At 38.4% G+C, this 521,521-nt stretch overlaps 5 protein-coding genes and 3 long non-coding RNA genes across 15 annotated transcripts; 3 read left to right on the plus strand and 5 right to left on the minus strand.

Annotated features, from left to right (window-relative positions):
- The first annotated feature begins 9,432 nt into the window (after positions 1 to 9,432).
- On the plus strand, positions 9,433 to 22,588 carry LOC100709908 (calphotin). 6 transcript variants are annotated; one of them, XM_005459792.3, is made up of 13 exons: positions 9,433 to 9,577; positions 9,672 to 9,727; positions 12,060 to 12,491; positions 17,889 to 17,936; positions 18,908 to 18,952; positions 19,148 to 19,528; positions 19,775 to 19,807; positions 19,958 to 20,008; positions 20,130 to 20,234; positions 21,043 to 21,141; positions 21,240 to 21,353; positions 21,510 to 21,609; positions 21,741 to 22,588. In XM_005459792.3, the coding sequence occupies exons 2-12, from the start codon at positions 9,683 to 9,685 to the stop codon at positions 21,570 to 21,572; spliced, it is 1,416 nt and encodes a 471-aa protein (XP_005459849.1). In that variant the 5' UTR covers positions 9,433 to 9,577; positions 9,672 to 9,682; the 3' UTR covers positions 21,573 to 21,609; positions 21,741 to 22,588. The 6 variants fall into 6 exon arrangements, with proteins under 6 accessions (XP_005459849.1, XP_013133068.1, XP_013133067.1 ...); XM_013277614.1 differs by lacking the exon at positions 9,433 to 9,577 and having other exon boundaries at positions 9,584 to 9,727; positions 21,725 to 22,588; XM_013277613.1 differs by lacking the exon at positions 9,433 to 9,577 and having other exon boundaries at positions 9,584 to 9,727.
- On the minus strand, positions 21,741 to 52,893 carry gak (cyclin G associated kinase). Of its 2 annotated transcripts, XM_005459795.4 has the most exons (30): positions 52,535 to 52,893; positions 47,807 to 47,868; positions 46,820 to 46,879; positions 46,297 to 46,411; positions 45,732 to 45,874; positions 45,393 to 45,518; positions 43,137 to 43,226; positions 42,833 to 42,968; positions 42,223 to 42,335; positions 40,367 to 40,445; positions 38,393 to 38,510; positions 37,553 to 37,561; positions 34,365 to 34,414; positions 34,067 to 34,215; positions 33,697 to 33,819; positions 33,454 to 33,587; positions 33,154 to 33,348; positions 32,927 to 33,044; positions 32,757 to 32,836; positions 32,375 to 32,568; positions 32,027 to 32,188; positions 31,737 to 31,903; positions 31,333 to 31,594; positions 31,042 to 31,236; positions 30,758 to 30,895; positions 30,556 to 30,642; positions 30,183 to 30,455; positions 29,087 to 29,235; positions 25,992 to 26,168; positions 21,741 to 25,790 (listed from the first exon to the last, which is right to left on the minus strand). In XM_005459795.4, exons 1-30 carry the CDS (start codon positions 52,674 to 52,676, stop codon positions 25,689 to 25,691), a joined length of 3,948 nt encoding a protein of 1,315 aa, XP_005459852.1. In that variant the 5' UTR covers positions 52,677 to 52,893; the 3' UTR covers positions 21,741 to 25,688. The 2 variants fall into 2 exon arrangements, with proteins under 2 accessions (XP_005459852.1, XP_005459853.1); XM_005459796.3 differs by lacking the exon at positions 37,553 to 37,561 and having other exon boundaries at positions 52,535 to 52,676.
- A 13,694-nt stretch (positions 52,894 to 66,587) lies between these two features.
- Positions 66,588 to 105,435, plus strand: aacs (acetoacetyl-CoA synthetase). Its single transcript, XM_003455293.5, has 18 exons — positions 66,588 to 66,726; positions 67,765 to 67,868; positions 68,562 to 68,682; positions 69,931 to 70,044; positions 76,560 to 76,657; positions 77,287 to 77,401; positions 77,607 to 77,688; positions 77,775 to 77,928; positions 80,365 to 80,445; positions 81,468 to 81,592; positions 91,284 to 91,348; positions 94,892 to 95,014; positions 101,404 to 101,517; positions 102,353 to 102,478; positions 102,745 to 102,814; positions 103,002 to 103,060; positions 103,374 to 103,576; positions 103,694 to 105,435. Exons 1-18 carry the CDS (start codon positions 66,588 to 66,590, stop codon positions 103,829 to 103,831), a joined length of 2,031 nt encoding a protein of 676 aa, XP_003455341.1. The 3' UTR covers positions 103,832 to 105,435.
- Positions 105,436 to 145,968: 40,533 nt separating this feature from the next.
- On the minus strand, positions 145,969 to 147,597 carry LOC112841873 (uncharacterized). Its single transcript, XR_003213295.1, has 2 exons — positions 147,244 to 147,597; positions 145,969 to 147,056 (listed from the first exon to the last, which is right to left on the minus strand). It is a non-coding gene; the product is annotated as an uncharacterized LOC112841873 (long non-coding RNA).
- A 10,570-nt stretch (positions 147,598 to 158,167) lies between these two features.
- On the plus strand, positions 158,168 to 423,611 carry si:dkey-215k6.1 (transmembrane protein 132C). Its single transcript, XM_019366062.2, is given in 17 exon segments — positions 158,168 to 159,053; positions 244,902 to 245,320; positions 246,204 to 246,781; positions 299,739 to 299,879; positions 349,125 to 349,320; positions 375,670 to 375,813; positions 404,549 to 404,754; positions 406,696 to 406,759; positions 406,970 to 407,101; positions 407,741 to 407,818; positions 410,572 to 410,634; positions 411,240 to 411,368; positions 415,821 to 415,949; positions 416,170 to 416,469; positions 417,457 to 417,672; positions 417,674 to 417,732; positions 418,777 to 423,611. Coding segments are annotated over 17 exon segments (3,549 nt in total). The 5' UTR covers positions 158,168 to 158,971; the 3' UTR covers positions 419,390 to 423,611.
- On the minus strand, positions 260,779 to 267,635 carry LOC106097702 (sterile alpha motif domain-containing protein 3). 2 transcript variants are annotated; one of them, XM_019366063.2, is made up of 7 exons: positions 267,491 to 267,635; positions 266,816 to 266,845; positions 265,368 to 265,471; positions 262,515 to 263,492; positions 262,092 to 262,244; positions 261,827 to 261,919; positions 260,779 to 261,208 (listed from the first exon to the last, which is right to left on the minus strand). In XM_019366063.2, the coding sequence occupies exons 2-7, from the start codon at positions 266,826 to 266,828 to the stop codon at positions 260,891 to 260,893; spliced, it is 1,659 nt and encodes a 552-aa protein (XP_019221608.1). In that variant the 5' UTR covers positions 266,829 to 266,845; positions 267,491 to 267,635; the 3' UTR covers positions 260,779 to 260,890. The 2 variants fall into 2 exon arrangements, with proteins under 2 accessions (XP_019221608.1, XP_019221610.1); XM_019366065.2 differs by having other exon boundaries at positions 265,368 to 265,444; positions 267,491 to 267,615.
- Positions 388,635 to 394,150, minus strand: LOC106099050 (uncharacterized). Its single transcript, XR_002064140.2, has 5 exons — positions 394,056 to 394,150; positions 390,927 to 391,081; positions 390,472 to 390,533; positions 389,427 to 389,539; positions 388,635 to 388,720 (listed from the first exon to the last, which is right to left on the minus strand). It is a non-coding gene; the product is annotated as an uncharacterized LOC106099050 (long non-coding RNA).
- LOC102078870 (uncharacterized) lies at positions 413,122 to 414,985 on the minus strand. The gene is made up of 2 exons (XR_267176.3): positions 413,694 to 414,985; positions 413,122 to 413,263 (listed from the first exon to the last, which is right to left on the minus strand). It is a non-coding gene; the product is annotated as an uncharacterized LOC102078870 (long non-coding RNA).
- Positions 423,612 to 521,521: the final 97,910 nt, after the last annotated feature.

The raw sequence follows: 521,521 nt of genomic DNA on the forward strand, positions 1-521,521 counted from the left end.
TGGAAAATTTTGATTGAAATGGTGTCAGCAAGTCTATATAACAAGAATATTGTAGATCTTTACATTTTAACTGCACTTTTTTTAGATCACTGATGATAAAAATCTTTATTTATTTATTTTTCTACCTGCCTTTCAGGTTCATTCAGTGGTTTGTTACTCCACTGTCATTTTGGCCCATTAAGAGTTCATCCACCAGGTTTAAGGATGTTTATGGACTACGGTACCTTTCTAGAGTAAGACTCATTTCTTTTCATTGATACATTAGCTGAAAAAATGCTTTCCCCCCCCCAGTGTCTTTGATCTTTTTAAAACAGCAAACTAATAAACTGGTAACATCTTCCACCACCAGGGAAAGCTGAGAGTTTTCAAACTGTGCCAGAGTTGTTAGATAACCTGTTCTCTGCTTTCTCCACATCTTCGTCTTTCTCCAAGGATCTTCCTGGGCATCCTGGGTTTTGGTCTTGCCATCATGTTCTGCACCACTTTCTGCAGAGCATGCAGTCGCCTAAGGGAGGAGCGTATATCACGGGGGTCTATAAGACATAGTGACCAGGGCAGGCTCCCGCAGTCCATATATTTCATTCCCTTCCCCAGGAGCATATCACAGCAGGACAGCGAAGATCAAGGTGGTGATGCCATGAGACCACCACGATACAGCACAACAGTTTACCCAGGACCCCCACCTGCCTATAATGAGGTGATTATGATTTTTTCTGCATCTCTTCCTGTTGTGCTAACAAAATAATGCACCCATATATCAGTACATTTTGCCTATTGCTAAATTATAGCTCTTTTTTTCTCTATGTATTTCAGCTGGAATTTAAGCCTGATGATCTCCCACCTGCTTACAATGAACAAAGCATTTCTATGTATCCCATAACACCCCCACCGCCTCACCCAGACATGGTTCAACCACAGGCACAGTGACAACCATAAGGAAAATCATTATAGTGTCGAAGTTACGGACACTCACGATATTGCACTGCCTCGTGGACATAAGTAACAAGAAGTTCTAATCTTTTAAGGGTTGGTTTTATTGTTAGATTCATTTTCTTTATTGTTTTAAGGCATGTGATGATGGCACGAAGAGAATCAAAGTTGCGGAAATGAAAAAGGTTTAAAGTTACAACATTGTAAACGTGTTTCAGGTTCAGCTTGTTCTCTGTGTTTATTAGCAGGATATCAAAGAAGTGTCCTATCAGGTATTTATTACATTTAGTGCAGAGCTAAACTGAAATACATGTTGTTTTGGTTTGTGCTCAACATCTTGAGGACGAGATGCATTTTTTTCACCACTTTTACAGACTTCATTTCAACAGACAGTAAAGGGATGGCATTGATGGCATTTACAACAACACTGTGAGAAGCTGAAATGGTTGCATTTTGCTTGTTCACACTCTGTATATTTACTCAAAGGATTTAAATATTTGCTATTCATTCTTTCATCAAAATATTAGCTTTGGATGGCTATTTTGGAAAGCACAGCATGTATTCCCTGAGTGCTTTTTAGGTGATGTTCTAAACGAGCACATACAGTGAAGTACATGATAATGAAGTAAGCCTGACAAGCATGTATTTTTATATATGTATGCCGGTTAACTTATGTGACTGTAATAAGGTGGTTGCAGTGATGTTGTAGTCATATTATGCTAGAAGAGGCCTTTTTCACAGCAGACATTTTATCTCATGACAGGGTCTGCATAGGTGTAACTGACTGTTCAGCCGTTGGTTATGGCTGAACAATCAGTTAATGCTATTTATTACAGGTGTTGATGTACCATTCATTTCCTGTTGTGATTTCTGAAAACTTGTTTTAAGACTTTCATGAAACAGTCACTTTACTTGAAATGAAATGTGTAAATAGACAAAATTCACAAATTAATTGTTCAAATTGTTCTCAGGAAAAAAAAATGTGAATGATATTTATAGTAGCTGGTCTACTTAAAGGTCTCTGAACAGACTGAACACTCCAACAAAGTCTGTAATATCAACGTGGAAACGGAGGTTAGAAAAAGATTTCAATGTTGAGGAAATTTTCCATGTAAATATATGTTAATAATAATGATTATATCACATGTACATATTGTGGATACGTTTAAATAAAGAAAAACACTAAATCAAGCTTGTCATGAATTTTAACAAAGTTGGAATAAAAGTTTAAAAATGTTTTACAAAGATTCACTTTAGTGCAACTTAAAACATTAAAGAATTTCCAGTTTCTTTGGCTTAAGAAACTCATGGGTTGCTTTTGCAGCAGGTTTTGAGTCATTATCCTCTGAAGTTAAGACTCATTTGGCTGAATCTGAGCAGTCATAAAAGCCCATACTATAACTTTGCCTCCATCATGTTTGACAGATGATATGGTATGCTTTGAACAAAGAGCTGTTCCTTTACTACTATTTTTGAGTGTAGCCATTAGTTGTTTTCAATTCAATATTTTCATTTTTCCAACAACAATTTCAACAAGAGGAAACCTCCAACAAGCTCAGGGAGCGGCAGCCATCTGCATGACCAGATGGGGGTAAGAGGAAGAAGACGGGACAAAAGACACACCGTGGAGTGTAAACCCACTACATTTCTATTCATGAAGTCATCTCTTGATTGGAGAGTCACACTGACCTCCTTGAGAACGTTTTTGATTTTGCTAGATGTTGTGAATGTTTTGGTTTTTTTCTAACCAAAGAAAGAATTATTCTTTCTCCCACTCCAACAGTTTTTGTTATCTCTCTGACTGGTTTATTTATTCATTTATTTTCAGCCTAATAATGGCTTCCTTCACTTGCACTGACATCTCTTTGCATCTCAGTTGCAGTCAAAAACTACCACATGCACGTTTAACACATTTCCAGGTTCTTTCATCTGCTTAATTTGTCATTGAATAACAGGACTGCCTCTGAAAACGGGGTCCTGTGTATAAAAATGGTTGCAATTCCTAAACAGTTATTTTTGTTGAGCCCCCTTGAATTACAGTTGAAAGTCTTCAAATCTTGATTATTTGATCTAAAATCCATTTGTGTGGTGTACAGAGACAATGTGCCATTGCCCATATACTTATGTATCTAACTTTGCCTGACAATTATAGTTTTGTTCACTTTTTTCAATGAATCCTTTAATATGTAACACTTATGCTTCTTGACACTTGGTTAGGTTACTTGGTCACTTGGTCTAGCATTACATACAATGTAACGCTAGACACACCAAAGTTTTATGATTAGTTTTCTTTTCTATTTTTTTAAACTCACTTTCCTTTCTGTTATTTGGATTCTGATATGTTTGGGATATCAACTACAGTCATGGTGTCATTATGTCAGCTTTTAAAACTTCACAGCACCAACCCACTCACCTGCTGCACGAACTATTCTCTGTGAGTTCCTGATAGCAAAATGACTAATCACATAATCACAGGAGAAGGCAAAGTCCTTCTTTTATGACAGTATAATATCACATAGGGAGTGTCTCGTCAAACGATCCAATCTAACAGTGACCAAACTTAACACCAGGGGGCACTCCAAGCATGTAGACACTGATGCTTTTTTTCTTCTTCTTTTTTTGTCATCTTGTAGTTTTCAGGTCTTTCTTTACTTTGCTAAACGTACATTTATCTGTTTTGTTATAATTATGTAATTTTGTTAAACACATGGTCACAGATCTGTTAAAGGTTTATATTACTCTGGTTATTTTTACTTTCTGCACAACCGCATTGGATTTTGTGAATAAGTATCTTACTAGAAGTATTAAATAAGCCTCTTACTATTAAAGACTGAAGGAAGCAGTCTAGGATTAACACCTGGAATGTGTATTGTCAAGCTCTTACAAGGTCCCCAAAAGGCAAAACTGCTCTTGACCCCTGTGTGGGCACATCTACTTGAGTCCTGCATGGGTGAGAGTGGATTTGCCCTGCTCACACAGCCCCACAGTTGACCCACTGTTAGGTCTGCTAAGGCATGTTTGCTGGGGTACTGCTAGACTATATGGACTGTTAAAAGAAAACCCTGTATGTTCACTTACTGACATATCTCTTCAAATGAGTGATATAAATGATTGCACAAGGAGAAATACACTAAAGGAGGAGATTTTGACATTTCTTTCAGCCTTGATAGGAGTCCGAACAATAACCTGCACAAATGGAAAAAGTTCTGCTTCTCTTCCTGCTGTTACACCGTGTACTTAATCCCAGCTTTTCTCTTTTTCTCAGTCTCTGTTATTGTTTTCATTCCTTTATACTTACAGTGCCATGTTTTACTATTTTCTTCATTCAAAAAGCAATAACGTGTAGATCCAATCATTGTTTAAATACATAAGAGCAAAGTTGTTTGGGATTTTTTTCTGTGTTGCAACATATTTACATGATTAGCTGTCTGTCTTATTTGTAGAATACATATTAAAAGGATAAATGACTTGTCTACTGAATACTAACTCTGCCTAAGGGGGTAAACAAAACAAAGAAACTTGAATCCAAGCACTCTCTATGCTCCTCTGATAGAAAAATTCTTAAAGTTGTGCAACACTCTCTGAAATGAAAGCTACAACACTCTGTTCAGTAAGATGAAGTAAGCTCTAATCTGTCCTTTTCTCAGGCCTTGTTGTGGCTCTTCTGCTAACTGTTCTCCAAAGCACACTTAGAATCATTGGCGGATCTACCGCAGTGGCATGGGGTGGCATTTGCCACCTTCAAATATTCTCTTGCCACCCCTAGTGCCACCCTAGTTTTGCACCTTGTACCTGCTGAATTTGACGTATTTTTAGCCATATATAGTACATATTACAGAATGTAACACCTGTATATGTGTAAAGAAATGGCTTTGATTATGTCATACCATCTGATATAAATGCCACCCTAAGAAAATTTTCTTGATCCACCACTGGTTAGAATCAGGTACTAGTACATCATGTAGCTTACTGTTTCTCTGTAAGAGCATCACACACATATCTGTTCCCAGTATAACGCTGGAAGAAATGTATGTAATTACAATGGCAGGGTTGTGAAATTCAACCCTGCCATTGCTTACCAGATTTTAAACTAACTTCCTATGGGGTTTGGTAATATAATGTGCCCTTCAGCTTTCATTTAATTTATTTGAAAGACAATGAGAAATACAGTATTTTTTCTTCCCTTGTTTAGTAAACAATTTTGAAATACAATTTAAGGAACTCAGCTGCTGGTTTAAGTAATTCTTAGCCTCCCTACATGCTACATGCCTACCTTGAGGTGACTTCTATTGTGATTTGGTGCTATATAAATAAAACTGAATTGAAAGAATTGGATTAAATTGACATGTGGGCAGTTCTGGAGGTCGGTCCTTCAGCCAAACTGCAAAGAAATCTGCTAAAAGTGTTTCAGTCCACTTGTGTTAAGTCTACACACTGTTTGTTCTGAAAGAGACATGTGGGATGGATTTACAGAAAGAAACTCCCTTGAGGCTGCACAGACAGAGAGGAGCATGCAGATAATATAAAAAGGAATGCATGGGGATAGATCTGTGAATGTGACGGTGTCGGCCGCAGAACAGAAGTTTAGAGCAAGAAAACCGCTAAAGAAAAGTATGAGAGAAAGTAAAGAAAATATTCTGTGATGACTGACAGTCGTGTACAGTATCCCTCTCCCCCTGCTTCATTCTCTTTATCTGCTGCTTCTCAAACATGCACTGGAGAGTCCCTGGCTTTGCTCTGTCAGGTCTTTCCTTGTGCTGCTATCTTTGTCTGGCCTCTGTCATCAGTGGACTGTAACTCTTAATGAACACTCCCTGCACTATCTGTGAACTCGTTTGCTAATCACAGTAACTGACATTCACACTGACACATGCCACCTCCGATCCAGGATACTGAGTTGGAGGAGATCATTGTCCCTTTCAAGCTTCTTTTCTTTTCTTTTCTTCTTCTTTTTAAATTCAGCTGCCAAACTTCTGGTTTTTGTTTGTATTCTTCTTCATGTGAGATTAACCAATGATTGTAAGGTGGACTTAGCAAATTTACCAACAAACTCTAAGCTGGAGCATACTGGTTAAAGTTCTATTACTATGATACATCAATGAACAAATAGACGACAAAAATGGCTCCACTGTCCAATTAAGTTAGCAAAAAAATCTAAAAGAATAAAACAAGCTTCACAAAGGGAAAACCAGCTCATATGGAATTCCTCCAGCAGTCTTGGGAATGTATGATTAATTCATGATTAACAAAACGATAAAACTGCCCTTTGTTCACAGCAACAATGCTAAAATACCAGATTCAGGCAAACACTCATTACTGGATCTGCTTCAAAACTCCAGAGTGCTACTTATTGTACCAATCGCTGATATGTAACCAAACCTAACCTGCATTTGAAGTCACACCTTAAACAAAATTAACATTCAGTTCAGTTTTATTTATATAGCAACAAATTACAACAACAGTTGTCTCAAGGCGGTTTATATTGTAAGGTAAAGACCCTACAATAATACACCTGAAATGCATGACAGTTACAAAAGTTATATTTATACGTATGAGAACACAACACAGAATTTTTGATATACAACATGTCTGTCCTGAACTTTCAGTTTTCAGTTTCACTTCTATAAAACTATGAAATTCCCTTCGAGTTGCTGACAAATGAAAGGCAAACTGAGTTATTTTATTGCTATGCTACTTATTTACTATCTTCATTGTTAAAATTAATCTTCTCTGTTCTACATCAAATACAAGATTAAAGAATCATAATTATGAACAAATTATGGCAATCCTTGTTGAATCCCATTTAAATGTAAATTAATTTTTATGTTAAATGCATGCTTCAATTAAGTATCTGTACATAACTCTGCATTATTTTATCTAACTGGTAACCAAAAATATCTCTTGGGGCGTGGGTGAAACTCCCAAACCTAAAAATAGCATTGGGCTGTCTTTCTCTGCATGTGAGTATGCGTTAGTTTCATTAATAGTACAGGACTGTAACCATGGAGCCATGCTTCGGAGGGTTGTTTGTTGATGCACAACATTCAAGCATATGCTGACATGATAACCCAGTTTAGCCCAGGTAAACACTGTGAATCTATTTAAAGATGGTGATTCACTTCTGACCAGCTGATAGCTAAAGTGTGTCAGCCCTTGTTGTGGGGCCCCATCTGCATTAACGGAGAGTTACCATCCCATTTTCCTGCAGTCATAGTTTGCCTGTGGATGACACTGCAAGGTTTTGGAACTCCAATCAGCAAACTTAAATCAAGTGGCATCTTTTAGGGATGAAAATTTCAGCCATTGGAGAAGTACCAAAAAACTGCAGACCACTTTAATAAAACTATAGACAAAGAACAGCCTGTCCAAAAAGTCTGTCCTTTGGCTTTAATGAGTATTTTATGTGTATGTTACTTGTTAATTTTATATAAATAAAGGTTAAATGATAAAATTAAAAATGTATTACATAGTGGATTAAAGTTGGTGGCGAGGAGGGAGTTCACACAAGAAATTCACTTAAATATAAAATAACTTATTAAAGATAACCTGACCAAGACACAAAGATCACCAATAAGTTGATGTAAGGTGGAGTGAAAGAGAGAGACTAAGCAGGTTATCTGGGCCAGCTTTTATAGTCTGTAAGACACAGGCGACACAAATTAGGAGTGTGGGAGGGTGGTAACAGTAAGCCTATCATCCAAATGTGGTCATAAAATGCAGAGTCTTCAAAATGTCACCATGTCTGTGTTAATCTGTTAGAGCCTGGAAAGGTGGAGGTGTGCTAAAGAGAAAAAAGGAATGAAGCAAGACAGAATGCATGTGTGCAAATGAGATGAAGGCAGTTGGAAAGGTGATGATGCAAGTATTAGAGAAAGTGAAGGTGGATGAATTCAAATACCTGGGATCAAGCATGCAAATACCATGCAAGTATATCAGAACAACAGCTCAGGTCAAGAGGTTTGGAAACAAAGTTATAAAGACAAAGCTGACATTATTTGGACATGAGAGAAGATATATTGGACAAAGGCTCAGGATGAAGAGACCACAGAGGAGGTTCATGGATGCAGTGATGGAGGAGATGCAGAAGACTGGTGTGACAGAAGTGGACGCTAGAGATAGGGTGAGCTGGAGGCAGATGATCTACTGTGGCAACCTCAATTATCACTTCCCTTTGTAGCTTTTGGAGGCATTTTTTATATAATGTACAGTGTATTTAATCGTGGTTTTAAGTGTGAGTTGATTTTAAAACTTGAAACAGAAAGTATAACTAGAACTATATCTTCATGACCTCTCTCCCTTGAGAAACATTTAGTTGTCTAAGGGGTGAGAGAGGAAATGTCTGTATGCTGTCTGGAAATACTCGGCCCACTTCATCACTTTCTTGTCGAGACTGAACAACAATTGACCAGTGTTAAGGGGACCGTAACCCAAATTCTACTGAGATTTGACTGCACGTCTGCCTTACAAACTAGTTTACAATGACAATGGAAAAGAAACCCAAAATAAAACGCACAAGAAAAGCACAGCATATTTATTATTCCCTTGGGCTTTTAAATATATATATAATTTAGTCAATGTAATAAACTTTCACCTACACTTAATAATCTCATATTATTATAAGATTTGCTGTTTGGTGACTTGGTTGGTGGTTCCTGTTCAAAGGCCGAAAAAATCCACCTCAGTAATTTACTGACTGAGGTTTTCCAAAGCTACAGCAACTTGAATGGAAATATTAGCATAGGCATGCTTCTGGCAATAAAAGAATTTTTTGCGTGTTGCCCTTTTGCATTCTTCTGCACACTGTTGAGGAATAACTCAAGCAGCAAGCCTTCAGGCAAAACTTTCATAGTGTATGCTGTCAAATTGCTTTATCAGTTTATTAGCATCGGCCAAACACTAAAATCTTTCTCAGATAAGAAAACTGAACGCAAACATCCCCATCAGTGTAAAACATACGGGAAGTATAAAAATATGTTTATGGAACTTGTGTATTTATTTAAATTGGACAATAACTGGCACAAACGCTACACAAGGAACTGGAAACAATGGGTTCTCACAACTGATGCAGGGACCGGGGGGTGGGCATAGACACATGTACAAGCTTTGTTTCTCTTTATTCTCTGCATGAAAAACGAGCACAATGAACACTATTCTTTGGCTTCATGATTTTAATGTATTCAAAAAAAGACTGACAGAGGCTGTTTTCACTGTTTTCTGCACAAGACTGACTGTATTTTCCTCTTGAGGTTGTTCTCTCAACAAGTATGGCTTTTAGGTTATAATGATTGCGTGTTTTATGTTCTTTTTATGTTTATGTTCAGTTCCAAAAGCGACACATTAAAAGTCTCACAGGAGTAATAGTACAGAAAACTGTAGATCAAGTGCGTCGGTGTTCCCATTTGCGTCAAAGTATTTCTAACAAATCGAGAGGAGGGGGTGTGGCACCACACAACCTCGCACCTCTCTCTCCTCTCTCTCTGCTCTGATGGAGTGGTTACATAACAGAACTCGACATCCAGCTAGGCAGACCAACTCCAATACAAACAACTGACTGAGCTCTCGTGCGCGCGCTCTCTCTCTTTCCTCTCTCTTTCTTTCTCCACGCCCCTATCTTTCATCCAAGTCCTCCTATAGGTTCGGTACAGAGGTAACAGAAAGACAGTCGGCTTTATAAACATCCACTTTGTTCACTCTGCCTCTCTGCTTGTTCCATTTCTTTGATTTATCCTCGTTCTCCTCAGCACGCACCAAGATGCCCAGCAAGAGGAAGAAGAACAAACGTCGCATGAGAAGGGTGGTAAGTGGTGGCATGCGCACTTTTCCGTCAGGTGTTTATTCTTAAATTAAGTATAGAGTGTTATGGGATTTCTTTGTTCAATTCACTGTAAAACAATGGTCTGCAAAAACATGGATTTTAATGTAAAATACGCGTTTTTGCCTCTGTGAAAAAATGAATGAAGCGAGCGCTTCAATTGTAAAACAAATTTCGTTTACATTTTCTTTCCTTTTTTGCGCATTATTTTATTTTTGTTATACTTAAGTCAGTTTGGTGATTGTTTGGCAGATTCCCACTTTGTCGTTGCTTCTCTCAGACGCTCCGTAACCCGTGCGTAAAATCTGGCAACGACAAAAGACTGTACCAAAAAGGTACCAAAACTGGACCTAAATAAACAACGTATACATTTCACACATATTTTAAATTTCAACGAGCATGCTTCCGGTTTCTATATTAGAAGAAAGAGACCGAGAAATTATTAATTTTGTGCTCAGCTCCTGTGCGCCATGGATGTTCTCGGTGCGCTCTGTTAAATGGTTATGGATAGAGATTAAACCTTTATGCACATCTTGAATTTCTTATCATAAAATGCGATAAGTTCCATTTTCTAGTATTTTTAAAATATACTACGAAATGACCACTTTCTACATTAAAGCCTGTTTTTCATGTTATGGACCAAAAATACAGTAGGCCACACAGTGCAGTGCAGTACAGAGTGTACTTCAATACAGTGCTGTTCTTTATAATTCAGTATGATGAACGCGCTTTGCCAGTTGTACGCAAATTCAGCCGAATGACTGGAGAAATGTAACTTTTGAACATTCAGTGCCCAGAGGAAAAGGGGTGTGGCAGAAAAGGTGTGTGTGTGTGTGTGTGTGTGTGTGTGTGTGTGTTGGAGGGGTGGGTGTGGGGGGAGATCAATGAGAAAATCACACACATATCTCCATAACGCCATACTCAATAACCCAATACTGTTCTTTAACATATGTTTAATCATTAACATTATATATTAATAAAAATAAAAAAAAACTAAAAATAAAGCATGCACTGATGCACTGTTGAAGCCCAGTCATCCAGCTCTGGTAAGCCTTTTCAGTGCAGACTTCTTCTGGCATCCTTCCTCATTGCCTCTGCCCCTAACCCCCACCAAACTTAAGCTTCTGGCGGGCTGACCAGTGCATGACTCTGAACACCACACATCTGTATTTGGTAATGTGTTGACTGAAGGAATGTCTTGCCCCACTTTAGCCAGAGTGGACTCTGCACAGTCTCTCTCATTCTTCCACAGTCTGGCAGTGACAGATGAAAATGACCCTTAAAGTCATTCACAACTCAATTTTATCATTTTTTTTACCTGAGGGGTATCAGAGCACAGGAAGCGAATGTGTTTTTGGAACTTTCAGACATATAGCTGAATGATACTCAGGTCACATATGCCTTTATATGTTTATATATGTGTGTCAATTTCACAAAGTCTGAGAAATATGGTTAAAACTTTAATCCATGGGTACAATGTATTACTTTGTCATAGGGATGTTTACAGGTTATTTATGGGCAAAAATCAGAAGTTGTTTTGATTGTGTCTAGCTAGATACTCAGAGATATATGCGCTTTCACACACATGAGCTTTTGGCTTACAGCATGGGTGCCGCACTGCGAATACCTTACTGGCCTTCAGCCTAACAAAAGCATTTTCAGGGAGTGATTGTAACCTGATTATAACCTGATTATGATGTGATTAGCCCCACTGTCTGGCCCGCGGGGCACCCATCAGTGCTGCTGACTCGCACGGTTTCCATTCCCGCTTCACCAAACCTGTCAGGACGGGTCTGATTCAACTAATTAGCTCCCATTATCTAACTAGCTTTGCTGTGTCTACTCCCAGTTTCCCCCTCCCTCTAGTGGTCTGTACTCCTAAAACCTCTATTAAAGCCTGAGGGGGTTTTGTCCAAAGCTGAAAAATATGTTGGACGTGGCTGGTATGGCATGCCTGGTATTCCTGGGTGCTAGACTGACAATAACATTAGAATCTGAACACGATAAAGCCTCAAGAACATCCATACCTCATACACCTTCCTTTGTATTTCACTTTTATCTTTTATTATCTTGTTTTACATACTGAACATGTCTTTGAAGCCATTATAAATGAAGTGTCACTTTCGTTTTATTTGGAAAGGCAAATGTTCGTGAACTTTATATTCTCCAAATATCACTTTTTTGATAGAAAATATCAGTTCATGTTATCATGAACCAACTACATGTCAGGGTTAAGATAACTGTATGCCAAAAAACTTAAATAATGCCTCTCATACTAATATCAGAACGGTAATAAGATGTCTTTCCTGCCCTGCAGCAAGCCCAGAGAAGAGCACTTGAAGAACAGCATGCTGCCAATCCGCCAGTGAAAGCCAGCCGGGGGATTGCAGTGAGTGCACCCCCTGCAGGAACCACAAAAAAAGCGGCTAAAGCTCCACCTCCAGCTCCAGCTCCAGCTCCAGAAAAGATCTCACAGGCCATTCCTGCTGTTATCCCTACTGTAGAAACTCCCAAATTAGAACCAAAAGCAGAACCTGTTGCAAAGCCCATTCCAGATGAGGTACAGCCACCACAGTCTGAGGCTGTGTTGTTGGAGCAGACTCCAGCGACAGCTGAGATTGAAGTCCCAACACCTGTCACTGTAGAAGCACTAGCTGCTGACACTCCATCAGTGAAGCCCTCTACAGTTGAAGCTAATGTAGTGCAAGAGCCTGAACCCAAGATTCCTGAAACAGAACCAATAACTGAGGTAAGAAACAGATATTGCAGCCATAAGTCTCCCATGTGCCTCTGTATGCACAAATCTAAACTTAAATCATGTCTACAAATATTTCCAACATTTCACATACCAGAGTCAACAGTGATTACCAGCATTACCAGCATGGTAATCACTGTTGCAGCTATCCCACCTTAGGGAAAGATCGATCGTTTGTCTTTTCTGGTTTTAACATCAGACATGCTACATTAGGCCTCAGTCACATAGGCCTCGAGACCCTCTGGCAACTTTGGGTAAAATTTGTGTTTAATGACCTGGAAAGCGATTTCTGGAGGTTGCTAATTTTAAAACTTTTACTATAAAGGTGAATGGGTTGTGTTGTACTTTTTAGCTTCACTACTACTTGGTGAGTAGTTTGCAAACAAGTGATCGTTATGCACACTGCTAGTAGCTTTGACAATCTGCTAGGGACTAAAACAATCTTGGTCGAGTACCATATACCTCTTTGCCATTGCCAGCAACCATTTGCCAACTGGTTGCAGAACACACAGGTTTTTTCTACTGGCCAGCAGTTGTCTGGGAGTTGCTGACCAATCTCTAGGCCCGAGTGAATGGTGCTTTAGCAATCAGCAACTGCCAACATCTTCTACAAACCTGGTATGTTGCAGTAAGAATCAAATTTGCCAGTGTGCACGTTTCGTTAGAAATATAGTTCTATGGACATATGAGTGAATGAGGTCCACTCATAGGTGAATGAATGCTTCCTTTAAATGAATGTCACTGGGATCAAAATTACATATTGTTTGTATGAGATTATATGGAAAGAGGCTGTTTTTGTAGATGGTTTCTCTCTATTTCTCTGATGTTGCCAGGTCAAATAGTATTTGCTGTGTCTGGGGCCTTATGGGAAAAGGGAGCTGGAATTGTTGGAGGTAGTGAAGCGGAGGGAACAACATGTTCCATTTAGCAAAAAGGTGGAAAGTAGGAGACTGAAAGAATCATCGGTGGCACACTGGGAACAACTTTTTAAATGGCCATTATCACCTACACTAAAACAAAATAGTGACTCTGAGCATCCATGTTTTTTGGTTGTTGTTTTTTGAACAGGCTTATTTGTTATCACAGATATTGAGTTTGTTATCAGTTAATTATTTTTGGTTACTATCGTGTTGTGAGAAAATCTTTAATACATTACATTGTAAATGTGCATTTGTTTTATCTTTGCCATCAGATAATGTGGTTTTGAGTCAGAGAAGATTGTGGATATAATTAAAAAGCTTACAGTATATCATGTGTTCTGTGTAAAGAAATGGATGGCTGTTGTCAGTTCATTTTAAATAGTTGCAGTTTTTTCTGCAGTTTTCCTCTATGCAGTAATGTTTTCTCAACATTGTTTCTATCTCATCTATAATTTACTATTTGCAGTTTTAAATTGTAAGTTGAGCTTTGTGCCTTGCAGCCATCTTGTACATATTTTGTGAACAGGATGTTCTGTTTTAGTCAGTAAATTGCACATACATGCAAATCTGTGCGGCTTCTCTTCCAGCAACTGAACAAAACCTTTTGCCCAGTATTAACTGGGATAGATTTCAGCCCTACTCTACCCTAGTTAGATAAGCAGTTAAAAAATGGCTGGATAGACAACAACCAATGGTGTACATGTATATGCTCACATGTGTGCCGAGCCTAAAATAAGAGGAGAGAGGCAGTGCTACAGTATTTATAGCATGGCCTTTTGTTAAGACTTCACTCAGTGTTACACTGTTTCCCAGTTTTCCAGTGGGTCCATCTTACTCAGTTCACTTGTGCCATTCAGTTAGGAGCTCTATTTGTAAACCCTAATCTCTATGGGTTATGCCCACTGAACCTTACAGGCAGCATACAGACATCTCTATAGAATGACTGCCTGCCATTGTGTATTTATACTGTAGTGCTGTGGTCATTTCCACTGTCTCAGGACTTTGCTTCCATTCACCATGCCACTCACTTCTACTTGATCTGTGTGCAGGTCCAAAAAATCCCACTTTCTTTGTCTTCATTGCTTCTCTGTCAGATTCAGGTCAGATAACAAAAACTGAACATTTATGCAAAATTTTAAATGCATCATCATTGACTCTAATTCTTATAATGTAATATTTAATGTCTATATTATGAACTTTTCTTAATTTTGAGACAATTTGCAAGTTATTCTGTTGAGATTTATCAATGTTTGTTCACAGACAGCTTTTGCACTTGCACTGTTAAAACTGTGACTTTTATCTGTAATATCACAAGTCCACAGATGGTTACAGTTGGTCAGCTGATTGACCAAGAGGTTTAATGGGGCTTTAACTCAGGTGGCCCTTGGGCCCAAGAGGTGCCCCACCACCTCTGGATGTGGCTGCAGAAAGTATAAACTCACAGCGGATTCTACAGACTGGCTGAGTGCATTTACATTTTTGTGGCCTGAAGCAACAGTCAGTGCAACTCACCCTCTGTTGAGGCTGAACATTTTGTACCTGGTTCCTCTCCTATGTTCTTCCACTCCTCTCCTGTCCAATCTGCTACCCCTCTTTTCCTCATAAATCTGCTTTGCCTCTACACTTTCTAGCCTCCCACCACTTTCTTTATGACTATTTCTCATCCTCTTCTGCCTTTTCTATTCTCCTTCTCATTTTCTTTCCTTTTCTTTCTGTGTGCTACTTCTCCTGACTTCTGTTAGTATTCTGTCTCAGGCTTTGATCCCTTATGAACTTGTGTGATTTGAACCTTTACATGTTCCATGTCTAATTGATTCTTTGCTGGGTGGGCTGAGAGCTGGAGAATACTGAATATTTAATTCAGTGCTGAGAGGAAATTTTTCTGTTTGAAGTGTGTCTGTATATGTGTGTAGTCTGACCTTTAAAATGAAGAAAATATTGTACATACAAATGTCCCAGCCCCTGTAAATGGACCTATTAGGCTCAATTCTAACTTCATGTTTTCATTCCATCACTAGTGATGTTTTGCATGGTTCACAGTTCCAAAAAATAAACATTCTCGATTATGAATCATTTATAATTGATTTAGAAAGACTGTTGAATTTGATCTTTCTCAAATCCATTTAGTACTTGCTGTTTTGGTGCTGGAACAAATTGTTCGGCGTGTATAAACACTGTGTAGCCAATGCTTTCTTTCCTCAGAGGCTAAGTTGATAATCTATCAGAGGTTGATAAAAAATTGTTAAAGTTACTGTGTTTAAAATCTCACAACTAGATGTCAGTAAAATGGAGACTGAAGTCATCTGAATTCTGTTTTCTTACCTCTCCCAATTCAAATGCATAATCCTAGCTATGGTAGCCACTGTAGGACAAACAACTCTGGCAGTAGATCATCTGCAGTGAGCATAGGCTGTCAGTTCCCTGTTTACCTCTGCTGGTGCCTATGTCTGTTTACTGTGGAGGAGGCTGTAAAAGGAGTCCGATATGACTTGAAGCTCACTCCTCTCTGATGATAGTGATTCTGAGGTGAGTTAGCATGAACATGAACTTCTCTGTTCGTTAGCATTGCTGTATTTGCCGCTGTTAGTGGAATTTTGTTTGAAGTGGATCTATGATTGCTGGACTTGTTGTTGGACATTACTTGGATAATATTAGTTTACAACCAGCTGCTGTTGTTGTTTACCTGGCTTATTGTCAGCTGTCCAAAGACAGCCCAAAGACTAATCTGCTGACAATAAGTAATTATAACATCTGCACACATAAAAATGCACATTTTTGTGCGTTTGAGTGCTGGCCAGTTTAGGAGATGAGGCTTGAGATGAGAAAGAAGTGTGACATTTTATGCAGGTCATCTTGTCGCTTCTTTGGAGGAGGGGACCCCTTCTAAGGCGATAAAAGATAAGTACGATTCTTCATATCTTGAGTCTGAAGATAGAAATATGAATTAAAATTTGCCTTGAAGGTGCACAAACCAATACGAGTTCTTTTCTCCTCTGTCTTTAGTGTACGACATATGTGGCCAGTCTCTAGCCACATATATAAATTAGACGGAAACACAATGTCCATATGGGGCGGGGCAACATGGCGATCTCCAAAAACCGGTGCCAGTTCCCTTGTATTTTTAATAGATACATTCAGAGTTTATGAGCATGCATCTGTTTCTTGAAGGACATAATCATACACTTATCAATGTATGTTCATGAGTACAAAATTATTTTTTAATGAAATAATATTTTTAAAAAAGTTAAAGAAATGACAGTACCTGGAGGATGGAGAAAAACGTGGAGCTAGTCAGATATCTTTGAATGTTATCAGGTTGTCGTGTGTCACTCAATGTCCAAATAGATCAGTTTGAGTGATTCTGGACAAAAAACACACTCATATTCCTGATTAGCAATAGCAGCCTGCAGTAGACTTTGCCCTATATTGAAGAAGAACTGGCACAAGACAGACTAAATAATTGAGTCAGACTATGAAGATTTAAATTATTTATACGCGCTCTCTGTGATTGTCACTATAGCTCAACACACTTGGTTGCACAGTTGGTGTGCCACTGGCCATTGGCAGCATGGCTGCAAGATGGAAAAATATGGATGAATTCTATCACTATATGAGCTGTTTGGTGAATCATTGTCTGGAAAATAACCACACCTATGAGTAATACTAACAATATTGTGATGTGAATAATAAATGGCTGCAAATCAGTGTAAACTGCAAGACATTTATTATATTCTGGTAAACATGTAATCATTCAAACACATTTCAGCATTAAAAATATCTGATTGTTTTTCCAGTGGCAACATGTTCACAGTATGTAGTTTATAATAAAAAGATGGAACCAAACATTTTTAATATTTAACATGTTAGTGGTTTTGTATTGAACGGATTTGAGGGAGAACACAGATTTCATGATGTGAATGTGTTTTCTGTTGCAGGATATACAGAGCGAAGCAAAAAGGGGAAATAACTGTTTTTCATGGCATTGGGTTGTAATACCCCTGTAATTGCCCAGCTACAGCTATGCTCACACAAAGTGTAAGGGGGGTGCGTATATTTGTGTTTGTTTAGAAAGCCAGTCCAAATTCCACTTCTAATTTTGGTAAATATTTCCATTTTTGGATACAGAAAAGACTCGAGCTGCAGTTTATCCTCAGGCCCATCACAGCTACAGATCTGCCACATGAACCGTTTTATAGAAGATTATTTGGCTCTGGGCACATTTTTAGTACTGCTGCATATGGGTGTGTGCCCCTCCCAAAGCTCAACCTTTAAAAAGTCAATACTGGCTCCAGTGGAACAAGAAGCACATATTTTTAACTGCCTGATATACTTGTTAACGTATCCCAGAGTGCCTTTTTTCAGGTTATGTTCTTTTTTCTATCTACACTCTTTTTTGTTGGATGAAGCATGTGTATTTTCATGAATGTTTTGCTAACTTGTGAATAAACTCTTTAACCTCTTGTGCTCATAGGTCACACCCTCACCTGAAGCTCCAGTGGTTGCTCCCACTGAAACTGAGGTAAATCAAATGTGTATTTTTATTCACATACACCCTCTTTTGTCTCCATTTAAACCAAACACTAGTGTGTTGTATCTTTAGGCTAAGCCAGAAGCAGACTAATCATGTAGCAGTTGAACAAAAGCTGAACTTGATGATTTACAAGTGAGCTAAGCTTTGATTTTTGCGCTGCTTATGTAGATACTATGGAACATTTTTCTTCAGTGGGAGCAAAAAGCATTGGCACATCGTGGAAATGTAATTCTTACGTTACAGGCCTCCCCGGAGGCATTTTTCACACAAACATGCTTTGTCAAATTTTATTGGACAAATAAAGCACACTGGTTTTGTTAATTAGTTGCAAAATTTATAGTTTAAAAAGTAAAATGCATAGATTAAATAGAAAGTTTAAATTTTACAGAAACATAGGTCTGTGTATGTGCTGGTTTTGCTGACACTTAAACAGCTGCAGAAATGATGGCATGCATAAAAGCAGTCTGACGCACAGTTTCCACTCATGTTTTACAAGTTCATAGCAGCAGTCACTGAACAAGAAACAATTCTTTCAACAGAAAGGTGTTGAAAATTCCTGTGACTTAAGCCTCACATCAAATAAATAGCAACTACACTTTTTCCCTCGAGACAATTTCCTCTTATGCAAGCACTCAGATCACAATCTAGCTCAAGAACTCCAAAAGTTTTCAGAGAAAAGAATCATATTTTTCTTTACAGTTTCATTGATCTGCAAACAGCTTAATATACGAAAGATATAAATGAATTGAGAAATGAGAAAATGTGAATCAAAACAACCCAAAATTGCAGCTATTATATATCATACGCACTGCAGTTGTAACTATTCATTTGAACTGCAGCAGTAAACATTATGATAAATGTGATAGATTTAACCTTTAACCATGTTCTGATTAATTCAGTCGTCAGTCATTCATAATGAAAGTTGGCTGTTAAGTTTCCTTTTCTTGGCTCCTTTCCAGATTCACACAGTTGATTCTGCGATCATAAAAACTGAGACTCAGGAGGTAAAACATGTCTTGACATTAAAATTGCATCATCATAAAGACAAAAATGATGATATATTTTAAGTAAATGTACTTTTGTTCTGTATGAACTGTACTCTTGTAAACTGACAAAAAAAAACAAGAGTCACTGTTTCTTCTCTCCGGTGTTGTGTTTTGTGTTTTTTAATGTGTTCTGGGTTGATTTTGCACATGGAGACAGAGGATAAATGTGAGACACAGGAAAAAGTGGGAGCTGAGGCCCTTGCAGAGGAAGGTGCTGTGACTGAGGTCGAAGTGGAGGTGGCTGTCACAGAAGATATTGCCGTACCAGAGCCTGTGACACGAGCCTCTGAAAAAACAGTGGGAGATGCAGTTAGTGGTGGTCAAGTTTCTGCTGAAGCAGAGCCTCCTCTGGGCAAGGTGGTAACAGAGACTGTTGCTGAATCAGTGGTGGAGGTTGTCACAGACGTACCTGAGAACGAACGAGTGACTGAAGCGGCTGTCAGTCCTGCAACCCCAGCTGCTGAAGATGGTAAAGAGGTGTTGGCGGAGGAGAATGCACCCGAAGTCCCTGCTGAGACTGCTATAAAAACAGAGGTGACACCTGATGAAAATACTTTCTTCTTCTCTCTTTTTGTGTTTTTAGTCTTTACGAGAATACATCGACTTTTTCACATTTTGCAGCCGTCTTCTGCTTACATAGCATGTGGCCTAAATATTAATGACAGTTTTGTCATAAGCAGAACAAATGATCACAAGGGTAAGGTATTTTTTTTCCAAAATTTAATAGCAAAGACTAAAGATACACTCTGTCCTGTTTTTGTTTTGGTTTGTTTACATCAGCAGGCTCCTGTCAATTCTGTGGAGGCGGCTGCAGTGAGTATTTTTCCCTCTCTGCTGATAAAAAAGTAAAGCAGAAATTCCCTTATTACTTGTGTCTTAGATTATTTGGCAGCTTTTGCATGGAAAAAAAGTACAGTCTCCATATATGATATAGCAATGACATCAGCACCTGTGTTTCACAAGGTACCTGAGACCAGCCCTGAGGCTACAGCACAAGAGGCTAAACCCAAAGAGGTAAAAAGATTTTAAATTTAATCCTCAATACAGAAATGTACTACTCATATGCTAAAAATCATGACTTTTTTATTTTACAAGAACATTTTTCTCTTTTATCTTGTTCTCCTTTGACATTCAGGATGCTGTGGCCATGCTGATTGATGCCACGCCAGTTGATGAGTTTGTTGTGACAGAATCTGTCTCGCCAGTAGAAGTTGCCACTGAGTCTGCTGCTGTCCAGCAGGTGACAGCTAAACAAACAGGAATTTACCAGTGTACATATGAACCGTTCAGAAAATCATTGAAGGTTGATCAGGTCAAATGAATTACCTGAAATTAATGGAGGCTTACAAGTGACTGACACAAGAAGGAAAGCAAACATTTATAGATTAATCCTGGGTGGAATTTATGGTAAAGAAGGTGGGGATATGTTTCTCCATCATATGTAGCAATGTCATTGCTGGAGTGCAGTTTAAATGTATCTTGTAGTAAATATTTAAATGCTTATAGAGCACTTTGTACCGTGTAGTTCCAGGTAATGAAATTGCCCTAGATTTTCAATCGGTGGACATTTAGGGTCCGATTTAAGTCTTTCTTGAAATCTACACACTTGAGACTACAGAATTAAACAAATAAGGAATAAGAACATAAAAATATATGGTTAAAATAATACATTAAATTATAATACAAGGATAAAAAAAAAACGTTAAAATTATTGTTTTTTTGTTAACTATTATGAGCAGTTGCTCAAAAACCTGCAGTATAATGTTCATGATAAAAACAGAAAAACTGCCGTTGCTCCTGTTGTTACATTTGACCACCACGTCACAAGGATGCTTTCTTCCTTGAATTAAAATTGTGCCCAGCTGGAGTGTATTAGACTTGAGTTTTAAATTATTGGGGTAGCTGGTTCCATCCTGATGCATTCTTGTCATTGTAAGTATTTTTTCTCTTTTAGTCTGTTCAATGGAATGGGCAGGAGGATTTTACTGTGTTTCATTCAGAAGCTCAATTTGTGTAACCATCTAACCATCTTCTTCTGTGGCATTTAGGAAATTTTACCCGTGAATGACACGTCGAGTGCCCACACAGACTCCGTGGATGTGACGACTTCTGAGTTTGAACCTGCTGTTGCACCTGCAGAACACACGGTCATTATACTTTCTTAACATTCATATACTGTAGCTTTGTATGGCACGAATAGATTACGGGAACTTCCCTTAGTTTTTCTCCTTCTCTTCCTTTACAGGATGCCGCAGAGCCAAAATGTCTGGACAGGCAGTCAGAAGCGTCAAAGTCAGAAATCTGTGATGTGGAATGTCAGATGGAAATCTCTGTGGAGTCTGTGCAGCTCAGTTCAGTGGTAATACTTCTTTTTTTTTTGAAGGAGCATTGTGAATTTACTGAGTAGAATTAAAGTTCAAAAATAGACATTTCCAGTATGGTGTTTCTAAGGTATTCAGAGATGAGCGATAGCTTAATGTTATCAATAATATTGTCTTGTCAATGCTATCAACAGGAGATGCCAGTGGAGACGGCGCTAAATGCACACATTGTTCCAGAGGTCTCTATTGAGGGCTAGAGCCACATCACAGAGCTCAGAAGGTCTTTTTTTATTTGTAAGTCTCTCACAGTACATCATTAATCAAAGAACCTGGACTCTTATTGTTTCTTTTTATTTTATTTTTTTACTCTCTGATCTTCAAATGACTCAGTTTACACTGTTTGTGACAGTCTGTGCCTCTTTCAGAGTCCCCATTTTGTCTTTTGGAGGACTCGAAGCTTGCAGGGAGGCAACCAGCTGACCTTTTCATTTTTTAAGGCTTAGGACCGAACTGCCAGGAAATCGAAGAGACATCCACACTTTGAAGTGCCTTTTCCTGCCCTGGTTTCTGTTATAACATCAAACCAGATGTCAACATGCAAAAAAATGTCTGCATTCAAGGGAGCAGAAGAATAAAACATATTGTGGCTCCTTTTATACAGAATTTACCCCCAAAACCACGTACAATGATTTTGTTTTAGCAGTGGAAGCAGAAGTGCCGCAGAGATGATGATTCTTTCAAATCATACTGGACAGGATCTGATATTTGTCAGCACGTCCCCATCTCTGTAGAACATCTGCTTCCACACATGCATGTGAATACCGTAGCACTGACGAATGCGCCTCCAGTTTTTACTTAGGCCCATTTTCAAAACATGCTGTTTTTTGTTACTTGTTTCAAAATCACTGACTTACTGCTTAGTAATATTTTTCCACCATATGTGATATATACATACAGCTTTTTCTCTGTCCTTGAACTGTCTCTGTCTCAAGTAAGTGCCAGCGCTAAGGTTAGTGTGATGCTAAAACTACATGAAGTTACAGTTTTAGGTTCCATGGCCACTGGACACTGGCAGATTTTGAGGGGATGAGGACAGTTTCTGATTTTTTTTCTTTTTTCACCTTTTCCTATTTGTAATTCATCGTATTTAGACAACATGACGTGCTACTGTTTCGTGTTGAATCTGTGTTCTGGAGGGGAAATATAGTCGGGTTGCTGTTGGGCTGTTGATAGGCATACCTAAACTTTGAAATAAAGCTGTACCTCATTGGGATGTAGGGGTCTGCATTTTACTTTATTATCAGAGAATCAGTCAGTGCTGGACTGACAAGAACTTCAATTTTAAAAACTTCCAAAAACATAACTTCTGTACAGGGTTTTATTTTGTGATTGTTAAAGAACTTTATGCCTGTTTTCCTGTTTTCTCTGGAAAATTATTAGTAAAACTCTTTTTTTTGATCCCTTGGGAGTGCAGCTGAAAAAGACAAACAGAGGGACTAAAGCTTCAGAAATTGCATTTGGGCCAGAAGATGTGAAAGATTATTTGCAATAAATAGCATGAAGTCTGCATGCTACTTCAACCTGAGCTGCACTTCTTTGAACATGGCAACAGTAACTCAACAGTAACTCAAATAAGAACAGGAAACAGCCCACAATCACCAAAACTGGATAACAGAAGATTGGAAAAAACACCTCCTGGTTTGCTGAATCTCAATTTCTGCTGCAACATGTAAAATCTGGTATAAACAATGGATCCATCATGCCTGGATCCCTTCTTCTATCTTCTGTTGTTGGCTTCTTCCAACAGGATAAAATCCTGGCTTCAGTTAAATATCTTTCACTTGTGTTTCCTGGAGCTCCTTCCTGGATGGATGCCCTGGGTAGGATTTGAATCCTTGACCTATTATTCCAAAGACAGTAGTATTGCCACTATGCTGAGAAAAGGCAAAAAAAAACAACAACCCCAAAACTATTAAAGTAACATATTTTACATTATCTATTTTACATATTTTTACTAAGGCCTAATTAAAGTTACTTATGAGCTTTTCCTAATTTAGAAGACTATTTGGTTCTGAATGTGAAGGCTCCGCCTACCCCACCAAAAAAAAGAAAGAAAACAACCAAATATTTGCCTCAGGTCAAAATGATTTTAATTTTTTTGTTTTTGCAATGAAATCTACATTCATATTAGTAGGATGTAATTTGGTACAGCACACTGCCGATGCCATGTGTAGTTTTGTTTTGTTTTTTGCCATCAACACTCTTTACACTGTTATGTCATATTGTGGATGAGAGACTCAAGTAACTTTCAAGCATCAAAATAACTTTTACCTCTTTTCATTTTGCTGGCCCCCTTGTCTGAATGGTAACAAAATTTCAAAATGGAAAACAGAAGCAAAAATTTCAGTTGTTTTAAGAGAAAAAAAAAGGCAAATGAATGGACAACTGATAAGCACATAACAATTGAGAGGATATATATATTTGTAAAAGCACATTCGTATTGATATTTGATACTTTGGAATGACAGTAACAAAGAGGCTCACTGTGATCAAATAACCACATTCCCATTTCAACTCAGCACATTCTACTTATATATATTAGGTCAATTTGTGCCATTCGTATGCATGAATACATGTCACCAACCCCTCCTCCCTCCCTCCCCCCAAAAAACATAGTAATAAATAAGAAAACAGGTGATTTGATTGGTCCATGAGGTAAAATGTGAAATACAAAAAAAAGAAAGAAAGAAAAGAAAAACAAGGTAAAATGAGTTGGAAAGAGTCGTGAACCCACAATAATCACAACGTGCAGGACAGGCTGAGAATTAAATTAAGAAGAAAAATGTGATTGCAGACAAGAAAGCATTTTATCCAACAAGGTTTCTTTATGTTCAACACACCCACACACAACCATTCACACAACCAGCCATGAAGCTCAAAAAACAGCTCTCTTAACCACCTGATGGATAATACTTTCATATTTACACTAAAGTGATGATTAACTGACAAACAGATTTAATGCAGACACATAATGGACCCTCAAAAAACAAGAAAACAGAAAACACAGAGCAACTAGGTTCAATCACCATTTTCTCTTTTTTGATCCTTCAGTTACTCCTCTTGCAAAAAACAAAACTAAATGCTGGAGGCGGGCGAAGTTTAAAGAGACAGAGAGGGCTTAATGACAGTTACGATGGAGATCCCTTCTCCATTTCTGCTACAAGAAAAAGAGCACTTCATCCAAAAAAAAGAAAAAGAAAAAAAGCTGCTGCCCACTTGGACTATCCTGGTTTAAAAAAAAAAAAAAAAAAAAAATCAAACATACTACCTCAAGTTGTTCAGAGGTCTGATGTAGGAGAGCATGCAGTTAGCTACATGGTGTAGCTTGAGTGGGAGGGATTAAAAGAGCACTTCAAAAACAACAGACTGCCCACTTGGGTTTATAGCATGATTTAACATCAATCTCAGGAGTGTGTGCAGCAAAATAAATTAGAATGGTACAAGCAGCACTAGTAGTGTTCAGCAGGCAATTGTCTGGAGAACAAACCCAAAGTAGCCTTCACCCCTGAAGGTGCAGCAGTACAGGTATTACAGTTTATTTTCAATAGATCTCGTGTTTAAAAATCCTGGGGAGATTTAAATCCTACTTCTGCATTACTGCAGGATCTTTTTAAAAAATCCAATCCCTGCTACGGCAAGTATGATTCATCAGCAGCATTGGCTCTTTTGAGGCAACTAAACATAAAAACGTATTTTTCAGGACAACATTTTGCAAACTTTCACGTTGGCTGACATGCTATCTATTTTACAGCCACACTCAGTTTAGGTTTGCCACTCAGTTAAGGACCGATTGTTTGCACAAGTGTGGAGCACAAATGAATTAACTATTCAGCCACAGCTAATTTATTAGTGTTGGGGTGTTTTATCTGAATACCACTATCATGATAGTCATCTTGATAATTTTAGGAGTCCTCGTATTATCTGATTTTGTTCCCACTTTGTCTTCTCAGTGATTGTTGTTTAATCCTTCCTCCTGATGTTTGCAGCACCACTCAGGCAGTCATGCAGGTAGGCAGTGAGTTTAAGACCGATCACAATGTTTATTTAACTGGCTGTTTATAGACCAGCAAGGAAACTTTCATTACAGCCAGACATGAGGCAAAAGGTCTTTTTTTTTTTTGATCGAAGAAACAGAAAAAAGTAAAGGAGGAGGGAGGGAATGGAAGAGAGGACACCTCTCAGAGGCTTTTTGCCCCTAAGGCCCAATGTGGGCTCAGTCCTGTCCAATCTGGCCCAGTCTCCTGTTTTGTTAGGCCAAATCCAGTCCGGCCTGGTCCGGTCTGGTCTGGTCTAACTGGAATCCAGGCCAGGATTTTAGAAGAGTGCTTTGGATCCCTGGTTCTCAAACTCTGACCAGGCGTCGTTCAGTTCCATAAAGATCATCTTAGCGTACTGTTCGTAAGGCTGGCCCGTTGCCTGAAGAGAATTCAAAGGTTTGCAGTTTAATACTGAATTAAGAACAGAAAAACAAGAGCATTCATACTGAATCAAAGACCATAAATTCATAATCGAGACTAATCTCATTTCCTGTTTTTTCACAAACAGAGGAGCTGCATCTTTGTGGCTTGGAAAAAGAAATGCAGTTTTAAAGCACTTTTGCAGTATTTGATACTGTACCTTATCAGGATGGACAACCAGCACAGCCTTCCTGTAGTATTTCTTCACCTGGTCAGCTGACACCAGGTCTGCCATGCCCACAGGCTTCCAGCGCATTTCACCCTCCCACAACACTGTGTGTAGAGTTGACAGCAGGGCGCGGATGTTTCGCTCCTTCCCTTCGATCCAGTCCAAGATCTACAGCGTGATAACAAAACAAATCTTTACTACTTGGAAGTTACTGTATGAGTGAGCTGATGAAAGCAGAGTTTCAAAAGGCATCCTAGCCTATACTCAATCTTATTGTTGTTTAGTAAAATCACCTGCTACATGTGTGACGCAGTATGCAAAAACTTGGCCAAGCCCAAAATGTTCATTAACTCAGATGTCCAATTCTGACCATTCTTTGAATCACTCTATATTAATAACAAGGCAAACAGATTTTGTAATTTAAAAAACAAAACAAAAAACTAAACTCCACCACATTTCCAAGAAATCAGTTGATTGCTCACGGTACACACCGCATTACCACAGGCTAAAGATGGAAAAGTCGCCAGTAAGGGGACAATTTTCACTCAGGCATGTTGCATGAGGATTTGGAGAAAAGTAGTGCACTGCTGTTTGCATTTCATAAACAGATATTGCATATAGGTGCAGGGCTCGCAAAATTTCAAAATCCCTGGTAGACCTTCTTGCAGGGACGCTTCAGTTTTTGGTAGCCCAAAATAAATTTAAGTAGCCCGAATAAAAAAGAGAGCAATTGTTTGATTGATGCATTGTTTCCTGTTTTGTTTCCTTTAAAATATTATACATTAAAGTATAATATTGTAACGGAAACAAAACATTAATCAAAAAATTGTTGAAACACAAATTACAACATTGTATAAAAATTACAATCATCAACTCAAATACTTGGTTCTAATTGAACAGAAATTTCTATGAACTTGTAAGAACTGTGTAGAACATGAATCAGTCTGTGTCAGATCCTCAATTTGAAATTTCCACTGAAGTCACGGGTAAGAGATAAGTGGAACCAAGATCGAGGCCATTTGCTTTTTGAAGTTTGCAAAGACTGCTAAATTTTGCCAGTGGCAGTTCACTCTTTGCAACATAGTACGCTGTTCTAAACAGATTTTTCAGGTTTATTTTTAGTATGTTATTTGCAATTGGTGTTTGTTCTGGGAAAGATACTGCAGACTGAGCAATAATGCATTTCTTGCATTTCTCATGGGTTCTAATGGGGGTCTTTCTTAAAATTACTGGTCCCAGTAACAAAGGCGCTTGTCGACTCAGAAATCAACAACACACCCGGCAGAACATTATGTTATTTACAGGGGTGCACATAAGTGGTCCGCAGGTGCGCGTTCGCTGTCAAAATAAAAGACGCGCACCAGATAAGAAGTTGCAACGCGTGTTTGCGTACATATAAAAGGCACTGTTTTTGTCCGCTAGAGTGCGATTTTCACGGCATATTCTGCACCAAATCTCTGTGCGTTCATCATTTGTTTGAAGCCAGCTCACCTCCTGCAACCACTTTTCCGAGAATAAGCGCTTCTTTTGTGGTTCGGACTCCTTCTGACATTTCTTTGGAGGTGGAGGAACACCAAAGTAATTGCTTGAAGGAGCTTGCTTCTTCATCTTTAAGAGTTCTAAACAAATGTCTGTCCTCCTCCAGAAAATCTTATGTACAAAAACACGCGTTGCAACTTCTTATCTTGTGCGCGTTTTTTATTTTGACAGCGAATGCGCACCTGCGGACCACTTATGTGCACCCCTGGTTATTTAGCTTGTCATATCGCAGCCACAGAAAACCATAAAGCTGCACTTTGTTTTTGCCTTATAGTCTGATTTGTCATAACTTTTCTGTTTTGTGGTAGGCTTTTCTTTGGCTGTCACTTCTTCACCCTGACCTGTTTTATTTTGCTCAGCAGAACTAAAATATATATCCTGCTGCTTTTGCACACGCACTCACATAACGCTCAGCGATTCTCTGCGCGATCAACCTCTCACATGTTTAAGCTTGCTGCGGGAGATTTCACTTGTCACGTTTGCATAGTAAGCTAACGATTGATAAGACGATGTCAGAGGAATTGGTGCGCAAATTATCGTCACTCACCAATCAGTGCTGTCGCTCTCTATAAACAGTTCATGCGATTGCAAAGTGAAAGCAAAAAACGAGCGCAAATTCAAACGCGATTTCAATATGTCACATATTGACAGTGGCTCACCGATGCCAATGACATAATTACCCAGCTACATTTCCGAAAGAATGCAAAAGCATTGACATATATTTTTCCTTCCTATGATAGCCCGACGGGCAGGGCAGAGACAGATTTTGGTAGCCCGACTGGAAAAATCGCTAGCCCCGGGACGTCAGGCTAGCGATTTTGCGAGCCCTGAGGTGGGATGACATTGGAAACACTGGGAAATCTGGTTGTTTTTTATATTATCAATGTTCGGCTCTTTTTTTTCTATGAAGCCGAGATTCTTGGTCGTCATCCTTGGCTGGCTTTTTGTGTCGGTGGACAATGGTGACTCTTTTCACAAGGATTAGATTTTTCTCCTTGACCACACACTGTGTGTTTTTAAGTGTCTAACATGCCCTTCATATATTCTGCCACAATTCTCTTAGCTCATCCTCCCATCGTCTCCTATTAGCCCACCACTACTGCCTAAAAAGTGACTTTCATTGTTGTCTGCAGATATGAAACAGATGAAACATAATAAATCATATTCAACATTTGAAAAATGCAAGCCATTTCTAAAGATCTACCAGTTTTCTGCTGCCTTTAAACAAGTCTCTATAGTTTTTGTTGATGTTTTAAAAACTTAGTTGGTTACTGTTTCCAATTTTATGCATTCATTTATTTTTTAATAATTTACTCTGGTATTATATTTGAATGTTTTTGTAAATGTATTTATTCACTTCTAATTTTTGCCTTCCTTTTTACTGTAACCATGTTTTTAGCAAATTTACCTTTTAACTCTTATGGTTGCAGTCATGGTTATGTGAGTTTTAGATTTTATTTATATCTTAATGCACTTTGAGAAAACTGTTTTTAAATGTGGCATATAAATAAAAGTGACTTCACATATGTGTTCAGTTTGCTACCTACCTGTAGTTTGAGAGGATCCATGTCTTTTGTGATCTCCTGTCTCCTCATTTCAGCAATGGTCCTTGGTCCCTTCTTGTCAGGTTTAGAAGCAAAACCCTGAGTTGAGAGCAGATCCTCGAAATCATCTTCCTTTACCTTTGGCTTGGGGCCTGAGTGTCAGCAGCACAGATTAAAAAAATTATGTATGATATGGAAATTTTATGGGCATATAAAAGATTTTAGGCTTAGTCATACAATGAGAAGCCTTTTATGACAAGACCAGGGAAATACAAAATAATAACAGAAAATCAGCAAAGTAATGAACATAAATATTCCAAATTCCATCTTTTTAGTTTCCAGCCTCTGTTTTAAGCTGCTGATGGTCTCCCCTGCTTACTGTTAATCACATACAGTGCAAGGCAAAAGTCTGGACAAACTAACTGAATCGATCTGTTTTCTACTCATTTTTAATTTTCTAAATTGTAAAAACTTAATTTAACCTTTTAATATCACTGGTATTGTTTGTTCCAAATGTTTAACCCTTTAAGACCTACCATAGAACCAAGTCCGCCAGAGCTTATCTTTATATTTTTACATGCTGTAGTGTCATTTGTGGGAGCATTTCAAGTTGCTATACATCAATACAACCGTTATATCCCAAATTTTAATAATTTTTATGCATTAAGCCCATAGTAACTATATAAATTGCAAGGAAGTGCAATAAACTACAAAAAAATTGAATTTTTTTTTTTAACATATATTTCTAGTTAGAGAAATGTAAGAGGCTTATCCCTCAAAACTGTAAATACAAAAAAGTTGCACAAAATAACAAAACAAAAATGTTTCTGGAATATTATGTTTTTGTTGCTGCAAGTGCTTTTTATGCAATTTTTGGGAAGCTATATGTGGAAGGAAACTGTGACCTAGGACAAACTAATGGCACAAGATGTAAGTACAACTCCTCCGGTTTCATATGCAAAAAAAATTATTGCGCTAGCTTACGTGGTTCCAGTTCTACAGAGATTTAAAAATTGTTACGCAAAACGGAGCATGACTGCTCCAACCGGTTTCAAAGGGGTTACTAGTATAAGTATAATAGTAATCATGTCTCTCTTACCAAATCCAGGCCCACGAACTCCTCTCTCTTCTCTCCCACCAATCACACTGGAGAAGTTAAGGTTGTAGTTGGGTTTAGAGGACTGTGTTCCTGCAGGCTGAGAAGCTGAAGATCCTTTGGGGCCAGATCCAGATCCAGGAATCCAAGGTTTGTTCTGGGCTGAGGTGGGTCTTGCAGACTGCCATGGCTGAGTTTGAGGCTTAGCAGAGGAAGAAGAGGAAGAAGGACCCTTTGTGCCGAAGGATGGTCCAGAAAAATTACTGCTGGAGGAACCTGCAGGAAAAAGATGGAGATGAGATAAATGGAAAGGCTCATAAGATTGACAGTCTTCCTCTTTTATGGGAATAACTCCTCAGCTTACATGAGCTCCTACCTGGCAAGTTGGAGCTCAGGTTTCCTAGGTCAGCAAAAGGATCAAAGGTCTGAGACTTGGCCTTTGACATGGATGGCATACCAGAAGCTAAAATGATCAAAATATGCAAGTCAACACTTTTATCTGGTTTCAATTTTGATTTCGGCTTTAAATCTCAAAAATTTTCAGTCACCAAAAGATCTGTAAGAAAGGTTTCTCCTACCTGTGCTGGTATAACTTGGTTTACTGGCAGTGGTGCTCATGCCAGCAGTGGTTCCTTTTGCCCAGCTGTCCCACCCACCCAGCAGGTCTGGTTGGCTGGCTGATGATGTCATTTTAGGGGTATCATTTACAAGCTTATCTGTAATAACACAAACATCCCAAGTGTCAACAATGGACTCTTTCCAGTGTAAATACAAAATGTTACCAGAAGAAAGAATATGAAATCCAGCTCAAAGATAGCTGGGCGATAACTATGACTGATGTCACAGGAACTGATGTACTTACTGAGGTTGAAGAGGCTGGTGTTGGAAGCAGGAGTGGCGTTACTGTGAGCTGAACCAAATCCACTGGTTGCTGAACTATCAGAACCCAACAAGTCTCCAAACAGGTCTGGTCCAGAGGCTTGTCGAGATGAACCAACGCTGGAGCCAACACCAGAACCCGACCCCATCCCAAACGGATCAAACAGATCCCCCATGGCTGCAACACAGGCAAAGTGACAGGAAATATCTATTAAGTGCAACCGAAGAAATCTCAGAATAATGCAGTAAGCATGTGTGAAGCCTCAGCCCTTACGTTTTTGGTCTGGTGTGGCTCCACTGGCTGGCCCACTGAAGAACAAGTCTTCCTGCACTGCTCCAGTCTGACCAGCAGGAGGTGCAAATAAGTCAGTGAGGAGGTCGCTGTTGCTAGAGGCGGCTTTCATTCCTCCCTGGTCTCCGTGTGGTGGAGCAGAGGACGAAGTTGAGGACATGGTTGGAGGTTGAGGGTCAGAGTTCAACCCCAAGAGGTCAGCTGTGTCTTCAGGAGGAGCCTCCTGTGTTGCAGGAGAAGCCGTCTGAGAGGAGACAAGGAAACCAAGAAAATAAAGAAATGCATGGACGCAAGAAATAAAGAATTTTGGTAGTAATTAACAGTGTGATAAACGGGGTAATAGTTTATTGATAAAATAATACAAGCCAGCCAAAGATTTTCTGCACCTGAAAGTCAGAATCAAACAGCGGCTCGCTGTGGTCACGTGACATTGGCTCTCCACTGGTGGCAGAGCAAGAATAGGACTCTCCTTCTGACTGATCACTCAGATCCTCCTGTTCATTCATATATCCTCCTTCTTGACTGTCTGAGGCATCCTGAGCGCTACGTACATCTATAATCACAGGAAGCTAGTCAGTGAGATTTTCCAGGGAGAAAGGTTTGTTAAGAAAATGCTACACGGATTAATAGAATTACACATTACAGATTAACAGAACAGAATATAACAGTGCATTACCTTCCCAGTCTAGGGTCTGGAAAAAGTTGCTGGAATTAGTATCATTGCTCATCGGGGACTCTGGTTCTGTTGCATTGGAGGTGTCTGGGGTTTGAGCTGGCTGGGGCGACTCTGAGTCATAAAACGCCGAAGAACCTGGCTGACGAGGCAACTCGGGCTTACCTGCAGTGATAAAAGGATCCAAGTTTATTTCATCTGCAGAAGCAAACTGGGAAGAACTTAAAAGCACCTTAAAGCCACATAAGAAGTAAAACATCTAATATAAAAATAAAATAAACAGATGACAACACTTTCTGCTAATGCTTCTCCACTACTAAACTAACATCCAGGCAACGTAAAGCCATGTACCAAATTTGCTGAGGATCTCTTGCTGTTCATCACGAGAGGAGAAAAGGATCTTGGGGTTGAGGCCTTTGGTTTGAAAGCCCTCCCATGGAGGAGTCTTGGTGCTGGGCCTCTCCCTGGGTTCAACCTCAATGTCCAAGTTGACCTGGAATAAGTCTGGGTACTTCTCCTGGATGTCACAGGCATCCAAATCATACCTGAAAAACAACAAGCAGATAAAAAAGAAATAATGAAGAAAGTATACTGAAAGCATTTTCAGTTTAAATTACTTGTTACAAACAGTGCAGCTGTAAAAGTTTAACAATGAAGACCACATTCAGCTGTTAATAAATAACAAGAAAATATAACCTGCAGCAGTATGTTATGGATAAGGCAACATACGTACTTGGCAAACTTGACAGTCGTTGCATTTCTTGGTACAAAGCCTGTGTGGAACTGGATCTGGAACATTTTCATGGACGCCATCTGAAAGACAATTATAAATGCTCTGAAAAGTGCATTTCTTCATATTAATTGCCACCTTGAGGCTTTAAGCAAGGGTGTCTGTATTTATACTTTTGCCTGCAGACGTCCTCCCAGCGTAGATCTTGCATGATAGATCACCACCAGTACGTCTCCTTGAACGGTAACATTGAGAGGAATCTCTGCTTTCCCATCTTCCATCTTAAAATCCCTGAAACATGAGATTGTGAGAGAGGAAAAGAGTAACATACATGTTAGATTGTTAAAATAAAGGGAAACTTGTCAGGCCATCCTTGTAGAGACCAAAAACACAAACTTACTGCATCCTGTCATACTCCTGTGATGTGGTGAGCACCCTCTCGTCCCCAACGTAGACTTCGCAGAATGGCCGGCACCCGTTACGCTGCTTGTTGAACAGTGGCACTGGTGTCATGATGATGGAGCGAATAACTACAGGCTTGCTGTGAGGGATGATGGGCTCCTCTGCCATCATGTCACACATATACTCTATATACCTGCAAAATTGAGATCATGTAGTATTTGATATGTGACCTACTAAGGATGACCAACACACACCAGTCCTCTTTTCTACACATTTTAACTTGAATATTTTTCAATACCTCTTGTGTGAAGGTGATATGCCTGGTGGACAGCGTTTCATTGAGAACATGTAGACTGCTGCCTCAGCAGTGGTGAAAAGGCGGCAAAAACACAGGAAGGAGCAAACTGCCACTGCTGATGCTGCTCTGCCATCCTGCACACAGAAAGGGTACACATTAAAGCTATGACAGGTGACACTCCATTCAATTTGACGCCATGCACTCCTCTCTATAAGAGCAGGCACAAAGGACTGACTTACTTACCAGACAGTGTACCACACAGATGTTCCTCTGGTCCTGTTTGAGCCATAGATGCATGTTCTTACATACGCTGTAGAGACTGCGGAGGTTAGGGGCACGGCGCAGCTGCCAATTACACTCTGAAACCTGCGCGCACACACACACACACACACACAAATAATACAAATTACTGAAATAGTGACGTAACAAGGACACATGCTTCAACAATAGCTACTGTTGTGGCAATAATAAGCTTATGCATGACAAAAGCACAGATAAACACTACTATACCTGTTATCATTGAGAGTAAACAAAGTATAACACTAAGCTATAATTTAGCATTGGTTTAAGTCATTTCCCACACCGACACAACCTTGTATCACAAAGTGCATACCCTGTTGTGGAATCGAGAAGGCCTGTATGATCGTTTGGAGAGGTTGTAGACAGCGTAGTGGCCAGCATGACGTGAATCAAGGAACAGACGGACATCCTCAATGTTGTTCTTTATCGCAGACTCCACCCCTTCTGCTGGGAAAGACATGACTGCACGCGCACACGCACGCACACACACTTTCATTACAGGCATGTCTGAATCGGGTAACCGATGATGCTATGCTTGTCCTGTAATATTAAATTACTTGACAATCAAATAATAGTCAATGAATCCTAAAGTGTTTGGGCACTTTACCTACCTGCAATTCTGGAGGTGATGTAAGAAATATCCAGGTCCCCTTTGGCATAGCTGTAACAGAAATGACAAGCGCCGTTATAAAAGCAGTATGTAAACAAGTTAGAAGCATAAATGATACATTTAAGAAAATAGAGGAAATTAAACTGGTGATTAATGTCTGGGAGACTGAAAAAAAAAATCCAACGGATGTAAGCTGAAGAAAAACTTTTCAACTCTGGTTTTGAATCTCAGATGTTGAAATATTATCAACTGAAAATATTCATCTCTGCCAGAGCAGCCATTCAGTACACAATTTTAAACAGTTTTGATGAATATTGCCTCAATAATTATGCAAAATTGATTAAGACAGTCCCCAGTTTATCCTTCCGCTGAGTCTTTATTATAGCACAAGCATCTGGCAGATGCTTGTTGTCAGCATTCATTACTGCAACATTCATTACTACAAATAGTAGTGAGTATTAAGTAATACTGGCAGTAAACTTATGTAGTTAGGTTTCATTGGATCTTACTGCACATGCAATCATACTGGAAGAATGACAACAGGTAAAACAACAGAGCCTGATTCCTACTGCACACAGTTTAGTACAGACACACAAACCATAGGCCAAGCAAAGAAACTGAGCTATCTATGATGATTAAATTAATCTGTATTAATCGGTATTAGGACAAATAGATGATGCAAATTAAGACAATATATAACTGAAAATATTATCTGGTAAGTACTGGAACCATAATAAAACTTCAAACACTCATTCAAACAGTCACTCATACTTGTATACCACAGTCTACATATAAAGTTGCAATTGCAATTATACATTTTCAACTAGAGCTGGGCGATAAAACGATAACGATATGTATTGCGAAATAACTTTTTCTCGATAGAAAAATTAAACTATTGCGATAGACCTCATCTCTCTTGTCCTCTTAAAAAAAAAAAAGAACAGCCAATCCAAATTAAGTAGCGCAGAGCCAAACCAATCACAGCCGCAGCGTCACGTCACGTGACTTGTTACGTACAGCACAAGCGCCAAGGCGCACATGTGTATTTGTTTTTGCAGCCGTGCAGCCCGGGTAATGAAGGAAAGGAGTTTGCTGACTAGAGAAAAATCAACCGAGAGCGTGACCGAAGGTTATCGAAGAGAAAACAGATGATGGTTCCAATGCCGGAGAGATTGTTGAACGGAAAAGCCATAGAAGTTTCATAGTGTGAAGGTCTTTCAGCTATTTCAAGTCTGACAAAAAACAGAGTAGCGCGCACTGTAAATTGTGCCGAAAGCAAGTCTGGAAATACAATAAAGTGGTGCATGCTCAATCTCTGACTGAAAGCGCTAATTCGTCATTCGGCTTTTGTCAGACTAAAGTAACTGTTAAAACTGTTTGAAAAGCTAAGCTATACAACAAGGAGAGATTGAGAATTTCCTTTTAGTTCTCAGTTTATTTGATATTGACAAAAGTTAGTCAATTTTGTCTGTTCTTCTGTAAAACGACCTAAGATTTATTTTTAGAATTAATATTTTGTTTCTAAGTGGAATTGACAATTTAGAAGTCTGTTTTGTTTGTTCTATTTTGAAACTTAAACGCTTTAGCGGCTGCCTTTTGTGTAGTTTGCAATATTTGCCTTTATTTATCTGAAACTGAAGTCTCATGTTCCTTAAGTACATCTACCCTGTTGAACTTATTATGGGAAATAAATATTTTACTTAAAACAAGCTGCTAATTATTTCACATTTTACTTGTGAGCAACGGCACATTTAAATCTTACAAATATAGTTATTTGGCTTATATCGTGATATATATCGTTATCGCCTGAAATGAAAAAAACATATCGTGATATGAAAAAATCTTATATCGCCCAGCTCTATTTTCAACCCATGCCGAAGCTACTTTAATTAAAACAATATGGACATTCTGAGTTAAGATAAACCCTAAAAGGAAAAAGACAGCCAAAAAACAAAAACAAAAGCAAAGCATGCAACTGAATCACAAGTTAATTAAATGTGATGATTCAAAGATGTAGCAGTTAAAATGGGTAAAAGAGGTTTGAAAAGAGAAAGGTGTATAATAGTACGTATAATATGTAATAAAAAGGTCAAAGAGATGAAAACAGTCACACATAAATTAAACAGCCTTTTTGAATTTTGAGTTGAAGTTAAACTAAAAGTAATATTGGATATCATGAGATTCTCTATGTAGACCATAAAAGCTCCGCTGAGTCAAGCTACACCAACACTTCAGTGTCAAAACTAAAGCTTCCTGCAGTCATGTGACTTTGCATTTGTTCTCCAGCAGATATGCAGTTCTATTGGACGGTTTTCTTTACCTTCCTTAAATGTCATTTCTTCATTAAATTTCAATAATTGAATATTTCAAATGCTTCTTTTGACCTACTTTTGTATGGATTCATTATTTTCAGTTCCAGACATAGTTACTTAGCAAGTCCATAGTTAAGCGTTGTCACGAGGTTTAAAGCTTAACAAGTCATTTAAGCTCTATATTGTTTGTTTAATTACTGCTTAATGTTAAGTTCATGGCATCAGTGTTATACAGATATGTTATTAAGTAATTTTTAACATGTGAATTTTTTTTAATGGATATGTTACAGTTTTAAGTTAACAGTTTTCTAAAAGTAAGAACGCAAATAACTAAATGAGCTATCACGCTTGATTTGACAAAAATAACAAGCAAAAATCAAAAGGTTGTTGCTTCCCTCAGACAGAAAAGAAAAATAAATTTTTTTTTAAATTTATAGCAAGAAATATGATTACTATATTAAAGGCCATTTAATTGAAGTTAATGAGTACTTTACCCTTTTAATCGAAGGCCATCACTGCTATGCTACCAATTCTAGTTATCTTTAAACAAAGTTCTCATAAAATGAGTTTACATTTGCAGAAAATAGTTTCCTGGAAAACTCACGGACAGTGAGTCTGCCCTACTATGTCATTCGCTGATATAATTTGCCAGTTATTTCACCAATAGGTATGGGAGCTTGTCCATTCACATCATGCTCTGCATTCACTCAGTTGAATTACTGAATGTGCGATGTTAGGATCAGAAAGCTAGGATGGTGGGCACTGAGCAACAGAAGATGTGCAACATTTTTTTATTTTTTTCCTACTAAATCAAACACACACTACAGAATACACAGAGTAACGCATGGACTGACGCATTTCGCTGACCCATATTTACCTTGGGTTGCTAGGAGATGGACACATAGTGGGACCATGAGAGTTTGAGACAGAGAGGAAGAAAAAAAAAAACAATAAAAACAAAACAAAAAAACAAAACAAAATCATCAAAAAAAGGAGAAAGTCAATGACAAAACCAAATGAGACAGCAAATTTTTAAAGATGTGGATAATGGGACTATGAAAGGAACACTTTGCTGTTTAATCTTTCTATACCTTCAACAATCATTACCATTTTCACTGGCCAGTGCAGCCAAGTGTAGCGGCCCAGAAAATCCACTGACTTGCTTGTATAGCAATGGTCAATAAAAGGAGGACAGATGAACTAAGGTTTGTCATTTCCTGGGACCATACACATGAAATCTGAGTGTAGAACCACATTTTTGACCAGCAGACAACAAAATGTTCCTTTTAAAGGTAAATCTGGGATCAGGGTATGAGTGAGAATGAGACATACGCAGACAACTGCTTTCACATTAGGCCTTTGCAACTATGATGAAACATGATAACTGAGTTGATGACATGACTGAGAAACAGTATTGCTTAAAAATGGTTGCCATTTGCTGGATGTCTGAATTAAAAATTTGTTATAGGACCAAAAGTGCATACTTTCATTACGGGAAATTCAAATTTGTCAGTGCCAAAGTAAATACTGCAGTGGAACTATTTTAAGTTATAATAACCAATGTCAAATGTGAAAAGTTTAACTGAAATGTATGTTAACTCCCAAAATGAAAAATACATACATAATGATGGAGATTAACTGAAAGACATATGACTAAAAGTGCAAAATAAATAAATAAATGTAACAATAATACTCCTGATAACAAAAGGCTTCTTACCTAGCTACTGACTGGATGACCTTGGAGGAAGTATCCTTTATGTTTGTCAGGAAGCGTTCTGTTCCTCCCTTTAAAATATCAAACAGGCCACTGCCAGACTGATCGGGGTCATATACACCTATAAAAAATGTTGAGGAAAAGAAGAATATGGTAAATATAATGAATTTAGAGGCAATGCCAGAGATTAAGCACTTACAATCAGTTTAGCTGGTGAAAGCACCCCCAGCACCTATTAGCTGCAAGAGGAATGACACTTGTGACAAATGATCATGCACATATAAATACTTAATTACATTCTGGGGTTCATCAAAAGGGCTCAAAAGGAAGCGTTTTACCAATAAATGTTTCAGATAAAATCAGTTTATTTTAGCTGCAATGCAGCTGCCTGATGCCGAGGTGCAACAACAGGCAGTTGGAGCCGCTCCTCACAGGAAAGAGCAAACATATTCTGGCTTTCGACAGATGGTTGACAGGCACTGCAGAAATCCTCTTAGTGAGTGGACAGGAGACAGCTTGCAGGTCTGTGTGTGTGTGTCCCAAAACCCACACAAATTACCGTAGTTATTTTTATATCCTTCATGATTTACTTCATTTGAAGTAGACGTACTGTATGGTGGGACAGTCACACTGTTGCATACTAATGCAAGGTCTGATTATGCAATGTTTATTTTTTTCCAAAGGTGCATTTGAATCAAATTATTTTTTGCAACAGATTCACATTAAAAAAAACAACAAAAACAAACAAAAAAAACAAACTTGAAATCTGAGCACACCGCTATCAGCCGTGATATAAACATTACAGTTGCACATTGCTAATTATACTACACAAGAAGCACGCCAACCTCTTAGCAGGTTAGGGCTAATGATACATCAAAATTAGTGTGTTACAGAGTGAAAAAAATATTTGTTGCAAAACATTTATGGTGACTGTCTGACTCATCATGCCAGGAACCTGAACAGAAATTGTAACAAATATGAGGATTTGTTCTACCATTAAAAATAACTGGTTTCCTGACAGTACATCATAGTGGGCCCACGCTCAGACAAGGAGGAAACCTTTACTGATCTCACAGGACTTTGTATATGCAAGAGCTGGCATGTGTCAACAGTTGGATGGTGACTAACATACCAGCTTACCGTATTTATTGCGTGACTTTCAGGGATACGGTCGAGAAGTTAAATGTCATGTTCAATCACAGCTCAATGATAAACTTTATAGGACAGATGTGGATTTAGCAGTTTCTAATGGTACTTGCCCACAGGGGCATTTTTCAACAAAAGGAGTCACGCATTTTCTCACCGATAGACATTTGACTGGTGTTCTACTAAACAGCGACTGACAGGTGCTCTCTCTTTCTCTCAGCCTTCTACAATCAGGCAAAGACCTGAGTACATTTTTGCTAGGGACGTTTGTGCAGGGATTTCAAACATAAACCAATAAACTGGCTTGCCTGTGAACGTCTATTAGAAAAACAATCCAGCCAGAGTTGTTTCTAAAAATAATTTTTAAAAAAAGGAATTAAAGAAACCACACAGGTGCTCAATCTGTGTTTGTTTTAAAATCAGCAACAGGTAGTTTAGAGGATTGACTACATGTTGACGTATGTAGGTCATTACTGATTTGCATTATGTGCTCCAGAACTCAGCTTTAAGTAAATGAGTAGTGGACAGTTTCTTGAAACATAATGCAACTCTACTAAAATGCACTGCACAGCTGGTTATACAGATAATGAATATGAAATGTGCAAATAAAGATGTTGTGACATTTCCATTTAGGACAGAATGAAATATCTATAATATAAAAATATCAATAATAGTGTTTTCAAGAACTTCAGTATTAGTCTCCTATACGTTAATGTTAACACCTGAAACAAATAAACACAATAAAAACACAATCTAACAAACACTGACCCAAACCTGTGTCATACAACAACAACAACAACAAAAAGAAAATAAATGCAAAAAACAATTTACCTGCATTGTTATGGCTGTTGTGGATCTGCATGGATGGCTGTGCTCCATTGTTGCCAAAACCTCCGTTCTGCTCCAGCAGCTGCAGACATTCATATCCATCATACACTGGACGCCAACAGTAGTACGTACTTAACATTGCAACGAGCAGGTCAACAATATTTTTAAAAAGTTATGATGAAAAAAGATGTTCTGTGACCTAGACTGTCTGTAATGTTTAAAAAAAAAAACAACAAAAAAAAAAAAACAGTGGCTAAACCACCCCGGGAAAGAAAAACATCATAAAAATATCCAAAAAGAGAAAAAAAAAAATTCCAAAAATATACAATTTTTAAATATATAAAATAAAAATAGAACTTGATAGAAAATGAACAGTTAGAGCCCCTTAAACAAAGGAGTAGGAAAAAATGTGTTAAGCACACGTCAGGTCCCTGAAGGAAAAAAACAAAATAAAAATCTGTAACTCCATAAAGTCGATAAATTACAACAAATTAAAAACAGGCTGTGTCGGATGATAGCTGTCGATCTGGGGTTTGTGTTCAACAGCCAAACAGCCTCTGCGTAACTGTCGAGCTTATTTCCCTCTCAGTGTCTCACTTCCCTCACAAGTTTTCTCCTTTCCCTCCTCTCAGCCTCTCCATATGTCTGTGCTGAACTGCAGCAGGGAGAGGAGGAAGAGGAGGAGGAGAAGTCCGAGGATTATAATCTCTTTACATCCAGCAGGGAAACCCCTTCTTAACCCTAATCAGATCAGCAATCGCCAAATCTGCCTTCACTCTGCACACACTTACCAGCCTTATCAGGATTCAGTTTAGTGAGAAATTTGGAGAAATACAAAAAAAAGTCTATGTGCCTCGATTTCCTAATTTCCTAATGATTAAATGGTACTTTAATATAAATTTAGTTCAGCGTACTGACACTGACCAATTCAGCACAAAACAAGCAGGGAGAGACTGCAGGAAAATGCAATGAAATCAGTGTAAACCTGGCAAATGTTGAAACTGAAAGCAGCTTTATGTAAATCACAACAATGACCGAGGATTTAGTGATAAGTACCTGGATTTTTAAGGATTTGCTGTAAGAATGGGGCTGATAGGTTGGTCATGGTCGGCCACCATGCAGCGTAAAATGATTTTCTGTTCCAAAACCCTGATTAAATCTTAAATCTGATTGTGCTCAATTAGCTACTGTGGGTGGTAGGTGACAAAAAGCTGTTTTCTGCCATAACACTGACCATGCCAATAAAAACACAGTGTTACCACTGAACTGTTGGTATCACTTCATGTTTGCTTTAAATTTCAGTTCTCCCAGTCTCCACCTCTGTGTGTCTCTCTCCCTCTTTTTTGCCCCATTAAGACCTTACCAGCTGGCAAGAGAGGCCGCTGGGAAAGAGAATACAGACTCCTTTGTGCTTGTGTGTTTGTGCGTCTGTGTGTGGTGTATGTGAGGCTTAGCAAATGTAACCGCATCAGCAATTTGAGAGTGTTCAAGTTGTGTGTGTATGTGTGCACGTTTACACACACACAGAGGAAGAAGCCGTGTGGTTGGCCTGTCAATAGCCTCTTCACAGGCTGGCACAAACTGAGGATGAGCCCCAGTGCCCTTAACCAATCAAGTTGTTTACTCTAAAATACTTGTGAAAAGCTGTCGACGACTCAAAACCGATACCTGGAGCAGAAACGATTTAACTGCTACCAACTCTTCTGATGGACTCAAGATGAAGATTCAAGAGCTACTTTACACATATTAAAGGATTAGACATGCAAGCCTTATCATAACTACTGTAAATGTGAAGTGTTTTTTTCCGTAGTATAACTTCTTACATCAATGACGAGGGTACTTTTAGAACATGTATTTACCTCAGTAATGGGGGACTTGGGGTTGACGTTGCGTGCTGCTGCTATCTCCTGGAGCTGGTTGACCAACTCTGTAATAGACAGACGCTCCTCTGGGTTCACCTTCAACATGGAACCTGAAGAGGAGGAGAATGGGTAGAATGTGGGTTGAAGTTAGTATGATTATAAAAAAAGATACAAATAAAGATTTATGATAGCATAACTGATGTTTGTGGACAACACAATTGTAAAAACATCAATAAAAATGGCAGAAAGCTGGTTAAAATTAATTAATAACCGATTGGTCATCAATCACATACACAGAAATCAAGGTGAACAAAGAAAAAGAATCAGACTTTTACTTTAAACTGTATACTGTTGTGAGACTCAGAGACAGACAGATTTTGTTGCTTAACCAAACTAACGTAGTTAAAAGTTTTTAAATCACTAATGCATTTTGTACTGCATTGCATTGCATGACATTTCTACATGAATGCTATTGTTACAAGTGCAATCCTAAACATCTGGCAGTCTGATAAAGGTATAATGTGGCTTAAAGCATCAGCTTTATCTTGTGGGCATTTAGCTGGTATCGATTAATAAATGGACTGGCTCCCTGACGGGCAGTACATACGTATGAGGTCGTGATACACAGTGTATTTCACGTCGTTCTGAGGCATGGAGTATTTTCCGTTGACAATTTGTAGCTTGGCTCCATCCTCAAATGGATGCTGCTTAAAACACAACAGGTAGAGGATGCATCCCAGAGCCTGCATGTGAGACGACACATGATGAGTACAATAATCAAACTCCTTTGTTTACAGTAAAAACACACAAAAACATGCATCAAAAGACGATCAAAACAAAGGCAGAAGAAGAGAAAGTCAGTTGTGTCTAAATTATAAATGGAGGTATACTAATGTCTGAAAATGTCTGACCCAGATGTCTTGCTTCTCATTGATGGGAAAGTTGGAGTAGAGATCGATCATCTCTGGCGTTCGGTACGCAGGAGTGGTGTTCCTTGTTATCTACACAAAAAAATTTTTAAAAATGATTTGACATCAATGCAAATATCAAGCTTAAATCATATGTTTGTAAATCTTTGTAAAATTTCTTTCTCCCAATTAGACAGAACTGAAAAAGCCATGTGCTCTGTACAAGAAGTGCACAAGATGAGTACATTACTCACATCTCCATAATTTCGTTGTACATGTACAATGACAATAAAGGGCTATTCTATTCTATTCTATTATGTGCAACATGTGCCTGGTAAACAAGAAGTCTATTAGATTTACAAGCCAAGACCTCTGGTGTTCTGCATTCGAAGTTCATCTGTGGCAAAGCTCCAGTGTGTAAGTGGGCAGCTGTGTGGTTATGGTACAAATATAATTTACATGATTGATCAGGGCTTCCTGGACCTCTGGCTATTAATCCAATTAAAGGTTTCTGGTTTCTGCTCAACACCATATCAATACTGTCACTGACCCACTCTGTCTTTGTATGTGTATTTTTGTCTTCTCAATTAATCATCCTACGTTTTACAGTGCAACTAAAGGAAATAAAATGAAATCAAAGTGGCTGCGTTTTTTTTAATGTTTTCTTTAACAAATTAAAACCATATAAAATGCCGTCCTGTGAAGCAGATTTCAACCTTTAATCTCTAATCACATATTCAAGGGTATTAACACAATCTTGTGATCAGTGATGGAATTACTATTTACTGTTTTTATTTGCTGCTTATCTCTTGCTTTTAGTTCACTCTGAGGATCTTTAATAGCATTTTTCTTTTTCTGTCATGTTTTTTTTTTTAAACTTTAAGGATACTTTTGATTCCTTCCCTTATTTACAGTACTGTGCAAATGTTTTGAGCTACCATCATTTCTTTGCATTGCTAAGAAAATGGGAAATGCACATGTTTGAATAGCAATTTATTGAAACATGTGCAAACCTAGATGGAAGGTATGACCACCTTTATTTATGCTATCAAGTTTCATTAGGAAATCTTCAAGATTGGTTTTCCAGGCTTCATGCAGGAGATTCCAAAGCTCTTTGGATGTTGGCTGCCTTTTGTTCTGTTCTCTGTCAAGAGGATCCCACACTGCCTCAATAATGTTAAGGTTCGGGCTCTGGGGAGGCCAAGCTATGACTGATAGTGTTCCAGTTATAGTGCATGTTTTTTTTCAGATGGTATTACATGGTGAATCTAAATCTGACCATACTGTTCTTCCTTCATAATTCCATCAATTTTGATAAGACCCCTAACACCACTGGTTGAAATGCAGGGCCAAACCATGACACTCATTGCTGTACCTTTCCTCTAGCCTTTTCATTTCATAAGATCTGTTGTCACTGATTTTCAGTCTAGTTCTTGTTTAATTTGACATTTTCTCCTGGTTTTCTTAAGAATGGCTTCTTGACAGACACCCTTCCACTGAGACCATTTCTGATGAGGCTTAATTGAACAGTAGAGAGATCAACTGAGGAGACAGATGCATCTCTCAGGTCCTGTGGAAGGGCTTTTCTTATTTCTCAAGGACACAACTTTGAGATACTGTTCATCTCCTGAAGATAGCTTTTTGTTTTTTACTTTTTTTGTCAAACTGTGTTATATTTGAAATTTTTCATAGATACAACTATAGAAATGAGAACAAATGATGTGTTACTGAGACAGGCTGCTAGTAACAAAGTGCCTAAGTTGATTCTTTGCTAAGTTGTCAGTTATGTGTAGACACAAAATTGGTTCATCCATTGATTTAAGTAATTTCTTATGCATGAATGACTTATAGATCAGTGTTAAGTGGCATAAAAATATATTTCCAATTGAAAGCAGCCAATTCCCAAAGACAGGCCTTCAGAAAGCCTGGAGATCTATTGTAGAGAACTATTGCTAAAGATCACTTTAAAAAATTAAAAGAAATCTGGCTCCATGGAAACAAAATTTCAGGAAATGAGAGGTGGCTCCTCCTGTTGTTTTAAATATGCTTTATAATAAGTGACTTGAATCCAATAACTTCAGAATTCATATTTTAATCCATCTATGTGTTCAAAATCTTAGATAATCTTAGACAGACTTCAATATTAATGAAACTCAGAAAATATCATCTCATATAATACCCAATACAGCTTAACAGCACATGTACTATACAAGCAGGTCAGTGTTAAGATCACCAAGAACTGTCTGCATGCTTGGGTACCTCATCCTCCACCATTGACCTCTTCTGTGCTGACCAGCTGTAGTCTGGATAATGTGACACTGTGGTGGCGCTGCCAAAGTCACACAGCTTGATGGTGCCCTGGTTACTAATCAAGAGGTTCTCAATCTGCAACACATCAACCAAGCAGTGAGTTAGCATTTCATTTAATTGCCATAAGTAAGACTTCTGAGACAGAACAAGGGCAGCAGCACATGATACTATGAAAATGTGGTCATAAGTAAAAGTACCAACTAAATAACTGCACTGTATATTGTGCATTTTTCTTTATTCTCCCCTCTGACACATCAGTCATCCTTTAAATACCAGACGCAGACAAACCTTGAGGTCTCTGTGTATCACGGGAGGCTTCTGTTTGTGCATATGCTGAACAGCACGGCACGCCTGGTAGAAGATTTTTAGCACAGTGTCACATGATAGAGGAGCCTTCTGCTCTACCCTCTTTATAAAGTCCACCAGCTGACCTGAGGTGGAAGAGGTACAAAAATATAAAAGAACGTAAACCTGTAGATAAAAGTCTTGTACTTAGTAATAAAATTACAAAATTAAAGAAAAGGTGCTTTTCACACATCCAAAAAATGATTTATTTCTGTTAACACACTTATTGTGGTAAGTAGTAAGGTATTTGCTTAGAAAGCAGAAAAACTGCTGAATGAAAAAACCTTGTCTGCTGTAACTACACAAAAAGGAAGCAGAGCAGGAAGCATAAAGGCTACAGACGGGAAACTTTCATCACGAATGCCTTTCAGTGGGAGTTACTCGGAAACAGTTCAAGCACCCCCGAATTACTGCATGCGCATTTGATGAATGAGTAAGAACTGATTCAGCACTAAAGAAACAAAACTGATTAAAGTGCCTTTCTGTGTCTAGCAGTGTGTGTTTTTACCTTTACACAGCTCAGTGAGGATCAGAAACTCAGCCTGCCCGGTGTCTGACTCCTCTTTACTGATGGAGGCCGCAGAGCAGAACTGAACCGTATTTGGATGACCTGACAGCTTTTTCTATAGAGCCAGCAGGTGAAGGAACATACAGAATAAACACTGCTGTTGTGACAAGCCTCGCCTTAAATTTGCCATTTCATAAATCACAATCATAACCAGTTTCTAGTGGCAGATGCTGCTGGGTTTCACCTGTCGCATATTTGCCTACTTTGTTTAGTCTATCCTGTTTCAGAGAACAGCAGGTGTCAAAAAAGCAAACTACTCAAAATCTGAAAAATATTAACCAGATGTATTTTAAGAGAGACACAATGACAAAATAGATCCTGAATAGAGAGCTATGGCAGATAATATATGGGTGTTTCATGTCAGTTATATATTAACATTTGCTGTGACGTTTAAAAAAACAAACAAAAAACAACTTTTTACAGAAACACTTTTGTCTTTTACTCATAAATAATTAAAGGATACCATGAAGCAGACTTCCTGTATGATTTCTTTGTTCTTCTCTTCTTCATTAGACAGCAGCCTCTGGAAATAAAGCATACATACAGACCATTGTTGTGTTCTGTGAGCAACATAATACAAGCCTAACAGGACTGAACTAACAGATGCAACAGACGAACTATAAAGCATTAGCTTCAAACAAAATAAATAAATGAAATATAATAATAATAATGATAAGAAAATAACAATTACAATTACTTTAAAGCTAATTTGTCTCGTTATCTGATAAACACACTCACAGGACACTTTTGGAGATTTCTGCATTTATCATTTGTCTTGCATTAAAAGCTCAATTTCAGTTAACAGAGCAACTTGACAGTGGAGCGGTACAGCCATCTCTGAATCCATTTGTTTAAATTCTTAATTACTCAGCATTTGAGGTTTTTATATTTAAATTTGAAGCCTATAAAAATATATATGATACAGCATGAATACAATTCAGTAAGTAGGAAATGATGCAAACAAAACTGCTTGGAGCTTCATCATTCTCTACAAAATGACTTGCAATAATTCCTGAACATGAACAACAAACTACCTGGTAAGCGGCTGTCCACATTACTCAGCCTACATTTTTTTCAGTTACTGTCTCATTAGTACAGCACTGTATAGATAAAAGAGAAAATCTTTCTGTTTGTTAGTGAAGGGTCACGTCCAATTGCATGTTTTGATTCAGCGGTGTAATGCAGACAATACTGCATTTCATAAGCTGAGAAGTGCACGTACTAATAACCTGTAGTACTTTCTCTGTATTGCATATTAAAAGCATGTGCTGAAGAATGCAAAAATCAATGTCAGGAGAGCTAATGTGCCTGATTTAATGCATTGGGTAATACAGTGCACACAATGACACGCACATTAACAAATACATGCTCAGTGATGAGCAACACAGCCAAACTGTAACAGTGGAACATTTTTAACGTTGAGGGTGTGGGTCAGTACACCTTATCTTACCTTGAGGGCGTAGTCTTTACCACTGCTCATGTCCTGGGCTTCATATACAAAAGCAAATCCACCTTTAAAAAAAAAAAAGATGAGGATTTAATTTACAGTTTTTCCATGATTTAGTGTTGGGTATATGATTCTCAGTCACCATTCTCAGATGTTCAGGATACTGAAAGAATTGTGTGATACTGACCAGGATATACTGTAATACTGTCTAGCTGGTGTCCTGGATTATTATCAAACTTCTAAACGTCTAAATTATTCTGAAATTAAAATGACAACATCACTTATTAATAAACAAAATGGGACGACATGTTTAATATTTAAATTTACTATTATTTTTTGTATTAATGCTGTGTTTGAGCGCTTGTTTTCCTTTTTAACTCGGGAATACAACCATTACAACATGCACCACTTAATTTCATGCAATACCGACCTGATTATATTATAAACTCATCAACACATAAAATACTGAACACATCAGCAATCCCCTGCTCTGCATGTCCACAGTAAATCAGGCTTATAAGTCACACATAACCACAGTCCTATCTGTTGCAACCACAGGGGAGAGGTGCAAGCTTAAATTCCATGCTAAAAAAAACAAACATAACACTTGTTATGTTTCGCAAGCTTGCTTCTCTAAACTTTAGGTTCGCCTGTAAGCCCTACTGGGTATCGTGTTCATTGAAGATGCAGCTAAAACCTTGACTGCTTATAATGTGGTCAAAATCCATTTTTCTAGGATAATCGCTCTTGCACTATCCATATCTACACAGCTGAGGGCTATATTATGAATTACAATTAATAAAACATTAAGAGCTATGAGTCAGAGTTTTCTGTGTTACAAAAGTGGCACAGGTTATATCCAGAGTTTTGGTCTAAAGTTATCTGGCTTCCTTTACTTATTCTTTTATTTACAGCAAGTTTTAACTGTAATATAGATTTTCTCCTATGGAAATATGTTTCATTTCTGCAGTTTTTTAAGCTGCACCTTAGTAAGATCAAAAATGAAGCCCAGCTGTAAAGTTAAAGCACTGCAGACTGGACACCTGCATTCTCACTGAAACATGTACTCATTTGGTGATGCAGGAAATGCACCTTGTTATCCTTGATTATAATCTGTTGCTAACTCTCTTTTACACTGTTAGAATTGCAGCAATTATAAAACAGAAAACACACCAAGAATACTTATTCAATCAAGAAAATGTATTTTAATCTGATGTGCTGACAAACTAATTTTGTCAGATAAGATAATTTAATGTTTAAATGTATCAAGTTTAAACTATTAGAGCTCTAAAGAGCACCTTTCATGTTAGAAATAACCAGCAGCACTGAGCGCATGCTGAGCACTATAATAATTAGTTAATAACTAATAAAACTAATTAAAATGCTTTCTGTGCGCAAAGTCACCAGATTAATTATTTTCAGTAGCAATACTTTCTTGTCTTATTTTCAAGAGTGTTGCAATTTAAAGTTTCCCATGTGTGGGACTAATAAAGGTTTATCTTATCTTATCTTATCCATTTACTGTTCATCTATTGCTGTTCTTTATAGATTACTATTTTATCTGATAGGATCTCTGACTGTGTGGAGGAGTCATGACCTATGAAAACACTCCTTTTTATGCGAGCGCACACGGAGCCTGAAATTGAAAGTCTGCTTAAAAGAGAAAGTTGATAACCACTGTTGTGAGACCCGTTATCTCCAGCTATGGCTTTAGGTTTTGTTGAGCCAGCTAATACTAAGAAAGCCTGACCGTGTTGAACTTCCTTCGTAGTATATCACTCTGTAGATACTAATGTCATTGGGAACAACACCATTCTCATCATAATGTATTTCGCAAAACACTTCTGTGCTGCTTAAAGCCAGTCCCTTAAACTGACATAACATTATCAGTCTGGGATTAATAAAAGCTAACTGTCTAAACAGCAGATGCACTCATGGAAAAATGTTTTGGGGGGCGGTTTTTGCATTATTTTGATTTTCTTTTCCCCGAGCCACTGTGACTAGTAAAGGAGAAACTTTAGTCTGGCTGTGTGTGTGTCAAATACTTCTACTTACCAAGCCTCAGTCAAACAATGAAATGCCAAGATTACCACAGAGATGAGTAAATCAACTACCAGCCTTTTAATCTTTAACAGGTTGCTTTGCATAGGCCCATGTGCGTATGGTGGTCACTTCCCTAGTTCTTATAAACACTCTTTTTCTGGGACTCTAACCAGCAACCTCGTGCCTGCCTACTTTTTTTTTTGCCTGTGCCTTACACACTGAATATATGCTTCAACTCTATCACACACAAAACATTCCAGTTGACTATCAAACCGCAACAAAGCGTGTTGCCTCTTACAGGTTATGTTGTGTTATGAGACTGATTTTGATAACCTCCCTGTGGAGATCAAATGTCTTCCACTATTTTGTGAAATGGAAGGTAAGAGACTGAAAGCTGAAAAGCTCCATTTCCTCTGCTCCAATTTCCAAATGAGTCTAAGAAAAAAAATACAGAAAAGTATTTAAAAATACCTTAAATCCTTGTTTATCAAACACTAATTTATTCAATCTCACTCTGAAACAATAGTTGTGCTTCGGTTATACAAATATAGGACTATCGCTGTTGCGGTAGAATAAAAAAAACAAAACAAAACAAAAAACAGAACCATCTGGTTACAGCAATTCATTGTCTTTGTCTCAGCGAAAGGTCCCAACAAAGACACCTTTCAAATTGCATGATGGGAGTTTGAAACAGGCAGTTTTAGTGTAAAATGATCTCCACTCCATTTGCTTTGATTTGGAAAGTCTTATGTGTCGTCTTTAACCTGTTTGAATCGAACTATTGTGGACATGGAAGTGAAAACACAACATTAATTATACTAATAAAGGGAGAAAGTTGAAAGAATATCTAAGGAACAGTAGTACAGTGTTTAGCAGTGATGCCTCACAGCCAGAGGACTCCAGGTTGTGTGAATTTTGCATGTTTTCTATTAAAAAAAAATATCAACAATAAGAACCAAAAAAACACGACTTAACTAAAGTCTTTTATCACACTAGCTTTGCACATTCAGTCAACTTAAAATCGACGTGACAAAACATGTAAAAGTCAGCCGTAGACCGTAGTAAATGCCATCTTATTTGCTAACATAGCCATGTTTGGCTGATGCTGGTGCGCACCATACGTGAGGCAAGACAAAAAAAAAAGATAATTAAAGGAAAAGTGGAGCATGTTTATTTGAACCCCACCCTTAACTCTTACAGTGAACTGCTTTCTACAGTTTCTAAATTCATAGCAGCTTACAGGGGGCATAATAGAAAATGCAATAATATACCATGACCACTCAGCTAGAGTAGGTTTTTAAAACACTTATATAGAGATGTGTTCCGGGACACTTTCAAGAATATAAAAGTGTATTCAATATAGATAAAAACATGTCCTAGGTAGATTTAAGGGTTTTTGGATGTCTGGAAAATTGCTATAGACGAAATGAAATTGGCTGGCTTTCCACCTGGAGGTTATAATTCTGAAGTTGGGAGATTGAAGATATAATCAGCCAAGATTTTTAAGCGCTTTTCTGCAAGACGCCAGGTGGAGATCATGCCAGTAATCATAGATCTACACAGATTACTTGATTGTTTGTGTGAAATGTTGGAGTAGATCATGTTGTGTAACCTGACAGGGTATGCCATGTTCTCTTCTCACCTGCTCACAAGAAGCAGAATATACCACTTGCAGACATGGCATAAAGCAAATAATCAGTGATACCTCTAAAAATCAGGAACACCAGATCAGCATCTTCCTTTTTGCCTTGGAAGACAATTTCAATTTAGTTTTTGAAAAAACAAAAAAACAAAAAACTGATTGACTAATCAGATAATACTAAACTGTTGACAATTACCAAATTAAGTGCTTTGTAATGCCAAACTATTAATCCAAATTGGTACATAATTGGGGTGTAGTCTGATATTAAACATTTATTATTCACTCAAAAAGCAACAATCCATGCAGCAAGATCCTTGTTTGCTGTCACAAACCTGACCTGTCGGTTTCTCCTTATGGCATCTGTGGTATTCACTTGTTTCTACTGCAGCCCTAACCACAAAGCTGGGAGGATATTTTTATACTTAACAAAAAGAATTAAAAAAGCAGGTACCAGTGCTGACACAGGAATGCCGCTCTTGTTGACGTCACAAGAAACAATCCAGCATAGCTTTTCAAATGCTCTGTTTCGACTGAAACTTGTAAAGCGTTTCCAGCCTACGCTGTTACAGGTAATCAATTGGTTTGGTAACCAACGACACCGTCATCACTCATATCTTCGGGGCAGGCCTGACTCACACTTTTATCAAGTCTTTCTCATTAAGCAAAAAGTGCCGTGTTTCCAAGAAAGACAGACTGTAAGGTGGACACGTAAAGCGCAGCTCTGCGTGCACACACACAGCCCTCAGTGAGATTTAAAGCGGTAACACAAAGCAGACACGTCAAGTTTAACTTTGAAAATGCCTATTCGTCTCCTTCAAGCATCTCATTCTGGAAACCGATTTAGCGCTTGTTAGATACAGTCGAAACCAAATTATCTCCTGGCGTTTGCTCGGTGACTCACTGCCCTGCACTTGCTAACTATATTATCACTGACTCCAGTAGAGGTATTTCACAAATGCTAACATGTTAGCAAATTCTGCTAACTAGCATGACTAGCCGCTGAAGACGTGACCGAAATTTCTCGTTGTGACGCGCACTTATCTCACCTTCAGCGATCACCCTCTTGATCCTCAGCTTCATGTCACCGAGTTCAACGACTTGTCCGACGAAATCATTTTGGTCCCGACTGGCCGCTCCGGAGGAGCCGGGCCCGGCTAGGAAATCTAGTGCCGACTGGAATAGGGACATGTTTTCGGGCCGCCTCCGGGAGAGGGAGTAAGCTGTCTAAATCCTCACCGGGTCCGCACAAAAACTCTACAGCAGTTCACTACGTTACAGAGATGTATAAGCAGGTGATATTATTCTTTCAATGGAACCAAACATCCTCTTCCTGCTGCTACATTAACGGGGACACCATCATCACATCGCCGACTTCCGTGAACGGTGATGACGTCGAGACACGATTCAGTCATATGACGTAGAAGGAAAATAATGGTAGGTTTGACTTTTGAGTATCGTAAGCATGTCCCAACCTTTGAGAACTGGTAAAATGAACGTTTGTTTAAATTTTAATGGAAAAATATTTTATATAGTTTTGAGATTCCCGTATAAATCAATTAAAAAACTGTCCCTAAACGTCTTGCATGAAGAAATTACAGTTTTGAGAAGTGGAGAGAAGAGGTTAAAAGACGTAGCTTTCTCCAAAATGAGGCGAAAAAACTGTGAAAGTTAAACAAAACAATGATTAAAACAAAACTATTAATAATCTTATTTACGCTTATTTTAAGTAATTCCTTTAGAATGTTTCTTCTTGTATGCACAACAGGCCTTTGTTAAGTTATTAAATTAGGTTATGTTAATTAATTTTAGGGGAAAATGTATAAATATACATGAATATGAAGGGATATATAAATATTATTCACACATACAATAATACGATTATCATTGGATACAACTTCATGATATTAGTCTGCCATCTACTGGAGCAATGTCTTTTAAGATAATAAAGTGTTTCGTATTCTTTCACAGTTTATGCGAAATCAACCTTACGTGAAACAGGCTTATTAAAAGGCATTTTCGCTGTTTTATCTCAGAGTGCCATAGGGTTATGTTAAACAAGATGCAGAAAATTAATGATGTGGTAAAATTAAGTGAAACTTGGAAAGGAATGTGAGGGATATTTTAACACATTAACAACGATTTTGTCTTAATATGGAGTCCTACAAAACAATAATCAAGTTTAAATTGATGGAAATGCTACAAGCGCGTATTTGCCAATTGTAATAGGTCAGAAAACACATAATCACTTGCACATACACGTCATTTATTTTCAAATCAAAGGGGATAGGCCAACCAAAACTACAAAATGTACACTTTTCCTCCATAATACTGAACAATATTTATACCTTGTTACTTTTTTACAGCCCATTGGTTTCTATATGTAATTTAGACAATTGTTGTCTTGTCATCATGTTATTTCTGGCCACTAGGTGGCACTTCTTTACATTTATGTTCCATTTATGGTCCTCGCCTCTGTCAGTGCGCCCCAGGGTGGCTGTGGCTACAATGTAGCTTGCCATCACCAGTGTGTGAATGTGTGTGTGAATGGGTGGATGACTGGATGTGTAAAGCGCTTTGGGGTCCTTAGGGACTAGTAAAGCGCTATACAAATACAGGCCATTTACCATTTACCATTTGAGAAAAAGGTGGGAGAATTTGATGCTTCCAGTTAGAGGGGCACTTTCCGTTGTCAGTAGCGGTTTTTGATATGGCCGACATGGCGGTTGCCCAGGGCGGCATCATGGTATCGGCAAAAAAAATTTTTCTCGCACCCATGCTGCCCCGACATCATCCCAGCGCATTTTGGGGATTGCATGGGCACCGATCGCTTTTCTATTGCCCATTTGCGGGGAGTAAAGGTGCCCTCCGTTTGCGAGGTGCGCCTGCTCCTTGCCACACAGGGAGGAGATGGGCGGGGGATTCTCTGGCTGGCTGGAGTGGCATCTAATAACCAGCTCGCAAAATAAAAACAAACCAACAAACTAGGACTGTCAACGTCATCACGATTAACATAATGATATAGACTTGCACCGATGTGTTTTCTAAATTCTATCACACACATATAAAAGTGAGCGCGAGGGCCTACCTGTTGCTGTGCTGAAGTCTCACACACAACTTTTCATAATTTCATCAATCCAAGCCCATTATGTATTAATTATTTTTCCTGGGTTGTGTGAAATCCCAGAAGAAGAAAAAAACTATACAAGGTGTAGGTCTATTAGTTTAGTGGGTGTTGATACTGGAGTGCAAAATTACTGATGGAAGATGGACAAGAAAAGGTCAAAGCCATCAGGTCCTCAGTTCAGAACCCCCCCCCCCAGAAAAATAGAGGAGAAACAAGCAAAAGATACAGGTAAGCAGATGTGTCTGCAGAGTTGCAGTCTTACACGCCTCTCTGCAGCTTCTCTCCTCCTGTTATCCCCCCAAAACCCCATCTCCATAGAGACTGTGTCAGCTCCCAAACAGACAAAAAACAAACTAAAACCCAGCAAAAAACGATTTAAACATAAAAAATCACAAAGAAAAAACAATACAGCATCCACATCTGAACCGAAGAGTAAAACACTGAAATGTGGATTATTAAACATTAGGTCTCTCTCTTCCAAGTCTCTGTTAGTACATGACTTAATAATTGATCAACAAATCGATTTACTCTGCCTTACAGAAACCTGGTTACAGCAGGATGATTATGTTAGATTAAATGAATCAACACCCCTGAGTCATTCTAATCATCAGAAACCTCGAAGCACAGGCACCGGCATCGGTGTGGCAGCAATTTTTCAGACCAGCCTATCAGTCAACCAAAGACCCAGACAGACTTTTAATTCATTTGAAAGCCTGATGTTTAGTCTTGTCCACCCCAGCTGTAAAACTCAAAAACCAGTCTTATTTGTTATCATCTATTGTCCACCTGGGCCTTACACAGAGTTTCTGTCTGATTTCTCAGACTTTTTATCTGATTTAATGCTCAGCTCAGATAAAATAATTATTGTGGGTGATTTTAACATCCATTTCATCTGTTATTAGACTCATTTGGCTTCTCTCAAAATGTAAAAGAACTTACCCAGCACTTTACTCACACTCTAGATCTTGTTTTAACATATGGCATAGAAACTGAATATTTGGCAGTGTTTCCTGAAAACCCTCTCTTGTCTGATCATTTCCTGATAACATTTAAATTTACAATAACTGATTGCACAGCAGTGGAGAGTAGACTTTATCACAGTAGATGCTTTTCTGAAAGTGCTGTAACTAAGTTTAAGAATATAATCCACCCACTGTTATCATCTTCAATGCCCTGTACCAACACAGAGCAGAGCAGCTACCTGAATGCTACTCCAACAGAGATTGATTATCTTGTTAATAACTTTGCCTCCTCATATGACTCTAGATACTGTAGTGCTTGTGAAAAAAAAGGCCTCAAATCAGAAGTCTTGACTCAAACACGTAGCCTAAAGCAGATAACTCGTAAGCTGGAGAGGAAATGTCGTGTCACAAATTTAGAAGATCATCATTTAGCCTGGAGAAATAGTTTGCTGCTTTATAAGAAAGCCACCCAGAAAGCCAGAACATCTTACTACTCATCAAAGATTGAAGAAAATAAGAACAACCCTAGGTTTCTCGTCAGCACTGTAGCCAGGCTGACAAAAACATTATTGTAACATTATCTACAGCTACTTTCAGTACCACTGATATTCATTGTCTTTTTCTAAATTGATCTTTCTGAGTTAACTTCAATAATTACTTCCTCCAAACCATCAACGTGTCTTTTAGACCCCATTCCTACAAAACTGCTCAAAGAAGTCCTGCCATTAATTAATGTTTCAATCTTAAATATGATCAACCTATCTCTAATAATCAGCTATGTACCACAGGCCTTCAAGCTGACTGTAGTTAAACCTTTACTTAAAAAACCATCTCCAGACCCAGCAGTCTTAGCTAATTATAGGCCAATCTCCAACCTTCCTTTCATATCAAAAATCCTTGAAAGAGTAGTTGTCAAACAGCTAACAGATCATCTCCAGAGGAATGGCTTATTTGAAGAGTTTCAGTCAGGTTTCAGAGCTCAGCACAGCACAGAAACAGCTTCAGTGAAGGTGTTACGACCCGGCTCGAAATGACCGTAACCAGAGCGGGATGTCACGCGACTTCCCACGCCCAAACAGACACAGCCACAGCATTGGACTTTTAACAATAATTTATTCACACTAATGGCACAATGGGGGGAGTGTATACTTTCGGGGTGAGCCAAGGCCAACACAACAAACAAAACTCAACCTAGGCTTCGGTTCCCCTCTGACCTGTTCATGGAAAAGAAAACAAAGAAATAACACAGACTGACCTCCCTGGTCTAAAAACACAGGAGAAAAGAAGGTATCCCAAAATAATCGGCAGCTCACCCCTACTTACTCCGCACCTCACACACATGCCCGACTTTTTAACTAAGAGACTATAGCTGCAGCCACTCCGTCTGGAACAAAGGCAGGTGCATGGGAAGTCTGCCACACATCCCCAGCGCAGCTCTTCAGACGCCCTTTTATAGTTCACGTCCACCGCAGGAACCAGTCACATCAGGCCGTTCATTAGGTCCACCAATGACAGCCGAGCCCCTGCACAGGTGAATTTACATACACACATCAAGAAACAGACAAACCAACAGCACACGTAACACCCCCCACCATAAGAATTAAATAATTCCTTGCTTATTTAATTCCTATCCGCTTACACTGCTCTAGATAGGGCATCAGCGAAGACATTATCGAGGCCCTTTATGACTAATCTGTAGGTTGAAGTCTTGTAACAGGAGGGACCAGCACATGAATTGCTGATTGGAATTTTGCATTCGCGAAAGAAACACAAGTGGGTTGTGATCTGTGAAAACTTGAACGGGCACAGCGCTAGACCCCAGGTAGACCTCAAAGTGTTGCAAGGCTAGCAGCAATGCAAGCGCTTCCTTTTCGATGGTGCTATAGTTCATTTGGTGCTTATTGAATTTCCTCGAGAAATAGCAGATCAGACGGTCCACTCCGTGTTGATCTGCCTGCAGCAGAACCGCACCCGCTGCAGTAGCGTTGGCATCCACCTCCAACTTGAAAGGAGATTCAAAGTTAGGGGCTGCCAAAACTGGGGCACTGCACAGTAAAGTCTTCACTGACTCAAAAGCAGTTTGGCACGCCGCAGTCCATGTGAAGGGTTTGGTTGGACTGACTAAGTCAGTCAGGGGAGCGACTACGGAGGCAAAGTTTTTACAGAAACCGCGGTAGTAACCACACATTCCCAAGAAGCGGCGTAACGCCCTCCTTGTTTGTGGAATCGGAAACTCAATAATAGCCTCCACCTTTGCGGTTACAGGGCACACTCGCCCGTGACCCACCTGCTTTCCGAGGTAGGTGATGGTGGCTTTTCCAAACTCACATTTAGTCAGGTTTACAGTGAGCGATGCTTCCTCGAAACACTTAAAAACAGTTGAGAGAGTTTGGAGATGACTGCTCCAGGAAGCAGAATAAATGACCACATCATCTAAGTAGGCATCCCAGTTTGGGACCCCGGCCAAAACCTTAGCCATCAGGCGCTGAAAAGTCGCTGGCGCATTACGCAAGCCAAAAGGCATCACGGTATACTGAAGGAAGTGATCGGGGGTAACGAATGCAGAGATCTCAGATGCTCTTGCAGTTAAAGGAACCTGCCAATATCCCTTCAATAAATCCAATTTGGTCACATAAGTAGCGGGTGGCCGCATTCACCTTTCGATAATCCGTGCAGAATTGAGGAGTATTGTCTGACTTGGGCACTAACACGCATGGTGAGCTCCACGCGCTAGCACTTGGAACGGCCAAGCCATGCTCTAAAAGATAATTAACTTCTCTCTGCATTATTTCCCTTTTTACTGGGTTCACCCGGTACGCATGTTGTTTAATTGGCTTATGCCCCTCCACATCAATGTCATGACATAAGACAGTCGTTTGGCGCGGGTGATCAGAGAAAAGTGACAAGTTGTCCTTTATCAGGGTAATGATGTCAGTTTGAGCAGATTCAGGTAAATCGGCAACAAATGATTCAAGATCATTTAGAATTACTGAATTTTTTAGCCCACTACCTAAGGCATCTTCCTTCCCAGATAACCCGTCATCCGACGGTTTGTAAGCGGTAAGGGTGGCAACAGCGCACACCGGGGGCGCTGTTGTATTTTGCTTACGGGGATAGAACAGTTTCAAGGTATTGACATGGCAAACCCTGGTTTTTCGCTGCCGATTTGGAGTGCGTATCACATAATGGTTGTCGTCGAGTTTACATTCAACACTGTAAGGACCAGCGAACTGTGTTGATAAACTGGACCCCACTACGGGCAACAACATCAGCACCTTCTCCCCTGGTTGAAAACTCCTATCCACCGCTTTTTTGTCGAAATGAGCTTTCATTTTAGTTTGCACTTGCTTCAGGTTTTCCCCGGCTATTTTCCATGCCAGGCGAAGCCTGTCTCGAAGCCGGCTTACGTAGTCGAATACACTACACGGCTCCTCCGGAGTCTCCAACAGCCATTTTTCCCTCAAAAGTCAGAGAGGGCCTCGGACCACATGTCCGAAAACCAACTCCGCGGGGCTAAAACCCAGCGACTCCTGTCTAGCCTCTCTAATGGCAAACAACAGCAGGGGCAACCCCTCATCCCATTCTTTACCAGACTCCAAACAAAACTTACGTAACATAACTTTGAGAGTTTGGTGGAACCTTTCCAAAGCACCTTGACTTCCGGGGTGATATGGACTGGATGTAACATGCTTAGCATGTAGTTCATCAACAACCTGCGCAAAGACTCTGGACATGAAGTTGGTGCCTTGGTCCGTTTGAATGATTTTCGGCAACCCAAACACAGAAAAGAATTTAATCAAAGCTTTAATGACCGCTTTGGCTTTCACCGTACGCAGCGGAATGGCTTCCGGAAATCTCGTTGCTGAGCACATTATAGTAAGAATGTACTGATTACCAGCTTTTGTTCTCGGCAATGGTCCCACACAGTCCAGTATTACCTTTTCAAAAGGTTCACTCATTACTGGGATAGGTGTTAACGGCGCAGGTGGAATGGGCTTGTTAGGTTTGCCCACCAACTGGCAGGTGGCACAAGACTGACAGTAAGCAGCCACATGTTTTTTTAAGCCAGGCCAAAAGAAATTACGCAGCACTCGGTAATAAGTTTTATTTACTCCGAGATGCCCAGCCATGCCGGCATCATGTGCTAGGCTTAGCACCTGATCATGATGTTGAGATGGTACCACCACCTGTGTAACACTTGATGCGCCACTCTGATCAGAGGACCACCGCCTCATTAACACGCCATCCTGCAGGAAAAAACGGGGAAGGATGCTTTCCCCAGCCGTGGCAACGGCTGCAAAACAGGGACTCAAAGACCTGTCATTTTCCTGAGCGCTTACCAAAGCTTCTCTATTCACATCTCCACTTAATGCCGGTGTTAAATTTAGCACACTGCATTTATTCCCCACACTCTCTCTCTCCCCAACACAAGGTTTGTGCTCCCCAACCACAAACGTATCTGCGATACTAACGACATCCGCAAATTTGCACGCTTGCGCCCGCGTAACAGCGCAAACGGGAAAAACTGTCGCTTTTGGATCAGTAACATCTGAGGCAGCCACAGGGGTATCCATCACCTCAGGCGGTGGAAACACTTTCCCCCCGGCCAGATCGTTGCCCAAGATAAATGACACACCTTTAAACGGCAACTGTCGCCTTATGGCAACCTTCACAGGTCCTGTTGTGATAGGTGAGTGTAAATACACTCTGTGGAGGGGGGCCCAAAGAACACTCATTTCAATTCCCCACACTAACACATCCGTGTGGCAGGCGGTTTTATACGACAGTGGCAACACATCATCTAACATAAAAGATTGGTGCGCCCCAGTGTCTCGGAGAATAGTGATGGGAACCCTGTCCTCCTCTTTTCCTGCCACCGAAACGAAGCCCTGGGAAAGGAATGGTTTAAAACGTGACTCTACCTCCCTTTCTGGGTCACACCCCTACATCTGATCAGGACAGATAGGTGGGGAAACTACTTTAAAGAGCCCCACAGGTCCCTTAGACCCTCTGCGCTGCTCTTTCTTCTGCAGCGCAGGACAACTGGCGATCAGGTGACCAGACTCACGGCAATAAAAACATTCCCGCCTGTCAGTTTCCTCCTGCCTCGCCCTTTGGGTCTGTTTAGGGAATTTGTGTCTCTTTTCCTGCACTCCCCTCACTTCTCGTGCCACCCCGGTTGAAAAAATGACTTTATGTGTGAGGATAAACTCATCCGCTAAAACTGCTGCTTTTGCCAGGGACGTCACCTTCTGCTCATTTAAATACACTACCAACTGATCCGGGAGACACTTTTTAAATTCTTCCAAAAGAACCAACTCCTTCAATCCCTCAATATCCTTCACATTGCTGGCTTGCATCCAGCGTTCAAACAAGTGAAGTTTCTCACGGGCAAACTCCACAAGGGTTTGTTCAGCGGTCTTTTCACTCTTACGGAATTTCTGTCGATAAGCCTCAGGAACTAATTCATACACGTACAAAATTGATTTCTTCACAATATCATATTGGAGGCTGTCGTTAACGGAAAGGCTAGTACATACTTCCTGAGCCTTGCCGATTAACTTACACTGGAGTAGCAGCGCCCAAAACTCCTTAGGCCAACTCAATGCAGCTGCTATAAGCTCAAAAGCGCTAAAATAGGTATCAACCTCAGCCTCCCGAAATGGAGGCACTAGTCTAACGTGTTTGGTGATATCAAAACTTGGTGAAGAAACTATGGATGTGTCAGGGTGACTTGAGACGGGCGTGGAGGCAGCGGCCACAGGTGTTAAGACAACGGCGGGCTTGCGCGCCAGCTCCAAAGCTCTAACACGGAGGTGCATAGCCTGCACTTCAAGCTCCTTAGCGCCCACCTCCGCCTCCCTAATACGGAGGGTCAAACGGAGGTCCGCCGTAGGCCCTACTGCCTGAGGCTCCACCTCAGCTGCATCAGACTCCGCCTCAGCCGCATCCGACTCCACCTCAGCCGCATCCGACTCCACCTCAGCCGGAAACACATTAGCAGGCCGTTCGGCAGCCGGCTCCGGTTCAGTCACCGGAGCCACCTCCACGCCGCCCCCGCCAGGCTGCTTTACAGCTGCCCTCAGGGAAGGGAGAATGCCCCGCTCCACCAAACCCGCACACAAAGCAGCCTTCACCTCCACTTTACGGGCATTGTAGGACACTTTGATATCAAAAAACTCGCTATAATAAGCAAATCCGCCTTTCGACACAACTCTATCTTATCCCAGGAAGGCGCGGTAACAAAATCATCTAAAGAAAACTCCATCTTCCCATACACACACACCTCCCGCTCCCCCACACACAAAAGAAAAGCCAACCGAACAAACCACAGACCACAAAACGGGACAAAACGGACGAGCCCCCAAAAATGTTACGACCCGGCTCGAAATGACCGTAACCAGAGCGGGATGTCACGCGACTTCCCACACCCAAACAGACACAGCCACAGCATTGGACTTTTAACAATAATTTATTCACACTAATGGCACAATGGGGGGAGTGTATACTTTCGGGGTGAGCCAAGGCCAACACAACAAACAAAACTCAACCTAGGCTTCGGTTCCCCTCTGACCTGTTCATGGAAAAGAAAACAAAGAAATAACACAGACTGACCTCCCTGGTCTAAAAACACAGGAGAAAAGAAGGTATCCCAAAATAATCGGCAGCTCACCCCTACTTACTCCGCACCTCACACACATGCCCGACTTTTTAACTAAGAGACTATAGCTGCAGCCGCTCCGTCTGGAACAAAGGCAGGTGCATGGGAAGTCTGCCACACATCCCCAGCGCAGCTCTTCAGACGCCCTTTTATAGTTCACGTCCACCGCAGGAACCAGTCACATCAGGCCGTTCATTAGGTCCACCAATGACAGCCGAGCCCCTGCACAGGTGAATTTACATACACACATCAAGAAACAGACAAACCAACAGCACACGTAACAGAAGGTTACAAATGATCTTCTTATGGCCTCTGATAGTGGACTCATCTCTGTGCTTGTCCTGCTAGACCTCAGTGCAGCGTTCGATACTGTCGACCATAATATTCTATTAGAGCAATTACAGGGATTAGAGCACGCTGTAGGTATTACAGGTACTGCGCTGCCGTGGTTTGTGTCATATCTATCTAATAGACTCCAATTTGTTCCAGTAAAAGGACTAGATGTTACAATCCCTGATAATCATTGCTTTGAATGGAGAAAATCTTGTAAATGGAGAGTCCTCTTCACACGCTGAGGTTAATTATGGAGTTCCACAGGGTTCAGTGCTAGGACCAATTCTGTTTACATTATACATGCTTCCCTTAGGCAGTATCATCAGAAGGCATAGCATACATTTTCACTGCTATGCAGATGACACCCAACTCTATCTATGTCATGATCCTGGGTCCTTTTGACCCAGCGTTTTGTGTTTTCTATTATTGTAATTTTGGTTCTGTTCTTCCTCGGTTAGTGTTTCATTCTTTTCTACCCGTGTATCCCTGTGTTTAGTCTGTGTCATTACGTGTATGTGTTTCCTGTTTTACTTTAAAAGTCTCTGTCTTATCTTAGTGTGTTCAGTTTACTTTTCCCCTGTCTCGTCAGGTCTGATTACTCCCAGCTGTGCCCTCCTTTTGTGTCTCATTCCCTCGTTATCCTTCTGTGTATTTAAACCTCGTGTCTGCCTCTGTTAGTTGCTGGTTCGTCTGTGTTGCTCCCCTCCGTGTTCTCGTGTTTTCTCCCTGCATCTCCGGTTCTCGACCCAAGGTTTCAGGTTTGTTTGTTAGCTCTTCCTAGTTTAGGTTTTTCAGTTCTTGTTCACCTGCCTTTGTTGTTTGTACCCACGCGTGTAAATAAAGACTCACCTGCACCCGAGCTGCCGCCTTTTGGGTCCTCTCTATAATCTCCACACGCCTGCCACTCCAGGCGTGACAATCTATCCACGAAGCCAGATAACACACACCAATTAGTTAAACTGCAGGAATGTCTTAAAGACATAAAGACCTGGATGGCTGCTAACTTTCTGCTTCTTAATTCAGATAAAACAGGTTATTGTACTCGGCCCTGAAAACCTTAGAAATATGGTATCTAACCAGATTCTTACTCTGGATGGCATTACCTTGGCCTCCAGTAACACTGTATGGAACCTTGGAGTTATTTTTCACTTTCATTTTTCAGGATATGTCCTTCAATGCACATATTAAACAAATATGTTTAATATGTGTTTAATATATAGCTTGTTACAAAATATGGCTGGATCATGTTAGACATACAGAGCCAGAATGTGATTACGTAGATAAAGGAAACACTGACAGGAGTCCAGTTCAGTGACAGAAAGTTACCTAAAGGGCAAGTTTTTGAAGTCTTTAAGGCAATTTCATATCTTGGTACAATATTTTACAAATGGACAAAATCCACTTCAAAGCCAGAATCCACCTGATGGTGAATTTTGACCTTTAAAACAAGCAAATGAAAAAAAAAAAATAGAAAAGAAGATAATGAAAACTACCTAGAAGTTGGGAGACTGTTTTCTTAAGTTTGAATGAAATTGTTCGCCATGGGTCATGATTTGATATAATTTATTTTAAAAAATGAATGAGGGATATTAAAGTTTTTATGGAACATATATGTTTTATATGGGTTTTTAGACATCAGTTTTTCAATGTAGTATGAAAATATTGAAAAAGTTACATCTAAATACAATTGTCTCCAAATGCAGTGACATTTATGCATTTAATTCTACTACAGTCAAGCTCCCAAACCAGTAATATGTTCAACTGAATAGCAACCCCTGATTACAGAATGTTTATATAAGTTATGTGATTGCTTTGATTCATGTATTTTCCCCATGCTAGGATATTTGAAGAAAGCACTTTGGTTTATGAATACATTAATATACATCCACGATGCCGGCCGAATCTCAGTCTTATACAGTTCAGTGAAAAATTTCCCTCCTTCCTGATTTTTTAAAATAGTTTTTCTTTTTTGCACATTTGTCACACTTACATGTTTCAGATCAATAAACAAATTTCAACATTAGACAAAGACAACCCAAGTAAATACAAGATGCAGTTTTAAAGTGCACATTTCATTTATTCAGGGGGAAAATCTATCCAAACCTAACCAGGCCTGTGTGAAAAAGTATGTGAAAACGTCCATTTGCTAATTGTAAACTGCCATGAAAAAAAAAAGAATATCCATGCTTCTCAAAATGTGTAAATTCAGCAACACATCCTTTAATCAGACTTATGAATTTGTATCATATGTCCTTCCCTATTTGTTTTTTCCTTTTATCAAGGTATACTCGAGGCATGTTGCTAAGAGACTGAGATATAAATGCAACAAATCAAAAGACACAGTGGGGCTATTTGGAGCTCCTCAAGTATTTTATTGTGTTTGTTGGCTCTATATTTCTCTAGTTAGAAAGGCCATGAGGCCTTTGGTATTATAATCTGGACTCAGTGACTCCAAAGGGAACTAGAGGTTTTGACTCCATGCTCACTATCATGTGTACATGGATATTTTAAGGCTATAGATTGATATCAGTGGATTACAATTCATTTTGGGCTTGTGGGATCAATATCAATATACAAATTAGTATTAATGTAGTAACGGAAAAAAACTGTTGCTACATTATGCAATCTAGACTAGAACAGTCAGGACATGATACAACTATATGGTAGCTTTTCCATCACTTAATGAAAACAAGGTTGGATGACACCACCACGCAATAAGGAGGGTCGTTATTTCTCGTTTCTAATTGGGCACACCCCTCAAACCGGACCCCTACATTCTTGCTCTCTGACTGGCTCACATGCTTTTTAAACCACACCGTGAACCTAACAGACAGCCTTCCCTTGAGCAACCTAGACGCCAGTCCGTTGACAGCTATGCGCCTCCCACATAGAGCGATCCGTCGGCTGATGTGGAGCCAGTGCGCTGAGGACCAATCGAAAGCCTTCGCTTTGCGTGCGGGAGATGTTCAAGATTTCTGCAACTGTAGCTTTTGTGCGCGGGTTAAAGAATGATAACTTTTAATGAAAACAGGCATAAAGGGCCAGTGGTGGTGGTCAGCTTTGCCTCTCCAACTCCAAACTGCTCAACCCAAGTTGTCCCTCTAACATACTCAATTCTAATTCACTCAGTCCTGCACACAGCCAACAAAATCTTAACATCTTCATCTCTGCCACCTCCAACTCTGCTTCCTGTTGTTTTGCTGTCTATTGCTTTGAATGGTGGAATTAATGGCTTTAAGATAATTTTTCTACTAATTTTACTCTTTGGATCTTTGGCTGGCTCTCAAAAGGTGACTTAAATTCCTCTCCAGTGCATACCTCCACCTCTCCTGATTCTCTTCAACCTCCTTCATCGTCTCATTAAGCATCAGAATTTTGTCTGCCAGCATTATTAAAAAAAATATCAACACAATAATGTAAATGATTAAACATGAACAACAGCAGAAGGACCGTGGCAGTCTGATAAATACAGTCAGTTAATGTTGATGTATTACAGGTGATCTCCAATATTTTGCTCTTTACAGAATTTGCTTGTTACCGTTGCATATTTGCATCATATCAACATTTTATTTAACATGTACTGATGAAAAATATTATATTTTGGTCAGGTGTAAGGCCTCCTTCTTCAGAATCATCGTTATTTATTTAAGATTATAGGATTAAAAGTGTGCATATATGCCTATAGTGACGTCTGAAAGAAACAAATTAGGAACTGTTGCTTGCATTCTTCGTAACACTGTCAAACACTTGTCAACCAAAGTCGATCTTGAACCGAACTTGCTCTGCTACGTGACGACGCCGGGGCGTGGCCTCTCAGTTTTCCTAGGCAGCTCCACGCTCTCCGCTGACAGTGAGCGTAGCTAACTGTCACGCACTGGAGTGTGGTGCCATTCAATCTGAGAGGCTAGCCTGTGATCTAATTTATCCGGAGCAGTCACCTCGGGAGCACTTAGCTTTTATAAGACGCTCGGGACTCGTTTTAACTCGTTGTTGACAGGCGACAAAGGGACTCGACAAAGATGTCCAAAGACACGGAAGGAAAGAGTGAGAAAATTATGGATATGGAGAGCAAGGTTCTGTGGTACCCGGATTCTAAGAGGAACACACAGATGGATAAGTTTAGGATACAGGTCAACCAGGACTACGGGCTTAATCTGGGTGAGTGGGGTCGGAGGGAGGGAGCCAGACAGGCTCCAGAGTAGGTGTGCTGGAGAGAATACAAGTCGGATTATTGTGCCTACGAAGCTGCATAACTCAGCTGGATAGAAAAACAGAAACGAGCAGCATCTCTCCCTTTTGCTATGTGTCAGTTCATGTTTTAAAGGCAGTACGATACCTCGCAATCGGCACAGTGTAGTGATGGCTTGCTGTGGAGCATTTCAAGCTAGCTTATTACCATTTGAACACATGTAAAGAACATGTATAGGCGGTGAATCAGCATAAACAAATCTACGAATTTATTGTCTTAGAAGAGTTTTATTAAGGATGACCTACAACCACTCAACCACTCCCTGTTCAGTAATTAGCCGTTTACAAGCCTGTGGTTTCATGTTTTGATTACTTCCAGCTCGGAACTGAAAGACTGTGCGCCTGCAGAGCTGCCAGGATGGAAGAGAGCGGCCTGTTTTAATTGTCTTTCTAGTACCGTGACATTTTAAAGAAACAGGATTTTAAAGGAATGCTGAAAAACATGGTCAGCCGGCTAATGAATAAGTAGAGAGGAGACGAAGATAGAAGGATTGGTGCATCAGTGTAGATAGCTGGAGGGAATTGTGTGGTTGAAACAATAAAAATAGTATCATCCTATTTTCAACGTGCTGATATCCACATTTCTATTTTCTTAAATCTGGTGTTCCTAATTTCACCAGGTGTTCTGATCCTTGCAGTGTTCCTACATTCCTATAGTGATTAAGTAGATCTCATGGAGAGCAAAACTTTTCCTGTAAATAAAAAGATCTGGCTGTCAGGAATAAGGACCACTTCCCTCTGCTGAAGGTTTTTTCCCAGATAAATTGCAATTTTATTTTGAGTAAGGGTTTAGGAAAGAAGAGATGCCAAAATGTTTCATATCAAAATGTTTCAGTTGGCCTAAGGGGTGCTTATACTAATGTCTGCTCTGATCTCTACAGTCTTTATTTTTACAATAGTAATTGAAAACTTTTGTTCTCAAATAATGACCAATCTTTTGTCTTCTAGCCAACTACAGTGACCTGTACCAGTGGTCAGTGGACTCCTACCCAGAGTTCTGGGGAGAGGTTTGGCGCTTTTGTGGAGTCGTGAGCTCAAAGCCATATGAAGAGGTGAGTCCAACCTTCATGTATGTCATAACCTAAAAATGGGAATAGAGAAATGTGTGTATTTCTTATCCCAGTTTTAAAGCCAAAGACTACATTTCTAAACAGTTTAGGTCACTAAAACATATAGTATTTAATATTTTACTGTACATCAATATAATGGCTATGCTAAACTGAAAACCCAACTAGAAATGAAGAAGGGTTCAGCGATTTTAAATAACGATAATTATTTAATTTCCTGTTTCATCGTCCTAATGCTGCTTAGTTCCAGGATATACCCTCTCACGTGGGTGTGTGAGGTAATAAATAGTGTCTCACACTGTAGTGTGTAGTTCACACGCCCCTTCTGTACACATGGTTAATGTTTCCTCTTCACTCCTTTGTCTAAGCAGACAATAAATAGAGGACAGGCAAACAATTAGCCAGTCAATCAAGCAGTTTGTTACAGTCATGCACTGTGGGCTGCACTGTTATATCCCAGTGTTGCCTTGGAGTTTTCTAGGAAATTGTTTATCTTACTTTTAAAATTTTGTTTTTAATTCTTAAATTTTGTTGCAAATACAGTAAAAAGCAGAAAAGGAGAGCATAGCAGTTATGAAATATTATTGTTTGGACAATTTCACGAGAACGATAGAAAGCATCAGAGCTTCTCTGATGTGTCACTCCCCTCTGTGTGTTTTTGCTGTGTGCTTTTATCAGGTGGTGGATGTATCCAAACGCATCTCAGATGTTCCCGAGTGGTTTAAAGGGGCTCGGCTCAACTACGCTGAGAACCTGCTCAAACATGCAGACCATGACAAAGTGGCTCTCTACGCTGCAAGTATGTATATACTTAAGGGTGTATTGTGCTGATGAAGGTATAAGAAATTAAAAATGACAGTTCTGCACCTGATTTTATGATGCTTTAATGGGGGATAACTTCCCTAATCCTGGAGCCAACTCCACACATGTTAATGGGAATTTTTTAAAATGACACCACAAGGCACTCATTTTCTCTTTATTCTCCATCATAAACATATCTCTTAGCGCTCATATAATGTTTGGATTTCTGTTCAGTTTTTTAGCTCTTATTGTTTTTATTACTAGTCCTTCTTTTAATGGTGAATTTTAATGCGCTTTTTCCACCACTAATTGTGCAATGTTGTCTCTTGTGTTTTTCTTCCCTGTGCCACACAGATTGTAATTACTTACTGATTTATTTAATCTTCATGTTTGTTTGAGCTTTTTTTCAGTGCAGAGTTGGGAGAGTAGTTGGGCACAGGATTGATGCGTTGTTGTGCATGAGGCTTCATACGTCACTTTGTTATTAGATTAACGGTTCTCTGTCAGGTAATAATGGATAGGTCTGCTTTTATTGCTATGTGTGTGTATATATATGAGGCAAAGTGGGCCCTTGCTCCTGTGTGCAAGCTCCCTCAGGAGCTGTAACACAATTATAAGAAGCCCCATCGGTCACAATGCTGTGCAGCCTCTAAATGTCAGTAAACTATTACTTAGAGAGATAAGAGGACTCTTCCGGTCTGTGGTACTGGATGACGTTGCTCTTTCTTTGTTAAAAATCTTATCTTTCCCATATAACTTCATTTTCTGCAATGTGCGAGATGCCAGGTTATGACATCAGATACACTGTGCTGTCACTACCAACTTGCTTTTTTTTAAATGAGAAGGATAACAGGTGCAAAGTGGCATATGATCTTCTTCTTCTACCCTAACCTAAGGGGCTAAACCTAACCAAGTAGTTTTTAGTGCTTAAACTCAACCAGTGGGAGAAAAATGCTGTTGAAGCTGATAAACCTGCAATATGTTCACCCTTCCTCTTGCAACTTTATTGCAGCAATATCAAAACACATCTTTTGTGTAATAAGAGAGCCACAAGTGCCATCCAACAAAACAACATTATGTTACAACCTGAGATAGGAGCGTCAATTCACAAATTGATTACCAACAGAGAAAAATCAAGTGACTGAATTCCTTTTTACTGATTTCCATATTAACCTTTTGGATTTTACAAATATATTTTTGTTTCTGTTTAGGTGTCTTAATTTTACTCTGTGTTTTTATCTATCAGAGGAGGCAAATGAGGAAATTGTGAAGGTGACTTTTGGAGAACTGAGGCGTGATGTTGCATTGTTTGCTGCAGCCATGAGGAAGATGGGAGTCCAGACTGGAGACAGGGTCGTAGGTGAGTCAGGTGTTTAAAGCCTGGTAGCCACACGCTGGTTAATAGCTCATAATTTAGTTCACTGTGATGTGTTAGTTTGTTTCCCTTTAACTCCTGTCCTTTACAACCTCTTCACTTCATCCCTTACTTCTGTCAGTGTGTTCCATGTACTCACTGGTAAGGTCGGCTGGCTGTTCTGGCTCAGGTTGCAGCCTCTTTCTGAATGGTGCCATTTATTTTTTCAAAGTTCATATTTGTATAGGGAGGTGCTTGTTTTTTTTTTTCAGCCACCACCATTAAGTTTGTTCATATAGCGTCAAGAGTCTGCTGCTGGCTGCGGAAACATATACTGGGCTATCTGGCGATTAGATACGTTGGAGTTTTCAAGCACAGACTGTGAACTTGGTGTGTGGCGAACTTATTATCAGCATCATTCCAGTCTGATTATAGTTGTTGTAGTACTTATGATTAATTTTAAAAAATTACATTTACAAGATCCAGATGAGTATCATTAAATAATGAGATTACCTTTTGTTTTGTTTTGGGGTTTTTTGCCACCATAAAGTTTTAGAATTGTTCATGATTTCTTCACCTGCAGTGGGTTCATACTTTAAAGGTGATGCATGGTTCACAACACTGAGCCTTATCAGTCACTGTCTGTTTCATTATGTGGTATGTGACAAAAATCCAACAATGACACGGCACTTGCCATTTTCTTAGGTGCATCTGTTCAACTGCTTATTAAACCAAATATCTAATCAATCTCCCAATCACACTGGAGCAACTCAGTGCTTTTCAGCACGTAGGCATGGTCAGGGCAGCCTGCTGAAGTTCACACTGAGCATCAGATATGGGAAGAAAGTTGTTTTAAGTGACTTTGAACATGGCGTGGTTGCTAGTGCCAGAAGGTATTCCTGAGAATGTCTGAGTATTTCAGAACCTGCTGATCTCCTGGGATTCACCCACACAACCATCTCAAAGAGAATGGTCTTTAAAAAAAAGGGGTGAAAAAGGGAACATCCAGTGAGCGTCACTTCTGTGGGTGAAAATGCTTTGTTCATGAGAGAGGTCAGAGGAGACTGGTCAGATTGCTTCAAGCTGATGGCAAAGCAAGTCAAATAATCACTTATTTCAACAAAGGTATGCAGAAGAGCATCTGTGAAAATGTGGAACCTGCAGCTGGGCTACAGCAAGAGAAGACCACAGTGGGTACCACTCCTGTCTAAGAAGGAAGCTAAGAATAAGAAACTGAGGCTGCAGTTTGCACGGGCTCACAAAAATTGGACAATAGAAGATTGTTTAAATGTCAGAACATATCTGAGTATTGTCGCTGACTGTGTCCATCCCTTTATGGCCACAGTGTACCCATTATGTGATGGCTGCTTCCAGTAGGATATTGTACCATATTACAAAGCTCAAAAATCTAAGCCTGTTTGAACAGGCTGTACTCACCATCAGATCAGATCTGAGTCCAATAGAGCACCTTTGGGATGTTTGGGATGTGGCAGACTGGGAGATGTCAGGGACATGCAGGTGACAAATGAAGTGAGTGTCTATTGACATGTCTATACTGTGGTATTATCAGGGAGTTCAGTTACACTAAGATTTTTCAGATCTTAGTATGTATAAAAAAAATATTCTGACCATCGTCAGTAGGGTGCTAGAATCCGAAGTCATAAAGTAAATCAAGGAGGGGTTGCTGCTTTTGTTACAAGGCAACAACGTGGCAAATCTCTAAGACTGTTTATGAGCTTATTGTTTGGTTTCTGAGCTGGGTCTGTTGAGGAATGGTCACGGTGTATATGAAAGGTTCTGGCTATGTGTGTTCAGAAGGAAGATGAATATTGCGGTAGGGAGATCCATTAGCTAAATGACCTGTTCTCTGTGGGAATCTCATTAGAAAGACGAGAAGGATGGAGAAAGGCAGAGGGGGGCTAGAGAAACAGGGAAAAGGAGAGAGACCAGCTACATCATTCCTTTTTTCTCCTTTATCCCAATTACTTTCCTCGCATGTCTAAACACGAATGTGTGTGTGTGTGTGTGTGTGTTTAAGACAGAAACGTCCTTGTCCCCCAAGTTGTAGCTGAAATGTCTTGTCAGTGTCTGTAATCCAGGAGATATATAAGCACTTAGCTGATGAAGCCTGGCATGCTTTGTAGTGGACCCTGGGCCAAACTCGCACACACATACACATGTATTCTCCCGTTCACGTGCTTTTCATTGCTCTCCTCGGTCCCTTTAACTTCAGCATAATCCTACACCTTGTTAAGAAGCCTCTATCTTGCCTGACCACCATTCAGCCGCTACTTCTTTTGATTTTTGTGTTATTTAAACACATACTTAAACTAAACTAAGTATACGGAGTATACGTGTGTTTCAGTTATAGCAATTGCAGCAGTAGTTGCATTTATGTATTAAGCTAAAAGGAACAGAAGGTTTAAAAAAAAAAATTGTTTATCATCCAATTTGTTTGTTACCTATTGGCTACCCCCGTTAGACTTCCTTGTCCAAGAAAAGTTTGGTTTTAATTTGGTTGGTTTTAATACTAATATTAATATTAAAAAAATAAAAGGTTCTTATGTTGCCTTACTATTACTGAGAAGTATTAGATCACATCTCTAAAATAAAATTTGTTTTATTTATTTTTTATTTCATTATTGTTAACTATAGTAACATCTCTGGTTTTACAGATCAGTTTTGACTCATGCATATTTACTTTAAGAAAAGAGTTTAAAAAAAGGGGGCAGCTCAGATTTAAATATTTTTGCTTTGTTGTGTTTTTATTTTGCTCACCATGGTACGTTTCCTCCTGAGAAGATCTTGTCCAACATCATAGATGGCAAACAAATTGTTACATGTGATATTGTGACCCCTGCAGTCCAGTAGTCATATCAAGGACTAGACGTTTTCCTTTATTTTTCTCAAGGAATGACACTCACAGGTTTGCCTTTTCCAAAACTTCCAGTACTCTTCAATTCCATGCATAGCTGGTTCACATCACATTATGTCATGTTCGCCTGACTTGCTGGGCATGTATTGCCAGAAGGAGCATTTTCCATGGAAAGGGGCAAAACATTCATCTACTGTCACCTCTGCCCCTGGGTTGAACATCAGTGAAAGGAGCTGGATCCATCTCTTCCATATATCCCTATGTCAGATGTTACTCTAGTATCGCTGTTGTAAAATCTGAGGACTCCTGATATTATTCAAAAGGTCTGAAGTGATATTGTTCCTGGGAAATTTGGTCTGTAAGTGATGATGTATGAACCCTGCTTCTGGGTTCAAACTACTCTGCGTTTATTAAGGTTGTTGTGTTTTTAATATGTTTTAATGCTTTGTATCTTGTTCTATTTAATCTGAACAAGCCCCTAAAAAGGCAGTAATCATTGTCGGCCTCTCTCGGTTTTTATTACCACTATTCATTTTAAAGCTCAGTTTTTAAAACCTTACGATGTAACTACAGCCCAGCCCATGCAGCAGTAAATGAATGACTGACTTTGTATTGTGGATGGATTATCTCAGTTGTTCTCCCGACTGAAGTTTAGTCCGTTTACAGCATCTTTTTCCTGCCATGCAATTGCATTTGTCCCTAACCATCGGGAACCCTCACGTTAACTTTTACTGAATGGAAAAAAGTTAGCATTCATCCTCATGCTTCACTGTGTTTATGTTAATGCTTACCATAGCTGTGTAGCTATCCACCATGTAGCACATCAGTATAGACCAGCTACCCCAACTTCAGTAACCCTACACAACGTCACTGTTTCAGCAGAAGCAGGAGCAGCTTCAGCACCTGTTACCTCCTTATCAGATGTATCTATATTTATCTATATCATCGTCCTTCTCAGAAAGAGGGTCATCCATACTGCTATGCTGTTGATGCAGAAGATATGATCCAGAGCTTTCATTTAAAATCCATTTTCATTGAGGCAGTGGAGATAAAGGGGGCTGTTTGCTCAGGGAAGGAGACAAACAGGTAAATAGAGAAGCCCCTAACTTCTCTCTGACAGTGTTGGTAAGCAGAGTGTGTTCATGATTTCAGTTTTAGCACTTTTATTGTTTTATAGCGTTATATTATAACTGGTTCAAAACAGACCCCAACAACATAAATGTCCTAATTTTCACCAGAGGATTTTATAATTTAATGAAATTGTTCTTTTCTTTTTAGTTTTGTTTAAATAAAGTTTAAATAGAGACTCCTGACAAAGTCAAAAAGCCTTGATGCAATAAAATAAATGTAAAAAGCACTTTAAAACTTAAAAAAGGGTCATTGCTGGGAATCACTTCACTCAGTAATTCCCAGCTTATTTAAAACCTTGCAGGCTCAGTATGTAGTTTTCAGTTTTACGTAGGTATTTACTTAATTTTTTGTTTGTTTGTTTCAGGAAAAAAAACATTATCGAATTATAGTAGCCAATGTGGCTAAATAACTGGATCACACTAAAGTGCTTACTGTCAACATGAGGAGAAATTTGTCTCTTATTCATTGCCAACATGCACGTATACTTGACACCTTAGCATTCATGAATAAACTGGTAGGGCAGTGTGTTATACTGATGCGTAAGCAATACTCTCACAGTGTAACAAATTAGTCTTTCATAATAACAGCCACAGAGGCCGTCAAACAGGTTTTGGTAGTAAGATTACGATCCGTGACGTAATTTGCTCCCGGCCAAGGTAAGGAGATATTAGTCTAGGAGCCAGCGTAGCAGGGTGGTGATCTGTCAGCCCAAGATGTTATCAGGCAGTATCAGCATCCTTATTGCAGCAAGAGTATGCATAATAACCATAAAAATCAATTTATACATAGGGATTATCAATATAGTTGCTATTTGCCTTTGACCAGTCAGCTTGTCTAGCAGGAACTACCAGTTGTTTTATGCTTTATTAGTTTAGATAAGACACATTATGAACAGCTCTATGTTTAAAGGTAGCATGGTAGCTCCAGTCATGCGTTTATTACGACTTTGTCATGCATGTCATAATGATCTAGCTTTTTTCCTGCTCAAATGAAACATTGATCAATCAAAACTCAAATGCAGTAGATTTGGTAATTTTTGGAACTTTTATGGCCTGTATTTGTATAGCGCTTTACTAGTCCCTAAGCACCCCAAAGCGCTTTACACATCCAGTCATCCACCCATTCACACACACATTCACACACTGGTGATGGTGAGCTACATTGTAGCCACAGCCACCCTGGGGCGCACTGACAGAGGCGAGGCTGCCGAACACTGGCTCCACCGGGCCCTCTGACCACCACCAGTAGGCAACGGATGAAGTGTCTTGCCCAAGGACACAACGACCGAGACTGTCCAAGCCGGGGCTCGAACCGGCAACCTTCCGACTACAAGGCGAACTCCCAACTCTTGAGCCACAATCGCCCCTTTATGATGTCTGGAGGCTGGAGGGAAGTTAATTTGAACAGTTTACAGTGGGATTGTCCCAAAAACACAAAACGGGGTTAGCTAGAAAGGTCTGACTGTGCTGAATCAGCAACATATTAGCAACTTATTAGTTAATTGTCTAAAATATATGTGTTATTGGCACAGCATAAGCTTATAAGTGTATAATAAGCTTAGAGACATTGTAACATTGCAAGGTCAAAATTATAATTTAAGTTTACTCTATGAAAGGATTACCAATAATAATAATGGATTGCATTTATATAGCACTTTTCGAGACCCTCAAAGCGTTTTACAATTCCACTATTCATTCACTCTCACATTCACACACTGGTGGAAGCAAGCTACAGTTGTAGCCACAGCTGCCCTGGGGCAGACTGACAGAAGCGAGGCTGCCATATCACGCCATCGGCCCCTCTGGCCAACACCAGTAGGCGGTAGGGAGAAGGATCTTGCCCAAGGACACAACGACCGAGACTGTCCGAGCTGGGGCTCGAACCAGCAACCTTCCGACTATAAGACGAACTGCCAACTCTTGAGCCATGATCGCCCACATTGCTATTAATTATTCTTTACTTTTCTCTGTTTGCTTGCTTGCCTTGGTCACCATTTCACTTATTGATCCAGGAATATGTCACTGCAAGACAGTAGTTATGGTCTCAGTTCAACTTGTTAAGAATGAAATATTCCTGAGTATTTCCTCGCTCTTCTTTGTATCCAGATTGTTTTATTTCACCGTCTCTCTCTCTACATGTGTTTCTTCTTCGTTTCTTTGATATTTTCCAAGATTCTGTCATTTAAGTTTCCCCCCTATGTGAACTGACTGTGAAGTTTTTCAGTATGACTACAGATAAGACTACAAAAGCACAGCTGTTTTATTGTACTACTTTTGAATAGCATATGACTACAGAGCCTGACAAATAAAGCTAATTTTTGCTGCTTTGAAATCTGATTAATCTATGTGCATTCTGGCTCTGAAGTGTTCTAAACGAGTTACTGTGTACTTGTACTACTTTTCTATATCTTTATATTTTTAAAAGTCATCATATTCATGCTAATTTTTTAATAAGGAAACCTTCATTTAAAATTCTGCACTGAACTGTATTATCCTCCTCTCCCTTCCCGTGTTAGGCTACCTACCCAATGGTATCCATGCAGTGGAGGCAATGTTAGCCGCAGCCAGCATTGGAGCTATTTGGAGCTCAACATCTGTTGACTTTGGAGTCAATGTAAGGACTTTCCTTTATTTCTTAATTTATATATGTTTGAGTCTGACTTTTTTTTTCCTCTGCTGAATTAAAGCTGTAATAAACCAGCTGTATTTAATCTTAGATGTAGTTTATATATTTGTGGATGTAAGTTAGGTAGTAGTATACCTGTAGTAGTATTAGGGTTGTTGTATTATATTTCCTCTTGGTCTTTCATCAGCTCTTATTGGAGGATCGGGGAGTAGACTTTGCCTTTAAGATTTCTTTCCGAGTCTTTTTTTGCCTTTGGTCTCAGCATGTTTTGATCTTCTACTACCCCTACTGGCAGATCAGAGAATTACCATTGCTACCATGAAATAACCTGTGGATTTGGATTCTGCTCCACTCTTGTTTCCTTTTTGTTATAAAAGGGTTTTATTTTATTATGTATTTTATTATTCTATTTTATTATTGTATTCCGTTATTATTCTAGGTTTATCTTGAAAGTGTGTATGTGTGGAGTGTTTTGGTTTTTTTGGGGGGGGGGCGTTGTTTGTTTGTTTGTTTGTTTTCTCTTGAAGGTGTGTGTTTTTCTCAGATATAAGGGTTTTCTATATATTTGTTCTTAATTAAATTCCTAATTTTGAACTCTGTCTTTCTCTTTTTTTTAGGGCGTCCTTGACAGGTTTTCTCAAATTCAGCCTAAACTGATCTTCTCTGTTGCTGCTGTAGTGTACAATGGGAAAACACACGACCACATGGAAAAGCTAATCAGTGTTGTGAAAGGTTGGTTTTCATATTGGAGAAAGACATTTAGCAGCAAATAATAAATACATATATATATATATATATATATATATTTACTGACAATAATTAGAAATTAATGACATGATCATAACACTGACATTACTCTGTGCAACTTGCTGGCTTTAACTATGTTTGAGGGTGAAAGAGAACATGAAACTTTAGCCTTTTTCGCGCTCTCTTCTAGGTTTGCCAGACTTGCAGAAAGTTGTTGTGATTCCTTACGCTCGCACCAAACATGAAACTGACCTTTCCAAAATCCCCAACAGGTGTGTGTCTGTAAATAAAATGACACTGTTTTTAAACTGAGAAACAAAAAGAGACATGCTCTACGTCTATTTTACTCTCCCCACAGTGTATTTATGGATGACTTCTTGGCATCTGGGCGTGGCGAGGGTGACCAGTTCCCTCAATTGGAATTTGAGCAGCTTCCCTTCAATCATCCTCTTTTCATCATGTATTCCTCTGGAACCACAGGAGCTCCTAAATGTATGGTCCACTCTGCTGGGGTAAGAAACTCAATGGCTTGCACTTGCTCTGAATTAAAAGACTTTAGTTTAAATACACAAATACACAGTATTTTTCATACACGTGCACACACACACACACACACACACTGCTTATAACTTTATATAATAAAAAAATCACAATGCCATCACTGATTAAAGCCCATGGGTTGCTGTGTATGCTTGTTTGTCCTTGTATAACATAAAACATAATTGCTGTTTTTGTAGCTCATGCTTTGTTACTGCTCCACAAGGGGTAGAGGCAGAGGCAGCTGTCTCACTTACTTAAAAAAAACCCACTCTGGTCACATCTGTTTGCAAAGCTCTCCTGGGCTGACCCATGTGTAAAGAGTCTGATCCTCTCTAAAAGACTAGATTCATATTTTCAGGAAGACAAATAGGGAAAATTTTAAGGAAGCATTTGTTTAGTAAAACATCACATCATCATTAGTGAAACATCGTCGCATCAGTCAGCAGATTGCAGATTGATGCCCAGTTGTCATGAAATTATGGATTGCTGGATTTCCATCTTGTCAACATTGAAAGCATTTCTCATTTATGCTGAGTCTTGAAGCCAATTCCCGACCTTGAAAACAGAAGTTGGAAAAAAAATCATTTAGTTGCTGGATGATTTGTGATGTGTGCTATAGAAATAAAATTTCCTTGATTACACACATCCTGTTTAATATGAGAAAAACCTGTTTTTATGACTTACCAAAATATGAAGGCTTTTTAATGTTATGATATCCATTGTGTGAGTGGAGATTACTTCATGGTCTTATCTGTATTGTTCTTTTTTGAAAGGGCATTAATCCAATTTATTAATTTTTTTTAATGCTGTTGAACATCTTACTGAGATCACTTTTAGTATCCTAACAAAGCAGCTCCAGTAAGACATCTGCTGAAATGGTCTGCTGTTTCATTCCGCTTCCCAACACAAGATGGCAGCAGACCTCCATCGGCAGATCCTAGAAAAGGTTACTTGCTCTCCAGAGAGTGCATGAATGACATTTTCCTGCAACACACCACATCAGAGGTAGGGATGGTGTGAGAAGAATATTTGATTTCAAAAAGACCACTGGACTTTGAAAGCTGGAGCACTCACCATTTCAAATGGTTTAACCCACTCAAACAAATGCATTCAGGCATTTTCACTAAACAGTTGGTCTTGCACTCTGTCTGTCTGAGGGAAGTCTCCCCCAAAAAACAGATTTTTTTTTTGGGACTTTTTCAGTTATCTTGTAATAAAATAATTGCGACATAAGAATACAACAGTGAGTTAGGATCAGCATATGGACCATAAGAAATGGAAAGCATACTCTGAGAGAATGTGAAAGGTAAAGAGCATTCTTACTGAGGGCTCAGGTACACTACAGGCCACATTCCAACAGCACTTTATTCTTTAAAGGCTTTTAGCTGTCATGCACACACTCACACCCTGATGGGTGCATCAAGAGCAATTTAGGGTTCGGTATTTTGCCCAAGGCCAACTTGACAGCCGGGGATCAAACCACTGACCTTCCGATTAGTAGATGACCCGCTCTACCACCTGAGACACAGCTGCGCGGTTCTTAAAAAAGAAAAAAATTCAATTTGATTTTTAATGGGCTCATACTTTGCCTCTCTGCACCCAGTTTTTTTTTTTCCCTTTCCTCCTTTTGCTGTTTCCAACTTGGCTTTTACTCTCTCACCTTCCTTTCACATTGGTTTTATACTCTAAACTTGCGTTCCTTTTACTAAGTTCTTCTTTTAAGATTCTCATCAGGTTAGTTTTCCTCTGCTTTCCCTTCTCTCTCCTACAGTATAGCTTCCTTTTCTTTCTTTCCCTTATTGTCTCTCGCTCTGTCCCCTTCTCTTTCCTTTGTCCCCCCCCCTCCCTTTCTCCCCTTGCAGCCGATAATTGGACAGTAATGCGTTGGTGAAAACATTTCGTACTGTGACGCTGGCAGTCCTCTCTGGCTCAGCCAATTAGCCTGGGTACTGTTGTGCTTTCTGCTTTGTTACGGCTCTGTTAACATGCTGTCAGTAACAAGATGGCACGCACCAAAGGATGGGTATGGCAGCTGAGTCCAGCTAAAGACTATATGCACACACAAACACACGAATACTTGGAGCACCTGTATCTATGTAAGGATGGGCTCAAAACCGAAATACACGGTCAGATACGTGCGTACCCTTCACCAGCAATAATAATGTACCCAGCTGTGATATGCTGGAGACTGTAAGAGAATTCACACTTAACCACAAACTCCCCTTTTAGTCTAAAAATAAAGTGTCATGTGTCGAAGCCTTGTCAGAACTGTTGCATCGAATTTTTTAAACATGAGTGACACGTGTCAAATTTGTGTCAGCTCAATTGAACTAAACTTTACTGACAGATAATAATGAGATAAATCCATTAGATTACTCGTTAGTCTCTAATACTTGTTGTCTTTTTAGGGCTCTCTCATCCAGCATCTGAAAGAACACATTCTCCATGGCAATATGACCAGCAGTGATGTCATCATTTACTACACTACGGTAGGCTCACAACCTGTTCAAAGTGACACACTGTTTGAATATTTCCAAGACCTTTTTAAGAAATGTATTTTAACAGGTCCCCACACTCTCTTTCTCCCATACCTCAAATACCAGCTGGTGTTTAATGTTTAAAAGTTTAACTTTTCATTTGCAAGTCAGGTAAAAAGGCTGAGATTACCAGTGAATCCTTCTATTTTGCATTAACCAATAGTAGTTTTAGTTGATAGTAGCAGTTGATTTACTTGAACAAAACCTCTGATGAATAGGTCAAGTCCACTCAAGTGTCTTCTGAATGATTTCGTTCAAAGATTTTAAACGTGTGGATTTATATCTGTAACACCTTTTTACAAAATTACTTTCTTTTACTCATGTTTTTCTTTTAATATATTCCTTGGATCATGTGAAAATCTGACAGTTTTTTTTGATGTGGTGTCCAAGCATGCATCAACTTAAATTTCCCTGAATTAGAAGTAAACCTGTCATTCATTTGCAATGTATAAGGGTGTTTTCAGATTTTATTCTGTTCTGAGTTCCAGCTATTGGATTCAAGTAATCTGTTGAAATATACATAACATACTTTAGCCGATGTATCTGAATAGCTTGTTTTATTCCTAAAAAGCAGTCAGAAAGACAAATGATAATTATTTAGAGCAAGTCAGAAGATAAACATCATGAAAAGCTTAAACTCATCAAATGTTTGGCAATACCGGCCTGAAATAAATTAAACTTCTTGAGACATTTTATTTAAACTGATTAATTCACTGAGTTTCAGCAGTTTCAGCGGTTTTGTAAAAGTCTCTTCACTGACAGTTTTTGTGCAGCAGAACCAAAATTCACTTTATTCGCATGTGAAGACAGGTGCCAAAGCAGTATCTCAGCATGCAGTAAAATGAGAAAAATAATCAGGTGAATCACAGTCTGCTGCAGATGTCCGTTTTGCTACACTCTGCTTTATCCCTGTTAAGACGAAAGGTGTTTTATACCAGATAAACTGACCACTGTGTTTGCACGTGTGGTCTTAGACTGGCTGGATGATGTGGAACTGGCTGGTATCTGCACTGGCAGTGGGAGCCTCTGTTGTTTTGTATGACGGTTCACCACTAATGCCGACTCCCAATGTACTGTGGAACCTGACAGACCAGTTGGGGTGAGTTAGCCGCACAAACATGTGCGCACACACACACACACTCACACACACTGCATGGGGAGGATAAAAAAAGGAAATGACAGTGGCTAATTGTGCTGAAAGAGGATATCCTCTTTGTACTTATTATACAAGTTGTTTTTAACATGTTTGTTTATATTTTCCTAGAGTTTTCAATGTTTTGACCTGCTGAGACTGTACTTTAGTAAGTGAAGCTTTAGGTTTTGGCACCAGGGCTTCTAAAATGATATTCCATTGTGCCTTAATTGTCTAAAAAATGGACACTCCAAATTCTTAATAGATCGTACTGACAGCTATTGTAGCTTTAATGGAACTGAAGTCTGGGAAACACAGCATTCTTAATAAGGGATAAGTTTGAGAGTTTTCCTTTTACTGTATAGTGCTGAGAAAATCAGAAAAAATCATACAGTTTTGTTTTTTAGGACCCTTGTATGCTCATACAATGGACATTTATTATTCACTCATTAACATATTACTTATGAAATTAGAAGAGATAAGGGAAAATCATCAAAATGATGGATTGTTTGTAAAGGAGGACATGGAAGAAATGAAGGGAACATATAGTGGTTAACTGAGATAACTTTGTTATATTTTTGGAATATTTTAAACAAATTTATATGAATAGAAATATGTTTGAAAAACAAAAAATTAAACAGGTTTTTAAAAGTTCCCAAAACTTGTCATGTCACAAGCTACCAGGCAGCAGCTATGTGACACTTTTACCGTATGATGTATTGGCATTTGGAACGAACATAATTGTAGTTTCACATATCTCTAAAAGAAACCAGCTCAAACTTACAAAAGACACCCTGAACTCCATTATTGATTGCCACAAATGAGCTGCCTTGCTGTCATTTTGAAAGTGCACAGTGAAGTGTTGCGCTCAGCTGAACAGACTGTTCCAAGTCAGCAGGTCAGCAGTCCTTTAAGCTTTTTGATATGGAGATTGATGGTGATGTTCATTTGGATGAACCTAAAAACCCATGCAAGACAACCACAGATACCAAAGCCTAGATCTGGGTATTCAATTCAGAGGACGTTCACCTCATAAGATGCACAATGTGGATCATATTAAGACAGGAATTTCATTTCATTTTTGAATATCATGCCCGCATTGAAACATGGTTTAGAAGCTTGTCAAGATTTATCAAATTCAGAGATTCTGGGTTTTTTTTCCCCACTGTAAATTTGCTTCATCTAAATAAATTGATAATGCAAAACAAGATTTAAAGGTGAATTTGCTACTGGGTGTAGAGAGTTTGACATTGTTTAAACTGTCTAGTCTACAAAGTCAATATTTCCAGCAAATCCTCTATCTTGGTAAATGTCCTAAACACACCTCCCACCACCACTATCAGAATCAAAAATACTAAATGTTAAACTGGGTATTGATCCTTCGTAGTTCAGTTGCTCTGTCGTTGGCCTTTGACATCAGTGATGACCAATAGGATTGGCGTCAGAGACGTTAACATACACTGATTAGTCTAACACCTTAAGCCTTTTTATGCACGCTCTTTACTTTTCCCTTAGACGTAAACAACTACATTGTCAACTTAGTTTTTTTTCTGCGTAAAATATGTCATCTGTCTGTCCTCCACTCTGCATTGTACTCTCCTGATGCATAGCAGAGTTTTTTGATGACAAAAATGCTAGGTGAAAAAAAATGGTGAAGATGAGCGATAAACAGATGTTTCTGCAAATCTACAAACACATTACACTCCAATTTAAAAATCAAACTAGCAGTCAGAAATATCCTTCTGTTTCTCTCTCATTTGATGATTATAATGATGATGGTGATGTTTATTGATCGGTGTTGCTGCTCCACTCTAAACATTGATTTTAAGGCATGCAGAAGTCTGGGTATGAAGTTGTTAAGGTGTCTGCGGGTGTCTGTGCAAACAGAGATCCATCTGTGTTGCACATATCAGTTATTTGTAGATGTGCAACATGAAACTACAGCAAGGCAAATGAAATTTATTATGAATCTTAGAATATTTATGTTATTTTAGTGCATAAATTGCCAATCGCTTTGACCTGTGTTACTCCCTGACATCATCATCCACCAGCACAACCTTAAACCTCTGTTATCATTTGTCTGCAGAAGGGATAAAGACCAAATGGCCAAGGATTCAAGTGTGCATGTAGAGAAGCAATTAATTGATTCAAATATGATAGAGAAGATGGTCAGCACATATTTTTCCTCATTGTTTGCTATGTAGTCTGTTTCTTCTCAAAAGCTATGCAAGTGCTCTGCTCCAGTAGATATACTCATAGCATTTCCAATTAAAATTTTAGTTTTAGGACATGGCATAATGGTCTGTGAGAAAGTGGAAAATAGCAGGGGATAATTGCCTGCAAAATACAATATACAAGTTTCCAGCAGTAGTATGATATGCTATTTTGACCAGCAGTATATTTTATCATCCACTAGAAACAAAACTGATATGGAGTATTTTTGATGGATTCTGATTGTATTCATTAAAAATAATATATGATAATGATCTCTCTGTAATAACCTACTGCCACAATTTTAAAGAATTTAAATTATAGTTAGAAAGTGTTCAAAAAGTGAAATATAGAGATGATAAAGATGATAGAATAAACTGTATTATGTAACTTTCCTCAAAGAAATGCCCAGTAACACTTCATGGTTTATTATTACACCAGAAATATTTGCTTTTCTTATACTTGGCAGCACTCCATCTACATGGATTGTGAATTGCATTTAATTAAAAAACAATGTAGCCTATATTTACTAGCCTGTATTTAGCATTTTTGAGCAATTGCACAATTTCGAGCGACAGCCATATGTTTTGTTATGTGGGGCTCCTGACTGTAACTGTGCATTATTTTATATGCTCAGCCAAGCTGTGGTTAAATTATGAAAAGAAATGTACTGTGGTCAGCAAAAGCAAAACCCTTTAAGGTAGCAGACCCATCTTCAGAGATGGCATATTGCCTTCAGCAAGAATTGGAATAATGGGGAGAACATTTTGACACATGGGGAGTAGCTCAAGTGCCAAGAAAAAGTACTCCTGCTGAAACTATTAACAGGATCAGTATGTAGGTCCTGACACCAAATTTCATTGTTAGTAGTCATTTCAGTGATCAAATATATTAGGATCTTCAAATGATGATTGGCTACTTGGTAAAATGGATGAAATCGTAGATATTGTTCCAGTTTCTTTTATCTGATGAGGCAGTTGCCTTTGTATTTCAACACATAGCTTGTATATGTGCAGATTTTAATTTTTAATTCAGGAGCCTTTAACAAATGTATTGCATTAACTGTTTAGAAATTGCAGCCATATTTATTCATAGTTGTAATTGGACAATTGACGCACAAGCAGTTTCATTGCCAGATGAGGCCTGTGCCCTCATTATTCCATCACAAATTAAACCGATAAAAGATCTGGAGTTGACTCAAAAGTGTGGAATTTGTAGCATACTGGAAATTAGGTTTAAAGAGATTGATGCAATTAAAGAAGGCCCTCAGAGAGATAGAAAAACTTTTAACGGCAAAAGGCCTGAAAGACTACAAAAACACAACTAAAGCAGATAATGGCAAAATTATTTCCTTTATTAAGAAAACCGAAATCAAGAATACTTTGAAGTGTATCATTGTCAGGATCTACAATCAAGGGATGTCTTAATGACTATAAATAGAGTGCAAACCACTGGTTACAGTCAAGAACAAGAAGAGCAGATTATAATTTGCCAGAAAACTCCAAAAAGTGTCCGCACAGTTCTGGGAAAAAAGAAGCAAAATGACAAAAAAGTAGAATTGTCCGGATGCGTATGGCCCTGTATGTCATGGAACTATTCAATGAGCAAGGTAAGAGTGCTGTTAGCAAAAATACCCACATAATTTAATGAAAGGCTACCACCATGACAGAAAGATGGATAGAACCTTTTAAACTGTGTGAAGATCAGCTAAGAGCTGATGTCAGCGCTATTAGCAAGTTTCTAGTGCTATGTTTAAAACAAAAATCCTCTGGGAAAGACTGACATGAATTTTTTCACAGATTGATCTTCTCAATTCAAGGTGGACATTTTAATTGGGACTAAATCTGCTAGAGCCCCAGGAAGTGTGGAACATACACTGAAGCATCCCCATTTTGCCTTGAGGTTTATTGGTTAGTGTTTCATGATAATGATTTAACAGGTGACTTTATGCTGAATAAAATATTTTAAATTATAGGAAAAGATTAGCAGTTGGAGCACATTTGCTGTTTGATGATGTGGAAAGAAAAAAAACAAAAGGTGAGGGGAGGCTGAGGTTTGTGGAACATCTCTGAAGAGATGTTTATTTTAATTGGTTGCACATATTGATTTTGAGATTATCCATAACAAATGTTAGGCATTTTACTAGTTCTTTGTGTGCAAGTAAATTGTTATGATTATGAGGTAGAAAAATCTACCACCAATACTTCGGGACCACATCTTTGCAATCCAGTCCACAAAATGCCTACAAAATGCCACATATAAATCACATAAAAATATCAGTCATTAATTCACTTCAATTTTGATCTCAGTCTCCTATTTTAAATGTCATGAAATTGTTTCTGGGCCTGTAAATTTCTGTTTGTGTTGCTAGGCAACATCCAGATAAACTGGAAAAGGTTGACAAGGCTGGGAGACTAGTGCTGAATTCCACCGCACAATATTATTAAAACAGTATTATGTTTCCATGTCTCCTCTTTTCTTCCCTGCAGCTGTCCCTCAGAAACATCCTGTAAGCTTCATTAGAGATAATAGTATTTTTAGAAGTCTTCTCTTTCTGCTTCTGAGTTAATTTCAGTGTTGGGATTCAGGCAAATATCAGAGACATTTAAATTCTTATTAAAAAGCTATTCATGTTATCTTTTAGTTGTGGCAGTTACACACACAAAAAAAATTAGCTCTAAGATCTTTTGCCAAGTATAGATCTTCATAGCCTAGTATCACATTTGCTATCTTAATCCAAAGGTAATACTCTGATTGCAATCAAACTTTCTAGGTGTGCAGTTATGCAGCTGGGTTACTAACCAATCAGAATATCAATGGTCATGAAATGAAATAAAATTCAAGAATTTTTAGAGTTGGGAAGGGAAAATTACCACTAGTAATGGGTCACAATGGGGCTTTGATGAAAAGCAGAAAGCTGTATTTACTTTGGCAGTGGTAAAAGCTGCCAAAAGCCATGAAGGGATCTGAATACCTAAAGGGACCAAGTGATGGAAAATGTTCATTTGGATGTCATCTCTAAACTAAAACATTCAGACAAGCAAGAAATACAAACATTTAATTGAATAGAAGGCATTCCAAATCTTTCAAGGAAGAAAGTCAGTCAATAAATGTATTACAGTAAGGTGTCATACTTTAGTTGATTTACCAGCCAGAGTAAAAATTAAATTAGCAGTATTTCTGAGGAGAGCCAAAAAAATACATTTTTATTCAATGGGTTCTATGTATGAAGTGGCCACAAGATTTATTCAAGGGTTTTCCCCTCAATCTTTTGTTCATTATGTTTTGAACTAATATGTCCGGGAAAACCCCTCCTCCACTCTTGTGCCAACGACTGCCGTGTGGAAGTCTTATCTTTAATTACTGCCAGATGAAATTCTCAGTTATTTATTAATTTTATTCTTTGGAAGAGATTCAGTACAGTACAGACAGTTTAACAGATTGCATCTTGCCAGCTCAGCTACAGTTTTAGACATGTGGGCTTAACAATTAAAATATCCACTTCTTCAAGCTGGATCCATCTATCTATGGTACATGGTAAATAGTTCATATACAGAGCTTTCTGTTCTATATGAGCACTCAAAGCTTATCTGTAATGGGATTTTCTGGTATCTTCAAATCTTTAACATAATTAATTAACATAATTAACAATGCTTTTACATCCAAAATGCAATATTTACCTTAAAAAGAATGTCACAACTTTAATTTTGAAACCCAGGTTACCAGGTTACGTTGATTTAGCAGCTTTAGGTTGTAAACTATAGCAATTACACATTTGAATAAACAAATGCACTGTCAAACAGGAGTTACTCATTGTTCTTTCTAGTCTAACGCACATGTGAAGAGGACAGTGCTTCATATCTCCAACATATTCAAACAACTTACTGTGGTGGAGAACAAGTGTGAGAGTAATTTGTAAACTCCACTGACAAGTGGAGCTTCAATTGCTACATCACGACACGCGTAGGGACACATTACCATGATAATTGCTCAGAGGTGCTCTTGTGTCTGATTGCTCCTGAGTGTCTTTTATTGACTTAGTGGCTTCCAGTAACATGTCTTCCCTGAAACAGACACGGGTATATTTGCACATGCTGTCACACACTCTGACAAACGGGGACTCACAGCTTCTCCTCCACCCTCCATCCTAAGCACCCAATTAGCAGCTACACCTGGCCACCTGCCTCCAATCAGAATAGAGCGACTGTTTCCATGGTAGCCAGAAACCAACAAATTCATATGCGGATCAGAGATGATAGGTAGGATGGATAATGACTGTCTGTATGTAGGTTTAGATAACAAAAAAAGGGTCTGCATGCAAAATGCAGAAAAAACATCCATCAGTCTAAAGATATGTCTAAATTGCTTGGTGTGTGATCTTTTTTTTGTTTTGTTCTTTTACGCTAAAACAAGCACACTATATTTAATATTAAAAGGATTTGAATACATTTGCGGTGCATATCACTGGAAATTATTTTGTAAATTCATTTGATGAAGTACAGATTTTATGATTAAAATCTATTTTTAAAAGAACTTAATTAAATACTGACAAAATAATATATACGTATTATAAAGTATGTTGTTTTCTAATATTTTCTTCTGTTTGAATCTTCTTAGATTTCTAATATGACATATGTTATTACCTTATTATGAACCACACTGTAAGTGAATGAGAAGGAGAGCTTGAAAGCACACGTCTAAGGCGTAAGCACTTTAGACACTATAGTTCTACGTTTGTACTTTCTATACTTTACGCTGTTGTCTTCCCAAAGTCTTGTAAGTTTCCATGTTAAATCATCTGTACAAATGCTGGTGGAGAAGGACCTTTTGAAAATTTAGCATTCATTTTGGTTTTCCATCATGTGTACAGTTGGTGCCCTTGAGGTATTATAGCTGTGCCAAATGGGTGGTCCACAAAACACTGAACACTGGCATGCTTTCAGATGATGAGTAAAACACAGTTTTTGTATGAATGTCATAAACCACTGTTACTGGTCACAGTTCTTCTTTCCCAGATTAGCAGAAAATGGCCATCCAAGTCTGGTTAAGTCTGATCACCGTCAGATAGGTTTAACATTTAATGTTACACATAGTGTGATATAACATTAGACACACAAGGTAAAACAAGATAAAACACTTGACTCAGTGTGAGTTGGCAGAAACAGCACTGACAACAGTTGCGTAATCATACTTCATGTTGCATCTTGAGACCGTTATCAAATCCTCACTCTCTTCATTTACCCCTATCACCACTAATCAAAATGAGCGACCGAGAGCAAAGGGGATCTTGCACTGCAAAACAATTCCTGATTATTGTTCATCAAGCTGTTGTTTTTTCTTATAGAGACAGCCCTTTTATGATTGACATAAATGGTTACCATAGCAATGGATGGATTTTGATTGATTTAATGTCAACAAAAATAACTAAGAAAGCAAGACAGACTGAGACACAAATAAACCCATTCACAGACAGGCTTGAAAAGGCCCTTTGTTTTAAAATTAAAACTGCAGGGGAATACAAAAGTGACGTTTTGTCGCTTCTTCCCATCCACATGTTTTCCAACTGTTGTCAGCTGTCAGGGTGACTTCAATTCACGCAGACAAAACTTTCTAAAATTATTTTTTCCCAGGATTGTTGTGAGCAACCGTTGTGTTGTTACATACTCATCTGAACAATTTTCTTGCGGAACATCTAAAAATGAAGCAATTTGTCTTTGTGTTCTCGGCTGTCTATTATTTTGTTCGGCTCTCTTTTGTATTTGCCCAGTTGAAAGTTGTCCTTGCCAGTTTTTTCCCCCTTTCTTTCCTTTTTAAAATTTTATCTGTCTAGAAGGATGAGCACACAAGCTGTTTTAACATCACCTTCCTTTACATTTACACAGTGGCACACACTCCCCTGCTGGGAGCTTCCTTGTCCAACCAGACTACTGAGCAGCTCCACTGGAGCAGATGGGATTAAGGGCAAAGGTCTGCTGAATAACTGTTGCCCTTTTTTATGTTTTTGCATTCAGAGCAGATACAATGAAATTATGCCTTGTCGGCATAGATTCAGGGCAACACGTGAAGCCGCGTTACAGTTCAGTCTCAGCACCAAAGTCTTAAGCAGGCTGGCAGGTCTTTCAAGTATCACAAATGTTGTATTCAGAAGTTACTTGACCATTGGCTTAATAGTAATGTACAGTGATGTTAATACAGATATAGGGGCTTTATTGCACTCATGTATGTGTTTGTTGTCAATGGTTTTCAAAGGACAACTGAAAAATGTTTTGAATACCCAAAAAAAGTAAAGTACTGGCAAACAATCTGGCAAATGTTACAAAGAAACTAAACTCAACAGTACTTGATTAATGACTAATAAATTTTACCTGAATTTACTCTTAACCTTTTTTTAACTAGAAATGTTGGTTTAAAACAGTATACAGTGTTTTTGTGTCTAAATAATCTTCATACTATCTAATATCTAAAATGTCACATTTTTAGAATTCAAATTTGTGAGACAAAAAATTGATTCTCTTCTTCTGGACGCAGCGTTTTCAGTGGGAGAAACATTCCGTCACTCATCCAAGTGACTTGCAGGTTTCCCCAACCTTTTAAACAGTACATTTAGATAATGACTGAAACTAGCACCACAATGGGCCATGAGGTCAGTTTCATGATCAATAATATGAAAATTGTCATGGCCACTGGTCAATGACCATTGATCAATAGCCATGAGTACCATTCATAGAGAGTTGGGGAATTACTGCAATCACAGCATTGTAGATGGTGAAAGATGTACCCTTAGGCCCTCTCCTCAATTCAGAGATGGTCTTTCCCTTTTCGCATAAATGAAAATCCTTGTCCAGGATGTATATATCCTCATCATTGAAAGAGTGGTCACTGGCCTGTCGATGTAACAGGTGTAACAGGTGTCACAGATTTGTGAGGGTTTTAAATACAAAACTCCTTGAGAATTTAAAAATGCTTCTCTTAATATTTGCAGTCGTTCACCACGTCTCTTGTTTAATGATATTAATCAAAAGCATCCAGGGACTAAAACAGGGTATGTTTCGTTGTGATTGACACACTCAGGAATATCCCAGTGATGGTAAAGATTGTGATGTCACAAGGATCATTGGTAGCTTTATGAATCTATCACTTATTCATCCATCACTTTGTCCAGCAGCATCTTTCCAAAATAGCCAGCCAGATTGCAGTGAAACTTGGCAACAATATTTATGCCACCCCCACTCATAAAGTCTGCTAGCTTGGTTCTGTTGTTTGGAGTTCCTGCTGTCACAATGCAGAATATAGTACATGTATGTAGGAGGCCTTTTGCAATGACTGTCAGTGTTGGCAACACTGACGCAAATTCTTTCTTCTTTTTTTTTTTCTTTTAAAAGTATATGAGAACACTCTCTACTTCTGGCAAACTGAATAATGTTTATTTATTTTTTTTCTTCATCAGCATCACTATCTTTGGTACCGGGGCCAAGTGGCTGTCTGTGCTGCAGGAGAGGAACCTGACACCCTGTAAGTTGTGTTCATGGATAGAAAAGAGTAAAAAAAAAAAAATATGCGAGCATGGTCACAGACATATAGACACAATAACACACATGCACACATACACACACCTCCTTTATGAGAATGGAATCTGTAGCAATAAGAGCAGATGGACACAATAATGATTATAATAGTAATGTTGTTTGACTCTGAATGTCCTTTATTCCATTAACTGGATGAAATAACAGTTTGCCCTGTGTTCTGGAGTTTGACACTGAATCGAAAGGATAAAAAGGCTGTTATGATTTTTCATATGAGTCATGGATAGGTCCACCTAATTGCTTTTAGTGACACAACTTTCTAGAGAAAGAAAAAGATCTGGACAGATAACCAGAGCTGTGCTGGTTCTCTTTTTTTGACTTGCTGCTAGCTTTCATGTAGTGGTTACTCTTTGGAACTTGTGCAGCAATAAATTAGATACTGTATTCTGTTAGAACAAAACACTATCACAGCATAGTTGTTAGTCTTTGCTATAGAGTAACTTCCATCAGGTTTTTCTTATTTGTAAGAATTCCAGATTTTATACCTGTTTCGCATTATTGTAGGTGTTCATTTCATGGGAAAGCAACAGGAATTCTAGTTAAATTAGTTAAGCTATTTTTTTATTTTATAGTTTTCCACAGCCATATTTTAGTCAGCAACATTGTAGTCACGGGGACACAGTTATTTCCATCTGCAGTAATTTATATCTGATGCCTCTATTCTGGGACTGCACACCTCCCAGCCTTTCCACATGCATAGATGTTAGCACAGAATAGAGCAAGCACCAATGAAAACAGATATCACATTGATTAAGTGAAACACAGCATAAAAGAAGGAGCTGTGGTGGAGGTGGTTTTTAAGGATACCTGCAGATATGCATTCACTGTAGGCAGTCTGAAGCAGATTAACTATATTGATATAAATATATTAGATTTTCCAATTAGCCTTCGATCGATGTGGGCTGGCATTGAGCTTGACATTGTGGTCCACCTCCTGACTACTACGATAGATATGTCAAAGCTCTGAAGTTACAGTTGCTCGACGTTTCATTGTGCGCTTCTCTTCTTTGTATTATTTAGACTCTCAAATAGTCATTCTGATCTTCATGAAATCAGCACTGGTAACTAATGAAAGCGGTCTCTTGGAGAAGTCCCTTCTTTTTATGTATAAAGTACCAAAATTCATTGAAATATGGTAAATGGTAAATGGACTGCTTCTTATATAGTGCTTTTCTACTCCAACTAAGCAGTCAAAGTGCCTTATACAGCTTGCCTCATTCACCTATTCACACAGGCACTTTTTTATGCCTAAGTGCTTTCTATCTACCATTCACACATATATTCATACTCTTAAGGCTGCATCAAAGAGCAACTTGGGGTTACGTATCTTGGGCAAAGATACTTGGGCATACAGACCGGAGCAGCCAGGGAACCACCAACCTTTCAGTTTAGGATGAACTGCTCTACCAAAACTAGGTAGAGCAGTTCAACTCCTCACAGGTCACGAGGGTCCTGGGTTCGAATCCACAGGCTGTCTGAGTTCCACCCATGTCTGCGTGGATTCTCTCTCCAGCTTCCTTCCGCAGCCTGAAGACATTCTTATTGGCCATAGGTGTGAATGTGAGCGGAAATGGCTGTTTGTCTCTCTGTGTTAACTCTCCAATAGATTGGCAATGTGTCCAGGGTCCATACCCAACCTCGTGTCCTATGGCAGCTGGGATAGGCTGTAGCCCAACTGTTATCCTAATTTGTGGAAGAAAATTGATCGATGTAAACATCAGCTACCAGCTGGAAAGATTAAAACAAACATAAAGAAATGGATTGACAGTGAAGTCCAGGATTTATTAAGCTTCTATGGCATATCAGAAACATTACATGATGTTAAACAAATCAAAATATAATGGTTTTAATGTGAGTTTACTCTAAATTTACTTCGTTGTTCATCTACACTCAGGAGTGCAATGTACAGGGAATAGTGGGATACTGAAATAGGATTTCAAGAAAATAAAATACCAAACCAGCTGTGTGTGTGAAGAGCTCTGTGTGTGTCATCCACACACATTACAGTAATAGCATTTGTAGTGTATGGATAAATTGCAGCCACCAGACTTAACAATTTTTCTGCCAGAAGTGCAAACAGAAAAAAATGTATGTAGTTCTCAGAGACCTCCCCATTGGTCCGTTCCCCTTGGGGAGTTTCTATAACTCTTTGATCTGAAAAGGTTTTAAGTTATCTATCCACCCTTAATATTAACTTAATGTTAGCACTTAAACCCAACATTTATTGCATACACCAAGTGTCACCATGTAGCACAGTGTACCCTAATAATAGCCACAAATCTGCATTTGTTGCCCATTGTTTGTGCATCTCTCTTTAACTTTAAATGAGCTGAATCCATTCCTAATTCTAATACTAAACAGAAAGGCATAAAAAAATAAAACATTGCTGTGTCTCAGTGCTTGTCTCGCTCTCTTGTTCTCGCTCGCTGCCCCACCCCTATTAGTCAGCCAGCCACTTGATCCAGTTGGCACTGTGTGTGTGCATTTGGATGCTTATTAGAGAAAGAGAGCGTGGCAAAGGGAGATGTTGGTGTCTGTGTTGGTGTGCGTGTGTGCGCGCATGCCTCCACTGGCCCGAGGAGGATAGTGGGAGCTTCTTCACTGGCTGCCCCAGCGGAGAGGCCCTTTTCCCTAGGATGACATTTGGACTGGACACCTGGAGGCATGGTGGGGGGCAGCAAAAGCCCAACTGTGTGTGTGTGTGTGTGTGTGTGTGTGTGTGTGTGTGTGTGCGTGCAGAACAAGGGGCAGTTGCTGGAAGCTTATTAGCTCCCAGACTGTTATTGGCTTGTGGTTTGGGCATATGTGTGTGACAGAGAACATGCACATGGATCTTGAGGATGGCTAAAGCGATGTGTGTGGTGCATTGCATGCTCTGTCACATCAGGGTGGCAAACTGCAATAACACAACAAGTTGGGGTGCAGTAAGCCACAGCTGTTCAAATGTGAACACTCATTTTATGTGTTTGGGTTACTAATTTGTTTCAAATGATTGGTGACCCCAACTTGGTTAGGTTTGATTTATTTATCTATTTAAACATTTTTATTTATTTTTTTGTTAACAAGTGTGATAACTGATCCCAGACCAGTACTTTTGAAAAAAATTTGCAGCCTCGCTATAAAAGTGTGACTATTCTTGTCTCGATACAAGCATTTAAACTGCATATCAAGTCTGATCAAAAACCAATATTTTTGCTTATTTGCTCAATCTTTAAGCAAATGAGAATCCCAAATAATCTTTTCAGATTTCCCATTTTGCCCACATTGTTTTTAACCAGTTAATCAATCCAAATTTATTGTACTTCCTGAACTCACTGAATTTTTAACACTCAACATTTTAGGATGTATTCAACAAGCGACTTCAAACACAGTTATGTATTAATAGTAACTAAACTAGATAGTCTATTGCTCGTCTTCTTTTGCTATTTTTTCCAATGTATTTATTTTTATCTTTTGTGTTTTCCTTCTCTAGCGGAAACACACAATCTCCAGTCTCTCCACACTATCCTGTCTACTGGATCTCCTCTCAAACCTCAGAGCTACGACTACGTCTACCGCTGCATAAAGAGCACCGTGCTGCTGGGCTCCATTTCAGGTGACTCAATGACACAGACCCTGCTAGGACACATTATATTATTTTTCTAATACTTAAGAATTTAAGAAAAACATATTGTTTTTTTTAGAATTATAACACAAAATCATTTAATCATTAATAAGCACTGTAGCTAAATATTTGTCTTAAACATTAATATTACAGTTTTAATTGATTTAAAAATGTCAAGCTTTTACTCAATAAGAACAATTTATAGTATACATTTTTAATGAATGAAATATTCAACAGGTGCATATTACTGCATTTTCTGCTAATCAGATTGTGGTTTTTGATTAAAAAAAACTATTGTCTATAATATATTCTTTATAAAAATTTGACAGACAATCTCTGGCGCTTCAAATTAATAGCTACTTAACCAGGAACATGATGCATGAAATGCCTGCGCAGTAAGCAAAGATTAATCATGCCAGCTGTTGTTTTCTTCCTCCAGTTATTGCTAAAGACCTATTGTCTGTTTTGTTCACTAACAAATGAAACCAAGTTATGTTTATTTTTAATTTGATTCAGCCATCGAGTATCCTTTATACTCCATTTCAGCTTTCTCCTGTTTTTGATTAGGAGTAATAGCTGCATTGTAGCTACATTGAGGATAACTTGTGATATGCTAGCTTTAGCATTAAGTTTGCATTAGGGTTGGCACGATACTTGAATTTACCGATATACTGATACCCAAGAATCTACTCAATACTTGATAACATTTTTTTAACTACAGGGTTATATTACAAGACTTTTTTTTAGTGCATTTTATTAATATTAGAATGATTCAAAAAATATTATCAGAGATGACTATTTCTAAGTTACTTAAAAAATTGTGGTTCTGTGCATCTGGTGACTTAGCTCCACATTTTAATTACTGATCAAATAGAGTTGGTCAGGTAGGCTGTTATCTTGTGTCTAGACTTTTCTCAGTTTCAGTCTGGTTCTTTAAGAGAAACTTGACAGACTTAAGTAATTGTTTTATTCTGTTAAATTAACACCATCCATTACAACTCTGCGGACAGGACTGATGGTGTTTGTTGCCTGGCTCTCACATTAATGTTATCATTTTAATATTAGCCATAGCTGCTAACCACTATCTTAATGATAACAGATGGCTAATGTGGCTATTGGATAAAGGTAACTTCAGCTGCTCTGTTGTTTCTCCAGTGGTTTCCACAGCAGCTGGATCCACATATTTGGTTTGGCAAAAATCTTATGCCAGATGCTCTTCCGGACACAACCCTCCCAATTACCTGGGCTTGGGACCAACACTAGCACTAGCTTGTGACACCCTAAGGCGAAGTTTTTGGTAAACGGGTAATTGCTAATAGCTAACAGCTAACATTAATGTGTGAACTGGCCAGTTTAACATTTATCATAACTGTACAATACTTCAGTGTCGTTGAAACACGAGCTTTATTGACCTTTTGAAATTCCCCCTAAAGTGCTTTTCACAAAACTGAAGAAGAGCACATTAGAACACACACATACACATGCACTAGCAAAACTAGCAAGACTGTTGATCCAAAATACAAATGCAATGTCTAGCCTTGTCCATTAGATTGTTTAGTTTTAGATGTGTTCTGAGCATTTTCTTTAATTTTCTCCCGTGTTTAAACAACTGATAAGTTAGCTGTAAGGAAAATCCCTGACAAAAATGAAAGAAAAGAAGGATTATGTAAATGTAAGATTACTTATATTTAACCTTATGTTATTTTTTTATATATTGACAAATCGAGATATTTATATCCAAGATGATTCTGGTGCATAATGTGATGTCTGAGCAACAAATTGTTTGGTTTCTGATGTCTTTATGACAGAAACCGGATACTTAAACTTTAAAAAACTTATTTTTAAACATTTAAAATATATACTGTATTTGTATTTTGAAATTTTAAAGCTAAAACAGAAAAGCATCTGTGACACAAGCACAAAAGGACTGATGCATAATAATAAAACAATAAATTGTATAGAAGGCTACATATTCCTCACCACCCACAACTGTCGCACATGCACACACGCACGGGTCTAACGCACACAGTACTTCTCAGCCCATTGTGATGTTGTCAGGCCAGTAGAATGCTATCTGTCTCTTTCTGTGAGTCCTGAAACGTTTAACATTTAGCAGAGCTCGGGTGACTGACGTATTAAAAACACACACACAAACTCACACTGAGAAGCAGCTTGGAGTGTCACGCTTGCATACACATACGGGCAGCCATTGTGAATGACAGCCCAAATGGTTACAGCATATAGCCTCAAATACACAAGCAAACATATGCAAAGTTGCACATGCTCACAATGACATGTAAGTCGAAATGCTGGACACAAGCGTCAACTGAAATGTCAATCACAGGCAGAAATCTGGTGAGAGATGGAAAATAAACAGACAGAAGAAATCTGTAAGCAGATTTTCTTAGGTTATTTTTGTCGTAAATATCTGTGTCTCTGCAGAGTCTGTAAGATAAGTGAAGAAAAAAATCTGTTTAGTGAGGAAGGTGGTCTGTGCAAAATTTGCTGTAGGCTTAAGAATGTTTATGGCTACTGAAAACTTCAAAAGTAGTTGGTTATGGCAATTATTTTTGTTTGTTTGCATTATAGGTTGTTAGGGTCTATCCTTTGCAACTCATACGATTTTGTGACACACATCAACAACTTATATGAGACAAACACAGAACGAATCAAGGAAAAATAGGTTTTTACTTAGCTCCATGTCAATACAATGCTGTATCCATCCCCTTTTTAATTGTGTTAGTAAGTCAATAAAACAAGTTCAGTATTAAATGTTATCACATAATAGAGGGACTGAGAGTCACTGAGAAACCATGTTTGCTGAACAGATAAAACAGTTTTCTTCTTCCACTTTAACCTCCTAAGACCCGAACTCTTCCACGACATGCATTTTTAATTTCTCTTTGATATTTGGGCATATTGGGGCCTGATGAATGTAAAAACAAAGAATTTCCAGATTATTTTTTTTTACCTTATTTTTGTTTTTAAGAAAAATGAGAGCCACAAATGAGGATATTCATTTAACATTTTGATAGAACAGTAGCAGTATAATGTCCTTGTAAGTGGATATCAGGCCCATGTAGAGCAAAATTGAGTATTTTGGTCAAAATAACCAAAAATGTGATGTCCACATATGTGGACGGCAGGTCCTAGGAGGTTAAAGATCCTTTATAGTTACTTTGTAAAGGTTTTTTAATGAGTCAAATGGCTTATGGAAACAGTGGTTCTGTAACTGTTGTAGCTTTTGGCATTAGAAAAATGAGTTTATGCCCAACAGTGCCACTGAGGTGCATCAGTTCAGCCATTGTGCCAAATTACGTTATATTTTACCATAAGGTTTTGGGACTGCCATACTCCCACAGCAGAAGTATGAGGGGAAAAAGTAGAAGATTTCAGGTGCCTGTACACCTTGCTGCTTGGCCATCAAACATGTTTTATTTCGAATGTGCAAACCATCTCAGCTTTGCCTCTCTGACTTTCTCTCCAAAGAGCTCAACCTGTTCCTGTCCTGTTCCTCTGACAGTATAGTGTTATAATATTTGAACAAAATGATAGCTAAAGTGGTGAATTGTGAAGAAGACCCAATTTGTTATTCATCTGGACTTTTGGAACTATAGCGCTGCCTCTTTGTGAATGTATGTGTGACTCGGAACAGCAGGTCCTGCCCCAGTCACTTTCCATCTTGCTGCCAAGGGCAACAGAGGGCTGCAACCCTTTTGGCTGCCAACCGACCTAACCTTGACCCATGAGGTCAATGCTGTTTGTGTGTGTGTGTTCTAAATGCTGATATATGCTGGTCCCTTGCTGATTTTACCCTGTGTCACTGTGTGTGCATAAACATGTGCTTTAGTTAAAGTGTACTTGGGGTTTTGGAACTTTTAATGAAGATTGTTGTGTATATCAGGAGAGTGTTTGTTTGTTTTCTGTTCAGCAGGGACCTCAGACCCCTGTTGCTCTTCAGTGGGTGATTTTAACACTTTCACTGCTGGATTTACTCAATCCTAATATACCTCCATCTGACTCTCCATATGTCAGTTCTCCACACCCATTTTGCTTCTTCTCTTCTCTTCTCTTCTCTTCTCTTCTCTTCTCTTCTCTTCTCTTCTCTTCTCTTCTCTTCTGTGTGTCTGTGTGTTAATTTTGAAGTATTTACCAAGTCATCTTTTCAATTTTGGTTAAATTTTCCTTTCATTTTTGGTTTCAATTCAGTTCATTTTTGGATATATGAATTCATGCGTAGGTTAGCTGTGTAGGTTGCTTGGTTTGTCTCAGTTGGTGGCTTTGTTTGACCTCAAACTGTGCCGGTAGATTTTCAAAGCAGTAACACCTCCACAAATGAAAGAAGATGTGCGTGCACGCACTCACATGTGCAAAAATCTATGAAAACTAACTGGGGAGTTCAAAAAATCTTTTTCTTCACTTCAAAATAGTCACTGCTGTTAGGAGCATCAGATCAGTGTGACAAGTTACACTCTTGTGTATATACACCTTACTCACACATGCACACTAAATGTCAGATGATGGAAGGCATCCCAAGAAAACTACACTGACTTCTGGCGTAAATGCGCTTCTGTGTGTGTGTGTGTGTGTGTGTGTATGTATGTATTTTTGTGTGTTTGTACTCACCTATTAAGGTAAATGTAATATTAATCTAATTGCGTATCGTCCCACTATAAGTGTGTGTGTTTAATCAGAAGACAAAGTTTCTACTTCCTCCTGGGAGCCAATTAGAGCTCAATAAAGAACCTGCCAGAAAGAGAGACGGAGAAAACGAGTGTAAAGAACAAAGAAATGCAAGAAAGGAGGAAGGAGCAGTAGAAGGGCATAGAGCAACTGAGAGAAAGCAAACAAGATGGATGGATGGTATCTGTCACGCAGAGTGGAACGAAATAGGGAGGTAGAGAACAAACAATAAGAAGGGAGATGAATAGAACGTGTCAGAAATGGTATATGATTGGAAGGTAGAAAGAGATGAATAGATGTGTGTGTCTTCATGACAGTTTTAGGAAAGTGCTGCAAAGGGAAGGAACTCCTATATAGGTCAACAAAGGTGGAGCAGCAAGCTAATGCTGCCTGTGTGTGGAGGAAAAAAATACAAGACACTGGTATTAACTGTAATAATGTCTCTTGGTCAGTGTTTGCTCATATTTTACGTAGTTACCTGATATGGGCGTGGCTCTGTACATTCCAAGTATTCCAAACTAAATGAAATAAGGTAAAAATGTACAAATTGGCTCCCTTGAACCAGTTTAACTGTTTGAGTCTAAGCCATCATATGTGCTAACCCTAACCCTAGTCCTACCACGCAGTATGGGAGACAACCTTTCCTCACAAATGGTGCTTTGCAATATCAAACAAAAACAAATACCTGAATCCCAAATATATATTGAAATTATATAAAATATAACACTAAATGTGATTCATTATCATTATCACATCATAAAATATCTAAAAGGCTTATGACTATTTACAGTAAAATGTGTAAATAGTCACTATTTTGTTGGCTTCAATCTATTTTTGTCTGCACTTTCAATATAAGTTAAAAGGGAGACTCAGTGAGGCTGCGTCTTGCTGCTCGGTCATCTTAAACTGGCACATCCATTGACTCCAAAGGATTAAAGAATGGTCTACGCCTTCATGAAAAGTTTTTGAAATTAAAATTTGTAGAGGAAATTGTTGGTACCCCTCAGAAATGGTGATAAATAAGTGGAATATGGAAACTAACGATTGTCTTTATCATAGGTGTCATAAGTATATGCCAAACATGGTCAAAGTTAAGACTAGAAGAATCACCAAAGCAACTTCCTGTTCCTGTTACCACAGCTCTTACTATTATTTATAAAGTTTAAGATCCAGAGGACAGGGGCAATAGTAATGTTTGGCCCAGTTTCTTTGTAACAAGAGCTGAGGAGATTCCACTTTTAAAACAGAAATAAAAAAGCCAGCATAAAGTTTGCTAAAATACATGTAGACGAGCAACGGTGCTTGTAGGAGAAATCACAATTAGAATTGCTCATCAGCTGTGTGTTCACTGAGGAATAAGAAAAAAAACTAACAAGAATTGCTTTTAAAGAAAAGAACACCTCTTTGAAACACAGATGGTACTCTGTTATAATGGGAAAACCTTGCTATAACTGTTATAGGGTTCACTGACTTTATTCAGGGTACAATGAAAACCAAAGCAATGAATTTATTAAGATGCTACAGAGTTAACAGACTTCTCATTGCTCTGTCTTATTTGTAGGTCAAGGTTCCTCCGACAGCGTTAATGACAAAAACTTAAGACACAAGCTGGTCAATTTTAACTTCTTAGAAAAATTACATGTCTGTTGCAGAAATATAATGGAAAACTTCCCTGTTTCTCTCAACTCTTTTCCCAGGTGGCACTGACATAGTGTCGTGTTTCATGGGCCAGAACCCAACAGTTCCAGTGTATCGAGGTGAGATTCAATCAAGAAATCTCGGCATGGCTGTGGAAGCCTGGAACCCTGACGGTAAGACTCTGGGTGAATCTCTTCAGAATTTAATAATCCCTCCTACCACTTTCTGTTTCATTCAACCTCAGTAGCAATTAAGAGATTTACTGTATGGGGACAATAGAGCAACAGAGTCAAGGGATTGTGCTCAGCTTTTAAATAAGTTTCAGGTTCAGGCTGTATTAATAAGTAAAAGTAATCACAAGTACATTTAAACATTTTTATCAAGGAAATTAGAAATTTTTCCTTTATTTTACGTGTCACTGAAGGTGGAGCTTATATGTGTATATATATATATATATATATATGTCAGGCCAAAAAGTAACTGAAGAAATTTGTGAACTTTCCCTAGAACAATATACTGACCAACTTTAGGGAAACACATTTTTTAAAATTATTAATCCAAATAAAAAGGGTGTTGTTCTTTTTTTTTTTTTATCATAGTGGAAGTCTTCAAAGCCCTCTAGGTTTCTGTCATTGATTTCAGTCCCTCTTTCCCCAGCTCCCTGCTGCAGGCTGTACTGGCATGTCTCCACCACCTCAAAGGAGAGTGGATTGAAGGATAATTTAAAGGCAGTTTTGTAGAAAGAGTTTGGGATTATTTTAGTCCGTCTTTAAGCCTATAACACCGTCCTGAGGGAGGCTGTTAGGGTTGTGTGAAACCACACACTAAAAGGTATCAGGTTCTCTGAGAGCGATACATTCTTTTCTCTTTTTTTATCAGAGAAGGATTTATACTGTGTCTCTTATACGCTTATGTGTTTGTGCATATGGATGTGTGCCCAGGTTTATATGTGTTGCAGGAAAACACACACCGTAACTTTTTGTTCCTGTGAAATATGTGTTTTAACAGGTAAGCCTGTGTGGGGAGAGAGTGGGGAGCTTGTCTGCTTGAAGCCAATCCCCTGCCAGCCAACACACTTCTGGAATGACGAGAATCTGAGCAAATATCATAAAGCATACTTTTCTACGTATCCCGGTAACCACACAAATGTTGTATAAAAATAGAAACATATTTACAGTTTACATGTACATAAAGAGACACCTGTAATACCCCTGCTGTACAGTTATCCTTTAAGGAATATCGCCCAGTTTAAATTTATCTGTGCTTATATTATGTAACTGTTTTTCTTTGCATTTATTGCTCCTTCATTTTTTTATGTTTGTTTTCAGTATGTGTTCTTCAGGTATGCACAAAAAAAAAATCAAAGTTTCAGACTAATTTTTCCTTTTCTCATTCTGTAGGGGTGTGGGCCCACGGAGACTACTGTAAAATCAATCCAAAGACAGGGGGCATTGTCATGCTGGGCAGAAGGTCAGCCATTAACTGCAATCAATAAGTTTTATTGATTCATCAGGACAGGCTTAAATGTACTTTCGCCTGATATTTTGTCACAACTCTAGGCTGTAGAGTAATTTTTTTCCTGTGGAAATTTGTGGCAAAATGGCTCGCAATTACAGGAACGCTAGCTCTGAATTTAGAAAGTCTGTTTTTTCTGTAGTGACGGCACGCTGAACCCCAACGGAGTCCGATTCGGCAGCTCAGAGATCTACAACATTGGTGAGTCTTTATCTGCAGATGGAGTAGGGTGTGGGTGTAAGATAATAAAAGAAAATGGTTCTGAGTCATGGTTCTTTTTATGTTCCTGGAAAAATAAGATTTTGCCATCCCATTGTCCACTTTTTAAAGTTTGCCCACTTGCCATTCTCCGTACGCACTCACGCTGCTTAGTTTGGACACTTTTTGTCTTTTCTGTTCTTTTAATCTTTACTCTCATTTTCTTTTCACCTCTCACATCTTTTTCTCTCTGTGTCTCATCTTTTTTGGTTTGCCTTTTTGCCCTCTGCCCTCTCCTTTCCTCTCCTCAATGCAGTGGAGGCGTTTGAGGAAGTGTCAGACAGTCTTTGTGTTCCGCAGTACAACGCTGACGGAGAAGAGAGAGTTATTTTGTTCTTAAAGATGGCACCTGGTAAGCCCTTCTGTCCAGAGTTGGTGGCGAAGATTAAAGGAGCCATTAGAAAAGCTCTGTCTGCCCGACACGTACCCGCCCTGCTGCTGGAGACCAGAGACATTCCTGTAAGAAAAAAAAAATCTATCAGTTAGTTATGAAAAAACTTTATATTATTCTGTCAGGCTGCAAATAGAAAAATCATTTTTTCCTTGAATGACAGCCCTTATTTCATTCCTCTGCAGTATACCATCAGCGGTAAGAAGGTGGAGGTAGCTGTAAAACAAGTGATTGCTGGTCGGGAGGTGACACAAAGAGGAGCATTCTCCAATCCTGACTCACTGGACCTCTACAAAAACATTCCTGAACTGCAAAACTATTAGAGATGTGGCTTCACAGAGCTGAAGAGAGGGTCTGCAAAGACACGTAGCCTGAAAAGATTTTAGCTTTGATTTTTAGACTAACTTTATGTAAATTTACAGGTACAGGGTGATGTGCAAAGTTCACTGCATGGGTTCCCTAAACAGGCACCATGCGCTGCATACAGGGCAAAAAGGTGATGATGTGTGTCAAAATAATATATAACAATACCATATAAGATGTATTATATTAATAAATTGATGATATCAGGCAGACAGGGAGACACAGTGTTCCACAAGTCATCAAGCAGCTGCTCATAGTCTACCATACTGCACAATTAAGTGTTGGAAATGGAACACTGAAGGAGGCTTTGGGTATAATATTGTGTGTTTAGCAGTGCTTGTGAATAAGATCATGCTTTGAAGCCCTTGAAGAAATGAAACGCAGCATAAAGTGCTTTGCTTCGGCTTCACACTTTGATTGTTATCAGCTACTGAAGAACCATATCTCCCTTTGTCACCTGCCTGTAACCTTGAGTGGGTCCCTGAATAAAATCCATGGAGGTGTGTAGATAAATACATCCACGCATCTTGGAGTTATGCCTCAGCTTTGGCTCATATCACAAAATCATTTTTATGTGGTGTGGCTTGCTATCTTAATGTGGATATATTTGTATATCAATATATATTTTGGGACTGTGAAACTGTGTTGACTTTACAGTTATGCCTTTAACAATAGCCACCCAAACTTGTTAACCAAAGTCATGGAAGTTGTATTATGTTGGTGTAACAGTTCTAGTTTGCTTAATTCTTGAATAAGGGAGCCTAGAAAACTAACCTAATATAATATAATTTAATATAGCTTACTAATAAGTAATATAGCTTTTTTTCTGCCTAAAAAGCTATCTCATATTTCATACTTGATTCTGAACCTTTGTTTTCGAAATCCTCTATTCAGTGTTCAAAACCAGAATAGGTCGTTATCTATCAATCTGTTGTACCAAGAATTCAGTCAAGATGCACATGTTCATTTCACCGCAGAAGCCTGTTGTATACATTTGTATCTATGTTCCATGATTGTTACAACGCTAAGAAAAGCATGTGTTGTACTTTGTACATAGAAAAATTTAGTTATTTATTTAAAATTTCCTAATTATAATAACAAATTCTGTAGCCTAGTTGATAATATTAACTGTAGTGGTTTTGGTCACTAGTAACTCTGTTGAGCAGTAATAAAACACAATTCCTTTGGGTTTGATTTCCATTTTCCATGAGAAGCAAATACCTGACCAGAGTGTCAATTGTGCAAAGGAACAGATGTGAGAGAGCCATTTGATCTATGGATACGAATTAAACTGAAAAAATGAAAAAATAGGGACCATTTTCTCCTTGGGCTTATTGTGTGTGTGTGGTTTCCTGTATAAGTTGGTGTGTTGAGCTTCTTTTCTTTATGATTATTTTAAATATTTGGTATAACTGTAAACCATTTAACTGGATACATGTGCGTTTAATCTTTGATTGACAATCACTGCCTAGATCGAACAAAAGCTCCAGGAAGCAAAGTTTTGATTGGAATCCTGCTATTTTGTATGTAGACAATTTAATTTAATTATTTCATCTCATAAAGATGCACAAGTCCTTTTACTCCTATAGGAGACAAGAATCATAAATAACTGGACGGTTTGCACTTGAGTGAAATCAGGTGGAACATTGGAGATCTGCATTGTTTTTCAGTAATATATATGTTCTTTAGGCATCAAATATTTCTTATGATAAAGCATTTTTACTGTGTGTATTTCATTTGAGAATACAAGAATCAAACATGACAGATGTTTTGGATGATATTCTAGGTTTTATGTCCTTTTTGATAACAGGATAACGTTGGTCACTGTAGGTCTGGTTTCGAGCTGTGTGAATGTGAACGCTATTTGCACACCTTGTCTTTGTTGAGTTTTCCAAGGGAATATTTGTGTAAGAAACAACTTTAAAGCTGTTTAACACAGGGATTTTGTTGTATGCATTTTCTGGCTGGAAACTGTCAGCTAACCAATAAAGTGAGGCCAGTCTGAGAGCAAAGAAAAAGTTTTGTGTTCCAAAATGTAAGCCTTTCATGCTTATTGTAAATTTACAGTACGCATCCACATTGCTTTCCTAAGATAAACTGGGAAGCTCTTCATCCGAGGCTTTCTAGGCACAGCACACATGTATGAAGTAAACAGGAGTGTGAATCAACATTATGTTTAACAGCTTAACTAAAATATTTACCTCTGAGCTCTGACACAAAAACTACCAGCAACTAATAAGTAGTTGCCAAAAGTTTATAGACCTAAATATTCTGAGCTGAGGTATACAGCTTATTTGAGTTTTATCTTCATCCACAGCCAATATGATATTACTAAATTAGCACTGGTGCTATAGCTTTCGATGTGAGATGAACAACTCAGCATACGAACTGTGGGAAAAAAAACACCATAAAACAAACTGACACACTCATTGAAAAACAAAAAAATGTGTGTGCACGTGTGTGTTTGAGTAACTGTGTCTCAGCTTGTGTGTTTTGATCTGTGTAAAGCCAGTCATTTTGACAGACAGCTCCTTTAGAAATAAACTTGGCAGTTTAAAAGCTCCCTATAACCTTTATAAGTGTGAATGCTCAGCCCTGCCAGTCAGCCAAACTTCAGAATGTAGCAGTGAGAAAAATAGAAACAGGGAGGCTTGGTTAGACTCCAGTTCCTCAGCGTAGAAAGGCTAACAAACATCAGTGCTGAGGCTAATCAACAACAGTGCTAAGTACCATACAGTCCCCCAAGGGGCTCTGAGTTGTTTGATTTATCCCAACAGTCTCATAAGAGAGCACATCACAAACCAGGAAATGACTGTTTACCACCTGATGTTGCACTTTACAGAGGTTGACTGTTAATTACCATCCACGAACCTTGTGAGTCTGTGTATCAGCTTGTTTGTGCTTCAAATAATGTGGTTGTAAAGTCTACTGTAGTGGGAACTAACACAAAGGTAGTTTTGAGTCCGTTGGCTGGCGTTTACTGCTGGTTTGTGAGCAATTTTTGACAAAATTATAACAGCTTGATCATGTAAGGACATATTCATAAAACTTTGCATGTGTGAGATCAAAATGCAGGTCACCCTCATTGATGGGCCAGGCATGCATGTGGCAGTAAAACGTGTTTAAAATCCCACTATAAGCTTGACACACCTATGAAGGTTGCCCGCAGTATGTTATAGTTCTGAAGTTTACACAACAGATTCTAAGCTTTCTATCTTACTTTGGTATCGAGCTTAGACGTTCCATGCAAACGCTCATAGGCTCATAGGTTTGCCGATATCATTGGATTTGACAAACATGAAGTTTAGTGGTGATCATAAGCTGATATTGTTAACTTAGAGCATAGTTTCTTGTTATTATGCTAAAGAGAGCTAACCACTGGGTCAAGTAACATATTTACTTTTTACAGTCAGGTCCACAAGTATTTGGACAATAAAGAAGAAATGATACTAATACTGACCTGGAGGAAGTCCTGGGTTGCTTTTACAGTATGCTTTCGGTTATTATCCATTTGCACTGTGAAGTGCTATCCAGCCAGCTTTCCATCATTTAGCTCATTGTGAGCAGACAGTGTGCAATTCTCTGTATTTTTTATTATCTGTACAATTCACAATTCATCCTGCTACTTACAACAAGAGTCACATGATCAGTAAATACTAATGAATCAGTTCACTTTGGAGCCATGCATACCCATGCCACAACATTACCTCCACCATGTTTGACAGATGATGTGCTATACTTCAGATCACAAGCTATTCCCTTCCTTCTCAATACTTTCCTCTTCCCATCTTTCTGGAGCAAGTTAATTGTCAGCCCCCAAATTTTATAGTTATCATTATCTTCAGAAGTGTGCAGGCTGTTAAGTTTTCTGACAAAACCTAATCAGGCCTTCCGGTTCTTTAGTGTAACATCATGATTTGTACCTGATAAACCTTGGCGGTGATTGCCTTCCTTCTTGTCATCCGCTGTCGTTATCTTCAGCGGGCCTTCAGGCCTTTTGATATTGCTGAGCTGGCCAGTGCGTTTATTCTTTTTAAGAATCTAAAATGTACCGCATTGTTGATTTGGTCACTCCTAAGGCTGATTGCTGATAGCTTTATTTTGGTGTTTCAGCCTAATGACTTCATCACATCAACATCTCGACATTGCAGTTGAACAGTGTTTCAGTGAACAGCTAGCAAATACGACTGGAACACCTGGAATGAACTGCAGATATTTTACCTGCTAAATTTGTCATGAAATAATGAGGGAATAGGACTCGCCTGTACACAAACTGCTTGTCAGTTAATTGTCCAATTATTTTTGAGCCTCAGAAAATGGGTGAGTGTACAAAAATGACTGTAATTCCTAAACAATGAATACAATACTTTTGTTTAACCTCTTGAATTAAAGCTTAAAGTCTGCACTTCAGTCGCACATTGATTGTTCAGTTTAAAATCAAATGTGGTGATGTACAGAGGTGAAATTGTGTCATTGTGCAAATACTAACGGGGACTAACTGTATGACACTAAAATTAACTTTCAGCTGTAACTCTTAGAATGAAAGCAACTCAGGTTGTTCTCCAGTCACAATACTGATTTATTTAAATGATAATGTTTAAATTTAATGCTGATATATTATTTATGGTGTTAGAAGAAGATCCAATCTTCTGTGGGGCTTAGCTGCAGTATGTGTGTAGTTGATGTTTATGTGGTTACAGATTTACAGACAAGATACATTATGAAAATCACAAAGATATGCTTTGTAAATAGTAAATGTTTGCACAAAGATTTGCAAACATTTACCTTGGTTTATTACATTTCTGAGGTTACATGACGAATATCACACAAAATGTTAGATCAATCACGCTATACGAAAGAAGAGCATACATTACAAAAATGGCCATGTCTTACTTGGGAGGTCCACGTTTACTTTGTCATCCCATCTCACTTAATTTGTCTAGTCTATTCTAGTCTATTCTATTGTCTATGTTCCCAATTATCCTCAGGTGACTTTGTTCATCCCTTGCTTCTCACCCCCACTGGAGACTTGTTAAATCTAAACTGCTCCAAAGGGACTTTCTCCTGAAAGGCTGATCACAACATCAATGAATATTCCACATGCTTGCACACGCATACTTCTGAACAGACTTTGTGGTGACAGAAATGTAGCAGAGACATGTTTGTTCTTGAAGTGAAAATGAAGCACCTCACCCAGTTTCTGTCATATTCATATATAAGGAATGGAAAGGAGCCTCCGTTTTAGGCTGATCAAAGGACAGAGGATCACCACGGGGAGTTGAGGAGAAAGGGAGAGTTTTATTTATTCTAAGTGCCTACTGTAATTCAGAAGAAATCTGGCAAGCAGGGATTCTGGAGGAAATGAATATTTCTTCATGTCCCGTCATCAAAACGACTCCATAGGTTGTTTTTTCAAGCTTGATGGGGAGCAAGTGAGGTGACATAGTTACAGAGTCACAAAGTCTTCATATAATAATAATAATAATAATATGATAATTATACCTATATTTTTCTGTGCCTTAAACCAAACCAAACTATATTGTCGCCCAGGTTGAAAGGTTGCTGTAAATCTGAGGTAGTTCTAAGCAGGGGGTGGATGAGGCTTCCTGTTTTCAGTTAATAATGTCAAAATATGACCAAATCACTGCTCAGCTAAACAAATGAATGAAACAAATAAGTGAAACACAGCTAGCCTTGAACTTGCAAACTTCTGATTTATCTTTAGACGCACAAGGAATATAGTTCTGGGAATGGCAATGTAGGTCAGGTGGTGGTAAATCCACCAGTCTGGTCCAGAGTGAAATATTGCAACAGCTATTTAATAGATTGCAATAAGATGCTATAGAAGATGAAGCTTTTAAACTGCTGAGATCTGCTTTTGTCCTTTCGAGCAGCAGAAATTGGATGGCTTTGATATTTATTTGTTTTAGTGTTTCTGTGGCATAACATTAAAGGTGGGTGTAGTAATTTTGTAAAAGCTACTGCACATTTGGTCAACATGTTGGCAGGCTTAGGAGCTGGTGTAATCCCATTATAAGTGGTCTTTATACAGCTGCTAATGTGTTTAATTGGTATATACATTATAAATGCATTTAGATATCTTATAGGTGGAGCATAAAACCAGCAGGAGGCAGAAAGTATAACTGACTGGAAATCAGAACGTGAACATTGATGATTTACAAAAACGGATGTGAATAAATCATGTTCAACACCTAAAACCACAACATTGATTATGTATGGCACAGCATACGTAATTCATACACAACAAAAAAACAAAGTATGGTTATAACCATATAATGAAAAGGAGAATTCACAATAGCCATCCATTAGTTACACAGTAAAAGTGACTTTGGCAATTAGTCTGCTTTCTTCCTGCTTCCTTTCCTGTTTGATCTTTAGATTTGTTTTCTCGCAGGAACACACTGAGCATGACTTTTATTTCATATTCACAGTCAATAATTTGTTCGAGAGGAGTCCCTCTTCCCTTCACTCTGTTATCTCCAAAAGTAATACTTTCATATCCCCCTGCAAGCAATTGAATTTCAATTTGTTTTATATGGTCAATCAATTGAGTTTGACACAGGAAGCAGCTAAAATGTAAAAGTGTCTCTTTTGAGACTCGTGGCTGTATAGAGTGGCTCAGATTGAGCTGAGCAGTTTTGCAAATTGCTTTCATATATTTTCTGATTTCAGATTGTCACATAGGAAATTTTTTTCTTATGTCCCCTAAAATAGTAATTTCTTTTAAAATGTTTAAAGGATATTTAATTAAATGTTACAGTCTCCATGGAACCTGGGACCTGTGAATCGCAATTTCCTTGTTCTCAAACTGTTCAAAAGCCGACTAGACACAATTTATTTTGTGCTAGAAAGGCCACAGGCATGAGTGTATATGACAGAGTGGGTAGGGGATTGTGGATGAAACAAAGTCCCAAATCAAACAACAGTAAAGGGGAAATGTATAATTTAGTTCAACCTATTTTAACCCGAAAGCTTATATTTCACTGTAACTGCCACCTTCATTTATTCTGAATAATCAATAAAGAAGTTAAAGGACAATAAGGTAGAATTATGCAGATGCAAAGCATGATGGAAGCAAAATGCCAAATGTTGATGGATTGATACGTATTCTGTCTGCCCATCATGATGGATCGGTGCAACGTGGGGAATAACTGTGCAACATACAATGAATTGATAAATTTAACCTCTGTACATGACAACAGGACTAAGCATGGAGGACATTTGGTGGCAACAGGTCTAAGTAATGTTCATAATTTGTCCCTTTCATTCCAAATGTTCATTTGACACAAAATGTGGTGTTTATTAAAAGTTTCTCTTTCTTTTTTTTGGTAATAATTATGCTGATCAGGTCAGGGTAACCAAGACAGGCTGATATTGGTTTTGTGACAATGAATTCTATATTTAGGATTCTGTATAACAAAACTGCTTTTAAAAATCTATACAAAGGTATATGGTGTATTGTTATTTTACTGAAAAACAGCTGAAACATGTACATGTATCCTTAAACCTGATAACCTTTAGAGTTATTGATTTTTTTCCTCCCATGTCGGATCACATCTGCAAATCCAGAGAGAGAATACTGAGCTCTAAATGTGCTACGGAGCCGAGTATGTTATTACAAAAATGTGACATAATTTTTCAAGTTGTTTACTGTTAAAACGTTGAACAAAGTAAAGCTTTTTGTCTGCTAACTGAATCCTCTTGTCCAAGAACTCTGGCCTGCACTTGCTTTCAGCTTTTTGTGCCCTCACTGGCACTCAGCATTGACCTCTACCTCTACACCTGGTATCGTTTTCTTCATCAGCTCCTAAATTTGCATCGTGTTCCTTTCCATGAGTCACCTGACTAATTTTCTTTTGCACTACAGCTCTTGTAAGGATTTACAGAGCCTGGCAGTAGCCACAGAGGCACAAACATATTTTGAGGCAACAATAGCAAGTGAAAAAAATGCTGCTGTGTGCATATGATATAATTAGTTCCCAAGTTTTGATTAACTGATGAGCATGTTTTACACAGGCACGGTTTCTAATATAATGACAATGTGTTGTAAAGATTCCTATTTTATTTACTCTTTCTCGCTTCCTTCTCTTCCTCCTCCAGCTCCTGTAAGTCAATTCTTGTCCTCATTTTCTTATCACCGACTGGCTCCTGTGTTACTTTGTCAATTAATGGAAATCACCTGGCGCAAATGATTAAAGAACTGCATTCCCTTCCACTCTCTTCATGTTAGGTGGCTTAGCTGAGCTTAGTAGTCCATGTAGTTAAAAGTGCCTTTATCTAAAAATAAAATGAGCACTGGAGCAACACTGGTGACTGTAGTCTTTACATTCTGATCAGACTGCCATGGTGATAATAACAATCACTTATTCTGAACTTCCTGTTTAACACTGTATTTGCCATACAGTGCACAGTCCCAAGTGCACCATACTATTAATGAACCTCAACTCACTCCTCTCAACTCGTCATACCTCCTTGATCCTTCTGAAAGATAAATGGCAGCTGTATTCATCTAAATTCATTAAACACAGTGTAAAAAAAATCCCTAAAAATCATAAATAATGCAAAAAACAAAAAAACCAAAACAACCCAAAAAACAAACTGTTTGCAACAAGCAAACCTCTGATGTTCTTTATATCTCTCAGTATTTCCTTTTCTGTCCATGTCTTTATATTATCAATTTACTGTCAATAAAAATAATTTTTAAAAATTGTTAAAAATCTGGTTCACACTCATTTTGTATGCACAGTGTGGTAAAATGAATTTCCCTTTTATTTAGTGTTATTCATATGATCCATTAAGATCTTTCTCAAGTCATGCTTTTGAAAATCATCAGTCATATTGCTTTTACCTTAAGTGTTCATTCAAGTCCTCTAGTTATTTATCTGAGTCATTACAAGGTGTATATTTGATAGTTTTTGCCTTTTGTTGTCTTTTCAAAACACTGACTGGGAAATTGTGAAAATGCATTCTTAACTTTAGCCGAGCAGTGTCCTTTTGACTATTAAAGAGACTGCAGCAGTTACTTTAGGTTACCTGAGGAGTAACTTTTTCTTACTGTCGCCTGACAAGTGCCTGACAGATAAAAGTATTCAATTTAAGTAGAAAACATCAAGGTATCCCCATAAGCGCTCTCAAGCGAACGCTGTCTGAGGAATCAGGCTTCCCGATGTTTCACTGCTGTTTTCAAGAGTTTCTGTTTTGCTCCCCTCCATCACTTTTAGTAATTTTAGTTGCCTGTGGAGCAGTGTTATTATTCTGGAGTCTTTGCACTTGTCTGCTGCAACTGCAAAGACTTTTGGTACCACCCACACCCTCGCTTGGTTTGTGTTAAGTACAATTTGCTAATACATAGTGCATTCATTTAAGCACCACATTTCAGTTTGCTTACTAAAATCAAAACCTCACAATGAAGTGAAAGGGGCAAAAAGAAAAACAATTAAGAAAGACGTCAATGTGACCTTATTCCAAAATTAAATCAATTTTGAGAAATATTGAAATGTCTTTCATTCACTTATTGTTAATTTTATTAGGTAATAGTCACTGAATAGCATGAAAAAAATTTAGTGACTGCACTTTCTGCTCATGTATCCAAAGAGATCTTGTTTCTCTAAGGTGTCATGTAGCACTTGTGCTCAAATAAATTTAAATGGGATTTGAGATTCTTTTGGGCTATTTGGGTTGACTATCACAGGGCTGACACAGAGAGACACCTATAGCCAATAATCAATGAACCTAAAATGCAAGTCTTTGGACTGTTGGAGGAAAGTGGAGCTAATCCATCTTGATGCAAAATGATGGTGTAAAGAAACATAAATACAAACCAAACGCGGGGAGACTGTAAAGGAAAAAAGGGGAAGAAATGAAAGAGAAAAAGATGAATCATATATGAAGTCACAAATATAAGTCAGGCAGGCTGAACGCCATGAACATTTTGATTTTTTTCCAATTCTACCCGTCAATCTTGCCATCTTTTTGTGTGGGATTGTTCATCTGTAGGTGTCTTCCTGCTTTGTGAAAATAACCAGTACTCACTCTCTTCCTCTCACAGCATGATTTTTGTTATTTGAGTGCAGTTTGGGAGTGTGTATTTCTACCAAGTTTCCTCTCCTGGAGACATCATTGACTTTCTAAGTGCATCAGTTTAACTGCCTGAAAAGTCTTGGCTCTCCCCTATGCCACAACAAAATCTGAAACTCAGTGTTAAGTGAGAGACTGATTGTTGGAGAAGATACAACTCTGTTCTCTTTTGTGTATTGGAATTAGTTTGGTGAAAAATGGATAACGAGTCGGATGCATTTTAAATAGTTTTGCTAAACATTGGAAAACATTGTCAGTCTGTTTTTATTTCTGTGTGTGTGTGTTTACACTCATTGTACAATAATGCTAGATGGATGCATGCTTGAGGAATTATGATTATGCTTAATTACAGTTTCTCTTGTTCTGGGTAGGTTCATGAATGCTCAAAGCTAATTGAGCATTCAGCTTCAAAGGAAGTGAAGATTAGCAAAGTGAGATTAGTTTACATGCCCATATTTGGTAAATGAAAAAGCAACCCCACACCATAACCTCCCCTCCACCAAACTTTACACTTGGCACAATGCAGTCAGTCAAGTACCGTTCTCCTGGCAACCATCAAACCCAGACTTGTCCATCGTGTTGCCAGATTGACAAGCGGGATTTGTCACTCCAGAGAACATATCTCTTCTACTCTAGAGTCCAGTGGCAGTGTGTTTTCCACTACTGCATCTGACAGTTTGCATTGAAATAACGCTTGGATGCAGTTGCTAAACCATGGAAACTTATTTCATGAAGCTCATTATGCACTGTTCTTGCACTAATCTGAAGGCCACATGAAGTTTGGAGGTCTATAGCGATTGATCCTGCAGAAAGTTGGTGACCTCTGCACATTATGACCCTCAGCATCCGCAGACGCCGCTCTATGATTCTATGTAGCCTATCTCTTTGCAGCTGAGTTGCTGTCATTCCTAATTCCTGTGGACTATTTAGTAAGGAATTTTCATGACTGGTCATCCTATCACAGTACCACACTGGAAATCACTGTGCTCCTGAAAGTGACCCATTCTTTCACTGTGTCTCACCAGCTGTTTTGAGTTAATACACCTGGAATCTCAGAAAAAACAAATATGGCTGTTTTGAGTTTTGCCAAAACTGGATCACTGACTTCTGAGATTTGACGGACAGACAGATACAGATCTATTCAAGGGAGACAGCAGAAAACATGAATGAATTAAAAAATGAATGGCACGGGAGATGACAAAATGCAAATGATAGAAAGGCAGTGCTGAAGGAGCTTTCTGAGCTGCAAGTTACTTTATGTTGGAAGAAATTCAGCCAGAGTGAAGATATGCATCACTGCAGAAAAAAATCTTTCCAAAAGTGATGAAGAAAGTAGTCCATTATGTTTTTTTTTTAAATGTACCCTTTTTATTTTGTTATGTAATACAAATCAGACTGTTACAAAAGTACCATATAAGCCTTGATATAATTGTATACATTATGGTTTGAGAGTAGGTGTCAACAAAAACCCTGAAAATAACATTTTATGGTTTGTCATTAGGCAAACTTTAATATGTCAGCAAAATTTAAGCACACCCACTCCACTTCTTGATAAGGTTTCTATTTCTGTGCAGATTAGTGTAAGTTACAATCAGATTATTATCATATTATTTGCCTCTTGTAACAAACTCACTGGTCACTCCACATTTTCAGGACCTAGAGTAGATATAAGCAGCTTTCTCATAGTTAAGTTATGATCAATTCAATTCAATTCAATTCAATTTTATTTATATAGCGCCAAATCACAACAAAAGTCGTCTCAAGGAGCTTTATATTGTACAGTAGATAGCACAATAATAAATACAGAGAAAAACCCAACAATCATATGATCCCCTATGAGCAAGCACTTTGGCGACAGTGGGAAGGAAAAACTCCCTTTTAACAGGAAGAAACCTCCGGCAGAACCAGGCTCAGGGAGGGGCGGCCATCTGCTGCGACCGGTTGGGGTGAAAGAAGGAAAACAGGATGAAAGGCATGCTGTGGAAGATCTATCCAACTAGATTTTTTGTGGAAAAATACTATTTTTAATTTTGATTTCAGCTGGAGTAACCAGAAATGCCTTAATTATTAGCCCGAATTGGAAACATCAATAAACAAAATATATAACATACAAGACACTAATCTGCTGAAGATCGAGCAACCAGGCAGGAGGAAAAGCAGATGATCTCAGGGGAGGTTCATGAGTGTAGTGAAAGAGGACATGCAGAGGGGTGTTGTGCCTAAAGATGATACCAGGGGTAGGGTGAGAGGCAGATGAACCCCTGTGGCAACGCCTAAAGGGAGCAACTGAAAGAAGATGAAGACAAAAGAATACATAATCTTTATTATAGTCATGTAAAAGATTTAAAAAACAGACGAACTAGAGCTAGATACAAGACAAAAGACAATTGTTGTCTTTATTTGAAGAGTTTCAGTCAGGATTCAGAATTCCTAAAGTTTAGAAACAGCACAAATGAAGGTGATGAATGGTTTTTATCGGTGAACTCGTCTCATCTCAGGTTGGCTAGCTGTGGTGAATGTTTTTTTAGTAAACTGTGCACTGTGTTGGACTGGTGCTCAGTGGCTGCGATGCTCATGGTCAGAGTTAGGTTACATCAAGTGTAGCAGACATTAATATGCATAGAAACTGATTAGGCTTCAAATGATTAACTAAACCTTTGTACCAACTTTACACTCTCTAGTATAAAGGTAATATAGTATAAAGATAGTATACTGTGGGGGATGGAAATCAGCCAAGTTAGCATATAGGTTGCTGAATTCACTTGTGTTAATCCACAGAGACCAGGTCAGCTGATCACAGCCTTTACTGGAGCTCACATTTGAAATTTTTTATTTTTTACAACAGATATTAGGGTTCCCCCAACTGCCAAATCTCACTTTAACCCTTGACTGTATTCATTTTTTTCTGTTTAGGTGTGGAGGCAAAGTCACCCTCTACAATGCAGATAAGAAAATGGTTATTTTTTAAAAGCTTGTCTTTTACTTACTTGTGCCATACATAACAGATTCGAGGTGAGATTTTGAATGTAGATGGGATTAACGTTTGCGTTCTCATGTACTAACATTATTTTATTATTATAATAATGCAATATTATTATATTATATTATATTATATTATATTATATTATATTATATTATATAAGGTTCAGTTACCTTTTCATAGAAATAGATGGTAGAATTGTCTAATTGTCTTTCAAGGACCTACTTTTTATTTACTCTTCTGTGGAACCAGTTTGGAGTCAGGAGACAGACCCTCTCTACTTGTAAGATTTGGATTCTGTTTGATAAAGGTTATAATTAAGGGTTGACCAGATGACCCTGTACCCTCACCACACACACATGCCCACCCCCACGCCCTCCCCTCGATTATGCTGCAACAGGCCTGAGCTGCTGGGGGCTTCCCATGATAAATTCAGTATTTCTTCTTCTACACCATTTTGAAGTTAATCATTACTCATTAATAAACTATGGCTCTCTTCCACAGTGTGGCTTTTGTCCTGTCTCCTACGCATAAACACCAACAAGTTACAGCACATGGCTGCCCCTCCCTGAAGCTGGTTCTTCTGGAGGTTTCTTCCCATTAAAAGTGAGATTTTTCTTGACAATGTCACCAAGTTCCTGCTCATAGAGAGTCCTCTGATTGTTGGGGTTTTCTCTCAATTTCTCTCTATTATTCCTTTACCTTGCAGGGTCTTTATCTTATAATATGATGTGACTGTTATTGTGACTGTTGTTGCTATATTAGTAAAACTGTTTGGAATTTAATGAATCTATAAACACATTTGGTTCACACATGGAATATATGTTAAACCTTTTTTAGGATTGGTGTATCATAGAAAAGGACAAACATGACTCATATCAAGACAATCGTGATGATCTTCAGTGCTCGGGAACCAGCAGAAGTCTCTGAATGTCATGTTTTGGCTTAAAGCAGACTCGGAGAACAGACTCAAACAACATTTGGCAGTTTTAAAAGGATTATTGAATGAAAGACAAGTGTTTGCAAAAAAACTGGTGAATGGCTGGTTGAGGTTGTATATTTTACAGGGCAAAGACTGGAAATCCTGCCAGAGAGGAGAGAGGATGTTAGCAACTGCCAAAGTGAGTACAGTAGAATATTGCTTAGAATTAAGTGTGTTTTCACTTGTTTGTTTCCTCAATAGGGGCTCTAGAGACGTACACAAATGGCAGGTGGGAATCCTTGAGAATGCAGGTGGAGAGTGGGCAGGCAGGTGGAGCACAGGTAAGTCCTTTCCTTGGCTGGGAATGGGAGAAACAGAATGAAGTGGGTAGATTTGGCTTGAGGTTCTTGTAAGACTCCTCAATTAGGTGGAGAGCCAGATGGACAGGTTTCAGGTTGGGTTCCAAGTGGAAAAGAAGATGGATACATGATGTTACAGACCAAAAGCCACAACCATTAGTAGTACAACCATATTCATGAGGACAGTCTGGTGGAGACTTGGTCCACCATCCAGCCTTTAAATACCAGAAACTTGATTACACATTATAGAAATAGTGTGGAAGGGATGGCTCAGGTGCACCTGCAAGACAGAGCCAGCCCAATAACCACCTAGAAAGGGTTAGAGAAGGCAAGAGAGAGAGAGAGAGAGAAATAAGGAGGAAAAAAAGAAGACCCAAACTATACTCTCTAAGGACCATATGAATGTCTACCTGTTATTAGTCTGGATAAAATGAATCATGTTGATTTTTCCCACGGTCCATTAGTGCAAATGCTCATTAGCCTGTGTCCTTGGTTATGAGATCACACTCCCAAGGAGATATAATTGAAAAAGAAAAACTGAGAAAGGATTTCATCATACAAGCAAACCTATTTGAAGTATCATCTTCCATTCATGATCATCAAGTTCAGTGGATTACACTAGGATAAAACGTGCATCCTCAACATGTGTGTGTGTGTGTGTGTGTGTGTGTGTGTGTGTGTGTGTGTGTGTGTGTGTATACACCTTCAGATAGATACACACAGAAAAAAAAGCTTTATCGGGGTAGCTGGATTACACAGGGATAAGGCTTGACTCTTGATATTGACCCAAAGACTAAACACACACACTGCATTTGCTCACCTTGTGTACACACAGCAAATACACACCCAGATATAGAAATAGGTGTGTATTCTTGTATACATTACGCAGTTCATCCAGATGCAGGTTATGTTGTATTCGATTATTCCATTGTCTCATCTGTCTGTCCTTGTCTTTTACTTTTCAGAGCTAAAACTTTCTGCACTTTTGCTACATCAGTTGTGTGCCACAGCATGCATCATAAAATAATGATGATTTGTTACATGTCTGGGTTTAAGGAAATTATTTATGTTTGGAGTTATTTGCAGTGTTCACATGTTATTAGCAAGAAGTGGGACCCACAAATGCAAAAAAAAACAAAAATACATTTTTTCAGTGTAAGGGAATTGCAGAATTTAGGACTTAAACACAAGACTCTGATGTGGTCTGTTAGGGTTAAGGACAGGCTAGGGCTCGTTCTCTGTTTTCTGTTTTTTCTCCATCTCTTGATCTTGCCCTAGCACTCTCTTTCTCCCTTTCTTTTTCACTCTAAGGTGGAGAGGTGGGTGGAGCATCTTTTTTCCCAAGCTTGCTTCTTTACACCTGCAGCTCATATCCCTCATCTGTACGTGCTACTTTAGGATCAGTTGTGGCAACTGTTCTCTCACAGATATTTGGTCACTTTAGTGTTACTCCAGCCAACCTCCTGTGACTAAGACTTCTGTAACATTCTCAAAGTAATTCCTGGTTCTCAAAGTAATTCTTTGCTTCCTGGTAATTCCTTGAAGTTTCTGACTCACTCTGTGAGAAAGAGTTAAATGCAACAACTGGACCAGCAATGCCACAGCATATATGTTTGAGGTGAACAGAGTCTAGTTCTAGGGGGAAATAAACCAACAGATACACAGACTAACCACAAAGATACACAGTCTCGCAACACTAAGGGAGGTCTGGGAATAAACCAAGGCACATGGAATGAGATAAAAAACAATCCAAAGAGACAATAGATCAAACCTTAATTATTATTATAAAAAAATAAAGAAAATGCTAAACTGAAGGATATAAATTGAGAACTTAAAATCCTGGGTCCAAACCCAAGGATGATTATACTTTTTTTAAAAAAATATGAAATTTTCTAAGTTGCAGACAACTGCCTCACCTCAGCAGGAAGAGCGTGATGTGGTGTAGCAGAAAAGGCACATGCCTTTATCTGCAGCTTGTGTGTTGCTGGTGTAAGACCAACAGGGGCTGCATATGTGTGCAATACTGATAAAACACTGTAAAAAATTCATGTGACTTGTGATTTATAATGCTGGAAATAAAGTCAAACAATTGAGATCTAACTGGACAAGCAAGGCAGGCAATGCTTGTCCAATGAAATCTAAAATTAGCTGTGAGTAAAAGTCAAAGCAATTTCTCTCCTTGTATTTCAAAATAGCATTCTGTCATAAAGCATGCATCCTTTGCATCCTTTAAATTATTGCCAATTTGTGGTTAGTGTTTCTAGAAGCATGTTAAACTCTTTACTGCTTTACTCCAATTTCACTGAAATCGGTAGCGCTTGTAATTTTGAGAGGCAAGTCCATATTCTGATAACAAAAGCAGCTCTTTTTGATTGTTTACACATGCATGTGGACCAGCTCCTTGATGGTGATGGGAACCTTCATTGCTCCGGGATCAGTTATCAGAGCCGTTTCCAAGCAAACATCTCCTTCCATGTCCAGTTTAATTAAACAGGTTAATATAAAATATATTTATGAACATGTTTATAGATTTATAAATATAGAGAATATGATGCATTACTGGTGATTAAACTGAATATTAAAAATATTTAAAATAAGCTCAGCCATAAAAATCTACACCAGTGATATAGATTCATATAACACTAACATTTTTCTAACTTTTATTTTTGATACAGTTTGCCAATTTTAAATGTGCCAATGCCAATTTTTCACGGCATGGTATTGCTACGTTAGCTAATGGTAAGTATTTTACAATTCTTCAGCCAGGAAGGAGTGGAGAAAAGTAAAGACATCCGTACAAAGAATGTGGCAAGATGCATGAAGCTGTCAGTATATATAAAAATGAATAGGGAGCACATAATTATAAAGAGGTGTGTTTTTTCTCTGGTCCAAATTCTTGTTAAGCAATGAAGGAAACTGTGGTCTACACATTTAAAGTTGACAAACCTGGATTACTGTATCACTGGATACTAGATCACTACTTTTTGCTCTGCTAACAAATAAAAAAAAATGAAAAAAATATCAATCTTGTCATCAAACTCCTTTTAAGAAATGTAAGTTTCTAAAGATATCAAACTCCTCTTTTCAAACCATGTTAGCTTTGGCTAAATTAGCACACTTTTACCGTTGCTTTACCAGTAAATAGGTGGAGACAGACCCTTCCAGGGTCAGAGTAATGGTGCAGCTCCACTGCCATTTTTTTTCTTTTTGCATTTTTGTCCTTTTATGCTTTCCATTTGTTTGCCTGTGAGCGCATGTAGGTTTGCAGTATGGGGATTACATCCATATTTGGTCTCTGAGCTGAGCAGGATGTGCATATTTGCATGAAATTGAAGGGAAGCATCAATGAGAAACATGATTTTTCACAGGTCTGCTTCTGCTTTAACCAGCATGTAAAATGCAGATATGGCAAAAAACATGCTACTCACTGAGGCATAGAAGTCTTATTAGCTTGCAAAATTGTGTTTTTAATGAAAATTTATGTGCAGCGAATATACTTTAAACTTGCCTTTTCACCCTTTTCTGTGGTTATTACTCAAGTTTTCACATCAGTAACCCAGTTTTTATATAAATATTTATAAATAAAGAAATATTGTGCAGCAGAAAATAGGAAATGCAGTACAGAACTTCAGCAATAAATAAAAAAACAAAAATTTCTTTTAATTTTAAATAATAAACAAACACTGGTTTTAATGTTTTGGCTTGGTTTGTCTTTCTTCCTTATCAGCTACATGCACTTTCATCAGACATGCAAACTTTATTTTATTAGTGTTCAGATGCATTCAGTGCAGCATTTACAATCTTGTAAATTAAGTTGAGGAATAATTATTGGAGGTCTAAATATGGCAGCGATATTAATCTGCTTTATATAACACATCGTGAGCTCACTGTGGGAAGATCCTCACCTCAGCACTCCGAATGGGATTGTGGATCGATTTCATCTCCATCTAAGATATTAAAGAGGGCTAAAGAACCCTCACCTGGGAGTGTTTTCTCATCCTAATCAGTGTCTCTAGGGAGCATGGATATCTTTATGAATATCTAATATCTTGGCTGATGCTAATACGTCCAATGATGACAGAAACTAATTAAAGGCCAGAAAAATAGTTGAATAGTTGAAGGGTAACAGGGCATGTTGTTGTGCAATAGCACCATTGTAACACAAAACTACATTTTTTGGTCTTTTGATTGTCTTTGAGTTTTCCATACAGACCTCACTGATGACGTCTCATAACAGTTTCAGTGACTCCCATCGAGTAAAATGAAATATGCTTCCCCTCACAAACCCACATTGGTAGCAAATGCATTAAAAACAACAACAACTAAATAATATAATATTAATACTACTACTAGTGGCCACAATAATTCACTTTACATGTTTTATAGTCTACAGTTCTCATACAAATCAGTGATATTTCCAGACTGGCTTTAGGTACAGTATGTTTCAGTCGTAATGTTTAGGCTATGCTGATTCTACACTTTTTAAGAATTTAAAGAGTTGAGATTTTGTGGAAAAGCTTTCTTTTCTTTTCTTTTCTTTCGGTCTGTCTCTACCTGCCTCACTCACAGACTAGCACACAGTTCTTGTGTCGTTTTCCTCAGTGACCTTCTACAAATGTATCCTTCTGCCCCCTCTCTAGGATTATCCTGAAGGCCATCCACTCCATTTTACCATTCACAGACTGGGTAAAGGAACATGTTTAATTGCCTCAGAAATAACAAAGTAGACTAGGTCAGATCTAAAGGGGCAAAGTTAGGAAGAGAAGCACCAGGAGGAGCCCAAGGAGAGGGTTTAAGGTTTTTATGGGATTTTACTGTTTAACACTCCTGTTCCCATGCCTATTAGAGAATGTGGACTTTTTCTGTCTCTCTTTTTTCCTCTAGAAATGTGAATTATGTGTATTATTAGTATTTGGGATATAGATATACACTACATAGTGTAAAGATATGTAATAAATCATGTCAAACACAAGTGTTAGTGTTACTGCTGTCATCTGAACATTGTGTAAAGTATTAGAAACTGACTTTTAAGCACACTCATGTGAAAGGAAATTTTAAAATTAAAATTAAATTATGCACAAATTCCAATTTTTTAGTATGAGGACTAGAGCGATACTGAATGACAGCAAGATCAGGAAGAAGGAACACGAGAAGCTTGAGAAGTACCAAGGGCTCAGAGAAGAGGTGGAGAGGATGTGGAGGGTGAAGGTAACAGTGGTCCTAGTATTAATCGGAGCACTAGGTGCAGTGACTCCCAAGCTAGGCAAGTGGCTCCGGCAGATCCCAGGAAGATCGGAGATCTCTGTCCAGAAGAGCGCAGTCCTAGGAACAGCTAAGATACTGCACAGGACCCTCAAGCTCCCAGGCCTCTGGTAGAGGACCCGAGCTTGAAAGATAGACCGCCCGCAGGGGTGAGAGGGGAATTTTTTTAAATTAATTTTTTTATAGAGGTTGTACAGCTTTATGAATTATCCAACAAATTCCTGGTAATTTCCCCCGCAGTTTGAGAAGACTCACCTTCTGCAGTGGCTGCTAATCAACATTCATTGCAACTGCTAGATCTCAGTTACAAGAGCTCTTTAAATGTCAGCTGCCCAGGTTGATTGAAATATGCTGAAGGAAGTGCAGGACTTTTAAATACTATGTACCCCATGTTAAGATCAAGATCAGGAAAGAATAGCTACATTACATCTAGTTTAACCATAAACACCATAAATTCAGCCAAAAATACAAAGTCAAAGAAGTAATTACAGCCACAGCCATAGCTTTAAACCTTTACTGTGCTGTGCTCCCAGTAGGTGGATGTGTTGGCAACCTTTTGAAAATGGTAATGAGTAATGCATCATGAATACTGTTTCCTTAAACTAGTGTAATATATTTGAATTTAAATAGCACCACTTCAAGTGTTTTAATCATATAATCATACAATGATCTTAAGCATTTTATCTTCCTCACATCCACAGCCAGTTTAGAATCACCAGTTACCCTAACATGCAGAGCTTTGGAGTTTGAGAGCAAGCCAGAAGGAAGGAGGAAACCCATGCAGGCAAACTTCGTATTGTGATCCAAAGCACAACCATGCCACCCAAAGTAGACCAGGCCTACATATTTGTTTGGATGAGGGGAATGAAAGTTAATGTATGCCTATGTAAAATGTAATGCAGGGTAAATTTTGCAAGGGCAAAATGATATTCTTCTATGACAATTCAAATCATTCCCATAGAAAATCCATCCATCCATCCATCCATCCATCCATCCATCCATCGCCTACTTGCTTATTTAGGGTTGCCAGGGGGCTGGAGGCTATCCCAGCTGTCACTGGGCAAGAGTACACCCTGTACAGGTTGCCAGTCTGTTGTAGGGCAAGAAAATTATAGTGTGAGCAGTATTTCTGTAGGAAATGCAACAGTTGAAGAGTACTTTGTGACTCTGTTTATAAACAAACAGAGCTCAAAGGGTTAGTCATTCATGTTTCAGTAAAGATGACAAAAAGTCAGAAGTCTGACATATAAGTAAATAAGTAAAATACTGAACTTGTGTACATTTTTCTCTTCATATCTGAAGTCAGATTTGAAAAAAAAAGCATAATTTCAAAATACAAAACCTAACAGCTTAAATTACTAAGCTAAGCACTAAACCATTCAAAGAAGCTAATAGCAGAGCAATAATAGTTCTTTACTTTGTATTACAAGTGCACACCAGCAGAGAATTTGCTCCTTCCTTTACCTTTTTCTGAGAAGTCAAGACTTGTTGAATTGCTATGTGCTGCACACTATTTTAATTTCCCAACTATCTAAAAGGGTGGTGATAGTGGAGGTAGATGGGGTGATGAGAGGTAAAAACTCTTTGAGGAATTAACTAATTACAGTATGATTGGTTGGTTGATTAACCAACTGCTGTTTAACTGATTAATTAACCTGATATTGGATTCACTGACTGAATAACAGATGGAACAACTAGCTGATAAAATGATCCTGCTGTCAATTTATCCAATCACATCTCATCAGCACATTAATCATCCAATTTGTTTTCTGCACCAAACAAGCTATGAAACTACATGCATCTAATTAGACACACAAATGCTACCTAAAGTGTCTTAATAAAGACTGATGAACATCTCATCTCCTAATGCATGCATAAAGTCTGACTGAATGTCTGTTATTAACACTAGGCAGAATCATATCATCAGTGTTTACTGACATACACTGTAAAAAAAAAAATTGTAATATAAAAGTATTGTACTGTGTATTTTACAGTTTTGTACTGTTTTTCTAGAATATCATTAAATTTACATAAATAGGCTGTGATTTCACATTTCAAATGTAAAATAACATAAAATCACTGTAAATGTAATAAAACATAATTTTCTTGTTTTTTAAATATATTTGTCTGTACATATGCATATTTAGATTGTTAAAATACATTCACAAATGTATCATAATTTCATAAATATTTGTCCGTTATTTGAAAGATTGAACTGTTAAATTCAAATGTAATCCTATGGAAAAATATATAAAATGATTCTTATAAACTTTTGTTACATCAAATACTTAGGGCGATCGTGGCTCAAGAGTTGGCAGTTCGTCTTGTAATCAGAAGGTTGCCGGTTCGAGCCCCGGCTCGGACAGTCTCGGTCGTTGTGTCCTTGGGCAAGACACTTCACCTACCACCTACTGGTGATGGCCAGAGGGGCCGATGGGATGATATGGCAGCCTCGCTTCTGTCAGCCTGCCCCAGGGCAGCTGTGGCTACAACTGTAGCTTGCCTCCACCAGTGTGAGAGTGAATGAATAGTGGAATTGTAAGGCGCTTTGAGGGTCTCGAAAAGCGCTATATAAATGCAATCCATTATTATTATTTAAACCAACTGTTAACTGTATATTTCTGTACATTTAAGTATTATTATTCATATTGCCGCATTCATTGACCTTGTTTATAGGTAATTTCATTGTTTAATCACATTAAAATGTTCCTAATTTAATGTTTAAAAGCACTTGAAAAAGGCAAAATCCCATGTAAAATTAGGGCAACAAACTGTATTGTCATTACTGAAAATAACCATATTTTTATGAGAAAGTTATTTTCTGTTATTTACTGGTATTATTTTGGCACCCCAGCTGCTGGAATATTACTGTTTTTTTAGGATTTTTTTTTTTAACAGTGTAGTATAATATATATAATACATACGTACTGCTTTTACTTCAGGTATATGTCATTAGATACGACACTTTCTTTTTAACTAGCCATATGTTAGCCATAATTAGAAAGACAACGTGATTCACAAGTATTTTTTTTTTTACTATTCACATGTAAAGAGCAGTAGATTATAGAAGTAGTCCTCTACATGTGGAGATTCCTAAAGCATAGTAGAATATCATCTTATATTCCAATTTTCTTTTTGTTTTGTTTATGCATATGCTTGGAGAGCCATCTAGTTCGTGCTTTAGGTGTTTAATTGTTCCCAATGTAAAAGCTGGCCTGTAGCAAAGCACGCAAGCCATAATTACATATAAAATGACACACAATGCAGAATTGTACACAACAGTTTAAATAAAAAATGAGAGCAGCCGAGAGCTAAAGATGTGTTTGCATGTGTCTGTGTTCTGTTTAGCCTAACCTTTTGTATTTCGCTGTGCTGATTTCCTACTTAACTCAGAAACACGAGTACCCCCATGTCCCTAAAGCACTTCACTGTGAGAGCTAACACACAGACACACATAGACACACAGCAGACAAAATGTCCTGTCCCAGGAGTGTAGGTTTCCTGTTGAGTGGGATTATACAAGGCGGTAACCATACTTCCATATTAATCTCTCTCTCTCTCTTTCGCACGCACACACACACGCGGGCATGCACACACACACATACAATATTATTCACTGAATATTCATTGCAAGCTGTTTCACCCGTGGTCTGTCCAAATGTGTGTCAGTTCGTGTGTGCGTGTAGACCCTAAATGAATAAATAAACAGGTAAGCCCCTTTCGCCAGATTCTCAAACCTACCCGTTTAATTGTCTTTTGTTTTATTATTCTCTTTTTGCTTCATGTACACAAACAACACACAAACACACACTGGGATAATTAAGACAGAGGGCTAAGCTCCCGCATGTATGTTTTACTGTGTAAAACACAGAAAAAGGCAAAACCATGAGCTCTGTCCTGCTGTGTTTTCTTTTCTTTTTCGGTCTTTTTGGCTGTCTGTCTCTGTCTTTTTATACACATGCACGTATACACAGACAAATATCACACAGCTGACCCTGTGCGTATCCAGGGACCTAAGACGCATACAAATACAAACTGTCAGCAGAGATTAAACGAGAGGAAAACTGCGGTGTCTTTGTCTGACATTCTACTGTATATGATGTACATCACTGAGTTTGTGTGTGCGTTTGAGTCTATCCCTATGTGTATGGCTTGAGACAGTCCAGTTGGCTTCAGGTGGCAGACTGCCTGCCGCAGCTGTAGTGGTTTAACGGCTCTTACTGGAGGATTAGCGGCTCAGTCTGAGCCAGGCTAGCGGCCTTGTCAGCAGCAAACGTTTCACGACAGCAGGCAGATGACAGAACGGTCTGTTTTACTCCAGTAAGCACTCTCTAAAAAACAAAAACAAACAAAAAAGATAAGTTCGCCTATGGATTAGTGCAAAAGTTTAACCAACTTCTCTGACTTATTGTCAGAAGCCAACAAAAGGGCAAAAGAGATTGAGTACATAAATTAACAATATTTTAGTTAATTTATTTTAATGTTGCTTCTAAGGAATATCCACCTGAATACTGACTAGATATACGTAGGCGACACACTTCTAATAATGTTTGAAATAATTAACAGTTTAATCAGCTTTGAATGATTAAGTGTGTCTTGGCAGCTAGAAATTCAGCATTTTGTTATGAGGAAATGTCAGTTGAATATTAACAAGGTCATGGTTTAGCAACTTTTCTGGCCTTTTTTATTGAGGCTGAAAAGATCCAGTGTTTCTGCTATGTGAGGAACATTTTACTGCCTTAACTTAGATCCACTGTTCCCTTAGATGCACAAAGAAGAGATGTAATGCTTGCAGCACTGTTGTTGATTTTGTAGTATAGCTGTCAGCTGTCTATGTGACAATTTATCTATTATTGCTCATTTATTGAACAATAATATGCAGAAACCAAGGACAGATTAGCACACAGCACACACATTAGACCAATATAAACTCCAATTTAAACCAAAAATAATTATATATTAAAAATGTGTTTCAATTGTCTTGAACAAATTGTTCTGATTTATGTATGCTAGCCTGAAAATATTATTTAGGCAGTCAATGCATAAAGTGCTAATGACTGTTAGTACTCTCTGAATTTTTCTCACATTAAAATTGCAGTAACTGTGGAGGTCCAAACAAAAGTTTGTTTCACAAGGACTCAAAGAATGAGGTGCTTATTTTTGAGTTAATGTCCTGTTTTGATACTGTCCCTTTTTGTGCAATTTCTGGATTACTGGTTTGACAATATTTCATTAAAAAATATTCCTGTTTGATTAGGTTTAATTAAAATAAGTATTTGTTTAGGGTTTCATAATCTGGACTAAAATAAACCTTTTTCACAAAATTACCAGCATAAATGCTGACTACAAGCATGGCTGCTATTAAAATCTAGTTTTAAACATTGATGGTCATAATGACTGAATTGATCAGTTATCCTGTTATGGTCATCTAGTTACATTTCACATGTTAATTTAATTTTTTAAGTAAGCTTTTTATTGGGAATAACTGAAGTGTGGATGAATTTTTCTTACAGTAAACCCAAACTATTCTGATGCGCATACAAAAAAATAGGCCACTGCAAAAAAGGTTAAATCAATCACTTTTTCATGGCATAGAAAAAAAAACCTAACTTGAAAAATAATTACTTTATTAAAAAAAATAACATAAGGTCAAGTCCAATAAGTGCTGCAGGAAGGCATGGTAAAGAATCAATATCAGTAACTGCAGGGCATTGAATGTAGCCATCATTATTACCTGTGTTTTTCCTGCTTTGATGTACGAAAATGCCTGCAGTAAAAAACTGAAGAATTTGTTCAAAATAATTCACATTTTACCCAACTTTTTCAATTACCAAAGTATGAAAAAATCCAAATAAAGTCTAGGTGATAAAAACAGAAAAATAAGCAACACAAGACAAAAACTGAAACTAACGGAACATCTGGTGCCCGTTACCTTGTTTTGTATGGCTGCCTGATGAGGCGCAACCAGACGCCAAGGTAACGACAGACACCAACACCTCGTTAGGCCCTCGTTAAGCTCGTTAAGACCCCACTCGTTATGTTTCCCTGATAATGAGGCTGCTTGGAGGTGACTGAGCTGTGAAGGGATGTGGGAATGTATCGGGTGGCTCGCTAATGCAACAAGCTTACACATGGCCTTGAATAGAGAAGGAAAGCAATAAGGAAGGGGGACTCACGAGGCAGACAGAAGGGAGATCAAGTTAGAGTTCCAGTTCCAGTTGCACATCTAAACTAAACTGTCTTTTACTCTTGAGCTTAATCTTTTTGGTGGTGCTTAATTTCACCAAAACTGAAATTCCACATCAATCCACAAGTCCTAATGAGTATGCTGCATTGCTCCGCCCCAGATTTGCCCATAGCAGCGGTTTATAGTTTATAGTTAAAAAACATCCATGTATGTGGCCATAGTCATGGTCCCTGGTCCTGTTTTGCTTATATTTCGTGTAGCTTCTTTATGATTTATAGTCCAATGCTGTGTTTTGAGTCTTCTGTTTAAGTTACTTTGACTTTCTGGTTTTATTTAGGTTGTATCAAGTTAATCCCTTTCCCCTCTTTAGTTATATTTTTTCCCCAGTTTTATTTTAGTAGCCTTTTGTGCCTTGCCCTTTGTATTTAATTAAACTTCCCTTGTCTCATCATCTTTGATTAGTTTAACCCGTGTTAGTTCCCCACCTGTTCGCACTTAGCAGTATGTCTCCTAAACCTGTATGTCCTGTGTGCTTTATATTTTTTTCTTTATTGAATTCTTGATTCATTGGGTTCCCTGGTTTGATCTTTTTCTTTCTTTCTTTTTACTCAGAGATGTTAAGAAAACTACCTTTTCTCTTGATATAAGAACTTTCATTTTCCCACCAGAATTAAGTGTTTTCCTAGAAAATTCTTGGGGCTCATAATCTAAGTAGGGAGTAAGTGCAATCTTTTTTTCATTTCTGTCCTATTATGAATAGCATAATTGGCATAATAACCTTATCATAATAATTATATCACATGGGGCATTAATGCTCTGTTGCATGGGTTTCAAAAATATCAACCCTAATAAATTAATCCACATATACCTGTTTTCATCTTGGTGAAGGAAAGAAAGATTGAATTTTCATAGTTCCTTGGTTGATAATTGTGTGCTTCTATCATTTCAGTTAACTTGTTGGCTTGTGTTATGTGTCTGAAATACATATAATTGTTTCAACATGATCCATTTTACATAATTGGGCAAATGGGAATATACGTACACGCAGTGGTGTCCTTTGGAATGACTTGCAGGGTTTAGGGTATAAAGTCTCCTTTATACTTTTTTAAATTATTTTTACAGTGCTGTGGTGTATTTTCTGCTGCTGGAACATTTTTATGGAAAATAGCCATTTTATTGTGTTTGTGTTTTTCTTCACAGATAAAAGTGAGGTAGAGACAGTCTGTTGCCTCATAGGTTATTCTTTTTATTTTGGCTAGTGTGGAGAGGTTTAAGTGTCCCCCTGTAAGTCACAGATGCATTCAATTATAAAGGCAAAAAGCAAACAAACAAACAAACACATCTTGAACAGACTACAAACAAAAGATTTTATGCCAGTGAAAAATCACTGCAGCTCGAGTAAACCAAACAGATGTCCTCTTCCAGGACTCACTGATTATACATGCTTAAGCAGGATGGTTACTTGGAAGTGAAAAAAAAGGCAAAAAAACAAAAGCTTAACACCCATTGTATCTTTAATATAAATGTTGTTTTAATTTCTCAAATATTGGCTAATAGCATTTATTACGGTGGTGCACAGAGCCATAGAAGGAGTGTAGTCAGCTGACTCAGATGTCAACAAAGCCTCCTGTCACTGCTTGGAAACAGTTCTCACATGTGATTGACATTTCTATTATTAGCCCTTATAGATAGGATTTATTTTAGGACTAGTGTTTAAATCTAGAAAACAAACATACTTTGTGTAATAAGAATGAATTCTTTAGAAAATAGTTTTAAAAAATACCTATTAAAATTTCTAGATCCACATGTTTATTTTGCTTCGTAAATTTAGACCAGTTGGGCCACAAATATATATCTATATATAGATACAGTTTATATAGATAAGGGTTATAGCATCCCACCATAACCCTGGATTAGAAAAATGGAAGACATGGATTGATGGATTCCCATATACAAAAGAAATAGGAAAAGAAAAAACAAATCTCTGCATTCTCTCTCAAGCGAATCCCATTCTGCTTCAAAAATGTTGAGATCCTGGCTCTGGAAAGGCCAATCCACCAGTGTTTTTCTATGTAAGTATACTTTACTGCATTAGCAGTCTGTTTGGGATCCTTGTCTTTCTGAAAAGTAAAGCCATAGCCAATCAGATGCTTTCCAGATGGTATTGCACTCTGGATCAAAGCCTGATGATATTTGTCTGTGGTCATAATACTATCAGTTTTGACAGGATCCCCCAACACCACTCTGTGAAATCCAGCCCCAAACTGTGACAGAGCTTCCACCGTATTTTACAAATAGCTGTAGATACTGTTGTAACTCTCCCCCTGACCTTTTATTTTTTAAGACCCGGTGGACTGATTTTTGCTCCAGTTCTTGTGTAAATTGCCAAACCTCAACCCTTGTTTCGCTTCCTTAAGAATGCCTTGTTGACCAACCTTCAAATGAAAATTTCTGATGAGGCTTTTTTGGACAGTTGATGGATCAACATGGTCGGGTACAAGGACTGGAATGAAAATGAATGAAAAAGCACTGATATTCAAAGAAAAAAGATGTTCAGAAAGCCTGAAGAATTACTGGTCAAGACCACTTTAAAAATATGAAAAAAGTTGGCTCCCTGGAGGCAAAATATGAAGAAATAAGAGGTGAGTCAGCACTGCAGTTTATGTTCATAATGAGCCTTGGAGAAATATGAATCAGTTAAATATTATGTTGTATGAGAGAAATTCATGAGCAAATTGTAGTATAAAATATGTCTCCCTGCTTGTGTATGTTAAACATCCATCCGTCCGTCCATTCCAAAAATCCACCCAATCCATCCAAAATTTCAAAACATATTTAGCTTTTAACAAAAAAAAAAAAAAAAAAAAAAAAGCAAAAGCAAAACAAAAACAGAAGATAAAAGGTTTGTGTTATTCAGTTGTCATCCTGCACTTTTGGACAGTGTGGCAATTCAGTTGAGTAGTGCATAGTACATTTGTGATAAGAGTGTTTTCAGTGCAGGTCTCACTTTGGGCCTCGGCATAAGTATTAATGTGAGTTTCTGTGTATTTGCCTGTGCCACTCTGTGGCATTGCAAACTGTTTTCATTGGTGTTTAATGTGTATATAAGTGTCTTTTTTCTGTGTGCATGCCTATGTGTGGGTGAAGCTGAACAAACAAAGCTCGTTTCCTCTTTGATTGTGTTCACAGTGTCAAGCACTCAGTCTGTAATTAGCACACAGACAGCCATCTGTCCAAACAACCAGCTCAACAATTTCTGTCCTGCTTACTTTCACTGATATCACAGCATCCATCCATCCCAAACTCTCTCTTATTTGCTCACTCTTCTCTCCATCTGCCTGTCTGCCTCACTCACTATACCTTCATCTCTCAGTTTCCTTGTCCCTCTACCTTGTTGTTGTTTGTTCGCTTTATAATTCCATCTGTATGTCTTCTTTTTCTAATTTCCAATCTTTACCAATCTTCCATTTGGATTAAAGAGAGCGAGAGAGAGAACTTTATCCAAAACATTAAATCAAACTTAATAGATTGATCCTTTGCTGCTCTACAGACTCTTTTCTCAACAGACTCTTCTCTGTATGAGGTTGCCGTCTTACAGCGAAGCTAAAAATCTGAAGAAAATCTAATTTATATTCAAGCTTAGCAATCTGAAAAATCACTGATATATTTCTTTCCAACCTTCTACATCAAACAACCTGCTTTGCACATTTAGAATTTCTGTGGCCTATGTAGATAGGAAATCAACAAAGACATAAAACATCTATTTTATCTAAGAGGTATTCTTGACTTTTGTTTTTTCAGAATGAAATGTTACATCTGTGGGGCTTATTTTAAAGGCACTTTGGAAAATGCTGTCAGCCCAATGCAAACTCTGTTCTTACTGCTGAAGGTAATCACTACATTCCCAGCTTGCCTTTATCTTTGTTTTGCATTGTTTTTGCATTTGTGGACACTGCTGTGGTTTAGTTAAATCAAAACTACTCTGTTAGTCTTCAACCTGGACTTCTTTTTTGTATTATCTTTTCCTAAAGAAAACTGTTACAAGTTGTTTTGTTGTTGTTGTTGTTGTTAAAGGGACAGTTGAGGCTGAATATTTATCTCTCCGATCTAGGCAGTTTCATTTTACAGTGATTTCATTGTTTGAGCTGCAATTTTACACTTTTTGTTCGCTCTCCATGCTCTCCTTCAAAGGTCATTTTACACAGATTAAAATGACATAGCTCAAGTTCATGGTTTAGAAATGTATAGTAAAATTAACAAGCTCAACTCACATTGGTTTTATTTATATAGTGCCAGTGATCTCAAGAAACCTTACCTTACCTATAATGTAAAGACCCTACAATATCCCCATGATGCTGCAGTTCAAAATCACTTTTTGAATGTTTTTTAAATAGACTGCTCTGAACTCTTTGCTTTGTAGAACTCTTCTCTTAGTACTCTGCCTCCAAAACACTGATCATAAACTAAAGCAAATTATAACCAGTGTGTAAAAAGAAGAAGAAAAAGCTTCATATATCAATGCAATCTTGAAAACTAGTTTTCAAAAAGTAACATATTATAATAAATTGCAGTACTTTGTGAAATTACTTTGGGAATGATACTATAAAATGTACTTTTAACTTTGAATCAAAGATTTAAATAACCAGATAAAAACTATAGAAACTAATTTCCCTGCAATCTTCCTCACTGTGTTACTCTAATGACTTTAAATTAGAAGACAACCTTTGTTTAAATTTGCTCGACAAGCTTTTTTCATTTTTGTCTTAATTATGAGATATATTATCATTCTGTGATTGCTGCACCAATTTAGGACATCTGTTGTCAGCATATTCTCTACAGCAAGTCAATGTATATCATTGTGGAGGAAACTTTGAGAGATTTGTATAAAATGTGAAATAAATCACAGCAAACAGAAGGCAAAAAAAAAATCTGGCCGAATAATGTTGTGCCGATGCAGTTAGTAATTGCAGCTTTGGGTTCCTATTGCATACAAGAGTGCAAGCTCGCATAGAAACACACACAAATGCACACACTCATAGGGGAAATGATCCAATATGACAATAATGTGTTAGTCTGTGTTTCTGTGCTCCTGTGGGAGACAATCACAGCGAAATGAGTGTAATTAAGTTGCCAGTCGCTGTGTGCTTCTGTTGAGAATTAATATTTACTGGCCATGTTTGTGTGTGTGCTGTGTGTGCATGTGTGTGTTGGTGCGTATGTGTGCAGGTAAAAATTCATATTAGCATCTTCCCGATGAGTCACCTCCCACTCCCTCTCAGGTGGCAAACATCGGCGGCCTCCTGGGTAATCTGCCCAGCAAATTGGATGTTTGAATCACTATCCAGTTCAGGACACTGTGTGCCTGCGTGTGTGCGTTTGTGTGTGTTTGTTCAGATAAGTGAAAGCTTTCCAGCAGAATGTGTACATCTGTGATACATTGAAATTTGTGGTACCTTTCTCTCAGACTGATTTTCTCTTTTTGGTTCTTAACCCTTTTTTCATGCGTCTGGATCTATTTATGTGTAAGACTTTAATTGTGCGCCCGTGTTGTGTGCTTAAAAATCAATAGAGTGCTATTTACTAACACTGAGAGAAAGCAGTCATTATTAAAGTTATTTACTACTGTTTTTACAGAGCCACTGCCTCGTACAAGATAAAGTCAAACTTTATACAGACTTTTGTTGTTTAGTGTCCAAGACACCCACATTATTGACTATCAATAGGATTTCCTTTAATATAAATGGTACAAAACTTTGCCTAACTACTAACATCTTGGTAGCTCGATTTTCACTATAAATAACTACAATATTTAACTATCTAAAAACAAACTTTTGAGAATAAGTTATATGGTAACAGTTACTTGGCAACTTTAGATTCATAATAAAAATATACACTACAGTTCTCATTATAAATTATGGGTTAAGCACTTTCAGCAGAACATAGAGAAATTGAAATGACCTTTTCCAGTTCCAACAGCATACAGATGTATTTAATAATGCATGAATAATCATGATCCCAGCTCTCGCAGGGCGAAAGGCAGGATACACCCTGGACAGGTTGCCAGTCTATTGCAGGACTAACAAAGAAACAGATCACAATTCACGTTCAGATACCTTTTGCCAGTTTAGAATCACCAAGTAACCTAACAAGCATGTCTTTGGACTGTGAGAGGAATACTTGGAAAAAAACTCATGCAGGCACAGGGAGGATATGCAAACTCCACACAGAAAGAGCCCAGCCAGCCAGTGGATTGAAACTCCACCAACACCTTCTTTGTTTAGATTAGTTTAGATTAGATTTGTTTGGAAGTTTTTATGTTAGTAGAGAGTGGAAGTAAATTTATTCACTTTCACTGATATCACAGCACCCATCCCAAACCGGGAATAAAATGCAGTGGTTTACACTGTGCAACAGAATTCCACTCTCCTTTCACTCAAATCAATAAAAAAAAATCTATATTATCTATATCTTTATCTATATTTTCTTTTGTTTATCCATTTTATTCATATTTAGTTTGATAAGAGACACAGAGCAATCCTAATAATCCTAATATATTGCTACTTTTGGATATGGTGTTTTCATAGAGTCACAAGTATGAAGCGTTCACTTAGAGGTCAGGGAAGGAAAATAAACCATCAATCCTTTTTTGCGGTATCTATTTAAAATGGCATTCATCGCAGGCCAAGTGGAGTTGAAGGACACTAATTTCTAAGGTTTTAAAAGGCCACTCAGCACAAGTTGTGCAAAAGCTTGAAAATAGAAACTAAATCCCAATATTTAGTGAATTTACTTGTATACATAGAATCAGATGGCTGCAAAACATAACAGTAATTTATGTATTCATAGATGAGTAAAAACAACTTAAAAACACTGATTCTTCAATGAAGAGTGTTGTTACAGATTTCTGTTATTCTTTCAGTAAACAATATCAGCATGAGCATATACTACATGAAACATGCAGAGCTTAGGATGGCATAAAGAGAAATATTTAGAAAACCTTCTATGATATTGCTCTAAATCTCTTGCCCACCAAATGCACATTCGTGAAGTACTTCACACACACACACACACACACATACACAAACAGGCTTTCATTCAAAGAGTCGGGCCAACAGAGAGAATAGTGTAAAGACAGACAGACAGACACAGATTGAAATCAAAAACCCGCAATGGTGAATATCAACATTTGCTGACAGCAGGGCCTGGGAGCATTTTCTAAGGCTTTAAGCACAGAAATATCCTTAAAATGATATTGTGAATCTGGAGGGATTGCTCATTGAAGTGGTGAAAAGCCTCTCATAGTGGCTCCTCTCTGTGGTGCAGTCAAAATCTGGTGTCAAGATCTGAAAAAAAAAAGCAGGAAGAAGACTTGGTGCATGTAAACTGCACCACACTGCACACAGTCTGAGACCTGTGTTTTAAAAGACTGGGGTTCTGGTGTTACGGGTACCTGCCATATGTTGATTTATTAACCACTTAGTAAATTTAGTAAATTTATTTTAATACTCTTTCACACTCCCGAGGCACTTCCATGAATTCTATATATATATTGTTACAGTGTTATTATGTATTAAGCCTGACTTGCGGCTGATTGGTTAGTTTTTGTGCTAAAAAGGATGGCATAATTTACATCTTTATAAATATTAAGGTGTGGGAGTTTGACAAATCTAAATGTTTGTGCTGAAACATGAGAGAAGAGGAAACAAAACTAATGTTAAGTATAAAAGCTTTTCATCAATTTCCTCAGAGCAAATGAAACCATCAGAGGAGCAGAACAGAGCATCTTAGTGAGTCATTTGAAGATTAACAGACAAATAAGTCTTTTATGCAATAAAGACATTTAAAATGAATGTATCGGAAAACATATCAGTGGGATTGTCATCTTGAATCAGCAACCACTTGAGTGTATCAGGCACTGTATAATGGTTTGTAAAAATAGCACCACTCAATAAAGACTTTCAGAGCCTGTTATATACGATGGAGATAGGTTTGAGGAACATTTTGAGAATTTAACCTTAATTCTGTACTGATAAAGTGTGTTGTAATATAAAGTATATAAAAATATAAAGCAGTCTGTTTGGAAGAATGCAGATCTCCAACACTTTAGCCATGACTTCGTGATACAGTAGCTATCAGTGCTGGTCAGCTGGACTCTTTCTTTGTGGTGTTTGCTTGTTTTCTATGTACCTAGCTAGGACATGAAGGTAAAATAAACTAGGAGTTCATGAGGTTCTGGCATGCTTGCAACATATTTGTTTAAACATTTATTTTATTATCCTGAAATTTATTATCTGGCAACCTAGTTTATAGAATACCAAATCATCACAGTGGAATAGGATATAATGTAATTGCATGCATACATGGATATAACTGAGAATAACATACAGAAATTGTAGATTATTAATAAAATAGAAAACAGAGGTAGTCCTATAGTATGACCTTGATTCACAGCTCAACATCTTCTGCCTGAGGAGAAAACCCCTCTTTTGTGCACTAGCACTCAACATGCTTTTGTTTGCTTGGTCGGGATGCACTTTCCTGATAACATAAAGTGTCTATTGAAACCTAGAAAGATAGAACGAAAAGCCGAGGTAGTATTACCCTTGTTTTTCCTTTTCTTTTTTCCATACCTCAGTTCACAGATCTTGGTCAGATAACTTGTCCTCAGTTTTGGCCTCTTATGCACAGGTAGTAAATCTATCTCTCACTTTGGCGGTAATCTGCTGTCTCTCATCTTGTTACTCCCCTCTACTCTCCAGCTCTTTCTTCCCACCTATCACTTTCTCTCCTCCATTCCCAGCCTCCTCCTCATTCCCTCCCCATCATCCTTACCTCCCTCCTTTTCCTGCACTCTAGTCTCACTTACAGTAATTGATAGTGCCTGGTGCTGTTATTTCATCCAAAGGGCCCTGTAAACAAAATCGTCACTGACAGAACCAATATGGAAATCGTGGGCAGTGAGACCACGAGTTATGGCCCGCATCATGGCGTGTGTGTGTGTGTGTGTCAATGTTAGCGTGTGCATGACACAGGAAGAAGAGTTGTTTTGTGCTTTTATGTTCATGAGTGTGAGTGTGTGTCTGTGTGTGCTTGCCAGTGACACTGAAGGGTAGTTCTTAGTTCTGCGTAATAAACTCTAGTGCAGGGAGTCATCAAGCAAGCGTGTATGTGTGTGTGTATGCTTTTGTGTGTGTGATGGGGAGGGGTCAAGGCCAAATTGACATCAAGTGGTCTAAATTAGCCCCACTTGTCTTCATTGATTTACGGTGGGTGAGTAAATTGCATCTGTAGTGGGAGAGAGAAAGTGGGGAGGAGCTCGGGGTTTCTTTGTAATTGATCTTGCCGTGTGTTTGTGGTGACAGACGCTGTACAGGAGACACAAGTGTTCCATTCTGTCATCATGGCCACAACACTCACATCTAACCTTTTGCTTGCTTGGAACATATACTTGGACAGGGGTTAAGGGATCTCTAAAGCAATTTAATTTATTACCAGTCGCAGTAGCAAGTAGCAAAAAGGCTGGTATTGTTTTCACCTTGTGAGTGTGTGAGTCTGAGTTTGCACAATCATAGCAAAATGTGGATTTGAGGACACCTTAAGCAATGGGAAAATGTATCTGTTGAAATTATCTTCAAGACAATAAAAAAAAAAAATCCACCCTCAGCACTTTACAGGTGTGTAGCTGGAATGTAATTGTTTGAATTTTGAACAAGACTGGCCCATGGGTACTAATTAAAGAGCTCAGTGGGATAGCAGAAATAAACATGGTTAAAGCTTGGTTTCCATCAGTAATTTTTCCTTTTTATGACAACTGCACGACCACAAGTGTATAACATTCCAATTTAAGTTGTATTAAGGCCCAAACTAAAGCATTATTAGACCTATGGTCACTAGCTGTCCTCTAAGCATCACCTCAGTTAATTCAAGCTGCTGAACCAGACTAGTGTAGGTACCATAGGGTGAGAAGCAGGGTACACCCTGGACAGGTTGCCAGACTGTCACAGAGCCAACACAGAGACACAGACAATCATTTACACTCACATTAACACCTATGGGCAATTTAGAATGACCACTTAACCTAACCTAACCTAACTTAACCTAACCCCACTAACTGCAACTCTTTGGACTGTGGGAGGAAGCTGGAGCCCCCACAGAGAAACCACGCAGACACGGGTGGTTGCAAACTCCAGGAACTCCGGACTTGCTTTGAGGCAACGGTGCTAACCACTGTGCCACCGTGCTGCCCTAGTATATATTTATATACCATGTTTATAAACTGTATATATAGTATTATAGATACACTACTAACATGCAATGGCTGGCACCGCATCCATCTTTGAATGTGTCTTCAGTTGTAATCAGCACAGTTTTGTGAGTGTTTCTTGCATGGTTGTAACAAATAACTCTAATGAAAGACAGACATACACCTGCCAATGTACAAAAAGCACTTGATCCAGCTACAGCAGCAATCTCACTGATCACATTTTGCTGTGATTTAACGCATGCAATCACACAAAGTGAAAACAATACCCACAACTGGTAGCAGATGTTTATGAAGTTTTTTGTTAAAATCTGGAAAGGTACAATTAATGTTCCCTCTTCACAGTAAATGATATGCTACTGAACTGCTGAAGTGTACAAATGATCTTACTACACAAAGAATTATGTAGCCATTTAAAAGATATATTGCAGTAGACAGATCCTTTGTGTGAACATGTGTACCTTTACTATATTAAAGCAAATTACTTTTGACAAGTGCACAGATTTTGGCCCCCTTTTCTTAAAATCCACAAACATTTACAAAGACAGTTTAGCAACATAAACCATGTCTTTCCAATATAATTAATGTATTTTGTTTAAATAAGAAAACTATATTGTTATAGGGAAGGTGTTCTAAAGAATAATCTACAACCAATGACTATTGTTACTCCCCTCGAGTCTTAATAAAGCTCAACTTGTTCTTTGGTTTTAAACTGACATTTATTTCGGACAGGAGGATTCTTCGACATGCCTTAACATGTAATGACGTCCAACCACAGCCGATACAATGCCGTCAGAACTAAAAAGGAATACAAACTTAAATGAATATTCTTAATAAAGTCCTTAAGCATTATATAAAACAAAACATTCCAACAAAACGATCAATAAAATACACATTACACTTCACACTGCGGTAATTGCACTAGAATATCACGCAATACTAGCGTATTTACATACAGCGATAATAAACAAAAGAAAACATTTACCTCATTGGCCTCACTCAAAGGGAATAAAAACTTTAATCCTCACGTCGTGGGGTAGTCCAAAACACTCTTCACAACTTTCTGTAGACGTGCAAACCTCGTGGCTCGTCTCTTAATTAGCTTGCTGAGTGTGCCCACCAAGAAAAATGCCCTCTCAGCAACAACAGACGGAACGATAGAAAAGGTTCCTATCTAATTGCACAGTTAGCACAAATACACATTTAAACATATAAATCTAATGAACAGAACATGAATTACTATTTATTTATTATTTCTTACTATTTCAACTACTAATTGTTTCAACATTAAATCCAATAAAATGAACTTAAATGTGAGAGTTGCTTTTGACGGCAGCTACACTCCCACCAAATCACTTGTGATTTTCACCCATGAACTTATGAAATGTACACTAATCTGCTTCTAATAGTGTCACAGTCTTGTGTATAGGTCTGTCAAGTAGAACTGGTTTACTCAGTCTCTTTCCCTGGTCATCTAACAATGAGTCACTCATTAACAGTTGCACTTTGCGTATACATCCATCTTCACTCGGGTGTATGGCAACAACTTTGGCCAACTTCCAGTCGTTTCTTGATGCTTGGTCATCTTGTACGATCACTATGTCATTGACCTTTGCATTTCTGTTTGTTTTGTGCCACTTTTGTCTTTGTTGTAGGCTCAATAAGTATTCTTTCACAAATCTGAGAAGTCTTGCCATAGCTTTGACCAACCTTGACCAACTGGAGAATTTCAGAAAACGTTCTGCCAAAGAATCTGTTTCCGTAGTTGTATGGAGTACACCAGCTTTGCGTACTTCTGGATCCTCTGCATCAAGTTTTCCCACCTCGACTTCTCCGTGGGGAAGTTTCTTTTGCCAAAGAAAACTTGGACCGCTAAACCAGTTGGAGGTAATGCGGTCTTTGGCCTTCAGTCCGCGCGACGCATGGTCAGCTGGATTGAGATCTGATGCCACAAACTTCCATTGCATCGGTTGAGTGCTTTCCTTACTACGCTGAATGCGATTTGCAACGAAAACATGGAAACGTCTTGCATCGTTGTTGATATATCCCAAGACAACTTGAGAATCTGTCCAGAAGAATTCTTGAGCATCTTCTAGCTCCAACTCTGCTTTGAGCATGTCACTAATCCGCACTGCTACAACTGCTGCAGACAGCTCCAATCTTGGCACCGTAGTAACCTTTGTGGGTGCTACTCTGGACTTAGCAAAGACAAGAGAGCAGTGGACTTGTCCTGCTTCACTGACAGCTCTCAGGTACGTACAAACACCATACCCTGAAACACTTGCGTCTGAGAAATGGTGAAGCTCGTACTTCTGAACTGTTTGAAAATCTCTTGGCACGTAACATCTGTCAATTTTGACATCTGCTAGATTTTTTAGATCCAACAACCAGGACTCCCACCGTGACTTCAGATCGCTTGTGAGTGGTTCGTCCCAATCTGCTTTCTCACGACACATCTGCTGTAGTATCTGCTTCCCAAGTAGAACAAAAGGTGCCACAAAGCCAAGTGGATCGTAAATAGAGGCTACCGTGGACAACACTCCTCTTCTGGAAAGTGGCTGCTCGTTCACAACTACTCGAAACTGGAAATGATCCGAGTCGATGCACCATTTGACACCTAGGGCTCTTTCAATTTGTTGCTCGCCCAGTGACAAGTCTTTCCTTACTGTTTCTGCACAATCTTCTTCCGGCAGCGAATTAAGCACTTGCTTACTGTTTGAAACGAACTTGTGAAGTCGCAAGCCTCCTGTTCTGCAAAGCTCCTTGGCTTCCTTCACCAAACGAATTGCCTCTTCTTCTGAGTGGAAACTGATAAGACCATCGTCCACATAAAAATTTCGCTCAATGAATCTTATGGTAGCTTCACTGAACTGGCCTTGACCTTGTGCAGCAATATACTTGAGACCAAAGTTCGCACAGGCAGGGGAAGAAGCAGCTCCAAACAGGTGTACGCGCATGCGATAGACAGATGGAGCAGAGTTGAAGTCCCCATTGTCCCACCACAAGGAGCGAAAGTAATCTTGATCTTCTTCTCTGACTCTGAATTGATGAAACATGCGCTCAATGTCGCACATCACTGCAACTGGACCTTTCCGAAATCGACACAGGACCCCCACCAGAGAGTTGGTTAACTCTGGCCCTGTAAGCAGGTAGTCGTTCAAGGACACTCCTTCGTACTTCGCTGAACAATCAAACACCACTCTTATTTTGCCAGGCTTTTGTGGATGATACACTCCATGGTGTGGAATGTACCAGGCAGGGCTTTTGTCCAGGTCTACAGAGGGAACTCTTTCTGCATCACCACGCTCTATAGTCTCTTTCATGAACTCTGTGTAGTCTTTGTGGTATTGGTTGTCCTTCTCAAATCTCCTCTTCAAAGATTTGAGTCTGTGTTCTGCACAGCTCCGGTTGTTTGCCAGACTTGGTCTGTCTTCCTTAAATGGCAAAGGTAACTCACAGTGTCCATCTGCTTTCATCTTCACTCCTTCTTCCATTATGGAGATGAACCTTAAATCTTCTTGTGAGAAGTGTGAGTCTTCCACCTTTCTTTCATTGAAGTCGGACTCGAGCACTTTAATTACATCTGCTGATGTGACCGCCTCTTTGACTTGTGTGCGACAGATGTATTGCACTTCTTTGACCAACTGTTCAGCTGACTGACTGGGTGTCACTTCCTTGACAATGATTTTGTGGCTACATCCTATGGCATCCCATAGTCAACACATGGATTAGTTCCTCCAACTATTGTCCAGCCAAGGTCTGTTCTTTGGGCAAAAGGTTCATTATCTTTTCCTGCCACAACTTCTCTGGGTACCAACACTTGTGAGCAATTGTAACCAATGAGCAGGCCTACTTCACATTCAATCAGTGGAGCAATTTCTTCAGCCAGGTGCTCTAAGTGTGGCCACGCTCTTGCTGTCCTTTGTGTGGGAATATGACTCAAATTCGCAGGAATAAACTCTCTTGTGTATGTCACAGGAAGAGGAATTCTCCTTGAAGAATAGAAACCTCTGACCTGTAATCCAGACAACCTTTGACTTGGTACTAAAGTATCTTTAGACGACATTGTCGAGAGCTTTAACTGCACACATTTCTTCTCTGCATCCAGAGCATCTGCCTTTTCTTTCAAGACGAATGTCGTGTCACTTTGGCTGTCAAGAAGAGCATAGAGAAGAATCTCATGTTCAGGATTGCTTGTTGTAGATAACCAAACTGGAATGATCGTAGATGTGAGATTACTTCTGTCACTTTGAATCACACGGTTTGATATTGCTTCACTTGGTGCTTCCTTGGGTTTGGTTTCTCTACTCTCTTTACTGTCTTCCATCTCTTTTATTTGTGGTTCCTTGACACTTTCTTTCTCTTTCCTTGTCCTTGAGGATTTGTCTCGTTCTTCATGCAAACATGTCGGGTGTTTCCCTTTACATGTGTCACACATCTTTCTCTTTTCACATTTCTTTGATTGGTGTCCAAAGCCTAGACATCCAAAGCACAATCCCTTGGTTTGCACAAACTTGACTCTTTCACTCAAGACCTTGTCCATAAACTTCCTACATGTGTGAATGCTATGATTTGAGTTTTCACAAAACACACATTTTTTTGTGTTGGACGTCTCTTCTGCTGCACTCACTAGCACCTTTGCTCCAACACTTCTTGTCTTGGAAGATTTCGTTTTCTCTGAGTCACCTGCTTTGAGTGCATGAAGCGATGTTACTGGATTGCACGCAATCTTGGCCTCTCTCGCAATGAAGTCAACAAAGTGGCTAAATGTTGGGAAAGAACCATCTTGCTCTTCAATTTCAATGACCTTTCGATTCCATCTCGCTGACAACCAATCAGGTAGCTTGCTTAGCATTCTCTGATTCTCATTGCAGTCGTTCAAAACTTCAAGACCTTTAACCTGAAGCATGGCTGCTTCACATCCTCTGAGAAAATCTGAAAATTCGCGAAGTTCAACGCTATCCTTGTTACCAATCCTTGGCCATGATGTCAACTTATCTCTGAAAGCTTTGGTGATTACAAATGAACTTCCATATCTTTCCTCCAAAGTGTTCCATGCTGAGTAATAAGCACGCTCGGTTCCCAACAGAAAATAACTCTCAACAGCCTTTCTCGCCGGTCCTCCAACATACTTGCGAAGATAGTAAATCTTTTCATTCACTGGGATGTTCTTTCTGTCTATCAGCATTTGAAACGACAATTTCCAATCCTTGTACTTGAGAGGATCTCCGTTGAAGACTGTAGGTTCTGGTACTGGTAGGCGACTTATGTGAATGGACTCAGCTAGAGCTTGGGCCAATGTTGTGGTACTATCTTCATGTTTGCTTTCTCTTGGTTGTGACCTTGTGATGGCTTGTGGCATATCAAACGGCATTGCATTTGCATTAAGTTGCGAATGTGCAAACTGACTCATCGGTTTGGATGTGACATTTCTCCGTTTACTCCTTTCGTGCAGAAGGTCTGATATTTCTTCATCTGAGATTCCTTCTTCATTGTACACTTTCAGACGTGCTTTAGCAGCATTCATTTTCTTTACTGTTTCTAGCCTTTCAAGCTCTCTTCGCTTTTGCTCTAAGGCCTTCTGTTTCTCAGCATTCTCTGCTTCAAGGATTTCAAGTGCCTTTCTTTCACTTTCCATTTCCTCCATAATCTTTAGAGTTGCTTCAGTAGCCGCAAGCTCTGCAGCTGCTTCTTGCCTCTTTACAGACAACTTACTTGAGCATCTTGATTGCCTGCTATTTGAACTCTTAGATCTTTGCGAGGTTGCAGAATTGAATGCTGATCCTACATCACTCCAGTGAACTAATCTCCCAGAAAGTTCTTCGTCTTCTTCTGCTGCTAATTTTTCTTGAGTTAGCCTTATCATCTTCTGAGAAACAGCATCACAGGTGTCCACTCTGCGGCGAGTGTCTGCATCAGGAGTTTCATGATTGCGCAGTTCATCATAAACTTGTTTCACTTCTGCCGAAGTATGTTCAACTCGGTCAATAAGCTCTTTAAGTTTTGCACTAACAGGTTCTTCAAGTGCTTTTTTGCCTTGTTTTGCCACAACTTTCCACCTTTCATAACTGACTTTAAAGCGAGCTTGAAGCTTGTTCACCTTTTCATCATGTAGTGCTTGGCCCCTTTCAGTGAACTTCTTAACTCTTTGACTTTTCCTCAAACTTCCTTCTTTAGGAGCTTTACTTGTGCATGGTTCTTGCAAACTTTCTTGCTCTTCAAAAGCTTCTTGCTGCTCCACAGCTTCAGTGTCACAGCCTTCTTGCTCCATGTCACAGACAGTCAAAGGTGTTATACTACACTCAAGTCACCTAGGTCCACTTAAATACGTGAATGGTCACCTTATGAAGCACCTAGGAACTTAAATTGCTTTACTTTTAAAGAGTCAACTTAAATATAGGTCACCATCACTTAAACCAAAATAATAAATTGTTCTTCACTTGTAGTTAAACAGAAAATAACCTTCAATGTCAAACAAAATACTATAATGTGACCTTTAAATATCTAATGCAGTCTTAAAAATAAGCAAACCCTTATAATCAACTTAAACGTACCTTAATTGCAGTTACTTAGCATAAACAACTAATAACATGAACTTAAACTTTTACTCCAAAACCACCACACTTCCCCTTTCATTGCTTGACAGAGTCCCTTTAAGATGAGCTAAGGAAATCTACTCTCCACATTTAACTTGTATAAACGTGTTACTTATTTGTAGCTTAAGCAAGCTGCACCACTGGACTCTGGTTGCCTTATGGGATGTCTGTGTGTGTGTTTGGGTGTCTTTGATGCTTGAGAGAGACGCGAGCTTAACCACGTGACCCCGCGCGCTGTCGGCTCAGCTCCGCTCCGCTCTCTCGGCTGTCGGCTCGGCTCCGCTGCCACTCGGCCCCGTTCGCTCGGCTGTCGGCTCGGCTCCGCTGCGGCAGACCTCTTTCTCCTTCTCTCTCCTCCAGCACGAAGCAGGCTGAGTTCTGACTGTTACTCCCCTCGAGTCTTAATAAAGCTCAACTTGTTCTTTGGTTTTAAACTGACATTTATTTCGGACAGGAGGATTCTTCGACATGCCTTAACATGTAATGACGTCCAACCACAGCCGATACAATGCCGTCAGAACTAAAAAGGAATACAAACTTAAATGAATATTCTTAATAAAGTCCTTAAGCATTATATAAAACAAAACATTCCAACAAAACGATCAATAAAATACACATTACACTTCACACTGCGGTAATTGCACTAGAATATCACGCAATACTAGCGTATTTACATACAGCGATAATAAACAAAAGAAAACATTTACCTCATTGGCCTCACTCAAAGGGAATAAAAACTTTAATCCTCACGTCGTGGGGTAGTCCAAAACACTCTTCACAACTTTCTGTAGACGTGCAAACCTCGTGGCTCGTCTCTTAATTAGCTTGCTGAGTGTGCCCACCAAGAAAAATGCCCTCTCAGCAACAACAGACGGAACGATAGAAAAGGTTCCTATCTAATTGCACAGTTAGCACAAATACACATTTAAACATATAAATCTAATGAACAGAACATGAATTACTATTTATTTATTATTTCTTACTATTTCAACTACTAATTGTTTCAACATTAAATCCAATAAAATGAACTTAAATGTGAGAGTTGCTTTTGACGGCAGCTACAACTATTATGTCGTTTTTCAATTTGTTGTGTACCATTTCTTTTTGTAGGGTCTTCTTCATAAAGTCCATAAGAAGAAAAGCTAGTCAGAGTAGCTGTGCAAAGGAAAATGAACAAGGAAAATAGGATACTTTATATATGTATATTTGTAAAAGTAGAGTAAGAAAGTAGAAAAAATTAACTTATGGTGAGACTATTCATGGCATGAAAGTATGCAGATAATGTGTTAGATTTGTGTTAGATGTTTCTAGCATGAATCAGTGCCAAATACCACATTACTTGAGCAACTTTACAATGTGCTTTAAAATGCATAAATTTAAATAAGATACAAATGATAAAATGGAGACGTCAACAATACATAAATAGTACAAAACGGCAAACTTGAAATACAGGACAGCACAAACAGCACATAACAACAAATTTTCTAATAATAGTGCAATAAAATATCATTAAATATCAAACACTAGATATATGTGGAAGAAGTTCACTTTGTTATATATACTGGCTCAGAAATAAGTGCACTCATGCCTATATAACTGACAGTTTTTAGGCACTGGATGGTGAACCTAGAAAAAGGTATTTTTAAATTAAAATTAAGACAAAAATTATATGACTAACATAGGAAATGATCTGTGAAACGATCTTTCCCTAGTCTCAACCTTAAATACTGTAAGTCCAGATTACCATGGAAGAAATAAAGTATAGCAATAGCCATTACAAGCTGATACAATCAGATATTTTCACCAAAATAAAATAATAAAAAAAAAGTTGTGTCACTTATGGGTTTAGTATCTATATATTTGCGACCTTCCAAATACATTAACTAAGACATTTTCTTCATTTTGTTGCTATGAAACTTGATCTGCAATTAACTTGCAGCATTTTTAGCTACAGTTTAATTGAAAATAAAAATAACTCTTGGGAGATAGGATCACTGTAACCTCTGCACAGTTGTTAGTAAACTTTTCAGTTTATTCTTTGCGTGTTTTATTTTCCACATTTCAGGAGGCCACTTTTGTGCATGTGTATCGTGTATGTGTACAACTCTGTCCCATTTCAAAATGAACATGAGCGTTATGTCATGCATCACAGAGTTATTGATTTCTTACAGCACACACGTCTGAGCATGCTCAGACACATTACTGCTCTGATTTACCATGCCTGAAAGTCATCTTCCTAGGCATAAACGGAGCAATAGAAACTGGATGAGCTGAGACAGAAAGACATTCTAGGTGTCTATTAGTGCACCATGACAAGACACATATTAGCAACATACACAAATACACATACTCATTCCTCACCCCATCATCTCATCTCTTCCCCGACCTTACCTGAATAAAAGAAAAAAAACAAACAACAGCGAAAAAAATGTAAATTTCCAACACACTTCCTCACACTTTGTCTGAGCCTAAGCTATCACCACATATAGGCCCATGAGCTTACAAACACACACAGAGACACACACATGGCTGCACAACTCTAAGCTTGAACAATTCTCTTCACCAGCTTTAATTGGATTCTAATGTATTCAGTTTGGTCCAATGAGCAAAGTGATGGCTATGGTTTTCTGACTGGAGAGAGAGAGAGCAAGAGAGAGGAAAGGAGAAAGTGAGGATATTAGAAGTAAATAGGAAGCTTTGTCAGTTGTGGTCATCTTCCTCCACCCGCCAAGTGGAGTGTATCGTCTGAACAAGCTGTCGACAGGATTTCTACAAGAGCCATTTGACCTGAGAAAGAAGAGCACTCTCTGTATCAATCTCCTTTCTCTCATTGTCTCTGTCAGCCATTGAATAAAAGGAGGCAGGTTATGTCTACTACAACAAACAAACCACCTTTACTGATACGCTCTAAAAAATACATTATTCTAACCCAAGATCAGCATATCGATTATAATATGAGCATCTCCTCTTATTCTCAGTGCTTATTTATGTCTTTCGATTTGCTTTTAAGTAAATGGACTAGAGTTTGCACAATCTGGCCATTTGGTTCATAGAATAGTTTTAACTATTAACTGCAGAAAGAATTTTTCTTATAACACATCTATATAAATTGTATTTGGGCTAACAGTTAAAGATTATAAGGGATGTGGCTGCTTTGACTAACATGTGTGTAGCAGCACAGGTGGCTATAAATGAAAGCTGTCTACCATTAGTAGTTGCCTGTTGTATCTCACCTTTACCATCTTTGTGATGTTGGTGCCTTGTGGAGCATTTTAAATGTAACTATAATAATATGGCTTACTATGTAGTTTCACAGATCATAAGTTGGAGAGGCCCAGCTATTTAACCCATGCTTGTAAGGGGTTGTCCCCTTTTGGAGATCATCCTGAGGGTCATTGACCTGCCATTGATCATGTGAGTCATCACAAGAGCCAAGGTGTTGACCCGCACTCAACCTTGTCTTGACCTCAGCAGGTTACATTGCAAGGTCTCCCACTGTTTCCATCCCTAAACCTCGGTGACGGCAATTACCCACAACTATTTTCACACCTTGCGTCATGTGATGACTCACATAAAAGGCTCTTGGATGAGAGGAGGAATGTATTTATTACAAACTTTAAGAAGTCTAGATGCCTTCTTTTTCTCAAGCTCATAAAGCAATACATGCTTCTTTTGGCTACTAGTATCATGTGCCTCTATCTTACCCTATCCTTAGCATCCTGTTCTGTCACACCAACTCTCTGCATGTCCTTGTCAGGGACCAAGCAGTAAGGCATAAAGGACACAGGTGTTTAATTAAAAAAAGGGGGGTTTATTGTACGGTTGCCCTGAGAGGCTAAACAGACTGCAACTTAAAAAACCACCAGCAATAAGAAAAACGCTGCAAAAGCACACAAAACACAACGGAAAGAGGAAAAACGAAAACAGAAAACAGAAATAGGAAAAAACTGATTTCCAAAAGCACAAGGGAAGTGTTTCTGGGGAGACAATAACCCGACGGACCAGTTGCAGAACCAAAATATGCTAAGAATTGCGCTGGGAGACACTTGAAAGAAGTGGAGGATCTATCGGTTTTGTGAGGAAAGAAATTATGAGAGGTAAGTGTGTTAGCCCAAGTATTAGCCTAAAAATCCATCATCAGTATTATATGAATCATGATAAAACATGCCTACCATTGTTTTGGGTTCCTGCAACTGGTCCGTCAGGTTATTGTCTTCCCAGAAACACTTCCCTTGTGTTTTTTCCTATTTCTGTTTTCTTTTTTCCTATTTCTGCTTTGGTTTTTCCTATTTCCGTTGTGTTTTGTGTGCTTTTGCAGCGTTTTTCTTATTGCTGGTGTTTTCTTAAGTATTCTTAAGTTCTTAAGTAGCAGTCCGTTTGGCCTCTCAGGGCCACCGTATTATTGACCCAAAAATATAAAAGATAATTAACAAAGCCAAAAAACTTAAACAGGCAGACCAATAAAAGAGGTCAACTCAATAAACTAAACTCAAGATAACAATTAACGAAACCTCAAACAAACATAAGACAAACTGACCTCCTGGAGGGAACTTAAAATACTGGCTTAGCTAAACCAAATGACACACAAGGGGGAAAACAAAATGGCTGCCATATAACCAACTAATACAAAACAATTAAACAAACTTGAAACACCCCCCCAGGCAGTGAATGATGTGGTTTCATCCAATTAGGCTGTCAGCAGTACTTCAGCTCTCCCAGCCCTTTGCCACACCTTTTACCAGCCAGGAAGGAGAAGCCAAACCCCAGGTAACTCAAACAAACATAAAACAGAACTTTGACCTTGCAGTGTTAATATGTGTGCACGCCATATAAACATTGGAAGGTGTAATAAAAAATAAATAAATTTAATAAAGAAACAATATTGGACAATAAGTAGAATATATTTAAAGTAGTGACTGCAAAGCAAACTAAAGTGAAGCAACTAATGGTGAGGTGTGGCGGTTACCCTGTGTGGCTTCCATCACAGTCCTTCTTAATTATGTCTTGATGCACGCTTAATAATCCAGGTAAGGAAATCCCTGAATGCTGATTCTATTCATCTGGACATAAGTGGTTGAAGGGATCCCAGTGGTTTCTTTAGTCACAGGCTTAAGAAGTCAGTTGGATAAGTGATGAAACGCTTCCCTCACTAAAGACATTATGTCCAGATGAAAAGAATCAACTGTGTGGGTCCTCCTTCACGCCATCCATCAATCTTCCATTATCCCTCCTCTATACATTACCGAACCCTCTCAGACTTAATAAAATACATTACCATTTCTAAATCCTGCAGTTATTTGTAACCCATGTTACATACAGGGCTGCTAATCCCCTTATTATTATTTATAGTTATTGCTTATTATTGTCTATCTCTTCCTGGTAAGATCTGTCCCAGTAATGGGTCAAGTGTGTTGCAGCAAGACAAAGATATCCATTCAGTGCTACAAACCAGAAAATGTTGTGCATTGTTTTTACTTATCTTGTTGTTCCTTGTAGTGTAACATAAGTGTTTAAAACGTTGTAGTGACATTTGTAATACTAGATGCGATGCTAGCTGCTACCCTTACATACTTGGTTATACATGATGGATAATAGTGAATTTTATCCTTTTGGAGGAAAAGAAGTTGATCATCTCATGTTGAGAGCAGAAGATAGAATAAAAGTTCATTGTTCTGCACTGTTTGTGTAGATTGGTTTTTTTGAACCACTAGAAAGGATTCTGGATTACCACTGATGCCGAGCCCAGCCTAATGAGATTCTGGATGATTGTGAAATGGTGTGGTCAGCCATGCAATCGGATTATGGGAAATCTCTATAAAACTGAATCAAGCCATTTTTGGGATTTTGGATAAACCTGTGCACTGTTAGTCCTACCCGGGTAGTAGACAAAAAGGACTGCACATTGACAATTTCTTTTCAAATACAGCTGTTTGGGTCTCAACAAACAATAAAGGACAATTCAGACTGGGATTTTCTTATTTCAAGACAAGAAATGTCATGGTGAAAGGCAAATGTCCTGTGTATAGCCTCAGTATCTGCATATGGGTGGGAATGTAGGTCCACAAGTTGGCAGTGGACGAGTTAAATATCTATTTTGAGAAAAGCTGTTAGTGTAGCATATTCGTGCTATTGATTCGGATATTAGTAGCATATCTGCAATATTATAGATAACAACCATGACTAAGAAAGACACTGACCTCACTGGTGCTAAGTGGCTGATGGAGATTGACAAGAAAAACTTCCTTTTAAAAAGAAGAAACATCTGGCACAACCGGGCTCAGGGAGGGGCAGCCATCTGCCATGACAATTTGGGGGTGATGGGAGGAAGACAAGACAAAAGACACAGTATGAGAAAAGAGTCAGAGATTATTAATAACTAGTGATTAAATACAAAGAATAAACACAGAGAGTGAAAAGAGGTGAGGGAAGAAGAAATAGTGTATCATGGAAAGCGCCCAGCAGCCTGTCAAGTGTTGGGGTGATATGACACTATGAAATCTTACGATAAGATGGGACCTGGTTATTCAAGGTCTTTTATATGAAGCGAATATTTTAAATTTGATTCTAGATAAAACAGAGAGTCACAGATGATGACTCGGTGCTAAGATAGAAACTGATTTCACTTTTTGCCCAAAAAGTGATTTTACATTGTAGTACCGGATTAATTATCAGGGTCTGTATAAATAAAATTGAATTGAATTAAATTTAATGGATTGAACTTTGATATTGGCCCTTCAGTTCTAACAATAATCTTTAGTAGATATATACTGTATTGCCAATTATTCACTCGTCCGCTTTCACATGCATATGAGCTTGAGTGCCATCCTATTCTTAAACAATGGGGTTTAATATGATGCAGGCTGACCCTTTGCACCATCGAATGGCTTCAGCTCTTCTGGGAAGGCTTTCCACACGGCTTTTGTTTTTTGGAATTCTTAACTGAATTCTTAACAAGTGCACCAGGAGTGCATTGTTAGGTCAGATGCCAGTGTTGGACGAGAAGTCCTGGCTCCCACAATCCCAGTTCTAATTCATCCCAAAGGTGTTCTTTCAAATTGAGGTCAGGACTCTGTCCGGGCTAGTCAAGTTCGTCCAAACCAAACTCATTCATCCATGTCTTTATGGACCTTGCTTTGTGTACTGCTGAATAGTAACTTTGAAACAGGAAAGGACCATCTAAATTGTTCCCACAAAGTTTGGAATATTACATTTTACAAAATGTCTTGGTATACTGAAGCATTAAGAGTTCCTTTAACTGGAACTAAGAGGTCAAGCCCAGCACCTAAAAGGGAACCTCACACCATACCTCCCCTCCACCAAACTTTACACTTGGCACAATTCAGTCAGACAAACCCTTCTCGTGGCAGCTGCAAAACTCAGACTTGTCCATCACATTGCCAGATTTAGAAACAGAATTTGTCACTCTAGAGAACACATCTCCTCTGCTCTAGAGTCCAGTGGCAGTGTGTTTTACATCACTGCATCTGACGGTTTGCATTGCAAACAAGGCTTGGGTGCACTTGCTCAGCCATGGAAACCATATGAAATTTGGAGGTCTGTAACATTGACTCTGCAGAAAGTTGATGACCGCTCTCATTATACAGCTCAGCATCTGCTGACCCCGCTCTGTTTGGGTCAGTGTCATTACAGTCACTTTCATTTTGTTTTAGTATCACTAACAGTGGACTTTGGAATATTTAGTAGTGAGGAAAGTTCACTGGACTTTTTGCACAGGTGTCATCCTATCACAGTACCAAGCTGAAATTCACTGCACTCCTGAGAGTGGCCTGTTCTTTCAAAAGTATTTGTAGAAGCAGTCTGCTTGTCTAGGTATTGATTTTATATATGTATGGCCAGGGAAGTGATTGGAATACCTGCATTTAATTATTTGGATGGGTAAGTGAATACTTTTGGCAATATACTGTATATATTGTAAATCCATTGAATGGAAAAAAAAAGTTTAGGATTAAATGTGGGACTTCTATAATCCACAATGCAGGAACTCCAGCAACACTTTAGGGAAGAGGAACAACTTTATTGACTGACCAATGCGTTTCGGCTTGTGGCCTTCATCAGGGTCATAGTAAAACATTGTAGAAATTTGCTTAAATAAAAGACAGGAAACAGAAAAAAAAAATCAAATTAACTCATCACATCTTCATAGATAGACCAGCTGATATATAACAGGTTGGTATTGGTAAATTGGTTAAGTCACGCCCAAGTAAATACTGGACTAGATCATTAATGATGGGGAAGACATAATCCTCACCTGTCTCAAAATAACACATGCGTGAAATACATAAAAAGAATATTGTGAAAATACAAAAAAACCCCAAAAAACAACAACCCCAAAACAAAAAAACAAACAAACGACCAAACAAAAAAACATAAAATGATTACAAAGGACAGCATTTAATTAATTAATTAATTTTTTAAAAAGAAGGTTGGTGCAGCAGTTACATTAAAAACAATAGGACATCATAAGATGGAAACACATTTGTGGAAAGGTCCTCATTGCTGGAGTTCCTCAATTGTGAATTGTTTCATCCTCTCCATGCACCTTGGAAGTAGGTGAAGTTGTGCCAGAAATTTTTGCAGTGATTTCTGGACTTCTATAATCTAGAAATTTGACTGAGTGAGATGCCTCATAAAAAAAAAGCATGCTAATTTTGAATTTTATCCTGGATTCACAAGGGTTGCGACAGCAGCAACCATAGTCCATTTTACTTCTGTATTGCAAAAACTCTTATGTTAATGAAACTGTAATAGTGAGCAAACCAATTGCTGTACTTTTGAAAGCAAAACCTTTCCCGTGCTTGATACAAAGTTTAATCTGCTCAACAGTACATTGCCTGTTTGGATCTCTTTGTTTCATAATGCACCAAATGGCTGAAGGGTCTTGGCATCTGAACTCTGTTGCTGTAATATGTGCAGAATTTGAGCCGACTTTGTCTTGTTGAAATAAGCAAACCCTGTCACGATAAAGGCAATGAACCTTGTTCACTACAGCATCCTGCCATACTTCCATTTTTGTATATGAGATAACTCATTTACCTAACCCAAAAGTATAAGAGGAGGACGCCAGAAAAGGCATACCCTTTAAAGTATTTCCTCAGGACACCAGTTTAGAAAAACTCTTTTAAAAATACTGGTTTAATTTGCTTAATTTGAATTAGCAGTCCACGATCTCCACCAATAATTTCAAATTTGAGTTAAGTCAAAACCAGTATTGTCAAAACATGATTATTTTAATAATATGATAACTTTATTTTTGAGATATCTCTTTTGTGGTGGAGCACTTCTCTATGATCTTTCATTTATATACATGGAAAGCGGTTGGGAGATGAGCAGCGAGACCCCCAGCATAAAAAAGATCTATCATCAACACCAAAAGAAACATGATAGAAAGGAAGAGTTACAGATGAGGTGGGTTGCAAAGTGGCTTGCAGATGGAGAGAAACTGTAGGTAAGGCTAAAGCCGCTTAGTACAGTGCTACCTAACAACCTGAAGACAACAGTCATTAGTACTCATCTACTGTACTGGCCATGATTTGTAAATTTACATGAAGAAATAGTTCTTAAAATGATGAGCAAATTTTTAACCATCCTTCATATCAGTAAAATTCAGTCCTATATATGTATATGTATATATATGTATGTATGTGTATATGTATATATGTATGTATGTATGTATATATGTATATATATATATATAATTGTACTGTTTAGGTGGTTTGCAAATCATTGCATTGTTTTACTATAGTACCACATTTTTGCAAACAGCAGTTGAAGTATAGTTAGTTAGTAATTACCCTTAATAATTACAGTGCAGTCTTGGTGATGAATGCCTTCCTTTTAGTGAATATTTCCTTCTCTTCCTAGATTTTATTTGTAATAGTGACAACTGAAATGAAGGAGAAGAGAAAAGTATTAATTTGCTCTCAAATTGCCCTGTGTGGGTGCTTTTTTTAATCAGAACACACTAAGATGATCCATCTTTCGTTATTTCTACAGAATGATCTTTTTAAACAGATTTTCTAAATTCTATATATTTCTTGTCACATCTGAATTTATTATTCAGTATCAAATTTACTTTCTACAACCAGTGGGGGCCTCACTGGTATCCAGACATTGCATTTGTAACAATATTACTTGTTTCTACCATATGCTTGCTGGGCTAATTATTTGCTTTAGCTGTAGCCCCAAGATGAATAGTTTAGCTGGAAAAAAAACAAACATAACTTGACACTATAACAGTAATTTAAAATGCACTGATTCAGTTCTGCACTATAATGTAGCTTGGTTGGCAGTTGCTTGAATGCTGTGGATGTTACTGCCTTGTGACTGAGAGGCCAGAAAAATGTGTTTGGTTAAAGTGAGGGAGCAAGGAAAAGGACAAGTGGAAAAAGAGCATGTCGGATCAATGAAGCACACATGGGTAAGCACTGTGAAAGGAACAGACAGAAGTGACAGAGCGATATTTTACATCAGCAGCAGGGCTTCTTCAGTGATGATCACATGTAGGCCCACTGCTAATTAAAGACAGGTTAATGATGAATGGACAGCGGGGTCTTCCACTTGGACTTTCTTCTTTAAATGCGACACTAGGGGGGGCTGTCGCTCCTTCTTAGCGTATTGGCGTGTCGCTGGACAGACAAGCAGATAGACGGGCAGAGAGGCAGTAAGGCTCACGTAGGACTATCTCCGTCTCCGGAAATCCTCCCATCCTCTCCCTGACTGATTTGCAATTCAATAAGTCACAATGTCATCTCTTTAGCTTTTACACGTTTAGCTGACAAAGGGAACCAGGGATGCTGCCGTATGAAATATCATCTCGGACTCAAAGAAGACCCTAATGTTCTTTCTCTTCTCACTTGTTCATCCCTCCGTCCCACCCGCCACACACACACACACACACACACACACACACACACACACACACACACACACATAGTGGTCCTATCAATATAAAGTGAATGAGTTTTATCACAAGGTGCTTGATGGATCACATTCTGCAGTTGTACAAGCTGCCAGTTAAAGAGGTTGGTGCGCGCGCGTGCGTGCGTATAGGTGGGCGCTCGTGCGAAGTTGTCTTCTATCGATTACGGAGAGAACAGGTGTAGCGTGTGTCTTTGTATGAATAATGCAGGGAGAGACTTTGTGCACGCACTTGGCTGACACCAATACACACAAACAACGCGGAGAAATAGGCCTCTTCTTATGGGACATATTCATATTGTAAACTTTTTTTTCTTAGTCTCGTTAACATCAAAAGCTCCATTACTCTTGGATATAGCCTTAACCTGTTTCCTCCACACTGATGTGTTATTGTAGCTCACTTGCAGCTAGTTTTCCCGTGTTTTCATTATTATTGTAAGAGCAGCAAAATCTATGATCTTAAAGAGTTCCTGTGGTTGCAATGTGGGTATTTGTTCTTTACCACAATGACCCAGTATTAAGAAAATAAAGAAAAAACAGATCAATGCATCTTATAAAACAGTTCAGCAAAAAAATCTAAATAAAGTTCTATACACTCGATTGGTTACTTTACTGTCATTCAAATCTCCAAATCCCGCCCTTATCCCTCACCCTCCTCTGCCCCAGTCGCTGTTAGCCCCCCTTCTCCTCCTCTTCCTCCTCCTACCTCTGCCGGCTGGTGGAAGCTTCAGACCTCCTCTTCTGTCCTCTCCTCACTCCATCCCACGGACGAGTGTACACAGACTCTCAAGTTGAACCCAGACGCGCACACACAGACAACACTTACAGCAAGAGGACGATAGTCGGAGGAAAGGCAGAGAGGGAAAAGGAGAGCGGACGGAGCTGCTGCCGAGCGAGCAGAATTTGGATTTTAATTTAATAAGAGAACCCTAAATGACAGAGTTGTCTTTGCTTTTTACTGTTTCAAAGTCGACTGTGAAGTGCACTTTTTTTATTTTTTTTCGGGACTTCGTGTGACCCTCTGGTGATTTTTTTTAAAAAACTTTGCAAGACAGAAAACTGCGAAAAAGGCAAAGAGAGCAGCGCTTTAACCCTCAGCTTTAACCGTCCCGTTTGGATAAATAAGGCAGAGAAGCGCACTGGTGGAAAAAAGATCACTACGGGGAATTTCATTCATTCATCGGTTCTGGCTTGAAGGAGAGAGTTTTTTGGGGGAGGCGGATTAAAAAAGAAGCCAGCTTGCATCGGAATTGCCCATTGGGGTGTTCCTCTTTATTACTGACTGAAGAAGGATTTATAGTTTACTCCAAATCTCATCTGCTCGGTGTCTTAGGTCAAGCACAGCGGGAGCGCAGTTTGGTGAAAATGAGATTGATGGCACCAATGCGATAGTAATCTTTCTGCGGGAACAAAAGGAGAAAGAAATATAGAAATTAAAATATTGCCCTGTGAATCCTTATTGAGAACAGTCGCGGGGGTTTTTTATCGACTGGAGGGATGGAGACGATCGGGAGAAAGGGAGGCGCGCCGTTGGGGTGTCGCCTCTGGAAGACGCTGCTTCTTCTTCTGCTGTGGAAAGGTAAGAAATGGAAGTGCGAACAAAAACTTGTTGCCAGCTTTACTTACTGTCATTTCATTGTTCTGGGCTGGAAAACGGAATTTCCCGCTCGCTATTATTTACCTAGATATTTTATTTGTGGTCTCATCTTTGAAATACGACATTATAGGCAAAACAGCTAACTTTTTGTAGTATTTACAACAAAGGCATACATTATAATTGTATTTATATGAACTCTTTTTGTTAAAATGTTTCCTAGGGCGAGTAGATACCCTGAAGACGGTTAGAAATTGAGCTATAACAGTGAGGTGAAGTGAAACCAAACACAAAACTTAGTTACCCAGCTTTCTATCCTGCAAGGAAACAATATTAATAATAACTTAAGTATATTACAAGAGTCACACTGGACCAAGTTAAAGTAATTCACACCATTTTTTGCTTTTTTACTGAGATGGTAACCAACGACAGGGGGGTTATAGCAACATCACGATACTTGCCTAAAAATTTCCTGAAAAGGCAATTTCTCCTCTCCTAAATAACAACCGAATAGCCAATATTCACCTTGACGCCTCATGTATCCGCGCATGTGTGTAGAATAATAAGTAATTGAGTCCAAGCTCAAATGACAGATGCATTCTAACTGGTGCCACCTGAGACACGCGAACCCTGGCTAGTTGCTGACTTGCTCATGTGCCAGTTTGAGTTCTCTGAGAGGAAAGACCTGATGACTGAGTGTTTCCTGGACATAACTATACTTGCTTTTCTATACTGGGGGGCGGGCGGGATCAGCACTGACTGTTTGCAAACATTTTCTGCTGCACACTTGAAACAAGTTGTAGAGGTTGTCCCTTGTTAAAAAAAAAAAAAAGAAAGAAAAAAGATCTAAAGGTTTTTTAATGACACGAAGTCCCTCAAACGGAAAGAAAATCAACCCCTCTGCCTCTTATAAAATGTACCCGAGTGTCGACGAACAGAGAAAACGACTGGTAATTGCCTTACTCGCCTATGTTAAGTAATTGAAGTAAAAAGAGGCTATAATAAGATTCTGTCTTTGTCGGGAATTGGACACATTAAGAAAGAAGAGAGCAGTTAATATTTCCATTATCCAGTTAAGTGAATAACTGACTTATTTGCAGAACTCTTAAAAGCCCCTTTTTATAAATCTGACCTGACTCATAAATACCACGACACCCCACTTTAACTGGTCTTATAAGATCAACTGAATCCACATCGGAGGGTTCTTATCCACAGCGCCCGAAGTGCGCAAAGGATTTTCACTCTCGTGCTCAAGAGCACTTGTAAAATAGAGCTGAGGTATTATTAATTTCGCTCAGGTAACACCACCTGACTCAGAGGAGGGAAAAAAGGCAAGAAGCACAATCGGAACGATGCTTTAGAATATTTTGCATTTAAAGCGTGGGCGCGATTTTACGCCTCCGTTTTAAAGACAAATGACAACTCATCGGCATTAGTATCACGTTTCCTCTGAGTGTCTTCTGTGTTTGTGCGCGCGGTCGTATCTGTGTGTTTTAATCAGCTCCGATCACTCACGGCTCACTTAGCAGTTAACAGTGACTGCGTTGTGCGCTCCCGAGCACGGTGGTCGCTGTGCTCGCGGCGCAAGGCGCACGGACTGGAGATGGCGAGCAGGGTCGACGCGCCGGAAAACAGCTGTGTCCCGCAAAACGGCTGAGTAACCAAACACTGAAATTATCTTAAAATTTTCTCCCCTCTTCTCCTGTAACATTCTCCCTTCTTCTCTTAGGGGAATGAAACGCAAAATAGTGTAGGGACAGGGACTGTCTGTGACTTTTGTCTGACAGTGCACGTTGCTCTTTGACTGCTTTTTAGTAGCTCTGTTGCTGGTTTGGATGGTCGTCAGTATTGCTCCCCCTCCCTCTCTCCCTTTCTCTCTCACTCTCTCTGTACAGGTTAAGGTCCACTGCAGCTCGGCTGTGGTTAAACAGTTTTCATTGGGCACATGGGGAAATCTGGCTCTAATGGTGTAATAACACACCTAAGGCTGTTTAAAAAGCAAAAGATTAACCTTGCCTTCACTCTATCTCTTTCTGCCAGTGCATTCTGCAGTTTCAGTACACAGTCAAAGTGGTTCCTTGGTGCAAGTGTTCCCTGTTCATTTGTTGCTACATTGGCTGTGTCAGCCTATGCTCGCATTTACAGTAGGTGTATGTCTGTGCCCTCCATTAGTCACATAGGCCCTGAGTCATCTGCATTTGTGTGTATGCCGCTGTCTGTCATACAGTAGCTGTGATCTGTAATACTTCACAATTTTCCACCTCCTCACTTCAGTCCCAGAATTAACAACTTTAAAAGACATTTTGCTCAGATGTGAGATAGTTTTCTGTTTTGTTCTAAGCACTACATGTCACATCACCTCCTAATTAGGGATATTTATTGTACCCAGATCTTCCAATATATCACCGTTTGTGTCACCCTTATGACTGGCATTTCTATTTTCATGTCACTCAGTTTCACTGTAATTACATCATTGTGGTATTTCATCATCCAGGTCATCTCTAGGATGACATTGTAGGTTTGTTCAAACACCAAGGATCTGACAAGTGCCAGTTCAGAGGCAAACAGTTAGTTTGTTCTGGAAGATTCAGAGGCTGAAAAGTCACTGGGGGTAATGTCTCAGGTCTGTAATCTTAGCAGGAGGTCATGGGTGGGTGGTTTAGAAGCCTTACACCCTCTCATGCAGTGAGATATGGCTGATATTTTCTTTTTTTGGTACTTAGTTTGATGGGGTTTTTTTTAAATTTAGCTGCAAAAGCGACTGACGCTTGCATATAGTTTCACTGAATTAGCTTATGGTTTGTCGTAACTGTTTGGTGTAAAACTGAAACAGCTATGACAGCTGAGCTGAGAAAAACATTCAACTCCTAATACCACTTTCATATGAAATAACAGAAATCTTTTTTTTTCTTTAATTACTCTTCCTATGCACTGTGCATGAGTTTGGGACGTCAAATCCAAAACTCCTTTAAAAAAATTATTATAATTTGGTTTTGTGGTCTACTTCCTTACTGACTGAAATTTGTACTCAAATAGGTTTACTGTAGATGTAATGTATCATACAAATGCACAATTATTATTACACTGAGTTTGTAACTGCCCCACACTAATAAAAATAAAAAGAATTTATTAAATCTAAATATTTTACTTGGTCTTTTTGAAACTCTTCAATATCAGTATATGCATGGGCCCTGGGTTATACTCTTGATGCGTATTGAAGGAATATGCTTGTTTCTAATTGCCAGGCTGGGGCCATTTAAAAAGTGTAAATCAGGAAATCTCATCAGTCTCGCTCCACAGTTTCACTGACGTTAATGACAGCGAACTGCTCCTTTTCAGCACTAGTCGCTGGAATAGCTATGTGGCAGATTGTACTTTATTTGTCAAAGATGGGAGAAGGGGGGGCACTGTTCAGTATATATATGTGTGTGTGTATGTATGTGTGTGTGTGTGTGTTTTGCCCAGTGTGTTTCACCCTGTGTACTTGAGTGTGTTTCGTGCTACACCGTTAACCTGTAGCAGAGTGTCAGCACTACGCACCATTACTCATGGAATACGGAGCATCAATAATTACTGACATAAAATCACTGACACATACGCACACCTACATGCACAAACACATTTGTTTTACTATCCCTATGGGAACTCTAATTCCCCAGCATTCCCTGCCACCTTAATTCTAACCCCAACCTAACCACAAGGTAAAACTACACCTTAAACCATTGAAACGCAGAATGGACCAGTCTGTCACAGAAGACACCAACACTGAGGTCCCCATAGTGACTCAGAGTCTGCATGGTTTGGTGTGCAGTCAGTGTAAAGACCCCACTTGCATATAAAAAACAGTCACGGGACTTCTCACCTTGGCCTTTCTATATGCTGCCTGGGTTCTTTGTGTCTCATTGTTGGTTTCATTCACTGACTGAATCATTCAGGCACGCACTCGCATCACTCTTTGCTGTGCACACAGAGACACTGTCACGCATATACAGCACATTCAAACACACCCGCACACAGAGGCTGCTTATTCTGTGAAAAATAAGCGACAGAGAAGATTGTAAATCAGACAAGGGGCATTTCAGAGATAGGAAATGTGAACTTGTAACATTTACTCATGAAAGCAAAAGGGTATATGTGGAAGGAAAAGAATGCGTGAGATGTGAGTGCTACTTCTAAACGCCACATTGTTAGAAAATCATGCCACTTCAGTTTGAGCCTTTTTCACTTTGCCTCTCTGTCATACACATATGCACATGCTCACATAGCCTTTTTGTCATGGTGACAGTGAGAGGGTAGAGCACACACATACAGAGAGAGAGAGCGCAGAGAAGGTCACACAGACACTGAAAAACAAAAAAGGGGTGTATTCGATGGAGTGGACACGAGACACTCTCCACTGACTGCCTCCTTTTTCTCAGCATTCATGAATTTAACTTTTTGGAGCTTTTTTTTTGGAGGTGTCTTGCATGCTACAGATTTACTGAATCACTGCAGGGCTGCTGGTGTTGTTCACTTGCCTGTCATCCAGAAAGTACAGAATCAGTTAATATAACAACATATAGGATTTAATATATATATTTTTTGCACTAGGAGAAAAGATTGTAGGGCTGAACATTAATCAAATGCCAGTTTATGAAGCTGCTGAAACTTCAGATATACTGGGTGAAGGTTTTATTAATTCACTGTTTTGTTTCTTGAGTTGTCAGCAAAGACGTGTCACTACTATCTACATTTTATTTTCACCTTCTATTAGTTGTGAATATTTCTTACAATATATTGGGCCAACAATATTCAACACCACACAAAAAATAGACAGACTTCTGCCAGCTGGCAGGTTCAAGTGTTATTTGTCTTGTCATGTTTCCAGCATGAAACAAAAGCGAAAAGCTTAAGAATATTTGAATACTTGATGCCCTTTAAGCTTATTTTACTTTTACTTTTTGAACCCGATTTTATCACCGTTCATTCATATTTTGTTAATTATCCAAAGCCTAGAATGTTACTGAAGTGTGTGGGTTTGTTTTGTTTTCCTGTTTTCATCTTTGTCTTTCACAAAAGTCTTTCATTTGTTGGAGTTCGAGAGCATCCTCTCTGTGACAGACAGGGAGATAGGATCTTACCTTGTGAGTGTATTCACCTTTTATGTCACTTCATTCTGTATCAGCAAATCTCACCAAGAAGGATGCTGTTCTCTGCAAAGGGTATAGATATTTACACCTATCACTTACATGCACATGGCCACACACAATAAGACACACAATGTTTTTACGTTAGGCTTCTTGGTTACAGTATCTACCGGTCCGGTTCTCTTGAACTTCAGATTTGGGAGAACTGTTTAATAGGACCAGAAGAACAGACTGATTTCTCAGAGATACAAGCGGTCAAAGGGTTTGAAAACACAATATATGAAGAATAATGTGAAAAAACAACACTTAATAGGATAACTAATGAAATTAGAATATTTTATATCCAAAAGGGAGTAATTAGAGTTTCTTTCTAATGTACACAGATCCAACAGAATGTCTTATTACAAATAGAGTATCGCTGCCAAGATCAGCACTAGAAAATACCTTAAATACAATTTCTTCCTCAGTGTAACTCACAGCATCATCTCTCTTCACATTAATATTTGTGTATGTGTCAGAGATGTCATACTTTGGTAGGCTGTAGAGAGAACGATGAAATTACTAAGACTAATTAGTGTCATAGCTTAGAAGGAAATTCTTAGAGCATGTTATTTCAGTTATTTGAATCAATTTACATTTATAATTAAATTTACAGCCTCTTAGTTTTTAGTTTCATGCATTAATGTCAGAAAGAGTATAGTGCAATCTCGTTGCTAGTATATTCATCTTTTTTTGCAGCTTGTCTATTTTAATGTGAATGATAAGTAAATGTAATTCAACACAGAGACTGATGAATGCCGGAGTTTTGCTGATTGTATTTCACAAAACTCTTGCTGGGGTCAAAAAAAGCTTCAAAACTGCTTGAATTCAATCAGGATCAGTGCTTTTAGTTCAACTTTGGGAGACAGACACACACTCTACTTTTAAGATTATGCTTGAAAATGTTGTTTTTGATAAAGTGTATAGTTAGAGCAGAATTGTGTGACTCTGGAACATCCTTTAGTTATGCCACTGTTGGATAAGGCTGCTGGGGAACACCATGAATTTTTTTCTTTCTTTTACTTCCTTTTTTTAAATCCTCATGTAATTATATGCCAACACTGCATGTCATTAACTTTCATTTACTCTCTTCCATAGTTTGTGTAGTGTTTTCTCCTCTTTACTCTAATCCCCCGACTAACTGTGGCACATGGCTGCCCCTCCCTGACCCTGGTTCTACTGGAGGTTTCTGCTTGTTAAAAGGGAGTTCGTCCTTTCCATTGTAGCCAAGTGCTCACAGAGGATATTCTGATTGTTGGGTTTTAGATTGTTGGGTTTTTTTCTGTAATATTGCAGTGTCTCTATCCTACAATAAAACATCAACTGGAAGTGGCTGTTGTTGTGAATTAGTGCTGTATAAATAAAGTTGAGGCTTACATTCATTAAGGTCCTATAATTAAAAAATGGTTGAAACAAAGTTATGTAATATGTACATGTAATATGTATGTAAATACTATACTTGGCACTGGAGCAAAAATAATTTAAAAATTCTCCAGCTTTTGTTTGTTTTAAAGAATCAATTTAAAGCTCAGAAGGACCTATTGGATGGTCGAATAGTTTCTGACGCATCCCTTATTCACACCTATATTCAATATTACATCAGTTAAATCAAGAAAGAAAGATCGCTTTTCTTCTAAACGCATCTATTTCTGTTTTATCAACTGCAAAACAATTAATGCAGGTGTTCCACATGCTTTCCTCATACCTAAATGATACTGCTAGTATGTGACAGCACAACAAGTCACTCTTGGCCTCAGCATGGCTGTTTGAATCAGCTAAAATACGTTTAGCTTCCGATGTGGATGGGAAACACTTCATCAAAAGTAGTTCTTTTCTAGTGTAACCCGGCCCTTATGGTGTCAGTGTGATGACTCATACAAAACAGCAGACCATTTCAAAGGAAACACTGATGGAAATAGCTGTGTGGGAAATGAGAGAGTGAGAAGTTAAAATCCTTTGCACAATTTACTGATTGTCCCTTCAGAAAGTTGAAAAAAAGGAAAGATCAGAACCAGACCTCTTAAATCTGGCTTCTGAGATGCCTGTGTGTGTGTATACATTTAGAATGTAAACGCTGAAAGTAATACTGCTAAATCGAACTGGAGAAGGAATAAAAACTGAGGATTTGTTTAATGAAAACACACTAAGTTTTTTTTTTCTACTCATTTTTTTGTAATGATAGAATACAGATCATTGCCCATTCACCAAATCTTGAGGACTTATATAATTGATTTTATTTGGCACAAGTTTTAAGCATCCGCTCTGTAAATTCAGCTCTGTACTTTCTATCGTCATTGGTAAATTCTGCTCTGCTGTTTATATTTTTGCTATTAATAGAATCCACTCTAACACTTATTGAAAGCCAGCTAATGAGCCTAAGTAGTTTTGAATAGTCCAACTTCCTCTGCAGAGGCCAGTGTGTGCTTGGTGAGCCTGCATTTCTGTGTATGCTCTGTGACCATGAGACGGCATGGGTTTCAAAGGCCTGTCGAGAGGTTTAAGGGTCTTGCTAATGAGCAAGTCATTTTCCCTCAGATTAGCATGAATAGCTGGACTAATTTTGTGTGTGCATTCCTGTGTGCATGTCTGTTTGTGTGTATGTGTGCGACAGCTAGTGTAGGTCTGGAAGTCATGTCTTGGGGTTTAAGGTTGAACTAATCAGCAACACATTTCCCCCTGCATTAGCTTCACTTGGCTGATTAGCTGCACACTCTGAGTGTGAAAATGTGCACATAAGAGAAGCTGGCTGATCATTATCCCCATGACACAATGACTCAGAGCAATCTAACAATGGATTAACATTAGCTCTCATTTCTCTCATTGAATTTTGATTGAATGTAATTTATTGGTATGTGCTGTATGGGTATGTGTGTTTGGGGCTTTGAAGGAAATTAAGTGCTAAAGTATGATAAATACGAGCAGCTGAACAGGTAGCCTTTCATTTCTCCGTTACGCTGACTGCAGCTTGTAGAATACAATCACGGTATGAGAATTTGGGTATGTCTTGAAGTACACTGGCATTCTAGGTTCTTTTAACTGCAATGATTCAGATGTGTGGCGTGCAGAGTTTGTCCTGTGTGTGCGCGTCTTTGTAAAAATCTACTCCACAAATGTGCCTAAGAAGTGTAGCTAATGCTAGCTGATCACTGCTTAATAATTAAATGAAAACATGACTTTAATTAGTTGCTTGCTTTGACATAATCCCTATACTAGTAACATAAATAGCAGGACGTCTGATCGCTGCTAAAGATAACAAACTCCAGTGGGCTAATATCGAGGGAGCTCCTCCAGAGAGGTTTCTCACTGAGATGTCATTGCAGATCATCCATTGGTCGTTTAAGCGGGAGGGGGTTGCGGTTGCTGTGGTTGCCACATTTTGAGCCATTGCTCCGAAGTAAAGTTTTTCAGCCCTTGGGAATGCTCTAATGGCCTTCGTCTGTTGCCTGTCTTGCCTGTTAAAAAGCTGCCTGTCTAACTGTTGTGAAAGTGTAACAGAAAAAAGTTTTAACCAATGCTGGAATTCCTTGGTTCCCTCGTAAAGCACCCCCAAAGTGTGACGTAGATTGGATTGCTGAGATGTCATGAAAAGTAAAGGGTAGAGAAACACAAACAGACACATTATGATATAAATCATGTGCCATCAGAGACTTTGCTTTACCGTTTGCAATACCATCTCTGTGAGTTTTCTGGGAGCATTTGGAAATGGTAAATAACATTGCAAGTCAATAATCTGGATTTCTTATCAGTTTAATTTACTGCATGTTTTTGAATGAGGCATTGTTTAGGTAATTAACAGGCTGGATTTGACAGGTAATAGACATTTTATTGACTATGTTATAATGTTTGCTGATTTCAAATTTCATACTGTGTTAAAAGCTTCTGTGAGTAATCCTTCATGCTAGTACTTTGGAAGGCAAACTGAAATGAAAAAGTGTCGAAATTAACACCTTAACTGTGTTTTTTATGTTTGCATTCCTTCTACGTTTCTGCTTTCAATCAGAAAGCTGTATGTAGTTTTTCTTTGCAGCACTTTTGCAGCACCGTGCCACTACTAACACAACATTTACCTTAGGGAGCAATAAAGTTTTTCTAGAAATAACTTTTTTCATAAGGCAGGCAAGAAGCAGTACAATAATTTTCTGTTTTTCTCTTTTACTTTCCTTCCAACATCCAGTCTGTAAATCCATCATTCTTTCGTAGTCTCCTCTCAGTTTGTCAGATTTCTGCTTCGGCTCTGCAGTCCTCTGCTGTATTACTTATTCTAGTGATTGATTTCCTATCGCTTTTTCCTTCACTGAAGTGGTAGTATTTAGCTGGTGGTCCGCTACAGGCCCGAGTCTTTTGATGGCTAATCGTTTATTTATGTTCTTTCATCACAGCATTAATTTTCTGACAAACATCTGAGGAGCAATAATAGGAGTTTAATGGGGCAATACTTACATGAGGGGAAGAGACAAATTTCCTTGACTTCCTTGCTCTTTTTCATCTTTGCATTCTGTTTCTTCGCAGGCTTTAACGTGCAATTTTTGCTCATTTAAACATTTCCATAAGGTCATCAATCACTCTAACATTTTATCTTTTGGTTTCTTTCTATCTTTTGCTGCAGCCGTCTTAGATTTCTCCTGCCTTTGTCACATTCATCTTTTTTACTTTCTCTCTTACACTGCATTTTCCGTCATTACTGTTCTCTATTTCTTATCTTTCTCACTCCATCACATCATCTTTTGCTTCTGAGTTTTAGACATCATCTCCCCTTTTCTGCACCTTTTTCTCCCACCTTCTTTTTCACACTTTTGCACTTTTTTTTCTCGCGCTGTCTCCTGTCAATATTTTCCCTAGTGTCACCCTCTTTTTCTCCTGTTCCCTTTCTCCCTCCCTCTCCAGTTCTATATCTCCCTTTTTGAGTACCTCTTAACCAGTCCTTTGAGAGTGTGTGAGCTGCTCGGCCTAAATGATTTTCTATTACCGCCGCTTGTTAACAGTGCTCTATTTGATAAAGCTAATGAAATTGAAAACTTTCATCTAAGCCAAATTGATTTCGAACCTGAAACTGCATGTGGTGGGAAAAAAAACCCCAGAAAGTGAGAAAGCGAGTGCATTGTGTTAGTGGAGCATGACAATCACTTTAGAGAGGGCACAGAAATCAATTAGCCTGTCTGTTGTTTTACTCTTGTCCTTGGGGAGACTAAAAGACCAAAAAGCGCCATCTTCAGATGTGTGTTGTGTATGAAACCAAGTACAGTGCTGGAGGTTTGACAGAGATTGAGAGAGTGTGTTGTTTTGTGCTTAAAGGGGTAATTCAATGAGCTTAAACATATTAACTGTGCTAATATGTTTGGATTTCATTTTACTCTTTTGTGTCCCCATCCAGACAGTCGACCAAGAGGTGTTTGCTAATCCAAAGTATTCTAAACAGCAATGATTTGAAGTTGCAATTTTAATTAAAGGCATGAATGAAAATTACAGTTGTGAAACCACGATTAGATGGATCATATCCATTAGCTGGTGGTTAGCTCAATTCATTTAGGATATACAGAACCAGTTCACAACAACATCCTCATAACCCTTAAATGTTTAGAGCGCGCATGAATGCTCAACACCTGGATCAGCTACATCATAGTCATTGACAGATGAACTAAATAACGTTAATCATCTTGTTAAATGCAGTGCAATGTTCTTCATGAAAACCTGGTGATTCAGACATGTTATTTGACATGTATCACCAGTCCTCACTGTTGCAAACCAAGCCTCCTCCAGTGGCAACAGCAGTCTTCAACAAAATCAGTTTCCCACATTAGGATAATGTTCCATTAAAAAATCTTTAATAATAGAACAAAGAGCCGAAGACTTTGACTTCCAAGCTTTCCAAATCTCGCTTTGATTGAGCGTCTGAAAAAATTGCCCAAAAAAGACAGTATAACCCCCCAAACCCAAAAGCATTTGGTGAACACATCCCAGTTCTAGAAACCACAAGAGATCCCTGGAAACCCAGTGTCCACACCCTGATGGGACAGAGTTGTTTTGGCCTCTTAATGGGAACCCACTAAATAGATGTTTTCGAAAGTTATGTCTGATGGGTGCATTTTCCTTTGTGCCTATCCAGTCTCTCTTCCTGCATCACTGTGGATTATCCCTCTACATCCTCCACATAAAATGGTAAATAGCACTTTATGTGGAATGGCAAATGCCATAAGGCTGCCTCACCAGCTCGTGGGTCTGTAGCTGGCATGTCAACGGCTGTCTCAGCTGTATCGGGTGGGGAAATGTGCTCGTTAAACTGATAGATAACAGACTTACTTGAAATGGCTCTCTATAATTAGTAGTTCACCACAAATGAAAGTGTTCTTCTTACCAAATTTTCACACTAGGGGACTAATCAAGGAGATTCAAGGTTGTCACTAATCAAGGACAATCAAATTTGTATTCTTTTGTTGTAAAGAATTTCCCCTTTTACTGTAGGTCATCGTCAGAGCTAAAAAGAGCACGAGGCACAAAGTGAGTAAAATATAAAATTAGACATTCAAATGAAATGTCAATGTAAGTGATTATGTGCGTGTTTGTCTGTTTGTGCTGATAGCCTTTTGACAGCTCCTTACAGCGTGTGTGATTGCACAAACATTTTTTAATAAGTTTGTGTTCACAGGTGTTTATTTCTTTATTTGTTATTGTACGTAGAGTTAGAATGTTTGGCTCAGGGCGGCTGCAAACACTTGATGGGATTAGCTACAGTCTGAGAAAAAGGGAGGGAGAGAGAATGGAAATGGTTTGGAGGAGAGAGAAGCAAAGGGGGACATTAAAAGGCCGGGCCAGGCCACGATCTGGGCGCTGTGAAAAAATAGGACGCAGAGATGAAGAGAGTGAGTGAGAGAGAAATGAAAAGAGGATGAAAATCTAGCAGTGTGAAATAAGAGTTTTAGGGGGAAGAGAGTAAGATTGGAGTTAGATGAGGTGAGAAGAACAGAAAAGCGGTAAATAAGTGGAGAAAGAAGGAGGATTGAAGTAACAAACAAATTATGGGTCAAAGAAAAGGGGGAAAAACAGATGGAGCAGAGGTTAAAGAAACAAGGAGATGAACATACCTGGAAAACAAAGGGATAGAAGATGTGTTTGTTGAAGAAAAAGCTGTGGTTTGAGTGCAAGGGACAGCAAGATATTTAATATTTCATTCAGTGTTTCTCTTAGCCTGTAGGCCAGCATTACAGTGGAGATTTTCACTATTTACAAAACTCCCAGTGGCTTCAGGACTCCATCTGCATAATGTTTAACATGATCAACTCGGCTGCACTCTGCCTGTCAAAGAGAGACGTTGTAAGGACTTTGGGCATCAATCCCTAAGGCCTACTAAGAGACTAGGGAGAGGGATCCAGAGATGGTGTAGTGGCAAGACTACACAGAGTAATTGAATAAAAAAGCTCATAAAAGAAGTTACCCAAATGAGACTGCAGCTTTGTTTTCAAAACTGTAACCACTCGATCGTATGTACCTGTTCTTTTTAGAACATTAGCTGAACTCTGTCTTAATTTAACTATTTCTTACTGAAGTAAAAGATTACAGTTACTTGTGCATTAGCTATGATTGACAGAGCAGCCTACATGTTCATCAAGATGCAAACAAATGCCAGTGGTTTTGCTAAAAAAATCGCTGCATGAAAATTACTTAGAAGAGAACACTGACATCTCAGTGAGATTTGGCATCAGGCTGCGCTTAAGAAATGAACAATTAAAACCGCATCTGTTGAAGATCACAGTGACAGCTTAGTGATTACAGACAGTGACTCACTAAGAGAGACTATACTTAGTGAATACTACACAGTCCTAGAAAATGTCTTGTTCAGGCTTTCTGGAGAGAATTATAAACCACCAATCTGACCTTTTTCCTATTTCCTATTGTTTCAGTGTCACATGAATTTCAGTTTCCTCATCGTTTTAATTTCCTTATGTTGTTAAAGTTCAGAAATTTCTTTCTAATGCCTGTTGCTTGTTAAACTTTTCACTTTAATACGGGCTTTTCTGCCAGTCTTTTAGCATTCAGCCTTTTCTATTTGTTTGGATAAATTATGCAGTGGACTTCAAGAAAGTGACAGTGACTAAATTAAAGGGAGAACTTCAATGTCCACTCTTTTTCTCTTCAGGCTTGCGTTAATTAACAACGGGTTTTCATAGTACTGATAAAAATTAAGTCTGGGTGGCATTATATTTCCTTCTAAGTGTATTTAATCTTGTAAATTAGAGGTATACATAACTCATTTTCAGGCATTGTGGTCGATTTTTCAGGCATAAATGAGATAATGAGATAATATGAAGGAGATGGCAATAAATTATTTTTTATGTAACTGTCTTCCTCAGTCATTTCTGTATTTGGACTTGCTTTTTTGTGTGTATTCTAATCTAGGAATACAATTATAGAAAAAGGTTGACAGGCACGATTTTCTTTGAATTCTTCATGAAACGATGGGTTGGAATGCCACTCTGACCCCTCTCCCTGAAACACAGTTGAGTTTGAGCAAAATCAATTAATACGTTTCTATTGAGGGTTAGCCAAAGTAATTGTTACCAGCTTTGATTTCTTTCCTATTTTTTATTTTTAATTTTACCTAAATGGATGCCATTCGAAATGTCTGATCATTCACTCTCTACTCTACTGGTGGGCTTTGTCTTCCCTCTTTATTTGGAAATAACACTGGCTTTTGGTGTGTCTTTGGTTGTTTGGTTGTTAGGAGTTTCCTTAATACATTTTTCTAATAGAGTGACTGCCACCTTTGACCATCAAGGCCTTGTTGATCTTGTGGGAGCTTCTGTGTGTGTATGTGTGTCTATGTGTGTCTATTGTTTGCTCCTTTAAAAGCATGGATTACCTTATTTGAATCCGAAGTCCCCATAGACAGAGTGTGTGAGTGGTTTTACCCTGAGTAAACTCCTGTGTGTAAAGGAAATGTCTTCAATACACTGACCAGCTCTTTGGTCTCTTGACTACTGAGCAAATGTATGTGTGCATGTGTGCGTAGCATGTTTGGAAGGAAGTTGTGTATTTGTGAGTGTGTTTGCTTTTCAAAGCTGTGTGTATGTGTGTCGGTGTCTCTTTTAAACCAACATTGCTGTGTGCTTAGTGGGAGTCTTTTCAGGACTTTCAGACTCCACTATTTGCTCAAGAGGGAGGAAGCGATTAGCACTGCCCGTTAACAAACCTCTTAACGAACCCCACTAATGAAACCTGAGGGCAGCTCTGGGACAGCCTCGGCATACCACCGTAATTAGACTGGCAAATAAGAGCTCGTTATGCAAACGAGTTAAAGTTAATCTGCATATCTTTACCTGAGACACTTGTGTTACACTGACAAATGTTTACCCAAAGGCACCGAGGAGAAAAAGAAGAGGGAGTGAAGAGTGGTGGGAGAAAAGGTGAGAGGACACGGAGGTCACAGGGATTACATAACAAACACGTTTAATGTACAATCAAGGATATGTTGGGGGAAGCCGTTCTGGAAAACAGTGGGGGAATTGTTAAGGAGTGAACGGCGGCTGGGGAGAGGGCAGGAGTTAGGAGAAAATAAATAAGTCAGTTTTCTATACTGCCAATTTATTGCCTATCTCCAGTAATGAACTGTTTATACAAAAGGTTGCACATGCATCCTTGTACAAAGATCGCTTGTGATTAATAGCTTGCTCAAATTCCCAAAAGAGCAGTTGTGTGGTTCTAGGTGACCAAATAATAAATGGCCATACAACTTTACATAAATTTCACACATTATGCAGCACTGTATTACATAAGCTTGGACTGAAACTTAGTTCAGACTCCATCCTGTCCTGCATTGGGTTGACCTATGGTGTGCTTTGAGGCATGCAAGACTTGTTGTGATTGGTTCTTGGCTGAAGTGCGCATTGTCCTGGCAGCGGTCTCTGGGGTTGATGGGTTTGACCTCTGCATGGCAGCAGGGTTCCTGATGGATCACTCGCTAAAGCCAATGCACACAAGACTGCTGTGGATTAGACACACTATATAATGTTCCATGAGTGTGGCCATCTGCTTCTGCGTATGGAAGTTTGAGTTAACTGAGAGTGTGTTCATGTCATCTGATACAAGATATATTTGAGGCCGTTTTTGTGAAATAATTTAGTCTATTCCAACAGGTCAGAGAATAAACAGTGAGGACCATGGTGCGTGAGATAGTATGATAGGCGCACATTTCTGCCCATTTGTGTGTATTTGTGTGTCCAAGTGTGTGTATTTGTGCATTTGCTCATTAGTGCAGTGGTTCAGAGGCGATTACTTATCGTCATGTTTCCCAGCCTGCTGAGTTGTGGCACAGTCAGCAGCCATCTTTATTCCTCTCTCTGTCTCCACACACACACACACACACACACACACACACACACACACACACACACACACACACACACACCAAGCTACAGGACTTGTAGAAGTTATTACATGTCCCCCTGTGCTTTGTACACACAAAAACACAGTCACATGAACGCACCTTTATACCTTATCTTAAACCCCTTATGCCTTAACACAAACACACTGGCATGAACACACTGACCATTGCACACAAAGCACACATCTCTCCAACCAGCACACACAGATACACGCGTTCTCTGGCTGTCTCTTCCTCTCCTCTACCCCTGACTTTGTCCTTGTGACCTTGGGCGAACGTTGCCAGTGGCTGCTGCTGAGATTTCTGCATAGGGGGTTGGAGGGCGGATGGAGAAAGGCTTGGCCAGGGATCACACAACTTTCATCCCTCTATCCATCCGTTCGTGTGGCTGATGAATGGGAGAAAAGTTTTCCCTCCTCTGTTGACAGATGGCTGTGGAGTTTTTGGGGACTCATGAGGAGTTCATTTATAATGAAGCTCCTCTTTGGATTCCAGCCCCATCAACAACATCATTTATTTTCAAATTGTGCGTAAATGCAGTTTTCAAATAGTGACTATGACTGATTGCATACAAAGCAATTGTCGGTGTTCCAATTTTTGCTACAGTGCTGCTGAACTCCTACTGTGTTTAAGCACTGCCCAAAAGACGATTCAACTTTTCTCACTTTTTAGCTTTGTCGCTGCAGTGAATAATCTGGTAACTAGATAGTCATTAGTGGGCCGTAATCAGAGAAGTGGAGGGTAATGGCAAATGAAAACAATATTCACAAAGGCTGCACATCACAAAAGGAAAACCACTTGCCATATGTTTGTTATATGCCATATAACTAATGTTGTTATTAGGTATATGGCATTTGTAATTTGCCATAATTTTTACATTACTTTCAGATCAAAATGGTTTAAAATACCAATAGGGAGAAGTTTTTGAAATATATTTAAAATATATATATTTGATAAAATATATTTGAAATTTTTGGTTTGGGGAAAAGCCTTTTAAATGCCTGTTCAGTGAAACATTGGGCCAGGTTTAGCCAAGTAAAGCTAAGTCATTCTCATTCTGATGGTATCAAGTACTACAGTCTGTCTCATTAAAATTCACTGCTGACTTTATAGCACAAATATGCACAGATATGACACGCAAATCTTTACAAAATAACAATGTGTTTTTTAACTTAACTAAGTATTTTTGGTGCGTAAAAGCAAACAGCAAATGGAAAAAATGAATAAAATATACACAAAAGAAGTGAAAACAAAGCAGAACACAGTGAAAAGTCCAGAGCTCTCAAAAATGGACAAGACCTGCTGTCTCCTAAAATAAAATAAAATAAAAATGAGAAGTAATTTATGCCAGAGTTACCCTTCTCTCACCTTATGCAGAGTTTACCTCTCTTTCAAGCACAAATATTAACTGTTGACATCTAATATTGCCATGGCCAATGTGCCAAGCCGCAGAGGACACCGTGTGCCTGTGTCCAATGCCAGCAGAGTGTAAGAGAACGGCAGGGATGATAACACGTTGGTTAAGACAGAACATGTATCACTTTTTATTATTTTATCATTTATTCTTTGTTTGCAACCCTTACTGACCTAATGAATCTGTTACAATATGAAGAAGGGGCAGCTGCTGACAGTCTCAGTGAGACATTTTTTTCCACTAATAAGGAAATGTTAGTGGAAACCAACAACCCCCAGTTGACAGCCAACATTTTTGAATAAGTCTAAGATGGCACGAACTGCAGAATCTGTGTCAAAATAGTTTGTTTTATTTTACTCTGCTAATCACATCGAAAGTTTAAGCCAGTGTACTCCTATTGCTGGTCACAAGCCTGGATAAATAGAGAGTGTTGTGTCAGGAAGGGCATGTGTAAAATCTTGGCCGAATATAAACATGCTGATTATAAAGAAAGTAATTTCCATACTGGATCGGTCAGGTCCCGAGTTAACAATGGCTGCTTCCAGTGCTGTTGGCTAACAGGGTGCCGTTGGAAACTGTGATAGTGTTGGCTGAAGATAAAAGAAAAGGGGAAGGCATGTTAGAAGGTCAGGAGAGGGAGCGAAAGGCAGGAGTTGGTGGGTGAGAGTAGGAACTTAAATGTAGGGATTATGACTGGTAAAGGGAGAGAACTAGCTGATATGGGCAGGATGCACAAGAGTAGAAATGAGTACATCAGAGGGACAGCTCATGTTGAGCGTTTTAAAGACAAAGTTACAAAGGAAAAGCTGAGATGATTTGGACATGTGCACAGGTGGGATAGAGGATAAATTCGACAAAGGATGCTGAATATGGAGCTGCTAGACAGGATGAAAAAAGAAGTCCACAGAGAAGATTTGTGCATGTAGTGAAGGTGGACATGCAGAGGGTTGGTGTGACAGAGGATGCTAGAGATAGACTGAGATGGAGGCAGATGATCTACTGTGGTGACCCCTTAAGGGTGCTGTCAAAAGAGGAACTCATCAAAACTGGTGGTAGTAGATGGAAAAAGTGCACTGTAAAGAAAAAGATGACGATTTTGTGTACAATAAAGGAACACCTAACCATCCCCATTGCAAGCAAGAAATTTTGATCATGTTATTGCAATTAAGAGAAGACGTCATTGTTGTCTTTTAATACAGCGAAATTTGATTGGGAAGTCTAACCTTTACCATTGAGGTTATGTTTTTGGTGCCGTTTGTGTGCGTGTGTGTGAGTCTTTGTATAAAAATGACAGCTCGAAAAGTTTTTAATGGATTTTGATAAAACTTTGTGGGCAGATGTTAACGGTCCATTAAAAATTTGGCTTACATCCACCAAGGTCTTCAAGGGCAGCTCAATAATTTATTGGTTGAAAACTGACAAAAAGCCTTATGACTTCAAAACTATGATTCTTACAGGTGTGGTGTGTATGGCCAACATAAAGCAAGTACCACATAAATGTTTAAAATATCATGTCATATTTGACCTCTGAGCTCTCTAAGGTTATAGGGTGATCTGAAGGTCAGCACGATAATAATGCTATATAGAGCTATTTGTTAATATATAAGGAATAATATATGTCTATCCTAAATATCGTGTCCCTTTGGACCTCTGGCCTCTTCTTCAAGGTCAAATACTTTCATAAAAATGTCTTTTTTAGACAGCTGCTCAACATAACCAAACTAGGTAGTATTATTATTCATAAAATATAAACAGCATGTTTATGTCATTGCTGTGTATACATATTTGCATATGTAAAGTCTGCCTCATGTGTTGCATGGTGAATTTACTTACTTGCCATGCCAACTCTATGCCCCCTGACGTCTGCATTACTGACCTGCTGAATGGGCTGTTACCGCACTGATCAGTTAGTTATGAAGTCAGGGCCTCAAGAGCAAGAAGTAGGGTGGTATACTAACTTTTCATATTTCTTACTCTTCTCACAAGTGTCATTATTTTGTTTCACTTTGTTCTAACAAAGAGGATAATATATGCCATCATTAACCACTTGTGTCATGCAAGCTTTTGCTCTGTTCATGTGAAATAATTTGCCTAATATTTCAATATGGAAGATTTTTATGCCACAAGCCTCATAGTATTTGGTTCCCTCTGTGCTCAGTTTAACATGGAGACGATTCATTGAAGTAAATATGCGACGCTACACATACACCAACTCAAACTGATATGCTGCCCGTATGTCTGGCAGCATCAGTCCACAGCCACAGCCTTATAGCCCACACAGCTGCTGGCTGCCATTTTGAGGAACAGCTGACATTTGCCTTCTCTCTCCATCAGATACATTACTGGGCATGGGCCTCTGACATTTCTGACTGTGTGTGTCTGTGTGTATGCACATGTATGTGTGTGTGATGAGTTACTTGGGCATGGCCCACTGACATTTTATTGGATGCTAATGGCATTCATCGTCGTGGCAGCTGGAGGGGAGGCGGGCACGGCTGTCCGTGTGTAAATGGCGCTTGTCGCTCACCTGTAGGAGTTGTGTGTTTGTTGTTAAATGTGTGTGTTTTTGTTCAGTCGTGGGGGAGGGCGCCGTGAGAAACGGATGGTACTGGATAGAGTCAGCATTTAGTGTATGTTTATGTGAATACGGGTTGTGTCTGTTGACAGGGCAATGTCTGTTTGCTTGTGTTTGTACCTTTGGGTGTGTAGTTATGTGCCCATGTGTGCTTGTGTGGGCAGTTAGTGGTGTGTGTGTGTGTGTGTGTGTGTGTGTGTGTGTGTCTGGAGGGCGGGGAGATAAAGGCGTCTGCTTTTTTCTGATAAGGACTCCCACCTCCACCTCTCTATCACTCTACTGTTCTACCTTTCTCCTCTCCATCCTTTCACAATTCTTCTCTATCTGCAGCTGTGGAGACATCACCACCTCTCTCTCACTTTGTGCACCTCTTCTATCTGTTGGCATACGTCTCTTCCAATACTCTAAACATGCATGAATGAAATGAAGAAACATCCACCCAGGAAAAAAAAAACGTAGCTGATTGGCAGAAATCAGAATGAATTTTATTGGTGCACCCACGTTTGCCACAAACCTCCAAATAAAATAATTTATGCAAGCTATGCGTGGTTTAAAATTCCAGCTTTTTAAAAGCTTCCACTTTGTAGAATTAGTTTTATAATAACATTAAGTTATGATGGTGAATACCGAGAGGCAGGTTTTATAAAGCTGAGCTAACTGTCTTAAAAATGTACCATCTGGTTTTCTGTTTCTCTTTTCTCTCTTCTCTCAGAGGTCAGGATCAGATGTAGTAATAGCTGATAAGGATTCAGCTGGAGATCTAAGTCAAGCAGGAGGGGTTGAACTCTGGCCCTCCTCTTTAAAAAAACAAAACAAAATCCAAAACCCTTCCTGTTCGCCCTTCCTTCCTTCAAGTTAATGACTCTAAATCTGACATACATATAGATAGACCACTGAAGGATTATGTTGTAAGTGTTGCTCTGCGGGGCACCAGACTGAGCCTGTGGTTCTACTGTCTGATCTCATGCTTTCTGCTTAGTTTAAGGTGAAAGTATCTCATTGCCCTTCTGCTTAGTTTAAAATGTTACGTTAAAGCCCAGAAAGAAACGCATACGTTGGCTGTAATGTGTTTTCTGAGAACATGATTCATCAGTTTTTTTTTCACAGGTTGGTGTAATTGAAATAAGCGCATTAAAAATATCTGTTTTTCTTGCTCATCCTGAGTAACACACTTAACAGCTCACTGCCTCTCTCTTTGCATCGTTATACATTTTCTCCCCTCTCCTCTGCCGGGCATCTGTTCATTCCCTGCTCATTGCTGGAGGAGAGGAGGATCCCTCCATATGCACCTCCTTTCTTCCCTCCTCACTCTCCTGCCCTACATACAGAATTTTTCTTCTCCCTCAGTTTGTCCACTGTTTCAACTTTTATATTCCTTTTCATTTATGTACTCATCCTCACTCAAGCCACAGGCTTTCCCTCATTTTGACTTGTCCCTTTTTTCTTTGATCATCTTATTGGCTGGATTTGTACCCATTTTATTTCTCTTTCTCTAGTTTCTTTCTTTCTTTCTTTCTTGCTATTGTTTATATTCCCATATCCCTTTCTCAGTCTTTCTTTCTGTCTCCCAGCTGGCTGTTTAAGAACTGTTTGCCATCTGATGTTCCTGTGAGAGGTAATTAAAGCCTGAATCACAGACTGTATGTGTGTATGTACGGCTGTGTTTGTGGGTAGATATGAATTAATTTAATAAGTTTTCTCCAGGCTGGCTGCAAAACTTTTGGGACAACCCACCCCCCCAAAACCCCACTACATCACACATCCATACCATCAAGGGCTTTTCAGGTGTCACATCATACCTGAATTAATCATTATCCTTTTAAATTAAGCTGTACTTCATCTGCTTATTTAATTGTTCTTCTAAATTGTGTTAGTATGTTTATCAAATATATATCTTGAGCTAAAAATTACCCTAATATTACTAGTTCTTCTTACTAATCTTCTGTTTTTAAGTTGTTTTTTACTTGACAGAAGTTGCCCTTAAATAATCACTTTTTTAACCAGTTGACTTTCCATCCGGGGCTTTTTGAGCGGCATCATCTCTTACAGTACATGTAGAATAATTAAATGTGTTGACAGTGGAAATGAAACAGTGTGAATCTAAATTTGAATTCTATTATGGCACTGCATGCAAAATGTAAACAAAGCTCCAGAGACTTCTTTTGGACGTCTTTTAGACGTGAATTTATTTAGATATAATTTTAATATTTCTAAAATTGAGAAATGAATTTTCATGCTGCTCTGCGAAACCAGAACTTACATTACATTAAATTAACATGACTACATTTGCAATATTTGCGAGTTTGAGTTGCACTGCCTAAATAATAAAAATGTAGGAACCACAGCAGAATAGTTGAATGTATTGCTGTAAAGAGAGCTGTATTGATCTATATATTGGTATACTGGAGGTATACCAGTGTATAGAGGTCTAAGTGAATGAGAACAGAGATAAGCTTTTTTATTTTAGTTGCAGATGTTGGTAGAACTTACTGTCTTCTTGACTGGCATTATGCATAGTTTTGTTAGGTGAGTAATGACTACACTGAAGTACATTTGCATGCCCATGACACAAGCGTTTACTTTGAGTTTTGGACTCTTTTTATTATTTGCTTTTGTGCTTGTGTTTTCTAAATGGATGGCTTATGAAGACCAGACAGTTAGTATGTTTCAATAACGGGGGCCAAGACTTAATTCAGGACTTAACACTTAATTTAAAATTGTTAACCATGAACATGAATGGGATTATTTTTATCTATTTGAACTGAACTGGCTGAACTTGATGACACTGGCTGTCATTAATTTTTTTGTGTCTGACTGTTTCTATTCATCTCTGCCTCTCGTCATCTTTATTTCTTTGTATCTCCTAATCTCTGTTGCTGTCTCATCTCCCACATGTTTTCTTGTTTTCTCAGTTGCTTGTCTTTCTGTCATTAGTTCCATTTCAGCCACACCCACATAGCCGCTTTCCTCATCCATCACTCCTTGGCATTGGTTTTCTCCCTGAGTGTGTGTGTGTGTGTGTGTGTGAGAGAGAGACAATGAGTCAGAGGAGGATAGGCTGAGACAGAATGTGTCTGTGTTTTGTGATTCATCTGTTTGATGGCCGCTTTAGGTTTACTTTGAGATGAGAGTGAGTGAGGAAGAGAAACAGAGACAGTCATTTGAAGTGCGGGTTCCCCCATAGGATTATCTGATGGACTTCAAATGTGAAACTAATTTCACTTCTACATCACTGTATTTGCTAAACATGAATTAACAAGCTAATTAATGGCTGTTTTTCACCACCACTTTTAATCTTGTCCTTTATTTATCACCCTTATTGTTGACTGAGCATTTTGAGCAATGCCGCGCTTCACATTCATCCAATTACACATGTTCACACCTGGGAGCTGCCCACAAGAACCATCGTGTCTGACTGTTCAACACAGAGCAGCTCCACTGGAACAACTGGTGTTAATTGCTCTAGTCAAGGATTTATCACTGGTAATTGTGCAGAGAGTTAAAGAGTCAGTCTCTTTCTCCCTTCAGTTATTTTTCAGCTGCTCTAGGTTTCAAACCAGCCAGCTTCAAGTCACGAGCTTGCTTTTAATGACTGATCTGTTTTATCTAAATTAAAAAACAAACAAAACAAGTACTGTCATTTTGTCAGAAGGCATAGAGATCACAGAGTGACCACCAGCTATGTCAATTATGGGTGTCAAGATCTAACAGGCATTTTTTAAAGAGTGACAAAGTTAACATAAAGAGGCACAAGATGTGGTGGTGGGGCAAATCACAAGTTTGGCCACCAGAAAACTGACATCTCTCTATAACCAGTGGCTTTGCCGGAACGGGAATTGACCAATCCAACAGAACACCTAAGCAATTAATGTACCATGAACCAAGAATGCAGATCACTGATTAACTAAAATTTTGCTTCAAATAAATATGTTAAATCACTGGTGTCAAGTTATTTTTTCACTGCACGAAAAACTCCAAACTCCAAACTGCAGCCAAGTGTCTGCTGTTGTTTTGCCAAGCCATTAATGTGCTATTCAGTCTTAGCCACAATACATGTCTTAGTGCCCAATGTTTCCTTTCTACACCCAAGCAAACAAAACAAAACAATACAATACAGACATAACTCAGATAAAAGACACTGCGTATGCCAAAGAGCCAGGATGTGTAGACGTACCTGTACAGTATAGAAGGGACACATGGAGAGTGGGTGACACTTCCGTTGCACACTTTGATTGGGTTTTAAGTATGCGTGGTGATGAAAAGATGTTGCTGGAGGCTTTTCTCCACTGCAATATCAATCTATGTTGAAAGATTATATCCCTCTAAAATATTAGTATGAAAAATATTTAGAGATTTACAAAACTGTTGCAATTCCCAACTGCCGTTTGTTGAACCCTAGATGGAATCATTTTAGAGTCACTGACGATTGGAAAAGTAAGCAAAGACGAGAGAAGTCATGTAGAGAGGGAGACATAAAGAAGGAGAAATGAAAGAGGGATATGACTATTGAGATTTTAAGTGAAAAAAGAAGCTTGAGTATCAAGTGTCAAGGATTGAGGAAAGTAGGGGATAAGAGACAAGTAGAGGTGAATGGAAATATTCATAGTTTATTAATGTGATGTTCCTGCATTTGTTGGGAATATTTGAAGACCAAATAGCTTCTTTGACTACAAGGTTAGATGGATATAAAGCTGCCAACTTTTCAACATCATGATATGAGAGTGGAAACATTCAACAGAGGAGAAATGGGTGATGGGAAGAAAAAGAAATGCAAAAACACAGGGGCTTGATTGACGAAGGGACTAGATAACGATAGACTATATACTATATACTGTATGAAGAAATAGAAATAAAAGCCTGACTTTCTTTTCTTTTTTTTACAAAAAGCACATAAGTACATCTATTCAAACATAAAACGTCCATCAGAGAGTCGACTACTGCAGACAAGTATCAGCACCATGGACAGCTCCAGGATCCCGGAACCTTCAGGGATAAAGGCCTTATAATGCTTTAACATTATTATAGGCCAATATTGTTCTGAAAGCATTTGACCTACATTGTGTAAATGCATTGCCTTTTTTCTATGCTTGAATGGAACAAAAAACAAGACAAAACAAACAAAGAAAATCCGTCTGAAATGGTCAGGTTCAAGAACTGGACTAAAAATAGATGAAAAATCAGCCAGTGTCCAAAGAAAACTTTCAAAGACCTTCAGAAAGCCTAGAGAACTATTGCTCAACTTCAAATAAATAAATAAAAATAATAGAAACTCTGGCTCAGTAGAAGTAAAATGTAAAGAAATGAAAGTTGTCTCAAAACCTTTGCACATTTATATATAGTTCTTTGAATGTATGTGGGTTACATTTTGTAGATAAGAAACAGTTTGGATGCTCGTGTACAACGTGTTTAATATAATTGTTGAGAGGATCTGAAACTGCAGGAGACTCAGGCAGGGGAGGATGAAGAAAGGAGAAAGCAAAGGGAAGAAGCAATACAAAGAACAGAAGGTAGGGAGAATGAGATTAAGTGAGAGAGAAAAAAAATCTAGAGATACACTCAAGAACTGAGCGGGTGATATTAGCCATGGGTGAAAGTGAGGACAAGTACTTTTTCTCTCTACCCTTCTGTCGTTTACTTGGCAGAGCAGCTCCTCTGATTGTTCCAGTTTGGCAGTATCACTTTGTACTCAACCTCTCTTTTTCACTCTATCTCCAAGTTAATGTGGAAAAATAAAAGAGCACTTAGTGTTTGAAATTTATGACCAGACGAGAAAACACTTTATTTTTTTGGTTGCATTCGGCTCATGTGCACAGTAAGAGACTGGTGCCAGCAGGGATAGTGTTACATAATCAATGTGATAAATGTCAGACAACCAATGTCTGTTATTATGTTGATTATCTTTAATGTGTCTTTGGCACATTTTATGTGTGTGCTTTTGAAAACATTTCATTTCTTTAATTACTTCTTATTTTTCCCTTGCAGGACAGTAAAAAAACAACTGTTCCTTCACGGGCACACATATGTTGATGTATAGCATTATTGTAAATATGCTGAATTTTTAAAACATACATAATTTTATTTCAGCCCATTTAAATTGAGGTCCTGCAAATAACACATTTTCTGACTTAATTCTCTCATTGTAAGTGGCCTCATCTGCTATTCAGTCTCCTATGTGTTTTCATAAAATTCAGTTGACTGTTACAACATTTTCAAAGAGCTCCATGTCAAAGTCAACTGATCAAACCCACAGAAGTAACACAAGGTCAAACGTTGCTTTAGTATCACACACGGGAAAATGACTGCAGGCTATGACTTTTTGTAGATTCTTTTTTAATGGAGAGTATTTACTGTACATGTTTATGACAGTATGTGTTTGTACTTTTGACCTCTCCAGTGATTAACATGTTGGGCCTGTACTCTCAGTGGGGTGGAGAGATTGTGTGCGGATATGTGTGTAGTAAAGTACAACTGCAGGGAGCTGTGTTGAGGGAGCAGCTGTCAAGGAAGGATTGTGGGTAATGATGGCCATGCATCACTGTGTGTGTTCTATGTATGTATGTGTGTGCACATGAAAGAATCAGAGTGTGATGGCTTGGAAACGTTGTCTGCTCATACGTCATTCTTCCATGTATGCGTGTAAGCTGCTGGGTGCCTCCGGTTGTGTGTGGGCTTTGTGTCTGTGTGTATGTGTGCCTTTGTTTGTGTGTTTGTGAACCTTGAGTCTGACAGTCTGTCAGAAAAGCTTTCTAATTGTGGTTAAAAGATGGCAGGCCAGAGTCAGCCTAATTTATCATTCACCTAGTACACACAGACCTGCACACACAGATGCACACACACCAAAGTAGGTTATATGATTTGGCAGGTTTTTAAGCTGTTATCAGGCAGCACACTGGTGTCAGAGGTGACTGACTTAGAGAAACACGCTATATGCATGTAAATTACCATTTATGGATCGAAATTTTTAGTCAGTTTAGATTTTTTCTGCAAGACGAGAGGGTTAAGACAGACAGAGTGAGAGGAAAATAGAAATGGAAGAAATGGAAAAGGAGAGGAGAAGGCAATAAGAAATGGGGAATTGAAAAGAGGGTAAAGTTGATAGACTGGACAGAGTGAACTGAGAAATTAAAGCCTATAACTGGGAGAGAGAAAAAGACAGAAAGTATGAGTGGAAAACAAGACTATTAAGTAAAGAGAGTGAGAAAGAAAGTAAAGAGGCAAGGGAAACAGGAAAAAAGGAAGAAATCATGGAAGAAGAGGTAGGACTGAAATGACATTTAGAAACAATAAAGAGGTAGAGAGGAGGAAACATGGTGTGAAGATGGAGGAAAGATAAGAAAGCAAGAAAAGAAAAAAGAGGGTGAAGAAGGGAAGAACAGGAATGAGAAGGAGTGTTAATTTGTGATGACAGTCTGAAAGCCCAAAGGAAAAAAAAAGTCTGTTTCTGACCCTTTCTTTTACTCTTTTGTCCTGCTACCCTTCTTCCATTTCAATGATTTGTTCCCTTATTTCTCCTCCAGTTTTCAGGCCTGTTGCTTTCTTTTTGTATATTTATACATTAATTTCTTCCGGGATCTGTCCATGCATTTAGTTCCTATATGTTTGCCTGTCTGGGTTTTTGTGCTTTTTCATGTTTGTCCCTGCATTTTCATTATTTTTTATGCATGTGCATGTTTCCACTGGTGAAAGCTCTATGCGAGACAATTGAATTTCAGCACCTTACATTCACACTCTGTCTGCATCCAGATCACTGAGTTCCCTGCATAAAATGGGTCACATCAACTGAACACATGCATAAGTTCAAAGTTAGAGATAGCCAGTTTGTGTCTCTAGGTCACCACTACAGCATGGGTCAAGATTAAAGACTTCATGCTGGTGAGAGTTGTTCATCCCTGTGGCAGGGAAGAGAAGAGAGCAAGAAAGTTGTATGGCAGAGTTACTTTAGTCCTGACAATGGAGACATCCACAGGTCTGACTGGATACCTGCTGGGGACAACAAACTAATGGCACTATCTGTCTTTCTTTATCAGAGAGCAATAGAAAGTTACACCGGATACAGAACAACGTGTTTGCTGTCTGCATCTTATAATTACAGGTTCCCTCTCCCTAGATAGTTTTGGCTTTATTTGTCTAGGTTGTCAGATATTTATGTCCTAGATTTCTGCCTTGCCTCCAATAAAGTGGAGCTAAATGGAGTTTGCTTGCGGTGCTCAGGGCACTGAAAAATGACATTTGTAAAACGAAATGCACAGTCTCTTTCTAGCAGTGTGCTTGTAACTCTGGATAATTTACTAATAACAATTTTCATTGCGAGTGTAGGCATTGATGGATTATGTAGTAACACTGGGACGTTGTTATATGGTGGTGTTTAATTATTTCTATTGCATGCTTTCATTTCTGCCAAAGAAACAGTTCATTTAAAGTGACATTAAATAAGTTTTTTTGCATTAACTTATAATTGTGAGGTATAAAAGTTGATTGCACCATGTAATTGCTGTAGAATAATGACGTTGTTGTCCTTATGATTGGTTCGCTACAAGCCCAACTTTCACTCTGCAGTTCTACCTGCCCCCAGGTAAGAGGCCTTCTGGGATAAAGACACAAATAAATGAGTGTCCTCTGTTGGCACTGGAGATGTTTACAGCATATGTTCAGTCAGCTGATATGAACATGCATCTCCCATCATTTAAAACTCTGAAGAATGCAGAAAACATGACGCGACATAGGTTTTCTGAAAACACACAAAGCATCTCTCCCATTGAGACAAATACAGCATGTGAATTTGCAGAATCTGTAGGCAAGAGACAAGACTTTTGGTGTTGGAATCATTCCAATTTCGATTTGTAGTCCACGTGTAGTGCATTTAATATTGACCAGTCACAACTGAGCCGACTCTTCATACATACAGGTGCACAGTCCCTGTGGAGTGCAACAGAGGGAAACTGTTGTTGCTACTGCTATTTTTTTTAAGCTCTTACATATTTTTCTTCATTGACTATCCAGATATTCTAACTACACTGCAACCCCCAAAACATTGATTGTGTTCCCCAGAGCTAAGTTATCAGATGGTATTGTATGGATTTTTTAACTTTCACTAACCCCTGCTGCAATCACATATTTTCATTTTACAGCTATTGTAAAACCATTTTATGTGTATAAGAGTGTTTCCTATTTTTATCATTTTTGGGCTTCAAACCTCATTGGAACAGGTGCAGCTATCATTTTGACAGAAAAACAGAGCCACCAGATACAGAACCGAAGAGAATTAGCTTTATTCTTGCCTTATTCAGATTCTCACAGTTGGACTGTTGTGTGTTGCCACTAGAGGAGGTCAGCTAATCCCCCGAGTGTGTGTGTGCGTGCTCCTTGTTTGTGTGTGTAAGATTTACCTGCCAAACTCTTGTCGTTATCCTTCTGTAGCAAAAAAGAAAATGACTAAATATATGGACAAAAAGAGGATGTTCACTGAAAAAGTGTGTGAGAGGCAAAATGCCCACAGTGAGACAGCAGAGATCTGGAAAAACAACAAGAGGAGTGAAGTGAATAGAGATGGATGGTAATAGAAGAGGAAAATGTGTTGATGTCAGTTATAAAGGGAATGCCCTGAGGTTGAAAAGGGGGTAGGTGGATAGGGAGAGAGCTTTAAGTGTCTGTGCTGACCACATGGGCTCAAAATGTCTGTCAAACTGTTTTTTTTCCCTAAAATGTGTAGTTGTGTGTGTCAGGGGTTAGTGGTGCTAGCGCAATCAGACTCGGATGCTATAGTGTGTTTACACATGTGTGTACTTGTGTGCAGATTGCTACAATCGCGGAGAGCTGCTGGACATGCCAGTGGACTGTTGTACATTGCTGCTAGATGAGGTTAACTAAACCCACACACGCGTGTGTAGGCTTGTGTGTGTAAGACAGGCAGCACTGTAGGGCATCACCTTGGCAGAGGTATTAAATCTTTTTCATCCTTGCCACAGGCTGTGGGGAGAACTTGGAGACGGATTTGCTCACACATAAACACACACATGCACATAATTGCTTTGTAGAACACATGCACACATGCTGAAACAGACTGAAACGTTTTGCGTACTATGAGACAAACAAGCTTACTCACATGCCCAGTGACATTATTACAGTCACACAGAGACACTGTCTAACAGTCTTATGCTTTCAAACATAACATGCTTCCTAAGCTGTCACTATGTCAATGAGTCATCCACTCTGACTCACACAGCCAGTTGCTAGAATCCAGCCTTCCCTGTGTATCATTTGCAGTATGAGACATGGGGATCTGGTTAAAAGAAAAAAAAAAGTCTAAGTCTTATGTGGTTCTCCCTCAGATTTTATTAGCCTGCCTCTGGTTATTTGTGCTCATCAGTGTTGTAAACAGATCCACAGATGTTGTCATCATTGGAAGTGAAGATACTGAATGCTGCTTTACTATAAGAATAACTGTGTTGTTGTTTTCAGTTTATTCAGTTGTAAAAGTTTACAAGAGCCGGTCTGGTATTCTGTTTAAAAATAGTAGTTTTGATTGTCTTCATTAGTGCACATTGCTTACAGGTACAACTATGGTGCATTCTGAACCTGACGAAGGCAACATATTTCAATTATGCTCAGTCGTGCATTTTATGTTGTGTAATAAGAGATAACTAGAAAATACTGCACATCGATTAAAAAAAATGTATATGGAATGATCCCGCTGGGTTGGGGGAAAGAAGCTGCCTCGAAGGAAGCCAGTTCAAGTATTTGGTGTGATGGGATGGTGGAGCGGTATACTGGTACGGTGTCAGCAGCAATGCAGGCGTTGTACCAGATTGTTGTGGTGAAGAGAGAGCTGAGCCGAAAGGCAAAGCTTTTAATTTGCCAAACCCATCTACGTTCCAAACCTCACCTGTGGTCATGAAATGTGGGTAATGACTGAGGAAGTAAGGTTATGAATACAAGTGGTCATAATGAGTGGGCTCAATCTCAGACTTCTGGAGGAATCGCAGAGTTTGACCGCTGCTTCTGCATGTCAAAAGGAGCCAGTTGAGGTGGTTCAGACATCTGGTTAGGAAGCCTCTCTGGCGCCTCCCTTTGGAGGTGTTCCTGGCATGCCTAAACAGGAAGAGACCCAGGGCTAGAGCTAGAACATGCTCAAAAGAGTATGGTTCTTCTCTGGGCTGGGAATGCCTCGTTCCTTAAGGAGTAACTGGAAAGTGTGGTTGGGGAGGAGGATTCCTGGAATACCCTTCTTAGCCTGCTGCCACTAGAGCCTGACTTCAGCCAATTGGAAGTTGATGGATGGATGGATGCACGGATGTTTAAAAATACATTTATATAACAATGTGCACACTTACGTGTTACATCCTATCAGGTCAGCATGGATTACTTCATATAAATAAATGAGAGCTCCATAGAAATTAATTAATTTGTGTTTTTGACATTCTTGGGATCACCTTAGTTACTCACAATGGGTGTTTTCTGGTTTTTCATATGGTTGTTGGGAAGAAGGTACTACTAACAAAGAAATGATGGCTATGTAAAATATCAGCGTTTGTAACAAGACGGTAGAAAAACTGTGTTGCTCAAAGGACTCACCAACATTCTCGGCAAAACCCCATTGCTCCAGTATTGTGTCATTTCTTGGATTACTGCTGAAGCTATGTGTGTGAATGACAGCAAGATGACATGACATTGCAAAGAAGCTTAGGCAGAGATTATGTCTCATATCCCCACACATCAAGATTATTCCCAGATATACAAAGTCATGTTATCTCCAGGTGCTGGCAGATCTTTTGTAGAAGTTTTTCTGCAAAAAAAGAAAAAACATTTAAAAACTAAATCGAAAACTTTAAAACAAGTTTGAATCCTCTCTCCTATTCTGTTTTCTTTAACTATTTGTGCACATAAATCAGAACTGAATGATCAGCTTCTAGCCTGAAGCAGTGGTTAAAGTCTAACACTGAGGAAATACACAGCTTACTGCTGGATCCATTGGAATCATTTAACTGTTTAAATTCTTCCATTCAAACCAACTGCAAGGAAGAGCACCAATAGCTTGGCTTGGGTGCAACGGTATTTTTATTTCTTTATCATGTAATACATTAATAAGATAAATATTTCAAAGTAAGCTGAGGGTAAAGTTGTATTGTCTGTCATACAAAATGAAGTTTAAACCCAAATGTGATCCAGCAGTCATGACAAACAATCAAAACTTTCACTCTGCTTTAATCCTTTTCTCTGTTTTCACTATGCATATTAAAGACTGTTTAATGAGACAAACATTATGAGTGTCAAGTTTACACAGCTGTGCTAATAAATGCTGGATAAAGGCTTAGGATTTGGACGTTTACTGAGGATCCGCTAGGTCTTTAGCCAAATTTCTGTTAATTTGAGATAAAAATGCACATTTGTATTGGGGGGGGAAAAAGAATTAATTTATTTCTGGGTATTTTCATATTAGTTTATTTATTAGTGTCCTGGTTAGCTGTCATGAAGCAATGGAATATATTAATATATTTTAGATGTTATTTGGAAAGAATGAGCTTGTTAGGATTTCTCAAATATGCATGCACACTCACATCCTGAATCCCTAGATATAGGATGTGGGTGCTGAGCTCACCAAACTGAAACAGAATGTCTCTCACCCTCTCTCTCACCCCATGTCTCTCTCTCTCACGCACACACACACACACACACACACACACGCAAACAAACACACAGTCTCAAGAGCCAAAACACTGATGGATTTTAAGGATTTTCCATCAACTGAGCTTCCTGAGCTTCCTCCTACGCCTAGATGCTACTGTGTTTGTGTACGCTTGTGTGAAGCTTGACAGTTTGTTGGTATTATTTGGAGCAGTAGTGGAACCGAGTCGCATTGTTGCAGGGTCCCTTAGGAATGCATGTCCCTACCAGCACGCACATGCACATGCTCACACGCGTTCACACAGCGTCCTTGCTAACTGTCCCTGCTAACTGAAATGGCATCAAGAAAATTAAGAGACTGTTGAAATAATGAGAGATATTAATACAGTGACAGTAATCATTCTTTGGGGTCGTTTGGGCACTGTACACCACCGCAGTAGATTTTAAATCAAACCTTAATCATGTCAAACTGTGACGTGATTGAAGTATTTTAAAAAGTATTAGATTAACTATTTGTGAATTTCAACAATTTTATACATATTTCCACATTTTCAGCGGCTCAAAGTAATTGGATAATTGAATGAAAAGTGATGTATGCACATATAAAAATATGGAGTTGATTCCAAGTTTTAATGTGCATTTGGTAGCTGTGCAGTCCTCAATTTGAAGCCCAAAGACATGTTGATGCAAGTGAAGAAAGCTGAAAAACAAAAAACAAAACAAACCTATCAGAGAGATAACACAAACATTTGGGTTCCTTACTTTTGGCCAAATCAAGAATCTAGTGCATTCTAAAAAAGGAGAAATGTGCAGTGCAATGAAAGTGGATGTTTGCAAACTCTTTTCATTCATTAAGTAGTCCAGATTTGACTTTGCCAGAAAATATGTAAAAGAGCCCGCACAGTTCTGAAAACAACCAACCAACCAGACAACCAACCAACCAACCAACCAGACAAACAGACAAACAGACAAACAGACAGGAAGACATTCATTGACTGAATTTTTGTTTTTGGTTCGTCTAGTTACTAATGAGCCTCTAAAACTGGGAGACTACATCTAAAGTTTTGTTAAAGTCTTGAAAAATTCAGTCTGTACTTCAATCTCATTGTGATTGTTTGATTTATAATCCACTGTGGTGGTGGTGTCTTCCTCTTTTGGCTGCTCCCCTTATTAGTGGCCATGGTGGATCATCAAACCTCCGTCTCACCCTGTCCATATCCATCCTCCTCTGTCACATCTACCCTCTACACATCCTTCTTCACTACATCCATGAATCTCCTCTGTGGGATTTTATTTTCTCGCCTCGTGTTGCTGAAAATCTTTTTCTCTTTTTCTTAATGCCCTTTGCCTCAGTCCAAGTTTCAGCATGCTAACAAGTGGGGGGGTTGAGAAAGATTAAAAGGTGATTAAGACAACATTGCAGATAGTTTCTACCTGCTGGGTCTCCTCCTGTGTTATCAGAACTCACCTTCTTGTCTCCGCCTTTCCTCTCTGTTGCTATTTTTTCTCTTAGCACCTTTTTTTTCTTGCCTAATGTCTTCTTCCTCCACTTTTTTCTCATTTTCTTTCATCTCCACTTCCCTTTAGTCCCTCTTTTCATTTATTCTCATTTCCTCTTTTCTTGTCGCCTCCTGTCATATGCTTTACTTAACTTTTTTCTCTCCTTTTTATATTCTACCTCCCTATCATAATTTCCTCTCACGCAAAGGCAGTGGTTAAAAAGGGAGGAGACACCACCTTTGTATATTTTAGTATGCTGAGCTGCTGTTGATGCTGCTGAGATTTTCTCTGATGCTTGTGGATGCTGGAAATAAGAAGAAGCCAGGAGATCCTGTTACGTACAAAAAGAAAAAATGGCAACGGTTGGTTTCAAACTACCAGTGAGCCTTTGACACTGTGATGGCACTGGCAGTAAACACTGTTAGAAACACTGTTAAATGTTAAAAAAGTCAGGTCACAAATTACAAAGTGTCCTAGTTAAGCACTCATTTAAATGAATTGCACACACGTTGAACAGGGTAACCATTTTATTAATGAGTTTGCATCTTTAGTAGTTGGCCTTTTACTACTTGTTGTATTGCTAGCTTTTGCTCAGGAGGTCTGAAAGAAATGTGACAACGAGAGAAAATCAGATAGAAATGAGAGCCAACAGGAAGATAATCCCAGTAACAGACAACGGTGAATTAAATTATTACTACCTGTGCTACCTTTGTGTAAAAATTAAAAAAGGCAAATTAATGCAACTTACAAAAAAGAATTTTACCAAGGTTAGTATGAAGTGGCTGACCCAAGCTCATGGATATACAGTGCAATATTTAGCTGCCCTTCACATCTCTGCTTTCACTGCATGTTGAATATCTCTTTGTTTGGACTACACCTGGCAGCTATAGAATTCTGATGGTTCTTTTCTATTTTTAAGTATTTATAGGGAATATATATAACATTGGGTACTCATCAGAAAATTTAGAGATGTATAAGGTTACAACAGCCGCTGGCTAAGGTGCTACTTTGTTTGTTTATGAGAATATTTGTAGTAGTTCTTTGGATGAACAGTGAGGAAAGACAGCTTCTGAGAAAACTGACTGACAAACTCCATGAGATGCTGAGAAGAGATTATGAGTGAAAGGGGAACTTAGTCCTGAGAGAGGCAGATATGTGGATGCAAACACCGAACAACTTATCTCCGAGCAGAAGGAGATAGGGACAGGAAGACAGACAGTGGGTGAGAGACACAATCAGATTGCTGGAAAGAAAAAGGGGAGACAAATCCTGATGAGGGCAGTCAGAGCAATATAAAACAGATTTAGAAAGACAGAACTATAAGAGGCTGTGATGAATGAAAAGGAGCGGAGCTAACCAGTGAGGCATGTTGCTAATGTGTCCTGTGTTTTAGTGGTGTGCAGCAGTGTTCATGTGTGTATATTTGCTCCCACATGCATGTGTGCTCATGTATATTTTTAGCACTGATGATGAAGCTCAGTGCATCTGGTACCCCTAGCCCTAGGGAGGCCAGAGGAGCTCCACACACTCTCTCACACATACTGTTTTACTTTATTTCTCTCACTTTGAGTCTTACAATTGCAATTATGACAAACACACACACGCATACATCCACCAGTGTCTAGCCTACATGTACACTATATACACTTAGATGGTTACAAACACATTTGCAAATAATACAATCATGTAGGCGAGCCATGCTTGCTCACACATGCAGCAGTATTCACAAAGTGCACAAAAAATACAAAATACAAACACACACAGAGACAGTAACCCAGATTCACCAAGACAAAACATTCTAAAGGTGGAACAATATCGCTTTGTTCTCACTACTTTTGGTGGCCTTGTTGTCTTTTCTGGCCAACATAAGTTCTTTTTCTCTCTTTCTGAGAAATTCTTTGACCACAAGAAAACAACTTTTACAGGTTGGCTTCAAGGTCATCCTCAGTATCAGTAAAAAGCAGTGACTTTGGGCTTTAATGCTATGTTAAAATATTTCTGTTGACTAAAGTTATAATTAATATGACTTTCAGTATAACCCCTACCTGACTGGCTCTTTTGGATGGGTAAGCCAACCACCCGGAGTTGGTTTGTAGCCGAGCATCTCTCTGCTGCACTTATATTTCCTTGCACAACACTTGCAACATCTAGCTGATCATTATGCAGGTTCGTTGTCGGAGGGAATTTATGGCTTAGTAAGTGTCTGCTGCTTTGTAGACACATACGTCGCCTCCTGTGATCTGTAAGACAAGCTGGCTAAAAAACAAGAATGGAAACAATTAGCATCTGTAGCAGCCACCACATGCTGTTGCAAAACAAGAGCAACCCCTTCTAGAATAAGGTGTTCTACACGCTGAACCTTAAAACACTCACAAAGTGACGTTCAGAAATAGTTCCAGCTCATGATATTTTGATTTTATTTTGAAACAGGAAAGCTAAACATCACACAAAACTTTTGTTCTACAGTTTCTGAAGAACTTGCCATTCAAAAAGAATCTGTGACACACGAATATCTATGTCTGTCTCCACTTTGTCTAGGCCTTTTTCCACAGGAGTCATTCCGTATTCCTCTTTTCCTGTTTCATTTTCCTTTGCTCTTCAGATTCAAAAATTAAAAATCTGTACAGTTTTGGACTCTCTGCTACAGAATATTGCAAAAATAGCTACATTACATATCGTACATTCATCATTGCAAGGATGAAAACATATTTAGGAAAGAAATTAATATTACTGCTCATTGTTTTACAGTTTATTCTGAAACTGCAATATGTGACAGCGAGGGGGATCGGCTCTCACACTACAGAAAATGTACTTGTCTCGTCAGCAAATTAGAAGCGCCGCACGCTTTCTCTTAGTTTCTCTAAAAGTGTCTCCTTTGCTTCACTTTTCCTCTGCTCTTCTGTCCCGAGTTGTTCCACCTTCACCCCGGCTTCTCTCACTTTTAGCTGTTAGCGTCATCCCAAAGGAGGCAGTGAGAGAGAAACGGGAAGAAGTGGCGGTTGTAGAGAGTGTTGGTGTAAAAAGCAAACTGTCCCCGAGTGGTCCACACATGCACACACACACACACACACAAACATGAACACATGCACTCGATATTGTATGTGTGCTTATTGCACTCTTTTCCCTTTGTGCTTTCGGTTCACTTGGGCTTTGAACATAGCAATGCTGTGACCTTCACACTGCAGCTTTTTAACTAAAAATTACAATGGGCCCTGGACCTTTTGTAAGGAACCCAAAATAGAGTGTTTTTTGAATGGTCTTAGAAAAACGGTTATGTTGGTGACTCTTAAGAATACACAGTTGATCTATAGGCTATCAGACATTTATGCTAGTCAGTGCCCACAATCAGGCAAAATAATGGCCAAAGCCCTAACTGCTGATTTATATGACTGAAGTTTTAGAAGTATTTAGACATTTTGGATAAAACACCAATTACCTGAGCTTATCACTTCAGTATCCATCCATGCATCTACCAAGCAGTGTTGGCTCATTAAAAACGCTGGTCTATGGGGCTTCAGTGATCCACTTTTATGTTCACTGAAGTACAATTTGTTGTTAAGCCAGCAAACCACCTACAGACTGTGGTTTGGCAATTCCGGCTCATTAAACTCTTTCAGTTCTATGCCACAAAATTAACTCTGCAGGACAGCTCTGCTTCATGTAATCAACACAGACTACCACTCTTCTTTTCACATATAAATTTCTACGTTCCAATCACTTTGTTTTTGTGACTTTGTCTTTGTGTGTGTGCCTTACCAGCATTTTTTCACTTGTCTGTAATGGTTTTGTGCTAGAGAGTGCTTACTGAATGAACAAACCCTTTAGGTTCATTTCATTCAGGTGTGTAATATCTCTAGATTGTTGTTTGTTTGTTCCAGTTTCCAAAGTGAACATATAATCTTTTTCAAGAACATCCTGAAAACCCTATACTCACATTTTCATACCTTGTGTTACTGCATTTGTTTGAGCAAATTTTAGTTACCTTAAAGTCTTGGCAGGCACACTGTTGGAGCAACTATAGCACATTAGGGTCAAATACTGCCCTTGGGTCAGATTCCACATGTGTCACTGGCATACTCAAAAGGAGTCATTTGGGTGCAACAGCAGAAGCACTAGATGCCGAGAAATAACAAAACTCTTTAAAGAGTGATAAAGTGGCTGGAGGGCTGACAGGTTTGTCAGCCAGGGGACTATGATCCATGTCAGGTTTAGGCACCAAAAAATATTTGATAAGGTTTAGGAAAAGATTTGGTTTGGGTTGTAATATGCCCCTTTTCGGCAATAATCCCGCACACTGCAACATTAGTGTGTTTAAATGGGATGCTAGAGGGTCCTTTTAAGCCTTCTGTGTGTGCGTCTCAGCAGACAGACCAAAGGACACTTTGTGTGTATTTCTTAGGCACCAGCAGCTTTGACAAAACACTAGTATTTGACGTCCTGGGAATGAAGACGGGCTCGTAATTGACAAAGAAACAAATCTAATCTTGATATGTGACAGAATTCAATGATTCAATGTAGATTATCCATATGCATGTACTTGATACTTGTGCGTGCAAGAACGAGTTTATCCAGACATTTACTTCCAGTTTCTCTCAGTCTGTATCAGTATTGCTCCATGTCTCAGTGTGCCTGTGTGTTCACGTTTGTCAGTCTGTCTGTTTAGATGGATGTCTCAGCTGGCATAGCAGCGCAACATCACGGATGAGTCAGACAGGGCTGAGCGTCATTTTGACAGAGGGAGATGGATGAGGGTGGGGAGGGAGAAAAATTGTTGAACAGGACGCTGCCCTAAAAATGAAATCATTAGTACTACTGTGTGATTTTAAAAGATGATTAGAACTCTGAGGTGTCATATTAACAAATAGTATGTTATTGAATGATGCAAAATATATATTTTTAAAATATTATTAATGACACTACTGCAAGCTACACATCGTCACACATTTTAGCAGCCTTAGAAATATGACTTAATGCTGCATCTTTGCTCAGCTCCTGCTGCACTTTAGTCTCATCCCTCAGAGGATGTACTTGGAAAAGTAATTTTTGCTTCTTCTCTGCTGTCACAAGTTATAAAATAATATCCAGTAACTACCTTGTGCTTACAAGGATTTCTTTTTAAAATATACCATCCTCCTTTGCAGCCTAATGTTTAAAACAGTCTTGTCTGCACTAGTAGAAGGTAGATGATAGATGCACATGATAAATGCAAGCGACCTCTACAGTGACTACCACTTAAAGAGAAGGACTTAAATTTCTCCTCAGGGGTTAAATGAATGTACATTTAAGTAACAAAGTATGTAAATAAAAATTGCCAAGAGTATTTGCTCGCTGAGGTCAAAACTGTGCATTAGTACTATATTTAGCAGTTTCTCATTTAAGTGCTGATTTCTATGCAACAAAAGAAAAAAAAATGTTACTAAAAGCAAGGAAAATGCTTGAGAGTGAAGGGCAAAAAAGCTTTGTAGTGTTCACTGAGCTCACTGGGGAATCCATTTACAAAACCTAACATATACACTGACAACACGTACTGAGTTCAAATTTCCCAAACACACATGCGGTTTTCCCTCTGAGCTCTACCCTCCTTATCCCAGTGTTCCTCCTCCCCACCCATACATTACATCAGCTCTGGGAGGAGTGCCTGGTCCAATCTGGACCTCATATGGTGTGTGTGTGTGTTTGTGTGTGTGTGTGTGTGTGTGTCTGTTTGTGAGTATGACTGTGAAAATAGAAGAGGTGAGAGGAAGAAAGGAGAGGCTAAGAGCCAGATTTTAACACAACAGAGTGGATCTTTTGGAAGGTATTCTTTTACTTTGCAACATTACTGCAAGACTAGCTGGAGCTTCAGATCACACAAACATATTACTATGGCATTACAAATATGCACATCCAGAAGTAATAGTTTTTCTTTCTGACACGCTACTGCTCTTGGGCTTAATGCCCGAGAGGTTCAAAGACTTCCCTGGTTGTTAAAAAAAAAATAACAAAAATATGTTTGTATACAAATGAACAGGACAAATGCATGAACGAGGACTACAGCGAACGCCCACAGAGTAAATGCTGAAAGAGCAGTGGGGCCCTGCTTGTAATGATATAGTAGATTCTGATATATTTTTCCAGCACGGGTGTCTTGTAAGCCTGTTTCAGCGATGCACTCTTAAAGCTAATATTTCCAGAGGGGGCTCTTTGGAAGTTTAAATGGAATAAATGCGTCTCATGGATCACTGAGGAATTGTTAGGGCCCAGGCTTATTTAAAAATGGGGACCAAGGGACTGCTCTGGAGTTCATAGTGAAAATCTGATAACAGCTTCTCACAGTTAACTGCGCCAAGCTGGTTTCTATTGTAAAATACTGGTACCAGTGGTATTACTGTTTACTTAAAAATTTGCTCTGTGAAAATATGATCTTTGTTTACAGTGTACTGTACAGCAGTGGATACAGTGATTCCACCGTGATTTAAATGAATGTAAGTGCAGTGTTTCTCAACCCAACAGCATTGCATTTGTTCTTATTTTTCTTAAAACTGTTTAGGTTTACTAAAAGTAGGGCCAGTGTGCTGTTATAGCTTGTAACAGCAGTCTGGTGAGGAGGAAGCGGCTAGCAGGTCCAGCGGGCATGTGGTGTGGAGGTTAGCCGGACAACTCGGAGGCCAATCGGTTAAATAGAACAACAGACCTTTATTTGTCGTTAGCTGCACAAGACCATACCAGCCAGGTGTCCACGGCTCTACTCTGTCCGTACATACGATCGTGGCTCAAAAGTTGGGAGTTCGCCTTGTAATCGGAAGGTTGCCGGTTCGAGCCCCGGCTTGGACAGTCTTGGTCGTTGTGTCCTTGGGCAAGACACTTCACCCGTTGCCTACTGGTGGTGGCCAGAGGGCCCGGTGGCGCCAGTGTTCGGCAGCCTCGCCTCTGTCAGTGCGCCCCAGGGTGGCTGTGGCTACATGTAGCTTGCCATCACCAGTGTGTGAATGTGTGTGTGAATGGGTGGATGACTGGATGTGTAAAGCGCTTTGGGGTCTTTAGGGACTAGTAAAGCGCTATACAAATACAGGCCATTTTTTACCATTTTACATACATGTGCAGGGTTAGGCAGTCGCCGGCGCCAGCCCGTTACAATGGTACGGTTTCTCTCAGAACAGATACACGAACATCATGTAAAGGCTGCCACTATACTCATGACTCAGCGATGCTATACCACAATATTAAGGGCTGTTACAAGCTCACCTGTTTAAGCTTTATTACAGGTTTTGCAGGAGCCTGCGTTTAAGTCTGCCCCAAACCATTTCCAGTCTTTTTCTTAACTGTCTTATCAAAAAAAAAGCTAGAACTGCCCTGAAAAACTTTTATTAAAAAAAAATAGAGAACCAAAAGTATTAACTCACTGTTACAAAAGTCATTTTATCTCCCTTCGTTACTGTGATTCAAAGCTTATGAATTTTTTGTTGTAGTAACAGAGCTAAGATGCTAAAGTTGTGTTGCTTAATAAGCAAAGAGTGTTCTAAAAGTGTTCTATTAGATTCAAGTCAGGGGAGATATTCAGCCAGGTCACAGTTTGTACTGTTTGTTTCTTTGGAAAATCTATACTCCTCTTCTGCCAGGCTTCTGGAGACTGGGAATCATTACGTCAGCCAGTATTTTGGTGTATTCACAGGCATTTATGGTCCCATCTGTAAATGTCATCTCTCCACAACACCTTTTGCACTTAGCCCCACATCGTCACACTCCACCTCCATGCTTCACCGTTTTTTTTTCCCCTTGGCCAACATCCACAGAGGTCCTTCACACTGTCTGAGCTGTCACAAGAAACTCAGATTTCCATTGATAACCCCTGTGCCAAGTCTGAAGCACTTGCCTGTCTGCTTTCCAGTGTTATATTGTGCAATTGTCTGTGGCATCATTCTGGGAGGACATTCTTTGATTATAGAAACTATAGCTCATCCCGTACCTCCCGATTACAGCTGTGTTTTCATTCATGCGTTTTGGTAAAGTCTCAGTGACTTTTTAAAAATTTTTCTGGCAATGTCCATATGGCATATGACCAGATGGTATATGCACATATACAGACACTACAACTGAGAACGTTTTAGTTTGGTTCTTCACATCTCATTTTAAAAGAGTTCACTTGGGATTAGGATAACTTGAAATGTATGTATACTTCGTTTTGTTTCCGTAATGACAGACTTTCCAACTTGTGTTTTACTGACTATATTATATATATATCATTCTACTTATCAAGAGCTCATACCATTTTGAATCGTTTTATTTCAGTGACAGGGGTGTACTCACTTCCTTTGACTTGTTCTTCCCCCAAATGTAAATGTGACTCAAAAGTCCTCACTGATGTCACTTGTGAATTATAACCCACATTATCACAGTTATATATGCTGCCTTTCCGCTAACCCTCCCAAAACTATTAAAAAAACACATAAATACTGTGTAGGTATGAATCTGAGATAAACCACCTTAAGAGCACGTCTCCAGATACAAAATAAGCTTGAGCCAAACAAATTTCCTCTTACTCGAAACCTAGAATTTGACCCCAAACAGGGTGATTCCAGGGTGCAAGTGAGCTCAGTATACTCATGTGAACACCTATAGTGTGAATTACTTTTTTACAGTGAGGAACCGAGCCGTGGTATTGACAGAGAGGAAATAGAGTGCAGAGAAGGCCTTATACTGTCTCAGCATTATTTATGCATTCCACTTCTTTCACTGGGAGAGAAATATCTTCTCACATGTAAAGGCACATGTCATATGATGCAGTTTTATGTATGATGCTCATTTTTCAGATCATTATAAATAAAACTAAGGCTATATAACTCTAAAAGGTGAGGTACTGACCTGCGTGTCATTTGCTTTTTAGTATTTAACATACCTATAAATTGGATTGATAGCGTATGTGCGTGTGTGTGTGCGCGCGTGTGTGTCTGATACATTGATGATGAGCTATAATTGGATAGAGTGTTTGATTTGTGGTGGCTGGGTGTTTCAGAGGAAGTCCCTTTCATCTTTTCATCACTCATCTAGCACATCTCTCTCCTCTTATATTGTCTGTCACTCTTTTGTTTTCCTTTCACTTTGTTTCTCCCCTTTCTATCACCCCCTCCCTCTCTCCCATCTCTCTCTCTCTCTCTCTTGCTGTCCCTTATGCTCTTTCTCTCTTCTTCCTTCCTCTCCCTCTCATTCACTCCTCTCCTCATTCCCCCACCTCCATCTCTCTCCTTCTCTCCCTCTCTCTTTGCAGCTTGCCTATGTGGGCGCGATCCTGTCAAAACCTACTGTGTGTTTGTGTGTTTATGCGTGTGTGTTTGAACAAATGTGTCAGCATGCCTTTTTGCTTTACGTGTGCATCTGTGTATTTGTGTTTGTTCTGTTTGCTGTGCATGTGCAATTTGATTTTGGTGATCTTTGCGTTTGTTCTCTGTAAGTATGTCAGCGTGCATTTATTCTCAGGTTTGGTTTGTCTGTTGCTGCTTATTAAATGTATGTCTGTGGGTGAGTGTACATATTTATAGGAAAAGAAGATGAGGAAAAAAAGCAATCTATATATGCACTTTTTTCTTTTTCAGTTTCTGTACTCCACCTGATTTAAAAAATTATAATCAAAAACTTATTTTCTCAAAAATATATATCTTTTTTTTTTTTATCTTTATCTGGGAAAGAGGGAAAAGGAAAATAAAGGTGGCTTTTCTGATCAGTTTTTCTCTCAAAGCTTTGACTTCACTACACATAATCAGTGGATTCTTACATGCTTGTGCTTACTGACACACACAGAAGAATACACAAAAACAGCTTTGAGATTTTCTTAGCTGCAGGTTCAGCTTTTCAAACAGAGACAAGTCAAGAGTGTGCCATCAAGTGCTTCTCACCCCACTCCCAACTGTTCCCTCCTCCTCTTCACTGTGGTGGAAAACTTTCTAAGAAGCACTTTTCACTTGGCATAAGAGTGCTTTGCCCTTAAAAGAAAGCTTTGTAGGAATTGTATTATTTTTTTTATGTGTGGTTTTTAACAGAGTGTCTCCTGTGTTTCAAAACACCCTCTTTCAACCTTTACAGCCCTAAAAATTACAGGAGAGCTATGCCCAATGGGGTCATATCATGCACATTTGCAGGCCTATTTCTTTTAGAGCTCTCGCCTCATATCTTTAAAAAATCTTGTCCATAATGAAGCTCTACGGTTCAACATCTGTGTGAAACAGGTTGGTTTAACTACAGCCTCTTAACTCCTTCTGCTCTTAAAGTCACTGTGTTAAGACCAAGCTGTGTCTTCTACGTACAAAATGCAGCTAAAATTCATCATTCTTGGGGGATTTTAAAGTCACACTGTACCTGTGGGATGAGGATAAAGTGAATTGTTTCATTTCAGATTTCTCACAGCTGTCCTATATCCTGAAAACCCAAGGTCGTTCTTTTCAGCCTTACAGCTTTGCAGCTGTTACTGGTTAAATTTTCAATCTCTGTTTTTTCTTTCTTTCCCGGTGGTGTAAAACACAAATACATAAATAAATAATAATGAAATAAAAAATAAGTAATGATAACAAAGTACCTGGTGTTTAAAGGCTGGAGCTTGATCTTTTCTGATTAGCCAGTGCATGGAAGCTGCTCCTTATAAGACTTCCATTAGTTATGACTATGGTATTTGATTTATTATTCTTGTTTTTACTTGAAATGCCAAATTAAATAAATATTTTATAGTAAAAACCTGATGTTAAATATACAATGTTCTGCTCTCAGCTGCCATCTTTAATAAGGACTCCAGTTGTTCAAACATATCTGCCTGTCAGTATCACTCAGCGTAGGCACGTACATGCAGCCGGCAAACCAGACCACCATCTAACACTTTCCTAACTGTTTACAAATCAGCTCTTTCTGCTCTGCTCCTTATGACCAAGTCAACATAAATGAAACATTTTCTCTGTATTGTCATAGTAACTTTATAAGTTTAGCTTGTGAGTGTAGTAAAATCACCAAGTGGGTTACAACTTTCATATGCTTAAACTCTTGTGTAAACAGTTGTTTTAATACTTTTTTACCTCTGAGTAACATCAGCAACAATCATCAGTGTGGCTGAAAAGTCCTATAGTAATATTACAAGGTAATAACAGTGACACAAATATTACTGCATTACTTCAGTATCTGATGTGATGAGGGAACTCCAAACTCCAAGAATACAAAAGAAAAGAAAGAAATCAGACCATTTTACCTTAACTCTTAATTCTAAATTGTTTTGTAAATCCTGCTTATCGAGACGGTATCCTAGAGTTATGCATTCATGCTGAACTTCAGTTCAGTTTCTCAGCAACATGTGTGATAGTAAAACTGCTCCACTATGCCAACTGTAGTAATATTTTAGATAATAAATGCTGTAAAACTAGTAAATGCCTGAGGGCTATATTATTTAGTTTCTTTTTTATTGGGACAAGTTTACAGTTCCCATCCCCAGTTGAGCTATTATAAGGGTGTGACTGGAAAATGGGGCTCTGTAACATGTGGTTAATGTTGGTAAAGGCCTATTTTGAGAATGATAATCTTTTCCTGAACTTAATTGAATAGTTTAAGGTAAGTAAGTCAAATCGTTTCAAATTTAACAACAGAAGGGGGTGGGACACTTCAGTATTATATGCAGATTGCTTGGTAATAAAACTACTTATCAAGTGAAAATGAAACAAAAGATGAAAATAATATAAAATAAGCCTAAAAAACTGCCACCAGGCTAGACTCTGTGTGTCTTTATATCTTTGATGAGAAAGAAAGTCTGTGACACTGACACAGGCTAACATAGAAGATGAATTTTATGCATCTCCCAATTTTATAACCTTATCATGAAAAAGTGAAAGTAGTGTGGGAATAGTGTTGAAACTGTAGTGATAAAACACTACTTCCACCTGTTTGCTTTTACTCAAAGAGAGACAGAGCGAGAGAGCTAATCACTAACCATGTGTTAGTAATAATGTGGTAATAGTTGGGTAATGTCTTGGATTTTATCAAACTGTACTACCAATCGGCAAGTAGTTAGCGAGTATTTGCAGACAAAAGGCAATCCTGGCAGTCTTCTAAACCAGGAGCAGCACTTTGTTTCGCAACCAATTTGCAACCTCCTGGAACAGGGAATATACATGTTTTCCTTTGTGTGTGTGCGTGTTGCAATAAAATGCAATCTACCACAGTACCATCACTAACATAATGGCCATTTTATATTACAGAATAGATAATTAAGACACTTAAACAAAAGTTGTGTAATCAGAATAAAGCTAAGTCAAGTGAAGTAGCTTTCATTACTCAGCACTTAGATTCTTTTGGTCTTTTTTCTGATTACTCCCCATGTTATTTTACTCCTTACATACAATGCAATGATTTAATTCGCCTAATTCAGACAATGTTAAGTGTGAAGACCAATTTTGGGTAAACAGGGCAAAATGATCCATTGTTTTATCCATCCATCCATCCGTCCATCCCCTTAATCTTGTATCCAATTCCAGGTAGTGGGGGCTGTAGCCTATCACAGCTGTCACAGGAGGAGAGGTGGCCAATTTACAATCACAAGTAACCTAAGCAAACCATGAATCTTATTTGTTGTAGTCAACCTTCATTTATATTAATATTTCAGCATACAGTATGTTGCGTCATGCTGCAATGTCACATGGTCATACAGAAAAAGCGATCAGGGGGCGAAAGGGAGAAAATCTGGTGGGATATGATTTTAATCCAGTGAGAATACAGAAGCTACTTCAGCTACAATCTTTAGGCACAGAAGTCTCATTTTTAAGAGTATTCAAAACTGCTACACCCACTACACATAGCCTCATCCAGAAGATAGGTTGTTCGGAAAGCTCAGGTTGTGCTCTTTTGAACTGCTACAAAAAAATGGATGTGGTTACTAGTGAATATTCTAAAGTACATCCTGAAATTATAATTACTTAGCTCTCCTCCATGTCCTTTCCTTCCCTGGCTGAATAAGTGGCTGAGCTCTTACATTAAAGCGTGCAGTGAGAGGATTCATTTCGCAAACAAAAAACCTCGTGACCTTCTCTCCACCTCTCACCATGCCTTCCTCTGTCACTGCACCATTCAGACTCTCATCCCTCCTTCCCCTCTTCTACTCTCATCTGGCTCGTATTCTGTCTATTTGTCTCACTCTCTTCCTTTTTTCGTGCTCTTGGATAATGTCACTTAAGCGGCCATGAATCAGTTATCTCTGTTTTATTCAACTGTGAGTGACCACTCATTTTGCTGAATGTGTTTGTGTATGCAGTACATATGTTTTTATGTATGTTAACATATTGCACATGTTGAATGAACTTCTAATTTGAGCAAAGAAACTGACAGACTGCTTTCTAAAGGAAAAGGCGAAGCTAAAAGTAGATATATATGCTGCATCATTTTGTTTTTAATGCCACAGAAATTATTTTAGCAAAATGTGTTTAGCTCATCAGGACAAAGGTATATTTAGGAACTATTTATATAAAAATGATCCGAAAGAACTTGTGTTTGGATTGTAAATGATATGCACACAGCTACTTAGAGATAATTTCAAGAATACTCAGAAATCATAATAAACATAATCCTGCCAGTCTTACACACTATATGGACAAAAGTACTGAGCCACCTGCACATTACATGTATAGCATCCGTTCGGCAATGGAAACACTTAGCATGAAGCTCCCAGTGCACAGTTTTTGTGCGGATGTTAATGCCAGAGAGGGAACTCTGCAGTTACTGAGACAGCAGAGCACTGGGAACTTACACACTATGAGCTTCAGCATTTTCTGTAAATTCAAATACTTTGTCACTGTCCGTCTAATGCTTTCACTTTGCAATAATACCATTTACTACCTGACTTGTTGCAACGATAGCATCCTGTTACAGTACCCCGCTCAAGCCCCTGAGAGCCATTCTGTCACAAATGTTTGTAAAAGCAGACTGCGTGACTAGGTTCTTCATTTTCAGCTGAGGCAATGGTTCTGAAAAGACCTGAATTTAAAGATTAAGACATGTGGTGCAATACTTTTATCCATACTGTGTATGCACATTTAACATGTAACAATAAATAAATAAAGGGTCCAAAACAGTGAGAGAGAATGGAAAGAGAAATAGGCAAATAGTGAGACAGAATAAGGGGGAAAAGACATTTTTTTCTAGAGAACATAGAGATGAGAAGGATGGCCACTTGTGAAAAATAAGAACTGACAAAGATTCATTTTTAAACAGTGGCATAAAATGAAAGGAAAAGAGAGTGAGACCTTAAAATTAATATTTATTTTATAAGGACAAAAAAACGAGGGGGAGACAGGAGGTGCAAAAGGGGCTCCATGAACGATGTGACACACAGAAACTGGAATGAATCCAATTATATGGGATTGAGTGCAGGTTTATCAAATCAAGCAATTGATTTAGATAAGTGTGGAAGTGGTGGTTTTCACATAGGAGGGGGTGGGTGGTTGGGAGTCGATACAGAGAGTGAAAACTGTGAAAGGGGGAAAGGAGAGGAATAAGAGTGAATACCATAAGAGGAGCTAAAGCCATGCATAAACCACACCATTGTGACTTTAGAACTAAAGGATTTCTTTTAATATGTTTGTTACTTTTTTACACTTGCAATCACAATCATTTTTTTAAAAACACATACATTTCTGACAATATCAGAAGAATCGTGTACCTGTGCAAGAATCAATCATTTCCCACGCTTGCTGTTTTCCGTCCCTTTCTGCTATAGGTTAAGGAGAGAGTGCTCACATGCCAATTTCTGGACATCACACAGACAGCACGAGGGAACTAGCAGGTTGACAAAAAAAGAGCTTAATTAAGTCATAACTTTATTAAAGATTCTCACATGCATCATTTTGCTGCCCATGCTATTGCATAAGTTGCATAAGTTCTGTATTTTAGATGAGTCAATTATATGTAATTTCCTTAAAAAAAGGCAACATATGATAAAAACCCTACAAGGATATGCCAGCATGAGGAAATAAAGAGAACTGGTAAATTAATCCGTGAAACTAACATAAATGACAGATGGGAAGTAGAAATGAAGCAGCATCATTTACAAAGATTATGGATGTGTTGCTGGTATGATTTGATTATGTAATCCTATTGCACTACACTTAAATTTGCATAAAAGCAATTCAAGAAAACACGGCACTGATTCACTCTTTCTCTATTGCCAGCTGTTCAAAATGTTGCTAAAATTTTTCCACAATCTTGGATGGCAACATGACAAAACTCAGCAAGGAGGTGAGAGCCAGAAAGGGAATGAGACGCAGTAACCGAGAAGTGAAGTGGGAGGTAATTCTGTATAAATTTACTCTTGTAGAAAAAAGAGAGATCCTTCAAGAAAAAAGAGAGGGAATAGAGAAACTGATTAAACCCATTTTAGAGCTAACGACAGTATGACAAAGAATCTGTCTGAGATATACAAGAATCTGACATGAGAAACTAGTGACAGCAAGATCATTTATACGGATCTGTGGAGAAAAAAGTGGAAAAGTTGGGAAAAGTAATAATATGGAATGAATAAAAGTGATGATTTCTTCAGAGAAACCTATGTTGAATTGACTTGTTGGCCTTCTTAACTGCTTGTTCCTATACAACATTTCTATTATTAAAAAAATGTTTACTGTCTGCTTTAACTTAAACCGCTATTACTTTGCATGCACAGTGTGGACTGTCTGCTCTTGAGTGTTACTATTACAGTGTAATGTTCAAGAAGCAACATGAATAGTATTGTAAGTTTCCCCAGCTTTGCAAGTAACAAAAAAAGAGAAGTGTAGGATCACGCTGAAGAGTCAACACACATTCTTAAAAACCCAGGGATGTGTTCTTGCCACTTCTCTCCCAAAGCATTTGTTGCCTTTATTCAAATACAGATCACAGCTTACAGGTGCCACAAATTATAAGCTAAATCTATATATACTTTTAAAAACTAAAATTAAATGGTTTTCTTACGTTTTTCACAAGAAATTACAATAACCTTAGCTAGTTAGTGAGATATGCTCTAAAACTGTTATCAAAGACAGCAGACTGGATGCTCTCCTGCTAGGATGTGAACAACCTGCTGATAATCCACAACTTCATCCAGTTCAGTTTTAAGTCTACTATTTTGTCCTACTTAGGTTACACTTGGGCTCAGATTGAAAAGGCTGAGCAGGAGACATGCCTCGCTGTAGGGTATCAAGATTGGGACCAAGACTGTTGCAAACATTTGACATCACTACCTAGATAGCATTATGGCATAAACAAGTGCAGTCAACAAGTGAGATGGTGCTAGCTCTTTCTGCACAGCTTAGTAATAATGTGGTAATAGCTGGGTAATGAGGTGGAAACAATATGGATGTGACAAGGTATCAACAATGATTAAAGCTGAGTAACATTACACTGAAATATGTGTAGCTCAGTAATGACGATCCAGAAAATATTTGTAATAACAACTGTATGCCCATGAGGCAAAACCTATTAGTGATAATGGTAGCAGTATATAAAATAGTAAAAATGTTTATAAACACACTTTAAAGAGATAGTAACCTGTTGATAATAAGGTGATGGTGGGTAACGCTTAAGCATATTTGGATCGTGTTACCATAGTATAATGTGGAACTTATTCTTATGTTCCCATGATTCTGCTTTGTTTGCAGGTACAGAAAAACTCCCATCTAGGATATATAATCATATCACATTTAACCATACAAGTATTCAAAGTTGTAGTACCTTCTAACAAGTAATCGGGCAGTGAACCTAAAGAAAAAATAAAGTAAAATAAAGAGAAGCCTCAAGGTCTCCATCAAAGACAACCTCCTGCTTAGAATGTAATATTACTGTAGTGTATTAACACAAACCTAAAAATTCTACATTACATAGTTTACCATTTATATTTCTCTTCGCTCTGCTATTAAGCATTCATGAGGCTGCTTGAAGCTTGCGTGTCACATTGAGTATTTTCATATCTTGCAAACGGGGACAGTTGCTTGTCAGATTATGTCATACACTGATTGATGTATGAATGTGTTTGCTGCTGATTCTCCACTTTTAGCTGAGCAAGAGGTCTTTACGGTTCATGGAAAGAACTATTATCACTGAACCTGTGTAAATTCAATTGCACAATGACTTTACTTGATATTTCAAAGGTTAGATACACAGCATTTATGTGGTCAGTATAAATCAGAACGTGATTTATGTAAATAGAGATTGCTGAATACTTAGAGGAATGTGCAAACTGCCCAAAGCCCCACGAACGCAACTCCTGCCCTTGTCATGGAATTGTAATGCTTTCTTTTGTTAGGCACAACAGTTTAAAAAAATTAGTGTCAACACTGTTACATTTATTATTATCCTGCCGTGATGCCGGGAAGTCAGGACTCAAAACTCAGACTAAGGAAAATTGCTCAGCAGTTAACAGAAAGTTTATTTAACAATGTGACAGTCAGAAAAAAACAAGGAAACTCAGGGTCTGGTTGGGGATTCTGGAAAGAAGGAGAAAAGAAAGTTAATAGGGGTGTTCCAAGCTGTAGGTAAAGATGGAGGATGACACAGTTACTTTTTTCAGTGCCGGCGGGGAGGGGGGCATTTACCTGTTCTCATTCCAGAGAACAGGTACATGGCAATGGTGGAGAGTGGGCAGTCAAGATGTGATTTGAAGATGACGGATTTACAGGATCCAAAATAGGGCTGAAGCAGTTTGCGCAGGAGGCAGTGCAGACGCTCAACGGAGGAGACAAACTGGAGGCGTGGAACTGAGCTGGCAGCAGGTGAGATGAACCGGAGAAGAAAAGGAATTATTCACAGAACAGGAACTAAAAAAAACAGCTGTTAACAGAGAGGCCTGATTACCGCCGCAGGGGTGAAGACGATCTGGCAGATATCTGCTGCGTACACTGCCCTTAAAAACAGCCAGCTTGACAAAGCAATGCAGGCCAGGTGTGAGGGGAAGTGATCAAGCCTGAACTCCGCCCAAAAAGTGGACCCACTGTTGCCAACTTAAGGAAAAAAAAATGCTGGCCATGACATATCCTCTAGATCACGCAGGGTTAATAATGACTCACTATGGTGACTGCTTTTAGTTGACATGGTTGCATTCAAAAGACAGTATTTTAGGTTAGGATATATTGTCTAATTTGTCCCTACATATATTTTTCTACAAATCATCACTCTGTTGTATATTACTTCTGATTTGCTACAGGCCCATGCTGCCTTACGTCTGATTGACAGGCTATAGGCTGGAGGCGAGTGTTACGTCTAATCGTTGTAGATGACTACAGGCTCTTGATGGATGTCACTCTGAATTATTGCACCCAAGGTGATGCAGCAGGGCCAAGATATAGTAGAGAGGCAGCATAGTGAAAGCACTGATACAAATGCTTCAGTAACAAGAGACTGTTTGTGTTTGATTTAAGAGTGGTGTCTGTGACCAATCAGCAGCATGATTTAACCAAATGATTCCCAACACTTGCCTCCTCCTTACAGTGTGATACAGTATATGGGCCACTGTTGGCAGTTTATCTGGTTGCATTGCGTTAATCAGCTTATTTGCTGCTATCCAAAAGGGAGACAGCGGGCCTTTTGTCCAATAACAGTGCTGGGAAATCACAGCAGTACGCACCAGATTCCTCATTCTTTTTTTTCCATCTCACTCTTTGCTTCTCTCTCAAGTTCTCCCAGCTCAACAAGAGAGAAGCAGCTCTTTTGCTACTTTTCTGTAGCGAGAAGCTGCTGCTGAAAAGTAGATTTTGGAAGACCAATTGTGAAGAAATACGATGGATGGGCCCAAAAAAAAAAGAAGGAAGGATAGCGGGATAATGATGAAAGCTAAAGCATTAGTTAAGAGATGGAATGTTAAAAGTCCGGATAAAAGTGTAAAGAGAGGGTAAGTCGTCATTATGCATGTGTGTGAAGATGGTGGGTAACTCTACTTCTATGTGATTCAGCTGACTCATTAGTCTAGACATAGGCACAATATTACATATTTGTGTTTGTGTGTGTGTGTGTGAGTGTGAGAGAGAGAGTGAGAGAGAAGAGGTGCACATGTAGGGAAATGAGATGAAAAGCCTTTACAAGCCATATTAGCAAGTGCCTTGAAAGCCAAGTGGCAGCTTTTGTACTCCTTTTTGAGCATATGCACACTTACTCACACAGACACACACACATGCACACACACTCTCATACACATTAACCACGTTAGTCAGCTTTAATCACACAGCATGATAGGGATTGCGTGCATGTCTGCGTGCTTCCGCTAGGCCTCTTAATGTTGATAATAATGGACTCCTTTGCAGTAATAGATCTGTCATTCAACACAATTAAAGAACCACACACACTTCTGTTTGCCACTTCGCATATTGCACTGGCACATGAACACGCACTGGAAAGCCAACACCATTGTGTCTTTATCAAGTCATCACATTTCCAAACTGAAGTGTGTGTTTGCAGCACTGTCACATTTAGTTTAATTGGTATAGTCAAATTACACACCCTGACACTTGCACATGCACATTTCTCTTGGAATTGTGCAAATGTAATGCTTGTATTAAGGATTAGGTCACAAGCTGTCACATTTTCTCCCGAGTTATAATTAAGGGTTATGTAATACAATGCTGTCAGACACACTATTAGGCTCACAAACTCAAAGAGGCATGCACATATAGGTAACCATACACTTTCACGCATAAGCATACATACTCCACAGAGCTGAAAGTAGACGTTCATGCAAAAACACATGCACAAGTTGTTGAACAGAGAGCGGATGTAACGCATGCTGCCTCTGGACAAGAGAAGATTGTGAATTATTGAGACGATGCCCTGAAACAAGTGATCACACAGTGCCTTGCACACAAACACTAATTAAAAGGGGGGAAAAACCACACATGTATTGTAACATGTACATCTTGTCCTTTAGTAAAACAAGCCCTCTGGTAACAGAGAAAACAAGCATGGGTTAACAGCTCAACAGTTGTCAGCTGTGCTAAAAGAGCTGCAGTAGGTTTTTCTTTTTTTTAACTATCCATTTGAATTTTAACACAATAAACTTGCATTACTTAACACTAATGTGTGAATAGAGCACAACAGTGATGGTGGCTGAAAATGGAAATTTGTGTGCCTATTGTACATATTGCATTCAAAGGCGCACATAGAGAAATAGATAACATCCTTTTCAGCCATAGGATGAAAAAGACCCAAATGGTTTGTCGGAGAACAAGAGTGAAATAGTGTAGGGGAAAAAAGATAGATGTATGAATAAATGGGATTTCGGTCCAAGCCATGGGAATATCGGGGAAGAGGGAAAAATGATGAAATGAGACAGACATGGAAATAGAAGCAGACATGGATAGATGATAATGGCTTTTTCCCCTCAAAACTATAGCAATGAAAGAGAGAGGGAGATGAAAATGGATAGATAAATGATAATGTGACTTCTGTCTACTTTTAAGCCACGGGACTGAGCTTCATGTTTGCTGTGTAATGACTGACTGAAAGCTGCTTAAAGTATGCTAAGCCTAAAGCTACATCAGCTATTTACATTAACCCTGCCCATTAATGTGTCATTGTAAGTTAATATGTAGTCTTACAGCACAGTAATCTGAATAATATCTGATTAAATAAACTCTTTAGTAGAGTTAAAACTGCAAATGCTACAGCAATCGCTAACATAAAATAATATCTAGTATGTCCAACTCAAACCTGTATAAGCCCAAAAGTTTGTAATATTGTTTTCTTTGGTCAAGTTTTGGAGGTGAAATCACATCCCTTCCACTGACCTTTTCTTCTAAGCTGTGAAATAAAACCTTTTTTGTGATTGTCAGTGACCTTCCAGCTCCAACTGCTTTCCTCACCATATGGTCTGAGAGAGACAGCAGAGTATGTAATAAATGCAGGAAATCCCACATTCAAAGTAAATATATCTGTATATTAAGAATGCATGGTCCTTTATTCATAAATGTTCAAGTTACATGCTTGCATGCCCTGTATTATTGAGGTTGATAGATATGTGATGTGTGTGAGGTGTGGTGTGTTGAAATCAGAAGTTAGAGGACAGTGAATTTACGACCTTCAGAATCCAGAATAACACTGATCCAGATATGCAGAGAAAGTAGTTGGAGAGATTTTTCAGACCTTTGTTGTACAGCCAGCTTTGCAGCTTTCCAAAATGACACTAAAACAGTAATGAAAAGCTTTCTACATTTAATTTTCTTTGAAACATTAAAGTCCTCGTAACCAAACAACATGGTTAAGACACTACCAGCGACTCCAAAATATATGTATAGCATGTACAAGTGATTTTACATATGCAACTTTTATACATCTATAGCAGGAAAACACAGAAATTGAGGATAGAATCAGTTCTACACCCAGTACATTCTCTGGTGGAAGAGTTTTAACACTTAACTTTTATCTCTTAAATCAGTTAGTTTTCAGTTCAAATGAAGGACAAGACAGCTATCCCTGCCTCTCTCTTGGTCTCACTACAAAAGAGAAATAAATTGCTTTTGAATCATTTAACAGAACCAATGGCTAACCTTAATTTTCTCTCTCAGATCCTTAGTGTTAATAATTTAAGTCTGTGTGTGTGGGTTGGGAGGATATAGCCTAGTATATCTTTGTCTCTCTGTCTCGTTTCATCTCTCCTATCTACAGTAACAAGTCATAAAGTTGATTTTTAAGTGGACAAATACTCATGTACTGCAGTGCTTTCCAATATATTCTATTAATATTTACAGATATTCATAGATTACTAATAAAACCCTTTCTGAGCAAACGTTCCTTTGTGAGCCAAAAGATAAACTTGTTTCATGTCGTGTCTGTTTTCACAGTTCACATCATTAAAAGGATTTAAAGGCATTTCTGCCTGACGACAGATTAAACATTTTAGATACAGCTAAACCTGCCTCATCATTTCTTGCTCCAGCCTGACGATGATCACACACATACGAGAGCAGTATTGATCGCCCCATTTAACACTTAGTAAGAAAATGGCTTTGTAAGATGCAGTAATCCATACAATTTTATCACCTTTAAATATTTACCAAATTGTACAATATAGATCTGTATTCATAATACTTTGGATCATCCAGAACTCTGGTGAAAAACAATTTACTGAGACTCTCGAGAGGCCTGTGAGGTTTTGAATAAACAAGAAGAAACCCGAATAGGTCAATGCCCTAATTGTTTTTAAACAAGAGGAATGATATTCGAGCTACACTGAGCCAAAGGTTTACCACTTCATACACACACTCTTAAACAAGCACAGGCTTTTATGCGGCTTGACCGATCTCCGATTACCTTAATTAATGTTAGCTAGTTTCCCGTTTCTCACTCCACCGGGCTCAGAGCCAATCAGAAATCATGTTTCTTCCAAGTATATCTGATGAGTTGACAACACAATAGCGCTGCATTTGAGCTGTGTGTGCATTTTTCTGTTAGCGCGTGCATACCATGTGTGATTTTGCGTGTAGGTGTGAGCGTTTTTGTGTTGTTGTGACAGTATCTAACTGAGTATTTGTCCTTTGTGCCAGCGCGCGAGGATGTGTTATGTGCATGTGTTTGTGTGTCTCCTTCCTTTTGTATTGCGTGAGCGTACATAAAACGAAGGGTAGGATTACCAGCTTGTTGTTGCATGATAGGATAGGATTACATGTGAAAGAAACAGGGGAAGGAGGAGAGTGAAGGCAGGAGGTGTGACAGGAGCTGAGATAGAGAAAGAATGAGATAGCTGGTGTGATAGTTAGTGGGATGAAGTTGAGTTTAAAAAGAGGTTGGGAGGCACTTTAAAATTAGAAAAAAGAAAACGGTGAAGCGAAGGGAATGCAACTTGAGCAAGGGTATAAATGTATATACAGCATGTGGCCAAGTTTTGAGGATGTGGTTTAGCTGTGCTAATACAGACGCAAGCAATAAAAGCCAAAAGGAGCTTCTGTAGATAAAAGCTATAAAGGCTGGGGAAGTGATTATCTTAGTGTGCAGCTTTTTCTTAGCTCCAGTTTAATGAACTCCAAGTAACAAACACTGAATTTTGGCTTTGGATTATCAGTGATTACAGAAGGTATAGACATCGCTTTAAAAGGCATACTGAGACTCACTTTAATTAGAATGACAACCAAATAGTGGGTATAACATTACTTAAAGTCCATCATGAAACAAAACAGCAATAGTAAAGGAAACGGTTGCACACTAACCCAAACTTTCACAAAACAGTGTGCACACATTAAATAACTGAATCACTCTTCCTTACTTCTCATATTTTATTCCTTCACAGTGTTGTTGACCCAGGCCCGAATTTCCTCATAAGTGTTTGTGTTGAATTTTGAACTAAATGTCTATTTAGACATTGTTAAGGAAACATTAATTAATCCTTAATTAATTCACCAATTTTAAAATATCTAGATTTTTCTGTTTTTTGGATCACTTTTGGAAAAGTAACCAAATTTAAGACAAAAAGAATGACATTTAGGATATTTTACTGCTGTCAAATGTTTAAAAAAGGTCATATTTGACCTCAACAGTATTTAAGGATTAAGAGCATATTGGTAAAAAGTAGATGCCCATTTAGAAAACCTAAATGAAATCATAGTTTTACGATGGCATAGTTCAAAACTTAAGCTTCTTGCCAAATTTTAAACAACATACTTTACCTATACACGGTTGCCTATGAGATCTGTAACCAAATAATAATATGAGTCAAACAAAAAGCTAGTAATACACTGACTTATGTTCAAAATATTAGACATATTGAAACCATCCACCTATTAATATCATATTCCCTAGTGTTGTGTAACCTGTAAGTAAAAGAGCAGCTATTGTGTGTTGACAGTTGTCTGTCTGGCTGCCTCAAAGGTTGATCTTGTTGTATAGGTCTATTAAATTAGGCTCTCTCCCAAAGAGAAACATGGATAACAAAATTAATTTAGACATATCGACCACTGCTTGGATCTTTTCTTTGTAATGCCAGAACATTTCTTGGCTGTATGCAATCTTTCCTTTCCTTTCCTTTCCTTTCCTTTCCTTTCCTTTCCTTTCCACACTAGAAGAACTTGAGCTTCATATGTTTCCCATCCCCCACACATAAAATTTGGCATTTTGAAGTACAAACTTTTTACTCACGCTCTCTGTTCAAGAATAAATATTGTTGTGAAGAATTACAGAGTATGGCATTATTAAAATAAGGGTGAAAAAGCCTTTGGGTTATTAATGTTTGTTTATATTTGGGTGCACACGGGTTTCTGTTGGAGTGAAATGAATGCAGAGTGAAGCAATAAAGGTAGAGACGGCTGGTTTCCTGAGCGTTATGCTAATCAGTCACTTATACATTCATTCCACTGCCACTGTCTGCTCAGTGTCACATCCCAACTCACACACAATCAGACATAAATGCACATAAACACGTGGACTACCTCCGTTTTCATCAGTCTCTCACTTTGTTTCAGTTGTTTTTTCTTTATTCAGTTTATTTTTTTATGTTAGTACATTAAACTATTAACTTCATGAGTTATTGAACAAACTCTTGCGGTCGATGACCCAAATCGCCACCTAGTCTCACGATCTCTTAAAAGAAAATATTTTCCACCAACGCTTGACAAAAAAGTGCAACTCAAATAATATAAATAAATAAAAGTTAGCATAGTGATATTTGTTCGTACAAATGGGAGAAATGCTGTGAGGTTTCAAGTTGGTGTCCACGTCTACAATAACAGGACTAAAACGATCAACGCCAGAGAAGCGTTAACAACTAGGCTGACACACTAACATGCACTGAGCTTCACTTAATAATCAAACAGCTGTTACTTCTAAGTGACATCATTGCACCTGCAGGTGAGACACTGTAGTGACAAGTGAGACCGATCACTGCCTTTGTCACATACAGGAAAAGGTGAGACGTTAGAAAGAGCAACGTGTGATTGAAAAGAGTGCTTTGGGTGTGCATATGTGCCTGTGAGCTTTTTCTGTTGTTGCCATATTTACACATTTATCTGTGACTATGTGTCTGTCTTTAAAAGAATAAAACCGTTTGAATAATCTAAATCTAATAATCTAAAAATACGCTCCGAAGATAAAGATGTCAGATAATTATATACTTTTGGCCCACAGTACTTAGCAAACCTAAATGAAAGATGAGGACAATAAACACTAGCAATGGCTACAGTGAGCAGGGAAACGTATCAATAAAACAAGAAAAAACGTGTTTACAGTAGTAAGAGTAGTAAAATTAAGGCTATCATTTAACCTGTAATAGTTTTATGGCCGGTGAGTTGTCATTTATGAAGCCAAAAAGCTCCTCCAGGATTAGTTTTTCTTTGTTACATCTCCTGATGGAAATTCTATGAAGGTCCAGGCTAGAGACTACCTGGATTGATAAGGTGCAAGTGCATATTTAAAGAGTATATATACACATATATAGACTTTATTTGGGATGTGGCACATGGGCATGAGCTTCTGTCTAATTTGAACCATTTGGATTTTTTAACATCTAGAAGATGTGTTGTGTCATAACAGCTATTCCCTCACTGACAAGGACAGCCACTACAATACACATGCAAAGTCCAAAGATCAATGCTAGTAACCCAAAGATTACCAGTTAGATGCTTATGAAGTTGTTTTTGCAAAGCAATTTAACTATTAGGGTCAAACAGTGTATATGTAGCACAGTAAACACACACTTGTAACAATGCAGCAAGCATTAGTGTGCTTGTTTTGTTTTGTTTGTTTGTTTTTCCTGCAAATGCATTAATATGAATGTGTGTGTGTGCTGACTACAGTAAAGTGCAAGTGGCATCCCATCCTTCACTCTGACCCCCCATCCACCCCCCAGTACACACACATGACTACACTTCTGTGTAAGCACCGAGTGTCCCTGTAATGAAGTTTAATGACTGTAATGTTGGGCCAAAAAAGAAGGGGAAGGGGTGGGAAAAGGTACAACAACATTACCTGTCTGAACGTCTGGAATGGTTGTGTATTCAGGAAATAATACAGTTTGCAAACTATAGCAGCTGATGCAACTATTTCAGCATACGGCAGCCACAAATTGCAGGAAAAAAAAGACCAACTAAGGGAACAGCTACTAAAAAAAAATAACTTACAGCATTTTTCAAACAGTTTTAATTGATTTGATATATCATTGTGGAAGCATTGTGAAGCACCATTCCTTAGCACTTAAGAGAATTTAGCAATTCATTTTCTTGTGATTTTACATATTCAGTTGTTTTATTGAGTCTGATAATATGTAACTGTACTATCAATTTCTTAAATGAGCTGAGGAATCCTTCCTGGCTTAACACTGCACAGTCAGCAAGTCCAAAGAGCAACAACAACAATATTTTATCAAGCTAAATTACCGAAAGGTGAGCTGCACAGCGGGGAGTCTGATGTTAATGTGTATCTGCACAGTGGACACAGGAGAGAACAAGAAGTAGGTTAAAAACTCCCTTGCAGTAGCAAAGAGCCACAACTAACAGTGATGCTAATTAAATGAACATCAGTTAGAAGGGTAATTATGTGGGTTATAATTTAAAACATCTCAGTGTAACTTGTGGGAGAGAGAGCCTTTTTTTTTATTATCACTTTTTTCAGCTAAATAAAACCTTTAATCAAGTGAATTGGTTCTAGCATACTTTAGATGTACTGCCTATGCTAATACATTACTTCAAATGATACAGTAAGTGCTACTGACCAAAATATTGTGAGTGGAGAAGCAAAAAATGCATGAAAGTAGGGAAAGTGCTTTAGGGATAGACAGCAAACACTGCAACTATTTGACATGTATCACCTGGTGACAGGCAACCGAGGTCATTATTAGTATGCCAACCCATGATGTCTTGAATTTATTCATAGGTATGACCTCTTTATGAATGTGTATGTATGAATAAGTGAATCCCTCAAAATGATTGAGGTGCGACAACAGGTAGCAATGATTTTGATGGATGCATTAGTCCGCTGAGACTGTTTACAAATTGTTCTCAAACTGGATGACCTCAAAGAATAAAAAATAATAACTCTTTTTGGTAGTCTTCAAAAAGTTCAGTGATATATGTAAAATATACTTTGGGAAAAGGTAAAATAATTTCTCCTTGTTGAGGCTGAAGAAAAAGAAAATCATGCTTTCAGAGGTTTCCACTTTGATCCGTATGTGCCAGTGTGCTATAGCCCGAGGGACAGGGACAATGACAGAATGTCCTGCATTGCTATGAAACACTCTTGCCTAAATCATTACTGATCATGATAATTTTTTAAACTCAGTATTTTTTTGCAACGATTGATCATTTATGTGGTTTTGTTATGATATTGTCATAGTGTACTGTTTTATCAGCTTTATTTATAGAATCTAGAGGGGTAATTACATTAATATCCTTTTCACTGTGTCATTATATTTAGAGATGGGAGAGTGTGTGAACAAATAAAGCTAAATGCTCATAAGCAAAAGAGAAAAAATGGTTTAAAAGAGGAAAATAAAGGGAGTCTGCATTGTGTGCCCTTCTGCCCCTCCTTTCTCATGTCCTGGTTGGAGGCTGCTTGTGTTTAACCTTTAGAAAGAAGCCAGTTAAAAGTGAGTCCCACAGGAAGCAGTGTGGGTGTGCACCACTAAAAGCAGTTTATTCCACATGCAGTCCACTCCTTTCATGAGTTTAGGCAGACCTTTTGTTTTCTGTGCTATTCTTTTCTTTGTCTGCAGGAATTGGTCCTGTTTTGCAAAGATTTGGCAGGAAACCAATTTAAATAAACAAAAAAAAACCCTTAAAAAAACTTGAAGCATCATAGTATATACTTGCCATTTTATTCCATTCTTCTATTATAACCTTCTCACTGTCAGTCTCTATTTTGCACTTTTAGTTTGCTCATGGGCTAAAGTGGTAGCCCAAAGTCACTCTTTAACCAGCTACTTATATTATTTCATCTCAACATGTACCGCCTTTAAAATAGTGCTTGGCTGCCTGCCAAAGTCACTAGTTGAGTAGACAAGGTTTTTTTTACACCCACATCTCACCATCTGGTGGGTGTTCACTTCTAATTTCAATGGTTAATTAAAATCACAAACAAAAACACAATCTAAAAATTGTATAATAAGTAAAAGCGTGTCATTTGTTAAGGATCACATCTAATGTGTCATCCAATTACATGCTCACAAGATTTTGTGGTTTTGGTTTTATTAAATCAAAACCTATCATGCTGAGAAAGAAATTATTTTTATTTCAGTTTTTATTAAGAACACACCATAAAAAAGAGTTAATGAAACACAAAACCCCACTATAATCACTGAACAGAGCACAGTGCCAACATGCTTCAGTTCAGTAAGATAAAGCACAGAATCAGGAGTTTCTCATTCAAAGCAGTCACCAATGGTTCAGTATTTATAGGGAGAGTAAAGAGATGCTACATTATATGAGCACAGATGTTATATGGATAAATGAATCCTTAAATAAATCAGTAAATCAAGAGATAGAAAGAATGTGGATAAGTAACAGCTAAGATGACTATATGTCAAATATATATATATATATATATATATTTGTGTGTGTGTGGTGGTTTGTGGTTTGTGGCTCAGCTGCAGGTGAGGGGTGGAGCAGTGGGTTTAAGGTGTGGTGTCAGGGGAGGCTGACCCACACTGCTGTTCTTCATCACCTGGTCATGTCTTCCCTATTTCAGTAGGATGCCGGGACCTGACCACGGAGCTGTGCGTAATGAAAAAAAGCATTCAGCATTCAGTCAACATAAGAGGAAGTAGACCTTCGTAGAGATTTGCTTTTCTTTCATACAGTCTGTCATGACCACCATGTTAATTCACATGTCTTGTCATAAATGAAGCCGTAATGTAAGAATAGCTGAAACTCTGTGCAGCCATAGAAAATCAGGATTAAAAGGAGACAACTTGCCAATGGTGTTTGCTTTGAGCCTTACCATTCTCTCCTTATTCTTCAATCAAGGGTGAGGCTGTCTTGCTACTGTCTTTACAGTAAGCCAGGACTGTGAGAGTCATGCAGGTTGGTTGCTGGAATATTTATATTGTACCACTGTTTATTGGTATATCATTTAAGCTAGTATTAAAGCACATACATTGCATTTGTTGTCTCTTTCTAACAATCATAAAAAGGTTAAGATACAGTATAGAAGCACACACATGAAAATCTTTTTAACGCACCTACTTCAACATACCTGCTACATAAAGACAATCACAACAACATGTGACAACAAACATTACAAAAATTACAATCAGGCCACATAATTAGGGTGACATGTATAAGCTAACAGCCTCAGCTACTGCAATAACACAAGGGTAACAGCAAGATGGGATAATAGTAAGCAGCAGACTTACTATTATGTGCTGGGGAAAGGTTGATGAATCGGCAAGTCTGTCTGTTCTGTCTCCCATAGATTATAATAATATTGTACATTAAGATGAAAGTGGCATCAGTATCATAGAACTTCAACAGCAGCTCTTTAAGACTGTTTTCTTGACTTCTGTTTAAATAAACAAGCCTCAAATTAAACAAGTTTATGTCAACCTTCCTTTACTGTAGACAGTGTATAATAATTCTAATTTTGTTCAAATTAGAATTATTATAAACACTTACTTTTTATGTAAATAAATATGCATTATCCCTTCTATTAGATACCGTATTACCACTCATATATTCAACATTGCACAAACGGAGCAAACATCACGTTTAATGGTAAATATGCAAATTGAGATTGCAGTCTCCTTTTTTTGTCATTTGTCTTTTATTACTGATCCTGTGATAAGTATCTTCAGCCTAATAATCAAATTCTTACATTACATTATTACTGTCATGCCACTGTATTTCTCCTTAGTAGCATTGTTATGAAAAATACTCAAATTAAAACAATGGACATAGAGGAAAGAAATGTGTGAAAAAGAAGGAGGAAAAACTGAATAGAGACACTCAAAGACAATGGATGGTTGATGAGAGAGAAGATTCAAACATTGGTTTAAAGTTGAATGATACTATTGAGTACATGGGATGCTCAAATATGACAATAGTCATGAAGATAATTTGTATGTAATCCATACAGGGACACGAGGAGCTTAGGAGCCAAACCAACTGATCTCTATTGATATATCAATAATTTCAAAGACAGCCTGGTTAAACTCTATTAGGTTTTTAATAATGTACATGCCCTTTCTCCTACTTTCACACCGCTTGCTGTGCATATATGGACACATCTCCCTGTGGCTCACCTAATTTTTTCCATTTTTATTCTTCTAAAATAAACAGAAGAATAAAAAATGAGTAAATTGGGAACATTAAAAGGTAGATTTGAAAAGATTAACGTTAACGTGAAAATGTTAGCCATACAAAAAAGACAAAAGGGTCAGCAAGACAGAATCTCAACATCTGACAGGCTAATGTGAGCTGTTAGTTCACACCTCTGCATAAACAGCTCGCACTTTGACACAGCTGTGTGCTTGATAGATGACCTTAGGTGTGATGATGATGAAGACTGAAGTGTCAACATGCAAGTTTGCAAGTGTCGACAAGTGAGTGTGCATCAATTATTTCACAGGGATGGAAAGATGAAAAAAAAAATGCAATGAGTCAAGATATTCATTTATTAATCAGCCACTTTGTAAATGTGTATTTTGAGTGGAAGTTAATATCTCTTAAAAGTTGATTGCTGAGATCTGTGTGTGTGTTCCATGTAGGGTTGATCTGAATTGTCCAATTTTACACCAACTTCCAAAATTTAGGTGATGAACAATTTTGAAATTCCTACTAAAGACTTTTTTTTAAGTCCTCCCCACCAAAAGAAACAAACAAAAAAAGAAATAGTGGAGTTTTGAAATACTTTTAAGTGGGTGTGTGGATAGGTGTGGGTGATTTTGATGCAAGTGTGCATGAGTAGATGGATACAGCGATAAAAATAACTGCCGTTGTCAGAGTTAATTAAGTTTGTCCTCGTGTGGCTTCTGTAGCGATCGATGCTATAAGACAGAGAATGACTGATAAACAGGAATGTGAGACTGATGACAGCGGAGTGATGTGGGACAGAGAGGGACAAGTGCAGATAGAGAGAGGAAGGCAGATAAAGAGTCACCGTGAAACAACAGTGAAAACACGCCAGCAAAACTGAAAATAAATGAGGTAAAAACTGTCTGCATACACAGAGTGGGATCTCAGGGAGAGACGGAGAAGGAGGTAACTGTCAACTGTGTAATAATCCTCTGATTAGTACATCAGTCAGATTACTCGCACTCCATTCCGGTAATTAACTGTTGAACATTAATCAGATTGGCAAAACCAGATTAGAGTTGTAAACAGATTAGTGGGGGATTACAAGAGCATGCTGTACAATAGTTGGAAGACAGGACATTTTTCACATTGTATCTTTTTGAGTCACAGCCAGTTTTGTCATTAGACTAGTCTAATCTATGTTTCTAGAAAGGTGTTAATCAAAATACATGAGCTGTTTGATCTATAAAGTTAGAGTTCGTGAATAATAAATGTGCATACAATTGCATTGGAAATGCTCAGTTTTTCTTGGTGTGGTAACTTTTCTACATGAAAACTACAGTACTCTTGGTAGATGAAACTAAAGGACTATGAAGGTATGTCAGTTTACATTTCATTACTTCAAATGGAAAAATGGATAAAGATATAAAAATACATACTTAAACATGAGAAATTCTTGATTCTCGCGTCAGAGACAGAGGTTTGCATCTGGATGTCAGTTTGCAGTTGTGGTTATGTGAATCCACATTTTTTTCCTGCATTAAAGCAGAACATGTTTGTTCAAACGCTAACCAAGAGCTGCCACTGCCCAAACACAACCAAACAAAGATGAAAAAGTCATCCGATGTTAATATTACACTGCCAAATTGTATATGTATGTATATATATATATATAGATAGATAGATAGATAGATAGATAGATAGATAGATAGATAGATAGATAGATAGATAGATAGAGATAGATAGATAGATAGATAGAGATATATAGATAGATAGATAGAGATATATATATATATATATATAGTCTGGCTAAAAAATGTATTGTATGTGAACATGATACTAATTTGTTAAATATTGATATGACTTTTTGAATAGGCTACATTAACTATATGCATTTTTCTGTGTCTATAGAAAATGTAATCCAGTCACAGACACATTTCCAGCAAAAAAAAAAAAAAAAAAAGCTGTTGACATTCATTTGTATAGAAATGTAATTTTGAGAAAAAAAGAGTTTAACAAAAAGTATCTACTACTACTAAAGCCATGGTCTAAAAATTGGATGCCTCAGTTACTTGTCAAGGGATCCGAGAGGAAAATAGTGACTCAGGGACCTTTTTTTCCCCCTGCTTTTTGAAAATCTTGTCTGTTCTTGTAGAGAACCAGTTCCCCTTAGTTCAATTCCTTGGAATTGATAGTCTCCTTGCCTATTGATCCCGCTTATTGGTTCTCAGTGTATTAACAATCAGCTGATATCAGTTTGTCTGTCAGCGCAGTGAAGAGTCTACAGCATGGATATGGAAATTTTATTCATATTTTACTACAAAAAAGGAAAAGACTGCACTGGTAACGTGGAAACTGCATCCAGGACATAAACAACCACATTATGAAACTAATGTAAAGAGTAGTGTGACGTTACTTTCTCCTGGGAGTAATTAAGTAAGTGCATTACTTTTAAGAAAAGTGTTCTGTGTAATATCTGTCCTTGCCCATCTGGTGGGTTAGGACAGATAAGGAGTAGCTATCTGTTTTCCAGTTCTAATGTTTTTTTTCTCCTAGATTTCTGCCTACTGTAGCTGTAACACAGCAATTAATCCTCAACCTTTTAAATAAAGTTTTATTTTAACAGGTGTAAGGAGTAGTGGCACTTTGCGGAAAGCAGAAATCAATGGGCTTCAATTACATGGCCACTGAATGCTCTGCACTGCAACTAGATATAACACTATGTATTGATTTACTTCAAAGGTACATGTGATTTTTTTATTGCAAATCAAGTTGCATGGTGGTTATCATTAAGGCAAAAGAAGCACTCTGAGGATGCCTATATTGTTGCTTAACTCATCTTCAGTATTGTTATGTAGTTCATGATTTTTTTGCCCTTCCCATCTTCACACCGAGTAAATCTGTTGTAAACTGTTTTGTACCAAGCAAAAAAAAAGGCAGATAATCAAATGGAAAGTCATGCATGTGACATGCAGAGTCATGTTTTGGTCAAATTCAATACAAACTATTCTTTTTTTTAATTCAGTTGAAAATATATTTCATACAAAGCATAACTGTTTCTTAAACTTAACCATGTAGTCTTGAGTTTTTGCCCCCCCAAAATAAAATAAAACATTTTTTTATGTAAAATAGGTTGTGTGTGGAAGTAAATGCTCTTAGATGAAAAGCTTACATTTATGCCCCAGCCACCATCACTTCAGGGATGCCTTTATGCATTTACAAAACAGAATTTTGTGATCATGCCTCAGATTATATTGCAACAGTTTTCTGTCTCCAGACACAAAAAACCCACAATGATTATTGTGTCCTTAAACACAAATAAATAAATGCAATGTTGGCACTAATTCTCCAACTGCTGTAATTCTGCGCTAGCTTGGAAATGATACGAGACTCCTGCAACTAAATCAGATTATCTGTGTCATTTTCAAACTCTGCCAGTTTGGAAATCCTGTTACTGTCTGGTTTTATCTTTAGATGAGACAGTTAATGTTTAGAAACCAGTATAGATCAGACAGTCTGGAACGATATTTACTGAACACCCAGAGAACAATTTAGATGAAGAACCGTCATTAATCCTGGAACTGTATCATTCCTGTTGAAAACAACAACGCATATTTCTGACTGATTATGGGTAATGTTATCCACATTACATTCACAGGTGGTAAAGTTAAGTTATATTTTTAAACATGTTCATTGCTGGTTATTGTTCCTCATTTGTCGTAGCAACGTTACTCTTTTTCATTTTTATGTTTGCAGAACTTTGTTCATAAACCAATTTTAGCTTTTTCAAAAAACCTGTAATGTCAGATAATATTGCTGGTAGACACATAAGGTTTGTGAAAGAACAAAGTTTCTTATCAATGGCAGCACAAAAGCTCAGATAAATGAACAAAGGAGGCTTTGGATAGCTGAGGATACTTCTGCTGATTAGAAGCTGCAGAGTCTGATTTCTTTTCATAGAAATCAGACTCTGCAGTCTTGCTCTGCACAAGACTGCAGTGATTAGTTTACTTCCTCATTCATCTGTCTTTGACCCTTTCTTTGTATTTTTTTGATAAGAATGTAAAATATTTTGTTACACCAATCTTGAATTTTTACTTTTGTTTTTTTTTCTATCATGAAAAGCAGTCCATATTTGTGTTATTGTTTTTTATGATGATAAGACATGTTTTTTTTTTTTATCACCTTAAAGCTGTGATCATTTTTTCCCTTTCCCACCTTAACTTTTCTTCAGTTCGTCAGGTCATATTGTTGTCTTGCCATCATGCTTGTCCTTCCTTTTCTTTTCTTCCCCTCATTAACTGACATTCAGCTTCCCCTCATTGTTGGTGTTCTCTTTTCCAAAGACCTCGACTCACCTTACCTCACTGCACACACACTTACACAGAGAGTGAGTGTGTGTGTGGGACTGCTAAGCAAATTTGGGACATTAAGATGTTTTTTTTCTATACAAAAAGTTAAGACAAGTTCAAGAGATTTTTTATTTCATTTATTTGCAAGTTTAACAAACAAACCTGTGCTTGCTGTTTGTTTTCTTCAAATTAGGGTTTGCCTATGCTGCCAGTTAGACATGAGGCTAAACTGGTGGCTCCCCCTAAAGTTATCTGTAAAGCAGGTCTGTTGGGTGCTGCCCATGAAAAGATCATATATGGCTTTCAAATGAATGAGCCTATTATTGTATTTTTTTGAGAGGAACGTGTAGTTCACTTGTCGGTAAACCTCTTGGATGCTTTGTTTGTGCCTTCATTGCAGAATACAATGTCTAGTGTCTCCCATTCACACACCCCCACCCCCACCCCACCCAAAATAACTGTTGGAAAAACTACTGACCTACTTCGGAAAGTTCTGAAAGACACCAGATATAGCTAGCATGTTTTCAGAAACTTATGGAAGTTATATACTTGAATGAGAAGCTTGGGCAACATGAAATGTTGTGACAGTTTTCAAGTCAGCCACAGACTTTTATCTCCATTAAAATCCAGGGTGTGGACAACGATGCAGGTGAGCAGCAGGCTGAAGCGAGTGATGCAGGTGAGCAGCAGCAGGCTGCTCACAGTGGTGCTGTTGACCACCAGCTCACTGTCAGTGATGCAGACTAACAGTAGGCCAGGAGTAGTTCTGGCAACAGCAACCTCCAAATAGCATGGCAACAAACAGTGGGGGACACAACCAGCATCTGGCACCTCAAATAATTGTAGGCTGTTTGATCTCCATAAATGTTGAAAATGAACATTTATGGAGATCAAACGGGATAAATGCTCTATGATTACTCTTTGTCACAGTTCTCAGATATCAAATCACAGTATGAGCATCAGGAGTCATGTTCCTTATAGGAAAACCATTACACTTTAAATGAGTCCTTTTGGAAGTCAAGACCTTTCCATTTTTAACTCTGTTTTAAAGATGAAGGAGGGTAAATAAAGTAAGTAAACAAAAAGGCTTTTTGTAAAGAAGATATTGACTAAATTCAGAAAAGAAAAATCAATGAAAGTTCCTCTAAAAGCACACGCACAGTGACATGGGTGAAGCACAGAAGGTAATCTTCTCTTGGAAGGTTTTCACTGCCCTCTTTTTCTTCTTTCTCTGGTCTGTATGAAAAATTTGAGAGTAGAAAATGTAAATATCAGAACGGAAAGAGATGGAGAAAGGGAAGCAGAACTAATAGATAATAAACATTCTGATGTGTTCCTTTCACAGGAAACACACAGCTCAACAGACAACGAAGCCAAATCGGGAATAAGCTGGACAGGGCAGTTCTTTCTTAAGCAGAAAAAAATGTGTCTGTCTTTGTACACATTTCTGTTTGTACTACTTTACTTCTTTTATAGAAAATACATTTTCGTTATGAACTGAATTTACACAGTTATTTTACATTCCAAAGTCTTGACATTTTTTCTGAAAAGTTTTGATGGGGGAGAGGCATGCTAGGAAATACATTGTACATTGTACAAAATGCCCAGGACCCTGCTGACGTCAACTATCAAAAACAAGTGCTGTTTGGTTTTAGGCAAGCTTTCTTAGATGTAATTGTGCTAGAATTATGTTAAAGTGGCTCGACGACTGAGTCCGCATGTTCGTTTGAGGCTTCAGGCAGGGACGTCCCCTTTCTTGAATGCTATATACGCCTCTTAAACCAGCTCAGGCAGGGTTGATCTTTGTGGAAGAAGAAAGAAGCACAGTGAGACTGTCAGCATATGCTAATAATGTTATAGTTTTTATAACTTGCTAAATTGACATTAAAACTCTTAAACAGAAACTATACTCTGCTAAGGTCAGCTGGTCAAAATGTGAATGTTTCATGTTGGGCGAATAGAGCAATAAAGAGGAACTACCATTACCAGCTGGGCTACAGAGAAGGGATGAAATATTTGAGTGTTTCAGAGAAGTGATCATTTCTAGAAAGGTCTATCTGAAAAACTCAGTGCTAGATTGTCTTGATAGACTGAGGTCGAGCTCCAGTTTAGGACTTTGACTGTTAACAACCTGGCTGTTTCTGTAAACTAGCACCATCTGAGTTTTGTAGAACCTCCAGCGACTCAAATCAAGAAAACAGGAAAAAAAGTTAATTTCTTCTGAGGAGGATGCCCCTGGACTATGTCTACTGTGCTCTTTCTACTTATATCAGAGGGGATCTAGGACCTGGTCGAGATTCAAAGACGCATGACATTATTTTGCCTCCAAACCACACAGTACAATCTCTGTCAGCAGCAACCACCCTGGTTTAAAATGGCATCCATGCTCCTTCACAGAGTAAAGGGCCAAGCAAATCACAGGCTCCTTTTTATTCTAGACCTTACCGTCATAGACTTTTCACCCACTTTGAGAACTATTTTAAAGAGACTGTTCTCAGTTCGATGGTAATATTGATGAGGAACCTCTACTCTCTGCGATGTCTGGAGAAGCTGCTGGAAGAAGGTCTTCCTGATCTCTTTAATGAAGCGTTGGGGACTCATTCTGAAGGGGACCAATCTGTTTTATTATCATTGTCCATTTGTGCCACATGTAGGAGCAGGATGAGGAAGAAAAAATTGTTATCTTTTCAAACACCTGGATTGTGTGCATTGTCAGAGGTGATGAAGAAGGCTCTGTACACTGTGGCTGTGCAAGTCTTCAACAAAAGCATCACTGGCTGGTGTCCAGGAGTCAAGGTGGTTTGGTGTGTTGGCGCTGTGTTTGTCTCCTAGGGGCAGCTGGAGGTCTTTGTACAAACCTCCCACAGAAAAACGCAATGCACATCTCCATGGGAGAGTAGTGATACGTGACTGTTGAAGCTACAAGCAAGTGTGTGACACATATAGATTTAAAATAACAGTTCCTTTTTTGCCCAGTCAGGCTAAGAAAACATTCCAGCAGCTGTGGATTGGCTGTCCCTAACTAGCTAACCATTCTTTCTTTGCTACGGCAGTGCTTACTGGTTTAGCAGCTACATTAGAAGACAGTGTTTGTATTTTTGGTCCAAAGTACTCTGCAACAGAACATAGGATGGTTTGTCTGATTAACTTTCTAATAGGCTGGGCTCACAGGAGCATCTGGGTCACTAGGAGAAATGAAATGATGGGGACAGCTATAAAAGCTGAACTTAGATTCAAGAGACTGGTGGGTGCAAACCTTAAATAGAATTTGTAAACTATGAAATGGTCTAACATTGAAGAATTTGTTTATGAATTTGTTTCAGTTATGTTGTGTGCAATGTAATTGGAGATAGACATATTTTGTTTTGTGCATATTTTTTCTTGTGTGCATGTCGGATAGTCATTGGGTTTGGTATTGGATTGTAATTAAGTTAAACTTTCCTCTTAGTTATGTTTGTAAGTTGAAAAATGTAACCAGTGATGGGTTTGTCAAAGGTCTGCTCTCCTCTCCTTTCCTCTCTTTTCTTCTCCAGTCCACTCTTATCCTCTACTCTCCCTTGCTACTTTGTTCCTATTGGTCCATTAAGTCAGTTGATGCTGCAAGTCCTTTAGCTCTTTTATAAGCAGCTTTTACAAGTTGGCTCACTGACTGTGGACCACTGAAGGATAGAATTGAATGGCACCAAGGCCCAATGGATTTATCCCTTTCTTATATTCACAGCCAGAAGATCCTGGCCTGACACACACAGACGCTTTTCTTCATAGCTCTGTTTTGCTTGAAATAACTTTTACTTTATTTGTTTATCACGCTAACTGGCTTCCGTGATTTGGAAACTCTACAGGTGAAAAAACAAAATCAGTTTTGTATTACTGTACAGCTTGTTTCAAATAAACAAAAGAGCCACCAAAATAAACAGTTCATTTATCTGCTCGTATACTATCTCTGCCACCTGTCTTAGAAGCTCATTACAGTAGCTCAGACAACTTTAAACCACGCCATATCCTTGAGTAAGCTTGGGTTTCCCACTGTGGTTGAATAAACCATTTGCTTTAATTTTGTATATCTGCTACTAGCAGACAAATACTTGTCATTGTTCAATAAGAAATGCCCATCTGAAATAAAATTAGTTGTTCAAAGCACACTGATCCACTGTGTATTTGGGAACTACTGTTTTACTGCCTATTATTGATAAGTGTTTTTCATTTTTTCCTGAAAGAAAGATGGCAGTCCATCTTTCCACTTGGAGAACATGCACACATTAACTTTATTAGAAAAAAATACTGTTCACGTAAGGGGTTCATAGGCCCAAAAAACATCGACCCAATGTACAGCGTATTTCCTAGATAATATTGATAACATATTAACAGACATAGCATCTGGTAGTTTCGATACCTTGTGTGTGGGAATGTAAGTCAGAATGAGTCTTGGATTTCCTACATGCCTTTCCTCCATTTCCGTCGGTGCTGCTGACTTCCTTTCTAAGAGGTCCTTTCTTTATTTTCCTCAGTCTCACTTTTTCAGTTGTAGGGTGACCATTTGAAATTGCTCTTCACACCTTCCTGCTTCTTATTCCACACACTCACATTTACAGTGTGAAAGACAGAATACCCCCCCCCCACACACACACTCATAGACCACCCCCAAATCAATCCACTGCCCACCTGCAACCACCCAGCTCCCACACCTTTCACACAAGCAGGCAAAAACCCACAAACATGCACAGAAAAATAAATTCTCTGGCATGACAGTCGCAAAATTTACATTCACAATTCCCAAAGTCCTCTTCCCATCATCTTATCCATCCTTCACTGAATCTTTCATTCACTCAGTCTCCCCCTGTTTCTCTTACTCCTCAAGGAGAGGCTGGCTGTACAGAGTGAAGGAAAGTGATAAGGAAATTGGAGAGGGGTGACTGTGTAAGTATAGTGAGAGTGGAACATGCTTTATGAACATGGAAGAGAATGGTGGCTAAGTCGTATTTCAGTTCAACTTTGACCAGTCATCTACTAAGAACTGCAGATACCATTATAACCACAGCTTTCACAACAGTCAAATACACCCAGATACACCATGTAGACTTCACATAGTAGTATGTATAATAGTACCTTATTAGTATTTGGAAAATAATTTTCCCTGCTGTAAAACTAACAGAAAAAATGTAATAAGGCTTGGTTATGTTATGATGATTAACCCACATATGACAGAATCAGTCTTTCTCCTGCTATCTATCTCTTTTCTAACCTGAAGGCCATTTTATAGCCACTGTTGTCTTCCTCCCTGGTAGTGCAAACTAAAGGTGACAATACAACTGCTGGACCTGTTTTGGTGTTATTTCAACTTGTTATGCACCTCTCAATTTCTCTAACCTGGCTAAGGTAATGCGGTCTCATTAAAAGTACTACTGTCCGTTTTTGCTGCTGTTTCAATGTAACTAAACTAAGGCTCAGAGAATTTCAGATTGTACAAAGGGAGATGTTGTGACAGCTTTAAAAGATGCGATTTTTTTGTAGAAAACCTGGAAAAAAATCTCCACAATTTCTTTGCTTCTGATTTCGGCTACTTCTCCTCCTACACCAGAGCTGATGTGGAGGTTGCAGGTGTGTCTGAATGGTGACACATATACTTCATGAAAATATTGCAGAATATTGTTTGGAAAGCTCTCACCACCAAGATAAATGCTATGATGACATCATTGCATACGACTTGACCAATGCAGTGACCATAAGTAGGCCATAAAACATTGTATGGGCTATTTCACAGCAATCTGATATCACGCCAAAGCTTAAAATGGACACGCATGCTGAAGTTTCAGTACCAGCAGGGGGAGATAATATATTTAAATCCAAGAAGTCGTTAGGGACCAAGGAACGTATGAAGTACATTCCAGGATTCTTAATAGCTAGAAACTAATAAGCTACGCTGCTTATGTATATTTATATGTAAATGTGTTAGCAATGTCTGTTTAAATGCTTACCCGTGATTTATTTTAATGTTGGCTTGAAATAAAATATCTCCGTGTGTTGGTCCTGCAGCTTACTACAACGTCTACTTGCGTGTCCATTTCACGCTCTGGAGAAGCAAAGTGTGAAATGGACACGTTGGACCGACGTCTCTGCTACACGTTTTGTCATGATACTGGATTGTTCACAGAAGTATCTGAGAAGTAGTCCCTGGAAACAGCTTGGAAAAGGACAGATGCCTTCAAAAAGTATTTGCCAGGCGATTGGTTGAACCTTCTGTTTATTTATGTAAACTCACTTCAGTTTTGTTTTTTTTTTGTTACTGTGAATTGGCTGCATATCTTAAAGCCTGGCAAGATTCTCTTATAATCTTATACTATGGATCTTGTGAGAATCTATGTCTATAAAAAGGGCTAATGACAAAGACAGAGAAACGTGAAAACAAACTGAGGAGAGGAGAAAAGTGATGCTGGGAGGTATACAGGATTAAAAAAAAAGTAAAAAAGAAGCAGGCAGAAAGTGAAAGGGGGTTACTGGATCCAAGCAAGTTGGATGGAAGGGTAGGGAAAGGGATTAGTGGTGGTGGAAAGAGATAGTAGTCAGACCATACCTGGGGAAATGTGACTCCACTGATCCTATGACAGGGACATCAATCAACAGGTGGTGTGCATGGGTGTGTTTGAAAATTGTGGGGTAGACAAATTCAGCAAACACACCAACGGGCAAGGACAAACTGAAAGGTAACTTAATCACAATAAAAAAGAGGTTGGACTGAAGCAATAATTCAAGGCAGGAATATGACTCTATCCACGACCACCTTGTTCATGTAAAACAACGTGTTTGGGGTAGCCTGCTACCTGTGGTAGGCTAATACTATGTGCAGATGTTGAGGGTCTGGGCACCTATGACCATCTTGAAGGAAAGATATCCACACTGCAAAATACAAAAACATTTGATTGACCAACAACCCCACAATATTGTTTTAAAGGTGTTCGTTTCTATGGGTACACCTGCAAAAACAATCAGTACAACTACAAATGGACAAGTCAGGACAGCAGCCTGCACTTTAAAAAAACGAATGACTTTCAAAATTAGCACAGTAGTTTAATTGATTATCTTTTCCATCTAAACATTTGTATATAGTAATATTATTTAAAAAAAATAATATTCTGTATGCTGGCTAGTCTTTTTGAGTGATCTGCTACATCCATCCATCAATCCATCCATTTTCTTCCACTTTTCTGGGGCTGGGTTGCGGTGGCAGTAGTCTAAGCAGAGAAGTCCAGACCTGCCTCTCCCTGGGCACCTCCTCCAGCTTGTCGGGTGGAACACCAAGGCGTTCCCAGGCCAGCCAAGAGATAGAATCTGTCCAGCATGTCCTGGATGTGCCATGGGGCCTCCTACCGGTGGGACATACCTGGAACACCTCACCCAGGAGGCACCCAAGAGGCACCCAAGAGGCATCCTTGTCAGATGTCTGAACCACCTTAACTGGCTCCTTTCGATGTAAAGGAGCAGGGTTAGGGGGCTGTACTCTGAGCCCCTCCCGGACGGCTGAACTCCTTTCCCTATCTCTAAGGGAGAAGCCAGCCACTTTTTGGAAAAAACTCGCTTTTGCTTCTTGCATCTGTGATCTCGATCTTTCGGTCACTACCTAAAGCTACCCAAAGGGGTGTAGATCGACTGGTAAACTGTGAGCTTCGCTTTTACCCTCAGCTCTCTCTTCACTGCAACGGACCTGTACAGCATCCACATGCAGCCGCAGCACCAATCCGTCTGTTGATTTCCCGCTCCATTTTCCCCTCACTTTTGAACAATACCCCGAGATACTTAATCTCCTCCACTTGGGGCAGTAACTCATCCCTGACCTAGAGTGGGCACTCCACCCTTTACCAGCTGAGGACCATCACCACAGACTTGGAGGTGATGATTCACATCTGGTACCTGACAGCATAAATTGCATCTACACCTCGTCATCTATCCCTCTCACCTATCCCTGTCTTCTGACTGTTTGTTTTGCTCTGCACAAATCTTATCCGTAGAAATGCAGATAGACTTTGTATACATTGCTAAGACACTCCAATAGTTGCCAGAAAGTGAAAGTCACACCTAATGCATAAGTTCTATAGACTTAATCCTGCTTGGAATATTATCACTAAACAGTTTGCAGGTCAAAAAGACTCTCAGGCCATAAGAAAAGGATGTCCAATAAGTAATAACTTGTCACATTAGGATAAATTCCAACTTTTAACATTACTTTGGTCTGGCATTCAGCACATTTAGACACAGTTTAAACCACTCAAAATGAGAACTTCAAAAACAGAAAAATCATCTGTTGTACAAGTGTGAGGCAACTGACCTGAAATAATATTTAGTTTTTCTGCAGGACAAACTTTAGTTTTAGAGCCCTGGTGTTTTAGAGTTTTGATGCCTGAACAAAACAGTACCTAAAAACAAAAGCCCTTTAAATCTGGTTCTATACTTAAAGAAAAGAAAATTAAAGTGCATGCCAGTAAAGCACATCAGAGATGCAAAAAACCCAAGGGCAATTTATTGAAGTTAACTGACGGTCCAAATTCCCAACTAGTAAAAGTTTTATTAGACCCTTTGGCTTTGGAGGGGTCTTTCTGCAGCTTTTTACAACTAATACTACAGCCCCGTTTTATAATATAAGGTTTGTCTCCCAGATCCAAATCAGATAGTCATAATTTCCTTAGGGATTATTAAAGTATTCTGATTCTGATGACATCATCAGCGGTTATTTCTTGGTCTTGACATTATTTCTCCACAGCCACAGAAGACCTTTTACAACTTTTCACATGTTGATCAGTTGTCCCTATGAGAATCACAGCTACATTAACAATTACAACCAATGGCGTTCCCCTAGAAGATTAAAAGTATCATTAATACTAGTGATAAGAGATCACGCAGGACAGTATAAGGAGAGACAGACAGCAAGAGAAAAAGAGAGAGAGAGAGACCACCAAAATAAACTCTATGCTCATGATGAATGGGCTGCTCAGAAATAGAAACCTCATCCCTCTCTCATCCCCTCCATCCTCGTTCTCCCTGTTATCTCTCCTCCTTAACCACTCTTTCCTTCCTTTCTTCCATAACTCACACCATCTCTATTTATCTCGCTGTATGTGTCTGCAGCTCTTTCAGTCTCCGTATTTCTTTCCGTCTCGCTTTCTCAGATAGTGTGCCATCTGTGTGATCAATGGAGTTCATTCTTTTCAGAAAATTCTACCATGATAGATTTTCTTTCCTGTGTTGTGTCTGCACTGAATGAAGCAAAAGCAACCTGATGTTTTGATGCTTTTATCAAACACTTAAATTTGGACATTTGGTGGATTTTAACAATTCCCAAATATGTAACTGCTTTACTAGAAATATTAACTTTTTAATACAATCACAATTACTTTTCTAGCCATGCCTAAGAATTTATAAAGAATAGCTATTTGTTTAAGTCTAGAACAAAAACAGACAAAAGCACACACGCAATAAAAACAATAATAAGACTGGCAAAGAGGAACAGATGATTGAGACCAGAGAGGAAAGATGACAGAATTAGTTGGCTGATGACTGTCACACATGAAAGGAAATCGCGAGTAATGGGCAGCATGGTTTTCTCCTGTGGTCACAAGATAAGACTCCTATCAGCTTTTCAATAGTATTTTAATTTTGCCACCAGAGATTACAAAGTACTACATCTACTACTACATCATACATTGTAACCCTAAGAGTTGTTACAGGATGGAAAATTGAAGCAATCAGGGAATTGCAGCATTGAAGGATTTTAGAAGTGGGACTGGCTGCATCACAGAGTATATCACATTCTGTGAAAATACCATCTTACCGGCTAACACTGTATGCTGCTTTGTGAACAACAAACCGTGGATTGCTAGTGACCTGAAAGAACTACTTAATAAAAAAAAAGAAAGAAAAAAGAAGAAAAAAGCCTTAAGGTCTGGGGACAGAAAAGAACTGAAAAGGGTGTAGAATGACCTAAGGGTGAAACGGAGGAAATGCAAGAACTCCTACAGGTGGAGGCTGGAGGGCAAACTCTAGCAGAACAACATGAAGGGTATGTGGAGTGGAATTAATAAAATCATTGGGTTCAAGGGGACGGAGAGACGAGCACGTGCAGCCTGGAGAGAGCAAATGAGCTAAACAATATCTTCAGCAAGTTTAGTTCAAAGGCCTATGCTGCCTCCTCCATCACACACACCCTAACTTCCACACAACCCCCCAATACCTTCCATTATTTACCCTTCTCTTTTGCTTTTCCCCAAGAGATCTTACCCACCTGTGATAAAACACCCCCTACTTGACTTTGAGTTCTAGTGAGGTTGCAAGACATCTGGAGAAACTACATCAGGATAAGGCTACAGGTCCTGGGGCTCTAAGGGCCTGTGCTAGCTAGCAGTCTGTGATCCTGATTCACATTTGCATCCTGTCTGCAACCTGAAGCAGGAGAAGATACCAGTGTTTTGGAAAACATCATATCAGAAACTGAGACCTCTACTACCATCAGCGGTAAAGTCACACTCTAGCATAAGCTCGCACACAGGAAAAACGGTGATTGGAGAACATGTAAAGGAGCGACCAACAAACCACCAGCTATAGCAACCATATGCCATGAAGTTTTCATTGCCTTTGAAGTGGTTGCTTCAAAGACACTGACCAGGTCTATATCTACTTGCAGTCAGTGGCACCTTGAAAGTGACTCTGATGGTTCAAGATGGCAATAAAACAGCAATAGACTCAGACTGCTATCAGCTTGCAGTCAAGTTGGCAGGCAAAAAATCAGTGTAATAACCAGGTAAACACCTGTCTTTCTTAGTCACAAAGAGGTTGCCATCCTATTTTTTGCTGTAGTGTTACTGAACCATTAACAACTGTTGACCAGGCGCCATCACATGACATCTGATTAAGGTGCTGGAGAGACTAGTTTGAGTCATTCTGAAATTGCAGGTTAAAAATATCTCCAGTTTACAAATAGACCAAATCTGCAAATGGATGACACATTAATCTACATACTGCAGAGAGCATGCTCCTATTTTGGTAGTACCAGCTGCTTTGTGAAGATCGCCTTCTTTGATTTGTCAGGTGCATTTAACATCATTCAGCCAGCTACTGAGCGAGAAGCTACAGGAAATGGCAGTAAACACATCCACCATCTCGTGGATTACAGAGTGCCTGACAGACAGGCCATAGTATGCGAGGCAGTCCTCTGTCTGACTTGGTGATGTGCTCCACAGGAAGATGTGCTGTCTATTCGTGTTCACCTTTTTTACACCTCAGACTGAGATGTATGAGGTACTGAAGCGGACATCCTTCAATGTGTACAGCAAAATGTTGGCAATTTTCTACCAGTCAGTTATACACAGCGTTATTTAGAATCATTCTTGTAGAATAAGTCAATGAATTGGTAAATGTGTGTTTTGAGTGGTCAGTAAGTAGAAGCCAGTCCAGTCCATTCCATAGTAAACCAGGAACAACATTTTAAAACAATTTGACACATTCTGCTTTGGCAGTGAATGGCAACCCTGAATCATACCAGATACATAAAGATGTTGACTCAAGGATTATGCATCTCAAAATGTTTTCATATTAAAGTTCTTCTTTCTCCATTTTTATGTATAACAATTTACTTTAATATACACTCTAGTCTTTTACTAAGCTGTCTAAACATTCATCATTCATCCACACAGTAGCCGGCACATTTTCAAACAAGGCTGACAATGAAAGATAGTCTTTGTGTGTATGCATGCCTGTGTGTGTTTATGTGTGCACCTCTCTCTAATTAAATTTAAGAATCAGACTCAATATTTAACCAACACAATATCGGGCACTGCTGATAACATTATCAAATCTTGGTATCTGTCCTTTTCACTCATACCCATCTGGCTTTTCTGTTGCTCTCTTTCTTCCTTTCTCGCTTTTCCTGTCCTACACGCTCCACTGTGTTTTGATTACTGGCTGAATTTGTGTCTTTGTACTTGGAAATAGAGCAGGATGGGCATTTTGAGAGGGGGAAGAAGGATCACAGATGGGCCTTGTCAAATCTCTGTACATCTGGCCTTCTCCCTGGCCAGTTTTCTACAGAGAGACACAGAATGATCTATACTTATATTTCATGACCTTTTCATTAATCATGATCATGCATACACAAAGATGAATAAGGGACAGGGATAGTTTTGAATGTCATATAAACACATACGCATAGTTAACCATGCATGCCCATGAATGAAACACGCACACTCGAGTGCTCATAAATACACACACACAAAGACAAACTGTGCAGCAGGACACAGTGGGTATGGACTCCTGTTGTGGTTTATGGTTGCCAAATAATGATGGCAGGGAATCAGGATCATGCCAGGTTTAAAGGTAGCCAATAGCATATCAGTATAAGGATGACAGAGGGCCAACTCTGACTTGTTGTATAGCGCCACCAATTGAGCTCAAATTGATGAGTCTCTTTCCACTGAAAGCCCTTTTCATAGTAATGCATCTTTAAAAAAATATAGATTTCCTGTATTTTGGCATTTATATAATTTGTAACTAAGGTTTATTAAATTGCCCAACGCTGTGTTTTTTGAGGTGCAAGGCTGCTAACAATCACATTGCAATCAAACAGTGATCAGTGCAACATTACTATAATAAAGGACAATATTTCATTAATATGCAGAGGAACTTTTTTTCCCAATTTGTTTCTCATATTTTGATGATGTTAATGACTCCATCCAAGGGTCAACTTTTGCCTGCATGAAAACGCTCTGCATGCACGCATGTTTATCAGCTGTTCAAGGTCCCTTTCCTGGATTGGGACATATGCTTCATAGAGTCCTGTGGACACACACACACACACACACCATACATGCAGCAATATGAACCTCAAAGGTATTCAATGATAGAATAAGAATAAAGAAAAAGGAAACCTGGAGCTTACTAAGGAAATGTACTGATTATATGACCACATGACCTATCTGCCAGACAGCATGATTATTTCGAGCTATATCAGAAAACCAACTGCATGTACATTTCAAAGGAGCTTCTTTCTGCCAATGACTCTCAACCTCCAAGAATAATAGATACCAAAATATGAAGTGCTTATCTCCATGCTGCAGCCATAAATCTGCATAATGTTGCATAATGTTGATCTCTAATACTACATGAAGTTTCATATCAGGTAATAAATATGACATCACCTTCATGGGTTATTTTTTTATGGAATAAACCAAAGCACTAAAGATCAATGAAATAAATATTTTTACATATTCTAAAAGCCTCTTACATTATACAGCCAACGACTCAAGACTGAATAGGTCAAATCTCCTGCATCGTTTGTAATATATTGAAGAAAAAGGTGTTGGGTAAGCAATAAAGTTCTATATTCAACAAAGTTTGCAGGGTTTGGGCAGTTTTCCGACTTTCTCCTTTCGTCCATGCACCTTTGAAGCAGTTCTACCAGAAACCTCTACTCCTCTTCTGTACTCTCAAAAGATAAAGCTTTTAACTGTACCTTTAGTGGTACTAAGGCTTATCTGTAGGTACGTACCATCTAAGGTACTGCCATTGTACTCTCGACAAGAGTACTTAAGTCCTAAGCCTAAAGTGACCCACCTTTAACCTCTGGTGATACCTTATGTATTGGTGCAAGATCTGACCTTTTTTAAAAAAAAAAAAAAAAAAAAAAGGTACAAAAAAAACTGGGTACCCACTAATTTCTATGACATATTTTATTTTTTTTAATTTTTATATTTAAGGACAGAATTTCTAGGTGTAGTCAAGTGGCAGAAGGCTTCCACTTAGGTGAATCTCCTGTCTGCTTATGGCAAATGATGTGGTTCTGTTGGCTTCATCAGGTGGTGGCCTCCAGCTTGCACTAGAGTGTTTCACAGGCAGCAGGACTGTGAGGCAGTGTGAGGCAGCAGGACTGAGAAACAGCACCTCCAAGTCTGTGGCCATGGTCCTCAGCTGGAAAAGGTCAGGGTCAGGGATGAGTTATTGCCTCAAGTAGAAGAGGTTAAGTATCTAGGGGCCTTGTTTATGAGTGAGGGGATCATGGGAGCGGGAGATCGACAAATGGATTGGTGCTGTGACTGTGGTGATGTGGACGCTGTACCAGTCCATCATGGACGTCTATATTCTCACCTATGGTCACAAGCTTTGGGTAGTGACCGAAATAAAGAGGTTGTGGACTCATTTCCCCCCCCCCAAAAAGTGGGGTTTTTTGGAAGGGGGTGGCCTTTCCTTTAGAGAGAGGGTGAGGAGGGCCTTCCGGATGGGGCTCAGAGTAGAGCTTTTACTTGTCCACATCAAATGTAGCGAGTTGAGGTTGTTCGGGCATCTGACAAGGATGCCTCCTGGGCGCCTCCTGGGTAAGGTGTTCCGGGCATGTTCCAGTGGGAGGAGGCCTTGGGGCACACACATGGCCTGTGAATTCATTGGTATCCCCCAGACAAGCTGGAGTAGGTGGCCAGGGAGAGGGAAGTCTGGGCTTCTCTGCTTATGTTGCTGCCCCCACGACCCGGCAGCGGATAAGCAGAAGAAAATGGATGGATATTTTAATTTTATGTTTTTATTGTGTAAACTTAGCAATGGAAAGTAAAGAGATTTGTGTTTGGCTGGTTATTTTTCTGTTGTAACAATATCTCTTGGCAGTATACCATCAGAATTTAGGTGCTTGGTGCCAAGCACGCCACATTTGACTGACTTGGTATTGTGCAAAATGAAGTTGCAGCATTAGAGTAGCCCTAATGTCATCTCCAAATTGAAGGCCAAATTCCATGTAACAGGGGAGACAGACTGGGAAAGGGGCATCCCAAGAATAGGACCGGCATCCCTAGGAGAAAACAGTTTCCTCACCCTGTCAGCACTTAGGAATCATAGGCAGTCTTCTACAGATTTGCAGTCAAGGTTTGCAGGACGGTATGTCTGATGGCTCTCTACCCAGACAATTTGCAACACACTGCACACAGCTAATCAGAGCCAACAAGAGTCAATAGCAGAATAAGTTGTTTGGCATTGGGAGAGAAAATTTGGCAAGTTTTTCATGGGTGCAACACACATACTTAACTCTGACTTCCTTACAAATGTGGAGCAATTTAAGGGAATAAAAACAGACTTTCAAATAGTATATTTATTGCCAAGAAGCACTGTTACGTCAACAAAATAATCAAGCAAACACACATTTCTTTAGTTTGCAAATTTTACTGCTTTGCTGCTTTACTTTCCTTATGTCACTTTGCTAAGTTAATTTTATATGTATTATATATAATGTTTCTTTTATTTTATCCATTCATCCACCTGACTTGCATATTTATAACAATTTCCAGTCTTACCCACCATTCAAGACTTGAGAATCCACAATTAATTCCACATGCCTGAAGGGAAGAAACGCTGGAGGCACAGTGAGAAAACATGGCACCATCATCAGATGAAGAATAAAGAGAGTAACCTATAGAGGGTAGATTTTTAGGGACAAAACTTCAGTTTGAGATTGTACAGTAATACACAGTCATGACCATTATGAATTTGAAAAAGAAGTTATAGTTTTAGAATAATTTTTCTCTACAGATTTTAATTTGGTAGCAGCCATATTAATCTTCACTCCAAAGCTTTAGTGATACAGAAAACTATCCATCTGTTCCAAACAGCTGACCTGAGACAAGATTTTGTCTTATGTGGTGAAGTGTAATGTAAAGCTTATTAGCATCTTCAATCAGTAAAATGCTTTGTCTGCTCATTTTTCCAGATATGTTTCAGTTTTTGTCATCATTTTCTCTTTTCTTATGTTTAGTCATCTTCCTCTACTTCAGTCTTCTTCCATTTATTCTATTGCTCTCTTACTGTTCTCTTTTCCCTCTGCTTGTCTCTCTCCCTTTAAACTGTTCCCTATGTGCCCACGCACCATAACCAAACCAGCCTGCTTATTCATGTTTCACTGAGGTATCACTTTATTTCTGTGCTATTATTTTTTCTGTGTAGTCGCCTCGGTATGACTTGCCCCAGACAGCGCTACGCTGTCCCACCCTCATTATATTTTCACACTTCGCTTCCCTAGGACACAAAATGCACACACATTTCCACACACACCAAATGCATTATGTGTGTCTTTTGTTTATGCCAGCTTGGGTTCAATGGAAATCCATCTGCGTGTGTTTTTTTTTTTGTACGTGTGTGTATAGGGAAATGTAATAATTTATTCTTTTTTTGGTGTTTTTACCATAGTAGGTTGCCATGTAGGCTATTCAATCATGATAGTTTCTCAGTATGCTTATTGTTATCATCAGGAACTGTCATCACTACAAAAACACTGCACTATAGACATAAAACTTTAGTAAGTAGGTTAAAATTTGGTTATCTTTTAAAATTGGATAAACTGTGGTATATATTGATAGCAAATCAAACTTAACTTTTATTTTATATATTATATTGGCAGGTTAGCAATATTATATATCGCTAACCTGTCAAAGCTTAGCTTAAACAGACAATAAAACAACCTACTGTCACCCAACTCAATCCTGCTAAATCCAAATTGATGGAAAGAAGGAGGCACTTTTCTTAAAGTGTGCAATGTCCACTTTAAACCAGAAATAAATAATAAGAATCACAGAATATAGTGAAATTAGATAATCTAGAAATACCCTACACAGTATAAGCACAACATTCGGTGAAAAAGTTCTTTTGTAGAATCTGGTAAGCAGGGATTTATCAAAATAGGTTGCATACATCTGAATCTCTGGCAACATTTATGGTACTGTAACCGAAGACCAAAGCTAGCTTAAAAAAAGAACCATACTCTCCCTTGACTTTACTAAGTTGTAACTTAATTAAATATTTATGGTGGTGGCATTTAGCTTACATTCACAATTAAACAGGTTACAGTAAGTGATCAATTCTGTGCTTCAGTGCCTTACATAATAAAAATCTGACAAGCCAAACAGATGAAGGTTTAAGGTTAGAAATAAAAAAAACCCTCCCAACACAGCGCTGTCATCAGAATTCCTTGCCCTCTTTGGAACTGAGATACTGCATCAAAACCACAGTAATCTGAGGCTACAAACTCCCAATGTTTATGAAATGTCTGGCAAATATGCTGGAAGATGGATAAAAATTGAATGTAAATATATGGAAATAAACTGCAAAGGAGCAATATGTCATTTTTGATATATGCCTGTGTAAGGCCTTTAGAATAGGGATGAAAAACAGCGATGCATTAATGTAACCTGTGATGCTCAGTCTAACACTAATATATAAAACTGTGAGCTAATGTGTTCGCACATATTTTGTCTTGTAGAAAAACTATAGAGAAATACTGTGTATTTTGATCTGTGTTGGTGGGTTTTAACACAAGTGTGATTTATTTAGAAAAGCTAATTGATGTGTGCATATGTTTATATCAGTATATGTAAAAATGAATAAATAACACAGCCCAGTGAGCCTTGCATTCAAACACTTGAGTTTATGTTGGCAGATGATTAGCTGCTTCGGATTTCTGTAAAAATTGAGACTGTAAACAGCAAACATTAGATATTTGTTTTATGAAAGGAGTGTTTTTATAATTCTAATGTTGTTAATTATTTTCTTTTCATTTTTCTTGTCCCCATCCTTTTTGTCTCTTTAACAACTACTGCTTTTTTATGCTTTTTTCCCCTTATTTCTTATTATCCTCATTTATCACCCATCTCTCATCAGTGTCTGACAGGCCATCAGTAGCAGCGAGCGGTGGACCAGGCGGAGGGCCGGACATCTCCCAGTCCCACTTCTCCTCCTCTCTTCCAACCTACCTCCCTGTCCAATGCCAACTAAGTGGCGCTGATTCCGCCTTCTTCCTGCGAGAAGCCAATCAGGAGGTTATGCGAAATGGCAGCCTTTCATCACGGACTGAGCCATTCTTTCTCCACCAGCTAGAACCAGGCATTTCTGCCCCACACTCTCTGCCAAGTGTAAACTGCAGTTATGGAAATCTGAGCACTGAGCAGCCAATCCCTGTGGAATTGCTTCAAGGTCCACCACCACACCTGCTGCTTTCAACAAACCGTGTGACGTTGAACTGGAAGGTCAAAGGTCAGGTAGTGGTGCCTAAAGTGGGATCAACGAGGCCCTGGATACAGGTATTGTGTTGTTTTGTATTGTTTGGATTTTTTTTCAAACATATACTGACTTAACTTTGAGGCTTCACATACAATTCAGTTACCTGTTCAAGAATCAAGAAGCACTAAATGCATCATTTCGTAATTTATTTGCCTGTATGTGCATGTATTCAGCTTTATTGACTTAAAAATTGTTTTTTTATATTTGGCAGGAATCCATTTATTATTCAATGAAAACCATGTAAATGCACCTGCTCTTAGAGACATGTTTTTTAATCCTGTAAAACCTGTTTCAAATTATTTTTGGCCACTAGGGGTGGTAGGGAGTAAAGTTGAACTATAAAGCATCTCAGCGTGATTGTATATTTGGGAGAAATGAAGGATATTAGTATTTATCATATTTATATCCATCTGATTGGAGAAGCTCCCATATTCAATTTCTATCATCTGTTATGGTTTCCTCAAATTCTGAAAGGAAACAGTACAGTTCTGTAGCAGCTAAATACTCCATTATGTTCACAGGCTAGTTGCCCATTTTTTGTGCCATACAGCAGGGAAATGTAAGAGCAGTGAGAGTAAGCCAAAACAATAAAGCTGTGGTTCAGAAAATTAAACCAATGAGCTGTAAAGCTAAGAGGCTGCAGAGTCAGGTGATAATTCTTTATCGCTTTATCACCAGGAGAAATACCCTTTACACACATTAATTTGGTCCAGTGCTTATACAACATAAAAATATTAAGTTGCCCAGCTTTAATGAATATACGAATATCTGAGATCTGTAAATGACAGGAAAGAAAATGGTTTTATAAGACAGAGAGATAGATAATTTATAGTCTTTGATTGTATCTTACTAGCTGTCCAGATTTTTCCATTATGACATTATAGGCTTTTGTTTCCTCTTCAGGTACTATTTTACTTGGTAGGGCGGCGTTGGGATGAGCCTGAACCACCTCCATCATCCCTCCTCCCATGCATCAGGGCCCTGGCCATCCGTGACACTAGTGAAGCAGCACCCTCAGCAGGCTGCCGACTCATGGGACCATCTGGTATCTGTGTTGTCCGTCTGGAGATTCCCCCAGCTTGGTTTACACCACCACAAGTGAGAAAAAGACCTCCTGAAGTGGCTCTACCATCAGTGGATGTGTATTACTCAATTATACCAGTGGAAGGTGCTAGTCAAGAGTGTCCCTCCATTGTTAATGAGCCATGGAAAGCTCCAAGTGCAAACCCTGGGCCACATGGTGGTCTGGCTATGGGCCTCGGGGGGCAGTGGAGCACCCTAGTGGATGAAGGTCTTCAAGACATGCTGAAAGTTGGTTCTGTTGCAATGAGCATGGGCCCTGTTTCTGCCAAAGGAGAAAGACTACAATTAGATGACAATGTGGAAGTTTTGGAGCCTCCCAGTCCTGTTCGGCTCGGCAGAACAGTGGCTTTTGCCATCTACATGAAGACAACTTCAAATACGGAACAGTTTACACTGAGGTGGGAATGCATACACTTTCACTTTATCGACTGGCTTCGTTTTTATTTGTCATTCTGATATGCATTTCAGTTTCACTCTGGTTCGTTTTCTCTGTCATCCTCACTTATTTCTTTCCTTCCCATCCGCTCTCTCTCTTCTTTCAACACCGCCGCCTCCCGAGGTTGATGGCTGTCACCTTTGTGTACTCAGCCTCTTTCAGGAGCCAGCAATGCAAATAACAACTTCATGAATATTCATGTGTGATCCAAGGAGGAAAGAAAACACTGAAAATGAAAAGCAGGAAAGGGAAAGGGTAACACTGAGGGACTTAAGGTTGCGAAGAGAGACAATTATAAGAAAAGGTAAAAAAAGTCATGCAAGGTCAGCTACATTACGTTTGTTCTGACATAAGCAGCAGGATATTTTCAGGTGGCTGTTTGTAGGGGGAATACAATCTTTTCTGGTGACATAACGTTTATAACCCCTGATCTTGAGCTATTATGGAGATCTGCATTCAGTCTCTGCCTCATCATTTCACTGTCTTTAGGGATTTCAGGCTGACAAATGATGGATGTGCAAATGTATCATTCTATTTAATGTACATCCCAACACACATTGGTGTGGATTGCTGTGGTATTACCATAAAATTGTACTCCTACGAGGGTTAAAACAATTTAGGATATTTTTGGGAGCTTTACAATTATTCAAAGAGAACCTGACACAGTGAACCATGCTATGACTCTCTTTGTCACATTAGGCTTGGCTTACTGTTTTTGAACATGCAAAGGATTTCATTTGATTTTAGCTGTGAAGGCTGGACAGCAAAAAGTACTTGGAACAGCTTTAGCTGATGCACAGTTCCAAAGGATGTGTTGCCTCAAGATATTTTCTGGTAAGTAAGGTGTCTTGAGCTGTTTCCACACATCTATCAGGAGAATATCAGGATAGTCAAACATTTGTAGTTGTGTTTTCTCACATGTAACACATAGCAAGAGATAGTCAGCCTCAGAATCCTACAACTGGAAACAATCGGTTTGCTTTAGACAGGGCTGCTGCCTGAGTAGAGCTTTCAGGAGGCAACATGTGTGACATCCATTTACTCGTTCCAAATTCACTGGACAATTATCTGCTGTATTTGCACATGGTGCAATAATGTCTGCACGGCGTAGTGGTTTGCACATTTGCCTTTGTATGCAAAAAATCCTCAGTTCAAAATCAGAACAAGACATAAACGTACCCTCAGTGGGTCATAAGGTATTGTACTCTCAATGTTAGTCCCAAGCTTCCAAAAAAGAATCTGTGTTAAATCAAAAATGTGGTTCCAGCTGCAGTGGAGAGCCTTGGGAGACAAGTAAACAGCCAGAAGAACCTTTATTCTTAGATGTGTGCAGTTGGACATAACTCGGACTTGGGAACTGCCAAGTTTAAGACAGCCAGACTAATTGATGATTCATATATACTTCCAACAGGTGATCTAACTTGATGCCTAATTCTTTTTTTTTTTTTTGTACTGTACATGGCGCTGTCACTTGGTGTTCGCTCGCTTTGTGGTAGAGTATCACTTCCTGTTCCTGCTCAAACACAGTGGTGTTTCTGAGTAGCTTTTCTGCTTAGCAATTTAATTTAAATCTTTTGATACATCCCTTTTTCATAGTATAATCTTAACGTGCTTCATCTGAATCACCCTTTCTGTGTACTCACTACCTAATTTATAGCCAAAGTATTCACTCACTGTCTCTTTACTGTTTCGCTAGCTTAGCTTAGCTCGTAGCCGACTCGTTAGCACCATGGCTACTTCACCTGTCCCTCCTGCACTTTCCTGCTCATTGTGTCAGATGTTTAGTTACTCCTCGGCCTCCTTTAGCAGTAATGATACCTGTAATAAATGTAGCATATTTGCAGCTCTGGAGGCCAGGATTACTGAATTGGAGACTCGGCTTCGCACCCTTCATTCACCCGTAGCTAGCCAGGCCCCTGTAGCTGGTGCAGCCGAAGATAGCGTAGGCCCCGCTAGCTGTTCCCCGGCAGACCCCAAGCAGCTGGGGAAAGAGGGCGGCTGGGTGACGGTGAGGAGGAAGCATAGTCTTAAACTGAAGCCCCAGGTACACCACCAACCTGTTCATGTGTCTAACCGTTTTTCCCCACTCGGCGACACACCCGCCGGGGGTCAAACTCTGGTAATTGGTGATTCTGTTCTCAGACATGTGAAGCTAGAGACACCGGCAACCATAGTCAATTGTCTTCCAGGGGCCAGAGCAGGCGACATTGAAGGAAATTTAAAACTGCTGGCTAAGGGTAAACGTAAATACAGTAAGATCATAATTCACGTCGGCAGTAATGACACCCGGTTACGCCAATCGGAGGTCACTAAAATCAATATTGAATCGGTGTGTAACTTTGCCAAAACAATGTCGGACTCTGTAGTTTTCTCTGGTCCCCTCCCCAATCAGACCAGGAGTGACATGTTTAGCCGCATGTTCTCCTTAAATTGCTGGCTGTCTGAGTGGTGTCCCAGAAACGATGTGGGCTTCATAGATAATTGGCAAACCTTCTGGAGGAAACCTGGTCTTGTTAGGAGAGACGGCATCCATCCCACTTTGGACGGAGCAGCTCTCATTTCTAGAAATATGGACAAATTTATTAAACCCCCCAAAATATGACTATCCAGAGTTGGGACCAGGAAGCAGAGTTGCAGTCTTACACGCCTCTCTGCAGCTTCTCTCCTCCTGCTACCCCCCCAAAAACCCATCTCCATTGAGACTGTGTCAGCTCCCAAAAAGACAAAAAACAAACCAAAAACCAGCAATAAACAACTTAAACATAAAAAATCACAAAGAAAGAACAATACAGTATCCACATCTGAACCAAAGAGTAAAACAGTGAAATGTGGATTATTAAATATTAGGTCTCTCTCCTCCAAGTCTCTGTTAGTACATGACTTAATAATTGATCAACAAATCGATTTACTCTGCCTTACAGAAACCTGGTTGCAGCCGGATGAGTATGTTAGTTTAAATGAATCAACACCCCCGAGTCATTCTAACTACCAGAAATCTCGAAGCACAGGCCGAGGGGGCGGTGTGGCAGCAATTTTTCACACCAGCCTATTAATTAACGAAAGACCAAGACAGACTTTTAATTCATTTGAAAGCCTGATGCTTAACCTTGTCCACCCCAGCTGTAAAACTCAGAAACCAGTCTTACTTGTTATCATCTATCGTCCACCTGGGCCTTACACAGAGTTTCTCTCTGATTTCTCAGACTTTTTATCTGATTTAGTGCTCAGCTCAGATAAAATAATTATTGTGGGTGATTTTAACATCCATGTAGATGCTAAAAATGACAGCCTCAACATGGCATTTAATCTGTTATTAGACTCAATTGGCTTCTCTCAAAATGTAAAAGAACCCACCCACCACTTTAATCACACTCTAGATCTTGTTTTAACATATGGCATAGAAACTGAACATTTAACAGTGTTTCCTGAAAACCCTCTGCTGTCTGATCATTTCCTGATAACATTTACATTTACAATAATTGATTACACAGCAGTGGGGAGTAGACTTTATCAAAGTAGATGTCTTTCTGAAAGTGCTGTAACTAAGTTTAAGAATATAATCCACCCACTGTTATCATCTTCAATGCCCTGTACCAACATAGAGCAGAGCAGCTATCTGAACGCTACTCCAACAGAGGTCGATTATCTTGTTAATAATTTTACCTCCTCACTACGTACGACTCTGGATACTGTAGCTCCTGTGAAAACTAAGGCCTCAAATCCAAAGTCCCTGACTCCGTGGTATAATTCTCAAACACGTAGCCTAAAGCAGATAACTCGTAAGCTGGAGAGGAAATGGCGTGTCACAAATTTAGAGGATCATCATTTAGCCTGGAGAAATAGTTTGCTGCTTTATAAGAAAGCCCTCCGCAAAGCCAGAACATCTTACTATTCGTCACTGATTGAAGAAAATAAGAACAACCCCAGGTTTCTCTTCAGCACTGTAGCCAGGCTGACAAAAAGTCAGAGCTCTACTGAGCCAACCATCCCTTTAACGTTAACTAGTAATGACTTCATGAACTTCTTCACAAATAAAATTTTTATCATTAGAGAAAAAATTACCAATAATCATCCCACAGATGTAATATCATCTACAGCTACTCTTAGTACCATCAATGTTAAGTTAGACTCTTTTTCTCCAATTGATCTTTCTGAGTTAACTTCAATAATTAATTCCTCCAAACCATCAACGTGTCTTTTAGACCCCATTCCTACAAAACTGCTCAAAGAAGTCCTGCCATTAATTAATGCTTCAATCTTAAATATGATCAACCTATCTCTAATAATCGGCTATGTACCACAGGCCTTCAAGGTGGCTGTAGTTAAACCTTTACTCAAAAAGCCATCTCTAGACCCAGCTGTCTTAGCTAATTATAGGCCAATCTCCAACCTTCCTTTCATATCAAAAATCCTTGAAAGAGTAGTTGTCAAACAGCTAACTGATCATCTGCAGAGGAATGGCTTATTTGAAGCGTTTCAGTCAGGTTTCAGAGCTCAGCACAGCACAGAAACAGCTTTAGTGAAGGTTACAAATGATCTTCTTATGGCCTCTGACAGTGGACTCATCTCTGTGCTTGTCCTGCTAGACCTCAGTGCTGCATTCGATACTGTTGACCATAATATCCTATTAGAGCGATTAGAACATGCTGTAGGTATTACAGGTACTGCACTGCAGTGGTTTGTATCATATCTATCTAATAGACTCCAATTTGTACATGTAAATGGAGAGTCCTCTTCAGACACTAAGGTCAATTATGGTGTTCCACAGGGTTCAGTGCTAGGACCAATTCTATTTACATTATACATGCTTCCCCTAGGCAACATCATTAGAAGACATAGCATAAATTTTCACTGCTATGCAGATGACACGCAGCTCTATCTATCCATGAAGCCAGGTAACACACACCAATTAGTTAAACTGCAGGAATGTCTTAAAGACATAAAGACCTGGATGGCCGCTAACTTTCTGCTTCTTAATTCAGATAAAACTGAGGTTATTGTACTCGGCCCTGAAACTCTTAGAAATATGGTATCTAAGCAGATTCTTACTCTGGATGGCATTACCTTGGCCTCCAGTAACACTGTGAGAAACCTTGGAGTCATTTTTGACCAGGACATGTCCTTCAACGCACATATTAAACAAATATGTAAGACTGCTTTCTTCCATTTGCGCAACATCTCTAAAATTAGAAATATCCTGTCTCAGAGTGATGCTGAAAAACTAGTTCATGCATTTATTACTTCCAGGCTGGACTACTGTAATTCACTATTATCAGGATGTCCTAAAAACTCGCTGAAAAGCCTTCAGCTAATCCAAAATGCTGCAGCAAGAGTACTGACAGGGACTAGAAAGAGAGAGCATATTTCTCCTGTTTTGGCTTCCCTTCATTGGCTTCCTGTTAAATCCAGAATTGAATTCAAAATCCTGCTCCTCACATACAAGGTCTTAAATAATCAGGCCCCATCTTATCTTAATGACCTTGTAGTACCATATCACCCTATTAGAGCACTTCGCTCTTGCACTGCAGGCCTACTTGTTGTTCCTAGAGTATTTAAAAGTAGAATGGGAGGCAGAGCCTTCAGTTTTCAGGCCCCTCTTCTGTGGAACCAACTTCCAGTTTGGATTCGGGAGACAGACACTATCTCTACTTTCAAGATTAGGCTTAAAACTTTCCTTTTTGCTAAAGCATATAGTTAGGGCTGGACCAGGTGACCCTGAATCCTCCCTTAGTTATGCTGCAATAGACGTAGGCTGCCGGGGATTCCCATGATGCATTGAGTTTTTCCCTTCCAGTCACCTTTCTCACTCACTATGTGCTAATAGACCTCTCTGCATCGAATCATATCTGTTATTAATCTCTGTCTCTCTTCCACAGCATGTCTTTCATCCTGTTTTCCTTCTTTCACCCCAACCGGTCGCAGCAGATGGCCGCCCCTCCCTGAGCCTGGTTCTGCCGGAGGTTTCTTCCTGTTAAAAGGGAGTTTTTCCTTCCCACTGTCGCCAAAGTGCTTGCTCATAGGGGGTCATATGATTGTTGGGTTTTTCTCTGTATTTATTATTGTGCTATCTACTGTACAATATAAAGCGCCTTGAGGCGACTTTTGTTGTGATTTGGCGCTATATAAATAAAATTGAATTGAATTGAATTGAATACATTTGGACCATTTATGTTAAGTAAACTGATTTATGTAATCAAGGGACATATTTACTACCACAGACAGTCAATTAAAAATTAAGATTGATATTAAGCAAGTCAAAAATCCTTTTACCATCAGTTTACACTTAATGTGATAGTTCATTTTTGACAACCACCAAAGTTTATTGTTGTTTACTTGCGCTATTAAGAGAGATTTTGGAATGGTTGGCATACACAACTGAGTAATTTACACCACATGAACAGTTGCAACAAGGCTAGCAGGGGAGTCGGTAAAACGCTGGTTATACACATTCAGAGTCACCATAAGGAGGCAGGACACAGAGTTGTGTTGCTGGGGTTTTATGCATTAACTAAGGGACATAAAAGCCCTGGCTAGTTGGCTCAACAATAACAGCTTGCAAAGCTGGTAATGACAGAACTGTTTATGATCACTTTACTGTTACCATCTGATTCTAGTCAAAATGAATGGTCAGCCCCCTAAATATTATTTATTTTAACTAAATTAACTGGCAGTTGGTAGTGGCAGTTTGGCGTCATGAAATGGCATCCCAAATCATCTTGCACCTTATTGTTATGCATTTTTTACTTTTCACGTCTCATTCTATGTCGTCAATATCCTAACTCTGAGATGCATGCTAACCCTAACCTTTTCACATGTCATTTGACAGCATCAAATAACACCAGATAAAGGTTATGGCTAGGGTAAACGCCAGGGTTAGGACCGATAGTTGAAGAGAAAGATAGAAAATCAGTGAAAAATGCATTAAGATGACAAGTGAAATATAGTCGCATGCTAATCATATGCAAATTCATAATATCACATTATTCGCATTGTGTAAAAATACACTTTCTGAGGTTATTTTATGATGAAAAGATGTTATAGATCAGTGTTCTTATATCTTCAAACAAATCAATACATTTAGAATTAATCAATTAAAAATACATAACCACCTGCACCAGTTTGTGGAAGCTATCCTGTTGCTTTTTTAATACAACTTTCTGCCCAGTTGTGTTTTATGTATGTGACTAAAGACTGTCCACTTACGTAGTACATCAAATGCAAAGTGGACAAGAACTCCTAGGTTTACTTGCTCATCTGCAAATTTAGTCTCAAGATTTACATTGACAGGTAAACAGAGAAGTGACAGCCTACACTCACCACAGATGAACAGCAGTCAGAGTTGTTTCTCTTATATTTAGATTATGCACTTGAATTTGTTGTAAGAAAACAGATTTCAGTTGACTGCAGTCTGCAATCTAGTGGTGAGATTTTACACACTGTACCTTTAACACTATAATCTATGTCAGTTTGACGAATGTTCCTTACAGATACAACTCTATCTAGAGTTGTGCATTTCTTTGTGCACATCAAATGTGAAGTTGATCTCAGGACACAGAAACAAGAAGCGGCCAGACTGCACTGCAACCTGTCTTGCTACCTGCTGACAAACACACACAGACACAGAGGGAAATAAATATTCCACCAACATCCAGTGTTATTTCTCTCTGCCATGAACACACGCATACATCATATGAACATTCACGCATACTGACGATGTTTGTTTTATGTGTGTGTATTAAAAATACACACCCAAACACAAAAAACACACACTTACCTGTTGAAGTGATGAGATGTGATGTTTTGGTTCCCCCTACAGACACTTTGTCTCTGCCTTCATTGTGGAACACCATTGTTGTGTGTATGTTTATACATTGTCTTGTGGGTATGCAGTTGTGCCTGATACTGCTATGGAAAGAAAGTGTATGGAATAAAAATCATCCTTTCCTTTTTTCATGCCAGGCCCGTTATTTATTGTGGCTATCTCGAATTATGCTTTGTTTCTGCTTCCGTTCAGTGTTTTTTCTCTCCTAGGTTTGTCCACTCATTTTTCCACGTTTGAAAAACATCCAACTTCTATTTTACATATTCCACTTATCTCCTATCTTTATGTCTCAGTTGAGAAATGTGTCTGTTTATATGTGTGTGTGTCCTACCTGCAAGTCTTGCCCTTTGCCCAAGCAAACAGTTCAATGGATAATCTCCCATGTTAGACGCAGAGTCAGACATGTAATAAGGCTTAAGTGGATTTCACTCCTGTGTGTGAGCGTGAGCGGGTGTGTGAGTATGTATGTGTATGACACATAATAAGCCTTAAGTGTGCTCCATTACGCTGAGGTGATGTGATTATGATAAACTGCTGAAGAGATGGAGGGACACGGAGAGAAAACGAGTGAGAGAGACATACAAGAGTGAGAAATATTAGAAAATGGAAGAAATGAAAAAGAAAATTATTAGAAAAGTCTTAATAAGAGAAATGGGTAAGATGGTAAAGTATTTCACTTGCCTTTCTTACTCGTACTTCTGAAAAATTAATTAAGAATAAGATGGAAGGACCAATGACAAGAGGCAGCATACGTTAACTAAATTGGACTGGGCATCCTTCCTGTATCACCTGCCCCTGAGCTTGTAGTCTCACATTACCATACATGATTCTGTCAGTTTGGGAAGAAACTACATCTATAGACAATGAGCTCAAACTGCCAAGTCTTCCTCCTCCAGTTCTTTTTTCCAGCTTTTACTCTGGTTATTTTAAATGTTTCATTTTTCTACTACTTTGACTACATTTAAACAAAGTCAACGGTTTCACCAGATACATCTCTGTCATAGCTCAACTTCTCTTTGAACATCCAATGTGGTTTTAAAGTAGATAGCTCTCCATGTGTGATGTTGTTACTACCACGCTGCTTTGAGTTCATTAATTTCCTTTTATGGACTAAGAAGAAAATTAGAAGTAAAAATCCATCCATCCGTCCATTTTCTTCCACTTATCCAATTCAGGGTCACCAGGGGGCTGGAACCCAGTCGGCTCTCGCTCATGTTTTAAACATAACAAGCAGCCACTTTCTCATCATTCAATTTTCAAGTAGTCATTTTTTTTTAATATTAATTTTTTTTTTTCAAAATATAAAAAATAGTGTTGTGTAGAAACAGACATTAATTTGACAAATGTTTTTCTCGAACTCCCCTTCACAGAGCAACTGTCTGCTCATTAACCATGTGACTGAGTGAAACGAAACATCATCAATTAACAGAACAGACATGCTAGATGAATTTCTAATTAGTTTTTGACACGCACAAGCTTGGGCTTTTATAAACAATCAAAGAACTCTGTGATAATGGGTCAAGCATAAATTGACTCTTGGACTCTTTGTGCCTTAGCTTGTATTTCTGAAAGGCAAAGAGGAGAACATGGGAAGGAGAAAACACCTGAGAAAAGAAGCCAGTCTGTTTTTGTGCTCATTGTGTTATTCTTTTCACAAATTAGAGATGGGTTGTTTTTTTTTCTCTATCTTGTTATGTAACTATTTTTCACTTCCATCTTATTAGCTGCACATTCATTTAGGTAACTCATCTTCAATACTGTGTTCGCTGACAGGTTTCATTTCCTTACTCAGGGTTTTTACTTCTTTCTTCCAACATGCTTTTTGTTAAATGGCACATCTATAAATGATACAATGAGGAGACTAAGGTCATATGTATCAGATCAGAAAAAAAGAGAGTGTTATGTAGAAAGCAGAGGTGAACATTGTCTGTTTTTGACCACGCAATCTGCGCTTTGGTGTTTCTATGGTTGACTAACTAAAAGTGGCTTTACAATGTCTAGTTGTCTTCAAGTTTGTTTCAAGTTGTCTTTTGTTTTCATTTCCTTTACTAGACCAGTTTCATCAGGTAAAGTGGCTGTTACTTCCTTAGAATTCCAGTCTATGTTCTTCCCATGAGTGAGAAAGACAAATATCTGTTAAAAAAAATGTTTTTTTGTATATGGCGCTGGAAAAAATTTGCATTTGTTCTTTAAAAATCTATACCCCAGTGTTGACAAAGTCATGTTGATAATGGTTGACCTTGTATGCTATGTTTTTTTTTCAAGGGTAGTCCCATGTTACAAACCTAATTTTCCCAGTTTCTGTGACGCCAAGTTCCATCCTCCTCTGTGCCAGCACCAGAACACATTGTTCTCTGTTCTTTGTTAGAGGTTGCTCAACTTTAAAATATAATTATAGGTTGTGATAAAAGCTTGCACATTCTATCTGGCCATTTCCTCGGGATGGATGCTCTTTCACAGCCTTGTTTCTGCTTGTTCTATTGCCTTTTGCATAAAGGCAATTAGTGTTATTGGACAAACTCTTGAACCAACCCAGAGTATATTTTGTTAATCTAAGCTATTGTTGCAGTCTCTACAATATGGTATGCACCCTTAAGTAACAAATGATAAAAATCAAGAACTTAGGTTTTTAATTGATTAAATCTGAGATCAGCAGAGCAGAAAATTGCTCAAATAAAAAATAAAACAAAAACAGGCAAATTAGTTAGAATCTCTTAGCTCACTAATCAGTGACAGCATTGCCTGTAACTTCAAAAGGTGGAAAATCAGGGCAACACTTGATGACGAATTCATGTTCGGCGCAGCTCCAATTCAGTCAGCAGTCAGCGAAAAGTATTTAATATCGTCTAAATCTGTAGAAACCCTTGCCATAGCATTTTGATGCTTTGAGTCAATGATTAGTTGAGCATTTCAGCATTTTTCATCAGTGGGAATGTTGACAGGCTGAGGGTCAAAGTGATTAGTATCTCCCTCATTAAAAAGCTGTCATCTTGAACTGTGCTATCGTTGTTTGGTTAGCTAATTAGTGAGATGATTACTGATGAGGGGATAAATGCCTTGTGTGTGCGCGTGTGTGTGTGAAATGTAGATAGACAGCGATAGATTACTGAAAGGGAAAGAAGTTTTCTTTCTGCTTCTGTTGTCTGTATATTGTTTATTTTATCTTAATCCATAGATAAATTCAAAGGTGTGCTTTTCTGGAAATTTGAAAGGAAGCACCCTGACTACTTTTACTTTAAAGTGAAAAAGGTAACAATGAAAGTCTGATCTAGAAACATTTCAGGGTTTTTCACACTGTTAGTCCCTTTGGTCTTATTTTGAAAGTTCAACCAGCTAGAAAGTTCAAAATTAATCTAGTTTCTTCTCACAAAACAATCCTAGTCCTGTGGCTGGACATACTCCAGCTCCACCGTCTTGTACAACAGCTGGGAATCAAGCAAGCATTCACTTGATTTAATTGTTCAGGTGAAGAAATGTTCAAGTAAGCGATCTGGAACTCAGTATGGGCGATGGGGGTTTTTCGTGTCGTAATTATAATCCACAATAATACAATGTGTAAAATGTACACATTTTTTAACCTGTAGTATGCTCACCAATTACAATAGTGCTGAAACTGACACTTAAAGCTGCACCATCAGCCCACACATCCTAAGCAAATGTCAGGTTTAAGCAGCTTTCAAGAAAAACAAAATCCTTTTTTTAATGGCTCAGAATATCGTATAATGGCTGCAAATTTGATTTCAAGAAGATAAATGTTCTCTTCCTTTGTGCTAAGTTTGATATAAGTATGCAGCTTAACTGGACCTTAAGGGTCATATATTATATGTAATATCTAGTGCCAAAGAAAACAAGCATTGCTTCTTCACTGTGATTACTTTTCTTTCAGCCCTGTTATACTGACATTGAATAAGGTTTGGACATAAGGAAATCAGTTATGTCTGACGGACATAAAACTGTCACTTTAATGGCTTGAGAAAACCAACATGCACTATATTCCATCTCTGCATAAATCTTATCTATTTTTATTGTGTATGTTTTTATATTTTTTACTGTTTCCTGTTTCCTACATTACTTGCTGGTTTAATTATTTTCCCATTTGTTGTTTCTGTGTGTGCTTGCTTGTGTATGTGTAGGGATTAGTGGATTTTTCCTAGGATCAGAGGGGAGATGTAGTTCTAAGGACCAGCTTGTCCTCTCTGGTGGTTACACTGCACATACACACCATACCCTCTGTATCTCTCTCTCACACAGACACACACACACACACACACACACACACACACACACACACACAGAATGCCGAGCATGCCTTTATTCCACAAAGCTCCACCATCGATTTCACCTCAAAGGCTCTCTACCAGGATGAAGGCAGAATCAGTTGTATTTTTTGAACTGTGTATATTTCTGTGAGTGTGTGCATGCTTTTGAGTAAATATAAAGCATATGATTAGTATGGCAAATACTAATAAAATTACTCAGTCACATTATGAAGACCCACCTCTCTTCTGGGGACAAAAAGAATGAAATATAAAAATCTGAATATGATATAAATAATTTAAGATTTAAGGTTGCTTGCTTACAGTGGGTAGCTTTTTCACCTCTGTTTGTGTTGGTCCTGTGATAAAGTAACAACCTGTCCAGGCTGTACCCCGTCTTCCACTATATAATAAGCAATAAGTTCCAGCCATGATAAACAGTTAACAAACAGATACATAATTAATTAGTTAAAAAGTCACTTTAGTTCTCCAACTACGTTAAATTTTATTATGAAATCACTTTTTTGTATTCAGTGAGAGTGAAGTAAAATGAAAATCATATACTCACTAAGACAACTGCACCTATAAGTTTAATATGTTAAACATTTTACTACACCCGAGTATCTCCCATTTTTTCCCCCGCAGTGTCTCTGTATTGTTGTCTTCCTTTGTGCTTAGATCTTTTTTTTAGTCTATTTATCATATTCGCTAAAGGAAATCTTTTACATCCCTTAGATCAGAGATCACTTTTGTTGTCCATTCTCTATTTCAGTCTGTGCTTCTGCAGAGGCAGCACAGCACTCACTCTTAACCCGAATTAGTTGACTTTACTCGCAAATTGCGAGGAAACCCGTTGCCTTATACCACTTTAGTTTTTACACAAGCTGAAACTAAATACGTTTAGTTTAACTAACATGGAATGTTAAGTTTTTACACAAGCTGAAACTAAATAGGTTTAGTTTGACCAACTTGGAATCATAAGTTTTTACACAAGCTGAAACTAAATATTTTTAGTTTTATTAACATGGAATACTACGTTTTTACACAAGCTGAAACTAAATAGGTTTAGTTTAACTAACATGGAATGTTAAGTTTTTACACAAGCTAAAACTAAATATTTTTAGTTTTATTAACATGGAATACTACGTTTTTACACAAGCTGAAACTAAATACTTTTAGCTGTATTAATATAACATGAATTTTCATATTCATATTTTTTTGTGTAGTCAGAATTATTGAATAACAAGATATTACTTGTTACTGGTACTTACTAAAAAAATTAGATTGTATTTTCCTCTAACAAAATAACTTTTTTATGAATTATAAAAAACATTGTTACAATGAAGTTGGATAGGAAAAAAAACAAAATCTTCAAATGCTCCAATGCATTTTATTTTTAAGAAAAAGCCACAACAAAGCCAATGTTAATTTGTCTGTGTGGTAGTTGAATGTGTGTGTGTTTGTGTGGTAGTTGAATGTGTGTGTGTTTGTGTGGTAGTTGAATGTGTGTGTGTTTGTGTGGTAGTTGAATGTGTGTGTGTTGTGTGGTAGGTGAATGTAACAACCAACAAAAAACAGAATTCCCAAAAATTCCCTGTTACAAACAGGATCTGCACCATCTGCCTACATTAAGGCAGGTCAACAGACATACTAACAAAGACTTTCTAATTAGAACAATATCCAACTCCATCTACAAAGACTTATGATGCAACAACTTAAACAATGTCTGTCTTTCAGGTACAACTCTTCAATTTTTACTTTCACGTCACATGCTTCTGCTCACTTCTAAAGCATCTAAGTGTGTGTGTGTGTGTGTTTGTGTGTATAGAAGTTTATGTGTAGTGTTTTTTGTTTGTAGGTGTTGTATGGGACTGTTCTGACTGGGTGCTGAATGTGTCTGTTTCTGCGTTTTGTGCCTTTTTGTTGGGCTGTTTTACAGAACCAAAAAGGTGAGGAAAAAAAACAAACATGTCACAGTAGAGATGACATCACTTTACATTGTAAGCTGATTTTTCAAAGATTGTATCTTTGGCTTTAGGTCAGTGTGGCCTAATGAGAGCAAAATCTGTTGGATGAACAGAAAGGTCAGCTTCATACTTTTAGGATAGTTAAGATGGAGTGCATACGTGAGTCCAAACAGAATGCACATTGCTTTAGGCAGATCTTGGATGTTTTCCATCACGACTTCTCCCTCAATGATAATTTTCAACAAGGTTGGACTTGGATGCTGGGCAGATGTGAGCACAGCCTCTTCACGCTCAGTGAGAAGAATCCCGATGTCAAGGTCACGGAAAAAATCAGCATCTGATTCCTTGTAAAACAAAAGTACATAATCATTAGAATACTCGTTACAAAAATAAACTTCAATCATGATACCATGAGAGTGTCATAGTGAAATGTAAAAGAAAAGAGTGGAATAGAGGCTTCGGGAACACTTGGAAGTGCTATAAAACAATCTTCATAAGTAGATTGACAGGGTTATTGAAACAAAAAACAACAACCAACCAACCAGCGTTTAAATATGCAGCATAATATAGGAAGGAACGTCGATACACCAATCAAAATGTAGGGGTGGTACCTTCAATTTAATTGGGTCAAAAGCAATTTGAACTGGATCAGTATAAGTGATTTTTCAGACTTGATCCGGTTCTAATTCCATTCTAATTGTGTTAATTACTTCCTTTTATACTTAGACATTCTTTCTTTGCATTCCTTTTGATATTTTATTTTTCATATTATTTTTCTTTTGTTCTTTTTTCCAAATATATTTTGTGCATTTCCAGGTTGATTATTGTTTCCTATAACCTCAAAGCGTTTTATTTACTGCAGGCGTCTGTCCAATCAACTCTTGACCTTCTCTGTGCACCTTGCATGTGGGTGAAGCTGTGCCAGGAGACGTTTGGCTAAAAGAACACAAGAGTGTACTTACAAAGCCTGCTTTGAAGAAGGTTGAAGGATTGTCCCCCAGGATGATTGGAAGCCCTCTGAGCACCTGTGTCCGGATTGCAGTTGGGTCAGTAGTCTTTGGGAATGAAACAGAATAACAAATTAGACGACTAAAATAAAACAAAATAACTTATCAGTAAGAAAGCTACTGATCAACAATAAACTGAATTACACAAACTATAGACTGGGACTATGATGTTTGTAAAACCTGTAAAGAACAATACTAAACATAATTTGTATGAACTTACATTGGTCTGTTGTGAAATCTGAGTCAACAACTGTCCAACATTCCCTCTCTTGGAACGAAATAACTCAAGGAAACGAGGACTGTGCCGATCGATGTTCTCATAAAATTCCTGCTTGAGGTTCTTGCCCACAATCCTGCTGAACTCCATGAACACCTGAAAAATACAGAAAGAGAGAGAGAGTAAAAAAAAAGCACTTAACATAACCAACCTGTACAAGACAAGCCATCTGCAAAGTAGAGCTGGAGAAACAGCCATGAATGTCATTTTTGTGGAATTTTAAGTTTTGATGTTTCTATGTATAAACGACATGCTCCACATTAAAGTCATCCATGTTTTCCTTAAAGGGGTCAAAAGAAATCGACATCTAGGCACATTATATAAAACACAGATAGTTATTAGTTATCTTTGCTTTTGTGAACATACCTGATCTTCTGTGAAGAGGGCAGGCCAGCGTTTCACCATCATGTTTATGGGGGGTTCAGAGTCCACAACCTCTTTTCTTCTCAAAGCAAAAGTCTGATCCATCTTTTGTTTTACAAGAAGTCCATTTGGGGTTCTCTTCTGCATTTCATCAGCCAAGTCCTTACGGGCCTCTTCCAGGGCAGCTTGATCAAATCCATCCGGAAAGTTGGGCAAGTAGTTGATTTCACCTTTCTTTGCCTTTTTTATCCGCTTGTTTGCTGGTTGTCCATCTGATGAATGCCTTCCCCGCTTACCGGCATTTACTGCAACATCAAGGCATCCTGATTGCCTGCGCTTTGTTCTATAATTTCCCATTTTATGCTTTAGACTATTTTTCCAACCACAACAGCGAGTGACAGAGCCTCGCTCCTGGAGACAGGGGTGTTTGTTTATCAGTGCTGTTGCAACACTTTCAAACTGAGCAGCAGTTGGGTATGCTGTGTAGCTATACATGCTTTCTGCCAGTCTCTCTAGTATCTCATGTTTCAGCTCTTTTGAGACCTTAAGGTGTGTTCCTTCACTCATAAACAGCAAATCTGCTTGCCTCAGTCTATACTCCACATCAACAGAAAATGTTGGAATGTCAAAAAATTCTGGCCATGGTTCACGTCGATCCTGAGGTGAATGTGAGAGTATCTCTGTATCTGCAGTACTTGTGTCGCTAAAGACGTCATCAGATGAGACAGGCACCAGGTCAAAGACAGGCAGGACTTTAATGGTTGGTTTTTCTGGAAGTTCTTGAAGATCTGTTAGATTACATAGTTCATTATTGAATTCAGGGTCTTGGAATTGGAGACTGAAGTTGTATTGAAGTCCCAGTGACTCTCGAAGCTTGGTTATCAAGTCTTTTACTGTAGAAGGCCTTGAATGTAGGATGACTTTCCTTATATCTGCCTCTGTTAGAATGACTCTCATGGTCATTTTCTGGTTTGCAGTCATCTTGGAAATAGAAACAACAATTAGAATATAACTTTACATATAAAAAAAGGAATTTAACGGCTAAACAATCACTATGTGCATCACAAAAATAGTTGATTAATGCATTTGTTGCCTAAATTCAGTACACTTTTTTTTCCTTCAGAAGAAACATCACTATGAAAATAATTAAGATAACTTAAATGATAGAAGTGTTTATGATTTCAAGTCAAAATATTTGAGAGCATCATACTGGGCTTTGGAAAACACTGAACAAGCTGAACTATCACCAACACAGAAACAAGTTATGAGTACTATCCAGAGGGGGAAAAAACTATGGATGTCCATGAGATTGAAGTTGTACATCCAATAAATGTGTGTTGTTTTTGTTGGTGTTGCTTGTGTCTGTGTGGTACATGACTTTGTTGTTTGTCTTGGTGTTCTATGTAAGATAAGAAAATTATGATTTATCCTGAGATTTAAGTGGTAATTCCATTTTTTAGTCTATTTCTATAGAAGCCCCCCTACTCAAATGTACAAGAAAAACATTTACTAAAATAGTCAGACATTTATGAAAAAATATAAAACCCTTCTCAGACTGTATTATTATATATTTCATCATGAGCTCTAAAATTAGACAAAAAACCTTACAGTCTAGACTGATTGCAGAAACCACACTTTTGCTTTTTAGCATATAATATGACGCTTGAGGGTCACTACTAAATGTTGACCATATGTGTATGCTGGAAGAGGGAACACATCATTTAGATCTTTCAGCTGCACCACACACAGAGAGGGGTTCCTGCTGTCACAGATGAGTTCAAAAGACCTCAGATGCTCGTGGTACCAAGCAGTCATCTCATTACAAATAAACAGGATCTCGGTGTTGAGTGCCACTATCTGTTTGATCTGCCTAAATGAAGGTAGCCCAGCGCATGAACCAACAGAGACTATCATGCCAGAACGATATGTAACTCCATCTACAGAGACTGATGATGCAACAAGCACTGATGTGAGCTGAGGAACTTTCCGGCAGAAAACCTGTTGGACATCCTCAGGATAAGATCTGATTGATGCTGTAGTGACCTTGTCCATTTCAACTGATGGCCTGAAAAATGAACTTGTGTCCAAATAGTAAGCCATCATTTTCTGATGCTTAACAGCCAATGTCAGAGCTACATTTTTGAAGTTGTGGGCATTACGTATGACCCGTTTGAAGAATTTGTGTTTCCCCTCAAATCGCATTGTCCAAACGTCTGAAAGGGGACCAAATGCTTTGATCAGCTCGGGGTAATGCTCGAGGTAGTGATGTTTTGGCCGTAATCTAAAATCTGGGAATGTTGTTTGCAACAATTCTCTGTGTTCTGACACTTTGCAGTCAAGGAAATGTACTGACTCTTCAGTGTGCTTTGTTGCAACAGCCAACTCAACAATCTCTTTTAGGAGCAGTAAAATGTTCCATGCATCGTCTCCCTCAGGGACTTTATGGCCAATGATAAGTGGGAGCAGCCTAAGTAGAGCCCAGTTCTCATGGCCATTGCCACCAATGGTCCCTTTGGTAGAGAAGCTGTGGGAAATTGGCTGAGGCTGGTCAGTTTTGTCATCAAAGGCATATTCAAAAGCTTTTATAGCATAGTTCAGTGTGTCTATGGTAAAATATTTTTTAGAAATCATGTTTGAAATGCAGAGTGATAGCTCAACAGGAACAATCCCTTCCAAAAGGTCATGGAGGATGTCGGGGGGATACCCATGGACAACGTGAAAATGCTCCAGACCATCAGTCAGTACACACTCTCCTTTAACACCATATTGTTTTGCCTTAGTAGGATCCTGCTTTACCTCCTGCACCTGCTGATTGTGAGCATCAATAGTGCGGGGTTCAAAAGCACCTGAATTTACCTCTTTGGCTTGCATCTCGTCCCTTGTTGCCATGCAGAACCTGCAGAATCTGTCCACCGTAAAGCTTTCGAAGAATCCTGCCAGAGAATGAGCAGCCAGGTTATCTGCAGCCACATATACAACTGTCCCTTTAACACATTCTCCCAACTTCTCAACATAGACACCATGTTGCTCCAAAGAAGCTAGATCTTGAATGAGTGGGTGGAGAATTTTTGCATAGCCAAATTCTTTCACATAAGAGGCTTTACACAAGACAGCAAGCTGGATGGAGTGGAGTGTGGATCTGTACTTTGATGGGACATTAGCTATCACCCAATACACTGCACTCATTTTGTGTTTCTTTCTAGATGTTCCCAAAGGGTTGGACACTTCAAAATCATCTGTATATAGTCCAACAGCGATTTTGAATTCATCCCCTTTAAGGAGGTCATTTTCATTACAGTATGTACCATCTCTGTATGAACTGTACTCATGTTGCACATGCTTTTGGATGGAAAGAGCTTTATCCAAAATGTCTGCCCTACTCAACATCTTCTGTAGCATTGGATGCAAAGGTACATATACAGCACTACATTTTTTTCCTCTTTCAATAAGGTACTCTACTGGTTTAACCTCTGTAAAGTTTTTATTCACATATGCTGCTCTCCTTTTTGTAGTTGATAAGGGGCCATTCTTGCCACAGAATTTCATCATTACATTACCCTTTTCAGCAGCCCTTACTAATTCTTCCACAACAGAATCTTCCACATTTGTATGTGGTTTGAGAATTTCCTTGACTGCATTATGCAGCAGTGGCTGGGCTAGTTCACAAATCTGTAGCAGCTGTTTTATAACTTCTTGTACTGTATTTTCTGGAATGTGTAGCACTGTTTGCATCTTTAAAAAAAGAGCAGCAAGATTGTGCTCCAGCTGTTTTTCTAAATCATGAAGATCTTCATTGGTAGAGTCCTCATTGTCTTCCGATTCGGAGGTGTCATTGGGAGGCTCGTGATATTCTTGTGCCATTTCATTAGTTACATTACCAGCAACAATTTCCGGCCTGAACATCCTCCAGTCGAGTGTTCTGTGCTCTTTACTTCTGTGTGCATTAAATGTAGAATACACACTGGTGTGAAAGTTGCAGCCATTAAATGGACACTGGACTCTGTGATTTACCTTCAAATGTGTACTGCGCAAGTGAGTGAGGAAGACTGCTTCTGTGCAGGGTGCAGAAAAGTCACATGACTGACACTGAAAGGTTACTTGTGCAGTATATATTGGCTGTGGAACCTGGGTTTTTTGGTGGATCTTTGCTAAGTGAACCTTGAGTGCATTCATGGAGTTGAATGTGCACACACATTCTTGGTGTAAGCAGGGAAATGGGGCTGTTCTTCCATAGTTTCCGTGTTTTAACCGGTAATGTTTTAAAAGGTAACCCCTTTTCTCACACATAAACTCACAATACTTACACTTCCACAGCATCTTCACAACACAAGGATCTGTAAAACATAAAACAAGAAAACTATCAGACCAAAATAATATTGCTGTATAACACAAAAAAGTAATAGAACCAAAATATATGTGTTACCATAAAACTGGCACGTAAATAGGTAAGAGAGAGTGAGGGAGAACGAGAACAGAGTTCCTACAGGTTAGTTAGTCTTTTTAAGACCTTTTATGTTAAAAATGAAAGGTGGCAGTATGTGTAAAAGTTGATAACAAGCCAAGCAGAGTTGTGAAAAATTAAAGAACACTTCAGAAGGCCACAAGAAAGTTTGTCTAACAATGTTGTTTTTTAACGTTGTTACATTTTTTTAATGTTAATCATTTCTCTAAGACATCGTGTTCTGAGTTTCTGACCTGGGTCATCATAGTGTTCTAAATCGTTGATTCAGCAAATATAAACTTATGTTACCCTATATATCAAAGTAATTGTGGTTGACAAATTAAACTGACTAAATCTAACTTTATTATTCTGCTGACAATAATAGATGGACTCTAGCTAGCAATAAGTAGCCTATATATTACCGATATGCACCAAGTTTAAACCGTACAGTAAGTGACAGCGTCAAAAAATACCTCCAAGCTTTTTGGTGTTGCATGTTCCAACAAAGATATTTATACTACTTATTTTACATACTAACCGTTCAAGGCGTTCAATGCTGCTGAGAAAATGTCGGCAACAGTCTGCTTTCTTCCCTCCCGCAGAGTCCGCGTTGAATCCGTTGCAGAGGCCTTGTGGGGCGCCCAGTGAAGTTTTGAATTAGGCCCCTCCCCTTTGTTATAAAACTAAACACACCAAGTTAATTCTACTAAACCGGATTAGTGGCACTTACTATTTCAGCTAAAAAGTACAATTAACTAATGTTGTTTAGTAATGATAGCAGGTTTTTACAAAACATAACAGTATAAGTAATGATCACTCAGAAGTTTAACTAGAAACAAAATCTGGGTTTACAGTGCTCTAAATAATCACCTTAGCCATTAAATTGGGCTCCAGACAGCATGTACCTGCACTTGGATACAGTATATCTCTCTTTAGCCTATTCTCTGCTTGAATTGCCATGTGCTCATGCATACCGTGAGAAGAAAAAAATCCTTCATGTATTCAAACTGACTGAAGGAAAATGTATCACATTAGAGGTCACAAGTCTAATTCTCCATAGTCACTTGGATATATTTCTTGTCCCTATATATATATCTTTTTTCATATATAATCATTAACTGTCTTGTTGCATTACTGACTGGATAATTAGACATGAACAAGTGTTAAAAGGTCTGTGAGTTAGGACTGAACAAAAACAGCTTCCTTTCAAGAGATCTGACTTCCTGATCCTCTGTGCCAAGTTTTCGGGTTATTTTTAGACTTTGAATTATTTTTGATCATATTTTAATCTTACATGAATTTTCAGTCATTACTTAGCTTTCATTTTTTCTTTTAGGTAACACCACTACTTTGTTACGCTTAGATAAAGGTTATGGTTGGATAAAATATGAACTTCATATTGCTAAATGCCTTTTAACAAGATCGATTCTATATTTAGTCTCAACCTTGATTAGTACCACCCCTACAATTTACTCATTATGGATATACTTTGATTACGTTTTAGTGCTCCTAATACTCGTACTTATTGCATGGACACCGCTATGGTACTAATATGTGTATATGTGTTAGTCTGTGTCAGTCAATCAATCATTCTTACAAATTTACACACAGGCATATTAACATATTTGCCAGGCTAGTAATGTCAAAAAATAAACACAGTTAAAAAAAATTCCTGTCCAAAACCTACAAGTGAGTGTTGAAGACAGCTTTCATCATGTTTATCTAAAGGATCAAAATTTTCCCACACTGATGGATGTGTAAGGAAGCTATTCTTTGCTAAGTCTTTAATCTTAACAACATAAAGTCAAGGTTGACTGCTTTGACTAGTAGTCAGAAAAACACATTGCAGCTTTGATCTGCTGTGAGTTGAAAGAATAAGGAACACAATGCTCCTCAGATGAAAAATAAATCCCACTTTTTTTTATTCTCTGTAAAGCAACATGTCATTTTCATCTTCATAACCAGGAGTGGCAATAGATTTGTTAGGGTGCAGACGCAGAAAGAGATCTGTCAGTGTTGTTTCAGTGGCACATCACTGGGTGTGTCTGTTGCAAGAGGTCACCACAATGACTTGCTGAGCGACCTCAGGAGTTATGCTACAGTACCAAGGTGACAAGGTGCATTCAATAAAGATGCATATGTGAAAGATTGCGAGTGTCAGTACACAGTGGTGATTTGTAAAACGTTGCCAGGAAAGTCTGGAAATTAAGTGAAGTTTATGTAGTCATAAACGCCAGATGCCCTTTCTGACACAACCCCAAAGGGACTTGTGTTTCCTTCCAGAATTGAACCAGACATCTTTTGCTACGGAGCCACTTTAACTGTTCAACAGTTGTAACTGTTAAATATGTTTCCCTTCATTGCAACAGCCATTGCCACCTTTTCACTTTCTCAAATCCCCCTGAGACGTAGGAAAGATGGTAAACTGGTTAACAGTCCATGACCAACACATACACACATCAAACACCTACTCTGTTCTGTTTAACCCACACTGTCAATCACTGTGTGTTTATTCCCCTAATCCAGCCCCTGCTATCATTCTGTTTACAGCATTCGTCCTTACTTTCTCTCCATAGTTTACCTGTCATCACTTAGCTTTCCTTCTTCTCCTTACTCTCTCTCTCTCGCTCCCTCTCTTTCTCTCCCCCTCTCTCTACGTCTTTCTATCTTTTTCTGTCCTGAATATTCATGAGGCTGTTATTTGCATTGCTGGCTCCTGAAAGAGGCTGAATACACAAAGGTGACAGCCATCAGCCTCGAGATAGCGCCAGTGTTTGTGCATTATGGGACTGTGCATGTGTGTCAGGGCAAGGAAAATAGACAGAGGTAGACATGGAGGAGAAGAAAAAATTCAGAGGGAGAGAAGGAAGGAATAGACTCAGGGAGAAGGAGATAGCACCCTATTTTGGCAGTATCACTTCCAAAGTGATTGACATTGTCACTGACATTGTAATTAACGTGTTTGTGTACCAGTGTGTGTTTGAACTGAAACTTAAACATTGTTGACCTTTAAGCTCAGTTACTGATATGATGATGATCCTTTCTGCACACGTACATGTGTCCGTGTCTTAGTTTAGCTCTCTCTTCAAACAAAATATCCCTCCTGTCTCTTTTCTTCGTGTTGTTTCGTTGGCTCTATCACTCTTTGAGTTTGGTTCTGCCAGTGCCGACTTAGGGATGCTTATAATGGAAATGCGTGGCCGGTTATTGTGTTGTGTTTATTGTTCATGCTACTCCTTGTTGCAGGATAGAAGAGCCCCATTTAGAAATAGGGCTCCTCTATGCTGCTCTTGTATTCCTCTGTGCTGAGGATGTACCAGTTGCATGAGTAGCTTCTTTTAAACCAAGTGCTGTGTGTGTGTGTGTGGCCGTGTGTGTTTTTCTGTATGCTTGAGCATTTACCTCTAAGTTACCCCAGGAGATAAAAAGGATATTGGGATAAGTTTGTTTTTATTTTAACAAGATGGGGGAGAAGAAGTTGATATTTTTATTCATGAAAAATCTGAAGCTATTTTTTTTCCTTCCACTTTTTTTAGTATCTTGGCCTAGGACCCAGGCTCATGAAAACATATTGTCTGTTTTATTATTCTGGGACCCACTTGAAATAAACTACAGATGTTCCCATTGTAGAAGTCGCGGGTTTTACTGCATGCTGGCTGAACTGCGGCTGCACTTTGGCTCCTACTCCAAAAGGGAATTATTGTGGAACACATTATGTGTTGTGTAGCAGGATAAATGTGATGCATGTATATGCATAAATGTGTATATATATGTATATATATTAGTGCTGTCAATAGATTCAAAAAAATTAACTAATTAATCTCACAATTTTGTGTAATTAATCGCGATTAATCGCAATTACTTGATCAATAGCCTGGTTGCAATTACATTTTTTCAACTTTATATTTAAGCTTGTTAGTGCTGTCATATAATTAAAATGTTTAATCAGATTCATCACGGGGTTACTGTGGATTAATTTTGATTAATCACAATTAAATATCATTCATTTTTATTCTATATTAATCGGAATTCATTTTGCATGAGCAAACAGACTCGAGAAAAAAATGGAAAATATACGCACTTAACATGTTTATTGAACATCTTGAACATTCATGTTAACAAAAAACTCTGTAAACATTTATCCACTCTCTCTCTGTCACTCTTGGGGAGGCACTTCAAGTCCTTGAAATGAGGAACCAAAGCTATGTAAAGCGCGTGTTCTCAACAATATTAACAAGTCTGCAGTTTGTTGCAATCCACTTGGCAAATGTGTCAGTCATTATCTCTGGCGTTAGCCAAGGTCCTAGCAGCATCCCTGACTAACATCAATGCGTCAATGTGATATTTTAAGCTGGAAGTGCTTCGGTGAAAAGAGAAATTTCTTCTTGCACAATATGCATAATACTTTGTCGGTCGACTGTTCCATCTTGTTACTTTTTTTAATACTCAAATTACCCATCAAGAGAGCCAATATGCATTTATCATCTTCCATATTGAGTTGATTGTTCAGCTGCCCGTCACTACCAGATCAACTGCCCATCTGCGGATGTGCGAAGGTAACTCTATTTGGACAAACTGCCTGAAATGCATTGACAGAAACATTTCAGGGATTTTGAGTCATTCTGCACTAATTGCGTTAAAAATTTGATTTGGCATTGATTAAAAACAGCACAGTGTCAAAGCCCCTTTTCAAAAACCAAAAACCAAAAAAAAAAAGCAGGTCGTCATTGCTTTTTAGTAAACAAGAAAGACAACGGGAGGAAAAATATGAAAGCCAGTGGGTACTAATTTGGTGAAATGTGGGCCAAAGGCACTCTTGATATCCACACTCATTTGATATTGGTACAGCTTTTGCTTCACTAGTTTTTGCAAGCTTTAATTGGGACTGAGCTTCAATAATTTGTCTCTCATCCTCTCACCTGTCTAAGATATTTGCAAAACTTCTTCAAATAATACGACCCACCCTGGTACTCTGCCACAAAGATACAATGCAAAAGCCAAAAGTCACTACATTTCCGGTAATCCTTTAAGGACCTCTGCCAGGTAGGCCTATTGTTCTAAATCTTTTTTGCTGTTTTCTTTACTCACTTTACTCATGCAATGAAGAAAGCTTTAAACTGGATCTATGAATGCATTTTTATCAGAAAAGTGTACTTCTTTCTCTAAGCTGTTATCTACAAGGTCCTCCATTGTTGTGGAATCATTCCATGCTTCAGAGACTTTCTGGTGTAAATAGTGTGCTTATCTGGTCAACATTTCATATGTATTTTCTTTCTAATCATTTTTAATTTATACAAACAGTATTGATTTCCCTTTTAGTCTACCTTCCTTTTCTTCCTGCACTCTCATCTTGCAGGCTACTGTTTTGTGTGCGTGTGTGTGTAAAATATATAAACATGTTTACACTGCCACACTAAGGGGACACACCTCCTTTTCAGTAGCAAAAAATAATTCCCTGCACTGAGACTTTGCCCCGCAGTCCAAAGACATGCAATTAGCAAGGTTAGGCTAACTGGTGATTCTAAATTGCCCATATGTGTGAATCTCAGTATGAATGGTTATCTGTCTCTGTTTGTTACCCCTCTCACATAAATGAACCTGTGTTACATAGAGTATGTAATCCTGGACTCAATGTTGTATTTAATGGGTCTTCATTTGCTGATATTTTACTTGTTATTTTCTCTTTTTCACTACATCTTCTAAAACAACACAGTAGCAACATACTGTATATTCCATATGTGGAAACAGTGTTCTCCAGAACAGATTTTGGTGAAATAACCAACTCTTAAACATATACCTCAAGGGTATCATTTATAAATATAGTGTATGCACAAAACAAAGTTAGAAAGATGTGCACATCTAAAAACAAAAGATGGGAAAATGTGCACAATTGTACAGACAGTCTTACCTATAAGCATAAACCTATTTGGAGATGTAAAAACTGGCAATGTTGATGCTGAGGTGATGAATTGAAGTCAAACTGTAAAATTAATTTTGAGGAATTGTTTTACATAATGCCTTAACTAACACACATGTCACGCTTTTACTTGTAGATCCATGTTATCATAAACATTCAAATCAGCAGCACAGACCTATTAAATTCTGTGCACCATTTCGCTCTCTCCTTATCACATTCCCAGCCCTGGAGGGCAGAGGAGAAATCTGGACTGTATGCTGCCGACACTCTTGGTCCGTATCTCCCTGCAGCTGAAATGCAGGATGTGGCAGTATTCAGAAAAATGTGGCTTGCCATTTTCTGATGTTAAATGACCATTGGACATCATAAATATCAGTTGAAATCCGAAATGAAAAAACAACCAAGAGTTCCAGAGCAGAGCATGTTGTAATTGTTTTCAACATCATATATTCTTCTACTTTCAGCTGTGCCTGTTAGGGCTCATCACAGTGGATCATATGGCACCATCTGACACTATCTCTAGCATCCTTTTCTGTCACACCTCTCTGCATGTGTTCCTTTACTTCATCCATGAACCTCCTTTAGTTTGTCCTCTTTTGCTTCTCGTTGGTAGCTCCATCTTCAACATCCTTTGTCCAACACACCCACCCTTCCCTGCCCTACATTTAGAGTTCGTGTTCTAAACCCTTTTCTTCTATCTATCCATAAAACCAAGCACAATCTTAGTTTTCATATATATTTTTTGTTTCATTTTAGTTTTTAGTTAATTTATTGAGTAAAATCTATGCTGCGAACATGACTGCTGTCATGCATATGACCTTCCAGACACCATGATGACTGCCACAGGACTATGTGAATTACAGACTTGAAATAAAATCAGTGACAGCTTTCATGCAAAAATTATACTGCAAATTTTCATGACAGCAGTCAGAAAAGCTTGTGTAGTTTATTGATTAGTCTGATGTAAGTAGTGCACAGACTCACATGTGTAGTGCAGCAGGGCTGCTGCATCACCAGAGAACAAAGCAACTGGAAGAGCCATCAATCAGTGACTTTCTTTGTTATGTTTCCTGTTGTTATCTTATTCATCTTTGGTGTGGCTGTAGCTCAGGACGTACAGCAGGTCATCTACTAATCGGAAATATCCTCGGGCAAGATAATAAACCAAAGGTTTTGTGAATTAGATAGAACACACTTAAGCATAAAACAGTACTTGTATGAATAGGTGAATAAGACATGTTGTATAAATCACTTTGAGTGCTAAGGTAGAAAAATGCTATATAAGAACCAGTCCATTTATTTCTGTGCATCAGTATCCACACGATGCTTTAAACCGACAGTCTAAAGTTGAACGAGTGTGGGTCATGAGGCTGATCCATTGCTCAGGTAGACTGAGGAGATTTCTCCCATACTGGCTTTTCCTCGTTGGCTTCCTGTTAATCAAATTTAAAATCCTTCTACTCTCATGCAAAATCTTGAATAATGAAGTCCCAACTTATCTTAAAGACGTTAAAGTAACATTTCACTCCAATAGAGCACATAGGCTTTCAGCTTCAGCTTTCAGGCCCCTGTCGAACACTCCGTGGAACCAGCTCCCAGTTTGAATTTGGAAGACAAACACCCTCTCTACTTTTTTTAGACTAGACTTAAAACTTTCCTTTTTGATAAAAATATATAGTTAGGGTTGGATCAGATGACTCCCTTAGTCACAGCGCAATAGGCCTAGGCTCCCGGGGCCTTCCCATGATGCACTCAGTGTTTCTTCTTCACTCACCTTTTTTCACTCACTATGTCTTTATACATCACTCTGCATTTAATAATTAGTTATTATTCATCTTTGGCTCTCTTCCAGAGCGTCTTTTGTCCCATCTTTCTCTCCGCACTGGAGCCAGTCACAGCAGATGGCTGCCCCTCCCTACTGGAGGTTTCTTCCTGTTTAAAGGAAGTTTTTCCTTCCTGTTGTCGTCAATTGCTTTCTCATAGGGGGTTGACTGATTTTTAGGGTTTTCTCTCTATTGCTGTAGGGTCTTTACCTTACAGTATAAAAGAACATCAGGTAACTATTTAGATTACCTACATTATATAGCTTTTATATTATAAAAAACAAAAAGGCCAAGAACTTCTCCTACAAAGGCTACAATTGTGAACACATGCTCTCTTTCTTTTTATTTCTTTACTTTTATTTTTAAATTCTTGTATTTCAGAATTTCAAAACATGTACTTGGGAAATAAAAAGACAAGTTTTGACCCCTTTTTTCCTCACAGAAGAACCCTATTTGTGCTTGATCAAGTGTGACTGTGCCCCTCTTTCCTTTTCAGTAGCAATTCAGCTATTGAATGGCTGTCGTACTTACCCACTGAGCCAGTGAACACCATCAAAACTACAGCATTTTTTTTTTCACACATATGATTGCTTACCTACCATGGCAGTAATAGGCTATGTGTTGTTGCAGAAAATATATTTCCAACACAGCAGACAAAAATAAACCTGCCGAAATGTTTTCCGTCTTGGTTGTAGTGACACATGTTTTTTTGAGATGTCTCTCCAAAGAAGAAGCTATTATTTCAGGCAAAAAATTCAATAAATAAAGTGATGGTTGAGTGCTTAAAGTTCAGCTAATCTGGACTCAAAATTTCCCATCAAACTTCTCCAGTGATGTGTATGAGTTTGATTCTGAGCTGTGCAATCACTGAAGATGCCCGCCCTGAAAATAAGGCTGTTACTCTTTATTCCAGGCATGTTCCACCCCTATAGATTAGATACAGTTTGATGGACCTTCACAATAAACAATTCCTTGATCCTCCAAGATCACACAGTAAAAAGTACTGTTTTTCTATTCTTTCTTGACTTTAAACTTCTGTATGCTATCTTTGTAAGGCCTCAAGAATAATGTGTCCCAGGTTACTGTTGCTGTGACCCTTATAATCCAGGAATGGCTTGTAATATTGTGATCGGGGAAATTCAAGCTTGCTCTACTATTCCACTCATTGTCAAATCACTCTGGATAAGAGCTTCACCCACTGTAAATGTGTAAAACTTTAATGATCGTGTTACTTATTAATGAAGGAATTGAAGAGCCTCTGAAGTCGCTTTACATTTCAGAATGAGCTGGTTCCTCAGGGAACAGCAGACTGTCTTAACTCTTTCCACACTTTAGATTCTTCTGTCAAACCTGGTAGTACAGTATGTCATACCTAAATGCAACATGAAACTAATTTTAGAATTTGCAAAGCAATGCTAATTTAGTAAATACGTAGCAGATTTAGCATTTCAAAGAACCATTAGAACTGTCTTAGAAATATCATTATATCATTATTTTCTTTTTGCATTTTTCTATGCATTTCCAATCCATGTCATTTAAAGTTCAAAGTAGGGAGAGCAAAGATGTCAGTTCATGTTATTGTTGTACAGCTGGTTATTTTGGTGCCTGTCTGCGTCTCTATCCATTGCTATTATACTGCACGTTTATTGCAAGGCAGTGTGACCGTTAAGGGCAGTTAATTGCTGAACTCGAACTAAAAACACATTTTAAACAGATGCTTCTCATTGCTGTAGTATGGTATGAATACATGGCTGGCTCTATGATTGACCACCGTGATTCATGTTTGCTCGTTTATCAGTGCTAATTTGCCAGGCTAATCTCCCCATTAAGCTCAGTGAGAACATTAGCCTAGCAAATTAGCACTGATGAATAGGCTATTATTCAAAGCAAAATCCCCACTTCTACCCACTTGTCTCATTTTTTTTATTTCTTCCTCTTCAATTCCTCCCTCTTTCCTGTCATTTTTTATTTTTATTTATTTGTTATGCTTCATCTTTTCCCTTCAGTTTTTTCAGGCTTTCCCTTTGGTGCCTAGTGCACTATTTGCTTTACAACTCAGTATACTGTATAGATTTTTAAAAAAAGATTTCCAAAACTGGCTAAGACGCAGAATGAATAAATAGGATGTTCTACAATTTCATTTTAGGCCATGTGTATGAAAGGGATATAACACTGTAAATGGATGTTAAACACATTTGTTGGAGCAGCTTGTTGGAAAAACAAAGGCATCAGAGATGCCTCCAGTCTTTACTCCATTTTCTGCTGTCTTTTCTTCTCCCCTGTAAAACCCCCCTCAGTTCTAATCTTAGCAGTACTTAACGAAAAATGTTCCAGCTTACACACATTCTTCCAAACACACACACACACACACACACACACACACACACACACACACACACACACACACACCACAGTGAAATTTTTAAAGTAGTGTGTGTTACATGTTTTGATCTCCTTTATGTTCTTTGGCTCTGAAGGTAGTCTCAATTCTGCGTTGTATTCCAACCCCTATAGAGGAAAACCACAGAGCTCCAGGGCTTGCAAAGCTTTGTTTGCTTGTATCTCTCAGGGACAAGAAGGAATGAGTGAGAAAAGACAAAAATTAAAGAATGGAAAACGATAAATAATTTGCCATCTCTCCTGTTTATTTTGTTGTCTATACTTAATCTGTATCTCACTTTTTGTCTTTCTCATATTATTGACTGTTTCAACCTAATTTATCCCCTTTTCCCTTGTACATCTCGCTCTCGCTCCTACCTACTCTGTTTCACTTAATAATAAGAGTTTATTATTTGTGTTATAGAGTCAGATAATTAATTTAAGAAGCCATATTGTGATTAGTTGCCAGACAGCTTTCCTGCAAGGCCTCTTTATCTGCCCATAAAACACAAAATGCAAAGACACCTTACACACACAGTTAGGCACAGATGTTCTTGCACTCACACATACATGCACATATGTGCACACACAGATTTGCAAGTATTTCGATGAGTGGCCTATAAAGGGTTAAAGATTGTGCACTATGATTTGATCTCAATATCAGTTCCCTAATTTAGACTTGTGGCTTTCAATGGATTTTAAGTCTTAAAAAATGCCCTCTGTATTTCTCAGTTGTATAACATTCCCAGATGTCACCGAGGGCCACAAAATGTCCAAATGTAGAACAATGCAGTAGGTAATAAAACAATCTGAGGCAATCTGATGAATTTAATTTGTACTTGATACAAAATCACTATGCTTGATCTCTGCCAGCATGAAGTAAATGCCTGAAATAATGCAAGTTAATTGCTTCAGGTCAGAGTGAACTCTCTAAACTGAGTGCTAAGGAGTGTGAGCAAAATCACTTTGCAGAAATAACAGGAGGAGTGAAGAGGCTGACTTTTGTTGCATTCCTGAAGGAGGGAAATGTAATGGCGTGCCTGTTAAATCTCTTCTGGTGTCTTCAAACCTAGTATCCAACAAAAGCATGAAGCAGAGCTGTCAGGCCACCGCAGGACACCGCAATATTGTCACATTGTGCCTAATCTGTTCAAAAAGAGGTTTTCTTAATCAATTTTATCCAACTCATGGTGTTTTCCTCACACTAGAAAAGTCATTTTGGTGTTTAAGCCTATAATCAACACTGATTAATAACACAATTGGAAAATAATGAAAAAAAACCAAACAAGAATACAATAATCATAAAAGACCCACATGAGATAAGAACCCCAGTCTCCGGGGTTAAACAAACACTCTCATATATGTGATCTATCATCTACTAGCCATATCTATCGTGTGATATCAAACATTTATACAACAATTTATACAAATCAACATGCAATATTAAACATAAATTTCACACAATTTATGTTTGTTAGAGTTTTATTTATTGTATTTCTCATAGTTAAGTCATCTCTGGCGATGTGACAGAGGGTTAGTGAATGTTTGGGGTATTTTAACATCACCCATCCATTTTTGACAACCTGGCAGGGGGTATTCTTGAGTCCAAGCTGTATGTCTGGCCTGTGGGTCACACCTCTTGATCACAGCCCCCTGATGGCTTTCTTCGTGTGCAGTCTTGTGTCACCGAGAAATTGAAGGCCCTACAAACTGGCAGGCAAAGACCAAGTTTTATAGGTACAGAATGCACTCATCATCCTTTGCTATTGCCTACCAGGCTCGTGTTCTTGGCTCTGCGTCTTCTCTGAAGCCTCCTCTATCATTGTATATTTCTGCAGAATCACTTGCCAAGATGTTTTAGACTTGCTGAGTGGAGTATCTGTGCATTGTTTTGAGAAGATGAGATGCATCTGTAGATCTTAGTAAAGTCAAATTCTCAAAAAAGTTACTAATACAATATGTAATTTTGCCATTTTTAAAAGTCTGTAAATAATAACTTTAACTCAAGGACAGGCAAGGTACGTTTTTGTTCTCGGTTTTGCACAAAGAACAGAAGTTACGGTGCACATTACAGTGTACCTCTATGTGAGTATGTTATACAGACATTAAGATATAAAGGAAGAGATAGAAGGAGACACAGAGAAGTGAGGGACATAGAAACAGTAATGAGTACTCCAGTAGAGAGTGATAAGAGAGATAGAGAGAGAGTTGGTCTGCATAATGAGTCCTCCAGCATGGAGGTGGCATGTGGGAGGAATGGAGAGAAAGAGAGAGGGAGGGATAGACTGAAATATTCCAATGGAGAATAGAGAAAGCAACAGAGGTGTATTAGATCACAGAGAACTGTCTGTATAATGAGTATTTCAGGGGACAGCTAGAAAAGTAGAAGGCATAGATGGGGTATAACACAATACAAACTGAACAGAGAGTTGAAAACTGGATTTAAAATCCAGAGATAAAAAAAAGAACAATGTCCTTCTAGTTAATGGTCCATACAGCATGTTTTAAAGTCGCTGTATGTACGCTCATTTTAAATCCCATTCATAATCTTATTGTAGCCAGAAACAACATTTGCAACGACATAGTCCAATATTGTAATATATTTTTTTGTGTTGCTGTATTTTGAGCTTCTTTTGTGGAGATATTATTGGTAATTATGCTGAGTGTCACTACTGGAAATTGCTACCCAGCCCTTCTTCTTTTTACATCAAAACAGTCTATTCAGTACGGAGTGCTTCAGTTTAGTGTTTCGCTTCATGTGGTTTGAGTGTTCAGAGTAGAAAAGCACTATATAAGAACCAGTCCATTTACCAGTCCATAAAGACCCGTTGCTAGAAAGTATCAGATGCAAATCTTACATGACTACCAATTACAAGTGCTGATTATTGTATTCATCAGAGAAACAATATCAAAAGTGTAATTATTTTATAATACTGATTATTATTGTATGTATTTGTTTAAATGGCCTAATGTAGTGCTAGAATTTTGTAATTTATTAGTACTTTGCACTTGTGTTGCCTCTAAAACATTTTAAGCACTCTGATTTCTGCGTGTACACAGAAGTGACTTTCATGACTCCTGTGAGCGCGGCGTATGTGTGACTGATGTGTGCAGAAAACATAAAAATTCGCTAACTCACTTTCCCACAGTCTCTCTTTCAAATGCAATGTCAGTTTTAACAGATAGATGAGGCTAAGCTGCCAGGACCCCAGTGGTGCTTTAAGAATTAAGCTACAGGATATGATGCCATGTGCTGTTTTTGTGTATTTGTTCCCAGAAGCTGTCATAATATGAGAAGTAGTGGGTGGCATCACAGGAGACCTGTCACCAAAATATCTACAGTTACTGATGGGTTATAATGAGCAGCATAGGAAAATAGAAAAAAAAAAGTTGGAATAATGTACTATATACATACATACACACATTTTGAGTCTATAGACATGGAAAATTACTCAACCTCCTCTTCTCTCCCCCACTCAGAACGAAGCAGTGTTTAGGAAGTTTAGGAAATAATTTATATGAAAATTAAACAGATCGAGCAACCAGCATGCAGATAGACAGACAAGCAGCAGTTGCACTAGATATGCACAAATAACCTCCTATACGCAAACACATATGCATGGATACACATCTGTGTATAAGCAATCCTGACAATGTATACATGCACTGAGCCAGACAGACTGATAGCTATCCAGTCAAGAGTTTGCCGGTGAACCTGCCAATCAATTTTTCAGCTATCCAGTCATCCATCAAAAAAAAAAAAGTATATATATTACCCATCCGTGTCTGCTGTCCACAAGACAGTTGTGTAACACTTAACCTATTTGATCAGTTAGAGACATAGATAGAGACACAGACCTCAGTTTTAGTAGATATTAGTATACCCATAATCACAAAATATTCTGCGATGGAGACATGGAGGAGATGAAAATTGAAGACACCTATAGAGTTCAATGTGGAGTTACATAAGAGCTTCAGTCAGATAGTCTAATGGGAGAGAGGAAAAGATGGAGGTAGATGCAACAAAGCCAGCAGAGGGAGTTTGTTAGAAACGTGGGGGAAGAAAAAGTGAAGAGGATGAGAGGAAAGAGTAGGCACTGATAGGAATTAAATGTAAAAAGTTAAGGCAGCAAGAAGGGAACCAAGAATCTGGATGACGGAGGGAAGTGTGGAAGTATGGGAGTAGATAGGTGATTGAAAATGCAGTGGGAAATGCTATGATGTGTGTATATTCTCACTGGAATAATGTGATATGAGTGACCTATAAGTTATGGATTTATTTATAATAGGGTATTTTTGTTTTGTTTTGTTTTTTAGAAAAAAATGCATACATATAGACTATTTTGCAGTCTTGCTAACAAATAAATGTCTGTTTAAACACTGCAAAGAACTGTGGCGCTATTTGTCCTGCTCAGCGCTGTGTGCAGCCTCTTTCACATATGGGCAGTCATATCCAGTCTTAGTCAGAAACCACTCAGGCACATAGACTAAAGGTGTTTCTCTGAGCGCCGAAGAGAAAAGATAAGTTATGCGTTTACTTTTTGCTTGTTTTTTGTTTTGCTCTTATTTTGTGTCTTTAACATTCTCTCTTCCCATTGTCATGCATTTATTACCGTTTTCTTTTCCCTTTCCTTTGGATTGGCTCTGTATCTGCTGCACTCTTTGCTTTTCTCACTTTTCAATCCTCTTCTCTTCACCAGAAATCTTTGCTATTGACAGGGGGCAGGGGAGGAGAAAGGGAGGAGAAGAGGAGGAGAAAAGGAGGATAACAGCAGGCTCTATCCATCATGGCAAAACCAAGGGGTGGAGAAGGAGATGCACTGAGCTTGTGCTGACTACTTGCATAAGCAAGAATGTGACAGGATATAACATTTAAGTATCCAGTTTATGAACAATCAGTTCAGGGCCTCTTGTGAAATTATGTAAAATGTATAGCACTGGCTTTAAAGAATACAAATAACAATGTGTTTGTATAATTCATATAAGCTACACATACTACATATTTTAATGTTCATCCCCAAAAGTATCACAACCTCTAATTTAAATTAATGGTTATGATCATTGGTCCAGCAACTTACATGGCAGTTCTGCACACCATTGGTGTGGTGAAGTGGCAGAATAACCTTTATTTAACCTTTATTTAACCAGAAAGTCCCTTAATATTCAAATCTTTTTTTCAAGGCAAACAAAATGGATCAAAAGTACAGCTTAAAGCAGTCCAACTGGATTGCATAAATCAGAATAAATAAGGTCAGCTCACAATCTTTTTTTTCCAGTCATGAACCAGTAATTTTCTCCATAGTATAACTTGGGGTTCAAGAAAATATCAAGTGTTATTTTCACTTTCATTTGGCTGATTAAGGCATTCTAGCATTGGCTTTACTGTTGAGTAAAGTAATTATGAGGGACAAGCACTCATGAACACACAAAAGCAGAGTATCTAAACTCTTTTTTAAAGCAATTTTTGGGATTTAATCTGGAACTAATAAGCTCCAAAAAGATATGCTTTGCAAGAATCAACCAGGTGCCTAAATGAAAGTAATAATAGCAACTGCAAAACATTTTTTTTTTAAATCCAGTATCCAAGCATTCCCACCTGGGAGCTGCTCAGTACAACATTAGTCCTGTGTAGATGTCAGGCTTGGTGCCTCAGCACCTCTGACATACTTTTCCTTCTCATTAAGTCTATGTGACCCTCCTTCCGACCAGCAGCTCTGTTCTCTCCCCATTAGGCTTTCGCCGTCTCTATTTTTCATTCTGATTGTAACTCCATACTGCAGTGTAGATGAGTCAGCTGTGGCAAATAAATTCAGATAGCCACACTGAATGAGCTCCGAAAACTCTACCCTGGATGTTTTTGTTGAATGAGCTCCAAAGACCTGACTGTTGAAGCAGAAACAAGCTTTTCATTGGTGGCGTGTTGAATTAGTAGACTTAGTCAGGCCAGGATAGAGGAGAGCAGAGGTGAAGGAAGCGAGGAGAGGTGGGGGGTAGAGCTGTTATCACACGGCAGCACCTGGACCAAAGACAGACAGGATGGGACAGAGACGTCTGTCAAATACACGCAGTGAAGCAGAGACAAACGCATGCATGAAGCCACACTCAGCCCATACAATATACATGTCAGTGTATTTGTTTATCCACTTTTTCTGTAGTTCTTAAAGGTCATTGTGGCTGTCTTGTCATTTCCATTTCTCTGTTTTTCATCTCTCTGTCATTTGCTCCTGTCCCTGCAATTTCTGACTTTTTAATCATACAACACATTACTTTTAATAATTCAAAAAGCTGATGAGATGCTAACACCGTGTGGGAAAAATTACTGCAGTTTTTGTTTCAAGATTATTCACTTTCCTTGTGGATTAACTGGCTTGAGATTTGATCTTACTTTTTAGCAGATAGCGTTATCCTAAACATGATATTTTTTTTATTCCTGATTCCTTGGATTGTACTCTGTTTCCACCCCCATTTCACCCACATCGTTTTGCATCTCATTCCTCATAGTGATGTTTCTAATCTTTTACCTCAAAATTCATGCAATTTTTCTCTCAGTCTCCCTTTTGTAAAAGTTGATTCTTCTCTCTTCCTTCCAGACACTTAGATTTTACACAGAAACACACCTGATGTATTTGTAGTAAATAAATAAAATAACATTTTAAAAGAGGCCTTTATTATTAGCATGTTTGCTGCTGCATACCAAGCAGTGTTGTGTGTAAATTGGCATGTGACTCCACATCTTAGTAGAATTAGTGGAGCATGAAAGAAAATAAAGGATTTGAAGGATTTAAAGTGCACCCCTGTGCTGAGTTTTTTTAATTTCGCTGATGGCAATTGGAACCCTTAGGTGTTGCTTCTCTATCACAGCGGGCGACTCTTTTAACCTTTTGGCTTTGTTTAGCATTGGAACAACATTAAGCACATTGAAATTTGCATAACAGGGCTCATTTTTCACTTTCTCTTGTGTCTTGTTTTTTGTGAAGATAGAAATTCCCAAAGTATTACATGATGATTGATTGTAGGCACTGTTAAAATAGTTTTACTTATTCTACAGTCTGCTGAGAGGCACGTAGAGTTTTGATGAGTCACTTTAACATTATTCAGTGCAGGAACTGTCCTTTCAACTGTTCTTTCACCTTAATTAGGAAAATCATAGTGTAGCAGCAGTAATGGGCAAAATTTCAGCCTATAGTTTTACTGCATACTTGCTAAGCAATTGCAGCAGTTTAGCTCCATCAAAGAGATTTATGTTTATGTTTATTTTCCATCATATTGATTGGACGGAAGTAAAAGTGACACATTTCCTCCTTGGGGAAGAATATTCTACTGATTATTTTAAAAAGTAAAAAGAATTCAAACACACCCTTCTCTTCCAAGCATTCAGATACATTATTATTTGCTTTGCTGGTTGCAGAGAAGGCAAAGATCTCATTTCCAGAGTACTTTGTTTATAATTATTATTGGATGAAGTAACTTTCAAGTTGATTGTCTAAAGCAAAAATCTTTAAATTTGGATTGTTATTAATTTGGATTGTTTTCTGTCAATTTTAAGGTTTGACATGTCAGGACATAAAAAAATGACTTACTAGGGATAGACCGATCCAATATTACGTATCGGTCCGATACTGACCTAAATTACTGGATCGGATATCGGAGAGAAATAAAAAATGTAATCCGATCCACTAACTATCACAAAAGCACCTCACAAAACTTGCGACATAGCGTAAACCAGCTCATAACCTTAGCACGTCGGAGCAGTATGCCTCACGTGATAGAGCGGCTGTTGCTTGCCAGACCTGTGGGCGGTCTGGTTGAGCTTCGCTACCAAACCGGCATTTCATGTCCGAGAAAGTTATCCCAGCGAGAAGTAAAGCAAGTGTGTAAGTCCATCTCTGAATGTTTGTAAAGCATTCCCACGTTAAGCTTAACAACTGATATATGGAGCGACTGCCTCTTCTCTCTCCCTCCCTCTCCTTCAATCATAAAACTGATCAATGATCAGCTGATCGGCTTTTCTGTCGCGAGTCCGTCTCTCTTGTTTGTTTATCGCCCACTTTGCACCAGAAAGAGGAAAGCAGCGGATAAACAATAGCAGCACATTTAAGCTTGATAAGCTGTTGTTAGAATTTATTTAATATTACTTTCTACACCAGGATCATTTTATACTTAGCTGACAGCTGGTAACTGTGCAGGGGCGGGTCTAGCAAAGTTTTGCCAGGGGGTCAGGTAGGGCATTAACAGGGAAAATTCTGTTGAAGAAAAATGTTGAATGTATTTAATTATTGTAGAAAAATAATTGATTTCTTGTGCATTTGTTGATTACGTCAATTAAGCATCATGAGGCAGAGGGTGGGGGATGTTTTTTGTCTTTGTTTTGCTGGGAGTTGGCAACCCTATTTGTTAAGGTTGTTTAATATTTCCGATAAGTACTCTTTAAAATACCAGAATAAGGAGGATGGTGTAGGTTTGTTTATTAGATTGATCAGTATTGCTGAACTATGAAATATTTTGGATGCAGTGTATTTTTTGTATAAAGGTATAACATAATAGATTTAGTGCTTTGTTTTTTAAAACTTGAGTATGAACTTATACAAAATGCAGCAAAGTACAAAAAAACAGTTTTATTGATTATAAAATACACTATATCGGATTCATATCGGTATAGGCAGATATCCAAATTTATTATAACGGTATCAGACATTTAAAAAAAGTGGTATTGTGCGATCTCTAGTCCTTACCAGAGCTTAAATAAAAGCCAATCTACTATACTGTAGATTTGTCGGTGTGATTGGGATGACTATGCTGCTATGCTTGCATGGCTCATTTTAAGCCACACTTTAGATGTTGGACGGATGGACTCACTTTTGACTCTTGAAACATTTTGTATAGAGGTGGTGCATTCGATTATCGGCACCTGATTGGTACTTATCCTCTTAATTTATATGGAAGTAGTAAGGGTGTACTGGTACTTAGTGTACTAGGGAACAGATCATTTTTCCTATGCCCTGTAATGTAAAACCCTATAGTTTAAAAAGAGGGTGTGTGTTTTTTTTCTTTTTTTCCCATGCCCATTTACCCTGATTTCAAGTTTTTGGGGGGTTTTCTTAAATCCAACTGCCCAACCGGACTCAACACAGACAGTGTTCACTGTGTACAGTGTGTGTAAAAGTGTCCTGACAGCTCACAGATCAAGTGAGACCAATATCCACCTCACCTGTTTATGTCGAGCTGTGTGTGAATGAGTGGGTGGGTGAGCGATCTGCCTGACAGCATTCTCCTCCTTGGACAACAAACTGTTATGACATGTAGCATTGTTTCATTCACTCCCAGAAACACACTTCAGACTCCAGTTGCCCTTGTATCATTGAGTCTCTTCTCCCAGCTTTGTTTGTTGGTCTAACCTGTTGTTTGCTGATTTTGTTGACATGTTTGTTTGGTTTTTTTCCCCCTGCCAAATTATACCTTTGCTACCACTGGTATAGCCTATTGACACATGGGATTTTCTTTTTTGGCTGAGAAAATGCCTGTGTTTGCAGATGTTCAAATGCGTCTGTGCTTATTATTGTATAATATTTCTTTAGTTTCACATGTTTTACATTTCAATTTAAATTAATCAGAGCTGAGCTAGAATAGATGCAGTAGTAGAGACAGTGAGTTTGGTACACCTTAATGTCAGTGGGCAGCTTTATCAGTGAGGTTTTACACAAACACACACACTTACGCACACACACGTATGAACTTCTCATCAAGAGCCTCTTTCTTGGAAAGGAAGCTTGAACTCTTAAATGTCTGATTCTTCTTTTTGCAGATTTAGTGATTGGGTTCCCATCAATGGAATGGAAAAAGGGGCATTTTACTGACCATTACACATGCTATCAATACTACATTTAAGTTAAACTATTCATGTTAGAATTAATTTATTACAGCAGTAGAATAAAAGCATGTAGGCTTCCAGCTTATTGCTCCCTGCAAATACTGCTTCATACAAAAGTTGAAGACTGATGAGTAAATATCTCTCCATAGCCTACAGATGGATGATGGGATGCTTGGAAAGGTTGAAACAGCAGGTGGCTTCTAGAGCAGTAGATCTCTGCAATCCTTCTTGTCAAGGTTTTCAGCCATTACTTGTGTTCCTTATATTTCCTTTGCTCTCCCATTGAATGACCTTTTGCCTTCATACCTTGGTGAATGACCTGCCATGTGTGACCTTGTAAGAACCTTTACTTGGAGGTCATTATATCTTGTTCTGGAGTAGTGGGTGACCATCCAATTTACTGGTTATGTCCAGCCAGCTGCAAACTAGTGCTTTTCTCTATGATGTCTTCAAACCTTCAGCCACCATGTAAGAAAGAACCAACTACACATGGGTAGGGTATTTTTTTTTTTATACCTCAGCAGCTTCCTTTCTGCTTTTCCTTTTACAAAATACAAATATAAACTGTCCCCAGGTATGGGGAAATAAACAAGGAAGTAAAAACAGCAAATCATATTAATGATGGAACAAAAACCCTTCCTGCTGATCAGATTTAATATATTGCTGAAAGTCCTTCCTCAGCCTTTCAGTCTCTGCCTGCTAGTGATCTGTGGTTGAGTAGCTGGTAGCTACACTGCTAATCTGGGATGGCAGCCCAGAGGACTATCTTGAACCTACTACAGAAGCCAGCTACCCACCACTATTGTCTGTGCCTTTGTTTACAGAAAAATATGTCGTTCTAATCCCATGTGTGGTGGGAAGTGGAGTGGGCGGTTTGATTCCATGTGTGAGGGTTTTTATTTGAAAGAAATCCAGTATCCAAACATCAAGCTCTGCAGATTACATTATCGATGTCCTGTACAAAAATGTGTACGAAAGAAGCAGTTGTTAAAGTCCCACGCATTGCTGCATATATACTGAACTGCTACTGCACTTGGCTTCATCCACCAAGAAAAGACTGTAACAATGAAGAAATGGTCACTAAGAAATTGGTGTTTGTTTAGTGTTACAATCAGTGCTGTGTTAATCAGTTAGAGCTGTAATCTTTACAATAAAACTCCAAAATGGTTGTTTTATAGCAATCAATATACTTGACATTTTCCTGTTTATTGATCATTGCTTAAACTTGCTAATACATTGCAGGATAGTTGTACGGTGCAGCTGTGATTCCAATAATGGTAATGTATGCATGGATACGGGAGCTGAATCTTATACTGAACACAGGTGTTAAAAAAATCACCAGGCCCTTTGCGATACATAAACTATTTACAGTTTATCATTCACAAACATCTTTGTGAATAATTTAGCGGGTACCAAATTTTTATTAGGCTTCATAATTTTTTGCTGCAGCTGTGCATATACGAGCATTTGTTCATTTATTTTTTTATCTCTGCAGTGGTCCTTTGCACTGAGCTTAGATGTGATAGCCTCCATACTTTTTTAAATTTAGTGATTCCAATGAAGCCACACAAAAAAAACCCCACAAAGCAAACAGAAAATGATTAAATTACAATTTCTCAGTTGAAACCTTGTTCGGACGGAGGGAGGGAGGGAGTGCTCTACCTACCTACCTGCCTACCTGCCTACCTACCTGCCTACCTGCCTGCTTGTCCACCACTACTATCCTGTTGGTTAGCCCTCGCCACTTGGTCTTTCTGGATCTGTAAATCCTATAGGGTCTTAGCTTGGTCATTGTCAACCACCCTAGGGGGTGTATTTCATTTTGACCTTGGGACTTCCAGGCCAAATTTGGCATTCCAGTATACTACCTTCTGCCAGATACTCTTCCAGTATAGCTTCATCTCCACCCTAGGTGGGACTGTTCTCTTATGGTTTCCCTGCCACCGAGAATGCATCTTGAATGGTTCAGTGGAGAACATCTGGGTGATTCTCCTGGCTTCTGTCTGTCTGGTATATCTCTTCAAGCAGTCAGAAACTGACAAGGAAAGATTCACAGCATTGGCTAAGGTCTCGGATATAGCAGCTGGTTGTATTTCTTAGGCACCCCTTTCTTCATCACACCACCTGGTGGGGCTCGTTGTGGCTGTTCAGCAAGCATTACCCTCCATGGAGAAGGATAATAAATGGAAGGGAAGTTAGTCAACTATCTGCAGAAAGTTGTAATGTGTGACTCCCTTATCTGCAATTCTGGCAAATCAGCTGATCTCAGTGACATCCCACATTTTGTCCAAAAAATCCAAACATTTATGATGTGCTGTTTAAGCTGATTAAGCTTGCAGATATTTGCACCTTTGCCGACCTACCTAAGTACACAACATCTCCCCTTTTTCATGCTCTGTTTAACTTACTCAGTGTCAGATCCTTTGAGATACCAGTTCTGTACAGAATTTTTTAGTGTTTTCCTTGTGTCTAATTTTTTTAAATTTATATAGATGGAATGGTGCTGCATGCATGTTATTTAAATTAGGTGCCACCATTTTACTGTGCAGCAGTGAATTCTAAAAATGTATTGGACAAAGAACCTATTTTTGGACTGCTTCTTTATGCCACAACAGTGTATTTTAAATCAAGCAGTCAATATGGAATTGAACTGTAATTTTAAAATCATTACATTTTTGCAAATTCTACAAATGAAAATGAACATTAAAGCTGATAGATGCCTTGACTGGCATTATTCAGTGCCTATAAACTATGAAACGTGAACATTATGAATTTGCGACTTCTGAAGTTATGGTTTGTCATGATTTATGCCTGAATTAGACTTCAGTGGGAAATCTACATCATAACTTACAATGTAACTGGAAGACCCTCTTAACCCTATGTCGTAAGTTATGATGCAGCTGCAGAAGTCTAAATCAGGCATCAGCAGCAACGGCAACATTGTTCAACAGTTCTGAAACAGAGGGCCATATTGGGTTCCTGTAGAAAAGGATGATACTGGCTTCTTTAGATGAAGCAAATATTAAAAATAATCATAAAAAAATCCCATTCAGTAGCAACAACAGGGATGAAAAACAAAAGAATAAAAAGACAACAAAGGCAGCGACCACACACGAAAGAATAAGTAAGTAAAAGGCAAGACAAAGTGAAAGATTCCCAACAGCATGATAAAACAGATGTTCCACCAGAAAGACACATTTGACCTGTGACCAACATAACAGGGCTCTTTTACATCAAGCTTTGAATTTCTTAACACATGTTTAGTATAAACGTCCAAACTTGCAGTCTCTCCATCTGTCTCACCATGTCTTAAAAAATTACCCCCATCTGTTTATTCTAAAGTATAAACCTCTTAAAACCAATCTGTCCATGTAACTTAAACAATGAAAAAATTACATTCAAGGTCTTAAACACCTAAAATGTTCAAAACTGAACTATGAATTTAATACTTACAAAGATTTTTTAGAAGGTAATTGAAAAATGTGTACGTAATTGACAATTTTACAATAATCTCATGACCTAAGAATTATGTATAAGCTTGTAACTTGTGCTCAAAAATAAATAAATAAATAAAAGATTCTCTCAGGATTCCAATTTCTTGACAGCTTGTCACACTTAAAAAAAAGTAACCCCGCTTCATTTTAGTGTTGGGATCACAACAACAGATTGTTTTCCTTCTGCCTCTCAAAAAGCAGGAGAAGCAGCAAACAAGATTTTAATGATTTGACAGTTGACTCATTTAAATGCCACTCATGTCCATTGAAGGCGTCTTTTACAGAATGTGTTGAAGAATATGCAGGTGGTGGGTTGAATTTTGTTTAACATCTGTCTTCTCTTGTTTTTCTGCCATTTTAGTTACCATTGGCAGCGATATTTCTTTAAGTTTTCACTGAATGTACCATTTCACACTTTAGGCAATCTTGGCAAACTTTTGTACAATGAATAATATTTTCCATGAGAAATCATGTTTGGGATTCCCACGTCTTGAGAAGCACAGGTTTTAGGTTTGAGCAGTTGTTTGAGCACATTTGGATAATATAAATTTACATAAAATTCTTGAGAAAGTCTTGCTCTGTGTTCACTCGCCAGGTTTACAGAGCCATGATGAGATTTGAAATAAAATGTGGTGTACTGGACTGGTTTACTTACACAAAAGCTTCAGTTTATCTATAAGATGAGGGCATTACAATACACTTTTACAGTGCTTCTTTCTAATATCTTTTTGCTGTTCTAACAACATCAGACCCAACAAAAACTATTTCCTTTTAGTCATGTCTCTTGGACACATCTGCTAAACATGCAGCAAGTTTGTTTTGACACATAGCATATGGCTTTTGTTTTGAGAAGAATTCCTTTTGGGTTCACATTTACATTTTTAGCACTTAACTGACACTTTCAACTGGCAACTATTGAATAAGCATCATTTGCTTACAATAATTATTGCGTGTTAAGCACATTGATATAGATCACTGTAAATATAGTATGAAGCCCCTTTCAGGTGTTCTTAACTTTCCACAGCATTTGAATGTGTCTTCACTTCACTCTGGTCACATCTTTCAAAGGTTAGAATAACAATATTACAACGGTCAGATCTCCATTTTAATGCAACATGTTAAAACTGCGTTTAGCCACATTAATAGATAAGTATGAACAAGATCATGATACCCTGACATAAGAAAGACACAACCAAGAATGCATTTCAGCCATCAGCAGACATTCTAGGAACTGAACAGTCTTTTGGTCAACTTGAAGAATTTAAAGAGTAGCTCTCTGCATCCAAGAGCAGCGGGAATGTGAAAGCATGGTGTGAAAGGAGATAAAAGCTCAGAACATCTTCTTTTGAGCCATACGTCTCTTGTTATTCCACTATGTCTGTAATAAAGAAGGAACTTCAAACAAGAACGTGACAGTAACATGAGCCGACTGTGGTTCTGGCCCTCAAGCCAGCCTGCACAAAGGCATTATAGGTCACTTGGTGTAGAGTCCAGTCTCACATATACAGCAAATACCGCTCATACAGTGGCTCACTCCTGTACATTTCACTCTGTTGGCATCTTAAACAGCTTGGGCTAAATCATCCTGAAGATCATCTATAGGATAAATTTAGTTGACAGGAGGGTGTGTGGCAACAATGATCAATGCCTCACAGGCTTTCACTTTCTCCTAATGCTTTAGACCTTGGTAAAATTGAAATTTTCTGGTGAACAATGGATGTTCCTGGTATGTTCAGCACACTTTGAGACACTAGAGAAAAACAACTTGGTCTTTTTGTTCTTTGTCTTTGTATCTATATACAGCCTTTTAAAGGAATCTATTTTTTCAGCTAAGAAATTATTACTTGCGTCATGACAGCAGGAAGAAATTATGCCTTGAACCAGATTTAGATAGTAGCTACTTTTCAGTGCAGTTCCTGAGCAGTTATACACCATAGTGATGACCACAGTGACTAACATCGTCTAAAAGCTCATCTTTTTGCCAGATTAAGTATCAGTTTAATGAACTTGAAAATATTACTTTTGATCTGTTGAAAAATCAATGATTTACAAAAAACGGAACAAAAATGTAAATTTAAATAACATCAGCGGAACACATAAACCTTGAGGTCTTAAAATCTTCTTTTCTGTCCTAAAACATTTATTACTTGATGCTTGTTGGCATAACATGTCCAAATCACTTTTAATCCTGGGTAGACCTACTAAGCCCTTTGAGTAACTTTCATGCTGAGGAGATCTGTCATTTTATAGCCTTTTAAAGCCTCTGAGCTTTAAACACACAGAATTTCCAAGTAGTCCAATTTTATCAAAGGAAGATACCTAGAGTCAATACACAGAGGAATTTACACTGCTTACATTGTTCCAAGGACAAGCTGTTCATATATAGTTCATTTAATGAACCTGGCTAACTGACTGATATTAAGGCATTGCTCGTAACTTCTGATTGAGAAAAGCCCAAAACTCAAAAGCAAGACAAAAGAAATGCGTAGGTTACTGGTATCTTCCTAGCACGAAGATGTGAGCTAAAGTATTACCAATAAAACAGATATTAACATAAAGCTGGAAAGCTTAGGTGAATCAGTTGATTGAACTGGATGAATTGTGAACCAGTTGTACACAGTGTTATTAGTCTGCCTTCTGAAAACAGCATGGTGACCTTTCAGAACCTCAGCACCTGTAATTCTGAAATCTCATGTGAACACAGTAATGTTTACAAAAAAAGGTGTGGATCGAAGAGTCAGACTCCTGAAAAGCGTATACCTGCATCTGAGATCTCGAGTGTGGTGTGAATTTGTAGTAGCTATCTTACTTGGCTGGTGTTTCTCTCCCTTTCCGTCTTCTTGCCCCTATTTCCCCCATTCCCCCAGCCTTGTTGTTGCCTCCGTGTCACACTTCTGTCTCTAGTTACTTTCTTCTGTCTCTTTCTTTCTCTCCGAACCTTTTCATCTCTTTGGTAACTGTTAAATATGCTCTCCTATTATCAGATCCACTTCAAGGAATTCCAAACAAACACAGGACTTATGCCTTCATGACACTGTGGGGCAGATGTCCTAAACAGGGCAAAATAGCGTGTGAGTGCAACCCCCAAATAGCGCTGATAGGTGTGGTTAAATTTACGGGTGATTTACAAAAGTTGCGCTTTTTTCATAAATAGGTGCAGTCAGTTCATTTCAATATGACATGCCCAATCTGCCAAGAACCATGCAAGGTGATATTCAGCTAAGAGTAATTTACTAACACTACAGGCACAGCTCATTACTTGCTGTGAGAAAAGCATATAATTATAGGTCCATGTTCATGTCCATGTGTACATTAAATGTACGCCTACAGTGGCAGTCTGGCAGAAAGAGTTGTTATGATGGAAACAGGCTTCAGTCATTACCAGACACTCAATGTAGGACTGTAAGCTGTACAACAATATTTTTACATTGTGTTCATGTATTAAGACAACTTACATCTCTTTAAGAGATAAACCAGAACCAGAAATACCCGACTGATAAAAGTTTATTTCTATACTCTGCGACTGGTGGTGTTACCACAATTTTTCTATGCTAGATTTGTTTAGTTTAAAAAAATGGATTTGGAGATTTGATGTGAGAGTCTTCTGTGCATCTGTGATCGATATCTCAGCTATTGTCAAAGTGCATACAGCTGAATTTCTGTAGCTCCACTACTAAAAACAGTCATGAGACACAGCTCACGAGAGCAGTGTGTGCGCTGTCCATGGTTCTGAAATCTTTTTTTTTTTAAATGAAAAATGTAGGTTTAAAGTTTATTAACATAAATGCATTGATCAGAAGAAAAACAAATATTACCTTCAGACTTTCAAACCAAATCAAACAGGAAAAGTGACTTTTTCTCTCAAGCACAGACTTACTGTGCTAGAGGTCAAAGGCCTGATTATTTTTAGAATTGGTTCAACATCATTATCCATCTATTCTCTCTGTTCTTCAGCTATTTCACTTTGAACCTCGTTGTGAAATTCCTGCCACAGAAGTGTCAGTATGTTGTGTTGCTCCTTTTGACTGGTGGTTCCAGGTCATTTATGGAGCAAATTTACATTTAGGTGGCTTAGAAATCTGTATGTTTTTATCAGATCTTCATCTGGCATTTCGAATACATTTACACAAGTTGAGAAATGTCTCATTCTTTTAGGATGTGCTCTTAAATCTCTGCAATGCAACAATAACTACCACTATATGAAGTGCTTAAAATAATACATGCTTTTTTTTCAGCATTAGATATTAGTCCAATAAATTGCATGTTCCAGTTGTTAGTCAGTGTGTTTGTGTACACGATTTAAATATTCTCCCCCCTATATTTTGTACTTGAGAAAGGAACTCCCAAAAACGCATATGGAAGGCGATTGGTCACAAAAATTCACAAATGAATTCTCTCCTCTTAATCACAGTCATGTCGCTGTGGTCTCTTTGTAAATAATAACAGTACATTTATTTATGGCAAAAACCACTTAACCCTGGTGCAACACATTTGTAAATCTGGCTTTATATCTGCGCTGATGGCACTACTAAGAAGGTATGGTGGTTTCAGACACAACTTTACATCCCTATTTCCTGGCGAAGGCTTTAAGATTTAACAGTTAAATAGAGGACTTTTTTTTTTCTTCGTCAGTCTGAAAATGGAACTGATGTTACAGGATTAAATTAGGTGTAAAGGGAATTAATTGGATTTAAGCGAGTCTCTTGTCTCACAGAGCAAATTGTTATCTTGTTCCTGCACCTATTGTTTGGTTTCCTGGGTCAGCATTCCTTTGAGGAAGGCATCTACATTTTCTCATTAGACAACATAGTCTTTGTTAGCGTTAGTGCATTTCCATAGGTGAAGCCTACGGTTTCTTTGGTAAAATAAAGAGTAAGTGTGGGTGAAATATGCATAAGGTTATGATTAAAATATAAGGTGGTTTTGAAAAAAGTTGCACTCAACAAAGTCAATCGAGTGTGATTATTTTGACTTGATTTGATGCTTCGACAAGGTATATTCTCTTTCATATTCAATCAGGATTTTTTTTTTAAATCAAGTAGCAAATATGTAATAAAACCTGAGTTTGCTCAATATATTACAGGGAAGGCAGTCTGCATAAGTAAAGTAAACATGCACCAAAAAAGGAAAAGGAGACATAATCACATTGACAGAAACACATTTTTCATTTTAAAAATTGCATTTGTGATGTTAAAAAAGCATAGGGGAAATTTATTTATAGTGTAGGTTCTTGGCACGATGCCCCATTGCCTTTTCTCTTTACTTACTCTTTATTTCTCCACGTAGAAAACTAATGTTGAGATGCCAATAAACAAGGCACTGCTCCAGAAAAAACAGGAGAAAAAATCTATTGTAATGCTCTGTGAGCTATCTGTGACCCATTGGCGCACACTCTAATTCTTAATGAGTAAAACTTTTTTTTTGTATACAGTTAAAGGTAAGGTCAAGTTATGTGTGTAATTCTGAGTTGTTGGGCTTTGTTCATTTTTAATGCACTACTGATTAGTAATCTATTTTCACAACAGAGCTGCATGGGGTGCACAAAAAATATAAATAATCCCGAATAATAAAGAAGTAGGCGAATTAGACAAAGGTAAACAAACTGAAAGAGACAACGCATTGAAGTTTTGCTTGTCTTCCTGCATTACACTGAAAAGTAGACCTAGAGAGGAAGAGCGACACATAGAGACTTGTCAGTCTTGGCTGCTATACACAGATCTGGCAGAAGCAGCTTAGGGACGCAGCCTTGTCCATCATCCTCCTTGCTGACAGACATGGACAAAGGCACATACGACCAAAGACCTGACAGATGCAGGACATAGTGTCTTTCTATCTCCTTACATATGTGACAGTCTGTTTTTTATGCATGTTCAGAATTTCCTATCAGGTGAGCAAAATTGTACATTTTTTCATGCATTTAATTTCAAGGGTAAACCGTCAATACACAGTACTCTACTTTCTTGATTGAAACCCCATGCTGCTTTAAATTCACCATTTTCACTTTTTATTGAATCAATGCTGATTTTTGGTATGAGGACTTTAGAAACTTGACAATGAGCATTTTGATGACTGTACAGAGATCACAGACTGTTTATGGTGAGTGTAATGCAGCAGGTGGTTCAGTTAATGAACAAGTTATGAAAAAGGTATGTGAAAAACAATCCACTGGACTAATATTTCCACATAAAACCTAGTTCAGAGTGGTGATTTTTGCCTCTCTCCCCTCTCCACTAATTTGTATTACCCTGTTGCACATGTGAACATAGTGTTTCATGCCAAAGGTCATTTCATTAAAATGCAGAAATATGTCTTGAGTTCTTCTGCGTGGCAGCTACCAATAAGCACATCTTTGTCATACAAAATATACTTTGAAACTTAAAATGATAATAATAAGAACAAAAAAGTAGCATATAACCAACTGCATCAGTCATCAGTGTGTTATTAAAGTAGATAACTACAATTTATTGAGAAACTATAGGATTAAAAAATTGCAGCGGTTTAGTATTATTGTTTGTGTCAGAAATCTATAAGAGGACAGGTCCATTTGTATCACTGGAAAATATAGAAATACAATAATAGACACAGAGCATACTCAGGATCAGGATCTCCACCTTTATCAGTGACCCTATTTTGTCTGGTACTACCCAGGGCTGAGGACCATTGGTGAGAGTTGGAATGCAGATTGAGCAGTACATTGAAGCCCTCTAACATAGCTAATCCATGACCTCTCACATCACTGGAAGGTCAGGGCACTTACTGTAATGGCACATGTCGAGACGACAGAGACATGAGCTTCATAAAAAAGGAAACACCACAATGGTGACATGGTTCTCACTCTGATCTGTACTTGAAACTAAAGTAATTTAAACACTCAAGCAAAAGGCATTTTTTCTCCCTTTTGACATAACTGTTACACCGCTTGGTTGTTTATGTGTATGAATTGTAGGTACTACAAGATTTTGCATGGTTTTATACTATGAAGATGCAAATTATGTTTCTGTAGAGCGCTTAAGAAGGTGCTTTATTTGATATTATATCATGGGATCTGTTACATTACAATATGTTGAATTACAAGAAGACTGAGGTTTGTGCTCTCACATGAGACTGTTATTCTATTTTATTGCATTGCATTCACTTCACAATTTTAGCATTTTGTTTTATTTTATTGCCTGTGGAGTGCTGGGGAAATTTTGTTTTTAAATTCATTTTTCCGCCTAAATGTTTTATTTATGATTTGTCTTTGCCACAACCTTGTCCTTTAAAAATCACTCCAATGATTTTTGTTTTTCTCAGCGAATGTTCAAATGTACATTTCTACTCCCTCATATTCCATTCCTGTCATTCTGTCATTCACAGAATATCCTGACTCTTTCGCCAAACTTGTTTTGCTTTACATGCGTTTGCTGCCATTGTATGTGTAGTAACTTTACTTTGAAGTGGCTTGAACTGTGTGTTGGTTGAAGATGGGAGACGGTGAGAGAAAGAAGTGAATGAGAAAGGCAGATAGAAGAGATCGAAGAAAGGAAAGGAGTGGAGACAGAACCAGAAAATGCAGAATGATGGCACAGTTTTTCTTCCCACATTCAGCTGTTGAATTATAAAATAGGAGTTTTCATTTTATACTGCACTACAGCAAACTCATAAATAAATATTCACTGTATTTTATTTGCATAGACAATGAACAAAGTACACTTCCTTTATTGCAAAATGCAACTTTTGCTCTTCTTTTCTCCTTCATGTTTCCTGATTGCAGCAACACATAAAATGATCAGCAGGGAATTTTTTCACTTTTCAAATACACCAAGAAAAAAATACTTTAGAGTGAAAAAGAAAAAGTAGGTTTTCAGGTTGTTACAAGAGCGTCACTATTTTGTGCCAAACACAAAAACACACCTTGATTAGATTATTACTGACATACGCAGGTGTTTTTATACATACACACTCACAAGAATATCATGTACAGAGAGCTTATCAAGGGAAGGGTATGGCATGTTTGCAGGCAGTTTTGGCAAGACATAAAGCAAGAGAAACACAAGAAAGTAATAATGAGAAAGAAGTAAAATGTGGATTGTTTTTTCCTCCTACTTCTGTGTTGAGGAAAACTTTCTTTTACTTCAGAGTGCGTTTTTGTCAGTGTTTCTTGTTGTTTGCGTATGTGTGTTAATAAGAAGAGGCGTAAACACGATAGTGTGCATGTGTATGCATGCTTATAAAGTGTGTTAATAAACTGAGGGAGGGTCTCGTCAAGGTGATAAATAGAACAAAGCACACCGGGACAGATTAGAGAGAGAGAGAGCGAACAAGAAAAAGAAAATAAAGAGATTAACTATAGGATGCCTTGAGAGTGAAGGATTGAGGAGGGGCAGAGGGAGGGATGAAGCAATATATACTGGGAAGGAAGGGAAAGAAATCACTGAGGAATGGATGAAAGGGTGAACAGAAGCTTTATAGGAGGAGGTGAAGAAAAAGAAATGGGACTGAGAGATGAAAGAGTGGACCTGGCTGGAAAAAAATAAAGGAACTGGGGAATGATCGTGAAGAAGGAATAGAGATTAGAACATCTAGAAGGGAACAATGGAGTAACAGGAAGAGGATGGGAGGGGCGGGTGAGGAGGAAATTGTCTAGATTAAAGAGAAACATGGATTTAAAAAAAGATGCCAGTGCTATAGTAAAAGAAGGTTAACATAAGGAAAACAAGACTGGAAGAAAAGAAAAGAGTTGGGATGAGTGGAGAAAGGTGACAAAAATTGAGCATCAGAAAGATAAAGAGAAAGAAAAGTGGTGAAGCATACTGAATGGGAGCATAGAAGGAAAATGGAAGCAAAATTCCTAATCATGTCCCTGAAAAATTACTAATTCATTGTGGCCTTTCTCATAAGCAGAGCTGCATTCTCTGAATTAGACATAATCTCCACCTCAACACACATCTGATTCAGCCTGCTTGCAGCAATTATTCCGGTAAAACTCTTAACTTTCTTAAGAGCCTTTGCTGTCACTCCTTTGTCTTCTCCCACCAAAACATACCGTGGGAGTCGGCACCATGCTGCGTGAATCAATTTTAAAAGGCGTTCTATACAAAGAGAGTATGGCACGTATCAGAGATTAAAGAAAATCAGTGAGAAAATCGGGGCAGGGAAATTCCAAGCGATGCAGATTGAATTTTTAAGCAAATTGTACCTTAACTGTCACTGTAACAACTCAGCTTTCTTTTCTCTTCGGTTTATAATGTGGTCGTGTGAACTTTAGATTAACCCTGCCTTCTCTTTTTTTCTTACTTTGTCTCGTTCTACATTCTTCTCTGCAGGGTGTGGTTCCAGTCAGGTATCAACTTCCTGGCTGTGAAACCCAGCAACCTTGTCGCATGGGAGATCAAACAGGAAATGGCACCGGGAAGCAGTTCGTTGGCAGTGATGTGCCAGAGAAAAGCCTCCTCCACAGCAGAGAGGTAGGACTCAAATTCTCATATCTATTCTTTTTTAACTGCTACCTCTGCCATCCAGCAGCTCTTTAACGTATCCCTTTTATAATGAGTAGTTGTGGGTGAGTAGCTGTTGGAAATGGTCTTTGATCTTTGTGCTTCAGGGCCATAAGAATGATAGTGCCAGAAATTTCTTAAAGCAGTGTTAGTTGTCTCTACAGTGACAGTAAAAGTGTCAGTTAATTTGAGAAAAGAAATTATTACAAGGTCATTTTTTTGACAATAACAATAACCATAACTTGTGTACTCTATACATTAGCTTTGAGTTTAAAAGGTATAGGATTCAATGGCTCTTTTAGATTCTTACTGTTTTTTTTTTTTTTTATTGAACACAATAATCTGTAAGCCATCTTTGAATAAGCAACTGAAGAAATCAGAAATTAAACATAGTGTAATTGTGTTGCCAGTAAAGAAGTTTTGTCTTATTGCCTATGGACTTATTGGTGATATGTGTGTATCACAGAATAAATACATACATGCATGTAGTACACAAAGGCTGGCAAGTGTAGACATCAGTGACTCACAACTCATGCTAAATTTGCCATGCATGTGTGAGTGTTTAGTTGGTGTCATCAGGGTAAAACCAGCAACGACACAGTAAGTACAGTCTCTTTTTTTGTTTGTTTTTTGTCGCTAATGTAGCAGTCAATTAGTACTTAACCTCAGTGCGCGCTTACACTGACTTTGTTGTTGTATGGCGTTGATGGAGAAAGCAAATATAATCACTGTGGGTGAGATCTAAAACCCCAATCTCCCAAAAAACGTCTCACTTAAAAAGATAGCAGAAGTTAATTGGATGGAACAGAAAATGTATTTGTGTTTAATTCGCATATTGTTACAGCTCAAAGCAAGCTCCAGGAATCAGTAATACAATTTTATTCCAAATCAACAAATCCCCAGTTTAAACTATATGGATATTATAAGAGTGGCCATTTACAAAGTAGTTGGCTTATTACAGTTCTTACTCAGTCACTTTCACACTATCAAGAGCAAAGCAAGTCATTCAGTGTGCTGTTGAATTGTTGAGTAATGTATTCTTGTACATATTTTCAAAGGGATTGATCGCATTTTGGAAACACTATAGTTACAAGTGTCAAATATAAAATACACTGCACTAAAGAGGCTTTTATAATTATAATCTATACTGATGCAACCATATACTAGTTTGATTAATCAACTTTAAATACTTCTTTCCTCTTATTCTCTTGTTGCTTTAAAGCAGTGCTGATGAATGACTTTCCATCTTCAAATCATTATTACATGGCCCCAGCTCAATTTGCACCACTTAGCTAGCTGTTAGCCACACCTTAACTCAACTGACAGACAGCTTCAGCACCAAGGAATGAGCCAAAGTGAGCATTAAAAGATGTATAAGTGATGACACATCAGCTTTGAGCTTTCAAATTAAGAGCGTCAGAGTTAAAAGTGTTTTTTTTTTAAATCAGATATTTGTCTTTGAAGTGTATAGTACAGAAAGTATCTACCATGGACAATCATACTTACAACTGGCAGGTACTGTAATACATTTACTGGGAAACAGTTCACTGCTGTGAAGTTATGTACCAGGGGTTTACATTTACCAATACCATTTCCTCAAATAATTGGTCTATGATTTCTAATCTGCACCAGTTTCCTCAATGGTTGCTGCTGAGGTGTTGCACCTGACTAACATTCCTCGTGTCTTCAATCCCTGCCCATCCCAGTGTTAGAATTTTAAATATGGAAAGTATTCTTTGGAGCTGTTGCATGGTATCATACCAAAACTGAGGGGTAGAGGACCCTAGGATTTACACATAAAACAAACAGGAGCTCCTATGCATCATGTTGTGAAGTTTTTTGCTTAATCTAAGCAGCTTTTATTTATTTATTTTTTGTTTGAGCCCAGCATGGACTGTTACCACTGGCTGGCAGCTAGCTATGCTATTATCACTAGCATCTTCTGAAAAAACCTCCTGGCAATCTGGGATGAGAATGCTGTGTTTCATAATGGGCTTAAACTCATTTGCACTTTCAAACATTTCAGATTTAAAGAGAGAGGCATTTATGGAATTTGGTATTTATATCATGTCGAGTCGTTGGATGGAGTTCTGGTGTGTATTCCAGAAATCTAATAAAAAGCAAGATGAAGCTGCTTACTGTGAATAATAAAATCATCACTGACTGGTTTTCACACAGTGGTTAAGCTAGTTGTTAACTGTTCTTTTATTGTAATGTTATATGTGAGTTCTGTTAAAACTCGCACTCTTTTTTTCTCATATTTTATTAGGACTCCATAAGGATTTTTTTGTTTGGGTTATTACAACCAAAATGACCAAGCCTGGGGGACGGAAAAGAAAATAAAAGAAAGAAAGTGAAGTTGGGGAGAAAGTTAACAGAAGGAGAGGGAGAGAAAAATAGAGGATAGAAATGGAAAAAACACTGAGATGCTGCTTTAACACAGATAACAGATAAACAACAGCAATAACCAACATATGCATAAATAACAGTGACAATGTTACTGAACAGCACACAGTATTAATAAGATATTTTTAGAGGCAGCAGCAGCCCAAGATAGCGTGTGCCTGTGAGTACCTGTGTGTACACCTGTGTGTGTAAGCAAACTTGTGTTCATAAAGTTTCTCTGTGTAAGTGTATAATAGTTGGGAGCCAAAGCCCTGCCCCCCAGGACCTGAAGCAGGCATGGAGGAGACCCAAGCACACAGTCCCAGACACAAAGAACCACCAATGCACTGGCGGGTGGGGGCACCAGCCACTGGCAGGGAGTGTGGTGGGGGAAATAGGCCCATCACACCTGGGGGAGCCTGAGATGTTCCAAGAGGAAGGAGGAGTCTAAGACCTGACCTGACATACAGACAGGCAAAAAGGCATACACAGACACAAGCATGCATTCCAGACCCAGGAGATGGTTCCCTTCACTCTGGGGTGGAGACAAGCAGACCGCCCTGGTCCCACAGCAGTAGAGCAGTGCACCAGTCCAGACCCCGACCAGAAGGCCAGCTCCTCCTCCTCCTCCCGGCCTCCAGCCCTGGATGAAAAAAGGGTTGAACAGAGAACAAGGATGTAAAAAGACCCTGCCCGTTCATACGTGGTGTTGATGCGAGGTGTTCTAAAGTGTATTTAAAACAGAGGGGCCATGGCGCAGACGACCCTCGGGCAGACAACAGCTGGTGTCAGCACAGCCTGTCCTCAGAACCCTTAATGTCTACATGCAATTTAAAATTGAGGAGTGGGCATCAGCACCAGAGGTGAGGCTCAATGAACAGACCCCCCTCTGGATGCCATTCAGTGTGCCCACCGCCAAGGCCCTATATGTACGTGTCTTGAAGTGTCTAATGTAAGTAATGAGAGTGTCTAAGTTGTGGAAAAAACTGAGAGACAAGACCCCCCAAGAACCCACCCCAAGGGAACCCCCACATACCTCAAGCCCATTCACCTCCCCACACCAACAACAACAGCTAGTGGGACAAAACCACAACCCCCCATCCCTACTAGCTGATGGAGCCCAGAGAGACTGATCTGATGTGGTGGCAGAGGCTTTCTTAAGACTGATATATGGTCCAACAAAAGGTCTCTATATTGGTGAATACTAAGATTTACTGTATTTTTCCAGATGATGGGGACAGTCTTATTTGCAATGCATAAGGTGGTGAGAGTCATGTGGAGTGTATTCATCTCCATAGTGACATAATCTAGAAACTCACACATGCTGTCAGAGACTCTTTGACAGCGGAGCTGATATTAAGGCTTTTAAAGCATACATGTCATTTGATATTTTAGCTAATGAGATCTGAAATTTCTATGTTATTGCATAGTGCCTGTTCTACGTGTAGCCAGGTCTCAACTAAGTTTTAACCATCCTGAAATGTATTGTAGCCCATTGGCTAAGAAGTAGTGGTGAAAGTTAAGCACATCTAGTTCTCCTCTATCCTTGGTGCTCTGTAGCATTTTTAAGCTTATACACAGGGGTTTCTTTCCAAAGGAATTCAGAGATTGAAGAATCCAGAGATCTAAACCAGTCAGGTAATGGTTTACTCTGGATCAGTGAGAACAAATAACTGATTCTTGGGAAAACCATCATTTTTATTGAAGTGACCCTTCCCGTCAGAGATATGGGTACAGACTTCCAGCTAGGCAGATCATCTTCCACCTTCTTAAATCTGCAAGCTTAGGAGAAAAATTAATGCCTAAATATTTAATATATCGAGACTGCAATGATGCCAAAGAAGAATTATGGAAGAAACAATTAATCAGAGGAATTGGTGATTTTAAGCAGTTAACAACATATACAGTTGTAATAATGTACCTGATTTGCCACTGTGTTCAAAATTTTGCAAGCAAGGTCTTTGTACTAAGAATTGAGGGTTCTTTTTAATCAATTATTTCATTTAATGTTTTGCATAAAATGTTTTGCTTTACGTATTTTGTTCATCACTTTCTGTTCCTGGGAAGACATGTAGGCTTCTTCTAAGGATTTAATGGTTTCTTCTAATTCCTCAGTACATTTTCTCTTTTCTCCTTATGTGATGAGAATGAAATTATTTTACCTCTCATCACAGCTTTCCCTCCCTTCCAGAGAACAGATGCTGATGTTTCAGGCAAACTCACTTTCTATTTGTGTTCATGTTAATGGTCCTTGGATCTGGAATTACAGAGTTTGGTGATCTTCAAATAATTTTACCCTAGATAGAGGAGAATGCAATGATTGACTTTTGCTTTGGGAAAAGCTGAAACTTCACAGTTGCAACTGTGATTGGAGAGCCAGTGTTTGTGTAAGCACAATAGCTAACAGTTTGTGGTTGGGTTTAGAGGAATTAAATGGAAAATTATATAATGTTTTTCAAATAATATTTTGATCCTGTGGTGAAATTCAACTTAAACTTGAACTGGACACAGATTCATATTCCTGTGGTTATCTTGGCAAAATGGCTGGTATAATACTAAAGGTGTTTTTGGGGATATGTCAGCCATTGTAGCCTCAAGGCAGAGAAGTCATTTTCCAGGCCCATTGTCATCCATCAGGAAAGTGTTGTTTGAGGTGTTTAGATGGGGTTGATTTCAAATGACTACTAATTTCCTCGAGCTTTGGGACATATCCATGTCTGGTAGAGGCAGTTTTTTAAAATAATTATTTGATTTTATTTTGCCCTGAAGGAAAAAACTCATTAAATTAATGTGAAAAAGTGGTGCTTTAGAATTTAAATTATAATATGACTTTCAGAGACACATACAAAAAAATAAAATAAATCACAGATGCACGCACATACTCATTCAGATTCTTCTAAACACACATTTTCAAAGTGATCCTGTAAACAAATTTGTGCCTCAAAGCACAGATTATGACTCGGCAAACACAAATATATACACGTGTTTTGATGCACACAGATAGATAAATGTATAAGCAGCTACCCCCTAAATGAAACAGCAATGGTTTTTTTTTTTTTGTTGTTGTTGTTGTTTTTTATTTTAATTACAGAAAAGACATACACATATCCCATACCAGCATGCCAAGCGTTGCCAGCATACAACAGGCAGATCACATACTTTTATCAGTGACGGTGTAGGCGGGATGGCTAATTGAAGGAGCTGATCTCTATAAAGCTCTAATGAGATATTACTGGTTGGGACATGGAATTTTTGAGTATGCTTTTTATGAATGAGACGGTGGGAGTGATTACTACCTCTGACAATTAATCTTGTGAAGTGATTCGTGTTACGCCATTGTTATCCTAATTATATAATATGATCTGACACGATACGGTATTCATTGTATAATAGGAAATGCTTGGTGAGTGGATGCAGTAATTAGAACCATAGAGTAGGCTATGCTGTGTGTAGGTGTATTTTTGAGTGTGACTGCATGTGTTTATGCTTGTGTGCATCTTTGAGGTAGGAGTATTTATGCTTTTTAAAATATAGCACATGTTTGTAGCTTATAAAAAAAGAAACCAGTTGTTGAGGATGTGATTCTGTTCCATCATCGTAACTCCCAATTTTTTTTCATTAATGCATTCTTTTGGGACTTGGAGGTTTGGATCAAAGTTCTCATTATTTTCTTTATTGATTTTTATTATAAAGTAATTATTCATTATTTGTGCATTTCTCACTATTTGACAATTCTGTTATCATTTACTTTTAATTATACACCACCGCCATACTGTGTTATTGACAGTCTGCTTAGTTCTGCCTCCCTGCCCATGTGCCTCTGCATACCAGTGCTCCGAATGAAACATAATGAGATTTTTGGAGGCTGTTGCCATTGAAGCGCCTCAAGCAAGATTTGTTTCTTGTTGGAAATTCATTTTGATTATCATTTCAAGTTATATTTCATTTATTCATGCTATGTAATATAATTTTATTATAATATATTTTTCTGCTGTGTGTAATATTTCTAGTAAATGTTTTGTTTGTGTCATTTTCTGTTTATATATGGTGTTGCTGTAGCTTTTTTTTGTTTTCTGTCTCATTTATATGATCTCATTTGAACTCCACAGAAGCGGACCAGCCTCAGGATGACCTTAGCTTTGTGTTGGAGGTTACATGAGGAAAATGTTCCATAGTTTATGATGATCCTGCCAGAATGGGAGCAGTGCTGTATTTTGTGATCGTGGTTATGTGTATAGATTAACACTGCTAATGGGCTTCATTCAATACCAAAACTGGGGTAATGCACTTTCAACACACCATACGGGGACATGCTATTTATGTTTGGGGTTTTTTTTGCTTTTTTTTATTCTGTGCTAGTTGTTTGCTGATGCAGTCACAGGGAAAAACATTTCACTCTATGATTTTGAAGTATTTCTTGCAGTTGTTAAATATATTACAGCATTAGCAAGTTACTTTAACGAGTGACCACCGGGCTGTTCGTTGCAACTTGTGACATTGAAAGATGGTGAAACTGTTTTTTCTCGTTCTTTTTTAATTTATTTTGGAATGGAACAAAGAAGCAATTTTCGTAGGAAATATGTGAAATTATATAATTTAAAAGTAGACGCTCATTTTCTTTCAGTAGCTAAATGAATACTTTGCACTGAAAGCATCTATCTTTGTTGGGCATTACCACAGCTAAAAGTTCAACCAGTCTAATTCAGATACGAACATTTAACTCAATAAATATATCCGTCTTAAACATCAGCATTTAACAGTGGACACTGCTTCAATTAGTGTTAAGCTATTATGACTTTTATCTCTTGTTAAATAGAAAAGCAATACTTTTTTCAGTTTCTATAATTATGCATACAGATAAATTCATTAAGCTCTGCATAACTGAATTATTATCACCCCGTCTATATGCCAGAGCCACTCTTCCAGTTTCAAGGTTACAGCTCCTAATGCTCCTATTACCACTGGGATCGCTTTGGTGTTTATTTTCCATGTCCAGTTATTTCTTCAGGCCCTGGTAATTCTCAATTTTCTTGTTCTTTTTCTTTCTGCTGATCAACCCAGTATGACTGCAAAGTATGCAATAGACACGCTGGTCGACTGTGAAAAAGTTGCAGGAAATTGCAGTAAGCTGCAGTACCACCAGAGGGAGATGTTTTATTTCGACCCAGTATGAAAATAATTATGGGAAAACATTTAAACAGGCATTACTAACACATTCACGTGTAAATACATATGCATAGAAGGGCCCTGGGATGTACTTCATACCTTCCATGGCCACTAGTGACATCTTGGCTTTACATGTATTATCTTCCCCTGCTGGTACTGCAACATCTGCATGGGGTACTGCAACTTTTGCATGCATGTACCACTATATCTGGTTGGATTACCAGCATTTCCTTGTATGTCTGCAAATGGAAGTCCCACAGGACCTTAGCCATGTTGTTCTCAACCAACTTTGGTGATGTCTCCCATTGGGAGTCCATATGCGGCACAGATGTTTCTGCACACTATCCCAGCCACTTGCCTCTCAGCATCGATGGTACATCCCACACAGGAGCTTGGTCATCCATTAGTTTCTTCTCCTGTTCCTATTCATCATCCTTCTTCAGGCACTCTTGGAGCTGCTAATCTTGGGATGCCATCTTCCTGATGTATTTTTTGGATGCTCCATGCTTTTCCTGAATTGTGGCTCTGGCACTCACTAATCACCCGCCCTCTTTCTGCTCCTTGGAAAACCTCAGGGTGTTAGATCTCAGTTGGAGACCTCCTCCCTGTGCATTGTGAGGAGTTTTTGTGTATCACCATCAGTGGCATATATTTCTACCTGTGGCCAGCTTATTATTCTAGCTGGGTATCTGACGACTGGCAGGGGGTATGTGGATCTTATTCCTTGCATTCAGCTGTCTTCTTAGCACATGTCTTATACTCTGGAGGTATTTGGTTGTGGCTGACCTTTGCACATCTTTATCAACGCTCCATTTGGCGTTGTGTATATCAGTTTTTCTGCCTTCTGGTAGCTCCACCCCATCAATCCAGATCACTTTCACTGTCTTTCTGAACATCTGACCACACTTGTCCCGTTCGAATGACATCCTGATATCCTCACTGTAGATCCCGGTGAAGTGGATCACTGAATAGATGTCTCGCTCACCCCCGGCATACAGCTGTATGCATGTACAGGAGGTGGCTGAGGAGGAGCTTGCAGAAAAGCAGTGGGGACAGCACATCAGCTTGGTATATTCTGCACTTAGTGACATGTGTGATTGCCTCTGAGTAGGCCTCCAGTGCTCTCGTCCGCATCCACTGAGTTCTTGTGTGATTAATGCACTATTATCCGTGTACAGTGCCAAAAACACCAGTATCTATGTGTCAATCCAGATCTTATTTCATACATAACTCTATACCCCAACAGAATTCTAGTTGAATTTTCCAGATTCCTGAAAATTCTGAAAGTGTGGGTCACTGATCTGATAGTCACTCTAAATACCTAAATATAACAAAAAAATTTGGAAAAGTCTATATTTTCATCTTTAATTTAAAGATCATAAAATTTCCAACCATGACTGTTTAAGACCGTTGAACTACCGTTTACAAATCTTACAGGTACATTCTACCTCCTCCATCGCTTCTCTCTCCTCCCTCATCTTATGTCAGTAGATTAGACATACGACTTCTCCGTCTCTGGAGAGCTGACAACGAGGAAGTCATAACAACAGCAGCTGGTTATAATCTAACATTATGCTAGAAAACATTGGGTGGTAGTGTCCAAAAAAAAGAATAAATAAAATAAATAAATAAATAAATGCAAGCTAACAGTAGCAGGATATCATGAAAAACTCACCTCGGTATCACTCACAGTCACAAGTGAACATTTCAGTTTTGGAGAGTTTTTCAGCCTTCTCAAGAGTTAAGACATATGGATTCGTCACACCCTGTCCTGGTCTTGGATCTTGGACCCAGGAGTTTGACTTTTGGACTTTTAGGCTCTTGTTGATCGGTGTGGTTCTCAGTTTGTTTATTATTTAGGGATTTATTTCTGTTTAACCACCAGTGTTCCTGACTCTGTGTTCCTGTTAGCAAATGTTGATGAGGTAACTCAATCGCAATTGCCTTCACTGAATAAAATCCCTCATCCCATTTGTTCTTTATTTAATATGGTTCCAGAAAAACTGTCTTGCCAGTGTCTCTTTTATTCATTAGTGGGCTTATAATCCACCCATACATAACAATTTCAGGCATTTTTAAAGTAATGTTAGCCCACAACAAAACAAAAACGGGTATTATCGAGCCTGACAGTTGATATATGTTGGTAGGGTGTGTGGTACTTATGCACTGTGTTTCATAGGATAGCCTCTCATATCAGATTTGATGTATTTGATGTGATTTGTGTTTTTTTGTTTCTTTTGTTTGTTTGTTTGTTTGTTTGTTTGTTTGTTTGTTTTACATTTAATCAGCAGTCAAATCAGACCAAATGTATTTGGAGTTGTAGTTTAGCTAACTAGAAAAACACAGCTGATCGATTCTTTGTACTGGTTTAAATCCAAGCAATAAGAAGGAAATATGTAGGGCATAAGGTTAAGTAATGTACAGTTTTAGACAAACTAACTTAACAGAGAGCCTTTGTTGGAGTGCTGACAGTCTGCCTGGGATACCCATACAAACACACAAACACATAACATGGGGCCAAGATGTTGGCTGTCTTAGTTGGCACCCTCGGGGACTGAAAACACAGCAAGAAGAAGAAACGATAAAAAGAGAGAGGGATGCCTGCCAACAAGTGAATGAAGAGAGTGAGTGAGTTGAAGGGAGAGAGAGTTCACAGAAATGAACTGGAAAAAGAAGTCCTAATAGTGTGGCACTGTTGTGTCCCAAACTGCTTTTGTCAGGGTCCCTGGGTTTTGGACTCATGGTTTGGGGGGTTTTTTGTAAAGGTTTTTCAGAAAGGATTTCTATTTAGCTGTTTAGTCTTCTGATAGTGCTTTGATCACCTGTCCCTTTGTATTTTGAGATTTATTATTTTGGCCTTTGCCTTGCTTTTGTTTATTAGTTTGTTAATTACCTTTTGTGTTCCCTGTCTTTTTTCTAGTAGTGTCCCTGTATCTGTCTGGTCTCCCTGTTTGGTTTTGTTTATCTTGTCTGCGATTGAATTCAACGTCAGCAACAGTACTCAGAAAAGTTAGGACGTGGCAGAGTTCTCAGAAGGAAAAATGGGCAAAGGTTTACCAGTCTGCAAATAGCTAAACAAAATGTGTCCTCAAATTGTGGAACAATGTGAGAATAATGTTCCTTGATGTACAACTGTGAAGACTTTCAATATCTCATCATCTACAGTACATAATAACATCAAAAGATTCCAAGAATCTGAAGAAATCTGTACAAGAGACAAGGTTGAAACTCAAGATGTTCATGATTTGCAGTGAAAATAGGAACACTTTGAGAAATCACTGTCTGTGAACACAGTTCACCTTAACATCCACAAATGCAGGTTAAAGCTCTATTATGCAAGGAAAAAAGTCATATGTAAACATGATCCAAAGATTCTGCCATGATCTCTTGGCCACAAATCATTTACAATAGAGTGAGGCAAAGTGGCAAACTGTTCTTTTGTCACAGAAATCAAAATTTTACAGTCTAAATAAAGAGGACAAGGACTGTTCAGGTTGTCATCAGCGCTCAATTAAACATTTAGCTTCTTGTGTATTAATGGTGACTTTTGGGAGTTTTTCCCTAAAAATAATCCAAAAACACAAGAAATAACCACCACGGTGAGAAAAGTCGCTCCTTAGCACTCTTTTTTTTTATTTTCCTCAACCAAAAGTTTTCCACGCACACAAAAAAACATGTGCTTTAACTTGTACTGAAGCATCACCGACCCATATTCCACTTTTGTGTTTACTTTGCTGTTTTTAAGTTGTCTGCCAACACCTCACTGCCACATACTATTCTGTTTTTCTATTTCTATTTAAATTCTGCTCATGCCCATTTGGCTTATAAAAGTTTGACAGTGCCATATTATCTTTGCACTTTTGTTGCTTGTTGTTCGGTTGCAAGCAAACACTCAATGCTCCACACGTGTTCCTTTTAGCCTTTTTAAAATGTGGATAAGAGATTTAAAGATGTCTGACTTTTAAAGCTGATAAACATTCAGAGGACTTTGACAAGAGAGGCAAGGGAAGGAAGAACTGAGAGGGAGATTATGTGTATGCATGGACAGACAAAATGACAGAGAAAGGGAAAGACGAGGATGGAGGGAGGAGGCAACAGAAAATATGTCATGAACTGAAAGGCCAGGGAGTTAATAAATAATCCAAAGAAAGACTACTAATGCTAGTTAAACCTTTTGCATCCTGCTTAGATCTGATTGACATAATATTAATAATGCTGATTTGAATGTTCACGTGCCCTGCACACCTAGTAAAAGTAGTATAGAGTCACTGACACTACACAACAATAACACTAATTGTCCTCAAAGGAAATAAAGAAGGGGGGAGGAGTAGACGTGGAAAACAAGAAACGAGATAAGGTTTAAAAGGGTAGAAGGACACGTTTTTAACCAGTCAAAGAGAAAGTCTCTTGATGCATGCTCAGGTAAGGAGAAAAGATAAAGTTCACATCTAAAGATCTTCAGCATCTGGCTTAAACCATTTAACACCTGCACTACAGAGTTTCCCTTGCTCCACTTTTAAAAGCTTTGTTCCCAATGAGACCCCGGGTAAACCTGTAAGTGAATAAACAGTTTTTAAATAAACCTGTCCTCCTTCAAGGTTGGACCATTTGGGAACAGAGGTAATCAGAATGTATTTAAGTCCTTGTAATGGGCTCCATCGGCTTGTCTCTCACTTGAGGCCTCACAGTTATCCAACGAAGAAAGTTAACCAGTGCAATAGGCATTTTTTCCAAATTATTTAAAAACACATATATAGAGAAAAGTGACAAGGATACTCCTGTTTTTTTGTTTAAAGATAGTTGGGATAAAGTAGGATTTAGTAGGATAAAGAAAAAACTTGTGTTCATTGCTTGTGGTATGATGAGTTCTGCAATACTTCGCCACTCTGTCATAGCCCTGAACAATGACCTAGGCTGGCTAATTAGGACTCCTAGATATGGATGGGGTTTATATGTACAGCTTTGCCTAGCATCATTCTGTCACTCACTAAAATGACCCTGGCCACCTGGGCAAACTCAGTCACTGAGCAAGATTCATAGGAATACACATATGCAATTGAAAATGTATGTAGATATTCTTGTTCATTCGATTATACGACTCATCCTGATCATAGCTCACATTTCATGGATGCACTCAAATCTAAACACACCAACTTCCATGCAAACACACACACACGCTGGACTTTTTTGAATGTTTTTGTAGGCCATGCTTTAAATAACCTTCCAATCCCATTGGCTTATTCCCCTTGCTCCTACTCCCTCTTCTCTCCCTCCCTTCTCTCTCCCCCATTCTTCGTCTTCTCACCCTCTATGCCCCTGTTAAACCCCGTGGGAGCCTGCGTAGCCGGATGTGTGGCTAATTAAGGCGACCTACGTGGACCCTTGCGTGTTTGAGTCGCTCTCCTTAGAGATGTACAGTGTCATAGAGCGAGCGGCTGTGCCGATGCTTACACTAACTCCTTGTCTCTTGTGTGTATGTGTTTATGTGTATCGAGGAAGAGGTGTCAAATGTTGGAGATATCCCAGTCCCTTTTCATTCATCTTTTTCTCCCTTTTTCCTCAGTTTGTTCTATTATTCCCATTCCTTCTTTCATTGTGTCCCTCATGCCCTCCCGCTCTTTTGCACTGTATAACTTGTTCGCTTTCCTTTCCAGTCTCACCCACCTCTCATTTCTTTCCCCTTTTGTCCTTTCTTTCCCTCCTTTTTCCAGTCAATTTCACTTTTTCATTCTGCCCTCCTACTTTTGCCTTTCTCCCCTCCATAGGTGATAGAAACCCTAGGGCTCCATTGCTGCTGTTTAATTAATTCTTTTTATCATGTAAATCAAAAACCAGGCTTGTGTCCTTGACTTGAGAGCTCTCGAGCATGCACAAGAGAAAGAATGACACAAACAAACTGAGGAGACCGAAAGCCTCCGTCTCCCAGGAGGAGTCTAAAAGGATCTGCTGAAAGAAGAAGAGGAAAGGAAGAAGATTAAAAGTCGCTTTACTTTGTTTGAATGTGGGACAGAAGATTGTCTTTCAGTGAGCAAGGAGTGGATAGAAAAGGAAAAGATGGAAAAAAGCTTTGGATAAACTAGTGTAGCCTCGGCTTTAGCAGATTGGTGATTATTGTTTAAATGGCAAACTTAGGGAGGTAGTGTAAGGACAGTGGAGTTAAAGGTAGCAGGAGACTGTTATCCTCCACCATCGTTTTTACTAAGGGTTTGTTTCAAAAGCAAGACTTTTGGTCATAGTGGATTGCTGTCTTTTGGTTACAAAGGGATAAACAGTGCACCATTATTATAAAGTAATCAGCAGACAAGGAGGGGCGGAGCATTTGGACAGCATTTGCATGAAAAATTGTTGGTTGGTTGTTGGTGTTTGTTTAGAGGACCAGATTTATGGGGCCAATTAGTGCAAATCTGGACATCACAAACATGCACTGCTGAAAGTTTAGAGATAACAGTCTTTCATATTGACCAACATAACCTACCAAGGGCAGCAAAAATTAGCAAGTTCATAACAAGGAAACCTGATGTGGGAAAGACTAGCAACAAAAACTGTACACCTTTAGGCATGATTTAGTTTTAGGCTTTCCATAAAAACAATTGTCAGAATGAATAATTAACAGAATGATCAAGTTTTACACATCCCAGAAACACCACCACCTGACCTGATTGTACATTAATGAATAAACACTCCTTTTCACTACATAGCAGCCCATAAAGTACAGCAAAACAAATTCAGCACAAACTAATTCGAACTGTATTACTGAAACACAAAGTTAACAGAGAAATTACACATATTTCTGTGGATCCAGTTAGAAAATATCATAACCCTCAGGCTTCTTTAATTTATAAGTTATGCCCATTCTTTTTGCAGCGTCCTTTTTCCTATCCTCATACACAGGAGCACCTGGCATGTTGTTTCTTCAGACTGGTATATGTCGTGGTGGGGGTGTCTGTGCAGCAGCAGATATTTAGGTTGGTCAGAGGGAAACGGTCCTCCTATGCTCCTGTTTCTCCCACACCACCTTGTCAGCATTCAGCTATGACATTATGAAAATGCATAAATAAAACTACTTTTTCCACACAGAACAATGTAACCTTTCCCACATGTTCAGTATACCCAAAGGCAGACTTCTGGAGAAACTGACTTGTGGGCTTATTTTTCACATTTTTTACTTGGACCTTACATATTTATTTATCATAATATATTACTAATAGAGAAACACAGCATTATCATCATTATCATTCCAAATGATCCGTTGGGCTCTCTATTTAGCTTGCTGGGCAAGTGGTATTCTAAGTGTTACAAAAAGGAAGAGGATGCTTGAGATCTGCTGTTCAAACCACAACATTTCTTAAAGAAAAGCCCCGCTGAGACAAGAGAGGATACAGTACAAGGAGGAAAGGATCATCATCGTTGCTTTGATTGAATGTTTTTCACTTTAATAGCCAACTTACAGAAAAGGAAAGATGAAGAGGGCAATGGGAAGGACATGGAAGGTGAACCCAAATGTGAGAAAGATTTTACGCCCATTTCTTTCATTGCTCTGGAGAATGCCTATATTTTTTAGCAGTTAACATAAGGAGGAGAGGATTGTTACAGAGGGAATAAGGGGTAGAGAAAAAGGAGATGAGTGGCTGCATGTTTTGCCTGGTTGTCTTTTCATGCTTAAACACAGAGGGAAGAAATGGACAAGAAAGACAGAGGGAGGGTAAGATGGGGATTGAAGAAAAGAAGGGAGTCAGTGAGACAACATTCTTTGCTTTGAGGCTTCAGTGAATACTTTTCTTCTTAACATTTAGCCACCAGCAGGGAAATGATAGAGAAAGAAAATGAGACACAGAGAGGGAATGACAAAGGTTAAGAGTTGATGTATTATGGTTTTCTTTGAGAGCTGCAGGGAGTTGAAATAAGATAGGATCAGAATCAAGGTTGCATCTTAAAATCTGTTTATATAATGCTTACAGGAGAAGACATGTCGATCAAATGTCACAGCATTGTGGCATCTAATCCCTGGCATTTCTGTTGATAAAATCACATGTTTCTGGTAGCACGCTTAGTTACATTATAAAAGATATATAATATAGCAGACATTAGAAACGATGGTTGTAGACAGCGTGATGTCACTCATCAGTTTTGGATCCCGCATTCTGAACCAGCAGCTTTGCTGTGGAACCAGAACTTACCTTAAATGGATGAAAGAGTCAGGTGCTAATTTATCAGCTAATGCTAATGCAAGCTGCATTCATAAACTGTAGGATTGCAATCCCCTGATATCTGAAGGCCAGCCTCAAGTAGTACCTAGAGGAACAGTTTTTGCCACTTGTGCAGATTTGGAGGTTTCTTTTATTCCAGACAAACTTCTGTTACTAGGGGCTATGTTTAAAAAGTACTATACTTCTTAAACATTGCTACAAAATATAACTTTAAAGCCCATGGAAGCTGAGCATCTGCATTTCAGTCACATCATGATTGTTTGATTTACAGTAAAACCCACTGTAATGGCGAAGTTACACAAAACATGAATATAGCCAGCACTACATATATGTATATATCTAAACAGTTGTTTATATAATAGAGATTGTCCATATCATCACCATGTGAACATAGAAGTGGCATCTGGCAATACAGTGTTGTACTGCAGTCATGGTTACTGGGAAGTGTGCATTGCTAAACAGCCACAGTAAATTTATTCAAAGTTTTGATTTCCCTGAGTGCAGGTTTTAAAAGTTGGATAAACGATATTAGTCTGAAAAAAGGACTAATGTTAAGAACTCGTTCAATCAACCATTTATTCATTCAGTGCTCTAGTTACTTATCTTGATCTTTTGACAACCATCATAGCCTCATCAGCTCTTTTTTGAACTGTTTTGTACTGTTTTGATATAATCTAAATGCTTTTTACTAGTTGAATGGATTTAGTGAGCACAGAGTAATGGTGTGCTTTGAGTGAAGCAAATCCTTGTCAGTGTATTCACACACAGTAGAAAAGGAATATTTTACCTAAGCCCTCTTTAATGTTTCTTCCTGCTGTAAAGTGCTGTTGTGCAGTTCACAGCTTATATGCAGTCTGTTTCTCAACACCCCCCCCATATGGACTTTCATATGGAATAAAAGTCTAAATATATAGATTAAAACTCAAATGTATGGAATGAAAGTTTGAAAAAATATCGAATTAGATGTGGAATTTATGTGGAATGAAATTTGATTTCCTCTCCTTTGTATAAATGTGTAAAGTGAACGTGGAAGTAAAAAATGAATTAGAATGAGTCGAATCACTAAGTCAAATAAAATACAAAATATAAAGGTCGAAAGAGGATACTGAAACAAATATAATTTATTAAAATTGCTTAAAAAATATGAAAAGAAGGGGTAGATGGGTTAGAAACTATTTAAAGCCAGATCTTCCCCAATGTAAAGATGCCCCTGAGACAATCCAGCACATAACAGTAGGGTATAAGATGCTAGCAGGCAGGGCATACATGGAACGCCATAACCAAGTGGTCGGCATGGTATACAGGAACATCAGTGCCGAGTATGGTCTGGAAGTCCCGAGGTCAAAATGGGAGATGCCCCCAAGGGTGGTTGAGAATGGCCGTGGTGAGATCCTGTGGGACTTTCAGATACAGACGGACAAACTGGTGGTGGCTAACCAACTCGAAAAGATGTGGAGGGTGAAGGTTACAGGGGTCCCAGTAGTAATCGGAGCACTGAGGGCAGTGACTCCCAAACTAGGCGAGTGGCTCCAGCAGATCCCAGGAACAACATTGGAGATCTGTCCAGAAGAACGCAGTCCTAGGAACAGCTAAGATACTGCGCAGGACTCTCAAGCTCCCAGGCCTCTGGTAGAGGACCCGAGTTTCTTCTTCAGAAAACATGTAAAAATGACCTTTGGGTAATTACCTTTTAATGTGTAATAATGTTTCACCAACATCATCTTTAATGAATTCAATACAAACATAATTAGTTATAACATATTTATATTTATATTTATCTGTATATTTTTTTTAGATATAGCATATTTCTTATTGACAATTCCTCAACTTTGGAATCAAACCAGTGACCTTTCTGCCTACAGCTATAGCTTTCACTCTCTTGAGTGTTCTTATCTATAAACGTGGTTCATCATCCCGCCCACAGTGGGAAACATTAGGGGTCTAACAAAGACAAAAAGCAAAAAGGCAAAGAAAAAGAAAGCTTCTCCATGTAAGTTTGTTTGTGTTTCCTGGTGTGACAGTGAAAAACTTCCTTCCCTTCAAGCTGTCAGTAATTGGTTCCTCCTGTCAATAAAAGGTTTACATGTGTTTTAGAGCTGACAACAGCACCTGTCCTCACATCTGATGCATCTACTGCATATCCTTGTTCTGTCTTAGTATCATGTATTTTCCCATCATTCTCTCAGTCTCTGTCTCCCTCAGATTCTGCACCCTTTCTCCTGCTGTGATCCTTTCCATCAGCTGTTTCTCTCTTTCTGTTTATATGTTGCCCATTCTACCTATCTTTTCTCTCATTATCTATTTCCATCTCCATTTCACTTTCTTAACAAGCTGCTTCCTGCCTGTCTGGCACAGCTGTTGATTACCTAATTACCTTAACTTTCACACACCCACACAAACACACACACATACACACACAATCTCCCTTTCACAAACACAAAAAGAGAAACACTGCTAGGCCTAAAGCTATTGCAAAAATTAGTGAAAAATGCTATTGCAAAAATTGTATATGTTCTTTTAGCTCATTTCAACCATGTAACGCCACATATTATGTTTACAACAACAGATCTGTATTTTAAGAGAGCCACCATTAAAATATTTAAATACATATTTTTTTTATATCACCAAATAATAATGCAGAAATATTATTTCATGCAGAATAATGTTATATTATTCTGCAATTCCAGTACATTTATGAGTAATGTAGGTTAAAAACTATTTCATTTACATGAACAACTGCTAAAATCTTAAACACTCTTTAGAAAAAATGAACACTTAAAACCTTAAATGTGTGCAGATGAGACATTAAAGCTCTAAGTGCTTTTGCAAAAAAGCTGAACACCTGAGATAAAATAAAATACTTATAACTAAAACTTATAACATGAAAATATACAAATATTCTACCATGTAGGAATAAAGAAATGAATTAGCACTGAAGTTGTTGGGAACCTGAGCTTTTTACTTCTGATATACAATGTTCAATGTATACTAAACATTTTTAAAAACTGCATGTTCCATTACACCCCTGGTGTTAGGGTTAGGATGTATTCAAAAAGCCCTTATCATCTGACAGGTATATTTTCAAGTTAACAAATGTTGGTTTTACAACTACACAGTTACTTTATTTTAATCCTGATCGCAGTTTCGGCTTCCCACAGTTAAATGAACATGATCCAGCAATAATGAAATGGGTGCTTCGCAACAGCATACACACAAAAATGCACACATACGCACACGAACTCACATCTTCCCCTCTCATTTTCTTGTGTCCTTACCAATCTCCTTTCACCTTTCCCTATTAAATCAAATTCAGCATTTTTTTTGGAGGGGAGGGCAACAGAAGAAGTGCAGATGTGGTTACTGCCAAAGGAAAAAAAACATAACAGATGAAATGGGTCACATAACAAATGAAATGACAACCCAGTCCCATTTTATCCTTCCACTCCCTCCCTTTCTACCACTATTGACTTCTGAACCTCTTTCTCTGACTCCTTGCCAGCTCATTTTATCATAGGTGGAATCCTCTTTTTCTTTTTCTTAATCTATCTCTCTCTCTCTCTCTCTCTCTCTCTCTTCTCTTTGTGATTAACGGTTCTGATTATGTGTGCCAGGATACCCATTAGCTTGGACACATGCAAAGGCCTCTGCCCTCTTTTCCATTACACACAAATACACTTGCAGTCAAATGTGCGCGCACACACACAGACAGACAGAGAGAGAGTGTTAGGTTTTCTCTCTAATCCACAAACACTCACACAAATACTCACAGACCTGCATTTACAGATGCTTCCACACATATTGTCTCTTACACACAGAGGCACTAATGCTCTTGAGACTAATTATCAGTCAGGTGTGTCATTGTATAGTTACTTGGGCCAGTAAGGTGCTAACAAGCACTTCTTTTTCCCTTTCTTTTGCTTTTTCTATGCAGCCTGGTGTTTCATGCTCTACAATTTTCCCCCTGTCTCACCATTTTCTTCCTTCTCTCGTCGCCTTCCTCCCTATCTACCCGACATCGCTGAGGCAAGGGTTTTACAGGTTATGTTCAGTGTCAGATCTAGTGAAAAACTGTCGAAGAAAGGGGGGTGGAAAAGAAGCACCCTGCATTAAGATTAGACAGAAACAAAGGTGTGGTTTTGTGGCAGGACATTACTGCAATTTTTGCTCACAGACCGTGGTCTCTGCAGTCTTGCCATAGTCTAGGTGATGTAGTGGCAAACAAAAAGGTGTGTGAACTATGCTCTCCAGTTGGTGGCTTTCACAAGACAAATAACCACATTAACAAGACTCAGCAAATTCTTAGAAAAGTGAGTCCCTCTCAAAACTTTCCAATATGAAGCTGTGATCCTGATCACACAGATTTTGAGGTGGGTATTGCTGTTGCTAGACAACCAGATAATCATTTGTAAATCTGTGTCTGCTGCCATTAGTGATAGCTGTCTCAGATGTCAATAGTTCTGTCTGACATTTTGTTTTTGGGCACACTTAGAAGTCATTCAAAGCAAAGTGCATGTGCTATAAAAGAAACAAAAGGAAACCCCCAGGAACCCCTTGCAAATGCAGAATTAGCACCAAAACATACTAAAATATCTGTTGCCCATCTGGTAAGAAGTGTTGGAATTTTATTTATGGACTATAAACTGCTGTGTGTATTTCTACATAATCTTCTTCATAATCATGATGTGTAAGTGTGCTTGCTGAGCAAAGAGATGTGCAGAACCAACACCACCATCCCACATAGATTTTTATATGTAGCATCAGTTCTCTGTTACATTGCACTACTTTGTAGGTTTGCCTTTTTTATTAACCTACAGGAAAACAATAATGCTAATAATACCTTTACATGATGTAGCAGTAAATTTAGTTTGGTGCACCATCAGCATCTTATGCTGCTTTCATTTGAAATTCTGAATCAATGCAAATGCTTCCATTACTCATGAATGGTGTAATTAGGTAGTTTGCCATAAAAAATAAATAGATAAATACACAAGAGCAACAACAATAATATCTCAACCCGTAAAAACACATTTGGGTTTTGAACATTTTACAGTTACAATACAAACAGCTGAAATTTGTGGATTCAAAAGAAAACCACTTATAAAGTATCCTAGTGGTTCAATCAAATTGAGTTCTAAGTGGCACAACTGCAGTGGAGGAGATACAGCCTTCAATCACTAGCTGCTCAAAGAGTCTTTAACAAGAAACTAAATCCCAGCTTGCTCCTAGCAGGAAGACCATGACTAGTTATTTGTCCTCAATGTAGAAAAGTAGCTCCTACACATGATCCAATGAGAATTTCCAGCACTTTTATCTAGTTACCAAGCTACACTCTTTTGCACTCTTGAGACCTTCCAGCTGTGGAAAACTGCAGTGATGTATTGTTGCTAAGGGAAATTGGTGAGAAAGAGTTAATTCTGTCAGTGATGCTTTGGAGGATCAAGGCAACCCCTGAGGGAGTTGTAAGTTGAGTTAATGTCAGTTGTTAATACAATTTGTGGAATCAAATAATGTAATTAAAGAAAGTGTCTATCTGTGTGTGTGTTAGTTGAGCTAGATGGCAGAGAGCCACAGTGTAGACAAAACTTCAACACCCTAAAGCTAAACATTTCTTCTGCTCTGATTAGCACATTAGCAAGTACCAACAAATGGCCATGGACATTAGCAGGACAGCTAACAAAAAGGGCATCAACCAGGGCATTTGGTGACATTTCATGCTAGTTCATTGTCAATCAGTGCTATGCTAAATGGATGTCAGTGGTCAATGTGCTTTTAGAGAGAGTGGGGTTTGAGGGAGGTGGGTGATGGCAATGCCACACAGGAAATTAGCTAGAATAAGAGGTTTCAGCGGTGTTTTGTTAGCTGAGTGCTTACAGTGCAAGCCACATAATTGCAGTGTTCCCAGTCTGATTGTAGCTGGCAACCTGTGTTGTCGTAATTACCTTAGCATGTTATACTGTCATCTCTCACCCTGTAAGGCCTGTCTACCTATTCACTGTTTGCTGACACATATAAAGTTTCAGGTTACAGTTTGCTAAAAGTGTGTAGGTTATAGAAAGGGAAAAAGACTTCCTTCTTTTGAATGTTGTTAAATCCAAAGCAGCTGTAATGTATGTCCACACATTTGCATCCATTCCTTATAAATCATTTGAAGGTATTTTGAATGTTTTCAATTCTGCCATTAGAGATGTTCCTGGCTACTAATTTCTTGGTTGACTAAACAAGGAAAAGAAACTAGACTAACCAACTAGTCTAAAATAAAGACACACATCTATTAAGTTAAATTTGAGAACCATTTAATGTAAAATTTCAATAACTTACAACAAAAGTATTTTAAACCATTATTCACATTCTTCAGTTATGAATCATGCTGCTCTCCAGCTGGGCCTGGGTCTAAGCTGGGGGCCTCCTCCCAGTAGAACATGCTTGGAACACCTTACCCAGGAGGCAGCAGCCTTGGCATTCTCCTTTTAATGTGGAGGAGTAGTAGCTCTACTCGGAGCCCCTTCTGAATGACTGAACTCATCACCCTATAGCTAAGGCAGAGGTCATCCACCTTTCAGAGAAAGCTAATTTCCGTCGCTTCTATCTTCAACCTCGTTCCAGTAGTGTTAACAAACGTTGAGGCCTAGCTTAAAAAATGTATGCGGTTTCTTCACAACAATGCACCATCTGGTGGCTGTTGGCTGCATAACATTTATTACAAAATAATTGTCTCCACTAATGACAACAGCGACAATTAGCCGGCTAGTATATCTCTATCTGCAACATAGTCATTGTTCTTTGATTCCAATCTCCAAATTTTTGGGGGGAAACTATTCGTGTATCTTTCAGTAATACACTAATATTACATCCTTGTAAAAGGTAAGAGCGCAAGAAGAGGAAGAAACAATGGTGCTGCTTCTTTTTTAATGCTGACAGGGTCCATGGTGATGAAAAGTGGATTTATGTTGATACTTTTAATCCTTCATGCCGATGTGTTGGGTTAGTATGCCCTCGAGCAAGGCATACGGCCCAGATTAATTACATGTGATCCAGACAGACCATCTCTTCAGCTTTCCTCTTGTGCACAGAGTGAATGGATGTCACACACACACACACACACACACACACACACACACACACACACACATGCGGAGACACTGCCAGACCCATGCACAAGCATTCAATTGTTCCACCGTTACACTTTGATTTAAAGGTTCATAGAAGATTTATCCTCCTAGAGTTTCCTCTGTCTCCCTCTCTTTCTTACACACACACACACACACACACACACACACACACACACACACACACACACACACACACACACACACACAAAACACACAAACTTGCTCAACCTTTACAACCTGTACTTATAGGTTCATAGGAGATTAATTCTCTTACTTTTTTCTGTCACACACATGGATGCTTCCTTTTAGCTTCCTTCTTTCTTTTTCTGTCATCTCTTAATATATAGTATATGTCCATGTACATCCAGTAAGAGTGCAAACAAGGATTTATTGGGTATAAAATATGGACAAGTGTCTTTGGTTTTTACACAAAATTATCAAACATTGGGTAATTTTACACTCACCCATTAATATAACATCAGCACAAAATCCCACTGACCTAACTTTTTACCAGGGTTTCTAAATGCTGAAGCCAAATTGCTTTGTTCCGGTTAACCCATTTTCAGAAACATGCTTTTCAAGTACCCTTGATTTTTCTGCAGCCTAATATAGTTTGTAAACCTCATAGTGATTGGTGGTTATATTGGTTTTAGTGGTTAAATTGCAAGTATGTATCAAATGATGTAATTTATTTTCACTCTACGTACTATATTCTTTCTTCCGTTACAACACCTCTTCAATGTCTCTGGATTTTCTTAGGAACAAATCAATTTAAAAGTTGCCTCAAGGGATACAAAATGCTTGAAGCAGTCACTTTCTTTGGTGTTGTTAGTTTTTTAAAAACGTAGCTTGATAATTCTTTGGAAACATCAGGTATTGAAATTCAAAGTTCTTATTCCCCATTTTTGAATGTAGGTGAAATTCCTGGATTTCTTGAAAAATAAAGAGCTATATTAGAGAGACAGATATACAAACATACATTGCTATTATTAAATGACCTTGATAGTAGGTGTGGTTATACTGTCACAGCACATATTACAAAAAGTATGCTGTTTTGATGATGGGAAGTGATGGGAAGTGTATTTGTACTGATATAGCTATGTCCACAGATGTTGCACGTTTAGTACTGGTCTTCAACTTCAGCAGTCAGAAACATGTCACGAAGTCCTGCCAGAATTGTTTTGTTTTTATACCTTGGATCTCTGTGTCACTTTTCATGGATCTTTTAGTATTCAACTGGTTTCATTCTCTGTTTGATTGTGACCATTTTCTCCGTCACTGCTCATCAGCAAAAATATAAAATACAGGAAAATATAAAAATACAGTATCATCATTGTATGTAAGGTTAGCCTTAGTCAAATGATGAGCTTGCCTGACATTCTACGAAAAGAATTTCATTTTGACATGTCACAACATTCATTCCTTCATTCATTATCTTTCACATTTATGAAGTCAGGTCACAGTGGCAGTAGGTTAACTAGGATATTCCAGGTATCCTTCTCCCTGCTACTCTTTTCAATAACTCCTGGGGGATCCTGAGGTCTTCCCAAGCCACTTGATATATAATCTCGCCAATGGATTCTGGATATACCCTGGGGTCTCCTTGCACTTGTGTGCTTTTAAAATGTCCAAAGGGAGGCACCCATGTGATATCCTACCCGTGCACGTCCCCTTCCCATCACTTGTGATTAAAATCCTGTGGTGTATCTTCAGAACAGCAAAACTGTTTCCTCATTCTCCTAGAATTCTTTACACTTGACAAACTACAAGCAACCTGCTTTTGCTTGCCTGCAATCTGGCTTTTACATTGCGTCTGTCATAAAGGCCTGATACAGGGGAGTGATGCCACTGGTTATCTTTTCATCAGGTTTTATCAACTGTGCAAAAGACTTCTAATATTAAGGTGGAATGAAACACTGAGCCTGTGCAACACTTTTTAGTTACAATAGAATAAATAAAACAGTTTATTTTGCAAAATGTGGAAAAACTCTGAATACATTCTGACACAACTGTACAATAATACAGAGCAGTGTATTCAAATGTGTGTTAATTGGAGAGTGAAATGGTCCTTTTACATAGTTAACATAGTTTGGGCAGCGTAGACCACAGAAATACAGGACAACACACACACAAACATATACATGCAGACTTAACTGTAGATATAAAATATGGCAGGACTGTGATGACATATAGCTATTCTTGTCTTTCTGCCTCTTACTTTCATGTTAACATTCTGTTAATTGACTTCTCTCTCTCTCACCCTTGCTCTCTTTTTTAAGACTTCTCTTATACTTTTTCTGCTATTTAGTTTCTCACTGCAACCAAGTCCCTGACTCGTCATTTACCAATTTTTTGTTGTCTCTTGTCTTCCTTTTCTTTCCCCTCTCTTCTGACTCACATCCAGATTTGCAAAGAGCTCTCTGTTGCATCTCCTAATTTCCTCTCTTTTCTCCCCTCTCACTCAGACTGCCCCTGCACTCTGCTCTCCTCACTCTCTCTTCTCTAACAGTTATCCTGCCTGCCCTCATTTTTCATCAGTAACTAATAGTGCTGGACTTGCCACTTAGGCTCAGCAGAACTGTGTGAATGTTGGTGTGTATGCGTTTGTCACATTTGTTTGTTGACTTTTTTTTTTTCAAATGAATAATGCTTTTCTCGACACTAAGCCTTATGCCAGCGAATCAGTTAAAATGCCACTGTTAAGTGCTACACTCTCTCTACATAAAAAAGCTTGAGGAGGAGGATTTTACAAAAATGGGAAAACCCAAGAAAGGGACATATATAATCTCTTAAGAATTCATGTTGAGCACTCGACCTATTCAGTTCATCTTGATACTCTTATATGATATCCTCTCAACTTACCTTAAATCTGTCTTCCACTATTTTTCTAAATTTTAGAACTTTGAGTGAGAAAAATTCAAACTAGAGAAGGAACATTTAATAATGTTCAAAAGGCAGTGGACAGGGGTGTATGAAGTTCTCAAAGTTGCAGGTTCAAATCCTAACTGATTAGTCTAAGCCAGGGGTGTCCAACTCCAGGCCTCAGGGGCCGGTGTCCTGCAGGTTTTAGATATCACCCTGGGTTAACACACCTGAATCAAACGATTAGTTCATTAACAGGCCTCTGGAGACATGATGAGGAGGTAATTTAGCCATTTAAATCAGTTGTGTTGGATCAAGGACACATCTAAAACCTGCAGGACACCAGCCCTTGAGGCCTGAAGTTGGACACCCCTGGTCTAAGCTATTCATACAGGTGAAATTAAACTTTTCTTTTTTTGTTTCAACAAACAAAAATGTGTTTTGTTTTGTTTTTTAAATTCATTTTGTTTCCCAGACTGAAAAATGTGCATAAGAAGTTGGTGAAAAAGTCGCTGCTTAGTCAACAATGAATAAATTAGGTCTAAAAAGGATAGACTGTGCTGCTCCTTTTCACTCCTACTAATTCTTCAGAAGTCAGGAGGAAGTGAGGTATTGATGGACAACAAATCTGCTTCCAGCATGCATTTTCCCCCTCAGTGTGTGTGTGTGGCATTGATCTAGGGAAGCAGCTCCTATAAATTCAATCAGTCCTATCCATTCTTCGGCTGTTGACTTTTAGCTGCTCAGCTCCCACCTTGAGAAGCATGGCTACTTTTATGGAGATAGGCCATTCGTTTTCATCTTTCTTTCCCTTCTCTCTGTATTCATCCCCTTCCTTCTTTTTTTCCTACTGCACACTGACTTTTCATTTTCTGCCTCCCTCTGTATGTCAATGATTTGTTATTTTCTCTTTCTATTTTTCTCTGTCTGAATACACGGTTATTGGAACACAGTTCTTCTTGGTATCTTGAAACTTCAAAACTAAGAAACACCAACAGAAGTTATCATATTACAAAGTAAATATAGCAAAAACATATTCACCTGTGTAAATAATCAGGGAGGAATTAAAAAAATAAATTAAACGTAACAAATTTAATTTCAAATTTGTATGTATCTGCAAATTAATTCAAATGCATGCAGTTCAGTCATTTACTGCACCATAAACTCATTACATTAAAAATACATCATCAGTGTTTTGCATTGGTATATGCACCAAGCGTATATGTCTGAGCGTCTGGCCGCATGCTGCGCAGCACAGCACACAGACACTCATGACTCAGACATGTAGAAACAATTAAAGCTCTATTTTTAAATTCTCTACACTTGGGGACAGAAAGGTCTGTTTGTCCTCTTTCTACCATTTTCTTTCTTTTTCACATACTCAGACAGAAACACACACACACACACACCATCGGCAATGTGATAAGGAAACGCCTCGCTGCTTTCGCTCTCTTCCTCTGCAACCACAATAACAGCATTCAATCACTGTCTCTGTCTCTACCGTTTTCTCTCTTTCCTCCTCCTTCTTCCATCTTTTCTTACATCTTCATTTATTCCTTTCATTACCCAATACCTCTTCCAACTTCAACTTTCTAGCCTCAATAAACCTTTGTGCTCACGACTTATCTTATGCTGATCTTATCTGCTCCATTTAGGTTTCTGTTCAGCTATTCTGGTACCTGAACCATCCTACATGATCTCAATAGAACCCTGTAACGTGACTGTGCTTCAAATCTTCACTTTTTTTCACATTAAGAAACAACAGCTGTCTACTGTTAAAGCAGTCGTGTTTATAAGTACTGTGTAAAAGTCTTGATTCACGCCTTGATTTAAAGTTCACTTCCAAATAGTCAGCCTTTCTTGGAATTTTTAAAGTGCTCTTCTTTCTAAAGGTCTTCTAACGTTTTTTCTTTGGACATTGGCTGTTTTTTCACATAATTTCAGTCTGGTTTTCTTTAGTTAGCTTTATTTAAAAATCCCCAAAATAACACAGTATGACTGGCATAAAATAGTATTTTTTTTTTTTACCAACAATGTGATTCCCAAAGTTCCCAAAGCTGAAAACGTGGAACATCTTGTCATGCTGTGCAGTTTGTCCTTAAACAAATCTGAAGAAACTAGACAAGTGGAGGAGAAAAGTAGACGTGGCAGACCTATAACACTATCTACAGCAGATGAACAGTATCTAAAAGTCACATTCTTAATAAACTCCGTGAACACATGAGCTAAGAGATGCATCTGGTCATTCAGCTGTTTGCTAAAACCTCAGTGTACTCAGTTAAAGGTTGATTGTTGTGAAGCTATTTTTATGGAAGGAAAAAAGGGGAGAAAAAGCTTGAGGCACGCCAAACTGCACAAGAACTGAAAATCAGTGGCAACAGGTCTTTTTCAATTCAATTCATTTTTTTCTTTTCAATTTAATTTTATTTGTATAGCGCCAAATCATTGCAAACAGTTGCCTCTAGACTCTTTATTTCGTAAGATAATGACCGTACAATAATAAAGAGAAAACAGAAAACCACAACAATCACATGACCCTCATATGAGAGAACACTTGGCAATTGATGGAATTGATGGAATTATGGATGCAGAAATTTTGGGCGCAGAAAAGAAACAACAGATTTTGGTCCATCATGTTATACCAACTGAAAAGTGTATGATGGGCAATGGCTTCTTTCAGCTTGGCAAAGATTCCAAACACACAACAAATACAGTAAGACTATACCTGAAAAACATACAATGGAACACTAAGTCTGGGATTGACCTCCTCAGCACGAAAATCTCAACTTTATTGAAGCAGTTTGGGATCATCATTACACAGAACAAAACAAAAGGTTTTCAGCATCTGAAGAAGAGCTTTGAATGTCCTGCAAGAAGCCTGGATAACTATATCTGAAGACTATTTAAAGAAATTACAGGAAAGCTTTCCTAAGAGATTTCAGGCTGTGTTCAAAAATAAAAGTGGTCATACCAAATATTGACTTTGAAGCCCGTTAGAAGTGCGCAAACTCTGTTTTTGCCTTACAAACTGTATTTCCATGTATCTTTACTGATGTTTCAACAAATTGCCTTACTTATTTCCTAGCAAAATATAAAGAAATCAAGGCTGACTTAAGACTTGCTTTGCTTTTAGGTACAGATTAGTAAATGGATTAACTTTTAAACTCTGTTAGAGTTTTATCCCTTTGGTAGTAGCATTTTCAGAATGTACAGGAACTTCTGAGATGTAGCTTGCAGCACTGCATATTTCTACATTTTTGCATGTGCAGTTCATGTTGTTAATCTATCTGTGTAAAATGAGAGGATATCAGGACACCTGTTGTTCCTAAGTGTGCTATCTGAAACTGTGCCCCTCTGCTATTTTAAGCTCAGCTTGAAATTAAACTAAAGGGCCATAACAGAAATATCACAGTTGTGCAAGTTGGACAGCCTGTGGGTTTGTTTCCTAAGTAAGGATACTGACTCTTTTTTTTTGTACTGTGTCTGGCTGGGATTTTGCACATCTGGATTTAAACAACAACAACTAAAAAAACAACTAAAAAAACTGAACATCTGTATGTCTGCAATATCTGACTGCAAACCAAATGTCCTGAGGGGTAATAATAAAGGCAAAGTTAAACATAGTTCTTCTGTGAATCCGACTTTTTGAAAGTGTTTTTCAATGCTTTCAGTCTACATGAATAGCTTGTATAAGAGCTGAATCCTCGCAGGAACATGGTGAGATCCGTCTCCTTTGTGGCAGACTTAATGGCAATACTTAAATTTAGGTATGGGCTGGAGGATAAATACATTATGTCATTCTCATGAATATTTGCGAGCTGAAAAATATACAGTGGGAAAGGATGTTCTGGCTATTTGTATTTAAATGCCATTCATGGCAGTCTCAAAGCATTCACGTGCTATTCACAGCTGCTGTTTTTGCTGTCTATTATGTTAGTATGCATGTGTGTTTGCGCGCACACTTGTGAGGGCAGCTAAAATTGTGTTTTTCTCTTATGCTTTTTCTGAAAGACTTTTCATCATAGGAAATCAAAAGTCTCTTTTGACACTCTGTCTTCACTCTTTGTCACGGTCTCCTCCTCAGAATGACCTGTCTACCTGCCACTCTAATTGACATTAAGTGTTCTAATGCCAGAAGTGTCAACACGCACAAAATGTCCTAGCATTTACTTGCCAATTGATTCCAAGAACGCCGTAGAGAAAGGTGTATGTGTGTGTGTAAAGTGACCTTTCTGAAAGTCGATGTCATTTAAGATTCTTTAATGCAAACACACAAACGTGTACAAGTAACGGTCCATTCAAAGATTTTTTTATTGCCCTTTTCTCTTAAATTATCTTTTATTTGGGGTTTTTCACCCCATTTTTTATTCTTTTCTGTTCCATTGTCTCTTCTCCCACTCCATCCCATTCTCTCTTAGTCTGACCCTGTTTGATTGGCAGGGCCACTGGTATGAACAGAGGAATTGAACCCAGAGGCTTGTTTCACTTTGCAACTAGACCATTTACCATCTGACATAAGTGGCTTTAGGCATGGAAGGAGCCTGACATTTGGCCTCCAAAATGGTCTCAAAGATATGCATGAACACATACACATTCGTGTGCAGTGCAAACCTAGACATAGATGCTCCCTATAAGTGACTCCAGAAATTCTCTCAGTTTTTCTGCTGTGCCCTTGTTGAGGGAACAGTGGAACACTACTGCACTTTTCTTCTCTCTCTACCTATTTTCCAGGTTCCTGCTGTTTTCCCAACTCATATTCAGCATTTTTCTCACTCCATCACTCCCTCTTCCCTGCTTCTTCCATGAATTCTGCCTTCCTACACATGCATGCATTTGCACACACCGTCACCCCACCTCCCTCTGAGCTGTCAGGGAGAGGAGGTGGAGAGGCAAAGAGCTCAGCCTTCTGGGAGTTGGTGTTTTATTTTTTTAAAGGCCTGAGTGGGCTCGTGGTCTGCATGGCTGACAGTCTGGATTTGATACCTGGCCTGATTCAGTCACTCTTTCAGATCAGCCTAGTCCAGCATGCCATGGCACAGCTCAGATGCCCCTGTGTATATTATTAGTGGCTAAATATACGCAAGGCTAAATATCAAAAGTCATACAGTCTGGGAGGAAAAAAAACTCTCACTCTTCTACTCACTCTTCTACTTACAATAAAAGCAGGAAATCCAGTGAGTAAAATGAAGAACTGCTTGGCTAAGTTGTTGGGCAGGTTACTCAATATGAACCTGTACTCTTTTCTTTTTCATTCCATCTATATATTTAATCCTTGTTTTGGAAAATGAAATTTATTGTGATGTAAACCCCGTTTTGACGCTGTTATGGGCTTTAGTTTCCCTTGAGCATCTCCTAATTTAGTATTTTAGACTCTCCTTTTACCCTTCCTCTTGCCTCCCTATCCTTGCATCTCCTTAGCATATTTTAATAGTAGAATCTGATAGCACAGTTGGCCTTCTTTGCTCTGCTCTTGCTCTCTCTTCTTCTCCCTAGTTTCCTCTGCTCTCTCTTCTCCTCTAACCAGTGTTTTTCACTCTATTTGTTGTGATAAATGACTGTTAGATGTGATTTCCCCAGGATCATATCTCTCTCAGGGCCACACACCATAATTAGACGGCATGATTAATAATTCATTCTTTCTCTTTTTCTCTTTTGGAGTCTCTGTCAGAGTGTGTATGTGTAAATTTGAGCACGGCAAGTGTGTGTGTGTGTGTGTGTGGGCGTGCAGAAATCCATCATACTGTAAAAAGCCAGCGATTGAGTCATTTTCCCTTCTGAAACCAAAACAATGAAAACGGTACAATAAAAAACAATGACAATTAGTTCACTGTAGAGACTTCATAGATTTTACACATCACTGTGTAACACAAAGAAGATACATTTAGTGCAATAACAACAGAGGAGTTCCCTCAAACATGACAATGCCTGCACACATGCAGAAATCCGTGCTATCGCTTACATTTCATTTTGCACAGATGTATAAAATACAGTCTGTGTGTGTGTTCAGAATGTGAGAGAATATTTTATCATCTTCACCTTTGTCCATTTTTTTTCTTGCTTTCAAGATTGTGGACTGTTGATAAATATCAGTGTCTTATCTTTTATATGCACCATCAAGCTTTGATAAAGTGGCTTTAAGATAAGCCTTTATGCTGTTTTGGGCAGTTTCAAGGAAACTGGTGTTGTTATACAACAGAAAACAAGACATACAGCAAAGAAACACAATAGTAATAAAAGAAATCACTTAGATATATCATATGCATAATATACATTTAAATAATACTGATCATTAACCACTAATGGATCCAAATGTAAGTTTGTCACTGATTCTTGCTTATTGTCATTCATTCCCAGGGCTTAAGTGTCTTAATTGTCTGTGAACCTTTTTCTTTCTGTTATCTGCTCTGCATTTCCACGCTAATGAGAATATTCAGGTGTGCAGTGAATATTTCTTGTCATAGTTGAAGCATAGCACAGCTGAAAGCTGCAGAGCATTCGGGACACTAAAACAAGTAAAATATATCAGGTGCTTTCTTGTACTTTTGTTTTCAAATGTTTTTATAACTATTTTCCACGCACAATGAGTTTCTTTCCTGTTTTCCCGTTTTTCTCCCTTGTACTGCTTGTTAGGTTGACATGTCTTAGCTCCTTCTCTCTCCTTTATTCTCACCACCCCTATTTTCTTTGTTTAGTTTATTTTTTTTATAGCACAAATATCAGCTAGACTAATTGATCTCTTTACAACACTCCCCACATCTAAAATAAATTAGATTCTTCCACAGAGGGACTGGCATATAGTTGTTTTCCAGAGTTCACAAAGTCTTATAGATAGACACAACAGGAAATTAAACTGCGGGAAATCCACTAAAATTCTGTAGTCGTTTAGTGCTATTGCAGACAAAATAATTTCAGGACTTTGTGCAGGCTATTTTGCATATGCCACGGTTAATATTCACAGTGGGAGCAGTGTCCTATTCAAGCCACAAGCTAGCGATTACTTAAAACCCTCCTGGCTTTCCTTATGGTTTGTAAATCACGACATGGAGTGGGATATTGTTTTTTATAACACGCGCCACTGTGTTAAAAACACAATCTTTTTTCTTGTTTGTTTCTACAAAAAATAGCAGGTACATGGTGTGCTTTTCTGTCGAGCGAGCAAGAAGGAGACCCTAAAGAGTTTCAAACAAGTAAATGCTATCTTATTTACATTTAATATTTTTTGTTGATCACCCAGGTGTCAAACAAAAATGCAAAACTGCCACAATGTGCACGCAACCCATGTCCTCTTAATGTGGGTTAAATAAAAAGAAAGAGGTGTCATATCAAAGCGCAATGCACTGAATCAGTAATATCAGGTTAAAAGTCTGCGGGTGCAGCAGTCTGGATCCTCTCTTATCCTGACTTGCATTAACTTTTTTCTCCAAAACAAATAAATTAAACAAAGACATTTTTATCTGTTTCTTGGTTGGGTCAAGAAGGCCTTATCTCAAAAGGCGTGTCTCCATTACACTGGACAGATATCACGAAAGCACAAAAATATCAGAGAAAATAGAGAAAGGCAGAGATGGATGTGATATCTGGTGCTGCATTAAATCAATATCTGATTACGGACACAGAGGAAAAGTTAGAGCGTGTATCTATGTGTGTAATGGCAAGAAAGAGAGAGGTTATCGGGTTGGGATGGAGGTTAGGTTGACAGCATTTAATACTACATCTGTGACTGTGCTTGCACACGTTTTTGATTTTAAAATGTGTGCTTTTGTTTGTTGCTAGCTGTCACTCTTCTTTTGCACCGGATTTTTCACTCACATAGCCCACAGATCGATAGTTTGTGATTGTGTATGTCTGTGTAAGTGTGGGATTGGGGAAAGGGGGTTTAAGTGCAATGGGAACCAATAAAGTGTAAATCAGAGCAGACACAGTGTACAGTCAGCTGAGCTGTTTTCTGTCTGCCTTTTTATAAGTGAGCTTGTTGGAAAAAAAATAAAATATTTGTAATAATAATAAAAAGTTGATGTATGCACTTAAAAAGTTTGCTACACATTTTGTTTTAAAAGACTTTATTGTTTAGCTGTTTTAGATGATTCGGGATGTGTTTTTTTGTCTACTTTACTTTGACAACTCAAGATAAATAACCAATATTTAATTACACAAACAAAGACACCTTCTCTGCATTTGTTCTTTCTTAAGCACTTACAGAATGTTAGTGGTCACTCTCACAAGCCTATGATTACATGCTGGAAGAACACTGTAATTATCAACTTAAAATTAAAAAGCTATTAGAGTAGAGTAGTTGGGTAGTAGAATAGGTTTTATTCTGTTGCATGTTGCATCCATGACAACGCATTATGTTTTTTGCTGTCTCCCTGCCTTAGCAAACCTCTCATTGCCATACATGTAGATGACTTTGCCCAATATTTTCAGGCTTTACATTTGCATAAGTCAAGAAAAATGAAACATAAACCATAATACTGAGTAGCCTCACTGAAAACTCAACAAGATTGCTTTGGATACAAATTTTTTGTTGTGTAAGAATGACCCATCTATCCATTTTCTTAACTATTTAACTAAACCTGGCCCAGTTTATCCCCAGGTATAGGGAAAAGGGCAGAGAATATCCTGGACAGGTCTCCAGTGAAAGGTTTTTTTCTTTTTTTTTAAAGATACTGAGTGACTACCTGTAATTTTATCACAGTTTAGGCTTAACTCACTTCATGAAAAAGGGTTATGTGAGGTAATTCTAAGCACAATGGGGTGCGTGATTTGAGATATTTAAAGAAATGTGAAAATTAATACAGAAAATTGACTTGTTAATGGCATCTGTATTTCCATCCATCCATTTTCTTCCACTTATCCGGGACAGGGTCACGATGGGGAGTGGCCTAAGCAGAGAAGCCCAGACCACCTCCTCCCCAGCCACCTCCTCCTTTCATCCAGATAATAATAAATATATTGCTATTTTGCAGTAATTAGACAACCAGAACAGTCAGAAATTCAGCATCTCAATCTGCTTATGTTTCCTTCACTACTTTTGGATCTGGATCGTGGTTGTTTTGTCTGTGTATGTTTCTAAGTCTGCCTTGCATCCCTCTGTCTTCCCCATGCCGTTGTATCTCTTGCTGTTTTTCATCTCTTTATGTTTCTCTCATTTTCCTCTTGTCTTCTCTGACTCACCAATTTTCTTCTATTTTTCCTCTTTCTCTCAGAGGCTTTCATGTATTTGAAAGTTTAAAATGCAACAAAGTGCAAAGTAGTGGTAGACACTGTAAATTATTCAGTATTGCCATCGCACAATCGCAGAAACAGCCACGGTACTTTTTATATTGTGATGGGCCTGCAATCACTCATTGCCATCTTGTAGTAGCAAAGGTAGATAAAGTACACTGTTTATTTACCAAAATAAAAATTTGGAAACCATTAGTATGATTAAAAAGACTGCGTATTTAGGGAGTTGTCTTGTGATTCTGGTTCTTTTATTCAATGCACAATGATGTATTTCATCGCATATAATTAATTACACAGGCGAGTAAACCAAATACCAAGACTGATCTGACTAATTTGGCAAAAGAAACATTTGATCCGAAAATGTGAGTAATTAAAAGTAGAGGCTAACATTATTTAGAATGCTCTCTCTGTTATGTGCCCGAAAGAAAAGCATTAAATCCATTTAAAAAAGCAGAAAAAGTAAAAAAGACAAAACAATATGCCTCAGAGGCGATTTAAGTATGCAAACACATTCATACACAGGTGTAGACACACACTGTTGTCCCTTTGCTGGGCTTCTCTTAAAAGCATTTGCATGTTGCACATTGGTGTAGATCTGGGTTGGGGGTCTGTGTTTGTCCTGTATGTGATGGAAAGAGAGAGTGTGTCACTGTGGTTAAAATAAGGAAAGAGGGAGGTAGTATGAATAGCTTAAAAAATGGGTAAATGATAAAAGCAGACAATATTCAAGCAAGCGTGTTCATCTGTGTATGTTAGAAAAACAGGGCACTATTTGGTTGTCCTGATAGGGGGTAGCTATGAGTAAGAAAGGGCAAACAAGAATAAGACGTGGCATAGGTCTGTATGTATGGGTCCAAGTGCTTGACAGGGGGTCTGTATATGTCAGAAAAGGCCCTATGTGCAATCAGAAAAGGATATAGCTGGCATAGTGGCTGTGAGAGGAAGGCGGAGAGAGAGGAAATTTGTAGAAGATAGAAATAATACTGAGAAACAACTTCATCAGGTATAAAATCATGAAGGTATCTGCAGTACCAAAAATTGGTAAGGATGGAAATATATAGAAATATATAGAAATGTTTACAATGAATACTGTAAGACAAAAAACTGGAATAGTCAGTCAAACTCTCTTCATTTTGCTTTCTCTATCTAGTGAGTGTTTAAAAAGAGCGAGTGGGATGAGTGTAAGTACAAAACATCCTTTAAAAAAAGGTTAAATTACCTATTATGTGCGAATGTTTGTATTTTATGGTTAGTATACAATAATAATGCCTTAACAGCTGTTGCAAACATCAGACACCATAGACAAGGTTTGCATAATTGTATCTTATTTTAAAGACAATGTAGATTATTATACATTATTATTTTTAATGTTATGAAATTTTATGAAAAATTACCTTCCTATAAAATAAGTGTTAATGCAAATAAGGTGTGTATGATCGTATTTTTCAGAACTCTTATCGTCTTAACTTTTACTTGTGAACATCTGTTAGTAGCACAAATTTCAATAAGGAGCTTAGAAACATGGCATTTTTATCAAAATACAGTTTTCACTACAGCGTGATGTAGCAGACTGTATGTATTTACTTGTATGTGTATAGTATGCTTCAGTATGTACACTGGTTTGTGATGTGTTTTTGAGTCTGTGCATGTCCTTTGTTTCTGCAAGCTCATTCCCCCAGAGTCCCCTCTGTCCTCTCATTGACAACCTCACCGTATTCTGGACAGCTTGGACACTCACTCTCTTTGTCTTCCACACAGACACAAGCACTATAGATCTGCTTATCTTCTCTGTGTTTTATAGTCAGTGTTGACAAAAAAGCACGAAGAGGAAAATTAGGCATGCTCTCTGAGGTTTGCTATTTACATTAATTTTATTTGTGGAACAGTGTCAAGTTTGAAATTATCAGTAAATAGAATAACCTTTTGTTAATATTTTTAAATTTTGTTTGAGCATATTTCTATGTGTAGGAATAAATTAGTCAGTGTGAAGGGAGAGAGGTTAAAAGAGGTCTGTTTGTCACTGATATGTCTGCTTTTTGGCTCCATTCATGCATTTTCTTAAATACTTAACTCGGGGTCACGAAATGAGCTGGTGGCTTTCCTACCCCTTTCTAGAGGTGGCGTACACCGTAGACAGCTCAGAGTCTATCCCCGGGCTAACACGGAGAGAAAGACAACCATAGGAAACCGTAGTAGGCAAACTTTATTTGCAATGTCTTACATGCAATAAAATTGGCCTCTCTATGTTTTAAGAAATTATTTACAATTTACAGTTGATTTAGGGGAAACAACATCATGTCTTTGTAAAAAATTGTTTTATCTATTCAGAAATTAAATAAATAGATTTCTGTTCTGAGCAAACTTTAATCAAACGTAATGACAGCAGATGTCATATAGAACATAACAAACTTGGGGAACAGTGAAATTACACCACAGCTCACTAATCTGCACTAATGTAAATGAGGTAACATTCAAGACATAAAATGGTAATGTTGTTTCATATTTTGCATTGCATGCAACGTTCTGTGTCTTTATTTAGTATCTTTGTCTCTTTCTTACTCGTAACCACCCTGTACCAGTGCAACCAAACAGTCCTCTCTTTTTCTGTGGGCAACTCCAAGGGTTGTCCTGCTGTAGATTTTAAAATAGCACCATATCCTGCTTTCTCTCTTTCTAACATTTCCCTTGACATTATAGGGTTTGATATCTGATGGCAACCCAGATCTGACAGCTGGTCAGTGGAGGCTAAAACATTTTAAAAAGACCCAGCATGTGTCTGTGTGTGTGGATGCATGGTTGCATGTGTGCATCCAAGTGCACAGTGAGGTGTTGAAATTAAGACTGAATGGATGATGGACTGCCAGGCTGGAATGAAATAAACTCACTAAAATGCACAAAATTATATGCACCTTTACCCACAAACACACTCACACACATGGTTTTGGTGTGTTTTAAACCAAACTGACAGGGGGTTGTCTGCGACAGTGCGTTGCATCTATGTGTCCAAACACTCACACACAAACAATAAAGGTGAAGGTGGTTGATGGCTATGACAGCGTGATATCGTCCTGTGGTTCCGCCTGGCATCGCCTCCCCTATATTTCAGTCTTTGTCTGTCTTCCTTTAGCAAAAAACGTCTCTGACAGCTCCCTGTCAATGTGTGTGGATCTATCTGTCTGTCTGTCTGTCTGTCTGTCTGTCTGTCTGTCTATACCTACCTACCTACAGTATCTGTTTCTTTTTGCATTAGTCTCATATCTCCCTCTGTTTCTCTCTGTGTAACAAATACACACACCTGCTGTCAGCCACTGGCTGTGCAGGTGCTGAGGGGAAATGCTGTAAGTGACAACTTCCTCTGAGCAAAAAGAGAAAAATTGTTCCTTCACCTTTTTTTTCTTGTTCTCCTCCAGTTTCCATCCTTTCTGTCCTGCCTTGTATTCTTCCAGGGGATGTTGCCTCTCTTCTTGCCAGCGGTGCATGTCTATTGGTGTGTGTGTGTGTGTGTGTGTTTGTTCTCTATTGTCCTTTGAATTTCCCCTGATACCACCACTTTCCTGTAGCACACTTTGATAAGACAACCTGTCCTCCCTGCACTTACTACATGGTGTGCATCAGTGTGTGTGTGTGTGCTTATGCGGATGTATATATATTTTTTTTTTTTTGCAACTTTGAGGGTGACTTAAAGGGAAAGATTTTTCTACAGCTACCTTCTGCTTCTCTTAAGGAGGACAGGCTAGCAAGGGGTCAGCAACAGGGTTGAATTACAGCAGAGCCACAAGGAACTGAACTCCTCTAACAAAAACAATGTAAGATTTCGGGGGGGTACAGTTCTCAATAATCATCATGATCAAACACTACACTAACATTTAATTTAGTTGTAATTTATATTCGCTGATAAATATTTAAACATTTAATACATGAGTCACATACCTCGATTGAGGAATAAAACTCATCAGTTTCAAATCACATGCTGTGGTTCTAAAGTGGAATATATTGTATGCAACTGAAAACCTAGTGAACTTTCAAATCTAACTTCCTAACTCAATCACACTTGCTGTCTTTATTTTTTTATTTTTTTTAAAGCTGAGACTAAGAGATGTGTGGATCACCCTGAACAGTGTTTCTACTTCTATTGCAAGGCTAATGGAGGGTCCCCAAAATTGGTGTATTTGTATTTGCTTTCGTTCTTGGGTCAGTGTTCCAGATCTCCTCTTTTCACATTCAACAGCCCATTGCCACACACAGACACACACTGACGCTGCGGGGCAGACTAAATAATATAATATGAATGCATATATAACACACAAACACAAAACGGGACGGTAAACAAACAGGTTCTCCAGGTGCTAAAGAATGAGGGATTAACAGAATCAATGAGACTGCAAACAAGATTTTTATCTCAACCATTCTAGAAGCTAAATTGCTTAATTGATAGCTAAATAGATAAACAGGGGGAAAAATGTCAATCATCTCCCCTAATCAGCTCTGAGACTCCAGATGTGCCAAACAAGTTACACACTAGTGTGAGTCCAGCAAGTGCGTCTCACAAGACACTGACTGCTGCCAAAGGAGTATCTTTATATCTGGGTTTATAGGCTAAGCTAGTCCAGTCTATACTACTGGCTACTGTGAGATTATTCTGTTATCATATGTTACCTTATATCTGTAATCAAAGTAGTTGAATTATGATACTGCTGTAGATCATATTATACCCCTTAATACAGAGTGTGTGATCAGTATGTAGTTTTAGTTTGCATTATACTTCTGACTTAAAAGAGTGTGAAAATCATTAGATCTATTTGATTGACCTGTATTACTCGACACTGTTGAATGTGTTACACTGTTTCTTGACATTTCATACTGCTGAATCATGAAGAGAATGTTGTGTGCAGAAGACCTTGTGCCGATAATAGAAGAGACGACCACATTCCATACCCCCACCTTTACAGAGAGCAGAAAGACAGGGAGCCGAGGTCATAACTTAGGCGCCGTAAGAGAGAAAGAATGTGAATGTTTAGGCTTTTTATGACTAGGTGGGGGCTACTAGAGGCTATAAGAAGCTGAGTAACCCGTCACCATTTTGAGACTTGCTGTGACCCTCTGCAGGCAGGTCTCCCCATCATGATGGTTCTTATGCTCTTAAGTGTTGAATTATATGGAAATAAATAATTGTTGATTGAGCATTTATACACCAAGTATTGTCCTTCCTTCAGCCCAAAGATTAAAAGAATTGGGAGATTTTAACACTACGCAGATAGATGTTCGGCTCTATGAAGTATTTAAAGGGTTGTTTTATAAGAGATTGTTATTGTTTCTGGGGGTTTTTTCTAAACATCTTTCCTCTTGTTATCGGGTTTACTTTTTTATAGTACACTTAAAATATAATTAATTGGTTGCATAAAAAACAACACGAAGTAGTATTACCTATAAACTCTGTATACAGTATAAGAATGCTGTGGCTGGATAATTGAAAGGAATGGGGTTTCAACATATTAATCAACCACCACTGACTAAGAACTGTGTATTACTAAGTGCAAGAAAATGACAGTTAGTTGAATAAATACATGAATTAATTAAGTTGTATTATTATTGTTATAGTTATTGTTGTAATAATGATATAATACAAGACACCACAGCAGTTTGCTAGTCAGTCATCTAATTAGATGAATATTCCGATGGATTTTAATGAGCACTGTCAATGAAATTGTCAAATTACGTATTTCTCATACAAATTAACCAACAGCCTTATTAAACCACAACTGAAGTAGTGACATTATGTAATGGCTAGCTTTTCAAGGGTGTTACATCAAAGGACTAACAGTCAGTGATGGTTTGATGGTTTGATGATTAATTGCCCGCTGAAGAAAGTAATTCATCATTTTACTTGTTAGCTTACTTTCTTGTTACTCCATAAAATGACCTGAAACACATTGTCACATAATTACCAGTTAACTACATAAACCTGAAGCTACAGTTCATTACACCAAAACATATTTCTATCACAATGACTACACGCATACAATGTCTGTTTTAGTGTTTACATATGAACGAAAAGCCAACAACACAAAACGAAGATGAAAACCAGCCGATTTTGTGGCACAACTATCTCTAGGATTGTTGTCAGAGGTCAGAAGAGAATGGTGAGAAAGCTTCAAGCTAAGTTGGCAGCAATAACTCAGATGGCCATTTTTCTATCCTGGATAAGCAGAAGGGCATTCTGAACTTGTTGATCCTTGGAGAAGACCAGACCAGTTGCCGTTTCTGTAAGATAAAAACAGGAAACTGATGCTATTTCCAAAGCCTCATCAAAATTGGACATTAGTAGATTCAGAAATTGTTGCCTGGTCTGACAATTCCCAATTGCTGTTGCAACATTCCAAAAGTCAGATCAGAATTTGGCATAAACTACCATTCTACCTTGTATCAATGCTTAAGGTTGCTGATGGTGGTGTTGTGGGTGATATTTTCTTTCACATTTTGGACCTTTAATACCAGTGGAGCATCATTTAAATCAGCGGTCCCCAACCTTTTTTGCACCATGGACCGGTTTATGTCCGACAGTATTTTCATGGACCGGCCTTTAAGGTGTCACAGATTAATACAGCAAAATACAACCAGTACCGGTACCAAAAAAGAAGATTTATTCATAACACATTGGAAAAGACCCATGGAAACAAAGTTAACGATAAAAACGATTAAAACAAACTAACGATAAAACCCCTGAAAACTATACATCTCACACTCGAGCCATCAGGTGAGAGTTTATTTGCTAAGGGTCTGAGTCCAACAATATTAGATTAACTTCAAAGAAAGTTTTACTACCCAACACTAACAACAGCTAACAGAGGCTAACAGCAGCACCTGCTGACAGATAAGTTCAGGATATCCTCAACAACTCACCTGAGTATCCTTGTCATTTGACAGAACTGAGTTTCACTGACTCATCTACTCGTATCAGACTCATTTGACAATGTTTTACAGCCTCCTCCAGAGTAAAAAGACGTGGACACATATTGACAGCTGATGTAAACAGCGAACTGACAGCCTGCAATCGCAGTCAGAGTTGTTTGTCCTACAGTGTCCAGGGATGTGTACTTGAGTATGGAGGGGTAGGAAAACAGTCGAATGACTAACGATTATTACTATTATTATTGTAATTAAAGTTCAATTGCATTTTTTAAACAAAAGTATTTTTTTGTCTTTTTTTCATACAACTTACACCTCCATCTATTCATCCATCCATCCAAGAAACTAATTCCCAACGCTTGTATCAATGAATCATTCTTCTGGTCACTACCCAGAGCTTATGACCATAGGTGAGGGTAGGAACCCGATGGGTAAATTATAAGCTTAGCTTTAATACTTGGCTTTTTACGTGGCTCTTTTTGCCACAACAGGTTGGTACGGTGGATGGTATACCAGTGAGCCCCTTGATACAATATGATACTTTAATTTAGGGTCCATGGCAAACAGTAAATGAATAAATAGTTCACTTTATGAAAAGTGTATAGGCAAAATTGAGTACTTTTTAATTTTCCTTTAGGGCAAGTTTGTATGTTTGAAAAGCAATACTAAAAGCAATGATGTGGCATCATTAGGAACAAACTGATTGAAAATGTCATAAAACTGCAATGATTAAAAAATGTGAGATATGACAAAAAAAATCAATTAAATTAAAATTAGTTTTATTTATACAGCGCCAAATCACAAGAACAGTTGCCTCATGGCACTGTATTGCAAGGTAAAGACCCTACATAATACAGTGAAAACAGAGAAAACCCCCAAAAGCATATGACCACCTATAAGTAAGCACTTTGGCAACAGTGAGAAGGAAGAACTCCCTTTCGACAAAAACCTCCAGTAGAACCAGGCTCAGGGAGGGACAGCCATCTGTCATGACCGGTTGGAGTGAGGAAAGGAAGACAGGACAAAGACAAGAACCAGAACCAGAGATTAAAAATAACTAATAATTTAATGCAAAGAGGTGTATAAACACATAGTTATTGAAAAAGGTGATTGAAGAAGAAACACTAAGTGCATCATGGGAATCTTGAACCTGCATATTTGTTTAATATGCACATTGAAGGACATATCCTGGTCAAAAATGACTCCAAGATTATCCTCACAGTGTTACTGGAGGCCAGAGTAGTCCCATCTAGAATAAGCATCTAGTTAGATACCATGTAACTAAGATTTTTAGACAGAGCATCAAAAACCTCAGTTTTATCCGAATTTAGAAGCAGGAAATTAGAGGTCAACCACATCCTTATGTCTTTAACACATTCCTGTAGTTTAACTAATTTGTGTGTGTTATCTGGCTTCATGGATAGATAAAGTTGGGTGTCATCTGCAGAGCAGATGATACTATGTAAAGTATAGTATATTGGTAACACATGTATAATGTAAACAGAATTGGTCTTAGCACAGAACCCTGTGGAACGCCATAATTAGCCTTATTGTGTGAAGAGGACTCTAATCGCTGGAATAAGATATCGTCCACAATATGGAACGCTGCACTGAAGTCACACAGGACAAGTCCACTGTCAGAGGTCATAAGAAGATCATTTACAACCTTCACTAAAGCTGTTTCTGTACTGTGATGGGCTCTGAAACCTGACTGATTAGCTCAAGAACAGTGCATAGACAGCTTCATGGAATGGGTTTCCTTGGCCGAGTAGCTGCATCCAAGCCTTATATCACCAAGCGCAACACAAAGTGTCAGATGCATTGGTGTATAGCATGCCGCCAATGGACTCTAGAGCAGCGCAGACATTCTCTGAAATGAAAAATCATGCTTCTCTATCTAGCAAACCAATGGAAAAGTCTCTGTTTGGCAGTTGCCAGGAGAATGGCACTGTTCAACTGCATTTTCCAAATGTAAAGTTTAGTGGAGGGGGAATCAATGCATGGGATTCCTTTTAAAGAGTTCAGCTCAGCCCTTTAGTTCCAGTGAAAGTAAGCATACCAAGATATTTTGGATATTTTCAGACTTTATGGGAACAGTTTGGGGATGCCCCCTTCCTGTTCTAATATAAGTGTGCATCAGTCCACAAAGCTCTCAAATGGACTTCTGAAAGAAAGGTCAAAGATTCCCATAAACACACTCCTAAGCCTTGTGGAAGGCCTTACCAGAAGAACCGAAACTACTACCCCACCCCACTAGGGTAGGGTGACATTATATTAAACCCTGTGGATTAGGAATGGGATATCATTTGAGTTCACGTGTGTGAAATCAGATGAGCAAATACGTCTGGCAACACAGTGTACCTCTATAAACCAGCTACTGAAGCTATCTGTAGGATGGGAGCTAAAGCTGGCAAAATGAGCAAAAGCCCGTTTGTGGGGCTTTCATCTTGTGTAAATGCCACACTTAATTACATGTCTTTTAATTTAAAGTACAGGTTCACCAAAGTCAAGCAGTTTGTAACCTGCGTGTGACCATGGTTGTAAGGCAGTTTGCAAATGAAGGTCAGATGACATACCTTGACCCATTGTATCAGTAACAGGAATAACACCTGAAGGTCAGTACTGCCTGCAGAAAAGTGTGAACTCCTGCAGTGGTTTTTGTTTGGTTAGTTTTGAGTGTTGGAGAACAATGTACTGGTGTGTGTATGTGTGAAAGTGTCTGCGTATGCGTATGCACTAGAGGACAGTGTTATATTGTTTTGGAGCCTTGTGGTTGGGACGGAGCTAACACCTGAATGAACCTGTCACTGCAGACACATTGCTTTTTCAGCTCCAGCGATTACACTGCACCCAAACACACTGAACAATTTTTGGGTGGTGCTTTGTACATGTGTGTATGTGTAAGCGTGTGTGTGAAACAGGGAGAGGAGTGTGTTACTTGTGCACTGCCTGTGTGCAAGTGTCTGTGAGTGTGAGAGAGACAGGAACAGATAGCAAGAGTGACAGAGCGTTGTGTCTCAGAGTGTACATGTCTAAACTACTGCTGTGTTTTGGGTTTCACCCAGGAAAATATGAAATAGGGCTACTACTGTGTCCTTCGGGGTTTAATAATGAGTCATTTTGAGGAATATACACATGAACATGCATACATAGGGGATGGCAGTATTCAAAAAATTCAAAGACATCAAAACCTTAATTCAAGTGAAAAACAGAGGATTGCTCCTGAATTTTTCATATGCAGAGAACACTAATGGAATTGGACTTGATAGTTAAGAGGATGTTTCAAGTCCAAAGATATTGATACCATTACCTCATGCTGCATTTATATCATATTGGAGGAACAGTATTAGATTTACACATCAACATCTACCCATGCATCAGTCACTTCCTCAATGCTTGTCCAGGGTTGTAGGGATCAGTTCTCATAAGGTGAGAGGTGAGCTCCACCAAGAAAGGTCTGTTGTATAAATCTAGTCAGTTAGTATTAAAATTTTAGAAAGTATGTGGCATGGTGGTTAGCACTGGTATCTTACAGCAAAAAGGTTTTGGGAGGTTTTCTGTTCTTTGCTGTGTCTGCATGGGTTTTCTCCAGTACTCCAGCTTCCTCCTGTAGTCCAAAGACATGCAGTTGGTGGAATTGGTTAACTGGTGATTGTAAAGTATCTGTAGGTGTAACTGGTTGTCTTTTTCTGCGTTAGCCATGCGACAAACTGGTGACCTGTCTAGTGTATACCTCACCTCTCCCATTATGTAAGCTTGGATAGGCTCCCTCAACAGTGAGTTGTATAAGTGGAAGATGATGCATAGACGGACTGTGGAAAACACCGACATCAATTTAGAGGAAAAGCATATAGCACTGTGCAAAAGTCTTTAGCCACTCCTCACTTCTTTATATATGCTAGGAAAATGAGAAATAGGTGCAGCAAGCTATTACAACTTCTGCAAAAATAAATAGGCTTCTGATGAGGCTTCAGTGAACAGTAGACAGATCAACTGAGGGGCCAGATGCATCTCTTAAATCCTGTGTCAGGTATAGCCTTGGACTGAAAATCAGTGAAAAAACAGCTAGTTTCCAGAAAAAGCCTTCAGAACACCTGAAGAACTAATACTCAAGACCATTTTAAACAATTATAAGAATGTCAGGCTTCTTGGAAGGAAAACACATGTAATGGGTTATAGTAGTACAGCATCTAAGGCTAAAACAGAGTTTTAAAGTCAATATTTCAAATGAACGCTAGGCTTCTTGAAGGACATCCGGAGCTCTTCTTTGGATGTTCACTGCATTTTGTGCCGAGATGATCTGACACCGCTCCAGTAATGTTGAGGTCTAGACTCTGAGAATTATAATCCATGTTGGATAGTGTTCCATTTTGTGTGTTTTTTTTTTTTCTATCCAGGTATGCTTTCAGTGCATTGGTAATATATTTAGGATTATTGTCATGCTGAAAAATGAAACCATTACCAACCAGACTTTTTCCAGATGAAATCCCATGGTGGATTAAAATCTGACAGTACTTTTCTGCTTTCATAATTCCATCAGTTTTTACAAAATCCCCAACACCACTGGCTGAAATGCAACCTCAAACCATGAGGTTACATAAATACTAATATATACAAAAAAGGTGAGTAAAAGTAAATCAGAAATTCCGATTTTCATTCAACATTCCATATGGCCTGTTGCCACTGATTTTCTGTTCAGCTCTTCTGTAACTGGGCATACCTCAGCTTTTTCTCCGTGTTTCTCTTAATGGTTTAATTGAGAACTTTACTGATGAGGCTTCAGCAAGCAGTAGACAGATTAAGTGAAGGGATAGATGCATCCTCTCAAGTCCTTGTGAGGCATAGCATTGGACTGAAAATCAGTGAAAAAGCAGCCAGTCTACAGTGAAAGACCCTACAGAATGCCTAAAAGACTACTGCTCAAGACCATCAAGTCAGGCTTCTTGGAGGCAAATTTCATGTAATGACTTACACGTGGTTTGCATGCAGGATAAGTTTAAAGCAGGATGAGTAATAAATAAAATCATCCTGTTTCTAGACTATATTGTTCACTATATAACAACTGTACTGTACTGTACTGTACTGTACAGACTACTAAGAAAGAAACCATTTTAGCTGTACTGTGATGTTGTGTTAGGCTTGTTAAGAGACAAAGTAAAGCAGACAGATTTGCAGAGATAGATGAAACAAAAGCAGGTCAAGGGGAGCTGACACCCATCAGCTTTCTCTCCTTAATCTATCAGTGTAACACATCTCTTGCCCCATCTCCCTAGACACAATGACATGCCAGATATCACAGGCCCTCAGCAATTGGCTTTGTCATGGCCTTTAACCCATGCGGATCTGTGTGTGTGTGTGTGTGTGTGTGTGTGTGTGTGTGTGTGTAGATGTAGTAGATGGTGCTTTAAAACATAAGCTCAAAAATTACAGCTGCTCTTTCTTTGTGATGTTCCACTAGCCACTGAACACATGTAAATCTGTGCTTGTGTTTGTGTGTTTGGTGAGGCTGGGTGTTAATAAGGACGAGAAACAGAGAATCCTTAAAATAGAATCAGACATATAGCCACACAAAGATTTTTCAGTTACTAAAATGTAGATGAAATCTCAATTATTATCCTGTGAAATCGTTGGCTGCGGTGTGTTGAAAATGTTATCTCCAAAATGCAACCCAGGAAACCTTTTCTGTTTGACTTGCTATGAACCGTAAAGTGGGTATCTGTGACTTCTATCTCGATGCAGAAATTTACACACATATTACAGGTAGCTTTTCTATTTAATACAGGATATGTTTCTTTTGCTCTGTGTGTGACAACTTAAAGTGGCAAAAATACAGCATTTTATGACACTTTTCAGACAATTTTGTTGTAGATTTTTTTTGTCGTTCATTTTTCTCAACTCTGACCACAGTGTTCACTACTGACACTGACTTTCAGACACCACACTCTAACTATGTCAAAGCTGGCTGAAGTCTAGAAGAAGGAGATGCAAAGAATTTGTGTGGTGACAAATGATAGAATGGTCTGTAATTCACAGTAGCAGCAGGTAGAATCAGGATGTCTGACAGGCAAGGAAGCAAAGCAGGTAATGACAGTCTGAAAAGTTATAAGGGCATGATGTGCTGCAGGAATCCAAGTTGTCAAAATGACAGACACATTTCTGTGGATACAAATGAGGACATGAATCGGGATGTATGTGAAGAGAAGGTTTCTTTTAAGTTGCAGTAGTTTCCCAGGTAGAAAGTTTGAAGTGAATCAGTTACTGACGCGGGCAATACCAAAAGTTCATTAATGTTTAGGTTAATCCGGTAAACTTTTTACGTCAGTTTGTTCTCATCTCAATGAGCAACTTAATACTGCATTCTCAGATACCTAATGCTACACATTATTATGCAGTTGGGGCCCTGTGGCATTGGTACTGACATGCCTTCTACGGCAATATCAGCCACCAGGAGCCAAGGTATCTCTATTAGAGAGCCACAAATCTGTATTAGGAGGTTGAAGGAGTGTTAGTGGCATATACTGGGAGTCCATTTTCTTGCTTCTTTTTTTTAAGCACTGCAAACTACTTGATGAGGTTTAGCACAACAACATATTTTAGGTTAAAACACACACTCCTCCGCAGCAATAACTGTGATGATTGACAAATAATGATTTAGGGGTTACAGACCCCTCCCTTAGCTCTGGGGCACATAAACCAAAGGACACCTTGTACATAAATGAGCCACACCAGCAGCTGTGATAAACAGTGCTAGGCGATATTGTGGGAATGAGAAAAGGCTTGTCCAGCAAGGCAGTTATCCAAAGGGTGTACATTAAATATGCAGTTTTACTTTAAACAGTAGGATCTCGAGCCAGCTTGTAAGACTTAATACCTGCTTAGCTAAGATATGTACCCCATAATGAGGTTCTGTTCTGTTATGATATGTAGTTTCTGATAATGACATTGCTTTGTATTAAACACTGTTTTTCTTTATTCCTTAAAACATTTGGTCTCTGTATTAGGGCTACAGTAGCATTAAATATTAGAGGAACTGAAATACCTCATTTGCTATAAACTGGTTCATCCACAGTACTAGTACCATTTTACTTTCAACCTCCAATTATCTTTTTCATAAGTAGTGGTAGTAGTGTTTGGTCAGTGTCAGGAATTGTGACTGGCTCAAGGGTACCATTTCTGAATATTTTAAAGAACAAATAAATTATTCTACCATATAAAAATGATAACTGTAATCTATTATTGCTCTCCACTGCCTTTGTGTTAGTATGTTAGTGATGTCTAAATCCATAGAGCATCCTATAAAGACAGCAAATATTTCTAATATGTCTAACATCTCTAACCACTGTTTGTCTTTGTAGATTAGAAATTCCTTCCTACGAGGTGATGCAGCTCGACTTTGAGGTGGATAACGTGATTAACCTGGTGCCAACCCAGACTCTACACTGGAGCGTTGAATACCCAGCTGGCACACAGACAACTTCCAGGCAAACAGAGAAAGTTTCACACCTCTACATCAGCAGTGCCGACATACAGGGCATCGTACCACTGGCTGAGGTAAGGGATGATTTGATAGATGAGTACAGATATAGATATCTATGAGCATACATATTGCCATGCCCAGCAGCACACACTTGTTACATTTGCTGGAATAGACTTAATTTTTCCCTCCATTTCCCTCCTCCTTCTAACCTTCTTGCTGACACCCCCAGCCACCTCCTTCCTCTAGGGTGATCAAAGCTCTAAAGGTCAACTTGTTTACCCCCTCCTGTTGCTACAAGCCTCCCGGTCTCTCTCTCTCTCTCTCTCTCTCTCTCTCTCTCACCTTCTTAGACAGACACACAGCAGGTTTTTTCCTCACAGGTTTCAAAATAATAAGCAGCCTCACAAGCAGTCATGCAGATTGACAGGCTGACATAGACTCACTCACATAGACTTTGTAATAACAGTCATTGCCTAAAATTCACAGACGCCCTTACTTTCACTTCTCTATTGTATCCTGTAGGTGTCCTTCCTGGTAATAATCAAATACAAAGACTGCCCTTTATACATATGTAAATTCAGTTCATTTCAATTTTGTTTATATAACGCCAAATCACAACAACATTCACCTCAAGGCACTTTCTATTCTAAGGTGAAGACCCAATAATACAGAGAAAACTCTAAAAAATCTAACAGTCCTCTATGAGCAAGCACATGGCGACAGTGGGAAGGAAAAACTTCCCTTTAAAAGAAAAAAAAATATCTGGCAGAACCAGCGTTAGGGAGGGACAGGCTTCTGCCATGACCGGTTGGAGTTGAGGGGAAAACCCTCCATGTTCTTAGACTTTGAAAAGCACTGACATTACCAACAAGTCTTCAGAACAAAACCAAAGGAATAAAAATAGGCATTTAGTTATTTATTATACACTTGGAAAATGAGAGGAAATAATCTAATGCTAATAACATATTGGCAATATAAATTAGCTGTAGTGGGCAGCAGGCCATACTAGGCAGCAAATGTGAAAGATCATGGCAAATGTTACACAAATACTTTAATTAAACCCTTAATTAAACCTTTTATGGGGTCCAGTCAAAAATGGACAAGCACTATTCCATCCATCCATCTTCTTTTGCTTATTTGCATATCTTTTGATATGCAAGCCTATCCCAGCTTGCATAGGGTGAGATGCAGGGTACAGCCTGGAGAGGTCGCCAGTTAATCTCAGGGCCAGCACTAATTCATGCATCCAGCCATTTTATTTTGCTAATCCAAATCAGGGTCGCGGGCCATGGAGCCTGTTCCAGCTGCTATGCAAGAGCCAGTGTGGGTCCAGCACTAACTCAAATTCTGTTAAATAATATGATACGTTTCATTTGCATTTGATTATATTTTTTAACCTTTCTTTTTTTTTTGCTTGCATTATTTATTTGAGTCTTCGTTGAGTTCTTTGAGATTTATAAGTACAAGGAAATGAACAAAAATAGTTACAGTGTATAAAACTTACATATCTATTTGGTGAAGTAAAACAAATTTCACCTTGAATGAATAAAATGATCATTTACTGTTTATTACTGTAGATTTGGTGCATACAGAGAGAGACAGAGAGAGAAAGAAAAAAAACTCATAAAGTTAAATTTAAAACTGTCTGCCTGCAACATTTCTATTAAGACAAAATATCCCTATTACAACATACATTGGAAAGCCCAAACAGCTCTGGCTAAAGCAACCAAGAACCCTTAGGCTAAAAAGCGAGGCGGGGAATGCTTTTCAAAATGCTCCTAGTTCCATTACCACTGAGGTAGAGCTAATCTGCCCTGATAGCCCTCCTTCAAACAGCAAAGCCCTAGTGACAAAACCCAATTTTGTTCAGGTCTCTGCACCCCCTGTCTTTTTCACACACTGCAAAAAGCAAGCTTGAAACCATCATTTCGAATAGCAGGGCTGTTGGGATTTTGCTTTGCTCAGTGTGAATGGAACGTCAGGATGAGCTACAGCTTCTGACACTCTACACTTTATATCATAACCAAAGATTTTTTATCACTGTTATTATTAGAGTGATGGGTAGTACTTATATTTAATTTACATTAAACATAAATTACATTACTACATGTTTTATTACAAAAAGAGAGATGATGTACACCCGTCAATATTTCTACAAGTTACTGTGCATAATACGAGTCTTCCTTTATGGGTTGGGATTTTTTGCCCCCGATTGTATCATAATAAATATATATAATTCATAATTCATTAATATATATATAATTCATATATAATTCAGCTTTTGTGAACATATTGTAGGAATGAAAAGCAAAACTATTTTATGCCTTTATAAGGTGTTATAAGTGTATAACTGCACAAAAGTTGGTCATTTTAGTTGATTTCTGGGTGGTTGCTAGACTGACATGGATGTACAAATGTTTGGTTGAGTTAATTTAAAAAAAAAACATCATTTGTATTTATAGCCATATTTTTTATGGTCAGCCTATTATTATTATGAATATTAAAACTATACTGTATACTGCAGCAAAAAATGTAACATTTTTTAACTCCGGTAAATAAATGCTTTAAATGACTAAATTATTAGAGAATTCTGGGCTAATATTCAGCAGCTACATTAAAAAAAATCCTTGGAAGGTTATAAAACGGAAACACACAATTGTCTGGTGCTTAGTTAGGGTCATTTAATCTCAAATCAGCCAACTGAGCTCCGAACATTGAGCTCCTGAAAACAACCCGTTCTTTTACAAATGTTTGTACTACCAGTCTGCATGCCAAGGTTCTTGGTGCGTTTATACATCTGTGGTCATGGACGTGATCGGAACATCTGAATTTCTATGAATTGGATGAGTGACTGAGTACTTTTGGCAAGATAGTGTATATTAAAATGGTTGTTAAATTCCAGCATCATACATTTAGCTCTTTGAGATATTCATGTTCAAAAACTGCCTCAGATTTCAATGTGCAAAAAAAAAAAAATCCCTTAAAGTGGACTGACCATTTTTGAAAAATATATATCTTTGTTTTGATACATGAAACTAAAATTTGACAACTTTGAAACATAAAAATGTTATGCAAATTGGAGATGGTCAAGTAGACGGCCTGTTTTGATTTGAGACACAACGACCTGTTGTTGTGATTAGAAGTTATCAACATGAGTAAGAATGATTATATGTAACTGAAGCAGTTTTCTAATTGCCTCCAGCATGACATGGATAGAAAAAATACATCTGTTGTCTCTGTCATTCCTAACTCCTAGTAACACACACAAAGAAATAAAAACACATGTATTTGTATCCACACATGGACATAGACATTTTTTCTCTCCCTCCCTCTATTTCTCTTTCGCCCCTCTCCTTAGGTAAAAGCATCAAAATGGCTGCTATTACGAGCCATTTGGGCCTCCAAATTTGTTTACCAGAACTCCTGACCAGGTCTTGATTGCTGGTTGGTTATTTAAGGTGACTTTCACTGAGAGGGGTCTTTGTGATAGATTACCAAGATGAAAGCTCCAACTTTTCTGGGTTTTCTTGGGGAGAAGGAATCATAAAAGAATAAAATTATGAGCAGCTAGTGAATCTTCAAAAAGAGCTGGATGAAAATGCTTTCACACTATCATCTATCCTTCTTTCTATACAATTCCACATCTGGGAAATATGAAATCCTTCTCACAGCTGTTTAAACAGCCTAAAAGCTAAATATGACGTAACATTTCATCACAAGCACTCTAGACTGACCTTAAAGCATAATTTCCTAGCCATCTGATTTAACTCCACTTTATCCATCCTCTACCAGCCTCCAAATCAAAAGTCAGCTTATCAACAGGTCTGATGTGGTAGCGCACTGTATTCTATTTTACAAGGCAGCAATGAAAAACAGAGCCCTGGCTGTCATTACCAAACCCCTCTCCGACATTTTCTTCCTAATTCCATATATCCATTACGGTTCTGGTCTGTTGCCTGAGCTGGAAAGAAAGAGGTCCTCTTCAGGAAACGATGGATTATTAGGAGTAATTTATCTCCTGTAGGGGTGGAAAAATTGGTTTCATCTTTTACAGAGGAGAGGTGAGTGGGGCAGAAACAGTTGTTAGGGAAAGAAGAGAGACAAAAGAGAGCTATATAGAAATAGAGACAGAATGGCAGAAATTAGCACCAAAAATTGGGATTCAATTTAAGACAGTTAGCATTTGTCTAGCAAAAGATTGGCATTGATTTCTGCCAACGGTTAGATCAAGAACAAAACACAGATTAATATTAACTAAGCAATTTACAATACCTTGTAACCCAATGCCAAAAAACGGGAACAAATCCAATTCCTGTCACTGACTTCTCAAACAAACCGTCCATCATAAAATTCACAGAGCATTTGCTGAATAGGAGAAAAGAGGACTTTGAATTCATTGCCTAAGGAGAACAGCAGGGTGGAGGAGAAGAACTGCAAAGAACCCTGAAAACTCTGAATAGTGAATATGTGAATTTCCTATTTTGAAAAGTGGGTTGTCATAGTTGAATGGACCCACAGTGACGGCCGATGGTGGCCTTTATTTGTCCCAGACAGTCCTCTCAAATCGGACTGTGAAAATTTTTCTAAAGAATATGGGCAATAAACCTGTTAAAGCTTAGATTAGGATGTAGTAACACACACAGCGTTCACATTTTAAGTCAGTCAATTCACCGCCTATTGCCTCATACAAGTAACTTTGGCAATTGTGCTGTTTGCGTTATTTGTTTTATCCAACTATATGAATTTCAGACGATATTCACTTTAGGTGGTAATATCAAAGTGTGATAAGAACCAATGACGATGTCTGTATGTCATGACGTGGGTTTTAAGAAAAAAGCAAAAAATACGTTGTATCTGCTGTTTTATCTACAGTGTATTGGATGCATAACTTAACATACATAAATAAATAAATTACATAAACATAAATAAATTAAAAGATGGCACTGAAAACTTCAGTTATAAAATGTCCAAATGAAATAAGCCTTAAATACCTTTTTGAAGCTTTTTGAAGTGTAAGTGAACATAAGTCTTAGTTTCTGCACTTGTTTTCTTGAGGATCACAGAGAAAGCATATCTGAAAGGGCTGCAAAGTTTGACTGCACATTGTTATTGTTCCAACCAAAATGTCCTGGTCAAGGTGAAGAAAGGATATAAAATCACGGGAGAGATTTGAAACGGAGAAGTATTGTTTAAATTCTAACATACATAATGTATAAGGTGTAGCATGTTTATTATTGTCCATATAATGTCCATATATTATACAGATGTTCAATACTTTTGTCCATATAGTGTATACGGATAAAACATTGTGATTATACACCATATGGGAAAAAGTACTGAACTATATACACATTATAGCATGAGTTGCCATAGCATGGAAACCCACGCCATGATGCTCCCACTGGACAGTCGTTATGCTGATGTTAATACCAGAGGAGGTTTGGGGCTCTGCAGTTATCGAGTTACCAGAGCATTGTGAACTTTTACGCATTATGCACTTCACAGCATTCAACGACTCCAATCTGTAACTTGGACTGGTGACACCTCAATTAGATTAAGAAGTGTGAGCCAAAACATTTTGCCCATATTGTGTACAAACAGGGCAAATTAAAAACAGGGTGTAGCTGAGAGTGATGGGATGCCATTTATCTTGCAAGTGACTGGTCAAAAAGTACAGGGATATAACCACTGAACTGATGGTGCCACGAGTAAAAACCTCCGAGGATACTTATAGCAATTCTAATTCATTTTAAGAAGTGCACCAATACGAAAACCAAATATCATGGAAATACCTCCAATACTTTTCAATATTTCTGTCAAAACCACGTCACTAAAACACAAATGTCACTAACAGGATAAACTGTCTCATAACATGAATGTCTTTACCATAGTGTTTGAAATGGCCAAGTTTCATTAACAACGACTGCATCACATTGTATGTTTTTTGGATGAACTACTGTAAAAACATAGAGGTAAAGAGAAAAAAAGGCACAAAGAACCCTATTGCGTTACTTAGGAGAAAACAAAATGAAAAGGAATGTCAGAGTGGGCCTACTATACCTTCCTATAGAGTTATTTTATAAGCTAAAAATAATTGAACCATAATAATGTTGTTTTATGCTCTCTGCAGGTGTCATTACACACTTCAGCAGGGTGGTTTCAGAGGGAAAGAAATCTGCACATGCACCCTTTCGCAATAATGCTTTTATATCTGATGCTTTGTGCATACATTTATTTCTTTTATTATGTGAAGAAAAGGGTAGTGAATAAATGTTTTTTGTTCCCATTGTCTTCTTTTGGGATTAAGTAGTTTAAATTTCATCCACCCCTCTTTTTTCTCCTCCACCTCACCTCATTCCTTCATTTTATTCCCACCCTTCCTTCTGTTTCTCCGTGTCCCCCTATCTGGTCTTCATTGCTATCCTCTTTCTATTTCTCCACTGAGTTTCACCTCTCTCTGAGGCTTTGCTATGTAATTAATTCTTAATTAGAACACTTGTTTATCTTTGTTGCTTAAAGATGCATGCGTGTGTGTATGTGTGCATGTGCAGACCTCTTAGCAGAGCAGTTATGCTAAGTGGCTTCTTAATTTGCCTCCTCTTATTGGTTCTCTGTAAGAGGAAGTTAGTAAGTGGGAAGAAGACACTGAAAAGTCAATAATCTTTTGATGAAATCTCGCACACACCACCACCACATAGTTTTCAAACTCAGTTTTACTATTTTCATGGTGTGGATGTTTATTAACAGCTGCATTTTCATGCCTATTTTCCAATTCCAGTGCTCTATATATTATATACAGTTTTTTGTCTGTTTATACTAATAGCAACACACAGTATAAGCACTCGCATAGAGTAAGAGAAATAAAGATTTGATCCCTGCTGTAGTTCTACTGAACAGTCCCTGATTTTATATTAGTTTTGTTTTAATGGAGAAATACAGAAACATATAACATGCACTTTACATAAAATGTATACGTTGATTTGCATGTCACTGCGTGAAACAAGTATTTGATCCCCTAAAATATGACTTAATACTTGGTGGAGAAACTGTTGTTGATAAACAAAGCAATGAGGTATTTTCTCATAGGTTTGCACACATCTCGGTAGGGATTTTGGTTCATTTCTCTTTATAGAAACTCTTGAAATACATTAGGTTTCATGGCTGCTACTTAGTAACTCGAAGCTTCGGCTCCCTCTAGAGATTTTCTATAGGATTGAGGTCTGGAAATTGACATGGCCATTCCATTACCTTAATGTGCTTCTTCTTTAGCCATTCCTTTGTTGTCTTGGCGGTATGTTTTGGACCATTGGATGGTGGACGACCCATCTTCAGTGTATTAGCTTAGGGAATGAGGTTCTTATCCAAGATTTTTATAGTATATCACGGTGAAGTCGCTCTGTACCCTTAGCAAAAAAAAAAAAAGCCCCCAAGGATAATGTGTCCAGCTCCACTTGACTGTGCGGATGGTGTTCTTTGGGTCATACTCAGGATTTCTTTTCCTCTAAACATGATGGGTTGAGTTAATGCCAAAGAGCTCAATTTTGGTTTCATCTTACCACAGCACTTTCTCCCAAGCCTTCTCTGAATTATTTAGGTCCTCACTGGCAAACATAAGACGGGCCTGTACATGCGCTTGCTTGAACAGGGGGACTTTCCTCATTCCTGCATTATGACAGTGTGATACCAATTGTGTGCTTGGTGACTGTGGTCTAACCTGCCTTCAGATCATTTACAAGCTCCTCTCATGTAGTTTGCGGGTTGACCCACCACCTTTGTCATGTTCATCTTCACACATCATGAGATAAGATTATGTATGGAGCTCCAGGCCATAGGCAACTGGCGGTCATTTTATAATTCCTCGATTTTCGAACATCAACAGTTGTCACCTTCTCACCAAGCTCCTTGCTGACAGTGTTGTAGCCCATTCCAGCATTGTACAGGTGTACAATCTAAAGTCTTTTGACATCTCTTTGGTTCGTGGAGTTGAGATCGGGAGTATCTATGATTGACTGACTGATTGATACATTTTTTTTAAGAAAACTCTACTAATGGACAATTTAAATAAAATAAATCTAATCTAAGAGATAAGGAGAGATAGATTCCCTCATTTTCATAAAATAATTTAATAGGATTCGAAAATAGATATTTTAACTAATTAACCCAAATATTCTTGTTCTTAATCTCTTGTGTTGCTGTCTCTCAAGGTTGCAGAGAATCTAGCAAATCTTCATCGCCAACCCCAACACACCCTCACGAACTTGTCTTCAGTCACAGTATTTGCTTGTTAGCAGCCTTCAAACTCCCAATTAATCAACACATATGACACATTTTATGTGCGTGTGTGAATGTGTATGTATTTGGGTCACTGAGAACTTGCGTGTCCTGGGCTGCAGGTTCATTTCCATACCGAGCGGCTGTGGTTCAGTCCAATCAGTCAACAAGAAAAGCAGGAAGAGGGAGGTTGGGGAGACGGTGCGGACGTATGTGTGTGGGTGGTTTTGGTGTGTTTAAAGAGAGAAAAATAAGCAAGTTAGGAAATGACAAAAACTATAAGGCTTGAGGAGGGCCCACCCTTACTTTCTCACAAAATGTAAAAAGAAAAAGGAAGTAGATGCATGCAATGTCAATGAAACAAGCTTCGTGCAGACACTTTTGCTCCAGGCAGTATGTATTAAGAAGAAGAAGCATTTGCTCTTCTTTAAATTTTTTAGTTCACAAGACATTCACTTGATATAATGCAGCTACAAGAGAAACCCTTTCCACGCATTGTATGCTTTTGCAGTTATGTTGCAGAAAATTCTTTATAATCCTAAGAATGATCTTTTCACAGACCTACAAAAAAGGACACTGGTGATAGTCATACTGGCATTTTTGGACAAGGTTAGTATGCCCGTACACAGACTTTAATTCTTTTGATGAATTACGACATCTTCAACCCTAATGAGTATGTAAGCAGTTGTTTGTACATGCAGCATTTCATTTCACATGAATACTCAGTCGTGTCCTTTTTGTTCTGGTTAAGAACATGAAAGGGCTCACTAGTTCAAAGTAAGCTGCTGGGCCAAACAGGAGTCATTCAAGTTCAAAAGAAGAAGCAAGAAAAGCAAAAGAATAATTTCACTATAGTTTCATCAAGTATTCCCGTAACACTTTTGTATTTTTCCTTCCTTATGGTGTATGTCACACATAATCTTAAGAGAGGAAAAAGTAGCATCATCCAGTGTAATCTGTGGATGGAATGAACACCTGGATGAAATCCACTGAAATGCACAAGGGTTGATATAATAATGAGCCTACTCCTGTTAGAGCAGGGAGACAAATTGGAGTAGACAAAAAGCTTTCAGTTTCTAACAAGATGTGATGATTTGACTTCTGCTTTCCGTTTTTTATGAACCAAATCAAAAGCTGAAGAACAACCTCCTTCATGCTCAGTTACATATAATCCCACCCGTGAGTTGCTCAGCCCAACCACATTATCCTAATGGGCCACTAAACCAGCTATACCAGAGCAATATGGGATGGGACGCTGTGCTCAAGTATACACGAGGACATCTGATGCCTAGCCAATTATTAAAGTTGTAATAAATTGGGAATGAAACAACTTTGCTGGAGAGAAAACAATAAAAATGAGCTACATAAGAAATATCATTGCAATGGAGTAGTTATGTGGAAATCTCCCTCACATAAAATGAGCCTAGTTAGGTTTAAGCACAATTGATGGAAATGATGGAAAGATGCAGTGGTAGGACTGCACAGACAGAGGAACAGAAGAAGAAGTAGGAGGAGAGCTGTAAAATGGGTGGGGAAAAAATGGTGAGAGAGTGGTGACATAAACATGAAAGAGAATACGGGAAAATGGTTGAGGGTTTAAGTAATTGAAAGAAACAAAAAAGAAGTAGACAAAGAGAGAGAAGGAAAGGGGAGGAAAGAAGGATGTAGCAGGAGAGGAAATTACACACACTAATGGCAAAAGCGGGCACCAGAAGGAGTGAAAGTGAGAGTGTTGTGGCGGGGAAAAGATGGAGAAAAAGAAGAGGGCCCAGCGGAGGTGCAGAGCACCATGTAAGAGTCCCTTGGAAGTTATGGGTAGTACAAGAGGAAGAGAAGAATGAGTGAGAGGCACAGGGAAGGAAAGATAGAGAGAGAGGAGATGAGAGCAGGGCAGTTCTAATGCAATTAGGGGTCTGGAAATTGAAAGTACAATTCTCTCTGGGATCTTTGCAAGAGTGGTGTGTGTGTGTGTGTGTGTGTGTGTGTGTGTGTGTGTGTGTGTGTGTGTGTGTGAGAGAGAGAGGGAGAGGTTGAATGGGCTGTTAGCTTTCATATCTACCAAATGTCTTCATCCCTCCCCCCTCCTGCTCGATCTCTTCATCTCTCCCTCTCTCCCTCTGACTCCTCAAAATCACTCTTTTATTTTACAGTCCCCTCCCTCCATTTAATTTCTTTCGTTCCTTATCCCCCTCTTCTTTCCTGCTTCCACTCTCTCTGCCTCCATCCCAGGCTCCAACCATCTATTTCTGTACCTCTCTCTTTTCCTCTTCATCTCTCTCTCTGCGTTTTCATTTCATTAATTTGTGAAGAGGAAACAAAAATGTCAGCTGCTTTTTACATTTATATTTTGTATCTCAGACATTAAGCTGATGCGCTCCTCCATAACAACCTATCCTAAGCGCCAGAGTTGTAGAGCTTTAAATCTCAAGATCACAAAAACTTAAACTTCAAATTTAAGGAGCATTATGTTTTATGTTATTAAAACACACCAAAATATAATAATTGAATGATATAATACTATAAATTTTTTTATTGATTAGGCCTTTTTGAAAAAAATAAACTGTACAGTACATAGACACCTATATAGGGCTTTACAAAGTCTTAATGATACTCAACTGTGAAAAGGAAGAAACTGGCCATCTTTTGGGTTGATTTAATTATATTATTCTTCACAGTTACTGTTTTGGGAAAGGCATAAACACAAACACCAATGTCTCCAGCTAATTACCTGGTCTAATTACCTGTGTGCATAATTACCACTGGCAAATATAAACACTATCCCCAAGAAGACTATTCGCCCCATTACCACTTGAGTCCTCCGCATAGGTGAACTCACTTTGGAGTGAGCGTTTTTGTAAGTGTTTGCCCATAGATTCAATTTTTGCTTACTATGCTTGCAGTGGGACAGGAAGAAAGTAGTTTAGGTGTGTGCTAATTGCCCCAGAAACAGAATGATTGACTCTCAGATAGTCTCATAGGCTTGTTAGTATCCAATTAGTAGCTGCAATTAGTGTCAGGTTGGTGAGACAGCCTGACACTGGCCACAGAGGTGAATAGGTTAAGATTCAGCTTGATTCACCAGAGATAGGCATTATAAAACAGGGAACATGCAGTAATGAGTTACCAAGTACCTTGAATCTAATTGTCATAGCAGATTATCACCTGATGTTCTTGATTAGGCTGGCCCAAAGATAATCTTTTATACAGCTTGGTCTAAATAGTAAAAGAAATATACATCCGTGCACCAAACAACAAATATCTTACTATAATAGCAGCATAGTATATGCATATACATGTGCACGTACAGTGGCTTGCAAAAGTATTCGGCTCCCTTGAACTTTTCCACATTTTGTCACTTTACAGCTACAAGCATGAATCAATTTTATTGGAATTCCACGTGAAAGACCAATACAAAGTGGTGTACACGTGAGAAGTGGAACGAAAATCATACATGATTCCAAACATTTTTTACAAATAAATAACTGAAAAGTGGGCTGTGTGTAATTATTCAGCCCCCTGAGTCAATACTTTGTAGAACCACCTTTTGCTGCAGTTACCCTAAAAGACTGGCAGCTGTATGTCTCTACCGGCTTTGCACATCTAGAGACTGGAATCCTTGCCCATTCTTCTTTGCAAAACAGTTCCAGCTCAGTCAGATTAGATGGACAGCGTTTGTGAACAGCAGTTTTCAGATCTTGCCACAGATTCTCGATTGGATTTAGATCTGGACTTTGACTGGGCCATTCTAACACATGGATATGTTTTGTTTTAAACCATTCCATTGTTGCCCTGGCTTTATGTTTAGGGTCGTTGTCCTGCTGGAAGGTGAACCTCCGCCCCAGTCTCAAGTCTTTTGCAGACTCCAAGAGGTTTTCTTCCAAGATTGCCCTGTATTTGACTCCATCCATCTTCCCATCAACTCTGACCAGCTTCCCTGTCCCTGCTGAAGAGAAGCACCCCCAGAGCATGATGCTGCCACCACCATATTTGACAGTGGGGATGGTGTGTTCAGAGTGATGTGCAGTGTTAGTTTTCCGCCACACATAGCGTTTTGCATTTAGGCCAAAAAGTTCCATTTTGGTCTCATCTGACCAGAGCACCTTCTTCCACATGTTTGCTGTGTCCCCCACATGGCTTGTGGCAAACTGCAAACGGGACTTCTTATGGTTTTCTGTTAACAATGGCTTTCTTCTTGCCACTCTTCCATAAAGGACAACTTTGTGCACTGCACGACTAATAGTTGTCCTATGGACAGAGTCCCCCACCTGAGCTGTAGATCTCTGCAGCTTGTCCAGAGTCACCATGGGCCTCTTGGCTGCATTTCTGATCAGTGCTCTCCTTGTTCAGCCTGTGAGTTTAGGTGGACGGCCTTGTCTCAGTAGGTTTACAGTTGTGCCATACTCCTTCCAGTTCTGAATGATCGCCTGAACAGTGCTCCGTGGGATGTTCAAGGCTTGGGAAATCTTTTTGTAGCCTAAGCCTGCTTTAAATTTCTCAATAACTTTATCCCTGACCTGTCTGGTGTGTTCTTTGGACTTCATGGTGTTGTTGCTCCCAATATTCTCTTAGACAACCTCTGAGGCCGTCACAGAGCAGCTGTATTTGTACTGACATTAGATTACACACAGGTGCACTCTATTTAGTCATTAGCACTCATCAGGCAGTGTCTATGGGCAACTGACTGCACTCAGACCAAAGGGGGCTGAATAATTACGCACACCCCACTTTGCAGTTATTTATTTGTAAAAAATGTTTCGAATCATGTATGATTTCCGTTCCACTTCTCACGTGTACACCACTTTGTATTGGTCTTTCACGTGGAATTCCAATAAAATTGATTCATGTTTGTGGCTGTAATGTGACAAAATGTGGGAAAGTTCAAGGGGGCCGAATACTTTTGCAAGCCACTGTATGTCTGTTCCCCAACTTCTCCTAGACCTGGGAATCAATGTGGATGAGAGTTACTCTATAAACCTACTCGGGTACTTTTGGTTTTTCAATATGCAACCCTCTTCTCCCACTCTTCACACACTGATAGCAACACCGCAGGAGAAATGCCAGCACAGGCATCCAGTATCCGTAGTTTCAGGTGCTGCACATCTCGTATATTCACACCATAGACAATTGCCTTCAGATGACCCCAAAGATAAAAGTCTAAGGGGGTCAGATCGGGAGACCTTGGGGGCCATTCAACTGGCCCACGACAACCAATCCACTTTCCAAGAAACTGTTCATCTAGGAATGCTCGGACCTGGCACCCATAATGTGGTGGTGCACCATCTTGCTGGAAAAACTCAGGGAACGTGCCAGCTTCAGTGCATAAAGAGGGAAACACATCATCATGTAGCAATTTCAAATATCCAGTTGCCTTGAGGTTTCCATTGATGAAGAATGGACCCACTATCGTTTTACCCCATATACCACACCAAACCATCACTTTTGTTGTTCCAACAGTCTTGGAGGGATCCATCCAATGTGGGTTAGTGTCAGACCAATAGCGGTGGTTTTGTTTGTTAACTTCACCATTCACATAAAAGTTTGCCTCATCACTGAACAAAATCTTCTGCGTGAACTGAGGGTCCTGTTCCAATTTTTGTTTTGCCCATTCTGCAAATTCTGTGCGCTGATCTGGGTCATCCTCGTTGAGATGCTGCAGTAGCTGGAGTTTGTAAGGGTGCCATTTGTGAGTAGCTAATATCCGCCGAAGCGATGTTCGACTAATGCCACTCTCCAGTGACAGCGAGTACTACGCTTTGGGCTCTTGCTGAATGAGTGGGTGGTCTCGTAGGGTGTCTTGCATTGAAATCTGCTGTAATGACCCGGTTACTGCGTTCACCAGATATCAACACAATTTTGATCCGCTCCTCACGTGTTAACCTCTTCGACATGTCAATGGCTGTGAACAAAGAGAAACTTGTAAATAACTCATGAAAGAATAAAGTTACGTTGAAACTAAGCACACCATTGTTTTTCTTGTGACATTACCAATAAGTTTGATGTGTCACATGGCCCTCTTCCTATTGAAAAAACAAAAGTTGTATCCAAGATAGCCGACTTCTAAATGGCCACCATGGTCACCACCCATCTTGAGGAGTTTGCCCCCTCACATATACTAATGTCCCACAAAAAGGACTTTAATATCACGACCATTCCCATTTTATTACGGTGTATCCATATAAATGGCCCACCCTGTTTATTAAAATGCTTATATTTTCTTTTTTTTGCAAAATATTGTCTCCTCAAATCTGAGGTGACTTCACTAACTGAATGTGATTTGATGATTAGCAGTGCCTGACCAATTACATAAACCCAAATTTGTCCTGTAAATAATAAAATAGGGATGTTAAGGCATAGAGATGAATAGCTTATATTCATGTTGTGCGCAATACCCGTTTTCTCATGTTTATGCCTTTATTTTTATTTTCAGCCGCTTTTAGGGAGACCAGAACTTCTGTGTACTTTTTAAATCATCATTTATACAGCAGCTTTCAACACACATTCCCACTTGGGAGCTACTTGATACAATCACAGCCTCATGCTGTTATCCACCCACCAGCTGGGCATTTATTACCTTGAAGTTATCAATTCGACATGTTTCATCATGCAGTGTGTGGTTGAATCAGTCACACAAGGATCAGCAGTACCTTCAAGAATGCTTTATCCACCTATTCTCCTACACAAATTAAAATGTAAATAGGGTTATGTTCAGCAAAACTAATGTACCAACTAGTTAGCTTAAGGGCTGGGAACTTAATGAATTGTTATATTGGATAAAAAAAAACTGGTGTTCAGAAAAAAAATGAGGGAAAAAAAGCTGTGGAATCCTGCTTCTTGTGACAGCACAGTCAACAAATCATCAAAAAACACATTTATTTCATGGTCACATTTCCTTTTAAAATGACTGTTAGCTGTGTCTTTCATCAAATCCCCAAACGATTTAAGCATCCTATCCAGCAGTCATGACTTCCTATCATAGGTAGTTGTAAGTACGGCATCAAAATTCATGTTCGTAAAATTTATCTAATTTAAATTTAACCTAATTTTATAATTTCTAAATCTTTCAGACAAAGTAGTAATCTTCTTGTTCTTCTTTTGTACTATCTTGTGTTTCATATGTCTCTAATTCAACCCTACGAGTGCTGTCAGTTTTATCGGGGGTTTCGCTGTTGCTATATTATTATAAACATCCTAAAATAACTCCCAATGAAAGAGTAGAAATCTGGCTCATGCTCAGTTACTAATGATTAGCCTGACGTCTTACAGATCACAAGAAACATTTCAGCGTTTGGCCAGAGCTTGCCCTAAAGTAATTACTCTGTCTAACAAATAGATTTGATTTGCTATTGCACCCATATGCACACACAGTTGCACACACATACTTATACACATGTACAGAAAAGTGGCACAGACACACACTTGAACATGCACATGCACACATACACACACACACACAACTGTGTTGCCGTCAAATAAATGTGGCGGCACTCCTCGGGCCTAATAGTCTGGCTGTAATTAACATTGTCATAGTGATAATAGCCATTTATCCCTGATGCACACATACACACACACACACACACACACACACACACAGTCCAAACCTCTATCTTGTCTAGGCAGTTCGCCCAGCTGTCATCTTCCTCATCTGTTTTTCTCCCTCCCACCTTTCCTCCCCCTTCCCAACAGTATTTAGACCCCATGATCTTTCTTTTCCTGTTTTCACATTTCCTTTTTACTGAGCTATTCTCTTTCATTCTTCCCTTCTTCCAATTTCCTCTTCATTTTACTCCACATAGTTTTTCATTTCACATGTTTTGTTGTCTTTTATTACCTTAACACAGTCTAACCAAATTACTGATGGATTTATGTTCATGCTGAAGTATAATATAGTCAGCCTTTCACTGAAGTTTATTTGCATGCTATTTTATTTTGGAAGTCACTCAAACTCATGCTTCCCATTTTGTTTTGCTCCCTGATTTCATTGGTTTTCCTGCCAGTTTGCCCACCACCTGTTACTTATTATCTGATCAGTTTTCCCAAAATACAATATATACTTCCTGCTGTTCCAACTTCGGTTGCCAGGTTGTTAATGCTCTGCTTTGTAGTCAACCATTCTTCATTGGTTTAAAGTCTTCTTGTTTTTTTCATATACAGTGGCTTGCAAAAGTATTCGGCCCCCTTGAACTTTTCCACATTTTGTCACATTACAGCCACAAACATGAATCAATGTTATTGGAATTCCACGTGAAAGACCAATACAAAGTGGCGTACACGTGAGAAGTGGAACGGAAATCATACATGATTCCAAACATTTTTTACAAATAAATAACTGAAAAGTGGGGTGTGCGTAATTATTCAGCCCCCTGAGTCAATACTTTGTAGAACCACCTTTTGCTGCAATTCCAGCTGCCAGTCTTTTAGGGTATGTCTCTACCAGCTTTGCACATCTACAGACTGAAATCCTTGCCCATTCTTCTTTGGAAAACAGCTCCACAGCTGCTCTGTGACGGCCTCAGAGGTTGTCTAAGAGAATATTGGGAGCAACAACACCATGAAGTCCAAAGAACACAGCAGACAGGTCAGGGATAAAGTTATTGAGAAATTTAAAGCAGGCTTAGGCTACAAAAAGATTTCCCAAGCCTTGAACATCCCACAGAGCACTGTTCAAGCCATCATTCAGAAATGGAAGGAGTATGGCACAACTGTAAACCTACCAAGACAAGGCCGTCCACCTAAACTCACAGGCCGAACAAGCAGAGCGCTGATCAGAAATGCAGCCAAGAGGCCCATGGTGACTCTGGACGAGCTGCAGAGATCTACAGCTCAGGTGGGGGAATCTGTCCATAGGACAACTATTAGTCGTGCACTGCACAAAGTTGGCCTTTATGGAAGAGTGGCAAGAAGAAAGCCATTGTTAACAGAAAACCATAAGAAGTCCCGTTTGCAGTTTGCCACAAGCCATGTGGGGGACACAGCAAACATGTGGAAGAAGGTGCTCTGGTCAGATGAGACCAAAATGGAACGTTTTGGCCAAAATGCAAAACGCTATGTGTGGCAGAAAACTAACACTGCACATCACTCTGAACACACCATCCCCACTGTCACATATGGTGGTGACAGCATCATGCTCTGGGGGTGCTTCTCTTCAGCAGGGACAGGGAAGCTGGTCAGAGTTGATGGGAAGATGGATGGAGCCAAATACAGGGCAATCTTGGAAGAAAACCTCTTGGAGTCTGCAAAAGACTTGAGACGGGGGCGGAGGTTCACCTTCCAGCAGGACAACCACCCTAAACATAAAGCCAGGGCAACAATGGAACGGTTTAAAACAAAACATATCCATGTGTTAGAATGGCCCAGTCAAAGTCCAGATCTAAATCCAATCCAGAATCTGTGGCAAGATCTGAAAACTGCTGTTCACAAACGCTGTCCATCTAATCTGACTGAGCTGGAGCTGTTTTGCAAAGAAGAATGGGCAAGGATTTCAGTCTGTAGATGTGCAAAGCTGGTAGAGACATACCCTAAAAGACTGGCAGCTGTAACTGCAGCAAAAGGTGGTTCTACAAAGTATTGACTCAGGGGGCTGAATAATTACGCACACCCCACTTTGCAGTTATTTATTTGTAAAAAATGTTTGGAATCATGTTTGATTTTGGTTCCACTTCTCACGTGTACACCACTTTGTATTGGTCTTTGACCTGGAATTCCAATAACATTGATTCATGTTTGTGGCTGTAATGTGACAAAATGTGGAAAAGTTCAAGGGGGCCGAATACTTTTGCAAGCCACTGTATGTGTGTGGTTCTTACACCTATAAAGCAAGCTATATATATACTTCTATACTTCTGGAATTGAGTTTAAATTAAAAAACAAACAAACAAAAAACAATGTGATAAATGAGGAATACCGTATTACCTCTTGGGAGAAGCCATAGTTTTAAAGAAAAGAAATGATGGCATTACATTATGTTTGTTTACCTTGCAAATGCTTTTTAGCTTTCAGCTGTAAAAGGGTGATGGGATATTGTTGTCACCCTGCTGGGAGGCTGAGCTGGAGGTGATGTGGACACCCAGGCGACGTAGGATTTATGTTAGACGCATCTACTAAAATTCCGGGATGTGTTTGAATTTCAGTGGTCACGTTTTCTGAAAATCTTGTAAATGCGATAACTGGAGAACAATGTGATGCAAGGATTTAGAAATTCATAACTTCTACTAAAAATCTTGGATGTGTTTGAATCTCATTAACCGTAAGGTCTAGGCTAGAGGTCAAGTTTTACTGAAAATCTTGTTAATCCAATAACTCAAGAAGGAAGTCTCCTAGGATTTTCCAATTGATGCCATATGTGTATCTACTAAAAATCTCAGACAAGTGACAAGGTTCAGTGACCTTGAACCCAATGTCAAGGTGGCCATTTTTGAAATAACAAATTTGACAATTATAAAATCAGAGTCATCTCACCTTCTGTTATTCAATTCAATTCAATTTTATTTATATAGCGCCAAATCACAACAAAAGTTGCCTCAAGGCGCTTTATATTGTACAGTAGATAGCACAATAATAAATACAGAGAAAAACCCAACAATCATATGACCCCCTATGAGCAAGCACTTTGGCGACAGTGGGAAGGAAAAACTCCCTTTTAACAGGAAGAAACCTCCGGCAGAACCAGGCTCAGGGAGGGGTGGCCATCTGCTGCGACCGGTTGGGGTGAAAGAAGGAAAACAGGATAAAGACATGCTGTGGAAGAGAGACAGAGATTAATAACAGATATGATTCGATGCAGAGAGGTCTATTAACACATAGTGAGTGAGAAAGGTGACTGGAAAGGAAAAACTCAATGCATCATGGGAATCCCCGGCAGCCTACGTCTATTGCAGCATAACTAAGGGAGGATTCAGGGTCACCTGGTCCAGCCCTAACTATATGCTTTAGCAAAAAGCAAAGTTATTGTTTGATCACAGTTTTAAAAAAATTAACTTCATGATGGGAAGTGGGACTTGCACTCTCCTCAATTTGCAGAGGAAGTCGAGGTGAATTTGAGCCTTTTTAGCTGGTGATGAGGTGTTTTTGGACCAGGAGAGGTCCTCATAGATGTGCACCCCCTGGAACTTGGGGCTGCTCACTCTCGCCACAACAGCATTGTTTGTGGTCAGTGGGGGTGCTGTGAATGAAGTTTACCACAATATCTTTGGTCTTTTCTACCTTCAGCAAGAGATTGCTTTTTACATTAGTTTGCTTGCTGTAGATTGCTTCATGATGAGTGATGAGGCACCCTACAGTTGTGTTGCCCACAAACTATATTATGTGATTGATGTGACTGGTGGAGTTTGATGGTTTTGGAGGTGTTACTGCCAACCAGAACAGTGTGTGGCCTCCCTATGAGAAAGTCTTGTACCCAATTACAGAGAGAGATCTTGAGTCCCAAGTGGCTGAGTCTATGTATTAGCTGCTTGGGAATGATTGTGTTGAATGTTGAACTGAAATCTAAGTACAGCATCCATGCATATTCATTCTCTGAGTCCAGGTGGGTGAGGGCAGGATGGAAAGCAGTGGAAATGGTGTCATCTTTTGACCTATAGGCAAACTGAAGCTGGTCCTGGGAGGGAGGCTGGATTTGATGTACTGCATAACCAGCCACTCGAAATACTTTGTGATGAAGGAAGTAAGTGTTACGGTCCAATAGTCATTTTAAATAGATGGGAAGGGCTTCTTTGGTTCTGGTATTATGGTTGTGGCATTGAGACATGTGGGGACAACAGCTTGGCTTAGAGATATACTGAAGATGTCAGTGAAGACACCCTTGAGCTTCCCAGCACAGTCCTTCAAAACACAACCAGGTACATCATTTGGCCTGCCTCCCTTGCAGGAGTTGAAACTGGAGAGGGTCTTGTTAACACTGGCTGGAGCCAGACATTTTACATATAGCCTCATAAACCAAAATTGCCAGATCCACCACTGGCACCCTGCGCTTATCACGGATAAGAGCAGGTTCAACTTCAACACATGTGATTGTTGTGAAAGGGTCTGGAGAACATTATGTTGCAACAACGTTCACCATTGTCGTTCCTCCTAGTGCAAACAATGCTGGCCTTATGTGGCACGAGCATGCAAAGAGTTCCTGGAGCAAGGATTGATACCATTGACTGGCCACTACGCTTGCCTGATCTAAATCCAATAAAGGACCTCTGGGATATTATGTTTCGGTCCATCCAACTCTGCCAGGTTGCACCTCAGACTGTCCAGGAGCTTAGTGATACCTTGGTCAAGATCTAGGAGGAGACTCCAAGGACGCTATCCATCATCTTATTCGGAGCATGCCTTCACGTGGTCAGCCATGAATAAAAGCAGATGGGGGGTGGGGGGGGCATACAAACTACTGAGTACCATTTTGAATTGCTGCAATGACATTTTGGCAAAGTGGACTGGCCTCTTCAAATTAAGCTGAATTGTCTTAATACATATATCGATATAGATATATAGATACATAGATAGGTGTATGTGTGTGTGTGTGTGTGTGTGTGTGTGTGTGTGCGCGCACGCGTGTGTGTGTTAAACTATATATGTATATTATAACTGATTTCAATTAGTTGAATTAGTGTGAAAATAAAAAAAAGTAGAAGTGTCCTAGTATATAATTAAATGTGAGTAAAGAATTTTGATACTATCCACATGTGAAAATCAATTCAAATAGTTACATGTAAAATACCCCATAAAGCAATACATACACAGACATGAAAACAAATAGAAATGAGCATGTACACACATGCGCAAAAAGACATACACATGCATGTACACACACACACACACACACACAGAATGTCATACCGTTGATGTGTTTAATGGGTCTGTAGTAAATTGCAGCTAAGTGCCTTCAACAAATTTTCCTTCAGCAGCTGAGCCTTGATACACAGTGCATGTGTGTAAACTCATATTGTCATGCTGAAAATACTTGGATGGTGGCAGGAATGACGTAATAAAGTGGAACAATATTAATGTGTGTGTGTGTATATATATATATATATATATATATATATATATGTATATATATATATATATATATACGTATATAGTATAGGTAGATTTGTAGACACTTTGTCAAACACAGAGCAGAGATGTCAAATACCTTGTCATTCATATGTGTGTGTGTGTGTGTCACCATTAAACCAAATTCCAGTGCAGCAAAACAACTTCAAAGAACCTCAATTAATGTACTAACCCTGTCTTGAAAATGGCATTGGAGCAGTAATATGTTAAACACTAGATTTGCACACATGGATGCCTTTAATGACTTTAATGCTTAATTGACGCCGTATATGTATATATGTATTAAACAGTGTACAGGGTTGCATGACCTAAAATTTGTTTTACTAGCCTTCTGCTGTGGGATTTCGGTGTAGACGCATACATGCATGCAATATCAGCTTTCTGCCTTTCGGCCTTCTGAACTCTGGATGCATAAATATGTACAATAACAAAAAAAATCTTTTCAGTCTTTCTCTGTTTTCTTTTGTACCACACTTTTTATATCACAGCAGATATCAAGATGAACAGCGTGAGACTTTTACAGTGACAAATAACTACTGAACATTGATCGTGATGGTCTTTGATGGTTAAGTGCAACTTCATTGCTCTGACTAAACCAATGCAATTGTTTCTCTGTTGCATTTGTGCAAATACATACACGGAGGAATGAAACTCAATGATTGTACAATGATTGCATAATGACATGGGAATAGGGTCTGGATCAAATAACATTTGTTAATGGGGATATTGGGTACCTTGCTGATTAAAAGGCCAATTACTCCATTAACTATTCGTCCTTTTAACTAAATGACTCATATGTCAATAAATGGGATGCCTTTAATGCATTTTTGGGCCATTTGGTGGTTTGCTTTTAACAAAGCATATGCTTGGTTTGGCCCAAATGTGTCAATATGTGCCTAGCTTTGTAAGTGTGTGCCATGTATTTAATCTAGCCAAAGGGCTATAGGCTGATTAAATGACTGCTTTGAATTTAAAACAGTGTCCTGTTGCTTTGGGTATAGAAGAAATTCTATCATGTCTTAGTGTGTTAACATCATTCAGTTTAATGTATTCAAACTCTGAAAGTCATGGATGGCTAGCCCTCATTTGCAATCATGTGACATGATTTAGTTTTTCCATTTTTACAGGTAAAGACACCAGACATAGTCTGTTTTCTTTATACTGATAAAATTGTTCCTTCAAAATAAAAGAACAAGTAGATTTGCTGCAGAACCCTTTCTTACCCTTCTAGTAAAATGGACTGTAGTATATGATGCATTTATTTCCCAAAAATAGAAATTTAAATTCTTTAAGGGCAGTAGCAGAAGGAACGGGGTGGGGGATGGGGGTGGCTGGGACTTATGCCAAAGAGTTTGCAAGACTGTGGTTAGAGGTCAAAAAAAGTGCAAACGGATGAAAAGAGTTGTATATGTTCCAAAAATGTCCCCCAAATAAGAATTTGACAATTGAAGAAATGATAGGGTAGATATGTTCTCATTTATATGTGTGTTTTTAAGCATGTGTTAATATCTTTGTGTTAATTGTTTGTCTGTATTTTCATTTTGATGGAAAGAAATTCCGGCATTTTATGTGCGAGTGTGTTTAAAAAGGAGAGAGATGGAAAGAGAGTGGGTGAAGATCAGCAGAGGAGAAGTAAGAGTCAGAAAGAGAAATGCTTACAAACCCATATTGTAAGTTGGAATTGAATTTATACAGAAGAGCAAAATGCTGAAATTTTTTACTGTGTCAACTATTTTGCTCTTTGTGTGTGTGTGTGTGTTACTGATGGGTGGTCTCGCTCTAGTTGCTTCACTTGAAGTTGCACATTCTCACACGCATGCATGCATGGCTAAACTTTGCTGAGGAGGGAGGCTGTTCCCTAGACTTTATTTTTTCTTTGTAACATGCACATACAAACATATTTGTCAGTGCATAGGTTTAAGTGTACACACACACAAACACACAGTCTCTTGCTCCCTCGTGCTAAATCTGTGTGTATATGTGTACATGAGTGAGACTCTTATGCATAAACAGACACACATACCCATGCACAGGTGTTGTCAGGGACCTACATGAACTCCCACAAAAATGCATTCATTCATACATACAAATACTTGACACATTTACCACCCATACACACACACTTCCTCTGAGCTTATCTCAGTGCAGTGTGCAGCGGCCTTTGAAGGCAGTAGGGGAGCCAGTTGTTGACGAGCCACTTAATAATTCCCATGGACAGGCATGAAATTCTTTCCTTTTCTTTCTCTGGCTCTTTTTCTGTCTCCTTTACAGTTGCTCTAATATTCCTCTTCCTGTTATGATTTATCTGCTAATTTTCACATTCTCTATATTCTGAAATTTTGTTCTCATTTATTCATTTTTCTGTTTTCTCTATTTTTGCATCTTTTTGGTTTTTGTTCTGACAAAATTTCTTTTGCAAAATGTTGGCTCTATATTTTTGTTGTCAAAAACACAGTGTGTCCAACAGTGCTGTTTCATATTGCAGATTGCATAATGACCAGGTAAGGGTTGGTTTTTTTTTTTCAGTTCGAGGTCTTTCTTCCCCGTACACGCTCTGAAACGATACCTTCAATCTCTCCCTCTGTTTCTGCAGAGAGGAAATCCAATGAGTAAGGCTCTTTTTTTGCTGACACATTTTTAGGTTTAGTTTAAGTTTGGTGGTATGTAATGGTGACTATATATGTTATGACATGTCCTTATACTCTCAAAAAGAAGGAAAAGCTTTAGCCTTATCCTGCCAATTCTATTTCTTTCAATAGCTTTTATACAGACCAAGAGGAATTTCACAAAACCTTATCACTCCAGTCAGTTTAAGACACTAATTGCAGATTGCCGAAGCAGCAATAGTTTCCATGTCATAAAAACACATATTCATGAATAGAACAAAGACTATAAGATATTTGCATAATGCAGAGCTAGCTTAGCTCGCCCTCAAACAAAGAATGAGTATTCTCACTTTAACTCATAATTTCTGTTTCTGCTATGCTAAAAATACAGGTGAAAATTCAAACACCTCCTCGTACACTGGAACTGAAGACTCGGTGGATTTGTTTCATTTATGATGGCAATAGGAAAATCCTTAGAATTAGCATATTGCACAGCCAGTGAGACTAAAGTTAGCATGAGCTTTAATTGTATAGATACAGGACAGAGGTTTGTCAAAATGTTAATGCTCAGGGAAAATCAAACTCAGGTCAGTTTGATACTGTATATATCAAGGTATTAAATCATTTCAAAAATCTTGAAATTTGAAAGTCACTAGTAAAATATAGTTAAATAAAAAGTAAAGCACTTTTCTTTCTCTGAAATAACATAATGCTTTATAAGGTATCAACTACCTAAAATACCCATTAAAATGTCTGTTTGGAAAGACTGGGAGTCAGCTATAGTTTTGGCCAACTTGTGCCAGATTTTCTGTGACTTCTTATTTCCCAAGATGTCAACTTCTTAACTATCCAAGTAAGGTAAAGTTTAAAAACATCAAATATTTTTGCAGGATAATGTGAATAACTGGCTTTACTTCTATACAATAGCTGGATATTCTTCTTGCACACCCTACAAGATGCACAATAATCAAAGACATAATTGTGACTGTGCCACATCAAATAACTGTATCATCGCCTTGCTCTAAGTTTAACTGTTTCATCATCATTCAAATGTTGGCAAGTCCCATTTTTGTGCCTATAGAATAAAAAGCAGAGATATAAACGTAGTATTTATGGCACTACTGTGGCGAGTGCCTCAGGATACTGCACACATTTCATCATACATATATAGACATACAGAAAAACAGACACATTATCTACTGTTCTGGTTATTTTATAAAGCCCATCTGCTGCTTCTTCCACCTCAGGGCAGATAAAGAATATTATTGCTGGTTACCTGTGCGTAAACAGAGTGTTTTTATTAAATGGGATTGTGTGTGGATCAGAAGTCCTATTTGTGTGTGTGTGTGTGTGTGTGTGTGTGTGTGTGTGTGTGTCTGTGTGTCTGTGTGTGAGTTTGTGACATCTTATTCTACTTATTTAGTTGTACTTATTTTCGATACAGTACACAGAATTTGCCTCTGAGCTTGTAGCTGTTTCTGGGTAATGTTGTTCCTTTGTAGTGAATAAAATGGCCTAAACTAAATATCAGAGATTTATTCTCTGTTGCTTCTTCATCTTCTCTGGTGGCATCGTGTATGTTGAGCTTAATTCCACTGGTGTCAAATTACAGACACATATACATACTTCCCATCCAGACACAGGGGTACAGAACAGTACTCTGTAATCAGGCTTGTGTGTGTGTGTGTGTGTGTGTGTGTGTGTGTGTGTTGGCGGTGATAAATGCCCCCTTGGAAACTCAATGCCAAATAATCAAGATTGACACTGGCACGCAGTGTTCTGAGGTGTGCATGTATGCTGGTTTGTTTGTGCTATTTTTGTTCGAAGGATTTAATCAAATGTAATCATGCTGATTACAATAATCACAAGGTTTATAATCACCTTTTCCCCCTCTCTCTCTCTTCCTTTAAAAACCCTCCATGGTCTCTACCCAGTGGTTCTTCCTCTTTCTCCTCCTGCATCTTTCACCATCATCAGTAAAGTCTTACTTTTCATGTACTTTGAGTATAGCATGTCAAAGTTTGGGTGGGAGTTTAGCCTGAAGCTCTGATAATGCCTGGTAGCTTATTATTAACACCGGCATAAATTTCAGGTTTCCCCAGCATATCATCTCAGTTGTCTAATTGAAAGACAGTGCTGTACTGTGTCTTATACTGTATATTAAAAGTAAATAAAAATAATATGGAAACACATGCACACATGTTAAATCCACACAGAAACCCCCAGATTCAAACCTTGGAGCTTCTTGCTGGAGACAGTGCTAGCTCTTTCATCTCAAGTTTCAACAAACTTATTTGAGAAAAATGACATTTGACTTAATTTAAAATTTGTAAATTTTAAAGTGTCGAATGATTTAATATATATATATATATATATATATATATATATATATATATAGTATTTAATCTAAATAATATACTGATTTGAGTTTTATTCCTGTATGTACCAACCACCAACTATTTCGACCTTCAGGGCCCATGAATTTTTTTTTCCTTCTCTCTACAGGACACAGAGATTGTGAATACAGCCATTCTAACCGGTCGACGTGTTGCAGTGCCAATCAAAGTGGTTACTGTGGAAAGCGATGGGCAGGTGAGGGAGGTGGATGACTCCATTACCTGCAGCTCAACCGATGTGGATGTGGTTAAGGTAAGCATTCAAAATAAGCACAGTGAAATGCTCATTGCTCATGTGTAAATTATAGAAATAGATTTATGTAATAAACTTCACAAAAGGTGACAACCTAATATACTCATGCATTTTAAGACACAAGGAACCAAGCATTTGTGTATTTGTGTGATATGGAATTGAACAAACACACATCTTGCTGCGTAAATTCTAGTATACCCATATACTCATATAAAACAGATAATACACAAGGAAAAAATCAAACTGTGAGGAGATAGATTGGAGATAATATATGCAAAGAAATCTATCTTCAATTATGACTGTAATCCAAAGTCTTTGAGGACTCGCGTTGTTCTTTTATAAAAGAGCACTACTGTGTTCAGCCTTTTCTTAAATCTTGTTTGATTGAATGGCAGTGATCAGATGCTGATACGGGATTCTTGCACTTATCTGCCTAAAATAATTTTTTTTGATTTAAAGGACAGTTTGATCATAAAAGGGAGCTGGCTAAACAGATATGAGTTTCCTAGTTGTGCTGCAATTACTAAGCTATGGTTACACGTAAGCCGTATCGCAGGGATAAATGGTTTCGTATGGGTTTCCATTTTTTCACCTTCAAGACATCAGGAAAAATGGTTTGCTTGCAGGTCGCATACATATAAGTATTCCAGACCTTCACATCTGTTGATTAAAAATTGCCAGGCGGAACATTCTTATAAATAAGGTTTCCCTTCAGATTTGGTGTTATTTACCAAAGCACAATCTTAAAAAAAAGAAGGAAAAAACAAACACACCCATAGTTACTTGTTGGAATATTTCTTCTTTGCTGTTTCTGCATTGCTCTGATCTGAACTGTCCTACTTTCAGTGGAATAATTAAATTTTTTTAAAAACCACTCATTGAATATAATGCATCAGAATTAGAATACTTTATTGATCCCTAATGAAATTATTGTATATTTACATGTCTATCTTTTGTATGTGCACAAGGATTAAAAAAATGCCCTGACTCACTGAGGATATAGCATAAGGATATCTTGAACACACGTAACACAGTATGACTAACACCCAATTCACTTACTGCTTTCAATATTCATAAGACAACTAAAACTTTGATTAAATTACTATAACTTTCTTTAAAGAAATTTAGGCGGTTCTATAAGCACAAAAACCTATTTTTAGATTAAGTTCAGTTTTATTCATATAGCACCAAATCACAACAACAGTGACCTTGAGTGGCTTTATATTGTAAGGTAAAGACCCTACAGTTTCTGTCACACGTATCATGCTTTTTCTTTGACTCTGTAATAATTTAATACTTTCTGAGTAATGACTTCCACAACAGGGTCCAGGTAATCTGGAGCAGCTGTTAGAATGATAGTATGAGCGGCGTCCGTCTATGGCAATCATAAGCGGAATCATGTTCCGTTACACTTGGAATTGAACCTGGGATGGAAGGGCCAGCTTAAGCCTTAAGTGGCTTTTCCATACAAGCTGGATACACAACCACCACACTAATTAATAAACAAGTATTTCCTTTACAAAAACAAGCCAGTACCAGGGAATAAGGATTGATTCCTCTGGCACTACACTCCCTGTGCCCTCGGGGCCTAAAATGAAACACATCCTCGCTGTGACAGTTTCAATATGAAGCCAATTTCCTGCTACAAGCCGACAGGAGTGGTGCTGTTTAACTACAATCAATAACAACACAGGGAAAATGGAAAGTACTCATTCAAATAGATGTAATGTTAGTGTTTTGCTGTATGTGTGTGGTGGGTAGGTAGACCACATCTAGATGTTTACAGACAACCATATAGTACAAGCACAAATAAATATTTAAACTGCTATAACTGAGAAAGAAACACAACTCTGCATTTAAAAACAACAGACTGCTGTCCTATCTTGGTCTAGTTTCAGCTGGGGTCAAAGGGTTATCACTACAGCTTGACCACAGAAGGTCAAACTTTAAGGTCAAGATTAGTTTAATAATACTGTAACCATTTTACAAGGTCTTATTACAGGGCTTACTAGAACCAGCCGAGTCATAAACCAGCATCTAACCACACATGAAAACACAATATTTCGTTTTTATACTCCTGCTTTTGTGTGAATAACACTATCTACCTAACGGCAGGTAGGGACTGTTACCTTTGAACAGAGCTGTGTTAGTTATTTGTGTTTCCTGTAAACAAACAGCAAACCAGAGGCTCATCTTTCCCACTGTCAGAGAGAAATAAAGAATGTTTCAGAAAATGTTGATCATCAAGGCATTTCTCACCCACATTCAATGGAACCTTCAAAATTAGACAGTTTTCTCTATCACTTATGATTTATCTTGAAATAAAGCCGATGGCCATGGCAGCTTTTTGAAATGGGGCACAGTGCATTAGCAATTGAAGCTATGCTTGTCATAGCACTCTGGGAGTTGCCGCACACAAACTGTATGATACACACTTCTGGTGAAGCTTTTAAAATTCTTTTATAGGTTTGAAGCTTCTGCAGTAATAAAAGTCAGTGTAGCACTACATCAAACTTCTCCACTTTAACTTTATTCTTAATTTAGAAGAAGAAAGTATAAATTCTTAAGGGAGAAAATGTTTCTGTGTTTTTTTGGTCTTAGTTGGAGGCAATAAGCTCAGAAAGATTAGATTTCCATTTGGTTTTACATCAGATTCTATTAACTTACCTTTCTTATAATTACTTATTGTGGATAAATGTTTGCAGGGGGAATTGCACAGCACCCTTTACTGATTACCTGAATATATGGAAATGAATGTATGGGAATTACTTGGTGAACATATCCTGGCTGCAGTGTAATGCTGTTTCCCTTGAATTTAATGCATTTATCTTTGATAACAATAAAAAAAACCTGTGATGTACTACCTAGATAGTTTCCTCTTCAACCCTCCTCTTCCTTTCCCGCATTCTCTTTCAGTGTTAACTATCTTGTTAAGGTCTCTTCAGATGCCGTCACTTATGATGTGTGTACGTGTATGAGCTGCTGTTGTTGATACAGCAGTATGTGTAGGTCGGTGGTGTCAAAGCTAGTAGGGGACAAATAGGGGACAAGCGCACGCATACACACAAATTAGTACCATTATCCTGACCTCACGCAAAACAAGGAGGGGAAAGGAGGAAAGATGGGATGAAGAGTGGTGAGAAGATGACAAATGGATCAATGAGGAGAGGAAAGGAGAGTAGAGGATGAATGTGAATGTAGAGACCGCAAAAAAGGAAAGATGTTAGTAATGCAAAGGAAAGGAGAGGAAAACATGATAGCGATGAGTGGAAAAAGAAAGAGGCTTACGGATTTAAAACTTAAAAATGAAGACAACATCTATATCCATAAGAACAACTGGCTGCTAAATCAGGATCTGACAGTTATGTAAGCCAACTAAAAGCTCTAAAACCTGTTCTTTATATGATTAAGGCTTACAGTATTTCCAGAGATAGCATCACAGTGACAGACTAACTTAAAACGAATTTGTTACACTTACATGTTTTGTCTTAGAAAGGATACTAGAATAAAGTAGCCTGTAATAAAATAAAAGCAAGATGCATCCTAATTGTGCATTTAGTACAAGTAGAGAGGCAGAAACAGAAGAATGGTAAATGGTAAATGGCCTGTTTTTTTATAGCGCCTTTTTGGTCCCTAAGGACCCCAAAGCGCTTTACATATCCAGACATCCACCCATTCACACACACATTCACACACTGGTGATGGCAAGCTACATAGTAGCCACAGCCACCCTGGGGCGCACTGACAGAGGCAAGGCTGCCGAACACTGGCGCCACCGGGCCCTCTGACCACCACCAGTAGGCAACGGGTGAAGTGTCTTGCCCAAGGACACAACGACCGAGACTGTCCAAGCTGGGGCTCGAACTGGCAACCTTCCGATTACAAGGCGAACTCCCAACTCTTGAGCCACGAATAAGCTATTCTTATTTCTGTTAATGATAAGAGACAATAATGATTTGGGGCATCAAAAACACCCTGGCAGAAAACTATCAGACTTCCTTCCTGTATCCTTCCTATACCTCTCCTTGTTTTATATTCAGGTGCAGTGATAGCATTTAAGTTCACCTCCTTAAAAATTGTCCTTCTCTCTCCATTTTAAATTTGATGTGCACATCCATTGACAAGAATAGCTTTGACCTTCAGAAAACAGTATCCGATTGATGCCTGGTTTCTCTAAACTGTAATGAAGGACTTAAACTACAGGCTCCACTATACATAAAAAACAGTAACACATCATGTTTTCCCAGGCTTTACCATACTGAGGTAATAAAATAATAAACAATAAGCCACAGTGCAAAAGAAGACCACAATTGCAGATAAAACCTTACATAGTTGCATACAACTAATTAATTAGCAATTAGTTTGTGGAACAATTTTATATAATGGCATTACGTTTCAGATACATGCTAACTACAATGTGATGTGATCTACATGAAGAGTGAATGTAAATGTGAAATGATCGCTATTTTTGTTTCCAATGTTATATGCAGAAACAGTGTGTCAGCAATCTTTTAATGGTTTAACAAAAATGTACATACAGCACTCTTCCACAGACAGATGAATATATATGTATATGTATATGTGTGCACAGATGTGGGATCACGCAGATACATGTCAAAGTGTCCAGCTGGTTCATTAAACAGCACACAGATCAATTCTTAATTTGCTTTGTATCCATACTAATACATGCACCAACACACACACCCTAAATCTCCCTAAAACATGCATGCAGATATACGCACAAACACTCACACACAAACACACACACCTCCACCACTTCAGAGATTTGTCTTCAATCTCCATACGAACTAAATATTGTTCAAACCCACTAAGTTTGTTTGTGAGATTATTTCTGTGTGGACTGTTTGGGGTTTTTTTCCCTTATTTATGTATTTTTGTTTTGTTTTTTTATGCAACATGCGTATTCGTTCCTCAAATCATAATGTCATATTAAAGGCACATAGGTTGTTGGTGGCCTGGAGCACTGTTCACGTTAATAGTCGATCAAATTAAACCTGTACACTGAAAAATGACGCTTTAGTCACTGCAGGCATGGCCGGTGTTCCAGATTAACTGGTGTTGGATTGATTAGTGATGGTGAAAACAATGTGTTGTAGGAGTAGCTTTGCAGAAGTTGCAACTGACAGATGGGGAAATCAACATTGTGAATGTTTCATCTTTAAAATGCATTTCTTTTTAAACTTGACAAAACTGTTATTGCATTGATCAAAAACAAAAAAAAGTATTCACACTGCTTCAATTGTTCCACATTTTGTCATTTTACAGCCTTATTCCTAAATGGATTACCATATAGCCACTCTGCCACTCATGCCTGCTGGGTTGTCCTTCTTGAAGGTTCTCCTCTCATTACAGAGCAATGCTGGAGCTCTGTCAGAGTGATAATCAGGTTCTTGATCACCTCCCTGACTAAGGCCCTTCTACCCCAGTTGCTTAGATCAGCCGGGCAGCAAGCTGCAGGAAGAGTCCTCGTGATTCCAAACTTCTTCTATTTATGACTGATAGAGGTCACTGTGCTAATTGTGACCTTTAGTTTTTTCTGTGCCCTTCCCCAGATCTGAGCCTTGATACAATTCTGCCTTGAAGGTCTACAGACAATTCCTTGTCTGGCTCATGTTCATGGCTTTGTATATGCTCAAAAATGCACAGTCAACTTAGGAACCTGATATAATCATGTCCAATCATGTCAGAGTACTACAGGTGAACTCCAGTCCAGTTGTAGAAACATTTGACAGCTGATCTGTGGAAACAGGATGCCCCTGAGCTCAATTTTGATTGTCATGGCAAAGGCTGTGAATACTTGTCATATTTATATTTTTTATTTTTGATACATTTTTCAAGAATTTCAAGCAAATGTTTTTAGGTGAAAAATGAATTTAATCTCTTTTGGAATAACATGACAAAATGTGGAACAAGTGAAGCGCTGTGAATACTTTCTAGATGCACTAGATGCAGATGACAGAGATGATGCCTGTTTATAATTTCACCAAAGTTAATAAACTCTATGGTAAATCTTCTTGTTGCCATTATTATTCTTCCCACACATTTATATATGATTTGCAGATTGTCAGCCCTACAGCCAAAGCACACACTTTAGATTATTTGCACTTAGATGAAATAGATGCTAGTCAGCTCATGCTACACTGTAGGGGAAGTGTGGATGTGCCACACTGTATACAAAATATTAGAAACCTCTGCAAATGTTTTATATCCTGATCCTTTACAAATACACTATAAAATAATTAAATATATCACCATGTGTTTATTTTCAGTTTACTACATTTACAATGTTATTTAATGCTAATAGTTTAAGCTGGAGTACGCTTTAACTGGGAGAAAAGTAAGATTATATAAATAAAGTTTATTGTATTAAAATTATATTAAAATGCTAAAAGATGAACTTCCAGATGCTGTTGAACATAGGCAGTATAAAAGATGGACGTAGCTACAATGACATCATCTGTTGGTTTGTCCCATTTTGAAGCCTTGAGATCAGTGTTCCTGCATCACCATCTTGGTTGCAAGAAACCAGATGTGACGAGGAAGAGTGGGCCAGACTGTGAAATTGGTTGCTCACTGGCTGACCACTTGTGACTGACAAGTCAGCGAGCAACGAGCAATGCAAAATACCACACCCAGTCCTCCTTTTTGAAACAGGATATTCGAAAAAGATTTGATTTTCTTTATTCAATGTGAACCAAAAAGATTAACTAAGGTTTTGAACTCGGCAGGAAAGTGTTTACAGGGGTCCTAAAGGAGTCTGTTTTCACAAACATTTAGGACCACACTGGCTTCAGTTTTCTTACCAGGACACTATCTCAATGTTTTACACTGCTGTTAATAGATAAGTGTAAAGTTACACACCTTCTTTCCACAAGCAGAATTACAGATGCCTGTATTTAATACTGGTAAAAGGTGAAGCATTCAACATTCTTACGCATGTCGAAATAAAACTGATGATAAAACGTTGCATGATGTGGTCAAAAAAGTACAGGCTTTGAAGTGTACTAAAGATATAAAGTGAGAAGCAGCTCTTTGAAGGACATTTCTAACAGCTGTTTTGTCCAAAGCTAACTGAAACGCATTTCATATTAATATAATAGTAAAAAAAATAATAATACATTGAAAAAGGAAATTTATTTTAACTTCTATTAATCATTCTAATGAATATACTCAGCTTGAACACTTCGGTGACTTTGTCCTCATGACCGAACATAAAAATGAATATTATGCTAAAATTGAGACATAAATGATATGTTTATGGCTCTTTCATGTCTACATCTTTTACATCTGTTTATGTAATAAGCACTGGTGATGAATTTACCCATAGGATTCCCTTTGTTGTACATGTTATGTTGTTCCCTCTATTTATGTTGAAATCAGTTTGATGTTGGGAAGCTGTGTAGTGAAATAGGAAATGGTCAGTGTGAAGTGTATTAAACCCAATGAGACCATTGTAAGAAGTAGGAAGTAGAAATATTAGTGTTAAAGGTACCTGAAAACTCAACTTGCATATAATAACAAAGTTTTGTGCTTCATCACTTCCCACCTCTGTCTCTCAATCTAGGAAAAATTGGAATGATGATATTCCATGGGCAAGACAGACTTGTCTGTTAGGTGTTTGTCATCACATTTAGCACTCTGTTATCAATTGTTTTTCTCCCCATGCAGTGCATTCACTGTTTGCTTGCACTATTAATCAAACCTGTGAAATTATACACACAGAGTTTCAACAAAGCACAGTTCCTATTTAGGATTTATTGCATAGCAAAGCAATACTTCTTCATAAGAAATAATAGATTTTTAATATCGTGCTTCTGTTAAAAACATCACATATTGTTAAAAAATGTCATTTTGTTTTGTGACTACTTTTATAAAATCATCCTGAATATATTAAACTGATAATAAATCTGTCATGGCATTTTATTAATTGCATAATGATAGAGAGGTTGTGTCTGAAGAATTCTTCAGCTCAAATCTAGTCATAATGAAGGCAGGTGCAGATGTGTCACTGGCTGATCAGTCGGCCACAACAGTACCCTAGCATCGTGCAGAAAAAGTGCATGCTTTGGTTTTAGGGTTGAGAATCCTCAAATCACATTAAATAAATGGGAAGAATAATAATGGCAATAGAAACTTTTGCCAAACTTTTTTTTTTTTTTTTAAATTTGGTGGGATTATGAATAAGCATCAGTGCTGTTACCTATACTGTCTTTAGCAGTCTTATACTTCATTTGTGATAGTGTGATTATGTCTGTATGCATATACATTTGCCTATTTGGAAAGCCTGTGGAGAAAGTTTTTCAACCAAATGTGTGCGAATGTGCTGCCGTACAGCCTTCCAACTAAACGTTGCATGATGTATGGTGGTCAAACATTGACTGGTTGACAAGTGGACAGAAAAGGGAGCGGCAGTGGAGTTCATCAGGAATGGGTGTAGTGCCAAAAAACAAAAAAAAGATCAAACTAATTATAACAATAATTACAGTCTGAAAATTATAGAGGATGGCTGGACACTTTAAATTGCTTATAACTTCACTGTTCTCCACAGCTGTCCAATGGACCAACAGCAGCACAAATAATTGTAATCCACAGACCAGTTGTAGCATGTTTTTGACATTGCCCCAATCTGACAACAGATGTTCTGTGCACATAGGCAGGCAGTCCATAGCTACCCACATACTGCCAATGTGCTACCACCATTTAAGCATAATTTCCCCACCATGCATGGAATAATCTAAATTTGAAAGCTCTTTTATTTCACAAACAGGAATCTGTTGTCATGTTAAAATGTATTTTTTTAACATGAAACAGTCACAGTGTTTATATCCTGGTCACTAGTGGCTCCCGAAAGGTTCTCCTACAACACATGTCACCCTCACCAATTAATCTAACACCTGTTAATCTGGTGCACCGCTATGTTTACTGTTGCCTATGTATAAAAACACCTTTTTACACTTTTTAAAACATATATAATTAATGTTAACATGTAGCAATTAATGATCAAAACAGTGATCGGAGTCTACGCTGCGGGACTGTTTTGATCACGCGGACTGGGAAATGTTTCACGTGGCTGCTAAAGACATCGATGAGTACACAGACTCAGTCTGCGGATTTATCAGAAAATGCGTGGAAGATGTCATCCCATCCAGAACAGTTAAATCCTTCCCAAATCAAAAACCCTGGATTAACGGAGATGTTCGCACGGCGCTGGCGGCACGGAGCACCGCTTTTGCCTCCGTGAACACATCGGACTACAAACATGCACATTACCAACTCCGGAAGACGATCAAAGCAGCCAAACGTGAGTACAGGGACAGAGTGGAGCAACAGTTTGACAACCCTCGGAGTATGTGGCAGGGACTAAACACAATCACAGACTTTAGAGGGAAAACCAGCACACCGCAGACCACGGCTTCTCTGTGTGAGGATCTAAACGTATTCTACGCTAGATTCGACACAGCGAACACCATGAGACCGGACAGTGTGCGCACCGCGGATGACGTCAGCGCGCACACTGTGTCTGAGGAGGATGTGCGGAAGTGCTTCAGGAGGGTGAACGCACGCAAAGCTACTGGTCCGGACGGGATTCCCGGCCGCGTCCTCAAGTCATGCGCGGCTCAGCTGGCTGGAGTGTTTACACACATCTTCAACCTTTCCCTCTCTCTGTCTGTAGTCCCAGCCTGCTTCAAAATGGCCACCATCGTCCCTGTACCCAAATCCTCCACCATCTCCTCATTGAACGACTGGCGACCCGTAGCCCTGACCCCCATCGTGAGCAAATGCTTCGAGAAGCTGGTCAGGGACTTCATCTGCTCCGCACTACCCGACTCACTGGACCCTCTACAGTTCGCATACCGCCACAACAGGTCCACTGATGATGCCATAGCCCTGACACTCCATGCTGCCCTGTCACGCCTGGAGAAAAGAGACACGTATGTGAGAATGCTGTTTGTAGATTACAGCTCAGCATTCAACACTATCGTTCCCTCGAAGCTGGACAGGAAACTGCAGGATCTAGGACTGAGCAGCTCCCTCTGCAGCTGGATCCTTAACTTCCTGTCTGACAGACGCCAAGTGGTCAGACTGGGCAGCACCACCTCATCCCCCATCACACTGAACACTGGTGCTCCACAGGGGTGTGTACTGAGCCCTCTCCTGTACTCACTCTACACCTACGACTGCACGGCCACTAGAAACTCCAACATCATTGTGAAGTTTGCGGATGACACTACAGTGGTGGGTCTTATCACCAACGGTGATGAGACGGCCTGCAGGGAGGAGGTCAGCGCCCTGACCCACTGGTGTCAAGACAACCATCTCACCCTCAATGTCGCAAAGACAAAGGAGCTGATAGTGGACTTCCGGAGGTGCAGAGAAGTACACACCCCCATCACCATCAACGGCGCTGTGGAGAGAGTGAGCAGCTTCCGCTTCCTTGGTGTACATCTGGCTGAGGATCTCACATGGTCAGTACACATAAACAAAACAGTGAAGAAGGCGCAGCAGCGCCTCTTCTTTCTCAGGAGACTGAAAAGATTCGGCATGAGCCCCCGCATCCTCAGGACCTTCTATCGCTGTGCCATTGAGAGCATCCTCACTGGATGCATCACCACCTGGTATGGCAACAGCACCGCTTACAACCGCAAAGCTCTCCAGAGAGTAGTGCGGTGTGCTGAACGGATAATTGGAGGTGAGCTTCCCTCCCTCCAAGACATCTACAGGAAGCGGTGCCTGAGGAAAGCGGGGAGGATCATCAAGGACTCCAGTCACCCCAGTCATAAACTCTTCAGACTGCTTCCATCAGGAAGGAGGTTCTGCAGCATCCGGTCCCGTACCAGCAGACTGAGAGACAACTTTTTCCACCAGGCCATCAGACTGCTGAACACGTCATAGACACCTCACTTTCACTACTGGAACTTCAACATTATGCACTCCACACTGTACATTAATGCCACTGTTTTGCACATGTCCGACTACCAACCTCTGTATATTTTATATATCTTATTTATTGTCTACTCTATTTCATTTGTAAAATATGTATATACACACTCACTCACACACACACACACACACACACACACACGTAGAAAAACATATTTAGTATACACATCCAGTAATGCATATACTCTTATATATTGTACATATATTTATTACTTTCAGATTTAGTCATTCTTATATTTTTGCTTGTTTTAATTTTTGCACAACTCTGTTGCTTGAGAAGCTCGCACACAAGAATTTCACTCGCATGTACTGTACCAGTGTACCTGCACATGTGACGTGACAATAAAAGTGATTTGATTTGATTTGATTTCATTAATGACAAATAAAATATACCAGTTAGATATTTTATGAACTTTTTTGTTTGTAAGTCCTGCGCTTTGTGCTAGTGTTGCCTGCCATTAGCCAGTACATCTGAAACTTTTTTTTTGCAGTAGACAGAGCTTCAGGCTCAGGCCATTAGCAAACAAACTTGCTCTCTCTAAACCTTATGATTAGGAAGTGTAAAATCGCACTTTCCCTGTGATAAACAGTTTGATTACAAACTGTTTATCACAGGGAAAGTGCGATTTTTAGGACACTCAATCCTAACTTTACCCTGCATAACATTAGCTTATAACACATGTTGTCATTAGAGCCTCTTTTTTGTGTTCCTTGGATTTCCCTTTATAGAATTTTCAAAAATCTTATTATATTCCTGAATAATCAGAAATATTTTGATAGATTTCTTTTGTTTTTTTATTTTTTTATTTCTTTTGGGAAATACAGGAAAATAGAGGATTAAAATATATTGTCGTTTTCATTTCAGATGGGTTGGACATGAAACAATTTTCACTAATTTTGACCAAGCTGCTAACTTGGTCAAAGGCTCTAAATGCTTCAGTAGCCATTGACATTTTGCCATCACTGGCATGAAAAGAAAACCAGAATGAGGCTTTCGACGAGACAGTCAGAATAAAATCTTTCAGCAATAGAATTATAACAATAACATCAGGAGATCTTAGATACTGAACTATACAAATCAGACAAAATCTAACTAATAAATAGTAACTTGAGAAACTGGACTTCTATATGTTATTTGTCCATGACTGTCTAAAACTGTGAGGTTTTCTCCTTCTACAATCAACTAATGTATACAAAAAATGTATACATAATATATTTTGGTACATCATATTACATATCCAACAGAACCTGAAAAATGTGTACTGTTGTGTATTTCACTGCAGGTTTCATCGAGGGTCTGTGTACATAATTGAACCGAGTAAATACAACAATTTTTTTTAATGCTTTCACAGAGTTACAGGTTTAAATTGCTGCAAAAAAAAGAAAAGAAAAATCCGTTTACAAATAAATCAGACCTGGACTGTTTGAATCTGCTGGATGTATATAAATTTCAATTATCTTGTAGATCGTTTTAATCTCATCAGTGGATATAATTAAAGAATGATTACAGTCACTTGAGGCTATTGTGTTATTACTGCATTTCAAGCTGGTAATCTGGTAATTCTGTGTTAAGTAAAAAGGTTTTGCCAAGATCTTGAGAAAAAAAACAATAATTAGTATCAATAAAGGTATCATATTAGTTGTGTATTTAATGATTTAAAATGACCAAACAAATTAAGTAAATCAGATTTGCCTTTATTAAATCATTAGCCGCTCGTCACTACCAGCTAACCACTTCTTATCTATAACACTCCGTCAAACCTCTTTTGCTATAAGCAACAAAATGTAAATTACATATAACAACATGTTTGAAGAAATGAGGTGTGTGTGTGTGTGTGTGTGTGTGTGTGTGTGTGTGTGTGTGTGTGTGTGAGAGACCAAAAACAGGAGATAAAAGAGGGAGAAAAGAGGGCTTCAATCTAGGTGCCCTTGGTCATTTGAGAGCCTAGAAAGGAAATGAAAGGTAAAGTGGATTAAAGGCAGAGGTCACACGCACATGCACACAAACACACACACATGCACAGACACACACACACACACTATAATCTAAACTCACACATTTTCCATTTAGCAGTAACAGGCTTAGGCAATAGCCAGCGATTTGAAGTGCACAACATCAGACCAGACCATTAGCAACACTCAAAGACATATATCTGTGGGAGTTGCGACCTTGAGGGGGTCTAAAACTATTTTTTAAACCTCCAGAGATTCAGTTCTTACAGAGCAGAAAGAGATTTTCGTGTTAAATCAGCAAAGCTATGAATGCTCCCCAGCGCCCCACGCCCCCACCCCTACATAAAATGTTCAATAGATTGTCTGGTGACAAAACTTTCAGGGAGTGAAAACTGGTTCATTTGAGGGTTTATATTACATATAATGCCTTATGAGATATATTAATTTTTATGATCATTTTGGCATCAGAATGGACTTCAGTTTTGAATTTAATCACAGTAATATATTCATAACTCAGTGGTTCATCTAGAGAAAGTTGTTAAGTCAGACACTTTTTACCTGAATATAACTTTTACAGTATATATTAGGGTATAAGCGTGTATTGCAAATATCACAATTGTAAGTTGGTGCATGTATTTTTATATATTACATAATTTGAACACCCCAAAAATGATAAATATACTAAATATTAATTATACCCATCCATCCATTCATCTGTCTTCTGACACTTGTCCAGCTCTGGGTCGTGGGGGCAGCAGTCTCAGCAGATATGGCCAGACCTCCTTCTCCTGGCCCACCTCCTCCAACTCCTCTGTGGGGGACACTAACATCATCACTACTGATACCTCACCAGTCCGTCTGTTACGCTCCTGCCTTACTCTCCCCTCAGTCGTCAACAAAACCCTGACATACTTACACTCCACTAGGCAGCAGCTCATTCCCAACCCAGACGGACACCTCACCCTTTTTTATATTATTGTTAATAACATTCATGGGAATTATTGCATCTGCATTAGTATAATACTACAGTTTTAGCTTTTAGTTGGCATGGGGTAGGTATATTCACAGGTTAGTTTATTTATAAATGTAATTATAACAGACTAGTCTGACATTAACTATCATTAGCTAATAATGCATAAATAAACAAATACAAAAACTATTAAGGATAATAATGAATAAATTACTTGTCATAGTCAACGTTATAACCGGGGGAGGGAAAGTGACATGCAGATGTCTACATTGTTTGTGCAGGTGTTTGGCTGTGTATTTGTGCAGTAGAAGGTGAATTATGGCTGAGCTGTTATACTGTGCCCCATGTCACACATATCCTCTCACCTCCATAAAATATACTGACCTTAATCAATAACTAATTAGCTGCTAATTACCATGCTAAAGTACACAGCACCAATTGCATGAACACACAAACATCCACTTATTGAGAAGTTAAGTAGGGTGGTGCCTACTTATACAAGGTCCCACCAGCCTTGTGTTAAACACAGTTTCTCAGCACAGCCACATATATTGGCCATTGTAGAACACTATTTGTCTACCAAATACTGCGTAAAATAAGATAAAAACAATTTAAATAAAACCTTGTATTGATCCACTAATCCTTTAAAGTTCTCTTTAGTGTTTTTCAGTATATAGTGATTGTTTGCACTTGTGCACTGCCCATAAAGTGCTCAAACATACCCACTTCCCCACCAGCCTCTCACCCTGACATATTGGCAGCAGTTACCGTACCTCCATTTTGTGTTCCCTCAGGAAGCCATGTTATTTCCCGCTGGTCCATTAGCACCCCATCACTGCAACACATGAACAGTTCAGATAGGACAGGACTGCTGCTGTAGCTGTCCATGCGAGTTTCAGTCTGCGATGCCCTGTGCTTGACCCGTCTTAGCAATGACAAAGTGTTATTGGTAAAGACGATGAGTAGCAACTATGTGCAGCTGTGTGTGGGGGGGTGTGAGGACATACTGATTCATTTGTTGTCTGATGTTGCTATTGCATGCTCTGTGATACATACATACTCAAATAAGGATAGGGCTGAATTCATGATTATTTGTAATATCTTCATTTGCATTGGATTACTCGAGTAATAACACTCATAGAGATCTACTCCAAGGTAAAGTCCTGACATCTAGTCTACAAAAAGAAAAGGCGATCCTTAAAAAAATAAAAAAGATAAAATGGCCAACCTTTCCTCATAGGTGGTCTCCTTGGGAAGTCCTGGAGGATTTCAGCATGGTTGTGATTTCTTTTCCTTCTGCCCAGAAGCAGACAAGGACTGATGGGAAATAAAGGTGCCATTGAACTTTGCAGTTGTAGTATTTTTCATAGAGAACGTATTTTCCTACGTATTGGAACAAACAACAAGTGGATGCATTATAAAGTAATTCGATTGCCTCTAACATATACAGTGATAATGCTTTTGTACCGCTTATAATCTTCAATCGTACTAAGAAAGCAATGCCTTCCTCTGACACACGTGTCATCACATTTGTTTATTCTTGTGCTCTCACACATAAAGCGACAAAAGAACTGCGCAAAGTGTTAGTAAATGTGACAGGTGAGAGTGAAAGAAAGAGGGTGCAAGATGATGAAAAACAGTGAAAGGGCAAAAAAAATAATGTGGCCTTGTGAAAATATAATACCAGAAAAAAGGCAGAGACACTATGTGAAGAATAATGATTGTTTACATGCTTAAACAAAAATATAATATGAGCTGAAATTCATTTCAAAATGCTTTGTTTATGGCTCTTGGTCAATAAATCATCACAACTTAAATTTAGACACAAGAAATCTTCTTAATAAAGCTTGTTTTTGTTTCTCCACACCGTCCAGTGAAACGAAATTTCATTATGATGTTGTCTTTGTTTTGTTTTTTTGTTTTTCCCACAACCTTGTCCTCCAACCCCTCCTGGGGCATCCTGAGGCTGCCTCATGCTGGTCAGGATATATAATCTCTCGAGTGGATTCTTCATCTCCCCGGGGTCTCCCTGGGGTCAAATATGACCTGATCAGATGTTTTAACAATTTTTTTTTTCACTATTTCTTCACTCTGTGATTTCTTTTAGTGTTCGCCTTTGCCATGAATACTCACTCCTTTCACTTACATCATATTTAAAAACTAAGAAATATACATAAATGCAAGGAAAAAAAGAGGGTGTAATAAAGGTGAGAGGAACTGTTTAAATCTGACATTCCTTTCTGTATTCATATCAACACATAGCAGCTGGATTACACTTCAAGCTGTTAAAAAGCTATGAAAGAGGTGAGGCTTCTGGTCTGTTCAGCTTGGCACCACTAATATTTACATCCATTTCAGATTCACTCACTAAATGTTATTAAACCATGTGGTGTAAAATTGAGAGCAAAAGCTGGCACAGTACAAGCAGGTAATCACCAGCATGATTAGTGTCATGTTGTCCAAATAAGCTGGAAAGAGTTCACTAGCAAGTTCATCCCAACCTGTTCTGGGATAACAGCCTCTGGGATGAACCCAGATAAGGTTCGGTTCAGAAAAGTCGACACAAATTAAAATTTGGTCCGTTTTCTTTTGAACATCATCATCTTAAACATGTCCAGATAGACTCCAGTGCAGCTGCCATTTTTATATGACTGCAAGTCATGTTATGACCACACTGAATGTGCACCTGTGATTTTATCCACATGAATGTCATATCAGCTACTTATTCAAACTGATATGACATTCATGTGGAGAATCACTATTTGTTGACCAGACCCCTCTCTTAACCCAATCCCTACATCCCCACCCCACTGATTGTTTCCTGTGAATTTGTGGGGCTAGACCAGGGGTGGGCAACTCTAGGCCTTGAGTGCTGGTGTCTGACAGGTTTTAGATGTGTCCTTGATCCAACACAGATGATTTAAATGGCTAAATTACCTCCTCAACATGTCCTGAAGTCCTCCAGAGGCCTGGAGTTGCCTACCCTTGGTCTAGACCAGGGGTGGGCAATCTCAGTCCACGAGGGCTGGTGTCCCTGCAGGTTTTAGATCTCACCTTGGGTCAACACACCTGAATCACATGATTAGTTCGTTACCAGGCCTCTGGAGGACTTCAGGACATGTTGAGGAGCTAATTTAGCCATTTAAATCAGCTGTGTTGGTTCGAGGACCCATCTAAAACCTGCAGGGACACCGGCCCTCGTGGACTGAGATTGCCCACCCCTGGTCTAGACTGTCCATGAGGATTCTGCTGTACCATCCTAATGCATCTGATGGAGGATATTCATTGGAAATGTAAACAAAAGCAAAAAAACAGAAGCAGAAAGACTGGCGACCTGTCCGGGGTATACTCTGCCTCACACCCTACGATAGGTGGGATAAGCTGAAGCTCCCCTGCAACCCTGAATTACATAAGCAGAAGTGAATCGACAGATAAAGGGAAAAATATGGATGAACGGATAGATACCTAAGTAAAGCTATCGAAACAAATCCTAGTGTTTTACTTTTCTATTGATATCATTTAGAACACGCTAAGTGAAAAAATAGTGACTGCCCTTATTAAAGGGTAAACATGTTATTTTTGCTTAAAGAATGAGGGAATTCCCTGTTTGTTCCTCATACCTATTGTTATTTCAGTTATTTTTCTACTAAGATTTCTAACATTTTTTTTTCTCACCGCTAACAAAGCTCTTTATCAAATACTGTATAGAAAATATTTTTCCTATTAATTAACCTATGTAATTTAATTATTGTTTAATTTAAAGTTAATTTGAATCTATAAAAATACATTCATATATGTAGTATATTGTGGTAAATTTTCCACCTTTCTTTAATTATGATTTTAAAAATAAAAATAAATAAGATTAAATAAACACCTAGCTTAGTCTTGCGTGCACACACAAACACACACACACACAGACACACACCAAGGCCACAATCAGGCCATATGAACAGACATATTCAGGGCAGTGTTGACCTATATCCCTATGCTAATAAGAGTATTAATTCACATGGGGTCTGCAAACATTCCCGGAGAACAGAAAAAAAAGAGAAAATGAAAACACCCATATTCAGACGGATATGAAAACCACAAAACACAGAATGTGACAACCCACATGTCCTTTTTAAGCCCTTTAACAGCTACCAAAAAGATGAAAGTGGGTAAGAAAGTTTTAAAGCAAAAAGACATTTTACTATATAGTACATTAAAGTAGTTTAGTTAAATTGGAGTCTCACAGTGGATGAATGCACTAACAAACTATAAACATTTAAAAACTGAGGTAATTGTTCTCTACCGGTTTCCTTTACAAATTCCAGCAATTAGATTACAACTTTTGTGTTTATGTGTATTTTCTCACCTTTAATTTGCTTTCTCAATCAGCTGTCTAACATCCAAGCCAAAGCTTAATGATATCGACCTATATGTTAATGGGTGCACTCACCTCCTTGTACGCACGCATGTATGTGTAGAAAACAGAGCCCTGTGCCTTAATGACAACTATATGAAACTATGTGAAGAGGCGATTGGCCTAGTGTGGGTTTTCTAAAGTGATGGACAGGTGGGATGTCTAATCCCATCAGAGAGTTGGTTAGTTTGTCCCTCAGGGCCCGCCTCTGTCTACCGAGTGGGCCCTGATTGGATGATCTGATTCTTAAAGTCAGATGGATTGAATTGCTTGGGGCAGAGAACAATAGAAATGGGTAGAAAAAAGGGGGAGAGTGTGAAACACACAGAGAAAATGATTGCAAGATGAAATCTGAGAGTGAGAGAGATGGATGAACGGGGTTTCAGAGAGAAAATATACATTTGAGAGAGAATAATAGAGAAAATCTTACATAGTAAGAGATAGACAGAAGACAGAGAGAGCACTAACTGTAAATTCAGACAGATCACTTTGCTTGGAGGAAAATGAATATGGATTTAAATAAATGACTTAGCCTGGGGAGAATGCTGGTAAATTGGGGTGAGTGGGTGGTTGAGATTTGGGATTCCTAAGTAGGTTTTCGAGAAAGGAAAAAAGTCAAGTGGAAGAGGGTTATAATAAGCTAGAATCTCAGTCCATTTCTGTGTATTCATTTATGTTCACCTCAAACCAGAAAAAAAAACAATTTTTTTTCTGTTGCTGGGTTCAAGTTTCCAAAATACTTGATTATAACCCAAAAAAAGCAGCTTTGGAGTTTGTAGGATGCCAGAAAAGGTACACCTTACAGCAGGTCATTAAAACTTGTAATTATCCCTCCAGACCTGTGCTCTAGACCTTATCATTGCAGTTGATTTTTTTTAATTAAGTCTATCCAGCTACCCTTTTGAGCTCCAACTTGGAATCAGTTAATATATAAATGACTGCAAAAATGTCTTTCCTATTTAAAAAGCATGGTCACTGATAAAAGTTTGATACATTTAGAAAATGCGAAATGTATTACATCTGAGTTATGCCATGTTTGAATGTCTCATAGAGCACTAATTGAAATACTTTCAAATTTCAAATTTCAACCCTAGAGGATATTATAAGACTTTTGTGACTTTTTTCTCCAAAGACATTTTGTTTTTATGTTATAAATCAAAATGACCTTTTATGGCTCCTCACCTAATCAAGGCTGTTGGACTTTCCTATCTAAGAAGTGTGTGAACTTTTATTTCCTAATCACAATTTTTCACAATTACAGTTTTCAGTAGCAGAAATCAGTCAATTTAACATCTGTTAAAATCCAGGTAACACATTAGCAGAAAGTTAGCTTAATCATAGTCATGAATAGATTTGTCATGTCCTTGAGTAATAAAAATAACCTCAAAAAACTTATAATGATGAAGTGGGTGAATGTTTGAATGTAATGAATTAATCAGTTGAGATTCAAACTGAAAACAAAAATGCAAAAAATAAATCAATAAAGAAATAATTTACATAATTAAAAGTCAAATTAATATTTTTTTTATAACAAAAATTTATTTCAAGGAATGAAGCTTAATGACAAATGTCTAGTGTTAACAGTCAGTAAATGAATGTGATGCGAGAAAAAAAGCCACAGGTGGCTCTTAACCTATAAGAGAAGTCCTACCATTTAAAAAATAAATACATTAAAAATCAATTATTTCTTTGGGGGATGGTGCCAAATCAGCAGCAGGTGATTTGACAAGTGCACAGTAAGTGAAACTGTTACAAAAGCATGCATATTACATCGACATGACCATCAATTAACCTCTATACAAAAGCCAAGATAAAACATGTCATTTTCTTTGAAACAAGTCTGAGGTCTGCAGGTCAGAGGCTCCTGCATGCATAATGTCCCACTTTAACTGTAGGCAGATCATTGTTAGTCAAAGGATGTACATGTAGTAAGATACATTTTCAGAGAACTAGGTTTTTTGTGCGTGTGCGTGTGTGTGTGTGTGTGTGTCAACATGTTTGTGTCTGTCATTCCCATTAAATCGTAAAGATATGAATAGGTTTCAGTCACATCTGCTTCTCAAACTTACTTTGAACAGTTAAACTCTATGCTTTTGTTTGAACTGCTGCTGAGAACTTAGAAAAGTTTTCAGGAGGTGTCTTTGGAAATTTGTACGGTTAATGTGGTATTGTTTGTGGCATTTGATGAAGGTGAAAATGTTGTTTTTTTTTTCCTGTCCTGTTTTTTCAGCATCTCCTAACTGCTGAGGTATACAGTTTACTTTCTGTGAGATATATTTTCTTCAGTTTTGTCTTTGCTCTCTTTTAACACTCTGCTTTTCAAAAAGAAAAAAATTCTCACTTTGCTCTTCTTCTCATTCCTACTCTGATTCATCCTGTGCTATCTATGAGTGTTTCCCAGAAACAGAAAGATTAAATCCATTCTTCAGTGTCCTTAAACCTCCAACTCAGCTGTTTACTTGCAAAAACACCAATACACTTGTTCTAAGTCTGTCAAATGTTTGTATCTTTTTGTGTTTGTGGTCAGCTGTGTGTGTGTGTGTGTGTGGGTGTGGGTGTGTGTGTGTGTGTGGGTGTGTATTCGGGCGTGTGTGTCTGTGCATGCATCCTTGATATCAGCAGTCTTTACTAGATCCAACACGAGACTGAATTTAAAAATAAAAATAACTACTTTCCCCACCTTAAGCTATTAAAAAATAAGAATTGAAATGGTGCAGACTCTGTATTGTGTTCATTCAAAAGCAAACTTAAGTGTTTCAACAATGACACATTTTTATAATTCTACCTCTATACATCACCACAGTGGATTATAAATAAAAAAAAAACAACAACATGTGATTAAAGTGCAGACTTTCAGCTTTAATTTAGTGGGTCAAAAAATAATTAAGGACTGATAGCCATTTTTAAACATAGAAAACCATTATCAGATGTTCAAAAGTTAATTAACTGTCAAGCATTTTCTCAGACAAGTGATGCATGTTCCCTTATTATTCTGTGACAAATTAAGCAGATAAAATATATGGAGTTGATATCAAATGTCGAACTTGCATTTCATATAGTTTCGCTGAAATTCTCAATGTGAAGTAAAAGTGCAAGTAAAGCAAGCTGCCATTAGATGGAAAAACCAAAATAAACCTATCAGAGGGGTAGGGAACATTTTGGAAATGGACCGTTCAATAATCTGGTGCTATTGAACTGGAGACGGCCAGTGCATTCACTGGTCAGCCCAACACTAAAAGAACTGAAAGACCATAGAAGATAAATAAAGTGGATGATTTTTCCTTTCACAACACTAGCCAACACAAGTACACTCATCAGGGTGTAGACATTGTCAAAGTTTATTTTGAAGAAACAATTAAAAACATTTCACATTATCCAAAAACTATATTGGAGGCAATGTTACTACATGGGCATCTATGGCTGCTAGTGGAACTGATGTGATGTGACTGCTTATAGAGGTAAGAGGATGAACTTTGAAATCTACATGGCTCTATACTCTTTGCCTAGATTTAAATAAATGCTTCAAAACTGTTAAGACAGGGTTTTATAGTACAAGTGGATAATGGCCCAAAGCATATTGAAAACATTTTTCAAGGCAGAGAAATGGAATATTCTTTAATGGCCAAATCAGTAACCTGATCTCAGCTTAAGAGTGCATGTTTTTCAGTTACTGAAGGCAGAGAGACCCACAAACAATCAGCAACTAAAGGCAGTTGGAGTAAAGGCATGGCAGAGTAGCCCAAGGGAGCAAATGCAGTATTTTGTGAAATCCATTAGTTTCTAAACTTCTGACAGTTACTGACTACAAAGGATTTTCATCCAAAACATTATATTAGTTTATATTTTAAATTATGTTAGTTTGTCCAAATACAAAAAAAAAGAGAATGCATATAAATACAGCTGTAATTCATTAACAGTTAATGCAGACTTCATGTAAAACCCTTTAAATTTAAAGTGTAAGTCTGCACTCTAATCACATATTCACTTATTCACAATTTAAAATTCAGTGTTGTAGTGTTCAGAGGCAAAGTTACAAAAATGTGTTACTGTCCAAAACAACTATGAACCCAACTGTGCTGGAAACACAGATATCTCTTTCATGACTGAAAGGTCAAATATGAAGTTTCCTCTGGTTACCACACCAAAAATAACCAACTGCACTTTTTCACTATATGTGGTAAGTATTGATGATCCTATCAAGCTCTTGGAAAATAAGCAGTAAAGCAGATTGCCCAAAGCATCAGGCAGAACACAGGAAGAAAAAAAACAAACATTTTATTTTTGAAAAGGACTTTTTTGTGATGTTCAAGTAATTCAGTTTTGATTTTTATAAATCACACATTTATTGATTAACCTCTTATAAAGGTAAAGGTTTATAAATTATAACAGTTCCTTGAATTCTCTCAGCCTCTATGAGCAATGACAAGTCATCTCCAGAAATGTTTTTAAATTAAGTTGAGTGTTGCAAGTAATTGCAGTACTATTATGGATATTACACTATGTGTGTTTCGTGCTGTAGAAAATTAAAAAAATTCAATTACACTGTTCCCTGGAGTTGCAGTAGAAGAAACACAAACTAGAAAAAAATATAAATTTTCTAGGTGACTCAAACAGGTAATGTGAAGGAATGTCACTGAGCGTGGAGAAGAGGGTAGCTAATATTTATCTGAGGTAAATGCCAACACATGTAATTTAAAGTTGGGATGGTCTTCTGGAATAAAAGTATTTTGGCACTATATTGGTGGTCAACTGTCCCTCCTCTAATTTTTCCACTACACTTGATTGTTTTTCTATTTTTCATTGATTGGGTAACACCTGACTTTAGGGTCTTAAGTTGTCATCAATAACAAAGCAGTATTTTTTTCTGGCTGTAATAAAAGCAAAATTAAACATTTCTAGTTTCTCAGATTAATTTGATCAAAATCAGTCACATCTTGATTGCTTGATTTAAAATTCATTAAAATAGATGGGAATAGTGCAGGCTAGAACTGAACATGAGTTATTTTACAGACTGTGTGTGTGTGTGTGTGTGTGTGTGTGTGTGTGTGTGTGTGTGTGTGTGTGTGTGTGTGTTCCCTGACGTAATGTATATATCTGAGGGTTGTAAACACTCAGAATAGAACAGAAGAATACTCATACTAAAACATAATACCAAAGGTATATTGGAAAGGCTAAGTTGGAAATCACTACACAAGGAAAGACAAAAGCTAAAACTGTTCAACAGAACAGGAATAAGGTAAAAACAGAAACCAGAGGCTTGAAAACGTTACAAAAGATTAAATTCATTGTTGAATATTGAGCAGTTAAAAACAGGAATCCAAATCAGCCTACCAAAGCTACCAAAACAGTAAATCCTAAAAAGAAACCCAACCACAAACACAGGCTAGGTTCCATTTTTTTAGATTTCAGCAGAAATATTTTCCATTGCCAGGCTGTTGCAAATACTAAATGTTAACCAGGTCAGGGTTCTCTATCTTAAGTTTTTTTCTGATTGTGTCACACTCAAATTCTATAATTTTTTTTTACAATATGTTTGCAATACTCAGAGTCACAGTCTGTTACTGTAAGAGAAAAAAATATCAAGTCTTTAAATAGTGGACATGTTCTTTACGACAACCACTTGTAGCAGACAGTTTGAATGGATTTCAGATACTGTTAAATTCATCAACTGTTATTAGAGAACTGACCAAGAACACCTGAGGAAAAACTGTCAATGATTTATACAGAAAAAGAACAAAAAGCAACATTAGCATTCATTTGGAGATGTTTGTGTGCCCTCATAATGCCACTGTTTTGCTTAGAACTTAAAGTAATGAAAAAGAAATATATAATTAAGATATAATTAGAGAAGTAATTAAAGTTTAATTAATTCGTCTTACCTAATGTCATAGTATATAACATCCCTTTTGAAGAAAAGATTCTAGTTAATTTTTCTCTGTTCAAATAAGAAACAGTAAACTTGAGAACACCTCTGTTTCTCAGCCTAAAAGTTCAAGAGCTATATCTGGAAAACTTTTTCAATGGACTATAATTTGATTTTTCTTACGTATTCCCCCGGGGTATCCAGACTCTGCATAGATATAATTCAGCAAAACTAAGGTAGAAATAACAGACATGAACAATTACTTTAGTGGTAGCTCAAGAAGCACCATTGTGATGTCCCCTAACTTCTGATGTTTTATACCTTCATTGGAAACCAAACCCTGTCACAGCAACCGTGCAGTATTCACACTGATTTACACCTAGAAAATAAAAATGATTTGGAGAAATAGTTTGAGGCACCAACAGTCTAACATCCCTTTGATGTTAACAAGCGGTAAATCAGGTTTCAGAGAGAGAGGAAGATGAAGAGGGAGACGAGGTGCGATGAGGGGGGAGGATGAAGTGGAGACAAAAGAAAAAGAGCAGGTCAAGAGAGGGAAATGCTGGATGTTGAAAGAGATTTAAAGAAAGTTAAAGAGAGAAGAAAAATAGAAATTGAAAAGAGGAAGTGGAGAGGAGAGGGGTTGGGCAACTTTCCTTTTATGTTACAGGAGCAGAAGCATAGAGGAGAAAGTTAAATTGAAAGAAATTAAAAGGTGAGAGCAGATAGGGAAGAAATGGTTTAGCTCTGATGTACAAAATGTTAACCTCTTTTCAGATCAAAGTCTTTCGTAAGGAAGCCAAAAAATGGAACCATACAAAATTGTGTTTAGATCATATGTGTTTTTCTTGTGTTTATCAGGAAAAAATGAAATGTTGTTCCAAGATTGCTCTATAATGAACTTGGAAATAATGAATCAAAGCTTAATGTAAAAACCTACACTAAAGCTGATAATTCTAAACATTGAAATATTGCTAACATGTTCCAAATTCAAGTGCCTAAAGTAATAAACATCCATCATCTAGCAAGAACTAGACCATTTTTCCAATGGGACTACTCATTTAATATATTATCATCTATAAGTACTCAGTAGTCATTGGTCAGAGCATTCTTCTTTGAACTGGCATTCAGTTAGAGCTTACATTACATTATGCAAATTTATTAACATCTATCTATTTAGGCTAGACAGGGGCATTGTCCCAAACAGGCCCATGAGAGCTCAATGAGAAATTGAAATAACATAAACGTGCACTTCTAAGTGTTTATTTTTTTAAAGTCAGAATTAAAACAGTTTTCTTAGTTTGTAGAGAGCAGATTGATATGCTTATATTGTCCTCCATATGCTAAAGGGTCACAGTATGAATCACCATTATAAGAAAAAAACACCCATTGAGAAATAGATCAGGAAGGTAGATTTGCTAGCAAAGCTACAAAAGCAACAAAAACCTTTTATGAAGCTTTACACATGGTTGGAGCAGTCAAAACCAGCTTTGTAATTTCCCACAAAATTGCAAAAAATAGTAAGCCATTGTCTGATGGGGACCTTATCAAAGAGTATTTGGTGCACTCTGCCGTGCTAATATACACTAAGAAAAAAGAAGCACTTGAGAATGCGCCCCTCTCCAGGCGAACCATAACAAAATGGATCGAGGACATTTTCAAAGATCTGGCGCTTGAAAAACAAAACAGACAATTTTGATATTTTTTTTTCTCCTTGGCTGTGGACAAAAGCTGTGATGTCTGTGACACAGCCTAGTTACTCATCTTTGTACATGGGATAATGAAAGAGTTTGAGATTATGGAGGAGCTGGCAGCAATGTGCTGAATGAAAAGGACCACGACAGGGAGTGAATTGTTCACGGAGGTAACTGCATGCTTTGATAGGCTTGGGCTGAAATGGGACAAACTGGCAGGTGTTACAACCGATGGCTGTCCAAATCTGACAGTGAAAAATGTCTGACTTTTGTAGCGGATGGAAGATAAAGTGAATTAAATAAACCCAGAACTGAATCTGGTATTTTTGCACTGTATTATACATCAGAAAGTGTTGTGTACAGTAAGTCAGTACTAAAAATGAACCATGTTTTTGATGTTATAACTAAAATAGTTAACTTCATCAGGCAAGAGCACTGAATCACAGACAGTTTGTTGCACTTTTGAGTAACTGCTGGAAGAAGTCAGTATCCCTTTTTTATTCTTCTCACTAAGAGGAGAACTTACCTTACATGAGGAGATATGCTCAGATGATGGTTCTCTTTGGATTTTAATTTAATCTTCAATTCAGTTTCATTTATATAACACCACATAAGAAAAGCAGTCACCTCAAGGCGCAGGTAAAGAGCATAAAAATAAATATAAAACCCCAACAATCAAACAACCATCTTTGAGCAAACACTTAGCAACAGTGGGAATGAAAAACTCAATTTTACTGGGAAGAAACCCCTCACAGAACCAGGCTCAGGGAGGGGTAGCCATCTGCCACAACCAGTTTGGTGTGAGGGGAGAGAAAAAAAAAAAAAACCCCACTGTCTGGAAACGGTACTCAAAACAGACTAGATTTAACTTCCTGAAAAACCCAAATAGCAGTTTGTATAAAAAAAGTTTTCGAGTGAGCTTTTAAATAAGTCATCTGTAAGTGGTGATGTCTGATACACACATTTCTACAACATGGGGACTGAATGTGAGGTGCAGCTGAGTGGAAAACCTAATAAACAGAAGTTGGCAGCTTTAGAAAAGGAAGACTGGGGTGTAAAAACAAAAAAGGGTGAAGAAGTCAGATAACAGGAAATGAATGTTCATATGCTTTAGGGTTAAATAGGAATGGGTGGAGAGCACAGAACATTTGAGGCACTGGGAGATGAAAGAAAGGGTGGGTGGAGGGACGAGAAGTGTAGTGTAGAGAAAGAGAGGGTGGAGAAGTTATAAACTTCTGAGGAATGGATTAATGGCCATAGAATTATATAAAGATGCAGAAATAAGAATAGGTGGGGCAGGAAAAAATAGTGAGAAAGTCTATTTAACACAGTTTTGCACCAACTGATGATTAAATATTTACACATATTACATTTTCTGAATATTGCAATTTTCTCGATATATTTTTTTCTAAAGCAGTCATAAATAAATAATATTAAACTGACTTTATGTCAGTTTGGAAATTGTAACTGCCCTTGCTTTTATTTCATAGCTGCTGAACTTTTGTTCCAATTTTTAAGATACTTGAAAACATAATTCTCTGCTGTCACCAGGAAAAGAATTGCTTTCTTTGTTTCCCTTTTCTCACCTAATAACTCTATTTGGTTCCTTTGTTGGATATCCATGCACAGTTGCACTGTGTTATACAGATCCCTAGTTTAGGTATTATATAAAGAGCTGTAAATATGCAAATACAGCCAATGCAGTATTTCAACAAACTGTAACTTTCTGTTCAGATCTGACTGATTATTTCTATCTTTTGACAAAGACATTGCTGGTAAAAAATGCACATTGATTAATCACAACACTGAAAAAGATTAAAATTAAACAGAATACAATCTAGGATTTTCCATTGCCTTATGTCCATTTCCAGTCACTTCATATGGGGTCATATACTGGATGGTTTGCTAAAAGTGTATACCCCAACACTCGCCTAAAACAAGCATTTATCAGGACAACAACTGCTTTAGCATTAATGCAATAAGAAAGATGGTTGAACTGCATAATGTTGTCCTTTGGGAACAAATAAAAAAAGGTGTTTGCGTAAGTAAATGAAATAAAATCTATATTTAAAAATCGATTCTTCTTCAGAAATCCATAAACCTGTTTTATAAATGAAGTTGTTTCATTTTAAATATGTATAGAAACAAACGTTATTCCTACCAGTTGCTAGCGCTATGTCCCGTGCAGCTTTGGTTCCTAAAACAAGACTGCTTCACCCAGAGGTCAAAGGTCAAACCCCCTTTCCACTCATCATCTTATTAGGTGTCATGCTGTAACATTAAAATTCAAAAATAAATAAATAATAAATTAACCAAATATGTACTATAGAGTGTTAAAAAGCTTTAGACAGGTTTTTTTTTAAACAAAAAAAAGAAAACATGCATTTTGCTAAACCCACAGGTATTCTGGTTCACAGTATTCTTGTTGGTCGTCTTATGTATTCAGTGAAATTGTGCTAATGTCTTAAAATGACTGCGATTTACTGATTCGAGGCTGTTAAATGTTAATATGTTGCTTCAGGTTGGCGGAGGTAACAAGAGAGAATTCGCAAACCTGAAATGCCACTAATGCAACAGGAAGAAGTACATTATTAACCTTTTCTTTCAGAGCACATTACAGAACAGTTTTGCGAAGTGCTTTACAAGATTAATAAACTTGTTATAAATCAGTGACAAATATCTTACTGGATGCAACACTATAATTATTGTGAAAACTTGCTTTAGGCTGTGCTTGAGCAATGCACAACAGAGGCTGCATTTGTTTCTGTGGAAAGCACTCAATGCAACTCATTTGATTTCTGTTTAAAATGTCACACATGCATGCACGTTTTTCCCAGTCTCAATCACACTGTTTTTTCCCTCTTTTTTATTTATATATTTATTTTTAGGTTTCTCCGAACTGTGACAAGGTTTTGGTGAATGGCAAAGAAATGCGTGGTCGGCAGTCTTTGACCATCAAGTTCTCATACCTGCACCTATCTGCTCAGCTTCAGCTCACCGTCTGGGTGCCCAAGCTACCGCTTCAGATAGATCTGTCAGATACTGAGCTCAGCCAGGTCAAGGGCTGGAGGGTGCCAATCATCACTAACAAGAGGTAATTTGCCTGTCTGACCTTGAGGGAATGAGGGAGTGTAACACACGGTAGAAGGTGTAGGCATTAGCATAATTTTGTCAAAATGTAGAGCATTTCACGTACACCATTTTCATTTATGCTACAAAGACTTTTTTTTCCTTTGGTAAGAAACACATTTTAAGATTGTTCAGAAGGGAAACACAAACACAAGCAATTGCTGTTAGAATCAAGCAGTGAACTGTGAGGAACTGCTAGTTTTTGAAGTCCCAGAAATTTATGGTACAGGCATTCGTTGAGTCGTATTTCCTACTCGTCTATGAGAAATGTGATTTTGTCTTTTTATTTTAGTATATACCCATGAGTCACTACAGCTCACAATGCCATATTTTCCAAATTCTCTCAAAGCTGAACCAAAGGTATATTACTTTTAAATTGCAGACTGAAAATATTGTTTATTCCTACCAGTGTTACAAAGCACTTACCAGTATGTTAAAAATGGAAATTGAGTGTTTCTTGCCAAAGCTGACATTGGCATTAATGTATACATGGAAGTTTTCATCGTTTACATAGTTTTTAATGATTCTAAGTATCATTATACTTTTGTGCTTCTATCTTTGATTGTGTATTTGTATGACAGGTATGTGTGTTTGTGTGTTTTATTCCTATTTCTCATCTTGCCACCCTTCCATTTTGTTCTGCTGGGCCTATTTTTCAATTTTGGCAATTTCTGCTCACGCAGCCACCAAGCCGTGTGCACAAACACACCTCCATCTCCCCAAACCACTATCTGACAGAGTGAAACACAAGCACTATTAGGTAGACACATTCACACAGACACATGTGCAACTGGGGCACTGGGTAATGGAAAGAAAATTCCTGTAATATTACCTGGGTTTCATAGGTACTGTAAAGATATAAGACACAGATGCAGTCCTCTGTGTGTATATTCCTGTGTTATTATATGATCCTGTGTGTGCCTGTATATGGTCAATGATAGATTTCACAGAGGCAGGCAAAGGAGAAAGAATGTGTGTTTATATGCGTCCTTCTGAGATAAAAATACATTCTCTTTTAGAGACGAATCGAGACAAGTTGCCTTCCTGTTTTTTAGTATTAAAAATTAGTACATTCATAGTATATTTTATATTTCTTATGTTTTATTTCATTAGATTAGATCTGATTTAATTAATGACTACTGTATTTTTCTATATTCTGCAAAAGAAATAAATAATCAAGAAGAAAGACATGCAGCTGTCTTAGAGGTGCTGCAAGTCTATTTATTAGTAGATTGCTGCTTACTACATTAACAATACAAAATACAAAAATAAATAAATTGTTGTTCCATTGACCAGTATTTTTAAATACAAATGTAATAATTTAGTTTAACTTTTTGATACCATACCAAAGCAGAAGAATGTGAAGTTTAAAGAATCCAAGTTAAACTGAGTCGAACAATAATCCTGTTTTAACTCAATAGTGTTGCAAATTTAGTTCTACTCAAGACTCTATTAAATCCCCCAGTTATAGTGACTTTTACATATGTTGTTCCATTTCATTTTTTTTGCATAAAGACCCTCTTATTAAGTAAAAGATTTTTGGTGTTGTTGTTAACGTCACAAAGAATCATTTCTATATTGTTTGGATCTACTGCTTAGGAGAAAAATGCCCAACAGATAGTATTACACAAGAATAGAAAATTGACCAGTTAATAAAATAAAATATTTTGACCATTCTAGTCTTATTATAAGTGCTTAATGTTCAAGTAAAGTGTTTAAATGTGTTAAATGTAGATTAGAGACTCAAGTGTCCTTTATTTGGCTTAAAGTGTAACCTGAGGATGAGATTATTCAGTACATCAGCTGGAGCTGAGAGAAGAGAGGAAAGGGGACATTTAATTACTGGATAATCTCACCATCCCTTCATTTTATTTATTTCTTCCTTATTTATCTCTTTTCTTTTCAGACCTACCAGGGACAGTGAAGATGATGAGGACGATGACAGAAAGGGCAAAGGCTGCACCCTACAGGTATCATTTGATTGTAAATCAGGATTGTTTATGAGTGATCACAACTCTTTTAAAGGCAGTTTCATCTGAATAACATCTGCCTAAACACTGAGTTATTGATACTGAGTTGTACTTCTGTGCCATGTTTTTGTCTAATCACAACAGTGAAGTAAGAGTCTGTTGTGCACTTTAGCATCAGAGTCTGAATTTGGCCTTGTTCTAACCTTTCAGTACCAGTATGCTCTGGTGCGGGTCCTCACTCATTTTGTCGCAGAACCGTCTGACCCAGGTGGAGAGATGGTTTACATGCTGGGTGCTGACTGGCAAGTTGATATCACTCATTTGGTCTTGGACCAATTAAAGGTGGGTATACACAAATGCTCACAAACAGTACCATTCTATTCACTAGCAGATCATGGCTTCTTCACAAAGGAATAGTTTAACATTTTGGGATATAACTTATTTGCTCACAGCTATGGGCAATGACACTTTCTAATAAGTACTTGTAAGGTGGCTTAATATATAGACAGGGCAAAACATATGTCCTGATTTTTTGCATTTACAGATGAACTATGTGAACAACTGTGGCACCTACACATTACACCTACAGGAGCTCCTGTGCCATGGAAACCCATGGCATGAAGCTCCCAACACACACTTTTTGTGCTGATGTTAAGAAGTTTGGGACCTCTGCAGTTACTGAGTCAGCAGAGCTTTTACACACTATGCATCTCATTTTACATGGTCTGCCACTTTGTACCTGAGCTGCCACTTGGTAATAATATCACTTACAGTTGATTGTGGTATATCTAGGAGGACAGAAACTTCACAAATTGACTTGGTACAGCAGTGAAATTGTATCACAGTATCACACTGGAATGGGACTGAAAACACCTGAACTCAAAAATTAAGAGATGCACCCAATAGTATATTAATATTGTAATTCTTTCTAAACAATAAATAATGTATCCTTTGACTGCCTCCTGTTTCTGTATTCTGCAGATAGAAGAGCCTCGCATTGCCAGATTAATAGATGGACGAATCGTAATCGGGCGGGATCTGGGACACACCAATATACAGGTATTCTTTGCTCGCTTCATCACTAAAAGTGCAACCCATCTCTTCCCCTTTAATTGTAACTAAGCTGATTGATATTATAAGCTCTAACACCAAAAGAACCCTTTCTGCTTACTGAAGTCTATATTCATCCCTATAGTAAAGTTAAGAAACTGACTGCAGTGGGTCATTTCCTCATCATACAGTATTCAAAGTATATATAGGAAAAAAGAAAGAAATTCCACAAGCAATGTATTCACTGCTTTTTACAAAGTCCAGAAAAAGACAGTTGAAAAAACTCATTATGTCAAGCGCAGTGTAATTTGGCACTTCACATTACAGCCATAAGTAAAATGGCCTGTAAGTACTCCGGTGATGTAAACACTATCCCCGTTCCTCATATATAAGCCTCCCCTGCTAGCTTGTTATACAATTAGCCACAATTAACTGTTGAATTTGGCCCTGACATCTCAGTGTGATGTTCACAAATTATACACATATACACAGTGAACACAGTTGTGCACTTTCTGCATTCCAATGAGCCTGGCCATTGTAACTCAGTGTGACAGTGGAGGATAGTTCTGTGGCTTATTCTGTTATTTACTTATGCACGGTTATGTAGCAGAACTAAAGCAAAACCACCAAATGTTTTGCAGCCATCATCAGTGTCGTCTTATATTGTTTTCTGTTCTCTGGTTTGCATGCATCACATATACAGAAATTATGTATTTTTATGGTCGCATTCATTACTGTGTTGAAGAGTATGTTTCACATTTAATAAAATAAATAAATAAAAAATGGTTGGACTGAAGTTAGTGCACAAGTGGCATGATTTTTGGTAACAGCTGAGTGTATGTTAGCAGGGGACTTCTGCATTAATGTATGCACGCGCACACTCACAAACACACACATATACAGCTGTGGACCGTTTGGGAGCCAGGAGAGAGAATTTGCCGAGAATTCCCACTGAGATGCCAGAGTCGACAGGCGTCATTTGATAGTTTGACATTTCAATTTTAGCCCCCAGCTCTGTCTTCCTGAGTATCGCTTCTTCCTCTTTTTCCTGTCTCTCTTTCCTTTCTATCCCCAGTCTCTCTTTCTCACCCTATTATTCTCTGCCCGTCTTGAGGAGCAATCCCAGAGCCGTCAGTCATTGCATTTTGTTACCTTGCTGAGGGTGGGATTAAGTTTGACGCCCTGACACATTTGCTGCGAGATTGTCTTTGTACACCAATCAGATCTGCCTGTCCTCCTGTCGCTGGGCGAAGTAGTACACTACAACATGGGCCCCCCTAATCTCTATCAGTGTCTGTCTGCTGTTCCCCCTCTTCATCTGTACCCCAATCTTTTTCATGCTCCTTCTTTCTGCCCCTTTCACTTACTGTCCTCCTCTATTTGTCATTGTCCCTCTCCTTCTGACACCTACTCTATTTATTTTTCTCTTGCTTGCTTGCCATCTTACTTACACTGTCCCTTTTTCTTTTCATCCACTCTGTTTTCATTTGAGTTGTCTTTAGTTCAGGCCTTGTTGTCTTAGTTGAATGCTGACACACTGGGGCACAGCTGGAATGCAGACGGGAACACAGTCTGTGCATTTGTGCGTAGATGTGTTTTCGTTACTTAGCGTGTCCTTCGCTGTGTGATGACAGCAGCAGAGTTTCCCTGTGTTTTCTTTACACATGCAATACCAGCACCATCAGCTTTTACAGATCCATGTTTGTCTGTATGCATTTGCATGTGTGTCTAAGACGTGCTGTGCAGATTGCAGAAATGAATCAATGACTCATTTGATCAGTCTGTGTGTGTTAACTTCCTAACTACTCAAAGTTTATGTGGCACAATGGTGGCTCTCACTGCTCTTGCACTGACAATGTTAAAATTTCACCTTAAGGAAATATTCACTCAGACAGCAAAAAAGCTATTTTATGCATTTGTATTGTACATTGCTTTTTACTGTTTGTTCTACAAAAACTGTACTTACTAATTTCCAATTACTTTCACAGCAAATCACAAAAAAATAGAAAAAGTATAATTTCCTTGGGGAAAAAAGAAGCTTTTCTTAAACCTCATTTATTCAGCAAACTTTTTAAAGTTAAAAAATGTTGGGGTTTTGGGGGATTTGAGTTTTTAGAAATACCTTTCTTTTATCTCCTACTAACCAAAGAAATTAAATTCAGTTTAGCATTTAGTTAATGCTTCAAAATTGCTGCTGAATAAAGGCATTACCAAGATGACAGCTGAGTAGCAGGACTTATCAGCAAACATTTAAACAGCTGTAGTCTCACCATTTTCTTGACATTTAGACTTGGTTGAAAAAATATTTGGCATCTGTTGGATGTCCTTCAAGAATGTTGCTCCAACGTCCTTGGACTTTCTATTTACTTAACAGTTAAAAGAAATTAAATACTCTTGCTTTCAAGAAAAATAAGATGCTTCAAGTCGTTTGGTTTAGGAGAGACAATGGGTCAGTCCACACAAGAAATTTCCTCACAAAACAAATAAGAGAGAATGTCCAAAATGCCTTGAATGTGTTTTTTATATGTGAAAACAGATGTATGTCCAGAAATAGTAGTCTGTGTACATGAGTCTGTGTGTCTGAGTAAACCACTGTTTTACATTGAAACAGCAACATTTGTTCATTTATGGGGCACTTTTTGCCATTGACCACTTTTGACAAAATAAATAACGTCATTTCTTGTAGAATGATTTTCCTATAAGCCACAAAATAACCTGCTTCCTGTTATTTAAATATGTTTTTGTATTGTCTTTTGTTGCAGGTTCTGTCCCCCCTGTCTGATTCGATACTGGCAGAGAAGACTGTAACTGTATTAGATGACAAGGTAAATATTGCTTTATTATATATATTTGTAATTTAGTTTAGTATGTTCTTGAGTCCAATTTAGCAGATTAAAGGTTGTACCAGAGGCCAATATTAAGATTAATTACATCTGAAAGCAAACAACAACCAAAGTTCCTCACAGAGTAAGTAAACACGTGTTTATTAGCGCTGCACCTGTACATAATGAACTCAAATTATGCATATTTATTGAATAATGCAGCATCAGACCATGGCACGGCATACAAAGAGTGTTGTGATTTACCTAAAGTGTAAACTGTATTCTTACTTATAGCATGTTGAATGTCTAAATAATGTCTGATACAAAAGTTATATGCTAATAAAAGAGTCACTTTTATTTTTGTAATTATGCTATATTAATGTATCTGTCTTCCATTATTGATCTAAAGAGATCCAAATGTGCTGAATCTCCCAGTTTTAAAGTGACTGACTTTACATTTTAGGATCACCATCAGAATAACAAACCTTTAAAAGGGGACAAAACTACAACTTGAACTTTTTTTATATTTCTTCTGTGAATGACAAACACATACATTGTTTTTTTTCTTTTCTTTTTGTTTTTTGTTTTTGTTGTTTTTTTACCTGAAGGTCACCATTTCAGACCTGGGAGTCCAGCTGGTTGCATCTTTGTCCCTTAGTTTGAGTCCAAGTCCTGTAAATTCTCAAGCCATACAATTAACAACCACAGCTGCTGACCTGCTACATACACCTAAACAGGTAGGAGATCACTTTACGTCAAGTCTACATCTGCTAAAATTTTGAGATCCTGTTATTCAGATTTACTTCTTGGCCCCAATAAGAAGATGTAGCTAGACAAGTACCCATTTCAAGATTGCATGGTGAGGGGTGAGAGTACCCCAGCTTTCATAGAGCCAGAGGCAGACACGCTGAACATGGATGGATGAATTATATAAAAAGATTTTTGTCCTTACGAATATCTGTGATTTTACTCACACATTAAAACATTTTTGCAAGCCATCACATCCTCTCACTTTATCTAGTTTGGACATGTGGCCATGTGATTCACATGCAGACAACTCTCTGCCTTTAGGTTTTTATTACACAAGTGAAATGATGGCCACCATCTTTGCCTGTTCATCTCTTCACAGTAATTCCCTAAAGGTTGTAATCACAGCTCTTAAATAGTAATTCTGCACTGCGAACATTATCTAGATGCTATCTCTCCCAAAATCAGTTTCAAATTAGGGAAATGTAACTTCAAGGCTATAGCAATTACAACAGCTAACGATTACAACAGCCATTTCTTTTTTTAAATGAAACTTCAGGCCCTAAATACAATCCAGTAAAAGAAATTAAATCGCAACAATGAATTTGTCACCTATGTTTACTAACACAGTGAAACTAAAATTATTATAACATTTTAAAATCTTTTTTAACCCGTCTTTGTCTCCACTTTGATCCATTATATCATCACACATACCCATTAACAGTTATTACATGCACATATTTATACTGTACCGTATTGCCAAGGTACCATATTACTTATTATTCTTGACTTTTTGAATGACATTGCCAAAGGTTTTATACCATATAAAGTTATATAGAATATGTTAAGCTCTTTTTATGCTTATTTTTGTTTGTTTGTTTTAAAATTACCACAACATAAATACCACCCAAGGGCTAAGCAGCTCACCCCAATCAAAATATAGGTCCTGCAGTTTATTAAAAATTCAAAAAAGTACTGAATCTTACTCTACCTTTGTAAAATTATTTTACTAGGTTATATCAGTGTAGTAGTATTTTTATTTTTATTAATAAGAAGAACAAAGCTGTTTGTAAACGTAAATCTGTGAAGCAGGACCATTTAATGGCAAGTTTCCCACATGTGGGACTCATAAAGGTTTATCTTATCTTATCTTATTTTAAGAAAGAAGAAAAATCTTTGCTTTTCTTTTACATTTTGTGTGAAATTGGAACAAAATTGCCAAAATCTAGTTTGGTTAACTTAAGCTACTTTGAAAATCTAGTTAAAATTTTGTGTAAAAAATGAACAAACTGAAAATTATGTGTGGTCAGCATTTGGACAAAATACATTTGCCATGGGTCTGCGGCGGCAGACCATGTGTTTCTTTTTAGCGGACCCAAATACAGACACTCAAAGCAGGGACAAGGTTGAACGAAAAACACGCCGTTTATTGAATGTGGAACACAAACCAAAACCAATAGCTAAAATAAACCGGGAAAAAACTCAACTAAAAGCAAAGCACAGGGATCATGGAAAAACTAGGGCCCGGGAACACGGGGGAAGACGAACAGACAGCCTCACACTGAACAAAGGGAGACAGAGGACACAGAAGGGCAATGAGGGAAGTGGAAACACATGGGAAACACAGCTGACACAAATGAACAAGATGCCACAGGGGAAGTGTAGAATATATATATACGGGAAGGGCGGTGTATACGAGTCTGGCCTAAGTCTTCAGTCAGAAAGACTGCAGCAGTCCAGGAGTTTTTAGTTCACTGTCTTTAATGAAACTTCACAGAAGAACTGGTTACAGCAGGGCTTGCCATGATAAATCCAACTGTGGTACAGCCAGATATGCACTTATAATTGTGGCAGATGCAGTATTGGTGACTATAAGCATGGTTTTCTGGAAACAGAAACAGGCAATACTATAATTAGCAGGGTCAAAGATAACTAAGCAACAATCAGAACACATCATCTACTCTGACACAGCAATATTTTACCATGTCCACAAGGGGTCACCGTAAGACCAGAAGTTGGCTAAATAGCACATATCTTTCCAGTTGCTAGTACCAAGGCAAGAATGTGGCAAGCTAACAACAGTTAAACTAAACAATAAACAACAGAAAAATCCTTTAACCATCCGCGGGATGTAATCGTTGGAGGAGATTCTGGCCACTGGTATTAACTTAGTGCAAATTAACTAAATAATTAAATAATTAAATAAACCTACTAACATGATATCAGTGTACCGAGGCATAACTTTAGCTTTAACATGCACAAACAACTATAACTATTATCGTACCAGTTAACCTGTCAAAGGTAATAACACTTACAGTTTCATTAACGCACACGGAATCACACAAACTGCGTTACAACTGCCATGCTCTGTCGCTGCGTCTCTCACTCCCACTCTCCCTCTGCGTGATGTGCACATGATCAATGATGCGCTCATTTGGGTGCCCTTGATTCTTGCCTCTAGCCATCCTGAGGCTGAGTCAGCAGGGAATTTGCACAGGAAGCAAAACTAGACAGACTGAACATGCAACACGAGACTATCAAAATAAAACAGGAAACACTGAGACGTATACTGACACATGAGCTTGACACAGGAAGAATGGCAGATGAGAGAAGGAGCGAGGGAACACGAGAGAGAGGGGACGAGAGAGCACAAGAGAAAGAGACATGACAGGCTGGGGAAACATGGAATAAACATGACAGACAGGAAGGGCTGATGAGACATCCCGACAAGACAACATGAAAACTAAACATAGCAGCCCAAAAGATACTGAAAATATAAAACCAAAATATTACACACAAAGAAATCACAAAACACCATTAATTCTAAAAGGCTGGGACAAACGACCCAAGACTACGGCAACATTATGAAAATGCCATATAATAGTAAATAAGATTAAAAAGCTACACAGTTGGGTCTTTGACAGTTTGTAATACTTTACAAGATATGTTTTGATATTTTTTGTCATTTTGTTATTAGCTTTCCAATGTTTTGTGCTTCTCCTGATAACATGTTTGAAATTACTGTGTTATTAGATCTGGATAACTACACTGGGCAAAACCTGCAGAAATATATGGAAGAGGTTCTTAAATGGTTAAATATCAGAGAAATCTCATGCACTTGATGATTTTACACTGCCCTAAGGATTTAGCAGGAACATGCCACAGTCTTTTGAGCCTGTGAATGTGGACTTTGGGATTGGCCCACAATCACTCATCTTTTAGAAAATACTTTCAGAGTCGAAGAGAGGTGTTCCATCAAGTAGTTCCCAAGCTTCTACAATAGCATTTAACAATTTCAATGATGTTAAAGTGAACTAGAAAGCATATCTGTTTAGGTTCTAAATCATACACGTCATAGTAGTCTAAGGAGCTTGGACTTCTTTAAGTTTCTTGAAGACATTTCACCTCTCATTCAAGAAGCTTCTTCAGTTCTAAAACCAAATGGTGGACAGTACCTAGTGGGAGTTGTCCCTTAAGAGCGTCGCTGACTCACTATTGAAACTTCACTGTAGGTGGCAGACAGTGGGTGTCGTAAGCCAGCGGTCCCCAACCCCCGGGCCTCGGACCGGTACCGGTCCGTGAGTCACTTGGTACCGGGCTGCGAGAGTTGAGGCTCAGGTGTGAAATGTATGGTTTTCAGGGTTTTTATCGGTTTTCAGCGTTGTTTTGTTATCGTTTTTATCGTTAACTCGGTTTTCCTGGGTCTTTTTACGTATGTTATGAATAAATCTTCTTTTTTTCGGTACCGGTACTAGTTTTATTTTGTTGTATTTATCCGCGACACCTTAAAGGCCGGTCCGTGAAAATATTGTCGGGCATAAACCGGTCCGTGGCGCAAAAAAGGTTGGGGACCGCTGTCATAAGCCACCTCTTCTGTTCAAAGATGGTCAATCACAGTGGACATAGATGGCCTCTTTCACTACTCACTTTGTTAAATAAAAAACTAAAATTCAGGCATGTTGCATGCATAAAATGTGAACTTTACCAAGGAGCCAACTTGAAACTTACAAGAGTCCAGCAAATATAAAACTGTATGACAAGGTCCATGATAAGAATGTACTGTGATGAACAAAGGCAAGATTGGGCGTTAACAAGACCAAAAAAAAGACAAACATAGGAAACATAATAGGAAACAGATCAGAAATCACAGAGACAGGCGAGGAAGTAAAATAAAGCAAGGCACAAAAGAAGAAAGGGGGAACAGCCAATAAAAAGCAAAGACTCTTTGTTGATGTCAGTTATGTTAGCTTGAAATATCAGATGACAACATTCTTTCTATCTTGTGCAAAGAAAAAGTATCAGTGATAGATATTCTCTTTGATCTTCTTTCGTAAAAGGTCACAAGAGGTTCAACCAGTGTCATTAAAATACATTTTAATGATTGGATGAACTATTTAAAAGCTTCAGTTGTAATTGTGCAGGTTTTTTTCTCTCTTTTTCAGGAAGCTGGGATCAGTGCATGGATCCAGTACAGTGATGGTTCAGTGACACCACTCGATATATATGATCCAAAAGACTTCCTACTCTCAGCTGTCTCACTTGATGAGAATGTCATTTCTGTTACCAATCAGGTACTGGCATCTTCTTTTATATTGTCAGCAAGTAAAGGTAAAACTGCATAAAGAAGTGACAGTTTTATACATTTGTAGATCATGCTTTTCAGAGCAGAAAGCCCACATTCAATTCAGTTCAGTTCAAGGTTTATTTACAGTTTGGAAAATCATTACAAAAGCTGCCTAAATGCGTTTTAAACTGTAAGGTATTAACTTCCACATTCTCTTTGTCATTTAGGAACAGCACTGGCCCATTGTAGTAGCAGAAGGTGATGGGCAGGGGGCATTGTTTCGAGTAGAGATGGTCATCTCTGAAACTTGCCAGAAGTCAAAAAGGAAGAGTGTGCTGGCATCTGGAGTTGGAAATGTTATAGTTAAGTTTGGAGCAAAAAATGACGAAAGAGGAGTGATGGGAAGAGGGGGGCAAGATAATGGTGGAGGGTTGGATAACAGCACCAGTGAACAACGGACAAAAGATGGAGGAGAGTGGAAATCTAACAGTGCAGCAGTGGACCGAGAGGAAGGAGCCATGAGGAAGGTATGGAAAAAAAACAATAATAAAACAGTGAGGAAAGGATATTTTTAAGAGTATTTTCCTTAAACTGTAGTTTAGAGTGTACTCACATTAGATAAACACATTTAATCATCAAAGTTTAGTTTGTTTAAGTAGTGTAATCACTGTGAGTGGTTGTTAACTACACCTTCTCGGTCCAGGGCATCTCAGTATGTCACACATATAGTCTGATTATTATCCGTGCCTAGCACAGAGCTCCCAATGTTTCCTGCCTCTGTGAAAATTGCTGTGTTAAATATAGTAAATAACATAACTGTAATGCAGACAGGACAATATGTCGCTGCTTCCGCAATTAAGCCACAAAGGAATTAAATAATTAACCTGAATGTTGTGAAAGAGCAGAGCTGATGCTGAGGCAAACTCATGTATATAAGAGGGGTATACAACGTATGCAAATATGCTTGTGTGCAGACCCCCCCCCAAAAAAAGCAAGTAGTTCAACAATAAATGATGTTATGGTAGGATGATTGCTGACTGGTAGTATACTAGAGCAGGAAAGGAAGCAAGAGTGGAGTTCAACATGGATTGGTAAAGCATGAAAAAACATGAAAGACCATCAAAAACAACATGGAAAGCGCAGACAGTGGATACTTTTATTGTGGTTTCTCTTCAGTTCTATATATGTTATGACTCTATGCTCTTCTTTGTGACTGGCTGAAGGACCAACAACAGCCTGCAGAATAGCCTGCAGATTAACCATTCACGGAACTGCCCAAAGTGACACTACAAAATGTAGACAACACTCTGCAAAACAGACTGTAGACTCTTCATAGAAGCAATGCAAATGCATGAAAAAGACATTAAGCACAGTGTGAGAGCAGGCCAGCAGGAGAATGGGGAGAGGGAGTCAATCTTCTGTAATAATGCCGTATTTACGTGAATCCAAATGAATATACAAAATCCACATAATTTAACCATTTACTATATCTGTGTTTTCATTTCCATTTTCAGGTTAGCTCAACAACCAAGAGTACAGTAACCCATCGTGCTTCAGGTGCCAAAGGTGCTGGTGGTGGCAGCAGCAGTAGTCGTGGCAGTGGTCCCAGCCAACCAGGCGACTACAGTAGCTACCCAGCACCAGTGGAGGTACCGGGGACTGGAAACAGTGAGCTAACACAGCCCACTAGAGGCCTGTCAGACCTGGAGATTGGGATGTATGCCCTTCTGGGGGGTATTCTGCCTGGCAATACTGGTTTTCCTCATCAACTGTGTCAGCTTTGCTTTCAGGTAAAAACCCCCCCCAAAAAACCTTAAACATGTTACTCAGCAACAAAACATGATGCACATTAAATACTAAGGCAGGTCCATTATGGTTAGTTAATATATGGGTGGAATATAATGTGAAACTGAAAGGATCTATGAACCAAAAAGCTGGTTTTGACAGGTAATCTGTATGGGCCTAATATGCCCATATTAGGTGACCATTGTCTATTGGAGGATTAAAATTTAAGCCAGATCAATGTCTTGTACATAGCCTTTAAGTTAAAACCTGCAAGAAAGCTTATTCATTCCAAACAATATTTAATGATGGGCATAAACAGCTTTGCTCAACCACATTCTCTTGTGAGAGAAACCTTTTGAGAGAAGTCAATTGAAAATAAAACAATTTCAAGTGTAGAGATTGTTGTCTGATTTTCAAGATCCCATTAATACACTAATTCTTTACTTTTTAGAGAGGTAACTACTGCTCCAGTCGGGAGTAAAATATTCATATCAACAGGCTAGTTTATTAGAAACACGTATCACTGAGCCTAAACAATTATAAAAAAGAATAAATAAATCATGAATTACCCTTACAATAGCAGGAATGTTCAATGAGCTTATTTTACCTGTAATAAGACTGCATCCTTCTAGTCGTCCTTCCTCCCGCTTTTGCCTCTAAAATCAGCTGATCAATATTTTCACGACAAATGCAGTAATCAGTTATCTGTTCTTTTCTGATTCTGTCCTCTCCTTTTTGTTTCAAAATGGCAGAGAACATTAATTGCTCTGTGGCTTATTAAGTGATCAGTGGAAAGCAGCGGTGGTTGGCACAAAAATCCAGCATACCTCTCAGATAAATGTTTTTGTATTAAACTTTTTTTATGTTCTCATATCCTTTGTGTGCTGCTATTTTGTGGATAGGAGTGAAATCCTCAACTTTTATATGAGTAATGATTTTTGCAGTCATTCCTTATATTGTCTGATAATGCCTATAGATTATAGTCATGAAACTGCATTTGTTTAAATTTTCACCTCAATTGATGATTCATTATGAATTTTCCTCTGCAGATACCGTCACAAGCAAGTCCCAGTTCTAGAGGCAGGAGGCAACATGAACCATGCCCACGACTGGGTCTGGCTTGGCACTGAGGCTGACCTTTTAGCAGACCACTCTGACCAATGCCAGGGTGGCGTGCCGGATGAGTGCACCACCATAATTGACCGCAATGAAGGGGGCTACGAGGAGAACAAGTATCTACTGAATGGGGCTGGTAACACCTTGGTAATGGGCATGGGCACTATAAGTGGGAGCGGTGGCAGAGGTGGACATCGGGGTGTCACCCATGGACAAACCTTGCCTAGATCCGTTCCAGAATCGCATCAGTGCCTTTCAGCAATCACTACCGGTGGCAAAGATGCTACAGGTCAAAAGGAGCATCTGAATAATTCCCCCCAAGCCACAGCTGCAGCTGCTGTTGCAGCGGCCAAACGCAAACGCGTCAAATTCACATCTTTTGCCACTGTTCTGCCCAATGATAATTCAGGTGGTGGCCCATACACCAACTCATCAGTCCTGGTGACGAATGGGAGTGAAGATGATATCAAGTGGGTGTGCCAGGATATGGACCTAGGTCAGTCTGAAATCAGAACCTATATGGAGAGGCTACAAGACAATCTGTGACTGATGGGAAAGAAACTGAGAAATGGAGGGGCAGAGGATTAGTACAGTAAGGGGAGAATGGACAATGAGTACAATTCACCTATAATGCCTTTGCAATGGATATATGGAGGGAGAATGGGAGGGATATAAGAAGCGTGAAGGGAACATAAAGTGTGATGATGTGTCTGGAAGAGTATCTAAGAGACATTGTGTTGGGTTGGGGACGCTTACATTTAGCATCCCTTAGGCTATGAAAAGCATCACTAGCTCACACTAAAATTAATGGTAGCAAATAATAAATAACTTTATGAGTTTTTTTCTGTTTTATTTATTGTGAAAATATTAGTGTAAAAATCAATAATAAAGTCACTATTGTTTAAATGTTTACTTTCAGAAAATTAGTAAACCATTGTATAGATACATACAGTAAATTCAGGGTACGTTATTGGACAGACATTTGTAAGCCACTTTACATTTAAACGAGGATGGGAAGGACTTACATCATGTCCTGCCTTCAGAAGTCTTTTTTACTCGTGTGGTATATTGCCAACCTTTGCTGTGGCCGTTGACTAATCATTGATCTACTTTTGATATACAAACATTTACCTGCCGAGTCTGCAGAATGGTTACGTAACACGTTCTCTGACGAATATGTGTTGTTGGTTTATCATGTGACCCATTTCTTATGGCATTTCTCATAAGTAATATGTGAAATGTAATAAATATATATAGTCCAAGTACTCAACTAGAAATTCAGGCATTTTGCAGTTACTAGTGGGAATTGCCATTCAGCTCTGTATTCAGGCAAATGTGCTCTTTCTTGAAACAACAGAGTGTCTTGAGAGTTGGAAAATGATATATCTTACAAAAGACTGTTTCTCCCTTGGATCCAAGACAGAGGCATTTATTCTTGCACAATTACAAACAGGAAAGGACATTAGCCATATTTGAGGCTGATTTTCTGTTTTCCCTGCAGCCAATGATGGCTTTCTCCCTCTATCCAGAATCACTCCTGTCATCCCCTGGCCCATCTCCTTGTCTGTGATTGGACGACAGTAGAACATTTGTGAAGTTCAAAAAAAAGAAAAATACACACACAGTGAAACACTGAGTGTAAGGGGACTGACTGAAGTGTCTCATATTAAAAAAAAGGAAGTGGTTGGGCTTTGCAAAGCCTGACTGAGCACCTAATAATGAAGATTATTAAAAAAAAATGTACCACATAGGCAACCAGACAGACAGGAGTACCTACAGTGTTGAACATTGAGCTAACAGGATGTACTGAATGACATGTGAATGGATAATGGAATGGATACCTGACGAACAGATATGGATACGTACCAGCTTGTTGAACATTATTATGAATATATTGGGTTTTTTTCCTTTTGTTTGTCCTTTTTGATAAATAGAAGGTTTTTACGTTTTTCTTTGTTATGTTTTTCCCTAATTTGGGAAGATATTAACTGTAGATTTTTATTTCAGAGATTTATTAAGATTTAAGAATATATGATCTTTTTTTTCCTTCTAGATACCTATTTATTTGAAATTACGTTTGAGAGGGTGAGGAAGGAATGACAGGGCAAGGACAAAGACTGAAAGTAATAGGCCTGCTGGTGAATGATAGCACATAAAAGAATAAGTGGAAAGAAGGACTCAGAACAGGCAGAGGTTGCCTCACCTTCGTTAAGCTCAGGTGACGAGTCATGAAGAACCGACAATAAAAAAGGAGAACTGTACGATGTTAAGATTGCAATATTTATTTATAAATGTGTTACTGTTTCAGAGTACACTGTATGTTGTAAATAAATAAACATGCTTCAAAGTGCTTGTGAATAAGATTGCAGGCCACTAGCAAACAACTTGGTGATATTTTGTACATTTTACAGTGCAAATATGGTACACAATACTATCTACCACCACAATGTGAAAGTGATCTTATGGGTTCTTTTTTCTAAAGATGTTCCAGTCTTTACTTCAAGTATTGAATGAGTTCTTGTCTTTGTACAGGGTAGAAATCAGTTTACCTCCGTGAAATGTAAAAATGGAGGCCATTACACTCAAAATTGTTTGAGAACGGCGAGTCTCAGAGGTCCATTTAGGAAAGCAAACTAAACCAACTGTCACAATGGTTTTTTTAGTGGGCTCATTCAATTGAAAACAAGGACATAATTTTGATTACTAAAAGCATCTCTATTTTCAATCATTTGTTAAACAAGAAACATTTGAAAAATACACGCTGGCATCAAAACACAAATTGGGTCTGAAATAGAAAGAATTGGGAATAAAAAGAAAATGCAGTTTAAACAGACACAGATAAGAGACCTGAGCTGATGCCAAATGGGGAATAAAATTTGCCGTATGGCCTCCACCAAAGCAATAGATATTCTGACTGATGATGACAACTATACTGTATGTTCTGGACACATTACTGTATCTATCCTACTCTGCTCTCCGATGTAGTTATAAGACTGCTGTGCTCCAAAGGAACAGTCAAATGGATCCTAGTTCAATAGTTGCTTAAGGTATAAGTGTAGCAATGCTCTCAGTTGAAAAACCTTTCTTAAATTGCTGTGAGTGTATTCATACTTTACAGCTTTGGAAATCCATTTTACCTTTTATTTTTAAAAAATATATGGATGTCAACTTAAAAAATACAAGGCTATTTTTGAGAGACTGCAGATTGGGTATTTCAGCTTGCACTGTATTTGATATCAAAGAAAATACACTGTAAAAAAAATATATCAATGTCAGCAAAAACCACAATGTACAACACGCTTATTAAACTACTGCTAACTTTGGTACATGTCCTGAGAGAAATAGTTTGAACTTATTTGCCTTTACAAATATCTGAGATAACCTCTCTAATATTGTCTGGTCTTTACCTCATCGTATAAAGCACCTTGTGATGGCTGTTATTGTGATTTTGCTATATAAACTGAATCCAGTTCAATTCAGTTGAAATGAAATAAATTAATTGCCACAACTGGTAGCTTCTAGAGGGTAGAGTTAACTCATGTTTGGTGCCACCAGTAACATTGCACAGATTTAGACAGAATTGTAAATGCAGAATCAAGAAAATTAATTTCGTTCTTCTCAGAAGTCGTCTTTATTGGTAAATTAATGCCTTATATCATATGGCAATTAGTTTTCTACAGATTATTCATTTATTTTTTGTTTTGTTTCTCGTAGTTGCACATACTACTAAGATGATTAGGCGTCTTTTACAGTCAATATTCAACATGATGGTGCACAGGAAAAGTTGCCTTATTTTTCTGACAGAAAATGAGCACTGCTTTCTTTTCAGAAAAGTTGTCTAACTCTGCAGATGCCCCTCGCCATTTCAAATCTTGCTAGAACATTCCAACATAGTATCAGTCGTAGACAGTATAAAAGATGGTTGTAGCTTCTGGGTCGTGGAATATGAAGCCAATGCAGAAGTGCCTTAAACCTAAAGTATACTCTGTCACAAGGCCAGCAGATGACAATAGCTGTTCTTGCAGAGACTTTATTTTCTTATATAAGTCTACTGGAAAAATGGCTTTCTGTTTTGACCTGTTTTGATCTGTCTTGACCCGATGTGTTTATGAACTTAGTCGCTCATTTTGGGTCGCATTGAATGCAAAAAATAAGCCTATTTTATAAAATCTTGGTCATTAAAAAAAAAAAAAAAGAGTATTATCCATGGTATTCTGCCATCAGACTCACTGCCTAAAAGTCTATCAATCATAAGTCATTATTCAGTGAGGAAATCACATTTCTTTAAAACCAAGATGGCACAATAAAAGCACTAATTTTAAGGCTTCATAACCAGTGGATTACATCATAGTAACTACTTCCACCTTTTACACTGGCTGTGATAATAGTAGAGTTGTTTTCAGACCAGTGCACATGACTTCTAAAAATACGCATTTAAAAAAAACTATTTCTCTTTGATAAAGCCAGCTGATAGCAGTAGATCAAGCAAGCAAAAACATTCTTTTATAGCAGGTACATTTGACTGCTGAAAAATCCAAACTCACCGGAACAGGTTAGATTTGACAAAATCTATTAAACTGTTATATAGTCACACATGGGCAGCAGTTTAATATACTACAGAGTAGAGGAGGTACTAGCAGACATCAGCCCTAAAGTTGCTTTTTTTTCCTTTTAATTATTATTATTATTTTTTTCTTTTTGCTATTGTCATTGTTTAAAATTGGTTAATGGAAGCTAATAAAATCCCATAACCAAAAAAACTGGCCGACTGCTCCTTGTTTTGTTTATTCTTCCATTTATCTATCCATTTATGCAAAATAAATCAATTAATTAATTACTTAAACTAAAAAAAATAAAAGCCTTTGGTTTTTTGCCACGATAATATCATGATTTTATTCATACTGCAAAAGGCATGCACATGCACAAAGAGAAACACACCAATAAAAAATGTTTTAATCCTGTATTTAAACCTCTCTTGGGGCAAAGAAAACAGGAATTTAGCCATTTATTCAAGCAATAAATGCTCATTTTCCTAAACACAGATCTGGTCTAAACTGAGATTTAGAGTAAGTTTTTTTTTGCACTTTATTGAATGTTTCTGCTTAGTTAGGGCTAGGCTTAAACCATGATTTGGGAAACTGTCTGTTAATGGGATTGTCTAAAATGTGATACGACACTCACAACACCAGACTAATTGAGTCTCATGCTCTTGGACTTAAAAGATTGTCTAAAACTCTTGCTTGTGCATGATTGTATAAAGTGGTGTAAAACAGCAAAAAAACAATTGATAGACAAAAAAACAAGTGAAAAGCACATTTGTTTTGGAAAATCTTTAGACAAGGTTTACAGCCCTACTCTTCTCATTTGTACTTGTGCAAAAGGTTAGTCAGCCGTTTCGTCTGAACAAATCAGATCAACAATATCCGTTATTTAATTAGGAATGAGCAGCTCCATCATAGAGGACTCAAAGCTACAAAAACAAAATTCGCTGATTAGCATTCCTTGGATCAGAGATGGGAACAAATGAAAGCACATAGTAAAATCTTGAGACTTTTGTGATTATCCAGGTCAGAGCAGAATCAGTTCTGTTCTTTGTCTAATGGATTCAGTGTCTGGTAGCTTTTGATATGGATGGGAATTGATAAGAATTTAGCAATTCTGATTCCATTATCAGTATTGCTTATTGTACCAATTCCTTATCAATTTTTATTGGGTTCTCACTGGCTCCACTTTGACAGTGACCATCATTGCCGAGCAGCATATCAAAGGCATTACATTCATGCAATTAACTGCATGCTGTGTGGTTAAATGCTGGTGCATGTTGGAGGTATTTCCCTTCTTTGCTGTCATTAGTGATGGGGTCGTTACTCAAAAAACTAAAGTCATATAAGTTCTCTCTTAGTATTTAGGTATGAACACAAAGCCAAAAACAAAAATCAAAAATGAAAACCAGCACAAAGGCACCGCAAAACAATCACCACAGTGATTCTGCTGTACAACAGGTAGAAATGGAGGCTGCAGCCTTACTGCTCATCAGTTTGTTACCTGTTGAAGTTTAAGGTCTGACTGTTGGGTTGGAGTCAGCAAACACGCAGCTTTAACATCACTCTGAGTTCTTGGCTAGCTTAGCATTAGCATGCTGTCTGTGCAGATGCGTGCAAAGAGTCGAAGTTGTGTTAGCAGTATAATGCAGCTGTTTCTGTCCTAGATGCTGTTTCCACTTTACCATCACGCTCTCATCCTTTTGTGCAATAAAAACCAAAAGTCATTATGCTCGATTTGCAACAGCTGAATGCATCGAGAATGGGTTCTTATGAGTCAGTTAGGAATTACTCTGTGGAATTACTGAAATTATTTTCCTCTATCTTTCTTTTCATGAAGCAGATAAGTGTCAGATGATCACATTTTATTAAGTGATGATTGTACCCAGAGGGCAACTGATTCTTTGAGAACCTTTAGTAACTTTAGTAGGGGGTCTAATCACATACGATTTCTATAAGCTGCCCTTGGGAGGACCAGCAGGAATTTTGATGATGGAGAGACATTTACACCCAAAGTTAATTAAGATAAAGGTTTGTATAACAAATATATTTGAAATTAGAGCTGTATAATGAAATTTACATTTGATCTCAAATACTTATCATGTATTTATGATTTTATTGCCACTCTGCTGCTCTAATAATGGTTAGCACCGTTGCCTCAGAGCAAAAAAAGTTACTGGCTTTATTCCTTGTGGCTGTGTACGTTTCCTCAGGTACTCCAGTACTCAAAAACCATTCAGAAGAAGCATAGTCTGCCTGGAAATAATAAAATCCTGACTCACTCACACAGTTTCCGTACCTACCATGGTAGGTGTCTTGCTTTCGTCAGTTGTGCAACGTAATGATACCCATGGATAAGGAGGACTCATAAATTATTTTTCTACTAGCTTTTACCTGTAAGGCTTATTTTACTGACTTGAAAGAACTGTACTTGTGATTCTACATGACTTACAACTGTTTTAAAAAGTGTAAGTTGGTGGTAGATGGACATTTGTTGCAACTCATTGCTCTACACTATTAAAAAAAGTAGACCTGAAATGTGTCCAAAATATTACCACCATAAACTAAATTTCTAGGGTATCAAACCCCGCCAATTGTCAGTGACAGCAGCATCTCACTTCAGTGTGGAGGGTTAGTAATGTAAAGAAGGATATTTCAAGAATTTTTTTTCCCATACCTTAAACTAACCAAGTAGTTTTTGGTTCCTAAACCCAATCAGTGACCTGAATTTGTGAAGGCCAGTAAAAACAAAAAAACAGTCAGAGGATAGAAAACAGTGTAAACATAGTGTAAAACACAACATTTCAAAATGAGACAAACCCTCTTGTCAAACAAACCTGATTGTCTTGCTCTTTAAATAGGACTGCTAACTTTCAGCATCCTGCATTGCTGCACATAGTGTCAGTAATTAAAAGCAAAAGACACCTCTGATATTAACTATGACTTTAATCTTTGGAAAAATATGGCATCTTTGATTGAAAAATCATGGGTCTGGTCTTTTAGTGAGAGACTTTGAGTTTTTATTGTACAATGTGTAATAAGTAAAACATATTCTTAATGTTTTGTTGTCAGACTGCAATATCTGTGATGGATTTCATTTTCCAAATAGTCATAATTCCTTTGTTTTGTAGAGTAACATTTCTGCCTTTGAAAGTTGGATGTTGACAGCTTGGACATCCACATTCTCATCTACAGTGACAGGATTGCAACCCAGAGATAGAACTCTGATCACCAAAGAAAAAAAAAGAGAGACCTGTATGGTGCGCCCGTCAGAAAAAGGATTGGCAATGATAAAAAAGAACCTCCTGCAAATCAAAGACATCCAGAAGTGTAATTGAGGAATTAAAAGTCGGCACTGAAATACAACAAAATTGGAGCTAGAATGGATATGAAGAAAATCACCAAAGCAAGAAATACTTTGGTGGAACAAAAGAGTTGATCTTTCTCACCCATACACACATCAAAAAGGCCTGACTTTCGTACAATGTAAAGAAATTGTACTACTAAATGGAAGATCTTAAAAGAGAAAACTGGAGGACTTAAGTTTCAAGATCCCGAATTCACCAGATATTGTGTTATTTTAGGTATAAGATGATACGTAATAGTGATGACTTCACAAACCGGTGGAGCTTAGCTGGCTTATCCACCATGCTTAAGAAACTGTATACAGTAGTTGCAACAGAGAAAAAACTGCTGGATGTAAGAGATATTGTATTTCCTCTATGTTCTGCTTGCTTGGTATATATTTTTAATAAAAATGCATTCAGAAAGGATTTGAATTACTATTGTTATCCTTGGTGCTTATTTAGTTAGGTAGATAATTTACTGGACAAAGGTGCATTTTAGCTAGTTTTGCCTCTGTGCATTGCCAAAGTGTATTTTAAATGAAACAATCAAGATATGACTGAGGTGACTTTGAGCTTTAATTCAAGTAGTTTTACAAAAAAACAAAACCAAAAAAAAAACATTAACCGTTTAGGAATTAGAGCCATTTTCATAGATAGTCTCCATTTTTCAACCATAATTGAGCAAAATATAATTTTAAATACACAGATTAGTTTTAATACTTACTCTGTGTTCCTCCCTTGAGATGCTCTGCTAGGCCCTTACTGCATCTACCTTCAGCTGATACTTATTTGTGGATGTTTCTGCATTCAGTTTTGTATTTAATAACTCAAAAGTATGCTCCACTGAGTTCAAATCAGGTGACTTGGCCATTGAAGAATGTCCAATTTCCTTTCCTCAAGAAACTCTTGAGTCATTTTCATAGTATGGTTTGGGTCATTATCCATTTGCACTGCTCAGTGCTGCCCGATCAGTTTGGCAGCATTTGGGTGAATCTGAGCAGAGAGTACAGCCCTGTATGCTTCAGGAATTATTAGTGCTTCAGTTACATTGGCAGTCATGCTTGTCATTTTACAAAACTGCCTCTTCTATGTTTGACAGATAATATAACATGCTTTGTATCATGATACTTTCATGCTTTCATACTTTCTTCCCCTTTTCAGATGCAAGTTAATCTTAGTTTATCTGACCAAAGATTTTTTGTTTGATTGTTTGTTTGTTTATTAGTTTTCCCCAGAACTGGATAGGCTACATATTAATTGTTTTCTGGCAAACTCTAAGATTATATAGACCTTGAAAATGATATGCCTTGGTCTTTCTTGACTTTTGGTCTTGTTAAGTTGCCCAGTGCATTCATTCTTTTTAAGAATATACCACATTGTTGATTTAGTAACTTGTAAAGTTTTAGCAGTCCTTCCTTTGTTTTTTGTTTTTTTCAAACTAATCAGGGCATCCCTTAGTTGCATTGACATCTCTTTGGGCATTTTTCTTTTTCAAATTATAGCTATAAAATACAAATTTACAACAATTTGTGTAAAACCCCAATCACACACTGATTGCTTATTTAAAAATCCATTGTGGTGGTTTAAAAGAAGCTAAACTACAAAAATTGTGTCTTTGCTCAGCAAATTATGGACCTAGTTGAAATTATTGGCACTAATTTGCACTTGGGGAAAAGGGGGTTGTCAAAAATTCTTAAGCAGAGGAAAAGTCCAACATCCAGCAATTTAACTGCCCCATCACTACTATAGAACAAAATACCTTCTAAACGGGTAAACTGACCTACATGTGAAGAAGTTCTGATTCTAAATGTAGAAACAAGTAGGGAAAAAAACTGACAAGCTAAATGTATGAATGAACTGTGAATTCATCTTTATATCAATGCTAAATCAACAGAATTCCTTTTTCTCAAGTGCTCTGTGGGGGCAGACAATAAATAGAACAATTTTCAGAAAATGGTTTTGAACAGGACCCAGGTAGACAGGACAGAATAAGTGACTCCAGATGATAACAATAACACTGGAAACCCCCACATGAGCATGCTGCATTAATAGCTCTGTTCTCTTTATCTTCAAAACTGCTCTCTCTGACTCACACACCTTTGCGTTAGCTATATAAATGCTTTTACATCAAACAAATGGACCTTCTCGTTTTTTTGTTTTTTAAATGATTATTTTTAATAGAAATGTTCAGTGTACAGTGGTGTGTTTGTTTCCCACCCTGTTAATTGGTTAAGATTAACAGGACTGCTGTAATTAATGTTCAACTTCATTTTAAAAACATTATGCACGTCAGATATCTTCCTGTTCTTGGTAGTGTTTTTGTAAGTGAAAGCTTTTTTCTTTTCTTTTTTAAATAACTATAAGCATGTGGTGTTTGGTAACTTTTATTTTAAATGTTTATATTATTTCTTAGAATAATAATAGTTACATTAAAAAGACATCATCCATTTTATTAACTTTAAATTTTGCACATTTTCAAAAATAAGAGCTACTTTTTGGTTGTCAAACACACAGAGCCATGAGGATACAGCAGTGAAATGCATTTTGCACCCCAGTGAGAATAATCATAGGGGAAAACAAGAGCAGTAGTCCACATCCAGATGCTCTATTACTCTTTATGAGTAATAAGGGTCACATAAAGCCTCTCAGGCCATTTCTCCAAATATCACCCTATTTTCCTCTACTATCCCGATGAAGCTAAAATGGGCATGTGTTGCATTCTGTCTGTATTAGGACAATTTTTTTCTTACAGCTGTAGAAAGTTGTTCGTTGTATTGTGTATTGTGTTGATTCAATTATCAAAAAATTACAGCTGAAGTTGTGGTAATACATTTTATTTGTTAGCAGGTATATATTTATTTATCTTTGGAATTTATTTTTCATCTGTGTATTACTGTGTACTTCTGTGCATTTGTGCATATGTGTGAGGAGGCATGTATGTTATGATGACACTATCTGCTGTTGTTCTAATAATGTAGAGTTATTTTACAGGGAGCACAGTAATAACAGTATTACCTTCACCTTGTCAAAATAGACCCATAGTGCTTTTGTCCATTAAGGTAAATACACCACACTATTTTATGCTTGCAGGGCGTATACACACACACACACACACACACACACACATATAAAAACACACACAAGGAATAATGCCACACAGACTATAATACATCCCTTTTATTGCCCTGGGAAGGCACATATCATCAGTACAGTTCAGATTCAACCTGGTATAGCCCAATGAAGTGATACATATATTATCTCCCTCTGAGTTATGTGTGTTTGCAAATGTGTCAGTGTGCAGCTACAACACATGTAAATCGCTATCTTTATTTTTTTTATAATGATGCGTAGTGAATCGAGTATTTTCTTTAGACTATTTCTCTGGGAGCAAAAATGTGTAACTTATCAGATTACTTTCTTTTACTCACTTTGCTTTGTAGGCTTATTTAGATTCCTGTAGTTTTGTTTTGTAATGCTTGAAATGTATTACACTCCATTAAAAGTAGGATTGTCATCAGTAAGCAACACTGTAAATTGTTCTGGAAATACTGGTTAACAACAAATACGGAAGCACAGGAAAAAAACATACTGACAGTTTATCACCCTTCCCTTTTAAAGAGAAGTTACAGCTTTGAGAATGCTTTAATATGTAGATGGTAATGCTGTGACATGTACAAATGCAAATCATGATAGTGTGGGGCTTTACTTCCTACGGGGTAGCCAGACAGGGCCACGGGAACAGCAGATAGGAGGGACCCCAGTCCACAGTACTATCAAATATCATTACACCGAATACATTTACTGTTTACTTACAGTTGGACAGGTTATAAAAGTTCCACTATATTTTTAAGTAATGGTTATAGCTTGTGAAACAAAACCGAAACTTTAGCATACATGTAGCGTACATGCTTTGAACTCAGTTTTGACTGCAACCGCAAGGATTTACTCAATCATTTTAAACTCCTTTCAAGAAGTGGCTAATTTGAAAAGTTTTGATTGTGGAAGCGAGGAGAGTATCCCTGATGTTGGTCTCTGTCATTTATGGCAAATGACTGCCCCTCAAAGTCAGTTAGGACCTGTGATTGGTGGACTGTTATTTGTCCCATTATTGAACACATTAAAATTGTCTTTATGTTACTAAAGCTTGGGCTTATGGTAGCCGAGTTGAAGAAGATTTTGTGAGTTTATTGTAAAAAGCTTAAATGTGTGAGTTCCTCACATTTAAATACAGTTGCTGTCCATGGTGCTGATCAAAAGCTAGAATAATGTTGTTGGTAGCATTGATTATTGCTATATAATATATTTGCACATACACAGTGTGTGTGTGTAACTCTTTATGTGTGTGTGTGCATGTGTGTGTGAGAGAGATAAAGAGAAGGAGCGAATGAATGTGAGACAGTTTGATTGCTTGGGTATAATGGCCAAGAAAAATATTTGCCCCAGAGTTTGTCACAGAGTTGGTACTGATAGTGTTGAAGCCACCACTCATCTTTTGACTGCTTTTTTTCTGAAAGGCCCTTAATTAATTATAGGCAAATCATAATTAGTTTAAATCTAAAAAAAAAAATACACATAACATATAATGTAATTGCAAGGAGGTATTTCTGTAGTCTATTGATTACTAGATAGTGGAAAAGGGGTGGGATTAAATAAGCTTATGCTTCTTCCTGCTCCTTTTTGAACATGAAAGTTATTTGTAGTTGTGGTTGCTCGTTTTCCTTTTGTTTTGCTTTGTTTATTTGTCAATCAGTCAATCAATCAATTCTAATCTATTTTAGCAATGTAACACATTTAATGACCAAGCACTGCAAATGCTACCTAAACTGACTTTGCTTTTTGCTTCTCAGTAAAAGTTATTAAAGCCATTTAAGTCTTATATATTAAAGCATCCACACAGGTACACACAAACTTATCCAGATTTTTTTTTTCTCCTCTCTCACATGACCTTTTTTTTCATTCTGGTTCTCCATTTATTTGACCTCTATTTTAGTTGTCTGATACACACTCTTTCCATCTTAGTTGTTCATGCACATAGAGTATCCCACTACACTTTAGAGCTTCTTTCCATTAACATGTGTTTTGTCTGTCCCTGCAGGCTCTGCTTTGCTACACTAGTTGATTTACAGCTCTTATCAAATACATATTGCCAAGCGAGTGAGACGTGCAACCTTTCATTTGCATGCCGCCGCCCTGCAAATTCGACACGCTACATTAACAAGAAAAATGACTGCTGCTATGCATGCCAAGTGTGTTTGTGTGTGTGTGTGTGTGTGTATGTGCGTGTGTGAGTGTGAGAGAGTGAAACAGAAAGATGGATAAAAAGTGCTACAGACAGAAAAACTGTACAGTAAGTGCGTGAGTTTTTAAGCTTTACCATCTGTATCGGTAAGACAGCAAAGTAAAGCATCTGCATTTAAAACTGTAGAGTATATGTCCATCTAAGTTCAATTGTGTTGTACTGTGTTTTTGTGAAAGACAGAGTGAGGTCAAAATAGCCATATCTGCCAGCAGTCCCCAAAAAGTCCCCACCAATGACCAAATTGTTCCAGTGGGGTTACGGACGTACAAAGAGAGGAGTAACATTTATTGATCTTAAGTGATATGAGTACACTCTTGTACTTTTGTACACCAAACAAATCCCCCCCTTTTTTTTAATGAAATGTGCACTTAAATGTTTAGGTCTTTTGTTTTCATCTCATATAAAAGTATTATATTCCTCAAAAATGTGATGAGTGACAATTAATGATTAAGCAAACTTGTAAAAATAAATCATCATTGATTTCCAATCAAATATATGACCTCAGCATACCAAGGTCCAGTTTCAGCAGTCATCAGTCAAGTGTCCTGGTAGCATATTTGCTACATATGCAAGTTTATCATTCTAAATGACTCATTGATCTATGAAGAATGACTCTTTTCAAATCATGGTAGCACAGCTGAAAACTGCTGTTCACTAAATTTGGCCAGTTGAGTGACTGTCTAAACAAATAAACAGAACCAGAACACATACAAAAAGATTTGATTTTGAAAATACTGAGGTGTGTGCTACTCCCCTTACAGTAAAGCGCAAACTGATTTTAATGTAATAGAAGGGAAAGTGGGAGAATCAGATGCAAAACACGACACTCAACTCTTTCTTCATCACAACAGACTCTGCAGACTCCACCAATCCATTTGTCGATGTCCCACTCCAACTTAGAGTGGGAACTCCCCCCCGTTTCTAGGTGAAGACCTTAGTCTCTGACTTGGAGGTGCTATTTCTCATCCTACCTGTTTCACACTCAGCTGCAAATCACCTAAATGCAACTGGAAATCACAGTAGCAAACAGAACCACATCATCTGCAAACAGCAGAAATGAAATCCAGAGATTTCCAAAGCCTCCACATAAAGCATTATCTTTCCATAAATGAACAGTAAACGAAGAGAACTGATCACAAAGGGCAGCACTGCCCTAGACCAGAACCCTCCACTACAGGCTGTTAAAGGACACACTGTCTCATGCTGTGTTCAATGGTATTTGAGTTTTTCTTCTTTAAAATGGCAGAGAACCCCTACCCCTATTGATATTGTGTGATACCTTAATTTAGGATCCATGGTAAATATTAACTGAATAAATGATTCCAATTATCAAAACGGTTTAGGCAGAACTGAATGTTTTTGACTGGGGTCACTGGGACATTAATCAAAGCAGAAATGGAAATCAATGATGTGACATCATTTGGCACAAACTGGCTGGGTTAAACTGAGGATTAAAAAATTCAACTTGGTGCAATATGCCTCATGGTAAAATATTACATTTTTAGGATTCATTCTATATAACATCAACCAGATATCACGATAAAATGTGCAGGAGGAGATAATATATTTAAAGCCAAGAAGTCATTAGTGACCAAGGAAGGTGTGAAGTACAGGTCCTTCTATGCCAGAAACAATTAAGTTAGGTGGGTAATATGTATTTACACATAAATGTGTTGATAATGTCTCTTTAAACGCTTTCCCATTATTATATTCATGTTGGCTTGAAATAAAATATCACCCTCACCCTCACCCTTGCAGCTTACTGCAACTTGCTGCAGCTTCTGCATTCGTGTTGATTTCGCGCTTTGGAGAGGCAAAACGTGAAATGGACATGGTGGACCAGCGTGACTTTTACATACTTTACCATGATACTGGATCGACACTGCTCTGAGGGTTCCCCTTTTTTTCTTAAAAAACAAACAAACAAAAAAAAAAGAACAGAATAAAATATATACACATTTCCTCATGAGTTGTCTCTTACAGAATGACACTGCCTCATCTGTAGGGCATGAGAGATTGCTTTGACCTTTGCAGTAACCAGAACTTAATCCCCGTTTAATACCTGTTGGAAGAATGGGCTAGGGAGCAGTTGCTGCCATTATCATTAAAATACCAAATAGTGAAATATCTTTTTATAAAAATGTCCCATTTCTCCAGGACACTTTTAGAATCAGTGTCAAAGTGCAATAAAACTCTTCCTACAATATGTGTTGGCCCGACACTTTATGTTGCCTTCCAGTCTATTTCTTTTTTCACTCACTGAATACGCGGGCAAGAAGAATAATAGGGTCATTTTTATTTAACCTTCCATCAAGGTATCACAAATAAGTTAGCAACTTACCTCAGACAATGCTCACAGTATGAAAAATACATTTTTTGTAGTACCATATATTTTCATATATCATACCGTATCAGTCAACCTTTATCCTAATCCTGTTGTAATCTGTAAGAAGCCAACATTGTTATGCTTTTTATGATTGAGTAACTCTAAAAGCTGCATCAACAGATGTGGATTTTTATATGAGACTGATCGAGAATGATCTGAATTGCCTCGTGACCTTCTTGCTGTGTTTCATGTGCTGCAGCTTTTATTAAACATGCAGGCTAATAGATGTTATCCCACTCCTCTAACTCATGCATATATGGATTAGAGCCACTCAAAATGTTTACATATTATTGTTAATAGATTATATTATTCAAAATTTAAACACACATATTTCTACAAATAAAGAGACAGTATTTAACGGTATTGTGATATAGCCACAGTTTGTAATGATGGCATTAAACTTAGAATACCTGGCACTCACAAAAACAGTCACAATACTGAAGTCCTCTCAAGGTTTCTACACAATTACATCCATTGTCTCTCAAAATTGCATAAAGGCCAGACAGAGATCCTGATGAATTTGCACACATGAACACAGTAAAACATCTCAGTGTTTATCACTAATTTGTTTCAAACTATCAAACTGATTGAAGAGAGTCACACACTCCACTCACTTTCTTTTGCCTTCTTTTTCTCACACATGCACAAACACACACATAAACAGACAAATTCAAACATATGAATGCACAGCCCACCCAGCGACAGCATCTGTCTCACATCCCTTATTAAGACTCCAATAATAAGAAACTGGTTTTGTTAGATTTACTAATAATCAGAAAAAAAAACCCTCTTTTGGTGTTAAAAATCAAGATGCTCAGTGAATTGTTACCTAATAACAATCATGGACGCAGTTACTTTTGCAGCTGTTTGTGTATCTCAGAAGTGTGCAGAGACAGCTGTCAGATGTCAAATGAACTTTCATGCCTTTTGTCTCTTTTCGGCCGCTTATCTCTTGTATTGTAGCTATACATTATTATATACATACATATTATTAATATATTTATACATATTATTTTCTGTCATAATTCAGGTGTTAAATACATATGTATCTGAATCTTACAAGAGTTGTTGTAAAGGTATCTCTGAATGTAACTGATGCCTTAAACTAGCTACAGTACCTTGATTAGTGGAGATCTGAGGCTAAATTATGTTCTATATTTTTTGACAAATCCTTTAAGTTAAATCACATATTATAGACTGAAGTATCTGTAGTACAGCAACCTGTCTCTGGATAGGTGCTCAATCTGAATTGCTTGGAATCAGAGAATATCTGGGCCCAGCTCAAAGATCACACTCAGACTTTTTCTGATCAATAATCATGTCATTATGTCGCCATATTGAGGTTTTCTTCCACAGCCCCTCCCTGATTTAAATTGCTGTTTCCTGAGAGAAAGAAAAAAACACACCCATAAAACCTTGACTTAAACTATATTATTCTTTGTTCATTTACACAAAACAAGCTCTTCTTATTTGCAACATAGTAATTTGAGTTACTCTTGAAATAAATTAGTCAGCGGATTCACTATCAAAATGAAATGGCTTTGCTCATAAATCCACTCACATCTGTGATTTGATTTATTTATTTATATTCAGTGTCCCAGTGATTTGCTCTGCTTAATCAATCTGGCCCTTGGGAATGTTAGGTCTGAAAATCAGCACATAATGATCTGAGTGCCTATGACAAAAGCCACAATGTAATGGATGAATGACAGACCTTTGTTGGGTACCTCTGGTAGCAGAGGGGGCAAAAGTACAGACATTCTGTACTTAAAAGTACAAATATTACTATTAAAAATACTCCAGTTAAAGTACTGATTCAACTTCTTTACTCAAGTAAAAGTAAAAAGAACGTACAGGCTCTGAAATTTATACAAAGAAAGAAAGTAAAAAGTAACTCTTTGGAGGGCATTTCTTCTAGAAACCTTTTTAGAATACTGTCAGTGTTGTGTTTCTGACTAAAACTAGAGGACCGAAGACCAGAAGATGAGACAGAAAGCTAAGGGGTTTCAGAGTTTTTTGTGCAGAATCAGAATGTGAAAGGAGATATAAAGTGGGTAAAGAGTGGCCAGGCAGGTGAGCTCCTTCACAGGTGAGTAATTCTTCGAATGAGATCATTTCCACACAGGATATTTGCTCCAGTGGCTGAGAGAAAGCAAGCTGGTACACCCAAGGGGATTTAAGGCAGATAAGGAGAAAATGGATAAGTATGTGAGGAAACATATACTAGGAAGGCTATCAGAGCCTCGATGAGTTATCGGTTCTAACGCTATAACAAGCTGGTAAAGAGGGGATAAAGAATCAGTCCTTTTATATGCAGGTAATGAGTTAATGGAAGGCAAGTACGCCAACCTGTGGTTCAGCAAGAACCGGTGAGGAGACACTTCCTGCCCGCCCCCACAAGGAAGGAGCCATACACAGACATTCATGAGGGATAGAGAGGGAAAAGGGAGAAAAAGGAAAGCGAAGGAACGAAGGCACCCAGAGGCGAGGGACTGTGGGAATGTGTCAGTCAGGACACACAGGGCAAAACATTTGCTGCGTATGAGGCCGTGTAGCTGCAAACCAATCCACATTGGAAAGAAGGATAGCTGATGGATGTGCCCTGGTCAATGTTGCATTAGGTAACCTTGGCTGCTGGTACAGTATATGGTACCCATTTTACCACCCGCAATTGTGCAACCTGTACTCTTGTCAGGGTACTGTATTTCCAGATTACAATGGCTTTTTTGACGGGTTAAAGCTCTCTGTCATACTGCAAAAAATGTTTATGAATGGTTTCTCAATTGTTACATGAGAAAAAAGGTGTTGACTTGAAAGCTGAGCATTTTTGAAATGTGCTGGAAAAATCACATCAGAAAAAGTCAGATGCATGTATGTTCTACCTCAAAACTTACAGGGATTAAAGGATTTGATGCTGAGGTATTTGTGCCTGTAATAGTTCTGGTATTCTCTGGTCGATTGCTTCGAGATGCTATGTTTGTAGTTTTGCTTACAATTAGAAAATAACCCAGCAGTGTATAATACAAATTATACAGTGCTGGGGGGGTTCATTATGGAATAGAGCTTCATGTTGTCTTTATTCCTAACAAAGGAAAAATAAAAAAGACTTGAGTATGTAGGTCCCTGCGACAGACTGGCGACCTGTCCAGGGTGTACCCCGCCTCTCGCCCTATGACAGCTGGGATAGGCTCCAGCGCCCCCCGCGACCCTGAAAAGGATAAGCGGAAGCGAATGGATGGATGGATGGAGTATGTAGGTAGAAAAACTTGCCAAAACTTCCCCAGCAATGCCAAGCAGTTTATTCTGTTAGTAACTGTACTATGTTTGTTAAATTAAAAAAAAAAAAAAAAAAAAAACCCTTAAGAGGGAGACAGCGATAAACTAGTAATAAAGTATCAAGCAGACTTATTAAAATGTATTGATTGGTAACTATATCATTTACCACTGCTTTTTTCTTCTCTCTCAGACCATGTCATCAGTTTCTTTTATTTGTTTTTTAAACTTCTCCTTCACCTTCTGCTCACCTTCCTTGTACCTCTCCTACTTTGGGATTTCTTGTACTTCCATGGGCTCCCCATTGTGGTTTTCTTTTGCCAATAAGGGTGCATGTGAGCAAGAAGTCTCTTCACACTTTCTTGTGTCTTTGCACTGACTAAATGATTCATCATTCTATCAATGTGTGCATGAATGTGTTTTGATAATATGAATACCTGAGAATGCAAACCTCTACTGAGGTTAACAGATTCTCTTGCGAGATGTGACACATGTCTGTGTGTGTGTGTGTGTGTGTGTGTGTGCACGTGTGTGTGTGTGTTAGAGTTGTACATGTTTGTAAATTTGTGCTGCAGTGGTGTAAGTGTGTTTCTTTTGCATGTGCTAACTGTATCTCTGTGTGTATGTTTGTGTTAACCTGTATATCTCTGGTGGTTTTACAAATAGCCAATAGAAATGACACCTCAGCATCAGCCTTATATTTCTAAATGTGTGTGTGTGTGTGTGTGTGTGTGTGTGTGCGTGTGTGTGTGTGTGTGTGTGTGAGAGAGAGAGAGAGAGAGAGAGAGAGAGTGCCATCTCTACATGACCATTCTAGGTGAAAATTACTTTTCTTTGCTATGCTTGATGTTTCTCTATGCTCATTTTTTTTTTTATCTTATCCTACCTCCAGGTTTGCTCTGTGCCTTGGTACTGTAAGACTTATTTACATTCACAGCCAGGCTGAATCCCCCAGGAGCCCACAGTCGTCCAGCGTGTTGCCTTGACAGAGACAAGCGATGCTTTGTGTGGTGAGCCTATCCCAGCTCTTTTAAGTTTTGGATCAGTTTGTCTTCTTCTCTTTCCTCGGTTGCGGTCTCTTCTCTCTTTAACACAGACACGCGCATACACACGCACACACCAGCCATTCAGTTTTATTGTCAACTGTTAAAAACAAACAATGCTACTTGTTCACTCTTATCATTATTTTTAAATTCTCCAGAGAAAAAAACAATTTCCTTTCACACCCTGATACCGCCTATGTCTCCAGGTCATAGACAGTAGTAATGTAACAGTTTAGTCTACTAGAAACTGTGTTTATATAAACACACACAACTAAGCAGCGACAGCACCATCTGTGTAATGAGGAGATGTTAAATATTCCGGATTACCGAACAAAAAGAGACACATAACTTTGCACTCATTTTGGAATCATCTATATGACTGACTCATGCTCTTGTTCTCCACTAATGTCCACTCCACTGATGACAAAATAGAAAATAGAAAACAAAGTGGACACATAAGTTGCATAATGTCACCTAAAACTAGCTTGGGTTGTTTCATTAATTTATAGAAACACACATTTAAATTGCGACTGTTCTCAGCTTCAGCACTCTTCAGATTTTGCACCAACAAATTTTTATGAACGATTTTTAAAAACAGCCCCAGGTTATTCTGATTGCAAGAGCCTGGCACAATAATATTTTCAGAAACATTCATTAATCTCCTGTTGAAATGTCTTTATATTTCAGAAAACAATCTTGATGTAGTACAACGGTAAGGTTGATCATTTTGGCTAATACGTCTGTACAAAAGTGATGGATGTGGGATGTGGTAAATGCTCATTGATATTATGCAAATTGTCTCTGTCCTGGTACATTAAACTTAAGCAATCAGAAATGAAAAAAAATCTATAAAATTTAAAATTTATATTCTCAGTGGTAGGGCTCTGCAGCACTGTCCACTTTTCTGCTATGTGAAAGAGAAATGTTACTGTAGCACATTAACCGTAAATTCATTAACATTACCATTAAAAAAATAGCTTATAAAATGTTGTTTTCTATTTTCTGTATAAATACATATTTTCCTGTGTGAGAGGTGCTGGCCATCTGAGGGTGTATGTAGGTCTTTCTGTTTCTGACGTGTTTTATGTGCATTTGTTTAAAGAACATGCCACTGAGAAAATCTTTTTTCTTTTTTTTGAATGTCCATGAATATCCTATTCTGTTCAGTACTCATGCTCATACAGCTCGATCTCAGTTCTTGAAATAGTCATGAAAATATTAATTTATGTTCATGTACACAACATGTTTTGTTTTGTGTGTGCATGCGTGCGTGTTTGTCAGTGAACCTGAATTTGCAAATAACGCATTTCAGCTGGAAAAATATTTAATGTAAGAAACACATTTTCAGTAGAAAAAGTGTCACCTTGGCAACCAATAAAACAAAGTACCATCCATTGTATTTCATCATCATATTTTTTTAAACTTAACCAAGTAGTTTTTAATACCTGGCCTTAACCAATTTGTTTTTAATGGATAAACCTACCCAAGTGACATATTTGTAATTAGTAATGTATTTTAAAGTTATACAAATGATATGTGAAAAACCGTTACATACATGGGTCAATCTTGGGCCTCAGGCGTAAAAAATCAAGCTTGCTCTTCTACCACCACTAAATCAGTACATATGAGAACAGATTGCTGAAAAATTGTGTTTGGGAACACAATTTGTGGTCGCTACTGAAAAAAATGAAAATCCTGATGTCATTACAGCAACTTGGACAACAAATGAAGGTTAGGCACTAATTTTTGATTTTCCAAAGTCACCCTCACCCTGTGAAATGTCTGCTCATAAAGCTGAACGTTGGCTTTGTGTGAGCTTTGTGACAACTTTTGTAGTTTCCGAAAATCTGAAAGCTTGCATTCATTCAGTTTTAAAAACATTTCCAAATGATTCCCATTTCTGCCAATAAAAGAAGCTTTAATTAGTAAAGTATCAAACTTTTAGGTTTAATAATTAATACAAGTTAATACAAATACAGGTGTAATCACAGATGTCAACAGCATGAACAAATGGGTCAGTGATTCAATGTGTAACAGAGCATTTTGTAAAGAAATACAGTATACATGAACACGATTTATGTTAGGGAGTAGTAAGTGTAGTCTGTTCCCAAGGACAACTCCTCAGATGGTTATGGGTAATGAACCATTTGGCGGGTTAAGTTAGACCTGAGGCTGCTCTCTGATTTATTGTTTCAGATTTCTCAAAGGATGCAGCAGTTTACCCCCACTTTCGTAGGTTGGGGTTTCTGCTAGTATATTGAAAACCCACCATATCCAAACTGACCCTCTTACAGACTTGAGAATATCGAATTTCCTTTAAAAAGTGTTTATTTCAGCCATAAAACTACAAATGTTCAGTTAGCTAATGTGTCTATTTAGCCTGCTCATTTTGTTAACTGCTTTGAATAGTTATTAAGGTTTTTTCATTTCAGTTCAATTCAGTTGTATTTTATTCAGCTCCAAATAACAACAAGTTGCCTCAAGGTGCTTTATATTGTAAGGTAAAGGCCCTACACTAATAAAGAGAAAAAACTTCCAACGATTAGATGACCCTATAAGAGCGAGCGCTATTGCTAAACTATTGCTGCTATGCTTTAGGAGACTCTGGCTCATGTAGAATTGCTGAGTTTCCGGTTGATGCAGCCACTAAAATAAAATAGAATTCATTTGTATCTTTACAAAGCTAATACTTTAAACAACAACTCACATTAGATCCACACATAGAACCAAATTTATTGATCAGTAGTATTTGAACAAACTCTGCTGCTCTGCTGGTGATTCATGTTTATATTGCTTTGCTCTTGTGTTCCTGAATTGGTGAATGTGAATTTATGTTTTTCCCCCAACACAAACAGTAATTGGAAGTTTATTTCTCAAAAATAAGTACACCCTCTCAAAGAGTACTTATACACAGTGCATTAAATTTCACTGCAATTTGCAGTTTCCACAGTTAAAACTTATTTTTAAAACCCTGTCTCCTATATTCCCTTATTAGCTGTTTGCTGGACTGGGCTTTTTTCTGTATTGGTGTCTTCTGTGTCCATCAGCGTCTACTCTCTTCCAAAACTGTAAGACCCAGCAGCACCAATGACAGTAAAATTACAGCTCAGTAATTGCAGTGGTGCTGAGTTTGGTCCTGGGATACCATCCATCTCCAGACAGCCAAACTACTTTTCAGGAAGCAACCACTGGAACTGATTTACCTTTGCATTTTTTGAGGTATCACTCTGCTTCTTTTCTTTTTTCTGTTTATTTCTTTTTTTTTTTTCATTTCTTTATTTTAGCACAATTTTTATCATCAAGTTATCTTTTTCATTCTGGTGTTATTGGCAGTTCTTTTCTTTCAGTTTACTCTTTTGCACTGTGTATGTCCATTTTATATTTTATTAGCAGAATGTAGCTCTTTCCATTGAATAGGTGTTAGAGTTAGTTTATAGGTCAATTATCACTGCTATTTACCAATTAAGTTGAGATAGGTAGGCTTAGGTAGAGATAGCCTTCACTACTAATTATAAAATCACTTGGACATAAAAGCTGTAAGTCTAAGGTGGTGATCTTGCATATGTGGAGAATAAAGTAACTTTAGGAATTTTGAATTACAGGTTGTGGAGTTTGCAAAGAATGTGTATATATCCATTTTTGTGCATGTGTGAGTTATTTGTCTTGTGTCTCTTATGTGTATGCATTTGATTAAAAAGGTGGATTTGTGACTATCTAGTATGTGTTTGTGTTAGTAGTAAAAGCCACCTCCTTGGGAGAGGCTAATGGGATGTTAGGTTCCATTTTAAGAGGCAGCCATGCTTACAAATCACTTGATGTGGTTTTGCTGCAGCAGAAGGGAAATATGCACAAGAAAAGAAAAGTGTTTGGAAATGAAGAAAAAAAAACAGACAAAAGGTGAAAGTGAGCTTTGTTGAAAGAGGAAAAAAAAGTTGCTTTTGTTGCTTTCTCCCTGTCGCTCACCCTATTTCCCTACCTGAATTATTTTGGTTTGTTGGTGTTTTTAACTGTGCAAAGAAGCACATTTCTTTCTTGACCCAATCATCATCCCCCCCAAGTATAAAGGCTGGAGGTTTGATTTAGGTTCCATAGCAAAAAAAAAAGAAAGAAAGTAAAAAAAGGTGAAACTATCTGATTCACGGAAACTCTGTCTATGAATTGTATAGATTGAGAAACTGAAAGAAGGCAAAATAGCAATCAATATCAATATCATTATGTTCATACTTGAGTGTTAAAAGAAATCCTCAGAATCATGAAATGAGATGGAACTATACAAGCAACAGCCTAAAACAGCAGCAATCTAAATTACTTAGTAAGTGGCCACTTCAAAGAAAAGGTGCTTTTACCACCGACTTAGCAGTGGAATTAAGGTTACTTGATTGATTGGAAGTTATTAATAGGCCTAAAAATAGCACACGTAGAACACACTTAGGCAAAATGGCAATGTGTATCTTAGCAACTGTATATAAGATGATACGGCATACACAAACTAACAGCGGGTCCTATGTATTTTTGAGGGAATAATTTGGAATTTCTGACAATGCATCCAATAATATAAAAAAATGACTCTGTATCTTTAATTTAATTAGTATAGTAATTGCAATCCATTAGATGCTCCCATGTCTTAAATGTAGCACTGTGATAGAAAATGTGTTAAGCTACACATCTTTTTTGGTTGCCTATCTCTTAACCTTCAAATACAAGAAATGTGAGTTGGCCGACTCATGAAGGTTTGAATTAGATGTTATAAATGGAATCAATAAAATATCTTCATGACCTGTTCAGCTTATCTATTATTTTATAGTTTTCAAATAACTCAAGATTATTTTCAGTATTAGGATTATATTATTATCCACTATCAATATTATATATGTGGTAATGTTTTCATCCATTGAGTAGCTGAACTAAACATACAGTGTAACTAAGAGTTACACCTCTGTGCATGATACTTTTGCCTGAGATTCAATTATATTTAATGCACATGCTGCTGTGTGGGTCTTGAATTAAGCATTTTTGTACTTACTGTGAAAGATTTTCAGGTACACATAGCATTTTAACACTGGGTGTAAATGAGACATGATTGGCTGAATCTCCAGGGTTGCAAGATAACTACATTGTGGCGAATGGTTTCTGAATTTTGTCTACCGTGTAAAATTGTGTATTATGCACCACATTTATTCAGGTGTACAAAATAATATTGTGGCCTCTGCTCTAACAGACCACAATTAACTCTAACAGAACCTCTAACAGAACCGGGCAGGCAATGGACAGCCATTTGACTGGTTGGGGGTAAGGGGAGGAAGACAGGGCAAAGACATGTTGTGGAAGACAGCCCAGATATTAATAATAATTAATGATAAATGCAGAGTCGTGAGTGAAGAAGAAACACTCAGCAGCCTATGTCTATTACAGAGTAACTAAGAAAGGATTCAGGGTCACCTGACCCAGCCCTAACCATACGCTTTGTCAAAAAGGAATATTTTAAGCCTGAAATTAAAAGTAGAGAGGGTGTCTATCTGCTGAATTCAAACAAGGAGCTGGTTCCACAGAAGAACAACCTGAAAACTGAAGGGTCTGCCTCACATTTTACTAAAAATAAGGAACCACAAGTAAGCCTGTAGTGTTTAACAGGGAGCCAGTGAAGAGAAGCCAGTATGGGAGAAATATGCTCCGCCTTTCTAGTCCCTGCCAGTACTCTTGATGCAGCCTTTTGGATCAATTAAAGAGCAATTAAAGCAATAAATCCATGAACTCGTTTTTCAGCATCACTCTGAGACAGGATATTTCTAATATTAGAGACATGGTGCAAATGGAAAAAAGCAGTTTTACATATTTGTTTAATATACATATTGAAGAACATATCCTGGTCAAAAAAAACTTCAAGATTCTTCACAGTGTTATTGGAGACCAATGTAATGCCATCCAGAGTAAAACAGGTACGGTATCTGTTTAGATACTATATTTCTAAGACTTTTAGGGCCCAGTACAGTAACCTCAGTTTTATCTTCATTTAGAAGCAGGAAATTAGAGGACGTCCAGATTATTTTGTCTTTAAGACATTCCTCCAGTTTAATTACTTGTTTTTGTTTTTTAGTTAAATTATTTCAATATGCTTTTGTCATACAACTTATTTTTCTCTTTTCCTCTTCCAAGACAGTGCATGTAAGAGGCTGTAGCTTTCTCAGCTGGAAACTTGGTCTGACAAAAGTTAACAATGATAAGCTGCTTCATTAATGTTACCTAATTTTGAAATCAGTTATTGGACAAGTTTTGGGCAAGTTCAGTTGTAACGGTGCCATTATTAGGTACAATAGGAAATGAATAACTTAACTGCTTTTAAGATGCAAAACAAAAAGAAAGCTGAAAGACTTATTTTGCTTAAACTGTTAGAAAACCTTGATGACACTCTGATCCAAAAATATCATGCTTTCTGTTTGAGTGTTTGTGTTGATGAATGGCTTGTATTGTGCCAGTTTTTACAACACTGAAAATATTTAGACATTAAATTTCAAAAGAAGAAGGATATATCAGTGATACATCAGTCATTCATGCAGAAAAAGCCACTTTCCTCCTTCTGTTTGGAATAATGCCGGTGTTTTATTACAAAGACAGCACAATGTTTCTTTTAAAAATATGTATGAAAAGTAGCAAGAGATGCACAAAAACACCTTTGTTTGGTGTTTGGAGTTCAGAACTTCACTAAGGAGAAAAGAAAATCGAGGAAAAAAAAATGTGGTGATGCCTGGTTTACCAGGCATGGGAAATACTGTACAATAGTTTGCCAGGTTGGCAAATAAAGATATTCTAAATGCAAAAGAAAATAAGCAGTTTATCAATGAGGTCATTCAGTTTTGTCAAAACCAAGGTAGTGTGTGTAAGTGAATATTGCACCAATTACACTGATCAAAATAAATACATAAAATAAAATAAAAATTATAGGACATACTGTAACATCAATCATAAGCTTTAAGAATACATTTGAAGTTGCAGTAACTTGATAAATATCTTTATTTTTAGCGATTAACCTTAAGATAGCTGTTGAGTTTAAATACATGTTCAGTCTAGGGGTGGGGCACATACCCATCAACTACAGTACACGGATTTCTTTTCGATTTATGAAATGCCCTTTATGCAGTTTGCCCTGTGGTCCAAAGACTGTATATGTATCTAGATACTTGCATTTCCATAGCATAAATTCCAGAACACTTTGGCAGAGTCATAAGGAAAGCATGTGTTGGATTAGGATTAGCTAACTTTCATAAATTCATCTAGCATGGTTCCCATTGCCCTCAGAAAAGGAAAATTACTTTTGCTCAGTTACTGTTTATTTAATTGTTATGGATAATATAGCAGCCTTTCCATAAATTTTAAATACAGTTAAATACTGCATTTATTTAACAGGCTCTGTTAAATAACTACAATTACTTTCAGTTCAGTTATCTCAAGGCACAGCATTAGAGAGAAAACCCAAACAATCAGGCAATGCCCTATAAGTAAGCACTGGGCAACAATGGGAAGGAAGAACTCAACCTTTTTCTGTTTTTGTTTTTTTAATTTTGTTTATCAGTTAATGGTATTCTTCCCATAGACTAAAATTACTATAAACCATATAGCTTTACTTTTCTTTCAATCAAAGTAGTCAGAATTTTGTGCCTGTTTTAGTCTTCTTCTTCTTCTTCCTCTTCTAAAATGTTTGTTCCCTGTTTTTAAGTTGTTGGCAGGCGGCTTTTTTCTTCTCTTGGTTACCTGTTAATGCTGCCTTAATGTTCACTTTGCTTAGTTTCATCTTCTGCCTTTCTTCCTTTTTATCCCAACGTTTGTCTTTCCCCTATTCTTTGGCCAGGTGAGTAATGTTATGTCAGAACAATAGTCTATTGTGTTTTATTGAGTTGCCTGCATCCTGCTTCCATCTCACTTTATTCCTTGCTCATTCAGTCTGCTTTACTTCATTCTCTCACTCTTTTTTTCTTTATTACTTTTCCTCTGATTTGTTTTTTTTGTTTTGGGTTTGTTTTTTTTACGTCATTCCATGAGATCTCTAGAGAGTAGTTGGATGCACTTAGTAAATAAAAAGAAATGGGGATTAGTGGGAGTGTTCTGGTAGAACAGAAGAGGATAAAGGGATCAGAAAAATGGTTAATGCATAGTTGACTATAAAAGTATTAAAAGTAAGGAAATTGTAGTGGAATCCAGCATAAACCAGGAAAAGATTGAGGAATGTATTCATATTCAAACAAATACAATCACTGGTCACTTCATTAGGTACCCCTACTTTGCAGTTTGTTAATGCAAAGATCTAATCAGCCAAATACACAGCAACACTCCAGTGTATCTAGGCTTGTAGATGTGGTCAAGGTTGGGTGCTGAAGTTTAAAGGAAGTATCAGAATGGGGAAGGCATGTGTTTAAAAGGAACACAGTAGGGTTATTTGTGCCAGACAGACTGGTCTCAGAAACTGTTGACCTACTGGGATTTTCCAGCACAATAGTCTCTAAGGATTTACAGTGAATGGTCTAAAAAAGAGAAAGAAAAATCCACTGAGCCTTGCCTTGCTGATGCCAGAGGTAAGACGAAAATGATCAGATTGCTTTGAGCATTTACGAAGCCAACGGTAACTCAAATGACCACTGCTTCCAAGAACACCAGACAAGGAGACCATCTCTGTATCCACCAGTCAAACTTTGAGGGAGATAAGCATAATGAGAACACGTCATGTGTCTCTCTTGTCAGGCAACTCGGGCTACAGTTTGGACAGACTCATAAAAACTGGACAACAGAAGACTGAAGAAAAAAAAATGTTTGAAAATGTGACTCTCAACTTCTGCTGCAACATTTAGATGGCGTAAAAGAAACAGGAACACATGGATCCATACCGCCTTGTATCAGTGGTTCATGCTGGTGGTCATGGTAATGATGTGCTACTGGGCACACTTTGGACCCTTTAGCACCCACCCAGCGTCATTTAAATGCTACAGCACACATGAGTATTGGTATGCTGTAGCATTGGCCATGTCCATCCCTTTATGACCACAGTATACCTATTTTGTGATGGCTGCTTGCATCAGGATGAAGTGGAATGTCACAAAGGTTAATTCATGTGGGTTCACTGTGGTCAAATAGCCTCCACAGTTGCCATAAATACAGACAGACAGACAGACAGACAGAAAGATAATTACTCAAATGTAGTAGAAAAGGTAGGGAAGTCGAGATGAAGACAGCCTCACAAATACATTAAGACAGAAAAAAGAAAGTAAAAGTGGGAAATTCAGAATGACAATCTGCTGGACAGAATGAGGACAGGGTCGAGAAATAGACAGAAAAGGATGAATAGAAGATAAGATGGTGTTGTGAATAATGGTCGGACAGTGTTAAGGCCTTAATCAATGCTTGATTAATATTAATTCGTTTAGCTTTGGCAGAGGGGCGGGGCTAACTGAAGATTTCCCACTGAGATTGATTGGGGAGAGGGCACCAAGGACATGCTAGCATAGCAGCACACACATACATTCTTTTCCTTCATCCTCTCTCACTGTCTCTGTCTTTAACCGACACACTCTCACTCACTCATGCGTTCTTTGTGCTGACATTGTATATGAACTTTCAAGACCTCAGTTTGTGAGGCATCCAGAATTTTAACTTTACAAACAACTATACAGAAACTCAAACTTGATGTCTGATGTTTTTATTTCCAGTAATTTTAAGAAAATTATTATTAGTCACTTAAATGACTGTACTCACTAAAACTGCAAAATCTTTTTTAACATAAAAGGAGAGTAACATGTCACTTGTATAAAAATAACACTGTTGTGCTAGTGACTGGTAGTTTATGAATAATATTTTCCTCAGAATTTTCTAAAACATTACACTTTTATAGAAGTTTGTGTGCAAAAAAATGAAGTTGTTTCCCTACTTGTTATGTTCTAGTGTTTCCTTTATTATTGCCAGTGAAGCCACTATCTAATCACAAATTTAAACTAGCATCTACTGCATTTTGTCAAAATAGTGTATTGTAGTGTAATATAGCACAAGATAGTGTTTACTTGGAGTGAAGCCAATGAGGGACAAATAAAGTGAAAATGATATTCCAGGTTATCATAACAGATCAGATTTTTAACCCACAGGTCCAAAAGAGTGGGGTCTTGTACTCCATTCTTTGCTTTGACTTTCACCTTTTTCTATCTTCCTTTTGCCACATCAATCCCTTCTAGTTTGCCTGATTAAGGACTAGTAGTGACCTTGGAGTAAAGTGTAAGAGCTCACCCATGCACACATGACATGCTTTTGTCACCTTGGTGAGCAGTGACAGACAACATTTGAAGATTTAGGGCTTTTTATCCTCTTGAGGCTGAATTTAATAGAGCTATTTTTATTGTGTGCAGTTCAAATTTATGGCTTATAGATTCTACAATGATGCAGAGAGAGAGAGAGAGAAAAGAAATGGACTGGCAAAATAGAAACTGTGGTACTGTGGAATAGTAAACAAAGCCTAAGCTAGCTGACCTAACCTGCTGACTGACATCTAATACACAGTGATTACAAGGGGAATGTACATATAAGCCCATTGAATATAATGTACTGTGCATAGATAGGCTGACAGAGCATGAGTGTTTTTATGAAGTATATGAAGTCCTGTGTAGCTTAATAGGGCCATGCTTAAAGAGTAAAATTCAGGAAAGTCTTTCAGAAAGCAGGTGAAAATTGGTCTGATTATCATGTCATAATAATTCTTTGTTTACTCTAAATCTTTCAGAAACTGCAGAAACTGTTCCACTGAATGAAACTGAAACATACTAAATTTTCACCTGCACTTGTGTTAGGTATCGATTAAGTGTACTTAAGTGTTAGGTATGACAGAATGCATTTTCTGCACACGGGAAGTGGCTCACTTCATTTTAAAAATCAGTTTAAACCCTGTACATATCATCTATTGCTTGTATTCCTAATCATAAAGTTCCCTTAATGTCGTCTGTGATGATTATTATTGGAGCTGACTTAACAGGCTCTACCATGGGACCAGTAAGAGCCCATTACAGTACATATAATGTTACTGGTCCCATATATTATGGCGGTCTGCGGTTGATTGAATTCCATTTTAGCCTGTCCTACCTTTTATGCTCAACTTTGTTTTTCATCTCAATTTATTTTCTTCTCTGTCCTTACACCTCAATCATTAGTCTTTCTCCCTCAGTATAGAAAATATATTGCATACCCAGAAGCTTTATGTAAACCGATTGCACAATTGGATATGTGGGTCAGTTAAAGACTGTAGGTTCCCTGAGGCGTTAATGGTATACACTAAACACAAGCACAAAATACAGATATAGAAAAATATGAGCAATTGAGAAAAGTTAAAGGACAATTACAGTGTTTATGCCATGAAAGGTAGGTTTCACAAATATTAATCCTTACAGCGTGTCATGGTTGTTATTTTCCTTACTGATTACTTACTTCTCTAATAGAAGCCAGGAAAATGAAAAGACATGCAAGATTAGCATGCTCCATATTGGCACTGACACAAAACCTGATACCAGTACGAAAGTACTGTAGTTTTCTTTTCTTTTCTCTGGCTGTAGAAAAATGCCATTATTGAATTGAATAGGTCAGGATTGTTTCTGTGCTTACAGTGTATGTATGTAGTGTATGTAAGTGTGTATTGCTGAATGTGTTTGCGATTTCTAGGCTGCACAAAGTGAGAAGGTGGAGGAACATGTCTGGTCCAATCAAGGCTGGTATTCCTCAGTGCACTGCCATTTTTTAAGCTAACTAATAGCAGCCGGTTGGCCCTATAAATCACCAGAACAGAGATAAAAATGAAACCATCACCAAGATGGAGAGGAGAGCACCATGCCAGGATATCATTTTAATATAGTTGTATAGTTGTGTATGTATGTAGGTTTAAAAGAAGCTATGGAGGGAGAAATATGGAAGACTTTCTCTCTTTATTGGTTTGTACTGTGTATGCGTTTAAAGTTTATAGGTTTGTGTGTGTATGCACGTGTTCATGTCTTAATATCCATGGCTAAGCCTCGCTCTTTTTAGACTTGTCTGTCTTTCTGCCAACACATGATCAAACCTGATGCCTCTTTTATTTGAACACCTGTTGGCTGTTCAGTTTTAGTCTTCCAGAGAGTAATATTCTCACCAGAGCTTCCTAAATCCATTTTTTCTTTGCGCTGTGTCTGAAACAGCAAGTAGGCAGTCTGACAAAATACTACCAAATGAGCTACAGGGGTGGTTATGAATTTCACAAGATTAGTATTCTGCTCAAACCTTGAGGATTTTGACACCAGATGGGCTGTTTTTTACTGTATAAGCCTTAAAAAAAACTGCAGCTAGTTAATTGGGCATTCATTGTTTTAGATTTGTTCCACATATAAACTTTGAGGGGGGTACGAAGGTTGTCAGTCTGGGTAATACGTGCACATGGTCTAAGTGAAGCAAAGGAGTTTAGTCGCTTTCATCTCTTCAAATTGTAATGAAAAATATTTCCTTTTGATATTAGGTGTTGGTTTACAGATGGCAGGAGTTATCAGGAAGTTAATTATAATTGAAATAGGGGAATGTTGCTAAAATATCTACTCTTTATCACTGATTGATTTGTTTTTATGTCAACAATAGTGGAAAAATCCTATCACAGTTTCTCAACGATTAGGTTACCTTCTGTAATCTTGTCTTGTATGAATCACAAGTCCAGAAAGCATTGAGTTCACTGTTTATGCTTTTATAAATGTCCTAATTGTCATTTTTTTCTACTCACACTTGTCACAATCAAACCACCAAATTGAGCATAGCAGTAGCTCAGGCAGGCCACAAAATGAAACTCCGCTGGTTAGATCAGCTGATTTCAGTGTCATTCCACTGTCTGCTGATGGCTCAGCTTATACATTAGCACACAAAATCTCAGGCACTCAGTTTTTCTGGCTTGTTCAGTTGTTCATGTCCACCACTGGTGCACATAAGGGAGTTGTTTTACAACAAGCTTCTTTTGTGTGGCCTCAGAAAGTCACATACGTTGCCATTAACCCTCTCTTATGAGCTTGGGTCTTGCTACTGCTTCTCCACCTCAGCCTTGCCTCCCTTTGAAAAGTTCAAGTGCATGAAAAGCTTTTGGGCCTGGGGCCCTGGGCACTGTTGGCTTGTACCAGGGTGGCTGGCCTCTGGAGGGGGTCAGCCACACGTTGCCTCTGGTTCTCTGGGACTCTCACTTTTTTGTCTCCATTTAGGAACTCTCACCGTTTTTCTGCTGGGCTGGGCACGAAGTTGTCATCGAGATGTGTGGCCACGGGTGTTTGGCACTCTTAGGGACAGTGGATTGCCTGGATCTCCAGGATCTTCATCTGTCTGTCTCTGGGGTGTTATTGCACCTTCGCACCCTTACTATGAAATAAATTTGTGACAAAGACGCACACACATATACACATACACTCACATAGAAGATTGTTGATTTGTGTATCTTTGCTTATTACTCTTTTCTGTTCCAGGTACTGTTTGCTTTTTTTTTGGCAATCTTGGCAATCTATTGCATTTTTCTATTTGTGCTCTGCCCTTTTATTCTATTTTCTCCAATTTTTCTCCCGTTCCTTTTTCTTTTCTTCTCTTGCCTTTTCTTTTGTTTCTCCTGCCTGTTACCTTAGACATTGTTAGGGTGACCATATTTTGATTTCCAAAAAAGAGGACACTTGGCTCAGTCATGAAGAACTTGCTTAAAGAAACATAAAATCGGCCCCGGCATTTTGACTAGAGATTGGCCCACCAGGTATTATAGGAAAAACCATAAAGCCTTTGAATGAAAACAAACGCTGTTGTGACAGTGATGTACACTGTCTTGTTGGTATATGTATGATTTCTATACATTTTACATCAGATAAAAACTTTGGTTGTAAGATTCAGATAATTATTTATTAAAAGCTAGACATTTTAAATGAGAATAAGAAAGAAAAGTATTTCCTTGTGCCCCCCTTTCCCTGTTAATGCCTTACCTGGCCCCCTGGCAAAGCTTTGCTAGACCTGCCCCTGCACAGTTACCAGCTGTCAGCTACGTAGAAAAGGATCCTGGTGTTATTTGTCTCTTAGAAACAGTTCATAACTTCCCTTCAACTCATTCATGTCACCTAAAAGGTAAACCTGTTTCTCCATCACCTGTTCAGCCCTGATGATTCAGTAAGGACATCTCCTGGTTTCATCTGCATGTTTCCCTCTCACCAGATATCCAAACTGATATCATGACCAGCAGCTTTTACAGCTGTGGCTCCAGCAAAAATCAGCTGATACTAGAAATTAATATTAAATAAATTCTAACAACAGCTGATCAAGCTTATCGCTTGATCAGCTGCTAGCGTCATCCGATGGTTTCCTCTTTCTGGCGCAAAGTAAGAGATAAACAAACAAGAGAGAAAAGCCGATCAGCTGATCATTGTTCAGTTTCATGATTGAAGGAGCAACAGGAGAGGGAGGGAGAGAGAATGAGAGAAGAAGAGGCAGTTGCTCAATGTAAAGACGCAGAATAACTCCAGCTTTGTCTTTTTCCATTCTAGCTGAAGTATGAGACAAACTGTGTTCCTTTTCAGCTCAATACGAAACGCGTAATATTTTGAATCCAGGACGATTCCGTTTTTTACGGGACGGTTGGCAACTCTAATAACTAACCTTATGAATAAAGTTCAACATCAGTAACATCCAGTGTTGGGAAGGTTACTTTTAAAATGTATTCCATTACAGAATACCGAATACATGCCCCAAAATGTATTCTGTAACGTATTCCGTTACGTTACTCAATGAGAGTAACGTATTCTGAATACTTTGGGATTACTTAACATATTATCATGCTGTTTACAACTACGTGAATGTACTATTGCTGTGATTTATTACTGTTACTGAAGGTCCGCGGCTCCGAACCGCAGTAAAGGGACCTCGGGCTAATACGGTGGGTTCCGTGTCGGGCTGGTAGACGAAAACTAGCTTCACTTTGTTGTCTGGGTCAACTTTGCTTGCCAGAGACAGAGAGAGGCGTTGAAAGGCTGCTCCAACGGAACTTATTTTTTTCCGGAGGAAAACACGAACACAGCGTACAGTCGAGTCTTAATAGCTTACTTACAACTGGGCTCGTCAGGCACTCTTCTTGGCTGCAGTGGTTATTATTATATTTACATGCTTCCAGCTCCCGTTTTTGCTCCGTGACAACTCGGACTTTTCCTTTCTCTCCCTCCCTCGCTCACAGACACATAACGGGTACGGTAGTCCATTCTCCCTGCAGCACGGACTACACTGCCCATGAGGCTACATTCTTTAGGGCCATGCCTGTAGCATTCTGCCTATTAGCTTAGCACAACAACAACAACAAAAAAGCACTCTCTCACCGAGGAAACAGCAGAGAGAGAGGGAGCGTCACCCTGTAACCATGGCAACCGTAACGCTGCCGCCTGGAACAACAGAACATAGCTGTCAAATAAACCCAAACAGTCCTGACCCGCGACAATATGAAACAGGAAAGTACCGCCGTGTAATCCATTTATTTCAACAAAGTAACTGTATTCTGAATACCACCTTTTTAAATGGTAACTGTAACGGAATACAGTTACTCATATTTTGTATTCTAAATACGTAACGGCGGTACATGTATTCCGTTACTCCCCAACACTGGTAACATCATAGCACCCACCCAGCTGTATAGAAACTCCGTCATGCTAGCTAGTACGCAGTACGAGTTATTGTAACTGACTGTGAAAAGTCAGCACAACGAAAATAAACTCCACCTAAACTTGGTTTATATCTGACCCAGATAGACTGCAGGTCATAACTTCTTACCTGAAGTTCAGTTCACCTGACACTCGGACCAGCGGCCACCTCGGGTCTCTCCTCCTCCTGCCTCCCCTTTCCCTCAGCCACCAGCTGGCCTCTGTGGAAGCTCCGCCATAGCCACCACCAAACAACTGAGTTATTTTTACACATCGGCCAGCATCTGGCCAATCCACCACCTTTCATTGTTTATACCGTTACAAAATAAACCCCCATCGGCCCATAAAAACGAAAAATCACCATCGGCCCAAAGGGCAAATGACCGGTATGCCCGATGGCCAGTCCAACTATGGTCGGTACGAGGGAAATTTGTTTTGCAGTTCGTCTGAAAGATGGACTTGCGCTTTGGGATCTTTTAAACATGATTAGGCGCGTTGCTGCGCGCTGTCAATGTCGAAAATCCCTCCGGACGCCCCGGACAGAACGTGAAAAGAGGACATGTCCGGGGAAAAGAGGACGGTTGGTCACCCTCGACATTGTCATATTACACATATTCTGTAATAACAGTAATTTCACTAACAGACATGAATAAATAAACAGATACAGGAAACACACAACCAAAAAAAAATAAAATAAACAAACAGGTCAGGTACATGGACTGAACTGAAAATTAGTGAAAAAGCAGCCACTGGCCAAAAAGAAGAACAAAACAAAACAAAAAAACAGGAAAATCTGGCTCCTCCGAAGCACAGTGAGGGGTGGCTATAAGATTTTTCCAAAGCACTGAAAATCACACAAATATTTACCAACACACAAAGGAGAATACCTCTGCAACACAACACCACTACAAGATTAAGTTGTGACATAACCAGAAAAATTACCCTTGAAGTGACAACCAGGTAAAAAGTCTTACTTTACTAGATTTTTTCATCTCTGCCTCTCGAAAACCCTCCAAAAGCTGTTACACCAGGCAGGTGGTCTTAGATTTCAAATCTGTGATGCCTGTTGTTATTTCATGTGACTGTCAAAGGAATCGACTTAGGACTGCCAATTGCACCAGACTCCCCACAATAGCAACATGTAGTGACAATTACCACAATCTGAAATTAACAAAGGATTGTGTCATATGGCGGGTAATTATGAACCACAAAGACACTGGACTATTCTGCCAAAATCAACAGGCAGAGAAAGAAGAAAAAAGCTTAGAGAAAAATGTCTGAAACAGAGAGACACATGAATGAACTGATAGATAATATGGAGAAAATGGCCATGAAATTATCTGCAGAGTAACCCAAAGTCATTATCTGGAACACTCTCTGAAATAATGTCTGGCACTATCCCGGATAAAACACAATAGTCATTATTCACAGTGCAAAAAATGGAACTGTAAAATACATTTTTTGGGGATAGAGGGTCATATTCCTGTTGGGCTACATTCAGCATGCACAAAAAATGCATTTTACTATTATCTGGACAGCTATCTATAACCACCCATAATATGATGTGCGATATAAATAATGAATGTGGTATGTTACTTTGCGGGTCATATGTACTATAGAAAAAAGGATAGAGAAACTGAAGTGCTATAAAGCTACGACACAGGACCATTTGATACCCTTTTCAGATATTTTATGTATCATTGTCTGCGGGTGAGAAAAACTTTTGCAGTTCAACAAAGTTTTTTTGAGTTCAAAAGCTTAGAGAAACTGAAAGACTTTAATTATCTAGGCGAGAGTTAGCAGGCAAGAAATACAAGTCTAATTTTTTACTCAACATAAAAGTTGTGGTGTTGTAACCTTGTAATCTTAAATAGCTGTTAAAGTTTTTCCTTTTTTGCTAAAAGAAAGAATGATTGCAGAGGACAGACTTCACACACACACACACACACACACACACAAGATTTCTAATAGTTCTTAAAGTGTAACAGTCACTTATCAAAAGTTGAGAGGCCAGATTATCTGTCAGACATCATCTCTGTATGTGATGGTTTTTTAATCTTTTTATGTATGTATGTATTTTTTTTACTTGTTTATTTGTTTGTTTATTTTTTATAGCAAAAAGATGAGTTGCTTCCTTCAAATTCTGACATTTCCTAGCATAATTCTTGTCAGAGCTCACATATTCAATATGATACTAGCAGAAAAATTCAGAATAAATTTATAGTTTCTCATAATACTGTACAATTTGCAATAATGAGTCTCAGTAGCTGCTTAAGCATTAGATTGAATAACTGAATAATGTGGAGTAGGTGTGATGTGGAGCCACACAAGGTCCTGGTTGAATAAATGGTGAAACACTGAATTCTGTCCAAAAAAATTTCCTTCACAGTCATGCCAAGAAGAGTATTCACAATTAAAAATTTAGGCGTGAGTTATAACTGGTTATTGTGCATAACAATCACAAACTGTAAAACATGTATTAGTTATGCTAAATCTGGTAGTGTAGTAGTTGGTGTTAGCCTAACTTTAGGATAATTTGAATTAGGCCTGTGTGATATGACAAATTATATGGGATGATGAAATTAAAACATCTATCGTTTCATATTATACACTATCATTAGTTTCGTGGTGTCACAAAATACACTGTTTACAGCAATATTTTTTCATTGTTTGGATGGTCACCATGTGGATGCAGGCACAGAGAATACCAGCATGGCCAGTGAAGATGAGGCAGAACCAGGTAGCTCCAAACAGAAGGCCCTCTGCACAATGGACATGGTTTGGTTATTAAAAGTCTGACTTTGCAAATTGTGCCGCAAACCGGTCCCCACCACAGACTCAAACACGACAAACCTATTCTACCACCTCACGTGAAAGAGTATGGAGAGAGTTTATGGATGAGAAGCAAAAAGGAGCCACTATTTGCTCAAACTAAACCTTAGAGTCCAACATTAGAACAGCTTTTCCCCTGCAGCATGCCATGTAATAAATACTCACAAAGAAAACTGCGGCCGTTACAACTTATATCTAAAAAATATAAAGTTTCATGCATCCGTCAAAACACGCGACTTCAGGTACACAACACCCAGCTGAAAACACGTCACACAAGTCGAGTAGCCCGAGATTCACAAAAGCAGCCACAGAGCAGAGGGGCCATCTGCCTCGAGACCTAGAAGATGTTTCCCTTTGCTTTGGGGTGGAGGCAAGCAGACCGCCCCCGGTCCTGCAGCAGCAGGGAGGCCCAGAATCCCAGACCGGGACCAGACGGCCAACTCCTCCTCCTTGCCACCCGCCCCAGATGTTGAAGAATACCTCACTTCGCCTGCTCATATGTGGTGTTGCTGTGTGCTGCTCTAAATGTGCTGCATTTAAAACATGGGAGGGACATGGTATTCTCTGCCAGAAAGCAGCTGGTGTCAGCGCAGCCCCTCCTGAGAACCCTCAATGTCTACATGTATTTAAAATTGAGAGGTGTGCACCAGCACCAGAGGTGAAGTTGAATAAACAGACCCCCAAGGCCCTATATGTATGTGTTATAAGAGTGTAAGTAATGTGGATGTCTAGGTTGTGGAATAAAATTGAGTCACATGTAGCCAGAGGGGGACAGAGCGAATGCCTTCCTTGCACCTCAGTGACACACCTGTACCTCAAGCAAAAGTACTCCCTCCCTGGACCCAGCTCCCCCGCTGACCCCTGCTGTCATCCCGTTCCCTGGAATCCATCAAGGGCAGGGTCCATCCAGACCAGGGCCCATAGCAGCAGCACCGTCAAGCCCCACAGAGGCCGGGGCGGCCCACTCGACCCCACGGCAGATGAAAACTACACCCATGGATGACATCAAGAGTGAACGCGACATTGATTCAGTCATCCACACCACCAGGATATACAGCAATGACATCGGAATGTCATTCGGACTGGAGAAGTATAGTCGGATGATAACAAAGAGAGGGAAGGTAGTCAGAACTGAGGGGATTGAACTACCAGAAGGCAACACTGCAGACATAGAGGCTAGCTACATGTACCTGGGGATCCCACTGGCAAATGGGAGGCATGAAGAGGACGCTAGGAAAGCTGCAACCACCAAGTACCTGCAGAGGGTCAGGCAAGTCCTGAGGAGTCAGCTGAACGGTAAGATCAAGATCCGGGCAACCAACACCTACGCCCTGCCTGTGATCAGGTACCCTGCTGGGATAATAAGCTGGCCAAAGGAGGAGATAGAAGCCACTGACCTCCAGACAAGCTCCATACCATGCATGGAAGGTTTCACCCCAAGTCTAGAACCCTGAGGCTGTACGCTGGTTTCAGATACAAATGGACAAAATGGTGGTGGCTAACCACACGAGAAGCTGGAGAAGTACCAAGGTCTCAGAGAAGAGTTAGAGAAGATGTGGAGGGTGAAGGTAACAGTGGTCCCAGTGGTAATCGGAGCACGAGGTGCGGTGACTCCTAAGCTAGACGAGTGCTTCCAGCAGATTCCAGGAACAACATCCGAGTTCTCTGTCCTGAAGAGCGCAGTCCTAGGAACAGCTAAGATACTGCACAGGACCCTCAAGCACCCAGGCCTCTGGTAGGTGACCTGAGCTTGAAGGATAGACTATCCACAGGGGCGAGGGGGGAACTTTTTTTAATATAACATATATACATATATTCCTCACAGGTAGAAGGTCCTGAGTTCGACATCTATGAGTACATCAGGAAGATTGCTGCAACCCAAGAAACCCAAGAAAAATCAAGAAAGAACAGGATCAAGAATAGGAACTGCTGACAGATAGAAGAAGTGGCTGAAGAAATCCTACCAGTGGCTGGACAAAGGTGGACTCAAAGACAGCATGGAAGCCATAATCATGGCATCGCACGGACAAGTGCTAAACACAAGATCGATAGAGGCTGGGGTATACCATACTAGGCATGACCCCTGGTGCAGGCTGTGAAAAGATACCCCTGAAACAATCCAGCACAGCAGGGTGTAAAATGCTAGCAGGCAGGGTAAACATGGAAGACCAGAACCAAGTGGCTGGCATAGTATACAGGAACATCTGTGTTATAGACTTTATAATAAACGAACATTTTTAGCCTATTCTTAAAAGTAGAGAAAGGCCTGAAAGCGGAGAGAGAAGGACTCTAATGGGGTAATACGAAAAATTTGAGGTCAAGACATTCCTGCAGTTTAACTAATTGGTGTGTGTTATCTGGCTTCATGGACTAGTTTCTGACCTCTGAAGATAAGGCAAAAACACATTGTTAACTGGTGTAGCTTCTACATGGAGCTATTTGCTACTATTACTAAATGATCACTGTTGGTTTTATTATTTTCTCAGTTAAACTTTTACTTAATGTTCAAATTTAACTTATAGTGTTATTTGTAAATTTGTAGTTCACACTGGTGTAGTTACATGCAGTAGTAGTAACATTTTGGCTGTCATCTAGCAAAGAAAAACATGACAAATATAAGGCCATGAGTCCTCAGTTTGACCCATAGAAACAGCAAACATTAAGCTTGGAAAATCATCTCCATGGAAACATTCCTCTTCATTGGTACAGCAACAGATAAAGCTTTTATATTTGATATGTAGCTCACAAGAGGAGTGGTGGCACATTATAAAAAGAAAATAATGACATAGTAAAGCTTTTTTGATCAAGGGAATTGAAGTTAATGAGACTACAAATTATTTTACTATATATAATCCCCTCCCCACACACACTAGAAGATAATGAGACCTTTTGCTAAAAATGCTTCTGTAAATTCATGACACAGCCATGACATTAAATGAGTGGGTAAAAATTTTGCTAACAGATGTACCCTCTTGCACAGCACCATGGTGACATTTTTGTTGTGCTTTCACATAATTACATGTGAATGAACAATTGTCTCCTGTAGACCACTGTGAGAAATTCATGGGACGCCTGTACTGGGAATTTTATTATGGTATGTTAAAAAACTGAACACATATTGGAAAATACTGGCAGCAAACAAACTATCAGTGGTGTTGACCTGAAGAAAAATGTGTCTTTTCGTGTTACTTTCTTGTTATTACTTTCTTACTTTGCTTATATCTAAATAATACACATTAGAAAGCTATCGTGCATTTATAGTTAAATTGGTGGTATGTGTAATAATAATGTAAATATCTTTCAGAAATGTGTAAAATTCAGATGGCAATTTGTAATTACAAATTATCTCTCTCTGTCAAATACCAACGATTTGTCACATTTTCCTTACCTGAAATTTATTTTGAGGTTTTAAGCACAATTAAATTTGCCTTTTGACTGACAGCTGCCCCCAAACAATGTGTAGGCTGTAATTAAATAACCTTTGCTTGCTATGCAGACAGTGTGACAGTGTGCAATCACAGCTGACGACAGGAAGCAGGCACACTTACTGTGACTGTCACCTGGAGTGAGCATGTGCAATGAAGGGCTTCACTTCAGAGCCTAAAGAACCCTCAGATCATCATAATGAAGCAACACACATACACTGAGAAAAATGGTTGTGCAAAGCAGTATATTCTGATGTCTTCAAGCATGTAAAGTTATTGTAAAAAGAAAGTACAAGTTAGTTTTACATAACAAGACAAGAAAAAATCTTTTTTACTTTTAGATTATTTAATCAGTGTTTGAGGTTTGTCTGTCATGTCAGCCTTTTACTGTGCTGGTCTGCTGTAACTTAATAAATAAAATGTGACTGTCTGCTGATGCTGTGCATGTGGAACACAACATGGTGTGTGAATGGTTTATTTTCTCTATTCCTTGAACTGGCATATACACAGAAGATAAAGTCTTTAGTCAAAAAGTATATTTTAATATTTAACTGTTCTAAAGATCTATAAAAAGTACAGTACTGTATTTTCTAACATTGCAAGAGAAAAGAGAAATTATTTCTGTTACATAACAGGGTTTTTTGTTGCAGAAGAGTTATTGATCTCTGCCTCTTTTCATGTGTGTGTCTGAGTTAAATTCTTCAACTGCAAGTTGGTTTCTACTTTTTTAAAATCCATAAAGTGTTACTCTACAGGAATGCAAAATAGCAACAGAACGTACCATTGCTACCAATGCTACCAATGCTACCGTAAAATTCTTTATAAAAACAATTTATTTGGCATAACAGAAATTTTTTGTCATACCTCAGTATTTTTTGAAAGTTATTATTTGGTTATTTTCTAGTTATTCTCAAAGAATTATCCTAACATGCGAGAATATGTATTTGTGAAATTCATATACATTTTGTGGGCCGGGAATGTTTTGAGAGGATAAGTTTACTATGGTGTTTGGTGATAAATCTGATTTTGCCGGCTTCTGCAGAGAAAAGCGACAAAAATAGGAACAATAAAAAGCATTGGTATGGTTAAAAAAAGATTCAAGGGAGAAACAGCAGAAAGATAATCTATTAGCAAACACACTGTTGGCTCTCTGTTCTTATTGTTTATTTAATAAATAATTTTTTTTTTTTTGTTGTTCTTCAAAGATGGCAACTGATTTCACACAGCCTCATGCACACATAAATGCAGTGCAGGGGCAGTGTATGCATATTGTACATGCATGTGTATTTTAAAAAAAATCAGCTGAATTAAATTATCAAATAAATATGATTTTAACTTTACTTTCAAACTGACATTAACAAATATAATGCATCAACATACATATAAATTTTTTAACTGCTCTGAGTCGAATCATTGCAAGACATTTCATACAGAAAAGTTAGGCAACAACAATGATTAGAGCATCATTTTAAAGATGCAATGAAAACAACAATGGAAAACCAACAGATGCAGGCATTTACATAGACTGAAATAGAAATGAGAAATGACGTTACGTAGTTAATGCATTTCTTTTGTATTCTGCATACAGGTCACAGGATGCGGTGTGATGCGGTCCTACAAAGTCATTTCATATTCACTCTGTGTCTGCATAATAATAACCATAATGGCAACAACAGCAACAATAGCATTAGATGCAGTAGCAGTGCAATGTGGTGTGTAATTTTGTGTGTGTGGAGCAGCGTGTGTGGCTATATGTGAATGGTTAATTAAAAAGTTTTTGAGGTTCAAATCTTTAAGAGTTACTTGAATTACAAGTGCTTGATTAACCTGAACAACCAACTGGAAGTTACTACATATGTTCAACACAGCTTTAATATTACATCATTGACTGTGCTTCATCCTCTTCGCTCTGTGCTGGTTTACATCTCCATCTCGTTTAGTGCTTTGGCTTCTTCCTCATTGCATGCCTTTTCCCTTTCATAAAATCTCCATTTTTGTTATTCCTTCTGTCAGAGACTGGGTAGGGTTTCTTTCATTCACAATGTTATGCCAGAATTCCCTCCATGATAGCACATCTCCAAAGAGTGACAGTCTTTTTGTGCATGTGTGTTTACTTAAAAATTTAAAATATATTGATGCAAATCCATAATAAATAAAAATGAAATGCCCAATTTAAAAAAAAAAAAAAGTAAATAATATATATATAGTGTGCACAGAATAGATACAAGGGTTGGCTCTCTTGTCTTTGGCCTCAGATCATGAGTAAACTGGATGCCTTTTCAATTAGAGTCAACTGTAACCAATCATGGCCACGGAGGTGCACACCATGATCTGTGCAAGTTGAAAGCAGTTAACCACAGTTAACCACTGCATTCACATGCCATACTTGCGGCTGGTATGAGTCACTGAAAGCAATGAACTGTTACATCATTGCAAATTTGGACAAATCTCCCTTCACAGTTTTATTTGACTTACATGAAATGTCTCAGTAGTTTTCTCTTTACTATAAAGAGAAGTTCCCAGATGACTGTTTTGCTTCCAAAACAGTGAATGATAACAGGATATCCATTATGCCAGCAAAGGTTGGTGTGTTTAATTAAAAAGCTTGTCTCCTTTAAACTTGTTACCATAAAAACACCTAAAGAATTTCCCTTTCCATGAAGTGAATGACTGTCAGTACCCATGTCCCCTTTCAGAACTTTTATGCAGTCAGTGCATGTGACTCAATAAAATGGCTGACTGACTGTTTCTGCAATTCACACTGCTTACTACTACTGATAGAAGAATTACTGAAAAAAATTCAACTGACCTCAAGTCCTGCAAGACTTGCAAGAGCAAGACTGGCTCTACAATACGCTTGTACCAATTCAGGGTAGTATTTATTTCTACATACATTATTCATTGTCACCAATTTCTTCACAATAAAACTGTCTATGTCTCCATCGTGTATTTCACATAATTCGGGAAAAAAGGTTTTAACCTTATATCTATGTCACTTGTGGTTCTTGTTACTCATTTACAAAATGATTCAATGGGCAATCGTGGCTCAAGAGTTGGGAGTTCGCCTTGTAATCGGAAGGTCATAATCGAAGGGGTCATTAGGGACTAGAAAAGCGCTATACAAATGCAGGCCATTTACCAATACCACACAATATGAAAAAACAGTCTAGTCAAATTCTTCTACAAATGTATTTGCAACAGGCTGGCGCTTCTTTTTTTTTTTAACAAACTCTTCTCTTTAAGGTAGTTTCCATAAGCTGATGTGGCTATGTAGGTTTTTGACAGAACAATCGATCTGTTACAGCCAAATGGCATGGCTTCATTCTTTTTAGCATGACGATGATCCCAAACACACTGCCAGCGCAGTAAATGCATATTAAGATAGAAAAAAAAAGTGTGCTTCTCGTGGATTGGCCTCCCTTTATGTCAACATTATTGAAGAATGTGGAATCTTCGCAACAGACATAGAAAGAAAAAGCAGCCAACATCCAAAGAAGAGCTTTGGAATATCACTTCAAGAAGAAAAGACTTGAAGACTTGAACACTAGTTATATGTGAAGACATTACAGAGTTCAGGCTAAACTGAAGAATAATGGTTGTGATACCAAATACTGACTTTTATATGAAACTCTAGTTTAAGTTATATGCTTTCTTTCCACATTTGTTTGTATGTTTCACTGCATTGTTGCACTTATTTCCTGTTTTCCTAGCAAAATATGAAGAAATGAGGGATAACTAATGGCATTTCCACTGTAAAAGTATGCACTGTATGTTGCACAATTTCAGTATCATTTGCAACAGCAAAAAGACTTGTATCAATTACAGGGAGATTTTGAATGTCCCAAGTGATGTCCACGGTGGGTCCAAGTCCACAAAAATTTCAATCAAAACAGGTGGTAGAAATGATACCGAGTACCTGAAATCTTATGATGAAATTCAAGCCCTGACTTGAATCACTATTTTCATCCAGCCAAAGACCGCCCTGTCCTGCTGACAGTGAACTAGACAAAGACATTATGGCTGTAGAAATGTCTGCAGACACCCTGCTTGTCACACTAGTTAGCTTTACCATACACAAAGCAGTGTCATTGAGGTTTGCATTCAGTGTACAGTATAACAGCAACATCTGTTGAAATTTTGCTTTTACCCAGATTTATGGACTTGTCTCATCACCAGCTACATCACAGACAGTCAGCATGACATAACTCACTGCTTAGTGAAGTCCTTGCTTTGAGTTATCAAACTGAGCATTTTCTTCAAAATTTAGGGCTCATCTGAAAAAGAATGTCCAATTTATTGTCCTTTTCTTAATGATGTTATATTCAAAAACATACGCCACTACAGCACCGCATTAGCCCATAAACTCAAGAATGTGTTTACAAAGGTCACAGACAACGGAGCCAAAGGGCTGCTTTACCATAGACTTCTATAGAATCGCATGTCCCGTTGAAACAATGAAACCATGTGACAACACAAATGTGTAATTGAAAAGGAAAGGGTTTTTAATCTGCCAGCTCCACCAAACAAACAATAGCACAATTAGCTATTTGGTGACTTCACAGCAAAGCAGCAAAGCAGCACATTGACCTATAATTCTGTAGTGTTAACACATCGGCAACGGAATATTTCTTTCTATGTGCTATATTTAAGACGAGGCAACTTTGTATAATCTCTCAACCTGATTCTCACAACATTATAATGTTAAACAAATACTTAATAGATCCAAACTGAACATTGGTGCTGGTAAACACTATTAGAGTACAATGTTTTTCTCTTATTCAGACTGAATTTTTTTCTCTGTGAAGGGAATGGTGCAGTGTGATATGTTAACTACAGTCTGGCATAACAGCAATTACAGAAGATTTTGTGTAAACTTGTACCTGTAGAAGTGGATGAATTGCCCTGTTGGTAGATTTTAGTATCTAGGTGATAATTTGTTTTCCCTTCTGCTTGCAACTAATTGAAGCAGCTTGTTGTTTTCAAACCACTGACCTTTCTCTTAATAAGCTCGCTGCGTGTGCTTGTGTGTGACCACTTGTGACCCAACCCAGAGTTGTTTGCATGTTGTTTACATGATAAACCTTTCTCGCTGAATTTGTTTAACAACTAAAATGTCAAGTAAGGCAAGATTTATACAAGGAAAAAAGGAGTAAAAAGAGTCAGTAAATAGCTTTCAAATTTGTATCGCCGCATCTGTGGAACTGTTGTTAATTCATTAATGCAAATGTTAATGAACAAGTTGTAGAAGGTAGCTGTGACTTGGTAGTTGCAACTGAGAAACAATTTTGACGCTTTAAAAAGAGGAAGGAGACATTTTGAAAAATTTGGTTTACAGAACAGGGTGTGCAACAGAAAGAAGAGGTAAGCATATCTAGTAAGAGGGAAAGAAAGCAAAGTAAGACAAACCAAAATCATTCTCCTGTCTTTAGGCGAGGAGAGAGGAAGAGCACGCAGCAGAAAAATGCTGAGAACAAATGAGAAGCAAGTAGTGAAAATCAGCAATGGGAGAGAAACGGCAGAGAAGGGCGCTGAGGAGTGTTTTGTCAATGAAAAACCAGAATTAAAGAAAAACAACAGACTAGACTACCATTGCAAGCAATACACTGCATCAGCAAAGAAGTAGAGAGGAAACAGACTACACTGTGTGAAACATTTGTAATTTTAGTTTCTTCAGTTGGTAGCCTATAAGGTGTAAAACATCATTTTGCAGTTATCTGATAATAAATAAAAACACAGGCTTTTATTTTGAATGTGTTTATATGCATATGTTTTTATGTCTGTGTGTGTCCAATGACATATCTATTACATTTTGTTGTTATACTTTTTGTTATATACTGTATACTCATCAGGAACGAAAACAAAACCACTTACAGATGAAGTGCACAACAGTCATTATCCTGCTTCTGTAAAATCTTCCACTGGGACACCTTGGGTCTTTTGTGGCAATTATTGTGATGGTCATACACTGTTGCAGACATAGCATCTCTTAACAACACACACTGACAGCAACAGTTTCCCTAAGCAGGATAATGCTGCTAAAAATCAACAAAACTGATCAGAGGTGGCTCTTTACACGTCACAGACCCTACTGCAGTGAGCAGGCCTCCAGACTCCCCTGTTCCCTGTCCAATATAGCATCTGTGGTATGTGATGGAATAGGCCCGGCCCACAGAGGCCTTGTTTCACAACCTACATGACCTGAACATCCTGAAGCCAGACACCCCTGAACCCCCTAGAGGTCCATGCTGCAATGAGTCAGAGCTCATTGCAGCATGAGGGGAACCTACATAACATTCAAGAGATGATTTTAATGTTGTATATTGGAATATAGAAGAGATCAGAGAAAGGCAGACAGAGGGCTGGTCTGCTGTGTTTTTTGTTTAGGGTTTGTGTAGAATGTGCTTGACACGAGAGGCCAGATTTACTAGCGCATGTCACCAGCACAAACAAAACAAACCACTGTTGGTATTTACAAAGAAAGTACAGTGACAAGACTCTGTGTAAGAGGAAGGAAATCAATTTTGGGACTGACCTGGTTTTATGTGTATGTCCCAGAATTCCATTCTCTGGGAGCAAAAAGGAGAGGAAAATATTGAAATCAAGCGCACAAACTAATGTTTGAAACACAGTTTACTGTTAATTGGGTCAATATTTAATGGAGAGAAAAAAAGCATGTCTTAAACTGCTTGTGCTTGATATTGAAACGAGCTGACTGCACCTGTGTTCAGAAAACAACACTTTGTTCACCTGTAAAACTAACCACACCTATGAGCACTATTTGGAGATTGCACTGAGATGCTACTTTGGCCCGACAGATGATTCAAACTACTTCCAACCATATATTTTTGTTTGTGTTGGTGTTACTTGGTGGTTTTGAACATTTGTAAACCAAGTGTATTCTGTCTGTTCTCTAAGGTGATGTATTATTAATATGAAAACAGTGATATGTGTGGTGACTACTGGTGTGTTAAACAGAATGTTGTCATAAAGAGAAATATTTATTATTTAACTTTTACTAGCTACTTTTTTTTTCCTTTATATTGCTCATAGGTATTTAAGAAATGATTGCACAAAATACAAAATTTTTAATTATTATTATAATTTTTATGATAACGTTATGATCTAAAGCTAAACTCATGAGAATATTGTTCAGTATGCAGCTCAGTGTACATGCAATATTCATACTAGATTGTGATTCCGCAAATATGGACAAAGTCATAGGTTATCTATATTTATATCTGTGTTGTACTACTACCATATACTCTATCAGAGATTCCATTTTGTGGATTGTAAAATTAAAATGGATGTAGAACAAAGTGCTAGTCAGTAGGCCAGTTTTCATTACAATTAGGGTGGCTATATCTGAGCAGGTGTGTAGTATATTGCTGTGTTAAGGTATTTGGCAGAAAAATACACTTTTCTCTGTACAGTACTGCCTCAAGTCCCTGTGCTGGAAATGATCCACCTAGTTTGTGTCCTTGAGCAAGTACCTTAACTTCCAGAAACTGAGTTTTCCAACTCCCTGAGGTGCAGGGAAATAGAAAGCCATTTTCTCAGTGGTGTTCAATGGAGTCTTTTTATACTTGCAGAGAAGGTATGATTATGAGGAAATTATATTTTATTTTCTTGTATTTTTTCACATATAGTAAACCATCCTGAAGCTAAATTGTGGTGCCTGTGTTTCAACAGTTTTAAACAGTGAGATACCGTTTGTTTTTATAATTAGAAAGAAAGGAGTGTAGCATTGTGTAGGGAGTATGGATGTCTCCCTTTAATGTCTAGTGAGTGCATTGTAGGTTTTAGTGATTTAATGTTGTGGTTTGGAGAAGAAGTCCAGAAAATTAAAGACAAGCTTTCAACAGTGTCAGAGTCTTTAATTGTAGAAGTCAAGCAACACACCTGCTCTCTGTTTAACACACCAGCTTAAAAACTGAGGTTTATCAAGCATTTCAGTCACATGCCCTAAACATGACTCATCAATCCCTGATTCAACTCAGATTCTTTGAACATGAGCCTTTGTTTGTCCATGTGACAGTGTGCTTAGCTTGAGGTTAACTGGTGAAAAGGGGGTAAAATCTAAGGTGCAATGATGCTGTTGTTGTTGACCAAGCATTTGACCTTGAGGAACACAACTTTGTGGGTAACCTGAGTGTGACACAGAACAAATGCTGTATAGGAAGAGATTGACTCTAGAATGTAAGAGGTAAAGTCTTAAAGTGGCTTTTGTAATACCAACAGGGGTGATAAAAAAAAAAAACAGCCAGTCCCTGGATAAACCTAAGTTTCAGTGTAACGGCTACTGATGCACCAAACTTCTACTTATGTCATATAATGGTCAGATATTCCATTGAGAGAGCTAACAACAAAGGTTTAGAGTTTCTGCTTCCTGCACTACCAAGGTCTGTTTGTTTTTGGCATCAGTTTGTGACAAGCAGTACTCTGCCTCTTGGATTATGACAGCTGGGACAGTCTCCAGCTCTGCACAATATTACTTGCACATAAAATAATTATTTCCAATTTCTTCCTCACAGTTAGGAATACAGCTTAATAAATTAACATTATTACAGGATGGTACTCAATATTACCCACAGGTAGCTACAGCCACATGTTAAAGTGTAACTGTTTCTTTTGATCTCTATGGCACAGGGACCTCCAGAATTTGATAATAGGGGTGGCACACCAAAAACTGAATTTTGGGTTTTCTTATACTGTTGTCAAATATAGGTTACTTAAAAAGAGAAAAAGAAAAGAATTATATGCCTTGTTAATTTTCTGCTATTTAAGTTTATATCACTGAAAATAGGTGCATATGAAAATCAAATAAGATTTTGTTCATAATAATCTCTTTTAAGAAGGAATAAATAACAAGTTTGTGTTTCAACTCATTGTAGGGTGCCTTCCTCTCTCCTGTGCTCACATTTGTTAGAATTGTTACCAACGTAGGAGTGTCTTGCCAGGGGGGGTCGCTAGGGGGGCCAGCAAATTTTGGGGGGTGGCCAGTTCTGGCCTGCTCTACACTAAAAGAAAGGAAATTTTAAAGAGTCAAAATTCTCAAACAAGGATCAGATCATCAAAGCAGAGTTAATTTAAAAAAGTAATTTATTACACATTACATGTAACCGTTTTAACAATAATGATTGTCATATTTACTTGCACGATAGATGGGTTGTTTCCATGCTGATACGCAATGTCAGCATGGATAAACTTGAACATAATGCTGTGTTTATGGTGGTGAGAATGCAACAGACAGTGAAGAATAAACCTTAAAGCACCACAATTATTACAGTTTGAACACTTCGAATTTGAGTCTTTGTGTGGGTGTTTATGGGAGAGAGAGAGAGAGACATTTTATTATTCTCAACCCAGTGAGTAAAACTTTCAGTCTCCCTGTGTACCAATGCCCAGTTCTGCCTGTAGGTCCCTCCCACAGCCTATTCAAGATCATTGACACTGACTCATTATTATCCAGCTGATAATTACAACAAACAATCTCTCTGCAACCACTGCAGAACAGTTTGATTCAATTCCCTAATATTACTCATATCATTGGCAAAAACTATAAAAGCTGAACTTTGTCACCTTTAGAAAGATTTTTTTTAATTTTGTATTGTACAGAATGACCAATTCCAACCACTCTTTACCTGAAACCCATTCACTATAACGAAATAACCATGCTTTAAAAAAATCTATGACATGCCCTTTTTTGAATGACATTTCAAATCGGCAGGTTTTTATGCTTGGTTCATATGATGTCCTGCAGTCAAAGTGCTATGTCCAATCTACCAAAGCAAAATGTATTCTTCAAATCTTGAATGTTACTCCAGTGCAACATTTGACATAAAGCTATACACTACTGTCACTGAAATTTGAACATAAAGGCGCCTTCATCTGGACATAATGTTATGGAAAATATATCACAGAATGTTTCTGCTCAATTGATGCCCTGTATAAGAAACAGTTAGAGATGAATGCTGGCTATTTGTTTAATTTCACTTAAGAGAGACGAGCCGTCTGAAGGTGTGGAAAAAAACCCCATCATTTAAAGATTTTTGTTTGTTGTCATGCCAAAAACGAACCAAAAATGTGACCAAAACTAAGGTATCCACTTACGAATGAATTAGTTGTGTATGCTAACAATCTTTTTGTTTATGTGTGAACAATAATTAAAGCCTTAGTCTGATTCTATGTGACAGTTCATAAATTAACAGGTGTAAGTTATGTAAGCAATCTGAACGCACATTTTATTGGTATCAACTTTCAGTGAAAAGCTAAACTTATTTTTCTTGTGCAACATTTCTAATACTATGCCTACATGGCTGTGGTTGTGACTGTGATATCACCTTCTTCGTGAACACTTACAGACATGTGCACACATCTAGAAAAAAAATTCCCTTTCCTCCATCATACCGCGGTATCAGTGTGTGTATTAGGTAAATGTCCTGAGGCTTTCTGAGGTCTGTGATCTCTGCTTGCCAAAATAATTCACTCAACCTCTCCGTCTGCATCTGTGATATCCTCTCTATTTTCTGTTTCATATCTCTTGAGCCCTTTCATCTGTCTGTATCATTCTCATGTGTATCATGAGTCACATCCTTAGTATTTTCCACATTTACTAATAATTTAATGCTCAGCTTATATGCGGTTTACACTAAGTAATAAGATTTATGCCTGTGTACGCAAAGTTTTCATCACCTGAAGCACATCTAGCAACCTTGTAAAGGAAGGTCAGGGACCACTTCATAAGACGCCTCGTTCTACTTAAGAAACAATCTTCAACTCTATTCTCTGAAGAAAGTTCAGGAAGGCAGATGTCAGACAAGGGTTGCATGATAGTTACATGACCCAAAGCTTAAAAAATCTGGAAGTGAAATGAAGAGTTGAAGAATTTATAAAGCAGTAGATGATGCTGTGAAAGTGGAATCAAGGGTACATTACAGCAGACTAGAACCAAGGCAAGACTCACTATTTTGACCTGCTGAGTCCCTCAATATTAACACATGAAATTACTTTGGCTGCATTTTGCAAAACGGAATCTAATGAATTTCTTTTTTTTATAGCATCCCAAATCTTAAATTAATCACAAAGATTATCCATGCATATGTTTTAACTTTGGAATGCTGGAGAACATCCTGAGTAGCAGTCTCATGGCATGTGTGATGTTTCCTACAAATGGTGAGATAATCAGCTGTCCAAGAATGATGTATTATGATTTATCAGCCTATTATTAATCCTTTCTTTGCATCACCTTTTCACTGGGACACAACTTACATTATGTAATGAGCTCCATCAGATTTCCCTCTGCCTACCATTATCAGTCTCCAATTTGCATTGTTTCTTAACTAAATAGATAAAATTCTTCCTTCTACTATGTAAGGCATGCAAAAATTAAAATCATCCCTATTTATAAATGATTAAGCTGTTATTTCCTCTCACCTCAACCTATCTATTGTAATTCTCTCTGTGTAAGAATCAGTTAACAGTTTGACCTGCATCTGTTTCAAAATGCAGCAGAGAGGCTCCTCACTAGTATCACAGAGATAGCACAGCTCCCTAATTCTTAATATTAAGGTTCTTTATTTATTTTAAAAACATATCAGATCACAGCCTTGTTGAAGTACTCACTCATGTTCAACTCCAGATTCTACAGATCTTTTGGCTCGGCCCTGCTATCCATTCAACACATTAACTTAAAAATGCGGTTTTAAGTCATAAACCGTGGAATAGTTTTCCATTAACTATTAGAGCTCCCTTTAACTTTTATCTTTAGCCTCTTAATGGTTACCATGAAAACAAGTCGAATAACATTCAGGTTTTTATCTGTCTGCAGAATTGTTTCTTTTGAAATGCTCTTTGTTGTGATTATCCAGATTTTCCACTTTTGATTCACTTATTTCCCTTATTTTACTGTATTTCTGTGTTTTATCTGCCATTTCTGAATTATATTATATTATAGTCTTGTGTTTTTACATTTACTTGATAAAATGAATAATTTAACTTGACAATCGGCACAGTTATATTTTCCAGTGTGGTGTTATACATCTTCAGTATTTGACATAGCATTATGCCTTCATAATAATGGACGATAATAGCGTCACCCATTATCCTGAAAACATTTTCATGAAACAATGCTTATGAGCATATCATTACTTATAAATCTCTAGCTGTTTGGTGATGGCCTTTTTACAGGCCTTTCACAAGGTTACTGAGAAAGAGCGAGGCCAAAAACATGCATATGAGGTTGAACAGTTGATTTTTGTTTTACTACATGGTTTTTGTCTCCCTGTTTTTTCTTCTATTTGTAGCAACCTGTCACTTAAATTTTTGTTTGATTGCTCCCTCGGGCTGTGCGATATGACCAAAATCTCATATCCCGATATAACATTTATCGTCCTGACAATGATATATATCACAAAAATTTTACTTTTTCGGTAATTTCTGTGAATTTTGGGCAACTCGACTTGCGTGAATTGTTTTCAGCTGGGTGTCGTATAACTGGAGTCGAGTGTTACAAAAGTTGAAACGGCCGCACTTTTCTTTGTGAGTATTTATTACACAGTGTTCTGCAGAGAAAAGCCTGTTCTAAGGTTTATTTTTTAGCACCTTATTTTAGCTTCTTGTCTGTAAACACTCTGCATACTATTTCATGTGATTCAGTTTATTTTGAAAAATCTGAACAGGATCTTCAGCTTTATTTTGAAAGGCTTATGTGGAAAATAAACAAGCGGACGCCGGAGCCACGTGATGGTTTTACTGTCGTTGTTGCTAAACAACAACGGATAAAAACAGTCGCTTGTCCATCCATAGTGTGGTTATATTAAATATAAGAGAAAGAGAGAACTTTAAGAAATTCTACAGTGACCATCAAAACGATGAAAAAATATAGCTGCAAACAGTTTATTTTGCGACACCACGAAACAAACGATAGCGTAATATGAAACGATAGGCGTTTTCATATCGTCATCCGATATATATCGTTATATCGAACAGCCCTATTGCTCCCTCTCGGTTGGAGGAGAGAAGATGACCCAAAGAGAGTACAAGTATCATGGGATATTATCCATGAGGCCTGCAGAAAATGGAGCGTTGGTGGACCCGTGTATTGCAGCATTAATGTGGGCTGGACTGTTGCTGAGCAGAGAGAGCAAAGCTGAAACCGATCTATTTTCCAACCTTCACTGTGGTCATGAAATCTAGGTCCAACAGTACGGTTGCAAAAGTAGCCAAAATGAGTTTCCTCCATCGGGTGACCTGGCTGAGCCTTAGCAAAAGGCTGAGGAACTAAGTATAGAATTGTTGCTCTGTTTCCAAAGGAGTTTGTTCACTAGTTAGGATGGTTCCTGAGTGCCTCCTTTTGGAAGCATGCCCAGCTGGGGGAAAATGTTGAGGTGGTGAATGCCCTGAGATGCCCTAGGAGGAACCGGGACGTGTTGCTGAGGAGAAGGATTTCTGGAATACCGTTTGTCCTGCTGCTACTATGACTTGACTTCAGATAAATGTAAAATAATGGATGGATGAATGAATTAGTGTTTGTTTGTTCTAAAATCAATTTTTCTTCTCCCACAGCAGTGTCATATACTGTACTACAGTCTTCAGCTCCTAGTGTAGTTTTCTAGTGTTGTGTTCTGACAGTCATTGTTTGCTTTGGAATTTCTCTTTTAAGCCATATATCACTTATATATCACTATCAGCCTAATAAACAGATCGCTTTTTGTTAAATGCAGTCTGCCTGTGAGTCTGCACTTGGGTCCCCATCACTACATATAGATAACAAATTGTTTAGTAATGCTTTGGGTTTAAGACATAGTATACTCACTGTATGTATGTTGATATTTTACTTTGTTAGTTAATCTTACTATAAATCAAGATTGAAGATTAAAAAGGTATGAAGAGGTTCTCAACTGTAATTTCCTATATCACTACTTACTATTCATACTAGAAATGTACAATTAACACAAGCTTCACGCTGACCAGGTATATCAGCAGTCCCCAACCTTTTTTGCGCCACAGACCGGTTTATGTCCAACAATATTTTCATGGACCAGTCTTTAAGATGTCGCGGATAAATACAACAAAATAAAACCAGTACTGTTCCAAAAAAAGAAGATTTATTCATAACACACGGGAAAAGACCGAGAGAAACCGAGTTAACAATTTAAAAAAAATAACGATGAAAAACTATAAAAACCCCGAAAACCATAAATTTCACACCCAAGCCTCAACTCTCGTGGCCCGGTACCAAACAACTCATGGACCGGTACTGGTCTGTGGGGGTTGGGGGCCGCTGTATATTTATCTAACTCCACTGTGTTAGGGAGATACTTGTGATGCATTATGTGGTAAATATGGATAAATGGGTAAATAAGAGTTGTGACCTTTATTGTTCCAAGATATACACACTCAAAGTCCATGGAATTGTTTTTAACATTTATTCATAGCTTACTCTATAAAATATGTGAGTATGTATTTTTCTGTGTGCACAGGTGAACTCTTTTTTTCTGAGAAAAAAGCTTTTTCTAGGCTTTATCGTTTCTCTATTGTTATTCACTAGAGTGTGCTCCTTGTGTACGTGTGTGGGTGCTTATGTCATACTGTCTCTTCCCATGTGTGTGCCACTTGTCCCAGTGTGTGTGTATGTATTATGTGTACAGTAGTGCATGACTAATTTAAAAGCTAGTAGTACATTTTCCCTGTAACAACAACAAAAAAAAACAATCATAGGAGGGTTAGGGTTATGGTTACACACACACTGACAACACACGTGCATACTGTGGTTGTGGGGAAATGGCATACATCAATACACAAGAAACATCAAAGCACAGGTTTTCACACTCACACTGTGATTAAATTGCTGCTAAAGCAATTTAGTTGGTTTTACTGATATAGATAAAAAAGCTTATTGGTGGGTATTAAATGTGCATGTGTGGGTAGGCTTTTGCTTTTATGTGCATGTGTGTTACAGGACAGAAAGAGAACCCAAACTTGGGACTAAAGTTTTGTCAAATTACCTAAAAATACAAAAAAAAAAGATCCATTCACGCATACACATACCCTTTTCAGTCACCATCAAACTGTTGCTACTTTGTAACTCTGTTGTGTTTACCAATACATTATTTTCTGTGCTGTCGCTGTCTGAACAGTAACTGTGATGCAATCTGAATTAAACACTGCTATGTATAAAAACCTTGCACTTGCCATATTCAGCAGATAAAATTTAAAGACAGGCTATTCCCCAACTTTTTAATACTTTGTGTCAGTCCCAGTAGATTTAATGATAAAGAAATGGTAGAAATATCAAAAGACAGAGTCTACAAAAGCTCACTATGTTCTCATCCTATGGTGTAATAGAGCGCTGTTTTGTCAAATACCACCTGCTTGTCTTGCGAACAAGGTGCCTTTCAGCATCAGAGAGGTCAGTGAGAGTTAATAATCTTACTTTAGACACCTACAAAGCCAAATTTATAAGACTTAAGGGGTGCCAGTGGTTTCTTGTCCAGCTGGGATCTTTGTGTTTTAAAACTTTCTTTGCTTATTTTTTTAAATTTCTCATTTGTTGTACCTTTCAGTTTCGCTTTTCTCTTTGCTGGCATGGCAAACAATTCAGTTAAGTTTAGGCACAAATACCTACTTTATTAGGATTACGATCATGATTTGAGTATCTTTTCATAACAGTAACCCTGCATGTTGCTGTCCTACTGTTCCCATTCCTTCACATAACACCAGAATCAGTGGCTTTGACATTGTCAGTGGGATTTTATGAACATTCTTTCAAAATTTACTTTCATGCATAAGGTTTGTGCTGTGGGCTTTTAGCTAATAGTTAAACATATTGTGGCAATAATTTTGTTGTTTGTATTTATGTTTTGCTGAGTGAATTTCTCACATTTCAGTCATCCATGACTTGCCATTGCTTATCTGGTATCTGTATCTTTGTAATGTATATACTATATACAGTTTAGTAATGTACCTTGCTAACCAAGCTTGTCAGTGCTTGTCAGCCTACAGACATTGTCATTTATGGATCCAAAAAAAGACAAGAGAACCTCAGAACCAAAGAGTGATGTCACAGTGGCTAAACCCGAAAAAATCATTTACAGCCAATCTGCTGCTTACCTCTTACTGCTGGACATCAGTTATGCTCCTTGAAAGTGATTTACCACTTTGATTGAAAAAGAATGAATGACAAGGACCTTAAACTGTCAATTAAAAACAAAATCAACAAAAGTAATGTTCCCCATCTTAATTTCGCCCTTGAGACCAAGGGCCAATTAAGATGGGGAATAGGAAGCCTAAGTTTGCAATGTTACCACCCTGAAACATTGCACATGTGGGATAAAGCCATCAATTGCAAGATGTTATTGGAGTCGTTTACTTCTTTCCGTGTTTTTTTTTTATGTCAGCTTAAATTTTGGGGAACAGAACGGTCCAAAGTGCAGTGGATGGGACATCCACTGTAATAAAAAAGTATGCTGACTACATAAGCTTATCAGTCTTTTGAACGTTTTCTTCAAAAATTTAAATGTGAAAATGCTATTAACAATAAAAGCTACTTTAACTCAACTCACACAACCAGTGTGTCCAAAAGACTGGTGCATAAACGCGGTTTTGGCCACTATCTTGATCATATGTTGTGTATTTCTCAGAAGTTAAATGAGTGTGTCAAAATAAAGCACTTTATCTAAAAGACTGATTCAGCTCCTCAGCCAAAAGAACAGATACAGGAAATGTTTCATGCCACATCCAAAAACTCTTTATACAATAATAAACCTGTCTGCCAATGTCATCTGATCTTTAATTATATCATTTTCTAGACATTTAAAATTATGTTTTGCTTTGTTAATTTAAAACATCGTATTGTACTTGTACATTTTTTTGTTTTATTTTTGGTTCCTTCTTTAATCTACACTTTGTGGCTTCTGCTGGTTCACACATTTTTCTGTTAACCTCTATTATTGTCCTTACGATTTTAAAACCCAAGCAGCCTCTCTTTCCTTGTTCAGTGAATCCAGTCATGTAGTTCTAAAAGGTTCACTTCTTTCACTTACCCTTCATCACCCCAATTAGGAGCCACTTCCACGGCCTGATTATGATGCCATTATCCATCAACCAGCTTCCTCACAACATAATCAGCAACCCACCTGGAACTAGACTGCTGACAGTCAAGTTTGTGTTTATTCTTATTTACAAAGCAACATACTGAGGTTTTGTGCTAGTAGGCCTAATAATTAAAATTAAAAAAAAAAAAAAACAGCAGTGGTGAAAACTGCATGTGTTGTCTCTTGCATTATTTGATTTTATGGTAGCAATATTTTAGGGTAACATTTTTGGTGTACACAGTGAAGCTGTTCAGGAGATGTGTCAGGGAATAAATTCACAGGGCAATGGCTTCATTAACTTGTTGGTGCAACACCATTCATTTGCATTTCACGTACACTTATAGTAGTTGCATCTAATTCTACTGCATGTGCAACAGAATTAGATGTTTGGAACCACCTGAAAAAATCCCTTTGTAATCCAAATACACTGTATGTCCAGTTTATACATTGCAAAGAGAAATAAGCAATAATCCGTACCCCCTGTTAGTTTGCACTGGAATAGATTGCAGTGAATACAACATGATGTTGTGGCATGAATTTCCACTGATTACAAAAAATAACCATTATATTCACTACTCCCCAAGGTCTTATTTCTCAGTAATAATCTGACAAAGCACCACTTTGATGATGAGCACTGGATCTGTGCACACATGTGTAGTCATAACTGTAGCTGCGGTGTAGCTGTAGTGTTTCTTCATGTTTGTTTCTGTCTGTGCATGGGGAAGAGGGGAAAAACAGCCCCTGTGGAACAGTAATCAGCAGAACAAAAAAAGTATTGACAAAAGAAAAGATGAATAGCTGTTGAAATAACACAGAGTGGGAGAGGGGGGATGTTGACAGCTCTAATTAAAATCCCGCCCATTAGCTCAGTGTTAATTGGATGATTTATTCTCCCAGGGGACTGACTGACAATCAAATGTTGCTGCCGGTATTAACATGAATGTGAAATCGAGTAGTTACATTTGTGATATGAGAATGGTAAAATTAAATTTATGTTTTTTTTAATACTCTCAACTCAGCTAATCTGAAACACTTGATCACCAAACGAATCATTAAACAAACAAGTGAGTGAGTTCTTTCTTTCTTTCTTTTCACAGTTGAAACAAACAAACTAGCATAAACCTGTGATTACTACATAAAACTTGAATGTATGTGCATGTATTCCACTAGCTATAACAAACAAAACAGTCCTTAATAGTTATAGAACGGTGTGTTTTGTGTATATGTGTATGTGCTAATTTATATTTATACTTACAAATGTAGATTAATGTTTGTGTATGCCCATTTATCCATGTATCCATTATAAGGGGGTGTATGCGTGCGCGCGCATGTGTACCTCTAAGATTGGCTGAGTTATTTAGATATCCCCGTAGTCCTTCAATAGAGGACTTCAAATTGATTTAGCTGAATTGCCTTTCAAAGCTACTTCAATTTCAACCCTATGCAAATTTGCACTCCTCTTTCTGTCTCTCTTTCTATCACTCATTCTCCTCCCCCCTCACTCACCCTGTCCCTCTATCAAGCTGTCTAATTCACCCCAACCACGTACCATACCTCTGTGTCACCCTCTTTAATCCACCTTTTTCCTTGTTTTCCACTTTGTTTTTCTTCTTTTCTTTCCCTAATATGCACCTCTGTACTTTTTCCTCTTTCATGTCTCCTTACACCTTCCTGTAAATTCACCTGTAAAAATATTGGACAGCTGCTAAAAGCTGTGTGTTAGTTTACTAGTCTTATAGCCAGTTAGTCAAATTGTAAGCAAATTACTAGTGTCTCTGTATGTGTGTGTATTTTTGAGTCTGTTTGCCTGTGACAGCAAAGCAGGGAATCATTTAGTAAGCTCCCCTTATCTGGGCCGTAGTCTGATTCTGGCCGTGTGTGTGTGTGTGTGTGTGTGTGTGTGTGTGTGTCAGGCGAACTAAGAGACCTTGACAACATCAACACAATTGCAAGTCTATAAAACAGTGGCAACATTTTAGCTTATGTACCTGGAAATTACTTCTGGCATAAACTGCTTGTCAGCTTACTCACACACACACACACACACACACACACCACACACACACACACACGCATGCACGCACGCACGCACATACACACAGAGTTAAAACACACAGATATGTACACTAAAACTGTCCTGGACGCTCACGCACCCAGATACACAGCTGTCATGGACATGGACAAATTCCCCCTGTTTTATGTATACACAAACATATTTATTGTCTGTAAAGCACCCACACTTGCACTGTACAAAGTCTGCACAGTGCACACACAATCCCTCAGGTTCTCTGGTGTTGCCATGCTGCATCTTTTACTGAGGAATCGTTAAATTTTTTTGATGGATTCAGCAGTAGGAGGTCGGACTGAGATAGTGTCTATTGATTTTATATTTGGCAGACTATGCTCCGGCCACTTAGTCCTGCAATATACCTTACTCTCACTCTCTGTTTTGCTCTCACACACACCATCAGTCTCTCCTTCTTTCTCATCTCCATGCTTCCCTTGTTCTTGTTCAGTGGCTGGCTTGTGCCATACTTTCTCCTTTTTTTTTCAGTGATTTGGCATCTTTTGTTTTATGTCTGCAATGTTCCTTTATGGCCTTTCCATAGCATATCCCTCATTCTCTTATTCGCCCTCTCTGCTTCCATTTCCTTCATTCGCTTATTGTCTTCTGTCCATCTTCACCCGTTTACTATTTTCATCTAATTTATACAGTTATTTTTCTCATCTTTTTTCCATGTCACTTTCTCTTTCTCTCTCTTCCATTCCCCCATCCAGCCTATTTCACTCAATTTCTCTCTAATCCTTCCTCTACTCTTTTCTGCTTCTTCACCTGTTTTCTACCACCTCTATCCACTCCCCCATCCCTCACTGCCCTCCGTTTTCTGCTGCCTCATCATTTTATTACCGTTTTCCTCAATCCTTCCTCACTTCTTGTCTCTTTCCTACCACAGGATTTCTCTCTCGCTCCCTCTCTCTCTCTCATAGTAGAGACGACTGTCGAGTTTTTCATTTTTCTTTTTTTCGTTTGTTTGTTTGCTTGTTTTTTTTCCGCATTTATGGTATTTCCACCCAATATTGTCACTTTCAGTTGAGACTTGTGGAAGGTTATGCGCTTTTATAAGTTACAACACATTTTGACCTGTTTAGAGGTTTAGGTTACTCCACCAATGGGATAAATTTATCCTCTCACTAGCTTCAGCTTTGCTGCTACTGCTGCTTGTCAAAATCTAGCTGCTGGCCTTTTTTCTATGTGCTTTTTTTAACTGATATATCATGGTAAACCTTTTCTACGTAATAAACCATTAGACGATGACTCATCTGAACAGTTGACCCATAGCTCAGGTTACTGTCTGAGAATGGCTCTTTATGATCCTAAGTTTAGGCAGAAAGATGTTTTTCTCATGCTTCTGACTATTTTTATGCTCATAATTATATTTATTTTTTAACCACATTTTATTCTTTATTGTTTTTTCTGTTCTCCACGTTTTCCACCGAAAATGACACCTTTTCTGTCTTTGTTAGATGCAGTTGATCATTTTAAGTTAAATAAATATTAGAGGTTTCTAATGGGTAGTGGTGTGGAATAATAACAGTTACCAAAATAAGTGACAGTTACCTAATGTTTGGGGTAGTTTAATTAATGGAATATAATTAAGTAGAAAACTAATGTAATAACAAAATGAAATTCCTCACAAAATTATCAAAATTACTTTAAAAATTATTAAAACGATGCGAGAATTCAAATAACGTTGTTAGTGAGGTTGGTGAGGAGATAACACGCACTTGACCCACACAATGAATTATTTGATGTTCAAAATGTTGACCAACAGCTGTAATAAGGAGTAGATGGTATTCTTTGAATTAGTTTTTTCCTAATCTGACGTGTGTATTTCAAACACGACTGTGCTATATCACCAAATCCTATAGATTTTCTAAATACCGCATTGTCCAGATTCATCACAAGCAGCTAACTTTAACACAGCATTTAGCTGTCAGTAAAATTTGCACAATGTGGTCTATACACCATGAGGTACAGGGTAATTCCAAATGAATTAACCCCAAGGGCATTTTTTTACTCTTCTATTGAAAGACAAGAACAACATGGCTGTTCAACCTTTAGTTCTTCCTGCAAAACTGAAAGAGGGATGTTAAGCATAGAAAACAAACACAACTTTGATTCATCACACGTTAGAGTTTTAGACTTGGAAACCTCTTCCTAGCATCATGTCCACCCAGTCAGTATTTACACACACACGGGCATTCATCCTTGATCTGGAATTATGTGTATTATCCCAAGTTTGACTCGCACACTGAAACATAATAATCTATCAAAGTTGTCACTGTAGCAGCAGGTGTACATTGATTAAAAAAGGGAACACCTGCCATGCTTTCAGGAAACTGCAACAGCACAATCAAGCCACACAGCTTCTAAAAACTTTTCAAGTTTATGACAAAACACCAGTGAATAAAATAAGCCATCACATCTTGGATAAACTCAAAGGTATGTGTTCTTTTCTCCTTTACTCCTTATCTCAAAATGTTAAGAGCAACCCTCATGGATCAACTCATAATCTTCTGACAGCAGACTAAATACGACTATCAGTAAAAGACCATGATGAGCGAGCATCTTGTGCTTAACCAGTAAATACCGACTGCTTTATCAAACAGACTTAGACTACTTACTTATGTTTGTGACGTGCCTAAAAAGGAAAAAAAACAAAAACAAAACGTCTGTCCTTATGATTGAATACTGGCAAAAGTCAAAACCTATTTCATGCTCACACTCAACCCTATGACCAATGTAGAATGATCAATTCACCAAACATGCATGTCTTAGGATTGTGGGAGGAAGCCAGACAAAACCCATGCAGGCACAGGGAGAGCATGCAAACTCACACAGAAGGGCCCCAGCTGGCCAGAAGGGCCCCAGCTGGCCAAAAGGGTCCCAGCCGCTCAAATTTGCACTTTTGTTTTTGCACTGCCAGTTGCTTCACAACTTTTCGTGGTGCATCTCCCTTTGCTGGCCAAATGTTATACTGTGGCTTCCAACAAGTTTTCTTCCCCAAAAAGAAAAACAATGAAAACACCAATTTCAACCAAATTTGCACGTAAGAAACCTTTGGTAGTATATTTCAAACATTTATCAGAAATCTTCACAGAGCTTTTGTGCAAACATTTGTCCAGCAGTGCTTTACCTTATTCCTCTAGTTCAACCATTTTCTTAAATCAAATAAACCACACAGTAAACTTAACTTAATGCCATGGAGAAAAGTAAATGCCACAACATCTAAATAAAAATGGAGTGCACACTCCTCATATCCTGTCTGTCTAAAATAACTCAAAATCAATGTCTCATACATTGCCTATGACAGGTACGTCACTGAATACCTATATCACAGAAAAGAAAACCATAGAAGCAACCTTCCAGTGGCTAAACAATTTCTTCAGCCTTGTTTACTGGAACACAAAAAAAGGAAAACATGAAACCTCAAGAGGTAGTGTTGGGTTATGCCTAACAGGAGACCTACCCAGACACAAACTCTTGAAGAACAAGCTGACATTTATTTGGACCCACCAGCACCATGCTGAAATTAAACATGATTATATTGATTAAACAAATCATCAACCTGTCATAGAACCAAATTGTCATATATCTCTATTTGCTGATATCAAGTAAAAGGAATAACAAGTAATAACTGTGATGTTAAGGTATTAGGCCACCATGTGTTGGGGGGTGTTCTGCAGCACATCTGATGGAATTTTAAGCATTTTTTGGAGGTCGGGATGATCAGTCTTATTCCCCTTGCTTTCACAATTTCTCTCTGGATTTCACTTCTTACCTTTCCCATCTTTTCCTTACCGTGTTTTATAATGTGTATCTGTACAAGTGATTAAATTATTGTCTAAGTAGAGAACAGTCATCCTCTAACTTTGTATATGCACAGAGTTGGCAAAAGTACAGACATTCTGTACTTAAGAAGAAGTACACATACTACTGTTAAAAAACACTCCAGTAAAAGTTGAAGTACTGATTCAAGTTCTTAACTCAAATAAAAGTAAAAAAGTACAGGCTCTGAATGTACTCAAAGTAAGAAAGTAAAACGTAACTCTTTGGAGGATGTTTCTATTTTTGTGCAAAGCTAACTGAGCTTTGTGCTATATTAATATAATTATGTTATAATATCAGTATATAGAAATAGAAACTTTAATCTAACTTTTTTTTAAAACATTCTAATTATACTCAGCTTGATTTTGAAAAAACAAAATAAAATATATATATTTTTTTTTTCTTTTGCCTTCATTGTAGAGGGTAAACTTGCCTCTAAACAGGAAAATGTGTTAAGCAAGGGGTTAACATGTGATTCAGCAGGTGGGAGAACCCTAAAATTGGTTGTAATGGCTCAGTGTGGGGAAAAGAATCATAACTCACAACAATTACTATTTAGAGCTCCGGTCGATTTTCTTAGTGTGCAGGCTGTGATCAGCTGACCTTCTGCTTTTTGTAGTTGTACACAACTGAATTTACAACTGAAATAGGATGTTTCATGAGTTGTCCTGGCTGATTTCCATCCTCTACACTGACAGTGAACTGTTTATGCTGTCTTTTTGAATAAAGGTGGTATGTACGGAAGTGTAGAGCTGCCACCCAGGCAAAAGAAAAACAGAGCTATATTACGTTATAACGTGAATAGTTTATTGTTCTAACGACATACTTTTCATATTTGTTCAATAATTATCAGCTTATATCACGTTATAACAAAAACATTTTACGTTCTTACAATATAAATATTATTTTGTACATGATAATTATGTAATTATGTTTGCTTTCTGTCTACTTTTTACTTTTACTCTCTACATTTTTAAATCAGAACTGTGCTGTACTTTCAACCCGCAACACTTTTAAAACTAAAGCTATGAAAAATGTCTGAACCTTTTTCTATGCTTAAGAAACAGAAAAATGTACATCTCATGTCTCCAAAAATCCAGTTTTAAAACACATGAAAAGCTGAAAGGTGTGTTCTGTTTTGTTACCTAATTCTTGTGGAAAGTAACAGTGGTGATTAAAATGTGTTCAGAATTTGCAAATTGAGAATTCATCTTATAAGTCATGGCACATTACTCTCCCCCAATTAGCTGCCTGAAAAACTTAAAATTACTGGTACTGATATCAGCAGTACTGGCCCTGTTTTTACTTGGTATTGGATGGATACCAACATTTGTAGTGCGGCACAGCACTACTGTGAATGAGGGAAAGTGTGAATGTGGAATGTTTTTGTTGAAATGTCCAGGCAAGTATATACTTGTTAAATGACAAGATATACGTGTTCAAATAGCGTCAATTAACACACAACATCAGGTTTTTTATTTCTATATGATAATTCATCATAATTAAACAAAAGAACAAGTAGTCTGATGTCCTGTAATCATTATGAAGCTATAATTTGAAATACAATAACACATTAAGTATCGGATCAGTATCGTCGATAAAACCCTGAATTTTACTTGGTATTGGATCGGAAAGGAAATTAGTTGTATCGCACATCTCTAACAGATACTCGTGAAGCCTGTACAGCATGTCAGTCTATTTCTGCTACCTGTCAGAAGGTCACTTTTGTGATTTAAAAAAGAAACATTACAACCAGAAAGTGACCTGTTGCAGAAAGCTCTAACTATTGTCACCTCTTAAGTTTTAAAAGGATAGTTTTAGATGTGAAATTTAATTTCCTGAGGTTGTGATTACAACTGTGTGATGTGCATGTAAAAGCACATGGGTTATTATTTTTAATGGTACTGGATAGCTTTGTCAAGTAAGACAAAAGTAATTCTGGACTGGGTTTAGATACAAGAAATATAAAAGATTACAAAAAAACAAAAAGTCTAGATGTCAAACTGTCACAAGCTTCATTATATGTTGGCATTGCCCATTTAGGAAGTGCGATCGCATTAATTTGCATTATAGGAAGGATAAGATACCAAAGTTTGTAGAACTTTAAAAGGGACATAAAAGTCGGGATAATTTTTTTAATAACTGTTGTGCATTCTAAGACAATATGTCTTATTTTGCCCAAAACAGCCTGTTAGTAATGGAACTATAGAAGGCAAAAGCAAGAATATTATGTTTCTGCAATCCTTTAGAGACCAACTGTACGCTGGTCAGAAATACCAACTGAAAAAATCCCTGTCCTAACTTCTTCCAGCAAATACTTTATGCATGCAAAAAAGGTGCTTTAGATTAAAGACCTATTTCTTGTAACTTTTAAAATTGTTTCTACTCTCAACTCCTTGCTTGACCCATACCTTCCCTTTTACTGACCCTGACACTTCCCACTTCACTCTCTGTGTCTTTTAAATGTGAGTGTAGACATCTTGTTACAGTTTGCTGGTTATTCCTTATTGTGCCTCAGACCAAATAAAGAAAACACAGTGTCTGACAGAGCAATCGGGCAGTCACAACAAAATACAGAGAGAGTTTTTAGCCTTCTGTTTGTCTGCTTGAAACAAATGAAGCCAGCAGGGGCACTGGCTTACATCAGGGGACAGCTTGTTGCAGATAATGCTCTCATTTGGAGGGAAATTGACCCTGGGCGCTGAATCCTCAGCAAGATAAGTTATTCTAGCAAGAATGCATGTAGGACTTTTTTTGGAACAAATGAGAGAGAGAAGAGAGAAAGAAGGACTATGCGGTGAAAATCAGGATGCAAGGACTAGGCACTTGAATTCAGGGGGTAAAAAAATCTCACTCAAGAAATTCACCCTTATTTTACTTCAAAAACATACTGTTTCTATTACACCAAAAAATTATTAAGATGTGATGGGTCTTAATCACTTAGGATGTTATGTGTAAAGAAAAAGATTTAAATCCAAATATTGTTGAAATATGATCTGGCAAATACAATAAGGTCACTATAACAAAGGGAACAGAGACGTGGGACCAGGGCAGACACAGACACTGACTGGACGAGGGGATACAGCAGACAGGGGAGACAGCAACTAAGGAACACAGACAGAAAACCAGAACACTAAAACTCTAACCAAACCCCACCCAGAGAACCTAAACTAAGAATAATCCTAAAACCCATAAAGCAAAGCTAGAATATAATGAAATAACAAAATCAAAGAACCAAAAACACATAACACTGGGTTGATGACCCAGGGACCCTAACAAATAGAACAGAACAGTCTAAATGAAGTGCAGCAGTTGTTAAAGCTTCTGTACTTGATGATGCATCTGCATTTGTGGTAAATCTGGTTATTTTTTTTCTCTAATGATTAAAACCTTTTTTGTACAGATGTTTATGAATCCTTATAGCAGAGAGCTAGCTCTACACAAGGTGAAACACTTAAATTCTTTGTGCTGGAAAATATGTAAGAACAAAACTCAGGTTTTTCTTGATTTATTATTAAATCATTATTATAATATTTAGGTCCATGTTTTATAAGGGGATTTTTTTTAAAACAATTTATAAGCTCTTTCGAGGCCAGGTGAAATTCTTTTAAATCAGTGGAATGCAGGCCTTGTATTGTAACTAGTCTTGTGTCCATTCTCCAAGCGTGGGCTTCATGGGGGTAATAAGCATTATTTATTACAAGTCTCATTTATTAGGTCTCTGTGGTTTGTTAAATACTTAATCGAATCATCCTGCATTAACCCTCATCCTACCGATTGCTCTTGTTGTTTGTTGTTGTTGTTTTAATCATTCCAATTTTTATGACTTCCTAATGATGTCACATGATTGTTTTTTTCAGATTGGAAGCACACTTGTTCCTGTAAATCTGAGGTCTCAAACCCACAGCCCGGGTCAACTTGCGACCCTCGTCACCCCTACTTGTAGCCCGTATATTGACGTGAACAAGTATAATGCAATTTGGCCCTTGAAGGGAGGATTTGTTTGTTATTGATTGCAATGTTAAAATAAGTGATTTAAAAAGCAAAACATTATTTAATATGAAGGCAATATGAGCAGATGTATGTATATATATATATATATATATATATATATATATTATATATATATATGTATATATATATATATATACATATGTATATATATATACATATATAAGATCCATAGAGGCTGGGGTCTACCACACCAGGCAAGACCCCATGTACCGGCTGTGTAAAGATGCCCCTGAAGATGCTAGCTGGCAGGGCATACGTGGAACGCCATAACCAAGTGGCTGGCATAGTAAACAGAAACATCTGTGCCAAATATGGAAGTCCCAAGGTCAAAATGGGAGACGCACGCAAGGGTGGTAGAGAATGACCGAGCTAAGATCCTGTGGGACTTCCAGAAAGAGACAGACAAAATGCTGGCAGAGGAACACAAGAAGCTTGAGAAATACCAAGGGCTCAGAGAAGAACTGGAGAAGATGCGGAGGGTGAAGGTAACAGTGGTCCCAGTGGTAACCAGAGCACTAGGTGCAGTGACCCCCAAGCTAGTCCAGTGGCTCCGGCAGATGCCAGGAACAACATCTGAGATCTCTGTCCAGAAGAGCGCAGTCCTGGGAACAGCTAAGATACTGCACAGGACCCTCAAGCTCCCAGGCCTCTGGTAGAGGACCCGAGCTTGAAGGATAGACCCCCCCGCAGGGGTAAGAGGGGATTTTTTTTTGGGGGGGGGATAAACAAACAAAACAAGCACGACATGCCAGTGTACTTCAGACCCAGCAACACCCAGCAACCCAGCAACACACTCAGACACAAACTGGTTCACCCGAAAGACAAAACTCCAAAACACAGACTGAACAACGTGGTGTATGCTGTACAGTGCAGTGAGGAATGCCCAGACCTCTACATTGGAGAGACCAAACAGCCACTTCACAAGCGCATGGCACAACATAGAAGAGCCACCTCCACGGGACAAGACTCAGCAGTCCATCTGCATCTTAAGGATAAAGGTCACTCTTTCGAGGATGCCAATGTTCACATATTGGACAGAGAGGACAGATGGTTTGAAAGAGGAATGAAAGAGGCCATCTATGTCCACTGTGAGCGACCATCTTTGAACAGAGGCGGTGGTTTACGACACCAACTGTCTGCCATCTATAATCCAGTTTTGAGTTCCCTCCCCAGACGCCTTAACGCCCACTCACATCCTGGGCCATCTGACCTCAGGAAATCACATGATAGGGTGGGGCCAGATTTCACAATGAGCTCACCCGAAACCCTGGCTGATTAGGTCCCACACCCGCTTTCACACCTTGGCGCATGTGATTAGAGGATCACCAGGGGGTCCTTTGTCCCTCCTTGGGGGGATACTCCCACTGGGTTTAAATCTGGGACTCTCGGCCATTTGACCTTAGAACTGAAGAAGCTTCTCGGATGAGAGGTGAAACGTCTTCAAGCAACTCAAAGAAGTCCAGACGCTTTTCTTTGCAAACTCCTTTGACAACAAACAAAACACTACATTTTTGGAAATATTTGTGGGTATTTTCTTGTTTGTTTGTTTGTTTGTTTTACAGTGGCCCTCCAATGAGATGACAGTGCCAGTAGTAGCCCACAGCTCATTTAAGTGCGAGACCCCTGCTGTAAATGTTAATCTATGGGTGGAGGTTAAAGGGTATCAGGTTGGGTGGTCTCAGGATTTTGTTTCTGCTTTTCACTAACAATGTGATTCTGTTGGCTTCATTGATGCATGACCTCCAGGCTTCACTTCCAGCTGTGTGTGAAGTGGCAGGATGAGAATCAGACTTAGACTATGGTTCTCAGAAAACCGTGGAATCCGCATATGGTGGGGGAACAATTGGCTACCCTTTAAGGAAGAGTTTAAATATTTCAAGGTCACAAGTGAGGGGAGAGTAGAATGGGAGCTTGACAGATGTGTTGGTGCAACATTTACAGTGATGCAGATGGTTTATTGGTCTGTTGTGGTGAAGAGAGAGCTGAGTGTGAAGGCAAAGCTGTAGATTTACAGGTTTATCCACATTCATCCCCTCATGTATGGTCACAACCTTTGGGTAGTGGCGAAAAGACTGAGATCCATCTAGGAAAGTTCATAAATAGGAAAGAATCCACTTAGAGTTTGTGCAATTTTCTGTAATTTAGCTTACATGAAATGTAATGGTTAGTATGTATTTCTTGTCTTTATTTTGTCATATACTGGGTATAATTGAATTTTCAAAGAACAGCTTCAGCTCCAAATCAGTGGTGACTCATCTTTTCATTCACTTTCAACATGGGGAAGAGATTTAGGGTATAATGGGTTATATTTTAACTTGGATTCAAAAAGAACTTAAAAGAATGAAAATTACAAAATTGCTTAAGTATTTCAAATATTAAGTTGCTTTTAGCAAGTAACTTAGAGTTAGACTTTGAATCATGTACAAGCATTAACACCTAGTATATAATTCAATATGATTATGAAATAGACAATGACAGTTTATTTTGTCCAGAAATATATGGCAAATATATCAAATGGAAATAAAAAAAAATGTTAGGCTCTCAGTGTATTAAAGATAGATTTTTCTCCATCTATTAGAGGAAGTACTTACTTCCTCTAATTATACATTTTTGTTGTGAATGAGTTTCTTTCAAGTGAGTCCTAGATTGTCTAATACATACCTCAGATCTCCAACTGTCAAAGTAAAATAAAACTACACTGTCACAAAATACTAAACACTTAAACACTCATGTCCATTCAACCTGCTTATAAGAAGAAAGAAAAAGTCTCTTGGAAGACCTAATAAAGAAAAAAGCCTGAATAATGTTTAGATTTTATGTTGTTGATATGAGATGTTCCAGTAAAATTTCTGTATGATTCCTTTAACCTGCTTCAAAGAACAGAATTTCACATTTCAAGTGACAGAAAAAAAGAAAGAAAAGCATTGTGGTTCAGTAGATTCCTCCCCCCTTATAAAAACGTATAAAGTGGGCAAACACGATATTTATTACAGGCTGGGAAAAAATTATTTGATCCCCTCCTGAGTTTGTATGTTTTCCCACTTAAAAAATGAACAATGTCTAATGTTTATGGTAGCTTTGTTTTAATGGAAAGAGACAGAACATCCATCAAAAATCCAGAAAAAAATATTACATAAAAGTTATAAATTTATTTGCATGTCACTGAGTTAAGTAAGTATCCCCAAACAAAACAGGTGCAGGTATTTGGTGGAGAAACCTTGGTTGGTAAGCACAACAGTATGAGGTTCCTTGTACTTGGTCACTGGGTTTGCACATATCTCAGGAGGGATTTTGGTCCATTCCTCTTTATAGAAACTCTCTAAATCCTTTCTTGGCAGTCACTTGGGAAGTCAAAACTTCAGTTCCCTCTGCAGATTTTCTATAAACTTGAGCTTCTTCTTTAGCCACTCCTGCGTGTCTTTCATTTCTCTTCCCCCCAACCACGGTGGATTGAACTGATTCGCTTGATTTTGGTTTCATCTGACTACAGCATTTTCTCCCACACCTTCTCTGAATCATGTAGACGTTCACCAATATCTTACTAAAAAACAAATGAGAAGCTTTAAATTTCCAGTTTATCAAATGCCAGTGAGCAGTCATTACATTTAAAGATAATATCTCTTCTCCTGTCCCATCTTATTTACTTCTTTCTCCATTTCTGAATGAAGTCAGCTCTTATTCTTTTCTCTACCTGAGAAATACAGATAGCTTTGCTAATAGACAGTTATTCCCTTTATTCTCCTTTTCCAGCATCTAGCTAGCTCCTCTCACTAGCTAAAGTACTGCAACCGTAAGTGCACCAAAAACATCGTTCTGGATCATTCCAGATTATCTCAGCCCACTTTAACCCCTCAGTGTAGCGCTATAAATGATGCCCTTTTCACCTCATTTTATGCAACAACCCTTGTTATGGATAAACCAACAGTACTGCCTTTTATGTGATATTGTGCCCTCCATTTGGGTCAAATTGGCTTGATGTTTGAAGGCCTGTAGTGACAGAAAATTTAAAAAAAATCCCTTAGATCTGTTAAACCTAAAGTAGCAAGCCTGATTTTAAAATGTAAGGATTAAAAAGTACAGATATTTGTGTTAAGTTAAAAGTTGTCAGAAAAATAAATACTCAAGTAAAGTATAAATACCTATAGAAAATTCTTCTTAAGTGCAGTAACAAAGAATTTGTGCTCTTTACTTTCCACCTCTAGTTCTGGGGAATATTTAGGTTATTTAGACAGATTTTATTTTTCTGGAAGAACTGTGGCCCATTGCATTCTTTCTCTTGCTGTACTTCTATTAATATTAATATTTCACCTCTTGAGACACACTGAACTAAAAATGTGATACCGCTGATGGTCAGCAGAACTGCCCAGATTTCTAAGTAAAGTCAAGCTACAATAACAAGTTTAACTTGCAATCAATATTTTATAAAAGTAAAGCCCAATTACATTTACATTCTTTCCACATGTGTCCTCTTTAATTGCCATACATTCATACTGGCAGGTATGAATGTATGGCAGTACCAGTAGGAAGACTGGCTTTGAGCTACATTGGCTGGATGGGTCAAAGCTATGAGGGAAATTAGTAGCTGTCATAATTGTCCAGCCCCATGAAGCAGTCATTCTACGAAAACACTCTTGTAAGTTCATTTCCAAGAGTAAATTCAAAGTAAACAACAGAATTATGTCAGGAACAAGTTATTAGTGCTGAGCAGAGTAGATAATGAGTTGAGTTTCTTACAAACCAAAGTCTGTCTTTGTCAGCAAACCGTCACAGGTGAGTGAATCTGTTTGTACACTTGGAACAGAAAAATTAGTCTCAAAAGAGCAAACATCAATTTTGATAAGGAAAGGGGAAAAAACAAACAAACATACAAGAAATGACATAGACAAATCAATAGACCATAGAAATCGTACTCTTCAACTACAGAACATTTCAAAGAATTGTTTCACCTCAAACTATGCTCTTTAACTTTGATTAAGAGAAGATATTTACTAAGAGTTATAAGAAAGCTTAACAACACCATATTATTATGTGCTATAGTAGGACTGCACAATTATGGCCTAAATGATTATCATGATTATCATGATAAATATATTCATCTCATGATTGAGCTTATTATCTTTATATAGATAGATAAATGACTCCAGACTACATGTACTGTATTTCAGCGAGGTCTATGAATTACAAATCGGTCAACAAAAAAAGGACAATTTTGAGAACCATCCACATTTCCCCTGTAATACTTTGCATACAGTGCAGGTATTACCACTTTGGAAAAATAAGGGGATGATATCTTTCATCCAATACGTTGAATATTTTCCTGAAGCCTTCATTACTTCCCCTTTTTATTGGAGACATACCTTTGAATGCAACTGTGTTGGACATCTGAATTGACCATGATGATTCATGTTAGCAAACATTGCATTTTTTTTGGTATATTTATATTAGTTGCAAGTTGTTCAGACTACTGTAGGGAACAGAGTTAAGCCAAAAACTACACGGTGTAGGGAACAGTTGTGATTCGCAGATGATCAAATGGTAATTTAGGGAGTGCTCAATTTGCTTTTATTTTTGTGTCAGTATTACTTTGTCATGTTCAATTAATTGTGGGAAGCCATGGCCAGGATTAAAACGTGTTTGATTGTTCAGCCCTGTGACATACTATGTTGAAAAAAAGCTTGGCTAGGCACCATGGATCAACTTAGGGTTGCAAAGGCAGTTTTCTTAAGGTTCCACGGGACCCTTAAGAATCGAAGAAAACATCTTTGTGTGTTCTCCTGTTGTGGTTTAATGCACAACAAGCATAACCTATAAGAAACAAAAAAGCATAAAAGAAATATTATCTCTTAATCTGCATTTTTAAAATGTCTTTTTTTGGTTCAGGGAAAAAGTTTTTTTGGAACTTGGTTTTGCATAATTTAAATGGTTGTTAGTTTTACCTGTAGAGAAATTGACTGAAAGCAAAAGAATTACACTGAAATGAAAGACAAGCTTTTCAGCTCTACAGGCCCATGCTTATTTTGTCTAATGATGTCACTATCACAGAGTTAAGCCAAGAAACAATATTTGAAAGGAAAACAGCACAGCTAGAAATTTGATGTTTACCAAAACACAAGATCGACTAAATACCAGCAAGGGGCAATATGGTGAGTGATGTATGAGGAGGAAAGGTGCATGGAGAGGGAAATAAGAGCGCCTGAATGATTGACAGTCTGTCTGCTCTGCGTTTCAGCAACTGAGGGGTGGAATCAATGGTCTTGCTTGGCTACCCATGGTAAAAACTCATCCCCTCTCCCTACCTCTCTTCAGTTGTTTCCATCTACCTGTTTCTAAAACTGGTGCTCATACTCACATATATTTTTGCCTGCTTGATATTTTTGTATACAATAACATTTCAGTAAGCTTATCCCTCCTGTCCCTTAGGTTTTTCTTCCCAGTCTTTATATCCATGGTGATATACAATGAGCCCCTAAAATACGTATTGTACTACTTGCTACTTGTTATAAAGTCTCAGTCATATAATACATTGAAAAACAATGACCAAAATAAACAAAGGCACACATATTAAGAGTAAGAATTTTACCAAAATTTGATTAACAACAACAAGAAAATACAGCTTGTTTAAATCTTCATTAAGGGTACTTGTAAGTTTCACAGTGAATACAAAGAGTCATGGTGAGTAAAGCAAAGTATAGACCGAGTGACAAAGCAACAATAAAAATTCAGCTACAATATAGAAGATTGAGTTAGGTAACTGACAAGTTATGGAAGCAGATAAAGTGTCCCTCCAATGGCCATCTAACCCCTGACCTTTGTAACGAGTGGCTGAGTGTCTAAACGTCATTCAGATAACGAGTTATGGCCCTGTTGACACTAAATGGCAGTCAATGGACAGATAGATGGCCCACTGGGAATGGATGAAGTCAATGGGCAGTGAGAGTGAGTTCCATATTGCATTAATGGGAGCAATACAATATACTAAATGGTATTTAGCAGACACTTTTATCCAAAATGTCTTGAAGTACCTCATTGAGTGCTTTTATTTTTAGAAAGAGTGGCCCCATTGAAAATCAGGGTCCCTTACACCCCAAACCTGTTGGGACTTGCAATGCAGCAATACTGGATTCACATAGTCTGAGTCAGCAGGCACGTATTCCTTTTTTTAATTTTAATTTAAATTTTATTTTTATATGCAATAAACAGCAAGGAATTTTATATGAATCAGGGGATTTCAGTAAGTCTACATGGTATTTAAAATAATGAAGAAAAGGCACAGTACCCTTAATTCTCTCATGTGGGAGGAGAGAGCTTCACTTCTTTACCATTAGGCAAGCGCTGGTGGAGAAGCATTATCTTTAGCAACATTCAAACATGAAATATCCTTCCATTCTTTTGCTGTGTTTAAGAGTCCTTCCAGTATTCATAATTTTCACATTTTCAGAATTCAATTTTGTTTTTATTTCTTTATCTGATGGTTCTTTTTTTCTTTAGATGCCTGGTATAGCATTATGTACAGTTTGCACAGTTTCATTTACTAAATTTCCCACAGGATGATACATGATTTGTAAGATGTAATATTTTTTGTATGTAATTATTCCAGAGAACATAGCATCAGGATTAACATATTTATTTTTTCATTTCCCAGGAGTCTATTGGTGTGTGAGGGGCTAAGTCCCCAAAAGATTTGAAAGCCATTGGGGTGTCAGTGGGTCATAAAGTCGGGAATCACAGTTTTGCTGCACACTGATAGTGTAAAGAAGAGATAAGTGTTGCACTTTTGCTGAAAACAGTTAAATGAACTGCAGCTGTAGTAGAATCACACCCGGCACGTTTGCCTTGTGCCATTCATAGACAGACGTGGACATAGTCACATCAATGAGTTTTGGACTTCACATTTTGAAGCATTTTGGTCTGAAATGAACTAAAGTGGATGAAAGGGTAGGGTGCTAATTTATCAGCTAACATTAGCATACTTAACAATGCTTAGCAAACTGCATTCAGAGTGTAGGGGTGCAACACACAAACACACATCGGATAAATAGAAAAGTACAATTTTACTCACTGAAACTGAAGCACAAACTTCTCAGATGGTCTGTACCAGTATTTATTAAAACATATATATTTACAAGGGCACGTCAGCACATACAAGCAAAGTTAAGAGGTTCACTTTAATGACTGAGAAGTAGTGGCTGAGGCCTAGTAAACACCGATTAGCCCCTGTCAGTCTGTCAATCAACCTGGCCTCGCCCCTAATTCGGTTATCCCCATGGATGAGTTTCTTTTCTTTTTTTTAAAATTCTCCCCACAACTTGGAGTTGTTATGGCATGTGATTGCAGTCACACTATATGCGTACCTGCCCAAGTCTAACTGAACCACGCTCACTTAATTGCGTGTGGACACAGCAAGCAGCAATCACACTTGTCAAATGACGTGGACTCGGGGGCTAAATGCACTCAAGCATGCTATGGATCGCCTTCTGCGAATACACCCTGAAAGTTTTGCTTTATTCAAAGTTTTACGTTGCCAGTTTCACAAAAAGAAACTGTATCCTGATGGGAGTACAGTTTTCATCAACAGTAACAGCTACAGATGGGAATGACAAGCAAAATAAGGCTGATATCATCTTTGACTATATAGTGTAAAAACAATTTATATCTGTAAAAGATGTTAAGGCATGGGGAAAAAGTCATATCGGATCTACAGGAATAGAGCCAGTTAATGGTGACATCACAAAAGACGGCTGCTACGAGGTCCTTTCTTAAGCCTTAACACACTTAAATCCAAAACTTCCTTAATTACATGTAGGTGAACTATACACTAGGTTCAATCAGATCATGGAGTAGTAATACAGAGCTGTAAAAGAGAATAAATTTTATGGAAATGACTTGTCATTTAAATATCTCAGCATGTGATGTAAAATTTTTCTATTCACCTGATTTGGAGTTTTATAGTAAAGTCTATAAAAATCAACCATTCTGGCATCTCTGGTATTTTAAGAAAAGGAACAGTGCCTTAGCTGTTACAGACAAAAGTCTTCATCATTATGCCTTATTCACTTTGCTGAAATTAAATATAATAAATGTCACCTTTCCCTTCTTTTTAGTTTTATATTCTTCTCTACACTTTCACACGTTTAAAGCAGAGCACTGCAAAGATCTTGGGTAGATGCTCAGAAGATTAGCAACCACATCAAAGAGATCAACAGCAGTATCTCTACAATAATTGATGAGTCCACCACAGTTTATTTGAAGTGTGAGTCCAGCAAAAGTAGTAATCCCCCTTTTGAATTCCTGGACCTTGGGGAAATGACCTGACCAAAGGTCTAAATAACTGTAAGCTACAACTTAAAGTTTCATGTTGATTTTCCAGTAACTCAGATCATTTAGCTGTATTTGATGCTGGGTCAGAAGTGGGGGGTGGCTCAGAGATATTCAGGCAGTAACACAGTGCTGTCTAAATCACAGAATTAGGCTCCACTGTATCACTGAAGGTGTAGACTTGTACTATGCAAGCAATGGTCTAGAATATAATATTTCTCAAACATGTAAAGAAGTTCCCAAATGACATATGGGACAGCTTCACTATATATTTATCGCAATTAAAGGAACAAATAGTGGAACAGTACTGTAGTTTTAGAACTACACTTAATTAGATAGCAGTCTTTTGTTACAAGGCAATTCTTTGGAACACTTATTTCTGGCATTTTTATAGGATTTCTAACCATAAGAACATGTAAAATATATCATGAGCTTTACTCTTTGATAACATTTTAATATGACATAATCACACAGACAGTGCAGAAATGATAAATACAATATTTCGCATGGCCCACACTTTCTGCAAGCTCATGTTGTAGGTATAACATTTCCATTCAAACAACCTGCCACCCTGGAGCTTCAGTTGCAGTGTTAATATGTATTGCACAGTCAAATTACCATAGCAAATTTACATTTTCTGCTTGTGTGTGAAAACAATTTCGCACCCATACCCAGCACGCTACAAGCCCCTCATTTTGTCTGTTTCAATCACCACTGTATTTTGCTATGCTGTTTCCTCCCTTTCTGACTTTCTTAGCCCCCTTTCCTACTTTATTCCTCCATATCTTCTTTTTGGTGCCACCTTTCTCTGTGCTTGTTCAAGCCAAATGGGTGTTTCCCAACTTCTTACCTTAGCTCTGATTGTTGGCTGGATTCAGAGCCAAGGGTGGATCTAGAGGAATCAGAGGTGTCAGGATGTGGAACATCTTTTCAATGCCACAATACCCGGAGGACTTTGTGTGACCATGCCAAAATCAATCAGCCTTCTATTCATCATCTAACCCTGTCTTTAAAAGTCTTTGAAGATGTCTTACCTAAGTTGTCTGCCTGAAGGTTTCAATGTTTTGCTGCTTTTTCTAAAAAAGTTACATTATTCTCAATTCATATGTGATAAGCTGTCAATGAATATAATCTGTAATATATTAATTCTCAGTTCTTAAATGAATATTTCAGACTCGCCCAATTCTTGAGCTATACTATTCCTGCCCAAGCTTCGTAACTGCAAAAATGTGAAAGTGTAATATTAAACTATGTAGCAGACAATGTATTTATTTATTTTATTATACCTTTATTTAACCAGGAAAAGTCCCATTGAGATTAAGAACCTCTTTTTCAAGGGAGTCCTGGAAATGTATGCGTCATGGACACATTTCAGTGGACAATATGATGCTGTTGGATGCTGTTTTTTTATGTGAGTCATTGTCAGTGACATTAAGCCAAGCTAGAAGTGGAGCTGTAGGTGTGGCTGCCAAGTAAGAGAAAGCAAATCTCTCTCTAAAGCTTTAACTCTGTTGCATACCAATTATAACAACAATTTTGGAGTTGCCAGGTTTGCTAAATTAATCTTATCCCGTACCGAGATTCCCTTATGTTTTTTTTTTCCCCTTAAGTTTTGCTTAAGGAAGAAGAAACATTTTGAAGCTCTGAAACTTAAGGCTTATAAGAAATTAAAACAAATTAAGACTTTTACAAAGTATTCGATTGCACGTTTTAGCCTATCTAGAAGGTCAACTCTGGAAAGAATACATTTTGCAGACTAAAATATATGCTCCGCATGAAAATACACAGTGACAGTTTCAAAGACAGAGGGCCAGGGAGAGGGAATATATACTCAAAACTCCATTTGAAATCTGAAAAACATAAACAATGTGAAAAGGGGATCAAAGATCAACTGGATAAGACTGGTAGAAAAATAAAGAAAGAGGCTGCGCTGAGTGTTTGAGATTTCTGATAGGAATGCCTCAGGGCCTGCAAAGAGAGGAGAGCAGAGTGCAAGTGAATCCGTCTCATGATGTCTTCCTCTTCTTTTCCTCTTTTCCTCCTCCACCCTCCTCCAATCGGTCTCATGAAATGTGACGAAAGGAGCTTTCCTAAAGTTATCTCTTAAGTTAGAAAAAAAGGGTGCCAATGTAGCAGCAGGTGTCTCTGAGGCCTCACATCATAACCATTCCTGCGCTGTAACGATCCCACTACACCAAGCCTGTGTGTCCCTCTCCCTGCTTTTCAGTCATCATCTCATTGCCTCAGATATCAGCCTGTTATTTGTCTGTCTGAAAAAGTCTGTCTGACAAAAAGACTTTTTCATACAGTCTTTCAGAGCTACACAGAAAAAACATACCTTCACTATTTTCCACCTTCCACAACAATGTTACCCAAATGTCATGCATAGTGGTTTGAAGTGTAGGTGTGCTGTGGAATTTGGTAATAATCATCATTATTGCAATATTAATATAATATAATACTCAATTTTTAATTTTTAAATACACCAAAAATTATTTATCACTAGAACCTAAGAGAACCCAAGACTGTTCATTTAGTTGTTAGAGGGACTGAATTATGAATTACCATTACAGAGTAATTGTTAATGGAGCCATAGATGGAGTGATACAGCCTGTTATTTAGTGAAAATCGTGGTGGAAGTTTATCAGGGCAGAGTCAGATTAGCTGTTTTACTCTGTTTCCTTTAATTTTCTGGCAGAGAAAGTACAATAGTGAATGATCCTCTTCAATCATCACTAATATTATAAACTCATCCTCACTTTACACCGTACGTACCTGCTGCTAAGTGTTTGGTATATTATTGGCAGAAAGACAAAATGAGAGCTTCAAAACACAGATCTCACAAAAACACACATGCTGGACACCAGCCTGAAGTGTTTGGCCTGATGGCACGCAAATCTGGTGCTATGATAAAGTACCATATGGTCTGGTGTTAAAATTGCTGATTGTTAATGCTTCAATTAACTGCCTCTAAACAGAAATGAAACATTTTTTTAAAGACAGCAGTGTAACCTACTTCATCTTTCCTTGGCTCTTTCCAGTGCATTTTATATACTACTCGATTTCCTTCCACTTTCTTTGGATTTTCTCCCAACCGCAAGCCTTGATCTCCTATCCACCCCCATCGCCAACCTCTTTAAGAATTGGCGTCACCATTATTCAGAGGGCCACACGCACATAGAGGCACATATTGTAGCCCCCACACACTCCATGATTAACGACAACAAAAGAGCCTTTTGCTGTATGGAGATTGTTATCATTTGATGCATTAATCTCTCTCTACATCCTCCTCTCCCCTCTCATTCAAATCTTCGGTAAAGGAATCACTTTTCTGCCTATCTTTAGTTGTTGAAAGAAATATAGAAGACAATGGGAGCCTTTATTTTATACAAGAATAGAGAGAATTTAAACAATTCTTTCAAAGCCACCCATTTTTAAATATTAAATCTCAGCAGTGGACAACTCAAGTCATGGTTTTAAAAGCCACGTGTGTAAATTGTTTTGTGGTATGCTACTAATCTGAAAATAGTCTCTCACTGTAAAACCAATAGAGAGACTCTTATGGTGTGTAATAATATGTAACACTTGAGTTTTGAGTTTATTTTATTTTAGCTGAAAACAAAATGTTCACCTTCAGACAGAAGCGTCTTTATTTATTTTGTGAAGTATTCAAGGGCTGACAAGGGATCTGAGCTTGATTTCTTAAGACTGCTTTAGTGGCATTTGAATAATGCAGCAGAAACTTCATTTTGTACATTTCTAGTCACTCCGGTCGTGAGGGGAATGGGTTCAAATATGTTTTTCATTTACAGCTGCTGTCCATAGTTGCTATTCATCCACCTTAGTTGTATTGTTCCTGAAATTCCTGAAATTTTCATGCTGCATCATACAGAAAAATGTATGAAATATAATTAATCACTAACATTCAGTTAGTGATTCACAACAAAGTTGAAATTAAACTTCTACTTTGGACCTCTGCATCTCCATGGTGATGGATGATGCACATTATTGATTGCTACATCAATAAGGTGATGACATTGCCACTGAGACGAACTTTAGTCACCTCAACGTCCCCAAAGTGCTGATGAAGGAATGAGTTTGCATGTTATTCAAGCACATATGCAAACACACACACCCTTCACACACACACACAAGTGTGCAAGTGCATTACTTATAACAGGTAACAGTTTGTTACATAAAGAAACCTACTTTCAATCTATTATTTGCATTTGTATTAGTGTCTAAGGTGTTTCTTTTACCATGAGGTTGTTTGTGACCTAACAATATTTGCCAAAGGGACAAATTACAAGGTGATTCTAAATTATGACATCTTTTGTGTGCGACTAAGCTAAAACTTTAATCTTCTTTCAAAACTGAGTTTGGTTCTGATGTCAAAACTCGAAGAAAGCTAATGAAGACAATTCCAGAAATGCTGGTTTGCTGCTTAACCAAAAAAGCTGTAGGCAACTGAAGACAATCACACAAAACTCATTCAAAACACAGAACGCGAAGATCAAATAATCATTTCTTTCTCTCAGACTAAGATTACATTACAGCTTCTTCTTTTGATGTGTGCCTGGAAGGTTGAGTCAAGGGTTTGGGGAAGTTTTGATGAAGTACTCCTTGAAAGTTTGGTTTCCAACTCAAGAAAATGCAAAATACAAGCTGTATTTCACAGTGATGACTGTGCAATGGGATTCATATTAAAAGCTGCCTCTCTCTTTGGAAAAAAAATATATATCTGTGCCCTTATATCAATATCAATCTTAATATCATTAACTCCTTTTCCAATGAACTTGATCTGTTTTTGCTTTTTATTACATGCCCCTCACCTCAGCTGCTACATAATTCCATGAGATGACCTGTGTATTTTTTCTTGATAACTATTCAGGCAAACAATGAAAAGCACATGTGGAAAAAAACTAAACTGTCACGTGGACTAAATGGGACAAGACATTTATGTTCAATACAGACATTTAGTGTAAACAAATGGAACTAGATAGTTATGTAAACTGATCAGCCACTGCAATACTGACAGCAGACATGAATTACACTGATCATCATTAAATAACGCAGTCTTCTTCTGGGTAACTGGGGCCTGGTATTCACGTGTTTGTAACTTTTACACATACCACCTAGCTAAACATTATTTCAGTCAGAACCACCTCCAATGGCAACACTACTCTTTAATAAAGCAGCTTTCCCTCAAAGTCCTTAGGAGGAACAATTCTGGGATTGAACATCTGTAAGATCCAGATCCAGACAGCTGACACGGCCAAGCTAAACAACATCTAGTGATAAGCTAACCAGCTAATGCTGGGCTCCACACTTTCCATTTGATAAACAGTTTGATTACCATTGATTGATTTTCATTTTTACAAAAAAAAAAATGCTACTCATCCCAACTTTGGTGAAACACAATGATCACCTAATGGGTCTTTACCAAACTGTGCCCAAGGTCAAAGTTAAGCTGGTCATTTTACAGGCACACTTCCATTCTCACAGCATAAAATTCATGCTCACTACCTGCAGTTTCATCAAATTCTTGCTCAGACCATTTAGTAAGGTTGACAATATAAAATCTTTATTAATTTTGCATTTAAAAAATGTAAAAGAATGAGCTTCATCGAATATCAAATGGCGTGATCGTTTGAAATACCACTTTAACCACATGTTGCATACCACTTAAAACCTGGCATAATTTGTCATGAAGTGAGTGGTCTTATTTGTTGAGTCCAAAATTAAGAAGGAAAGTCTGGAGCCTTCCTGTCATCATTAACATCAGAACATCAATGATTTGACAAGCTGGTGCATTCATATATTTTCCTCTGTTTTTTTGCCCATGGTTGTCATACTCCTCAAGCACATTCATTTGATGGTGAATTAGATCAATTTGTCCTAGATGTAACTGTTTACAAGCTTCCTTGTCTTCTCTTTGGATGTGAATTCTTGTTAGCTTGCTCAATACAGCCAAACAATGACAATAAAACAAGTGTTTCTTTTTTGTACTTCACAGATAACCAATGCATTGTAACGGCTCATTAGCTGAATGAGCCACTGTTTCACTGAAATTCTGGTTTATTTCTGATTTTTAAAAAAGTGACGCTGTTCCAAAAAATAATTCTGTTTTAAAAAGAATTTTGGCCCTTCTTAATATCAGTTCTTCTCCGCACTTGTGTTCTTGTAAAATGTCACCGTCACAGCCCAAGTATCCCTGATTATCAGCCAGGATCAAAGAGCTTATGTTCATCTGAGAACTGCTATTAGAACACCTCATTAAGATTTGATTAAAATAACAAATTTAAAATAACATCTTAGATTTTGCATATGTGGTCAGTCCATCTAATTAATGCTTTTTGTGAAATTTACTCTGACATTTTCCGAGATGTGAGCACCAACCAGCCATCTTTTCAGCTAAAAATTGGTTCCAGTAACCCTGAGAGAACAATATCCCGGCAAGCCCTTTGGTATTTTATTGCTGGCTCTGATACTCACAGCATTTTGATATGACATAATTCCAGAGAGAAGTTGAAATTGGTTCTCTGTTAAAATATGTTGTAATATTTCTTTTTGCTAGTTTGTCTGAAGGCACAATTAGATACATTTTTAAAGGACTCACAACACTTTTAGTGTGTTAGTGTGTGTGTGTGTCTTAATTACATTTTTATATGCCTTTTCTTAGTGGACTTTTGAGAAGTTTTGTCACAGCATAGTTGTATAGTAAGATATACTATGCTTCTACTCAAAGGAGCAACTATTCCAACCGCCCTCTAAGTGAATAAATATGAATCTCTCAGCGGTGGGGGACTCTGCATTTTGTGTTGTAGAAATAAACCTTGAACTCACAAAATCCACTGTTACAATATGTGGCTCATGTAGGCATTAAGGAGAGCACTAGAAATGGTCAACATGCATATTATCTAAATTTTGTGCTAATAATAAAGTATAGGACATAAACATGAACATGTGGTTTGGAAATGTAAGAAAAAGATGATTGTTGTCATACATAGACTGGGCTATTGGTCACTAACAGCAGAGGAACCCCCCACCCCCACATACTTTCTGGCTCTATATGTAACAGGTCATTATTTCTACCTTTGCTATAAACAAACAGAAGTCTTCTTTTTTGTCTGTGTCTAAATCCCTAGGGGTCTTTTCCATTTGAACATAAACACAATTGAAGCTCAGCGTGTGTGTGTGCGTGTGTGCGTTTGTTTGTTGTTTTTGTTGTTTGTTTGTTTGTTTTTCAGTGAGGACAGCTAAAAAAATATTGCATAATGAAGTTCATGTCTTAGGCTTTTCCTTCTTCCTCCTATCCTCTTTCATCCTTGTAAGTCATTCCTTTTTTCTCTCTTCTAGTTGTGTCTTCTTCCTTATTGCCTTTACACTGCATTTAACCTGCTTCCTCTCACTCTCTCCCCTCCAAGCTCCATGCTAATCATGCACCAGACAGTTCCACAGGCCCCCAATTCCACTTCAAAGGGCAAGAATTTCCTCCTTGTCTGTAAGAGGACCTGTCAACCCTGCCTGCTTGCCTACCTACCACAAATAAGGAGCAAGACGAGACGGGAGGCATAAGGAGAGGATGTTGGAAAAAAAAGGATAAAGGAAGAGAAGCAAATAAGTGTAGAGTAGGGTTCTCGAGGACAAGCAGAGAGGTACTGTTGGTTCTATAGGTGGTACTTCACCAAATGAATCGTGTCAGCATCGAGGTATGTTTTTGTTAAACGTGTATTAAAAGTATCCGTGTGCCCATGCCTGTTAGGAAAAGCTCACGTCAGCACTTTGCTAATCTTAAAGTTGGAGTAGAAAAATAGAAAAAAGAAACGTACTCAGGACCATTTCATGGTTAAGAAAAAAAAGCTTTACCTAGCGATTTCTATTTGAACTTTTCTTGCGCTCTGCCTACCTCTCTTTCTCTATCACTGTTTCCTCTCCTCCCTCCTCCTCAACCGCTTCTCCACCCTACAGGAGGAACAAGCGAGAGGCGCAGTGTCCTGTTCCTCGTCTCGTTTTCGGAGCATGAATTAAAGTTGCATTCCGTGCCGCCATTGTTAGGGTAATAAGAAAAAGTTATCTTCAAAGGGTTCGGGTGGCGAGAGAGGAGAGAGCCAGGGGGATGGGAGATGAAGTGTGTGCGTGCGTGTCTGTGTGTGTGTGTATGTGTGTGTGGAGGGGTGTAAGTTTTGGGTAGAGCAGAGATTTTTTTTTTCATCCTTCTAATGCGTGAAATTACACCTGCCACCTTTCTGTCTGTGTGCATGTGTGTTTGTGTGCACATAATCACTCACCTCCTTATTTGTGTGTGTGCTCATCCACATACTAACACCGACATGCATAGCGCACACCTGACATTGCTGCAGTTTTGCACATACACTCTGAACACTACACAATGCCAATCCTAGTGTGTGCGGTTGAAAGCTATATTTCTCAGAACATATCGCGCAACACTATATTCTTATTAACAGTTCAAATTCCCATTAACAGTCAGTCCCAGATAGGAAGTTAATTAACTCTCTGCCCTCCTTCTCCCCTGGCTATCAGCACACAGGTAGCCTTTCATGTTGCGAGAGATAGAGGGAGGGACTGAAGGGAAAGAAGTCAGGAGTGAGATGGAGGAGAGACGAAAGCAAGAGGTGTAATGAGGAAAAGGTGCAGAAGTGAGGGAGGAGGAAAATCATAATGGGAGAAGAAAGGGATGAGGGATGAAAAGAAAGAGACATATGAGGGGTGAGGCAGAGAGGTAAAAGGAGGGGAAGGGGTGAGGATAGAAACATGAGCTAAATTGGATTTGGATGAGGAACCGCTGAGAGGGTTGTAAAGTGGCAAAGACGTTGAACAGAATGTAAGAAAGGTTTTTTTTTCTTTTTGAATTTCTTCATCTTTTTTTTTTTTCATGTTCAGCATTTCAACACCTGCTCAGAGCACAGCAGGAGATGAAACAAATGAAGAGGGAGGCACGGGGGAGTGAGCTGAGGAGGGAAGCGCTTGGAATGAAAGCAGTTAGTTTTTGATCTCTCATGTACTTTAACCAGTCTGACTTCCGGATCATTCTCTTTACAGAGGGGCTATAGGCTCTGGACAGCTTTGCCTCAAATAATTTGACCAAGGGCTAATGCTCAACTTTTCTGTTATTAAGATTTCAGACCTCTTATCATATATCAAAAGCATCTCCTATTGGAAAATGGTCTGCTGGTTTTCACATTCAAATAGTAGACAGTCGGCTTCTGGTTTTGGCTCAGTTTTAGTTTCATTGTTTTTATATTGTACCAACAATATAAAAGATGAAGACTTCTTGGTCTAAAAGATGAAGACTTCTTGGAGTTCCAGGAATGGCCCGTTTGCAATGGCCCCAAAAGCAATTTAGTCCCATCAACTTCTATTTTCATCAGACATAAACATTTCTTTAATTTAAATTGTATTTAAGTGTTAAAGTTATATATAATCAGGACATAGCCACTTTGCCCATTTGTCTTGTTCAAAATTAGCATCCCATTTAAAAACACATTTACTTACTGATGCATCTTGCTAATTTAATTACACTTCAAGCCATTATGGTAATGCTTTCTTCCCAAAAAGCAAAAAGAGTCTGATCAAAATGCCAAATTTGAGCCTTCTAAAAAGGACATGTAACAGTGGCTACATTAATTTTATCTTATATTATATACAGTATGTGGTGAAGCATTTTTTTACCCAAAATACCTTTATCTTTGTGATAAGGCTCTTTAGTAGCTTGAAAAACATGGAATTTATTGCCGAAATAATTTAGACGCTAAATAGTCACAAATGTTACACTTTTAATATGAACTCGACACCTATGTACACTATTTCTGTCCTGCTAGCTGGTAAACTCGTTGCATAATTCTCTGAAGTCGTAGAGTTTGGTGTTAAAGCCATCTGTGTGTTTTAATGTTGCACAATGATGCATTCATTTATATGAATTTTGTTTTGACACAATTTATATTTTTTATTTAATTTTATTTCTTTTTCTATATTTACATCTTTATAAGAACACTCATACTGTTTACCTGCACCAGTGCATTTTATTTTATTAAGTTGTAGACACACCTTAAAGGTGAAGTCTCTTCCTTTCCCTTAAGGAGATGGTTAGTCAATGTTGATTTTTTAAGCCACATGCATAGTTCGTCCCCCATTTCAGAATGCAATACTAACTTTTACCTTGAGGTATGAATTACATACATGTAAGGTCCAATCAAACATCTCAACTCCCAGAATTCATGACTGATATTGTTGAATTCTGTCTTTGGCAACATAACTTGAGACCAGAACAACTTGTTCAAAAAAAGCCACACACATTAAAGCAAGAAAATGCAAAGAATTTGATCAGTTTTGTCACTGATTGGTCAGGATGCCTATAAACAGATTAAATAGTTATTCACTTAGTCCTTAAACATGATAATGGGCATCACAACAAAGTGCACTACCTCAAGCTAGAAAAATAAGAAAAGCCAACTGAAAATGGGATGAAGCGTGCATACTTAGACAGAGACATACGCACACATTCGAAACAGCACTGATATTCACCGTGGTGAGTTGCATGAGTTTGCATTTGATGTCACTGGGTCTCATTTTATTGTACAAGTGCACCGACTGTGTGCGTGTGTGTGTGTGTGTGTGTGTGTGTGTGTGTGTGTGCGCAAATGTGGTTTGTAAGGACATTTTGCAAGAATACACGCCACACTCTCCGGACATTTGGAATTATGAGGACAGGGCCGATGTCCTCACAATTCATGGAATGAAAACTCGATGTGAGGGTCCTTATATAGGTGTCAAAAGCCTAAATTCTAAGTTTCAGCAAAAACAAAAAAAAGTCCTTACTATTCACAATTACCCAACTTTTGTGTATAATCTGTGTATCAACACAGCGCCCCTGTAGACCGGTTTGGGTACTGCACCTGTTCATGAATATTCACACAATGTGTATTTTTTAAGGCTTCTGATTGGCTAACAGCCGGAAGGTCCCTATAATTACGGTTTTTGTCAGATAGTGTGTGTTACATAAAAAATTCTGCGTTCTGATTGGCTGGCAGGCGAAGGTCCCTATAATTAAGGTTTTTTTTTTTTTTAAAGATTGTGTGTTACAAAGCAAAGTTCTGTGTTCTGACTGGCTGACAGTTGGGAGGTACCCATTGTTATTGTTTTTGTTAAAAATTGTGTGTTTCACAACATGACCATAGATAAATCCTTACAACTCCTCTGTTAAAATTAAAACACCACTTTCAGTGATACTAAGATGACTAAACTACTTGATCAAGCACTGAATAGATACTGTAGTTATGGTTTATTCACTCTTGACTGTTTGATGATTAATTTTTAAACATTTCTTTTTTCATATTTTGCTCTTAGAATCCTTTAAATTATAAACGTTGTCGTGATTGTGTGTTTTTGTGTACTATTTGATTATCTCCACTCTTTGGAGAGCATTCTTTCGTTAAAGACGCAGTCTAAATTCTTATCACCCATGGAACAATGCACCTGTGATTAATCCATTCATCAGTGAGGACTTCTTAAGAGTTGGCTTCCTCCTCTCTGGTGCCAGAATGTCTTCTTAGACTGCAGTATTTCACAACCACGTCTTACAAGTTTAGAATAATGAGTATCTAGTATTACCTAGATGCTCTTTGCTTTCGCGTATAGCTTGCAGCCTCTCTCTTCATGCACTGGAAACATACAGTGGCTTGCAAAAGTATTCGGCCCCCTTGAACTTTTCCACATTTTGTCACATTACAGCCACAAACATGAATCAGTTTTATTGGAATTCCATGTGAAAGACCAATACAAAGTGGTGTACACGTGAGAAGTGGAACGAAAATCATACATGATTCCAAACATTTTTTACAAATAAATAAATATTAAATTGGCTCTCCAGTGAGATGACAGTGCCTGATGTGGCACACAACTCATTTAAGTTTGAGACCCTTGCTGTAACTTCTTACAAACAACCTCCACTGCTTCAGCAACTGAAGCACAAGTGAAAGATCAAACATTATATGAGACCAATGTTTCACCTGTTCAATAATGACATCTCTCACCTTCTCAACAAAATCCAAAGTGTTCTGGATGTGGTGTTTGGGGCTGCTTACAAATGGGTTGTGGACAGAAGACAGAAATGTCGAGGTGTTATCGGTGACCAAGCTGACCATCCACACAATTGGTCTTAAACGTACACCCTGTTTATGTATCATTGGTAACCCATAACACACCTCTTTCACCATCTTATAATGCTGTGATTGCAGTCATTCCCCAACTCTCTGTGAATGGTACTCATAAGATAAGTTAAGATAAGATAAGATAAGATAAGATAAGATAACCTTTATTAGTCCCACGTGTGGGAAATTTCTTTTGTTACAGCAATGGACAGTGCAAAGTTGCATAGAAAAATTAGAGAAAAAACACTGGAATAATATATCCATAAGATACTGTACACAATAGAATAGAATAAAATAAAATAAAATACTATATACAATCAAATAAAATAGTATAGAATACAAATGCTATATACAATTGAGTATAGTACAACGATGCCAGAAAAGAGTATTGCACTTACTGTTATTGCTATTGCACATGTGTGGATGTGTGTGTTTGATCAGTTGAAGTCTTTGTTGTAGAGTCTGACAGCAGTGGGTAGACCGGTGAAATCTTTCCGTCCCACATCGTGGGTGCCGCAGCTACTGAAGGAGCTGCTCAGTGCTGTCAGAGTCTCCTGCATGAGGTGGGAGATGTTGTCCAACAGGGATGACAGCTTAGCCACCATTCTCCTGTCACTCACCACCTGCACTGTATCCAGAGGGCATCCTAGAACAGAGCTGGCCCTTCTGATCAGCCTGTTCAGTCTCTTCCTGTCCCCGGCAGAGATGTTGCCGCCCCAGCAGACCACACGGTAAAAGATAGCTGAGGCCACCACAGAGTCATAGAAGGTCTTCAGGAGTGGGCCCTTCACTCCAAAAGACCTGAGTCTCCGCAACAGGTACAGCCTGCTCTGCCCTGAATTATGAGACCAGTCCAGTTTATCGTTCAGATGAACAACAAGGCACCTGTAGCTGTCCACAGTCTCAATGTCCATACCTTGGATGTTCAGTGGTTGCAGTGGGGAATGTTTGTGCCTGCGGAAGTCTACCACCAGCTCCTTGGTTTTAATAGTGTTGATATGGAGGTAGTTCTGCTGGCACCAGTCTACAAAGCCTTGTGTCAGTTCTCTGTACTCCTTGTCATCCCCATCAGTGATGAGGCCAAGTATTGCAGAGTCGTCAGAGCACTTCTGCAGGAAGCACTGGGTGGAGTTGTGGGAGAAGTCTGCAGTGTAGATGGTGAAGAGGAACGGTGCCAGAACCATTCCCTGTGGGGCCCCCACACTGCAGACAACCCTGTCCGACACACAGCCCTGAGTTCTCACATACTGTAGTCGGTCGGTGAGGTAGTCCAAAATCCAGGTAGTGAGGTGATGGTCCACTCCTGAGTTCTCCAGCTTGTCCTTCAGGACCGTGGGCAGAATGATGTTAAAGGCACTGGAGAAATCAAAGAACATGATTCTCACAGTGCTCCCAGCGGTCTCCAGGTGAGAGAGGGAACGATGCATGAGGTGAATGATGGCATCATCCGCTCCAATGCCAGGCTGGTATGCAAACTGAAGTGGGTCCAGTGATGAGCTCACCAGGCGCTGAAGCTGAGCCAGGACCAACCGCTCCAGGATCTTCCTCAGGACGTCAGAGCCACCGGACTATAGCTGTTGAGGTCCTTGGGGCGTGAAGTCTTTGGCACTGGTACGACACAGGAGGTTTTCCAGAGCTGTGGGACTCTCCCCAGCCTCAGGCTCAGGTTGACGAGGTGCTCCATCACCCCACACAGTTGGTCTGCACAGGACCTAACCACCCGTGAGCTGATGCCATCTGGACCCGCAGCTTTCCTGGCTTTAATCCTCCTCAGTTCCCTCCTAACCTGGGTGGTTGAGACATACAGGCTGGAGCCTTGTGTTGAGTGTGTATTGGATGCTGTTGTTGGGGGTGGGGAGGAGTGAGCAGGGTGAGTAGAGGAGGTGTTAAGTATCTGAGGTGTCAGAGGTGGAACAGCAACAGTGGGGGTGGGTGAGTCTGCAGCCGATGTTGAAGACTGCCTCATGGATGAATCAAATCTGTTGAAGAAATGATTCAGTTCATTTGCCCACCTCACATCCCCCCCAGGCAGAAAGTTCTGACCTTTGTGGCCCGAGATGGTTCTGAGGCCTCTCCAGACCTCGCCAATGTTGTTTTGTTGAAGCTGGTTCTCCATCTTCTGCCTGTAGCTGTCCTTCCCTTTCCTTATCGGTCCCCTCAGCTCTCTCTGCACCCTTTTCAGCTCCTCCTTGTCTCTAGATTTGAAGGCCCTCATGGCCACTGATCAATGGTCACGACAATTTGGATACTAATGATCATGGAACTGACCTCACAGCCCATTGTTGGTGCTAGTTTCTGTCATTATGCAAATGTACTGTTTATAAGGTTGGGGAAACCTGCAGTCTGCTGAGACTGAAGAAGTCACCAGTTGGTGATGAAACATTTCTCCCACTAAAAATGGTATGTCCAGATGAACAGATTCAGCATTCTGGTGCTCTTTAAAGAATTTTTGAGATAAAAGTAAGGTTGGAGATTGGCCTATAATTAGATAAGACAGCTGGGTAAAGTGATGACTTTTCTCTTGTTCATAGTCCCCTCGTGCTTCAAGAGGACCACCGTCCTGAAGAAACCTAATGTGAGCTGTCTCAGTGACTGTCACCCAAGAGCACTTACTTCCATCATTATGAAGTGCTTTGAGCATATAGTCAAAGTTCACATCACGTCTTCGATGCCTGCTCGACCCGTTTCAGTTTACATGAAGGGCCAAAAAGATTCACAGATCATGCAATAGCATTAGCTCTGCATACTGCCCCCTCCCACCTGGATCGTAAAACACATGCAGTGGTGTGAAAAAGTATTTGCCCCATTCTTAATTTCTTAATTTCTTAGTTTTTTTTGTTTGTTTGTTTTTTTTGCATATTTGTCACACTCACATGTTTCAGATAATCAAACTAATTTTAATATTACACAAAGATAATCTGAGTAAATACAAAATTTATTAAGGGAAATAATCTATCCACACCTACCCACTCCTGTGTGAAATAGTAACTGCCCCCTCTTGTTAAATCATCAATTAGCTGTGATTAAACACAGTTTTTGTCAAGCTCAGTTCAGTTTCACTAGCCACACCCAGACCTGATTATTGCAGACCTGCTGAATGAAGAAATCACTAAAACAGAACCTGTCTGACAAAGTGAAATAGGCTAAAAGATCTCAAAAAGCAACACATCACTTCACAATCTAAAGAAACAATATGAGAAACAAAGTCATTGACATCTATCAGTCTGGGAAGGGTTACAAAGACATTTCCAAGGCTTTGGGACAGCAGAGAGTCATTATCCAAAAATGGAGAATACTTAAAACAGTGCTGAACCTTCCCAGGAGCAGCCTGCCTACTAAAATTACTCTAAGAGGGCACTGACGACTCATTCAGGAGGTCACAAGAAAACAGCCAGAACAGCATCTAAAGAACGTACGGTTATGGTGTAACCTTGGTTCTGTGAGTGAGAGACTATCTCTCCCCTCCGTTACATATTCCATATGTACGGGGTACGACCCCCCCTTGGTAGTGGCATGTGGATTCTTCTTTAAGACACTCCGGCTCACCCGGCCACACCTCACAGCTTATGTATAAACAGCTGTACCAGCGATAGTTTGATCGGAACGCGCCTCTGAGCGGCCTTAAGGTGGAGAGATAGTCTCTCACTCACAGAACCAAGGTTACACCGTAACCGTACATTCTCTATTATATTGAGGCTATCTCTCCACTCCATTACATATTCCATATGTACGGGGTAACTCTGTAAGACACCCCGCGAGGAGACGATGCAACTGAACCGAGAGTGAATGTGCCAATGAACCATTGACAAATGTACACATAAGCAGACCACCCTGGTCAGAGCTTCACCAGACGCGAAGGCCAAGCCTTCGGCATCTTTCAGCAGGCGCAAGATTGGCCTGAACTGGCCCTGCAGATGCAAGGACCGCAATTGATTGGCCACTCAAAGTCAGCCCGTGAACCACCAGGCTGAATGGCAGGAAGCGCAGCACCAGTTTGGAACCTGCTGGCTGCGAACCTACAACATGCGGGCAATATGCCAGACAGAGAGTCAGCGCCACAGGCTGGAGAACACACACGCCACAGCGAGGTCTGACTGGTGCGTAAACCGGTGAACCGCGGGCAACACGCCAGGGGAACGCATGTGACCTGTCCATCCCCAGAGTCAAAGCCGCCCCGTGCCATCGACAGACAGGGAAGGGGGCCGGCAGCCTAGCCTGCAGAAGTGGAGGGCTAAGCATTGGGAGGACCCGAAGGTCCACTCCCAGCACAGAGCAGCCACTATGTGCTGCCCGCAGGCAGATGAGCAACAAGAGCGAACTCGCAAAGAAGATACTCATGGTCAGTCATTCAGTTACAGCCCACTGAGCGGGCCTGTGCAGGCCGCGTAAGCTGTGACAGGCAGGCGTGCACCAGACAGAGAGCCAGAGCTGCTGGAGGACTCACACTCACTGGCTGACGAGCCCCGTGTGCACACTCTGCAAAAGATCTCCAGCTGGGGCCTGAGAATCCTAGGGCCAGAACCTGGAATCCCAGGAGCAGACTGAGGAAAGAAGCACAGCTCACTGAGCTGACGATTGGGAATCCCGCTGGCCGTGCAAACCTGCAACATACGGGCAAAATGCCAGACAGGGAGCCATCGCTGCAGGCTGAGGAACACTCTCTCACTGGCTGATGTATCACACACAGCTGAGGTCCAACTGGCGCGTAAACCGGCGAGCCGCGGGCAATACGCCCGTCTGGATGGGGGGAGCTGGCGTCCTAGCCCACCAAAAGGCCACATGGGGACTAAACCCGAAGGTTTACCCCAAGGCAGAGTGGCCGCTAAGCACTGTCCGCAGAGAGGGGAGCAGCAAGAGTGAACTCCATAAGAGACACTCGTGCACAGGCGGCGCTGCAGGCTGGAGAACACTCACTCGCCGGCTGAAGAATCAGACTAGGTGAGGTCCAGCTGGCCCGTAAACTGACGAATGCGGGCAATAAGCCAGGGTAGCACAGCCTATTAAGCCACTCGAGCATGGCAGCTAGCTAATGCCATGACGCACAGTGGATGGCCGAGCAGGATGTGACGCAAGGCCTGTCCTAGGAGCCGAGCATCCAACCTGCACCGTCCCACAAGGGGAGGGGCTGGTGGCTTAGTCCATGGAGAGTGGAGGGCCCAAGTGGGGAGGCAGCCCAAGTGGGGAGGCGACCCAAGGTCCGTCACCAGGGCATAGCAGCCACTCTGCGCTGTCCGCAGACAGGGGACTAGCAAGAGTGGACCCAACGAGACACGTGTGGACAGTCAGGAAGTTTCAGCTCACTGAGTGAGCACCTGCTGGCCATGTAAATCGCAACACATTGGCAATGCACTAGACAGAGAGCCAGCGCTGTGGGCTCGATAACACTGACTCGCTGGCTGACGTATCAGACCCAGCGAGGTCCAAATGGCGCGTAAACCTGTGCACCGCCTGCAGCAGCAGCACAGCTGCTAATGTGAAGGGCCGAGGTAGGGATGCGACCTGAAGGGGGGGCGCTGGTGGTCTAGCCCGCTGAAAGGTGAAGTGGGGACTTAACCCGAAGGTCTGCCCCAGGGCCAAGTGGCCGCTAGTACTGTCCGCAGAAAGGGGAGCAGCAAGAGTGAACTAGAGAATGAGACACTTGTGCACAGCCGGTGCTGCAGGCTGGAGAACACATACTCGCCGGCTGAGGAATCAGACACAGTGAGGTCCAGCTGGCATGTAAACCGGTGAATGCAGGCAATACGCCAGGGGAACACAGCCTGCAGCTGCAGCAGCTATATGCCAGAGAGAAACCTGGCTAAAATAGGCTGGAGAACGCTCACTCGCCACAGCGAGGTCCAACTGGCGTGTAAGCCTGAGAAATGTGGCCGGATCTCTGGGGCCGGAGATCTCCAGGGCCCCAAGTTGGAGTCTTGGGGGCAGGGCGAGGCCCAGAAGCTCTGGGCCCCCTACCCTGGCCATATGCCCCCACAGGCACCTCAACAGCGAGGTGGCTGCAGCGTCGACCGGCAGCCTCATCAGGCAGCCCTCTGTCCAGGTCTCTGGGCTGACAGCCAGAGGTGGCGACAAAAAAATGAGGTGAGCCGGTAGTATGGCGTGCTCCCATATAAGCGAGGGCAGGTGCGAGGAAGGAGTCAACAGCCGTCCTGCACCGTCTGTGTCCCCAGCCCGTCTGCAGCTGTCACTCCAAGTGCCGCTGATGGAGAGTCAAATGGTATTATTTAACAGTGCTTGCCGCTGTTGTTCATTTTGCTTGTCTTGCCGCATGTTAAGTGGGTGACTGGACATTTCATTTTGGCTAGCTTGTTTATTAGCAATGACTTGTGCCACATTCATGTGCTCCTAACTTTTTCATGTTTGTCAAATAAAGAATGGTTAAAATTCTTTGAGCCTTTAAAAAATGCACCTGATTTGTCTGCTAGATGTGGATGAAAGCGGCAAATCTTGCACCACATTTCAGTGCGCTCATTGTTAGCTTCAAGCCATGGCACATCTTGGAGCCACTTTTCTGAAAAAAAGTATTTTCTTCGGCTCTGGCTCCGGTTGGCGTTTCTTAGCTGGTGGCGGCACACCAAAGAAACTGCTTAATGTCTGGGTTTTTTGGGGGGGACATTTAGCTGGTGACAAGAAACACATGGAAGGTTGAATGACACGGTCATGTATGCAAAGGCACTTGGTAACGCAAGTGTCACTAGGCATTCCTAATTTTTGTCACGCATGCTAACTGCGTACCAGTTATGTGCACCCCTGTCTATAACACACAGACAAACAACCACTCACTCAATAACTACTATCAAATTATCATGTCTATTCAACCTAACATACATGTTTTAGGTCTGTGGGAGGAAGCTGGAGTACCTGAAGAAAACACACACATGCACAGTTAAAAATGCAAACTCAGCCAAGTCTTTATACTAGGAACCTTCTGGCTGTGAGACAACAGTGCTAACCACCATACCACTGTGCCACCCATAGTAACTCATATAATAATTGATAATATATGGACAGAAGTATATCCTGGAATACAAATAACATATTCATCCATTACTAAAAATGCATTTAGCTGTCAAGTTCTGCAATCTGTATTTACTTACCTAATTCTCTCCCTAACAATCAACAATACAAATTCTCCCAGCCCCCAGAAAGACTGGGTTATCATTTCCACACTGGTTAGCCTTTAGTCTATCAAGTGTGTTGTTATAGCTAACAACTACTGCAGGAAAATGGCAAGTTTCTTTAAGGTATTGTTCTGTGTGTTCGTAATGCTTGTAACCGTGGACTATGCTTCTGAAGATGAGATTAAGATGGGAGTCTCTGGGAATAACTAGGTGAGGAGCTATTAATGCCTTCATATACCAGCTGCCATAATTTTGTACAGTTCTATATTGTAAACAAAGCCAGTTTTACACTGTAGAGTTTCCATAGGATTTAGAAGTTTCAGATTTCTTTAGTCATATCATATGATCTGACTTATTTGATGTTCCTACTGCTAAACAAAACAAAGTTTGGTTTCTCAAACTATCCATAATTGCTAGTAATAAATGCATCGGTTTGTAGATACACCTTCTGTATCTTCATACAAAAAATCAGAACAAAAATATATGAATAAATACATTTTTCAGAAGAAAGCCACATCTTGATACATGCTGGTTTAATATAAGAAGCTAAAATATGTCCCACTATGTTGTTGGTTGAATCTCAGATTTGTTTAACATATGCAGATATAAATTAAGTGTGAAACCATTGCTTTAATGGTGGCCCTTGGCTGGTGGTATGTGAGGAAACATGTATTCCATTGTAGTGTACCTTTGCTTCAAATAAATAACATCCTTTTTTTTTAAAGGAATGTCCTATTAAACAAAAACAACAAAATAACAAATGCAATAAAAACCCAGTCCTTCCTCACTGTAAATATTTCACTGAAATTCCATTTAAAAGACAGGGTAAGCACTCTCGTCACCTGACCACTTTTTAGCCAATGAGCTTCAGTTTTCACCCCTCCCCTCACTTCGTGACTTCCAGTTGAGGAGTATTGACGCTTGGCTGTGAACTGGTGTGGAGACGCTAACAGGTAACTTTAAACTTTTGAATTTTTCCAGCTTTGTAGTCCAGCAACCAGTTAGATTTAGTTTTGTCAAGGTTTTTCTTTGATGTATATTCCTTGATTAAGTTTTGTATTTCAAGCTAATTCAAATGCTAAATCTAGCTTTTTTTGATGACACGTTGTGTATTTATTAGTCAAGGTTAAATACCTAGTCTAACACATATCTTTTTAGTTAAACTGTGACATTTGAAATTACTGAGATGTTATTATTTACTCATCCCACTGTCTCCAGATTTTAAGCAATGCTACAATATACGTGACATGCTATTAATGAGACATTTCAGATAACCGTGGTAGCTAACATTTAACTCTCTGGAGTGCAGATCACATGGCCAATTTATGGTTTATCAGCAACATGCGTATCAGTTTTTTAAAATGTGTTGATGGGCCAAGTAAAACCAGAGTGAAGATGTCATCACGTTTAGTGCAGGAACAAATAAAAACGTGATTTCCTTTAAAAAAGAGATAGATAGATATATTTTTACCTCTCCTTCCCTATTGTGGTGAATAAATGAACAAGAGCTGATCAAACAATTATATGGCTGTTTTGGTTGTTTATTAATAGGGAAACTTGTGGGAGTGATGGCAGGAGAGAGCGGTGTCTATAACAAGTTTTGAGATGTGAGAGATTTGTGACATTAAGTGTGTCTGGAGTGTATAGTTAGTTTGTAGTTAAATCTGCGTTTGATTGATTGTTTTGTGTGTCAAAATGGTGAAGTGAATGTCACCCTGACCCTGGCTAAAAAGCTACCAAAGGCAGACTGAAATCTAAACGCTGTCTCCAGGTGTGCAACAGGAGTGATACACTAATTGCCTGCATTTTTATGTAAACATTTGTATAGAATGTGGTTTGTAAAATTTGTACATATGTTTTAGAAATTTGAAATTAAGTAATGAGAAAAAAATCACTAAACATGTTTGTGGTTTTCATAGTAAAAAGTATAACATTTTCCTACTCTGATTTTATGTTTTTGTGTAATTTTTTTAGGTCAATTGTGTTAATACAATATGTCAAAATTACAAAATAAATGTAGTCAGACATGTGAGGTTGTTCTGTAAAGAATGATGCCAAACAAGGCAAGGAAAACTGTTTTTACCAGCGAAATATAGAGGTATAATCAAAAGTAGTCGAAAACAGCCAATTATACCCTTGAAAGCACCTTCTGTAAAAGATCAGTTTTCACTGTAAACTACATTGAGAAGTATTATACAAATTGTACATTTTTTTCCCTTTTCTGAGACAGTGCATTGCAATGAGGCAGCAAAGAGAAAAGATTAAACCCATAGATGAAGCTGATGTGCCCATGGCATCGTCCTCCCTCAAAGATGATGAGCAGGTGACTAATTTTCTGCTGTTGTAATTATTGCAACCTAGTCTAACACATATCTTTTTAGTTCAACTATGACATTTGGAAATACTGAGATGTTATTATTTATTCATCCCACTGTCTCCAGATTTTAAGAAACGCTAAAATATATGTGACATGCTAGTAATGAGACATTTCAGATAACTGAGGTAGCTAACATTTAAGTTTCTGGAGTGCAGATCACATGGCAAGTTTACAGTTTATCAGCAATATTTGTATATATCAGTTTTTTAAAATGTGTTGATAGGCAACGTAAAAGCAGAGTTATGATACATAATTTCACATTTTTTCCTGAAAACTGTCATCACGTTTAGTGCAGGAACAAATAAAAACGTGATTTTCTTTAAAAAGTATAGATAGATAGATATAGTATTACCTCTCCTTCCCTATTGTGGTGGATAAATGAACAAGAGCCGATCAAACAATTATATGGCTGTTTTGGTTGTTTATGAATAGGGTAAACTTTTGGGAGTGATGGCAGGAGAGAGCAAGACAGCGCTCTCTATAACAAGTTTTGAGATGTGAGAGATTTGTGACATTAAATGTGTCTGGAGTGTATTGTTAGTTTGTAGTTAAATCTGGGTTTGTTTGATTGTTTTGTGTGTCAAAATGGTGAGGTGAATGTCACCCTGACCCTGGCTAAAAAGCTACCAAAGGCAGACTGAAATCTAAACGCTGTCTCCAGGTGTGCAACAGGAGGAGTGATACACTACCTTTTGTCAGGCCTGTGGTGTGTCCCTCTGTTCTGTCTTGTGGTGGACAGGAACAATTTTGATGAGTGGCACAAATAATTTGTGTGACATCTGATTGTTTTTAAATAATAATAAATAATAATAAATTTTATTTATAGCACATTTCAAGACACCCAAGGACACTTTACAATAGGATGAAACGCATAATAGAACAATGACAAAATAAGAAACAATAAAAACAAAAGTACAAGATAAAATTAACAAACATTGGGTTCACAGTGGACATGCAAATTTGAACAGGTGGGTTTTGAGTTGAGATTTAAACTGGGGGAGAGAACCAATGTTTCTTATATCTGGGTGTAGAAAGTTTTACAGCCTGGGAGCAGAGCAGCTAAAAGCTCTGCTTCCAATGGTGGTGAGGCGGAAAGAAGGCACAGCAAGCTGGATAGAAAAAGATCGAAGTGAGCGGGCAGAAGAGATAGTGGTTAACAGGTCAGAAGGGTAAGGAGGAGCAAGGTTATGAAGGGCCTTGAAGGTGAGCAGAAGAAGTTTGTATATTATTCGGAATTTCACAGGGAGCCAGTGAAGTTCCTGAAGAACAGGGGTGATGTGCTGGTAGGAGGGGGTTCTGGTGATAATGCGAGCAGCAGAGTTCTGAACCAGATGAAGCTTATGGAGGGATTTATGGGGGAGACCATGCAAGAGAGAATTGCAGTAGTCAGTACGGCAGGTAACGAGATATGGACAAGAATGGACGGAGACTGGGTGGAAGAGAAGGACGTAATCTGTTTATATTGCGTAGATGGAAATAGGCTGAACGGGTGAGATTATTGATGTGAGATTTATAGGAAAGTGAACTATGTAGGATGACACCAAGGCTCTTAACCTGAGGAGAAGGGAAAACCAGTAAATTTGTAAATAACTATACAAGAACCACCTGAGGAATTTCCTGCATTTTTATGAAAATAGTTGTATATAATGTGGTTTGTAAAATTTGTACATATGTTTTTAGAAATGTGAAATTAAGTAATGAGAATGAATCGCTAAACGTCGTTGTGATTTTCATAGTGAAAAGTATAACCTTAACCTACTCTGATTTTATGTTTTTGGGTCAGTTATGTTAAAACAGTATGTTTAAAATTAGAAAATATAGTAGTCAGACATGTGAGGTTGTTGTGTAAAGAATAATGACAAAGAACGCAAGGAAAACTTTTTTTTAAAGGGGAAATATAAAGGTAAAATTTAAAAGTAGTCGAAAACAGCCAATTATACCCTTGACTCCAGAGGGTTAGCACCTCCTGTAAAAGATCAGTTTTCACTGTAAACTACAGTGATGAAGTATTACACAAATTGTACTATTATTTTTTCTTTTTCTGAAACAGTGCATTACAATGAGACAAGCAAGACACAAGTTTAAACCCAAAGATGAAGCTGATGCGCCCGGGGCATCGTCCTCCCTCAAAGATGATGAGCAGGTAACTAATTTTCTGCTGTTGTTATTATGGCAAAAATAACACAACATAGTTGTTTGAATGTTGATAGTGAGGTTGGTAGACACAGTACTTACAGTGCTGGTTAATGTAAGATACATACATTGTGAGGACTGTGTGTGTTTTGCATGTGTAAATCTATCGAAAGATGGGCTCCCAAGTCCACATGTAACACAGACCCTACAGTGTATGAAGCTGTCAGGTACATTATTAAGAGGACTGTGTGTGGATACTGTCGTGTGTTATCTTGGTTTACACTGAGGAATTAATTTTCTATCAATATTACTGCATTACATTTGGCTCATTTATGTCACTAACCAGTGTAGCTACGTAACTGTATTGTAAAGTCTCAACGTATCTGTGTTGAATGGATGTTAATGCCCTTTTGTGTTTGTTTGCACTACGTTTCAGGGCACACTGATCTTCCTCATGTTGATACGCCCATGGCATCGTCCTCCCTCAAAGATGATGAGCAGGTAACTAATTTTCTGCTGTTGTTATTATTGCAACAATAACACAGCAGTGGTGTTTCGATATTGATAGTGAGGTTGGTAGACACAGTACTTACAGTGCTGGTTAATGTAAGATACATACATTGTGAGGACTGTGTGTGTTTTGCATGTGTAAATCTATCGAAAGATGGGCTCCCAAGTCCACATGTAACACAGACCCTACAGTGTATGAAGTTGTCAGGTACATTATTAAGAGGACTGTGTGTGGATA

The sequence above is a fragment of the Oreochromis niloticus genome, linkage group LG12 (genome assembly GCF_001858045.2).
Source record: "Oreochromis niloticus isolate F11D_XX linkage group LG12, O_niloticus_UMD_NMBU, whole genome shotgun sequence".
Classification (NCBI taxonomy): domain Eukaryota; kingdom Metazoa; phylum Chordata; class Actinopteri; order Cichliformes; family Cichlidae; genus Oreochromis; species Oreochromis niloticus.

What these genes read in the sequence shown, in the direction of transcription:
- LOC106097702 (XM_019366063.2), bottom strand. An exon ending in AGATTTCACAACAGACCAAT is followed by an intron (nt 261,920 to 262,091) that starts GTAAGTTCATAC and finishes TCATTCCCAAAG; the next exon opens with ACTACTGACCCAACTGCAAT. An exon ending in CCTTCTTCAAAGCAGGCTTT is followed by an intron (nt 261,209 to 261,826) that starts GTAAGTACACTC and finishes TTGTTTTACAAG; the next exon opens with GAATCAGATGCTGATTTTTT.
- gak (XM_005459795.4), bottom strand. Translation starts at nt 52,676, where the DNA reads ATGTCCCTATTCCAGTCGGCACTAGATTTCCTAGCCGGGCCCGGCTCC. An exon ending in CAGGAGTATGACAGGATGCA is followed by an intron (nt 33,045 to 33,153) that starts GTAAGTTTGTGT and finishes CTCATGTTTCAG; the next exon opens with GGATTTTAAGATGGAAGATG. An exon ending in CCAGACCCTAGACTGGGAAG is followed by an intron (nt 31,904 to 32,026) that starts GTAATGCACTGT and finishes CTGTGATTATAG; the next exon opens with ATGTACGTAGCGCTCAGGAT.
- aacs (XM_003455293.5), top strand. Translation starts at nt 66,588, where the DNA reads ATGTCCAAAGACACGGAAGGAAAGAGTGAGAAAATTATGGATATGGAG. An exon ending in GGAGAGGAACCTGACACCCT is followed by an intron (nt 91,349 to 94,891) that starts GTAAGTTGTGTT and finishes TTCCTTCTCTAG; the next exon opens with CGGAAACACACAATCTCCAG. An exon ending in ATACTTTTCTACGTATCCCG is followed by an intron (nt 102,479 to 102,744) that starts GTAACCACACAA and finishes CTCATTCTGTAG; the next exon opens with GGGTGTGGGCCCACGGAGAC.
- LOC100709908 (XM_005459792.3), top strand. Translation starts at nt 9,683, where the DNA reads ATGCCCAGCAAGAGGAAGAAGAACAAACGTCGCATGAGAAGGGTG. An exon ending in TAAAAACTGAGACTCAGGAG is followed by an intron (nt 18,953 to 19,147) that starts GTAAAACATGTC and finishes TTGCACATGGAG; the next exon opens with ACAGAGGATAAATGTGAGAC. An exon ending in CTGTGCAGCTCAGTTCAGTG is followed by an intron (nt 21,354 to 21,509) that starts GTAATACTTCTT and finishes TGCTATCAACAG; the next exon opens with GAGATGCCAGTGGAGACGGC.